The sequence below is a fragment of the Pongo abelii genome, chromosome 16 (genome assembly GCF_028885655.2).
Source record: "Pongo abelii isolate AG06213 chromosome 16, NHGRI_mPonAbe1-v2.0_pri, whole genome shotgun sequence".
NCBI lineage: Eukaryota > Metazoa > Chordata > Mammalia > Primates > Hominidae > Pongo > Pongo abelii.
In genome coordinates this window covers 90,414,679-90,956,325 of record NC_072001.2, presented here as the reverse complement: position 1 = coordinate 90,956,325, position 541,647 = coordinate 90,414,679, and the positions used below count along the sequence as shown (strand labels likewise).

General features: G+C 39.5%; 2 long non-coding RNA genes and 1 other non-coding gene across 3 annotated transcripts; all 3 read left to right on the top strand.

Moving 5' to 3' along the window:
- Positions 1–59,315: 59,315 nt before the first annotated feature.
- On the top strand, positions 59,316–512,807 carry LOC134760219 (uncharacterized). Its single transcript, XR_010137232.1, has 5 exons — positions 59,316–59,858; positions 441,156–441,280; positions 442,259–442,307; positions 444,247–444,404; positions 511,764–512,807. It is a non-coding gene; the product is annotated as an uncharacterized LOC134760219 (long non-coding RNA).
- LOC129050190 (uncharacterized) lies at positions 305,072–329,128 on the top strand. The gene is made up of 3 exons (XR_008513744.2): positions 305,072–311,329; positions 326,078–326,168; positions 328,771–329,128. It is a non-coding gene; the product is annotated as an uncharacterized LOC129050190 (long non-coding RNA).
- On the top strand, positions 392,071–392,177 carry LOC112129323 (U6 spliceosomal RNA). Its single transcript, XR_002911725.1, has one exon. It is a non-coding gene; the product is annotated as a U6 spliceosomal RNA (small nuclear RNA).
- Positions 512,808–541,647: the final 28,840 nt, after the last annotated feature.

The following is a 541,647-nucleotide window of genomic DNA, read 5'->3' as shown; positions in this document are numbered from 1 at the left end:
AACAGTGAGAAAATTGGCACTGAATGATTCGGCACACAAAGCAGAAAACTTTCATTTCCTGTAGGCAGGATGGAATTGACTGTTATATGAAGACTTCTGAAGAAGCCCTGCCCTGGAGTAATTTCAGTGCTGTCAGACGATGTTGACATCTAGATTAACCTCTGTGCAGTGAATTTTACTGCAAAGCTCATTGAGATGCATGTGATGTGTCTCCACAAATCCCATCTGGAACCCTTGGTGGCCCACCCTCAGCAACCCTCCTCTCCCTCTCTGACCCTGCTTTCTCTGTCCATAAACTTTTAGCCTCCAGGAGCAGAGGAGCCATGGCTGAGATCTCACCCTAGGAGAGGGAGTTTTGGCCTTCTCTGACCATCATGCTGAGCCAGGCTTTCTGCTCAGAGTGACAGAGATTGTCATCGTATTGGGTTTCTCCTGAGGGAACTGCAAATTAAGGCATGAAAAACACTCTGCTGATGACAGTTCCCAGCATATCTCAATACTGCACAAAGTGAAATGGTTTAAAAGGAATTAGTGTGTCCTAAGTCATTGAGCCCTGCTCTGGGCTCTGCAATCCTCTAGGGATTCAATATCCCGTTGCAACAAGGTCATGACCATCTAGGTCGGACAGATGGATTCTGATGGACAAGGGGTTTGTCTTTTGTGCAGGTCTTTCCTGTGGTCCTTACAAGAGAGGCAGCCACAGCTCCTGTTTCTCCCAACTGGGACAAAAGATGTAGTTGTTTTCTAAGCACTGGTTTGTCAGCTCTTTCTTTAAGGAGTGGTTGGCTCCAGAATGAGCCAGACTCACTCTATAATTCCACATTGTGGCACAACAGCCACATGGAACCTCAAAGCTGAAATTGCAACTTCTCTGCAAAATAGGGCCATTGATTACATCCAAAGTGTTGAGAAAAGGCCTTCAGGTTAGATTCAGTCACCTTCAGACTCCACAGAGTTGCTCAGCATGATTGCAGGCATTTTTGGAAACTTACCTCAGGGTTTTAGAATACTTTACCCTAACGTCTGGATAACAATTTTCTCTGAGATTTTACTGATTCTAATTCCCTTTGAAATTGTTTTTCCTACTTGCCTCTTGTCTTTCATTTAAATAATAAGAATCACCTTGCATATTCTTAGGTATTTCTTTAGGAGAATTGAAAGTTTCCAGCCAAGGACATTGTGTTTATGAATTCGGAAGATATCTTTCTGGGCTGAATAAGGTAAAAATCATACGGAGGCAATCCTGATGACTTTATTTAAAAGCAATTATCGGCATTGTGTTTTATTCTAGGTGCTCATGCCCATAGTGCAAACTACATTCACCTTTTTAATTATTTATGTTATGATACTTATTCATGTGTACATAAATGCACATACACACAGACAAAAGCCTCCACAATCCTACTGGTATACAAATTCCATATGCCCCACTTGTGTCACTTCCGTTGATCTCTGTGTGTATGCATTTGCAATGAAGTGTGCATCACATGTGTGATTTCTTAAACTTGTCTATAGCTCATCTGTCCTCTTATTATCGACACATACCCTTTGACTTTCTGCACTTTGGATCTCATGAAATTAGGGCTTTTTCAAGGGAGACTAAATCGTGAGTTTCTTTAAACCTTCATATTTAAAGACAGGACTGGTTTTCTTCGAGAAACAAAAACTTGATTCAGATTTTATTTAATTAATTAATTTTCTGGGGGAAATGGTACTGAATTTGTTCCTGAGTAACAAATAGCAGTAAGTGCAAATATAAATGTGAAGTAGTTTAAGCAGGTTATTGAACCTATCTTGTGGCTGAAACAAGTAGTCAGATATGAAGCTCAGACACTCAAATTGAATTAAAACATGAACCAAAATGGTTAGCATGGGGCAGGAGAAGAGCACTGGGCTAGGAGCAAGCCTGCTAGATTGTCACTTGAGTGTCCTTAGCTTAATGTGGGCAGCTGACAACTAGTTGTAGTCCTGTGCCCCTCTAATTCCAGAGATGGGGCGAGCCAATCTGTTTCTCATCCATTGCTCAAGTTGGTTGTCACTGAAGTATTATATATCATCTCAAGGTCCTGCCCTGAACAAGTTTGCAAACATCCCCACACTGAGGAGTCAGTCCCATTTTTGTTTTATGGCAGTTTATCTCTTGTGACCCTCCTTTGGAAACTGTCCAAACTCTGAACACTTGCTGTCCATTCCCTGCTCCCCACCCCACACTTTAAGGCCAGGGAAAGCCCTATTGGCTCATCTCCCTCTTTCCTAGCCTGCACATCAACCAAGCTTGAGATTTAGCCTAGGTTTTTAGAGAGGAAAACAAGTGTGTTCTCCCAGCCATCAGTATCTTTCCAGCCCCCTGGACCAAGTGATTAGTGCCTCATTAGCGCCTCATCAGTTGCTTTTGCACAAGAGACTCTGGGACAACAAGCCTATTTAATGCCTCAGTCTGTCTTTTTGAAGTCAAACCATCCTTCTGGCTTGGTTAGGAGAGGGGAGCCTTTCTCCAAACACATTTTCTTTTAATTTCCTCTGTTGTTTTCTGGCTGTTAACTATATGGATAAATGGTAAAACATAATTTTCATTTTTTCTAGGCCCCTATGAGTGTGGATATGCTGTATTTCTATGGATGAGGAGTTCCACATGTTAGCAAAGCATTTATTTATTTAGTGAAGTGACTATAATATTGACACACAGATTTGCAGCAGCATCCAAATCTTGAGGGGGAAAAATAGTCTTTTTCAATCAAATGAAACCTTTTCTGTGATGGCACCAGAAAGATTTATATCTTAAGAACAGAAATGAACCTGATAATATGCTTCCTTTCTAGAAACAAAGAGATAGAAGAAATTGCTGAAGGAGCTGGAAGACCAAACCGTCTATTCCCCAAATCATTATGTATCAATAGATACTTCAACTCTGTTCCTTAAATGGCTCTGAAAAACACAAATAACCATATTTACTATTAAAAACAAATTCATAATGTCTAACTCAATCCTTTATTTTAATATATATACATATTAAAATAATCCCATGTATATATGATTATTATTATATGGGATATATATAGTTTACATATATTTAGGGGTGTGTGTGTGTATATATATATACATATATATGTAAATGTATATTTTTTAATGCTGGGGATAGTTCCATATTGTTTCTTTTCTTGATTCCTTCTAATATATTCAATGAGATTTATAATTTTTTTCACTTTTATTTCTTTAGGAAAGAGTTGGGGTCTATTATGAATGCTTTCTAGGATAAAATGGCAGAACAGATGGAAAGTGTGGTAGAGGGAGGATAATGGGAATAGGAGGCAGAGAACTTGCACATTTCTATTTCCTGCTGAGAGATCTTGGAAAAACATTGTCTGCCCTTTACCTCAGTTTCTTAGTATACAAAATGGAAATACTATCAACCCCCTGCATGCCACAGAGGGTTATTTGAGCCCTAAATGAGATAATAACTGTTAACATACTCTGTGAACTGTACAGGGCCAGACAAATAGATAGAGCCCACTCTCTGGGCAGTTGCACGCAGTCTTGCTGGGTGCTGAGCTGAGAGACTGAGAGCCGCTTTTGAGATGTGTTTTGAGGTATATCTTCCTTAAATTTTGCTGGTGTTTGTTTTTTAGAAGTTTTGCCATTAGCATTTTTTGCTTTGAGTATCTAGTGATGGAGAATGCTCTAAAAAGTACAAGGAGACAGGGGGATGCTTTATCGATTTGGCTTAGTCACTGGAAAGGGACAATTAGATTTTGTTTTCAGGCTTGGAACTCTGAACATTTTGTAGCAAAATGGCATCTTCTGCTGCATTTAATTCCTTGCCATCATCTCTTGCTTTCACAAGGTTCTGTCAATTTCAACATAAAACTTTGTAAAAATAGGACTCTATGAAGCTTTCTCTATAAATTAGGTGGTATAACTAATTTTTCAGGGAGCATCTGAAGGGATAATGATTTTTAAGTGGTATCCTGTTCATTCCAGGACCAGCATTTGTACATGGGAATATAATCTTAAGATAAGTGAAGAGCAAATGCTAGACCACACCTTTAATAGGCCCAAGTGCCAACAACAATATTTGTGAGTGGGATTCCCACGGAGAAATGTTTCTGAATGAAAATGAAACCTTTGATGATGAATCCTGAGGCCAGAATGCCAAAGTCACAGTATTCTGTCATTTACAGCCCCTAAAAAATCCCAGGCGTTTGTGATGACAGCCACTATTGTAAGTACTCTGTAGTAGTGACTACTTGGCAAGTAAAATTTTCTCAAATGTTATTTTTCATAGATCTCCAAGCAACAATCACTTGCAATGTATCTGACAAAATGCTATACATGATTTTCTAAAAGTATTTTGATCACTCCAGAAAGAAATCAGAATAAAGCTGCATACCCCAAATCCTAGGAAATTCATAAATATTTTGCTCAAGTTCAGGCTATCTCAGCTTCTCTTTTCTCTTTTTACCTTTTGCCTCATACAGAGGCAATCTTGATGACAAAAGATTGGGCTCAATTTTTATTTTTCTTATGTAGAAAAGCAACACCTCTGTTTTGGACCACTGTTCAGTAGACAAAAAGCATCCCAGCTTTCGAAATGAGAGTCCAAATTGGGTTACCACTGAGATTTTAAATTATGATGTGAAATTGGAGAAGGTGAACTGTACAGGGCCAGACAAATAATAGAGCCCACTCTCTGGGCAGTTGCATGCAGTCTTGCTGGGTGCTGAGCTGAGAGACTGAGAGCTGCTTTTGAGACATGTTTTGAGGCATATCTTCCTTAAATTTTTGCTGGTGTCTATTTTTTAGAAGTTTTGCCATTAGCATTTTTCACTTTGAGTATCTAGCGATGGAGAACGCTCTAAAAAATACAAGGAGACAGGGGGATGCTTTATCTATTTGGCTTAGTCACTGGTTCAGGGTGAAGTTTCATAATTTATTCTGATAATCTGGAGGGGATGACCTCCTTCACAGCACTGTTAAAGCCTTCCTTGAACAAGCTCATTTCACTATATAAATTCCTAAACACAAAATTGATAATTTAAGGATTTCAGAGATATCATTTGGGGAATAACTCACCAGGTAGGGAAAGTTTGACCTGATATGTTAACAGGCACAACAAGAACTTATTTCAATGCTTTCTCACCATCTACCCCTTCTCTGAGAGTTTAGCCTTTCTTAGGATACTTCCTTTCCCAGGCTAGAAAAGATTGATTGTATTCATATCCCAAAGTAAAGGCTCCTCCAATTCTATCAGATGTGGAGTCAACAGAAAATGACTCATGTTATTTTTCTCTCACTTCACAGCATCAAGAACTCTTCTTGTTTATGTGTGGGCCATGGTGGGTTAGCTTAAGGAACTGTCAAATTAAAATGAAGGGAAAGCAAGTTGGGGCAAGAAAATTCTCACTCTGAATGTGAAAGAAAATAGCAGTGTTCTTCTCTCTGGCAAAGATTTGTGTACTATTGGGGGAAGATTCATGTTATTTCTCAGGTAGACTTTACTTTTTGAGATTCTGTGTGTGTGTGTGTGTGTGTGTGTGTGTGTGTATGTTGGCTGGTGGGGGGTTAGAGGCAGATAGAATGTAGTTGTTTATGAGTTTATACTTTCTCTTTAGCATAATAGATGCCCTGTTTATTTTCTCAGAATGTGACAATAAAATTAGGAATGGAGAGGAATTCAGAGGCCCATGTTGCAGTTCATGGCAAAGTTTTACCCAAATATTTCCTTCAGAAACATTTAGTCATAGCAAGCCAAATAAATTCTTATCTGCAACTGGTATCAGAAAAAGAAATCAGTAGGTGGGGACTGTAGACCCCAATGGAGCATCTGTTTACAATCTTTCTTTTCCAAGGTTTTAAGGTTGATGAATAACATGAGGGAATTTTGGGAGAGCTACCACATCAGTACTTTGGCATGCATGAACTGTTCCACAGGAAAACTAGGGTGGCTTCAGGGCTATTTTTGTTTGAAATGACACACATACAAAAAAAAAAGACTTTTGGAACATGTTTTGAGGTCTGTCACCTGAAATCAGCCTTTGCTGAAAGAGTATTTAGTTTGATAAGTGGGATTTCTTGCTTCTCGCATCCCAGAGTGTAAATTCTGCAGCGATGCCCGGGTATATGTTTTCAGCACCAGGGACAGCAAACAACCCCCCGAATTGAAGGGGCCCGCTATCCTGATTGACCTCCCAGACTAGGAAGGGCAGTTGTTTTGTTTTCCTTTATTTCCTATCTACCAGGGCCTCAACTTGGAAGACTTTATTCTTAAGGTGCTTACATCTTTCATTTATTACCAAGCCTAGCTTAGCTGTCTCTGTCACATTCTTGACCTCCTAACAAATGGGTTTGGAGTAACACTCCCAGGTCTCCTGGCTCAGAGAAGTAGAAAGAAACACACTAGACTTCATTTGAAGGGCAAGCTTTAGAGTAGGCTCCCCCTACACAAGTCTTTATAACATGCCACTGACTTGTAAATCCCTAAATGAAGGACTGCTTATACACAATCACTTTCCTTTTAACATTTCTGCACGTTTCTCACAATGTACAAGTCTATGTTTGACTCAGTGTGCATCTGGAGGCAATATTTCACAGCAGTTGAGCAGGAGCTATGAAGTTTGGGGACAGAAAAGGTCCCAGTGATGCTGCTGTTATTCATTTTGGAGACTCATTGGGGGCACTTCTTTGATTCTCAGCGTCCACCCTTCAACCCTGAGTGCTCTTTAACAGCTGTTTTTGCCTTAAACAATCACAATAAGAATGCAAATGACTCCTTGTGGCATTCTTCAGGCCAGACTGAAGGGTGTACTGAGAAAACAAGGGTAGCAGAAGCACATGTTATCACATTGCTTTGTGATTGGCCAGTTTTTATATAGCACAATGACACACAGATATCATCTTAGAGTCAGCATTGTCTACTCTTAACTAATTGTCAGCATCTTCTCCACTCACGTCAGGATGAATCCTGTGTTGGGAAGGCAAGTCAGTCACTGCAGGTTTCATCATAAATATTGCCTTCTATCTCACAGATGTTAGAAAACCTCCATTTTGAATGGCTCTGTACCATCCAAGGCTCTGAATTTCCCCTATATCTTATCCCTTTATTTCCATTCCCTTTCCATGTTGCTTATCATAACATCCATAACATTTAGTGGTGAATAAGGGGTTTCTTTTAGGAATAAATGAGGTGGAAAAAGTAGGACAGAGCCAGATCTTAGAGGAGCAAGTTCAGTGGAACTATGATTTCTAACTTGGGAGTGGGTCTAAGATGTAGCCATCCATTCCTTCCATTCCTTGTCCTCTTGAGTGAATCTCATTCCAGTGCTCACACTTGCCCTGCAAAAAAGGCCATGGCACAAGATTCTCTAGATTATTTGTATGAAGACTGGAGGTGAGCAGCATCCAACACCTCTGTTAGAGTTCTTTAGAATAGAGGAGTTTTGTCTTATATTTTAATCCAGGAAACTTCCTATATTTAAAAAGTTTAGAAATAATATGTACAGAAAGGACCTATGGGGTTAGGAAAGCTTAATAATACAAGTTATTTGCTCTTAGAACAGAGGGGAAGGAGCTGCAAAGTGACTGCTAATGGAGGAACGATCTGCTGGCTGGGGGAAATGTGGCCTGAGACTAGAGATGCAGAGCAGGCATCTCTAGAAGGAGAGATGATGCCAGTAGAAGCCCCAGGAGGGAACTGGCCAGCAAATACAATTTTATAAAGGTTCTCAGTACTTTTTCTGAAAAAATTCCTAAAATTTTCAAGGGCGCGTCTAGCCCTCTGCCTCTTTAGAGGTGAGCTCAGTGCTACTTCTGGGTTCTTAAGGCAAATGCCCTACAAACACCAAAGTCTTGTATTTTCCACTCTCAGCCGGCACTGGCTAAGTGGGATTTTTTTTCCCCTTCCCTAAGTGAAAGGGACTTGTTTTCAGGAGAAGTGTCCTTTAAACATCCAGCTAAAACTGGAAGTAATTTTTTGCATGAATGGCTTTTTACAGCTAGGTCTACAGCAGAACAAAACTTGTATTAAACTAAGTGCTACTTTACATATCTTATTTCAAGGGAAATGAAGGATTTATTGTCGTGTAAATGATATACACTGATTTGTTTCCTACTGGACATTACATGTCCCTTTATCTCTAGGCTGATGTTGTGCAGCAAACTTTCAATATCTGGAAAATCAGCTGGTACCTACTTCAGTGCATTATTAGGATATTACGTTCCCTGAGAGGAATTTTGCCAATGAAGTTTAGGTACTGTTGTAACTGATTTCCATCCCCCCTCCCTAAGCTTCTGTACTAAGTATATGTAAAGCTATTATATCTTGTCTGATCCTATGTGTTCGTGTGTGTTTCCTAATGTTTGCATAAATATATTGGCAATCTGAAGGGTTAGCTGGATTATGGCAACTGCTGAACAATGGTATGTGTGGCATGTGGGACACCTGATACCTGTGCACACCTGTTCTGAGGCCAAGCTAATTTTACAAATTTTGGAAAAGAAAAAACAGCAGCAACAACAACAGTGTGGCTTGAATTGAGGAAAGTTTAACAATGAATACAGTATTGCCAAGTCATCATTTATGGGTGGAGACGTTGACCACAGCAGAGTTGAGGTGCGTTCAACTGGATCTTATGCCCTTTATGTTAATCCCAATTGATAGTTCCTCATTTGTATTTTATGTCTTAGAAATACTCCTACGTGATACTCATTTGTTTTTCTCCCAGGCTTCTGGAAAGTGCTGATCATGATTGCTTCCTATCATTTGGATCCCAAAGTTGATAACTTAACATAAGTGACTGAGGTTTTAGTAGAACTGGGTTTTACTAATCGTATCTCCTCCTTGAGGTGCTGTTCCCTTCATTCTTTTCCTTTATGACAGGTGAATGCATTGGCTATGCTAATTTTATTTGCGTCCTGGCGAGTCTTGGAGAATCAATCTAGTTAAAATGATGACTGCATTTGCCTTTGGAGAAGAGGTTTATTGTCTAAGTAAAACTCTTATGTGAAGGTGTCATTTATGCCAAAAAAAAAAAATTCTAACTTGATAAGATGGCCACAGGTTAGAGGGGTGTGTTCTCAGTTGATATTAAGGGATATGTTGAAAAGGCAAGTGCCCACCCTCTATTCTTCATCTCACCCTTCCTTTCTCCCCAACCTCAAAATAAAACAGAAAATTATTTTTTTAAACTGTATTAATAATTTATGTTTAATACAAAAGGATGATTTAATGGTATCACCAAAGGTTGTTTCTCCCGTTGTGCATGTCCTTCAGTCTCAGCCCCATACCCATCACCCCATTCTTCACCCTCATGCTTCCATTCCAAGGCAAACATGTGTCTTCATCGGAATCTATGGGTGTTGAAGTTAAATGTGGGGGCAGAGATTTAACACCATGACACTAATACAAATCAACCATTCTTCACTTTCAAATGGTTAATCACTACAGGAAGGTGAACTCTTTTTTTGGTTTTTGTTGAAAAGCATTTTATACATATATATGTATATATGTGTGTGTATGTATGGACATAGGTATGTATATGCACATGTACATGTATATATGTATATATCCATCTTCAGTATAAATATATCATAACTGAGAGTTGTAAATACTCCTTGGTCATATGTCTGTCTTTCTCATAGTATCATATCTTCAGTGTTATGTTAACAACTCCATTTATTGATTGATGAAATTGTGTGTAGACCTGTATCCTCCTGACATAGTTTATGTAGGGTCTCTTCTCAAATAAAGTATAAAACAACAATGTCCTTGTTTTATTTGGATTCATTATATGGTAGGGCAGTATGTTGAATTTAAATGTAGTTTGAAAGTTTGGGAAAGTTCAAATGTGTGCAAAGATCATGAGATCCAGTATCAACTCAAGAGCTTGAACCTTGCTTTTCTGAGAGGAAAAGGAGATTGCACAATTTTTAAGGTAGCCTATAAATTAAACATTGGATGGAAATGAGTGTTGTAAGGGGAACATACATGCAATTATTATTTGAGACTGAGTCCCAAGGAAAAGATTGAATATCTCCAGCTCTGTGTCTTTGTGATATCCTGTTACTCCTGATATGTTGATATTCAACTTCCCAGTTATAATCATTTGAGTAAGCTCTCAAAGTAGGATAAAATATGTGCTTTTGAATATCCATTTACCCCAAAGATTTTATTATCCTTTAGCATAATTAATTCAAAACTCTTTCCCTCTCTTCTCTTTTCATTCCAATTTCCCTCTCTTTGTCTACATATTTTCTGCTTTATGTCATATAATGTGTTTTCCTTAATAGCATTTCACTGCTTATTTTCATTAATTTATTTAAAAAACATCGATGGGTTATAGGATAAAATGTGGAAGAGAGACAGGAAGCACAGGTTGCAATTCCACTAACAGGAGTTCAACAGAGATGTAGAAAGGTTTAAACAGAGTTTTACCATTATGGCACTGTTGACATTTTAGACTAAAATAGTTCTTTGTTGTAGGGGGCTTTTCTGTGCATTGTATGATATTCATCAGCATTTTTATTAGTGCATTAGCAGTCCTTCTCTGCCTCCTGCACCCCCACCCTACTAGTGTGTGAAGACCAAAAATGCCTCCAGACATTGCCAGGTGCTTCCTGGGGGGGAAAATTGCTGCACTTGAGAAACACTGGCTTAAGCTTTTATATCTTGCCATACACTATTAAGAGACAAATCAAATTCAGGAAATATAAGAGCCCCTGGTCATGCTCCAGCCCTTTCTAGACCAGCCGCTTGGCTGTGCCACATGGTAAACTTGATGCTTTTCTTTAAGCACACTTCTCTTCAAAGCCCATTGCTGAGAATCCAGTTACAATACTACCTTTGGGGTTTAGACAGTGATAGAAATAACTTCTTCATCTACATGGATCAAAAATTTCTTCATCCCTAGAATATTTGTTCATATCACTTAAAAATGTGTAATTTTTGTGTGGTTAAATCCTTTGGGTCTGTGTGAGAAGAAACTCAAACACTCTTTTTAAAGATGATGTCCCTGTGAAAGACGCTGGCAGACCTAAGAGAGAGAAACCTTTGGTTTTCAATTGTTCCAACATATTTTCCACCTACCCCAGAAGGTTATATAAATTATAGGGTCATAAGTAGACGTTTTGTAGGCCTGGGATATAAGTCTCCAGTATAGAAACTCCTTTTGATGAGTAAGTAGAACTTGCATTAAGTTGGTCCAGGCAAAAGTGAATGTTCTCTGTACAATGCTATGAACACAGTACACATTTAACGGACGTTTGCTGCATTGCACTGGATTTCTGATTCTCTAAGCCCCAGATTATTTGTACAACATTCAAAGTACCATCATTATGTCACCTCTTCAACTCACTCATGGAGACACTCAGGATCCAAAATTCTGAACAACCTGACAGCATGTTCATTATGAAGGAAATATCTCTTCTCCCCAGAATGTGGCTACCTTTGCATCAGTGGCTTCCTATGATAGCCAGCTAGAGCATAATTAGGCTGCTTGAAGGCAAAAATAGGTGATTCTCAAGGTAGGATTTTGGATGTCCTCTGAAATCTAGGCCTAAGGCTTGACCTTTCTATAATCTACTCCAGTGATAGCTTGAGACCAAAGCACTGTGACAGACTTCTGGTCCCATCCCACATAGCCTCAAACCCATCCTTCTTCAGGAAGTCCTTCCAATGCCACACAAAGGCCAAGGAGGCTGTGGAGGTGTGCAGCTTCACTTTAGACTGTCCTCATGCCCTTGTGACTCATTATTTGACATTTAATTTGAGATGACAATCCAAGGACTAGAATAAATTATGGCCTCCTAAGTCTGGAAGGTCCTTGATTGATAATCTCATTCAACTACCTGCCTGTGGCCAGGGTTCTCAGGTGCATAAGAACTGGGACAATCTCCCAAATAAAGGCATCTTCCAGTGCTGGAGGGCATGGCTGGTAAAATAGTCTTATAAAGATCACCTGGTCCTAAAATATCAGCATCTCAGTGGTGACACAAAAAAGCTGGGGTTTAAGGACGATACTTTAGAAATAGCAACTAGCCATTGCTGAGAGTGAACCTGGAGGCTGTTCATAATGACACTGAGAGCAGAAATGCCAAGAAGGTGCTCATTTGACACAGGGCAGAGGTGGAAATTAATCTGAAAGTTGATGTCCAAGGTAGGGGGTCACTCTTTAAAAAATAAATAAATAAATAAGTTAAATTAAAATGTACTTTTTTTTTTTTTTTTTTTTTGAGACAGAGTCTCGCTCTGTCGCCCAGGCTGGAGTGCAGTGGCGTGATCTCAGCTCACTGCAACCTTCCAGGTTGATGCCATTCTCCCGCCTCAGCCTCCCGAGTAGCTGGGACTACAGGTACCTGCCACCACGCCTGGCTAATTTTTTGTATTTTTAGTAGAGATGGGGTTTCACCATTCACAGGATGGTCTCGATCTCCTGACCTCGTGATCCACCCACCTCGTCCTCCCAAAGTGCTGGGATTACAGGCATGAGCCACCGCACCTGGCCTAAAATTTACTTTTTAAGAAACAGGGTCTCCACTGTATTGCCCAGGCTGGAGTGCAGTGGCACGGTCATAGTTCACTGCAGCCTCAAACTCCTGGGCTCAAGTGATCCTCCTGCCTGCTTCAGCCTCCTGAGCAGCTAGTACCACAGGTGCATGTCATCACACCTGGGTTAATTTTTGTTTTATTTTATTTTATTTTTACTTTTTGTAGAGATGAAGTCTCACTATGTTACCCAGGTTGGCCTCAAACTCCTGGCCTCAAGCTATCTTCCTGTCTGTGGTAAATCTTGGTATGGACTTTAGATAGATACAGGAGTGAGCTCCCCAAAATACTGCTTAATCTTCTCAGGACACATTTCCTTAGTATTTCAAGGCATGGTGGGCTTCTTGTGCTGGGCCATGACCTGTTCTTTGCTCCTATTGGGATACTCAAAATTACTTAGCTATTAACTAGGGAGATGTTCTATTTTAACCTCTCTTTTCCCCCATCACTAATGTTCTGAATTATTCAAATCTCCAATGCAGGGCTCAGCAGAGGATCTAATTACTGCCCTGCTTGCCACTTGCTGATTAGCTTCAAGAGCCAAGGAATGACTTTAAAACAGTTAAATATCAAGAGGCAGCTTCTTTAAAAATTCTGTAGGAGTCTCAGTCTTACTAAGGGAAGCTGGATGGTATAGTCTGAGAGAGTTTGCTGGATAAGGCCATCTTCTAACTACACATCATTGCCAGATACTCAAGGCTCAGGAGAAAGCCCTGCCTTGAATTAAATAAGACGATCATTGTGAGTGTCCTAGTCACAGTGCTTTCCTCATCAGAATCTTGAGAACATTCACCACCCCTCTTGCCACTCAAGCTCAAGCAGTCTTAGCTGACAAGTGCTAAGATATAATGGAAGGAGGTGGTGGAAGGAAGAAGGTGCAGAACATGATCATGAGCATCCATATTCAAATCAAACGTCACTATTTGCCAAGCTCTCTGCTAAGGGCTCAACATGAGTGAATACTCTTAATGGGGTCAGCTACTAATAATATTACTGTTGTATAAATGTGCTAATCATGCCTTAGAGGTTTATATAATTTGCCCAAGGCCACCCAGTTTCTTGAGGCAGAGCCAGGGCTTAAGCCCAGCAATTGGGTTTAGTACACATGGTCTTAATTACCACTCTATAGCTCTTTTACATGGATAGAAGCTCCTGTCTAAAACAACAGTGGAGGGTTTTAAGCTGAGGAAAATAGAGCAGAGATGCAGTTTGAAAAACATATCTTTTTTGGGATAATCATTCATTTATCCACTTACTCATTCACTCATTTATACATTAATTCATTTGTGTAATCAATCAGTTTAGGAGTGCTTTTAAGGTAGATGTGGCACAATGTGCTGGAGCCTGAAGATGTAAAAGCATTTAAGATCCCCTCTCTCCACACTGTCTTCCCTGCCTCGTACTGGGAATCCCACAGTGAACAGAAGAAGGAGTAAGGCTCTAAGAGCAAGAGTATAAGATGCAAATGGAGGGGCAGTATTTCTGTCCATGACTTGGATGTTGGCTAAGAGAAGAGTGTTGGATAAAGAGACTCCCCTGGGCTTCTCCCAGAACAGAGCCAAGTTCTCACCCACTGTGACCTTGGGCTCTGCATAGCAAGTGCTAGGGTTTTGAGATAACACCTAATCAGAGTTCAGTAGGAGTCTTTGCCTTCTGCTGAATTTCATGCTAGGTGGGAAGCCAGAACTATTCTCCAAAGCCCTATGCACACATTGACTTAGAGAGCAGGGAAATGTCTCAATCATGGTCTGACACCCTTAAGTCACTGCTCCAGAGACATACTGGCCGTGCTCATTTTCCACCTCTGTGAGATGCAACAAACCAGTGTGTCCTGATACATAGCAGAAAGCCCAACTGGCAGAGTTACGCTCAATGGGGCTGATCATAAATGTGATTTATGGAGTTAGTTCATTTACTGCCTCTGATGCTGGCCCCAGCTGCCACGAGTTTGACTGACAATTTCTGTTTATTTATTTCTTACTATACAATATCTGACCTCACATTATAAATTCTTCTGATTGGAATTTCATGGCATCTGCTCCGGTATTTATTGATGGCATGCTAATCAGGGACTCAGTCTTTTTTTGGGATAAACTGGACTCTGAGCTCTTGTTTGTGCCTGTGAGGGTGAGGCTAGGGCCCTGTCACCCCTAGAGAGGGATATTTTACTGTTGTAAAAATCCTCTTGTGCCTTTTGATAGACAGTCCTCTATACATTAGAGATATGATGGTCACCTATGATGGATAACTTGTGATTCAGAACCAGTGGAAGTAATCAGCAAAGAGCAACTCAGAGTCAAAGTGGTGTGTGACTATTTAGAAGAGGGCTGGAGGGGAGAGTATGGCACACCAGTTTTTGCCTAGATAGATGATGGCTACCATGTCCTTTTCCTTATTACTTCTGTTCTAGTCTGTAAATGAAGCAAAATGATCACTTAGTCAAAGGTTGGACAAAAGACCCCAGGAGAGTTCTGAAGGTGTTTTTTCTCACCCTATAAATGTAGGGCCTTTCATCCAGGAATGATTGATCATAAAATGTTTTGAGAAAAATGGTTATTTTTAAAAACACTGGATGTATATTGCTGACAAGAATTTTACATTTTCTCTAGAGAAATGAGGTGATAATATTGTTTGTGAGCTTTTTTTCCAGTGCCATCAACCACTGTTAAGAACCCCCTCTGTCTCATTCTGAGTCAGCTTTGTCTGCACCAACTCCTATAGTCCAGTACTGCAGGACTGATATGGCCCAGCCTCTGGCTTTACCTGCTCTGGCCCCTCATCAGTCCTAGAGGAAGAAAATGACATTCATTAAGCACCTCCCATGCACCAGATGGGCAAGTCAATAAACCTTCATCATAACCACCCCTCATGAATTACATATTTTTGTCTTTACTTTGCCAGGTGAGAAAACTGGGGTTTGGAGAACCTAAGTCTTAGAAAGATTAATTTCCTTCCCAAAGGACACAAAGCAAGTATGAGTCAGGGACAAAATTTAACCTTATGTCTCGCTGACCACAAGCAAATTTTGTTTCTACTTGGTATTCCCTGTGAGAATGTTTAAAGGAAAACTCTGACTTCTGCAGCATCACCTTATTCCCCAAACCACTAGGAGAAAATATAACTCTCATTATCCCAACATCCTCCTCATCCACTGGGGACCTTGGGCAAGTCATTTAGCTTCTGTGGGTCTCAGTTTTCTCATTTATAAAAAAAATATTGTCATACCTACAGCCTGTTGTTATAGTACCAGGTCATGTGAAGACATGCACTAAGTGTTTAGTGCAGGGTCTTGCACTTGATAGGCCCTGAGTAAATGGTAGTAATCATTTGCCATCATCATCACCATCACCATCATTATTATCATCATCAATTGTCTTCATCCTCCTCCTCCTCATCATCATGTCATCAACAACATTATAATCATCATGATTCTTCTCATCTTTCTTGAGAGTGGCCTATCCTTTTACTGAGAATTAAATGAGTTCCTGATGGGGTTTGGATACTCTCTGGGAGGCTTTTTCTGAATGAAAGAGAACTGGTGAGCCAATGACAGCACAAAGATTACATTATTGATTTGTGTCTCCCAAGGCCAAGCCCTATTAAGATTCGTTAAATCAAACAATAAAAATCCCAGCTTCCACCCTTTTCCAAGCATGGATCAAATTCAATCCATCTCTCCCCAGCTTCCCCCAGCCTGGTCATGGTTATTTGTCTCTGTCACACAAGGAGAAGGTCACCAACAGCCAGTAAATAGATCCAGGAATAATAGCAGCTCCCAGAGCTTTAAAACTAGAATGTATTTCACAAAAGTAAAAATTTGTCCTGCTGTTAATATTTGAGCAATAGAAAGAGACATAGAAGAGTGGCATCTGCCATTTTAGGGTCATCTGCTCGTTGCTTAGGTGGACTTTATTAATCCCATTTTCCAACTGAGAAAACTGAACTTCAAAGAGGTTAATTGACTCGTCTAAGGACACCAGCTCATAAATGGCAGAGGTGAAATATGAACCTAGGTTCATCTGACTCCGAATTCCATGCTATTTTGACAATGTTCTGCTGCTTTTGTAAACTCACAAGGACTTACAGATACATATACACCTACACATGATTGTATACACATTATAGTTTATCCAAAGACTTCTCAGGGCAGTCAGGTCAGGGTTAGTTAGATGAACTTGCAAAGCAAGAGACTCCAAGGCCAGGGCCACCATTCCCCTCCCATGTGGTGTCTTTATAGGCCTGAAATAGAAACTTTTCCCTAAGCCCTGAGTCATGGTCATTATGCCCTGAGACCTTGACAGCAACGATAAAGAGTCTGGAAAATATGACTTCCATCTTATTCCTATCCCTGGGCAAATGTCTTACACCATCCACTTTACTGATCTTAAGAGCATAGCAAGATGATATTCTGTACTACTAACCTGAATGGACGAATGGACAGCAGACAACTAACATTGGCTGTATTTGAACTATGGCCACTCTTTACCAATAAAACAAGACAAAATAGCAAAGCCTTTCATTTCACACCATGAAGGGCATACTCATTACCAGGGGGTCCTCTAATCCAATGCCCACAACAAATTCTCTGGCCCTGGGGCTGGAAGTTGGCTTTCTCTCACACTTTTATCTTGGCACTGTGTTTGGAGGGCATGTGTAATATGAGGCATAAAAGAAGGCAGGCAAAATACACACTTGCAATTAAAAAAAATGAGAGGATGCTGCCTTTCCCAGGAAGCATCAAGGATTCATTTAAAAAAAAAGGTGAACAGGGCAATATTAACAACAAACAAACAAAAACAGATGAAACACTAAGAGTCAGTAAAAGACAAGGTTGCCCCCCAAATAAATTTAACTTTACAATAATTTGAGGTTAGAATAGATGACGAAATTGCTTGCATTCACACAGCGGTTCAAAAAACTACCATTTTACTACTAATAATAGTTCCAGGGATAATAATAGAAGTATTATCATTATGTTATTATGACTATTATTAACATTAAAACTCTACCATCTATTGACTAAGACAGACATTATTATGCTCATTTTAAAGACAAAGTCACTAAAGCTTAAGGAGATTAAAAGAATTGCCCAAATCTACTCAGCTACTAAGGTGGAGTCTCTCAATCTTGGCATTATTGATACTTAGCATAAGATAATTCTTTGTTCTGGGGAGCTGTCCTGCAAGTATGTGGTTTGGCACCAGACTGTGCCATTGTAAAATGGCACAGCATCCTTGGCCTGTACCCCCTAGATGCCAGTAGCACCTGCCAGTCATGATGATTAAAATGTCACTGGACATTGTCAAAATTGGCCCCAGTAGAGTTGAGAACCACTGCTGTAAGAGATAGAGTTGGGTTTCACGCCCAGGTCTACAGACTTTCTAATCCAAGGTCATTATGCTGCTTAAAGGAGTCATAAACTAAGACAGAATTTATGCACAAAAATAGTGCAATTAAGCACAGGCAAGGAATCTCCCTCTAAAAAGAGAAAGAATCTGAAAACAACTTACTAGCAGGAAAAAAAAATAAGGGCTGGGGTATAACTTTATGTTATAAACTCTGAGTGGTGGTTATAAAACTATAAATTCTGGTGGAGTTGCTATGGTCTCTGTTCCTCCCCTCAGTCCTTAGAAGTGATGCTGGAGAAAGAGTGTCAATGGGAAAAAAAATGCTGAGATTTGCAGAGAAGTGGCTTGAGGGAGCTCAGGAAAGCTGTGGGCAAATCCTCTAGTGCAGAGGGCCCTGCTGACTTTGTGAGGCTCTCATCAAAGGCAGCAATGTTGGTTAGAGCTCCCCTCAGTCCCATGGCTCCAATCTGTCTGGGGACACATCCAAGCACACCTCTAGCATATCCAGTTCATGGCTGGGATATCAGCCAAACAGTCCATCAAAGGACATTTGCACCAAGCCAAGTCCTCCAGAATTCCGGCCCCCACTGGGCAGTCTCTCTTTCCTTTCCAGATTTTCTCAGACCACAGAAAAACTGATGGCACACAGTACTCAACCCTCAAACTTCTGCTGAGACAAAAATATTTCAGTTAAGGTGGGAAGAATGTCAAAGAGAATTCACCAACTATGGATCAGGATAAATAGAAAATATGGATCCAATTGCTCATGTTAAGAAAGAGCTAGTAAAAGAAATATAATAATGAATATATATATCATATATAATTTTGTTGTATATAATATAGATTATACAATAAAGAGAAATGGAGAAATGATGGATAAATAGACAGTTGGGTGAAAGGAAGGAATAGAGCATTCAAAATATATTTACAGAACAGAATCTGGAAGAGAAAACAAGAAGAAAATTCTCCTGAGTCCTTGAAGGTATAGAACAAAATAATGATAGAAATTTAATAAAATGAGCTTTATAATCAAATTATAACCAGCCCACCGAGAAAGAAAAAAATCATAAGAAATTAAGAAAGCAAATTAAAGACCAATGACAGTATCCTTTCCTGACTAACAAATAAATAAAAAACAGCAAAAAAAGTAAGAGACATGGTCAAAAATGAAATTTACTGACTCAGAGAAGGAGCTTGAAGAGCTTAGCATGCACACAAAGAAAAGGAGTTTAAATCAGCTACAGATAGGAGAATGGATATAGGTGCCACAGTAATTCAACTCAGGTTAATTGATATCCTTTAAGAAGATAATCCAACAAATGGAATGGAGGTAGTATTTGAAAATGCAATAGAAGAAAATTATCCTCAAATTTCAGAAGAACTGAATTTATTATATATGCAAAGATTAAAATATATTCCAGAGGAACACAAAGACATTTTCTGCCTAAATTATTAAATTGTGTATAATAAAGAAAGAATTTGAGGCAACCAGTCTCCCTCCCAGGGTAAAAATTAGTCTGGTTTTGTATTTTTTTCACAGCAAAATCAATGGATAGGGACAATGAGACTGTCTACAGTGATCAATGGGAAAGAAAATATGCCACAAGGATATCATAAGCAGCTTCGCTGAAATTCAAATTCATGTCACCATCAAGCTGGCTAATAGACTCTACTTAGAAACTCTTTGAAATGAGATCTGTTAATCCAAAAGTTAAACCTATAACTATCATTAAAAATGGACATGCGAGGCTGGGCGTGGTGGCTCATACCTGTAATCCCAGCACTTTGGGAGGTTGAGGCGGGTGGATCGCCTGAGGTCAGGAGTTTGAGACTAGCCCGGCCAACATGGCAAAACCCTGTCTCTACTAAAAGTATAAAAATTAGCCGGGCATGGTGACCCAATCCCAGCTTCTCAGGAGGCTGAGGCAGGAGAATCACTTGAGCCCAGGAGGTGGAGGTTGCAGTGAGCAGCCTGGTGCACTCCAGCATGGGCAAAAAGGGTGAAACTCCACCTAAAAAAAAAAAAAAAAAAAAGGACTTGCCACTTAAACCCCTGTGTTAGAAGACTGTTAAACAATTGCTACCGGATTTACAAACAAACAAACAAAAAAGGCGTGCCTTGAGAATTTTATAAGTCAGGGCAAATTGGATACAAAGTTAAAGGACAGACAGGGTCACTGTTGGTGTGACCCCTTCTCTCTCTGACTCTTCCCACTGCCCCCACCAAAACCATGAAAACAGCTCCAAGATAGGAGAACATGTGGGGATTAGTCATAAATACTTTTAAATATTGAATACAATCTAAATCATGGTTATTTAGGTTATTTTAGAAATAATGGTTTAAAATCAAAAGAATATGAAAATTGACAATATGAAATTATACTGTAATTAACAAAAATCGGTAAGAGACAACATAAACATTTCTTCATTTCTCCTAGTAGGGTGTTAGTTAATAGCATCTAAGGTAAAACAAGTAATTTGAAAGTGACTCCATATTTTCTTTATCTATTCATCCATTGATGTCTTGGCTAATGTGAAAAGTGTTGTAATTATAGTGCAGATATCTTTTCCACATACTGATTTCAATTCATTTGTAGATATATCCAGAAGTGGATTTGCTGGATCATATGATAATTATATTTGCTTTTTGAGGGACTGCCATACTTTCTCCACAATGGCTGCATGAATTTACATTCCCACCAATAATGTAGAAGGATTCCACTTCCTCCACTTCCTCACCAATGCTTATTTTCTGTTGCCTCTGTGATAATAGCCATTTTCACAGGTGTGAGATGATGTCTCATTGTGATTTCAATTTGCTTTCCCTGATAATTAGTGATGTTGAGCATTTAAAAAATAAACCTGTTGGTTTATTTCTGTGCCTAAGCTAGGCACAGAAAGAGAGATATCCCATGATCTCACTTATATTTGAAATCTAAAAATGTCAGACTTGTAGGAGTAGAGAGTAGAATGATGGTGACCAGAAGCTGAGGTAGGGGATGGGGCGGGCAATGGAGAGAAGTTGACCAAAGGGCACAGAGTTCCAGTTAGACAAAGGAATAAATTTTCAAGATCTATTGCACAGCAAGGTGACCATAGTTAACAATATTGTGTTAAATATTTCAAAATTGCTAAAAAAGAGTTTAAATGTTTTCATTACAAAAAATAAGCATTTGAGGTGATGAATATGTAAATTAGCTTGATGTAATCATCCCACAATGTATACATATAGCAAAATATCACAATAAACCCTATAAATGTATATAATTATTATTTGGCAGTTAAAATTTAATAAATTTTAAAAAGACACAGGAGACATATAAAACTGACTGACATTTTCACGTTTTACATAATCTTTCATATCAACAATGTGTTAACTTTTAGGCATTATTGTGCAATACTTTTTATGTCTCTGATTTGGAGACATAGAGAGATGCAATTGAAACATAAAATGTGGCCTTTGGAGTTTTACAGATCTGGATGCACCTTGAATCTGCCACTTAACTAGAGGTTCATTAGACAAGTTCCCAAAATCTAAGTCTAAAGTTTCCTTATCTGTAACAAGGGAATAATCGCACCTACTTAGTAGGATTGCTTTGAGTTTGTGATGTTATGTCCAGCACCGTGCCTAGCATTAGCATTGGTCAGAGTCTTTTTTTTTTTTTTTTTTTTTGAGACAGAGTCTCGCTCTGTCACCCAGGCTGGAGTGCAGTGGCACGATCTCGGCTCACTGCAAGCTCCACCTCCTGGGTTCACGCCATTCTCCTGCCTCAGCCTCCTGAGTAGAAACGCCCGCTACCACAGCCGGCTAATTTTTTTGAATTTTTTAGTAGAGACAAGATTTCACCGTGTTAGCCAGGATGGTCTCGATCTTCTGACCTCGTGATCCACTTGCCTCGGCCTCCCAAAGTGCTGGGATTACAGGCGTGAGCCACCGTGCCTGGCCGCATTGGACAGTCTCTTAACACTGGATTCCTTTTGCGTTTCTCCTAGCAATTCTTTTCCAGTCCATCCATCCATCCATCCATCTATCCATCCATCCATCCATCCATCCAAGCATCCAAGAAGCTTTTATTAAATAGGTGTTTGCTAACTGCTGGTGACCCCTCTGGGTGAAAAGATACAGCCTCTGCTTGGCAAAGAGAACTGCCAGGCAGGATGAGAAGAAAGAGGCGGCAGAACTTCAGGGTCAGAAGATGCAGGTGCTTTTGCAAAGAAGCCCGGGGCCACCTTTTGTTAACCGTTTAACAATCTCTTGGTTGCTGGCCGGCTCCTGTGCTCTTGCTTGGTCTGTCAAAGCAGTGGTGTTGCTCTGAGCTCTTAGGAGCCACCTGGAGAATGTGTCATTTTAGTTTCCCTTCCTCCCACCTCTTCTGCCTCTGTTCTGCCTACCATCATTAAATGCTCTGGCTCTTTATCATGGCTTTGAAATCGAGAAGGACACTTTGGAATTCAATTAGCCACACCGTTGCCACAGCAACGAAAATATAAACTTAAATGATTTATACGCACAGACAACACTTCAGAAAAGAGTAAATTTAATCCCACAGCTGAAAATGAAATGGATTGGACAATGAGAAAATTGTATTATTCTCTCCCCAATGAGAAGCCACCAGGTCTTCTTGTGATGTGGGTGTACATTGAGATGGAGAAAGTTAGGTGGCCTGAGAGCAGCTCTTGCACACACCAGAGGTCAGGGTTCTTGTTGGGGTTCATGGCTAACACTCAGCCTGCTCTGCAACTGCTGAGGCAATCCAGGCCAACAAAGCCAAATATAAGGGTGAACATCATTCCATGAACCATAAGCATGTCTGCCCGTAAGGGGTCATGCTCCTCTCTTTGTAATACTATATATGCATATCCATACCCATAAATCCAGAGAATGTCTTTCCATTAAAGTGAGATCTTTCACAGAGCCACACAATGGGAGGGGTTGTGCTTAAAAAACAAAACAAAAAAAACCAAACCTACAAATCAGGTATTTCACAACAGTTTCTACCTGATTCCTGCACTCTCCCCTTGTAGACTGCTGAATTAATGCAGCCGTCAGTGGTCTTGGACTCAGGATACTTTCTAGGGTGGCTTAATAACTAATCGGATGTGTCAGGAGTTATAGTACTTTATTTCTGCTATAAAATATTGTTGTCTTCATGGGACATAAGTATAAAAATAAATGAAATCATATATTATTTTGAAATATTTATCTTTTATTCTTCATTTCTTTTCCACATTTTACATATATTGACCTTTTGCAATCACTAAGAATAGGAATTTCTGGTTTTCTTATACTGCACATTCCTATCAGTGTCACAGATATATGTGTAGTACATTACTGCCAATCCATATATATTCAAAACTAATAAAGTATAATTTTTTAATTTTTGAAAGAAATATATTGAAGTTTTAATTTTTTCTCTCATACCCAAATGAATCATCTTGCATCCCACTTTGGAAACTACTGTGAGTTGGAGGTTCCCTCACTGTTTCAAGAAGAATTGGGGTGGTTAAAACGGGAGTTATAGAGAAAAATAACTTCACTTAAATTTCTAATACAAGATCTGGAGGATCAAAATGGAAGGTCATGAGAGGACTGGGCACAGTGTGTTTAATAACAATAGGTTGGAAAAGGACAGAATGGGGGTAGAGAAGATACTAATCCTGATGTCCTCCTGGAGGACTTCAGAGGGGGTGGGGAGAGGAGAGACGTGGAAAAGAGCCCTGTGGGTGGCTGGGTCTAGGGAGTGAGTTGGACACAAAGGCAGTGTCCCCTCCACTCTCCATTAATTGGGTGGTCACCGTGACACAGAGACTGAGAAGCTGCTCTTCAGTGGGTCCTGTGAAGGCTCTCCATCGACAGTGACTGCAGGTGGCCACTGAGTCCTCCAACTGATGGACACTACCCAATGCTTTGCTCAATATATCCAAATTGCTGAGCCCATCAATCACCCATGCCATGTAAAGTTACCCCTCTTCACACATGTGAAAAACAGCACAGGGGGCTTCCTGGCACTCATGAGATGGGATTAGCTGCATATAAGAATAAGATGAGCACCACTCCTTGATGGGACTGGTCAGTGATGAAACCTTCCCACGGTTTCATGGGAAACCACTCACATCACTCAAACCTCACCAATTGACCTCCACTAATTTTGCATTGCTGACTTTCCATACTGTGGTGAATCCTGAAGTCATTTTTTCCTGTGAAAATGATTTTTCTTTTTCAGCAGTGAACATTTATACCACAAATCAGCACATAGGAGCTCAAATTCCAAACAAAATCTTATCAATTTATATGTAATGTTTCATATTTAGGAACTCCTATTAAGAAATAGTCTACTCACCAGGTTTAGTTAATGTATCAGGGAAAAAGAATAAAACTGCAATAATTTATTTATATTCTGCAAGCTAGGATTTTCTTTATTTCAGACACTTCTTGTCTGGATATGCGTGAACTTGGAAGTTGGAAATGGTTTGGATTCCTGCTCTACTACATGTCAACTCTGTAGTTTCAGGCAAATCACAACTTCTGAAGTTCTCCATTTCCTAATCAGGGCATGATAATATCACCCCTGCTGAATTTTCATTAGATATTTATCATCAAATCACCTTGCATCATGCCCAGCACACAGTGACCACTCAAATTGTATTTGCTCTTATTATGGTAATTAGTGTGAATGGATGAGATTTCCCTCCCCATCACCTATACCTTCATTCATGTTTTTCTGTATTCATGTAGGAAACATGGAAACCATACATTTGCATGTGTGTGTGAAGGGCGGTTGGATTTTAAAAAGACAATTTTCACCACTGTCCATTCATTAGTGTTGGGTTATTCTAGGCCTGAAGGAGAATTTTGAGCAGAGCTAGTGATTGAGGGGTGCAGAGTTGAGGAGGGGCTATGGATGCCTGGAAGTGCTGTCCCCCTGCCCCAACAAGGCAACAGTGGATTATATTTTTTACCTTTTCATTGTGGTAAAATACACATAACATTTACCATTTTAACCACTTTAAAGTGTACAGTTTGGTGGCATTAAGTACATTCACAATGTTGTGCAAACATCACCACTGTCTAGTTCCAGAACTCTTTGAATCACCCCAAACAGAAACCACATGCCATTAGCAGTCATCCCTCACTTCTCCCTCCTCCAGGCTGTGGCTGCGACTACTCTTTCTGTCTCTGTGGATTTGCCTATTCTGGACACTTCATATAAATGGAATCGTGCAATATGTAGTCTTTTGTGTTTGGCTTCCTTCACTTAGCATAATGTTTCCAAGGTTTAATCATTTTGTAGCATGTGCCAGTTCTTCCATTTTTTTTTATGTCTAATACTATTCCACTGTATGGATATACTACATTTTCTTTATACTGTATTTGGTTTTTAATCCCATCATCACAGGTAGGAATAATGACATGGTGAAGGGGACGCTGAGTTAGGCAGGCCTCAGTTCAGCAAAAGGGTGTCAGGCACTCACCACTTCTGAGACATTATACCAGTGTCTTAACTTCTTTGGGTTGTGGATGTTTCATGTGTGAAATAAAGGTAATAGTTATTGTTAAATGACTATTATCATTAACGTCAATTAAATGAGATGCACAGAATATAAACATACCTGGCACATGAAAGATGATTTAATCCATTTTTGTTTTTCTTTAAATTCCTTAACTTCATAAATATTATGGATAAAACAACTGTCATGGAAACCAAGCGCACCCAGGGTCGGGCGGATGGACCCTTGCTCAGCATTGGCTCTGCACCTCACACTGGCCCCTGGGGCAGAACTGGGCCCCTTGTCCAGCCCCTGAAAGCTGCCCCTGTCTCCATCAGTCTAACAGGCTATGCTTGTTTTTGCTCTGCATGCTGCTTCTGGAAGCTCTCACCAAGCGGCAATACCTGGGAGACCCACTGGGGTGGGAACAGTGCATGGCCCGGACAGAGGCCTGATTCCTGCTGCTCCTATGCTCATCTCTCCCCGGGACCAAGCTCTGAGAGCCACTAGGAGGTAGTTACCCTGCCTTGGTGAGGATCCAGCACACTGTCAGCCTCCCTCACTTCCCTCCCCACAAGTCATCAGCATTCCTCGCAGCCAGGGCCACTGGAGATCCCAAGAGAAGTGACACTTCCAGGAGGAGAGTTGCATTGACTAACCTTGGCTGGTAAATGAACTGGCCCTGCTGACCCTGTGATTTCCTTTCACTCCAGGTGCCTAATTGGTGCTGCTCTGGACTTCCCTGCTCTGGCCTTTTGAACCAGCTTTGGCCAACTAGGCTCTGGGCCACTTTGTAGGCTGCCGTCCCTTCCTGGTGATGCTTCCATTAAAGGCTTCTCAGTGCTTAGTAACTCCCCAGTTTGGAGGCCTGGGCCGTGCTGGCTGCTGTATCTAGTAAGAAGGCCAGGCATGGCCAGGCCAGGTGCAATGGGATAGGTGCCTTGGGATGGGCTGAGACCTGAAAGCAGGCCAAGCCCCCAAGCAGGGCAGGCACAGATGCAGGTACTGGGGGAAGGCCAGCCCACCAGCAGAGCTCCCTCAAAGGCCCAGTGATGGGAAACAGGTGGTACAGGGCAAATGGCTGGCCAGGGGAGGGTGAGAGCAGCCCAGAAGAAGGGCAGCATGCACTGTGAGGAAACTCATTGTGATGGTTAATTTCAGGTGTCTACTTGACTGGATTAAAAGATGCCCAGATAGCTGATAAAGCAAGATTTCTAGATATGTCTGTGGGGATGTTTCTAGAAGAGACTGGCATTTGAACCGGTGGATTAAATAAGGAAGATCTGCCCACATCCAATGTGGGTGGGCACCAGCCAATTGGCTGAAGGTCCTGATAGAACAAAAAAGGCATAGGAAAGGCAAATTCACTCCCTCCTGTAACTGGGATATTCTTCTTCTCCTGCCTTTTGACATCAGAATCCCAGATTCCCCAGCCTGTGGACACTGAGATGTACGCCCCCACCTCCCCTCCAAGGTCCTCAGGCCTTCAGTATTGGACATGTCTGCTTCCATGGTTCTGAGGCTTTTGGACATGCACTGAGCATACTCCTGGCTCACCTTGTTCTCAAGCTTGCAGACAGCAGCCTGTCACTGGACTTCTCAGCCTTCATAATCATGTGAGCCAATTCCCCTAATAGATCCTGTCTGTCTATCTATCTATTATCTATCTATCTATCTATCTATCTATCTATCTATCTATCTATCTATGATCTATCATTTATCTATCTGTCTCTCCATCAATCATCTATATATCATCTATCTATCTATCAACCAATCATCTATCTATCTACCTATGTAATCTCCTATTGGTTTTATTTCTCTGAAGGGCCCTGACCCAACCAATTCAAAGCCGTTCAGGAAGCCAGCACCTCAGAAACACCGAAATCTAGGAGCTTGACTCCAGCACCCAGACTGAGTTTAATGGCAAAATTCTGGTCCTGGTGGTCAGCTGGTAAAAACAAGGTAAGTGTAGGCCTAGGAGGTGAGGCTGCCAGGCAGAAATGAAATGTTCATACCTAAACTATAAAAGATGATGTAGAAATGTGGTATTTCAGGAAAGGTCAGATTATTAGAATGGGCTTCCTTGGAGATGTTTAGACCCTTCCTATCTGAAGTCAAGTTGGAACTAAGGCTCAGGTGGCACTGAGCCTTTTAACAGAGCTCAGGCGTCACCAACTGACACGAAGTCAGAAGCTGGGCATCCTGTGGGGCTTGACCAGGGACTGAGAGGATCCAGCTACACTTTTGTTCATTCATTCATTCATTCCCCCAAGCCTTACCGATCACCTTTCCACTGTGCTGTGTTTGTGCTAATCTTTCTTGCGGCTTGATGCAGCCACAGAGGTTTATAGTATGACAGGATCACACTATTCTATTCTACAGGGTCTCAGATATGAGTCCTCCTAACTGCTGTATTTCAAGCTCCTTGAGGCCATCATTGGGGTCTTAATAATAATTATATTTCTGACAACCAGGCACACAAAAAGTTAGTGAATGTTTACTAAAATATAAACAGTTTATTTAGTTGAAGCCCTTTACTTCATAGCCCCACCTTGATCAATCTTATTCTAATTTCCAATCAAGTTTTAATGCATTATCCCATCCTGCCCCCCAGCCTTATCTAACACATACTCACATACAATACACGCCCTGAAAACTGGGTCACTAGAATAATTCTGGTACCTGCTCCTGCTGCCTGGCCTCTTTCTGCTCCTGTCACAGGCCGACCAGGTGTGCACATGCTCAGGGCAGTGCGGACCATGCCAGCTCCCTGCCACCTTGGCCCCCTCCAAAAGGAACATGGGAGGGGAAGCTGAGGGCAAGGGCTGAGGGCAGCTGGGCACTGGACTGTGGGTGCCCTTTGGTGCCAGCAGCCTGGGTGCCATGGATTGCCACAGGAGGTAGACAGGTTCCTGGGTGGAAGGGGGCAGGTCCCTGGTAAGGCCCCATCTTGAGGCCAGGGAGGGCCTGAAGGCTGGGGGCTGGACTGCCAGTCCCGTGGACTGGAGTGGGAACTTGTGGTGCCTCTTCTGGGCCCATCCATGGCCGCCTATGGACAAATCAGCATGCGCTTCCTCTCCTCTGAGGTCCATAAAAGCCCTGGGCTCAGCCAGAGGATGGAGAGGACAGAAAGTCAACTAGACAACCAGCTGCAGAAAGAAGATATCCTCTCTGTTGGGAAGATGATGGGATGACCAGCTGCAAAGAGGATCTCTCTCTACTGAATTCAGCTCTCTACTGAATGCTGAACACTTGTCAGGACAACCCACCTGCAGAGAGAAGGTACCCATCCAGGGCCTCTCTGCTGAGAGCTGTAACACTCAAAGGGACAACCTGTCTACAGAGAGGAGCTACCCACTGTGGGTCTCCTCTGAGCTGTTCTAACACTTAATAAAGCTCCTGTTTGTCTTGCTCACCCTCCACATGTCTGCATACCTCATTCTTCCTGGATGCAGGACAAGAACTTGGGCAAAGGTGCCATCAGCCACAGAGGTTTCCAGCCAGAAAAAGCAACATCCCAAAGATCCCTTAAAACATATACATAGGGAAGTGATTACTACAGTCAAGCAAATTAACATATTCATCATCTCAAATAGTTTTCTTCCTGCTCCTCTCCCTCTCCGCCTCCCTCCTCCCTCTCTCCCTCCCTCCTCCCTCTCCCCCTCCCTTCCTTCCTTCTTTCCTTCCTTCCTCCCTCAATTTCTCTCTTTCTATTTCTCTTTTCCTCCCTCCCTCCCTTCCTTCCTTTCTTCCTCCCCTCCCTCCCTCCCTCCTGCCTTGCCTTGCCTTGCCTTTCCCCTAACATCTAGGCTCATAGCAAACTTCCAGTATACAATATTATTAATAACTGTCCTCGTGCTGTACATTAGATCTCTAAACCTACTTGTCCTACATAATTGCAACTTTGTAACCTTCGACCTACGTCTTCCAATTTTCTTCACCCACCAACCCCCACCCGCCCCGGTATCCACACTTCTCTATTAGGGTTTTTTTTTTTTTTTTGATTCTGCATGTAAGTAAAATAATGCACTATTTTTCTTTCTGTGTCTGGCTTATTTCACTCAGCATAATGTCCTCTAGGTTCATCCATGTTGTTGCAAATAGCAGGGTTTACTTCTTTTTAAAGGCCGAATAATACTTTATTATATATACATGTGTGTATTCACACACATACACACACTGCAAATTCTTCATACATTTATCCATCAACTGACACTTCAGTTGTTTCCTTATCTTGGTTATTGTCACTAATGCTACTATGGACATGGAAGTATAGGTATCTTTAAGAGGTGGTGGTTTTATTTCCTTTGGGTGTTTGAATTTTCAATTTCCTTGGAATTTTCTATTCTGTGGAGAAATTGCTGGAGCATAGGGTAGTACTATCTTTAATTTCTTTAGGAATCTCCATTTGGTTTTCCCCAGGGGCTGCACCAAACTACATTCCCACCAATGATGTACAAGGGTTCGCTCTATACCCTTGTCAATGCTTGTTATCTCTTGTCTTTTTGATAGTAGCCATCCTAACAGATGTGAGGTCATATCTCATTGTAGCTTTGGTTTCCAAGTCCCTGATGATTAATAATGTTAAGCACCTTTTCATATATGTGATGGCCATTCATGTGTCTTCTTTGGATAGATGTCTATTCAGGTTCTTTGCCTATTTTTAATCATGTTATGCATTGTGTGTGTGTGTGTGTGTGTGGTGTATTTGCTATTTTTTTAAAAATTATACTTTAAGTTTTAAGGTACATGTGCACAATGTGCAGGTTAGTTACATATGTATACATGTGCCATGCTGGTGTGCTGCACCCATTAACTCGTCATTTAGCATTAGGTATATCTCCTAATGCTATCCCTCCCCCCTTCCCCCACCCTACAACAGTCCCCAGAGTGTGATGTTCCCCTTCCTGTGTCCATGTGTTCTCATTGTTCAATTCCCACCTATGAGTGAGAACACGCGGTGTTTGGTTTTTTGTTCTTGCGATAGTTTACTGAGAATGATGATTTCCAATTTCATCCATGTCCCTACAAAGGACATGGGCTCATCATTTTTTATGGCTGCATAGTATTCCATGGTGTATATGTGCCACATTTTCTTAATCCAGTCTATCGTTGTTGGACATTTGGACTGGTTCCAAGTCTTTGCTATTGTGAATAGTGCCGCAATAAACATACGTGAGCATGTGTCTTTATAGCAGCATGATTTATAGTCCTTTGGGTATATACCCAGTAATGGGATGGCTGGGTCAAATGGTATTTCTAGTTCTAGATCCCTGAGGAATCACCACACTGACTTCCACAATGGTTGAACTAGTTTACAATCCCACCAACAGTGTAAAAGTGTTCCTATTTCTCCACATCCTCTCTAGCACCTGTTGTTTCCTGACTTTTTAATGATTGCCATTCTAACTGGTGTGAGATGATATCTCATTGTGGTTTTGATTTGCGTTTCTCTGATGGCCAGTGATGGTGAGCATTTTTTCATGTGTTTTTTGGCTGCATAAATGTCTTCTTTTAAGAAGTGTCTGCTCATGTCCTTTGCCCACTTTTTGATGGGGTTACTTGTTTTTTTCTTGTAAATTTGTTTGAGTTCATTGTAGATTCTGGATATTAGCCCTTTGTCAGATGAGTAGGTTGTGAAAATTTTCTCCCATTTTGTAGGTTGCCTGTTCACTCTGATGGTAGTTTCTTTTGCTGTGCAGAGAAGCTCTTTAGTTTAATTAGATCCCATTTGTCAATTTTGGCTTTTGTTGCCATTGCTTTTGGTGTTTTAGACATGAAGTCCTTGCCCATGCCTATGTCCTGAATGGTAATGCCTAGGTTTTCTTCTAGGGTTTTGGTGATTTTAGGTCTAACGTTTAAGTCTTTAATCCATCTTGAATTAATTTTTGTATAAGGTGTAAGGAAAGGATCCAGTTTCAGCTTTCTACATATGGCTAGCCAGTTTTCCCAGCACCATTTATTGAATAGGGAATCCTTTCCCCATTGCTTGTTTTTCTCAAGTTTGTCAAAGATCAGATAGTTGTAGATATGCGGCGTTATTTCTGAGGGCTCTGTTCCGTTCCATTGATCTATGTCTCTGTTTTGGTACCAGTACCATGCTGTTTTGGTTACTGTAGCCTTGTAGTATAGTTTGAAGTCAGGTAGCGTGATGCCTCCAGCTTTGTTCTTTTGGCTTAGGATTGACTTGCTGATGCGGGCTCTTTTTTGGTTCCATATGAACTTTAAAGTAGTTTTTTCCAATTCTGTGAAGAAAGTCATTGGTAGCTGGATGGGGATGGCATTGAATGTATAAATTACCTTGGGCAGTATGGCCATTTTCACGATATTGATTCTTCCTACCCGTGAGCATAGAATGTTCTTCCATTTGTTTGTATCCTCTTTTATTTTATTGAGCAGTGGTTTGTAGTTCTCCTTGAAGAGGTCCTTCATGTCCCTTGTAAGTTGGATTCCTAGGTATTTTATTCTCTTTGAAGCAATTGTGAATGGGATTTCACTCATGAGTTGGCTCTCTGTTTGTCTGTTATTGGTGTATAAGAATGCTTGTGATTTTTGTACATTGATTTTGTATCCTGAGACTTTGCTGAAGTTGCTTATCAGCTTAAGGAGATTTTGGGCTGAGACAATGGGGTTTTCTAGATATACAATCATGTCGTCTGCAAACAGGGACAATTTGACTTCCTCTTTTCCTAATTGAGTACCCTTTATTTCCTTCTCCTGCCTAATTGCCCTGGCCAGACCTTTCAACACTATGTTGAATAGGAGTGGTGAGAGAGGGCATCCCTGTCTTGTGCCAGTTTTCAAAGGGAATGCTTCCAGTTTTTGCCCATTCAGTATGATATTGGCTGTGGGTTTGTCATAGATAGCTCTTATTATTTTGAGATACGTCCCATCAATACGTAATTTATTGAGAGTTTTTAGCATGAAGGGTTGTTGAATTTTGTCAAAGGCCTTTTCTGCCTCTATGGAGATAATCATGTGGTTTTTGTCTTTGGTTCTGTTTATATGCTGGATTACATTTATTGATTTGCGTATATTGAACCAGCCTTGCATCCCAGGGATGAAGCCCACTTGATCATGGTGGATAAGTTTTTGATGTGCTGCTGGATTCGGTTTGCCGGTATTTTATTAAGGATTTTTGCATCAATGTTCATCAAGGATACTGGTCTAAAATTCTCTTTTTGGGTAGTGTCTCTGCCTGGCTTTGGTATCAGGATGATGCTGGCCTCATAAAATGAGTTAGGGAGGATTCCCTCTTTTTCAATTGATTGGAATAGTTTCAGAAGGAATGGTACCATTTCCTTCTTGTACCTCTGGTAGAATTCGGCTGTGAATCCATCTGGTCCTGGACTCTTTTTAGTTGGTAAGCTATTGATTATTGCCACAATTTCAGAGCCTGTTATTGGTCTATTCAGAGATTCAACTTCTTCCTGGTTTAGTCTTGGGAGAGTGTATGTGTCGAGGAATTTATCCATTTCTTCTAGATTTTCTAGTTTATTTGCATAGAGATGTTTGTAGTATTCTCTGATGGTAGTTTGTATTTCTGTGGGATCGGTGGTGATATCCCCTTTGTCATTTTTTATTGCGTCTATTTGATTCTTCTCTCTTTTCTTCTTTATTAGTCTTGCTAGCCATCTATCAATTTTGTTGATCCTTTCAAAAAACCAGCTCCTGGATTCATTAATTTTTTGAACGGTTTTTTGTGTCTCTATTTCCTTCAGTTCTGCTCTGATTTTAGTTATTTCTTGCCTTCTGCTAGCTTTTGAATGTGTTTGCTCTTGCTTTTCTAGTTCTTTTAATTGTGATGTTAGGGTGTCAATTTTGGATCTTTCCTGCTTTCTCTTGTGGGCATTTAGTGCTATAAATTTCCCTCTACACACTGCTTTGAATGTGTCCCAGAGATTCTGGTATGTTGTGTCTTTGTTCTCGTTGGTTTCAAAGAACATCTTTACTTCTGCCTTCATTTCATTATGTACCCAGTAGTCATTCAGGAGCAGGTTGTTCAGTTTCCATGTAGTCAAGCAGTTTTGAGTGAGTTTCTTAATCCTAAGTTCTAGTTTGATTGCACTGTGGTCTGAGAGACAGTTTGTTATAATATCTGTTCTTTTACATTTGCTGAGGAGAGCTTTACTTCCAACTATGTGGTCAATTTTGGAATAGGTGTGGTGTGGTGCTGAAAAAAATGTATATTCTGTTGATTTGGGGTGGAGAGTTCTGTAGATGTCTATTAGGTCTGCTTGGTGCAGAGCTGAGTTCAATTCCTGGGTATCCTTGTTAACATTTTGTCTCATTGATCTGTCTAATGTTGACAGTGGGGTGTTAAAGTCTCCCATTATTATTGTGTGGGAGTCTAAGTCTCTTTGTAGGTCACTCAGGACTTGCTTTATGAATCTGGGTCCTCTCATATTGGGTGCATATATATTTAGGATAGTTAGCTCTTCTTGTTGAATTGATCCCTTTACCATTATGTAATGGCCTTCTTTGTCTCTTTTGATCTTTGTCGGTTTCAAGTCTGTTTTATCAGAGACTAGGATTGCAACCCCTGCCTTTTTTGTTTTCCATCTGCTTGGAAGATCTTCCTCCATCCTTTTATTTTGAGCCTATGTTTGTCTGTGCATGTCAGATGGGTTTCCTGAATACAGCACACTGATGGGTCTTGACTCTTTATCCAATTTGCCAGTCTGTGTCTTTTATTTGGAGCATTTAGTCCATTTACATTTAAAGTTAATATTGTTATGTGTGAATTTGATCCTGTCATTATGATGTTAGCTGGTTATTTTGCTCGTTAGTTGATGCAGTTTCTTCCTAGTCTTGATGGTCTTTATATTTTGGCATGATTTTGCAGTGGCTTGTACCAGTTGTTCCTTTCCATGTGTAGTGCTTCCTTCAAGAGCTCTTTTAGGGCAGGCCTGGTGGTGACAAAATCTCTCAGCATTTGCTTGTCTGTAAAGGATTTTATTTCTCCTTCACTGATGAAGCTTAGTTTGGCTGGATATGAAATTCTGGGTCAAAAATTCTTTTCTTTAAGAATGTTGAATATTGGCCCCCACTCTCTTCTGGCTTGTAGAGTTTCTGCCGAGAGATCCGCTGTTAGTCTGATGGGCTTCCCTTTGTGGGTAACCCGACCTTTCTCTCTGGCTGCCCTTAACATTTTTTCCTTCATTCCAACTTTGGTGAATCTGACAATTATGTGTCTTGGAGTTGCTCTTCTTGAGGAATATCTTTGTGGCGTTCTCTGTATTTCCTGAATCTGAATGTTGGCCTGCCTTGCTACATTGGGGAAGTTCTCCTGGATAATATCCTGCAGAGTGTTTTCCAACTTGGTTCCATTCTCCCCATCACTTTCGGGTACACCAATCAGATGTAGATTTGGTCTTTTCACATAGTCCCATATTTCTTGGAGGCTTTGTTCATTGCTTTTTATTCTTTTTTCTCTAAACTTCCCTTCTGACTTCATTTCATTCATTTCATCTTCCATCACTGATACCCTTTCTTCCAGTTGATCGCATTGGCTCCTGAGGCTTCCGCATTCTTCACGTAGTTCTCGAGTCTTGGCTTTCAGCTCCATCAACTCCTTTAAGCACTTCTCTGTATTGGTTATTCTAGTTATATATTCATCTAAATTTTTTTCAAAGTTTTCAACTTCTTTGCCTTTGGTTTGAATTTCCTCCTGTAGCTTGGAGTAGTTTGATCGTCTGAAGTCTTCTTCTCTCAACTCGTCTAAGTCATTCTCTGTCCAGCTTTGTTCTGTTGCTGGTGAGGAACTGCGTTCCTTTGGAGGAGGAGAGGCACTCTGCTTTTTAGAGTTTCCAGTTTTTCTGCTCTGTTTTTTCCCCATCTTTGTGGTTTTATCTACTTTTGGTCTTGGATGATGGTGATGTACAAATGGGTTTTTGGTGTGGATGTCCTTTCTGTTTGTTAGTTTTCCTTCTAACAGACAGGACCCTCAGCTGCAGGTCTGTTGGAGTTTGCTAGAGGTCCACTCCAGACCCTGTTTGCCTGGGTATCAGCAGCGGTTTCTGCAGAACAGTGGATTTTCGTGAACTGCGAATGCAGCTGTTTGATTGTTCCTCTGGAAGTTTTGTCTCAGAGGAGTACCCGGCTGGCCGTGTGAGGTGTCAGTCTGCCTCTACTGGGGTGTGCCTCCCAGTTAGGCTGCTCAGGGGTCAGGGGTCAGGGACCCACTTGAGGAGGCAGTCTTCCCATTTTCAGATCTCCAGGTGCATGCTGGGAGAACCACTGCCCTCTTCAAAGCTGTCAGACAGGGACATTTAAGTCTGCAGAGGTTACTGCTGTCTTTTTGTTTGTCTGTGCCCTGCCCCCAGAAGTGGAGCCTACAGAGGCAGGCAGGCCTCCTTGAGCTGTGGTGGGCTCCACCCAGTTCCAGCTTCCCGGTTGCTTTGTTTACCTAAGCAAGCCTGGGCAATGGCGGGCGCCCCTCCCCTAGCCTCGCTGCCGCCTTGCAGTTTGATCTCAGACTGCTGTGCTAGCAATCAGCGAGACTCCGTGGTCTTAGGACCCTCCGAGCCAGGTGTGGCATATAATCTCCTGGTGCACCGTTTTTTAAGCCCGTCAGAAAAGCACAGTATTCAGGTGGGAGTGACCCGATTTTCCAGGTGCCTTCTGTCACTCCTTTCTTTGACTAGGAAAGGGAACTCCCTGACCCCTTGCGCTTCCCGAGTGAGGCAATGCCTTGCCCTGCTTCGGCTCGCACATGCTGTGTTGCACCCACTGTCCTTCGCTCACTGTCTGGCACTCCCTAGTGAGATGAACCCGGTACCCCAGATGGAAATGCAGAAATCACCCATCTTCTGCGTCACTCACGCTGGGAGCTGTAGACCAGAGCTGTTCCTGTTCAGCCATCTTGTCTTCTCCCCCATGTGTTTGCTATTGAGTTCGGTGAGTTCCTTATATATTTTGGATATTAACCTCTTATCAGATATATGGCCCACAAATATACCCTCCCATTCTTTGGCTGCCTTTTCACTCTGTTGATTGTTTCCTTTGCTGTATAGAAGCATTTTAGTTTGATGTGGTCCCACTTGTTTAGTTTTGCTTTGTTACCTGTGCTTTTGGTTGTCTCATCCAAAGAAAATCATTGCCAAGGCCCGTGTGAAGGAGATTTTCTGTATGTTTTCTTCTAAGAGTTTCATGGTTTCAGGTCTTAGTTATGGGGACATTTTAAACAAGAGAAAACCATAGGAGAATTCTACCTGTGCATGGTGGGTCTCTTGGTTTTGAGGTTGTGCTTCTAGCTCCACAGATCTGGTCTCGAGGAAGAGAGATCTTTCGTTGCCCAAGTAGCCCCTGTGATGTCAGATGCACCCACCGAGCTCTCCAGAGCGCCGAGTGCCATGTGTGTGAATGTATACAAACAGCATGCCACAAAGAGTTGTATTACTTCCCTTCCCCTCCCTTCGGGACAGTGGCTGTGTCTTATTTCTTATTTGTCTGTGGGCTCCCTAAAGTGTCTAGACCAGGGTCTCTCTTTAGTGAGCACATAGAAGTGCTCACTAAAGGTGTGGTGAATTAAGGTGAATCCACAGACCCCACTGGCTGAAGCACCCCTCCCCCATCAGAACAAACCAGCTGGAGTCAGTCTTGTCCCCTAAGGAGGTTCAGAAAGACACAGCCCCTGGGGAAGGGCTCTTTACCCCATGAGGCCCTTCCCTCTTAGCAAATGCATGCAGGTGAGTACACCTAAAAAAGCAATTGCCGTGGGGGCCACGGAGGCTGAGGCAGCCCCAGGAGAGCTTAAGTTCCCACAGTGGGCTGGGCTAATGAGGTCCTTTGGCACAGGACCTACGACTCTGGCCAGTTCCCTGGTGGGGATCAGGAGCAGATTTTTTGAGTCTTGTGAAAGGAATCAATCTTCTGCAGGAAGGTCAAGGTGAATGAGTGCACATGGATAGGCAGCCAGTTGTCAGAACCCGGAGCTCTCCAAGCAGGAACTGTGCTGCCAGCAGGGGTGTTGGCCACACCCCAAGGCCCTCTGGCTGCTTCCTGTGTGGACATCATTTCAACTGCCCAAGCAGGCATCAACAGAGCTTCCTTGTTTTTGTTTGAAAGAAGGACACAGACAGTGAGTTTGATACTTTCCTGGCAAATAGAACAGGCCCAGAATGCCTTATCTACAATTCTGAAATCCAAAGAGCTCAGAAAATGGAAACTTTTCTTATAACTTAATTGGCAGAAAAACCTGACCTGATCTGAATTCATTTGGCTGCAAAACTTGACCTTATCTGATGTGAGGTTATCTGTTTAGTGTGAATATTCACACATTGCACTGCAGGAATATTTATGTGTTTGATTACGGGTGCTGTCCTAGACCCTACGGGGGTGCTGTGGAATGTGCAGTATATATAAGAATGCTTGCCCTTCCGAAAGCCTGGAAAGGTCTGCATCCTGAAACATCGCTGGCCCCTAGGGTATCAAAGGAGGGGCTGTATGACAGGACTGAATACTTCCTGTAATTTTCCATTTATACATCTGCATTGAGGAGTGTCATGTTCATCTTCTAGAAGTCTGCTTTAGCTGATGCCTTCTGGTGGCAAGGACAGAAGATGTTCAGGTAACTTCGGAAAAGAGACTTTGCTGTCAAAGCCCCTCTTGCTGTCAAAGTTCTCATATTAGTGAGAACTAAATGAGTTAAGGAGTTGCCATTGTTGGGAGCAGCTTTACTTTCTCTCTCTCTCTCTCTTTCAATCACTCTTGCTCTTTTCTTTTCTTTCCTCTTTCTCTCCCATAAGATTGTTGCATGGTGTCCCTTCCCTCATTGCCTTCTTTCTCTCCTTCTCTCTTCTCCTCTTCTCATAGAACCTCTTCTCCTCTCTGGGCATCTGCTTCATTCTCTGCATAACCTCCCCTGTGTACTCATCATTCCAGTTGCTCATAACTTTGGCTTACCCACAGCTTGTCTGTATCCAGCTGTATTTCCATGGCTTGCTTACTCATACTTTTTGCTATTGTTCACTCCATCTTTCTGTGTGTCTCAATTGGACAAAGAAAATGACTGGTGCAAAAGTAATTGCGGTTTTGGATCATGATTTTTAAATCATTATAACTAGGCTCAAACACATCTTTATTAACCAAAATAGAAACCACTACAATCAACACATTTTTGCCAATGAGAAATAAGTTTGTTTATTTCTGTAGCATAAAAATTCGTGCTTTGGGATTTGAAAAACTGTTGGAAAGCATTTTCTGCATCCTGCTGGTTGTGGAAGGCATTTCCCCTGCAAAAAATTGTCAAGATGCTTCAAGAAGTGGTACTAGGTTGGCGAGAGGTCAGGTGAACATGGCAGAGGAGGCAAAATGTCATAGTCCAATTCTTTCAACGTTTGAAGCATTGGTTGAATAACCTGTGGTTGGGCATTGTCATGGAGAAGAATTGGGCCCTGTCTGTTGTCCAATGCCAGCTGCAGGCATTGCAGTTTTTGGTGCACCTCATCGATTTGCTGAGCATACTTCTCAGATGTAATGGTTTCTTTGGGATTCAAAAAGCTGTGGTGGATGAGACAGGCAGCAGGGCCACCAAACAGGGAGCATGACCTTTTTTTGATGCAAGTTTGGCTTTGGGAAGTGCTTTGGAGCATCTTCTCAGTCCAACCACTGAGCTGGTCATCATTGGTTATCTATAAAATCTACTTTTTGTCACACATCACAATCTGATCAAGAAATGGTTGATTGTTGTGTAGAATAAGAGAAGATGACACTTCAAAATGACAATTTTTTTTTTTAATTTTCACTCAGCTCGTGAGATATCCACTTATCGAGCTTTTTACTTGTCCAATTTGCTTCAAATGTGGAACAACTGTAGAATGGTTGACTTGAGTTCTTCAGAAACTTCTTGTGTAGTTGTAAGAGCATCATCTTTGATGATTGCTCTCCATTGGTCATTGTCAATTTCTGATGGCTGGCCACTAGCTCCTCATCTTCAAGGCTCTCATCTCCTTTGCAAAACTTCTTGAACCACTATTGCACTGTACATTTGTTAGCAGTACCTGAGCCAAATGCATTGCTGATGTTGTGAGTTGTCTCAGCTGCTTTGATTTTGAACAACCCATTTTGAACTCTAATAAGAAAATCGCTTGAATTTGCTTTTTGTCTAACATCATTTCCATAGTCTAAAATACACATAAAATAAATGGTAGGTAGTAAGTCAGCAAAAAACCATAAAGAAAGAAATGCCCATTAAAATGGTGTATCCAATATCAAATGGCAAAGTCCAACAATGTAAAAACCGTAATTAGTTTTGCATTCAACTAATAATAGTCTCATGTTATCTTTTCATGACACATCTATGGAAGGACCACCCTGGCTAAGTGCTCACTCTGGTACTGTCAGCTGGGTTAAGGGAAAGGGACATGTGCCACAGAATATGGCTGCCTAAGCCTGACCTTTGAGTGGGTGCTGGCATTTCACTTAGAAGGGGCCATGGCTATGCAGGCTCCAAAAGTCTACTACATGGTCTAAACTATAACATTGCTGAGGGATGACTCACAGAACCAAATATTGGAAATATTTCAGCAAGCTCCAGTAGTACTGGTTGTATACTTTTTTTTGCCATCCTCCAGTATACGCACAAATACTCCATACTTTTCAGCTACTCTAAGATTACAGGGTTCTTCTCTTAAAGTCACATGCTTCTGAGAGTCACCATTGCAGATATCCCCTGTCCGGATCAATGGTTGCCAATTCCCATCCAACCCCACTGTCCTAATACCTCCCACAACAAAAGAAACTCAGACCGGAGCAAACCCAAAATAGAGTCACATTTATGGAAGTCATTTGGATGACTAGACCAAAGAAAGGCAAAGAGTCAATGGCTGCTAATGCTCCTGTGACCATATTTACCATATGTACTGTATTTCAGCAACTCTTAGAAATGTAGTTACCCAAATCAAGGAGAATGGGTTTTGCTGATGGAATGGACATCCCTGGAGTCCTTTAGTAGCATGTTGAGAAGATGGTCCTTCTGCATCTATGTTTACAGACAAAAATCCAAGAAGAAGACTAAGATTGCTAGAATCACATGCAGCCTGATCCTAGGAGGATCCTATCCCCAACAAGTGCTGGCAGGCATGAGAGACAGTGGCACTGACAGGGTTTGGGCAGAGTGAGATCAGAGAGCAGGCATCGTGGAGCTGAGCTGGGCAGGGCCCATGCTCAACTGTGCTATTAGAAGGGTATTGAAAGAGAATCCTCCATGCAAAGGGGAGACATGCTGTGTCAGCAAGAGCTGTTTAAATAGATTTCCTTGCTGGCAGGGTGCTAATGAGGTGTTAACACAGGGGAGGGAGGCAGGCGGGGCTTTCTGGAAGAAGGAGCAGATCTAAGCAAGGCTTCAAAGGAGTTGAGTTAGGAGCCTGAGACACCCACCCTGCCCACTTGCCCTAAGTCAATCTGAAGGCTCCCCTTAAGAGAGCTGAAGAGGACAGCCTGGATGTTCTGAGAACAGTTCCTCTTGTTCTCTGTCTCATGATCTTTCAAGAATCCTCCTCCTCGTTCTTTAGAAGCCAAAGTGCTCACTGTTATGTTCAGGGCCAAATTCCATCAGAGACTCTTTGTCTGCACACAGAGGTGGAAGGTGGGCTCACTCGTCACTCCCCATCTTGCCTCACATCACAGAGGTGGGCTCTGGGGCCTATTGCCTCCCAGAGGGACTCCATTTCCTGGGCTCCTGCTTCTTACTTGCCAGAGAAACTATGAAAGGCATACACTTCCATAGCTGGATTTAAAGTTTTTAAAAAATCGCTTTAAACTTTCTCTTTTATGAGGCTAGCAAGATACCTTTGTTTATGTCTTTCCATTTTAAGGACAAAAGGAGTTGGAGTCTATTAGATGAAACTATATAAAGTCCCATTTTTGTAGGTCAGAAACAATTTTATATATGTGATATCACATAGTTCCGAATAATATAACTGCCTGGAGCTGGGCATTGGATGGACTGGACCTCAGAATGCTGGGTTTTCTCAGGATGGTGTGTACAATGCACTGGCTAGAGGAGCAGGAGGGTGGAGAAGAGGAACTGGAATTGGAAGTTGAGAAAAATAATAATGATGATACTAGAGAGCTAGCTAGTCATAGTAATAGAGCTAACATTTACCGAGTTCTTACTACATTCCATAATACAAGTTTTGCATGTCATAACTCATTGAATTCTCACAATATCTACAGGAGGTAGTTACTGTCCAAAGGGAGAATTAAAAGTCCAAGAAGATTAAGTTAGATGTCCAAGATCACCTACGAGGATGCCAGAATTTGGTCCAGGTAGATGCATCCTGAAGTCTGCGCTGTCTCCTAAGCTTTAATGTAGAAGGAGGAACTTTGAATAGCAGAAAGGTATTCTTGAACATCTCGTCTTCTCCCTGGATGTTTCCCTGCTGGACTGGTGGGACAGTCCAGGTTGAGTGCTGCAGTAGAAAGAGGGAAGGAGGGGCCTTTAGATGTGAGATAGACTTGGGTTTGAATACCAGCTCTGCTTTTTATTATCCCTATGATGTGAGAAAATCAAATGGACTAATGTAAGTTTCAAGTTTCTCAGCTTTAAAATGGGGCTATTTATAAACATAAATATAAACATAAACATAAATATAAACACCTTATGGGGATGTTGGGAGACATCCATGAAATAAAACCTCCTAAACTAGAAACTCTCCAGGGAAGGTCAATCTTATTCATGTCTGTGTGACCCTTTGTTAAGGGCCTAGTACATATCTGGGCTCTGTAAGTCTTTATTGAATGACTGGATATTAAGGAGAGATTGGGAAGATATGTATGGTGTGGGGAATGTGGAAAGGTGTTGGGAGTTATTAATGAAGAGGAAAAATGGAAAAGCAAATGTGAGGAAGTGAGTGAGAGTGGAACTCAGAAAAAAGATGTGGTCAGGAGTCCATCCAATCAGGGGGAACTATATTGGAGGAGAATTTCCTTCCACACATCCACATGCCCTTTTCCTATGTGTTAGTTTCCTGGGGCTGGAGTAACATATTATCACGAACTGGGTAGCTACAAACAACAGGAATTGGGCCAGGCTCAGTGGCTCATGCTTGTAATCCCAGCACTTTGGGAGGCTGAGGCGGGCAGATCACTTGAGGTCAGGAGTTCAAGACCAGCCTGACCAACATGGTGAAACCCTGGCTCTACTAAAAATACAAAAATTAGCCAGGTGTGGTGTTGTGCACCTGTAATCCAAGCTACTCAGGAGGCTGAGGCAAGAGAATTTCTTGAACCCAGGAGGCAGAGGTTGCAGTCAGCGGAGATTGAGCCAATGCATTCCAGCCTGGATGACAGAAGAGACTCCATTTAAACAAAACAAAACAAAACAAAACATTAAAAAAAAAAACAAGAGGAATTTATTCTTTCATAGTTTTGGAGCCACAATTCCAAAATCAAGTTGTCGGCAGGGCCATGCTCCCTCTAAAAGCTCTAGTGCAGAATCCTTCCTTGCCTCTCCTAGCTTCTGGTGGCTGCCAGCAACCGTTGGCACTTCTTAGCTTGTGATGACATAACTCCAATCTCAGCCTCTGCCCTCATGTGGCTCTCCTCCCTGTCTGTGTTCAGATTTGCCTTCTCTTACAAGGGCTCCTGTCACTGGATTAGAGCTCGCCCCAATCCAGTATGATTTCATTTTAACTTAATTACATCTGTAGGACAGAGAGCATCAGAATAAATAGCTAATGCATGCTAGGCTTAATACCTAGGGGATGGGTTGATAGGTGCAGCAAACCACCATGGCACACGTTTACTTATGTAACAAACCTGCACGTCCTGCACATGTATCCCGGAACTTAAAATTAAATTAAATTTTAAAACATTACATCTGTAAAGATTCTATTTCTAAATAAAGAAACATTCATGGCTTTGGGTGGATATGAATTTTAAGGGGATGCTATTCCACTCAGTACACCCTCCTAGTCATTAATGTCAGCGTAATACTAATTTATTCATTCATTAATTTATTTAACAAAATTTTCTGAACATCTACTCTCTGCCAGGCACTGTGTTAGATGCTGGAGATACATATTGAATAATGCAAGGTCCTTCTGCATAAGGATCTCACCAACTAATTAAAGAAACAGATGTGTCGACAGGAAAGCTTAATACAGGTTTATGGAGCCAATGACCAGACCCTGTTCCTAAGGCCTAGGTGGGGAAGGAGTCAAGTCTGCCATGAAAGAACACTGGTCAGGGTAGGCTTCATAGAACAGATGGTGCTTGTGTTGAATTTTCTTGAAATCATCAAAGGGGTTTGCAGGAGGGACAAAGGGGAAGGTGCTCTAGGCGGCGGGCACAGTGTGTGCAAAGGCTGGGGAACTTGAAGGCGCCTCTTATGTTTGGGAGTTCTGCAGGTGCTTTGAGGCTGATGCTAGCTACAGCAGGGGTATAGGACCCTCTTATAGGGAGAAAGAGACACGCTATGGGAGGTGTGATTGCCCTGAAGTCCAGCAGTGGGTCACATGGTGGTGCCAATAAGCCTTAACAGGGGACAGGGCAGCAGTTGGGGCTAGCTGTCCTCAAACTGGTTGCTTTTGGCACCATTTGCCTGGCCAGTTGACTCTGAAAAAGAAAAGACAAGACAAGAAGAAAAGAGGGAGGGAAGCTGTGTGGTCATTTTGTTGTCATGACACTCTCATTTTACAGATTGGAATACTGAGGTACAGAGAGGTTAAATGGTTTTCCCTAAATGACAAGCAAATAAATGGCAGAGGGTCAAACCTCAATGACTGAATTTCCTCTATGGATCGTTCCCAGTGTTCTACACTGCCTCGCAAGGAAGACTGATATGGAAAGAAAAGAACCCACAGTTATCAAACAAGCCAATTAAAAGGCAATTATTTTTATTACACCATGTGTCTGCCTTACCTGGGGATTTGCCACCGTGTTATGTTTAACTAGCATCCTCCTAATAACAGTCTCCCCTTCAACAACGTTCCTTCTCAGGTATTTAAGTGTGCCCTGATAGATCACAACTTGCTCATTTTAGGAAAAGAGAGTAGTAGAAAACTATCAACAGAGTGTTAAAACCTACCACCAATTAAAGGCTAACTAGAATTGAAGCAGTATTAGTGCTTCAAGGGAATTATAACCAAAGTCAACAAGAAAATGTGATTTCTTTTCCTTTTTTTTTTTTTTGAGATGGAGTCTTGCTCTGTTGCTGAGGCTGGAGTGCAGTGGCAAGATCTTGGCTCACTGCAACTTCCACTTCCCAGGTTCAAGCGATTCTCCTGCCTCGATCTCCTGAGTAGCTGGGATTACAGACAGTGGCCACCATGCCCAGCTAATTTTTGTATTTTTAGTAGAGATGGGGTTTCACTATGTTGGCCACGCTGGTCTCAAACTCCTGACCTCAAGTGATCCACCCGCCTCGGCCTCGTAAAGTGCTGAGATTACAGGCATGAACCACCACACTCAGCCAGAAAATGAGGTTTCATTAAAAAACATCTATGTTAACTGTGGATGCCTCCTCCACCCTGGGTGCCACCAGGGCTACCCCTTAGTGTGAACTTGTTTAAAGGAAATTTGGATCCAAAGTATATAAAATGTGCAACAGTTGAATAGATACAATTATTCAGAAACATGCCTTTGGTGCAAAGTGAGGCAGAGCATCCCAGCCATTCACAAACAGCAATCATCCACAAGCCTCTGGCATCATACAGAGGTGCCTTGGCTCTGGTGGTTGTGTTAGCCAAAAAGGGGCCTTGGTTGGAACTGGTGGCATGTTGGGCTTGCCACCAGTATGGTCAAAACCCTAAGGACCCCAAACACATGTGAGGCCTTTGGAACAGACAACCAAATTACCTCAAGAAGGCTGTATGCACTTGGGAAGCCCCAAATAGGATTATTCTAGAGTAAGGATGGTTCTTTGCTTCTAAAGTAGAATAAAGAGTAGAAGAAACTGTTCTGATGTGAATCAGGAATAAAAAAAGCCCCAAGATCAAGCCCTTGCTCTGTGCTATCTGAATGGCACTGGGCAAATCCTTATACCTTTCTTGATCGTTCTTCTCTCACCTGTTAAATGAGCCGATAGAATTAGATGCTTCTTATTACCCCTCCCAGCTCCGATATTTTTTGATCAGTGACCAGGCAGGTGTGAGGTCAAAGGCCTTCACGCAGAACAGCCTGGTTGGGGGCTGAATCTGGATCTGTCTTGGCAAGGCTTAGATAGGACTGATATTGAGGCTGCTGGCCAGGATGGGGACACAAGCTACTGTGGCTTTTTCAACTTAAGACTGGGAGGAAATGATCAATACAAGTTAGATGGAAAAGGACATAAGCATCAGGGGAAATGTTATTGGCAAAGGGAGACACTTAAACTCGTGCAACTGGAAACTATAAGGCAAGGACAATGAGGCCTTAAAATCAAGCAATAGCATCAGCAGTCTGCACTTGGCTGGCTTCAGCGAGCTTCAACAAAAGAGGGAAACAGGCCTTTGGAGGTGCAAGGGGTGCTAAACCCCTTCCTCATTCAATTGCCAGGATGTGGTCCCACGAGGTGACCTCCCTGCACGCTAATCCATGGCTGTCTTCCCCCTACGACTCCCCCACCATACTTACTTGACCCTCAGTAGGAATTACGGAGTATATGACTCTAAGTATTGAGCAGAAGACGTTTTTATTATTGGACACTATCATTCCCTGTGATTCTCAATGATACAAGGATAGAAAGAGGCCTGCTTTTAATTAACTGCCACAAGCTAATTCCAGAGTCAAGAAGAACTGAGTAAGTTCCTCATCTAAGGACATATAGTGGGATAACTGAGAAACCTAAGGGACATGCATTCCCGCTATTAGGGACAGTGACAGCAGTCACGATGTTAACAGCCCTCATACATACAGCCATCATCTACTCTGTACCAAGCAGTGTGCTAGGTGGTTTACACTTGTTGAGGGAGGTGGCTATTTTTAGGCTGGAGGCAACATGAGTTTGCTGCTCCCAACTGTGCAAACATTCTGTTAAAGAGAAAAAAGGAGCCTTATTTTTTTTTTTTGAGGAAAGCACTTCGTTGGGGTTGATGGTCAGGAATTATGGGCTTGGGTAGGTAAGTGTGGGCTGAGATTAAGAGTGAAATTACTACTGAATAAAGCAACAGGCCTAAGAGGAATGAATGGGGGATAGTGTTTGCCTAAGAGGAAAGACGGAGAACGACTCAGTAGAAGTAGTCAGGGACACAGGAGAGAGAAGGCCTTGTGATATGTACCTGTGGTTGCCTTTATGCCATAGTCTAACACGTCTGCAATGTTACCTTGATAGTTATCAGTGGAAGGGGTGGGGGAAGGAGTTCCACAATTGTGTCCTTCATTAGGTAATGCCTGAAGACATTTTTGGTTGTCATGATTAGGGTGAGGGATGCTACTCCCATCTAACGGATGGAGACCAGAGATGTTTCCAAACATCCTACATTGCACAGGACAGCCTCACAACAAACAATTATGCAGCCCCAAATATCAGCAGTGCCAATGTTGACAACCCCTTAAGGAATAAGGAGAAAAGACTGTTTCAGACTGAGGCAGAGGTGGGCAGTGAGAGGAGAGCAGCTATAGGTTTGAGCCATCTGGCAGGATGACTGGGAATCCACCAAAAAGGAGAGCATAGAAGAAGCAGAAATATGAATATGGTGCAAGAAGTGACAGTGTGGGCCAGGCATGGTGGCTCACACCTGTGATCCCAGCACTCTGGGAGGCCAAGGTGGGTGGATCACCTGGGGTCAGGAGTTCGAGACCAGCCCGGCCAACATGGTGAAACCCCATCTCTACTGAAAATACAAAAAAAAAAGCGGGCACCTGTAATCCCAGCCATTCTGGAGGCTGAGGCAGGAGAATCACTTGAGCCCGGGGGATAGAGGTTGCAGTGAGCTGAGATCGCGCCATTGTACTCCAGCCAGCCTGGGCAACAAGAGTGAAACTCCACGTCAAAAAAGAAAAAAAAAGAAAGAAAAGAAAAGAAATGACAGTGCAACCTAAGTGCCCCTCCTTTGGCTCCAAGAACCCTGGGAACCAAGGATACGGTGCTGGACTTCATCCTCCTTCTAGGGTGGGTGAGCTCCTTCTATTTTTTCTATATGGGAAGTTTGACTCCTGAACAACTTTTAAAGGTTGAGGACACTGGCTTTAATACACATTGTCTTTTTCTTACCTTCACAAAAGCCCTGTGCATAGGTTTGTCAGCCCTATTTTAGAGTGGAGAAAGACTGAGGCTTACAGTAGTACTAGGTTGGAGCAGTAGGTTGGTGATCACACAGCCAGCCCAAGTTACAGCTGGAAGTTGATCCAGATCTATCTAACTGCAGAGCCTGAGCTGTCCATTATCCCAATATGGCCCCAGTGGCACTGGGGGATGTGTACATGTGTTTTCACATAGGGCTTCACACAGACACTGGCTTTGAGCAGCATTCTATATGTCAGTGGTAAGTTTCCAAACCACCTGCACGTTTGGCAGATAATTAGCAAAATTTTGTAGGAACATATTAGGTAGGATTAAAGTTTCATGTGTCTTATGAAACCACCAGATTGGTTTTTACTGTGAAGTTTATGTGAGGATATTATCTGCAAGTCTAGTTTCTTTCTTTTCTTCTATCTCTAAACTACATTCTCACCTTCATACAATTGGGGGGCAGGCAAATTTATTCTCAGGAAATAAAGCTCCCACCAGGAAATGGTTAGCAGGACCCTTTTTCTATGGGGAAATGATGTGACATGTGTTGACTGGGGTCCAGAGCTGAGCCCAATAATGGAGGTGTAGTGCAGCCCCACCCTCTGTCCTGCAGACTGGGCATGGAGTCTTCTTGGGAATTTGGAAGGCCAGCTGCTTGGAATGTCCAGATCTGGTTATCATGTTAAAGTCTGATTGACATCAGAATTAATCAGAAAAATTGCTTCACCAACTTATATCAACTCTGCACGCTCTCCCACAAGGCTGACATAGCTATCCAGCTATCCAGCACCGGTGGTAGTTTCCATATTGGATCCAGTGAAATCTCATGCTCTACTTTGGTTTATAGACTTTTACAAAGGGCTTTTAGGTCCATAGTCATAATGCTGTCCATTCACTAGAATAGTAATTTAATTCTTTTTTTTTTTTTTTTTTTTTTTTTTTTTGAGACGGAGTCTTGCTCCGTCACCCAGGCTGGAGTGCAGTGGTGCAATCTCCACTCACTGCAAGCTCCGCCTCCCGGATTCATGCCATTCTCCTGCCTCAGCCTCCCAAGTAGCTGGGACTACAGGCACCCGCCACCACGCCCAGCTAATTTTTTATATTTTTAGTAGGGACGGGGTTTCACTGTGTTAGCCAGGATGGTCTCGATCTCCTGACCTAGTGATCCACCCGCCTCGGCCTCCCAGAGTGCTAGGATTACAGGTGTGAGCCACCGCACCCGGCCAGTAATTTAATTCTTTAATACATTTATCATAAAAGATAAGTAATGCGAACATATTCAGTAGTGTTTTCAAATGAGTCTGTCTTTTATTGATCACATCAACCAAAAACATTTGGAAAACTGCAGCACGTGTATACACAGGTACAGGTTTGCAGATTTTTGGCAGTAACTCCTCTCTGTGACTGTCTCGCTTCATTGTTCACCTTCAGGCCTCATAGCCTGCAGGTTGAGAACTCCATAGTGGGGTTCAGCTCTGAAAACCTGCAACTCTTCCCTTCCCCAAACAGTAAGTGGGTTGTGGGACCTAAAAAGTTAAGTGACTGGTTTGTATTTTTTATGCTTTGTAACATTAATGATATATCATTGTTCTCCAGCTTTGATTCTTTGTAATACTTCTGAATCTAGATAAGAAACAGTGTTAGAAGAATAGATACAGATAACATCTCTCATGCTATAGTGAATATTTGTATTAATTCAGATACATTCCTAATTCTCTCCAACTCTCCCCTCCCTCATGGCCTATCTTTTTATACCATAGTCTAGGTTTCTCAATATTGATACTCTTAACATTTTAGGTCATATAGTTCTTTGTTGTTGGGGCAGTGGGTGCTGTCCTGTGCATTATGGGATGTTTAGTAGCATCCCTGGGCTCTCCCACTAGATGCCAGTAGCATCTTCCCAGTGGTGACAACCAAAAATATTTCAAGACCTTGCTAAATGTCCCCTGGAAAGCAAAATCCCCCTCCCAGTTAGGAACCACTGCCATAGTGGATTGGCCTTCTATCATCACTTACTTGATGTAAGCCATAAAAACTAAACCCTTTAAATAAGAGTTTTTAACTTCCAGGGTTAGCCGATCTAAAAACAAAGCATATGTTGGAAAGAGCATTGCACTTGGAGGAAGTAAAACCTGGACTTGAATCTAGATTCTGCCATATATTAGCTAGGTAAGTGACATTCTCTCAGTTTCAATCTCTACTGTAAAATGTGGGTAATAATATCCACCTTGCATGGCTGTTATGAAGATTAAATAAAATACTAGAGGTAAAGCATCTAGCACTATGCCTGGCACAGAGAAGGCACCCAGTGAAAACTGAATTCAGAACTGGATTCATCCCACTCGATGTGTTGCATGTCACCATGCTTGTCCTCAATATTGTGCTAGATAAAGCTTATTTAAAGAGTGTATATTTCTAGAAATTTGCTAATATAATTAGGAAAAACTGATTGCTGAAGACCATTATTTCAAAGTGAAACTGAAGATTGCTAATCTCATGGAGTCTTAATGATGGAGCAAAACTCCAAGAAAATTTAGTTGGTTAAGTCGTTAGGTTACAGGACTTGGGGAATTTCCTGAGCTAATGACTGACTGACTTGGGAGTCATATCCAGCCATGGTAGATGACCACGACCTTGACCTGCATATCACTGTGTGTTTAATTCATGGGACTGTGGGTAGTGTAAGAGTGGGATGCTTCACAGAGCGATTCAGTTCACTGGTATGAAACTCCTGGAACGTGCCCATTATACCCAGGAAGCTCCTGCGCCAGCTCTCACCCCAAGCCTTCAAGTTAAAAGACACATCTTGCATTTTCTAGAGATAGGAGGGCTGAGTTCTGCCCTGCAGTCCAGGGAGGCCCTGTCTCAATTTGGCTTTCAGGCTATAAGCCTGGTATATTGGGGCCTGAGGTTGCCTTCAAGACAACTGTGAATGACATGGCTGGTGGTACTATTTAAATAATGAGACCACGCGAATCCCCGGTCTTCAGTGGGGTGGACAGAAATATAGTGTGGAAGGAGAATGGTCACAGGATACATGAAGGGTGCAAAATAGAAAGAACATGGATTTTGGAGACAGGCAGATTTGATTCAAACTGGCCCCACTGCTTACCTGCTGGGTGATGTGGAGTGCTAACCCACTTTGAGCTTTGGTTTTCCAATGTGTGAAGCTGACTTCCATGGTAAGTTTTGAGGTTTGGAGGCGGTGTAGGCAAAGTGCATGATGCAGCATGTCCCACACAGTGGGACCCAATACATAGGAGTTCCTAATACCATTATTGCTACTCCAATGACTGCTTTTCAAACAAGAAAATTAGTGTGATGCTTGTTCAATAACTTTTTTTTCTGATATAGTAATTTCTCACTGTGACAGACTTTTAGCAAACACATCCAGAGGAACTCGTGTTTAGTTATGCATTTTTGTGCTGCCTTTAACCAAACAAGACAAGTGCCTGACATTGGCAGTGAACAGAAAAATCTGGGGCTTGTGGACTCCAAAGCAAGCCAACAAAAGATCATGTTAGAGAGGCTTTGAAGCCAACTTTGTGGTGACCTTAATCACGCTGGCTCTCAACTCCTCTCTCAGTACTGTGTTTCTCTCTAACTCAAGCTCCTATCTGCAGCTCTCCTGTCAGCCATCTCCAGATCCCATGCTACAGAGAATCCCATTACAAAGACTTTTATCTCCCAGAAGCAGATTGTTCAGCCTGAGAGCATTAATAGATGGATTGGAGGTAAACTCTGGCTCTCCATGTACATCTGATATATTTTTTAACGACTACAGGTTATTACTTCTGAAAACTATAATTGACTAGTTCTGTTAAAGCACATAATATCTCAGGCTCTAGCTTCTCCCTTTTTGTTGACAGAAAGGCATTTGTCAAGTTCCAAATTTGTTTGTTTCTCAGCTTTACTATTCTTATGACTTGGAAGGCATAAATGAACACTTAAGCATTAAAGGAAAGCAATGTATTCTGACTCATTTTAAAAAGGAATAGGGCCACGGAAAGGAAGAAACCCTTTTGCCTGAATTTATAACAGCTTTGGGAGACACGTGGGGCTCTACTCCCTCATTTGTAGGGAGAGTCCTGACTGGGTTGGTGCAGTGAGGGCTCCTGTAAGATTCAAGCTTAAGACATTTAAAGAGTTGGAAGCTTCTTCTTCATTTTTTCTAGTATTTTACTGTGAAAAAATTTCTAACACTTAGCAAAGCTGAAAGAATTTCAAAATTGAAAGAATACCCTTATACCCACCATTCAGCTTCTACCATTACAATCTGCATATTCACTTTATCAGATCTCTGCGTAGTTATCCATCTCTCTATCCATCTATTAATTCATCTCATTTCTGGTGCATTTCAAAGTCAAGTACAGTATCAGTATACTCTCGCATCAATATTTCAGCGTTTATATTATCAATTCCAGTTCAACATTTCTTTACGGTATATTCTTCTTTTGAAATAAAATTTACATACAATGAAATGCACGAGTCTTGAGGGTACATGAATTTTGACTAATGCATATACAAAACCAAAATTAGATACTTGCCCATGCTGGCCAGAATGGTTATAATTTAAGATGACTGAAAACAACAAACTTGGCAAGATTTTGGAACAACCGAAATTCTCATACAATGCTAGTGGAAGTAAAAATGGTACAACATCTTTGGAACAAGGTCTGTCAGCTTTTTATAAACCTGTATCTATTTTATGACGCCCAGATTTCTATAAAGGTTCTGAACTTCGCTGTCATCTCAGAAATTTCCCTTGTCAGTCCACCATTGTTACTGTCCTCCAGAGTTAATGACTGTTTTAGTTACTTTCCACCATGGATTAATTTTCTTGTTCTTGAACTTTACAACAATGGAATCTCACAGTATGGACTCTTTTGTTAGAGACTTCTGCCACTCAGAATAATGTCTTGGAGATTTATCCAGGATGTTGTGGGCATCAGTAATCCACTCCTTCTTATTGTGGGGTATTGTACCAATGTATGAATATATCCTCGTGTATTTATCCATTCTCCCATTGATGGACACCTGGGCTGCTTCCAGTTTGGGGTTATTATGAATAAAGCTGCTTTGACTATCATTGTACAAGTCTTGTTCTGTACATTATTGTAACATCTCTCATGTAAATACCTAGTAGTGGAATTACTGTGTCATAAAGTAGGTGCATGTTTATAAGAAACTGAAAGACCTTTACCAAAGTTATTGTACCATTTTATATTCTCACTAACATTGTATAAGAGTTTCCATTCTTCCACAATCTTGACAATATTTGGTGTTGTCAGTCAGTTTTAACAGTAATCATTCTGACAAGTATGTACAGGTGTCTATTATGATTTTAATTCACATTTTTCTGGTGACTAATGGTGTTAAGCACTTTTTTATCTGCCTTTTGGTCATACACACATCTTGTTTTGTGAAGTATTAAAATATTTCCTCCATTTTTAATGACTTATCTTCTTATTATTGATTATAGAGTATATTTATATTCAGGATACCTGTTCTTTGTCAGATAAATGATTTAGAAATATTTACTTCCAATCTGAAGCTTGTCAAAGTATTTCCTTAACAGGGACTTATGATAAGCAGTTGTTAATTTTGATGAAATCAATTTTTAATGGCAATTGTTTTTTGTGAATTAAGGAACTTTAGCCTATTCTCAAATCTTTTATGTTTTCCTGTAAAATATTTATGATTTTATCTTTTACATTTGTGTCTATGATAAATCTTGAATTAATTTTTGTGTTTGTTGTGAGGCAGGGGTTGAAATCCATTTTTTCCTATATGGACATCTAGTTATTCTGGTATCATTTGTTAAAAAGACATTTCTTTTACTATTTAATTTCTTTGACTCCCTTGTCAAAAATTAAATGGCTATAAAATGCGAATTTATTTCCGGACTCTCTGTTTTGTTCCATTGATTAAGATTGAGGTTCATTTTTGTTTTGCATATATGTATCCAAATGCTCTAGCACTATTTGGAAAAAAGACCATCCTTTCTCCATTGAATTCCCTTAGTGTATATGTCAAAAATCAATTGACAATATACATTTGGGTCCATTGCTGGACTTCCTATTCTGATCAATGATCTATATGTCCATCTTTCACTAATTCCACACTCTCTTCTTTACTGAAGCCTTTTTTTGTTTGTTTGTTTTTGTTTTTGTTTTTATTTTATTATTATTATACTTTAAGTTTTAGGGTACATGTGCACAATGTGCAGGTTAGTTACATATGTATACATGTGCCATGCTGGTGTGCTGCACCCATTAACTCGTCATTTAGCATTAGATATATCTCCTAATGCTATCCCTCCCCCCTCCCCCCACCACACAACAGACCCCAGAGTGTGATGTTCCCCTTCCTGTGTCCATGTGTTCTCATTGTTCAATTCCCATCTATGAGTGAGAACGTGCGGTGTTTGGTTTTTTGTCCTTGCGATAGTTTACTGAGAATGATGGTTTCCAGTTTCATCCATGTCCCTACAAAGGACATGAACTCATCATTTTTTATGGCTGCATAGTATTCCATGGTGTATATGTACCACATTTTCTTAATCCAGTCTATCGTTGTTGGACATTTGGGTTGGTTCCAAGTCTTTGCTATTGTGAATAGTGCCGCAATAAACATACGTGTGCATGTGTCTTTATAGCAGCATGATTTATAGTCCTTTGGGTATATACCCAGTAATGGGATGGCTGGGTCAAATGGTATTTCTAGTTCTAGATCCCTGAGGAATCGCCACACTGACTTCCACAGTGATTGAACTAGTTTACAGTCCCACCAACAGTGTAAAAGTGTTCCTATTTCTCCACGTCGTCTCCAGTACCTGTTGTTTCCTGACTTTTTAATGATTGCCATTCTGTCTGGTGTGAGATGGTATCTCATTGTGGTTTTGATTTGCATTTCTCTGATGGCCAGTGATGGTGAGCATTTTTTCATGTGTTTTTTGGCTGCATAAATGTCCTCTTTTGAGAAGTGTCTGTTCATGTCCTTCACCCATTTTTTGATGGGGTTGTTTGTTTTTTTCTTGTAAACTTGTTGGAGTTCATTGTAGATTCTGGATATTAGCCCTTTGTCAGATGAGTAGGTTGTGAAAATTTTCTCCCATTTTGTAGGTTGCCTGTTCACTCTGATGGTAGTTTCTTTTGCTGTGCAGAAGCTGTTTAGTTTAATTAGATCCCATTTGTCAGTTTTGGCTTTTGTTGCCATTGCTTTTGGTGTTTTAGACATGAAGTCCTTGCCCATGCCTATGTCCTGAGTGGTAATGCCTAGGTTTTCTTCTAGGGTTTTTATGGTTTTAGGTCTAACGCTTAAGTCTTTAATCCATCTTGAATTAATTTTTGTATAAGGTGTAAGGAAGGGATCCAGTTTCAGCTTTCTACATATGGTTAGCCAGTTTTCCCAGCACCATTTATTAAATGGGGAATCCTTGCCCCATTGCTTGTTTTTCTCAGGTTTGTCAAAGATCAGATAGTTGTAGATATGCGGTGTTATTTCTGAGGGCTCTATTCCGTTCCATTTATTTATATCTCTGTTTTGGTACCAGTACCATGCTGTTTTTGTTACTGTAGCCTTGTAGTATAGTTTGAAGTCAGGTAGCGTGATGCCTCCAGCTTTGTTCTTTTGGCTTAGGATTGACTTGGCGATGTGGGCTCTTTTTTGGTGCCATATGAACTTTAAAGTAGTTTTTTCCAATCTGTGAAGAAAGTCATTGGTAGCTGGATGGGGATGGCATTGAATGTATAAATTACCTTGGGCAGTATGGCCATTTTCATGATATCGATTCTTCCTACCCATGAGCATAGAATGTTCTCCCATTTCTTTGTATCCTCTTTTATTTCTTTGAGCAGTGGTTTGTAGTTCTCCTTGAAGAGGTCCTTCATGTCCTTTGTAAGTTGGATTCCTAGGTATTTCATTCTCTTTGAAGCAATTGTGAATGGGAGTTCACTCATGAGTTGGCTTTCTGTTTGTCTGTTATTGGTGTATAAGAATGCTTGTGATTTTTGTACATTGATTTTGTATCCTGAGACTTTGCTGAAGTTGCTTATCAGCTTGAGGAGATTTTGGGCTGAGACAATGGGGTTTTCTAGATATACAATCATGTCATCTGCAAACAGGGATAATTTGACTTCCTCTTTTCCTAATTGAATACCCTTTATTTCCTTCTCCTGCCTAATTGCCCTGGCCAGACCTTCCAACACTATGTTGAATAGGAGTGGTGAGAGAGGGCATCCGTGTCTTGTGCCAGTTTTCAAAGGGAATGCTTCCAGTTTTTGCCCATTCAGTATGATATTGGCTGTGGGTTTGTCATAGATAGCTCTTATTATTTTGAGATATGTCCCATCAATATGTAATTTATTGAGAGTTTTTAGCATGAAGCGTTGTTGAATTTTGTCAAAGGCCTTTTCTGCATCTGTGGAGATAATCATGTGGTTTTTGTCTTTGGTTCTGTTTATATGCTGGATTACATTTATTGATTTGCGTATATTGAACCAACCTTGCATCCCAGGGATGAAGCCCACTTGATCATGGTGGATAAGCTTTTTGATGTGCTGCTGGATTTGGTTTGCCAGTATTTTATTGAGGATTTTTGCATCAATGTTCATCAAGGATATTGGTCTAAAATTCTCTTTTTTGGTTGTGTCTCTGCCTGGCTTTGGTATCAGGATGATGCTGGCCTCATAAAATGAGTTAGGGAGGATTCCCTTTTTTTCTATTGATTGGAATAGTTTCAGAAGGAATGGTACCAGTTCCTCCTTGTACCTCTGGTAGAATTAGGCTGTGAATCCATCTGGTCCTGGACTCTTTTTAGTTGGTAAGCTATTGATTATTGCCACAATTTCAGATCCTGTTATTGGTTTATTCAGAGATTCAACTTCTTCCTGGTTTAGTCTTGGAAGGGTGTATGTGTTAAGGAATTTATCCATTTCTTCTAGATTTTCTAGTTTATTTGCGTAGAGGTGTTTGTAGTATTCTCTGATGGTAGTTTGTATTTCTGTGGGATCGGTGGTGATATCCCCTTTGTCATTTTTTATTGCGTCTATTTGATTCTTCTCTCTTTTCTTCTTTATTAGTCTTGCTAGCAGTCTATCAATTTTGTTGATCCTTTCAAAAAAACAGTTCCTGGATTCATTAATTTTTTGAACGGTTTTTTGTGTCTCTATTTCCTTCAGTTCTGCTCTGATTTTAGTTATTTCTTGCCTTCTGCTAGCTTTTGAATGTGTTTGCTCTTGCTTTTCTAGTTCTTTTAATTGTGATGTTAGGGTGTCAATTTTGGATCTTTCCTGCTTTCTCTTGTGGGCATTTAGTGCTATAAATTTCCCTCTACACACTGCTTTGAATGTGTCCCAGAGATTCTGGTATGTTGTGTCTTTGTTCTCGTTGGTTTCAAAGAACATCTTTATTTCTGTCTTCATTTCATTATGTACCCAGTAGTCATTCAGGAGCAGGTTGTTCACTTTCCATGTAGTTGAGTGGTTTTGAGTGAGTTTCTTAATCCTGAGTTCTAGTTTGATTGCACTGTGGTCTGAGAGACAGTTTGTTATAGTGCCTGATCTTTTACATTTGCTGAAGAGAGCTTTACTTCCAACTATGTGGTCAATTTTGGAATAGTTGTGATGTGGTGCTGAAAAAAATGTATATTCTGTTCATTTGGGGTGGAGAGTTCTGTAAATGTCTATTAAGTCCGCTTGGTGCAGAGCTGAGTTCAATTCCTGGGTATCCTTGTTAACTTTCTGCCTCGTTGATCTGTCTAATGTTGACAGTGGGGTGTTAAAGTCTCCCATTATTATTGTGTGGGAGTCTAAGTCTCTTTGTAGGTCACTCAGGACTTGCTTTATGAATCTGGGTGCTCCTGTATTGGGTGCATATATATTTAGGATAGTTAGCTCTTCTTGTTGAATTGATCCCTTTACCATTATGTAATGGCCTTCTTTGTGTCTTTTGATCTTTGTTGGTTTCAAGTCTGTTTTATCAGAGACTAGGATTGCAACCCCTGCCTTTTTTTGTTTTCCATCTGCTTGGTAGATCTTCCTCCATCCTTTTATTCTGAGCCTATGTGTGTCTCTGCACGTGTGATGGGTTTCCTGAATAGAGCACACTGATGGGTCTTGATTCTTTATCCAATTTGCCAGTCTGTGTCTTTTAATTAGAGCATTTAGTCCACTTACATTTAAAGTTAATATTGTTATGTGTGAATTTGATCCTGTCATTATGATATTAGATGGTTATTTTGCTCGTTAGTTGATGCAGTTTCTTCCTAGCCTCGATGGTCTTTACAATTTGGCATGATTTTGCAGTGGCTGGTACCAGTTGTTCCTTTCCATGTTTAATGCTTCCTTCAGGAGCTCTTTTAGGGCAGGCCTGGTGGTGACAAAATCTCTCAGCATTTGCTTGTCTGTAAAGGATTTTATTTCTTCTTCACTGATGAAGCTTAGTTTGGCTGGATATGGAATTCTGGGCTGAAAATTCTTTTCTTTAAGAATGTTGAATATTGGCCCCCACTCTTCTGGCTTGTAGAGTTTCTGCCGAGAGATCTGCTGTTAGTCTGATGGGCTTCCCTTTGTGGGTAACCCGACCTTTCTCTCTGGCTGCCCTTAACATTTTCTCCTTCATTTCAACTTTGGTGAATCTGACAATTATGTGTCTTGGAGTTGCTCTTCTCGAGGAGTATGTTTGTGGCATTCTCTGTATTTCCTGACTCTGAATGTTGCTAGATTGGGGAAGTTCTCCTGGTTAATATCCTGCAGAGTGTTTTCCAACTTGGTTCCATTCTCCCCGTCACTTTCAGGTACACCAATCAGACGTAGATTTGGTCTTTTCACATAGTCCCATATTTCTTGGAGGCTTTGTTCATTGCTTTTTATTCTTTTTTCTCTAAACTTCCCTTCTGACTTCATTTCATTCATTTCATCTTCCATCACTGATACCCTTTCTTCCAGTTGATCGCATCGGCTCCTGAGGCTTCTGCATTCTTCACGTAGTTCTCCAGCCTTGGCTTTCAGCTCCATCAGCTCCTTTAAGCACTTCTCTGTATTGGTTATTCTAGTTATACATTCATCTAAATTTTTTTCAAAGTTTTCAATTTCTTTGCCTTTGGTTTGAATTTCCTCCTGTAGCTCGGAGTAATTTGATCGTCTGAAGCCTTCTTCTCTCAACTCGTCTAAGTCATTCTCTGTCCAGCTTTGTTCCGTTGCTGGTGAGGAGCTGTGTTCCTTTGGAGGAGGAGAGGTGCTCTGCTGTTTAGAGTTTCCAGTTTTTCTGCTCTGTTTTTTCCCCATCTTTGTGGTTTTATCTACTTTTGGTCTTGGATGATGGTGATGTACAGATGGGTTTTTGGTGTGGATGTCCTTTCTGTTTGTTTGGTAGTTTTCTGTCTAACAGACAGGACCCTCAGCTGCAGGTCTGTTGGAGTTTGCTAGAGGTCCACTCCACACCCTGTTTGCCTGGGTATCAGCAGAGGTGGCTGCAGAACAGTGGGTTTTCATGAACCGCGAATGCTGCTGTCTGATCATTCCTCTGGAAGTTTTGTCTCAGAGGAGTACCTGGCCGTGTGAGGTGTCAGTCTGCCCCTACTGGGGTGTGCCTCCCAGTTAGGCTGCTCAGGGGTCAGGGGTCAGGGATCCACTTGAGGAGGCAGTCTGCCCGTTCTCAGATCTCCAACTGTGTGCTGGGAGAACCACTGCTGTCTTCAAAGCTGTCAGACAGGGACATTTAAGTCTGCAGAGGTTACTGCTGTCTTTTTGTTTGTCTGTGCCCTGCCCCCAGAAATGGAGCCTACAGAGGCAGGCAGGCCTCCTTGAGCTGTGGTGGGCTCCACCCAGTTCCAGCTTCCCGGTTGCTTTGTTTACCTAAGCAAGCCTGGGCAATGGCGGGCGCCCCTCCCCCAGCCTGGCTGCAGCTTCACAGTTTGATCTCAGACTGCTGTGCTAGCAATCAGCGAGACTCCGTGGGCGTAGGACCCTCTGAGCCAGGTGTGGGATATAACCTCCTGGTGCGCCATTTTTTAAGCCCCTTGGAAAAGCACAGTATTCGGGTGGGAGTGACCCGATTTTCCAGGTGCCTTCTGTCACCCCTTTCTTTGACTAGGAAAGGGAACTCCCTGACCCCTTGTGCTTCCTGAGTGAGGCAATGCCTCGCCCTGCTTTGGCTGGTGCATGGTGTGCCGCACCCACTGTCCTTCGCCCACTGTCTGGCACTCCCTAGTGAGATGAACCTGGTACCTCAGATGGAAATGCAGAAATCACCTGTCTTCTGCGTCGCTCACGCTGGGAGCTGTAGACCGGAGCTGTTCCTATTCGGCCATCTTTACTGAAGCTTTATAGTAAGTCTTGAAATCAGTAGTATAAGAATTTCAAAGTTTGTGTTTTTCAAGATTGCTTTGGATGTTCTATGTCTTTTGCATTTCCATTTAAATTTTAAAGACAGCTGGTTAATTCTTACAAAAATAGCCTGCTGGGATTTTTGATTGAGAATTATATTTATGGATTAATTTGTGAAGAACTGACATCTTAATAATATTGAGTCTTCTAATACATAAACATATTATACCTTTTCATTGATTTAAATCTTCTCTAATTTTTCTATTTTTTAGTTTTTAATGTACAATCTTGCACATCTTCTTAAAATCTATTATTAAGTGTTTTACAGAGTTTGCTGTACTTGTAATTGAAAGTTTGGATTTTGTATTCTAATTGTTTGCAGCTAGAATATAAATATACAATTGGCTTTTGTATATTACCTTTTATTTTGTGATCTTACTGAATTCATTCAGTTTAACTAGTTAGTTTATAGGTCCCTTGAGGCTTTATATGTATTGCCATATAGAAATAGAGGCACTTTTACTTATTTTTTGCTTTTATGCTTTTAGTTTATTTTTCTTACTTTAGTCCAAAGGCTAAGATATCTAGTATAGTGCTGACTAGAGGTAATCTGAATGGGCCTTTTTTCCTGATCTTAAGGTGGAAGCATTCAGTATTTCATTGTTAATATGATGTTAATTTTTGGTTGTTTTGTAATGCCCTTATCAGATGAAAAAGCTCACTTCTAGTCCAAGATTGCTGAGAGTTTTTATACTGAATGGCTGTTGAATTTTCTTTACACACAAACTTTGAGGCTCTACCTCTCTTGTTCTCTCCTTCCTGGGATTCCCCCTTTGCAAATCTATTGAATGAGAAATAGTTTCATTCTGTTGCTTTTGTTTTCATTTAGCTGGTTACTTGGGATATTTACTGAATACTTATTTTATCTCCTTTTCTGTAAAATTCTGTCCAGTATTATATTGGTTTGTTTTTTACTGACTTATTGAAATTACTATTTATTTTTATATAAATTAATATAGATATTTAATTATTCTATATGAAGAAAATATATTTTCAAGTCTGTTTTTGTCTTTTAAACTGTAGAATATTTTAATATTGATGTAGTAAAACTTTTTTTTAGTTAATTAATGAATTGTCTTTTTTTGAGACATGGCCTCGCTCTGTCGCCCAGGCTGGAGTGCAGTCACGTGATCTCAGCTCACTGCAGCCTCCACCTGCCAGGTTCAAGCGATTCTCCCACCTCACCCTCCTGAGTAGCTGGGATTACCGGGGCACACCACCATGCCTGGCTAATTTTTTGCACTTTTAGTAGAGATGGGGTTTCCCCATGTTGCCCAGGCTGATCTTGAACTCCTGAACTCAGGTGATTCACCTGCCTTGGCCTCCCAAGGTGCCGGGTTTCCGGGTGTGAGCCACTGTGCCTGGCTAGATGTAGTAAAATTTATCAGTTTTTCCTCTTATGGCTTACATGATTTGTATCATGTTTAGAAAACATTTTTGCATTTCCAAGACTAGAATAAAGCCACAACAAGAACATTAAGTAGAAAACCTGTGAGATGTGGCCAGATAAGTTCCAGAGGAAAATCTGTAGCTTAAGTGCATGTATTAGTTAGCAAGAAATCAAATCTTAGTAAACAAAGTTTCTCACTCAAGAAGCTAAGAAAAGAATACTAACGACTCTACCACCTCCATGGAGTAATAAATTAATTAAAAGAAAGTCAAGCAATACAATAAGTAAATTTGGTCAAAAAACCTAAAGTTGTTTCTTAAAAGGACCAATGAAATACACACATTTTGGCATTTACTTAATGAAAGATGAGTTATGACATAAATAAACAACTGCATTTAAAAAGGAGACAAAGCTGCAGATGAATTGAAAATTGTAAGCAAATACTAATTGTGTTGCAAATATAGATACAATGCATATGATTTTTCAAGAAAATATTCTTTACCACATTGGCTTATGAAATAAGAAATCCAAGTATAGAATAAATATAGAAGAAAGTTTAAAGGTAGTCAGAGATTTATTTCTAAAAATGACACTAGGCCTAGGCAACTTTGTAAATTAGTCCTAGAAAACATTTAAAAGAAAGGTAGTTCCTGTATTACACAAACTTTTCTAGAGAATATAAAGATATAGAAAGGCAGATAGCTCATTTAAGAGGCTCACTTCACTCCAATACCAAAACTTGATAATGATAGCATATGGGAAAGAAATAGTAATTCAGTCTTATTTGTAAAAATAGACACAAATATATTAAATGATATATTATCAAATTTATTGCACTGATGTGTTAAGGGAAAATCTACCTTTACTAAGAAAAAATTAAAAGACGAAGAAGTATTAGAAAAATTACTCATGTAAATAACTGCACTAATAGACAAAGGAAAAGTTATTTGCTTAAGCCAATGCACATAAAAAACAAATATGTGTTTTCATTCAACATCCATTTCAAACAAATAAAAAACTCACTAATTGAAAGAAGCCTCTTAGGAAACCAGAAATAGAGAGCAACTCCCCTCACAAGATTAAGGAATCTGCTGGAAACATTAGCACTGTACTTCAAGCCCTATATGATGAAGACAGGAAAGAAGAAAGGTTATAAATATCAGGGAAACAGAGACAAAAATATCCTTTTTATGAGCAGACAATATAAACCTCTGCCTAGGCTACTGGCAAATATTAGAACTAACAAGAAATTTAGTAATATGATTTAAGATCCGCAAACAAAAATAAATGGCTTAGAGAGCAAGTAAATGAAAATCATATATTGTGAGAAATGCAAAACTTTACTGAAAGATGTGAAAAAGGCCTGAAGGAGTGAACAGATATAACTCATTCTTGATGAGAAGATATGGTATTGGAAGGATGAGAACAGAACCCAAATTTATCCATAATGTCAATGCAATCCTAATAAAATCCTAAAGGTTTTTCATGGAACTTGACACATTGACAATCAAGTATATAGAAAAGGGGGAAAATGTAGACCCAAGGCAACTTTGAGAATGGACACTGAAGGGAAACATGCCCCACTAGCAGAGCTGGATTTCTCATGAAACTAACAAACTTGAACATCAGACTCTTCATTTGCCTGGCCCCTCTCTAGGACCAGGGAGGCATGTGGCTATGTGCTGACATGTTATGGTCTTATGTTTTTGTAAAAGTTGCCAAAATAAGATTCCCCAAGCACATTTATTTTTTGGCTCAGCATTCCATGCAGTCACACTTGAACTTGGTTCCATGCTGGAGTAGTGGCAGAATGGGTTCAGGATGGGTGGTGGCACCATGGTGGTTGCTGGGGGCTTTGGCTACATTGGATGGCTTAGCATTAACCAAGTCATACACAGAAGTGATGGAAACGCCATACATCTCTCCCAAACTCAACTTCCTCTTGGCCAGAACCTAAACACATTGCTAAAGCCATGCTATATGCTTACAATGATTTCCAGAACTCAACATTCATTTTAAAGAGAGAAACCAGAAAGCAAGTGGATGAAAAATTTATTTGTAAAGTTGATAAAGCTCAAATACACTCTTTTAACTGCAATTTGGAAGGAGTTTTGGAACAGTTCAATAAGACAGAAATAATAGACTCCTGATTTAGATGGATGCAAAGAGTAGCTTCTTTTGTCATTTTAAAATTTGTTATTAAAGAGTAGAGAAATAAGTCAAAGGATAAATGAAATGGGAAACCAAAATTATAAAGATGAGTTATAAAATTAACATAAATTATGCAGACATGGAGGAGAAAATAGAAAAAAAAAACACTGGTTACATCAAAAGTGGTAATTATCAATGAGAAAGAGAGATGTTTTAAATAGAAGTTATGAATAAGCACATACATTGTTTGATAAGCCAAGTAATGAAGATGAGTGGATCACAGAAACACACTGGGAAAATATTGACATTTATTGCCCATTTGACACAAGATGTCACTGTCAACAAAAATAACATACACTTATAATTTACCACTAAACAAAGAGTATTGACGTGAAAATGCTTAACGAGTGTTGTCAGTTCAGAGTGTATCAGATTAATTACAGCACGAGAAAATTTGGAAGGCTCCAAAACCTTACAGTTCAGGTATAAGTGAAATTGGCTAGAGGCTTTTCCAAATTTGGCAAAAATCTTAAAACATTAACTGGCAATACCAATAGCTATGTATGATGCCAAAAGAAACTTTTTTTAAAAATTATTATTATACATTAAGTTTTAGGGTACGTGTGCACAATGTGCAGGTTAGTCACATATGTATACATGTGCCATGCTGGTGTGCTGCACCCATTAACTCGTCATTTAGCATTAGATATATCTCCTAATGCTATCCCTCCCCCCTCCCCCCACCACACAACAGTCCTCAGAGTGTGATGTTCCCCTTCCTGTGTCCATGTGTTCTCATTGTTCAATTCCCACCTATGAGTGAGAACATGCGGTGTTTGGTTTTTTGTCCTTGTAATAGTTTACTGAGAATGATGATTTCCAGTTTCATCCATGTCCCTACAAAGGACGTGAACTCATCATTTTTTATGGCTGCATAGTATTCCATGGTGTATATGTACCACATTTTCTTAATCCAGTCTATCGTTGTTGGACATTTGGGTTGGTTCCAAGTCTTTGCTATTGTGAATATTGCCGTAATAAACATATGTGTGCATGTGTCTTTATAGCAGCATGATTTATAGTCCTTTGGGTATATACCCAGTAATGGGATGGCTGGGTCAAATGGTATTTCTAGTTCTAGATCCCTGAGGAATCGCCACACTGACTTCCACAATGGTTGAACTAGTTTACAGTCCCACCAACAGTGTAAAAGTGTTCCTATTTCTCCACGTCGTCTCCAGTACCTGTTGTTTCCTGACTTTTTAATGATTGCCATTCTATCTGGTGTGAGATGGTATCTCATTGTGGTTTTGATTTGCATTTCTCTGATGGCCAGTGATGATGAGCATTTTTTCATGTGTCTTTTGGCTGCATAAATGTCTTCTTTTGAGAAGTGTCTGTTCATATCCTTTGCCCACTTTTTGATGGGGTTGTTTGTTTTTTTCTTATAAATTTGTTTGAGTTCATTGTAGATTCTGGATATTAGCCCTTTGTCAGATGAGTAGGTTGTGAAAATTTTCTCCCATTTTGTAGGTTGCCTGTTCACTCTGATGGTAGTTTCTTTTGCTGTGCAGAAGCTGTTTAGTTTAATTAGATCCCATTTGTCAATTTTGGCTTTTGTTGCCATTGCTTTTGGTGTTTTAGACATGAAGTCCTTGCCCATGCCTATGTCCTGAGTGGTAATGCCTAGGTTTTCTTCTAGGGTTTTTATGGTTTTAGGTCTAATGTTTAAGTCTTTAATCCATCTTGAATTAATTTTTGTATAAGGTGTAAGGAAGGGTTCCAGTTTCAGCTTTCTACATATGGCTAGCCAGTTTTCCCAGCACCATTTATTAAATAGGGAATCCTTGCCCCATTGCTTGTTTTTCTCAGGTTTGTCAAAGATCAGATAGTTGTAGATATGCCGCGTTACTTCTGAGGGCTCTGTTCTGTTCCATTGATCTGTATCTCTATTTTGATACCAGTACCGTGCTGTTTTGGTTACTGTAGCCTTGTAGTATAGTTTGAAGTCAGGTAGCGTGATGCCTCCAGCTTTGTTCTTTTGGCTTAGGATTGACTTGGCGATGTGGGCTCTTTTTTGGTGCCATATGAACTTTAAAGTAGTTTTTTCCAATTCTGTGAAGAAAGTCATTGGTAGCTTGATGGGGATGGCATTGAATGTATAAATTACCTTGGGCAGTATGGCCATTTTCACGATATTGATTCTTCCTACCCATGAGCATGGAATGTTTTTCCATTTGTTTGTATCCTCTTTTATTTCCTTGAGCAGTGGTTTGTAGTTCTCCTTGAAGAGGTCCTTCATGTCCCTTGTAAGTTGGATTCCTAGGTATTTTATTCACTTTGAAGCAATTGTGAATGGGATTTCACTCATGATTTGGCTCTCTGTTTGTTATTGGTGTATAAGAATGCTTGTGATTTTTGCACATTGATTTTGTATCCTGAGACTGCTGAAGTTGCTTACCAGCTTAAGGAGATTTTGGGCTGAGACAATGGGGTTTTCTAGATATACAATCATGTCATCTGCAAACAGGGATAATTTGACTTCCTCTTTTCTTAATTGAATACCCTTTATTTCCTTCTCCTGCCTAATTGCCCTGGCCAGACCTTCCAACATTATGTTGAATAGGAGTGGTGAGAGAGGGCATCCCTGTCTTGTGCCAGTTTTCAAAGGGAATGCTTCCAGTTTTTGCCCATTCAGTATGATATTGGCTGTGGGTTTGTCATAGATAGCTCTTATTGTTTTGAGTTACGTCCCATCAATACGTAATTTATTGAGAGTTTTTAGCATGAAGGGTTGTTGAATTTTGTCAAAGGCCTTTTCTGCCTCTATGGAGATAATCATGTGGTTTTTGTCTTTGGTTCTGTTTATATGCTGGATTACATTTATTGATTTGCGTATATTGAACCAGCCTTGCATCCCAGGGATGAAGCCCACTTGATCATGGTGGGTAAGCTTTTTGATGTGCTGCTGGATTCGGTTTGCCAGTATTTTATTGAGGATTTTTGCATCAATGTTCATCAAGGATATTGGTCTAAAATTCTCTTTTTTGGTTGTGTCTCTGCCGAGCTTTGGTATCAGGTATTGCTGGCCTCATAAAATGAGTTAGGGAAGATTCCCTTTTTTTCTATTGATGGGAATAGTTTCAGAAGGAATGGTACCAGTTCCTCCTTGTACCTCTGGTAGAATTCGGCTGTGAATCCATCTGGTCCTGGAGTCTTTTTGGTTGGTAAGCTATTGATTATTGCCACAATTTCAGCTCCTGTTATTGGTCTATTCAGAGATTCAACTTCTTCCTGGTTTAGTCTTGGGAGGTGTCACTAGGGGCAGACTGACACCTCACACGGCCGGGCACTCCTCTGAGACAAAACTTCCAGAGGAACGATGAGACAGCAGCATTCGCTGTTCACGAAAATACACTGTTCTGCAGACACTGCTGCTGATACCCAGGCAAATAGGGTGTGGAGCGGACCTCTAGCAAACTCCAACAGACCTGCAGTTGAGGGTCCTGTCTGTTAGAAGGAAAACTAATAAACAGAGAGGACATCCACACCAAAAACCCATCTGTACATCACCATCATCAAAGACCGAAAGTAGATAAAACCACAAAGATGGGGAAAAAAGAGAGCAGAAAAACTGGAAACTCTAAAAAGCAGAGTGCCTCTCCTCCTCCAAAGGAACGCAGTTCCTTACCAGCAATGGAACAAAGCTGGACAGAGAATGACTTAGACGAGTTGAGAGAAGAAGGCTTCAGACGATCAAACTACTCCGAGCTACAGGAGGAAATTCAAACCAAAGGCAAAGAAGTTGAAAACTTTGAAAAAAATTTAGACGAATGTATAACTAGAATAACCAATACAGAGAAGTGCTTAAAGGAGCTGATGGAGCTGAAAGCCAAGGCTGGAGAACTACGTGAAGAATGCAGAAGCCTCAGGAGCCGATGTGATCAACTGGAAGAAAGGGTATCAGTGATGGAAGATGAAATGAATGAAATGAAGTCAGAAGGGAAATTTAGAGGAAAAAGAATAAAAAGAAATGAACAAAGCCTCCAAGAAATATGGGACTATGTAAAAAGACCAAATCTACGTCTGATTGGTGTACCTGAAAGTGACGGGGAGAATGGAACCAAGTTGGAAAACACTCTGCAGGATATTATCCAGGAGAGCTTCCCCAATGTAGCAAGGCAGGCCAACATTCAGATTCAGGAAATACAGAGAACGCCACAAACATACTCCTCGAGAAGAGCAACTCCAAGACACATAATTGTCAGGTTCACCAAAGTTGAAATGAGGGAGAAAATGTTAAAGGCAGCCAGAGAGAAAGGTCGGGTTACCCACAAAAGGAAGTCCATCAGACTAACAGTGGATCTCTCGGTAAAAGAAACTTTATAAAGCTATCTATAGTAAAACAAAAACCTACATTTTAATTAACTGTGTTAAAGGAAAGTTAGACCAACTTTTTATTCTCCCTGTAGAAGATATTATAAAATCATTATCATGTTGAGAGAAGTGACAAGTTCTGTTTAGCCTAAAAATGGAAGGACAAAAAAGTATAGCAGAAGTGTGTCCGGCAGTTAGTTAATATGGATAATATATTATTTTTTCTGAATTGTATGATATTTGTAGTATTTTAAACAAAAAATGTTTAAAAAGTTTTTTAAAACTTCAAAAAAAATTAAAAAAGTGTTTCTTAAAAACTTCCAAGAATTTGTAATTTATTGTGATCTTTTTCTCATTCTCAAGAAGCATTTACTTTTATACTTAATTTTGTAACTGTAATTTGGTATTCTTTTTTAAGACGACCTGCAAATTATATCAGCTCTAGGTCCCATGAAACTTGAGTCCTCTGTGGCCTAGTAGGTATTGAACCATTTATCAATTAGAGTATTTAAACAATGCTCTATTGGTTTTGGAATAAATCAGGGATGAGCAAACTTTTTCTGTAAGGAGAGTAAATATTTTCAACTTTGTGAGTCACATGGTTTCTGTTACAACTGCTAAGCTCAGCTGTGTAAACACTGCCAAATGCAATATGTAACAAATGAAGGTTGTGTGTTCCAGTAAAACTTTATTTATGGACACTGAAATTTTGATTTCATATATTTTTATGTTTCAGGAAATATTCTTCTTTTGATTTCTTTAAACAATTAAAAAATGTAAAATCATTCTTAGCTCATGGGCTGTACAAAAAATGGATGGTGGGCCAAATTTGACGAGTGGATTGTAATTTGCTGACCAGTTGAGCAGATAAATGTATCAGAAGAATAAAATAGTAATTCCTGTAAAAGACTATATGGATTATTTTGAATTATAGATTTAGATTTTTCAATCAATGGGAAAAGGATGAATACTGTAATAGGGTAGAGAGATTTGGCTATCCATGTTGAAACAAAAATCCTTCATAAAGGTATATTACAGATTGATTGAAAATTTAACAACACAGTTTTAAAAATATTAGAAAGAAATGTAGATGGACAGGTTCTTCCCTCTACTGTGTAATTTTCTCTTTTCTCTTTCCTTAGCCTGTGCTCAACAGCCTTAGGCAAAAACTTGTTTGAACAGTGCAAAAGGAGAGGCTGTAAATGTAGTTAAAAACAATAATGATCTTTTATGCACCAACAGTGACCAAGCTGAGAATCTAACCAAGAACTCAACCCCTTTTAAAATAGCTGCAAAAATAAATAAAATACTTAGGAATATACCTAACCAAGGAGGTAAAAGAATTCTACAAGGAAAGCTACAAAACACTGATGAAAGAACGCATAGATGACACAAACAAATGGGAACACATCCCATGCTCATGGATGGGTAGAATCAATATTGTGAAAATGACTGTACTGTCAAGAGAAATCTACAATTTCAATGCAATTCCCATCAAAATACCACTATCATTCTTCACAGAATTAGAAAAAACAATTCTAAAATTCACATGGAACCAAAAGAAGCCTGCATAGCCAAAGCAAGACTAAGCAAAAAGAACAAATCTGGAGGCATCACATTACCTGATTTCAAGCTATACTCTAAGGCCATAGTCATCAAAACAGCGTGGTTCTGGTATAAAAAATAGGCACATAGACCAATGGAATGGAATAGAGAACCCAGAAATAAACCCAAATACCTATAGCCAACTGATCTTTAACAAAGCAAACAAAAACATAAAGTGGGGAAAGGGCACCCTTTTCAACAAATGGTGCTGGGATAATTGACTAGTCACATGTAGGAGAATGAAACTGGATCCTTATCTCTTACCTTATACAAAAATCAACTCAAGATGGATTAAGGACTTAAATCTAAGACCTGAAACTCTAAAAATTCTAGAAGATAACATTGGAGAAACCCTTCCAGACATTGGCTTAGGCAAGGATTTCATGACCAAGAACCCAAATGCAAATGCAATGAAAACAAAGATTTATTTCTGGGACTTAACTAAAGAGCTTTTGCATGAAAAAAGGAACAGTCAGTAGAGTAAGCAGACAACTCACAGAGTGGAAAAAAATCTTCACAATATATGAATCTGGCAAAGGACTAATACCCAGAATCTGCAATGAACTCAAACAAATCAACAAGAAAAAAAAAAAAAAAAAAAAAAACAATTCCATCAAAAAGTGGGCCAAGGACATGAATAGACAATTCTCGAAAGAAGATATGCAAATGGCCAACAAACATATGAAAAAAGTGCTCAACATCACTTATGGTCAGGGAAATGCAAATCAAAACCACCTTACCTCTACAAGAATGGCCATAATTAAAAAATCAAAAAACAGTAGATGTTGGTGTGGATGTGGTGATGAGGGAACACTTCTACTCTGCTGGTAGGAATGTAAATTAGTACAACCACTATGGAAAACAGTGTGGAAATTCCTTAAAGAACTAAAAGTAGAACTACTTTTTGATCTAGCAATCCCACTACTGGGTATCTACCCAGAAAAAAAGAAGTCATTATATGGAAAAGGTACTTGCACACACATGTTTATAGCAGCAAAATTTGCAATTGCAAAAACATGGAACCAATCCAAATGCCCATCAATCAATGAGTGGATAGAGAAACTGTGGCATATATATATGATGGAATACTACTAAGCCATAAAAAGGAATGAAATAATGGCATTTGAAGCCATCTGGGTGAGATTGGAGACTACTATTCAAAGTGAAGAAATTCAGGAATGGAAAACCAAACATCGTATGTTCTCACCGATATGTGAGAGCTAAGCTATGTGGATGCCAAGGTGTAAGAATGACACAATGGACTTTGGGGACTCAGGGGGAAAGGGTGGGAAGGGAGTGAGGGATAAAAGACTACAAATAGGGTACAGTGTATACTGTTCGGGTGATGGGTGCACCAAAATCTCACAAATCACCACCAAAGAACTTACTCATGTAACCAAACACCACCTGTTCCCCAATAACTTAAGGAAATAAAACAAAAATTTAAAAAACAAAAACAAAACAACAACAATGATGATGACAGCAACAGAATATCATTTTAAAGGCCCAATCAAGACTAGAAATATCAAGTAAATGCTTTTAGAGTTTTTGTTGCAGAGAAAAAATTTTGAGCCAGAGTAAGATGATCAGATCTGGGCTTTTGAAAGTGCATTTGATTAAAGGGAACGAGGCCTGAAGTGGGCAGTCTACCTTAAGATGGGGACAAAGAGGGAAGAGAGATGTATGGGGCACCCATGTCTCCAGGGACCTGAGCCTGGCCTATCAGACTCACACAAGATGCAACGGTTGCACATCAAAGCCCCCATTCCTCACATACTGGCTGGCTTTGGACATTCTGGCTTTAGCCCAGGCATTGTGAGGCCTATAAACATGCACTGAGATATGACTGATTGGATGTAGAGACACCATCAAAAGAAATTCCCTGTATGTTGTGGAATGGATCTAACAGGCGAAAAGCAGAGCAAAACAACCACCAACAGAAAACCTTCCCATGCTGAGAATGGGAGCTCTGTTGTGAAGCCACAGCTTTGGGACCAGGAGACCCATGTTCTTGAGAGACTCTCCTGACATCTGGATAAGACAGGCAGGGATGACTGAGGGCAAACAGCAGATCCAGGCCTCTGTGATAAAAGCAGCCAGAGGTGATTTAGACTTCCATCATAAAACAGAGTCCATGGTATTCTTCCCCTTCCTCCTCTCATACTCTCCACAACCACAAGCTCTCAAGATTCCAGCCAGCTGGGAGCCTCACAACTGAACTCCCCAGAGGCTGCTGTAAGGGGAGCCCACTACCTCTTGACTGTTTTACCCTCTCATCCATAGAAAGGATCCCCAGACCCCTTGTCTGTCTGGCCAGGACGGAATTCATTTCTTCTTCACAGCAATACCCACCGAGGTTCTCTTGCTCCCTAACAGACAGGGCTGAAGAGCTGGGGAGAGAAAGCAGCCAACCTTTGTGGATAGGTCGGGAAGATATGATCAGCAGCCCTCTGCCAGATTCTGTCTCACCAGCCGCTTTATTACAGGCTGTTTTGTTTCAGGTGAACTTGATTTAACCCTCCATTTATTTAGAATCTATGAAATCATAAACTCTGTCTATTGTATTTGCACTCTGTAGGTGCTTAAGGGAGAGATTCTTTCAAATGTTTATATTAGGAGACTCCAGGGCTCTACTTCACTCCCGGCATATCCACACACAAGTGTGCACATAGCACTGACTGTCCGCTCGCCTCCCCACCTATCCATATCCAGCTCCTCACCCATGAACACACACACACATACACATACACACACTGCATATAACTTCATAGACATTTTTTTACCAGCCATCATCCGAACACAACTATAGACTCACACAAATTGTCACTCACTTCTACTCTACACCCATCCATCAATCATACAAACATACATCTAGATTCTTTCCAACACACACACACACACACATACACACACACACACACACACTCATATATACTCCAAAACACACATACCAGCCCTGGCATACCAGCAAATTTTAGGAACCCATCATTTCTCCCTGCTGTAGCTCTTATTTCCACAACTCCCTTAGAATTTCTTTAAAGGTTTCTGAATTTGGAAAATGTTTGTCTAGGCAGATACCTGGCTTTCCTCCACAGCAGATCCATATATGCCAAGGAAAAGGAATCATTGCTGTTGACAACTTTATTCAAGCCTCTCCCTAAGCAAGACTGAAATGGTAATGTGAAGACAATTTGTGGGTTAAGCCTGTGGGCAGCTAGCCTGGGATTCTAATTTCTTCATTGTCAAGGGCCCCTTTTATTATTTTTTCCACATAGACCCCATACCTTAAAATATTTTGTCTAATGAGCCACCTGCATGTATAACTAATAGTGTTTCTCCTTTCTTATTCATCAAAGACACACATGTCATCCAGTTCCAATTTTAGATCAACGCCTAATAACTAAAGCTACACAACGAACGGATAGGATTTGGCCAAAAACCTAAGCAACCTGACATTTTAGTTAGCCTATGCAGCCTTATCTAGAATAATATACAATTTCTGCCAGGCTTTTGGAAATATTGAAAATAGCTCAAAGACTTCCACGATTCCCTTCATGGATTCCCCACAGATCTGGAGACCCCAGGTTGGAAACTGCTGAACTAAACCTTTGACCATCTTGCTGGGGTGAGTAACAATGTAAAATCGGAATAGGAATAGGGGAAAAATAAAAGGATGTGATTAATTTTAGAACCTATGAGCCTTCTGGGAGGTAGGTAGGCTGGCTGAAAAATCTGTGCTGGATTTTTCTTATAAATTCTAATGCCTCCACAGTGAATGGGAATTTATTCACCAGGCTCTACTACAACACTGGGTTTGTGAACCTTGCTTCATTCTAATTAGAGGAGGAGAATAGATTGCCTGACCTCTTGTGAGCAAAGAAAGCTGGTCCAGGGTCCGGCTGGCCATTAGCAAAGAGAAACCCTACTATTAACGAGTAAGAGCTTGGGGGCTGAGCTCAAGACCTGAGTTCTAGTCAAGGCATGTGGGGAGAGAAAAGGCTGTGTGAAATCTGAATAGTGGCTGAGTCTCAGTTTGGAAGTCTAGCATGTGTGGACTGGAAGAGAGGAAAATCTCATCCAGTCAAAACGGTCCCTGTCACGAATGGGTAAAGTAAGACTCAGAGACTGAAGCTAATTGTTCAAGAAATCATGCCAGAGATGGCTAGAACCCAAATCTATGGATTCCTTGATTCTTGGAAAACACCCACTGAAGGGAGATGAGGGCAGGAATTTGATATCCACTGCTAAGCTTTGTATGAATTTCTGAAGAAAATTCCCTGGACAGTTATTCATTCCCTACATTGAATTACAGACATCAGTTTCTGCAGCTATGGTGCTTGATTCATGCTTCTTTTAAATATGGGAACCTAAAAGAGGTTGAAAGAGCCTGGACCTTCCCTGGAGACAAAACAGTCCAGCAGAGTTACCCGGGGCTAGAAGTGGATATCACTAGCCGTCCAAGAGAGTCGTGGCTGCTAAAGGAGGTGCAGATAGAAAACAAGATGAGGATTCCTAGGGAAGGATGGTGAGTTGAGAGTCAGATGTTGTTGGCAATGCTGTTCAGCTCCCCAAAAAAGGTGAATACTCTCCAAGAGGAAGAGGAAGACTTTCACATCTTCTTGCACACTGCTAACAATTCATAGCCTCCCCAGCATGGGAATATATTAAGAATGTAAAATTTTCCTGAGAAGGACATAGCAAGTGGGTTATTTATCATGAGTTTATCCATCTAACAAGAATTTAGAGTGCAACTGGGTCATGATTCCCATTTTAGAGACAGTAAAAATGAGACTCAGAAGTAACTGAGAAGACATTTGTATGTTTCCATGTTAGTCAGTGTTATCCAGAGGAAAACAAAGAGAGAGAAAGAGAGAGAGAGAGAGCAAGCACATGATTATGGAGGCTGAGAAGTCCCATGACATAATCTGGAGACCCAAGAAACCTGGTGTTGTAATTCAGTATGAGTCCAAAAGTCTGAAAACCAGAGGAGCTGATCATGTAAGTTCCAGTCCAAGAGCCAAAGAAGATGAGATAGAATGTCCCAGCTCAAGCAGTGAGGCAGGAAAAGAGGCCAATTCCTTCTTCCACCTCTACCTTTAGTTGTGTTCATGCTTTTAACAGATTGGATGATGCCCACCCCATTGGAGAAGGAAGTCCACCAATGTAAATGCTAAAAACAACCTCACCCACATACACACCCATACACATTGTTTAATTGAGGCACCCCCGTAGCCCACTGTAGTTGACACATAAAGTTAACCATCATGGTCCCCAAGGGCCATGGGGACTCCAGGGAGTAGAACCTCCTCTCTCTTCAACAATTATAATTTGAGCATCCATCCCTAGCAGGTCTAAAGACAGTCAGTGCATCAGAGCATTAGACTGGCATCGTGAATTGCATCTTTTGTTTCAGTTCCCTCATCTCATAGGAACCAGATACTCTTGGAATCTTGGAGTTTGTGAGGGTCTCAAGGCTTCACACATTTCTTGAAAGCTAAAAGTATAGAAGGACTCACCCTACACGGTGAACATTGGCGACATGTTGGGAGAGGGGGGAAAGACTATTAACTTTTATTTATACATTCTGAATTACTTAATTTGTTACAGTAAAAATTGTGCTTTTGTAATATAACTTTTTAAATTAAAAACAAATTTCTCCACAGGAGATTTCTGTTCTGGTCCTGACCACAGAGTAAGCAGGGTGCCCCGGTCAGTTATTTAATCTACCTGAACCTCAATTTTCTCTTTGATAAGATGGGAAAAGTAATATCCGCCTCCTTATGCTTAATGGATGTTGCAGAGATCAAGCAGAAATCCTAGACATTATAGATATGTAAACAAAATATTACTGCTATTGGGAGAACCCAAAAAGGTAGAATTGCAAGGAACATGATCGCATGGCTTCAGCTTCTTTTTGCTCATCCTTTTAATGGTCTTTGCCACTTTTCTCTAACCAGGGGGTTGTTTTCATTGACTTTACAAAGCTTTACATGCTTTATCTGGAAGGCTCCATGGAAGTTTAGAATGATGAGAGGTCACCGTCATACCCTTATGCTCCATTTATTTTGATTGGAGGGACCCAGAGAAAAGAAAACAATTTAAGATAAAATAAAAATGGCTGCAAGGAAGCTATCACACAGGCTGACTCCAACAGGAAGGTTTTCCAATTGATTTGTAGTTTTTGATCAACATTTGCTTGGCGAAGTGAAATGGTCGTTCGTGTTGTGGAAAACAAGATCAAAGGAGCATGAAGACCCAATGGCACTGAATGCAGAGATGGAGAATTAACCCCAAGGAAACTTTGAATTCCATATTTTGACTGTATATCTTCCAGCTAATGACATAAGGAACCATAAACAAATACTGAACTGTAGTTTAAAAGATCTGTTTACACAGGAGTATGGGCTAGCAATTGCAAAAACTACTGTAAATATTTCTAAGGTTGAACAAAGATGTTAAATATATTATGGATAATGAGAGCTAGAGTTCTCAATGTCAGAGAAGGGAGTTACAAATACGGAAATGGAGAAGGCTAGAATAAATCCTGTGGTGTTGGATTGGAATTGGCAGTATCAGCATGAACTCATAACTTTTTATATACAGAGATATACTTAGAAATAAGTAGATGATGTAGACACGCCAACTAACTTCATGTGTACATCTTCAGGATGAGAGGAAACCGGAGTACCCAGAGAAAACCCATGCAGACAAGGGGTGAAAATGAAAACTACACACAGACACACAGATAAACAGAGGGGGTATAACTGTGTGTGTTAATATATATGGATATTTACATCTACATATACATATAAACATGTGTGTATATATGCATATATATTCACAAAACATGCACATATATACACACATTTCCTAGCCTTGTCCAATGAGAGACCCCTGTAGCAATGAACATACCAAATGTCTAGATCTTTGTATCTAAGTATTATTCTTCAATAAAAGAAAGCAGAGCTTCTCAGGAAATGGCTCATTCCAGGACTGGGCAGGGAAGGTACAAGTGGAATCTAGAACATCTCGTGCCAAAAAGCATGGAAGTGCTCAAAGAATGATGGGGCAGGTCAAAAGAACAGAGGAGCAGGGGGCCAAATTAGAGTTGCCACTGACCACATCTCGGACAATTTGAGAGGCAAAATAAATAATGCAGCCGATTAAAATTCATCAAATAAAATAAGACTTCATGAGTCCATGCTGATTGTAGTAGACAGAATAAAGGTCCCCCAAATTGTCCATGTCCTAATCCCTAGAACTTGTGAATATGTTGACCTGGTAAAAGGGACTTTGCAGACACGATCAAGTTAAGGATTTTGAGTAAGATTTTTCTGGATTATCCAGGCAGGAACAATGTAATCACAAGAGTCCTTATAAGTGAAAGAGGGAGGGAGAAGAGTCAGAGAAGGAGACCTGATGATGAAGACAAAGGTTGGAGAGATGTGACTTCTGGAAGGGAGCCATGGGCCAAGGAATGTAGACAGCCTCTGGGAGCTGAAAAAGGCAAGAAATGGCTTCTCCCTAGAGCCTGCAGAAGGCATGCAGGCCTGCTGACGCCTTGAGTTTAGCCCAATAAGACTCACTTTGAGCTTTTGACTTCTAGAACTTTAAGATAATACATTTGTGTGGTTTTAATCACTATATTTTTGGTGATTTGTGCTGATGTGTGTGTGTGTGAATGTGTGCATGTGCATGTTTTTATGTGTATCAGTATATTTATACATTATATTAGACACACCCACATACAGATGTTAAGCCCTCATTTAACATTGTCAACAGATTCTTGGAAATTGTGACCTTAGGTAAAACGTCATGTAATGAAACCAATTTTACTATAGGCTAATTGATATAAACAAGAGTTAATTTTCTATGGCATGTTTCTAGTCACAGAAACATTGTCAAACTTCTAAATAAAGACCCCAAACACATCCAATATTCAACATTGAGGTGAATGTGAGCCATACATGCATTTAAGAAAGATTAATAAAAAAAGAAGTAAGATGATGATTTACCTAATTATTCCAGTTCAGGGTTGCGGATGACCAGAGCCTATCCCAGCAGCTCAGAGTGCAAGGAAGGAACCTTGAGCACCCTGTGATGGGGTGGCCTCCTGACTCATCACAGGGTACACTCACACCCACACCCAGACTCTCTCAGACTGGGACGGTGTGTAGATATGCCAACTAACTTCATGTGTACATCTTCAGGATGTGGGAGGAAACCAGAGTACCAAGAGAAAACCCATGCAGATGTGGGGAGAAAGTGCAAACTCCACACACACAGTGGCCCCACTGGGAAGCGATCGTTTTTTTCTCATCAATGTTACAATAAAACAATGTTGAACAAAACGATGGTATTCGAGGACCTGCTGTATACATAAATAATGAAGAACAGAAACCTATTTTCTTACAGTAGAACTCCAGATAATAAATAGAGAATGATGAAATTAGAAAATTACCATTTGACAACCGCCTAGAGTAATAAATTTTTCAGGTAAGACTCATCAATGGATGCTAAATTTAATTAGTGAAATTTTGATGAGAAATAGAATGTCTACATAGTCTCAGAGTACCTCTTTACCAAACATTTTAAAATTACAAGAAGAAAAATCATACCTTCGTAGTAGAGAAAGCTAAGAGATACTACCTTAGCCAAGTGATCAAAGTTAACATCACAATCCTGGGACAATAGTCTATTACATGCCTCCTGATATGATGTCCTGAGAACACAGCATCATTTCTGTGCTACTTCAACAAAAATGCACATCTTGAACCAAATCATAAAGAAACATTAGACAACCCTGCATTGAGGAACTATCTACCAAACAACTGGCCTGTGCTCTTAAAGACATGAAGGTCATGAAAGACAAAGACAGATTGAGGAACTCTTTCAGGTTAAAGAAGACTAAAAAGACATAACAACTAAAAGCAATGTGGGTCCCTAGTTTGGATTCTGGATCCATTTTTTTTTCTTTTGCTATAAAGGACACTAGCGGGATAACTGACTAAATTTGACTATGGTCTGTAAATTAGATAATACTGCATTAACATTAGTTTGCTGCTTTTCAGAATGGTACTATGGTTATATAAGAGAATGCCTTTGCATTGATAAAATACATACAGAAGTACTTAGACGTAAAGGAGCCTCATGTCTGCAAATTACTCCCAAAGGCTTTAGAATATGTTGTATGTAGATGATAAAGTCATGGTAGTAAAATTTTAAAATTGGGGAAATTTGAGTGAAGAGTATACATCAATTATTTGTAGTGTTTTTGTAGTGCTTCTGTCAATCTAAAATTATTTCAAAATATAAAGATCTTTTTAAAAGACATGAAGATGAGCTGAACAGCATCTGCTCAGAGCTGAGGTTAGAGGCAGTGGCAGATACATTTGGCTTGAGGATGCAGGCACAGCTAGACTAGAGGTCTGCATGAGGACAGGAGCTAGGTCTTATCACTACTATATCTTGAGGGCCATGCATATCAGGAATAAATATTCATTGAATACAGGGAAGAAGGAAGGTGGGCAGGGATTTGGGAAGGACCTTCCTTTTTAGGCTGCATGTGGGCAGAATGTGGCCACCTCCATCTCCAGGCTTGCTTTCTGAGCATCACTCGCATGGATTATATCCAGCCTCAAGATTGTCCATTCCTTTCAGCTTTGGCTCACCTGGAGCTTTATCAAGTGACTGGCCTTGCTCCTGAATATTTGCCCCACTCTGCAACACTGAAAAGGGACTGGTACTGTCTATTCAGAGAATCTTCTAATCACCTGGCAATGCAAGATATCAGCATCACTTATTAAATTTATGACCTAAAGTGTCACATAGAAAAACTTTCAGGGAAGTTTGAAGAGAGAACGTTGGAAACCTTCAGTCTGGAGGAGGTTTCACATAGTAAGGTCAAAAAATCACCGAAGAACTTGCTTACTCAGAAAACTGTCTAAAATAGAACTGCTTAATTCCAAGTCAAATATTCATTAATTCAGCTATTGATTGATTGAGGGATCACTATTCAGCAATTCAGCAATACTTCACCGAACACCCACTGGGTGTGGAAGGAAACGAACATTTATTGAGGACCTACTATGTGCCAGATCCAAGCAGGGTGATATAACTGCTTCATTTAATCTTTCTAGACACTAGTTTCTCCTTCTCCTCCCCACTCTAGCCTCCTCCTCCTTCTTCTTCAATTGTTTGAACACTCACTGTGGGCCAGGCTATTTGCTAAAATATTTACATTCTTGACATTGCTTGATTCTCACAATAACCCCATGAGTAGGTGTAAGTATAATGCCTTTTCAGGAGATGAGGAAAACACCACCAAACTTGCCTAGAGTTGCAAAACTAGTAAGAGTCACACATTTTCTCTGAGATTCATGGGAATTTCAGTTCTGTGACTTTTAAAATAATGAATGAAGATGCTATGTTCAAGAAATTAACTGACGGAAAGGCTGCACACTACAAACTCACATTTAGTAAAGGTCATCTAATTTGTTTTTTTCAGTGTGAGGGTGTACGTTCTAAGAATGCCTGAATCACACAGTTAGAACTGCACAGAGGACTTACATTTACCTTTAGTCAATGTTTTTGATCTCTCTTGTCTTTCTGGCATGTTCTGAAAGGGGTGACTGTTCAGATCCTCCATTGCAAATGAGATCACCCCCTTCCCACTGCACCCGTCTGTCAACTCTGGGTACTAGAAGAGAATGTTCAGACATCGTTTTCATCTCAAGTAAATCGAATACATTAGGAATATTAAGTACCTACTATGTGCCAAAGCCTGTGCTGAGCTCAGGAAGCACAAAAGCGAATGAAACCTTGCCTTCAAGGATTTTCCCAAGTTGGTCATAGCTCTGTATATAAATAACAGTGTGAGAAGAGTGAATAAATAGAAACATACATAATGTGATTTTTTAGAAAGCAATTATTTTAACTATGGCCTTTATAACAACATGAAGAGTAATTGAGAAAATCTCTACGCTATGGTATGAATCAGAAAAATGTATTAACAGTTAACAGTTATATACAAGAAATATGGACAGCAAACAATGTGCAATGTACAAATACACTTAAAATGTATCTCTGGGGCTGGTGCAGTGGCTCACGTCAGTAATCCCAGTGCTTTGGGAGGCTGAGGAGGGAGGATCACTTGAAGCCAGGAATTTGAGACCAACCTGGGCAACATAGCAAGACAGGAGGATCACTTCAGCCTAGAAGTTCAAGACTTCAGTGAGCTATGATCACGTCACTGCACTCCAGCCTGGGCAACAGAGCTAGACCCTGTTTCAAAACAAAACAACACAAATGTACTTCTGGTGTTCATTTAGATACCGTTCTTACTACCTCAGTGAGGAAGACTTTACCCAGGATAATGTTTTCTGATTCTCATCTGAATCCTCTTCATCCTACTATTCATCCTCCTCTTTCTTCTTTCCATTATTTCTTTCTCACTCATTGATTGATCTCTTAGACTATTCTGTGTTTAACTTCTTCTTTTAAAAATTCTTTTGATGACAGAACTGACATACTAAGAGCTGAGTACTCTCATTCTCTATGTCTACAATTGTTTAGTATTTGAAGTACAGATTCTTTCTCTCTGGTGATTCCTGTTGACCAGGAGTTTCAATTCTACTTAGATTTTTTTCTTTAAAGAGTGCATGGCACCATAGGACAGATACTGAGAAAAGCCAACAAAAAATACACATAGCGTGCTGTTCTAAAAAATTGCTTTTTGGTGAGGCATTTCGGAAAGATCTATGGAGACCACCTGGGCCTTGATGATCCCAGAGTGTTTAAATTTCATTTAATACATAACTATATGGAAACTTGATAATGCCTCAAATGAAGGAGAAATATGTCTATGGGTTATATGGATATGTGAGTAATATTTATTGATTCCCTGTAATTTTCCAAGTACTGTGTGTAAGCCCTTTATCCATGTCATAATATTATTCCTCATGACAATACTATGACATTTTATTATCTTTCAGATAGGAGACTAAAGCTTAAAGAGATTAATAAGCTCCAAGTCATACAGATGGTCACTGGTAGTTTGAATTAGAATCCAGATATGTCAGGCTAAGCCCCTAAAAAAACAGTCCACTACAATAATAATTACAAGACTTTATATTTAGGAGATCTGGGGTAGAGTTCTGAATTTGCATTTTTAATTAATGCTTTTCCCAGTTTCCCCAGAACTGAGGGGGTTCCTAAAATGCAGGACTTTCAGGATTAAAGCCAGGAAAGCACTGGGTAAACTGGGACGAGTTGATCACTCTACTTTGTTTTTTTTGTTTGTTTGTTTCGTTTCTGTTTCTGTTTTTGTTTTTGTTTTGAGATGAAGTCTTGCTCTTTCACCCAGGCTGGAGTACAGTGGTGTGATCTGGGCTCACTGCAACCTCCACATCCCAGTTTCAAGTGATTCTCCTGCCTCAGCCTCCCGAGTAGCTGGGATTACAGGCATGTGTCACCACACCTGACTAATTTTTGTATTTTTAGTAGAGGCAGGGTTTTGCCATATTGGCCAGGCTGGTCCCAAACTCCTGACCTCAAGTAATCCACCCACCTCAGCCTCCCAAAGTGTTGGTATTACAGGCACGTGCCACCAGCCCGGGTTACTTGGGAGACTTTGATTCCTTATGGTTGAAGGGACAGAGGAGGAGGAGATTCTGTGAGTGGTAGTTACCCAATCTCCGCTAATCTACAGCACTAGAGATGGGGTATACTTCTGAGATGCTTGTGCAGACTACACCACATGCTGTAGACTTGAATCCTGTGGAGGGATTCTTTTGTGGTCAGTAGAGAAGAGATTTGTGGAGGTCACCTTTGAAGCCTGCTCAAAATAGGACTGACTGACAACCTCGTATATGGGGGAGGAGTAGTGTTGACAATGGCATTGTGCAGCAGAGGAAGCAAATATAATGTCAGTAACTACCATGGAGCAAGAATTGGGCTTCTTTCTCACTTCTTAGAGATACCTGAGCTCAGGAAGAAAAAGTTCAACAACTTTATAGTTAGCTGGCTAGTCTCCCCAGCCTTGTCAAGTGTGGGTTCAGAGTTGGCTTTGCTCTGAGAGTCAGTATGACACCCTTTAATATCGGATTAAATTCCAGTTCTGCCACTTTACTAGCTATATAACCTTGGGCAAGTTACCTAATCTCTCTGCACTTTGGTGTCCTCCATAAAAAAAGACTATCTCATAGGGTTGTGGTATAAAACAGATAAATTCCTATTTGAAAAGTACTCAGAACATTGCCTGACACACTGTAAGCCCTATATAAGTGTTTGTTAAATTAATTTAGGGAAAAAATGTGCTTTCTCTTAGGAAACAAATTTATATCCATGAAATCATAGTAAAGCTATTGAATTTGTGACTAGAAGGTCATTGGTGACCTTAATGCATTGCAGAGGCAAATTGCAATGAGTTAAGAAGGAATGAATCATAAACAATAGAGGCCCCTTTTATATATTACACATTGAATGGCTGGTAGGGAAAGGAAAGAAAAAGCAGAAGATCTAAATCACTGTGAGGTCACAGAGGCTCCTATAGTGATTCTCCTGTTAGAACTAAGGATTTTTCTTCCTTTTAGATCCCTTTTCTATTTGCCTGGCTTTCCAAATGAAAAAAACCCCTTTTGGGGGTACCCCAGTTCAGGACTGGGTCAGGGTAGAATCCAGCCGCAATGTCCAGGGTCTTGTTTGTATATATTAGCTCATGTGTTTACGGACTAGAACAAGAAATTGAACATACTTCACAGGCAAGTCACAAAGATTCTGCCTTCAAGGTCAGAAACACCGTTATCTTACTGATTTATGATTTTCACTGACAACAGACACTGGAAGATGGTCCTTCATTACCTAGGGCCCACACAAAGAGGACAGGAAGGAGACATCCTGGGAGGGACTCAGCCATGGGGTGTTAACTGGAAGATCTAGAGTGTCTTGGATACAAACAGCTGCCATTTGTTGGCCATGTATTTTTATGTGTGGTATAGCACAGGTAAGTCTATTGTATACATGTTATGTAACAATTATGTGTACATAAGTATGTATACATATTGTGATTTATCCTTGCCCAAAAACCCATTTTTCCCATAGAGTAACTAAGTCTCAGGAAGGTTAAGTTACTTGTTCATGGCCACAATGAAGTACATGAGCTGCAGCTGGGATTTTTTTATTGCCAACTTCTATATTATACACTCCAGTCTCCACAGTTTCCAAACTGTGATCAATTCATTGGTGCTGGGCTGGCCACACAAGAGGCCCATAGGAAAAAAACTACATATACATTAATTCCCAGTGATTTCTTATTAGTAGACCCAGGAGGGACCCAAGAATCTGTGATTTTAAAAGTTGTCAGGCTGATTCAGTTGTGCAATCTGGTTGGAGAAGATCTGCATTTGGCTACCTGGGCTGTTCCCAAATTATTTTTGGTCTCTCCAACTTCAGCAAAAAGGAAGAAAGGGAGGGAGAGAGGAAGGAGCCACAGCAGCCAAAATTTGCCATCCTTCCCTTCATCTCAGAGGAAGTAAAAGGAGGAGAAGAGAGGAACTGAGAAAGCCACCTGGAGGAGGTAAAGGAAGTAGAGAATGGAAGTTCAAGATCTATACTTCCCTTTGCACCTGTCGTTATCAGCTTTTAAAGGCAGGCACAGATTCTGGGGCAGGGGTAGCTGAACCCACACAGGGGGTGAGCCAAGGAAGGGCAGAGGTTTGGTATGACAGACAAAAGTGAATTTAATATTTCTGCAGGAGCCTAGAAACCTAAGTTCTGGTTGCAGCTCCAGCTGCAGGATTTGAACAATCACCTATGAACCTTAGTCTCCACCAGTGTAGAGTGAAGAGGCCACATTAGATGATCTCAAAGAGCCCTTTTATCACTGACATTCATGATTTCATTATCCTTTGATCCTGAGCCTCTCAGTCAGCAAGAAGGGCTGTGACTCTTCTGCTCAGACTCCAGGAAGATAGGAAAAAAATAAAAAGGAGGAGGCGGCGGAGGAAAGGAAAACAAATAGTCTCTGTTCCCCAGAGGGAGACCCTGCCTTATCTGGGCAAATGAACGCCAGCCTGATGAGAGGGTGGGTGCTGGGCTGGGTGATGAAGGATCAACCAGCTGATATTTCTCTGGTGACAGAACTCTTCAGAGCTAAAGAAAAGTAATTGAACTTAATGTCCAAACACAAAACCAGTCCATAAATCCAGGTGCTGTCTATTGGAAATTTCATAAGGGCTCTGCTTCCCTTAATCTTATCTCTACCAGACAGTTACTGTGTTCTTGATGTAATTAGAGTGATAAAACAATGTGGCACAACTGCTGGTTTCTATCATGGCATCACCGCTGTTGACTTAAATGACAAGGTAATCATTTTATAAGATGCCCTTTATTTTTATTTCTCACTTCATTGTGGATGGGTGTTTTCCAAATGGGGGTCATATCTTTCTAGATACATTTACCAGACACCGTATGCAAGGATTGCTTCATTCATTGCCCATTAGTCGAGAAGCTACATCTCCCAGGGGACAATTGAGATTGTTTTTGGTAGTTAAAATATAGGATCAGCTAGGGATTTTCAGAACTACAGACATTTTCTATAGATCTGGGTGATTTATACCTCTTTCAAAGTAACCCTGAAGGGAGCAAGGCTGGCATTTCCACCAGAAGTAACGTAGACATGTTTGTCTTCTATAAGAAAGACTAGACTTCCCTCAGACCCTGTGCCCATGAGGGAGTTGTCCAAGTGAATATGTCAAAAGGCAAGCATTCCTGAACTTTTGAGGTCAGACCCAAAGAATGTAGAAAACAGTATTCCTAGACAGTGAGGAATGGAGATTGAAGATCCAAAACAAGTTTAGTTTAAAACCAAGAAGACATTCTGAGCTCAAGGGCAAACTCAAACTATCCTTTGAGATGCAAGAGCCCAGGGCCCATGACTGGGTCCAATCTACGCTTCTCTGAGAAAGCAGTTTGGTGCGAGGCCACATTCCCACCAAAGCAGTCAGATCCATGGTGACAAAGCCTAGAAGCTGAGACTTTAGCCCTGGAGACCCCAACACTTTCCTGTCAAGAATAAAATTTTATTCAGAAAAGCAATGTTTCTAATTATTTGACGATATGCCTGTGCAGGGCCCTTGATGAAACTGGATGGCTGCTATGTATTTTCAGGGGAGACTTTCTCTAGCTCCTCTATACCCTATTGGCTAGAGGGCTGGGATAGAGTCCTATGGCTTAGGAACATGAGCAGTCAGCAGTCTTTCTTCATTTGAATTCCCTTTATTTCAACCCTGAAAAAAATTTCAGTCTAAGTCCATATGGATGGCTCACTGCTTCTTCATTTCTCAAGAAAACTGCCAGGGAGGTCTGAGAAAATGCTCAAAAAGTGCAGAGGGCCAGAGAGAAGTGGTGATTCAGCTTGGAGGGCTCAGCAAGGCAAATTATCCACCTAAACACAAGAGGACATACATTGCTCTTCCCTGATGGCCTTTTAAAGCTTACTATCTAGGAAGATGGCTTTTCATGGAGGACGAAGCAGATGATCTCATAAAATCTATTCTCAGGAATAAAAGTAGTGAATAGTAAGCCAGCAGGGCCACTAGTTACCATCTTTCATAGAAAGTCAGGACTTAACAGATAAAGGGCCAGGTCTCTACCAAATTTATATGATTCCAGGAACTTATTCTCTTCTCCTGTAAATTTCTGAAATTATTTATTGAACTCTTAAAAAAGAAAGGATTCATAGCCATGTCTTTAAGGAAAATCAAGAAGTAGAGAACTGAAGCTACCTTGTCCCATTCTGTGGCAAGCCCCAAGGTCAGGCTGAGAAACTCCAGAAGAGTATACTGTGACCCTGGAGAAGAAAGACAAGAATGAAAGCCCCTGGGGACAATGCAAAAGCAGGGATGGGAATCCAGGAAACCGGCCCACATAGCAGAAGGATGTATGGAGCTCTGTCTGCTTCCCTGAAGCTGTTACTCATCCATTCCAGCCACTGAGAATCAGTGTTCTCCTTCCTTCTTGTGACAGACAGTCCTTTAACCATTGGCAAGATCCAGCAGGCTCCCGTGAGTCTCCTGGGGAAATGAAGCTTTCCAAGTTTTACTCAATGGGAAAAACTACAAAAACATTGCATTACTCACTGTTCTTCTTGAGCCTTATCAGAACACCTGTTTCATACATAAATTAGGACTCAGAAGGAAAATACAGGTGGCTTAAACCCTGACTTATGATAATAATCGGTGCCATTTATTCAGTGCTTACCTTGTACCTGACAACAGCTAAATACCTTGCATATGTTCACTCATTTAGTTCTCCCTACAGCCTGATAAAGTGGTTACTATACTTCATTTATGAAGAAACTAAGATCCAAAGAGGTTAATTGATTAGCCCAGGGTTGCCCAGATAGGGAGTGACAAAGTTGAGGTTTGCACTCATTTCTATCTCACTTAAGAAGCTATATCTTATTTGGCCCTACATCAAGGTGACATATCAGAGTAGTTTCTACTTTTTACACATAAGACTACTGGAATTTGGAAGTTTCAAATATTTGCCCTTTAAAACATTTTTCAAAACTTTTGTCATTTAGTTCTGAAATCACAGAATCCTGCCATATCTAGGAAAGAGCGATTCGGAACTTTCATAGGTGTGGCTGTTTGACCTAAATTGGGCCTTGGTGCTTTTTCTTGCTAGAATTTAGTTTAAACCCTTTATATACCTGCAAATCCTAGATCCTTCCTTCTCTGATCATTCCCTATTCTCTTTCCCATACTCCAAAGAAGACCTGACCTGGCTAGCTGAGGGCTGGGTCAGCTGATGTCCTTCTCTTTGCCCAGAGAGGCACCCTCTCTGCAAAGGCCAATCTCTTGACTAGTGGGTTTGGTTCCCAAGTTCTACTCTGACCTTGCTCCTTTACTTAGTTCCCTCTTTCTAGTGTTTCCTTCTGTGTCTGTTTAGACATAGATAATACAAACTGTGTCTCCTTGGCCTACAAACTTACGGACAAACTACCGTATCTTTGAGAAATTGATTTGAGTTTTCAAAAAGGTACTCTTAGAGGACAAAAGAAAATCTGACCTGAACAAATAATCATCAAAGATTATCAAGGAAGAGACAATTCTCCTATCATCCAAATATCTTTGGGTGAAAAAAGGAGAAAATGTCCCAAATAATTTTTAAAATTTTTAGAGAGCGAAAATCTGACAGCAATAGTATAAGAAAGTTATTACCCAATCTCATTCAAGAACCCAGATGCAAAACTCTTAAGGACAGTCACAAATAAATTTGAAAATATAAAAAATGAAATAAAAATCAGGTTTTTCCTAAGAGTCCAAAGTTGGCTTAGCAATAGAAACTAATAATCTACTTAACCATATTACAGATTTGAATTTGAAATATCACACAATTGTCTCAAGGGGTGCTGAAATAGAGTTTTTAAGAAATTTGAAAATCTATTGATGACTAAAATATATCATAGCACACCAAGAAAGAAAGGAATCTTCTTTAACATGATAGAGAGTGTCTGTCTAAAATATATTTACCAATGATACTTAGAAGTGAACCCATTAAACTCAGAGATAAATTCCAAGGTGTTCTTTCCTTACTATCACTATGCAATATATACTGAAGGGCATAGCCAATGCTCAAAGACAAAATAAAGAAGTGAGATATAAGGGTTAGAAAGAAAGAAAAATTGTATTATTTACAGACATCTCAAATGATTGTCTGTATGAAAATATGAGAATCTACTGAAAAATTAGAGTAGGTATAAAAGTGATGGATATAAGATCAAACAATAAAGAATTCTACACCAATTAGATAATGTATTTTATTTTAAAAATAAATTCACAACAACCGCAAGAACTATAAGATAACAAGGAGTAAACATCATAAAATATATGCAGAGAAACATATGGAGAAAATTATAAAACTTTATTAACACGGCATAAAAGCCTGAGTAAACCCAGAAATATACCATGGTCATGAATGGGAAGGCATAATATCATAAATATGTGACTTCATCGGATCACAATCTATGAATTCAATAAAATTATTTAAAACATTTATATAGTACTTTTCACAGAACATTACAAATTGATTGTAAAATTCATTTGGAAGTATATATGTTTAGGGGTAACTAAGCCAATTTTGAAGTCTAATAAGAAAGAAGGATTTGTAAAAAGGATTTTCCCTGTCTAGTATCAATACTTACAAAGCCATGGCAATATTTTTAAGTTTATAATAAGACCAGAGTTGAACAAAGTGGACAATACTATAGAATCATTGAGTAGAACTTTTTGCAATGACAAGAATTCTCAATCTCATATGTAAAGATGTCCAGTATGGAAACCACTGCCCACATGGGGCTATTAAGAACTTGAAATGTGGCTTGTGTGACTAAAAAATAAAATGTTTGATATTATTTAATATTAATTTAAGATTAAATAGCCACATGTGACTCATGGCTACCTATCATATTTGGTAGCATAGCTCTACAATAGAGGCTTTACAAGCTGACAAAAAGAAATTTAGTAGCACAGTGTTAACTGAGGTTTTCCAAATCATTAGGGGAAAAGAAATTGGCTGTATGTGGGGAAAAATATATATGTACAAATTTAAATCTCCATCTTATCCCACCCGCACAAATAAATTCCAGATAAAGACCTAAATTTAAAAATCAAAACTTTTATAAAATTTTTAGAGACAATATAGGAGAATGCCTTTCAGATTTTGATGTATGAAACAACTTCTTGAGCAGGACCAAAAAGTGCAAATCTTAAAGGCATGAATTGATAAATTCAGCAATATTAAAATTCAAATCTTCTGCACAACAGAAAATACTATAAAATAGAGTGAGAATACAAGCCACACAACAAAAGAATATAATTGCTACCTATATAACTGACAAAAGATAATTACCCAAAATATACAAACAACTACAAATCAATATGAAATAGCAAACAACTCAGTAAAAAATATGGACAAAATATATGAGAAATAATATCTAGAAGAGGAAACCCAAATGGCCAATAAAAATTTGAAAAAAGATGTTTAACCTCCATAATAATAAGAAAATGCAAACTAAACCAAGAGCAGCATATTTTTTTTTTCATGCTCATCAGAGTGTCATTGTAGTGGATATTTGTCAAACTTGTCCACGTAGCATCTAAACCCACTTGTTATGATTGGGGAATTCCCTCGCTTGGATATAAAACCAGCCTCCTTCTAAGAAGCTGAAATGCCAGATGCTAGTGGTTCCAGCTTCTCTTGAAGCTAGGGCATGGGCATATGACCTGGACTACATCAGTCAGAGGCTGCTGACTGTGAATAACTCTTCCAAGGGGTAATGATGGTGCTGGACCCACAGCAAGGTCACGAACAGGACATGCACTGTTGAGAGTGTCGGTGGTATAGCTGCAGTGGTCTGGAGTTGATGGCAGCCTAGTATTGGTGTCCTCACTGGACTAGATTTTGCATGTCATACCTGGCTGTGTAGCGCTGAATCTAGTGCCTCAGTCCCCTGTGTAATGGTTCTATAAATCTTCCAAAGTCCTTTACATATTTTTTTCCCTCCTTGAATCAACCAGAGTTTGTTTCTATTGAATGTAATGTCCACTAACACCAAATGTTGGTGAGGATGTGGGATAATGGGATCTGTCGCATACACTCTAGAGGGGCTAGGACGTTTGTTACAGACACTTTTTAAAGCAACTCATTAATGCACGTGAAGATGAAGGTACGCATATCCTAGGACCCCAACTTTTTACTCCTAGAATCATACTGAATAGAATTTCTTGCTTGTATACACAGTTGAACGTGTATAAGGATTTCCATTGTTGTGGTGTTTTCAGTAGTGACAATTGGAAACAATTTTCATCAGAAGGAAAATGGCTAAATCAAGGGTGGTATATGCAGATGCTGGATTTAACAGTAATGATAGTACATGAAATTGATCTATAAGCCTCAATATGTATGAATTTCACAAAAATACTGACCCAAAAGGAAATCTGAATATGACACCAAGGACATGTCATTTATGCACATTTACAAAACATGTAAATCAATACTCTGTGTGGATTATGGGAAAGTATAGAGGTATTTGTAGAAAGGGCAATAATAATGCAAACAAATTTCAATAGAGCGATTGCCTCTGGGATGAGAAAGAGAGGTATAAGACATCTCAATTGTTTTCATTAAAAAATACCTGAAGAAAATATAACACAACATTCATATTTTAAAATTCTGACTATTGGGTATATGGATACTGGTTATACTACTCTCCCTACTTTACTGTATATTTGAATTATTAAAGAAAACCCAAAGCTTTTAAACTTAAAAAATTTAAGATGCTTTTATTTCATTTTACTTCACCTGAAATAGCGATCACATATTTATTGGGTGTTTAGTATTTGGCAGACACAGCACTAATTATTTTATTTATATGATCTCATGTAAGCCTTCATCCAACATTATGAGGTAGGCGAGCAGCTCATTCGAACCACCTGGAGATCTTTAAAAAAGACTGATACCTGGACCCCATTCTTACAGATTATTCTGGTGAAACCTGGGCATTGGGAGTTTTTAAAGCACCTCCAGTAATTTTAATATGCAGCTAGGTGTAAGAATCCCTGAAATAGCTTATAAATATGTTTCCCAAATTCCACTTGATTAGAAGAATTACCAGAGGCTATTAAAAATGCAGCTTCCCAGGCCTCATCCCAGATCCACAAAATCAAACCCTCTAAGAGAGACTCCAGAATATTAGAATTTTTATCAAGTGCTTAAAATACCCTTATGGTCAGGTAAGTTTGAGACAAACTGAAGCTACTGTTTGCCCTTCTGAAAGGCATTGGTCAGCATGTGTCCATCCCCCTGACCCACGCCCCTCTGCTAGGGGTTCTAATTCAGGAGGTTTCGTGTGGGATCCAGAAAACTATTTTCTTAAAAAAAAAAAATAAGTCCCCTTGGATGACCAGCCATATTGATATATATGGGTACACAGAGACTCAGGAATGTGAAGCACCAGGTCTGCCTGGTTCCAAAGCTCATGTGATTTTCCCCACTCATTCCGCACTCCCCTGGGCTTGGAGTCAGTTCCCCAGGTTCTGTCTCTGCTGATCCTGGCTAACTTTCTCCTTTCTGTCAAGGTAGGCTAGGATTAGAAACAAATGTGTACCCTTTTCTTCACGGGTAGGAACACAAGCTATAGAACTCATCCCCGTGGGGTAGGACTGGCGGCATCCCCACCTGGAAATAAGGCCCCAGCTCAGCAGGCTGTGGTGCAGGACACAGCTTCAGGAACCTGGGGTGCCAGGCAGGGAAACACAAACAGCACCTCAGTGGGAATGCTGGACCTAATCTGTGCCCATGGAAGGAAAGTGGGACTCATGGAACTGCTGTCAGTATTGATACTGTCCTGATCCCTTTGGGCTTAGGAAATGTGTGTGTGTTTGTATGTTGGAGAGAGGGGAACAGCTTATGGGGCACATGCTGATCCTGCAAAGCAGGAGTCCAGGAAAACCAGGGCACAGTGTCCTTTCTTTTCCAATTCTTATTTCTAATCCAAGCCCCTTTTTAATCACCAGATGACTCAACCTAATGGCAAATTTTCCAAAGTGTGTTCTGTAAAACATAAATCCCAACAGTGAATTCTTGAAATAAAGGAGGGGGGAGCTTCTGTTGGGAAATGCTGCAAATCATATCCCACTCTTAAGGATTTACAATGCTCATTAGCACTGAAAAGGCCCTTGAGCAGTCTTGCCTTCATCTGGTATCCTGCAGTAACAATGAGACAGCCCAGTGATGTATCCCATCTTTGTTATAGAAATGTCTTAAAACTTTGTAATTTTAATGTTCTTGAGAATGGATTTTGGAAAACATTATTATAAACTATCACATCACCTCTCTGTTGTGACCATCAGTGAGCCCTGTTTTCTGCAGTAGTGGCTCCCAAATTTGTACACATGTCAAATTACCTGGAGAGCTTTATTTTAAAATATCCATGCCTGAGCTCCACCTCAGACCTACGTCATCAGATAGTTGGCGATTAGGGCCCAGCACTTATATATTCAGAAAATCTCCCAAGGTGATTTTGATAGACATCTGGCTTAGAACCATTGACATGTAAAAGGAATTCTGAACTTGGTCCTTGGCTCTGACCACATGCAAAACCCCAGTCTGTCTTTCTTCCTCTCTCTCCCTACTAAACACCACTTCACAGTATCTTCCCACCTTCCCGTTATGCTACTCCCCTATGCGAATTGCTTTCTTCTCTGTCCATTTTTTTCTGAATAATACTTTTTCTTCCTAGACAGCTTAAGTGCTGTCTCCTATGCAAGAAATTCCCTGATGGCCCCAGTGTCTGAAGATTGCCTCTTTTCTTCATCTTATATTTCCTATATGTGTAATGTGTTGTTCTGTCTTTTCCCGGAGTTTCCTCTAATTACCCAACCAGGTCTCTGAAGCGAGGCCATATTGTGTACTGGTTAGGTACCTAGGCTTTAGATTGTGACAGTCCTGGCTCTGAGTTTGATCTCAGGTTGCAGTAGGACTCTTACCTCTTCTAAATCTCAGTTTCTCTGTGTGTAAAACTAATGAAAAAAATACACCTGGAAGAACTGCTGTAAAGGGTATAATGAAATAATAACAATTCCTAATGCTCAGTAAGTGCTTGGTAGAAGTTGTAATAGTGATTGCCGGTTTTTGTTTTTTGGTTTTTCGTTTGTTTGTTTGTTTTTTAGATGGAGTTTTGCTCTTGTTGCCCAGGCTGGAGTGCAATGGCACTATCTCGGCTCACCACAACCTCTGACTCCCAGGTTCAAGCAATTCTTCTGCCTCAACCTCCCGAGTAGCTGGGGTTACAGGCATGCGCCACCATGCCCGGCTAATTTTTTATTTTTAGTAGAGATGGGGTTTCTCCATGTTGGTCAGGCTGGTCTCGAACTCCCAACCTCAGGTGATGCCCCCCCACCTCGGCCTCCCAAAGTGCTGGAATTACAGGCTTGAGCCACCGCACCTGGCTGACTGCTGTTTTTATAACCATTAGGATGTAAGTTTCTTAAGGGCAGGGATCTTTGTCCATTTTATTAATCAAAAATTCCCCTCCTTAAAAAAGTGTCTGGCAGAGTATAGCTGCTCCGTGATGAATCAGTAATAAACTCATCTCTCTGAGTGCCTTCTACGTCTGTATCCTTGGGCCTTTGAATAGTACCTAAAAGAAGAGAAGGCCTTAAAACTGTTTCTTGATCCTGTTGATGATATCCAAATTTCTTTGTTTGCCATCTTTTGGGACTACGTTGCTATCCACCTGAAGTACCTCTGTTGTTTTTACCTGCCACAAATCCATTCTGTCTTTTACTGTTTTAGTGGAGAAATCCACTCACATCCTGGTTTTTAGAGGGAGTTCAGTAGGTGGCAGGCCATCTATGTATTGGCCAATGATAACATTCAGGCTTCTCAGCTGGGCCAGATAGGGGCGTTTGGTTGATGTCAGATCATTAGAAACACAGTTCTGGAATTCCTTTGAAACTGCTGAGATAGCACATTTCCCCTTTTTTTTGGGATTACTGGTAATACTCAAGTATTAGTATTAAAGTAGATAATCCCCATCTCTACTAAATACTAGTAATACTAATATTGTCAGTTTGAAATCCCAGGGACACTAGATACAAACAGCTCTCCTGAGGATACAACAACTGAGAAGAAAACAAAGCTTGGCAATGGAGAAAGTGACTAAGTGCTGATGACATTGTTGACACCCCGGTTCCAGCTGTGCCTGAAGCCAACACTTACTCTGAAATTTTCAGTTACACTGAGCCAATGACTTGCTCACAAGTTTCTTTGCTTAAGTCAGTTTGTGGTGAGTTTCTCTCACTTGCAGGGTGTTCTGTAATACAGTGATCCTCAAAGTGTGGTCCTCAGATCAATTCACCTGAGAATTGTCTTGTCTGAGGCCTAGTCCAGGTGGCTCCCTTTTGAAACCATCTGAACCACAAGGCTATAGAGCTCTGATTTTTACTATAATGATGCCTACTGTAACCTGCCATATATTGTAATCACTTGCCTCCTGTCTTCTTTTGTCCACAGAGTATGAGCTCTAGAGTCATGGATATTGTCTAATATATCTTTGATTCCACCACTGCACCCAGAACAGGGGCTGAAAAGTTGTCTAGAATTGCTTAAGAATCCTGATTTATATTTTCAGGTGACCTCCTTTTTAAAAGTCCGTTCCAGAAGGCAGCACCTTCTTAATTAGAGCTGTTAGCACCCAAAAGTGTGTTTGCAGCACTTGTCTCCCTTGGGTGATTTAAGGTTATAACATTCAGGGCCTTGTTAACAGCTCTTGTGAAGCGGTTGTCCTAGCTTCTAACATGGGTCACTATAATAGACGGCACAAGAGAAACATAATTCGAGACCTTGCTAATTGTTCTTGCCTCGCTAAGTTAGACATTACGTCTGCATATGACTGAAGGTCGATGGAATGAAACAGTTCCTCAAGGAAGCTAATAGAAAGTCAATTACTTGGGCCCTTTAAATTGCTTTTGAAACAGACCCTTGCTGGGCCTTGCAGGAGGTAGCCTTCCATACTCATCTCTTGGGCGTGGATAAAGGGTCCTGAGGATCACTTTAGAACCTTGCCTGCCTCATGCTGGGCTAGGAAGCAACTTTTTTTTTAGCACCATAAACCGCCGCATCATCTCCCCTGGCTGGAGCGCCCTGGCTTAGCCCTCACTTTGAATCTAACTCAACAGATGACTTTCGTGTTTTGCAGGTAGGCTTCCCTTTAGCCAAGGTGGACAGGAGACTTGTCAGGGGTATTCCAGAAGAGAGCAGGGCTCATCTGCACCTGGAAAGGATGCTCAGTCAGGCACCCTGGCCAGAGGGGCTGGGCATCTGGGATCAACAGCAGGGGTGTCTCCGTTCTCCACCACTGACACCAGGAATTGGCTCTGTGTCTCCCATCCAATGCAAGGCCCCATGGCTTAGGACTTACCCTGGGTCCAGAAAAGGCATGGCCTCTGCTGCTCTGCTGTCCTTACTCATGTGTTTTAGTGCTGCTGAGCTGAGTGTGAACCGCTCCTTGTTTCAGCAAGCACTCTGGACACCCATCTTCTGTGTTTCAGAAAAATATACAAAGCAGTTTGGAAGTAAAATTGTAGCTCTTGGCAGAGAAGGTGTCATTACCCAGTCGGTGGAAAAGGAGGGGAACCATCCAGAGGTTCAAGGGCAGAGTGCTTAGCAGCAGCTTGAGGGCCAATCCAAAAGACTGCAGCTTCTTATTAAGAAGGACTGGCTGCTCTTGGGATACAAAATAATTTGCTTTCATTTCAGCCTGGTTGCAAGCACCCCACCAGCAATGTCTTTGCTTCTTTTCTCAGCCATTGATTTTTACTCACTTGGAGCCCATTAGGTATGTTCTTTTCTTTTTTCTCTTGGAAAAAATAAGAGTAAGGACTATTCAGAAGCTCTGAAATGAGGGGCCATGCAGGGAAGTTGGAAAAACATGGAGGTGACTGAAACTGGTTTTAGAGGCGTGACAAATCTCAGGGCAGAAATGTGGGGCAGGGCTCTGCTCTAGGCTTCTTGTGGTGAACTGGGGGCCTCCCCGCTCCTGGATTATGACACAGCCTCTCTCACATCCACGCCCCCGAAGAGGGAGTTGGGCTCCTGGAGACCTCAAAGGTAGTGGCTGAATGAAGTCTGCATGGCCTCTTGCTCTCTATGCCTCCTTTCTAAAAAAAAAAGAAACAGACCCACTGCAACCTCTCACCTGCTGCTCTGTGGTACGTACTCTTTTCTGAGCCTTTCAGGTCAGGGTGGGTTGAGGACCTGAAAGGGTGGTCAACTCTAAGAAAGGGAGGTGCTCATCGCCTCTTCATAATTATCCAGTGCATTGGGCTATTCTTTAGTAGCTGCCCATGCACCCTTGGCTGCTGTGTACATGTGTGTATATGTATGAGTATACATGTGTATATGTGTGTGTACGTGTGTGTGAGTGTGAGATGAGGAGTCAAAGGAGTTTCTGAATGAGGAGAGCTCAGCCTCAACCTCATGGATCTGACTCCTGCCTTTTCTATCCCCTCTTCTTATTGGAGGTAATGAACTTTGCAGAATCCTTAAGTCTTCTGCCGTCAGCTTGGGTCATCTTCACCTAGTGTAGCTTCTAGGTCCTCTCTGGGGCTCTGGGCATTTCAATCCCAGCATTTTAGTTTGACTGAACTGGGATTCTGAGGCTGACAGTGTTCCCTCTACCCCAGCCTACTGATGGCCTACTGATGGACAAGGAGGTAATTGGCAGCAAAGCAGGAAGAAGACTGGTGGTGTTTTTGTTTGTTTGTTTGTTTTTTGTTTTGTGATGGAGTCTCCCTCTGTTGCCCAGGCTGGAGTGCAGTGGTGCCATCTCGGCTCACTGCAAACTCTGCTTCCCGAATTCAAGCGATTCTCTTGCCCCAGCCTCCTAAGTAGCTGGAATTACAGGCACATGCCATGACACCCGGCTAATTTTTGTATTTTTAGTACAGACGGGGTTTCACCATGTTGGCCACGCTGGTCTCGAACTCCTGACCTCGGCCTCCAACTCCTGCCTTGGCCTCCCAAAATGCATTTTCATTGAGAGTTAAAGTGCAAGAAGATGGGGAAGAGAGATCAGGGTTGAGGGATTGTCTTTCCTATCTGCCTCTTGGGCTTGACTTGAACCCCCGTGTTGAAAGGGTGTAAGTCAAAAGTTGATGGACTCGGTCTGACGGAGCCATGCAAGGATCTGAGGCTCAGTAGATGCTTTAGAGCTGAGTGTCCTCAGAATGGCTGGGTTGGTTTGGGCTGAGGCTGCAATTTCCCTGCAGGGACTTGGAAGCCAGGGCAGTCCTGACTCCCTGAGGATTCTTAATTTGGGGAGAACGGGGACGTTGGGGTTCTCCTTGTCAGAGAGGCTGGTGCCACATGTAGTTTTTAGGCAGTGGAAATTGACAAGTGGGAGGTGAAGAAGGAGAAGAACAGGAAGGTAGGTCTGCAGTCACAATAGCTATAGATGCCTTTGTGGACACATGTGGAATCTTTTGGGGACAGAAGATACTCTGATGGGAGGCAAGTCCCTGTTTGGGCAGGAAAATGAGAACTTGGAACCACTGGAGTTTGAGCACTAATGCAAATGTATCTCCCACAGTGACGTGATAAGCTGGCCAGAGACTGAACATCCCTACCACTTGTAATGACCAAAACCAGAAAAGCTGGAGTCTCAAAGAGGACCAGTGCACGGGTCAGGGAGGAAGCAGAGGTGGGGTCTGTGGATGGCTTTGCCTGCAAGAGTGCCTGCTGCAGCTGAGGTGCTGCTGTCTACCCTGCACGGGCAACTTTCAGGGGCAGCCAGGAGGGGTCAGAGCCGAGGGGCTGGGCCTGGGACAGTTCTTCCTGAAGGAGGTCACTGTGGGGTGTGTGTGTGTGTGTGCGCGCACACACAGTCAGCATTATTCTTTTATTTTACTCTTAAGTGTTGCAAATTTTAATAATAAAATAATTTCATTCTTAAGTGTCGCAAACCTAAGACAGGAGATAAAAACAGTTTTCGCAGAAAAGCACACTGCTTTATTTTATTTTATTTTATTTTAAGATGGAGTCTTGCTCTGTCATGCAGGCTGGAGTGCAGTGGCATGATTTTGGCTCACTGCAACCTCTGCCTCCCAGGCTCAAGTAATTCATTCTCCTGACTCAGCCTCCCAGTAGCTGGGATTACAGGTGCTGGCCACCACACTTGGCTAATTTTTTTATTTTTAGTAGAGACGGGTTTCACCGTGTTGGCTAGGCTGGTCTTGAACTCCTGACCTCAGGTGATCTGCCCACCTTAGCCTCCCAAAGTGCTGGGATTACAGGCATGAGCCATCGCGCCCGGTCAGAAAAACACACTTCTTTTTTGTGCTCTGGCCTGAATTGCTTACATTTTGCCTGTTCTTCTTGACTCTGTTAAGTGGCTGCTCTTCTATCCCAGCCACAACTCCCTTTTTTGAAATGTCCCTTTCTTTCCCGTCTTATTTCTCCTTTTCCTCCCTCTCCTGCACAGCCCCTTCCTCCTTCCCCCCAGGCACACTAAAACTGTTTTGTTTGGGTTTGGTTTGTTGTTACAGTTGGTTTTCAGGGCACATTAGGAGAGTGGGTTATGGTTATGTAGGACTGCTGTTAACAAGGATGGGGCAGCTGTCCATCTCACAGTCTTTTGCTCTTCTCTTGGAAAGCCCTGGTACTTAAGGACCGGCCCCTCATGGCCATGGCCGTATTCCATGACCCTGTTCCATGCCACAGCTGATTTCTCTGATGGGGCCAATCAGATTATCCCTGCCTTGGGACCATGAAACTTGGAACAGAGAATCTGAGAGTGGAGCTGAGGCATCCCAACGACAGCACTGGAGAAGGAAGGTTCATTGTAAATTCCTGCTGTCATAGCAGCTGCTGCAGCTGTGGGCTCATGTGCTGGGCTGGCAGAGGGGAAAGCACTCTCGCTACGCTCTACTAAACAGTGGAGATGCTGTACTAGAGTGAACCGTGCTTCACTAACAAACAGACAAGACAAGAAGTTTATTTGTTGCTTACCCATTGCATGATGGTTGGGTGGCTCTGTAGAGCTGATCTCCTCTAAGCAGTGACTCAGATTTTGGTGGTTTCCATTGGGTGGACATGCCAGCTGGAACAAGTGTTCAAAATTGCTTCAGCAGGGCAAGAGGGAGGAGGAAATGCATCAGCTGTTCACCACAGTGGCTCAGAAAGGTCACACTGAAGTGTCACATGTCACTAGAGCTCCCATTTCATTTGCCACACAGGTCATGAACCGCCCTCCCCCAGGGAACCACAGAGGAATACATGACTATTCAGTGAGCATGACTTCTGTCTGCCTCATACAATATTTTGGAAGATGAGGAAAAAGGAAAAAGAAGCTGTTCTCTAAAATGCCAAAATTTTCATGTGATGAGAGTGCTTCTTGACATAAATATTTTAAGGCCAACAGAATCTTTAGAGTGAGGCTAGAGACAAGGTTAAGGATATTATATTGAATGAATTCAAATATGCTTTAGCAAAGGTGACCACTGGTATCCCTTCCTTATCCTCTGGTCACTCAAAAGACAGGTCAACTGAACCCCTGCAGTTTCCCAATCCATAGAGCTGAGATTGGGGTGCTGTGTGAAAATGGGGTGCAGGCTGTTTTTTAAGTAAAATTGCCTATCTGCTTTTGTAGATCCAGGAGGATATGTCTTGAATCACCAGGTAGCTGTCAGAACTTCAAGTGGGAGAGGAGGCAGGAACTGTAGGACAGGAGGGTGAGGTATGCAGGGAGAGTATTGGAGCAAGGAGTAGTTTGGAAAGACTGGGGATGGGTGGATGGGGGAACCTGCTGTGACCCTGCTGTGGCCAGGGAATACATGGAAACACTAGGAGAAGATTTCCTAGCTGGTGACTAGGAAAGGAAAGAAATTGTGGAGGACGTTTAGAGAATCATAGATTCTTCAGCTCCTGCAGCCTAACCCCTTTCCAGCAAGCCCCCTGAGTATCCTTAGAATTGCAAGACATCCATTATGAAACCAGTGTCATCTCTCTAAAGCCCATGGCACAGTGCCCTAGGAATTCAGAGGCAAGAGCTGTGTTTCCTTTCTTGAAGATTTCCTTTACACATGGCCTTAAAGTATTGTGGTTCTTGCTGCAGAAGATGTGAAGGCAGAAAACTATTAAGTTTGGGCAAAAGTAATTGTGGTTTTGGACCATGAATTTTAAATCATTATAACTAGGCTCAAGTACATCTTTATTAATCAAAATAGAAACCATTACAATCAACACATTTTTGCCAGTGAGAAATAAGTTTATTCCTATAGTGTAAAACCCATGCTTTGGGATTTAACGAAGTCTTGGAACGCTTTTTTTTTTTTTTTTTTTTTTTTTCCGCATCCTGCTGGTTGTGTTAGAGTTTTCCCTGAAAAAAGTTGTTGAGATGCTTGAAGAAGTGTTAGTTGGTTGGCAAGACATCAGGTGATATGGCGGATGTGGCAAAACTTTGTAGCCCAAATCATTCAACTTTTGAAGAGTTGGTTGTGAGACGCATGGTCAGACATTGTGGTGGAGAAGAATTGGGCCCTTTCTATTGATGAATGCCAGCTGCAGGCATTGCAGTTTTCAGTGCATCTCATCTATTCGCTGAACATACTTCTCAGATGTAACCCTTTTGCTGGGATTCAGAAAGCTATAGTGGATGAGACCAGCAGCAGACCGCTGGACAGTGACCATGACCATTTTTGGTGCAAGTTTGGCTTTGGGAAGAGCTTTGGAGCTTCTTCTCAGTTAAACCACTGAGCTGGGCATCACTGGTTGTCATAGAAAATCCAGTTTTCATGGCACACCACAATTCGATGGAGAAATGGTTCGTTGTTATTGCGTAGAATAAGAGAAGACACTTCAAAATGACAATTCTTAAAAAATTTTCTCTCAGCTCATGAGGCAACCACTTATTGAGCTTTTTCACCTCTTCAATTTGCCTCAAATGCTGAATGACCCTACAATGGTTGATGCTGAGTTCTTCGGCAACTTCTGGTATAGTTGTAAGAGGATCAGCTTTTGATGATGGCTCTCAATTGGCCATTGTCAATTTCTGATGGCCAGCCACTAGCTCATCGTCAAGGCTCTCGTCTCGTTTGCAAAACTTGAATCACCACTGCACAGTATGTTCCTTAGCACTTCCTGGGCCAAATGCATTGTTGATGTTGTGAGTTGTCTCTATTGTTTTACGACCCATTTTGAAATCGAATAAGAAAATTACTTGAATTTGCTTTTGGTCTAACGTAATTTCCATAGTCTAAAATAAACATAAAATAAACAGCAAGTAATGTCATTAGCAAAAAAAAACATAAAGCAAGAAGTGCCCATTAAAATGATGTATAACATAACCATATTTATTTAAGAATGTATTCCAATATCAAACAGCAAATTCCAACAATGCAAAAACTGCAATTACATTTGCACTCACCTAATAGTAAAGAACATTTCTCTTTAATTCCAGTTTAAGTGAAAAATGAGAGATAGATTTAGCTCAGCAGCTAATTTTATTTCTGAAAAATTTTAAGGATACTTTTAAAAATTCAAATGAAGAATCTCTCCCTTTTACCTAGTATTTTTTTTTTCTCTCTCTCTCTCTCTCTTAAAGAAAAGTTGAATTCTGTCTCACGGTGGCTACTCATGTCTCTGGCTGAGGAGGAGGACTGTGTTCTTCGTCTTGCACTTGGGTTTGACATGGCACTTTTAAAGGCATTGTCCTCATTCCTGTCTCCCTTCACTCCATGCTGCCTCCTCAGGCCTGCTTTTTTTTTCTTGAAAAAAAAAAAAAAAATCACAGTTTGAAGCAGACTCTTGCTTTTGGCCTTCCACTGGTGGTGAGTTTAGTGGGCAACAGGGCATAGTGGAAAGAATGTAGGCATCAGTCACATGGGCCTAAGTTTGAGCCCTGACTCTGTCCACTATAGGCCTAGGGTAAGTAACTTCATTCCTTTATGCCTTCATTTTCTCCTCTCGTCTCCTTCAGGGACTATGATGCCTATGCAAAACATTTAGCATTATCTGGGTTGCATAGTAGGAATGCAAAAAATAGAAGATAATTCCACCTTTGTGCAGAGGTGGAGATGGGCATAACAGAGCCTCTGGAAATTGTTGACTTTCTCATATTTCCAGAAGAGTGGTTTTGGATCTCATCTGGGTCACAGACTCATTCAAGAGTCTGAGGAATGCCCTGGTACCCTTCCAGAGAAAAAGGAACTATGTAGGTGACACAACATTTTGCAAATGCTTTCATCATGTTGCCTACTCTACTTCAGTACTTCTCAACTGGTTGGACTATGAATATCCTTTTTTAAAAAAATTTTACTTTAAGTTCTGGGATACAAGTACAGAAAGTGTAGGTTTGTTACATAGGTACACGTGTGTCATGGTGGTTTGCTGCACCTATCAACTCATCATCTAAGTTTTGGACCCCACATGCATTAGCTGTTCGTCCTAATACTCTCCCTCCCCTTGCCCCCTAGCCCTTGATTGGCCCTGGTGTATGTTGTTCCCCTCCCTGTGTCCATGTGTTCTCATTGTTCAACTCCCACTTATGATGGAAAACATGCAGTGTTTGGTTTTCTGTTCCTGTGTTAGTTTGCTGAGAATGACGGCTTCCAGATTCATCCAAGTCCCAGGAAAGGACACAATCTAATTCCATTTTATGGCTGCATAGAGTTCCATGGAGTATATGTATTATATTTTCTTTATCCAGTCTATCATTGATGGGCATTTGGGTTGGTTCCATGTCTTTGCTATTGTAAATACTGCTGCAATAAACATATGTGTGCATGTGTCTGTATAGTAGAATGATTTATATTCCTTTGGGTATATACCCAGTAAAGGGACTGCTGGGTTAAATGGTATTTCTGGTTCTAGATCCTTGAGGAATCTCCACACTGTCTTCCACAGTCGTTGAACTAATTTACATTCCCACCAACAGTGTAAAGGCCTTCCTGTTTCTCCACAGCCTCACTAACATCTATTGTTTTTTGACTTTTTAATAATCGCCATTCTGACTGGCATGATATGGTATCTCATTGTGGTTTTGATTTGCATTTCTCTAATGATCAATGATGTTGAGCTTTTTTTCATGTTTGTTGGCTGCATAAATGTCTTCTTTTGAGAAGTGTCTGTCCATATCCTTTGCCCACTTTTTGATGAAGTTGTTTGTTCTTTCTCTTGTAAATTTGTTTAAGTGCCTTGTAGATTCTGGATACTAGGCCTTTGTCAGATGGGTAGATTGCAAAAATTTTCTCCCATTCTGTAGGTTTCCTGTTCACTCTGATGATAGTTTCTTTTGCTGTGCACAAGCTCTTTAGTTTAATTAGATGCCATTTGTTAGTTTTGGCTTTTGTTGCAGTTGCTTTTTGTGTTTTTGTCATGAAGTCTTTGCCCGTGCCTATGAACTGAATGGTATTGCCTAGGTTTTCTTCTAGGGTTTTTGTGGCTTGGGATTTTACATTTAAGTCTTTAATCCATCTTGAGTTAATTTTTGTATACGGTGTAAGGAAGGGGTCCAGTTTCAGTTTTCTGCGTATGGCTAGCCAGTTTTCCCAGCACCATCTATTAAATAGGGAATCCTTTCCCCATTGCTTGTTTTTGTCAGGTTTGTTGAAGATCAGATGGTTGTAGATGTGTGGTGTTATTTCTGAGGTTTCTGTTGTGTTCCATTGGTCTATGTGTCTGTTTTGGTACCAGTACCATGCTGTTTTGGTTACTGTGCTCTTGTAGTATAGTTTGAAGTCAGGTAGCGTGATGCCTACAGCTTTGTATATATTTTTTTTTTTGCTTAGGATTGTCTTGGCTATGTGTTCCCTTTTTTGGTTCCACATAAAATTAAAGTGGTTTTTTTCCTGATTCTGTGAAGAACGTCAATGGTATTTTGATGAGAATAGCATTGAATCTATAAATTTCTTTGGGCAGTTTGGCAATTTTCATGATATTGATTCTTCCCGTCATGAGGATGGAATGTTTTTCCGTTTGTTTGTGTCTTCTCTTATTTCCTTGAGCAGTGGTTTGTAGTTCTCCTTGAAGAGGTCCTTCACAACCCTTGTTAGCCGTATTCCTAGGTATTTTGTTCTCTTTTTAGTGATTGTGAATGGGAGTTTATTCATGATTTGGCTCTCTGCTTGTCTATTTTTGGTAAATAGGAATGCCTATGATTCTTGCACATTGGTTTTGCATCCTGAGACTTTGCTGAAGTTGCTTATCAGCTTAAGGAGGTTTTGGGCTGAGACAATGGGGTATTCTAAATATAAAATCATGTCATCTGCAAACTGAGACAATTGGACTTCCTCTCTTTCTCTTTGAATACTCTTTATTTCTTTCTCTTGCCGGGTTGCCCTGGTCAGAACTTCCAATACTATGTTGAATAGGAGTGGTGAGAGAGGGCATCTTTGTCTCGTGCCAGTTTTCAAAGGGAATGCTTCTAGATTTTATGCATTCACTATGATATTGGCTGTGGGTTTGCCATAAATCTTTTATTATTTTGAGATATGTTTTATCAGTACCTATTTTATTGAGAGTTTTTAACATGAAAGGATGTTGAATTTTATCAAAGGCCTTTTCTGAATCTATTGAGATGATCATGTGGTTTTTGTCATTGGCTCTGTTTATGTGATGAATTACATTTATTGATTTGTGTATGTTGAATCAGCCTTGCATCCCAGGGATGAAGCTGACTTGATCATGGTGGATAAGCTTTTTGATATTCTGCTGGATCCAGTTTGCAGTATTTTATTGAGGATTTTTGCATCAGTGTTCATCAGGGATATTGCCCTGAAGTTTTGTGTTTTTGCTGTGTCTCTGCCAGATTTTGGTGTCACGATAATGCTGGCCTCATAAAATGGGTTAGGGAAGAATCCCTCCTTTTTAATTGTTTGGAATAGTTTCAAAAGGAAGGGTACCAACTCCTTTTTGTATCTCTGGTAGAATTTGGCTAGGAATCTGTCTGGTCCTGGGATGTTTTTAGTTGGTAGGCTATTAATTACTGCCTCAATTTCAGAACTTGTTATTGGTCTATTCAGGGATTTGCTTCTACCTAATTTAGTCTCGGGAGTGTGTATGTGTCCAGGAATTTATCTATCTCTTCCAGTTTTTCCTAGTTTATTTGCACCTTCTCCGATGGTAGTTTGTATTTCTGTGGGGTCAGTGGTGATATCCCCTTTATAATTTTTTATTGCATCTATTTGATTCTTCTCTCTTTTCTTGTTTATTAGTCTAGCTAGCAATCTATCTATTTTGTTAATTTTTTCAAAAAACGAGCTCTTGGATTCATTGATTGTTTTGAAGAGTTTTTCATGTCTTTATCTCCTTTAGTTCTGCTCTGATCTTAGTTATTTCTTGTCTTCTGCTAGCTTTTGGATTTGTTTGCTCTTGCTTCTCTAGCTCTTTTAATTGTGATGTTACAGTATAGATTTGAGATCTTTCTAGCTTTCTGATATGGGCACTTATTGCTATACATTTCCCTCTTAACACTGCTTTAGCTGTGTTCCAGAGACTCATTGTCTCTTTGTTCTTATTGGTTTCAAAGAACTTCTTGATATCTGCCTTAATTTCATTATTTACCCAGGAGTCATTCATGAGCAGGTTGTTCAATGTCCATGTGGTTGTGCAGTTTTGAGTGAGTTTCTTTTTTTTTTTCTTCCTTTTTTTTGGGGGGTTGAGATGGAGTCTCGCTTTGTCACCCAGGCTGGACGGAGTGCAGTGGCGCTCTCTCGGCTCACTGCAAGCTCTGCCTCCTGGGTTCACGCCATTCTCCTGCCACCATGAGTGGCTAATTTTTTGTATTTTTAATTGAGACGGGGTTTCACCATGTTAGCCAGGATGGTCTCGATCTCCTGACCTCATGATCTGCCCGCCTTGGCCTCCCAAAGTGCTGGGATTATAGACATGAGCCACCGCTCCCAGCCCTTGAGTGAGTTTCTTTATCCTGACTTCTAATTTGATTGTACCATGGTCTGAGACACTGTTTGTTGTGATTTCAGTTCTTTTGCATTTGCTCTGGAGTATTTTACTTCCAATAATGTGGTTGATTTTAGAATACTTGCCATGTGGCACTCAGAAGAATGTATATTCTGTTGATTTGTGGTGGAGAGTTCTGTAGATGTCTCTTAAATTCACTTGATCCAGAGCTGAGTTCAAGTCTTTAATATCCTTGCTAATTTTCTGTCTGGTTGGTCTGTCTAATATTGACAGTGGGGTGTTAAAGTCTCTGGCTATTATCATGTGGGAGCCTAAGTCTTTTTGTAGGTCTCTAAGAACTTGTTTTATGAATCTGGGTGCTCTTGTATTGGGTGCATATATATTTAGGATAGTTAGCTCTTCTTGTTGAATTGATCCCTTTACCGTTATGTAATGCCCTTCTTTGCCTTCTCTGATCTTTGTGGGTTTAAAGTCTGCTTTGTCAAAGAGTAGGATTGCAACCCCTACTTTTTTTTTGCTTTCCATTTGCTTGGTGAATACTCCTCCATCCCTTTATTTTGAGCCTATGTGTGTCTTTGCACATGAGATGGGTCTTCTGAACACAGCACACCAATGGGTCTTGACTCTTTATCCAATTTTCCATTCCGTGCCCTTTAATTGGAGCATTTAGCCCATTTACATTTAAGGTTAATATTGTTATGTGTAAATTTGATCCTGTCATCATGATGCTAGCTGGTTATTGTGCACACTAGTTGATGCAGTTTCTTCATAGTGTCATTGGTCTTTATATTTTGGTGTGTTTTTGCAGTGGCTGGTACCAGTTTTTCTTTTCTATATTTAGTGCTTCCTTCAGGAGCTCTTGTAAGGCAGGCCTGGTCGTGATGAAATCCCTCAGCATTTGCTTTTCTGGAAAGGATCTTATTCCTCCTTTGCTTATGAGGCTTACTTTGGCTGGATATGAAATTCTGGGTTGAAAATTCTTTTCTTTAGGAATGTTGAATACTGGCCCCCACTCTCTCCTGGCTTGTAGGGTTTCTACTGAGAGGTCTGCTGTTAGTCTGATGGGCTTCCCTTTGTAGGTGACCTGGCCTTTCTCTCTGGCCGCCATTAACATATTTTCCTTCATTTTGACCTTCAAGAATCTGAAGATTATGTGTCTTGGGGTTGATCTTCTTGTGGAGTATCTTAGTGGTGTTCTCTGTATTTCCTGAATTTGAATGTCGGCCTGTCTTGCTAGGTTGGGGAAGTTCTCCTGGATAATATCCTGAAGAGTGTGTTCCAACTAGGTTCCATTCTCCCCATCTCTTTCATGTACTCAAATCAACCATAGGTTCAGTCTTTTTACAGAGTCCGATATTTCTCAGAGGTTTCATTAATTTCTTTTCATTCTTTTTTCTCTAATCTTGTCTGCATACTTTATTTCAGCAAAAGCGTCTTCAAACTCTGATATCCTTTCTTTTGCTTGGTCAGTTTGGCTATTGATACTTGTGTATGCTTCGCAAAGTTCTTCTGCTGTGTTTTTCAGCCCCATCAGGTCATTTATGTTCCTCTCTAAACTGGTTATTCTAGTTAGCAGCTTCTATGAGCTTTTATCAAGGTTCTTAGCTTCTTTGCATTGGGTTAAAACAAGCTCCTTTAGCTCAGTGGAGTTTGTTATTACCCATCTTCTGAAACTTACTTCTGTCAATTTGTTAATCTCATCCTCCATCCAGTTCTGTGCCCGTGCTGGAGAGGTTTTGCAATCATTTGGAGGAGAAGAGGTATTCTGGCCTTTCAGGTTTTCAGCACTTTTTTTTGTTGATTCTTTCTCATCTTCATGAGTTTGTCTAGTAGTGATCTTTGAGGCTGCTGACACTAGGATGGGGTTTTCATGGGGTCTTTTTTTGGTTGTTGATGCTGTTGTTGCTTTCTGTTTGTTTGTTTTTCTTGCAAGGATCAAGCCCCCTTCTGTAAGGATGCTGCGATTTGCTGGAGGTTCACTTCAGACCCTGTTTATCTGGTTTGCTCCCACACCTGGAGATGTCAGTTGAGGAGGCTGGAGAACAGCACAGATGGGTGCCTGCTTCTTCCTCTGGGATCTCTGACCTTGAGGGTCACTGACCTGATGCCTGTAGGAATGTTCCTGTATAGGGTGTCTGACAACCCCTGTTGGAGGGTCTCACCCAGTTGGGTGGCACAAGGAGCAGGACCCGTTTTAACGAAGCACTTTGACTGTCCTTGGTGGAGGGGGTGTGCTTTGCTGGGGGGAATCCCACTCATCTGAGCTGCCTGGATTCCCCAGAACACCTCCCTTGGCTGTGTGTGTTGGGGGGGCTCCCCTTCCCCATGTGGCTCTCAGGTGGGTTGCCGCACCACACTGCTGTTCCTTTCCCTCCATGAGTCACGCCAGCCACCTAGTCAGTTCTGATGACAGAACCTGGATACCTCAGTTGCCAGTGCAGGATTGGCATGCTGTTATGGTTCTCTTCAATGGGAGCCTCCCATCACCACTGCTTTTAGTCGGCCATCTTGGCCCTGCACAATAGAATATCCTTTTTTAAAGACAATATATTTTGCCTTCCACTCCACTCCCCCAACCTTATAGAAGTGGCGCTTCTCATCCTATTGACTGAGAAAATACCTAATGATACGCAGCTATTCTGAAATTTGTAATGCTTCTGAAATATTTTGCATTTTGTTAATCACAGCATCTACAGAGATTGAAAGGAAAAGTTTAAAAAATGTATCTGTGAGCTGCATGATTGATTCCATCTGCATTCAGAGCTTGGTGTCCATGTGGATTCCTCCACTGTGGGAAATCTTTCCTATAGACAGCTTTATGGAATCAAAGACTGGAAGGAAATCAAAGGACCCTGCCATCCAGCTCCATTATTTTATATAGCACAGAGGTCAAAGGAGGGAAAGCAACTTTTCAAAAATCACACAGCCAGACGGAATTAGAGGGAAGACCAGAACCTGTGATCCCCATGGTCTTGCTGCTGCCTGAAGCTAACTCTCTCTGGTAGCTCTGGGTTAGTGGAAATTCTTTTCTGCCAGCCAGTGGCAGCGGCCTGTGGGGAGTGAATTAGGAAATGAAGCTTGGCAGGTGACTCCAGTCTTGGAGCTACAGTGACTGTATAATTTACCATCCAAAGTGGGACACATTTGACAGCGAAAGGGAGCACTATTAATAATGATGCCAGGGCAGTAGGTGAAACTAGGACTCTTCTGGGCAAGCTGGGGCATACGGCCACTCTGCTAGAAGCCCATGTAGGCCTACAAAGGGCCTATTTCAGAGCTCTTTAAAAGCCATCTCTCTATAGGGATGTCTTACTTGGAGGAAGTCAGGCCAAGTGTCTACCCTTGCTTCTTGCCAGTTTCATGCCTTGAGAGCACAGCAAAGAAACCTCAAATTTTGGAAACTCATTGGGAATGACTTGTCTCTTACTGTAAACTGCCAAGAGGTTTTTAGCCTCCAGTTTCTCACCCCTAATCTACCTTGAAGGTGCAGAAAGGCTCAGAAAGAGCTGATACTTATGATGAGAAGGAACTAAGGAAGAGGGTGGTCTGTGCTGCTGATTAGATCTTAGCAGGAGACCCCATGCAGGGGAATGCCTATAGGCCTGGAGAGGGGTCTTTCCCAGCAGGAAGACAGTGCCCTTTTCTGGTCCCAAGCTCAGAAGGATCATCAGTTTTTACAGACATCACAGGGTTATGAGCCTAGTGTCCTGCAGAGTTCTTGGGACTGGGTGCCCTTCTAGGTAGCCTTAAACAAGCACTTCTTTTCTCCTTAGTTCTAATGTATGAAATTGGAGGTTGGTCTAATTTACTGCTGCTCTGGGTTAGTCAGAGTGTGATGGTCTGTGCTGCAGTAACGAATACCATCCACATCTGAGTGATTTCACATAACAAGGATTTATTTCTCACTCATGCTACACATTTAACATAGATGGGCAGGGTGGGCACTGCTCTTACAGCTACTCAGGGTCCCAGGCTCCATTTCATGATGCATGATTCACGAAGTTATAGCAGGGAATAGGAAAGTGGGAATTGAGTGCTGGCAACTAAATACTTGCACCTAAAGAAACATGTACCATTCGCATCTCATTGGTCAAAAGCAGCCACATGGTCACACCTAAACTTCAAGAAGGTAAAGAAGGGCAGCCTTACTGTGTGTCCAAAAGTTGGACAATCAGAATAAATATTTATAAATGCTCCCATGATTAACCCACCCTTAAATTGTCTTAATTTTTAGTGTTACAGTGGAAAGATCATTTTTCTTTTTACTCCCTAAATAAAATCCAATTGAGATGCATACAATATTAAATAGGTAGAAGTGAAGTTAATTTGGTTGCAATGAGAGTTGATAAACTAGAGCTTCACCCTTTAGTGACAGCGTGATTTTGTCTTTTTTAGGAAGATAGTACGATAACATTGGAGATGATAGATTGAGGAGGGAAGTACAAGGGAGTAAGGAGACCAGCTAAGTGACTTTTTAGAGTTCCTTAGACCAAGAAGAATAAAAATGAGGGCTGGAGTAGAAGATGGGATAGGAAAGTATATCAGTTTTCTGTAGCTACATAACAGTTACCCCAAAATTAGTTGCTTTAAGCAACACATTTAGTATCTCAGTTTCTGTGGGTCAGGAATCTGGGCATGTCTTAGCTGGGTCCTCTGATTTGAGGTTTCTCCCCAGCTGTAGTTAAGGTGATGACCAGGGCTCCTGTTATCTGGAAGTTCAACTGGGTCAGGATCCTTTTGCAAAGACTCTCAGGGGTTGTTGGCAGGACTCAGTTTCTTACTGGCTGTTAGCTGGAGGTCACTCTCTGTCCTTTACCAGGTAGCTCTCTCCATCAGAACAAACAGAGCCAGAAAGAGAATGGGAGCAAGATGGAAGTCTCAGAATTTTGTAACCTGATAACAGAAGTGGCATCCCATTGTGTTTGCCGTGGTCTATTGCTTGGAAATCTCGAGGTCCAGCCCATGCTCAGGACCTTACACAAGGGGACTGCTCTAGGGTGCAGACACCAGAAGGGAGACCACTGGGAGCTATATCAGAAGCCACCTACTACAGGAGCATCTGGAAGAAGTGGAGAAATCTGAGCTGACGTGAACAAGACTGAGGATTATGGGGATAAAGAAGGAGTAGACAGTGCCTCCAGAGCTTTAGTTTGGGCAAGGATGATTGCTGATGCCGTTATTTGAAATGAGCATGGCAAAGTGAGGAGACAGGGGAAGTGAGTTAAGCCTTGAGACATTAAATGTCAAACTGAGCATGTATCATTCCGGGCCCCTGGCTACTCAGAAGCCCAGTAGAAAGGAACTCTTGACTTCCGACAGGGCACTGACAGTCATCCTGCTCTATTCTCTCTTACTCCTCTCTGTGCCTTAGAGTTTGCACTGACTAAAGGAATTCAGAGTGAGGTTGCCAGCAAGCAGAGGTGATTAAAGTGGGTTTAACATTCCAGTCATTTCCATGGAAATTACTAGGCTCTGACTCTTGTGCCAGGTCCCTGCATCTGCTGCTAGAGCTGAGGAATCAAAGAGGCCAACAAAGCCCAAACTTGCATGAGGCTTTAAAGAGACCATGAAAAAGACACAGGGCTGTACACAGTCAAGTCTGCCCGGCTCAGCTCTTTTTGAGAAACGTGGCAAGTGGCTTATCTAACATTATTTTTTCCCATGTGTGTAAACTTCCTACAAGGTTGACCTAAATGAGTTCTTAGCAAGATCTGATAGCCCAGGACAATGAAATAATCCATTTTAATAGGATTACAGGCTGCGCTAAGGAGACTGGCAGCTTTTAGGCTCTGCGTTGTAATGTGTGCTTAAAGAAAGCACGGGAGAGAGGAGACAGAAGACAGGTTTCCTGTGTTGTTTTGCACTCCCTAAATGGCTGATATCTCTAGCTCACAGTATCTTTGGCTGCTCAAACTGAGGACATCTGGGATCCTCTTCTGGCATTGTCTCCAGCTAGTTCTGAGTCTTTCCGCCTCTCTGGACTTTAGTGAAAGGATACAGTGAACTGAATGATCCCTCAAGGATAGTAGAGTAAGGGCCTGGTTTCTTCAGGTCATCCTTCCCCCAAGATCTCCTCCTATCTCCATTATTTCAGTTTCTTGATTGCATGAGTCAGTGGAGAAGAGACTACAGACTTCACCCAGGGAGTCTCCAAGAGAGATTCTGCGTGCTGGAGCCTGGGCTGTTCCTGGGTCTCATGACACCGGTCATGGATGTTCATGATGCAGAGTCTCTGTAGTGCTCACTGTGGAATGTGCTGCCATGTGGGAAAGGGGGTGTATAAAGCATTTCCCTAGTGCACAGCAGCCCTGTGAGTAGCAGGCCTTCCCTCCTTTACTTATGTTTAGAGAGGGAATGCTGGCTGACATGCAGGAGGACCTGATCTGAATTTTAAATGGAATTCCTTCTCTAACGATGACACGTTCTGTGAATGGCAAGGCCAATCAAGAAGAAAAAAATTAAATTCCATCCTCACAAAGGCAGGTGAGACCCGTGTCAGATCAGTAGCAAACTGTTAATTAAGAATATATTCTGCAAAAGGACCTATGCTCAGTGCACCAGAATGCCTTAAGTCAGCGCTTTAAAGGCAATAAAGCTAATTCGAAAATGTATTCATTGAGTCATAATGAGTGAATGAAAACAATATTTTGTCAAAGTTTCATTCAATTAAAGAAGCACAAAGAGGCTATCTTATTAATCACCAGTTTGAATGTTCTGAATATCAACTTGGTTTTAAAGAAAACTTATTTTTTAGCCTCAATCAAGCTCCTTGTGTGTCTAGCAGAAGCCAATCTGCTTATTTGAAGATATGATTTTTTTTCTGCATATGGACCATATATATATGTGTATATATGTATATATGTATATATATGTATATATGTATATATGTATATATGTATATATGTATATATGTATATATGTATATATATGTATATATGTATATATGTATATATATGTGTATATATATATGTGTGTATATATATATGTGTATATATATACTTCTTATTCATTATTACCTGGTCCACACTTTGGATTTCTCTTGCCTTGTCTTGAGAGTGGACCACACTGCTTTGCCCTCCGTGGCCCAAGATCAAAGGTGGATATTTCTTAAGATAAATGAGTGAGGTTATAAATGGAATCTGAAGCCAGGGAATAGCAGAGTAGGAGGAGCAAAGTCAGTTAATTCATCAACTCTATTAAGCACTTATTTTGTGCACAGCACCACGGGGATATAGGATATAGAAGGTGCATGAACCAGAGTGCCTGCCTCCAATTGGCTTTTTTTTTTTTTTCCCCTGAGACGAAGTCTCGCTCTGTTGCGCAGGCTGGAGTGCAGGGGCGCGATCTTGGCTTACTTCAAACTCTGCCTCCCAGGTTCAAGCAACTCTCCCTGCCTCAGCCTCCCGAGTAGCTTTTAAGAAAGATAATGTCAGTGAGCAGAAGGATAACCTCAGAGGGCAGGGATCATGCCTATCTTGTTTGTGGTTTATATGTCCAGTGGCTTGATTAATGCATGAGTTTTTTTTTTTAAAAAGGTGTTAGTTATTTGAATGACTCAATGTGGAAAATAATGAAGGCAAATGGTGTTCAGGAAAAAGAGAAGGTTTGAGATCACAGAGCATACAGAGAAAGGGCATATGCCAAGAGCACATCTGTCCCTAGGTCTGGTGTCTTGTCTTCGTCCCTGCTTTTCTCTGCCTACCAAAGCCATCCGGTACTTTAAAGCTCCTTTAGCTTTTTCTCTAAGTTATCTCCCTTGATCTTGAAGCCAAAAGAGATCTCCCACTCCTTAGGTTGCAATAGCATTTTATTTTAATTAGTAATAAAGCATTTATAAGACATCATATATTTCACTGGAGGCTAGTAGGAAGAAATGAGCTAGACTTTTCTTTTGGAAAATATTTAATTTTTAATATAATCCCAGGATAAAAGTACTATCATTATCTCTTTTTTACAGCAGTGGATACAGGCACAGGAAGGTTGAGGAACTTACCAAAGAGCCAGAGCTGCCATGAGGTGGTCCAGAATGATACTCAGGCCTGTTGGGCTCCATCTCCTCTCATGTTCACCAAGTCATGCTGTTTTCTTTTCTCCTCTCTTCTGTCCTTCCATCCCAGATCCTTCCCATACAATGCACTTGGTTGATTCACATCTTACATCACTTGAAGATTTTACCCTTGAGGAGGGTGACGGGCATAGCATGTCTTGTTTTATGTTCACTACATTGCACAAGATACTCTAGCTTGTCTTCAATAAACAGAGACAACCATATTTCCACTGCCTGTGCCTTAGCCCTGACTGAATGCCCTTCCTGCTTCTATAGTCCAAATGAGGCCCACTGTTACTTCCCCTTTTTGCCAAACTCCCTGGTCTCAGCTGGGAAGTCGATTGAATAGGGGACAGCCAGGACTCAAGACTGAGGCTTGTATATGATGAACCATACTCCATTTAATGCTTAAAGCTGATACGGTGAGCCCAGTGTTACATGCATCTTAGAATTCAAAATTCAAACCCAAAAATGTTTAGTAAACACCATAAGCAGAGATGTAGTCCTCAAAGATTAAAAGAGAGGGAGGGGACAAGGAAAATGAAAAAGAAAATACTGTTAATTCCTGGAGTGTGGGAGTGTGACAATCATGACTCAGAAATAAGGCTAGATCAGAAGGCTCTTCTAGGCCAATTCAGTACCGGGACCTATGTTCCCTGGGCTCCAGGCCATCCTGCCTGGGAACTGTTGGTGGGAAAACTGATACGGGTTTGCTGTGATTCCCACACCCAGTCTACCTGGCCTTCCTCATACCCAAGATGTGTAATTATGTACAGGCTCTCCACATTTGAGAGGTGGCCTGTCTGTGGTCACAGGTCAGATGGCATCACCTGGCACCAGTGGAGTTAAAATGCCAAGTCTTGGGCCCCTTGGGGCTGTGCTCAGATAATGCAGCTCTAACTGCAGAATGTGACCTTGGCTCCTTCAAGGACAAGAAGAAGTGACCCAATAATTCTGATCTGGGTGGAAATCACATTTGCTAATCCTGTCCTCACTCAGACTCACGGGGCCTCCAGCATGGCTGGTCAGTTCTTCTGGATGTCTACTCAGTTCATTTTCACTTTTGCTTTAATTTTCACCTTGGTTGCTTGGATTTCTGTTTGATTTCTCAAACCAATCTCTCTTTACCCTACAGTTGACTTGGTCTCCTGATTACAAGAGGCCTTCTGTGTTCTTCTGGCCCTATTTTCTTGTTGCACCTCAGTTCCTGACCCCAGACGATGGCCTCAGCCTCAGAATTTGTATTTTGGGAAGGAGTATTCTTGACCAAAGCTAGTTGTCCTGTCCTAGTCCAGCTATAACCCTTTTACTTAGAGCTTTTTTCTAATTAACCCCTCCTGGGTGCCCACATACCTTTGTGAGCTAGGCCGTACTACCTGCTAGCCCTGCCCAAAGCCAAGTTCACTCTTGAACTTTTTTGCTTGCGTCATCAAGAAATGGACCTTCTGTGTATTTCAAATCTCTAAGACAAGTTTGCGGAGATGCTTCTGAGCTCCTTTTCAGTGATGATTTATGCATGGTGAGTAGAAAAGCATGCTGTTTTATTCCTTTTAAAACTTAGTAATGACTTGGGGGAGAACAGTATATCTATATCTGTATCTTTTCCTTTCTCTGTATCTGTGTCCCTTTCTCTATCTAAATCTGTATATCTACATCTATATTTGAATATATAGAGATACAATCATGTGAATTTAGTAGTCCAGTAAAGCTTTGCCATGCCATTGTCCATTATTTATGTTTGACCTAGTAGATTTTGACACTTATTTGCAATGCAAAGATGCCAAGTTGCATCATGCCTGTCAAGAAATATATATGTAAATATAGGCCAATCTCTTCAAGGGAAATAAAAATATATGGTGTTTGTCTTTGTGCTAAGGAGATGCTCATTTTCAAATCATGGCAGAATAATACCCACCAGGAAAATGAGACTCTTACTAAATGACCTAGGGTGAGTCCCTCAAACTCTCAGAGCCTCATTTTATCAACAGAAAAAAAGGATTTAGACCAGGTGATCTCTGAAGGTAGGCCAACTCCTAGGATACAGAAGTTTTTGATATTTGACTGTCATTATTTAATAATAGCTTTTACTCAAAATCTGGTCTTACAGAATCTTTTTATAAAATTACAGTGGCATGCAGAAGAACAGAATACTCCTGAGTCTGGGTTGTATCTCAGTCAAGGTATAGTTAGGAAACCAATGCTGGGTAGCTCAGCAGGGATAGTTTAATACAAGGTACCCATTACAAAATGTTAGAAGCAAAATGAAGCCAAATGGGACAGACAAGAAACTCAGATTAGCAGTAGCGGAAAGTCAGTATCATCCTTGGGTTGTAAAGATAAAGAAGGAGATAGTTTTGTCAAAGCACAAAATCCCAAATCCAGGACTCCTAGGGGGAGATGGGACAAGGGAGGGAGGGACATACTAGTGACAGCTAGAACCATCGCTACTTCCAGGAGTGTCACTTGGAGCAGAAAGAGAGAGAGCACAGGGCAGAAATAGCTTGCCTTGTTTTTGCCCCTCTTTCTCCAAATGATCTCAGAAACTAAAAGCAGCCAGAGGGTAAGCAAGTCTGGGATCCACTGTTTGCAGCAGTCACCCCGCTGCAATACAAAGCAGGCAAGGGAAGGGATAGGGAAGGATCTGAGGGCAAGGAAGCAGCTGGCTGGCGCATGCAGGCTGGGAAATACTCTATCAAGCCTTCATGAGTCCCATCCTAGCATGGCTTTCCAATGACCTGGCTGCCTGAGAAGGGCACTCAGATGTGGAAAGATGTTTCTTAGGCCTTTTCACCCACTATCACCTAACATTTGGATTGATGTGGTAAGCAGCTTCCAGGTTCTCAGTTGTAACAAATGTGTGAGAATTCCAATTAATAACTATAGTTCCTGAACACCTGCTATGTGCCAAGCAGTTTATATGCAATAGCCCCTTCTATCCTCTGGCAACCCTACTTGGAAGATACAAATACCTGTATTTTAAAGATGAAGAAAATAAGGTAAGCAAGATGGAGCTATGTGCCCAAGGATCACAGTTGGATTTGTAGGGGGTGGATAGAACTCAACTCAGGGAGTTTTGACTTTAAACCTCTTTCTCAAATAGAGGCAAGGCTAAGTCAGTCAGAGCTCAGCATTCTATAAGGAATGGCATTTTGATTTCTGGAAGCAACCACTTCAAAATGCCAGGAAGCAGCAGCAACAGCAAACACTAGGGGAGGGAGTAACAACCAGGCCTCAAACCTTCCAAGAAGCATCCGCCTGGAAAGCAGCACCCCTCCCTGCCATCTCCTCCCATTCAGGAGGCTTCCGGCTTCTTCTTCTTCCTGGCAACTTGTTGAAATCATGCATTTCTTGGCCCCTATAACCAGATTTCCTTATTTACAGAATCACACTTGGCTGGCAAATGTGCTTGGGGAAAATAAGATAATACAAATGCTATTTGGAAGAAATTGCTGAGTAAGGCCATTAGAGCTAAGAGTAAAAATGAGGTGGGGAGATAAGTGGATTGTTTTCCCCGTCTGAAGAGAAGGAAGGCTGGTGGCAATGACAGCGAAGAGCTGGAATGCAAGTGGCAGAAGGTGAAGGCAGGGAAGGGCAGGATGGGAATGGAAAAATGCTGAGTGATGCAAAACAAGCAGACAAGCAGCTGATCGTCTGGGAAGTAAATGCAAGGAGCAAGAGGGCAGCTGTCTGGAATCCAGACAACCCGGGGTACATTGCCTGTGTACCCTTCACACTAAAACAGAACATTGTTGGGATGAGGACTTAGGAGTTATATACTAGCATGGACATGGAACAAGCATCCAGGAATACTCATGGGTACCAGGAATTTGAAGAGGATTCAACACTTAGTGCTATGGTTTGAATGTGTCCCTCAAAGTTTGTGTGTTGGAAACTTAATCCCCAATGCCACAGCATTAGAACTTGGGGCCTAAGAAGAGGTGGTTAGCTCATGAGAGCTCTGCCCTTAGGTATGGATTCATGTTGTTGTCTCAGGAATGGGTTAGTCATCAGGAGAATGGGCTTGTTATGAAAATGAGTTTGGCCACATCTCTCTCTTGCTTTCTCTCTCACTGTCTCTTGCCTTTCCATTCTCCACCATGGGTTGACACAGCATGAAGGCCCTTGCCAGATGTGGACATCTTGATATTGGACTTCCCCAGCCTCTAGAACTGTAAGAAATTCCTTCCTTCCTTCCTTTCTCTCTCTTTCTTTCTTGCTTTCTTTCTTGCTTTCTTCTTTCTTTCTTTCTTTCTTTCTTTCTTTCTTTCTTTCTTTCTTTCTTTCCTTCTTTCTTTCTTTCTTTCTTCTTTCTGTCTCTCTTTCCCTCCCTCCCTCCCTCCTTCCCTCCTTCCCTCCTTCCCTCCTTCCCTCCTTCCCTCCTCCCCTCCTCCCCTCCTTCCCTCCTTTCCTCCTTTCTTCATTTCTTCCTTTCTTCCTTTCTTTCTTTCTTCCTTTCTTCCTTCCTTCCTTCCTCCCTCCCTCCCTCCCTCCCTCCCTTCCTTCATCTTTTAAGACAGGTTCTCACTCTGTTGCCCAGGCTGGAGTACAATGGCATGATCACAGCTCACTGATGCCTCAACCTCCTAGGCTCATGTTATCCTCCTGCCTCAGCATTCCAGGTAACTGGGATTGTAGGCGAACATCACCACATCTGGCTATTTTGTATTTCTTTTAATAGAAATGAGGTTTTGCCATGTTGCCCAGGCTAGTCTTGAACTTCTGAACTCAAGTGATCCACCTACCTTGGCGTCCCAACGTGCTGGGATTACAAGTATGAACCACCATACCCAGACCATCTATTTTCTGTATAAATTACTCTGTCTGTAGTATTCTCATATAGCAACACAAAATGAATGAAGACAAGTAGGATCCCCATAAACAGGTGACCCATCTTCCTGAGCCTCAGATTCTTGTTTTAATTGATTAAAGATGTTAATAATATTTCTTACAGCATATGGCAGAGGTGAAGTTTAAGTGAGGTAACTGATATGATAGTGCTTTACTGATTGGTAAAAACCGTGCAAAGATTATTTCTGGTATGTCTATCCCATGCCCTAAAATTGCTTCTCTTAATGGTATTCAGTGTGGGAAGTGGTGACATACTGTCCCATGCTGGTCAGGGTGGATAGAACTTGGGGAGTTCTGACTTTCAAGCTCTTTCTCAAACAGAGGCAAGGCCAAGTCAGGCAGAGCTCGCTGTTCTATAAACGGCATTTTGATTCCCGGAAGCAACAGCTTTGAAACTGTTGCTTTCACCTCTTTCACAAGAGGTATGGTCAAGCAAGAGGACATGTGGAGGGCGGTCTCCGGTGCAGTAGAAGGACTAGCGGCAACTGGGGGCAAAGGGACCATGGGCATGAAGGACCTCGTGTGGTAGATGTGGGTCAGGGTGGAGAGATTGGTGGAATTAATTTGTCTGTGAAGCTACACAGGGCAAAATTAGGATCAATGTTTAGATATTTCAGAAAGGCATATTTCAGGCATGTTTCAGCATGAAAGGAAGACTTATTAATAATTTCAATTAGCCAAACATTAGATGGGCTACTTTGTGAAATAGTGAGTTCTCTGCCATCAGAGGTGTTCAAACTGAGGCTGAATATTTTGGAAGAGATACTTTATACTAGTGGGTTGTACTAGATGGTCTGGGAGACCTCTCGTAGCCCAAATTTACTGCAAATTTTTTTTTTAGCTCTACTCAAACGTGACTTACTTCTCAGTAAGGATACACCTTGATGGTAAGAAACGATCCAGGCAAGGAAGGCACAGGGATCCCAAAGAGGGACCAATTCTCTCTAAAAGCAGCCCAGAGCTTTCACAAGAGGCAAAGCTAATGATGGTGGCATCCCTGGCTGCTGGGAGAAATGCTGGTAGCTTTTCCAGCTCTGCGAGAAAACACTTCCCTGCAACAGATGACTTTTATCACAGATCATCCTGTCAAATATCCTGGAGAATAAAGGAATACTCATGGGTACTTAGGAAGCATGCAGGAATTTGAACAGGATTCAGCACTTAGTGCTATGGTTTGAATGTGTCCCTCAAAGTTTATGTGTTGGAAACTTAATCCCCAATGCCACAGCATTGGAACATAGGGCCTAAGAAGAGGTCCCATGATAGACTCCAATTTAGCAAGTGGGATAATCAGGAGTCAGAAAAATGGTCACTCACTACAAATTGCAGAGTGGGGCTGGCTAGGATCTGAAGACCTCAGTTATTACAAACCTCTCATTGTACAGATGGGAACACTGAGACCCAGGAAAACAGAATGATTTGCCTCAATTCACATTATGATTGCTGGCAGGGTCTGTGCTGAATCATTCTTTGGTCCTGTGTCACATGATATCTCCCAGTTCGTTATTCAGAGTTGGAAGAAGGGGCCGATATGCTCTCGTTGAGACAGTCAGATCAGAGAGACTGTGGACCTTCTTTTTTGACCTGTTGTCCCATTCTGAACCTTCGGGAAAAGTGTTTCAAGTAAATGGAGAATTTCTGGAGCCCAGAAGAATTTGAGGTCTGGTAGAGAAGAAGATACAGATGACCAGCTAACCACCTACTCCGCTTTTCTTCACCCTGCAAAGGGATAGAAAAGCTACAATATGGCTGGACGCGGTGGCTCACACCTGTAATCCCAGCACTTTGGGAGGCCAAGGCATGCAGATCACTTGAGGTCAGGAGTTTGAGACCAGCCTGACCAATATGGTGAAACCCTGTCTCTACTAAAAATACAAAAATTAGCCGGGTGTGGTGGTAGGCACCTTGTAGTCTTAGCTACTTGTGAGGCTGAGGCAGGAGAATCGCTTGAACCCAGGAAGCGGAGGTTGCAGTGAACCGAGATCATGCCACTGCACTCCAGCCTGGGCGACAGATGGAGACTCCATCTCAAAAAAAAAAAAAAAGAAATAAAGAAAGAAAAGAAGAAAGAAAGAAGGAAAGAAAGAAAGAAAGAAAGAAAAAGAAAAAGGGAAAAGTTACAATACATGCTCTCTGGCCATGAGTTATCACTGAAGCAGCAAATGGTAGTGGATTCAGCAGCAGCAACAGCAACATGTTTGGGTTATCTGTCATGCTACACAGCCTTATCACTGTAATTACATCAAGAACAAGTTTTCTATTTGAAAAAGGAGCTGGAGTACAAGAGGCACCTCCCACCGAAACAACAGGTGCATTGGCGGCACCTGTCACTGCTGCTGCTGCAGGCACCTGGCGTCTTGGCACAGGCTGGCTTTGCTGGACCTCAGCTGGACAGAATGGGCAAGGAGGCCTCCACCCTGCAGGCCCTGGGACTTAGGTGATGAGTCAGGCTTTCTTTAGTCATTTTCCAGAATTGTCACTTTCCTGCCTGACTGGAAGGAGAGAGAGACAAAAATAGAGACAGAGAAAGGCAGGAAAGTTTGAGGAAGGGGTAACATACATGTTCCAGAGGAACTGACAAGATGAGAAAGGCCAGAAACTCTCAGGACAACACAGTATTTAGATATTGAGACTGTGATATGAAGGAGAGAAGAAGATATTATTCTTGACATATTTTATATTTATATATATATTATCATTTTCCCCCCTGAATGAGTAAATAACAGCGGCAAGATGAATAAGATGAACTAGGTCCTGAATGAGTGGTTGATCTGGCTCATGGCATTTCCAGGAAAATACACAGTGAAGCACAGGGAGGTGGGAGCAGAATGAGAGACCCCAGCATGCTAACTCTGGATGTGCCCACGAGAGGCCATGCACAGAGGGAAGGTGGAAGGGGACAGGGTGGAGAGAATGCTGAAAGCAAATTGTCTGTTTCCTTGAAAACACTGAAGTGCAGCTAAAAAGAGCCAGCCTTGGATTATGAGTTAGGAGACCTGGGATTGAATCTGGCCTCTATCGCTAACTCACTGAGCACCTAGTCCAGAGCTAAAATTCTTTGAGTCCTGGTTTGTCATCTACATAGCAACATGATACAGCATTCATATCTATGTTATAAGGGAGTCGTGAGGATTAAATGATATATGATATGCAACGTTTTTCTCAGACTACATATGTAGCTTACTATATATTTTATAAATATTATAAACATATAAAATTGCCATTATTTAAGTTTCCTTCCACTGAGGCACCAGCAGCAGCAGCAGTGGCAGGTGCTACCAATGCACCTGTTGTTTTGGTGGGAGGTGCCCCTTGGACTCCAGTTCCTTTCTCAAATAGAAAGCTTGCTGAATGCAGTTTTATGTAGGAAGCATCAACATTTATTAAGGGCACTACATGAGCAGATCATTGTGTTTACTTAAGTGAAACATACCTGTTGAGAAAAACCAGGTCCTCCCCGTAAGATGCTTAACATTTGTTGGTGAAGGGGAGAGATATAGATACAGTCACAGCTAACTATGATCCTCGGTGGCCAGGTGACACAATAGTGACATAGACAAAGAGCAATGAGAGAGTTCAGAAAGAGCTGAATCCCAACTGGTGGGATGAGAAAAAACTGGATTGATAGCTCTGAAACTGGCTTTAAACTAGCTTTGAAAGTTGAGTGAGAAGTACTGGGCTTGTTGTTACACAGAATTGCCGGAAGTGGGTATAATCCCAGCACTTTGGGAGGCCGAGGCGGGCGAATCACCTGAGGTCAGGAGGTCAAGTGGAACCCCGTCTCTACTTAAAAACAAAACAAAACAAAACGAAACAAAAAAGCTTGGCGCAGTGGCGCGCACCTGTAATCCCAGCTACTCAAGAGGCTGAGGCAGGAGAATCGCTGGAACCTGGGAGGCGGAGGTTGTGGTGAGCTGAGATCCCGCCACTGCACTCCAGCCTGGGTGAAAGAGCAAGACTCTGTCAAAAAAAAAAAAAGAAATTTGCTGGAAGTGGGAAGTGTAGGTGTCATGACCAGGGGGCAGGCAAAGTGCATCTTTATTGAGGACTTTCAGCCTGTCATCTTCCTGGGCTGCTGGAAGAAGGGAAGCACCATTTCCGGGATCTCTGCCTCTCATATCGGTGGCGGCTCCTCCCTGTCCCTCCTATCCTAGATTCACACCTGACGGGCACTCTCAGTAGCTTGAAATGCCTAGGGCGTTGGAGACCCGACCCTGGTAAATGGGATTCCAACTGGGTCCCCAAGATCCGGGTTTTGTATCTTGTTTCTGCCTTTTGCAGATGTCTGACCCTGAACCTCAGTTGCCCTTTCTACCACAAATTGTGTCACAGCATTTGCTGTAATGATTAAATTAGATAAAACACACACATTTAAAAATGTTGCATGAATGTTACTTCCCGCTCTCGTGTTCTGTAGATTTTTAATGGAGTTATAGGAACAAAAAGAAAAAAAAAGTCTTTTTATTTTAATTGACAGGATCAAAAACAAGGGTGTAAGAAACTCTCATAGAATGACCCGAACCAGCAGTGAAGCTGGGCTCTGTTATTATCAGGAAGGTACCCAAGAGTTATCTTTATTGCTCACTTAGGAGTTTTCTTTGCTGTATGCTGGAAGTTATATCTCTTGACTTACAGAGAAGCCCTTTACAAGGTGCAATGATTGGCAAAATTAATTTTGAGCAGTTGAATTTGTTGCCAAGGACAATACAAATGGGGAGGTAGTTATATTTTTCCTCTTGTGATGTTTTGGGGGCCACTTACAAAAATGGATGAACATTTTATTAAAAAAAGGAAGCCATGACTTTTCTTTCATCTGCAAACTCTGCATAGGTAGCAAAAAGTAACTCCAGTTCGATGTGCAAACACTGCAGATACCGTGCTCTAGAGTTCTACACACATTAAGTTCATCTCATGTAATTGCTTTCCCAGCTCAGAAAGAGAGAATAAAGAAGATCCCAAACCGGCTCCTGGATCATGTCCAAGATATTTCAAATATGTGGTATGACATAATATAAGCGGGGTGTTTTATTCCCCCAGGGCTTGGAGAAGGGAAATTCCTGACCACATAATTATATTCTGACCTCCTGAAATTTACCCTACCCCTGCACTTTGCATGGATAATGCTATGCTTTTCCTTCTGACTGGGGGCCTTGTGCTATATGGAAAGAGGTGTTTCATTTTGTCCACCTACCCCTGGCTAAAGTGACTGCTTTCTGCCCTAATAATGTCCGTCTTCTGTATTGTGTGAGGATTTAGGACATCTGCTGTGTCTGATGTTAAGTGTGTTCTGAACTTAACAAATTGCATTGTAGCAAATCGACAAAACCCCGTTGATATAAAAGCAGACTTGCATGCCTGACACACAGGCTGGGAATCAGGACCCAATGAACATGTCAACAGTGCAACTTGTCCAGGTATAACAGTCTCCATTTCTAAAGTCAAATACCAACAGATCTGGAAAAAGAGAGAGGTAGAATCCAGCTAAATAAAGGGTTAACTGTGATTGCATTTGGCTGAATGCATCTTGTTCTTAAAATAATTGCACAGTTAGATTTGAATTGTTTTTTTCTGTTTGGTTTTGTTTACATTTGTATTTTTTTCAAGTAGTCCTTTCATAAAATATTTTATGTCTATAATAACATGTTTAACAAAACTGGCTAATCACCCAATTAAAACATGCATTTCAAAAACAGGTAAAGTAAAACATAGATTGTTTGTATTACTACGATAGATTGTTTCAGTGAATAATGCTGGTGACCTCCTTTAAACAAACTTGCTCTTTCCAGATCATAAAAGATTTCCCAGAATCAGAAGAAGTACAGAGAAGTCAGACTCCATCTGTGGCTCTTTGGTCCACCGATGATTCACTACTAGGGGCATTTTAATTTTTAGGAGACAGTCTCTCTGATGTTACTCTTAAGTTTGCAATATGTTCATAAATAAAAATATTTTAAGAATAAAGTTGTACTAATAGATTGAGCCTGTAATGTGCCTTATTTCTATTCCTCCTCTTTCTTCTCCAATCAGATTCCTTTCAATAAAGGTAACCATCATGATCAATTGAAAGACTATCCACCCAAACTTTTTTTTCTTTTTTTTTGTTTTCTTGAGACAGGGTCGTACTCTGTTGCCCAGGCTGCAGTGCAGTGGTGTGATCACAGCTTACTGCAGCCTTGACCTCCCAGATTCAAGTGATCCTCCCACCTCAGCCTCTCAAGTAGCTGGGACTACAGGTGCGTGCAACCATGCCTAGCTAATTTTTTATTTTTATTTTTTTTGTATTTTTTGTGGAGACAGGGTTTGGCTATGCTGCTCGGGCTAGTCTTGAACTCCTGGGTTCAATAGATCTGCCCGCCTTGGTCTCCCAAAGCACTGGGAGTACAGGCTTGAACCATTGCGCCAGACCCATCCAAACTTTTTAACAGGCTTATAAATATTAAACCTGTTGTGTGTGCATGTGTGTTTTTTTCACCTGTGCCTATTCTACAACTTACTTTTTTTACTTAATGATATAATTGTAAGAAATTGTTCAATGATAAAACATGTCCTCTTTGAGAAACACTACATTGAGTTCCATGGTATAAATGTACCATAGTGTACCAAGTCATTTTCTTATTGATGGACACTTACGACGCTTTAAACTATTTCCTAGTATAATTATACAATGAAAATCCTTGAATGTGTCATTTTGCATCTGTGACAAGTAGTTTTCTAGGGTAGGTACCTAGAAGTGAAATTTCTGGGTTGAAGGATATGCATATTTTAAATTTTAATAGAAACCGCCAAACTTATCTCTAAAAATGTACCAGTTTACACTTTCATCAGCAGTATTTAAGAACCTGTTTCCGTACACCTGAGCCAATGTTTGCTATTAATATTATTTTAATATTTTATAAACTGATGAGTGAAAGCGATATCTCATGCTTTTAATTTGCCTTTTAACTGGGTTACTAATTGAGCAACTTTGCATTTGCCATGATCTCTTTGATCATGCCTATAATATAAAATGAGGGCCGGGCACAGTGGCTCATGCCTGTAATCCCAGCACTTTGGGGGCTGAGGCAGGTGGATCACTTGAGTCCAGGAGTTCAAGACCAGCCTGGGCAACATGGTGAAACCCCATCTCTACCAAAAATACAAAAATTAGCTGGGCGTGCTGGTGTGCGCCTGTAATCCCAGCTACTCTGGAGGCTGAGATGGGAGAATTGCTTGAACCTGGAAGGCGGAGGTTGCAGTGAGCTGAGATGACACCACTGCACTCCAGCCTGGGCAATGGAGCCAGACTCCATCTCAAAAATAAATAAATAAATAAATAAATAAATAAATTGGGTACATGCCTATGGCACAGAAAGCTCAGGTGCTCAAAGAGTTATAACAAAAAGAAAGTATCAGCCTTCTGATTCTTTCCTTTTTCTGTTGTTTCTTTCTCCGAAGACAAAACCTTTCACACTGTGATTGTTTCTGCCTCCATATTTAAAAATAATGTTTATGCATTGCTTTTTGGATTCTTCATTTTTCTGTATTATTTAATGACTTCTGAGGCAAACCTGCAAGTTTTCTAGCCAAAATCCATTCTCCTATTCTTGCCTATCACAGTCTTTTATATAGTAGATGATGAAAATGTCACCAGCAAAGGAACTGTGTATCATTTTTTTAACTTTCCTTTTTATCTTTAATATTTTCTTATTGGTTTTCATGAGTTATTTATACAGTAATGTCATTAGCCTTTTTCTTATTCAATTTGTTGCAAATATTTCTCTCTAGTTGTTCACATATGTTTTTATTTGATCTATTATTATTTTTGGTGTATGCAAATTTGCATTTTTATAAAGTTACTTTTATTAGTGTTTCCACTGCAGTTTCCTCTATTGCTTTTTTTCTTAAGAAAACACTTTCCACACTCAGAGAGGTTTAAAATATTTATCTGTATTTTCTTCTAATTGGTTTTACATTTAATTCTTTAATTGGAATTTGTTTTAATGTACATGTGTACTAATGTTTTCATTTGTCTTACAAATGGTTTAACATTTTTGCAACATCTTTTGTTTACAAAGAGAACTCTTCCACATTGCCTTGTGCTGCCCCCTCTAACAATTAGAAATTTATTGCTTATTTGTGGACTATCCATTCAGTTTCACTAGACTGCCTTTTGGTTATTTGGCCAATGTTATGCTTATTAAATGATCACAGCTTTATAAGATAGCTTAGTCTCTGTAAAGGTAAGTGAATACTTCATTAATCTTTCTTCCCAAATATAGCTATATTGCTTCAATGTTTATTTCCTGAAGAACTTTAGAATATTTTGGCTAATATTCATAATATTTAAATGGAATTTTTATCTAGATTGTATTATTCTTATGCCGTACTTTTATAAAATGCTAACTTGTTGGAAAAATTTAGTCTTCCCATCTGGAAACATAATTTACTCAAATCTTTTTATCTTCAATTTTGTAGTTTACCTTACAGAGAGTCCTTGCATATAGTTTTAGGGTTTTTTTTTGTAGGTAGTTGATATTTTCTGCTTATTTCTGTGAAATTAATTTTACTTCCACTTCGTCTTTTAAAGTGGCATACAGGAAATCTGATTTTTTTTCATGTTTTCACATTTTTTTTTACATTGCATATAGCCATTTACTGATCTCTAATAAATTATAAGAGTTTTTAAATTGATTCTCTAGTGGTTGGCGGGATATAATTAGATTTCAAATCTGGCTATCCTTTAGCTTGTCATAGTTTTATTAATTACTCCTGAGCTGTATATCTGAATCTCTTTTATACTACCATACGGTAGTGGAGGGTGAGGGCTCTGATGAAGCCCTCATCTAGTAGGAAAGGCTAGAAATAAGTGTTGAAAGAAGGTTTAAATATTGCCAAGATGAACAGCCTGAGTTCATTTCAGGCAGAAGACACGCGCAGAAACACAAAAGCATGAAAAAGGCAGATACAGTAAGGGGATTGGAAGTAGTTTGGCATGGCTGGATGTAGGACGTATGACTCAAATCCCAATTGCATGGTGCATGCTTTCCTCTAGGTTGTCTGCCGTCTTCACTCTGCTCTCATCTCCCGCCATTTCATCTATGAATAGGCCACACTGTGCCTCTTGCTATTCCTTGTCTTTCCTGCTCACATTCATGCTGCAAACTCCTACTCACCCTTCAATGTCCTGCTCAATAGTTTTCCAGGCCCCCAATGCTAAAGGAAGCAATGATTAGTACTATGACGATACAGATTTCTATGACATGAACATATTTGTCTCCCGTCCTAACCAGGGTGCAAAAACGGAGTCTTTCTTATCTATCTTTCAGCATTTAGCCAATTGGCACATACAAGGCAGACTGAAATTGAATTTGAGCTTTTTCAGAAGGATATTCCAGTTGCCTATTATTATTATTACTATTATTTGAGATGGAGCCTCACTCTTGTCACCCAGGCTAGAATGCCGTGGTGTGATCTTGGCTCACTGCAACCTTCACCTCCCAGGTTCAAGTGATTCTCTTGCCTCAGCCTCCCAAGAGCTGGGATTACAGGTGCCCACCACCATGCCTGGCTAAGTTTTGTATTTTTTAGTAGAGATGGGGTTTCACCATGTTGGCCAGGCTGGTCTCAAACTCCTGACCTCAGGTGATCCACCCACCTCAGCCTCCCAAAGTGCTGAGATTACAGGCATGAGCCACCATGCCTGGCCCCCAGTTGCCTATTATATGCACGTGGTATTTCCTTCCTAGAGTTAGTTATCCTGATTGAAACCCACCATGTTTTGCTATGTTTTGTTATTCTTCTATAGCCCCCTTATCTGATTCATGTTGTTTTTAGCATTGTTTTTGCTTTTCACTTGTTGGCTTCTGAACTGTTGGTTTTAGCCCATAAGGAAGAATGAGCCAGAAAATTTTGTATTATTTTTGTAGCATGAGAGAGACAAAATTCATGCATTAGAAAGGCCAGATAGGAAAATCTAATAAAATATCTGCCCGTAGCAGGGAGGGCAACCGATTATACTCTCCTAGGAAAACTTTTGTTTGTTTGTTTTTAACTTTTGCTTTTGTGAAGGAGTTCAGCTTTGTTCAAGTTACAGAAGTGAAGGGCTACATGCGACATAGAAAAAGGTATTTTATTGAGCATTTCTTAATTAGGAAAGTTTCTAATCAGCTACTCCTGACACAGTCACTAAATACTGCATTATCACATCTTCAGGCTTTGGGGAAAATGGAAGTGAAAGGCTTAGCAATATCTACACTTTAAGATGTTCATTGGCATTAGAGGTGTCTCTAAATATGATAATGCAGGTTGGTTTAAAATAGATAAATTAAATAAAATGATTTTCATCTTCATCTAGTGCCAAGGAACAGTTGGGCTGAATATTGGATTGAGCCTGACATCTGTTATGGAGTTCAACCAGAGGAAGCTGGCTTGAACTTGTTGTTGGTTAATTACCCTTCTTGGAAGGCCAGAGAGGCTGGAGAGGTTGCTCGCTGGCTCAGTGAACTGCTGTGAGAGATGAATGGAGCAAGGCTGTAACATGAGGTGACCAAATGCAGATGAACTGCAGAGGCTGAGTACAGAATCATGCCCACAGAGGACCACTGAGGGATAAACCAGAGAATAAGATCTGCAGTCAACATCCAGGGCACAAGTCAGGAATGGAGTTGGGCTGAGGAGCATGGTACAGGTGACCCACAAGGGACCAGGGCTTCTCCTGTGACTGATCCTAGGGCCCCCAACTTCCTCTTGATGACCATACGCTTTGGATAGAAAGTCAGGCTTTGGATAGAAAGACACTGCTTGGTGCTTGGGCAGATTGATGGAAATGTTCTTAATTCTTCACCAGGCCCGTGATAAAGATATTAAATCACATTGACCCTATAGACCCACTCCATGGGGCATTATGCTATTTAAACTAGATGACAGGTACTTCAGTTCACTGCATTTTGAATGAGTATTTACTCAGCTGCTTAACATTAAATTAAATGAGAAAAATAAAAGGAGGTAAGAAGAAAGCAATGTAGGATCAGGTTTTTACCTATTTATACTGAGTTTTATCAAACATAATCACTTAGATTCCACTACCAAGGGCTGGTTATTAGCCACAAATTTGAAAAGTGAGGCTAGGTCGTCCTATGTTCATAACAAAAGTGCATGCTGTTAATTTGACAGAGAAGAAAGAAAAGCTATAAAAGGAAGACACATGTTTCTACAAAGCACCCCAGGGATATGGAGGAGAAACAAACAGTTTTAGACTTCAAAAGCTGTGACGACATCATTTTATGACTTCACATGTCATTTATTAGTAACAAGGAGACTTGTTAACATTTATCAGATGCTTATTCTATGCCAGCCACTCTTTCCAGGACTTTGGACATGTAGACTCTGTTAATCTTCACAAAATTGCTAAGAGTTAGTTACTATAATTCCATTTTATAGGTCAAGAAATTGAGGTTCAGGGAAGTTAAGAAACTTGTCCAAGGTTACACAGCTGATAAATGACAGAGCCAGAATCAGACTCAGTGTAAAAGCTTTTTGTACATTCTCTTATTCAAATATCTCATCAGAAAATTCAGAGATGTGATGCAAATTACTTGTGGTCACATGGTAAATACGAGCCAGGAGTCAAAATTGCATCTTTGTTACCCCCTAATGTGGTACATGGAAGACACCACACTGTCATTTCTCTCTTATTCTGGCCAAAAATACATAACTGAAATCTAAGTATGAGGAGACAATCAAACCAGTCCTCACTGAGTGGCGTTAAGCAAAATGACTGGACTGGACTCGACTCAACAGCATCAATGTCATGAAAGGCAAACAGAGATGGGGAATTAAAGAGACTGGAGATACACATTAGCTAGCTGCAGTGTTGATTTTGTACTGCATCTGGATTAAAATACATCATCTACAAAGGACAGTATTAGGGCAGTTGGGGAGATTTGAGTACTAATAATTTTTTAGACAAGTGTGTTTGTGTTATATTTCCTTGAGTACAATAGCGTATTGTGGTTTTATAAGGGAATGTCCTTGTTCTTTAAAGATAGCCTGCTGAAGTATTTAGGAGTTGAATGTGATGATGCCCATAACTATCTCTCCAATCGTTTAGTTAAAAAAAAAGTGTGTGTGTGTATGTGTGTGTACACATGCGTATGTATATGCATGTATATATGTATGTCTATATGTGTCTATCTATCTACATGTATATTTGTGTGGTGAGAGAGAGAGAGAAGAAATTTTAATAACTGATAAATTTAGTTGAAAGGTATATAAGTGTTTTCTGTACTATTCCTGCAACCTTTCAGTAGATTCATTTGTTTTCACAGTTTAGAAGTTGGTGGCAAATACCTTTGTCTGGATGACTCCCCAGCTCCACTTCTTCACCTCTACTCTAAGGTGCACAAAGTCCACACTGAAGATCTGAACCACGAGTAAAAGGATGGATTGCTATTCCTCTAGCTGTAATGAGCACCACTTAATACTTACTGTATATTCCATCAGCAAATATTTTATTGGGCACTTACTCTATACCAGGAACCCCCTCTGGGCCCTGAGGATAAATAATGATAAAACAAAGTTCCTGACCTTGTGGGGTTGGGGAAACTAGCGTAGAGGAAAGAAAATAAATAGTTAAATGAGGAAATGCTTACTATAACTTCAGCCACAGGTGAAATAGGACATAGCTCAGAGAATGATGAGGAAGAATGTATGGCTACTTAGATAAGAGATCAAGGAAGGCCTCTCTGGTGAGGTGATGATTAGGCTGAAATTTGAATAAGATGAGGGAGCAAGTCCATGGCAGACATAGAAGGAGTGTGTTCCATACCAGGGAAGAGCAAGTGCAGGCCCCACAGTGAGACATTCTGGAGCCACCCTAAGCACTTCATGTATCTTTTAATCTCACTAAAACCTTTCCCCACTTTAGTTTTATTTTGCTTTTGTTTATTTTTCAAAACGTGCACTATGCTTTAGCAAGGTTCCCTTAGAGCATAAAATAGCATTTTTCCTTAAGGTGCAATCTTTGCTTTTCAGAAAATGTAGGCAAGGAAATATACATACTGTTGAAAGACATTTAGGTGTAAGAAATGTCACATCTCTTTCCTTTTAAAAATTAAATCTAACAGATTCTTTCTCCATATTCCAAGTTTGAAAAGAAATATAGTTCTACTCATTTTCCTTGAGGTTACTCTCATCTGCTGGTTTCTATAGGAGTTTGAGGATTCACACAGCACAGGCCACTTGGGAAAGTGGGTCTACATTTGAGTCATCTCCTGAAATGCTCTTACTTTAGACTTGCTCCCTCCAAACTTTTTTGTGTGTATTAATTTGGAAGAGCACTTCATACTAATTTGGTCAGTTATGTATATTACCAACAAATAATCTTTTTTTTTTTTTTTTTTTTGACAAAGTCTTGATCTATCTGTTATCCAGGCTGGAGTGCAGTGGTGTAATCTTGGCTCACTGCAACCTCCGCCTCCTGGGTTCAAGCCATTCTCCTGCCTCAGCCTCTCAAGTAGCTGGGATTACAGGCACCCACCAGCATGCCTGGGTAATTTTTATTTTTTTGTAGTTTTAGTAGAGACGGGGTTTCGCCATGTTGGCCAGGCTGGTCTCAAACTCCTGACCTCAGGTGGTCCACCTGTCTCAGCCTCCCAAAGTGCTGGGATTACAGGCGTGAGCCACCATGCTCAGCCTCATTTCATTTTTGACTTTAGCTTTTGACAACCTATTTTCAATATTATATAAATAATAACCTATGCATTTTTCCTAGAATTATTATAGTTTTACTACAATTAAATCTTAAATTTATTTAAAACTAATGTTGATATAGGATGTAAATCTAATTTTATTTTACTTAAAAAAATTTGTTGACAATCAATAAGGACAAATGCAAAAAGAATTAGAATTTTAATAGTACAGTTTACTTGGTCATGAATGCCATATTCACGACAAAATCTTGTACATATAAGGAGAATTTGTGGTAAGATGATTTGTGTTTAAGGACTTTAAGGCCTCTTCAAGGAAATAATCCTGAGTGAACTATTAATAGGACACAAATACTTTTGCATTCCATGAAAACAAAGCAATAAAATCAATGCACTAAGTAAACAGATAATCAGTACAGTTTATACCATTAACAGGTAATAGAAAACAGGCAATTTTCTTTTATTCTCTTTTATTGTTCAGAAACTCTTCAAGATCTCATGTCTTAGTCCATTCAGGCTGCTAAAATGAAATTTCATAAACTGGTTGGCTTAAAAACAACAGAAATTTACTTGTAACAGAAACAGTTTGGAGGCTGGGCAGTCCAAGATCAAAGTGCTGGCAAATTCAGTTTCTGGTCGGAGCCTGATTTTTGATATATAGATTGTGACTTCTTACTGTGTCCTCACATGGTGGAAGTGGCAAGACAGCTCTCTGGAGGCTCTTTTATAAGACCATTAACCCCACTCAAAAGGGTTCCACCCTCATGACCCAATCGCCTCTCCCAAAGGCCCACCTCCTAATACTATCCCATATGCAATTAGGTTTCAACATACGAATTTTGGGGAGGCCCAGACATTCAGATCATAGCACCCCCATTCTTTGCAAATGTAATGAGGTGCTTATCTTTTTTTTAAAACCATTTTTAGATATTATGCAGAGTAAGGGACATTATTTCATGTGCTTGACCTATACACAAATTTTCAAAATATTTTTTTGCTTGAAATTTACTTTATTCTTGTAGATATTAAAATATATATTCCATGGAAATCAATAGAAACTACAAACATTGAAAAATAAGGAACTGGTTTATATTGCCGCCATTCAGAGATACCTAATGTTATTCATTTTGATTCATGCCCTTCTGTTTTTTCCCTTGTAGGCATATTCACAGTTTTACCAAAACTTGTTTGTTTTATATATTGTTTGGTAGTCCTTTATTTAACCTAACTTAACAATATATTGTGACAGCTTCCCATATTATTAGATGTGATTTTCCTATATATATTCCAGTGCATTTCAATTTGATAACTCAGAACGACTTGTGACTTTTATGTACTCAAACTGCAATTCTCATTAATGTGTAAAAAGCACATAGAATTAAAATCACATGTACTAGAATTTTGCATATAGAGAATTTGCAGGAGAGTAAGTATTATAATAATAGAAATTAGTAGATGCTAAGTAGATAAAGAAACATTGCTAAGGTCTGTGCACTTCCTGTTGAGAAAACTGCCTAATGATTTATCTGTACATAAATGGAAAGTGTGCAGGTTTGTGCAGGTGTGCATGTGTGTGTGTTTGCAAATAAACTCCTTTTTAAGAACCTGCCTTCAAGTCTGGCCTCAGTTTTCTGTAAATGAAAATAGAGAAGAAAAAAAACAGTAAAGAAAAGCGATTCAGGAAGAACAACAGAAATAATTTGATATGGAAAATAAGGCCCCTTATAAATGGAAACCAAAAAGAGTTTACTGAGTTTGAAGAAGAAAAGACTTAGGACAGATTTAGGGATTCCTGAAAGGCTTGTATTTCACCTAAACATAGATAGAATAATGCATAATTTAAATTGTAGCAACAGGAAGTTCAATTAGGCCAAAGAATGAACTTTTGAATCATTAAATTAAATGCTAGAATGTAGCATCTAGGATCTCTAACTGGAAATTTAAAAAACTTATAGAATCTGTAAATAGGAATCTTAACACTTCAGATCTTCGATTGTTTGAGTCAAGGGTAGGGTGGAAAACAATCTGTTTAAATTTCTTTCGGTTATAAAATTTACATGTTTACTTGAAATTTGGAAAAATATAGAAAATTTGAACAGAATGCATGAAATTCTACTGCAATAGACTTTTTTTCGCCAATACACAAACTTTCTTTCTACAGAATCTCATAGCACGTATTGATTTGTGTAATTCCACTTTTTTCATTTAACAGTATAGTATGCCACGAGAATTTTTGCCATCTTGAAACATTTTTGAAAAATCCATTTTGAATGGCTGTGTAGTTTTCCACAGTATGGCTCTGCCCTAGCTTATTCCAGCCCCTTAATGCAGCTCAAGCATCAAACTCAGGATTTGATGATGCTGACGCATGAGTTTGAGAGAGTTCTGGTGTTGGATTTGGGAGAGCTGTCTGCCTTTAAGGATGATCCTGCCTCTTTGACTCACCCTCAGTGCGGTTCCCAGAGGCAGTGCTCTGTGCAAGCCTCCTCAGCTGCACTCATGACATACTGAAAAGCTATTACAGATAAAAAGGCTTAATCTTCATTCAATCTGGCCTCAAAGAGACCGATAGAGCTTTCAGGAACTCTAATGGCCTTCAAGGTAAGTTTTCTATTCCAATCCAAGCCCATTCCACACAGGCATTCTTTCTTCTGCATTTTCTCAGACTCAAGTCTCTCCAAAGTCACTTGTTTGCCTCTGCTCCCTTTGGACTTTATAACATATTCATTTATGTTAAGAATTTCCATATTCATATTTGTCATTAATAATACACTTTGTGAATAAGGCATGCGCTTTCCAGGGTAAATGGGGAAGGAAAACAGCGTTGTCAGCTGAGAAATAATCAGCTAAGCCTTCCCAGGTCCACTGTGAGATTTGATGATGCCATTTCTAGAATTCTGTGGCAGAGCTGTGGGTGATGTTAGGCACAGCCCCGCACTGTCTGCAGTCAGGTAGAGAATGCAGATGTTCTTGTTTATCAAAATCCAAACATCTCTCTATAGGTCTAGAAAATGTTCCATTAATTCATTCAATGGTATTTTGATTCTTTTGATGTCCATCAGATATTTGATAGCAAACTCTGTTTATAAATGAGGATCCCATGTGATTTTGGAGGGTTAAGTGTGTTGCATACAGTGTGGTGACTCTAGGCTGCAATATAAAGGGAATAACACTGAAATCTTATGAAAGCGGCCTGGGTCACACCAGATTCCTGACAGAGATTGCAATACATAGGCAAGATGGTTGGAATTTTCTTATATCTGCTTCTGGTTGCCCAGGTTTAAAATGATAACCAGAAATGGAAAAACAGTTGAAGAACTTATTCTAACCATAGAAAAATGGTTAACCCAGGATATAAGTGACTTAGATATGATGAAATTTTTGTATGCCCAGAGCCTAGCATATATCAGGACACTTAGTCACATGATATGCATTGATTTGAATTGAATTCTAACATGTAAATCAGGATTCAAAAAGCCAGAGTTGTAGTGCTGCCCTACATCTAAATGGTCTGATTTCTTTCTGGAGTTCACTTCTTCCATGGGGGGCTGAAGTTAGATCAAGGTTTGCCTGAGTAGAAGTCATGGGTCACTGCTTGCTTTTCTGCTGTGCCCTAAATGGTCTTAGCATCTTTCACATCCCAGAACACCAGGAAGCCACTACCAATCAATAGACCTGGCACAAGTTGAAACTAGTTTCCCAGCTCTTGCCTGAATCATTGATGGCCCCTTCTATCACTTTCTTCCTGTGATCTATCATTTATAATTGTAAATCCCCATTTCTTAGAACAGATTTTTTTTTTGTCCATTTTTCTAGCCTTACTGGAGAAGAATGACTCCTGCAGTGTCTCCAAGAAGATGCCCTCTGAGTTCTGGCTTCAGATGCTTCCCTGACAGACCAGAGGGTTCTTGTCTTCTTCGCTCTCTGCTTTCCCCTGATCCTGCCCTTGACAATGATCGAGTTCTTGCCATTTATGTGAGTTATCTTAGGGTAGTAGTCTCAAACCTACTACTAGGTTTGAGACCTAGTAGTAGGGTAGGGTAGTAGTTGTCATGCTGGGAGCCAAGCTGAGGAGTTCCACAACTGCAACCAAGTGGTCATGCATGCTTTCCAATTAGGAGAGAAAAAAGGCGTTCATTGGGAAACATCATTTTTTAAATTTTAAGTACCTACATTTTATCTTAAAACTTTGATATCTACCTTTACCATTTGTTTAAACTAGTAGCTGGTATGAAAACGTTATAATTTAATTTACCACAAAAATCTCTATTTGGTTATTGCAAGTTTAATACATTAGTGTTTAAAAATGTTCCAAAAAGCACTTTCCAGGTGCTTTGCAGTTGAATATATTTAAGAATCATTTCCCGAGACTGTTTGCTTTCCGAAACCAGAGACCATGCTCGGATGAGCTTTGAACCAGAGTGAGTGTGGAAATTCCTCCAAGTGCTCTCTTCTTCTTGAGATTGGACAATCTCCAGCCTTGCCTTTTTAGACTGGGGCTAGGGCTGGGAGGACAAGGTCCCCATCATGTTTCAGAAGCAGAGGTAACTGATCACATTTAGTCACTGTGACTTTTCTGGTTACAGAAGTCGTGATAGGCCCTGAGTGAAGACAATTGCCAGCCCTAGCCAGGTCATAGGTGTGTATAAAGAGGACACTCACCTCCAAGATCAACCCTGCCCAACTCTGAGGTAGTGCAGATACTCTGTCTCATATTCCACCACTGTATTGAGGATTGTAGCAATTAGCCTATAGAGCTGTCATTCATGGTCTAGGAATTTAGACTTCTAAACCCTAGAAGTAGAGATTTAAAAGAATTTTCTAATTCCTGTCGTATTCCTGTCATTCGTGGTCTCTTAATCCAAGTATCCACGATAACTTACTTCCCAAGCCCTGGATGCTAACTGGAAACAGGTATTACAAAACTGGAGAACATGGCTTTCTCTTCTGATTGTTCAAGAAATTTGTATGCTTATGCTGAAAACCATTATTTCTTGAGATCTCGATTTTTTTTTCTTCCTTGTAAGATAACTTGTTGAGCTTGCCCATAGACTTTGGCTGGCTTCCAGGGCACAATGTTCTACCTGGGTGACTTGAGCATACAGTTTGCCCTCCCTAGGAGAGGAGAATCTGGTTCTGTTTCCCAGTCTTTTTCTTTAGCACCTATCTGGCATCAAGCCTTTTCATGCCTTCTCCAAATTGCATTACCAATAGGCAATACATGGTCACCATCTTTCTGGGAAGGCCAAGACTTGTGCATGGAACAAAGAATGTCAGTTCAGGAAGGAAAGTAAAACATATGAGTCAAATGAACTATCTGGACAAGTGTGGACAATGCTTCTCATTTTTTCTTGGCCCACGGTAACACATTTTGATTGGTGGGTGAGCCACTGCAGATATTAAGCTAGTCAGCTACTGGCACTGGCACTTAAAACCTCAGGCTGCCCTTTTCCAAATGGTACTTAATGTGGCTAGGGACTCCCTTTCAAGTATCCAAATTGTGCCTCTAGCACAGGTCATTTGAAAAGATCTTTGGATTCTGAAGGTCAGTGGTCACCTGCCTTTTCCCTCCAGAAGATCCTACTCAAAGCTTTCTCATTCTAAGTGTCTCTCAGCAAATGCTGGCATGAGTGGGTTCTGAGAGTGTTGGGGGCTCCACAGCTGAGATAACACACAGAATATCTACAGCCATTCATCCTGACATTGGCAGGGCCAGTCTTTCTCCTGAGTCCGAACTACAGAGTATAGCAGACCCTTTCTCATCAGAGCAGAGTGATCTATTTCTGCTCATTACGAAGGGCATAGATTCTCTGTAGGAAAACAACTCTATCCACTCTTATTCCACTTGCTTAAGAGGCTCAAGGGAAACCTTGGTTATTCCTTTCCAGAAGCCTTCCACCTTTACCAGACATAGTCACAACAATAGCTATTCTTTATCAAGAATTCAACATGTGCCAGGCTCTGTTAATATGCATTATTTTGTGAGACCCTCATAACAAGCTATCAGAAATTTCTATTTTATGAATGAAGGGACTGAGCTACAGAGTGATAGAGTCACTTTCTGAAGGTCACAGAGCTTAACAGTGGCAGATTTGAATCTCAGATCCTTGAGCCCATTCTTGGAACCACCATACAAACTTGCTCTATCTTTAAAAGTTGCCCTTGGAATTTGACCCAGCAATCCCAAAGGATTATAAATCATTCTACTATAATTACACATGCACACATATATTTATTGTGGCACTGTTCACAATAGCAAAGACTTGGAACCAACCCAAATGCCCATAAATTTTAGACCGGATAAAGAAAATGTGGCACATATACGCTGTGGAATACTATGCAGCCATAACAAAGGATGAGTTCTTGTCCTTTTCAGGGACATGGATGAAGCTGGAAACATCATTTTCAGCAAACTAACAAAAGAACAGAAAACCAAACACCATATGTTCTCACTCATAAGTGGGAGTTGAACAATGAGAACACATGGACACAGGGAGGGGAACATCACACACCTGGGCCTGTCGGGGGTTGGGGGGCTGGGAAGGATAGCATTAGGAGAAATACCTAATGTAGATGATGGATTGATGGGTGCAGCAAACCACCATGGCATGTGTATACCTGTGTAACAAACCTGCATGTTCTGCATATGTACCCCAGAACTTAAAGTATATTTAAAAAACAATTTGCCCTTGGTTTCATTTTCTAGTGACAGAACAAGGAAGAAAACCCAAGTTAACCACATCCCCTTTGTTTTTTTAACATGTAATATTTCAAAGCATCTTCTAAAATACCCTGTTCTCTATGAATGTTGCCATTTCACAGATGGACAGTATCACAGGGGATTGGCCAGATGGCCATGTGCAAAGGCTCGGATCTGGAGAATGGTAGGGATGGTTTCTGAACTCTGCATGTTAAATAGCATGTGCTGCCTCACTGGGAAGAAAGACAAAGAAGGCAGGATGTACTTATTAGTCTGTTCATGCAGTCTCTTCATCCTGTCATTCAACAGATTATGTATGGACACTACAAACTGCTGCCACATTTCAAAGGGCAGGATCTTTGACACTTAACCACTTCCTTGGGACGTCTGAAGCATTTGCAAGTAATAGGAGTATAATGGATTCCTAATGATACATGGGGCAGGCAGAGCTTATTCCTGTTTAGGGGTGAAGGTGAACCAACTGTATGCCCCAGGATGGGTAAACTGGGCTCAAATGAGAGAAAAAACATCCTGGAACTTGCTTTCCCTGGTGCTTTCAAAGTGCTATTGTTGTCAGGATGATGATTATTTCATTCGCATTCCTCAGATCTGATTCCCTCTTCTCCCCCTCACCCTGCATAGCTCTTGAGCTATGCAGTACTCCCCACAGATTCCACCACAGAAGGTTTCAGGCTGCATTTTCATCCAAGGGAGTTGGGGAATGAACTGGGAAAAGGGGTGATGATGATGTTCCTTCCTTTCCATCGGAGCACACTCACACCAATACCCAGATGTGTTCATGCACAGGCCTGGAGACCTGCATGGACACACACTGTCTAAACACAAGCAAAGACAAACAAATAAACCCTCAGACCCCTAGGATGACGCATACATGGACATACATGTGGATTACACCCACAGCCAATCACATACAAACACATTTTTGCAATATGTCATCTGTACCCAATTGCTCTTGTTCATTGTGTCTTCCAATATTCTTAAGGTTGGTAAGAAGGTGGCTGCTTATTTTTAATGTTTTGTGGTGGGTGATTGCTGTTCTTATTTTAGAGGAAAAAGTGCATCTCATTTAGGCGTCAGGATTCCTGTGTGAATTGTAGATATTGTTTTTCAGTTGCACAAACCCAGAAGACAAATAGACACCCAGGGCTCAGTCATCCTCCCTCTTTTCTTTATGGCAGGAGGGAACCACTTTCACCAGGACCCACAGCAGGCAGGTACTTATCTCACCTCCTAGCTCTCACCCTTCTGAAGTAAGGATGCAAACATACCAGGAATTGGCTTCCTAATTTCCTTTTTCTCTAAATATCAAGCAGCTCCACAATTTCAAAGACCCACCCCCAGTAATTTAACTTTTGCCAAGCTTCCCATCCCAAGGCTGGTCACCACCCAGGGTGAGATGGAGAAACAACGCCCTGATCCTCACCATCTGCAGGAAAGTGGTGAGGCCTCGTCTGGGGGCCGTAGCCTCCCTGTTCTGGGACAGACCTGCCCGGCCTGCCTGGAGGCCCAGCCAATGTTTTCACAGCTGTGGGCTGGGAGGGCTGCTCCCCAAGCTCCTTGCACACAGTTGGCCTGTGACCCAACAGCTGTGCACACCCAGGCATGACCCCAGTCCCCGTGAGGAGTGGGGGACCTGGCCAGTGCACCCCAACTGGAACTGGCCAGCCTTGCCTGCGCCGGCTGCATCTCACACTTCTGACCCACTTTGATAATGCAGCTATTAAATGGTTCTCACATGGCTTCCCTGGTCTTCTATTAACTCCCCAGGCAGCAGCTACAGCCTTATTAACTGAAAATGGCTTCTTGTGGCAGTGTTCCATTTCTAATATTAATAATCATCGTTTAATAAAAACAAAGAGGGAGAAAATACAGGCAGAAAAAACAGACTGCTTTGCCCCTTTGTCATTTATCACCCTGGCAGGAGGCCACAGATGATGCCAACAGCAGCAGTAACAGCAGAGTGGTTAGCTCCATGCCAGGGACACAGAGGCATGTGCACACACGTGCACATGCACGCCTACACTCACATTCACACACATACACACACACCTGTTCCTAAAGTGGCACTTCATTCATCACATGGCCAATGTCAGGCTTAGAACCTCCTCCTCCCTTCCCTCCCCACCTTCCTCTGTCTCCAATCCAGTTTCTTCAGTGACTTCGATGGTCCAGAATGATATCATTAGCTGATGTCTTTCAACAAAGAGAGGAAAGAGGGGGCTGCTGGCTATGGCATCATCTCTACTCTCTTCCTTTACCCTTCCCATCAGGCCAGTCATCTGTAAGACAAATGGCTCATTCCTGCCAAGGCCGAGGAGAGTGGAGTTAAAAATGTAGTTAATTAAATTTACTCAAAAAAATCAACTCTCCAGATTAAGAGCTGGGTTTATCGTCACTAAAAATAAACAGGGCAGGGGAAGAGAGGATGGAAGAGAGGGGAGCAGGGAGGCGGGTGGGGCCAAGAGGGACTTGGGGCTTTGGAACCTTGGATGCCGAGCTGATATTTAAAGACCTTTTACATTGTGAAAGATCTCAGAGAACAGCTGACATCTCGTGGGGGCCTGGGGAGGTTTCTATGATAACAAACAATCCCACTTTGAGGGTGAGGGGACTGGTCCCTCTTCGGGTTTGCAGAAGCCTGTAGGAAGACGAGTTCTTTGTTCATGTTGAGGAGTGTAGGTCTTCAATTTCCTCCTTCAACCTCTCATCTAGCACCCACTCCCCATTCTCTTCCTCTATCTAAGAGCTGAATAAAATCTAAACAGAAAACCTATGCATAGAGCAAAGGCTCAGGCAGTGGTCCTGCAGGGGTAATGCTTTATAGCTCCTACTTTTCCCAGTACACTCCAGACCTTGCACCACCAGGACACCCACTCTCCTCCTCTGAGGAGCTGCAATGTCCCCTGTGTAGGGTCAACTGGTAAAAGACATGTGGATGCCTTTGAAGAGTCCCTCAGTGAGGCTCATCCAGGTGAAATCTGGAGCCTACAGAAGGACTTTCCTGTCAATCAGAGTTCGTGCTCTGCTGTCTCACCCCTTCACAGCACAGGCTGCTCTCCCACTGCAGGGCTCCTATTCCTCCTTCAAAACCTTACACCCATGTCACTTCCTCCATCCCTCTTCATCCACTCCCAAGGCAAAGTGGATCTATCTGTCTTCTGCTAATTCAGTCCCCACTCTCACTGTTGGGTGCTTTGCCTTCTTGCTTACCTCCCTACTAAGCTGCATGGCTCCTCACCTTGCTCTGCTCAGCACTCGGGTCATGCTCCTGAGTGGAACTCCAATGCTGAGCCAGAGGCAGAGAAACCAGCAGATGGAGTGTCTGAGGGTAGAAGGTGGGAAGCATCTGTGTCAAATTGGGTTTGCATGTTGGTTTAGCCATGGGTGGCCTGAAACCAAAGAGCCCTGTGAATTCATCAAAGTGTCAGTGACCATTGACAAAGGACTTTCTGGCTTGAAAAATGGCTGTCACCCTCCCGTCCTGAGCTTTACCTTGGAAACATCAAGAGAAGAAAGTCGGTGCCTTTTAGATTAATTTACTCATCAAGATGTCATTCTGCAAAAGTTATTTGCTAGCTGCGAGTCTCTCCAAGTTCCCTTGCTCTGATCAGGAGGTCACCCTCTGCCAAACATAAACAAGCAGGGATTCTGGGGAGTGGAGTCTGTGTTGGGGGCTTGGAATCCTGGATGCAGAGGCAGCTCCCTGAAGCCTAGGCTTATAGGAGTGCTGCAGTTAAGGCACCCGCTTGTCACACAAATTCCCCTTAAGGGCAGGCTGGGAGAGAAAAGAGGACTGCAGAATAAACTTTGACAGGGAGAAGGAAGAAAAAAGAATCCCCCATAAGCAGAAGATACACAGCACATCAAAGTTATTTTTTTCCCCAAGAGACAGACATAAGCTCACAAAGCCATCATCTACCAGGATATTAATGTCGTTACTTTTTCATTTCTTATATTTAATATCCAAGGAAACCCGGCAGTGTAATAAAGCCACTCTACGGAAACACCAGCTCGAGGTGAGGACAGGGAGGAGCGGGGCTTCTGAGTCACACAGTCTGCTGAGCTCTGCCTCTCAGTCATAGACACATTCCAAAGGGCAGCATCTCTTCAGGCCCTGTGGGCTGCTCTGCAGAAATGAAAAAAGCAAGAACCAATCTCACCCTCTGCCCTAACTCTGGGCCATTTCCTTCAGTGTCCTGGGGAGAGTGTCAGATAATCAGAACACAGCAGAACACAGCCTGTTTGCAAAGGCAGTCATGCTTTCCAGACCTGGAGAACACATAAAATAATGTCAGGCTTTTTACCCACCCTGGAGAGTTCAGCTCTCTTCACCCCTGCATGGGATCTGGGCCTACCAGCTACGTAGAAATCAAGACCTTTTCACCTGACTTCTTGGCTTTAGATACACCATTCCCCATTTAAGAGAGATGCCTCCTGCAGGTTCCTCCTTTGCATGGGGCATTGCTTATTCTTTACATGTGTGTCTGTATATGTATGTGTGTCCAGCATGCAAAGGACATAAAGTGCTTTACAGAACCCTGAAAGAGGAAATAGCAATCAATATGCCTGTCCAAACAATTAGAAAGAGATGTTTCCAAGTCTTCTAAATCTATCTGGCATGTGTTAGATGCATGCTGTCAGGCTGGCTGTCATTAAATACCTTCTAAATAATGCAAAGACAATCAGATGTATAAATAAGCAATTCAATTTGGGTGATTGATTATTGGAATAAGGCTCATGCACCCAAGGCATGACATTTCCTACCACATCTCCATTTCATTTCTCAGGCGAGAATGATCTTCCTACCTCCTCTCATGGAAAATGATCTCATGGCTGGAGGTTTAGAGCATGGGCAAATGCTCTTGGGTCTTATGCTTGACTGTTCATCTTGCTTGAATGTTCCTTGAATACATGAAACAGGTGTGTCTATTTTGTTTCCTCTCTGTAGGATGGAAACAGCATGTTAGACTCTCCCAAACAAACTACATGCTATACCCTCCCAAACAACCATAGAACAAGTGCTTAAACATCTTTGAAGGTAGAAGTCTTGCAGACAACCTCGATATGACTTGGCTTTTCTTCTCTCTGTTCCTACTAAATTTTCCAGTGTTTGCAGCTCCTGGAAAAAAACATAGTGAAATATTTTCAGTGTTCTTGCTATTTGTAGTTGTATTTCAAAAAGACACTAATATAGTTTATGTAGTATGGGGATCACCACTGAATTATCTCTGAGAAAGTAATAAAACACACTGTGTTTCTCTTTCCTGAAGGTAGAACATCTGATCTGAGTCTTATAAACCTCCAGACCCAACTCCTGCCTTCCAGTATCCAAGTCAATAGATTAAGCTTCTGTCTCCATTAAACCTTATCTCATACCATTGCAGCCTTTTGGAAGAGGCCCTCTTGCAGATATGAGAGGAGAACATTCATAGGAGTTAGTTCATGACACAGCAGGACACGGCATGGCTCTCTAACTCACAGTCTGGCATTTGCCCTTGGCAAAGGTCAATTAGTACAGATAAGAAATCCAAACTCTCTAAGCCCTAGTTTTCCTCTCTAAGGAAGTACATTAGCCTTAAGGCAGAACTTCCTACCTGGCAAACAGACATTTATCTAGATTAGAACCTCACTGCTCCAAGTGTGGTCCTTGGGCCAACAGCCTGGGCCTCACCCAAAAGAGTGTCTCAGGCCACACTGCAGATTTACTGAATGGGAATCTACATTTTAACAAGTCATCAGGTGACTCAAATGCACATTTAACTTTGAGACATGCTGCTCTAAAACCTAAAAGAAGTGTGGTGGATAAAAGTGGGCACTGGGTGTAGCATTTTATAGGGTGATACAGGGTAGACAACCTGCTTTCACAACTTCACTATTTTGACCTGTAAAAATTAGATTGAAGATGAAACTTCCTCTACATGGTAGCTGGAAAGCTAAATGAACTCATATATGCAAAGGCTCTAACGCAGAGCCTACACCCTCTTGGGCCCTCAGCAATAGGTGGGTTTTCTCTGTCAGGTTTTTGACTTATAAAATGGTTACTATTTTTAAGAAGTTACTATTACTTACCCACTTGTAGTTTTCTATGCCTATGGAATAGGCCAATGCCAATTAAACAACTATGATAACACCTCGTCTACTAGTTGTTGTTATAGTTAAGATATAGTATAAGATAAAATAAACCAGATTAATATTGAATAGATTAATGTCAATAAAACAACTATAACAACACCTAGTAGACAAGGTGATAGGTAAATCTTAATTGTCTTCCTTCCCTTTTCTGAATGATAAGTGGCATGTGAAGGCTAAGAACAGTGCCCAAAGACAGAATAAACCCTCAAAAATGGTAGCAGGGACTATGAGTAGTAGTTTAGGAATTTCCTTCAGGCAGTCTCTTGATCAGCTCTACCCTTGATTTTATGATGGTTTTTGTAACATTTTCACCAAGCAGGTGAATGAAAGCCTCAGAAAAGTTCACGTCAAGTCATCTCTCCAAATGGTGCACTAGAGAGACACCTTGGCTTGGAAGTAGGGAGATACTTCTACTCCTGGGAATGCTAGTAGCTCAATGTAGGCCTGGTTCCATCTCCCTGGAGTTGGAGGTCACCTTCCCTAGTGGGATGTTGTCAATGTTCTTTATTTGCCCAACTCAGACTCCTAAAGACTCAGTTTAGGTACTATCTCCTCCAAGAAGCCTCCCATTACCCACGTTCCAGCTTAAATTGATGTTCATCCTCTGTTCTCCCAAAGTACCTGTGATTGTTTTTGCTGAGCTATAACCAAGGTCATCTTCTCTTGTTCCCCAACTGAACTAAGAGGACCCTGGAGTCCAAATCATATTCAATTTTGACCCCAGCAAGAAGCTTGAACGGCAGAGCTATGAAAAAGCAATGGCTGGTATGTCCTGTTTCTTCAACCCCAGCCTCAATTAAGACAACAGTTATTCACTGTTGATGGTGATGTCAGCATTCCAGACATGTTAAACCATTTATTTCCACTGCTTCTAGTTGCTGTGTTAGGAACAAGTGGTGCCCCAGTGCAGATAATATAATATCCAACCTATCCTCCTCAGGCCCCTTCCTGAGAAATCTCATGTTTTGTTTTTGGCACCTGCTACTAGCCTTGTGCAAGTTCAGAAAATAAACTCTCCAAGTCACTCATTGTTACGCTTTTCTTTTCCTCCAGTCCTGTTTATTTTATCACGTGCTCTTCACTTCCGAACAACATCCTCTCTCTCTTTTTCCTCTCCACACTTTCTTTTGCCAAAACACTTCAAGTGAAAGATAAAATAAGTCATATTACTACTATTCCCAGGGTAAGCTGGGTAAATAGAAGTAAAGTCTTAAGTCAAAACAAACAAACAAGCAAACAAACAAAAAACAGCAACAAAAACTTCTAACTGGGAAAACCTGGTTTTACTAAGCCATTTAACAGAATGTAAGATGCATACTGCCCTCTGAAGTGATTAAGTGACTTGTCACCGTGGCCCTGCTGAGTATACAGACTATATACAGTCTGTGTGTTTCTGGATGCTGCACATATGGCAGTAAACGATACCGACATTAACCTTGCCCTTGTGGAAGTTGTATTCTGGTGACAGAAACAGCACAGTAAGCCTACAAATAACAAATACATTTGATATTTACTTTGGAAAAAAAATCTAAAGGAACTAGTTGGGGTGATATGATAGACAGTAGCTTGGAGAGGACCCTTTGAGGAGGTAAGGAAGCACACCTGAGCTGAGTCTCAACTGGCAGTGACACTAAGCTTGGTATGTGGACAGGGGGTGATAAGTGTTCTGGGCAGGGGAAATAGAAGAGTCAAAGGAAAAGGTCATGGCAAGTAAAAGAAAAAAGAAAAAAAGTCAATCTGATCAAAGTGAGTAAAGGGGGCATTCCTGTGAAATGAAGGAAATGGGGGCAGTGGGAAGGGGCCAGATTATTCCAGGCATTGGAGGCCATGGTTAAGATTACTGTATTCTAAGAGTAATGGGAGCCCCTGAAGGGAGTGACATGATCTGGTCTACATTTGTAAAAGATCACTGACCACTGTATTGAAAATTGATGGCGGAGAGGCATGTGACTGCAAAGAGGAAGATAATTCTGAGCTCCTCAGCAGTTTCAGCCCTGTAGAATTAGAATAGACTTGAATACACCTGTTCATGCAGTGCCACAACAATGACTATGGCTAAATTTTGAGCACCTTGACACAGAAACAAACATCTGATCTTCAACCCACAAACTCCTGAAGACAGCAGAATTATTTCAAGAAGTCTTGGGATTTATATGTGTGCCAGTCATTATTGATAGAATAAGTAACATGGCTCATTTTAATATTATTTATAATCATTATTTTTCAGTATAAATAGAATTATAATTGATAGAATGCATGTACTTTGTAAAATTCATTATTTAATTCATAGAACTTTCTGTCATTATGTGTTTCACAGTTATATTAAATGAATTCTTTAATTGGTATGGAATCTACAAAATGAGTGAGTGAGTTAATTTCTAGATTTCATCCTGACTCAAAGAACACTATGCTTTCACTACATTGTCTCCTCTTCCTGGAGACCCTAGAAGATTATGTTTCCCCAGTCACACTGATGGTTAGAGTGGAACCACGCGATTGAGTTCTCAGCAGCGGGACTGTGAACAGATGTGATGTGCTACTTCCTACCTGAGCTGTATAAGCAGGTATGTGTGCTCATGCTCTCTCTATCCACAGTTCACAAGGCTAGCAGCAAAAATCTCCAAAATGTAGAGTTGTAGTTTGGAAGTAGCTGGGATCTGGGATACCTGAGTCAACATTTAAGGAGGAGAGCGCCAAGGAGCATGAGATGATTTGCGATAGACTAGAATGTAAGTGAGAACTAAACTTTTTGCTGTATTAAGCCACAGAGCAATTAGAACTTATTTGTTGCTGCAGTCTAGTTTCTCCTAGGCTGACTAGTGGTGTCCTTCAGATATACTTGCACCTGTGACTAGAGAGGCATATGCAAGGATCATTATTGCCATAGCATTTTGACAGCAAGAGATGGGAAATTGCCTAAATGTCCACTTGCAGTAAGCTGGTTCAATTAGTTACAGCACATTCATAAGGTGAAATATGATTCTGGGATTATGAGGGAGCTCTATAAAGTACACTGTTAGGTGTCAAATGCAAGACTCAGTACAGTATCATAGTATTTGGCCATTCATATGTGAAAAGGGTAAACTTATGTAACAGCAGCTAACATATATTGGGTTAATGTGCCATTTGGTATTTTAAAGATTTACAATTATTAACTCAATCTTCACAACAGCCCTGTAAGATATACCCAACATTATCCCTACTTCATCACCAATCGAAAGGACAGACAGAAACTTGCCAAACCCAGGCTTCAGGATTTAGGGTTTACACTTCTAGTAACTCACGATAGTCCATAAATGGGAATGCTTATTTATGTAGAGAATTTTTGTGGGAGGGAACACAAGAATCTGGAAGGAATAGGTGTCTTTGGGCAGGAGAACTGAAAAGTTGAGGACAAGGTTGGGAAGAAGATTTGAATTTCAACATATGCCCTTTAGTACTTCCTAATTTTATTTTTTAACCATGTGCAGATATCATGTATTTCAAAACATAAATAGATTGTTTTTAAAAGAGCAAATATATTAGCAGATTATCTTAATTTTAACATCATGTCTCCAGTCTTCAGGACAGGCTGACTCCCAATCCAAAAGAAAAATCAGTTTGACTAATTTCTAGGATGGCAAAAGGAGCCTGAAGGCTCTCGGCAAAATCCTTGTCCCCTCTCAAGTCACGGTTTCTTTTTCTGCTCCTCCCTCTAGCTCCGCAGGCCCTGGTGACAGAGAGAGGAACACTGCGCCACTGTCTGCAAATGCATTCTTTGTTCAAAGAGAAGTTTTCACTCAAATAGATTTTTGCCTTTTGCAATTATACCATTAAAAGTGTTCTGAACTTCAGAGTTGAAATGAACTCCAGAAAGGGTCTGCCCTTTTAGCTCTCTGGCTTTACATAATTTATGGTTTTGAATCTTATTAAAAAATGCAAAGGGATTCAGAAAAGGTTCTAGGCAGGCGCTCATCCCTCTGCCCCTCCCAGCATAGTCCTCATTGAATTTCTCTCCCCACAGTGGTGGGGGCACTGTCTTCGGGATTGAAGCGTCTTAATTTGGGTCATGGGAAGAATACAGGCATATGGAAATTGTTCCTCCATCACCCTGCACAGTTCTTTGGCTCAACCGTTATAAGCTGTAATATTCCCCTCCCACGCCCCTTTTTCGCTGGTACCTTCCCTTCCCCTCCCCTCTACTCCCCTCTCTTCTGTTCCCTACTTTTCCCTCCTTTTCATCCAACTGTCTCTCCATCTTTCCTCCTCTGACTCACCTGGTTTGGGAAGTGCCACATTCAGTGAAGGAGACATGACCAGAGGAAGGGGTGCTTGAAATCAAATTATCTGCTTTCTATTCTGTGCTCTGCCACGTTCCAAACGTGTGCCTCTGGGCAAGCCGCTTTAACCTTTGAAGCCCCTTTTTGCAGGTTTGCGAACTAAGGCTAACAGTTGCATCTATCTCAAAGGTTACAGGGCAGGTTAAATAACACACTGAAAGTAAAGAACTTAACACAGTGTTTGCATATAATAAGCATTTAATATTAGCTTCTTTATTTTGGCGAGACAGAACAGGGTTGTAGGTGAGGTCATGTCTTCTAGGGGCAGACTGCCTGAGTTTGAATCCCCCTGCTTTGCTGTTTAATGGTTGGGCCATTTACAAAGTCACTTCTACTCTCTAAGGTCAGTTTCCTCATCAGTGTAATGGGGATAACAATGCCATTTTTCTGTAGGATTGCTGTGAGAAGGAATGAGATAAAACATCTGTAAGGGACTGGCACAGGATAGACCTTCAATAAACCCAGGCTCTTGGTGTGGAAATTTTGTGCCCAGCAGAGGGAAACAAACAAATAACATTCAAACAAAAAAGTTGCTTTAATCCCTTGAAAATTATTTTATCTAATTGCTTAGAAAGAAGGGTGGCCTCACCCTAAGCCAGATCCTTGGCTGCAAGTCCAGCCGTGGGCCGTTAACTACTGACTTTTAGCTATGCTGTCTGTTGGAAAAGGCTGCATACCCCAGACCTGTGACAGTTTTCTGGATGAGGACGTTGTCTGAATTTTCACCTGGCAACCTTCAACTCTGTCCCCCCTCCATGGCAGGGATACCCCCATACATTTTTCTTTGTTCATGGCAAGCCCTCCACCATCTCCCTGTTCAAGTTCCAGATAAGGAGTGCAGCAACTGAGAACTTGTGTGTCTGTGTGGGTGGGTGCAGGTGGGAACAGGGTTTCCAGTGGAGAAGACCCAAGCCTCTGCCTCATTCTCAGCCTGGGACAAGGTCAGTGCTCAAGAGTCCAGGAATTGTGGCTTCCAACCTGGGCTCAGAACCTTGTTCTTTTGCTTCTGGCTATGAACTCTGGCCAAGTTATTTAGCATCTCTCAACTTCAGTTTTCTCAACTGTGAAAGTGGAAAGACAACAGAGCATTCCTCAGAGAGTTGCTTGTGGAGTAACTGGCTCAGCAAATGGTAGAGGGGTTATAATTGGTCTAGCCTTGCATGATGGGTCTTCAGAGTAGCCAACCGAGGGTCCACGGTGGGCAGAGGGCTGGAGAAAGAAAGTTGGACCCCTTTAAGATCTGAGGTTGCCAGTCCATCTGTTCCCCTCTACGTACGGTGTGAATGGTCCAGAAGTCAGCTCCTGCCGGAAGGGGACCCAAGACTGGGAGAGAGAGCTGGGAAGGAGCTGAATTGGATGGAAGGCTCTGCAGAGTATCTGCAGAATCCGTCAATAGGCCTTCTTTCTGTGGGTGCTGCTTAAGCAGGGAGCTGGAAGTTATTCTCTCTACTGCCCCCCTGGACTCATTCTTAGCATGCTGTGTGCCTTCTCAAGCCAACAAACAAATTTGCACCTCATGTAGTAAAATCAATAAATAAAGGAATCATGGAGATATCCAGCGTCTATGGCAGGACGGACCCAGGAGCTCTGCCTGGCGCTGCCATCAGCCGCCCTGGCTCCCGAAGGCTCAAAGTGCCTTACTTTGCACCCTCTTAGATCCATCTCATCTTTTATTTCAGAAGGTGTTAGGATTCTTTTATTTTCCAAGAGTTTCTTGGAACAGAATGAGAATCACAGACTGTCAGGGCAGGAAGGTACCTCGGCAATCATTTCTAGAGATTATGAAATTGCAGCCCATGGCAAATCTGACCCTCAGGCACATTTTGTTTGTTCATACAGATGTTTCTTTTTAAAAAAATGTGGCTGGGCGCAGTGGCTCACGCCTGTAATCCCAGCACTTTGGAAAGCCTAGGTGGGTGGATCATATGAGGTCAGGAGTTCGAGACCAGCCTGGGCAACATGGTGAAACCCCGTCTCTACTAAAAATACAAAAATTAGCTGAGTGTAGTGGTGGGCACCTGTAATCCTAGCTACTCAGGAGGCTGAGGCAGGAGAATCATTTGAACTCGGCAGGTGGAGGCTGCAGTGAACTGAGGTTTTGCCACTGCACTCCAGTCTGGGTGACAAGAACGAAACTCTATCTCAGAAATAAAATAAAATAAAATAAAATGAATGATATGCCAACGTTGAAAATCTGGGAGTTCCTTCTGGATGTGCAGTTTCCCTTGCAAAGTCGTCAATCTGGCAACCCTTGCTTGCAACAACACGTCAAAAATTGGATGGACGGGGAAGTGGCTGCCCCTTGGCACTGTGCCTGAGCCTCCACCCACCACAGTCCTCATAACTTCCTATTGTGTTATACTCAACCCCTTTCATTTATTTTCTTATGCGCATGGCCCCAGCTGACATTTGAATTTGCAACTTCTTTTTTTTTTTTTTTTTAATTGAGACCAGTCTTGCTCAGTTGACCAGGCTGGAGTGCAGTGGCGCGATGCCAGCTCACTGCAACCCATGCCACCGGGGTTCAAGCTATTCTCATGCCTCAGCCTCCTGAGTAGCTAGGACTATAGGCACGTGCCACCACATCCGGCTAATTTTTTTTTTTTTTTTTTTGTATTTTTAGTAGAGACTGGGTTTCGCCATGTTGGCCAGGCTGGTCTCAAACTCCTGACCTCAGGTGATCTGCCTGCCTTGGCCTCCTAAAGTGCTAGGATTACAGGTGTGAGCCACTGCGCCTGTGAATTTGCAACTTCTAATCTAATTAACTCCTTAATATATGTATGGGAAATCTGAGAAGTGACTCTGCCAATGACACCAAAAAGCACAAGTGCCAAGAGTGGGATTTGAACCCATTATTTCTAGGTCAGAGCTCTCCTCATGGAAGCCAAACCTGTGGATGGCAGCCCATCTATGTGGCATGCACCCTGGAACTGACACTGAACCCACCGTAGGGTCCTGCGTTCCTCCTCTCTGGCCATCACCCCTCATGAGTTGTGGGTTCAGGCTGTGATAGCTGTTGTATAGGGCTAGACTCCAGGGTTCCATCTGGGCCTCTCTCCAGATGGCCAGAGCCAGAGAAACAGGCCCAGAGACAATCCTTGCCTTCCAGTTGCATGTTTTGAGAGAGATCCCCTGTCTTTATCATCTCTTCTCTTATCCCTTTCCATTGTCTCTGTTGTACAGGCTGGTATCATAGTCTCAGTGTTTTGTGTAAATTGTGGTTAAGAGAGGTGAGCTCATGTGATACAGGGTGCCTGGCAGCCCCAGAACTCAGTCTCACTGCCTTTCATCCCCCATTTACTCATGAGGGCATCGGGCTTGAAAAGGGTAACCTGACACTAGCCCTGCAAAGCCAGGATAGTGGCTAAGCCCTGGCCTTGTTCTTCCAGCATTCATCCCTCAGGGGCACATCAAATCGTGCCAGGAAAGACCAGGGGTGCCTCTGAGCAGGCTGAGAGGAGACTGGCAGACAGCAGCAGCAGTGACCTCTTTGTCCTCTGCCTCTGGGGGTCTCAATGCTCTGCAGAGGCTGTGACAACAGGTGAGGGTTGGGGGAGGCGGACGTCTCAGTGTTTGGCAGGTCCTGTGCATTAATATGGGTGCCCAGAAGCCCTGGGGGCTGATGGGGCTGGCAGGGGCTAGCCCGTGTTTCTATTCTCTTCAGGCAGCGCAAATCCCTGTCTCTGAAAATAAAATTAAAAGGAGCAGCTGGGAGATAATACATACAGTAGATCCAAATGTAAAATGCCTCTCTGTCTTTCTGATAAGGCTGCTCCTAGGACAAGCAACAAGGATTACAGAGTAATCTTATTATATATGGTCTGCCAAGGGCAAAGAAAGGGTCAATTTTCTGTGCACAGCAGAAGAAACACCATCCCCCTACTTTCCTACACAGAGCCACCACGGCCACTGCACTGGTTCGTACTCCTCAGGAGAAAGGCACAAGCATGCTGGCTCCCTGGGCTTCTTTCAGGCTGTGGAAATTTCCATCCTCCTCACTCTGTCTCAGAGTAACTCACCTGATGCCTCCTACCTCATTAACTTTCCTCACACTTTGAATCTGCCACTGGAGTTTGGATTCCATCATCTGTCAAAAGAGAAAACTGTATGGGAAGAAGAAAGCTCATTGAGACCAAATGCTCCCAGTGTCTGTCCTATCTAGGTATTCCAGTAGCCGGGGACTTCTCTCCCTTTTCATGGGACAATCTGACAAAGCACAGGGTTGTGATAAGCTTCTATCCAAAGAGGTAGTATTGAGAGGAGGAAATGTGGGTGGAAAGTGGGAGATGAGATCTTATTCTTAACTTCTGACTCTGCTGCCTGCTTTCTGAGTAACTAAGTGTTAAGAATCCTACCTGGTCCCTACCTGCCTTCCTCTTCCCTCACAGTCGGTGAAATCTAATGCCAACTTCTTCACTCATGGAGCATAACTCTGGGATATGTGCGTGTGGTGTTGGGTGGGGAGCAGGGGAAGGAGGGAGGGATAGACTTGGCAAATTGCTGTTGTAGGTCACCTATGGATGGGAAAATGCACAGATTTTGGCCAGCGAGAAAGTAACAAGATCTGGTATTTACATTATTTTTACATGCAAAACCCAGGGCAGTTTATACAATTGCACACAAGCCTATTTTGATTGCCAATGGATGGGAAGAAAAAAGACAATTTAAGAAAATGATAAAACCACTGTTTTGAGCTTCATGTATATTTCATTTATATGTGACACTAGAATACAGATTTGTGCTTACATTATATGAAGTAATGTTTGATGTGCTCACAGTGCACGAAAACACCTCCATCTGTGGGGTGACAACCTGAGCATGGCAGGAGCGTCATCGGGACTGGTTAAGTGAGTGAATGAGCATTATTGTCTTATGATAACACATGTACCCACAGTTGTACTGATGTTCCCCTCTCTGCCGAAGTCCTTTGATGACATTAAAAATTACAGGGGTGAGGAAGGAACATAATTACCTGACAATTTAAACCAGGAGACAGCAAACTTTTTCTGTAAAGACTCAGATATTAAATATTTTCAGCTTTGTAGGCCAGAAGGTCTCTGTTGCAGCTACTCAACTCTGCCTTTGTAGCACAAAATTAGGCATATACAATACAAAACAAACAAATGAGCATAGCTGGGTTCCAGCAAAACTTAACTTACAAAAACAGGTGGCAAGCTGGGCATGACCCATGGGCCATAGTTTGCTGACCCCTGATCTAAACCTTTGGCAAGATCAAGCACTATGTTAAAAACAAGTCTGACACTTTGGCAGCATTTGGTCATGGAGAGAGGACTGGATCCAGCAAGTTTTCATGAAAAAAAGGCACAAAATTTGTTGTCAGGGAAACTGCATTGTCTTTCTGGTTCACTGACCTAGAGTGAGGCCCTAAGAAAGCCACTTTACTTATCTCAGCCTTGGTTTCCCAAGAAAAACGTTAGGATTTACACCAGAAGCTCTTTAACTCCTTTAGCATGTACAGAATTCAGTATCACATACCCTCCCCATACCCCCACCATTATTATATTATTACCTTTGATGAACTTTTGGAGGCTCAGCATGGACCTCATGGAGAAAAAAGAACAGGCAGGAGCGTCCTGCACTTAGGAATTGAAAAGAAGCCAGGGGTCTGGAGTTGAGTGAGCTGGAAGAATAGGGAGGTAAAATACCTCACCCAAGTTAAAAAAAAAAAAAAATACGATGTTTAAGCTCAGAGCAATTGGAAGCCATTGAGGAGTTTTATTTGGGAGAGTGATATGGCTGGATTTTCATTTTTCAAGGATGTCTCTGACTTCCATGTAGAGATTGAAGCAGAGAGCTTCCAGCGGGGGATAGTTTGGAGGGTATTTCAGTCCAGCTGGCAGTATTTTCGAGTAGGGCGGTGGTGGTCAAGGCGGAAAAGATTCAACACAAGTGTGAGAGGAGCAATAGACAGAACTCCATGACTGATTGGCTGAAGGTTTCCATAATTAACTCAGGGGATGGAGGTGATCTTTACTGATATCACAAGTTCTGGAGGAGGAAGGATTGCGGTAAGAGGAAGAGTTTTGTTTAAGTCATATTGAGTTGTGTTATCACCTGTTGCTCCCTGCAGACACCAAATTTTCTAACTTGGCTGCACCAATAGGAGTTCTCACCAGTGTGTTATTACTGTCCTCACTGGTCCTTCCTTGGGAAGATAAGATGGGTCTCATGCAAAAGTATTGGGTCCCACTTCTCCGATACCATTAATTCCTACACTTCTGAATTTCCTGATGTTGAGACCTATGGTCATTTATACTCAGAACAGACAGCCTCCTTGCTTTTTCCTTTTCTGTTGGACATCCTTCTGTACCACCTCAATGAATATCTGCAACCCCTGCTGAGCAATCCAGCTGCGACTCCTTCCTGGCTCTTTCTTGTTCTTTTCCCAGGCGTATAAATAGTCCTGACCTCCCAGCATCTTTTGTGTGGGATGTGCTGAGCTCATTGTGACTCTTGGCTTGTGCATTAGGTGTGGCTGGATCCTAAGCTGTAACCTGTGTGCATATAAAAACTCTCAAAGATCTAAGGTTTATTATACACTTCTATTTCTGGCTTCTTACCCTTCTTTCTCTTCGGGTCAAGGTCCTGGCCATCCCAAGGCTTACTGCATTAAAAACAGGGAAAAGTTATGAAACTTCAATCATGAGTCTATTGTCAAAATTGCATGAAGGTATGTTTTCTGGATGACCTGTGAGCACCATTTCTATATCTTCTGTTTTCGTCTTTGTGAATAATTGGTGCTACCTGTCATAATTGAACCAATGATAATGATTGCCAAGCCCTTACAAAATGTCAAATACTAGATATATAATAAACTCCATCCTGGGAAACTCTAAGCATAGGCCTGGGCTTTGTTCTCCACTGTTTACAGAAAACTTAACTTCAGAAAAATCCCATAAATGGTCCAAATGAAGACCTTCCTTCATGATCCAAATGAAGACCCCCTCCATTTCTTACCTCATTAAGGGAAACACACACATGATGTCCTTTCATTCTACCATATTTTCCACCTTTTCCTCTGTTGGGATGGGCCTTATGTTGAAGAAAATAGAGCACAGTTGCATCTGAAGGACACAGAGGAAAAATATACCCCCCAGGCAAAGGAGAGATGGAATGAGCAAGTGCATTAAAATGTTGTTGAAAATAGAGAGGAACAAAGCAAAATCCCATCAGCTCAGCAGTCCTGGATTGTTTCACTACATGACACCAAAAATGAACAAGATACTAATCAATTCATTTTTTTTCCACATGACTCTTAGTTAGAATGAGAACATCTGGAGTTTGAAATCAATTGTCCAGAACTAGCTGCTGAGCTAATTAACATTCACTCAAATGGCACTCCACCAAGGTGTCCCTTCTTGCATCTCTGTTCCTTGCAGGCAGAAGTGCTTTCCCATCACCTTTGTCCATCTTAAAAGAACTCTGGTTGGCCAGTACAGGGAGAAGGGAGAGGAGAGGAGGGTGATAAAAGAGCCTGCTGCAAGCCCTTCTGTTGAAGACAATGAAGAAGTGCTGGAAAAGAACTTAGGAGAAGGAATGTTTTTGCAGAGTGAATACAGAGATGTAATCAGCAGGCTTGCCTCTCCACTCTCTTCAGCATAGAAGAGGGTGAGTCCCAGAATGATTTCATGCTTGCATCTTATCAAGGAGGGAAGGAACCAGAATTAAGGTTCTTTTCTTTAACCATAGGCTATTCTGGCTTGGGCACCATTTCCCTTTTTGGTGACAAAGAGGGGTAGGTGCTCCAAATGTTTGGGAACTGTCACTACCAACAAGTCTGACCATCCCCCAAAGTTCGCTTTCTTTTATGGCTTGCAACCATCTATTATTTTTCTTTTCTTTTCTTTTCTTTTTTCTTTTGAGACAGAGTCTTACTCTGTTGCCCAGGCTGGAGTGCAACTGCGTGATCTCGGTTCACTGCAAAATCTGCCTCCCGGGTTCAAGAGATTATCTTGCCTCAGGCTCCCAAGTAGCTGGGATTACAGGTACCTACCACCATACCTGGTTAATTTTTGTATTTTTAGTAGAGATGGGGTTTCACTATGTTGCCCAGCCTGGTCTCGAACTCCTGACATCAGGTGAATTTTCCACCTCGGCCTCTCAAAGTACTGGGATATAGACGTGAGCCACCATGCCAGGCCTAATCATCTATTCTTTACTTCCACTTCATAGTGCATATCTTGAACAGACACTAGTATAGCTGTTAACACCCCAACAGACCACTTCATCCAATTCACTGGCTTGTTGGTGATTCACTTTGTAGACCTGAACTGACCAATATGGTAGCCCCTTGAAATGTAGTTTGTCTGAATTGAGATGTACTATCTATAAGTTTAAAATATACACTGTGTTTCAAAGCCTCAATATGTAAAAAGAATGTAAAATATTTCATTAATAATTTTTATATTGATTATACATTGAAAGATAATACTTTGGATATAGTGTATTAAATTAAATACATTATTAAAATTGGCACCTGTTTCTTTTTACCTTTATAATGTGGCTACTGGAAAATTTTAAATCACATATGTGGCTTACACTTGGGGTTACAGTATCTTTGTATTAGACAGACTTAAATTTCAATTGATGGTAATGTTCAGTTCCCTCTAATAAAATAACTGCTATTTTTTACTGGTAACTTAACATGATGCACCTACCATAGGCATGCCCCTATTTTAGCTACTTGTACATTATTGTGGCAGCCCTACAATTTAGGAATTACCAGCCTCATTTCACGAATGAAGAACCCGGACTAAGAGAGGACTTGTTACCTGATGGACTTATTTTGTTCAAGTCAACATTTACTGAGTGCCCACTGTACGCTCTAAGGTGTTACAGGCACTTGGGGTCCCAGGTCTGAAGAGTTACCAGTCATGACAGATCTGATAGAAACCTAAGTTCCCCAGTTTCCCCTCCCTCTAAATTACTCTTTCCCTGACACTATGTGACTCTTCTTGAAGTTTCTCAGTGTCAGGATTATGGGATTTTCAGTCACTTTCATTATTTCATCTTTTGCCTTTCTTTTTCATGGGGATCAATTATGAGGACAAGGAAATTGAATAGAATTGGAACTAGAGCCTCAGGTTTGGCTTATTGGAGTATTCTCAGTGGTCTGCAGGTGTAATAAGCCAAAGTGTCCAGTTCTTGACTTTATATTCATATATATAAGTACCAGGATGATTCAGGAAGGTCCAGGACTTGATGAACTCTATCGTCTTGGGGAAGTAGATTGCATCTGGAAGGTCTGGGCAGAAGAACGAGGAGGCATAAAATTTGCAGATACTGTGCAAAGGAAGCAGAGCCAATGGCAGAACCTGAACTGGACTGAGCAGTGGGGAAATGTTTATATGGGCTCTGATTACTAGGCTGGGGCTTGCAATCAGAGGCCTGGCAGCATGTGAAGGCAGTTGAGCATACAGGAACGAAAGCTGAAACTGCAAAAAGGATCAGACAGAGAATAACATCTAGAAAGAGAGATCAGAAATGATGCCTCTGATTCTGGAAAAGGCAAATATGTCCATCTGTAACGTGACCTGAATGTGGGCTTTGGCTATCAAGCAAAAGCTTCCCTGGTGATAGGACCTGTCTTGGTATAGGAGATCAAAAATAATAGTAGTTATTCTGTCCTCAGCATAGGGGTGGAACGTTATATTTTTAGTTATAAAGATATTTGTGTTCTGTTACCAATTTAATTCTCATAAAATTCTAAGAGGCAGGTATTAGGTTGGTGAAAGAGTTATTGCGGTTTTTGCCATTACTTTTCATGGCAAAAACTGCAATTATTTTGCACCAACCTAATACAACCTTTATTATTTTTTCCATATTGCAGATGAGGAAACTGAGGCACAAACTGCTTAGGTAACTTTTTAACACACAATTGGAGAGACAGAAGCTGGGATTCATATCTTAACCATGTATTAGCTATCTATTACTGCATAATAAATTACCAGAAACTCAGAAATGTAAAACAATATACATTTATTATCTCATAGCCTCATGGGTTGGGATTCACAGATCCTTTGCTCATGGTCCCACAAAGGTTGTCATCAAGGTGTTGGCTAGACCACATTCTCATCTGGAGGCTTGACTGAGGAGGAATCCAAATTCATTCAGGTTGTTGATAGAATTCATCTCCTTGTAGCTGTATGACAGAGTTCCCCACTTTCTTACTGGCTATCAGCCAGTTCCCACTCTCAGCTCCCAGAGACCACCCTCGGGTCATTTCCATGTGGCCCTCTCTATCGTCCATCTCAAAGCATGGCAGCTTCTTCAAGACCGGCAGGAGAATATCTCCCTCCCGTCTGCTACAAGGGAGTCTTATATAATGTAATGTAGTCATGGGAGTGATTATCCCATCACCTTTGCCATCTTCTCTTGTCTATAAGCAAGTCACAAATTCCACTTGTCCTCAAGAAAACAGGATAATATAAGGGTGTCACTAATTGAGGATCATCTTAGAATTCTACCTACCAGTGTGTGTTCCGTTCACAGAAATGAGAGATGAGAGCTGAGTGTGCTGCTTCACCAAACAAGGCTGAGCTTGTTCTGTTCTGCCTGCTCCATCACTTCTTCCTCCTGTAAAGAAGATCCCTGGGCCCAGAACCTGCTCTTCCCAGTCCCTGAGCCTATTAACCTGAAGCCTGACAGCATCTTCTCTCAGAAGCCCACTTCACCAGTAGGTTGAGCCTGGAATTATCTTGCCTTCCTAAGCCTGGAAACTTATGCCTCAGATGACTATGTCTTAGATTCCATATATTCATCTGTTCATTCCTCTTCATGTACCATTGCCAGGCTCTGTGCTAGGGAAATGAAGAGTCCTCTCCCTTGGTAGATCAGACTCTATCTTCTAGTTATTAGATTCAATCCTGTTTCAATTCAGAAGATACCTGGAATTTTAGGACTAGCATCCAGAGATGCCAGAACTCTGCACATGCCCATCATAATGGATTTCTTAAAGGTCAGTGCAGCCTACATTGCATTTTTGTCTATTGTCTAAAGTCTTCAGAAGATGCCCATAGCTGGGTAGGCTCATGCCCAGCTTGTCTGCCTCTCTTTATCCCCCACCTTCCTCTCCTCCATCCTGCCTCCCGGATGCCATCCATCACGAATTAGGAGAACTGTGAGAGCCCCCACTGTACTTGCAGCTAGAGGCTGCTGCAGCAAGTTGGTTTCACTTATATCTAATGAATAGCTTTAAATAAAATCATGGCTGTATTTTGTTAATGATATTTCTGATTCTGGAAAGGACAAACATGTCCATCTGTAACACGACCTGAATACTTTTACCTTTTGGGGTTAATGAGAACACAGGACTATAAATAAAGCAATAGTCCATAGCAGAAGTCTCTGACCAAAAGTTGATAGGGATTATGTGTTCCTGTCAGGTCCCTGGTGGGGGAGCAGGAAGAAAGCCTCTGCCTGAAGGCCCAGTCTCCCTGGAAGCATCTGGCTGCAGAACAGTTGTCAAAGAAGAAGGCTCCAAATAGGGCAGGAAGCATATTGCCTCTGTCCTTGGCTTGGTGGTAAAAATTTGGTCAGTGCTTCTGTTAGTCAAAAGAAATGTGTTTTGTTTACTTACTATCCAGCTAATACAGGAGTTAATAAATATTCAATATATTCATATGCAGAAATGAATGAATAGATGAACAGATGAATGGATGAGTTATATTACTTATCAATCATTTGTGTATTTATCATTTAAAAACATATTGGTCAGGTGAGTTTCTTTTCCCCACTCACCACTCCCCAGTTTTGGCAGGTGCTGAAAGCCTAGATTCGTTCTTTCCCATTGGATCTATGGTTTCCTTTGCTTTTGCATAAATGAACTGACCATCTAATCTTAATTCCATCTAAAAATGGACCATCTAATTAAGCACTTCTGCTCTTCTAGATCCTAGACCTCCCTATCTTGACCCATTCTGTCCCTTATAACCCATGCTTTGCTGTGATAATCTTTAAGAGTCCTTCTTTAAACCAGGAACCTGAGATGAGAACCATTGAAATACATAACCAACAGGTGGTTTTATATTAATATACCATGGTTTCTTGATTCTTGCATTACCTGCATTGTTGTTTTACAAATAGATATTTAAGAAAGTTGATGTGGTGGAGTAGCGGTACATTACACATTTCTGAGAGTTCTATGACTTTTCCGTGATGATTTAAAAAATTTTTTATTTTATATGTATGCCAATTATATAATCTCACAGGCATTTTCTAAAGCCTCAGTATGACCATTATTTAAGAAAATACTGCCACCATTTCAGTGACCACATTTGTAGTTTGTTTATGGTCACATCAAAGCCAACTAGTATTATTCTAATTATCTGAGCAAAGGAGGAAAGAATAGAGGTAGATTAAAGCATAAAATATGTTTTCTGTCTAAGTGATGTCACTTCATCCTGCACCAGGGATAGCTCTGTAGTAGTTTGCAAAGGAAAAAAAGTAATGAAAAAATTGAATCATCAGAGATCCCACATTAGTATTAGCATGCTAAATTCAAAATAATGTATTCCAGCCGTCAGTATCATATTCACATTGTGAGCTGAAATTTAGTTTTAGCAAAAGAACCATATCCATCACATTAAATTAATGTTGTTAATTTAAATGTTATTAGTTTTGTTTGTATTTGATTTGTGACTTTGTTTTGATTTTATAGTTGTATAAGAATTATAAGCATAAAGAATATATACTTAGTTTTATGTCTCTACATATTTTAGCATGTCAGGAATAAAAGAATAAAATGTAAATATTCACTGTCTTTTCCTACCAAATACTTCCTAATAGCACCCAAACTTCCAATTTCCCTGAAGTTGTCTCCAAGTCTTTCCATTCCTGGAGAACAATGGAGCTGTCCTTAATCAGGGGGATCCCTCCTCTGGACCACTGGATAGATCCAAATTTTGCACAAGAACTTCACTCTGTAGATGATAGGGTTTATAGATTACCTAGGGTGGAGTAAACTCTCTGAGAATTTCATTGCAGGAAGGTTTATAACTCTGTTGAGGTTGAGCTTGCTGACACGAGTCATCATGGTACTAGAGGACATCATCCCTTCAAAGAAACACTAAAACAAAAACCAGAGCTGGTATCAGAGCTGAAATTAGCTCCCACTGATATGACCTGGGCATGGATCAAAAGCTCAAAATCTGTCTACGTGACCTTCTGAAGCGGACACCAAAGGCAGGGGTTGGAAATGGTTCCCAGGAAAGAAAGCCTTACATTCTAGGTTCCTACTCTAATGAGAAAAGACAGGCTAGCCTGTACAGCTCTGCTCTCTATAGATTCTAGTCTCTAGGGCCAAGTGACTCATCACTCCTGTACACTAACCGTGGGAAGCATGGTGATGCTGAAACTTAAAGCCATCATTTCTGTCACTGGCTATAGCACATGCACAGAAGAACAGTAGTGTGCAGGCATCTGAGTTTGCCTCCTTTGTGGTTATCACACCTCAGAAGTTTCAGTGCTTTTAGTTGAGCCTTGGAAGGAAAAATGGTGAATAGGAAGGAGGGTGACCAGGTAATTAATGTCAGACCAGTGCCCAGAATGTTCCCTCTCCTCTTCATGACAGATCTATCTAGGAATGATCTCAGCCCCCAAAGTCTTGGAATTTACTGCTTTCTCTCATTTCACATGAGGGACCTGAGCCTGGTCTAGACTTTCAGAAGTCTTGAGTATTAGGACTCCCCATGACAGGGACTCCTCCACTCCTTTCTCCTACTGGGTTCTGAGACTCATATTTGGTTGCCTGTTGAGCATAGGGAATCCTTAGAATGAAAAAGGTCTGTGTGCTTTCACCATCACTCCTGGCCTCCATGCACTAGATGCCAGTAGCAACCTCCTCCTAATTCTGGCAAACAAAAATGTCTCCAGAAATTGCCAAATGTCACCTTGTGGTAGGGGAAGAGAATCTCCTCTGCTTAAGAACCATTGGTGGCAAATGAGAGATTTTTGAATGTCTACCTGCAAGAAGACTATAAAGGGTTTATTTCCATTTATCTGCTTCTCCAGAATCATCGTACTACCCCAAGCAGATCAATATTACAAATCAGTATCAATGTTACCTTGCCCTAGATCTCTACAGACAGCTATGAGGAGTAATTCACCAAATCAAACTTCTAGTAAATCAGCAAGGTAATTCAGAAAACCACATGTTTATTGGTTAGCTATTAACTGCATTCACTATATGATCAATTCTTCCAGCTCTCCTGCAGGATAGGAGTTAGCAATGCCATTTGACAGGTGAAATTTTGAGGCACAGAGAAGTTAGCTTACGAGGGGGAGCTAGGATTTCATCATAGGTGAATTTTGCTCCAAAGTGCATGTAACTATCCTGTTTTTCTGAGTGCTCCAAAATATCCCTGATGAAATGCTGCAATGCACAGCCCCGGAGCAGAGCAATGCAGTGGCCCTGTCACCACTGAAGCCACACAAATTGTGCCACACACAGATAGGCTGTCAGTGAGCTGTCAGCCAAATGCCCTGGGGGCCTGCACTACCACTCTAAGGCTGACCTTGCAATGCTTTTTGGATTCCCATGAAACCTGAGCACCTTTTTAAAGCACTTTACTGTCTCTGGATATTGGCCAAATTTCCTTCTACTTGTCTTATTTGAATTGTGACTGTGATAAAACCTCTATCTTTTAAGAAATGAGGTGGCCTGATTCAGAGCTCATGATTCCAGATGTACGTTCTGAGAAGTTGTGTCCTCAAGAATATATTTTGTCATTTCATGTCCACTGATGCATTTTTCTCTAAATCTTTGGAGGTCATATCCGTTTTGTAAACTTATAGCAACTGCCTGTAAAGTTCCAAACAAAATTCTCACTGGCCTATTTTAAAAGTTCCCGAAATAATACAGTTGGAAAAAAAATAGAATTTCCTGCGATTAATTGTTAAAATTCCTATGATAATATATATTTGCATCTCATTTTCCTAGCTACTTTAGGCTGTATTCTCTTTTCACAAAATGATGACAGAAAACTGAAATATGGCTGTGAGAAACCCTGGCAAGTGATTTCAGCAGTGGCCCCTTTAACATTTTGGTGGGATTTTTTAGCACTTTTATTCTCTGTCACCCCTCTACCCCTGCCTCCAGCTAGCTTCCCAATTTTCCATGGTTTTCTAATAATTTGTAACTCAGATTACTCTAAGTGATTTAGTATGTTAGTCAATTTCCTTAATATTCTAGGGGCCAGGTCATCAGAATCTACTGATTTGTATGCATTCATATTTCCTAGGCCTTTTCTTATCTAGGTTTTGACAATAGCAGTTTGGGTAAGGATTTCACTACTTCCTAATTGCTCCGATTTATTTTCTTTATTTCCTCTCGTTAATGACAATTTAGAAAATGAGTTCCCTATTTCAGCAGCTTTAATCCTTCCCTTCATCCTCTGTTCCTTCCTTCCTTATTACCTGAGCTGAGGTTTCTTGGAGAGCTAACTCACTCATTCGTTTCCTTTTGGAGGCAGAGAAAGCTTGGTTCTGCCTTTTAAACTTTTATTTTTGCTAAAGAGTTTAGGACAGAAAAGCGCATTTTTAAAAACTTTCCATCCTTTCATATATTTCTCCCACAAGCTGCTTGTAGATCCTTTCCCTCTCTTGCTGCATTAGTTTAATGTTCAGTGGTCAGAGCTGATAAGAGAAAGCTAAATTCCAAACACACCACAAATCTTGTAAGGCACTTTCGGACCTAGCTTCCAAAGTAACCTTGTTTTCAACCCTACAGGTTTTTTTGTTTCTCTTTTGTTTTGCTGAAAGTGAGCCTTCAAGCTCTATCCTCTTCTACTTTGCAGAGCAGAATCTCAAAAATGGAGGACGTAAAGAAATGCTTTCTTAGATTTGGGTTGATTTTTTAGTTCCAGGAACACTTAAAATCCTCTTCACTGTCTGTTCAGAGGTGGTTATTGTGTAGTAGATTAACATATTGTCTCCATCTGGTAATCAGGTATTTCTGGAAATGTTTGCCTTCACTGTGTGTGTGTGTGTGTGTGTGTGTGTGTGTGTGTGTCTAACTGGTAACTCAAACCTATGCTACCTGTTACCCACATCTGCATGAAATCAGCAATCATTTTGGCCAATCCAAGCAGAAAGTTCCCAACATCTGGAGGTTTGAAATTGGTGAACAGAACTCCTGGATCCTTGCACTGCCTTTTTTCCTTCTGGTTTTTGTCCTTGTGCTTGGCATCAGTGTAGACATCGCCTTGGTGGTTACTCTCGTAAACTGAGCCTTGTGGTTCAGACGTATTACTGAAGTTAGCCTGGAAAGAACGTCATGGGCCTCGGTGGAGAGTTGTTGGATGAACCCCAGACCATGTTATGAAACAAACCCTTGTTTCCAGGGTAGGACAGTTGCCGAATGATTTGTTTTACATGGTTGCAAATAAAAATGACAAAAGTAAAACATCCTTAATTTCTGGGAAAGTCAGTGCTACAATTTCAAGAAAGAGTTATTGAAGGAAGGGATGAGGTCTCATGATGGGAGTTCTATTGGAGACAGTCCAATAGCCTTTCCAAACTGGGGCCACTTTCTCACCTCTGGAGACTGAGCTCTGTGTCTTGGGCTGAGGAATAAGGGTCAATGGTTATGTTGGCAGCCAGTCGTGGAGGCCCTGGGTCCCATTTCCCCAGCCACACTGGTCCTTCCTTCTCTTTGCCAATTGAATCCTTGCCTGAGGCCCCTGTGTCTTCTTGGGCTTGATTTCTGCCTTTGAATCTCATTCAATACCCCTTGGAGCCTGATCTTTAAGGTTGGGCTTCTCTGTCTGCTGCATCACTTTACCCAAGATTGCAAGGTCAAATTTTTGATCCTTGGTCTATATTTGTTCTTTGGCCTAGGATCATTTCTGATGGGGCCTCTTCTCATGTGAAATCTTGAATTTGTTGTCCCTCAATTAAACCATTACTAACCTAGTGTTCAGGGTCTGTAACATTTATCCAGTCTTCCAGGTCAGCCTAGATCTCAGGGGGAGGCCTGCTGTATGATGGTTTGCATATCACCTCTTAATCCTGTCCCTACCACCCCAAAGTTCAAAATGCAAAGAAGGAATGACCCAAGTATGATGCAAATTCAGCAATAATGTCTAAAGAAAAATTATCAAGTAAGGATAATTTTGCCACACCTCCCACCTGCCCACACCCCCACAGGAGACATTTGGCTGAGTATGGACATTTTTGTGTTTTGGAACTGGGGAGAAAATTGCTGGTGGCATCTAGTAAATAAAGACCAGGGATAGATAATAATAACCATCCCATAGTGCACTGGATGGACCCCACAACAACAAATTATCTGTAACCTCAGTAGTGCTGAGGTTGAGAAACCCTGACCTAAAAGAAAATCAAGTGAAAGTAATAGATACACCTCTCAACAGAAAGGATTTTTTCCCCCTCAGGCTCAACTTACTTTATTTTCTATTTATTCCACTGAACATTATTAGACCATGGTAAGTCTACAGGTACTGATAGACTTCACTGAGATGTCCTTTAGCTCACCTTGCACTCTGTTCCCTAAGACCTTTACGTTGTACCAAGGAATTTTCCTGGCACACACACATACACACACACATACATACATACATACATACATATATACATTAACTCAGCAAACATTTTGAGAGAACCTACCTGTACTAAGAGGAAGACGAGGCTCTGGGTATATAAAAGTGATCAACACAGTCTCTGCCACCAAAGAGACTAGTGTGGGAGCCAGCAAGTAATCTAAAGATTGTTGTACAATGAGATATGGCAGAGTAGACATGCAAGAGGAGGAGCATTGTTGTCAGAGTGGGAGGTACTTCCTATGAAAGGCAAAATCGGAGCTGAGTCTTAATGTATACTTAGTGGTGGTCCAGTGTAATAGGGCAAAAGACTGAAGCAGCCGTAGGAAAGCATGGGCTATGAAAGGGCAGTATTGCAATCAGCCTTCTCCAGAGAAACAGATCCCATAGGATATATATATACACATAAAGGGGATTTACTATGGGAGTTGGCTCACACACCTATGGAGGCTGAGAAGTTCCACTATAGACCACCACTGAGCTGGAGAACCAGGAAACCCAGTGGTATCATTTAGTCTGAGTCTGAAGGCCTGAGACCCAGAGGGTTAGGAGCAGGGGTGCTTGTGGTTTGTGTAAGTCTAGAATCTGAAGGTCCAAGAACCTTAAGCTCTGATGTCCCAGGGCAAGAGAAGATGGATATCCTAGTTCCATAAGAGACAGCAAATTCTCCCTTCCTCTGCTTTTTTGTTCTATTGGTGCTGTCAATGAATTACATGAGGCCCACCCATCTTGGTAATTGGTTGGTCTTCTTTACTCAGTCTACCAATACAAGTGCTCATCTCTTCCAGAAACACCCACACAAACACACTCAGGAATAATGTTTTACCAGCTATCTGGGCACCCCTTAAGCCAGTCAAGTTGACACATAAAATTAACCACTGTGGGCAGCTATTTAGTATGACCAGCTGGCTGCCCAATGCATTCTTTGATTCTTTCAGGGTAGAATAGCCTTTCAAGGTGAGTAAGGTGAAAAAATACTACGGATGTAAAAATAAAGAAGGCAGATAATTTGTCTAAGGCCACAGCACAAATCAGTGTCAGGGTTAAAATAGTTTCTAGTTGCCAGATACAGCTGATTATGTATTTATTTATTTATTCATTCATTCATTTTCTTATTCAGTAATTATTTATTGAGATACTAGGCACCATGTAAGTTCAAATCCCAGCTCTAACACAAATGTTGGACAAGTTACCCAAGCTCTGTGAGTCTTAGTAGGCTTGCCTGTCAAATAGAAACAAGAGTAGTAACTATTTCTCTTGGGGGCTTTTGCAAATATTAAATGAGTGAATGCTTTTGAAACTTTTAGCATACAATACTTAGCGCAGGCACGCAACTTTATTGTCATCATTGTCTTCATCATCATCATCATCATCATCATTATTTTCGCTATCATTATCCCCCTCTCCCAAGTGCATGTTTTCTGTACCAGGGCTTTAGCGCTGCCACCTACGCAGTGAGGCAGCTTCCGGAGGCTCCCAGGCATTCAGGCACAGAGTACTTAGTATTCCATTTGCCTCTCGTCAGCAAGTGGGTCCTGAGCAGAGCAGACTGCTCACTCAGCCTTCAATTCACACGTCTCCTGTTTCTCTCTCTGTAAGCTGCTAAAAGGTAGGGAGGAAGCTGTTTCATTACAGCCTCATTTACACCTCTCTAGTCTCCCTGCTCCCTCCAAGGAAAGTCAAGTTGCTGTGTTCTGCACAAACAGAATCTGGCATACAATATTCTAAGCCAGGCTTTCTCAGTTAAGCCTTGTCAGATGTCGTTTCCCCTGCACTGCCCAGAGGGGGTATTATCAACCCATCCCCATCCCAACCTGGTGCTCCTATGTGCTATATGGTTATATAAATGCCCTTTGGGCAGGAACCATGGAAAGGCTGCCAGGCTAGACTCTGGTAATGGCAAGGGAGCTGGCAGGGGTCACTTTTGAAACTGACTCCTGTACGGCAATAAATTGATCCTAGACTTTTCCTCAGAGCAAGCTAATCCCTATCCCTTCCTGTGCACAGGAGGATAATGAGGGCTCTAGACACATAAACAGACTCACAGATGGCTGGATGTCACACGTTTGGCAATTCTTACTTACGGATGGCTCCATGCTGTTGTCCTCTGGCGCTTCAGCCTGTGACATATCTGAGAACTTGCTGGAGTGTTCCCATGGGGAGGAGAATCCTTTTCCTGTCACTTCTACCAACCTCCCTACCCCTTTTCCCTGCCTGAATCCACCCACACACATGCATACACACACACACAATAAAGTTGTCAAATACATTTGAGAAAATGTAACACATTGTGCCTAATCCAATGTTGCAATTCACTGATGAGGAGATGGTGTTAGGGAATCTACATGGAGAGTTGAAAGATGACAGGCCCTCTATGACCTCTTTGGAGAGTCCCCACAGAAACAAGTTAAGGCAGCGAAAGCCACCAACCTACGTCTCTGACACCAGTGCCCCTCTGAGAGGTTGCTGTCTATCTAGAACTGTCATTCTCAAACTCTAGCATGCATCAACCTGACCTGGAGGGCTTGTTAAAACTCAGATTGCAGGGCCTTCCCAGAAGGCTCAGAATTTCTGATTCAGTAGGTCTGCAGTCAGCCTTAGTATTTACATTTTTAACAAGTTCCCAGGTGATTCGGATGCTGCTGGTCCACAAACCACTGACCTAGAAGATGTACTCAGCCCTAGAATATGGTAAATGAAGGAAATTATTTATGGACTCTGATCACCCATTAAATAGGAAGATACAGACAAGGTGAACAGAGCAGGAAATTCTCAGCTGCCCGGTAGCAATAGTAAATGTGCTCTCTCAGGCTGCAGTTGGAGAAATTGCTGCCTGGACCTCTTCTGGCTGGAAGATCATGGAGCACGGGCTGGGGAGTTCTGTTTCTGGCTCTACAGAGCCTGGTTGCAGCACCCCAGTGTTTCATCCATCATCTACTCATGATGCTCTCTATGTTGGTCTTCTCTGCTACACTGGTTGCCTTCAGGAATAAGGGCCAAGTTCTAGGTAAAGTCATTCTTTCTCTCTGAATCCCCAGTGCGGATGTAGCACCTGCTCCAAAGTATATCCTCATGACCTGTCTGCTAAATACAAGAACAAGCAAGTCTTTCTAGTTTATTCTGCTACCAGGTAGCTGGCTGACCTTTCTGAGTCCAGCAGATGGTTGTGCTTAGCAGAAAGAGGAAAAGAAATCAGAGAGCAAATACCCAGCCCCATGTCTTTGTTCATGTTGTTATCCTTAGTATATACCTTATTCTTTTTTTTTTGAGACAGAGGCTCACTCTGTCGCCCAGGCTGGAGTGCAGTGGCGCGATCTCGGCTCACTGCAAGCTCTGCCTCCCGGGTTCACGCCATTCTCCTGCCTTAGCCTCCCGAGTAGCTGGGACTACAGGTGCCCGCCACTGCACCCGGCTAATTTTTTGTATTTTTAGTAGAAACGGGGTTTCATCATGTTAGCCAAGATGGTCTCGATCTCCTGACCTCATGGTCCGCCCGCCTCGGCCTCCCAAAGTGCTGGGATTACAGGCGTGAGCCACCGTGCCTGGCCTATACCTTATTCTTTTTCTTGGCTTATTGAAATGCTACCAGCTTAAACTAACAAGGAATTTGTAATGGAAACACTTAGACCAGTCTGGCTTAAGTGTAGGGTAACTATAGAGATCATGGCAGAAAGGTGTGTAGAGGCCCCACTGAGGACAGCCGTAAATGCCAGGCTGAAGAATTTGCACGTAGGTCAGCAAAGGTGAGCCGGGAAAGATGTGGACTGCAGGAGGGATGTGTAAACACAAGTCCTATCCTCAATTTTGCTCTTTTGTTTTTCTCTAAAAGTAAAATTATCATCTGATTCTGTATAGCAAATTTTTAAAAATAAAGATTTCCTCTGGATGGACATTCTCCTACTAACGGCCATTCATCAAACCCCTGACAAGCTAATTGTCTGGACCAAGTCGAAGAGATTCAAGGTGAGAGGGGAGGTCTTCAGGAGAAGACAGAGAACACTACCCTTGGTGTCAAGGGAAGCAGGGTGTCTGCATAAACAGCAGGCAATTTCATCAGAACAAAAAGAACACTTACAGAATACATACTAAGTGGAAAGTATCAGAGAAGAAGGGGGAAACGGGCAATGATTAAATATATACTTTATGCCCAGCATGGATTTTAACCAAAAAACTACACAGGGAATTAGACATTAATGTTCTCATTTTGCTGATAAGGAAGTAGGCTCAGAGAGGTAAACAACCTCTTAAAATTTCCAAAACAAGTGACTGGTGGAAGTAGGATTCAAATCCTGATCTGTTGGATTCCAAAGTCTATCCACATTCTTTTGCTGGTCACCACCATCACACCTGGCTCCATAAAGATGGGTAAAATCTAGCCCTCATCTCGGAGTAGCTTGTCAACTACTGGAGAAGGTAGCACACACGGATACTCAAATATTAAATTAAAATGGCCAAATTGGAGGAGAGCCCTAAAGAAGGTACAAAGGGCTCAGCAAACTCAGACCAGGCGGGGATAAGTAATTTTCACCCAGAGGATACAGGAAGATTTTAATGGAAGACATGGCATTTGAGCTGCTTTGGGGGTTGGCCCAATTTGGGTAGGTAAGAAGATTGAAGAGAGGAGTACTGGAGACTCCAGGCAGCATAAAGGTGGGAAATGCTGGTTTTGCGGGGGTTCAGGTAATGCATCATGAGAGAAAAATTTGCAAAGGAGAGCCAGGCAGGAGAGGATTTTGAAGATCACACTGAAGCACGCGTACTTTTCTGTAGGCAAGGGGGAGCCAATGCGCATGTCAGCACAGGGAAATGACGTGGTCCGAGCTGGGCTGAAGAGAGAGGAATGTGAAGGGGGCCAATGTTGGAGGGCTCCGTGCCTCTGCAGTGTTCAGGAACCTCTTAACTTTACATGAATGCAAACAGTGGGCAGTGAATGGGGTCTGAGCTGAGAATGAGGACCATTGAAGAGGCTGCATAAATAATTATGGATTTTAATTAGGATGAGAGCCCCTTGAGTTCTTAAGTAAGATCAGATGTGAGAGACAGCAGATTATTTGCATGTGGGACATACAATTGCTATGGGAGGAAATCAGTGAAGAAGAAAATGAGGGTCGTCCAGAGCTCAGGGTAGCCCAGTTACTTCTTTTGCAGAGTGTTCTCTGGTTCGGAGTCCTTTTCGGACGGAAATAATTTCTCAACGAACTCCGAGGTTGTAGTGTCACCAAGTGATATGGTTTGGCTGTGTCCCCGTCAAAATCTCGACTTGAATTGTATCTCCCAGAATTCCCACGTGTTGCGGGAGGGACCCAGGTGGAGGCAATTGAATCATGGGAGGGGGTGGCCAGTCTTTCCCGTGCTATTCTCGTGATAGTGAATAAGTCTCACGAGATCTGACGGGTTTATCAGGGGTTTCCGCTTTTGCTTCTTCCTCATTTTCTATTGCTGCAGTCATGTGAGGAGAGTCCTTCCCCTCACGCCAGGATTCTGAGGCCTCCCCAGCCATGTGGAACTGTAAGTCCAATTAAACATTTTTTTATTCCCAGATTCGGGCATGTCTTTATCAGCAGCGTGAAAACAGACTAACACACCAGGCCTAGGGCTGAAGATAGTGTATTCCTGGCTCCATTACTGGCTGCCCTTCAGTTTAAGGGCAGCGATTTAGCCACAGAGCAGGTGGGGCCACACTCAGTTGAGGCTGAAGATGGAGTTCTGAGCAGCTGGACTGACCTGGCAGTGGCCTTCGTTCATTTGCTGCTGGATTTATCACCCTTCTGTGATTATCTCATCACCTTGCACAGCTCACACTCAGAGCTGGCCCTGATGGGAAACATATCTTACCCAGCACCTTGGTAGATTAAGTTTCAGGGAGTGTGTGGCACATCCCTTGGCTGTGACAGGACAAATGATGGATGACGAAAAGCTCATTTTCAAAATTACAAATTTGGCTAATTTTCATGATCCTGAAGAGAAAGGGGGGGGGAGGCAGGGCAGGGAGAGAGGGAGAGGAAAAGAAAGACAGTGAGAGAGAGAGAGAGAGAGAGAGAGAGAGAGAAAGTAGTTTAAGATAGACTCCCAACTCTTGGTAAGATGGCCAAGATGGGCTGGGTAAAGAACAGACTTGGGAAAGAATGTGACTGGCCAGCCCAGATTTATCCTGCAGCACCAGTACCTTTCTATGGTTAATTTCTATGGGAAGCATCAGGATTCTTGATCTAATCCTAAGTTTTACAGTGTTCAAAATGCTATCAAGCACAACTGGATTCTTGAGAAATCCTTGATTTTTGCCATATTCAAAATGCTTTTAAATGTGACTAATGTTAATTGAGCACCTAACATAGGCCAGGAACTGTGTATCAGAATTTTTATACGCAAATCTAATGTAATCCTTAGGACAACCCTGAAGGTTGAAAGTTCTTCCCAGTTGTATGGATTCTCATCTGGGAGTTTAGGAAGGTTAAGTGACTTGCTCAGGAGTTGCTAATAAAATCTGCTATTTCCAAACACCTGTCGTTTCTCCTATAAGAAGCCACTTGCCAAGCCCTCTTCCTCGTCTGTTGAAGACCTCCAGATAATGAGAGAAAAGCAGCAGGCATCAGTATTGAGTAGGGCCACCACATCACACATCTCCAGGAGGCTTCTTCATGGATTAACAATGTGCAGTTCTTCCACCTGTTGTGAATTTTCTTTGCCCTAGAGCAGGGGTTAGCAAACTTGTTCTGTAAAGGGCTGAGTGTTAAATATGTTAGGCTTTAGGGGCCTTATAGTCTCTTTGGCAGCTGATTGACTCTCCTGTTGTAGTGGAAAAGTAGCCATAGACAATAGGGAAGTGAATATGTGGCTGTGTTCCAATAAAACTTTATTTATAAAATCAGGCTGTAGGCTGGATTTGGTCCAGGGGCCTGATCTGGCCCAAAGACTGTACTTTGCTGTCCCAGCTTCAGAGCAAAGGCCGGCTTGAGGTAGATGCCTACCAGGAAGGCACTGAGAAGCAATTTTTCCTGAAAGCGAGGTCCTTCAGGATAATGTTAGTGTGAGAATGGAGACACAGAGTGCAAACTGATTGCTGAAGAGCCAAGTATGGTTTGCAGACATAATTTGTTTGGTTTATACTATGTTTAAGATTTTTCAAATTAGCTGCTTACATTTAAAGATTGGGAGAAGGCACATGAAATGCACTTGAAATTTCTGCATCTCATGAAAAATTGGAAGATCTTGTGGGGGGATTCCCTCACATTTCCTCATGGCAGTCATTGGCTGGAGCTGAGTGGAGGCTGTCCCCATTAGACAAGCAGTGCCTGAGCACTGCCGTTTACTACAAGTTCCATATGACCTGCATTCAAGTTACCTGCTATTTCAGTTTGTGACCCATGTTTTAAGGATACTTAGTTTTCAAAAATAAATATTGTTATGTATGTGTAAGGTAGATGACATGATGCCGTGAGATACCTAGAGATAGGAAAATGGTTACTATAGTAAAGCAAATTAACATATCCATCAAGAATCTAAAAAATCAAGTGAAATATGCAGAGGTAGAGAATAAAACAGTGGTTACCAAGGGTGGAGGTGGGAGAGAAGGAAATGGGACGATGTGGTCAAAGGATAGAAAGTAGCAGATGAGGACACTTATTTTGCAGATAAGCATTAAATCCCAACTTTAGGTGGGCCCTGAGCTATCCTTATATTTTTGTCTAATTGCTTTTCTAATGCTAAAACTCCCATTCCTGGGCCAGGGAGGGGCTGATGATGCTGAAATAAGGTCCTCAAGGGGATGGCTTTCTGGAACAGAAGGGAGAGGGAAAGGCCAGGGGTATAAGTAACATCTTAGAGAGCTCCAAGGATGAAGAGCACAGAAGCTAATTTCAAGCTCAAGGGAGGACCTTGAGCTAGAGATGAGAGACAATGAAAAGGGCAACACCTGACCAGACACAGTGAGTGAGTAGTGAGCAGGGTAGGGCCTGGCAGAGTGGGTCTAGGGGGCTTGCAGCAGTGGGGCTGGGCTGGGGTGAGTCTGTGAAGGGTTTCCATTAGCTAAAGCTAGGCAGCATGTGGGTAGACCAGTCTAATTCACAGACCAGGTTCCCAGACCTTCATTCCCGCAAGACTTGGCTGCCCGTCCCTGTGCTGGGTTATGTACGTGTTTTGTGATACATTAATGAAAATGAAGCATCTTGACAGAATGCCTGGCATGATTTGATAAATCTGTTTGTTTTTTATTCATATCAGCATTTCCCCATCTGTTCATCTTTCCTCTTTACCCAGTGGATTAGTCTGTTTTTGCATTTCTATAAACACACACCTGAAGCCGGGTAATTGATAAAGAAAAGAGGTTTAATTGGCCCATGGTTCTTCAGGTGTTAGAGGAAGCATAGCAGCTCCTGGGGAGGCCTCAGGAAACTTCCAATAATGACAAAAGGTGAAGGGAAAGCAGGCACCTCTCTCCTGGCCGGAGCAGAAGGAAGGGAGGGAAGGCGGAACTGCCACACACTTCTAAACAACCAGTTCTCAGGAGAACTCACTCACTATTGTGACCAAGGGGGATGGTGCTAAACCATTAGGAACTGCCCCCATGATCCAGTTACCTCCCACCAGGCCTCACCTCCAACACTGGGGATTACAATTGAACACGAGACTTGTGTGGGGACACAGATCCAAACCATATCACCTGGCTTACCTTTCAGGAAGAAGTGTCTCTCCTTCTTGCCTAAACTTAACTTTCCTCTTAAGCTCTTGGTTTTTTTTCTCCTACCCATGTCTCCCTCTATTTCTTGCCTCCATTTTGCTTCCAAACCTGCTCATGTCTCCCCACTCAAATCTAAAAAGAAATAGAGCCAATCTCCCTCAACCAGAGAAAGTTCTTATGCTTCTGTGTGGCTGCTCCCATTTTCTTTACCCTCAAACATCTCAGAAGAGGAGTGAGTTCAGGCTCCCATGCCAGCATTACCCATGTGTTCATCAGCCCCCTCCTAACTGCTGTCTCACTGCTGCTCTAGACCAGCTTTCCTGGGTACCTCTTCATGCCGCAGTCATGATATTCACATCCAATGGCTATTCCACAGGTGACATTTTTGGTTATTAATACCTTAATAATTCAAATAATAATTTGAATTTGTTGAACCCTTTGGTCTTCACACAGTGCTTTTACATATATGGTCTCATGAACTCCTCTTAACGCAAATGGTATAAATCTCATATGTTGATGAAGAAATGGGTGCTGTGAAAGACTAAGTGATGTGGTGTTCAGGTACCACCACCGGCTCACCTCCTTTGATCTCAGGTCTCTCTCTTTCCCATTTCTTGTCGCTCTACAGTGATTGTTCTGTTCTGTTCTTCTATTTCTCCATTGGTGACTTCTCTGTCTCCATTGTCCAGGTCTCTTCTTCTTCCCAGGTTTTGTACTTAGACCATTCTCTGGATCGCCTCATCAGTTCCCATGGGTTCAGTCACTGCCACTGTGATGGACGTTTAAATCTCTGCTCTGTCACTGTGTGTCTTTGGTCCAGGTATTGACCCTCTTTTAGTATCAGATTCTTTATTTGACATATAAGCACATTGAGCAATTGATATGCTTTTTACAGCTCCAACTTTAAATGAGATGAAGAATGTTAATTTTTAAACCAAGATCACTATGAAAGTATGAGATCTCATGAATAAGTTCAGCAAGGTTGTGGAATCAAGATCAATAGAAAAAAATCAATTGTATTTCTATATACTAGCAAGAAGCAATCCAAAAATTAAGCAATTCAATGTACAATAGCACCAAAAGAGATAAAATACTTAAAAATAAATTTGACAAAAAGTGCAAGACTTCTACACTGAAGACTACAAAGCATTGTGAAAATAACGATGTAAATAAATGAGACATTCTGTACTCATGGATGAGAAGTTTAGTATTGTTATGATGGCACTATTGCCCAAATTGATCTAAAATTCAACACAATCAGTATCAAAATACCAACTAGGCTTTCTTTTGTAGAAATTGACAAGCTGATTCTGAAATTCATATGAAATTGCTTGAGACCCAGAGTAGCCAAAATCTTGAAAAAGAACAAAGTTAGAAAACTCATACTTCCTGATTTCAAAACTTATTCAATAATCAAAACAGTGTGATACTGGCATAAAGATAGCTATAGACCAATGGAATAGAATTTATAGTCCAGAAATATACCATAAATCTATGGCCATTGATTTTTTACAAGGCTGCCAAAAAGAATTTAATGGAGAAAGTAGTCTTATCAACAGATGGTATTGAGACAACTAGATATCCACATGCAAAAAGAATGAACTTGGACTCATTACCTTAAGTAATACATAAAAATTAACTCCAAATGGATAAGCAAAGTAAGAGCTAAAACTATATCTCTTAGAAGAAAACAGTAAATCTTTTGTTTTATTATTATACCCATTAACTCATCATTTACATTAGGTATTTCTCCTAATGCTATCCCTCCCCCTGCCCCCCACCCCACGACAGGCCCTGGGGTGTGATATTCCCTGCCCTGTGTCCAAGTGTTCTCATTGTTCAATTCCCACCTATGAGTGAGAACATGCAGTGCTTGGTTTTCTGTCCTTGTGATAGTTTGTTCAGAATGATGGTTTCCAGCTGCATCCATGTCCCTGCAAAGGACATGAACTCATCCTTTTTTATGGCTGCATAGTATTCCATGGTGTATATATGCCACATTTTCTTAATCCAGTCTGTCATTGATGGACATTTGGGTTGGTTCCAAGTCTTTGCTATTGTGAATAGCAAAAAACATACATTGCATGTGTCTTTATAGTAGCATGCTTTATAATCCTTTGGGTATATACCCAGTAATGGGATCGCTGGGTCAAATGGTATTTCTAGTGCTAGATCCTTGAGGAATCGCCACACTGTCTTCCACAATGGTTGAACTAGTTTATACTCCCACCAACAGTGTAAAAGTGTTCCTATTTCCCCACATCCTCTCCAGCATCTGTTTCCTGACTTTTTAATGATTGCCATTCTAACTGGTGTGAGATGGTATCTCATTGTGATTTTGATTTGCATTTCTCTAATGACCAGTGATGATGAGCATTTTTTCATGTGTCTGTTGGCTGCATAGATGTCTTCTTTTGAGAAGTGTCTGTTCATATCCTTTGCCTACTTTTTGATGGGGTTGTTTGTTTTTTTTCTTGTAAATTTAAGTTCTTTATAGATTCTGGATATTAGCCCTTTTTCAGATGGGTAAATTGTAAAAATTCTCTCCCATTCTGTAGGTTGCCTGTTCACTCACATGATAGTTTCTTTTGCTGTGCAGAAGCTCTTTCATTTAATTAGATCCCATTTGTCTATTTTGGCTTTGTCGTCATTGCTTTTGGTGTTTTAGACATGAAGTCCTTGCCCATGTCTGTGTCCTAAATGGTATTGTCTAGGTTTTCTTCTAGGGTTTTCATGGTTTTAGGTCTAACATTTAAGTCTTTAATCCATCTTGAATTAATTTTTGTATAAGGTATAAGGAAGGGATCCAGTTTCAGCTTTCTACATATGGCTAGCCAGTTTTTCCAGCACCATTTATTAAATAGGGAATCCTTTCCCCATTTCTTGTTTTTGTCAGGTTTGTCAAAGATCAGATGGTTGTAGATGTGTGATATTATTTCTGAGGCCTCTGTTCTGTTCCATTGGTCTATGTGTCTGTTTTTGTACGAGTACCATGCTGTTTTGGTTACTGTAGCCTTGTAGTATAGTTTGAAGTCAGGTAGCATGATGCCTCCAGCTTTGTTCTTTTGGCTTAGGATTGTCTTGGCAATGTGGGCTCTTTTTTAGTTCCATATGAACTTTAAAGTAGTTTTTTTCAATGCTGTGAAGAAAGTCATTGGTAGCTTGATGGGGATGGCATTGAATCTATAAATTACCTTGGGCAGTATGGCCATTTTGACAATATTGATTTTTCCTACCCATGAGCATGGAATGTTCTTCCATTTGTTTATGTCCTCTTTTATCTCATTGAGCAATGGTTTCTAATTCTTCTTGAAGAGGTCCTTCATATCCCTTGTACGTTGGATTCCTAGGTATTTTATTCTCTTTGTAGCTATTGTGAATGGGAGTTCACTCATGACTTGGCTGTTTGTCTGTTAATGGTGTATAGGAATGCTTGTGATTTTTGTACATTGATTCTGTATCCTGAGACTTTGCTGAAGTTGCTTATCAGCTTAAGGAGGTTTTGGGCTGAGATGATAGGGTTTTCTAAGTATACAATCATGTCATTTGCAAACAGGAACAATTTGACTTCCTCTTTTCCTAATCGAATACCCTTTATTTCCTTCTCCTGCCTGATTGCCCTGGCCAGAACTTCCAACACTATGTTGAATAGGAGTGGTGAGAGAGGGCATCCCTGTTTTGTGCCAGTTTTCAAAGGGAATGCTTCCAGTTTTTGTCTATTCCGTATGATATTGGCTGTGGGTTTGTCATAAGTAGCTCTTATTATTGAGCTACGTTCCATCAATACCTAGTTTATTGAGAGGAAAACAGTAAATCTTAATGACTTTGGGTTAGCAAGTGGTTTCTTAGTTATGACAGCAAAAGTACAAGCAACGAAAGAAAAAGTGGATAAATTGGACTTCATTAAATTTTAAAACTTTGGACTATTGAAAGTCCAAAGAATTGGATAAAATACTTGCAAACCACCTATCTGAAAACAGACATATCCAGAAAATACATATAATGATACAACTCAATAATAAAAAGATAATCCATTAAAAATGGGAAAATGGTTTAAACAGATATTTCTCAAAAGAAGACACACAATTGGCCAGTAAGAACATTAAAAGATGCTTAGTATCTTAAGTCACTAGTAAAATGCAAATCAAAACCACAATCAGATCCTACTTTACATTCATTAGGATGGCTATAATAAAGTAGACCACAACAAGTGTTGGTGAAGATATGGAGAAATTGAAACTCTCATACATTGCTGATGGGAATGTGGTGCAGTCTGTTTGGAAAACAGTTTGGTAGTTTTTTGAAAAGTGAAACATAGATCTACAATATGACCCAGTAATTCAACTCGAGTAATTCAAGATAGAGAAATGAAAACACAGTTCTATACGTACACATAAGTATGTATGAATGTTCCTAGCAGCATTATTCATTATGCCCTAATACCCAAATGTCCATTTACTAAAATATGAATAAACAACATGTGGTATAGCCGTACAATGAACTATTATTTGGCAATAAAAAGTAATTCAGTTCTGATACATGCTACACTGTGAATAAACTTGGAAAACATCATGCTAAGTCAAAGAAGCCAGTCACAAAAGACCACATATTGTATAATTCCATTTATAGGAAATGGTCAGAATAGGAAAATCTAGTACAGATAGATTAGTGGTTGCCTTGGGGCTGGAGTGGTTGTTTTGGAAATAAGAATGACTGCTAATGGAATTTCTTTTGGGTGCTGAACATACTCTAAGCTCAAATTGTTGTCATGGTTGCACAACTCTGATTATATTAAAAACCATTGACTTGTACACTTTAAGTAGAGCTATAATATGTGAGTTATATCTCATTGAAACTGTTTAAAAATCAATATGTAAGGATTATGATGATGATTAATATCATTATTCAAAAATTATTCTGGTATTTATGTGGTTTTCAGAGTTAGAGCTAGCTTTTCCTAAGACAGTGGTTTACTTGGGAATCATTTCTGCTCTTAACCAAGAATTCAAGATGACTGTAGTGTTCTAGAATGAAAGATACCTCTGTGTGAATCATCACTCTGCTACTATCCAAGTGTGTGACATTGGACAATTTTTTTAACCTTTCTAAATCTCAACCTCTCTACTTCCCACAGACAAGGATAACAATACTATCTGAGCAATGCTAAACAGCAAATGTACTTAGAAGCATTTAACATAGAGCCTGGAACATATACCTGCTCAATAATTGTTATTTTCATCTCTTGTTTCAGAAAAGCATCTCCAGCCTGTCTGAAGCAGGTAGACAGCATTGTGAGGGGTTGTGTGGGCAAAGTTATCTGTGGAGTGGAGGAGCCTCTGGCATAGGCCAAACTTCTTTCCATGGGATATGTTTGGAGATTTACAGATAGACATAACACAAATATATGCAATTTCTGTATATAATATATAAGTGTGAAAATGCAATTTCCACACTTATAATATCAAGGTTGATGAAAGAATCACATTAGTAAGCTATGAGCTTTATCAATGGGTTACTTATTCTATGAAGGAGTAATTAAATGGACATCATAGGGTGGTGTTCAGAGCCTGAAACTTTTCTTTTCAGAAGGCTTTGAAGGTTAGGACAACCGGATTTCCCCAGGAGGAGTGGTGAAGTGGATGGAATAATTGCCTGGGGTTTTCTTTCTGACTTTGCTCAATCAATAACATAATGTAGTCTGAAAGGAGCTATGTTAACCCTGTAGCTCAGTTTTCCTTTCTGCTAACTGGGAGTTGAACTTCTTCCCTCTGGGAGAAGACTGTTGTGAAACACTCTGACCTGTGTGGAAAGACGACCTCAGATTGGAAACAAGGTTTCATTAGCAGCATTATTGTTTTCCATCCCTAATTTCTGTAATTTGGTGGGACTGTGTAATTATAGCATAAAGACATAATTACTTAGGCCTTGCCTGGCAAGTCACATGGGCATTCCATTTAGATATAAGTAGGATATTTTTGCATAATAACCCACAGAAATCTGCATTAAATTGCTGTGGCCGACTTGCATCTTGTCATGCCCCTCTGTTCAGCCTGGGCTGTTTGGCGAGGACTATTTCTCAGCCCCTATGCTCCTACTACTTGGGTGCCTGGGTTTCATGACCACATGGCTATAGTGGGAAGTGGGACCTACTGTAGTCACAGCTGTCAGAGCGAGCATTGTAGCCATGGGCTTCCTGTAGTTGGACCCTGGGGCCAGGAGCTCTCTGCGCCTTCACGCTTTCAACAAATACGTACCAGGCATCTACTATGAGCTAGACACTGAGGTGCTGGGAATACCTCACTAAATAAAAAAAAGTCAAAAACCACTCTTCATGTGTTTGTGTTGGGGGGTGATGATATAGATAAGACACAAAATATTAAAAAAACATGATGCGTTAGATGGTAATAAATGCTATGGAGAAAAATAGGAAAGAAATTCCGGGCGCGGTAGCTCATGCCTGTAATCCCAGCACTTTGGGAGGCCAAAGTGGGTGGATCTCCTGAGGTTATACTTCGAGACCAGTCTGACCAACATGGTAAAACCCCGTCTCTACTAAAATTACAAAAATTAGCTGAGCATGGTGGTAGGTAGCTACTCAGGAGGCTGAGGCAGGAGAATCTCCTGAATCCAAGAGGTAGAGGTTACAGTGAGCTGATATTGCACCATCGCACTACAGCCTGGGTGACAACAGCAAAACTCTGTCTCCAAAGCAAACAAAACAAAAAAAATAGTAAAGAAATATGAGGAAATATTACCAAAAATGTCACATTTGACTAAAGAGCTGAAGAGATGAGGTGGTCACTCAGGCAAATCTGATGAAAGAACATTCCAGGCAGAGAGTCTGGAAATGCTGGAGACCAGTGTGGCTCTGTGGAAGAGAGCAAGGGGAATTGTGGTGGGAGTTGAGGTCAGAGAATGATGGGGGCAGGATTGAGGATTGTGGGGCTTGGTAAACTGAACCACAGGCCAACTCTAACTTGTCGCTTGTTTTTAAGAATAAAGTCTTATTGGCACACATCCATGCTCATTTGTTTATAGATCATGTATGGCTACTGTAGCTACAGTGGTGAGGTAGGTAGTTGCAACAGAGACGGTATGCTTTTTGCACAGCTTAAAATATTTGCTATCTGGCCCTTTACAGAAAGGGCTTCCTGGTCCCTGGGATAGGGTATTGGTGGCATCATTTCCTATCTTTTCCATGTCCAACCGTATATTTAGGACACAGAGGTGAAAGAGTATATGCCCTCAAGGTGCCAACAGTGGAGTGGGGTGACAGGCAATTAAAACACAGTTCCATGCTCTCATGTGTTGTTCTGGGATTGCAGAACAGGACAGCCAATTTGGAAAATTGTTTCTCAGTACTTAGTAAAGCAAAACATATTGATGTATTATGATCCAACATTTCTACTCCTGAGTTTACACCCAAAAGAAATGAGTGCTTATGTCTTCTAAAAGGCATATATAGGAAGTTTCCGAGAAACTTAATTCATAATAACCTCAAAATGGAAATAAAGTCAATCATCTATTAACATTTGAAAGAATAAATTGTGGTATGTTAGTACAATGAAATACTATATAGCAGTGAAAAATAAATGACTGCTACATGCATACATTCATGAATTTCAGTGTTAAATGAAGAATTTAGACATTAAAGAACACATATTGCATGAATTCATGGATACGAAGTTCAAAAACAGCAAAACTGATCCATTCGGATAGAAGTCAGAAGAGTGATTCTCTTTGATTAACTGGGAGAGGCACAAGGCAGACTTCCGGGATTTTCAAAAGCTATATCTTGATCTGGGGGGAGATATATCATTGTATACACAGTCAGATACACATGGATCATTACACTTAGGATTTGTGCACTCTACTATATGTAAATTAGGCCTTAAGAAATGAAAATGCATATTCACTACCATGAAAGCTTGTATAAAGTTCTATGACAATATGGGAAAATGGGACAAAATACATGGGAGAGGCTGGAACGATTCATATTGGAGCCAAATTTTGAGGTTAAAAAATTGTTTTCCAGGACAGACCAGAGTGAAAAAAAAAATCCTTCAGGGAAGAAATATGAAAAATCCAAAAAACAAGGCTTATTCGGGGAATTCTAGGAGAGTAATGCTGTTAATCAAATACAGCACGTTCTCCTTTCCGCCTGCTTCCTATTCAGCTTTCATTTTGTTTGTATTTTGTTTTCATTTCATTCAGTTATACCTTGTAACATAAAAAGTTATATTTGGTTCCTTTTTTAATTTTATGAAAATATTCATATGCCATAAATCTCTTCCTTTCATAGTGTACAATCCAGTGATTTTCAGTAAATTCATAAGATTGTACAATCACCTCCACTCTAATTCCAGAATAATTTCATCACCTCAAAAACAAACTCTCTGTCATGAGGACTCACCAGCAACCAATTCTCCCCTCCCTTAGTCCTTGGTAACCACTAATCTTTCTACTTCTATAGATTTACCTATACTAGACATTTAATATAAATTGAATTATACATTATCTGACCTTTTGCAATGGGCTTTTTTCACTTAACACAATATTTTCAAGCTTCATACATGTTACAGCATAATTGAATAACATTTTATTATATAGATGTACCACATTTCATTTAGCCATTTGTCAGCTGATGGATATTGGGCTGTTTCCACTTTTATAATAATAATGCTACTATGAATATTTTTGTACAAGTTTCTTTGTGGGACTATATTTTAAATTTTCTTTGGTATGTACCTAGGAGTAGAATTGTTGAGCAATATGGTAACTGTATGTTTCACTTTTTGAGAAACTGCCACACTGCTTCCAGAGTGGATACATCCTTTGTATTTCCACCAGCAACGTATGAGGGTTCCAACTTCCCAACATCTTCACCAAGACTTGTTGTTGTCTTTTTTATTATAGCCATCCTTGTGAATGTGAAGTAGGTTCTCATTGTGATTTTGATTTGCATTTCCTTAATAACTAATGATGGTGATAATTATAATGATGCTTATCTTTGTATATCTTCTTCTAGAGAAATATTTTTTCATGTCCTTTGCCCATTTTTAAAAAACTGGGCTATTGTCTCTTTATTGTTGAATTTTAAAGTTCTTTATATGTTCTAAATGCTAAAATCAGATATGTGATTTTAAAATATTTCTCATACTCTTTGAGTTTCTTTTTCACTTAATTTTTTATTTAATGCTCAAAAGTTTAATTTTGATGAAGTTCAGTTTCTCTGTTTTTTCTTTTGGTGCATGTTGCTTTTGATGTCAGATGCAAGAAGCCATTTTCTAACCCAACATCACAAAGATTTATGGTTTTGTTTTCTTCTAAGAGTTTTATAGTTGTAGTTCTTACTTTTAAGCCTTTTATTCATTTTTAGTTAATTTTTGTATATACAGTAAGGTTGCAGGTGGTCCAAGTTCATATTTTGCATGTGGATATCCTAATGTCTCAACACCATTTATTGAAAAGGCTATTCTGGTTAAGCATGGTGGCCCATGTACATAATCCGTCACCTTAGTAGGCCAAGGTGGGAGGATTGCTTGAAGCCAGGAGTTCAAGACCAGTCTAGGCAACATAGCAAGACCCCATCTCTACATTTTTTTTTTTTTAAATTAGCAGGGTTTGATGGTGCATGTTTGTAGTCCCAGCTACTTAGTAGGCTGAGACAAGAGGATCATTTGAACCCAGGAATTCCAGGTGGCAGTGAGCCATGATTGCACCACTGGACTTCAGCCTGGGTGATACAGCAAAACCCAGTCCCCACCCCCCCCCAAAAATATAAATATATAGATACATATATATAATATAAATATATAAATATAAATATATAAATATAAAAATACATATATATAAAAATATATATATATGGAATGTGTCATCCAACTTTGCTCTTTCCAAGATTGTTTTGGTTATTCTGAAACCCTTGAATGCCCATATTTTTAGAATCAGCTTACCAATTTCTATTAAAGCCAGTGGGAGATTTTGATAGAGATTGCATTCATCTCTAAATCTATTTGGGCTTAATTGTCATCTTAACAATATTAAGACTTCCAATCCATGAACATGAGTTGTATTCTCATTTATGCAGATCTTCATTAATTTTTTTCAACAGTGTTTTTCTAGATATCAGTGTACATGTATTGCACTTTTATTGAATTATTCCTGTTACTTGATAATATTGCAAATTTGAATTATTTGAATTATTTTCTTTAGTTTCAGATTGTTCATTGCTAGTATATAAAAATACAGTGGACTTTTGTGTTCATCTTGTGCCCAATATGAATATTTGCAACCCTTTAGTACTTCTTGTAAAGTCAGGTCTGCTAGCAAGAAATGATCAGTTTTTGTTTATCCAGAAATGTCTTATTTTATCTTTCATTTTGGTGCAGTTTTTTATTTGACAATTTTCTGAGAATAAGGCTTTGAAAGAGCCACATCCTCTTTTGCTCCCTTCACTGGATGCCAGAATAGTGGTTTTCACTATGAATCGATCTGATCAGTTATTTTTCAAGATGAATATAGAGCTGGAGGGTGGGCAGAGGAACTAGGACAAGTTAAAATGCCACAGAGCTTACTGTTCTTACTGAGATTCTGCCAGTTTTCTTGCATAAGTGATCCCCGGATTTCTGCAAACTTTTAGCTAACTTCCAGCCTTATGAAAAAGTTAATTGTTTTTCAAGTTTTTGCCAGTTTTCTCATTGCTTTTATGAAGGAGGGAATTTTCAGAGGGCCTTAATGTGCAATTTTTGATCTTCCTCAACTTTCTTGAATGTGTTTGTGGCAGGAATACTGAAATGTACCAAAAAGACCTGATGGTCTAGTTAGAGAAAATATGTGTGCAACTATTATAGAGCAATGAAGAATGCTTTAGTATCCTCCTAGCCAATTTGTTGTCCAAGGACCAGTAGCATTGATAATAGTGGGAGCTTATAAGAAATGCAGAGTCTCAGATCCCTCCCAGACCTGCTGAAAGTTAATATTTTAACAAGATCCTTAGATGATTCACATGCACGTTAAAGTCTGAGAAACACTAATGTCATGTACTACTTATGCAACGCCAGCTGCTGCTACCTACAACCCCTCTAGTCTAGTAGTGTAGCACAACACATTTATTTCTCACTCACATTGTATCCAGTGTGGGTGGGTGGAGACTCTCTTCCATCTGGTGACACAGGAATCCAGGTTCTCTTAACTTTGTGACAGTACCATATAAACACATAGCTTCCAAGTTTTCCCCCCAGAAGATAGAGATGGAGCTAGCAGGCTGTCTCTTAAATGTCTCAGCCAAGCAGTGATACAGAAAACTTCTGCTCAGCGTCCGTTTGCATGAACTAGTCACATGGCTTCAGTCTATCTGCAAGTGTTTGCAGAATGTGGAGATGGAAACCTGGACTATTGGCCACTCTCCTTCACAGAGATCCACATGATCAAACAGGGATGTTGAGAGGAAGGAAGTCCATTTTTAGGGAAATCATAGAGATGGTTAAAAAGAAAGTATAATTGGCTGGGCGCGGTGGCTTACACCTGTAATCCCAGCACTTTGGGAGGCCGAGGTGGGCGGATCACGAGGTCAGGAGATCGAGACCATCCTGGATAACAGGGTGAAACCCCGTCTCTACTAAAAATATAAGAAATTAGCCAGGCATGGTGGCCGGAGCCTGTAGTCCCAGCTATTTGGGAGGCTGAGGCAGGAGAATGGCGTGAACCCGGGAGGCGGAGGTTGCAGTGAGCAGAGATTGTGCCACTGCACTCCAGCCTGGGTGACAGAGCGAGACTCCGTCTCAAAAAAAAAAAAAAAAAAAAGTATAATTTTGGTTTGGGGCTTAGAAGATGTACTAAGTTTAAAAGTTAAACAAGCAGAAGAAGGTGGTTGTTAGTAGAAAGGAGTTAGTTTAATACACAGTATTCTAGGAAAAAGAACTGGCTATCAAACTTCATTCAGAGAGAAATACGTGGTGGAGATAGTTCAGAAAATCTCTTGTTCTCATTTATAAACTTGAGTGAAAATTTTGCAGTACAGCCTTTTTGAGAGTTTGATTTGCATAGATTTGATGACTTGGAAGTGTGAATTCTGAAACTGTTTGCCATGATCAACTTACAGACATTATAAAAGTGAACATACATCCTTACCCATCTGCACAGGGAGGGGCAATGGGACACAAAATAATGAATGTAACACTGGGCATTTGGAGGTTACAGTTCTAATCCCAATTCTGTTAGACATCCACTGTGCAATTTTGAGCCCGACCTATAATTCTGCTGAGCCTTATGAGAAGTTGACACAAACTAGTTGTTCTCAACCCTGGCTGCACATGAGAATCATCCATGACACATTCAAAAATTAGCAGACTAAGGGAAGCACTCCAGGATGGGATCAAGTCACCTGTATAAAAGCTAGATTAAGAACCCCTAGTCTATCCCAGTGGTCCTCAAACTTTAATGTGCATGTAGATCACAGAAGCCTTTTGTTAAAATGGAAATTCTGAGTCTGCGGGCCTGGGATGTGACCTGAGAGTCTGTACTTCTAATAAGCTCCTGGGTGATGCTGATGCTGCTAGACCCAGATCCCCTCAGGCCTAGATAATCTGAAATCATTCATCAATTTCAGTCAAAAGGCTGTTTCTTTGTTTTCCAACTTAATCAAATTGGCCAGTGATTTTAGCACAGTCTAAAAGCAGGCTGGGCAGGCTCAGGCAGAGAAGCCTCTGGAGGGAGAAGTAAAATGTCTGTACTCAAAAGCTAATCCATTGCCCACTCTGAGGCATCAACAAGAGGTATGAGTGGGCACTGCTCATCTTTCATGTCAACACTGCCCATACAGCGAGGGCAGGTGACGCCGCCTCTGGAGACACTAGACAGACTGATTCAAGGATCAGAAGGAGCGAGAGTTAGGTCATGAATCATACAAGCTGTGCTGTGCTACTGGCAAACAAGGCAGGGAGGAAGGGTGAGACTGGGGGACTCGCATCCAGTTGGCACTCAGGAATCCAGCCAGTGATTTTCTCATGCACTATGCCATTTATTCTTTATAAAAATCCCCAAGGCTGGTATTATTAACCTCATTTTGTAGATTAGAAAATTGTGGCTCAGAGAAGGTAAATTGCTTGTCAGCCAAGAAAGCATCTGTGTGACACCCAAGCCCACCCTCTTTCCATTACAGCAAACTAAAGAGTGTCTCCTATTTTAAGTCATGTTGATGGTTGGTAGGGGAACTGGGGTGCTATGTCTCTCATTTATGGTCAGTTCATCATGGCCTGGATGGTAGTGTTGTTGATGTAGTGTTTCTTTCTAATATTTTCCAACATTTATAGTTTATCTACAGATAAAAAGACAAGAAATGATCTATAAATGGAAGCTATGGAAAAGGAAGCAGTTCAAAAATGGTTGTGAATTATTTTCCTGGCTGTTACCATCCTCTGAAATTTACCATTATCAAGGCCAGAAAAAGCAAAGACATACAATGTGATACGATTTTGATGTATTACACAATATATGTTTTCTTTACTCCTTGGCCCTACTCCATTCCAACTAGGCTTTGCTGAGTGGGATTTCCAAGTAGAACAAGCTAATTCTGTTCTTTAGGGCATTCACATCCTTTATTCTCTCAGGTACTCCTGTGGTTCCTTCTCTTACCTTTCCATCTGAGCTCTGATGCCACCACTTCAGAAAACACTTTTCTGACCAGCCTGTCTGAAATAGCCTTCCCCATACCAGCCACTCCATAATTCTCAATCCTCCAACCTCATTTTCTTTTTTATAGAGTTCGTGACTACTTGATCTTATACATTATGTATTTTAAAAACCTGTTTACTCACTGTCTCGCCCATTTACCAGAACAATAGTTTGCAAACTTACTCTGAAAGGACAAGATAAATATTTTAGTCTTTGCTGGCCATATGGTCTCTGTTGCAACAACTCAGCCCTGCTGTTGTAGCAGTCATAACAATATGGAAATGAATGGGCGTGACTGTGTTCCTCTAAAGCTGCATTGACAAAAACAGGCAGTAGGCTAGGCTTGGTCTGCAGGTCATCATTTGCTGACCCTCTCTAGAAAATAAGTCTCATGAGAACATTGTCTGTCTTGTCTCCCATAATATTTCCAATACTAAAAGTCAGCGCTTAGCAACTAGAGTGTTTAATTGATTTATTTTTGATTGAACAAATCAACAAATGAGTGAATCCATTACTCCAGGGAATGGGGACCACAGGAGAACTTAGGTAACAATATAAAGTAAATTATGAGCTTTTAAAACTGAGATCCCATGTGCTAAAGACAGTGTGATATCTCTGCTACCATGTCCTGTCTTGACTCTTACAAGGGGAATTTTAAAAGACACATAAATAGTGGGGAAATAGAGCCAGACAGTAATACTGATGTGGATCTCTATAAAGGGACCCTGTCCCCTGCTCTTTCTGGGCTGAGCATGGCCAATAGCTGAAGGTTTGAGTTGACAGACCCTGCAGAGAGCTTTGGGGATTTAAGAATAAAGGAGATGTCCCTCTCCACCTTATTTAGGCTTGGGGAGCAGGGGAATGCTGAACAGAGCAAAAGAGAAATAGAGATGACTAATTGGATGATGTGACAAAAAAACTAGTTGTCCTTACAGTACTTGTGCCAGTGTGGCAAGGGCCAAGGCTCAGTGGGTCATCATGCATCTAAAAGCAGCTCAGCCTTGATATATGCCTGGAGTGGTCTTGAGGTTGGAATGAGGATGCTCTCTGAGACCAGCTTGGACCACTGATCTGAATTCTGGAGGGACTGTGGCCTTCTTAGCTGATGCCAGCATAAAGTAGATACCAATGTCATGATAGTATGAAAGGCATGCTTCCTGAGCTCATGATCTGTATAGTCACATAGCATTCATTCTTAGAGGTCCTAGTGGTTGGTTTAATGCTCTGCTATTGCTGTCCTGCAATTCTTAATAATTTTTGAACAAGGGGCCTGACAAATTATGCAGCTGTCCCTGGCTCTACGTAGATACCATCAACTTAGACCCAAACCCAAGGAGAGAAGGAGGTTATTCCATGACTGTATCGAGAAAACTTTGAATGGACTCAGTTTACTCTAAATTGTCAAAGTCTTTTCCAAGGAGCAGAATGGGATCTGGAAACAGATTCATTAGCTATAGAAAAATAAAACAATTTGACATTCTGCCAGTGTGCATTAATGGGCCAAGATCTATGGTCTCTACTGATGGGGAGAAAGAGGTCTACAGAGAGATGCTTAGATAATTTCTAGCAGATTATTTGAAATCCCTGTTGAGTTTTAATTCTTTGTGAAAATATTAGGAAACTGTATTCTCAGTCTCTGAGAGACTTTTCCAGAATTATCCTGTGTTGGTGTGAGGCATCTGGGTCATTTTGGAACTCTGGGGAACTGCCTAGTTGTCATTCCTTGCATAGTCTTTATGAGTGAAGCAAAATCTATATATACTGAAGAACTCTAAGCTTTAGGCCTAGGATCAAAAATTGGTTTGTATTGAATAAGCAGACTCTATGTAGCACAAGCTGCCTCCCAAAAGAGAGAGGATGAGGCCAGTCTGGAGCCTGTAGGAGAATGCTGGGATGGGGAGACATGACCAGTGGCAGCTAGCAGATCATTTGACATTGAGAGTAACTCTCATCCATGTCCATTCTGAATGAGATAGACTCACCACTCTAGATGACTGGAAAATGGGCATAGCATAATGTCAAGTCTTATAATTACGCTATTTTAAAGAGGTTATGTATTCCTAGGTCATGGGGGCTCAAATTTGCATAATAATTCAGCCATCAACTAATCTGGAGTTTCAAAACGTCCTGACAAGGCTTTGTTTTCATGAAGATTTCTCTCCAGCACTATTGAAAAACTTATTTGGAGGACTTTCCTGGAATCTTACATAGATTCTACACATTAGGGTTCTGGTTTGTGAAAACACTCTCTACATCTTAAAAGAGAGCATTTTGGAAAATTTTGATGTTTCTCCAGGCACAAGGGCAGTCTGTGGACCTGTACTACCCTACTGTATCTAAGAACCTTGGATAGGCAAGGAAGGGCAGGCAGCATATTTGTTGGGCTACTGTCCACATTGAGTTCATGCAAATTAACTCTTGGAGGACTTGCAGTGAGTCCCTTGAAACAATCTATCTAAAATACACATATGATCACGTCATGGCCCTGATGCTGAGTTTTGATGTCCCCCAGTTGTCTAAAAGGTCACATGTAAAGTCCTCAGCTTGGCCACTAAGCTCCACCATGGTCTAACCCCTGCCTGCCCTCCACTCTCCTTGCTGACTTTGCTGTTTCCTTCTTCTAAGCCTTTTCTTGTGGTTTCCTCTGCCTGAACTATCTTTTCCTTCTCTTTTGCTGGGTGATAACTTCTCCATTTTTTTCTCCTCTAAAGTCCCACTAACCCATCCAAGCACAACTGCTACCTCCCTCATTTGGGCCAACGTTGTATCTCATAAATACCTTTATTAATGGCCCATTCTCACTCTGCTGCCAGGATTGCAATCTGGGAGCTTTATCAGGGCAAGGACCAAGGAAGTTTTTCCCACCACCTGGCTTGGTGCATGATAGGCTCTTAATAAATATTTGTTGAATGAATGAATGAACTCTTGTCAGACTTTGAGCTCTCAGAGGACAGAGGACTATGCTTTTTTACTTGGGTATTACCAGCATCTTACACAGTGTCTGGATGTAGTTACTGCTTGTTTATAAAATACATATGCAATTGAAGGAGCACATCTTCTTTTTTGGTAGTAGCAAAGGCTAGACATTCAGTAGAGTGTAGCCACCTTAGGCAGAAACATGGAGGCAGCACAAGTGCCACCACCAGGCAGTCCCCTCAACCAACTTAAACCTAAGACATTTTTGACATCCTTTAATTGATCATCAGCCTTTGATTGCATAGACAGATGTTTGTTATGAGGAGGGTAATCATACACAAAGTCCAAAATATACCACCTGATGAAGTTTGTAATGAGGTAAGAGAGTTGAGAAAAATGCTCACAAATTAAAATGCATTGAAGCATCACTAGGTGAGTAAATGAGGTTGCATATGACAGTGTCCATGTGTTTGTGAGCTCTAGAAAAAGCTTCAGGGAGAATGACACGGGAGAAGAGTCCTGAAGAATGAAGAACAGACTCTGCTTCCAACAACTGAAATTTTTTTTTTTACTTTTCCCGAAAGAACCTGGAGCAATCCTGTGTTGGTTCATGCTGGCGTTTTCTCCTGCCCTGTTTTACTGCTTTTGCTTGCAGTGTCTATACCTTCCAGAGTGTTCTTCCTGCTTTTATGCATTTATCTCAATGTGATTCATCTTTCGTGACCCAGGTTGAACCCCAGAGTTCGGGGTCCCTCCCATTCATGGTGATTCCTGCATATTTCAACTCCTGTGGACCTTAAAACCTATTTTAACTAGCTTGTCACTTACCATATGGTACCTTCTAGTTTTCTTTCCATTTGTAACATCTTTCCTTAACTTCAGGAAAAAGTAAATCTTCTGGTGAGAACCCGAAAGGTTTGACTGGAGGAACAGAGACTAGAAGCCAGTAACCCTGGAATGGCTGTGGCAGAGGGAGGAATAAGGGACTGAGTTCTAGAACCGGGTGTCAGCTAAAGATGAGAAGTTGCCTGTGAGAAAACACCTTCCCCCAGACCAGAGCAGAGTGAATAGTCCCTTTCTGGCAACCTGGGGCATAGGGTCACAGATACATAGGGAGAAGCAAAAGAGCAGTGAGAAGCTCAAGAATAGACTTCTGTGGGCATTGGAGGTGAGCAGCAGCTGAGCAAATGGCCCCAAGTGGTGTTGGGACCACTTCCTGATGGTGACATGAGAAGGTACTGGCTTCTTCCAGGTCCTCCCTATGCACATTCTGCCAAGGTAGGGAGGTCTGAGAATGGTAGACTATCCACAGTGCACAGGTGGAGTCTGTGGAAGGAGCAGAGGGGGCATTTTTTAAGCTGTTGGAAGATTTTGGGAACAGGGCATGGGTGTTTCCATGAGGACAAAGGGTTCTTCAGGAACCAAGAGATAATCAACAACAGACGACATCATAGTGATCTGGGAATGAGACACCACACAGGACAGAAAGAAACATTGCAAGAATATTCTCCTTGTTTTAATCCAGAGAAAGAACTTTTTGAGAAGCTGAGGTACCAAACAATTGTCCTGAAAGAAATGAGTACCCTGATGCTAGTTCTAAGTTGGCAATAGGAACACACCTATTACATGCCTTTCTTTATTCTTTTCCTTTCTTCCTTCTTCCCTCCATCCCTCCCTCCGTCCCTGCCATTTTTCACTTCATCAGTCACCCCCAAATTGAATGTAAGTCCTTAGAAGGGATTGGTAATATGCCATAATGAATTAGATCACCACAGTATTTAGCCTGATGTCTTAACCCTAGTAAGTAGGTGCTCAATACATATTTTCTTATTTAATGATTGGCTGGAAATGTTCATGGAGAATATGAATAATGAACACTTCTTTATCAGTGTCACTCTTGAAACTTAAACATCAAATATTAGCAATGCTTTTGGCTCCTTGGTTATTTATTTTAGAAACACTATATGAAGGTCCATTTTGTGGGCACCAGCTTTTGATGGCCATAGGATTCCATGCTCAGATATTTTGTTCTTAACATTTTTAATGTTTTCCTTTTTTTTTTTTCCTGAAGCTTGGGTAATGGTGGATACTATAAGGAAAAAGCAAGGAAGCAAACAGACAGACATGAGGTAGAAGTCAGGTTCTGGAACCCAAATATCATCTTAACAGGTTAGAACACCAAGAGCAATGAAGGAGGGTGAGCACAGCACAGCTTGATTAAGCAGAGCACAGAATCCATCAGGTGACACATGGACTCTCTGGGAAGCACCAACATGGTCAGCCAAGGAAGCTAGAAGAAAAATAATGACCTCAGAGAACAGTTATTTGTGAAAAGGCATTTTCTGAATCAGTAAGGTTCTCTTATTTTCCCTTAGCTTTACTCTGTGCATAAACTGGGGGACAGTGCAGTTCCTTCTGTTTGGGTGTAGTTCATTCTTGACTACTTCCTCTTCCTGCTGCTAAGGCTTTCTCTCACTGCCACCTGTTTCCTGCTCCTCTTAGCCTTTTTGAGGTCAGACCCTTGCTTAGACTTCAGAGAGCATGAATATACCAATGGCCTACCCTTCATTTCTTTACTGACTTTGCAATGTATGGAATTCCACATGTAGAGCAATGGTTGCCAAAACACGGGTGAGTTTTTCCACCTAAGAAAGAGCTTTTGGCCGGGTGCAGTGGCTGGCTCATGCCTGTAATCCCAGCACTTTGGGAGGCCGAGACGGGTGGATCATGAGGTCAGGAGATGGAGAGCATCCTGGCTAATAAGGTGAAACCCCATCTCTACTAAAAATACAAAAAATTAGCCAGGCGTGGTGGCAGGTGCCTGTAGTCCCAGCCACTAGGGTGGCTGAGGCAAGAGAATGGCGTGAACCCAGAGGTGGAGCTTGCAGTGAGCCAAGATAGTGCCACTGTACTCCAGCCTGGGTGACAGAGTGAGACTCTGTCTCAAAGAAAACAAAAAAGAGCTTTTCAAGGGATGGGCCTTGGCTCAGAATTCCTGGTGGACCAAAATGTTGATTCTCTCAGTTCTAGGGAAGACTGGAGCCCCTGGGCTGATCTCCAGGGGCATGTTGGGAAGCATTCATCTAAAGGTTTACCTTAGAAGCAGCAGCTTCAGGAAACCATATCCACAAAACTTGAGTTTTCTTCAAGAATGAAGAAGAAAAACACCAAGCAACCCTCTATTTCAGAACCTCAGGAATCATCTGAGAAGCATTGCTTGCTCAGGAGTCAGACTGAGATTACATAAATCAACAATTATCCTTCTGTCTATTTGTGAAGTATTTATAACCCACCTAAGTGGCCATGGTTTGCCTGCCTCTGTGCTTTTGGACTGGCTACTCTGCTTCCTAGAATGCCTTTGCTTCCGGGAATGACCTAGCAAAGGCCTAACTCATCTTTCCACACCCAGCTCAAAATCACTTTCTTTGTGAAGCCTTTCATGATTTCCCCCAGCAAAGGCAGAATCTGCCTGTGGGGTTCCGTCAGATTACTTTCTCAATTACTCTTTTAGTGCTTAATTAAATAATTTTTAAAATAATTACCACATGTCAGGAACTCTGTGAAGAACTGGGGAAAACAATAATGAAATGAGACAGACCTTGTGGCCAAGATTCTTTGAATCTGTCTCTGATCACATTGTTGAGACTGTACTTATGTATTTGTTCCGTGCATACCAGAAGCATGGTCTCTAGAGTCAGGCAGCTTAAGGTCATACCTGGCTCTGCAATTAACTATCTGTGGGACTGGGAACACTCTTGAAACTCTATGTACCTCACTTTCCTTATCTGTAAAATAGGCATGTTAATAACACCTTATAGGTTGTTATGAAGAATAAATGAATTAATGTTTGCAAAGTGCTTAGAACACTGCTTAAAATTTAGCAGGCACTCTTAAATATTACTCATTTCACCAGGCTCTTCCCTCTGGGGTAGGTTCTTGATGTTATTTTTTGTGTATTTCAAGCATTTGATGTATTATGTAGCATACAGTAAATGCTTAATAAATATTTGTTGAATAAGTGAACCATTATATAACACATTAGTTTTAAAAATAAAAGATTCTAATTCTTACATCTCTTCTAAGGCAGGGAATTCACTATTTGCTCCCTTAAGACATTCAGCTTGGATAGCCATGCATGAAACCATATTGAGCCTGGAGAATTTCCACCCACTCTGGGGGCTGCTATTGATTTTACCTACTGAAATATTTTGACTCCTTCATAAAATGAAAGATTATTCACAAAACAGGGAAACAGTCTTTAAATGCTTATATCTGCAATTCGCATGTGATTTAACATTTTCCCTTTTGCATAGGAGTGAAAAATATCTCTGTGTTTTAGATGGGAGGAAAAAATGGCTCCAAATCGATTGGTTATTTGGTCTATAGTCATTTCAGAAGATTTATAGGAAACAGAAAATAATTTTGTAAACTGATTTTGCTTGGAAACAGCAGAGGATCAGATTTCTTCCCTGGCTCAGCCAGAAACCAAGATTTTTTGTAGCGGGGTTTACTGTGATGGAATTTGTCAGTTAACTGGGTCAAACATTTAGAGTAAATCATCTTTCACTCTGCCTAATGATTACAGTAGTCCTCCCTCATCCACGGTTTGTTTTGCTTTCCACAGTTTCAGTTACCTGTGGTCAATGGTGATTTGAAAATAGTTGAGTACAGTACAGTAAGATATCTTGAGAGAGAAAGAGAAAGGAAAGAGAACACATCTACATAACATATTGCAGTATATTGTTAGAATTCTATTTTATTTTAGTAGTTAATCTCTTACTGTGCCTTATTTATAAATTAAACTTTATTATAGGTACATATGTATAGGAAAAAACATCATATATGTAGAGTTTGTTACTATGGATAGCTTCAGGCATCCACTGGGATTCTTGCAATGCATCTCCCGTGAATAAGGTGAGGGCCACTGTGCTTGAGTAAACTAAGTCAATTGTACTATTTTGGAATGGGAGGAGAATTTTGGTATGATGAGGGCAGTGCTACACTTTGCAAGGACCTAGGAGCTGTCTCTTCTGTTTACTCGGTAATTTATCCCTACTGGAATGAAAGTCTTTTGATAATAGAGTATAAGCCTGACACTCTTCCAAGTCCTGAGAAGGGCCTGGCTCTTCCCCAAGACTCACATAGAATGCAACATGAGAACTAATGTAGACTTATTGCTTCCTCTTCCCATGCTACCAGTTATTTAGCACCTATCATGTGTCAGGTCCCTTATGTGCATGGTCTCACTTAGTCCCCATAACAGTGGCACATAATATTAAGAGTACTAATTATAGTCTCTGTGGCTTTTCACATTGATGCTTTATGTTCTCACATGTGTAACAGTTCAGTCACATGTTTTGTGGGTGGCCTTCCACATAGTGATTCAGAGATCCAGTCTCCTTCCATCAAGCGGCTCTGGCCTCCTTTAGGACCTCAGAATGCTCCACTGGATCCTCCTCATCCACTGGAAAACCAGAGAAGAGTGTAATGGAATGAACTGTGATATGGTTTGGTTCTGTGTCCCCACCTGAATCTCATTTAAATTGTAATCCCCAGTGTTGGAGATGAGGCTGGTGGGAGAGGTGATTGGATCATAGGGGTGGTTTCTAATGTTTAGCACCATCCTCCCAGTGCTTTCTTGTGATAGAGTTCTCATGAGATCTGGTTGTTTAAAAGTGTGTGGCACCATCCCCTTTGCTCTCTCTTTTTCCTGCTGGCCATGTGAATATGTGCCTGCTTCCCCTTTGCCTTCCACCACGATTGTAAGTTTCCTGCGGCCGCCCGAGAAGCAGAAGCCTGTGCAGCCCACAGAGCCATGAGAAGATTAAACATCTTTTTTTTTTTTTTTTTTTTTTCGATGAAGTATCACTCTGTTGCCCAGGCTGGAGTGCAATGACACAATCTTGGCTCATTGCAACCTCTGCTCCTGGGTTCAAGCAATTCTTCTGCCTCAGCATCCTGAGTAGCTGGGGCTACAGGCACGTGTCACCACACCCAGCTAATTTTTGTATTTTTTAGTAGAGATGAAGTTTTCTATGTTGGCCAGGCTGATCTTGAGCTCCTGACCTCAAGTGATGTGCCCACCTTGGCCTCCCAAAGTGCTGAGATTACATGCATGAGCCACTGCACCCGACCTAAACCTCTTTTCTTTATAAATTACCTAGTCTCAGACATGTCTTTATAGCAGTGCAGGAATGAACTAATACAAATTGTGTCCCCCCAAAAGACATATTTAGTCCTAATCCTGTGTACCTGTGAATGTTACCTCACATGAAAATAGGGTTCTTGCAAATATAACAAAGATATAGATTAAGATGAGGTCATATAAATTAGGATAGTCCCTATATTCAATGACTGACACCTTTACATGGAGAGAGATTTGGAGAGACAGAGAAGGTGTAGGAAAGAAGGCCATGTGATGGATGGAAGCAGAGATTGGAGTGATGCAGCTACAATGAAAGAACACAGGATTGCTGGAAGCCACTGAAAGCTAAGAGAGAGATTCTCCCTCATAGCCTCCAGGAAGAGCCAACTCTGTTGACACCTTGATTTCAAACGTCAAGCCTCCATAGCTGTGAGAGAGTAAGTGCCTATTTTACCACCTGGTTTGTAGTAATTGTCAGTGACAGCCCTGGGAAGCTAATACAAAAAAGGAGAGTGGGAAGAAGGCTTCATCACTAAATTCTTTCAGACCTGAAAGATGTTGCACGACTGCCTTCTGTTTGATTCCAAAGAAATCTGCTGTCATTCTTAGTTTTGTAATTTTGTACATAATGTGTATGTTCTCTGGTTGCTTTAAGATGTTCTTTTTATCACTGGTGTTAGGCTATTTGATTATAACATGCTTTAATGTGTTTTTAAATGTTTCTTGTGCTTGGAATTTATTGAGGTTCTTAGATATGTGTGTTTATCATTTTTACCAAATTTGGCCGTTTAAAGTTGTCCCACAGTTTACTGATGCTCTTACTTTTTAGTCTTTTTTTCCTCTGTTTTATTTTGAATAGTTCTGGTTGCTGTTGCTTCAATTTCACTAAATATTTTTTTCCAAGAACCCAGCTAATCTTCCATTAGTCCCATCCAGAGTATTTTTTATCTCAGACATTGTAATTTTCATCTCTAGAAGTTCAATTTTCATATTTTGTACTTTTAATGTCCTTCCTGTAGATACTTTTTTTTTTTTTTTTTTTCCTCGAGATGGAGTTTCACTCTTGTTGCCCAGGCTGGAGTGCAATGGTGCAATCTCGGCTCACTGCAACCTCCACCTCTTAGGTTTAAGTGATTCTCCTGCCTCAGCTGGGATTACAGGTGTGTCCTGTAGATTCTTAACACATGAAATATAGTCATTATGTCTGTTTTAATGTCCTTGTCTAATTCTATGATCAGTGTCATTTCCAGATCGTTTCTCTTGACTGACCTTTGAATTTTCTCTTCATTATGGATTGCATTTTCTTGCTGCTTTGCATGGCTGGTAATTTCTGATGGATGCTGCACACTGTTGGGTGTCATTAGCTTGTTGAGTGCTGGATATTTTTGTATTTCTATATGTATTTTTTATTTTTTCCCCACGGACATGGTGAAGTTACTTAAAGACACTTCTATCCTTTCAGATCTTTATTTTAAGCTGTATTGGGTGGAACCAGAGCAACATTTAGAAATGCTAGAAAAGCATAATTTTTCCCAATAAATAAGGGAGGTATTTCTTAGTATTCTGATGCCCTTTGAATTATGAAGTTTTTCACTTTAACCATTGGAAACAGGTACTGTTCCTTACCCTCAATGAGATACAGTTGCATTCCTCCTGATCCTTTCGGGTGGTTCTTTCCCTGGTCTCATGCAATTTTTTTTCACATATAAGCCCTGATCAGTTTTTAGCTGAATAGTTGATGGTTGATGGAGGCTTTCTGCAAGTATCTGGAGTTTTATCTTTCTTTAGCTCTCTTTTCCTGTGTTCTTCCCTGCAATCTCTGGCACTTTAGCTTTTGCAGATACCTGACTGTCTTGTTCTTTCTCCTCAACTAAGAGAGAAGTCTGAAAAACCTGTGTTTTCCCTCCCTGTGCTGTGGCCTGGAAACTTCTTCCAGGCAGTAAATTGGGGCAATTGTAGCACTCACCCCCTTGCTTCCTATCTCAGGGAACACTGGCCTTTGTTGACTAATGTTCACTGTCTTGAATGATGTTGGCTCATATTTTGTCTGGTTTTTAGTTTTTTTAAATGAGAGATTGATCTGGTCCTGTTTCTCCATTTTGACTGAAACATTGTGGTGGATTAATTAGGGCCAGAAATTCTTGACACTCTTCCCATTGAGAAGTATGGTCTATGTCTCCTGCCTTTATGTTCAGACAGGTTCTGAGACTGCTTTGACCAACAGAATACAACAGAATTAGCACTATGTTAGTTTCCCAGACTTTAGGAGATTGTCAGTCTCCTTTCCCTGCCTTGTAGGGTACTTTCTCTTGGAACCCTGCCATCAGGGCACAAGAAAGCCCATCACTCTATAGAGAATCTGATGTGGAGAAAAACAGAGGCCTGGCTGACAGCTCCAGCTGAATCCTAGTTGACAACCAGCACCAACGTACCAGCCATGTGAGCGAGCGATCTTCGAAGTGGATCGTCTAGCCCTAGTCAAGCTGTCCCAGCAGATGCCACATGGAAAAGAGACAAGCTGTCCCTTTAAGCCCTGCCTGAATTGCAGATTCATGAGCAGAATAAATGACTGTTACTGTTTTAAGTAGCTAAGTTTTGAGGTGGTTTGTTATACAGCAATAGGTACCTGAAACACCCACTTTAAACAGGCAAGAGCTCATCATTTGGCCCATGCATTGAAAGTGGGTTGGGGAATGTCGTATAACAGCATGCTTTCAAAGACAAAAATGTGGATTTTCTGGGCATATACTATTATCTCCTCCATTTATGGTGTAGGTTTATATCCATATTGGACATTCTGAGAAACTAAGACTCAGAGATTAAATAATATGTCCAAGCCCATGGCAAGTAGTAGCAAGTGTCAAGATTTTGACGATTTTTACCTTGGCTTTCTTTTATCTTTAAACCTGAACTCTTGGCTGGGCATGGTGGCTCACACCTGTAGTCCTTGCACTTTGGGAGACAGAGGCAGGGGAATCACTTGAGCCCAGGAGTTTGAGACCATCCTGGGCAACATAGTGAGATCCCCTTTCTACAAAAAATACAAAAATTAACTGGGTGTGGTGGTGGGCACCTGTGGTCCTAGCTATTTAAGAGGCTAAGGTGGGAGGATCTCTTGAGCCTGGGAGGCCGAGGGTGCAGTGAGCCATCATCACGCCATTGCACCCCATCCTAGGGGATAGAGTGAGAGTATATCCTCAAAAAATAAAAAGTAAAAAATTAAAAAGGAAATAAACCTGAATGGTTTCTTCCATATCCTTCCCTGTAGACTTCATCCATCTGAGTGGCTAGAGCCCTGCCCTAATTCCTAGCCTGCGTTGTACATTCATAAATTGCTTTTCTTTTTCTGTATCTGCCTGTTCTGCTAGAGCAGCTATGACAAATCAGTAGAGCTAGTCTACATGGTTGGGGCTAATAGAGACTGTGAAATAAAGTGGAGGACCCTCCAATAAGGGCACATGTGAAACTGAGAGTCATGTGGGAAAACAAGTCCCCAGATCTAGGGAGAAGAGCCTGAATATGTCACCAGAATATAAAAATCTAAAGTTGTGACCACATTTAGTGAATCTGAGTCTCCAAGTGCAGAGAGTAAGGAACACATCTGGGGTGGTCTTGGAGTGATCTCCAAGATCTAACAGCACTGTGACTGGCTGTTATAGGCAGGATGAAGTAGGACTCAGGGCTGGCCCATATGTATTTGAAATCTCAGGGCTGGGACTGGCATTTGCTGTGCTACAAGGGATTTTTCTTGGGCTGGTGGAGATTTAAAAGGAGATCTCGTGCTACAGCTTATTGCCTTTGACTCTGTGATGATTAGTTTTGTGTGTCAATTTGGCTAGGCCATAGGAACAGTTATTTCATCATCGCCTAATCTAGGTGTTGCTGTGAAGATATTTTGTTGATGTGGTAAACATCTACACTCAGTTGACTTTATGTAAAGAAGATTATCCTCAATATTGTGCACAGCCTCATCCAATCAGTTGAAAGACCTTAGGAGCAAAGTAGTTTTCCCTGATGAATGAATGAGAAATTTTGCCTCGTGACGTTGCATCAGATCCTGCCTGAAATTTTCTAGCTTGCCAGCCTGTCATACAGATTTGGGGCTTACTAGTCCCCACAATTATGTAAGTCAGTTCCTTGAAATTATCTATCCATTCATTGACCTTTTACTGGCCTCTGATTTGCTGGGGAGCCCTGACTGGTACAGACTCTGAGGGACACAGGGAGCACAGGCAAATTACCATTCCAGTGATACGCTTGAGTTCTTTGGCTGTATTCTCTGGTGTTTTAGCAATGGCATTAGGACTCAGTTACAAATATTCAGAGAAGACCAAATGCCACCACCAACTTGACCTGTCTTGGTGGCATCAATTACACTCTTGAAAGAGAAAAGTGAGTTTTCCCATGCCCTAATCTCGATTGCTCAGCAAATCAATGCATGCTCATCTTGGAAAGCTGACTTATTGCCCTGAACACCCAGAATCATCTTAGGTGGCACAGTGGCCTCTCATATTAAACATTTACCCTTAAACTGAGGTTCAAGTGGTGTGGGGACCAGAGCTGCTTTAAGGAATTTCTCCAATAGGCAGTTATCTACACTGCACACCAGGGCTAGGCAATGCTCACTGGAAGGCAGCGATTTAAACTCTATGCACACACGAGTGGCCTCCAAATTAACTGCAATGTCTGTGTTAAAAAGAGAGAAAGAGGCAAAAAGAGATCTACAGCTAGTGTCATTATGGGCAGCTCAATGAAGACATCTCCTGCATGCCTAGTGGCGGTCAGAGCTACAGATAAGACCCATGACTGTGTGAAGGGGATGGAGAATGAGATGCGGAAATATTATCATGCCATCCTATAAATCAGTGGTACATCCTCACTTTGAATACAGCAGTCAGGGCCAGCTGTCTTATCTCAACGAGGATATAAATGAAAGGGTGAAAGGCCAGTGAAGGGCAGTGGAGCTGATTAGAGACATTGGAGGTGAGGTGGGGGCAGGAGGTGACAGGGTGGATTTTGCTGGCAGAGAAAACGCCAATGATTAGAGCTATATATTACAGTCATATGGAGCGGTGAGAGACCAGATGGAGGTAAATGAAGTAATAAAGGGCTCCCCAAAGGCCAAGTGGGTGTTCCTATTTATCCTGCCTCATGAAATTAAATGGCAACAGATTTGAAATGGATGAAAGGACATCTCTCTTGATGTATAAGGTGCCTGGTTTTCAACTGCATGTCTGCGAGGCTGCCTGGCCTGTTGAGCATGCTAGGGAGTTGAGGCTGGGAAGGGAGGAAGCACTGTTTCTGGTGAGGTGGGTGTGTTTGGCCTGCTTGCTTCTCCTGTCCAAGCCTCTGGTGCGTCTATAACATGGAGGGGTGGGGCCCCATTTTTTCAGGTCCTTCCAACTCTGAAGATTTCTGATTCTCTCTTTTTCCCTGGAATCGCTTCCTTCCCTCCTCTGCTCGCCCTGCTGGGAAAGTAAAGGAAGGCAGGCTGGGAAATGGGATAGCAGAAGCACAGTGGTTTCCTGGGCTTTCATAGCACTGGGTTGCAGAAGCCTGGGATGCTGATGAAAAGGACTGTTTCAAGATGTAAATGAAAGGCTCTCTTAGATAAATGAAAGCATCTTTTTAAGTCCCAGAGTAATCCCAGCTCACACTTTCCAGTTTCTTTGACTTAAGAAAATTACCAAATTTCTTATCTTCCTTGAACCTCAGTTTCTTTCTCTTTAAAGAGAGGGTAATATGATTACCTCCTTCATAGATTATGCATTGAAGGCACTTAGTCACACAAGCAATGTTTAGTAAATGAAATCTATTATTGAATCTATTAAAAAGTTGGCATAAACCCGTAAGTGATTTGACAAATCAAACTAGTAATTTGTGGCAGATTCAAGATTCAAATGCATGCCCATCATCATGTGAAGGATGTGTTTTCCCTACTGGTTTACATTGCTTTTAGTTGAGGGAAAAAGCCGCTTGGAGTCTAAGGCAGGGTTTGATTAATGCCATATGTGTAAGGCAGATAAGCACTATGAGAGGTCAGGGAGGGGAAATGCTCATAGAGTGGGCTGGGGTGGTCCTTGAGAACTTCCTGGAGAAGGGGTCATTTGAATAGGGACTTAGTAAAATGGAAGACTAAAGTGGAGGCTAAGGGGCATTCACAGCAGAAGAATCTCTTCATGCCATTCAGAGAGGCCAACTCGAGTCCAGGAAACACACCTACCTTATGGAAGTCAAGAGTTCTAATAAGGTGATGGTGATGAGGATGGAAGATGGTAATTCCAAAGGGCTCTGAAAGGCAGGCTCAGTTTGAAATGTTTCCTAAGGAAAGTGAGGAGCCATCAAAGGGTTGTAAACTAGAGTGCAGCACAATCTTCTCAACACAACAAAGATGTGTTTGAGAGGATAAATGCAGCAGCTGTGTTCAGGATAGAGGAAAGAGAATCTGGAACTGTCAGATAGCTGGGCATGGCCACCGTCTGGGCCATAAATTTGTGTGGCAGGATAAGGGTAGTGGCAGGGGGAATCAAGGCAGGCACGGGGGAATGTGACCTAGAAGAGAGATCAGGTGGCAGCAATTACCAAGTACTTGTTGTGTGCCAGGCCCTCTTCCAGTCACTCAGTGGATTTGCACTACCACCCTGTGAGGTGGGCATGCTGATGCTCTGTCTGGCTTTGGAGCAGACAGACCTGGAATTGCATCCCTGCTTCAATTACAAGGACTTCCTACACGAGTGGCTGGGCCAGTTAGCACCCCAAATGTCAGTTTTGTCCTCTTTTAAATGGGGTAATATGATCTATCCTGCAAAGTTGTTTTGAGGGTTAAAGATAATGTGTGAAAAGCACCTAATAGTGAGAGCTTGTCTTGGAGAAAGCATGTGCAAAATGGACACTTCTGTCGGCATCTTTACTTCTAAAAGACTGCTTGAAAGAATTTTTGGCCTGAATGTGCGTGGGTGGCATGAAACTTAAAGGGTCAAAGATGACTGTAGAATTCCAAGTGTCAGAGCCTGAGAAAATGCTGTTCCCAGTGACAGAAAGAGGGAAATTGGTTTTGAAGGAAATATGATAGACTTGGTTTGATTTTGAGGTGATGGCTGGGTATTCAAGCAGAAAAGCCTGACAGCCCATTGGAAGCATAAAGCCAGACCTCTGCAAGACACCAAAATTCTAGAGGAAAATTGAGCAATTTATCAAGTGTCTAAATATCTTGCCCACACAATGACAAATATCCAGATTTTTGGAATGCTTTTGACCTGGATTTAAATGTCAACTTTTTATCTCAATACTTGGTTGTGTTTTGGTGCCGACAAAGATCTCTTGTTTTTTTCCAGATTATGAACCCATTAATTTTGCCAAGATCCACATGGCCCAAATCGCCATCTATTTCTTTGCTCTTTGGCAGGAGACTAGAAGAGGGTTAAACAAGTTTATTTCTCTTTTAGCTCTTGGCTCTGATTCTTTATTATTCACACCTCAACAAATCTTGTTTCATTACATTTTTGGAATTGCAATGTAATTTTGGTGATTATCTTTAAATTAGGGATAATACCCTGACAGGCATTAACGTAATGTCAAAATATTTTCTTACAATTATTTCTTAACCTTCGTCAAATCACTCTTCCCCTGTGGACCTTTATTAATATAATATGGACAACACACCAGAACTCAAAGATGTAGAAAGGAAAAGTGATGACGAGGAACACTTATCAGAAATGATCAAGGCTAGTAAAAGACGGTGAAGCAGAGCCCTGTATTCTCACATTTCCCTGTCTCGGAGCAGAAGTGAAGAGATGAGTGCTGGAAGTGGCTCCTGGGATGTTTGGGTTAGAATGTGGCTGGTAGGAGTTTTGTTCCCATTGTCACATCTGTTACCATTACCCAAATGGAGCATGCATTCTGGTGAAAAACGAAAACAGCTTGGAAGGCCAAAAATAGTAGCTCAGCTCCACATGGAGAGACTTAGGAACCAGACAGCGCCTGCTAGAAGCAGAAGTGGAAATAATACCATATAAAGTGAGAGAGTCTGAAGAGTTTTCAAAACATTTTCACTCATATTATCTACTTTGAGAATCCCAGCCACTTTGTGAAAGTAGACAAGGTCAACGTGGATCAGCCTCATTTTATGAAAACGTAGACATTTTCAGCGACTTGCTTCAACTAACACAGTGACTGTGAAGCAGCAGCGTGTAGTAGCTTTGCTTTGGAGTCCGGGAGAAAGGAGTTCAAATACAGCCTGGTTCCACCATTTACTAGCTCTGTGGACTGGGAAAGTAGCTTAATTTCCCAGAGCTTCGGTTTCCTCATTCATAACTTGAAGATAATAGTAAGGCCTTTCTCATACAGTGAAATTTACGTAGAAAATTCTCAATAATTGGTAGTTATAATAACTGCCCAAGGGGTTTATCTTGCCCAATGCCTAGACAGAGGCGATTCATCAAGACAGGGGAATTGCAGTAGAGAAAGAGTAATTCACGCAGAGCCGGCTGTGCAGGAGACTGGAGTTTTGTTATCATTCAAATCAGTCTTCCCGAGCATTCGGGGAACAGAGTTTTTATGGATAACTTGGTGGGTGAGGGGGACGCCAGTGAGCCAGGAGTGCTGATTGGTCAGAGATGAAATCATAGGGAGTCACAGCTGTCTTGTGCTGAGTCAGTTCCTGGGTGGGGGCCACAAGATCAGGTGAGTCAGTTTACCCATCTGGGTGGTGCCAGCTGATCCATCAAGTGCAGGGCCTGCAAAATATCTCAAGCATTGATCTTAGGAGAGTTTAGGGAGGGTCAAAATCTTGTAGCCTCCAGCTGCATGACTCCTAAACCATAATTTCTAATCTTGTGGCTAATGTTAGTTCTACAAAGGCAATCTAGTCCCCAGGCAAGAAGGATGTCTGCTTAGGGAAAGGGCTGTTACTGTCTTTGTTTAAACTATAAACTAAGTTTCTCTGAAAAGTTAGTTCACCCCATGCTCAGGAATGAACAAGGACAGCTTCGAGATTAAAAGCAAGATGGAGTCAGTTAAGTTAGATCTTTTTCACTGTCTCAGTCATAATTTAGCGAAGAAAGTTTCAATTCCTCCCTTTGAGTTTTTATAACATCTTAAGGTGTAGGCTATGAAGATGGGAAAAGGCCGTTGATTACTCTGGCTTCTTCTGCTGACAGGGGACATAGTGGGAATGGGAGTGAACCCCAAGGTGAGAAGAATGGGACCGCTTTGCAACTGTCTGAGTGTACTCATGCCGGCATGGCTGGGCTTTCAAGGCTTGCATGGTAAACACGTTAGTACTTTCAGCTATAGTTTTAGTACAGTATTTACATGAACAGCATACTGTAAGGTAAATGAGTCCTAGAATGAGGAGTACAATTCTTAATTTTAAAAGCAAAGATTTGAAAGCATTAGTTTGAGGACTTCAAACCCACAAAGAATTTAGTCTAAACCACAGGAAAAAAAACCTTATGAACAGCTAACAAGAGTATACTATGGTTTTTTTTTTTTGTTTTTTTTTTTTTTTGGTTAGCATATTTTTTTTCTCTCCAGTTCCTATTTAAAAAAAAAATGATAGAACTGATTTGATTACAAAATAAACTTTAGTCTTATTGTACTTGCCTGATTATTTGTGTAAAGTAAGCAGGAATAATTATTTTTCATATTTAATTGGCTTTGGTGGAACTCTGTTCCACAAGGAATCTCAGACAAGACTTTTTAAAAGCTGAGGCCAGCCATGGGTCTGTACCCTTAAATACCTATGAGTTGGGTAAATTTCTCTTGTCTTGAGGTCCCAAGCTAAGTTGGGGCTCCTGGAACTGTTAGAAAGTGGCATGATTACTTACCACAGGTCAGGAACTTTGTACAGGGACTCTGTGTGGACAAGGTATGAGGCCAGATTTCCTAAGAGGCGTTAATTGGCTCTATAAGTCAACTTTGATTCTTTAAATAAAGCATGCCATTCTAGTCAAAGACTTGGTAAAATAACCAATTTTTCTAATTGTGTTGTGTTACAAAAGAAAACAGATTCTTATTGCACTTATGCAATTAACTATACCACTATAAACTGAGAATACTAACAAATAGTTTCCAAATTCTGGAGAAATTAGGTAGAGAGAAACAAATATGCTCCAAAAATTTTTTTCACAGCAACATAGTTTACTCATTAAAAGTTGCAAATAGCTCTAAAGAAATAAGTTATCTTGACTCTGAAAACAAAAGGATTAGCAATGTTTAACACATAGGCTCTCCATGAGAGTCCTGGAAGTTTTGTTTCTTCTCTATTCCAATAGCACAACTTTTAAAGTTATCTGAGACTTGTACTTAGAGTCCTATATCTGATTATAAACTGCCTTTTGAAAAGGATCAAAGCAAGACAAAACGTCTGTGGATGACAGATGTCTATAGTCACTATTAAAGCTACAGTTGACAGGAATTTTGGTTACCTCTGTGGCATGCAACAATTTTACATAACAATTATAATTAACAATAATGTATACTAAATCATATTAGAATTATAGAAGTTTCCCATAATTTTTGAACACATTAATAACATATTTATACAAATAGTCCAATGAAAACCAAATGCCATTTACTTTTATATTTGAAAGTTTTTCCTCTATTCTAGTGTCACAATCTCCAGAGTTATTAATCAGAATTTTGCACTTGAGAATACCTGTTAAATTTTACAACAGTTTATGAAACTTTTTTTTTTTTTTTTTTGACATGGAGTTTCACTCTATCACCCAGACTGGAGTGCAGTGGCACAATCTCAGCTCACTGAAACCTTTGTCTCCCGGGTGCAAGTGATTCTCCTGCCTCAGCCTCCTGAGTAGCTGGGATTACTGGCACACACCACCCCACCCAGCTAATTTTTGTATTTTTGGTAGAGACGGGGTTTCACCATGTTGGTCAGGCTGGTCTCAAACTCCTGACCTCGTGATCTGCCTGCCTTGGGCTCCCAAAGTGAGACAACAGTTGCCTGTGGATAACAAAAACATTTTAGGGCAGCCGCAGTTAAAGACATGATTGACAAGGAAATTTGTTACCTCTGTGGCACACAGCCATTTAACATAATTATCATTATTACTGATGACATATGCTAAGTCATATTAGAATTTCAGGAGTTTTATATAATTTTGGAACATATGCCTATAATACATTTATATAAATACAGTCCAAAGAAAGCCAAATACCATTTCATATTTGACAATGTTTCCTGTATGATTTTTATACAAAATAAGCCAAATGTCATTTTTGGACTTAAAAGGACCTAATACTTAAAAGATTAGGCTAGAAAGAGACATAATTTATAATTTGATTTTGGAAAGTTTGTCAAATATCAAAGGTTTAAAACACTGGATATCACAAAATAGAATCCCAGGTCACCATCAGTCATTCATTTGGCCAAAATAACTTTAAAAATTTAAAAAAGAAAACCTTTACTTTGATAGAGGAAACGTAGCTTTCCAAACAAGACCCAATAAAGACAGCATGAAGCTAACTCAATTTGTCTTTTCTTTTTCCTCTCTTTATCCCCTGCCACGTACCCAAAGGAGAAAACAAGACCCTATCATTATCTTTTAAAATTACATAAAAATCATCTTCAAGAGAGAACCAAATTTCATGTTTGTGTTAGTGTATCTTTAATGTTAAAGCTAGTTTTTTAAATAAAATTTTATATCTCTATCCACCTTTAATTAGTTGGACCATAAGTTAAGATTTTCATAAACTTTTTAGAACCTTTTATAATTTTCCATTAAACAGCAGATCAATTTTCTAAGAAAACCCTGTTTTTTGAAAACCTGGGCCCAGATTTTGGCCCCGCATCAGTATGACTTTAATGTTTTAACCTATGGAAAAAAGATAAATAATTTCTTTTCCAGTCTTAGCCAACTTGTTTATGCCCACAGCTTTTTTTTTTTTTTTTATAAGATCAACCCTTTATAAACCCTTTTTACTTTGCTTAAAACTTTAGTTTTGTTCCATTACTCTTCTAGGTTAGGACAATCTTTAAAACCTTCTGAACTAGACAAAATTACATTCCCTTTAACAAAAGCCATAGTCCCATGACTTCTTATAATCTTTTACCAAAAACACATTGCCTGTGCACCTTGTATGTAAAACTGTTTCTCCAGTAATCTTAATTTCCTGTTATAATGTTAACTCTTAGCAATTTTTATTTTTAGTGAAAAACCTGGTAAATAAGCAGTTTTAATTATGTACTGGGGTGGAGCCTAGAACATTAGACAGAAATGAAGAAAAGGTCTCTTTTCAGCATAGCTAGGGGCATGGCTCTTCACATGTCCTCAGGCCTCTTCTATAATCTAATGCTCTAAAGTAGGTAAATTGAACAATTTTCAAAAGTCAAGGAAACAGTTTGACCTTAAAGTATTTAACAAATCTGATATCTGACCTTACACCAAATTGTTTACATTTTCCCAACATTTTACCAATAATTTTTAAAACTGACTGTATTTTTGAAAGATTATTAAAGTCACATGAACAAAAACGCATTAAACTTTAGATTTTTCTGACAAAATATTTAAGTGCTTATTTTTCTAAGGGAATTAATCAGAGCTCTTTTATATATAAACATACAACACATATAAATACATAGACAGAAGACTCAGCACTTATAAGATTTTTCATTTGCCAATTTCTTAATTGGATTACTGGCTTCAGTGTGGAGCCCTTGGAGGAACAGGGCCGGAAAAGCGTGTGTTTCTAGGGCCTAATCACACCTGAAGGCAAAGACAGATCCTCAAAATTAAGGGTGCCATTTTATGCTTGATCGTGGATCCCCAAAAGGAGGGAAATACTTCAGGAGAAGACAGCGCCATGCTGTTACCGAATGTGCATTTCATTGCAAGGCAACCCAAAGCTAATCAGCCCATATTGTAATTAGACCATCCCCCACGGGAGTCTTATTTTTCAGTGGGGGGTGGGGATGTTTCCATATCTTCCAGCTGGCCACAAAAGCATGCCTATCTAATCCAAGTGTTGTGGAGTCAAGTATTCCTCCATAACTACTATTAGGCATCCCCTAAAGTATATTTCCTACCTAGTTATTACCAAAGCTCTCTTATAATGAGAAGTAATTTCTGATACCCCTAAAACTCAAAACCATCAGATAACACAACACAAAACAGAACAGAGCCTTAGATTTTGAGAGGGATCAAAACTTGGCCGGTAAGAATTCCTTACCTTTTTGCTGGCATAGCAGGTGTCTGGGTTCCCCTTCTCTTCAGCTTCCAGAAGAACAAAGTGGCTTCTTGATGACGCTGCTCGCTTGTGCTATAGCTGTGGGGTTCCAGCCACTGTAAAAGAGAAAATTACCCTTTACTGTTTTATGGAATAATAGACAAGATTCTCAATTTGCGAGATGCTGCCCACCGGGTTGCATGGGGAACCGAATTAACACTTTCCATTTCAGCAAAATACACATAACAAAACAGACATTAGTTAATTCGTGCAGCACCCAGTATTAATCTGGCAAAGCTCAAACTTTTTCCTGTTGGTCCCTGTTGTCTTTTGATCCACTCCAGGTGGAAGGGACAACCTCCGAGTGGTAATTCGGAGGTCTCAGGGTAAGGGGAAGACCAGACAGTCACCCCAAGAGACAGGCCTGTTGAGCCTTCTTTAGGGCTCATCAAATGTGACCAGACAAATGAGGAGGGTTCTCTGAGTTAGGCCTGCTGGACTTCCATCAGCAAACCCTTCTGAGATCCCTTCTGCATATACAAACACACACAAAGATGAGATGGACAGAAGGCCTTCCAAATCAGATCCCTAACCAAGAACTCCAAGAGTATCTCTTCCATACTATCCTCTTATTTTCCGACTGAGAAACTTCCTTGAAATCTTCCTGATTGAGGAGAAGTTTCACAAACTAAGACTCTTCCTACTAGTTAGAAGGAGCCAACCAAGACCCCCGCAGGAGGTGAACAGACACCCTGCAATGGGGCTACAGATGCAGACACCCCATGGTGGAGCTACAGACACTCTGCAGTGGGGCTACAGACACCACACCATAGGGCTACAGAACCAGTCTGGAGAAGGAAGGAGGCATTGGCAGTATCTAGGATACTCATCAATCCAGACACCCTGCAATGGGGCTACAGACAGTCATCCTGTGATAGGGCTATAGTTAAGGGACGTCTCCCCATGACTATTTCTCCATTGCAAATTTAAATCCACGCACATTGGGTCGGCAGCACCCTGCAAGTTGAGAGGGTACCAGAGCCAGCCCAAGCTGGATGGATCCACCTGGCTTCTGGATCCATCACTGGAGGGGGGCCACTAGCCATGGGCAGGTATTCACAAGGACAATCCCACACGAGCCCCCAGATTTGTAACTGTCCATGGTGTTTACCTTGCCTGCTGCCTAGAAAGAGCCGATTCATCAAGACAGGGGAATTGCAATAGAGAAAAGGTAATTCACACAGAGCCAGCTGTGCAGGAGACTGGAGTTTTATTATTACTCAAATCAGTCTTCCTGAGCATTTGGGAAACAGTTTTTTTTTTTTTTTTTTTTGTAGATGGAGTCTCGCTCTGTTGCCCAGGCTGGAGTGCAGTGGCACCATCTCAGCTCACTGTAACCTCTGCCTCCTGGGTTCAAGCGATTCTCCTGCCTCAGCCTCCTGAGTAGCTGGGATTACAGGCACGTGCCACCACATTGGCTAATTTTTGTATTTTTAGTAGAGATGGGGTTTCACCATGTTGGTCAGGCTGGTCTTGAACTCCTGACCTCATGATCCCCCTACCTCGGCCTCCCAAAGTGCTGGGATTACAGGTGTGAGTCACCGTGCTGGCCCAGCCGGGACCTGAGGTGTTTTTTCTTTTTTCTTTCTTTCTTTTTTTTTTTTTTTTTATGAGACGGAGTTTTGCTCTTGTTGCCCAGGCTGGAGTGCAGTGACACAAACGCAATCTTGGCTCACTGCAACCTCTGCCTCCTGGGTTCAAGTGATTCTCCCGCCTCAGCCTCTCAAGTAGCTTGGATTACAGGCATGCGCCACCATGCCCAGCTAATTTTTTTGTGTTTTTAGTAGAGACGGGGTTCTCCATGTTGGGCAGGCTGATCTCGAACTCTCCACCTCAGGTGATCCGCCCACCTCAGCTCCCAAAGTGCTGGGATTACAGGCGTGAGCCATCATGCCCCACCTGGGAACAGAGTTTTTAAGGATAACTTGGTGGGTAGGGGGAAGCTAGTGAGCCGGGAGTGCTGATTGTTCAGAGATGAAATCATAGGGAGTGGCAGCTGTCGTCTTGTGCTAAGTCAGTTCTGGGTGGGGGTGACAAGATCAGATGAGCCAGTTTATTGATCTGGGTGGTGCCAGCTGATCCATCTAGTGCAGAGTCTGCAAAATATCTCAAGCATTGATCTTAGGAGCAGTTTAAGGAGGGTCAGACTCTTGTAGCCTCCAACTGCATGACTCCTAAACCATAATTTCTAATCTTGTGGCTAATGTTAGTCCTACAAAGGCAATCTAGTCCCCAGGCAAGAAGGAGATCGCTTTGGGAAACAGCCTTACCATCTTTCTTTAAACTATAAACTGTGAATTCAGTTTCTCCCAAAGTTAGTTCAGCCTAAGCCCAGGAATAAACAAGGACAGCTTGGAGGTTGAAAGCAAGATGGAGTTGATTAAGTTAGATCTCTTTCACTGTCTCGGTCATAATTTTACAAAGGCTGTTTCACTGTTAGTATTACTAGGAGAATAGTATTAGGTTAGTTCAAAAGTAATTGTGGTTTTTGCCATTAAAAGTAATGACCAAAATATAGTAGAATAGACCTGGAGCCAGAACTTGAACCTACTGAGTTCTGTTTTTCCATTGTGTCTGCACCATGGGTGGTCAGACTGCAAGGAGGAAAAAGCAAGTAGGAAAGATTTAGTCACTCACAGCTGCAGTCTGAATTGAAGTCCCTAGTTCTTCAGACTTAGAACCACCAAGTTGAGCCCTCTGCACAGCAGTCATTCTATGCATGAACTTCATCCTCCTTGCTAAGCCCCCCTGAGTTTAAATGAAACATTTTATCCCCAAGGGTTGGTTTCATCCAAGGGGAAATTGTTTAAGCTAAAATGTTAGTGCTAGAAAACTCTGTTTTCCAGGAAGAGAGTCTCTCAGAATATAGAAGAGGGGATTTTAAAAATGGACAATAAAATGTAGGCTGCATTGTGCAGGTCCCATGGCAATTGACATTTAGGTGGTTTCAGCCAATGGGAGGTCCTGGAAGAAGTTGTGTGTGGGAGGAAAGAAGAGGCAGAGAAAATGAAAATAACTCAGAGTGGTCTGAGCTTTGCGAGGTATGAAGGCCCAGAGAGACCTGAGTATGGGACTTGGGTCATGCCTACCTCCACACCCATGCCTAGGGCAATTGTTTAGAGGAATTTCTGACTAACTGCCTCACCCATTATCTTCATGTCCTGGAATTCATAATCAAAAGAACAATGTATAACCAATCAATCATCAAAAATTCACTTGTAACTACTGCTAATCAAAGCAATAGACAAAACAGAGGGCCTTTGATATCAATAGCTTATGCTATTTTAATGTAAATTCTTGGTAAACAATTTAGGAACTACCTCTTCTTTTCCTTCAAAAATTCACTTGTAACTGCTGCTTATGGAAGTATATATTCAGAGCAATTGAATCTACGCTCCTGGGTTGTAGTCCTCAAGCCTGGACCAAATAAACTCTCTATTTACATTAATATTACCTTAGTTTCTTCCTTTTAGGTCAACACATCTGTCTTCATCAGCAGAACTCAGTGACGCTACCAACCACTTGCTCTTTCTCTTTGAAAAGTACACTTGGTACAAACACAAACTCCCTGTCTTCAGAAGGCTCATTGGGTGTTTTGGGTGAGTTCTGAATTTGGACCTCACACTCTTTGGTTGAAGGCCTAGACTTTATTTGGGCTAGTTTTCTAGTTTTCAAATCTATCTTCCTTCCTTCCTTCCTTCCTTCCTTCCTTCCTTCCTTCCTCCCCCCCTCCCCTCCCCTCCCCTCCCCTCCCCTCCCCTCCCCTCCCCTCCCCTCCCCTTCTCCCTCCTTCCCTCCCTCCTTCCCTCCCTTTGTATTTGGATGGGAGATTTGGGTGAAGAGCTCTGCAAAGAACTTCCTTTTTTCTACCTCTCTCACCACAGAGGTTCAGGCCATGGTTTTTCTGCCTCAGCACCAGAGGTTAGGGGTAAGGTTTTTCTGCCTCTGTCTCACGGCAGAGGTTTGAGTTAAAGGATTAGCAGTTAGGCACTGGTGGTTTCATTTTACATAGCATGGTTTTAAGATTGTAACTGTTTTCTATTGCTTGAAAATTCAGACTTAGCCTTTCATTTTGACCAATTCATGTTAGTTTCTAACTGGAAATTGTACCCCCTTTGGCTCTTTCAGATGAGTATATGAGGGTCTAGTCCCCTATATCTTGAACAGTCTGCTGCCACCTAGCAGTTAGAGACAGTTTGAGACACATTAAACTTCAACCCTAAACACATTCCCAGCCTTGATCACTTTGGAAAAGTTTCTAAATTATGGGAAATCAAGCTTTAAAATCTGACCACTCTTTTTAGAAACACCAGCTGTATTTATGTATAACACTTATAATATATCCTCTTGTAAATATTTAGAAAAGTGGACCCACCTAACCTAGGACAGTCATAAGCAGCGTAAGTCAAAATAGTGAGTCTCTGAAATGTCTAAAGTAATTCATCTGCATGCAGAATTGGGGGAAAAAAGCTGGCTTTAGAGCCAGAAAAACTGAATGAGAGACCTAACTTGTGTTTCTCCTGGCTGAAATCTGATAAGAATTTCAATTTTTTTTTTTTTCTGACTTCTATAGTCAGAAGTCAGCCCAATTAAAAGCTGATGTTTAGGCTATAATTCTTTTAGAAAGCCTTTCTGCTTTTTTCTCCTTTGGATACTGTTTCTGGGATTGTTTTTTTCAGTCAACTGAAACCTCATTTGCTACTTATCTTGTTGGCATGATTTTGCTGAGAAAAATGTTCCATTAGACTTTTAGAAAGGTTAAAATCTCTCCAAATTTGCTCCTCTAAGACTTGTTATTTCCACTTCTCACTGCAACCTCCTTCTCCTGGGTTCAAGCAATTCTCATGCTTCAGGTTCCTGAGTAGCTGGGATTACAGGTGTGCACTACCACGCCCGGCTAATTTTTGTATTTTTAGTAGAGATGCTGTTTCACCATGTTGGCCAGGCTGGTCTTGAACTCCTAGCCTCAAGTGATCCACCTACCTCAGCTCCCAAAGTGCTGGGATTATGGGTGTGAGCCACTGTACCCACCCCCACAGATGTGTCTTCTGATCAGCAAAATACCTATGTATTTATAACTTTAGGGTTTCACAGCCTGTGTAAATGATTAACAAATAACTAGATGGTAAATTTTGTTCAATAAACTGCTAAGCATAATTGTTAAGAATAAATAAATGAATGTAAATGGGATAAAAATATAAACTTTTATCATTTCAAAAATCTTTTTCAGAAACTTAACCTTAAAGTCATGCATATTAAATAATAGATAATCACAAAATATCTGAGCCATTTGTACGGTCTAGAAAGGCTAAATATATTTAGATTTATTAATAAAAGTTGAGAAAATACCTTTCTCAAAATTATAAAATTGTTTCATCTACAAATACTGGTATAAAACAGTTCAAAATCACTTCCTGAGTTTTTTACAGAAAGGGCTACTAAAAGTTAAAATAATAGATAGATAGATATAATTAAATGCTAGGTATAAGGAAAACTATATACAGAGCATGTAAAGAAAGATGAAAACAAAAAAGTAATTTTTTTCTTTTATATGATTGATAACTTCGGTCAACATGATCAGAGGAAAAGGAAAGTAAATTTTTTTTCTTTAGTTAGAATGCCAATGTAAAAAAATGAAATACAGGCCCGGCACCGTAGCTCATGCCTGAAATTCCAGCACTTTGGGAGGCCGAGGTGGGCAGATCATGAGGTCAGGAGATCGAGACCATCCTGGCTAACGTGGTGAAACCCCATCTCTACTGAGAATACAAAAAATTAGCCAGGTGTGGTGGCATGCACCTGTAATCCCAGCTACTCAAAAGGCTGAGGCAGGAGAATCATTTGAACCCAGGAGGTGGAGATTGCAGTGAGCTGAGATGGTGCCACTGCACTCCAGCCAGGGCAACAGAGTGAGACTCTGTCTCAACAACAACAACAAAAAAGAAAGTACAGGAAAAAAATGGGAAGTTTAAGCAAGTTGTAAAAGATTTATCTCATAAAAGGAATTTTGTCTGTGATCAAATTGGTTAACATTATAAGGGAATTATTTAGTTTTTCTAAAATTTGAGCATTAATATCAAGAGCAAATTAATACAATGTCCCTGTGTTAGCATAACAGGGTTTTTTTTTGGAGCATTGATCTACTCTATAATGGAAAATTGTAAGAGGTTATAAAAGGTTTCTGGAAACCCTATCTTGTGTGGTCAAAGCTGATTGAAATTGGATGAATTTGTTTTTAAGGTTTCATTAAAATTAGCTTTAGTTTTAATAACATACTGATGAAATGGTAGAATTTGGTTTGAATAAGATTTTCACATCATATTAATAAAAGATAAAAGATTTGTTCATCTTTTGAGTAAACTTAAAAAAAAGGAAAAACAAATTCTGTTGGTCTTATGGTGTCTTTATAAGGCCTTTTGATTGTTTGGAAAGCCGAGCCTCCTATCAAAAAGGAAAGGTTTTTACTTGTTGAAATCTTGAAGTATCATTTTGGCTAAATGAATGAGTATTATTTTACAGTGGCCTGTAGTCTTATTTTCATCAAGTGTTTTAAACATTTAATATTTAACATACTTCCCAAAATCAAGTTTCAAATTTTAAAACTAAGTCTTTTCCAAGTGGAACCCCTGTAAGTCTCAGAGAGACATATTAGGCTTATTTTGTATGCTAAAAATCATACAGGAAGCTATGTCAAATAAGAAATGGAGCCTAACTTTTTTTTTTAGTTACATTTATATGGATATGTTATTAATATGTGTTCCATAATTATATGAGATTCCTAAAATTCTGATATGTCTTGATATGTCTTGTCAGACATAATTATGGTTATGACATTAACTTGTTTTATGCCACAGAAATAGCCAGATTTCCTTGTCAGCTTTGTCTTTAACTATGGCTACTCTAAGTCCTTTGTAATCCACAGAAAATTATTGTTTTACTTTAATTCTTCTCCACATGAGTTCACAATTGGCCACAGTCCAAATTTTGCTTTTTCTTCAAGAAAATTAACGGGAAAAGACCCTAAAAAGTACTCTTGAATACAGGTTTCTGATTAGAGATTGTATAATTATCATAAGACTAGATAAAAATTTTTAGAACTCTAATAAACTGATGCATTCATAAAGATTGCTAACCCAACCTCATGCAGAACAAAAATTAGATTACATAGGACTAAACTGCTAGAAGAGTGAAATGACTTTTATGACTTTTTTTGAAACATTGTTGATTATTTTTACATTTTCTCAGTCAAGAAAACTATTGAGCTATTTATAGTTTATGGCAATTGGGAAAAATATACCTTTGTGAGCAAAATTAAAACATTTGCCTTTTGCTCTACCTGATTTCCCTTAGATTTGGAGGCTATTCATGAGTATTCTTATTTTATGTCAATCTAGTTATTTGCATAAATTCAATAAGAATCTGTTTTCTTTAATGGGACACAATTGGAGACACTGGTTGTTTAACCAAGGAATTGACTAGAATGGCATATTTTCAGATATGACCAGACTGCTTTGAAAAATTGAGGTTAACTTTATAGAGCCAATAGAAAGCCCCTTAAAAAGACTTGCCTGGTACCTTGTCTACACAGTTTTCTTTCAAGGTTTCTGACCTTGAAGTAAGTAAAGAATATCACTTTTTGACAGGCCTGGGAAGCTCAAGGCATTTTGGAGACTTGAGTAAAATTCACCCTATTCGTACAGGTATTACAGGCATAGCATAGTCTAGTAGTGAATCTTTGCCTTGGCTTCCTAGCCTCAAGATTTTTTAAAGTTTCAGCACAGCCAACTTAAAAGAGCCTATATGGCCAATAACTATTCTTGTGCTTTATGCAAATGATAAGGCTAAGTATGATACTAAAACTTATTTTGCAAGTATATTTATCCTATAAAAGTTTATCTTTGGTAAAAATGGGGACTGGAAGGAGAAAAAAATTGTTTCAGAAGAAAATTATAGTACATCTGTTATTAGACCCCAGCCCAGATCTTTGTTTTTCAGATTTTATTGTTTTCATACAATTTGGAATGAATCTCTGTTGGAATAGGTTTTTACTATGCATCTCTCATTGTTTTACTTCTTCTGAGAAAACCAAAAACATGAAATTCTGAAGACTGGAGATGATTCAACAAGCAATGACGGTTATATAAATCAGAGACTTGACTGAGGACTATCCTCGCACTGAGGTAGGAAGGCCTAAGCAGAGATTGGATATCAGTGCTTCCATGGGAAGATTTTTGATCAACAGTGGGGGAAATGAGAAAAGAAAAATAGTGCAGTGCAGTCTGAGCTATGTAAAGTATGCAGGCCTAGAGAGGTATGAGCATGGGACTTCAGTCGCACCACACCTCCACACACACACACCCGTGCCTGGGGGTAATTGTTTAAAGTCATATTGTTCCTGACCAGCTGCCTCACCCATCATCTTCATGTTCCTGGAATCTGTGTTACAATGTATAGCCAATCAATAGCTTATGTTATTTTGGTAAACCACTTAGGAACTGCTGCTTCTTTTCCTTTAAAAATCCACTATAAATGCTGCTAATTGGCATGTATATTCAGGGCAGCTTGAATCTATGCTTTTGGGTTGCAATCCTTAAGCTTAGACCAAATAAACTCTTTACTTATATTAACTTTGCTTCAGCTTCTTCCTTGTAGATTGACAAAGCCAAGTTATTTCTCCTCCTCTCTGCTTCTAATGACATTTCTGGCAGTTCCTCCAGCTCCCAGTGATCAGGTCCCCCGTGCCTCCAGCTTCTACCTGTTGACCCGGTTCTTGGACTCTGTACAGCCTCCATCATCTCCTCAGCCTTCATGGTAATGGGAATGGTTTCCTGCTGTTCTCAACCTCTGGGCTGCAAAGTGTGAGTTGATGTGTAAACTCTACCACTTAGTAGCTCTGATGCCCTCAGCAAGTTACTTAAATTATTTGAGCCATCCTTAGGTTTCTCATGTGTAAAATGGGAATAATAATGTTCAAACTGTAGCATTATGAAAATTATGTTAATATTTATAAAGTGCCACCAACACAAAATTGAGATACAATAAATGGTCATTGCCCTTATTACCACCACACTCACCCCCATTACTTGCTGAATATTCAGAATGAACTCAGACCTTTCCTATCCCCCTCTTCCCAGTAGCTTAGCTACATAGACTCAGTATTTCTAAGAGCAGAGTATTCCAAACTATGTTCCATGGACCACTAGCCTTGCTGATGTTGTAGTGGGGCTTCTTCAAATATAGAGGTAATAAAATGTACAGCTTTCTTTATGCATTCTTAACTCTACATATTTTTGTTAAGCAGGATACTAGCATTCCCTGGGATACAGTTTGCAAGACACTAGAACAGTGGCCTAAGTTCTGCACTTTGGAATCAGATAGATTTGAGTTGTAATCTCTGTCCCACTACTGGTAGCTGCATATCCTGGGGCAAGTATTTTACTGTCTTTGAGCCTCATTTTCCAGTCTGAAAAATGGCATAATTGTTCAATAAATTTCATTGTTATTATCAATAAAAAGAACGAAAGCCTGTTAAGAGTTTCTTAAGGCCTCAATAAATAAGTGGAAATAAACATCATGGACACTGCATTGGAGCTAGAGGCAAGAGAGAAAGTTGTAGTGGTGGTGGGGTTTGGGAAAGGGAGACATGGCTTCACCAGTGATGGGGGAGCAGATTGGTCCCTGCTCATGGGCAGCCTGGGCTCTTGACTCTTTCCTTGCCCACCAGCCTGACTGCCTTTGGGCCATCTCTCACTTTGTGCCTACACTCCATGCCCAGTCCCTCTGTGGGACTGAAAGCCACTCTCCAACATGCCTTCCCTTGCCCATGCTCCACAGGGGGTGAGCTAGGCTGAGAGCTCTGTAACCCTTTCAGGAGCTGTGTGCTCAGAGCTTCCTCTGCAGACCCAGTTTTTCCCCAAATGGGCCCCTAGTTCTGGACTGGATCAAGAAGGGGCCCAGAAAGGGGGCCAAGGAAGGAGTTCCTGTAACGCTTCTAAGTCAAAGCAGCTCAAGGCCGAATCTGAAGTTTTTTTAAAAATTTTTTCTGGTAATAAGGTGGAAAATAGTCTTTGGTCCTTGCCTAAGTCCTAAGAAAAAAGTGTTGGGATTAATTGTCACTAGCAAACTTCCAGGAGTATTCCTTTCGAAAGCCAAGAGACTCTTGGTCTGTAGACTGCGTTTTCGTCATGGGTAGTAATTGATTACTACATCAGTGATTCCTGCAATCTCTAAAGCTTGATTCTGAGTTAGGAGTGTGGGATACATTTGCTGGATTTAATATAATGCTGGGCCTCCCCTTGCAAGAGGCCTATCTACCAGTCTCACCTATGGAGAACCACTGCATTCTAATCTTGACTGCCTTCCCAAAAGGCTCCATATCACTGTGACACTGTAAATTCTGCTCCAGTATACAATTTAACTTTGTGTATTATTCAAGTTCAGGACAGTGGCTGGGCATCAAGGGCCATGGAGATTGTCTGCAGGCCCTTTGATTTTTGAACCATGAGTGGATTTGAAAACTTTCAGTTTATATAATAAAATATTAGCCTTTGGTCAAAATTGAGCTGGCCATTTTGCATGACTGACAGTTTGGTTCCTTCTGAAGAGAAGTTCTGCTTATTTTTCATTGAGGTAAATTTACCCCAACCATAACATGCCTTTATTTTTCCCTCTATGAGAATAGGCCAGTGAGAGACCACAAGCACCAAGAGTAGAGATAAGAAGGCAAAATGTAGACTACCAAGGGATCTCCAGGCACAAGGAGAGGGCAGGCCTAGGAATGGTTTAGCTGCATCCTGATGATACTGCTCTTTCTTGCTAACTTGTGGAGTCCAATATTTTGGCTTCTGCTGGTGAAAGAAGATATTTGATTGGAAGGCAGTAGTGTGGGGCTTGGCAGCAGGGGTCAAATAAGGGAGACTGAGTGGGAGGAAAACAGAGTCAATGCAAGCCTTGGTGTTGGGTTGGGCAATTGGGCAATTAACCCAAGGACATGTGGGTTCTGGTGGAGTATGGGGATAATGCTTTTATTAATTGATAGAGCTCAGTGCTTTACCTGACAGATGGGCTTTCTAAGTTAGAGGGCAGTTTCCCAGTTGTGCTGGTGTCTTTTTTAACTCATCAAAAGGGCTGCAGTAAGAATGAGTATGCTGCAGAAGAGGTAAATTTGAAAGGTTAAAAACAATCAAAGATCCGAAGAGGTCAATGAAACAGATTAATAAAGCACATTGGCATCATACAGGTGTTTATGAAAGTGGAGGCTGTTGTTTCCAGAAATACTGAAAGACCATGCTTTCTCCATGCTTAGACTATTTCCCAGCCCATAGGTAGGAATAATGGAATCGTGCATGAATAGGATCTGGGTGGAAGTCATGGACTCTGAGCTTGCTACAACCCAGGCTTTCTCTACCAGTATTTTATTGGTCTCCCTGTTTTTGTTTGTTTGTTTGTGTTTACACAGGGCCTTACTTGGTCACCCAGGCTGGAGTGTAGTGGTGAAATCACAGCTCATTGATCCTCAATCCCCCCAGGTTCAAGCAATCCTCCCACCTCAGCCTCCTGAGCAGCTGGGACTACAGGCACACACCACCCCACTAGGCTAATTTTTGTATTGTTTTTGTAGAGACAGAGTTTCTCCATGTTGCCCAGGCTGGTCTTGAATTCCTGGGTTCAAGTGATCCACCTGCCTTGGCCTCCAAAAGTGCTGGAATTACAGGTGTGAGCCACTGTGTCTGGCCTTGGTCTCCTTAAGGTTGACAGAGGATGAGATGCAGAGCCAAAAAGAAAGGCAAGACTGCCTCTCTAGCCATGTTTCTGAAGAGGAGCTGATGTGTGCCAGTGTCATTACTATTTCCTATGTAGAAAGCCCTGATTCTGACAGGCTGGTGTCTGGGGCACGCTCTTATTGTATAGATGGTGTAGATTAGGATGGAATGACATTGGCAGAATTGTGGTTGAGAAGAAAGTGTAATATACCATCAATATAATAAAGTGGAGGGAACACTATTAGCCAATGGCCTGGAAACGCAAGAAATTTAAGGAGCATCCAGGCCCAATGAGCTGTAACTGCTCAAAGTATTTAGGCTGATAGAAGTCAGTCAGCCACCAGGGCTAGATGGCCCAGAATAGCACATAAAATGGGAGGTAGAAATGGATAAGAGTAGAAAGCACAGTTATTTTGAAACCACAAAATTAAAAGCTAAAACAACAGTCTATTGAGTAGCAACTTGTCTGTGTGTTGTAGTTGAATATTCTGAACTGATAGCCTGCCTAACATAGCAGCATATTTTGAGGTGAGAAGTGGGCCGCTGTATAAACACATTGCTGCAAACTGTATCTGAAGTAAATAACATTAAGTCTGAGGCTTCAAGACAACTAGAAATCAGACCAGAAGGTGAATAATAATAATATAGAACTATAATACGCATTAGTTATTGAGTACTTACTTACCTTGTGCTTGGCATTTATTTTATCTTCAATCAACTATGCAAGACAGTAATCTTAGCATCACATCAGAGAGGTTAATTATTTCCCAGTAGCAGTGGCAGCCCTGAGTTTTGAACCCAGATTTATTTGGCTTCAAATTCTGGGTTTGCACCATGGAGCATTTTCTCTCTCTGCAAACCAATCTGTTAGTACAGCAGAAAATGATTGCAGCTGCCTTCTGAAGAGAGTATGATTGGAGGTGTGATTGGGGCAATACAAGATAGAACTCACATTTCATAGATAAAGTGATGCCTGTCAGGTCTTGTAGGCCCCTGGGCCTCTCCTTGATATGACTTACTAAGACCTGTGACTCTCAGAGTGGCCCTCTGAGTTGCCACATCACCCTTGACTGGAGAAAGAACACCAACAGCCTCATTTCATCAGAAGTTCAGGTTTTGAATTAACTTGGATTTTTTTTTTTTTTTTTGAGATGGAGTCTCACTCTTTTGCCCAGGCTAGAGTGCAATGGCACGATCTCGCCTCACTGCAACCTCCACCTCCCAGGTTCAAGTGATTCTCCTGCCTTAGCCTCCTGAGTAGCTGGGATTACCAGCATGCGCCACTACACCCGGCTACTTTTTGTATTTTTAGTAGAGACGGGGTTTCACCATGTTGGCCAGGCTGGTCTCAAATTCCTAACCTCAGGTAATTTGCCTTCCTTGGCCTCCCAAAGTGCTGAGATTACAGGCATGAGCCACCGCACCCGGCCAACTTGGCTTTCTTAAGACCTGGATTCCCTCATTTCTGTATTGGGTCCTTGGCCTCCACATACATGTACATACTGAGCTGCACCCATCCCTGTGTACTCATCTACCTTGTGTGATAAAAACTCCATATTTTACTTTATTATAACCTGTGGGTGTAGAAAGCTGCCTGAACCTCAGTTGAATCCTGTTCAAACCTGCCACTTATCTACTGGGAGATATTCAGGAACACAATGATGTCCCCAGACCATCCTGCTTTTGTCTACCTAACTGTGGCTGCCCTCCACTCGAACTCCTGTGCCTGTTCCACTGTAGCAACTCTATGGCATAATAGAAGCTGATCAGCCTGGGCTTTGAAAGGTGGCACAGTTATTTTACTATCTGTGAAACCATGTAACTTAAGTTATCTTAGTCTCAGTTTCCTTATATGTGAAATGGGGATAAAGTAATACTTGCCACTAGAATTTATTAAGCATCTATTATGTGCCAGAAGCTGTCTTTTGCAAATTATCACATTCAACTTCACCATAACACTAAATCATAGCTCTTTTTTCTCTTCTTGGCTGAAGTAGGATTCTTCTATTCTGATGCCTTTTCTGATAAATGCAGAAGTTTATCACGTCCTTTAGTCACTGCTCTCTGGATTACCCAACTGCCATTTCAAAGAGTCCTCAGTGTATTTGAGTTATTTTCTCTAGGCTCTCTTTCCCAGTCATAGATTTCTCCCTGTTCTCACCACCCATGCTGTTGAGATACCAGAGTACCATACAACTAATTGGCATTATGGGATTTCTACCTTATGGAACAAGATTGTCACACTTACATCACCATGAACACAAAATACTGCATTATGTCCACACAAAGATAGAGAATGGAGCATGCATTGCAGTGCATATGGAAGGAAACCTGTAGTTGGTCACTTTATTTGGAATATGGAATTAGTGGAGCCAGCAGCATGATAATCACGCTTGTTTGAGCAGGTGTGCTTTGCTGTTTGATGAAGAGATCAGAGGCTTTGCCTGTAACATCAGCAAGCTCTCAGACAAATGTGCACTGCTAGTCCCCAGGCAGGGAAAGGCTGTGCCTGATGCAAGTAAACCCCACTACTCTGATTTTCATTCCATTTTATAAATGCTTCATCAACACCTACTTTGTGCAGGCAAATGTAGTAGATACTTCAGTGTAAGATAAGAAATGACCTTGTTCTCAGGAAGTTTATAATTTAGTGCATAGGTCAGGAAAGCTTCTCTAAAAGGCCATGTAGTAGATATTGTAGGACTTATAGGCTAAGAGGCAGTGTATAGTCTCTTGCAACTACTTAATTCTGCAGCCATGAAGGAAAATGGCTGTATTCATGACTGTATCAACAGGCAGTGGCCAAGTCAGTGGCCAAATTGGGCTGTAGTTTGCTGATCCCTGCTTTATTGGGAGATACAAACATGTAAACAAACAGTTATAAAATCATGTGTGTGGCTGGGCGCGGTGGCTCATGCCTGTAATCCCAGCACTTTGGGAGGCTGAGGCAGGCGGATCACGAGGTCAGGAGATTGAGACCATCCTGGCTAAAACAGTGAAACCTCGTCTCTACTAAAAATATAAAAAAATTAGCCAGGCATGGTGGCGGGCACCTGTAGTTCCAGCTACTTGGGAGGCTAAGGCAGGAGAATGGCGTGAACCTGGGAGGCGGAGCTTGCAGTAAGCTGAGATTGCGCCACTGCACTCCAGCCTCGGTGACAGAGCGAGACTCCATCTCAAAAAAACAAAAAAAGAAATCATATGTGTAATAATAGAGATATACAGGAGGTATAAAAGCAGTATAGGGAAGGCTTAGAGATATATGCCCCTTTAGTCTACAACAGGGTGTACCTCATCCTTGGTACACTGACATTGTAGGCCAGATAATTCCTTGCTATGAAAGACTGTCCTGTGCACTCAAAGATGTTGAGCTGCACCCCTAACCTTTGCTAACTAGATGCCAGTAGCAACCTCCCACCCCAGGCTGTGATGATGAAAAATATTTCCAGAGATTGCCAAATGTCCCTAGGGGAGGAAACCACTCCCAGTTGAGAACCACTGGTCTGGGGGCTATAATTGCCATGGCAAGAGGAGAAGTCAGGTGAATTCTTATCAAGAAGGTGACCCCTAATTAGGGTTTTGAAAGACGAATTGGAGTTTGTTATGCAGATATAAAATATGTGTAGGGAGAGTAGGAAAATGTAAGAAGAAGGCAAAGGTAGATAAAAGCAAATAGATGTGAAAAATTTAAGAAGAGGGCAAAGTAGACAAAAGCAAATAGATGTGAAAAAGTATAGTCTGATGAGGGATTTCAAACCATCACATATTGTTGGGTTAGAGTGTGTGTGTGTGTGTGTGCATGCACGCACGCATGGATATGTGTGTATGGAGTGGTTAGAGGACTAAGCAAGAGATGAAGACAGAAAGACACAAGGGGAAGATCGCAGAGGTTCTTGTGTTCCAGGCTGAGGAGATTAGATGTTCCTCAGTAACATGAATTGTAACTTTTGAAGAATAGTGGATCATTTGTGAAGAGTAACTTACAAGGTACACAGATGCTGTCAGGAAGTACCCTTGTAATTAGCAGAGCCGCACCCTGGCTGCCCAAGATTAAAAGCACAGGAGTGAAGACATGCTTGTGCACTACCAGTGAGTCTCCAAGTGTGAGTTAATAAGTGAGTTTAAATGAAATTATAAGTATCAACCCAAATATTCTCAAAATAACTGCTCTACAATGTGCTAGAACAGATTTTATAATTCTATGCTGCTTACAAGATATTCTGGTACTTGATAAACTAATAAAACAGTAGAGTCTATTGATGTTGCTGTACCACTAAGCATAAGACTCCTCAGAATGTATGCAGAGAATAAAAATAAGTGTTCATGCCCAAAAAGTGAAATAAAACAACCAGGGATCATATACTGGCATGGTAGACGCATTCCACTCCAATGCATTGACGTAAACCTACGTGAATGGCTTATTTCCAGGGGTTGAAGGGTCCTAGTATGTTATGCAAGCCCTGGATAGGAAGAGAAGCCAGACTTATTACTACACTTTTAAAACTACACTCTTGGGGAAAGCTCAGTAAACTTACTATCTTTGCTTTATCAGAAGGCAAATAGAAGCTTGGAAGGGTCAAGTGACTCAACCAAGTTAGTATCTTAGATAAGACTGAAAATGAATGCCCTTTTGTAAATGCATTTTGCTTTTCTTTTAAATATTTTGTTTGAAAAATTTTCAAACTCATGTGAAAGGAGGGAGATTAGTACAGTGAAGCCCCTGTACCCAGCAACAATTATTCAAATTTTGTCAATCCTTTGTTTTTCCTGGATTAATTTGTAGCAAATATCAAGTGTCATATTTCTCCACAAATACTTCAGAGATTAGTGTATTTTAAAAGATGTCCATTCTATAAAACTTCCCCTGTCCTTCAAGGAAGTGGCAAATGAAGCAACGTCCATTAAAAAAAAATGTTAGTATGGCTTATGTCATTTTAAGATGAATTTATAGTTCCTTTTAGATTAACTTAATGTATTTCAACATACATTGATTGAATTTCTACTGTGATTTGGAACTCTAGGTAACTAGGAAACAAATATTAATCATTTACTATTCTTGTCCTCAACTCCACAGTTAAAAACTAGGGAGATAGTTCTCCAATCCATATCTATCTATCTTTCTATCTTTACAGTCCAACAGAACTTGATCCAACCTGCAGCTCTTACTGGCTGTATCATGATTGTCATTTAGCTGGATGGCTCCAAGTCTCATCTCCCTCATATCTAAAATGAGGCCACGTACCAATTATCTATTGCCGTAACAATGCTTCATAGCAAACCATCCAAGACTCAATGCCTTAAAACAATAAACATTTATTTTGCTAATACGTTTGCAGTTGAGGAATTTAAGTTAGATTTGGCTGGACAATTCTTTTGCCCTTCTCTGGATTCACTTACATATCTGGGGGTTGGCTGGTTGTGGGCTTGTCTAGGATGTAATCTCAGCTCTGATTATAGTGACAAGCTTTGCTGTTGCAACCATGTTCCTCTTCAGTAGGCTAGCCTGGGCACATTCTCATGGACATCTCAGAGGGGTGAGCAGAAATACTCAAATGCTTTATAAGCCTCTTCTTGTATACCATTTGCTAACATTACATTGATCACAAGCAGTTGCAAGGATGAGCCCACAGGCCAGCAGTGAAATGATGCCCTGCCCATAGTGGGAGGCAGGGTTACATGGCAAAGGGTATAGATACTGGGAGGGATAAGAAATTGTGGCCATTAGTGTAATCAGCATATCAGAGGATCCTTACAGGACTTGCTAAGTGGGGTCATTATGAAGATTAAGTGAATTAACATTCATATAAGTAAAATGCATATAAAGTAGGTAAAGGGCTTAGCAGTGTTTGGCATACTATAAATACTCAACGGAAGTGAGCTATTAAAATTGTTACTAAAATTATTGTCATATTATTGCTGTTAACGCTTCCAGATAATAGTAGAGCTAGTAGTATTAGGAACACAGAAAAGACTCGTTCTGACCCGGGGTGGAGAAGATGGGTGTGTAACCAATGGGTCTTGTCTTTTTTTTTTTTTTTTTTTTTTTTTGAGACAGTCTTGCTCTGTTGCCCAGGCTGGAGTGCAGTGGCTTGATCTTGGCTCACTGCCACCTCTGCCTCCCAGGTTCAAGTGATTCTCCTGCTTCAGCCTCCTGATTAGCTGGGATTGTGGCCACCCACCACCATGCTCATCTAATTTTTATATTTTTAGTAGAGACAGGGTTTCACCATGTTGGTCAGGCTGGTCTTGAACTCTGGCAATCTTCCCTCCTCAGCCTCCCAAAGTGCTGGGATTAGAGGTGTGAGCCACTGCACCTGGCCTTGAATCTTGTCTTAAGCAGGACTTTGAGGGATGGGATTTTGAATCTGGAACAAAATAACAAACAAAAATACTGACATTCCTTCAAAAACCCACATATTCTCTTGGGTTTGACTTTGATAGGTGCCTGACCACTTGAAATAACTTGAAAGACCCCAGGAAGCTTTTCAACCCCTCAGTATCTCTTCCATTGCTCTAGAACCTTGTTTAAAATCTCTCCCAAGAGAATAAAAGCCCTCTGGATAAGACAATACCATCATCTCAAAGAACATGGGATGCAGTCATACTGTTTGTGTGCCTGTCATGGTTCTCGGTAGCAGTGGTGTGAAGCGTAACCCTTGAGAGAGGGAGCCAGGGCAGTGGGGGACAGGAGGACAGGCTCTGAGCAGCTCCCACAGAAGGAGTGAACTCTCCATGGCACTGGGGGTTTGGGCCTGTGTGTGGGATTCTAACAAATGGTGTGAAGTTTCTGTTAAAATGACCATCTTACACTGGCTTTCCCCAAAAGTAGGTCCTGAGATTTGAGTGCAAGTGTTTTACTTAGTATGTGCTCCCAGGAAACACTGGTAGGAGAAGTGAGCTAGGAAAGGGGAGGGACCCAGTAGAGGGGATGCTGATGAGCAAGGATACTGCAGTGAGCAACTGGGGCTCTATCCCAATAGAGTGACTGTACAGAGCATGCCCCAGGCCTGCCCCACCCCGATAGTGAGGAAGCAGGGTTCGTTATCTAACAACCCCAGCCTGTCAGAGGTTGAGAGCTGCTCCCAGGGGCATTTGCCCCCTGGCACTGTCATCTTGTCCCTCAAGCAGTCCAAGTCTATTTCAGTGGCCAGGGAAATCCTTGAGGCACAGTGACCAGTGTGTGCAGTAGGAAGCCATGGAGTGAGCTCGGGGACCCTCAGTGTAAAGGGGGTAGGAGTGAGGCCCCAACAGCAAGTCTTCCAGAGACTACAGATGGGATGATTTCAGTGTGACTGTAATCCACCCCTCTTTGTGGGCTGGTCTTTCTCTTCTGCACCATTTCTACAAGCTATGTTTTATATTCTTGAGATATAAAATATGGTGTGGAGGAATCGCATAGCTATCCCCTCTCCTCATGCTTTTAAAAGTGGATGCTAAACATTTCCTGTCATCTGGTGCAGTGAAGGATGGAGGGGATTACCAGTTGAGGCAGAGGGAGGTGTGAACATGACAGTAAACTCTAAGGGCTTATTTTTTTTTCCCCACCACTGAAGTTTTTGATTATGACTGAAATGCCTAACTAGGTGCAAAGAGTAAGTGGAAACTGTAGAAAAATAATCAGACCCCTTTACATAGATGCACATTCTTGATCTCCATTTTTATTGGTTTTAGATTTACTCTACAACATAAATCATTAGAAGTATACCAAGTGGATCAATCTATTTACAAAATATTTAGAAGTAACAGTGTGTGTGCAAGAAGGGGAGGGGAGCAGAGAGAGGGGCATGTGAACTTTTTCTAATGAGACTGTTGGCCCTAATCGAATTGATGCACTTGAAAAACAAGCAAGAAAAAAGGTCCTAGAGAGATGATTGTATGTGAAAACAAGGGAATTGTTTGCAGGGGCAAAGAAGGGATAAATCATGAATCATCATGAAACAAGAGGGATGTTAAGAAGGACAGACTAAAACTTGTATCTTTGTTGTCTATTTTTAAGTTGTGCTGTCTTTCTTATTTTGAGGATAAGGTAACCGAGACTCAGAAAGGTTATATCACTAGTTCTGCATCACACAGTGAAACAGGCAGAGCCAAAGGAAGGTAGAGAACCAGGGAGGGGCCAGCCTGTGTTAAGGGATGCAGGCAGGATTCATCATGCTGTTCCTAGGAGTCGTGGATGTATATCTACTCCCACTCCTGGGGAACTCGCAGCATGATGTCTTGAGGTGACCATTCATTCATTAATTCTATCCCCACACAATGGCTAAACAACAGGGAACAAGGCATAATCCTTTTCCTTGAGGCATCTCTGACAGCCAGCACTGTGATAGCTGCATGGCGGCCAGCCAGAGACCCCACTGAGTCCATGGGCATGGCAATCCTCTGAAGTGGTGGTGCTGCAGGGGGACATGGGGTGATATTTTTGCATCCTGTTTTATAATGTGACCTGTCACTGTGTCCTGGAGTAGAGTAAGCAGGTTCAGATAAATGGCTGGCTCTCAGGTGGGTAGAGTAGTAACAGGGAATCAGGGTGGTGGAGGCTTTGAAGTCCTGGAAGACAGGCAAAGTGATCAGCCAGTCTGTCCACTGATAGCTGTAACCCAACTACCAAGCTGGGAATTTAAAGGAGGCTTGTGAAGGCTGCGGAGGGAGAGATACATAGATAAGGAAGGGACCTATTCTTCAATGAGATCACTGCATGAAACAGGCTATTGAACTAATGGCTCTAAACTGCATTGTACTGGGAAGGGTCTTGGGGCTCTGGGCCTGGATGAAGTAACAGGGTATTTATTGATAGGAGCTAAGAGAAAAATATTCTCACAGCGGGGGAAATGCCAAGCCTGATATTAGCCATAGAACACCATAATCAGGGCCAGTTTCCCATAAGGGAAACCTGGCCACGACACTAAATAGCATTCAGAGGGGGTTGTACGTAAGGACAAGGCCAAAGTGTCTTTAACTTTCCCTGTGTCAAGCCTCACTTAGTATGGGAGTGGAGAGGAGGAATTGCTACCATGGGCCAGAATCCCTGCTCAGAGCTATGTTTATGATCCCACGTGTTCATTACAAAAGCCCTGCAAGACAGACTTTAACTCTATTTTCAATGAGAAAACAGATTATGTAATTGTTCGTAGGACACTGCGAATAAGAGCTGGAGAGAGGCTTCAAGTCTATCTGTTGCCAAATGTCCTGATATTTCTACTCTGTTGTACTGTTTGGTAATAAAGACCATGAATCCAAAGGTGAGATGACAAGTGGGCCAAATACAGCGTGACGCGGAAGAACAAGACAGGAAATCTACGGGATATGTAAGCATATGTGGAGGAGAGAGGAGATAGCTGATGTCAGGGGTTTGTGGCCTCACTAAAAAACATCATCATCTCAGCAGTTAAGCCACCTGGCCATAGATCAATGGTCAACAGTCCTACACATATAACTTGGGAGCCATTACTAGTGTCACAAAATTTAAAGAGGTTGGATGGAAAGTTTAAGCATATTGAATAAACTATACCATCCCAGTTACAACTACAGTCTATGCCAAAAGAGTGTTGATGTTTTGGCTATGTCCCCATCCAAATCTCATCTTGAATTGTAGCTGCCATAATCCCCTCGTGTTGTGGGAGGGACCTGGTGGGAGGTCATTGAATCATGGCAGTGAGTTTTTCCCATGCTGTTCTTGTGATAGTTGAATAAGTCTCACAAGATCTGATGGTTTTATAAACGGGAATTCCCCTGCGCAAGCTGTCTTGCCTGCTTCATGTAAAATGTGGCTTTGTTCCTCCTTCACCTTTCGCCATGATTGTGAGACCTCCCCAGCCATGTGGAACTGTGAGGTTTAACTCTTTCCTTTATAAATTACCCAGTCTTAGGCATGTCTTTATTAGCAGCGTGAGAACAGACTAATACAGGTGTGTTCAATTGATACAACCATCTGGTGTGCAATATTCCTATTTTATAGATGATGCTCATCACAGCAATAGTTGTCTAATAAGTGGGAAACAATGTAATTGTTCAGCATTAGAGGAGAGTGAAGTAGTTCAGATTCATTCATATAATTCAGTTGGTCATTTACTAGGGGTATTTTTAACAATTCAAGAAAACATGCATAATAACAGAAGCTGGTTTGGTTTTTTAATGGAAGACAGGCAGAATCAACTTATCAAATAGCTAAAATATGTTAGATATTTTTTGCAAATATTTCACTCAGTCCCCAGTAACGCTATGTCTTAGGTATTACCGGTATCATTCAGATAAGGAAACTGAGGCTTGTCTTTTTTTGAGCATCGTTCTCAGGTTCACACCATGAATAACTGGGCCAGTAATGACTCCAATCTTGCCTCCTGACTTGGAGGCTTCCAGATTATACTGTTTCTGTTGAGAAGAGACAGAAGGCTCCCTGAATCTGGAGAATTGAGTCCCCTTGGTAAGATGTGAAAAAAACCCAATCATAAAGAATTATAAACAGAAATGGAAGATCTTAGATTTTACCCTGATTTTTATATTTATTCTCATTGTTTTATTATTTGATTAAAACTGTTTTCTACCTTTATGCATTCTTGCATTTAAAAACAACGTTCCTCTTGGTTCTTGCTTTATTGCTAACTCAACTATAAGCCCTTCTTTTTGCTCCTTATTGGTCCCCAAGCTTCCAACCCTACATCAGTTCTGGGTTGGGTTCCCTCAAGGTTTGGTGCAACCTGTTATCTCATTCCTCTGCTGTTGTCAGAGCCTTTATTTTGCCATTCATGAGTGCATAATAGAGATAAAAACTGATTTGGTTTCTAATAGGCAATAGAAGACATGGAGAAGAATGAAAGAGAGAGACACACTGCTTGCTCGGATATTACTGCTATTGGTTATAATAGCAGTAAATAAACTAGTAATAATTATTACTAAGATGTGCAATAAAATACCAAATATTAAACTATTTTAAATACTAAATATATACTGAATAATAGTATTAAATATGTAAGAAAATATTACCAAAATGGTAAAAATAATGGCTTAATTTCTATAATGTTCTATAATTTATAAAGTAATTTTGCCTATATCATCTTAATATGCTTTGTTGGATATAGGCAGAACTATTTTACACCCCAAAGACATTTTGTAAAAAAAAATTTCCAAAAGGATCTCTTGGGCTGATTTTATAGTAAGATGATTCTGTTGTATAATAAAAAAAGTAACAGCCTTTAGCAATTAATCCATTTGATATTTTTCAATTTATATCCAGAAAATTAAGTGAAACTGACAAATATACCTTGGGGACCTGTTTGGTGGTGATGGGAGATATGAACAAGCCATTCAGAGCCAGTGCCTGCAAGGAGCCGCAGTCTTAAGGTCTTGAAAAGAAAAATAATTATAAATCGTTTGAGTGATAGTTCAAGGCTGTTCTAGATGAGATGTCTCAAGGGAACTCACCGAATTGATTGATAATTGGAGATGTTTGGGAGAGGGAGAGATGCTTGAATGCTGTTGTGCTAGTTAGGGAGACTTTACTGAGGAGTTGGGCTAGGACATGGGGACTCCAGGTTCCTAGTCTCCTGGCAGACACACTAGAGTATCCTCCCATTGCTGGGGTCTAACAGGCAAAAGTTCAGGTCTGTTTAGTCACTTAGTAATCTCCAAACTTGCTTGCTCATCTGTTAAATGATGAGGAAGCTGCAAGGTGGAAAATGAGACTGCTAACATCTGGTGCAATGCTGAGCTATGGTAGACCCTTAATATATGTTGAAGTCCTCTCCCTCATTGCTGTCTCTTCAGGCAGGGCCACTGATAAGCAGAAAGATAAGAGGAAGAGCTCCACAAATCACATAAAGACATTCAATATGGTGTCTATATTACTATTATACTTGGGCTTATTATACTATTCTATATTATTTGTCTATGCTATTATTATACTTCTGTTTTCTGTAACCTGAAAAGATCCTGAAGGGAGCAGAAGAGACAGTGAAGATAGAGGCTTGACACCCTACTTGTCTGTGCTTGACTTCATGTGGCCATATATTTGCCTACAAGGGAGGAGCCATGTTGGGGGAAGATGGTGAGCAGGCTCCTGGAGGGGATCCCGGAGGATGCCTGTCATCTGCCCCCAGCCTGGGTCCATGCTGGTATCTGAGCCCTGTTGGAATGGTTGCAGGTGGAAGCAAAGGGAATGGTATTGATGAGGTCCTAGAAATTATGGGAACATGGGTCACGTGCTTCACTTCTCAGCTACGCTTTATGCCTGATGTGGTGGACAAAATATAACAAGCCTTTTCACTTTAGTTCAGAGCCAAACTCTGTGTACCTCTCATATCTTAAAAACTCCAAGGAGAAGTGCCAGTTTCAGGTAGATGTGGAGGCTGATGTGAAAGTCAGACCTCACAGAGAACTGAGGGAGTAGTGTTCTTACTGGCTGAAACAGACACAGGAAGATGCTGTGCAGGCACGAGGAAGATGCCACGCACCCCTCGGATTACTTGAGAAGAACTTTCCAGCATGCTGAGTGCCAGTAGATTAAGATTTTTGTTATTATGGCTTCATTTGGTCCCCAAAACAGATAATGTGCAGGTAAAGTCAGATCACCAGCCTACAGTGGGATAAATAAGGCCCAAGCAGACCCCTGCCACCTCTGCCTTCTGCCCCCACCCCAGCACACACATACAGGCACAAGCATTTTGCTGGTGAATAGCTCAGAGACATGGGGGAAAGGTGGTCTCTGGGTACTAGCTTTCCAGGTGCTGTAAGGTGAACAGGCCTTCGCTGCCAGATGCCTCAAACAGCAGCGTCCTTACTTCTAGGAAAGAGAAAATGTCATTTGATTATATTTGGTTTGAAAAAATTTTGGTAACCTCTATACAGATTGAGGAAGAGCCGGTCAAATGCTGTTGTAATGGTAATGAAAAGCAGCAGTTCTTTTTCTTCTTACTTGTATGTAAACTTTTCTCTTTTATTTTTGGTGAAATAATACATGCTTATTATAAATAATTTAAAAACACAGAAATTGAAAAATTAATAAGACATCCTCAATCCTAGAAAATGACATTTTGATGCATATCCTTTCATGCATATATAACTATATGTAATATTTTACACAAATGATGTCATAATGTTGCGTAACCTGTAATCTGTTTTTTTCCACTCTCCAGTATGAAAGGATATTTTCCAGTTGTCATCAACATAAATTTATATCATTTTGAATGGAAGCTTATGATTCTGTTTTATATATACATACTATAATTTGTTTAACCAATTCTAGTCTTATGAAACATTTAGTTTAGCCTTATAAACTTTTCAGAACATTTAGTTAGACAAAGACGAGATGAACATCCTTGGGAAAGCTTCTTTGGCTGCTGTTTGATTATTTTATTAGGTTATAGTCCTGGAAAGGGGATTGCTGAGTCACAGAGTATGTGCATTTTTCAGGCCTCTGATATATGGCAGTACTTTCAATCTGTGACCCATAGAACTTCAAAGGGGGTGCCTGGAAACTGCCCCAGGGGACCTCAGCAGGAAAGTCTGAGTGGTCAAAAAAACCCGAGGCCCTACACCTCGTCTCAACCCAAGTAGCTCCAGTTGGATCAGTTTGATTGGTTGGGCTCCATGTAAGATGTTGTTTGAAGAAATAATTTACTGCTCTGAAAATATGTGGATAGTGCTTGAAAAACATAGGTAAAGTCATATTACAAATGATTGCAACTTGGTGACACAAGTTGGCTGACAAAATGCATGCTTGCTTCAATCTGTGTTTCTGAATTGGTAGGTTGTTGATTTTCCAATGATTCAGGGAAATTATGTTCTTAATTATCGTAATAATGATGATGCTTTTCATTGAGATAAGAGGCCAAAAATTAGATTATCTTTAATCAGGATCTGAGGAAATGCTTATAAAGCAAAGATTGGAGGAACTTCCAAGAAAAGGACTGGACATTTCAAGATCCCCAGACAACTAATATCTTGTTCCAAGCAGTGGAGCAAAGGGCAGTCACTCCCCCTGACTCTCTCCTTTCTTTTCATCTCTTTTCCCCATTCCTGTACAAGCAAACACACAAGTAACCACACACTCACACAGGAAGCCATGACCTATCCTCAGGACAAATTGTCAACCACGTTGAGGGTCTACTCACCTGGGAACTCCGAGGCATTTCTAGGATGAAGCCAGAGCTCCTGCCCAGCCTGGCGAGCCCTGGCTAGGGACTTGGTTGGATTGTCAGTGTCCCTGGCCCTTGAAGAAGGAAAGCCTTTCAAATCTTTAGTCAAAGTGAAGGAACAACAGTTCTGCCTAACTAGTCAATTTTCCTAATGAGCTATTAGGAGCTGTTTTTGTGCTGAACACTCTGCCCTCATTATAACTGTGCTTTCCCAGAAGGAAAGCTCTCTCTGTCCATTGTAATGAGCAGAACGCTGGAGTGAAACACAGTTTTAATGAGTTACAGCATGGAAATAAAATAGAACAACTTGCATCTGAGAGCACCTCAAAGTATAGCTAAGGCCGGTGCATACCTTTACATCAGTGGAGCAAACCACTTGGATGTGACTTCCATCATTGGCAAAACTGGAAGAAACCAAACAGGCTTCACCATAAATGGTGCCCTGGCTGATGAGAGATAAAAAGATGGAGCTGGGAAATCCCCTCAAGTTTAAATGGGAAAGAAGGAAAATTCATTGTAACTCTGAGAAGTAGAGCAAGTAGTTCTAAGTAATAGACATGGCAGTATTTATGTTACTTTATAATATACAGTATTGACATCTGCCCCAGAGTATGCTGGGAGTAAAGGTAGACAGCAAGAGAGAAGGGATTTATTATCGAGATATAGTCAATTGTGACTGGAGGTCAAATGGAGATGGAAGAGACTAATAGTGTGATGGATCTGGCTCATACCAGTTTGTGAAAGCTGATGTTAAATTTTCAGGAATTTTTCAACGTGTTTGCTAAATATAGCCATTAATACTTACATAATCATAATTAATCATTATATTGTAAACATAAGAAATACTCAAAACTCATTGCTTCCTAATTATTTAACTACATCTTACTAATAATTGTTCTCTCATGGTTATTTATGTCTATTGTATCTATAAGGTAGACAGACAGATATTCAATAATGTCACATTGGTAGCTTGAAATTGTCCATCATGGGAGTATTTACACCATGCAAATCAGCAAATGCTACAAGTCAGGACTTGATTTATTGTGTAGATTGTATATCTAAACTTAAAGTATTGGGAAAAATCTTAATAATGCAGATTGAACTCAAATGTGTGTCATACCTGTGGGTGTTACATTGTGAATGGCACACAAAAAAATTGAACTGTTTTTCTATTATGTGAAAATTATTCGATTCAGCCAAGAAGTCAGCCATGTCCTTGATGAGTGCATGATGTTCCTACACATCTGTTGTTTCGTTTCTATCTTACTCACGATATAAACAGAAAATATCTAACAAAATTTATACTGGAATTACACTCATTTATCAATGGAAACCACAGGTTAGCTACGAATTTCAGAGGTGAGCAAGCATTCTGTAAGAATCAGTTGGCTATGTAGACATGTCAATAAAGACTAGTGTGTATTTCAATAAAGAATAGTATAATTTATTTGTAAATTATGTGTTCTGTATCTTTTAATTTTTATAATTATTATTTTTGAGACAGAATGTAGCTCTGTCACCCAGGCTGGAGTGCAATGGCACGATCTCGGCTCACTGCAGCCTCTGCCTCCTGGTTTCAAGCAATTCTCCTGTCTCAGCCTCCAGAGTAGCTGGGATTACAGGAACTCACCACCACGCCTGGCTACTTTTTGTAATTTTGGTAGAGATGGGGTTTCACCATGTTGGTCAGGCTGGTCTTGAACTCCTGACCTCAGGTGATCCACCTGCCTTGGCCCCCCTTAGTGCTGAGATTACAGGCTTGAGCCACCACACTCGGCCTGCTCTATATCTTTTATATATGTAAAGTTTATAATGATTGCATTTACATACATACATACATGCATATACACATACATACTTCTACATGGTTGTTAAATATTTGTCAGCACACAACCAAAGAGACCACACCCTCTCCAAGAAGAGGTGACTACTAAGCACACCAGCATGGTGGAATGGCAGAGCAAGGGTTCTGGTGTTAGGCTCACAAGACTAGCCTAGCATATGGGTTCTGGATTTGACTTGCTGTGTAGTATTGAGCAACCACTTATGCTTTCTGAATTTTAGTTTACTCATTTATAAAATGGAGATAATACTCACATTTAAAGGTTGTGGGTAAAAGAAAATGAGATCAAGTGTTGTATTAGAATAGGCGCTGACGTTTAGCAGGCTGTTATCAATTTATTATTATTATTTGAAAGCAAACGTATTATGGATTCAGTTTAGTTCCAGATATGTGGAATGACCTAAGGATTCTCTGATTTGTAGGGAGAGGAGAAACTTGACTATAAAAGCTTTCAAAAGGGCTGCTGTCCAAAATCACCAAGGAAATATTTTGGCACTTCAACTTAACTTGAGGAGCAGGGAGCAGGTTAATGAACATCTATCACTTGCCAAGGTTGCCTACATGTAATATCTTCCACTTCATGGATATTCTATAGGGGAATATGTAAAATCTATTTTCTAGTGATGGCTGAAACAATATCTTCCTTCCCATGTGTTTTAGAGCTTTGCATTCCTTCATCAAAAGTAAAGACTAATTTCCCTCCGTTTGAATCTGGGCAGGCTTGTGGCTCTTTAGAGCCAACAGACACATCAGAGGTGACAAAGCATAACTTCCACTGTGCTGCAGCTCATATCTCAGCAGTAAGAACAATCACCTTTGGAGCTCTGAGCCTCCATATAAGATGTTTAACTACTCTGAGTCACAATGTTGTGAGGACGCTAAGCAGCCTGGAGAAGCTATGTGTTGGTGCTCTCACCAGTAGCCCTAAACTTTGAGTCCTCCTAATCTAGGCTTTAGGTATCTGAGTAAAAAGACTTCAGGCAATTCCAGACTTCATTTATCAAGTCATGTTTAAACTTTGATCTTCCCAGGTGAGGCCCCAGACACCAAAGACAGAGACCAGCTGCCTACTCTGCCTTTTCCAAATTACTGATCTACAAAATCCATGAGTATAACCAAATGGTTGTATAATGTCACTAAGCTGAAGATGGTTTGTTATACAACAGTAGTTACTGGAATCAGAATTATTATCATTCACATTTTACAGACAAGAAAATTGAGGCTTGAAGAGGATAACAGCCTTGTAGAGTCATGTAGCTATTCATCGGCAAATTTGAAATTCATACTGAGGGCTTCCTGGCTGGAAACTCTATGCTCTTTATAGTATGCTACATTTTCCTGCCCATTGGAGGGGTGAGAACTGTTGCTCTGCTAACTAGATGGATCCCAGAAGGGCAGGGAGGAGTGGGGGAAGGAGAGGATAAGAGTTAGTCACTGTGGAGAATCCTGAAGATTGCTGGGTTCTTGTTAGAAACACTGGCTGGAGTGGGATAAGAGAAGCCAACAACTTAAAAAATGGAGAGGCTAGGTTCAGGCTCTGAAAACAATTCCCTCTCCTCTTAGCAAAAAGAAAAAAACAAGCAAATAAAAATTGTCATCTCAATCCTGGTGTTTTGGTGTTTGCAGCTGTCTCTGTTGTGAACACAGCGTATTCCCAGCTGGGGGTGGAATTGATGAGTCTGTTTGACAACATCCTCTAGGGTTATAATTCCTTGAAGTCTAGATGTCAGTGCTAAGGACTTATAGCATGTCACCCTCATTTCCCTGCCATCAAGAGACAGCAGATAGCCTAGTCTCTCTTGGAGGTCTTGGGGTTCATGAGGGGAGCAGTAAGCCTCCAATCTTGGTCTGCAGCTTCTGTGTAAGGCCTACTGAAAGCTGGTCCAAGGTTGTCTCTGGATATTACCCTCTCTGAGAAGGCAAGTCGTGCCATTGATAGGCATCCCTAGCTTTTTTCCTCCAGTACCTGTGTACACCTTTGTCCCATCTTCAATGGCGTCTTTGCAATCTTAAGTCTCTACAATATTAATATCATTTTCTTTTTAAGCACCTTATATACATCGACCACTTATCACTTTATGTGCTTCGTGTGTATTCATCATCAATGTACAAAATAATCCCATGGGAATGGCACCCTTATTTTCCCCATTTTACAGACGGGGAAAAGGTGCAGAGAAGATACATAGTGATCAACAGAACTGGATTCATTTGCAATATAAAAAACAGCTCTGAATCTTTATTATATATCTTTAGAACATATTGTTAAGTGACATCAGGAAGAAGAGATGAGAATTATGGATTATAATAACTTTCATTTATTAACTGCTTATTCAGCATCAGGTATTTGGTAATCCTCAAAGTTAGCAATCCATATAATAAAACCATCTTAGAGATGATGATTCAGAGGATCAGAGAGAAGTAATTTGCCTCATGCAACAAGACCTGAGTTTATCTGATTTCAAATTCCATGCACATCTCTACTAAACTTCTCCCAAGACAGGGTCTGTCCATTGGAACTTGTCAATCCTAGGTTCTGCCACATCATAGCTGCCTGTTTGTCCAAACTCATATGGTTCGATCCACTTATGTTGTCACATTTCCTTAAATACAGAGCCTACAGGAGGGAACCAATGCCAGTTACCAAGGTAGCATAGAGGTGGCACCCAAACTGAACTGGGTCATTCCTCATTTCCTTAAATATGCTTAACTATACCCCTTTCCCTAGCCTCAAAATTTCCCTGAACTGAGCTGACTCCCACCCTTGAAGTGCTTGGTCCAGTCTAGTGTTGGTCTTTGGTTTGTGAAATCCTTGCAAGTTCCTTCTGTTCCTTTGAGGCTCATCTCTCACTTATCCTACACTCTGAAGCCTTCTTTCACTCTCCTAGACAAATATGGGTAATTCTTGTGCCTTACCCTAGAACCAAGTACATAATTCCTTTAAGACACTTAGTCTATGTCTATTTGCCTACCTGAGTCCCCGTCAGACTCAGGTTCTTGGGGACAAGGATTATATATATTTTTAATCCTCGACACCTGCATTATCTGGCATACAGGAGGAACTCAGATATTTTATTCATCTAAGTTTAATTAAATACCTAATTCTAAATGCTTTATACAGATAGACTCAGTTCTTAAAACAGCCCTATGAAGGAGGTACTCTTGTGTATCATTTACAAATGGGGAAGCTCAGCCACAGAAAGGAGAAGTTATTGTCCAGAGTTATGTAGCTAGTAAGAGGAAGATCTGGGATTTGAGCCCAAACACTTCTGGCTATTGGAACAGAGTCTGTGTTTTTAAACTTTTAACACACTGCTATCATTCCATGGCAGGGACAATTCTAAGCTTTGGAGAGAACAGTGACCAGAAGACAGACAAAGTTTCTGCTGCTTGTCTTAGCCCATTTTGTGATGGTATCATGGGAATGTCTGAGACTGAGTAATTTATAACAAACAGAAATTTATTGGCTCATAGCTCTGGAGGCTGGGAAGTCCAATATCAAGGTACTGGCACCTTGGGAGGGTTGTCTTGCTGCTTTATCAGCCACCAGAAGGCAAGGTGGTGAGAGGAAGAGGGAGTGAACTCACCATTTTATAACAGCACCAATTCCATCCATGAGGGTGGAGCCCTTATAGCCTGATCATCTCTTAAAGGTCCCACCTCTTAATACTGTTATTGGTGATTGAATTTCTACGTGAGTTTTAGAGGAGATAGACATTCAAACCACAGCCCTGCTGTCTTAGAGAGTGGGGGAAATGCCAGATTATGCAAATACGTGTGAAGGGACACATCTGCTTACTGTGTTGTGGCTTACAGGAGCCAAGTTTAGGAAAAGAAGCATTTCTAGGAGTAGAAAGAGGAATTAAAAACGTTCAAGGGGCCAGGTGTGGTGACTCATGTCTGTAATCCCAGTGCTTTGGGAGGCCGAGGCAGGTGGATCACCTGAGGTCAGGAGTTTGAGACCAGCCTGGCCAACATGGTGAACCCTGTCTCTGCTAAAAATACAAAAATTAGCTGGGTGTGGTGACACATACCTGTAATCCCAGCTACTCAGGAGGCTGAGGCAGGAGAATTGCTTGAACCTGGGAGGTGGAGGTTGCAGTGAGCCGAGATCATACCACTGCACTCCAGCCTGGGTGATGGAGCAAGACACTTTCTCTCTCAAAAAAAAAAAAAAAAAAAAAAAAAAAGGTTCAAGGGCAGAAGGGTAGTGGTAAAAGGATTCTAGAGCCCAAAGCCTGGTTCATATTGGACCATGTTCACCCAAGGCAGGAGCCAGCTTAGCTCAGAAAAGCCCCTTGTAAATGAATCAGTGTTTGGTTCACTGACTGTTTAACTGTTGACTGAGGGAGATCAGAGTTCTGCCTTGCACACTGGATAAGAGATTGCCCTCTGGATAAGAGCTGCTTTATGTATCTGAGTGGGGATGTAATAGTAAGTGATAGCCATGGTACCTTCATCTCAGCTTTTGCTAAATGGAGCAGCTTCTCTACTGGCAGAGCTATCTTCTTTTTCCAACCTTGGGTGTTCCATGGACTCTCAGCTCCACAAAGAAAGCCAGCCAAGATAAAGAAGACTGAACAGGAAGCTTTAGCATTAGAATGCTCTGGGGTGTGGCAGCACAGATGTACAATGGGAAAAAATCAAAACTAGAGCCTCAATCCTCATGCTTCCTGGGCAAGCTCCCCAGCCCTCCTCTGTTTCTTGAGGTTCTATTCATTAGAAGGGTTAGAAGACTTTTATGGTGGCTTATGCTTGCTGGTGGACTCCCAGAAGCTCTCACATACTGAGCTGTTGTTGGGGGAAGAAGAGGTTGTTGGAAGTTCTAAGGAGGATAGGGAAGAGGCTCTCATTCTTGCATGGTCAGCCATAGTCAGCCTGCTTTGAAGGCATCAGGGTAACACGTTGAGCAGAGGAACTGGAAGGCAGAGACCCATGTGAATTGTAGGTGTGGATGATCCCTAGAGATAAGAGTGTGATCACAGAAAACAACTGACTACGAGAGAGGCTGGCTTTAGACAATGTTGGAGTGCTGCCAATTTGAAATCTGTGAGTAGACCATTAGGATAGGTGCAGAGTGACCAACTCATTCTGGTTCAGCTGAAACTCCCATGTGCTGGGAACTCACTCAGTCCTGGGCAAACTGGTACAGTTAGGCACCTTAGGTACAAATCTCACTCTGAGGTACAGTTGCCAGATAAAATACTGCATGGATTCTACTTATACTCAACAAACAAAAAATTGTTTATCTGAAGTCGAAATTTATCCGAGTGCCCTGTGTTTTCAGTTGCTAAAATCTAGGCACCCTCCTCTGTGGTATTTGCAATATTGTAGCCAGTAAAGAAAGAAGGCAACTGTTATTTGGAGAAACTCCCAGATGGGATAGATTGGGTAAGTCTCTTTGTCTTCTTATGTTTGAAGGAAGCTGAACCTGGCCAATATAGTGAGGAGCATCTTCAACTCAGAACTGACAAAAGCATCAGTGGCAGGTTGGTCTAGCTGCCAAGTGCATAGACTCCCAGAGCCAGGCAGCCCAGAGTCCGATGCAGGTTCTGCTATTCACTACTTATGTGGTGTCCCTGGACAAGCTACTTAGTCTTCTGCTTCCATTTCCTTGTTTGAAAAATAGGGTATAGACAGTATCTGTGTCATAGAATTATTGTGATGAGTCAGTGATTGTATATCTAGAAAGATTTTGAAACGGCCTAGCATGTAGCATGGCTATTTATTGCCTAGCCAGCCTTCCTCCTCCTTTGGCTTATATCACTCAGGAGAAAGCTCCCTCCAGACCCTTGGGCCATGTGGGCCCCTGTGGCCATGTGACACAGCCTGGCCAAATGACATATTTAATCTGCAACTGCCCAGTGGGTTCACCTTGCCTATGGCCTAGACAGGGGAATTGCATTAGAGAAAGAGTAATTCATGCAGAGCCAGTTGTGTGGGTGGTCTTATTATTACTCAAATCAGTCTCCCTGAGCACTGGGAGATGAGAGTTTTTAAGGACAACTTGGTGGGTGGGGGGAAGCCAGTGAGCCAGGAGTGCTGATTGATTAGGTAGGAGATGAAATCATGGGAAGTTGAAGCTGTCCTCTAGTGCTGAGTCAGTTCCTGGGTGGGGACTGCAAAATCAGATGAGCTGATTTATCAGTTCTGGGTGGTGCCAGCTGATCTATCAAGTGCAGGGCCTGCAAAATATCTCAAGCACTGATCTTAGGAGCAGTTTAACCTCCAGCTACATGACTCCTAAACCATAATTTCTAATCTTTTGGCTAATGTTAGTCCTACAAAGGCAATCTCATCCCCAGGCAAGAAGGAGGTTTATTTTGGGAAATGGCTGTTGTTGTCTTCATTTTAAACTATAAGTTCCTCCCAAAGTTAGTTCAGCCTATGCCTAGGAATGAACAAAACTTAAAGCTTAGAAGCAAGATGGAGTCAGTTAGGTTAGATCTCTTTCACTGTTTCAGTCATAATTCTGCAAAGGCAGTTTCAATCCTCTAGAGTCCGTTCCAATGATTGGTCCAGGGAGAACCTGAAGCACAGGTCAGTGCAATCAGAGCCAATTCCTTGGCTCTTGTTAGGACAATTGAGGGAGAGGAGCCCTTTGCCTCTGTATGCAATCATATAGAAAGGCATTATGCTGGACCACCCAGGGTCCTGCACACGGACTGCCTGCCTGAGAGTGGGGATGATCCAACGTAAAGCAAGACCTGAGAATGGAGAAAAAATAGAAGCAGCTATTGTCATGGTTTGAATGTTTGTGTCCACTCTCAAATTTATGTTGAAACTTCATCCCTAATGTAACAGTATTAAGAGGTGGGGTCTTTAGGAAGCGATTAGGCCTTGAGGACTCCCCCTTCGTAGATGAGATTAGTGCCTTACCAAAGGGCTTGAGGGGACAAATTCAGCCCTTCACCTCTTCTGTCACGTGAAGACACAGCATTTATCTCTTTTGCCGTCTCTCCTTCCACCATGTGAAAATGCAGCAACGAGGCACCGTCATGAAAGGAGAGCCAACCTTCTACAGACCCTGAATTTGGCAGTACTTTGATCTTGGACTTCCCAGACTTCCAAGAGCTGTGAGAAATAAATTTCCATGATTTATATTGCCTAGTTTGTAGTATTTTGTTATAGCAGCACAAATGGACTAAGCTAGCCTCCCTAGTGTGAGTGCCTGCCTGGACCCTGCTTTTCCTTGCAAGTGACTGAGAGGACTGATGTGGCATGGCCTTGTGCATTGGAACCTCGAGGCTGTCACTTGTTTCCTGTGCAACCTTGGATGAGTTCCTGTACCTCTCTGTTCCTTGTTCCCTTGGCTTTACAATGGAGAAGGTAATAGCATCTCTTTCATAGAATTGTTCTGAAAATTAAGTGAGTTAATATACATAAGGTGCTTAGAATAGTGCTAGGCAGTAAATATTGGATGTTATGACCACTGGGCATTTCTGTTTTATGAGGCAATAAATCCTCTTTGGGGTTTAAATTGGCTTGAATGGGGTACCTGTCACTTGTTACCAAAAGAATGTTCATAAATAAAAATGCATTTTGAGGAGAATCTGGAGTTCTAGAATAACTTGCACATCTCCCAGGGAGAACAAAGGGGATGTTTGTTGAAGAAGAGGAATGTGAATGACTGAGAGCCTTGGTTCTCCAGCTCTAGTGTATGTCTGGAGAGTTTGTGAAAACAGACTACGAAGTCCCACCTCTAGAACTTTGGATTTAATAAGTCTGGGGTGTTGCTTCAGGGATTTGCATTTTGGAAAAGTTTCTAGGTGATGCTGGGGGCTTCTGGCCTTGACAATGTATACTTTGAGAGACACTGGATTACATAAAAGCCTGAAGCAGTGACATTTATTTAGTTTTATTTAGCAAAGTTGTATGTGTATGTCATGCCTACTGTGTGCCAGACACTGTTCTCAGTGTTTTACAAATACTGATTTAATTTTCATAACAGTTTCATGATATAGTCCCTATCACTATTTTGCAAATGAGGAAACAAGCCTAGGAAGATTAAATGACTTGTCTGAAGCTTGTTGATGGAAAGTTAGAAAATGTACCCAGCCAGCCCGGGCTGTTCCTAACCTTTATTTTAGGCTGCCTCTACACTATTCAATACAAAAAGAAAAGGATATGAAAAATACAGATGCTTAGGCCTCACCCTCAAATTGTGGTTCTCCAGGGGTGTGCAGAAGGCAGGGAGCAGCCCTAGATAGTTGTGCTGGCTTTCAAAAGCCACTCGAGGGATTCTGAGGCAACATGAGCCCTGAGGAGTGGAAGCCTCCTCTCTGATCCTAGCTCCTTGGCCTCTCACCAATTATGGATTTTCCCCAGGAAGGGCCTTTCCTCTGTAGACCGCAGGGGTGTGGAAAGGTCTGGAGGGAAGAGGGCTTTTCTCCACTGCAGGTGTTGAGGCCTGTGGGGAGCAGCAACCAGGAGTCAGAGGTTAAACACTGCCTCTAACTAGGATCCGATAAGATCTTTAGCAACAATTAGCACCTCTTCAGCTCCTCAGAGCAGAGACTCTGCTTGCTTTATTTCATGACTTTCCTTCCTTGGCTGCCTGTTTCAAATTAGTAAGGAAAACTCAGCTCAGACTTGATAAAGCTGGGCCTGGGGAGTTAAGTCTTGGGCACAGCGTGACATTTCCACAGGGTTTCCACTGGCTCCTTGGTTTATTCTCACTGCTGCTCCTGCATTCTAGGGGCTTATGTGTCCTTGTGCACAGAGCCAGGCTCCAGAGCTGGAGGAGATCTGTAGAGATACTCAGGTCTCATCTTGTCCTCCCAGTCACCATGGCATCTCCTGCAAAGCCACCCCAGCTCCCTTTACAAAGAGGGAATTATGATGCCAAGAAGAGAAGTGACTTCTGAAGCCACTGGAGAACAGAGTCAAAATCAGAACACAGAAGGGATAAATATTTTTTAATAAAAATAATACAAAGGTCAACCTTTGAACGAGTCTAGATTTGAAGCCAAGCTCTTACCTTTGCTAAGTTAGTAGAAACATATCGCCTGGACTTCCCTGTGACCTTTGCAAAGTATGGTTTTCCCCTCGGGGTTATTACAAAGTCATTTTGGTCCTTGGGACTAACATAGCAAAAAATAACTCAGCTGGGTCATCGGCCTTTGAGTTTGCTTTTGTTTTTGTTTAAAATACCGCAACTTATGCTGCCCAGGAAGCAGATCAGACGAAATGGTCATGGACTTTTCTTCTATTCATGTGTTTGTTCATTTTTGTTTTCATTCATAATTGGTTTGTTGAATGAGAAGTTCACTTTGGAGCGAGAAAGATGCTGAATCTGTAACATTACTTCTGGAGCTTACCAAATAGTAAAAGAACCACACTTAGGCCAGTGTATAGAAAGTTGTACTTTCTGTAGTAAACCAGAATTAACATTTCTTATGCATGGAAACTGTACTAGGTGTTTTAATGTTAAAGTATTTAATCTTCTCTAAATCCTTATGATGTAAGTATAACAGATAAGAAAACTGAGAGTTAGAGAGGTTAAATAAATTTCCCAAGATCATAGTGCCAGGTAGTGACAGAATCAGGTTCTAAGCCAGTCTATAGGCTGAATGTTTGTGTTATTTTTGCTCTGCCATGAGCTGCCAGGCATGTAGTTGGGTGATTTTGTATGCAGATATTAACATATATACATATGTATATGTATGATACGAAGAGGGTGGATCTAGAAAAGGAGTCATAGAAATTGTGTTTGAGTAGATCAGAGAGGTGCACTTTTCACATAAAAAACCTAAATATGCATTGGAAATAGGAAGGCACATGGCATGTTTGTAGATCCATATGTAGTTACGTTTGCCAGGAAAGGGATTGTGTGGGAAAATAATGGGACATGATGAGTAAGAGAAAATGTACAGCTAGATAAGAGGAAGAATTGGATACTAAGCTGAAGATAGCAGACTGTGGGTGCTGTGGCTGTTGAGTGCTGATAGATGGCCATCTGTCACAATTTCATGCAAGGTTACAGTTCTTTCACTCAAGACTCAATAGACTTCACTTAGACATTTTCCCATGTACCCCCAGAGAACTGCTTCAGATTGCTGACATTGTCCCAATTTCTTATGGACTGATGTTAGCAGCAGCATAAGCTGTTTGCCATCGCCTTTCAGTCATAATAAGCATTAACACATTGGGAAGAAAACCCAAACAGTCTTGAAATTGCCCCTTAATCCCACCCTTCTGGGCAACCTGAACCAGGGACAACCCCTACATAATGAGTATCACTGGGGACATTGCAATCAACTTTCCTGGTCCCAGCAAACGATCTGTCTGATGGCCAACCTCTTTTGTTAGACATCCCTCATTCCCATCCCCTCCACCTACACACCACCTTGTTACCTCTTTGCAAATTCCTCTCCAGTTGATTCCTTCCACAGTACCTCTTAGCACCAATTCTACTCCAAGCCCCTTTCACTTCTCCAGCTACCCCATAAACGGCACTCACCCTGATGTTGACTCATTAACCCTCATGCCATGTATTTCCTTACTTAGTTGAATTCATTTAATTTCTTCGGTGTTGTTATCTGCAGGGAATTGTTTTGAAAGCCAAAGGATTAAAGACAAATCACATGATGTCTTCTCCATACTGACCACAACATTCATCCCATAATATTTTATTTATGTAACATACAATTGAGAATATATGGGCAAGATTTTAATGGGAATAGGAAGAGCAGATGTCACTGAAGGTAACAACCTCATGGCTCCAAGTGGAAGGGAAAAGGGAGAGGTAATTGTGTGAGCATATATTGATTGTTACCTCACAGTTACTTGTGAGCAGCCCCAAATTGCCTTGATTTAGTGTGTATGAATACCTTAGGTCTTTATAATGTTAGGTGGTTGTTTATCATTGTCCAGATGCATCCTGTACCCTGTTGGAGATCTACTTTAAGTCTTTTTATTAAAAAATGATTCAACTGTGAACCAAGTGCTGTGCTAGGTACTGGAAGAACAGTGGTATTATACAAGACATCAGTCATGCAATTAAGAGGGCACTGTAGTTAAATAGCATAAGGAAAATTGAGATACAATATGATACATGCAATGAAGATAAAAGGACAATGAAACCTGGTATAAACCTTGGTCTAGAATGGGTTTAGGGCAGGATTTGAGAAAGACTACCTAGAAGTTCTGATATTTGAGTTAGACCTTAAAGGATGTATGGGAGTTCCTCAGAAGTAATACTGGAAGATGGAAAGGGAGAAGGGGATGGAGAATATTCAAGGCAGAAGGAATAGCACGTATGAAGTCCTAGAAGAAAGGAAGAGCAAGGCTTATAGGGAATGGTGAGAATGCCAATATGGCTGAATGTAGGTATAAGAAAGAATGGGATAAAATGAAACACTACCCTCTCTAAAACTTCCTACCAACTTGTTGACCCCTCTTCTCTGTCTCTGCAGGCTCAGTCTCCACTGCCTGGTCATTAGAGGTTAAGGTCTTCAAGATTTGGTCCTATCCTTGCTTTTGTTCCACTCTGTGTCTTCTTCCTGGGCAACTTCATCTATGCCCAGTTTCAATTACACAGTCAAATGAGTTTTTATTTCTGGTTCAGAGTCGGACCTCTAGCTCAGACCTTCAGACACATATATGCCATGTAGGGTCTCAAAGCCACCATATTTGGCTCAAAACAGTACCCATAATTTTTACTTTCTTAACTAGGTTCCTCTTTCAGTGATCAGCACTGCCGTCCATCCAGTTATACAAGTTGGACATTATCCTGAACATTGGCATTATCCCTAACATCCTTCCCCAACTCACACATCTAATTCACCACAAGTAATGTTGATTTTACTTAAGTATCTCTCAAATCTATCCACTTTGATCCACTTCTATCAAGTACACAGCAGTTAAAGCTACAATTTCTTGCCTAGACTATTGCTATTGCAATAACTCTAACTTGTCCTCACACTTCTACTCTTAATCTCACTTTTAATTTAAGCTCTTCAGTTTAGAACCAGGGAATCTCTTAGGAAGCTGAGCAATATGGTGAACTAGACATCATAAAAATTTCTCCCAGTGTAGAACAAAATACACTGGATTAAACTGCATGGCTGATCTGGCAGGGAAAAAGGAATACGATAATTTCTTAGAAATAAGACATTAAATAAAAGTGCAAATCTGCAGGATCTGGCTCCAGCCAAGATAGTTTATAATCTGGATTTTAATGGGTCATGTATACCAAGAACAAAAGCAAAAAACAATGCTTGACTCAACACGGGACAGGAGTTAGAAATAGAGACACCTGGAATAAAGTGGAGACTTCGAAAGAATGACATCCTCAAATAAAATAGGAAAAAAAAAAAATTTTCTGCTGAAGGAAACAGTGGGGATACATACAAGGTTTTTCCTTTTTTTCCCCCTAATATTTTCCCTTATCCTTTCATTATGCACCATTACATTCAAAGTTTTGAAATAACTACTCATAGAATGGGGAAAAAAGTATCCTTTAAGAATGACTGAAAACGGATGATCATTTGTAAGTCTTTATTCTAGACTTGAGACATGAAAAACAAAAAAAACTGGAAAGAAAAAATGGTGGATAGAAGACAGGACTACCATGTAGCTCCTGCTTACACAGACAACATCAGCTGGAGACTCACTTTGTAAACTTTTGCTGCTAGAACCACCACAGGAACATACTAGGAAAACTGAAATAATTCACAGACCCTTTGAGAGAAGCAGGTTCCTGCTGCAAATGCCACAAGACAGCTGAAAAACTCCTAAGACAAAAGATATAATCTCTTGGGAGTTCTATGGCCCTGTCCATCACCTGAGAAACCCGAGTACTTATCATGGCCATCATAGGGCAAGCAAGATTACCCCTTGAAAGCGCCACCTTGAAAGATTATACACCCCTCCAAAGTGCCATTGTATACTCTTTTGAAAGCGCCACCTCCTGGCTGGAGGCCAACAAACTCAAGTCATTACAGCAACTCAGAACAAACCTGCTCCAAAAAAGGAGAAAACAACAGCTACTTCCACTGCCTGCACCCTGGGCTAATGAGAGGTCCTGAGTTCCATGTGACAACTTCGCTGCTAGCATAACCAGTAATGTCTCCACTTTTATTCAAGATTTTAGTAATTTGAGTCTTCTCTTGTTTATTTTTTCTTGTTCAGTCTACTTAAAGATTTGCCACTTTGGTTGATATCTTCATAGAAACAACTTCTAGTTTTGTTTATAGTGTTTTCGAAATCTTTTATTCCCTTGTTGGTCTTCTCTCTAGTTGTTCTATCCATTATAGAGAGTGGGGTATTGATGTTTTAACCATTATTTTTGAATTATTTCTTCTTAGAATTCTTACAGTTTTGTTTCATGAATTTTGGAGCTTTTTTGTTAGGATGAATTTTATATATATATATTATAGATTCTTAATTTATTAGCCTTTTAAATATTTTGTCTTCTTTAATAACTATTACAAATTTTGTTTTCTTTCACCCTTTTAATTTAAAATCTTCATATATTTAAATCAAATTGTGTCTCTCATAAATGACATATAGTTGGATGTTTATTTTATCAATTCTGCCAGTTTCTGTTATTAATGGAATGTTTAATACATTTATATTTAATGCAATTGTTGATAAGATAGGATTTATATCTACCACTTTGCTATTCATTTTTTATATGTCTTAATTTTTTGTTCCTGTATCTCTCTGTTGGTGTATTCTTTGGAGTTAAATAGATAGTTTATAGTGAATCATTTTTCCTTCTAGGTATTTTATAGGGAACCATTTTTCCTTGTCATTTCTTATATCTTGAGCCATTTTCTTAGTAGTTGTGCTGAAGATTACCATTAGCATCCTTACAACATTTTAGTTTTGATTAAATATCAACTTAATTTCAATAGCTTACAAAAACTTTGCTTTTATCTAGCTCCATTCCCTCCATTCCTCTTTATGCTGCTAGCATCATACAAATTCCGTCTTTATACATGTGTGGCCATGAATATAGATTTATAATAATTGCATGATGTAGTTTACTTTTAAATCAGGTAGAAAAAATAAGCATAATAAAAATATGTTCTTTTATATAAACTTACATAGTTACCTCTATCTGTTGTCTGTATTTTTTTATGTTAATTCCAGTTACTATTTTATTTTAGTCTAATGGACTCCTTTTAGTATTTCTTATAGGGCAGGATTATTAGCAACAATTTCTCTCAGTTTGTGGTTATCTAGAAATGTCTTACTTTCTCCTTCCTTTTTAGAAGGTTAGTTTTGGTGGATGTAGAATTCTTGGCTGACAGTCTTTTTCTTTCATCACTTTGAGTATGTAATTCTACTGCCTTCTATTCTCTGTGGCTTCTTATGAGATGTCAGCTATTAATCTTATTGATAATTACTTGTGTGTGAGCAGTTATTTTTATCTTGCTGCTTTCAAGATTTTGTCTTTGGCCTTTAACAATTTAAATATTGTGTATCTACTTATACATTTCTTTGAGTTTATCCTACTTGGAATTTGTTGAGTTTCTTGGGTTTGCAGTATAATGCTTTTAATCAATTTTGGGAAGTTCTTGGCCATTGTTTCTTCAAATACTTTTCTCTTCTCCTTTCTCTCCTCTACTTCTGGGATTCCTATTATGCATACGTTGCTATGCTTGATAGCATCTTTCAGTCTGAGGTTCTGTTCATTTTTGTTCTTTCATTCTTTATTTCTCAGCCTATATAATCTCAATTAATCTGTTTTCAGGTTTGCTACTTGTTTCTTCCGCGTGTTCAAATATGTTGTTAAATCCCTTTCCAATTTTGTTTTATTTGGGTTTTTGTACTTTTCAACTCCAGAATTTCTATTTCCTTCTTTTTAAAATTTCTCCCTTTAAATATTCTCCATTTCATGAAACATCATTCACCTGTTTTCATTTTGTTCTCTAAACATGGTCTCTTTTAGTTGTTTGAACATATTTAAGTCACTGTTTTGCAGTCTTTGTCCAATAAGTTCAATGACAAGACCTCCTTACAGATAATTTCTATTGATTTCCTTTGTCCTGTGTATGGGTCTTACATCTTAATGTTTTTGCATATCTCATGTTTTTTATTGTTAAAACTGGACATTTTAAATAATATGTGGCAACTCTGGAAATCAGTTTCTCTCTCTTCCCCAGGTTTGTTGTTGTTGCTGATTGTTATTGTCTTATGACGTTTCTTGATTGACAGCTTCTTCAGCTTCAAACTTGGTATATGTGAGACAAAAAGAAACTCCAGGACACTAATCTTGCTGTTGTTTTTGCATTTCTTGGGTCCTAGTCAGCCTGCCTTCTTCTGTCCAACTTTCATAGTTTTTTTTCTAATCCTTGTCTTGTATACACATTGCGATGTTTTGGTGATGTTTTGCAGACAGAATATGAAAAAAATATATATCCATTCTATTTTCCTGCAAGTAGAAGTCTCCTTGTCTCTTTTTACAAACAATTATCTGAGACATAGTTTTACATTTTCAGAGTGGTTATTTGGTTTGTCTCTACCACTACATAGTAATCTCCATGAAGGCAAGTGTCTGGTCTGTTCACCATGTTTTCCCCAGTGCCTGGCACGTAATAGGGCCTCAATACATATTTTTGGATCAATGAATATACACACCTGCTCTACAAATCTAAAGAAGGTGAAGTTGCAAGTTGATTGAAATTACATGTATTTTCTCATGTGATGTTGTTGGAAGCAAAAATCTAAGGCTCAACCCAAGAATTCTCCATATATGGAGTTTCTCTGTGGGTGTGCTTAGAACATATCAGTGGAGAGTGTTTGTAGCTAGCAGTGAAGTCTGTGCTACCTGTGGACACTTCCTTAGGCCAAACTCCCCCATGAGGGCAACTACCTGAGAAGGGGATAGCACAGGAGTATCCAGGATACACAATACTGTAAGGGCTACTTTGTCACTTCAACATGACATAGCAAAATGTCAAACCTCAGGGAGTATCTGGATAATGATTGGGTAGGAAGATACTTGCAATCTTCAAAGAAGAAAATCAAACTTTTCTCATATGATTCTGAGAGGGTACCCCACAATATTTGTCAGGATTTCAAGGGTGGAGATAGTAGCAAACTACTGTTTAAAGCTCCATGAACAAACATCCCCTATAATTGTACAATAATGACTAGTTATGTTGGTCATAGTTCTCTTTTTTCTCTCCCTTTCTCCTCTCAAAATAGGACATCAGGTATAGAAATGTGAAAGTAACATACATAGGGTCTAAAGTTGAGATATGGCTAATATGTACATGTATATATATTTAATTTATGCACAGGAGAGAGTGATAGTACTCTCCTTTGGGTAATCAGGCAGTGCTTTGATTCACCAGGCATACAAAGTATGACAGGCATAGGAGTCATCTGAGGCTTAGAGACAGAGGCCTGGAAGAAGGCTCTGTGGTCTCTGTTCTCAGGAAGGTGAAGAGCTAGCATGTGCTTGGCTTAATGGGAAAATCATTATAAACTCCAACAATATGCTGCCCTTTTGATGAGAAAGGATAAACACAGTACTAAGAAAATTGGACTTTCTAGATGAACAGTTCTGATTTTGCTAATTACAAGTTGTATGACCTCTCAACTTCTCTACCTATAGTGTTTATCCCTGCATGGGAGATAATAATAGTTGTTGCTTCCTTGAGCTGGTCTGAGGATTATTGCATATAAGGTTCTCAGCTTAGTAAGTAGGTAAAGAATAAAGAAGAGGAGAGGAGAGTTGTTATTGATATGGTGGAATATTTGCTTAATAGAATTTTCAGTAACAGTAAACGATTATACTGATCATGCACACTTTCATGCTCCTGTGGCATTATGACATACGCTAGCAAGATGGCTGTGGATGTGGATGGAGGCCTAGCCACAGAATGTAGGCCACACAAACCGGACTATATGTGGTCTGAACCAGTGATCTGAGCTTTTTAATTTTTTTTTTTTTTTTTTTGAGACAGAGTCTTGCTCTGTTGCCCAGGCTGGAGTGCAGTGTCGTGATCTCAGCTCACCGCAACCTCTGCCTCCTGGGTTTAAGTGATTCTCCTGCCTCAGCCTCCCAAGTAGCTGGGATTATAGGCATGTGCTACCATGCCGGGCTAATTTTTTGTATTTTTAGTAGAGATGGGGTTTCACTATTTTGGCCAGGTTGGTCTCGGACTCCTGACCTCGTGATCTGCCCACCTCGGCCTCCCAAAATGCCGGGATTACAGGCGTAAGCCACCGCACCCTGCCCAATCTGAGCTTATTCAGTAAGAGACTCTAGCCAATTACTCTGATTGGCCTCAAAGAAGTGCACTTCATCATCTGCAATTTATATGCCGTAAAACCCTCAGTGAAAATTGTTAGATTTGGGTGTTAGAGGCTGCAGTCCCTAGAAACTAAATAACCATGTCCGCATTTAGAACATCTGGCAAAGCATCTGGCAGCTAGCTAGAACCAGGCAGGCAGAATAGAAATCCTCGACAAATGTGACATAAGGTAGATTGCAGTGACTAAGCTCTCTTTCTCAGCATGTGTGGAATGGCTGCAATGAAACAGATATCATGCATAGATAAAGTCCACAGATAAGCTTTTATATTGCAGCTATGCCTGCCCTTCCCCTTTGAACTTTTGCACCAATTGCTAAAGAAGAAACTGTGGTGATCTGTTATTTTCCATAGCCTTTTTTTTTTTTTTTTTTTTGTCTTCATTCTCTAAGGGAAGCAAAGAAAACAAAACAAAAAACACTGACCAGAAGGCCAAAAGCAACAGGACGTGGTTCCCTCTACAGAATTTGACATTGTTGATTGCCAAATTCCTTATGAAATATTTCTCTCCCTGGCCTAACAAGGACATTGTTCTGTTTTTCTTCAAACAAACACTTTAATCACTTCTTTTTGTTTCCTTAACTGCATCCTCTTTTTCATCTTGCTCAGAAAATATGCTGTTCCTTGGTCTTCTCTCTTCACACTCCTCTTTCTTAAAGGCATAAACTTTGACAGTCATCACCTATTTGTAACATATTTGAGTTCATGCACTCACACGAACATTCATTTATACAACCCCCATATGTTTTCAGTTCTTACAAGAAAGGCGCCAAACAAAGTAGTGAAAGATGCTGCTCTCAAGAAAATGACAGTCCCAGAACTGATATTCACTGCCCCTCCTTAACCCTCAGTACAACCATACTGGTTATTTATCTGTTCTAATTGGTTGGTCTGTGTGCCATAGTAGTTTTTAATTATTTTGACCATTATAGTTAGCTATGGCTAGATAGGGTATATTAAATAACAGAAAATGAAAATGCTTAAATCCAAAGTTGACATCTGTCCTGAACTTTAATATCCATTTTGCTGGCCTAAAAGTTCCTATTGCTATCCCAAGTACGAACAACTATTTTTGACGAAATCCTGGTTTTTCAAGGTTCAGGTCCCTTTCCTTTGAAAATTTACATTCCAGAAGTAGGAGCTCAACGTTAAAAAATGAGCTGGCTCCTTATTTTGCAAATCAGAAAATATTCCTCTTTGAGGGATTGTGACTTGCTTAGTCATGCAGTTGACCAGAACCCAGATCCTCCAACCCCAAATTAAGTGTGTCAGTAGTTTTAAAGATTTGGAGGAATTTTTCAATTTCCTACCAGCTGCCCTGGCTTGCATATGCAATAATAAAATTCTTTATAACCTGCACATTGTGCACATGTACCCTAAAACCTAAAGTATAATAATAAATAAATAAATAAATAAATAAATAAATAAAATTCTTTAGATAGGACATGGCTGTGCATTATCAAGAATGTGAAGACAACGTGTGTGAACAAATGTATCCTCTATAATGGCTGGGAGAATGGAATAATTCAATGTCATTCTTAGGCCAAACCTTGCGCTGCCACAAGTTTAATCTGCTTGCATTTGGTGCCATTTTGTTTGCCCTTTTCACATGGTGCTTCAGCAAGGCCCTAGCTGTTTTCAGTTTACCTGAGTGGATTTCCCAGGGACAGTATTATTTCACGCAGTGTTTCGGAAGTTTTTAGTATTCAGGCTTCCAGAGGCATGTTCCAAATTGTTTCATATACATGTGTACATACATGCTTACTCCCCCACGGTTCCCACCCCACACATTCAAGATACAAATGTCCTCTGCCAGATCTTGTCTCTCAATGTTTACTTAACAATATATGGTCACTGTACTGATTAGAAACATAGCAGAGAACAGGAGGCAGGAAGACTGACAACAGAAAGGTGACAGCTGACAGTCTAATACTAAGGGAGGAGGCAAAAAAATCATAAAAACCATGTCAGTGAAGGACCATCCTGGATAGTGACACATCACCCATCACATACCAATACTATATGACAGTAGAGGCCAATGTGGATATTAACAATGCAGAATCTCAAACACCAATGGAAAACATCAGTTTTCTATACCGTTTGTTTTAAAATGCCCAGATATATATCATACATTTTTAGGAAGATTCCCACTAAAAATGATTAAAATGCCTTAATGGTGTTTTACAGAAATACTAGTATAACAGTAATACTAATAATAGAAGAAGGAAGAGGAGAAATCTTCTTGTTTCTCTAAGATTACCGAAGTTTTTTCCCATTTGTATTGTCTAATGTAATCCTCAAATGAATCTGATGAAATAGGTGTGACTTTAACCATTTTTGTTTGAACTAACAGTTAAGGATGCAAAATAGTAAAACAATAACATGAAATAGAATTTCCTGAATCACCTTCTAGGATGGACCATAGAAATCTTTCCTTCTGGGGTGTCTCAAAACATGCAGTGTCCACATTCCTGGGTTTCTCAGATGACCATTTTGATGGACCCCACACCTCAGGTATCTAAGGCTGGTTGACTCTAAGAAAATCTGGTATAAAATGCTCCTCTATTGGCCATTTCTACTTCCTGGTCAAACAGGAAGTCCTTCTATGTCTCCTGCTCTCAAGGTCTTCTGGAAACTTCCATGACACAGTATTCTGACTTTGCATGGTTAGGGAATTCCTTCCATTTGACTGTGACATTCAGACAGTGGAGGGAAGGGGGTCAATGTGGGTGAGGACGAAAGCAAATAAGCAAATATTCCAGCACTTAATGCAAGAAACTGTCCCATTCTCCTCCCGTGGCCTCCATGTCACCACATCACCGACATTTCCACCCCATGTATCTACCCCTCATTGTGCTTCTTGAGCTGTTGAGGGGTGGCATTTGTTTTCTAATGCATGAGGGGTCTTATTCACCAGGCTGGTTGTCAGCTCTGACATGTGCAGTCATCTGTCATTTCTATCAAACTCCTTAGATCTTGGAAGTTAGACCTGTGAGTGGCCCCCACCCATCAGCCCTCTAGACAGACCTGGATGGGTTTGAACCAGAAAGGGTCAAAGTTTCAGCCTTCTATATGGGGCACCTCTTATGAGCTGAGTCATATCTTCTAGAATCCACCTTGTTACAGGTACTTGATGGTGAACATTGCAAGTAGATTTCAACCGCTCCGTGCAGGTGCTAGAAGATAGCACCTTGCCTTAAGCCAGTAATAAATGCTTCTGCCTTTCACCCCCAGGCAGACTGTTCTGAGATCCATTTCATTCATTTCCTTGGAAGCCCCAGTCCAACTAAGTATCAGTTCCCTGTGGTGATGGCCAACTGGATAATGCATTCATGCATGGGTTTTCCCTCCCTCTTTCACGCCCTTGTTCTTCCTCCTTGGGATTATGTCCCAAATAAACCACCAGGCCTTCAAACCTTTATTGAAAGCTTGGCACTGGATGGGTGGATTGGAGGAAGGAGGAGGAGTGGAGCCCCCACTAAGGCATTCCTGCTGCAGGTAAAAAATCTACTGTAGTAATAATAAAGAAAATAAGAGCCAATATTTACTGAGCACTTAACATGTACCAAACACAGTTGAGAACACTTTACATGCTCTAACAGATTTAGTGCAATGTGTGCATTTTACAAATGAGAAAAGTAAGTCTGTGTTTAAGTGACTTGTTCTGAGTACCACAGGGCAGAATTAGAGCATAAAGCTAGTTTCAGATTCAGAGCTAGAACCTAGATTGAGAGATCTGATGACTGCATGAGACTCAGGGTAAGTCTTCAGTTGTTTGGAAACCTTGGGGACGCAGAGAGGTCACTTATTTTATTTTATTTTATTTTATTATTTTTTGAGACAGAGTCTCACTCTGTCACCCAGGCTGGAGTGCAGTGGCACAATCTTGGCTCATTGAAACCTCTGCCTCCCGGGTTCAAGCAATTCTCCTGCCTCGGCCTCCCAAGTAGCTGGGATTACAGGCATGCGCCATCATGCCCAGCTAACTTTTGTATTTTTAGTAGAGACGGGGTTTCACCATGATGGCCAGGCTGGTCTCAAACTCCTGACCTCAGGTGATCCACTCACCTTGGCCTCCCAAAATGCTGGGATTACAGGTGTGAGCCACCATGCTGGCAAGAGGTCATTTATTAACTGCCAAAGACCATTCTGGTGTTAGCAATGTTTGGAACAGGTGCTTGGAGTTGAGGGTATCTGCCATCTCCTGTACACTTGTGCTGGTCAAATGCAATGAGCTCAGCCTTTCTCTGGTGTAGGGTGTACAGAGTCCCAGTTTAAAGGACCTCATTTCCGGGGTCTCCCATACGGGCATGATTCCATCCTTCACACCAGGAGAAGGCAGGGTATTTCAATGGCTTTAGTGCACACTCAGTGGCCAGAAGCTTTGAGTATCCCTTATCACACTAATATTGGCCTCAATCTCAATCTCTCTGTCTCTCAATCTCAATCTCTCTCTCAATCTCAATCTCTCTCTCTCTCTCTCACACACACACACACTCACACACACACACTCACACACACACCTCTTTAAAACTACCAGTGGGAATACATTTAACCCTGTGTGTTAAAACGGCTAACTGAACTGCAAAACTCTGTCTCTGTAAACTAAGGCAAATATAACGCAGCATGGACTTAATGGCGTTAACCTACTCTACAGCAATCAGGTCCACAACATCAGAGATGAACTAACATCTTTCACAAACCTCTGCCTAGACCTTCACGCCTCACAGAATGCAGCGCTTCGTGTTGGGTAGAACCCACCTCCCCAGAAGCTGTCTCACACCTCCACTCTGAAATAGCAGCCGGCCATGCCACTGGCCAGTTTATGATACAATAGCTTCCTTGGAGCATGCTTATAAATATTTATAGCACCAAGCGAGCAGTAATGGGCTGCTATTCAAACACACCTGCTGGGGAAGAAAGAAATAAAATAGAAAAGAAAGAAAACACATACACACTTACACATATTCATGCCCACTATATGAAGGTCATTTAGGTATTTAGTCCTAGAGAGCACATCTACAGAACGATCAGAATAATCACTGCTTTCCCAGGGTCTGTGGTCCACACATGCAGTATCCTGGAGGAAGCAGGACAAGGACCCATTTTGTTTGTAAATGTTGCTTCCTCCGATAATGAACATGTTTGTTGAACTACAGTTGAAAAATACTGAAGTGAACAAAGAATAAGAAAAATAGTACCTTACCTATCTTACCTCCCAGAGGTAATAGTGTTAATATTTTGGAATGTTTCTTTCTGTGCTCTAAGAAATGCATAGTCTTTATGCTCTTTTGAGCCTTGCTTTATTACAGTTAATGGTATAGTATCTTTAAACAGTTTGAAAATCTTTTCTAATTTGATAGTTGAAAATGATCATTTGTTGTTACGATTTGCATTGATTTTATTATTGAGGGCTGCTTGCTAACTCAGTTAATAAAGATTTACTTCAGCACTACTGAGTGTAAAGCCTCTAGCATGGGCGATGGGAGGCAAAGATGCATTGGGCAGAATCCCTGTTCTCAAAATGCTTGCACTCTGATGGAGCAGAAAAGGAAGCTTTGCCTTCAGCGTGTAGTAATTATGATTTCTTCTTTTGTGGCCTGTGTATTCAGGTCTTTTAATAGTTTTTGGATGGAGATCCTGAAAATTCAGTGCTTATGCTTTCGTTCAGTGAGGGGGTCAATGTGTTAGTGAAAAGATGTTTAATTTCAGTCCCCTATCCTATCATCAAGTCAGCTTTCAGAATAAAGAAAGGTGTGCATAATATTGCCCGTGTGCTTTCTTTCAACGAATTTGGAAAACACTTGCCCTCAGAGGCCTGAAATCAATTTTATCAGAAATCTTAAAATGGGCAAAAAGGGGCTCAGCTTAAACCAAGTCAAAGGAAGGAGAAGAGGTCAAATGACTGATCCCAATTAACAATGTATATATGTGCCATGCTCTCTACATGTTATGTTATAGTTTTGGAATTCTTGGGAATAGCCTTTGGCAGTGTAATAGGTAAATAAGCTTCAAATTTGACCTTGGTTTATTTTTTTCCGTGGATTTCCAGGCACCTGCTATTTTGTCTTCTGCAGCTAAATAGTAAAGAGTTAGGATCATTAAAAACAATACCTTATTGAGTTCACCTTGCATGTCAGATTTAGTGCCTGAGTCCAGAGAAACCCAGAGATGGCAGAGAGGTGGTGGCTGTACCCAAGGAATGTCCTCCCTCAATGACCGAAGAACTGGACCAGCACTCACCTAACTGGGTAGTTTCAATGGCGTTCACAGGGCAAGGGCCATCAACAGATGCTAAAACAGTGAGGAAATGCTGATGTGTGATAGATGATTGCGAATTACCTAAGTAACACTCCATATACAACTTAATCTTTATATAAGAAGCATGCAACTTTACAATGGAAAAACCTGACTGCCACTGAGTGAGTGAACTCACCTTCACTAAGAGCAATTTAATCAGACATTACCTGCCTCCTGTTGTGACGTGAAATGAAATTCAGTGCCACCCATGAATATGGCTTGCTTAAAATATTCTAAAATGAATTAAATCTTAAGCTCTAAATTCCAGATTGCAGGAAATACAGGGAAGAGGTAAACAAGTTAAATAACACCATAAGAAGACAATTAGACAAATTCAGAATGTGGGACATTTGTACTAAATGAAATAGCTTGGACTCTTCATCTAGGTAACATTATGAAGACGGAAGTAATGATTCTTGATTAAGGAAATTTAACAAATTTAACATTATATGAAATGTGTGCTTCTTGGTTAGAATTAGACTTTTTTTAAAAAACCCTAAACTATAAAAAAAATTTTAAGAACAAGGAGGTAAGTTTGAATATAATCTGATTGCTATATTATATTAGAAAATCACTTAATTTTTTAGGTTTTAAAATGGTTTTGTAGGCATGTGGAAAAATGTTTTTGTTTTGGGAGATGCATGATGAGCTATTTATAGATGAAATGTCACGATGGTTTATCAAAAATATAGGTAGGTAGATAGATGGATATAGATAAATGATAGAAAAATAGATAGGAAGATAGATGAAGCAAAAGTGGCAAAATTCTAAAAATGATGAATCTTCATTCATTTGCCATTACTTTTAATGGCAAAACCGCAATCACTTTTGCACCAACCTAATAAATATATGAGCAGTCATTATAATGTCTGCTTTTCTCTATATTTACAGATTTTTGTAATACAAAGTTTTTTTAAGTACTGTCTGTATCAGGTGACCTCAAAATCCCTGGGGAAAAGAGAAAGAACATTTTATTGCTTGAAATTTTTTTAATGCCAAAATGGAAGCAGAAAGAGTTAATTCGAGTCACTTATTCAGAGATTTAGAAACAAGGTATGGTTGTGGATTCTCTGGCGAGTCACAGGAGGCATACTGTTTGGGTGAAATGTTTCAGTTTTTCTGACAGTTCTCATCTATGTTTTTTCTCCAGATATTTCACTGCTCATGTTTCTTTGTTTCATAGCAGAGTGCTGAAGTTGAAAGTGCATACTATTTAGAGCCAGAAGTTGTGGGTTTGAATCCAAGCCTGTCATCTGTAGCTCCTGGATCTGAGGCAGACTAATTAACATTTTAATATTCACTTTCTTAAACTGTAAACATTGGCTATTAAAATTATTTGCTTCCCAGAATGACCATGCAGCTACGAGAATGCTCTGTAGAGTCGGCATCTATATTGTATAGGCTGAAATGTGCCCCCGTTTCACATTTCTATGTTGAAACCTAACCCCCTAGTACTTCAGCATGTAACTGTATTTGGAGATAGGGCCTTTAAAGAGGTGATTAAGTTATCCAATGTGACTGGCATTCTTATAAGAAGAGGCACGTTGGACACACTGAGAGACACAGGGATAGGGGCATACACACACAGAAGGACCTTGCGAGGACACAGTGAGCAGGCGGCTGTCTGCAAGCCAAGGAGAGAGGCCTCAGAGGAACCTTGTGACACCTTGATTTTGGACTTCTAACCTCTAGAACTGAAAAAATAAATTTCTGTGGTTGAAGCCACCCAGTGGTATTTTGTTACGGTAGACTTAGCAAGTTAATGCATATGTACCATGGGCATTGTCATTTTCTTTTATTCTCTTTAATTGCTATGCAATACTGTTACCTTCCAGGACCTGTATTTTTTTTTTCCTTTTGTTTCAGATACAGCTCTGTTGTGGACCCTATCCATCCTAGCAGCCTTGCTCAAAGGATGACCCTGGGAAATGCATAATCCTTCCAGGGTCCCTAAATCTCCTGATGGGGCAAACAATAGTAGATTTCAATTCTCACTAAAAGTATTTTTCAGTTTGTCTGTCAGTCAGTCATTTTCAAATGTTTAATGAGTGCCTACTATGTGTCAGGCTGTCCATGGGCACTTGAATAGTTAAAAGAAGAGAAATCAAAATTAATGCCAAATTACTCTGCAGCCGTTAGACAGGAAGGGTTACAGAAGGTATTTCCTTCTAAGCATTTTGGGGGAAAAAATACAGTTTCCACTAATTCTAGCAGTACTCCTCTCCCTCACTCAAATGGTTCTACCACCACCACCATTTGAAATGTGTACAGTCTTATTTGGAGTGCAAGCAGTTGGAATATCAATCAATTAATACATCATTTGATCAGCAAATATTAATGTTCCATGTGAAACAGCAACAACAAACAAGAGTATAAGGCAGGGAACTTGCCCTCAGGGAACTTCTACAAATTTCTAAGAGATGCAAGATAGAAAATTAGAAGAGATGTCACAAGGCAAGACATGTATATTTAGTGCCATGCCATCACTGGGTTGATTACCTCTTGATTACTTTTAACTTGATTTCCCCAAGCTCTTATTACTTTACTCTTTCTGCTCCCCCACTTCGTCCTCCCTTCCTTTTGTATCTGGCAGTATCATTGGCTCCTCCCCATCCTCCTGTTAATATTGAACCATAATATCTTTCTACCACCTTCCATTCCACTCATGTGGCTGTTAAAGGTACACATATATCTCAAAGCTGTGGCGACATATATGAGAAAATGAAATTGAAGGGGGGCTGATTTAAAAAGAAATGAAGGCCAGAAATGACCCAGAGTAAAAAAAAAGGTCATAGCATTAGGTCATAGCAGCCAGTAGCAGCCCATGCAGGAAAAAAAATCATTGGAGGGTGAGGGTGGTTGAAAAGAGAACTTAAAATAAGCATTTATATTTATCTTTGTTAATGGCCGGAGAGTGCAAGGGTTCTGGAGAGGGCCAGCACTATCACTGCAATGTACAGAAGCTGAGCCACCATTTCAGCCTAGGGATCATTTTTTAAAACTGATAAGAAGGGTTTGTGAGTGAATTCTGTTTCTGGATCAGAATTAGAAATTAGAAAGGGTGCATAGTTATTACTATTCACGTGGTAATAGTAATCACATATGCGTGGTAATTAGGTTGTCAATTTGGCATTAGCAGGTAAGAGAAAGGGTAAACTTGCTGGGGTGCGTTAGACTACACTTGGGGCAACAGAAGCTGAATGTAGAGAACAAATAATTCCTGTGCCTCACTAGGGATGCCCCTGCCAAAGGGGAAGGGAAGCCCGGGCCTGAGAGGTGTGGGATCCTGGGACAAGGGCCACTCAGTCAGGACCCATCACATACCAAGAAGGCTCATTCCCAATCTGTTTCTCTCGCTCACTCTCTCTGGCTCAACAGTGACCCCTCTTTTTAAATATATGTTTTCTTCCTGATCCACTCTACTCTCTATAGCCTGGTTTCCTTGGTCTCCTCTTATTTTTCTGCTCTCATTCCCAATCTCTTTGTCTCTCACTCACTGTCTCTGGCTTGATAGTGATCCCTCTTTTTAAATATATGTTAAATATATGTTTTGCTGCAGTTCCACTTTCCTTTCTATAGCCTTGTTCCCTTGGTCTTCTCTTATTTTTCTGCTCTCTTAAATCTTCAGTACACACTGGGCTTTGCTTTTCTTGGTGCTGACTGCAGCTCTAACTCTACATAACCCTTGGACTAGCATCTCTGCAACTGGGTGGGTCAATTCCCCAGTGATCCAATCACAAATCCCCAGGCAAATTTGCAGAGTCACAGCTTATGGAAAATTTAGGCTCTGAAGTCTGCTTGTGAGACAAAAAGTAGACTTGGCAAATCTCTTTAGAAGCACTTCACTGGAAACTGACACATCGCTTCTTAGTGAGTCAGATCCAGCTGTGTTATCCTCTAGTATTGGGCTAGCATGGTTTCTTGAGTATGAGATGAAATTGTTAATTTCCCTTTAGTAGGAAAACTTTATGAAACATGGGCAATGTAAACATGAGCAGGACCCTTAGCTTGGTGAGATGCCTGTATTCTCAGAGGTGTTTAGGAAACCACACAGATGTGGGGGGGAACAGTGTATTCATATCAGCTATATCTCCTTAATGAGTGGGATGGTGCTAGGAATCTCCTATGCAGCTACAATTATTTTTCTTTTTCTTTGCCTCCCTCCACCTTAATGTATACATTTGCATTCCTTAATGTGATGTGAGTCCACTGTAATGGGCTCCATTCACTGAGGAGTCTACCTTGCGGCTGAGCAAAATGAAGGTGAGTGGTCAGAGGCCTGGCAGGTGATTCAGCGGCGACTCAAAAAGGAGAGGTTCACAGAGAGGATGGGAATGGGGAGCAGCACCCCACATAAACCTCTTAGAATGATGCCAGGAGAGTTTTTATTAGGGGATAATGAAATCTGACTTTGTGGATACCAAGTGACTACTAGCAGATAGATTCTTCTTAGGGTGCTGAGTTGGGGGTGGGGGTGAGTGATTATCCTAATTGTCCTTATTCTTAAAACAGACTAAGAATGCTTATACCTGGCTTCTTTTCCACTCTCAAAAGCTAGCTTCTCAGAATTCAAACTAATAACTGTGTGTAAGTTTAGATAAGTAGAAGTCTCATGTAAGGCTATTCAGCACAGCAACTGTGAATCCAGATGCTGAGGTTGGATAGACCTGACTGCCACATGCACTGTAGTTTTAGACAAATTGTTTAACCTTTTAAAGCCTCAGATTTTCCACTATAAAGTGGGCATTGTTAAGACTTACCATCCAGTGGTCTTGCAAGGATTAAGTGAGATAATGCACAATTCCTGGCACATCGTGCATGACAGTATGCATCAGAGTTCATAAAAACTAATTTGAGCCTTGGTGTCTGTGGTGGTCTTTGGAAAATAAGGAAGAGGACAGGAGACAGGCAGATGGTTTAGGAGACTGGGCAGGACAACCTTTGTGATGTGCATCTCTGTGCAGTTTCACTGGCCCTGTGCTCAGAAGGTCTTATCAGGCAGGACATGCCATAAGCTTAAAGGGCCCCCAGGGGCCCATCTGAGGCTAAACCTTTCTTTGTGCAAAGTTAATCCCTGACAGCATAGAAAAGCAATGAGAAAAAATTGCAAAAGGAAAAAAAATGTGACTTAGTGAGTGATGGAAATAGAAAGGGGCGGGCGGAAGGTGTAAGAGAAAAGCAACAGCTCTCCAAGGACTCCAAGGAGGGAGCTGGAAAAGTGTGGTACATGAACAGACACTGGGAGGGCAAGAGAGGGCTTACCTGTTTAAATAAATCAGAGCTGGCATTTATTGTAACGATTGCTAGAGACAATAAATACAAATCACAGATCAGGGCAGGTACGGTGGCTCATGTCTGTAATCCCAGCACTTCGGGAGGCCGAGGTGGGCAGATCACGAGGTCAGGAGTTTGAGACCAGCCTGGCCAACATGGTGAAACCCCGTCTCTACTAAAAATACAAAAAGTAGCCAGGTGTGGTGGCATGCACCTGTAATCCCAGCTACTCAGGAGGCTGAGGGAGGAGAATTGCTTGAACCCGGGAGGCGGAGGTTGCAGTGAGCCGAGATCGTACCACTGCATTCTAGCCTGGGTGACAGAGCAAGACTCCGTCTCAAAAAAAATCAATCAATCAATCACAGACCAGCTATTATGGATTATATTACAAAGACTGTACTAATAGCAACTGCCTGTGGTATCTTTAGTGTCCTTGTCTTCTGCTCTTCCCTGCTATCCCTGGTGACCTGTTTGGAGGATTTGAATCAGCCTTTCAAGGGTTTTTCCTGAGTCTCCCATTTCTCTGTAGCACTCCCCACCTACCCTTTGTCTCCTAGCTTTCACTCCACCTCACCACTGTACACACCCTTGCACACAGAGACATACATGTTCACACACACATACACATGCCCATTCTCACTTTGGGCACTTCTCAGATTCACTGTATTTACATGGGGAGCTCTTTCTTCACCATGTTCATAGGAGGCCATTTGGCCTGAGATGTGTTTCCTTATACCAAATGCCATCTTCATCAAACCTGCATCTCTAATTCACCTTCAGAGAAAATCTCTCAGGCCTCATCTATAGCAATCACCATTCGCTTTTTCTACCCCCACAGCTGGGTGCTTCATAGTTACTGGAACTTAATAAATATGAAATAGGTTGAATAATTGACCCCTTATCACCATTTATCAGAAGCAACTTTTCCTACCTCTAAGTCTTCCCTTAAAAGGAAGGGCCTGCCACTCAGGCCTTCCAGTTCTCTAAGCAAGAAAAGCAGTGTCCCTGGAGATGATAAACTGTTCCAAAAGCTTCAGCCCTCACATGCCTGCTTCCCTCTTTGTGAGAGTAGAGAAGAATGAGAAGCAGCCCATTAATTCAGCAGTAATACAGTGTTTTCCTTTGCAATGTCCTTGATTTTATTTTGTAGTGATTCTTCAACATCACAGGTTAAAGAGGTACATTTGCTATGGGATGTCTCTATGCAAATCGAGAGAGCAAAACTATTTAGTCCCCTTCTCTTTGTCCTTACTGAATCTCTTCCTTTTCCTTTAACACCACTAGATCCTCAGATTTCCTGTCTAGGCTCCACTCTCTCAGTTTGCCTTAGTGTATACATCTGATGGGCTCTAGTACCTGGCATTGGCTTATGACCAGCTTTTCAAACACATCTATCATTCTCAGTGCTCTGATGAGACACATAGGGCAGGTATCATCATCATCATCAACATCATCTTATAAAATCTCAATCATTTTACAGTTATGAAAACTGAGACCAAAGTAATTGGGATAAATTAATCAAAATGCAAATTCAGACTTCTGATCTAGATTTTTTCCTTATTGATTTCCTTCATCTTTAATGCTGAAGGCAGAGATGGCAAATATATGGCATTCTTGTAGCCACTTTCTACTCTGGTACCCACTATAACTGTTCTAGTTCTCTTGTTCCTTCCTAAAGTGCCTTGGATGGCTTAGAAACACTTGTAATATTGTTCTGGATAATCACTATCAATTGAACAAAGATGGCAAGTAAATTAACACACAATTTTCACTCTTAGCCGAGGTCAGAACTTCCCAAGTGATATTGGAAGTAAGAATTCTAGAGAGCAAAGTCTTTGAAATGTCATAGGATGACTTAGTTGGAGGAGCATCAGGGGCAAATGCAAGGGAACTAATTTGTTTTTTGAGATAGAGTTTCACTTTTGTCACCCTCCGCCTCCCAGGTTCAACTGATTCTCCTGCCTCAGCCTCCAGAATAGCTGGGATTACAGGTACCCACCACCAAGTCTGGCTAATTTTTGTATTTATAGTAGAAACGAGGTTTCACCATTTTGGCCAGGCTGGTCTTGAACTCCTGACCTCAGGTGATCCACCCGTCTCAGCCTCCCAAAGTGCTGGGATTACAGGTGTGAGCCACTGTGCCTGGCTACAAGGGAACTAATTTTAATGAATGCCTATGATTTTTGTAGACTTTGTGTTAATTCTGCTTATAACCTATTGAGATAAGCAATGTTATTTCTGGTTTTCAGTTGAGGAAACTGAGGCTCAGCATTGAAGTCACTTACCCAAACATGGAGTCAAGCAAGAGATGGAGTCTGAATTAGATGCAACATCTGAGCCAGAAGCTCTGCCATAAATCTGCCCTCACCCACTCTCTTCCCAGCCCTTCAAACTGAACTTCTTTTCATCTTATTGTAATAGCATGCATCTCAACATTAAAAGAGAACAGCTATAAAAAAAAATATGGGGCAGAGAAAAGAGATAAGTACAGTCACAATGTCAGGATTTGTTGTGTGTGATCTTGTGTATAAAGGTATGAAGCCAGAATTAGCTCTTTTTTCCCCAAGAACTGTGTGTGTTTAAGTATTATCCTGCACAAGTATGTAAATTTTAAAACCCATTTCTCAATCCTTTTTCTATTTCCTTGAAGATACCCTTATAATACCACGCATGTGTGTGTGTGTGTGACAATTTTCCCTTTGCTGCTCTGCAGTTAGTGGATCAGGATCAACGATTGTGGCAGAAGGAAGAGGAATAGAAAAGAATATCAAAGGCTCTATCCGCCTCCCAGTATTGATGAAACACTTTCTGTGTATCTTCCATTGTTCTAGGCACTGGGGGCACCACAGAGAGTGTAAGACAGGGTCACTCCTTTCTGAGACATTATAATGAGCTTAATTTCAAAGACCTTAATATGTGGTAGAAAAAAATAATGTCTGAATTAGGAAAGTAATAGAATCACAAAAAGCTAGGAGTTGAAAGGGACTTTATATTACTTGCCACTGCATCCCTCACTGATGGATGAAGGTGAAATTGTATTTTTGCGGCTTCACCGACAGGGGGCTCATGCTCCCTTGTAGTGGCACAACTTTACTCCATGACTTGTGCCTGGTGACCCTAGTTCTGCTGTCAGGGCAGCTTAGTAAACGTCTCTTTCTCCTCATAAGAATGCCTGATAGATTAGAGGGTGGCTACTATCTCTTCCCTTAGCTGCTTCTTTTCTATCTACTCTTTCTTCAACCATTTCTGTGGTCATGTTTCAGAAACTTCACCATCCCTCCTCTGGATCCCCCCTAGTTAGTGTTAATAAGACTACTGAGAAAGAAGTATTGGGTTAAGAGAGACTTTATTTGTTTGTGCAGTTTGCAAACCAAAAATTTGATGCAGACTTCAGTACAAAACAAAGATGCATTCCCAGAGAACAAAGAGAGGGTTATGTTTTATAGAAAAAGTTCCCACCCAGGTTCCCACATGGGCCCACTTATGCAAATGAGGGATGTACACTTGCTTAGTCCTGACTGATTGATGCTTGTTGATTTCTGATTGGTGGATGCAGGTCACAGCCTATAGGTTGATTCAGGCAACGTAAACAGAAACAGACAACTTTGAAAGTCCCGAAGTTATGTGTGTGTGGGTTTTCCTGGGATGCTGAGTACCTGTGTGACCTTTCTTCAGCAAATGGCTGCTTGGTTGTGTTTTACATTTAGGCCCAGTTCGCCACTCAGGATCCATCTTTAATGATTCACTCTTTTAGAGTTTATGTTGGCCAGAATCCTCCTTAAATAAGGTTGAGGGAAACAAGTGCAGTCCTCCAAGGTTGGCTGACTCGGGTACAAGATGCTGCACCATTTTTCCAGCTCTGAACTCTCTTCCTCTTTTATTGCAGGCTAAGTTTGTGGTAATATTTTAGCAGCTGCAAAATACCATTGGCATCCATTAAATGCATGCTGGTAAGCTTTAAATTATTTCCTCGGGGTGGGATGTGAGGTTAAAGGCACTTTAGGGTAATTTTAAAGTATTTTAAGGAAGTGAGTCATCAAACTTGAGTGCTAATTCTGGTTTTACTACTATTTGGCTGTGAATCCTTGGGCAAGTCCCTTTTTCTGGGCTTCAAGTTAATATCCCTGTTAAATAAGGCAGTTGAACTATTAATATATGATCTTTCAAGTCTCATATACTATTAAATTTCTGAGCAAAGGCTAAATTCCATCTCCTGTAAGAACAATTGCATTTTTGAATCCACATGCAAAATTTCACATTTGCCCCATTACGTTTGTCCCATTTATTCCAGTATGTTTTGGTCCAGGTTTCCAAGCTTTTAAGAACTTTTTGAATTACAAGCCCATAACTGAATGCATTGACTCTTGTGCTTCACAATGTTTCATTGGTAACAGATCAGCCATTTAAGAAGCTCTTTTAGAATATTGTCTGACCAACTTCCTTCCTGATCTTGACTCTTTTCAACCTCGATTCCTCAACTCAGCCTATTCTTTGCTACCAATACTCCTTAGTTTATTAGCTGGCACTTTCTAGAATCTACCCTTTGCCGGTTTTTGAGAAATTATGATTAAAATTATGTCTTTAGTCTCCAGGCTTATCTCCTTTTCACCCTTCTCAGTTCCTCAGAGTTCCCTGATTAAAATTTATCACGTCTACAAATTCTTGATTCATGTGTGATAAACACTTTGTCATTTAATTTTTGGCTGTCCAGCATTCAGTTCTTGTTTTTGAAGAGTTCCCTTGTTGCACATATTAGTGGTAGATTGCAGTACCACACACCTCCCACAATAGAAGCCAAAGTGAGAGCTTTCTCTTATCAGCACCACAGCCAGTATAGAAGCGCACTCCGTACACAGTCAGATAGTTCTGTTCAGGGCTCTGATTCTGGAGAAAATGACACAAAGATGAAGGAATGTTTGAAGTGAGTTTCCAGCAGCTGTGATGGTTTTCCTTGGTGGCTGTAGCTGTCTCCAGCTTGAGGGTATCTTTACCAAATCTCCTATAACACAGGTGCTATATATCCTGCTATTGATTTTCAAGAGGTCTTGCCATTTTCTAAGCCTTCATCCTCATCTTCTCAGTTCTATGAAACTCCCCTATATTTCCAATAGATTCCTCCTATAATTAAGGTAGTCAGAGATTGTAATTACTATTTGTAACAAAGAATCCTGATAAAAACATCTCTGTAGACACTGCAGGATGTAATCATCACCAAGACACTGCCACCCAAGAACATCTCTTCTTGAAGAAGATTGTGTGTGCAAAACAGTAGCTACATATGCATACCCCCTGGGTGCATAGGCCCAAACCGCTCCCATTGTGAGCCTTGCCTCTGCTCAGGCTTGGCATTCCCAAGTTAACCCATCTCTGACTTTTTTTTCCTGTTCCCTACTTTTTGGACTACTATGCTGCTGTTTCTTTCTCTGTGTATGGTGGTCTTGAGCCAACCACAGTCTCAGCTTTGACCCATCCTTGTTCCAGGCTTCCTTGTGCTGTTTGTCAGTTACTTCACTTTCCCAAGAACAAGAATACCACAGCTGTCCTTCTGGCCTGAATTGAGTCTCTCTTCATTACTCCTTCCCTTGGCAACATCAACCAGTTGCATAGTTTTAAATATCAACCTCTTGACAGTGATTCCAAACTTTACATCCCCAGCCCTGACCTTTACCCTGAATTCCAGGCTCATATTTCCAACTGCCTGATCCACATTTCCAATTAGTTATATGATAGACCTCTCAAACTTAACATATTTTAAATTAAGCTTACGGACTCTGCTCCTAATCCTGCTGCTACCACAGCTGCCTCTGTATCAGTGGCTGGCTACTCTCTCCTTCCATTTCCTCTGGCAAAATACTTTAGGATTATCTTTACCTGTTCTTGTTCTCTTACACCTCACATTGGATCTCTCTGGAAAGTTTGTTGGATAAATCTTCAAAATATATCCGTAATCTGATTTATAAATTTAGTATAATACCTCTCCAAATACTATTAGATTTCTTTCAAAAGCTAGCTAAGTTGATTATAAATTTACTTGGCAAAACAACAAGCAATAGAAGCTCTTCTGAAAATGAACAATAAAATTATGTTAGTTCAACCAGATACTAGAACACGTTCTTAAAACCTTTACAAGGAAAACAATGGGGATTGATGCATGAATAGCACAAAAGACATTAAAACAGAATAGGAAATCTAGAAATCACATTTTATATAAATTTTTTAAATGCAATGAAACTAGCACCTAAATCAGTGGAACAGAGAGCAAACCTATTGGAGGGAACAGAGATAAAAGCAAGATGTCTTTAAATATGCCTTATTTTGTATATTTGACATCAAAACTAAATAATATCCCACATAATGACAAAACCAAAATAAAATAGAAATAAAGCAATTTCTAAAATTAAAAAGAAAAATAAAACCAATAAACCTTAAAATGTCTTGTATTTTTGACATAAGTATACAGAAAAGAATTATTTCAAAATAATTTAAAACAAATGATTTTTGTGCTACACTCAAAGCACAAAATAAACATACAAAAAACTACCTTAAATTGGTTTTCATAATTGTGTTGCTAGTACGATATTGGTAGTGTTTTAAAACACATACATTTATATATACACTTTTACATAGATGTTAAGATGATGAGCCTGGAGCAATCTGCTATACAGAAAGCCAGCAAGCTATCAAAGACTGCTAAGAGAATATCAAAAGGAGACAGGATCCAACTTGAAGATGCTCCCTTTGACCAAATATTGGGCATTTTCAGCATCAAAAAGAATAATCAGATTTCTGCTTCTAGGAATGTATAATAGATGCACTTTTCCCTGTTCCTTCTGCTAAGTGCAAGTAAAAACACTGGAATTGTATTTTAAAAATCCATAAAACTCTAAAAGATGGAGAGAAGAAGTTAAACTTACTGGTGACCTCAGGACCAAAGGAACAACACTGTCATGAGTTCCATGGGTTTTCTTTTTGCCTCATATATCCTAGATTTGGAGGCCAAGAAAACAGTAACTTGAAAGAATCAATGAGTGCAAGTAAAAAAGCTTCCCATCTCCAAAACAGAAAATACAAGGAAAGAATTAAGCCCTAGTGAACCTACAATCACATTTCAAGTAAATGGTCTAAATACACCCATTCAGAGATTGGCAGAAAAGAAAAATCATATGACTATATTAATTGAAGCAGAGTATGTAACAGAAATATGCAACAAAATTAAATGCATATTTATGATTAGAAACTCTAAAAGATATAGAGGGGAATCTTATTCAACTTGATAAAGAACAGCTGCGAAGAACTGAAGTTAATATTATATTTAACAGTGAACGATGGAATGCTTTCTAAGCTTAGGGACAAGGAAACCGTGTCTGCTTTCACCACTCTTATTAAACCTAGCATTGAAAGTTCTAGTCATTTCAACGTAGCAAGAAAAGGAAGTAAAATCATATAGACTGGATAGAAATTATATATATACACACACACACACACACACATTTTTTTTAGTTAGCATATGACATAATTGTGTAGAATATCCCAAACAATCTACAAAAAACCTCTTGGAACTAATAATGAATTTAGCAAAGTCACAGAATACATGATAAACATATGCAATTCAGGTAGGTTTTAGCAATAAGCATGTAGACACCAAAATTTAAAATACAACTCCATTTATAGTTGCTCAAAAAAAAAAAGAGAAACACTTATGTGTAAATCTAACAAAACATATACTAATATTGCGTGTTGAAAAATACAAAATGCTGGTGAAATAAACCAAAGAAGATCTAATCAAATGGAGATACATACCATTTTCATGGATTAGAAGACTCAACGTGATAGTGTTAATTTTTCCTAAATTGATATAAAAATTTAATGTAATTACCATTAAAATCTCAGGAATTTTTTTGTATCTATAGACAAGATTATTCTAAAATTTATACAGTAATACAAAGGACTAGAATAAAGAAACAATTTTGTAAAAGACAAATAAAAGTGAGAGGAATCAATCTACCCAATCTCAAGACCTGTTATATAGCTACAATTCTATGTAACATTGACAGAAGAACAGACACATGGATTAATGAAACAGAGTAGAAAAACCTAGATATACAATGCACAAAAATGCCCAATTTATTTTTGACAATGGTGAAAAAGCAATTATATGGCAGTGAGATAATTTCTTCAAAGCGTGCTGGGGTAATTTACACACCCATAACCATAAAAGAAAAAATTCAAAACACAAACAAAAATGCTTGTGAGGATGTGAAGAAACTTGATCACTCATACATTGCTGGTGAGATTACAAAATGGTACAGCCATTCTGAAAACAGTTTGGCAATTCCTTTAAAAAAATTAACATGCAACTACCATATGAACCAGCAGTTGTATTCTTGGGCATTTATCCCAGAGAAATAAGAACTATGTCACACAAAAATCTAGACAAAAATATTTATAGATGCTCTATTAATAACGTCTCCAAACTGTGAACAACCCAGATGTCCTTCAAAAGGTAGATGCTTAAATAAACTCTGACATCCACACCATGGGATATTATTCAGCAATGAAAAGGAATAAACTTGATATACACAACAACCTAAATGAATTTTCAGGGAATTAATGCTAAATGAAAAAAAAACAGTCTCCAGTGGTTATCTATTATATGATTCAATTCATATAACATTGTTGAGATAATCATAGAAAAGAAGACTAGCTTAGTGTTTGTCAAGGATTAAGGCAGGAAGGAGGGCAGGAGGTGAATGAATATGTCTATACAAGGAAAACGTGAAGGGATCCTTGTGCTGATGAAGATGTTCCATATCAGGAGTGTATCAATGTCGATGTTCTTGTTGAGCTATTTTACTGCAGTTATGCAAGATATTATCACTGAAGATAACTGGGTAAATTGCGTATGGACTATCTATATTATTTCTTATAACTGCATGTAAATTTATAATTATTTCAAAAAGTTTGATTAAAAAGAATAATTATGATAATGCAGTAAAATACATCAAATATTTTAAATCCATAAGTTCATAATGATACAAAAACAAAAATCACATTGGCCACGTTTGGGGGATGCTAGAAAAACATGATTCTGAAATCTGGTAAAAATAAGGCATATAAGCATTTATCTACTTTTTCTGTTTAAATTTTACCTCAAAGTAATCAAGTACTTGATAAGGAATATTTTCTCTTTTAGAATTTAAAACAAATAGGCAAAAAAGAAATGACACTATTGCAATATTACTAGTTTGTAACCTTGAATAAATAAAGGATGAATGCAGTGCTTCTTGATGTCTTTTATGAACATCAAGTGAAAAGTGAGGAAGAAATTCATGATAGACCAGTGTGACAATATCTGTATCCACTGTTCAACCTTAACAAAAAGAATAAATCAGACATTAAGCACCTTTCCATGAAAGTACATAAACCATCTATGAAGTATTCTTCCAAAAAAAAAAAAAGAATCGTATCAAGGATCTAAATCTAATTGCCAGTTTATGAGACATTTAGAAGTCAAAGAAATACATTAAACAACAGGACATATTCAGCAAAATGTAGAATGTGGGAAAATCTACAATAATAATAACCTGGTTTCTTCAAAAATAAATTTAAGGAAAGTTCGAAAAGCAAAAGAGAAATCTCTAGGTGATCAAATCTTAGGAGACATCAAAGAAACCCAATGCATGGAGCTTGTGTGAATACTGATTTCAAAAAAATTTGTAAAAACACAAATTATGAGACAATAAAGGAAATTTCAATGCTGATTAGATATTTGATGCTGTTGAAGAATTATTAAGTTTTTCAGATGTGAAAATGGCAATATGCTTACGTTTTTAACATAGTGTATCTCTAAAAGTTTTGAACAATATGTGTGGATTAGTATTTGCCTCTCACTAATTCAAAAGTAGGAAAAAATGAGTGTAGAAAAAGCAAGAAGCAGGATATGCCATGAGCTGAAGTTTTTTGACAGACTCTCACTCTACTTTTCTATTGTTGCCATTTTTGTATATGTTAAATGTATGTCTAGAAGGCTTTACTTCCTCTACTGCTAACCTTCTGGTACAGTCTACCTTCATTTCTAACTGGAAGCATTGTAGCATAATCCTAACTGGTCTGTCTCCTGGCTTCGACCTTTGCCCTTCTTCCATCTCCTTGCATCTGTCTGCAACACAGGAGCCATGACAATCGCTTTAATACCCAAGTCAGATCCTGTTGTTTGTTTCTCTGCTCAAAACAGTGCTTTATATCACTAGGAGTAAAAGTGAAAGTCCTTACACCAGCCTATAGGGACGCTGCTCTGCACCATTGGCCTCTGGTAACCCTCTGATTGGCTCACTGCCTTTTCATCTCCTTCCTTATCTGATGCCACAATCCTTCATTTGCAATATTTGTTTTGGCCTTTCCTGTTTGCAGATCACTCTCTCAGACTGGAGAAATGGTAAGAAGAGGTCTATACAGAGTTCTGCCAGGGTCCTCTCATAGGTTAATAATATACCATCTCCATCCAAGAAGATGCTTGTAACTCCCTTGTTCAATTGCCTTCACCAAATGAAGCTTCACAGTTTCTATTGTCTGGTTGTGGCATTTTTGACAGTATCAGTTTGCTGTGGTTCGGTCCCAACACCACATCCTCATGGGGTTGTTGTACTCCTGTTTTATGTGTCTCTTAGCTCATACATCCTTTTGCCCATGTTTTTATCTTTGGCCTTTTGCAATCCGAGCTTGTCAGAGAGCCTCTGTGAAATGACACTTGTTACTTTAACAGCATTTTTTATCTCATTAGAATTGTTCATAATTGTCTCATCACAATTTCTCTTCTTGGAAATCCCTATTTAATGCTATCCATGTGCTCCCATGGATTCTCTGACTGTGGGAGATTCGCTACCATTTGTTCGAACTCTGAAGTTTCAAACCCAAGACAAAGAATTAAATACTGTTTTGAGTACGTGCTGTGTGCCAGGCACTGTGCTGGATTTGTCACATGCACCATTTCATTTAGTTCTAAGGATAGTTGTAGTAACAAACAGAATCATTTGTATTCCCTTTAAAATCAACAACAAAAGGAAATTTGGAGTCTGCCAGTAAATGATTGAAGGTGATGTATAAACCAAGCAGTAGAATCAGAATTCGGATTCAAATCTCAGCTCCAAGATGCAAAACATTAAGTGGTACACTTGAAGAATGTATTTCCTCTCTTTCATAAAGAAGTTAAAATTTACTTTGACCCCTTATCTTGTCTCCTCTACTTCACCAGGTAGGTCTTCCATCAGTCAGCCCAGAATCATAATTCCTCTATTTTTCTCATCCCCACTATTTCATTGATCCTTCTGATAAAATAAGTGAATTATCAATGAAGTAGCACAAGGACTTACAAGATATCCCCCCCAGCCCCCCTGCCTTTTTTTTTTTTTTTTTTTTTTTTTCAGAAATGGTCTTCTAGCCGCTCTTGGACAGTGAAAATACCTCTTACTCCTTTATGTCTATTTGATAATGTATATTAAGAAGGAATAAGCTATATCTTTAGACTATGTGGGAGCATAGAATACTTGCATGGTATTGTATTTGTTCTCCCTTGTTTAAAAATAGAATCTAAGGCCAGGTGTGGTGGCTCACGCCTATAATCCTAGCACTTTGGGAGACAGAGATGGACGGATCACCTGAGGTCAGGAGTTCGAGACCAGCCGGGCCAACATCGTGAAACCCCGACTCTGCTAAAAGTACAAAAATTAGCTGGACGTGATGGTGGTCACCTGTAATCCCAGCTACCAGGAGGGCTGAGGCTGGAGAATCCCTTGAACCCAAGAGGTGGAGGTTGCAGTGACCCAAGATTGTTTTATTGTACCCCAGCCTGGGTGACAAGAGCAAACTCCATCTCAAAAAAAAAAAAAAAAAGAATCTAAGCCCTCTCCCTCTCCACTGGGCTCTGTCTTTTCTCCATGGATCTCTACTCTGTGGCATACTCTTTAGCTGCATACTCTTACTACTTCTTACATGAGAACAGACATATCACAATTTTCAGTTAGTTTTTATTCTAAAACAGATTCAGAAGTTGCTGTCTTTACAGTTATGTAGTGGAAAGAGTGCTGAACTCAGACAATCTGAGTGCAGTGATAGTAGCTAATGTTTATTGAGCGCACACTATATGCCACACACAGCTCTAAGTGCTTTTCATCAGTTATCTTATTTGAACCCCACAACAACCTATGAAGTAAGAAACTATTTTGTAGGTGAAGAACTGGATGGGCAGAGTGGCCAGGTAATGTTCCCACTGTTGCATAGTAAGGAGTAGTAAAGCTAAGATCAGTGCTCTGTGGTCCAAAGCCAAAAGCTGAGCTCTTATCCACCTCTCTATTCTATACTTCCTAGCTCAGTTATCACTAGTCTGATCCCTGGGACAAGTCACTTAACTTCTTTGATACTCTATAAATGTCGACAATAACAATTTTCTCATCAATGAACATAAAAACTTTCAGTATACTGAAAGTCCTTTATAATCATAATGTATTACCATCACATGAAATTGGCAATACCAATAATAACAATGGCAACACTTATTTGAGATATATTATGTCTCACCATTATCTGTAGTATTTTAGAGCTCATTTGATTATCACATGGACTGTTTGGAGAAGGTAGTGTTAGTCTTACAATTTTAAAGACAAGAAAAATAGATAAGAATGTGTAACATAATGTAATTTATAAAATTACATGCAGAAATACACATGCTTTCTGGATGTCCTATTTCTGACCATAAACCTTTAGAGAACTCCCAGTGAAGGCAAATAGTGTTGGCCCTTTCTTGGTGCTTGGATGATGCCATACACCCATGATTTCATTTTTTCCATATGGGTCATGTCAGCAGGTGAGAGAGTCAGTGACAGGTGCCTCTTTCCCTACCCACCCGCCAATCCACAAAGCAATATGTGACTACACACAATTGTCTCTTAAAGAGTCAGGCACATGCACTGTCATCTCTCCAGGAAGTTTTTCAGCCTTGTCAGAACTCACTTTCAGTGACAAGACATAATGGACTTGGGGTTTCATTAAGTGCCAGAGAGCTCTGTGAAAAATGTGTAGATTTTTGTTTGAGCAAGAGCGATTTCAGACAGGAGGTAAGATTTACTTGACCAATGGAACGGATTAGAATACTTCTAGCATGAGGCCTTGTCCCTAGCCGTTTTTTCTTTCTTCTGTGCCCTGCAGAAATACCCCTAAGGCCCCAGCATTAAAGAGGCAGGGAGGATGAGCAGGAAGGGATGGTCAGGGGACACAGCTCATGCAAGGAGGGTTCCAGCCCTCAATGGAAGGCTTTTTGGTCTCCCAGAGAAAGGGGATAACTTAAGATCAGCAGCTCAGTACGGTTAAGCATAAGGCACATGCTTTCCCACCTCTCTAAGTACAGATGGCCAAGAGAGATTTCCAGTTTTCTGGCAAAACCTGGTAACACTTTATCAGATCCTCCTGGAGGCAGGGAAGTAAAAGGTAGGGAAAACTTTGGCATATGTCCAGTGGAAGTCGTGTACAGGGGAAAGCACAGTTAGAAGGGTCCATGCATGTGTGTTTATAGGAAATGATCATTTTCTCGCTGTGAAGGAAACATACGAATAGTACCTCCTACCTAGGGTCTGTCTGTAAACTTTCTTCATCTTTATCTACTACTCATTCATTCAAGTCATTCAATCATTTGACAAACTATTTTCATCTCAGGTCTTCTGTATGAGCCCTGCTCTAAGTCCCTCCATGTTATTGGCTTCTCTTACATGCCTGCTGTTCCTTATATAAATCCTGATTATAGTACTCATCACCCAGTACTCTATTGATTGATAATTTACCTGCCTGCCTGATTCTTTGGGCTGTGAAATCCTGAATACTACAGGATCTTTTATTCTGTATTTCAAGCACCTGGCCATGCCTGGCGTCTAATAGGTTTGTCACTCAGTTGAGTTGAATAAATATTCATTTTGAAAGTCCCTTAGATACCACAGCTTGTGAGTCTTAGGGTAAAATCGCTTTCACAGTTTATTCCTAAATTCAGTGGTTAGATCAGCACACACCTTTAAGGGGCAGGTCCCAGCAGGATTCATCTCTTTCTTGATAGTCTCTGGAAGGGTCTCAAGTTCTCATTCTTGTGCCTGCCCGTGTGGCTTCCTCCTTGTCCACTGCCTCTCTGCTTTGTTGCTGCAGGCTAGGAGTGAAAGCCCAAGTATGGGGTAGATGCAGATGACAGCAGGAGAGGGGAGGAAGAAGCAGAGTGCTAACTATCCCTGCTTGTTCTCTTTCACTCTTCCCACCATTTTCTTCCCTTTCACTGTTGCCAGTGGGGTGGAGGCTCGGGTCTTCACTGGGCCCTGTCAGTACCAAGAAGCCAGGAGGAAGCAAAGTGGGACTAGCTCTGCCTTGCACCACCTTGTCCTGTTCTGTTGGTGCTAGATGAGGGTGAAGGCACAGCTCAACTCACTAATGCCCAGGGTAAAGAGGGCATGGAGCCCTGACTTGAATTGTCATGTTCAGTCTTATAGGTAGATGGATCCCACTGATTTTATACTGGTGTGGGAATTAGTGTGCCGTTGTCTGTTTATATGGGGTCAGGGATGGGAGTGGAATAGAAGCTCAGCTCCTCTTGGTCCTGTGGATGGACTGTAGTTATTTTATTGGAGTGTGGCTTGAGCAGGGCAGGTACTGCCATAATGGTTTTCTGTGATTGGATGACCCTTTTTCTGATCCTTTGGCTGAGGGAAACAGGATTTTCTTGAAGCTTTTTTGTCTGTGTCTGTGGATGGCTCTGACTTGGAGGGTTCTGCAGTGCCCTGTACAGGGTATAGGAGAGGCAAAGAAGACACCCAGGGAACTCAACCACCTTGTTGCTCCTCAGGTCGACAGCATTAGGCAGTCTGCCTTATTCTGTGCCCCTTAATGGTTTTCTGGTGTTAAGAGAGAGGCAATGGGGAAATAGAAATACTTCTTGGGCAGAACTAGCACTCATCCTAATGTCTAATAAATAAATGTAACAACTTGAAATTATGGCTCAACCTTGCAAACTACTATAAGCAATGTGAGCAAAGAATATCAGCCCAATTTCCTTGCAGTTCTAATTGCCATGGGTCCACTGTCCTAGCATCCTACAAGACCTGGCCTCCTTGAGGGCAGATTCTGTGTTTTGCTTATCTCTGGATTCTCCTGTCTAGCACTGTGCTGGGGAGGCCCAAGCCATTGGTTTTGAATGAATAAAAACAAAGCCTCCTTTAGCCACACTAGAAAAGGCTGTGTGTTAGCTACATTTCCTGATGTGCTTTTCCAGTCAAGAATCTAGATCGATTCTAACCTTCTTTGGTCCCCAGTGGATGTGCTACCTGGAGGCAAACAGGATATGCAGCTTCCTGCAGGTGACTTGGGACCCTGAAGCTGGCACACTCCGTAGGTGGCTCCAGGCTGCTGCATACCATTGCATCCTGCCACACAGTCCTCCAAGTCCTTCAGGGGTGTGGTGTGGTTAACTCAGCAGGCAGAACAGCCTGACCCAACCCATCTGGTTATTATCTACATGAGGACAATTGGAGCCTCTTCTAATATCAGTGGCCATAGGGGGCCTGGAAGGCAGTTTGCAGGTGGTGGGCCCCTGGCTGTGGTGTCACAGTTGTTGACAGTAGACACCACCAGGGGGTTGCCTTTCTAGGAGAGAGGAGGCAGAGAAGGAGAGAACCCAAGACAATGATGGAGAGACAGGAAGGCAGAGAATGACAGGCCATGACAGAAAGACAGAAGAACAGAGCAAGGAGGAAAGACACAGATGTTTTTCTTTCATTTTACCTTTTCTCCAGTGGGCTCTCTAGACCGCTGTGGGTACTTTTGTCCTTCTCAGCATGAAATATATTTGGCTGCCCAGGAATAAAACATCAAAACCTACCGTATAATTAGTTGTAGGAAATATTGATGGAACGCCAGAAGCATGCTAGATGCTGTTGTGAGCCAAGGGAGGAGCCACTCTCCTATCCAGAGGGGCTGCTGCTGTACTAGGCAGGGCCGGGCTGCAGGGAGCAAGGGGCAGTTACATGCAGGCTAATACTTCTGAGGCCTGAGTGACAGTATTTACTGCACCACTACTTGAGTCAGTGAGGCTATTATTAGTATTAAATAGGCAACATTAGAAGGGAAAAATGGAAACCAGAGAAGGCCTGGTTTCAGCTGGTGATGGGACACTAGTCAGATGTAATAAAAACAAATTGTCTTAGAATTAGTAAGAAATGATAAATTATTTTCGACTGTGATCCTTGGGACTCTGGGCTGTCACTCATAATACTGAATATCTTTCTCTCCAGGAAACAAGCACCTCCTCTTACTGCTTCTGCCTGCTGTGCTCTGAGCCTAGCTCTTGAAAAAGACACACATCCCCACTCCAGTACCTTCTTCTCTTTCCGCTGCTCTCTGCAAACTCACACCCAGGCAACTCCTTATTATTCTTCACACAATTCTCCGAACTTCAGGAAACAGCATGTGACTCTATGCTGTCTGAGATAATTCCCTAAATATTTTATGTACACTTAAAAGCATTCAAGGGTAGTTGCATGTTTGAAAGGTTTTGTGTGCCTCGCAGTGCCTGTGCCAGTGCTAGGCACACTGGGTGCTCCATGAATGAGGGCCAAGTCCTGGCTTCTGCTCTGTCCTCATCCTCATGTCTCATTTCCATCCTGCGGTAGCTGTATATTGTCTGCCTTTCATAGTGCTGGTTTGGCTTGCATTTCTAGAAGGACAGTGGCAGGAAATTAAAACCTGTCACCCATCACTGCAACTTGTGGCATGTCCTTGATAAACATAGTCACAGTGGCACACAGTTTTCCTAAGCAGGAGAGATGAGAGCAGCCTGCAGATGTCAGGATGCCTCTGAGAGTTTCTGGCAGAATGAAAATGTAGGAGCATCACGGCAGCTGGCTACATGCTGGCGATTCCGGACCTGGAGAGCCTCTCCTCCAGAGGGGACACCCTCTTTTTGAGGAGCAAGGTGCTTTCTGTTTATAATGAAGCTCACTTTATTATTAAGTATAACAAGCAGTGGTAGCATAACTATTCACGGTTGTTACCAGGGTAGGCAATGCTTATGGAGCACTGAATTATTTCCAAGGTACTGGGCTCCCCTTTTTACTTTCCCAGCTTTATTAAGATATAATTGATGGGTTAATTTATTTATATTCAGTCTCTTAGATTTTCCTCACTACAGATCTATGAGTTGCTAGTTCCACTGCATGGATGATGAAATAAAGGCTCAGAAGATTAGGCTATTTACACAAAGAGACACTGGAGAGAATAGTGTGGCCATGAGCAAACCTGAAATTATGCCCTTCTGGTACTCATATATTTGAGAACACTGGTGCCCCAGGTGAAGTTGGGGTGGTTTAAGGTGGTTGAGTTGATGCTGGGGGAATGTTCTCAGGGGAGGCTTATTCCAAGGATGGCAGTACCCTCTGGAGCCTCAGGAAAGCAGATCAATGCCTATGATAGTACTCAAATGAAATATAGTATAAAATAATAGGGAGTGTACTTATTTATACTGCATGCCAGCTTTTTGCTGTTGTCGTTTTTAGCATATATTATCTTGGTAAACAGAATCCACAATTTTGTGAAGAGGTATAATTTTTCTCCACATCACAATCAGAGAAAACTAGATTTGATGAAACTATACAATGCATCTGAGGCCAGGCTGCTAGAAACAGCAGAGCCACTCCTAGACTCTATATCCAGTGCTCATCTCTGGCCCTGCTGAGAAAGCCAGGCCTGAACACCTCTGTGCTGGAAGCTCTTTACAATTCTCTGACTTCCACAAGAAAAAAATTCCTAAGGATTGTTGCTCTGGCTTCAACTCAGCCTTCTTGTGTCCTTGTCTCCAGCTTCATTTCCTCTGTTTTTCCTTTAATTTCCTCCAGGAGAAGTGCTGCTAGAAGCATTGTCTGGGTCTCTTTGCTCCCTTCTCCCTGGTTTTGCAACAGAGTCACCCCCATGTGATGTGGCTCACCATCTCCGTGCTCAGGAGCCTCTAACTCCTCTCACCTGTCAGTAGGAGGAGAGGAAGTAGGGAGGACCAGGGAGAATGATGGCTCGTGTTTTCTCAGAGCAATGCTGGCAGGCCTTCTGAGGGAGTCAAGGACAGTGCATTTTAGCTGGTTGTGTTACTTCTGGAATAAACCAATGAGCCAACATTGGAATGAGATGGGTTGTGTATTATCCAAGCCTAGGACACATATTTCAGGCCACATAGTGTATCCTTATAGGCCAAAGCCATCCCAGGGCAGCCCAGACCATACTTGGCAAGTTGGGTCCTGTCTTGTGATGACTGAGTATAAGACAGAGACTCAATATCATCCAATTTGACAAGTATTTGCTGAGTGCCTGATCTGTACCTGATCCTGTGCTAGGTACTTGGTTGAGGGGCTAGAGATGAGTGGAGTCTCTGGAACCAAAGGAATTATGATTTATTTCCTGACTTCTTCTCTGAAAAAGTAGAAAATGAGAACACTATACCATATTCCAGAAGTACATAGCAGAACATTCGTAGAGAAATTCATCTTCCCAATAAGATGATTTCCACACTGACCACCAAATGAAGTCCCTATGAAAAGAGCTGGATTGAATCACTGGAAAATACTGAAACATGTGCACACATATGTACACATACATGCATACACATAAACACATGCAGACTACACATGTGTGTACTCACACTTAAAATGCATGTGTATAGACATGCATGCAAGTGCACACATACATAGAATACACATATATGACAGACATGTACACACGTGCACATATACACATACATACAAACATATAGGCACATGCAGTCATGTCCACATAGGTACATGCATTTAAGTGCATGCACATACACACACCCATACAAACACAATGCCACAGAGTGTTTCTTTTTACGCCCCCATAGAACAGGCTGCTACTTGACAAGAAACTAGCACAACTCCAGTATGTATTGGGCACGTGATAAGTATTTACTGAATACTTATAAATGAGTAAAACCTAGGAGATGACGCATTGGAAGGAATACTAATAAGTAAGTGCACTTTTGTTTGGAATACACGTGATGGGGGTTGATATAGGTCATTACTCCAGACAGATCAATTGAAGTGTTAATGATACATTTTTTTCCCAGCTTTGATGAAAAATTGGCAACTGTGAGGAATAAATCCTTAGTTGGTGTTTCAGAATGTACATGACTGATTCTCTATATACTTTTGTGTTCTAATACATATCTGAGGGAGATATTTTTCCTCTTTGTGAGCTTTGGTGGACACATACCGTTCTAATCTCTTCTTAATGTTACAATTGTGACATGGGCCTGGAGAAAGAATCAGGTGACCAGAAATGGGTTATTATGAGAAGAGGCAGCAAAAAACCACAATGAATGCAATGAATGATCATATGCCCACAAAACATAAGCATGCATGTGCACACATGTGTGCACTCACACACGCATATACACAAACTTTTCTTAGAAAGCAGCTGGTTTTGGAGAGGTCCTTCTTATTCTTGAGTACTTACTATGCGTTCTAGATGCCAAACCTTTAAACCTCATAGCATCCATGCCAATAGGCATTATTAACATTATTTTATAGGCGAGGAGACAGAGACGCAGAGGATAATACCCTTCCCCAAATCACACAGCTAATTAAGTATCAGAGCAGGAATTGCAGTCTAGGCCCCCTTCCTCTCCTCTGTGATGCTGACTCTCAGGCAGGAGATATTACTTGGCTAGTCTTTGTTTCATATGTTTCAGAGGCAGCAGTTCCACTTGGTACCTTCTGGGCACCACCCGTATCTTTTGGTAAGTATGGTTATGTGTGTACTCACTTAGCATCTCCCAGAATCCCTAACCTCTTAAACTCAGGGGCGTCATCTGAGGAATCTCTGCATTTTGCCTCCTTTTTTCTTGAGACAGAGTCTCACTCTGTCTCCCAGACTGGAGGAGCAATGGCACAATCTTGGTTAGCTGCAACCTCCACCTCCTGGGTTCAAGTGATTCTTCTGCCTCAGCCTCCCAAGTAGCTGGACTTACAGGCACCTGCCACCATGCCTGGGTAATTTTTGTATTTTTAGTAGAGACAGGGTTTCACCATATTGGCCAGGCTGGTCTCAAACTCCTGACCTCAGGTGATCCACCCACGTCGGCCTCGAAAAGTGCTTGGATTACAGGTGCTTGCCACTACGCCCGGGTAATTTTTGTATTTTTAGTAGAGACGCGGTTTCACCATATTGGCCAGGATGTCTCGAATTCTGCCTCCGTTCGTTACTCAGAACCTGGTACAGGTTTCTGTAGGGGTGTCCAGTAAGCGTTTTAAATGAATCAATCAATCAGTGGAAAGATTTAGGGTAAAATATGAGTGCAGTTCCCTTAAATTGTTTTGAGGAGGTGAATTATTTTACTGGAAACCCCATATTTGAATGAAAGTCTTAGAACAGAAGACAATGAGGTGCTTAGTTGAAGGTGGGCACCAGGAAAAGCTGGAGGTTGGCTTGAAAATGGTATTTAGAGTGAAACAGGATGGGATTTTATGTAGAAAAATGGTCTCACATAAATGTGGTAATTATAGGTTCTGCTCTCTCTCCACATTGGAGAACATTTGGGCACTTTCATAATTTTCTTGCTTCCAAAATAGTAACAGGTGCCTTTTTGCTGCTGGGAGCACTGAGGAAAAATGACGGTAAGGTCTCTTCAGTGTTCCAAGAAAGACCGAGAAAGACCCTGGAGAAGTACAAGATGTGACCATTATCATAACACCACTATGATAGGTATTAGCATTAGCAAAATTCCCCATTTGCAGTGCCTGTTTGAATTCAAAAGCTTATTGAGAGACCATGGTCTAAATGTCATTATGTACAAAGGACATGTGTCAGTCAACAAGCAACTTCAAATGAAAAGGATCACTCATGGTTTTAGAGCTCATAGCTAAGTGATCTGTGGAAGGAACACATTAATCAGGTAATATTTTAGCTAGATATAATTTACCAAATAATGATGCTAAATATAAAATTATTTACAGTCAACTTTCAAAGAACCCCAATGGCCTGTCCTAACTGTGGTAGTTGGGGAAATTTGCTGTTCTCTATATTGCTTTGAATATATTAATTATTGTTAGCAATCAAGATTTTTTTTAACAGAGAGATTTTTCTTATAACGGTTGGTTTAAACAGAATTTTTATCTGTACAACAGATTGAAAGGATACAAAATGTTAGAAGCAAAATGATGCTAACATTGGGCATCTGGTGCCCCCACTACATGGTGCAGCACTTCACGCATCATCTCTAATCCATACAATGATAGGAGCTGTCATTATCCACCTTTCACAGATCAGAAAACTGCAGCCTGGAAAAGCTAAGTGCTTTAATTAAAGTCACATAGCTTGAACGGGATGGAGCTGGAATGAAAACCCAAGAGTATCCAAATCTAAACAAAGCACTCTCCCTCTTACCCCTTGGGAATGGTGCCAAGCAGTAAAGGTCTCTTGCAGGTGATAAGTGTGAAGTCCTCCTCCTCACTTCCATTTTTAAGAAGTCAGTACCATGGCTTAGCAGGATTTGAGGATACCTTGACATCCTGTTCACAGACTGTCTCAAAGGTCTGGAGGGCCCCACAGATCAATGCAATCAGCTCTATCCTGAGGAACTCACCAATCCTAGATGGGGAGGTAGAGAAGTAGCCTAGACATACAATCCCACTTCTTTGGGAGGCCCTATAGTCAGAGTGCCTCAGGGAACTAAGGGAAATGAAGAAACAGACTGGAACCGAGATGTCAAAGGAGGCTTCTAGAGCAGGTGACACTCATACAAATCAAAAAGATGAGTAGGGTTAGGAGGGCCACCAAGTTGGGAAGGGGTCCTCAGGCATAGGAGGTATCACATGCACTGTGCTGAGGTGCCAGAGCACTTGGCACATTGCAGAATTACAACAGAGCTTGTTGGAGCTGCTACAGATGTGCATGGGAGAGCAGAAGGGCATGATAAATAAGGGAGACCTTGAGAGGCCAGAGAGACAGAGAACAGAACATGGCACCCTTGAATTCGATGAGAAGCAGCTTGATTTCCTTCTGTAGGAGAGGAGGATTCAGATTTCACATGGCTCTTTCCCCTCACACACGCACCTCTCACTATATGCAAATTAATACAGGTATTGCCAAATAGCCTTTCTTTTTAAAGCTTTCTTACTCTGGCATAATAACTATAAAGAAGGCTTGCATGCAGGAGGAGCAAATTGATTTGGGAGCCACGTGCCTGTCTGCCTGAGCCTGGAAAGCAAGGCTTCTTTCTTCTAAATGATACACCTTTTCCAAAAGCTGTCTGCTGACAGCTCTGACAGTCCCTCTGTCACCACGATGGCATTTCAGGTGTGGGGAGTGAGCAATGAGAGGGACCAGCACCCAAGACAGAAACACACACACACCCAGGGAAGGTAAATGATTGTACACAGGACATTTATCTCTGAGGTTGTTCCCCCAGCAAAACCAATTACTGGCCTTTTCTTTGGAAACGTGCACCGAGTATCAACTTGTTGGGGGCTGGAGTGAAAAGATGCTAGGATGCGTCTTTGTGATATTCATGAGTCTGCCGAGAGTTCCAAAGCAAAGAATTTAGTATTTCTGGGCTTCAGCAGGTGGGGAGGGTGCAAAGCACATTTAAAAAGAGCTCTAAGAAATGGGGTGTTGAAGTGGCACTTTTATAAAATACACACTTAGGAATTGCAGGCAGAAGTCAGAGTCATTCTGGGAGAGAAGGGAGAACTGATCACATGAATATAAGACCTGATAAAGGGCAAATTCACTGTCCTCTAGGGAAAACTGCAGGAGGTCTTTTTGCTGAGCTTACATACAGGTGAGGGAAGGCTACCCGTCACCTTCCATATTAATTGGGACACAGAGCCAGCTGTTGTCCTAAGGAGTTAAGGGACCCATGTCAAGCTCTTCCAGAAAAAAAAAAAAGTTACCCAAAAGTATATTCATTCTTAAGAACCGTCACCGAACTGAGCCAATAACAGGGAGACTAGGATGCTTATGGAGGCAGAGCTGACACTGTGGCTTCTGTTGCCTTGTCATTTTGAGTTTTTTTCCATCCCCAGGCCTGTCCAGAGTGACAGGAATCTGTTATCAGTGATATGGCCTTGCCCTCCATTCACCACCACCATCTCCCTCAGGGTTCTCCGTGCAGATACCGCCTCCCGTCCCTTCAGGGATGCTGCACTTGGTTATGCAATTTCTTTGCTGCATGGAGGTATCAGCCAAAGAGACCCCATATCCACAAGGTATTGCACTTGCCCAGAGGACCTGCTTTTTCCTGATATGCTCATAGAAGCTCTAAAGTCTGGCACCCTGCCTCTGCTTTTCCCCTTGCTTCTTCCATATTCACAGGGGTGAGCAGAATAACTGGACGGGGGCACAGAAGATCTGGAACACACTGAGATCCTTGCTCTGCTTCCTAAGGGTTTCTAAGGGAACCAACCACAACTCTTGGGGAATAAAATCAAAGACTCCTCTTATACACACAGATATCCAAGCAATTCTTTTATTGTCCCTTTGATTGAAATGGACTCGTCCCCTCTAGGAATCAAGGGGGATATACCAAACTCACATTTCTTTAAGGAGTAAACAGTAGAGCAAATCAGTAGAACCTCAAAATTGTGTGAGAACTGATAGGGTTCTCAGGGGGCTGTCTCTCCTGGAAGTTGTAGTCTAGAAGCTGGCAAGCATACTTATCCAACACTCAGAGTATTTACTTTTTATTTACTCATCTATTTATTTTTATAAGGCAGTTCTCCTAAACAAGATGTGACTTTTCCCCAGGCTTCACTTCCCCACGCTATATTAGGTGCACTTTGAACATTTGCATTACTAGCCAGATTCCTGGAAACATTTTAACGTGGGTCCCTTGTCTTTGTTCACTTCCGTGGTTTTACAGATAGAGAAACTAAAGTTTAGTGAGGGAAGGTGTTGCACCAAGTACACATAGCCCCATCATTGGAAAGGGTTAACTGTTGAACTGGTTTTTTGACTTCTTTGTTCAGCACTATTTCCTTCTCTTAGAGGTGCTTTCTGAGTCTTGAGATGACCACAGAGTTTTTATAAATGGTCTGAGAGGGTACAGTTTGATCTTGACCTTAACTATCTTCATGTTTTCACTGAACCCTAACAGGCTGCATGCCTTCTCTTTCTTGCAAAGTAGAAGGGGCAGGGAGAAGACACCTCAGCTTGTTTCTTATCACCTGAAGTTCCAGGGAAATGCACAATTGGAATGAGTCATGAGTGATACTTATATCAAGGGTGCCTCCTTTTCTCTGAATGTATCTCCTACTGGCCTCAGCCTAGTGTTCCCTGTTGTGCCTCTACCTCCCCTAATCTGTCTGGCCTAATCAGCTTCCGGCAGGATTCTTTTTGTCTCCTGATCTTGCCCTGCCATAGTCTGTTGAGCAGCCGGTGTCTCTTCCCGAATGATCCAGTTCCCAGAAGTAGCATTCTTGGGGTTCATGCACTGCTTTCAGCTTCTGCTTCCTTTTGGCAACCTGTTGTTCTTTTCCCATGGCTGTCTAGATGTAGTTTGTCTCTTTGCATTGCTTGAGTATCTACTGAGTGCCAGACACCAAACAGGGGCATTGCCTATGTTTTAGTTTTTAAATTCCAAAATAACCTCATCAGGCTAAGTGCTACATCCAAAAAAAAAAAAAAAACACCCTCCGATTTTAGGGCCTTAATATAATAAATATTTATCGCTCTCTCATGCAGTGTGCAATGCATATGTACCAGGGTGGAACTCCTGGGCACCTTTCAGATGGTGACTCAGGAATCCAGCCCTCTTCAGTCTTAGGACACCATCTCCTTTGGTGTACCACATGACCTCCAAGGCTGCCAAAGAAGAAGAGAGTATGTGGAACACATACAGATGCTCTTGTGTTTTGGCCTGGAAGTTAGCCACATCACTTCTACTTATATTCCACTTGCGAGAACCAGTCACGTGATGCCATCTAGATGCAAGGCAGGCTGGGGAATGTAGTCCCTGGCATAGAAGTTACTTCTCAGCAATAATTCTGCACCGGAAAGGGGCATAGATCCTTCAGAGTCCACTCATTGTCTCTGCCTTTAGTTGCCCATGAGAAAATGGGCCCAGGGAAGTTGCCTAAGGCCACATATCTTATAAATAACAAAGTTAGCATTGGAACATTGGGGAGAAGATTGTCAAGCATACTAACCTAATATGACAACTTCCCTGAGGCCTTTGGATTTTCTGGTTTCATAATTCCCAGGAAAATTTGATTAAGGCTAGGGACTCTCAAGCCAGACTGTCATGATTTGAAGCTTGGTGCTGCCACTTATGAGCTGCGCAATAGTGGGCAAATTACTTTCCCTTTCTTAGCCCAGTTTTCTCCTTTATAAAATAGACACAATAATAGTATCTATATCAAATGCTGCTTGTAGAATTCAATGAATATCTTGCACATAAAGAACTTAGATTGCTGCTTGGTGCATAGACAGTGGTGTGTGTTACCTGTTGCTGTTTTTGCTGTGATTTACTCTCCCAGATTGGGTTAATCTGCCTCAGCACTGAAGCCCCCATTCTGCCACCTTATACTTATTCTTGATGCACGTTAGCTTAGCTGCAACCACTACTGTGTTTCACCCAGCCCTACAACACAGCTGCTTCTTTTCTCCTTGAGCTCTAGGCCACTAGAATAAGTCTCCCTCTCATCAAGAATATTTATAGTATTTAACCAAATAAGCAATCATTTTTTTTCCTCTGAAAGTAAGTGGTATCTTGAGCTACAGTAATCTCACCTTCTTAGTGGTCTTGCTCTGGCTTCAGCCCAACAAATATTTCTTCACTATATCTGCTCTGAATTAATTATACAGTATTATTATATGATCTGCATATATTTTATTCTGAAAATGGCTGAGTTTTAAGAGTAATAAGATCAATGTACTCTTTATGAAAACTGTAAAATACTTAGAGATTCAGGCACACCTGAGGACAGATAGAATAAGCAACTCCAATTTGTACCAAGGAATTCAGGCTAATAAAAGGAAAAGACTCCTTTTGACTTTTCATTGAGAAGCTGTTTATGAGAATAATATTCAGCAGGCACTTAATTTGCTGCCGTCACCTCGCTTGGGTAGAAAAAGACCTAATGTTGAACTTTTAAATGTTAAAGGGGTCATTCATAATTAAGTCACATGCTAGGAATTTTTCATATGAATGCTACATGGTTCCAATGTCACTGACCTGCACCCCCATGTCTGCATACTCCAAGGAGCACAATGGCCCAGCCACAAAATAGATACCATGGGGCCGTGCCACAACCTTTTCTTTATGCCATGCTTTCCTTTGCCATGGGTCACAGCATGATATCCATTGTGGGCCCACAACACTAGGCCATTGTGGACTGTGCATGCAGCCCACTTCTTAAATTCAGAGGCCATTCCTGAGTGAGATTGGAGCCTCTCCCCAAATTCAAGGATGCATGAGCACCCCATGTCCAGTGCCTACTAAAAAATCTAAAATCCAGAGTTGGGGCTCTCATTCCAGTGCTCTTTCTCCTATTCCAAATTTTCTTATTGTGCAGTTCTAGTGCTAATTTCTTTTGCCTTTGTGCACATATATATGTGATTCTCTAGCTATGTGCCTAAGGGTGGAATCACTGTATCATCAGGGCCTCCATACCTTCAGCATTAGGAGATACTGACAAAATGTTTTCAAAAGTGATTTTACTAATTTCTATTTCCACCAGCAGTGTATGAGAATTCTCTTGTTCCATAACTGTATCCCACTTAATGAATAATTTTTTTTGTCATCCAATGAATGTACAAAGCTGTTTTGTTGTAGCTTTTTCATTTTCTAATCTTTATTTTTTTAATTAGCCACTGGAGTTTCTCTTTTTGTGAGAGTCCTGATCTACTGTTAGTCAGTTTTCTATTAGTTTTCTGTCTTTATGTTGATTTATTGGCTACTCTTTTTTTTTTCCGTTTTTTTCTTTTCTTTTTCTTTCTTTCTTTTTTTTTTTTTTTTTAGATGGAGTCTTGCTCTGTTGCCCAGGCTGGAGTGCAATGGCACGATCTTGGCTCACTGCAACCTCCGCCTACTGGGTTCAAGTGATTCTCCTGCCTTAGCCTCTCGAGTAGCTGGGATTACAGGCACCTGCTACCACACCCAGCTAATTTTTTGTATTTTTAGTGGAGACAGGGTTTCTCCATGTTGGTCAGGCTGGTCTCGAACTCCTGACCTCATGATTCATCCACCTTGGCCTCCCAAAGTGCTGGGATTACAGGCGTGAGCCACCATGCCCAGCCTATTGGCTATTCTTTATAGATTCTGGATGCTAGTTCTTTACTGATTATGTATGTTACAAAATAGTATTTTGTGTTTTCATTCCTTCTGTGGTGTCTTTTTTTGGTAAAAACTTTATTGAGATATAATTCACATGCCATACAATTCACCCGTTTACATTGTACAATTCCATGGTTTTTTGTATACCCGTAGACATGTGATCATCACCACAATCAATTTGAAAGATTTTATTGCCCTAAAAAGAAACTGGTACTCTTTGTGAGTCACCCCCTATTTGCCTCGAACAATCCCCATCCCTCCCCTCGCCGGCTCTAGACAACCACCAATCTGATTTCTGTCTCTACAGATTTGCTTATTTTGGACATTTTATACAAATGGAATCATACAGTATGTGGCCTTGTATAATAACTGGTTTATTTCACTTAACACAATGTTTCAAAGTTCATTCATGTTGTAGCATGCATCTGTGCTTCATTAGTTTTGATTGTCAAATAGTATTGCATTGTAACTCTGGTATCTTTTAATTAAAGAGAGGTTTAAAATTGTAACCTTTTAAATAAAATGGCTCAAAATAGATAGGAAAATGAATGCCTGAGAAAGTTCTTCTGAGTCTTAGAGTGTCCATATCTTTTGACTTCCTCTGGGGCATACTAAAGTGAGGACAGGGCAAGAACTTGAAGATGTGCCATTTAAAAATGAAAACTCCATCTTCAAGGTTTGGGCTTGGAACCCTGTGCTAATGACAAAATCCCTGCAGATTTCAGATATGCCAAGCTCATCTTGAGTATGACAAGCAGGACAGTTGCTTATGTTGTGCACTGAAGAAAAAAATGAGAAAATGAAATAAGATGGCGAGGCATTTACCTTAGCAAAAAATGTACAGGCTTCCTTTTAACTTTCTTCAGAAAAGAATATTTGAAGATGCAGATAGTGAAAAAGGAAAAAGATCCACTGCTTCAGAAATGTCAACAACTACCAGTAATCCTTAGTTAGAGATAAAAATCTCTTAAAGAGGTGTAGGAGGGGAGCCCCTCATGCCTGTTCTGTCCATGGCATAGTCTTCTCACCTGTTCATGTTTGAATCATAAACCCCCATCCCCACTATCACTTCTCAGTCTATTTGACCAAATCCAAACCTATTTCCTCCCACTTCCAAATCACTGCCTGCCATTCAAACCCGTGTAGGCGAACTCCAGTTGGCATTTGGTTTTGAATTAATACATATTAGTGGGTGGTAATACATTTCTACCAGTGCATATATTTACTTGAAATACAATTTTCCATCTAATGCATTTTATTCACATCACTGCATGGTAACTGCATCCAGAATAATATCTTTAATGATTATTCATTACTGGAATAATATATTGGTGCCAAACAGCAGCTTTTAAGTGGCTTCAGATTTTTTTCTTTAAATTGAACATGTTATTATTACACAGATAGAATAATCCCATTATCCCTACTAACTGAAGATGACAGCTTTCCAGGAGGCTATTTGACAAAGCTAAATTCAGGTGGGAACCAGGCCTTCCTCTGACTAGGGATGGGGTGGAGGTGGGAGGTGGTTAGGGAGCTGGTCTTGGGGAAGGTGCTGCTTTGAATGTGAAGACAAATGTGTGATGAACAGATGGAGCAGAAAGCTTGTGTGCATGTGAGGTATAGTTCAGAGGAAAGTGTGTGTGCTGTTTAAAACAAAAAGTGAAGGTAAGGACAGAAGTGTCTTTTGAAAGCTGTGAATGAGTGTGTGTGTGTGAGAGAGAGAGAGAGAAACATGGGAAGGATGAGAGAGAGAGAGACATAAACAGAGAGAGACACACAGAGAGATGGAGTAAAAGACACACACACACACACACACACACACACACACAGATTGAGAGAGAGGGAGGGAGACTGAGATTTTTCTGTAATAGCAAAAAATATGCAAAAATCTTCTGGGATTATAGAATGATGTAACAAAGCATCACATTTTATGGAGAAACTTCAGGATGAATTGTTATGATCTGTGGGAAGGCAGGATTATGTCTTAGAACATGAGGCAGGAGGAATCATTTATTGAATGGCATTTCTGTTGTGTAACTTTATTTCTAAATGATAGTTATTATCCCCATTTTCTCAGATTAGGAAACTGAGGCTCAGAGAAATCAGATTTAATTGCCCACAGTCATCTACCTAGTAAGTGCTAGAAAGACAATTTGATTCCAAATCCATGTAATTATAAATCCTGTGTTACTTTCACTGGATTCAGAATGAGGAGTGGTTAAGACTATTAGCTGCTAAAATCCTAGTTTTATCACTTACGTTTGCAGACTGTAGGGCTTTAGGCCAATTTCTTGATTTGATGGTTGCCATTTTTCTACAGGAATATTGTAAGGATTCAGTGAGAAAGAGCACATGGAAAGTCTCAGATCATAAAGAATTGTTCAGTTATTGCAAATATGTTCTTTATTTTCCCCCCACCCCAAGACCACTGAAACCAGAGAGGAGCATGCCCTGCACCACCCATGAAACTTTGTGAAACCATGCCTCCTCTGCCTCCTCCTGTCCCTGGATCCACGGTCCTTGCCTCAGGCAGGCTTAGAGCTGAACTAGATCTGCAGCTTTTCTTTGTGCCTAGTGTTCACCACCCATCAGCACTTTGGAGGTCATAGTCTGAGGGTTTTTACTGAACCTCAGAGAAGCAACCTAGATCATCTTCATTGTTTCATAGTCGTTTTCACGTTAGGCTTTCCTGGGAAAGGCTTAAAAAAATGAGAGCACCAAGGGCTCATTCAAAGAGGTGAAACCCTAAGGTACTGATATTTTTAAATATCACCTGTCATTCTAATATTCACTATTGGTCTTTGATTTAGGATTTAGTTTGTAGATGGGAAGATCAGCAAAGCAAACCTTGAAGGCTAATGGACAGTGAGGGTAAAAAGCTGTCTTCATTTTCTGTTACCTAACACTCTGTTACAGAGTATCTAAAACTGGGCAATATATAAAGAACAACATTTATTTCTTACCATTCTGGAGTCTGAGAAGTCCAAGGTCAAAGGTTGATCTCAGGTGAGACTTTCCTGCTGGGGACTCTGCAGAGTTCCAAGGTGTTGCAGGGCAATCACACGGTGAGAGAGCTGAGTGTGCTGACTCAAATCTCTCTTCCTCTTCTTAGAAAGTCACCAATCTCACACTCATGATGAACCATTAATTCATTAATCTATGAATCTATTAATGAGAGCAGAACCCTCATTGACACAGTTACCTCTTAAAGGCTCCATTTCTTGATGCTGACACGCTGAGGATTAAATTTCAGAATGAGTTTTAGAGGGGACACATATTCAAATTATAGGTGAAACTGGGTGGAGCCCAATAGAAAGCCTTTGTCTAGATGGTCTTAAGTCTCTGATCCAGGTGTCTCCAATGTGAGAAGCCAGAACAGAAGCTAGCTTCTCACATCCAGGTGCTGAGAACTGAGGAAGAGTTATTAATTTTCCAGTGCCGCCAAGAAAGAAGCCAAGACATTGCACATGCAGTTTTCTTTCCTCTTTTTGACTTAGCTTTTTCTTTTTCTACTATTTCCTATATAGATTAAAAAATTTAGTTTGTAAATAACCATACAGGAAAATGGGCTTTTTTAGTGTATATTCCAAAAATTTTAACACATGTATAGATTTGGGTGACCACCTCCACAGTCAGAATATAGTTCCATCACCTCAAAAAAATTTCCTTGTGCTATCCCCTTGTACTCGCACACTCCCCCAAACCCAGCCCCAGGCAACCACTGGTATGTTCTCTGTCACTGTAGTTCTGTTTGTTTGAGGATGTCATATAAATGTGATCACAATGTCTATAATCTTTTGAGACTGAATTTTTACATTCAGTCTTTGAGGGTCATCCAAGTATGAATGATTTGTTCCCTTTTATTGCTAAGTAGTATTCCATTGCAGGAATGCATAGCATTTGTTTAACCATTCATTCACTGAAGGGCATTTGGATGGTTTCCAATTTGGGGTGGTTATGAATAGAGCTTCTATAGATATCTGGCACAAGATTCTTTTGTGTGTATGAATACAAGCTTTTTCTTTTCTCTAGAGTCATATGGTAATTGTGTGTTTTACTTCATAAGAAACAGATAAACAGATTTTCAGAGTGACTATACCATTTTTCATTCACAGCGGCAAGGTATGAGAATTCTAGTTGCTCCATATCCTCCCCAGATCTTGATATTGTATTTTTATATTAACAATTCTGGTAGGTATGCAGGGGCATCTTATAATTTTAGTTGGCATTTTCCTAATGGTTAAAGATGTAGAAAATATTTTTATGTCCTTATGTCATCCTTAAGTAATCTTTGAAGCAGTCCTTGTTTGTCTTTTACCCATTAAAAATGTGCACTGAGTTTTCAGAGTTCTTCATGTATTCTAGTTACAAGCTCTTTGTCCAGTACACAATTTTCAAATATTTTTCTGCAAGTCTGTGGTTTTTCTTCTAATTATCTTAACACTGTCTTTCACAGAGCAAGATTTAAAAAGTTTTGATAATAACTATTTTTTCTTTAACAGATTGTGCTTTTTGTGTCATATCTAAGAATTCTTTGCCTAACCTCAGGTCATGAAGGTTTCCCTTGTGTTTCCTCTGAAAGTTTTATACATTTATGTTTTGTTTTTAGATGAATGATCTATTTAAGGCATGAAGTTTAGGTTGAAGTGCATTTAAAAAAGACCTTTTTGCATACAGTGTGCAACTGTTGCAGTTCATTTGTTGAAAAACAAATCAACAAAGAAGAAACTATTATCTCTCTATTGAAATCCTTTTGCACCTTTGCCAAAAATAAATTAGTTATATTTGCATGGGTATATTCCTAGATTCTCTATTCCATTCCATTGGTCTGGGTGCCTATCCCTTTGCCGATACCACACTCTCTTGATTACCGTAGCTTTACATTAAGTCTTAAAATTGGATGATGTAATTTCTCCAACTTTATTTTTTTAAAATTGTTTTAGCTATAGTAGATTTTTGCCTTCCATATAAACAAAGATATTTTGCTAGAATTTTGACAGAGATTGCATTAAACCTATAGATTAATTTGCAAAGAATTAACATATTTACTATTTTGAGTTTTCCAATCAGTGAACATGGCATAACTCTCCATTCATTTAGATTTTCTTTGATTTTTCTCAGCAGTGTTTTGACATTTTTTGTGATATGGATCTTGTGTGTGTCTTGTTTCATTTTTTTGGAATATTGTAGAAAACGTTTTATTTTCTGAAACTGTTTTTTTTTAAGTTTTGGTTTCCAATTCTATATTGCCAGTATACAGGATCATGATTGATTTTTGTTTGTTAACCCTGTAACCTGTGACCTTAATAAACTCACTTATTAGCTTTGAGAGATTTTTTTGAGATCTCTTTGAATTTTCTGCATTGGCAAATGTCAGATTAAAATAGGGACAGTTTTATTCATTCCTTTCCAATCTGTAGACATTTTATTTTATTTTATTTTTGCCATATTGCATTGGCTACAAATGTTATTACTGTGTTGAATAGGAGCAGTGAATTTAGAAATTCTTTTCTTTTCCTAAATCTTAGAAAGTATTTTGTCTTTCACCATTAAGTATGAAAAGTTATGAGTTTTGTGTAAATATATTTTACTAGGTTGAGGAAGTTTCCTTCTATTCCTAATTTGGTTAGAGATTTTTTCATGAGTGAACATTGAATTTTATCAACAATGTTATGCTTTTTCAGCATCAAATGATGTGATCATGTGGCTTATATTTTTTAAACTATTGAGATGGTGGATTACATTGATGGGTTTTAGAATATTGATTTAGCCTTGCATTCCTGAGATGAACTCTATGTCGTTGTGATGTGTTACACACACTCTGTCTGTCAGAGATAGGTAGGTAGGTAGATAGATATTGCTCTCTATATATCTATCTATAGAGAGAGCTATCTATATATATCTATATGTAGATTATATATAGATATATCTCTATCTATATGTAGATTATATATAGATATATCTCTATATATCTATATGTAGATTATATATAGATATATCTCTATAGATAGATATCTCTATAGATACATAGATATATATCTCTCTATAGATAGATATCTCTATAGAGACAGACCTATATATACACATGCATACACATATATATAAATATATATATATAGAGAGAGAGATCTACCTATCTATAATGGACTAGTCCTTTCAGTTTTTAACAAGATCTCCAAGTGAGTCTAATGCACAGAATTCCTGGACTACATGGACATGCTTTGGTTTCTCAATTTCACTTCATCATTTGGAATTTCTAAAGCTTGAACACTGATGAGAGGAGAGTGTGACATCATCACAAGTCTCAGACAGTAGCAGCCACCTCATGCAGCCAGACAGATAGACCCATAACACATATCCATCTTCATCACTCAGATGGTTCAGCCTCATTTATCATGGCAGCTACAATGGTCCAGCCTCCTGGGAGGGAGGGACTGACACCACCTTGGTGTTTTTAACAGTCTGGAAGCATTGGCTGCTGGAATCACATGATCTTATTTGAAAGGAAAGAAATATGTCTCTTGGAAAGAAAATGAAAACAAATAAATAAATACACAGACAAGTACAGATTGTAATTAGTTAGTAGCAAAATAATTAGTGACAAAACTGCCTCCAGGCAGGAGCTGGAGCAAACCTCTTCATTCCTATGGTGAGGCACTGACCCCACTAAATGCTTATTATTCATAGTTTTCCAGGAGCCTCATTGATACTGTACTGCCAAGACCTCAGGGACCTGCTATTGCGATTTCCCCACAATTTACAGGGAGAATGGAGCCCAGTTGCTTGGGAGATTAATTAACTTGTCAAACAATTAAGCAGACAGGCTGTAATCGAGGTTTCCATTTCATAATTGATTTATCGCTTTGTAGCTTCTTGAGTCCCAGGGCTCAGAATGGAGGGACTGCTGTGCAGGGAAAACCTTTCAGAGAATGCCAGGAGGCTGTGGGGAGGGCAGGAGGTAAGGCCCTCCTGGTATTGCGTGGGTGGTGTGGTCTGGCCTGGCCTCTGACCAGCCTTCAGACGTAGTGAGAATTTCACTTTCTGTCTTCCAGTGCCACTGGCCAGATAATTCCCTTTATGTCCTCAGAGCCTTGCCCCATCCAGTATTGTTTAGTAAGCAAAGACCCAAAGGAATGTCTATGAGAACACATCTACAGTTCCAGGGCCACCCTCCCCTTGATGAAATGATTAAGGAAATGTCACTCATTATTAATTTATCCTGAGACTGCGGCTCCAGTTAGCCTTCACTGTATATTTAAGGAGACATCACAGGTCTTTTCTGGAAGGCTGTGCCTCCTGATAGCATTGGCTCATGATTGTGATATGCAGCAGTGTTCAAGCTTTAGTGTGCATCAGTGTCACCGGGGAGCTTGTCAACCAAGTGAGTCTCCAGCGCCACCCTGAAGTGTCTGCCTTAGGAATTCTGGGGTAGGGCTTTGGAATCTGCCTGCTGAACAGAACACATTCCCCAGGTGATTCTCTTGCAGATAGGCTTCAGATTTAGATTAAATTCCCAACTTGCAGACATTGTTTGGTGTGTTCGCTACCCAGTGTCCCGTAGCAGGGGCTGGAAGACAATCGGCAAATATTTTATGTCTCTGGCTATTTACCATGCAGTTGCACACCAGCCTGAAGGCCCTGGAAGCTGGGTGTGGTTTGGGTTGATTTCTTTAGGGATGCTTCAGTTAGCCTGGATCAAAAGGCAGGAGAAAAGTTTCTTCTGCTTTTTTGGATTTCTTTCTTAGTGCTTTTGGACAGGTTTGTAGTCGTGTGTGTGTGTGTGTGTGTGTGTGTGCGCGCGCGCGCATGCGGGCACATATAACACACACTCACATGGATGCATTTTGATTGCGTTTACATGTGTTGCTCAATTATGCAGTTGCATTATTTCCCTAAATCTTATAAATCATTTTTCAGACAAGATATTCAATACCCCTTTTTGCCCCAATTTGCCCTCATTCACACCACTCCCCTAGCCCTCATTCCCAATTATGTCCCTAACATCCTGAAGCAAAGGTGCTCTATCATCACCTCTCTGAAATTTTACAAGGAATCACAAACCTCGACCACAAGCTTCAGTAATAAGGTTAGAAAAGTGGGCTTCATGGAGGGAACTTTTGCTACCTACAGTCTGTTTCCAATTAAGAAGCTTGAACCACGTTCAGAGTTCGAAAGAATACTTTCTATACCACATGTCAAGGATAAGTTTCATTTATTCATTTGCCTAATTTTTCAAATAAAGCATGGCAGGTGCGACAGAAGCCTTCTCTTCTCCGCTTTCGTTCTCCTCTCCCTCTCCCCAGCAGCAACCATTACCTTCAAGCCGATGTGCAGTATATTTGGGTTAGTCATGCTTTTACATCCTTACCTCCTATATGTTGTATACATCCCTGTAAGCAATGTATCATTTGTTTTCTAAAGTGTTTTTTAATTTTTTTCTAATGTACACTAATGGTGTTCCTTACCCAATCATTAAACTGTGTTAACTACTATTCCTCAACTTGCCTTTTTCTCAGAATGTTATGTTTTTAAGGCCTATCTTTGTTTGTCTCATGTAGGTCAAATCCATTCCTTTTAGCTGCTGTAGAGTATTCCTTCATTCGAGCATGGCATTGCCCTGTCCAGGTCCTCTGTGTTGTAGCCAAGACTTCACTGATTGCTACAATGCTTAGTGACTATGGCTGTTCACGTATCCCACATGTGTACCTGTGCAAGGGTTCCTCCTAGGAAATAACTAGAGGAGGAATTGCTGAGTCTTAGGCTATGCAGACTTTGAATTAGATTTGAGCAGACATTGCCAAATTTCTTTACTCGGTGCTTTTACCAATATATAAGGATGTGAGAGTTATCTTTTCTGATGTCTCCACCAGAACGTAGCATCGTAGACTATACACATTTCTACTAAGTACAGTCATAGTCTCCTATCCAACCAGATTTGTAAGGGAATCAGACAATTCCTTTTTAAAAATAATTTATAGGAAGATCTAAGCTTAAATGGATAACTCACAAAATGAAGGAGTGAGATGAATGTAAACTTGTGTAATCCAGATCCCCAAGAATGTATTATAAAAACACAATAAAACCTCAGTTATTGAGCTGTCTTTTAAAAATGTACAAATCAGGCTGGGCGCGGTGGCTCACACCTGTAATCCCAGCACTTTGGGAGGCCGAGGTGGGCGGATCACCTGAGGTCAGGAGTTCGAAACCAGCCTGGCCAACATGGTGAAACCCCATCTCTACTAAAAATACAAAAATTAGCCAGGTGCGGTGTTGGGCGCCTGTAATCCCAGCTACTCGGGAGGCTGAGTCAGGAGAATCGCTTGAACCTGGGAGGCAGAGGTTGCAGTGAGCTGAGATCGCGCCACTACACTCCAGCCTAGTTGACAGAGAGAGACTCCATCTCAAAAAAAAAAGTACAAATCAGTGAAAAAATTAATGTCTACTTTTAATTGCAGCAGTTTGAGCCAGTGGCAAATGAATATAAATTATAGGCTTTTGGGTCTCAACTATCTCAGATCCTTTGGTTTTTTTTTGGATATATAAAAAATACAAATATGAGAGTTAGAGTAAGGTCACTTGTAGATTGTGCCTTTCTTTTACTGGCCCTGCTAAAATGGTAAATACTCTGTTATGCACAGCCAGTTGCTTCACTTTCACTTTTAATTTGCTTAACCAGTCTCCTACTATTGACCCCTCTCCCTACCACTTTATTTTTCTTTTACTGAACAGGAAAAAATAAACTTGAGGCCAGTCCTCATTTGAATTATTATTCTGTCTGCACTTGAGAAACCTATATTAATGAGGACTTGTGGAAACTGAATAATTGATGCACGTGTATTTCTGAGCTTAATTATCAGCAAAACTAATTCTCTTCTCTCTTTCTTTTCACTTTGTGTTTATAGACATTGCCATAGTGGCTGTTCTGAAGGTCATACTGCCAGACTAGTCATGGGAAAGCTTAGAATGTAGGGCTCACCTGGTCATCTTGTCTCCCAAAGTTCATATCCAGATGTATATATGGACAAAATTATATTGGTCTTCTTTTATATTCAAAGCACTGGCTACAACTAGACCCTTGCAAAGCTGATGAATATGAGATCCCCTTCCAGGGATTCACAACTTAGGGTGACAGAGCACACATACATAACTCTAATATTAGCAGGGAAGATTGCTATCTATAAACCAGGAAGAGTGTTCCCATCAGAAACTGGAACTGCTAGCACCTTAATTTTCTCAGGTTCCAGAACTGTGAGTAATAAATGTTTGTTGTTGAAGCCACCCAGTGCATAGTATTCTATTACAGCAGCTGGAACTAAGACAAAATGTGTGATGATAAAGAGTAGAAAAGCAGACCCTTGCTTGGTGGTGGGGTTGGATTGCATGATCTGGACAAAAGGGAGAAGAAGAGATAAATAGATATACCTAATGTAAATGATGAGTTAATGGGTGCAGCACACCAACATGGCACATGTATACATATGTAACAAACCTGCACGTTGTGCACATGTACCCTAGAACTTAAAGTATAATAAAAAAAAAATAAGGCAGAGAGAGACAGAGAGAGAGAGAGAGACAGCAGTGGTGTTCTCAACATGCAATCATTTCACAGAAATAAAGCAAAACAAAAAACTTAGAATTGGAAGAGAAATTGAAAATTACCTCTTACAGATGTGACTATTTCTCTCAGCCTGACCTGTTGGCCAACCAAATCAGAATCTGTAGATATTAAAGATTCAGATTCCCTCGTCTCCATGTACCAAGAATCTTAATTTTTCACACTGACTGCATGACTCTTAATGCACAGTAAAGTCTCAATCGTGGCTATAGTTCATTCAATAAATAATGGACTCCACTTTTCCTTACATTACTTATTTCCCAGAAAATGCATCACCTCTTTTAAATTTCTGAGACTAGCTTCCCAGCTTCACTTTGGATACCTCCAGAGACAGGAACATTATTCTTTTTAGGGTGGGCTCATTCTGTTCTTACCTACAATGTCTTTGATTGGGTTGCTCCTCATCTCTCTCAGGGTCCATGGGTTCAGGGATTAAGGGTTGGAGTGCTGCTCTGGAGGATGGATTGTACAAGTGCCAATCTGGGCTGCACCGTCTATTGACTGATATCCCTTGGCAAATGCCTCGGGGTTTCATTTTGAATTAGAGATAATAATGGCTCTCACCTCCTATGGATGTTTTGGGTAGTTTTAGTTGGCTATTGCATGAGAACCACTTGGAATAGTATCTGAATCAGTGCCAGCCACACAGAAAGGCACTGTATTTGGTTTTGTTTAGTGCTCTGCTGTCTTTGTCTCTAAAATGCTTAATAATTTTTGAACAAGGGGCCCTGTATTTTCCTTTTTTCACTGGTTCCTGCAAACTATGTTGCCGTTCTTGGGAAGAGCCCAATATGTGTTAGCACTTATAAACTGGCACAATCGTTCTAATATTTTGAAAAGCTTAAATTATTAATGCGGTTTCAAAAAACATCTTGGCTCCAGGACACAGTCTTTGTAAAGACCATACCTTTTTCTAGGGTGCTTCCTACTTCACTTCTTTTCAGATGCAATCCCATGTGAAAACATTGATTCCAGAGCACAGGGGTGTGCCCAGTTGGGTTCTGAGGGTTCTGTCTCTAGTACCTATCAACAATAGTCACAGCTGCCAGAAACAGCCTTTTCCACCTATTTTGAGGACCTTGTCTTGAACCTAGATCACCAGCCTAGACTCTCTTTCTCAGCATGGTATTTTTGGAGTCCTTTTTCTGTTATCTGCATGGTCCACTCCGATGTGTATTCTTGCTTCAAATTCCAGGAACCAGTGTGGGATAATGGATCCTCTCCTCCAAGAAGGTGCTGAACTCTTTATGAGAATTAATTCACCTTTTTCCCAGCAACCAGTTTTGCAAACCAGTGTTGTCAATAAGAGGTAGACACGATAGCGTAAAGAAAGTTTTTTTAAATTATACTCTGATTACAAGACAATGCTGCTCTTCCTCCTTAACCAATATGACTCTCTGGTTAACCCTTTGTGGGCAAATAAGTCACTTCAAGTGAGCCCAAGTTCTCCTCTCCATAGCTCTCACCCATTCATTCTGGTCTGACTTCTGGCTGAATTCTTATTCAACTTGAATCTACTTCAAGTACTTGAAGGCAGCATGCATGTAAGAAACTCCAAGTCTGCCAAGACTACACAGTGGTAAATAGCATATGGAGCCAATACCCAGAGGGTCTCACCAGCTGTGATGTGCCTTGGAAGCAGTTCTCAGAGGAAGCAAAGTCAAACCACTGAACAGTTCTTGCTGATGTTGAGCCCTCTCCTTGTGCCGAGCCCCAACACTCCATCCCTCTCCATGGAACATTCTTTCCCCTCCCTGGGGTGACATCTTGCAACTCTCCCTGATTTTCTGCCATTTACTGAGCCAGCCATTGCAGCTTAGAAAGAGACTCCACATCTGGATGACATGTGGTCTTGCAGAAGTGTTAGCTGCCTTTTAGCTGGAGGAGTTCAGGGAGAGAGGATGCTTGATTTTTATTTATTTATTTTTATTGTAAGGAGCTTGAAATGAGCATGTCACAGAGCCTGATGTCATCCCTCTAGAATGAGCCAGGCTGGGCCCAGCCCTTGCAGAACTTTCAGGTGGCTGCTGTGAGTTTTAGCTTGTGTTGAATATCTTGGGAAAATGAGCCCAGAAGACAAAGCTGATTCCAGTGGCAGATCTGAGATCCTCTCTTTGCAAGTATGAATGAGTATCAGCCATTCATTGGAATTTACTTAGAAATAAATAAAAGCTGCACACTTTCTTTTTCTGTAAATAAGATGAAGTGAGGCTCTCTAGGGCTGACCCACCTTGCAGCAATAACTGGCTGCTGTTCTCCCCGTGAATGCTTTCCTCCTCAACTGAGACACATGCTGCCCTATTCAGGGGCCTTTCCAATTCCTCCTAATCTTCTGTGTCCAGAAATGTGCATTTACTCAGCCTGATCATAGCATGGAAATTCTCTTAGGGTCCAGAACTCCTGCCCACACTCAGTCTGCTTGCTGGACAGCAGACAATGCCTCTAATTTTTATTCAAGAGGTGCCACACCTAAAGCTGGACAGGGAGGAAAAGTGGACTGAAGGGAGGATGTTATTTTTTTCATCACACAACCGTCACTTGCTAAAGAGCAGGTTTACAATCAAGCTTACCAGTCCTGAAAGGACTCTAAGAATCAAACTGATTCCATAAATCTTTTTATTGGAGAATGAGTGAGCAAAAGAGAGACTGAGACATGATTTTTTACTTTCTGCTCTATATTATAAGCCATTGAGAAGCCAGAAAGTGAATGTGCCTTTGCTATCCGTCTAAGATCATAGTTGGCACTTTCCTTAATGTTTCTTCTTCTGATAGCATTACTTATCTTTAGTGAATTATCTCTCCAGGTATACAGTGTCCAGAACTGCCTTTAAGAAATCCTATGCAAGATTACATTATTACATCCTTCCACCATGGCCATACGTCTTGTCCGATCAGATGCAGCCTGAAGTGAAAGTCACAAGCCTCTAAACTTATCAGGCTTCTGACCACATCTGGACCACATCTGAGCTGACCCAGTGCCCAGCTTTCATGCATGAACTGTGTCTCCAATCAAGCTTTAATATTTTGACCTTGACTTTGCTCCCCAGATCCAAATAGCTTACCTGTTTTCATCAAGTGTCACGCTTTTCATAGTTGGCCAGGCATCAGATCCAGCCCTCCCTCCTAATCTCTTTTCTCAAGTAGCTCAGCTTGGGTAGCCTCCCAAGGTCTTCCCAACATCAAACATTAACCAAACCCCTTGTGCCTTCCTTACCCCAATCCCATATACTCACTAACATCGAGGGGGAGCTCTTTTCCTCTGCTTGTCTGGTGGGGAAAATATTCTCACGAGTCAAAGAAAAAAATGGTGACTTTGGGAATCACACGATTAGGTTGTGATAATGGGGTTGAGGGCTTTTAGTTAGAGGGATAAAGGCATTGTGACCAGATCCTGGCTGCTTTCTGGATCTTTTTGGTCCCTGTTCAGCACAAGGGGCAAGGTCCTTCTCACACAGCTGGCGTACTGGGGAAGGCCTCCTGGGTGAAGGTGGTACTGGTAGACAGGAAGCCCTGGGCAGGTGACTAGTTAGATGGTCACAGGTGGTAGGGGAGAACGCCTCTTTTCCTCCTCTGTCCTTGCTCACTCTCTTCTTTTACCTTTAGAGGAGTAATGTCCAGGGGACAAAGACACAATGGGCTCCTCAACTTGTCTCTAGTCTAAGTCTCAAGCTGAGAAGCAAGGGAGACTTCAGGGGTTTCCTTGACTAGCCCAGTTCACCCCAGGCAGGGAATTGTTGCAAAAGTCTGAACAACGTTCTGAGCTTGTTTTCTTAAGACATCAACAGGTTTGGTTGTAAGGAATGCTTTCAGCTCAGTGTTCAGTATGCCACGAAGGAGACACCTTGGCTACTCTACATGCACTTTGGAAACCGACCATGGCCATGTAAGATGATGGTGATCTCCCTGGGTTCTTGTGGATGGCTCACTGTGTGCCAGGCTCTGTGTTCTGTGATTTTCTTACATTAATTCATGGATGAGTTGGGGCTGTTGTTATTCCCATTTTACAGATGGTGAAAATGAGGTGCACAGCAGTTAAGTACTTGTCCAAGTTTATTCAGCCTATCTTACTGGCACAGCTAGGATACAAGTGGAGGCAAGATTTGAACCTAGCCCTGTCTGACTCCTGAGCTCTAGCTGTCAATCACAGAATTATGCTGTATAGACTCTTTCATTAGGTTTATTTAACAAGCTGGTATTACTCATCTATCAAACAGACACTGGGTTAAGTCCTAGGAGCACTGCCATAGAATAAGGCGCATGCCTGCCATCATTTCTCACAGGATAATGAGGGGACAGAAAGCTTTCTTGTGCATTCTGCCATTGCCATCTTTGTGTCATCTATGGCTGTCCTCATGCTCTGCCAGACTAAGACCTTCCAGTCTCAGCCACCTAAGCTTCCTGCCCTCATTCCGCTCTGGCTGTCAGTTTGGTGTCATCGGCAGATGGGCGACAAGAAGAGCCTGTCTATGGGTGCAGGGCAAGAACTGGAAGGAGAGAATGTGCCACAAAGTTGGAATCCGTTGGACAAATGATGTGACAGCAGACATGGTGAGGTTGAAAGCTGGAAAATAGCAGTTAATAGCCCCTGCCCAGGCTGTGCTGCAGGAGATGGCATGCTGAGTGACATCATAATGGCTTGTGGAAATACTGCTCAGAGCCCATGGAAGCTGTTGCAGAACACACAGCCTGGTGCACTTCTTTGTTGCATTCACAAAGCCCACTCTGTTGGAGACAGAATCTGTACTGGGTTTTTCCCAGCAGTGCACTTAGGATGTGCCATGCAGAGACAACCAGTTGAACCTGGTGTCCACTTAGCCATGGCTCTTCCTAATAAACACTTGGCAAAAATGACTGCCAAAGACACTGGGATTTGGGTGAGTCTCGTAGCAGCTCATGGTCTGCACTGCTATTACTTCTGAAGATAATTATAAAGATAACACCGGTTAAAATATCTAATGTTTTATTCAATATTTTGGTGAGTTGCAATTACTCCCAATTATAATTCAACAGCTTTTCTATTTAAAACAATGATTGCCCTTTGCAATGAGCTTTGAAGCAAATAAATGGTTTGCCATTATTAGTCATTGTTCTGACAGAGATTTTTCCCTCCAGTTTTCCCCAACTCTATTGCCTTTCAATTTGGGGCTAACTAGTGTTATCTTTTGGTTAACCCTTTTCCTGCTCACCCCATTAACAACCAAGCTAACTTACATAGTGAGGAATGAAAAAAAGTAGCTTCAGTGACCCCTGAGACAATTATACTCATTAAAAATCAGTGGGATCCAATTACTAGCAGCAAGACTCTGACTGAGTTTAAAATGTATTGAACATCAATCCCTAGCCAAGTGACAGCAGCAGATCACTGGAGTCTGCCAGCTGTGTCAGGAAAGAAGACACTTTCGCTGGCTTCTGTTATTGCATTCAAAGCCACCTCCCTTTTGTCATTATCGCCATCTTTTGTTTACTGTGTAATTCCTTTCTATGTTAAGTGTTACATGCAAGGGAAGTTGTGAGGAATAAGGATTACCTTTAGTGAGATGGAATTGTAATTATAAAAAGGAGTCAATGCCTACAAAAATGTATGATTGTCATTTACAAAAAGCAGAAGGTAGAAGGAACAAGTCTAAACCTGAAGATACCCAACAGGGTTTGTGCAGCAGAATTCCATAACCCATTTTTATTGAAGTTCTACAATGAACCCATTTTATTGAGTTCTTGCCCTAGGAACTCAGAAATAATTGAGATCACATTTCCCTCAACCAGGAACTTGCCATGCAAACTGTGGTCTGTGACTTGATTATAATAACCAAATTAACTATGTAGTTAACAATTGATTAAATATGGGTATTATTTGTAAAAATCTAGAGTAATAGACCTAGAGGCTGTTATCGGCATTGGTGAAATATAGCACCTTTGATAATTTGTAATACCGAAAGTACATTTGTTACAACTTAATAGTAGCACAATCTTCAACCAAATCTAATATAAAAACTTCTTCTCTAAGAACCACCTTTCTGAGTATATTTGGTATCATCATTCACACTTACCTGCCTCATCCCACCTGCCGCCCCATCCCCTGCAATGTTTCTATATGTCACTGTCTTGTCAGCAATGTTGGGTGTCGGCTTTCCATGTTGTCATCTGGCATTCGAACCACTGAGGAATATATTTTCACTCTGGGTGCGTTCCATAGTAACTCTCAGTTCAACAGAGCGAAGTGCAGATTTTAATGCTGTAAACGTCTTTGACATTAGAGTGAAAAATTTTTTTAAAGAGAATACTGTTTCATATGTTCATTTTTTTTTTTTTTTTTTGCTTAATTTCTATAGAAATGGATAGGGGAAAAAACAGTCTTTCTAGATGATTAGCAGTAGAGAGAGCCAAATGGAGGACTCATGAACATATCTTTTTTTTTTTTTTCTTTTGAGATGGAGTTTCACTCTTGTTGCCCACGCTGGAGTGCAATGGCGCGATCTTGGCTCACCGCAATCTCTGCCTCTTGGGTTCAAGTGATTCTCCTGCCTCAGCCTCCTGAGTAACTGGGATTACAGGCATGCGCCACCACGCCTGGCTAATTTTGTATTTTTAGTAGAGACAGGGTTTCTCCATGTTGGTCAGGGTGGTCTCAAGCTCCCAATCTCAGGTGATCCACCCGCCTCAGCCTTCCAAAGTGCTGGGATTACAGGCGTGAGCCACTGCACCTGGCCATGAACATATCTTTGATTTCCGAGTTAAGCAATTGCATGGGAAAGACTTGAAGAAAACTGTATCTGGGTGAAAAAATCGGGGGCTTCGGTGTGTTCATGTTAATCTTGGAGTACTTATTCAGCATCTATTCAGATGTCAGATATGCAATGGGCATATAGATCTAGGACTCCAGTCAGAGAATGTACATCTAGAAATACAAGTTTGGGAAGCTCAGCCATTAGAAGGCCCTGTCTCTAAAAAAATAAAAGATAATGAGACATGATCAACTTATTAACTCACCTTGGAAGAGACTACATATAGGGAAGAACAGATGGCTATGGACCAAGCTAGGGGGCACTGCAGTATTCAGAGGTTAAGCCAAGGACAAGAGGTAAGGAAAGCAGCTGGTGAGGAAGGAGGAAAACTAGAATAGTGTGTGCTGTTCCATAATCCCAGAGAAGTGGTATTTCAAAATAACAAAGCAGTCTACTTGCAAATGCTACAAAATCATCCAGAAAAAGGACTGAGAAGTGACTTTTAAATTTTATAATATAAAGATACTTGGTTTCAGCAAAGTGATTGTGAGAAAAGTTTTATTGGCATGGGTTTCAAAGAAGGAGGATATTGGCCAGAGAAACTCTTCTGTGAGTAGAGAGAAGAAACATGGGCTGCAGGTATAAAGGATCTGAAGTCACAATTTTGTTTATTTTCTATTGTATTGGTTTGCTTTAAGGTAGGAGAGAGTAGAGCACATTTGTCTGCTTATGCGATCCTCCAGGGAAAAAAGAAGAAATTAATGCTGCTGAAGACAGTATCTAATTGCAAATTCCTTGAGAAAGAATGTACAGTTGCCATCATAGGTGGAGAATTCAGGACACTAGCTGGTAGTGAAAATCTTTAATTCACAGGATCCTAGAATGTTTGTGCTAAGAGGGCATTAGCAGGCATCTGGTGAAATCAGTCATTTGCTGATTCATTCCTTCAAGTAATAGCTTTTGGATATCTTTTTTTAATTTAATTTTTTTATTATACTTTAAGTTTTAGGGTACATGTGCACAACATGCAGGTTAGTTACATATGTATACATGTGCCATGCTGGCGTGCTGCACCCAATAACTCGTCATTTAACATTAGGTATATCCCCAAATGCTATCCCTCGCCCCTCCCCCCACCCCACAACAGGCCCCGGTGTGTGATGTTCCCCTTCCTGTGTCCATGTGTTCTCGTTATTCAATTCCCACCTATGAGTGAGAACATGCCGTGTTTGGTTTTTTGTCCTTGTGATAGTTTGCTGAGAATGGTGGTTTCCAGCTTCATCCATGTCCCTACAAAGGACATGAACTTATCCTTTTTTATGGCTGCATAGTATTCCATGGTGTATATATGCCACATTTTCTTAAACCAGTCTATCATTGTTGGACATTTGGGTTGGTTCCAAGTCTTTGCTATTGTGAATAGTGCCGCAATAAACATACGTGTGCATGTGTCTTCATAGCAGCATGATTTATAATCCTTTGGGTATATACCCAGTAATGGGATGGCTGGGTCAAATGGTATTTCTAGTTCTAGATCCCTGAGGAATCACCACACTGACTTCCACAATGGTTGAACTAGTTTACAGTCCCACTAACAGTGTAAAAGTGTTCCTATTTCTCCACATCCTCTCCAGCACGTGTTGTTTCCTGACTTTTTAATGATTGCCATTCTCACTGGTGTGAGATGGTATCTCATTATGGTTTTGATTTACATTTCTCTGATGGCCAGTGATGATGAGCATTTTTTCATGTGTCTTTTGGCTGCATAAATGTCTTCTTTTGAGAAGTGTCTCTTCATATCCTTTGCCCACTTTTTGATGGGGCTGTTTGCTTTTTTCTTGTAAATTTGTTTGAGTTCATTGTAGATTCTGGATATTAGCCCTTGGTCAGATGAGTAGATTGCAAAAATTTTCTCCCATTCTGTAGGTTGCCTGTTCACTCTGATGGTAGTTTCTTTTGCTGTGCAGAAGCTCTTTAGTTTAATTAGATCCCATTTGTCAATTTTGGCTTTTGTTGCCGTTGCTTTTGGTGTTTTAGACATGAAGTCCTTGCCCATGCCTGTGTCCTGAATGGTATTGCCTAGGTTTTCTTCTAGGGTTTTATGGTGTTAGGTCTAACATTTAAGTCTTTAATCCATCTTGAATTAATTTTTGTATAAGGTGTAAGGAAGGGATCCAGTTTCAGCTTTCTACATATGGCTAGCCAGTTTTTGGATATCTTTTATGCAAGCATGATTGAAGTAGAACCTGTGCCCTTAATACATAAAAGTATCCTTTTTTTAGTAAACAAGAAAAATGTGCTTCAGACAGTAGAGTATCTTGCTTGAAGTCTTGAACTTTGTCCAGCCAGAGCTAGATGAAAATCCATTGCCTCTCTACTGTCTTCCCATTGTTCTTTTCAGTTTTCCATCCAACCACTGAACTCAGAGCCTCATATTCTCTCTTTGCTTTTCTTTTTTATTTTTTGAGACAGAGTTTTGCTCGTGTTGCCCAAGCTGGAGTGCAATGGTGCGATCTCAGCTCACTGTAACCTCTGCCTCCTGGGTTCAAGAGATTCTCCTGCCTCAGCCTCCCTAGTAGCTGGGATTACACACCTGGCTAATTTTTGGATTTTTAGTAGAGACGGGGTTTTCACCATGTTAGCTAGGCTGGTCTCGAACTCATGACTTCAGATGATCCACCTGCCTTGGCCTCCCAAAGTGCTGGGATTACAGGCATAAGCCACCACACCCGGCCAGAGCCTCATATTCTAATTTATTACATGGGTATCCAAGACAATGAGAACTGATTGAACAAGTTTTACATTGGGTTTACAAAAAAATGAAGAAGACACCCATGAATACACATTCTCATTGGGGAGAATACTATGCATACTTCAAAGAATTTTTGTGGAGATTGAGAAACAGTGTGTGATACTTCCTGAAAATAAGACTCTGTTGTAACCAGCCTGGGCAGCATAGTGAGACTCCATCCCTATAACAATGTTTTAAAAACGTAGCCAGGCATGGTGGTGCACGCCTGTAGACCTAGCCACTTGGGAGGCTGAGGCAGGAGCTTCACTTGAGCCCAGCAGTTTGAGGTTACAGTGAGTTATAATTGCACTGCTGCACTCCAGTCTGGGCAACAGAGTGAGGCCCTGTCTCTAAGAAAAAAGTTAAAAAACACAAAAAATCTCTGTTATATCAACATAAATAGTGTGTTACATTTATATGGACCTAGTAATTCAGGCTAAATGGTGGAGAATCAAGAGAGTCCAACTTGAGAAAACCCAAAGAGAAAAATTAAAACATTTTTGTTATAAATATGTATTTTAAAAAGGCATAAATGCAACAACTTTAAAGAAAAAGCAGCTGAATGAAAACTGCAGATAAAACCATTAAAAAAATTGTCTGGGCACAGTAGCTCACACCTGTAATCCCAGCACTTTGGGAGGCCGAGGCGGACGGAACACTCGTGGTCGGAAGTTCGAGACCAGCCTGACCAACATGGAGAAACCCCGTCTCTACTAAAAATACAAAATTAGCCAGGCGTGGTGGCACATGCCTGTAACCCCAGCTACTCGGTAGGCTGAGGAAAGAGAATCACTTGAACCCAGGAGGTGGAGGTTGCAGTGAGACGAGATTGTGCCATTGCACTCCAGCTGGGCAACAAGAGTGAAACTCGGTCTCAAAAAATATATATCAATAAAAATCATTATATATATAATATATAATTGTATATAATACAATAGTATATATCATATATATAATTGTATATATACAGCTAAGTAGCATACTAATACAGCTAAGTAGCCTACTAATACAGCTAAGTAGCCTACTAATATAATGCACAGAACAGCCCCTCAAGACACAGAGTTATTGGGCCCTGAATGTTAATAGTGCCAAGGTTGAGAAACCTTATAATTAATAATCACAACTACTTTGAAACTTATACTATAATTAAATGTAAAAATCCACTTATCAGATTTTGAATACCTCATGAACACTTCTGCCTCAGTTTCTTTGTCACAGCCTAGCTCAATCTCATTGGAAGTAAATAAGATGCTTGTTAAAATGCAGATTCCTGGGTGCTGGCAACTGTTTATTAACTCAGACTCACTAGAGGTACAGCCCAGAATCTGCACTTTTGAGAAGACTTTTGTGTTAAATATTGAAGTGTGAAGGTCCCTTGACCATGTCCTATTCTGAAAGTCCTTCCAGTTTTCTGTCTTCCTAAACCCTATAAAGCCGTATTCAAATCTCTCATCCAAATGAGACTTTTCTGGCATCTCTCTCCTCTGGCTGTAGTAAAATACTAACATATTACATGCTGCTAATTTCTTTTCTGGCATTTAGTTACATTTTTAGGTCTATTAGTCTGGTATGGTTGTAAACTCCTCAAGGTCAAATACCAAATTGCATACTACTTTCAGACTACCCAAAGGCCAAGCACAGTGCCTATTATAAAGTAGATGGAGGTTGACTACATCCAATTCTTATTTTCCTGGAACAATGCTGCAATTTTATACTAGACCTTTCCTAGAGACACTAGAATTTCATAAAATTCAAGTGGAAAGTTTCTTGCTGATGTTAATCATACAGGATCCCTCAAATGATGAATCAGCAGAGCTCAACTTCATAGACTCAGCAAGGATAAATCAGAAAAGGCAGCTGGCTCACAAACAGCTCAGATGAGCTTTCCCTAACTCACCTCTCAAACTTTGATCCATTAGCTAATCATCCTTTTCACACACAAAACATGTGAGCTGCTGGTCCATTAGAACAAGCCTCGTCCAGTAGCCTGCATTCTCACAACAGGAGAAAAATTATGAAAACAACAACAACAACATGAAAGTAGGCACCAGAATGGCTAGTTCAATTGAGTTAGGAATTGGTAAGGGTGTGAGGGAAACTGTAGAAGTCAAAGTTAGGGAGAGGTGAGCTGCAGCTATGCTGCAGAAAGTCATGCATACCAGATCAAGGAAGGAAGCTGTATAATCCATCAAAAGTTTCTAAAGTGATGATGTGGTCACAGCTGGGCTTCAGAGGGATTAATCTGCCATCCATGTGAAGGATGGGTTGGAGACAGACAAAACTGGCAGGCCAGGACACATTTAAAAAGCGACTAGAAGGGGTGACATTAGCAAAAATGGAAGAATAAGGATCTTCAATAATCCTCTCCTCCACCAAAGCAAGGAGAACGCTGGCAAAAATGGACAGAATCCGCTTTTTCCAAACTCTGAAAATTAACCAAAGGCTTACAGCAGTCTTGGAGGCTTTAGTCAAGAAAAAGTGGCTGAATGTCTATAAGAACAAGTTTTGTGAAAAAGATAAAAATAAGCAAATTCTGTGGCTTCATTTGCCCCATCCTCCTCTGCCCAGATCCTCTGGGCAGCTTCCCATATTCCTCTGCCCAGCTTCAAGGTAGCCTTGAAAACCAAGAACCTACAAAAACTACACCAGAAAGCCCAACAGTCAGGGAGAAGAAAAGACCTGCAGCTTCTTCAAAGCCCTATTCCCCTAAACTATCATTATTGGACCCATTTGATAGGTCCCTGGAAGGTCACACTCACAAGGCTGCATTTATTTGACCTGACTCAGAATTCGCTTGTTGGAAACAACTTTCCCCTAAGGCATTTATCAAAAATAGTCAGCAGCAAATATTCAACCTTATGGTTACCTGAGGTATCACAATTGGGACCAACAATAGGCTAACCAAAAAGCTGAAAAGGAAAGGCTGGGGGTGAGATATTCATAGGGGTTTTGAAAAGCTTTGGAATATTCCTGGAAATCTAGAAGGCAATACATATGTGTAAGGGATGTGTTTATGCCTGCTACTGTATAGTTGCTCAGAAGAGCCCTAAAAAGCTGTTAAGTTCTTGCCCCTTGCTAACCATGAGACTTTCAGCAACAAGGAAATGAAGTCAAGAGCAGAGTTGTAAACTGCCTGGCAGAGTACTGAAGGCATGCTGCAATACACACACACACACACACACACACACACACACACACCCTGGCAAAGTTTGAAGGCTGATTCATTTCAGATGTTTAAGAAAATATTTGCTCAATCATTAGCTTATCTCTAAGCTAAGGAGAGATGTCAGTGACCAAACATAGTAAAGGTTTCAGACCTTATAGAATTACCTCAGAAAAGTCATTAAAGAAACAACAAAAATCAAGAAAGTATCACCTGTGCACAGGGGAGGAAAAGGAATCAGCAGAAACTGTCCTTGAGGAATCCTAATCCCAGACACTAGGCTTACTAAACAAAGCTATTTTAAATATGTCCAGAGAACTAAAAGAAACTATCTAAAGTCCTGAAGGAAACTATGAATACAATGTCTTAGAAAGTACAGACTATCAATAAAAAACTGAAAGTACTTAAAAATTATAAAATAGAAATTCTGAAGTTGAGAAGCACAATAACTGAATTAAGTATTATCAGAGGAGCTCAACAGAAGATTTAACCTAGCAGAAGAAAGAATCAGCAAACTTGAAGATTGTTCATATGAGGTTATGCAGTCTGAGAGAAGAAATAAAAAAGAATAAAGAAAGTGAACAGAGGCTCAAAGACTGCAAAACATCATCAAGTATACCAACAGATATAATATAACAAATGTTCTCAAAGGAGAGGAAAAAGAAGGAAAGGGGTCGACAGTATAGTTGAAGAAATAATGAGTGAAATATTACAAATTTGATGAAAAACATAAATATATATCCAAGAAGTTTAACAGACTAGAATACATTTTAAAAGATCTACACCTAGGCACATTATAATAAAACTGTCTGAGACATAAAATCTTGAAAACATCAAGAGAGAAGCAAACAATTCATCCCATACTAAGAGATGCTTAGAAACATTAAGAGATTATTTATAGTGAGAAACTATGAAGTCCAAACAACGTAGTCTAAATGTTGGAAAAAAAGCTATCAACCAAGAATTTTAGAGCAAGCAAATCTACTCATAAAAAATAAAGTAATTCAGAAATTTTCAGGGAAAATAAAATCAAAACTGAGAGAATTTGTCATTAGCAGACCTGCACTACAAGAAATATTAATCAGTATAAAGAAATGAATAATACTGGTAAAGGTAACTACATAGGTAAATATAAGTGACAGATTTTAATATATATTTAAAATTTGACCTTTTTTTTAACCTCCTATCTGATTTTAAATACAGTAGTATAAAACAATAATTATAGATATTGGTTGCTGGTCATTCAATGTATAAAGATGAATATTCTATTACAACAGTGCACAAAGGAGAGGGAAGGAATGGCACTATTTAGGAGCAAACTTTTGCTATGTTATTGAAATTAAGTTGGTACTAATCCAAATTAGATTGGTATAAATTAAGATATTAGTTTTAATCTCCAGGGAACTACTGAGAAGATAACTCAAAAATATAGTAAAGAAAATGACAAAGGAATTAAAATGATATACTAGAAAATGTTTATTTAACATAAAAGAAGACAGCATTGGTAGAATAGAGAAATAATAAAGACAAAGGACAATTAGAAAACAAATAACATCATGGCAGACAAAATTTCTTCCTATTTAGTAATTATATTAAATGTAAATAGATTAAACAATCCAGTTAAAAGACAAAGAAATAATGGATTAAAAATTAAATACACACACACACACACACACACACACACACACACACACTCACATACATCATTATTCAATGCTGAGCTGCCTAAAGAGATTCATTTTAGATTTAAAAACACAAATAGGTTAAAAATAAGATTATGGAAAAATGAAATTATGAAATAAAATTATGGAAATATAATGCAATAATCCAAAGTGATCGTGAGTGATTATAGTAATTTGAGACAAAATAGACTTTAAGAGATAAACTGTTACCAGAGGCCAAGAAAGTTAGTTTATGATGATAAAAGGGTCAATCCATAACAATACAAAACAATTATAAACAAATACACTCCTATAAACAGACCCCAAAATAGAAGAAGGGAAAACTCACACAATTATAAGGAGAAATAGATAATTCAACTGGTATAGTTTGAGACTTTAACACTCCATTTTCAATACTGGAGGAAAAAGTAGACACAGAGCAAGAAAATAGAAGACTTGAAAAAGGCTATAAATAAACTAGATCTGACAGGCATCTGTAGAACATGCCACTTGACAACAACAGTAAACACATTCTTCTTAGTACATGCGTACAAAGGTTTCTCTAGGATACACCATATGTTAAGTCATCAAACAAGTCTCAGTAATGTAAAAGGGTTGTTACATGTGTTCTTAGACCACAGTGTAATAAAATTAGAAACAATAACAGAAAAAATTCATGAAACCCATAAATTTGTAGAAATGAAACAACACACTTCTAAATGACATGAGGGTCAAAGAGAAATCACAGGGAAATTCTAAAACACTTTGAGCTGAATAAAAACAAAAACAGTATGTGATGCAGTAAAAGCAGTGCTTACAGAAAAACTGGTATTTGCAAATAACTACACTTGAGAAGAAAAATGTCAAACCAAACTTTTAATCTTTAGAACTAAGGAAGGAAGAATAAACTAACCCCAAAATATGCAGAAAGATTGACATAATAAAGATAAAAGTGGAGATAAACAGAGAATGGAAAAACAATAGAGGGAATCAATAAAAAAAAAAGTTGGTTCAAAATGTCAACAAAATTTGGAAACTTTTATCTAAGTGACCAAGAAAAGAGGAAAGAAAGGCTCAAAATATTAAAAATAAAAGTGTGGACATTGTTACAGAATTTATTAGAATAAAAGTATTCAGAAAAGAAATTTATTAGAATAAAAGTATTCAGAAAAGAGAAATGTAGACAAATGTGTGCCAACAAGTTGGAAACCTACACGAAATGAGCAAGTTTCTTGAAGCACGTAAACTACCAAAACTGACTCAGGAAGAAATAGAAAATCTAAGTAGATCTGTATCAATTAAAAAGCCCAGGTGGCTTTACTGTTGAATACTACCAAAATTTAAAAGAGGAATTAACATGAAATCATACAGAAATGTATTAAAATCATACAGAAATGCAAGTTAGGTGTTCTATCTGGAGCAATTTTGAAAATGAAGAACAAAGCTGGAGGAATCACATTTTCCTATTTCAAAACTCACTACAGCCTAGCGGTGGCTCACGCCTGTAATTTCAACACTTTGGGAGGCCGAGGCAGGTGGATCACCTGAGGTTAGGAGTTTGAGACCAGCCTGGCCAACATGGTGAAATCTCATCTTACTAAAAATACAAAAAAATTAGCCAGGTGTGGTGGTGGATGCCTGTAATCCCAGCTACGCTGGAGGTTGAGGCATGAGAATTGCTTGAACCCGGGAGGCAGAGGTTGCAGTGAGCCGAGATTGTGTCACTGCACTCCAGCCTGGGCAACAAAAAAGAAACTTTGTCTCAAACAAACAAACAAAATCACTACTACAAAACTACAGAAGACAAGATGCTGTAATCCTGGCATAAAGATAGACACACACACACACACTCACACACACACACATATAGGACATAATTGAAAGTTGAGAAATGAAACTATACACTATTCTTGACACTCTTATTGAAAATCAATTTCAGTAGGGAGAATAGTCTTTTCGCAAATGGTATTGGGACAGCTGGATATTCAGATGCAAAACAATGAATTTGGAACCATACTTCTGTCTATAATAATTAACTCCAAATGGTCCAAAGAACAAAAACTAAAAATATAAAGCTCTTAGAAGATAAACTAGGTGTATATCTTTATAACTGGATTAGGCAGTGTTTTCTTAAATACAACACCAAAAACACAAGGAAACAAGGAAATAGATCACAATCAAAGTTAAAATATTTGTTTGTTGATGGACAGACATTATAAGGAGCATGAAAATACACCCCATCTAATGAGAAGCAATATTTGAAAATTGTATGTATTTGATAAGGGTCTAGTGTCTGAAATATACAAACATTTGTACTTCTTTTTTCTTTTTTTGAGATGGAGTCTTGGTCTGTCGCCCAGGCTGGAGTGTAGTGGCTCTGTCTCGGCTCACTGCAACCTCCACCTCCCAGGTTCAAGCTATTCTCCTGCCTCAGCCTCCTGAGTAGCTGGGATTACAGGTGCGCGTCACCACGCCCTGCTAATTTTTGTATTTTTAGTAGAGACGGGGTTTCACCCGTCTCTTGGTCAGGCTGGTCTTGAACTCCTGACCTCATGATCCGCCCACCTTGGCCTCCCAAAATGCTGGTATTACAGGTGTAAGCCACCACACCCTGCCTTATAGTTCTACAATAAAAAGATAAATAATTAAAAATGGGCAAATCATTTTAACAGAAATTTCTTCAAAGTTTTTCAAGTGGTTAATCATCACATGAAAAATTGCTCAACATCATTAGACATTAGGTAAAGTGAAATTAAAACCTCATTAGATACTACTTCACACCCATTGGGATGATTATAATAAAAAAGAGAGTAATAAGGGTTGTGGAATGTGGAGAAATGAGAACCTTTATGCATTATTAGTGGAAATACAAACTGGTATAGCTGCTTTGGAAACCAGTCTGCCAGTTTCTCGAAAGTTAAATATACTATATCATATGACCCAGCAATTCCATGCCTATGTATATGCTCAAGGGAAATGAAAACACGTGTCTACATAAGAACTTATACGAGAAGGTTCACAGAAGCATTATTCATAAAAGCCAAAAGGTGGAAAAAAAATTTCCATCATCTGATGAATGGATAAACTAAATGTGGTGTATCTGTGGAATGGTGTATTATTCAGCCATAAAGAGGAATAGAATACTGATTCCTCTTTATAGTGGTTTATAAAGCAACAGTATGAATGAAACTTGAAAACATTCTGCTAAGTGAAAGAAGCCAGACACAGAAGTCCACATCTTTTATGATGGATTAATATGAAAAGTCCAGAATATACAAATACATAGAGACAAAAAGGGAGGGACACAGGAGATTGACTGTTAATGGGCATGGAGTTTCTTTTCAGAGTGATGAAAATGTTTTGGAATTAAATATTGATGATTTTGCAACATTGCTCATATACAAGAACTACTGTATTGTACTCTTTAAAGCTGCAAATTTTATGCTATGTGAATTATATCTCAATTAAAAATAAATGATTGCGGCAAACCTGCGTTTATTTCAGCAGCAAAAGAAATGGAGACAAACAGAGCCGACAAATTCCCTTCACATGACTGAAAATAGTGGATTTTCTATATGCTTCTGTAGCGAACATGGTAGTATGTAATTTATTCAAAGTATTTTCAGCTACCTGAATGGGCAGAGTTGACAATAATTAGAACCAGAATCAACTGGGGTTTGGGACTAAAGACGGCATTAAAGAAGATGGCAGATAGGAAGAAGAGATTTCTGCAGTACAGCCTTGGGAAAGATAAAGAAACTACATTCTAGCTTGCTAGAGAGTAGAAAGCTGAAATGTAGGTAAAAAGAAGCTAATGGAACTAAATCAGTGCGTTCTGTTATACTCTGGCATAAAATTATTACAGGCTATATAATCCTGAATGTAAATTGGGAAGGGTGTTGGAAAATCCCAGTGAGGACTCATTGGGAGTTTTTCCTTAGCTAGGCCAAATCAAATAAGTCAGGGGTCTCCAGAGAAGATTCTTAAGTCAAGAGGAAGCTTTTATTTTATTTATTTTATCGTTTTATTTTTCAATTAAAAGTTCAGGTATTCTAGGGATGTTGACACTTCCAAGAGATTCCAATGAAAATAACTATTGATAGGCTCAAAATTCCATTTGGGAAAGGATATCCCAAGGTAACAGTAACTGGTGAAGCCTTTTCTACTTAGAAATGGGATAATTGCTTTCTTTTTAATTTTAGCAACATCACAGTTTATATTGAGGGGAGAAAAAAAGCTTGGAAATCATCCAAGTTCTCCACAAAAGGAAACCAGCTAAGCCACTGTCTCACAAATGCTGCCTCCTTTAAACATATTAAAATGGTAATAGGTTTCAATTTCAATATATGTAAAGCTTTAAACCTTGAAATGAATTAACAAAACAGAAAATTATATGTCAACTAATTACACTGTAAATATTTAAAAATACTATATGTATGTATATTAAGAAAACAAAGAGGATTTGGAAAGAAGGGACAAACATACATGCCAGATCCTCTGTCAGTTATTTTTGTTTAGTCCTTGGAAGACTCTGTGAAGGTGGTAATATCCCAATTTTATGGACAAAAAATTAATATAAAGAACATTTTAATGTAACTTGTTCAGGGACATTCAACGGATAAAAGGTGGAGACAAGATTCAAACAAAGGCCCTTTGATTCTTGAGTTTATTGAGCCATAACCCAGTGAAATATAATTTAATAATATTGCTATTTTTTCTTGGGTTAACAATTTACTGAAGTCTGAATGTGGTGAGATATCAATAGGAAATGTTTCTGTTTTTTTCTACCTACTGCCCTCATGTTAAATCTCTCTTTTCCATCTCTTAATGATGGCAGTTCCGTTAGGTGTTTGTCATTTGCTATCATTAAAAAGCCCAGTCTGGCCGGGAGCCGCGGCTCACGCCTATAATCCCAGCACTTTGGAAGGCCAAAGCGGGGGGATCACGAGTTCAGGAAATCAAGACCGTCCTGGCTAACGTGGTGAAACCGCATCTCTACTAAAAATACAAAAAAATTAGCCAGGCATGGTAGCACGTGCCTGTAGTCCCAGCTACTTATGAGGCTGAGGCAGGAGAATCTCTTGAACCCGGGAGGCAGAGGTTGCAGTGAACTGAGATTGAGCCACTGCACTCCAGCCTGGGCAACAGAGACTCCGTCTCAAAAAAAAAAAAAAAAAAAAAAAAAATTCCAGTCTAACCTAATTTCATCTCATTTTAAACCCTGGCTTGATGCCCTTCTTAAATATTTATTATTTCTCCTTTCTCTTATATCTACCAAACTTCAGCCCACAGAATTTGCAGCCCAAGGGAGAGTTCGTGACGGGCATGTAGGATGTTTTCTCCATTCTTCTGTCTTCTGGTTCCAGTTCCTGTGATGTAAGCTTGGGAGGAGGGAGTATGAGGGAGGAGAGAAATAATCTTCTGTAACCAGCATCTTATTGGTGGTCCTATTTGACTCTTTCAGCTTCTTTTTCAAATAATGCAGATATCCAAATGTTGGTTCTGTCATGGAGTGCATGTGTGGGTTATCCATGGGACCATAGAGACATCCCTACTGTTAAGATGTAAGGTGTTCTAATTAGGAGATCTGCCCCAGCTTCATTTTCTGAAGCTCACCCATCTTCTCCCCCTGTCTCCTCAGCTTCTTCCCCAAGAGTCCATCTAATTGGCTCCATTAGCTGTATTCTTTGCCATGTGTGCCAGCCTTCTGGTATACCAGCAAGCTAGCTGAAGTCAGGCTGCTTAATAGGCGTTCATTTGGTCTGCTCATTGGAAACTCAGGCCTGCTTGCCATGGCAAACACTATGAGCCCAGGCATCCCTGGAGCCACACTTCCTTATTCTGCTGCTTCTCTCATATTCCTTTTGTGTTTCTGTTCAAATAGGTTGAGAGAAAAATTAGCAGATCCACTACATAAGCACTTATTCCAGTAAAAACTAAGAAGTCATTCTCCCTTTTCTGCAGCACTAATCTAATCTCTATGAATTGTTCTCTTGGACATCCTCTCGCTTTTCTTGGCATGGTTGAAAGAAGCATCCGCTCTCCTTATGGCAGGGAGGGAAATGGACACACCAACTCTCCCAGGCTAATGAGTCACGTCTCTGACCTTTCCCCACTTCTTCCCGGCTACCTCCTGCCTCCCTAGTCTTAACTCATAGTCAGACTTGAGTGGTGGTGGTAGCTCAGTTATACTGACATAGTGGAACAATGCCCCCTACCCCCACTACCTCACCATCACTCACTATAAATCCTGGAGGAGATTTCTTTCCTCTAAAAATTCAGATCTCATTTTTGAGTGTAGAATACTTTACTCTTGTATGTCTTAGCTTTGTATCCTGGTCCAAGATAATAGAGCCCCCTCAGTATCCAATTACACTTGTTAGGTCACCAAAGTGCAAAGTAATGCTTAGAAAAGATGGCACGGGTCCAGTTATACAGTACATTAGCACTTTGGAGGGTTTCTTGCCATTCCCTGATGCCTAAAACATATTAAGAAAAAGAGAAAATTGTAAATCAAAGTAATATAACATTGAAAATTATATATCTGAAATCAAAGGGGGAAAACTAAGAGAAACAGAAAATTTGCTATAGTTTAAGAAGTTAAGTGAGAGTATGAATACAGAAAAATAAATACTGTCTTTGCTTTTGTACCCAAATTAGCAGGAAGTGAGAGACAGGACTAGCTGGATTTCCTAGGCCAACTGTGAATCCCTAAGCCTAGGCGGGAAGGTGACCGCATCCACCTTTAAACACGGGGCTTGCAACTTAGCTCACACCCGACCAATCAGGTAGTAAAGAGAGCTCACTAAAATGCTAATTAGGCAAAAACAGGAGGTAAAGAAATAGCCAATCATCTATCGCCTGAGAGCACAGGAGGAGGGACAGTGATTGGCTCATAAACCCAGGCATTCGAGCAGGGAGTGGCTACCCACTTTGGGTCCCCTCTTGTTGTATGGGAGCTCTGTTTTCACTCTATTAGATCTTGCAACTGCACACTCTTCTGGTCCGTGTTTGTTACGGCTCGAGCTGAGCTTTTTCTTGCTGTCCACCACTGCTGTTTGCCACCGTCGCAGACCCGCTGCTGACTTCTATCCCTCTGGATCCGGCAGGGTGTCCGCTGTGCTCCTAATCCAGCAAGGTGTCCATTGCCGCTCCCAATCGGGCTAAAGGCTTGCCATTGTTCCTGCATGGCTAAGTGCCTGGGTTCGTCCTAATTGAGCTGAACACCAGTCGCTGGGTTCCACGGTTCTCTTCTCTGACCCACAGCTTCTAATAGAGCTATAACACTCACTGCATGGCCCAAGATTCCATTCCTTGGAATCTGTGAGGCCAAGAACCCCAGGTCAGAGAACAAGAGGCTTGCCGCCATCTTGGAAGCAGCCCGCCGCCATCTTGGAAGCAGCCCGCCACCATCTTGGGAGCTCTAAGAGCAAGGACCCCTGTAACAGAAGGGTTCTGATCTCCAGGTTGCATAATATCAACAGGCTTTGGCATCAGTTGTAAAAGTTAAGCTAAAATCCTTCACTTCTAGGGATTAAGAAACTTCAAATATCTGTTCGCTAACCCTGTTTATAGCTCTGAGTGTTGTTTAGAATTACCATACTTTGGGGCAAACTCTCTTTCTAGGCAGATTTAATTCACTGAGTCCCCTTTGGAATACCCCAGCTAACTTGTCCATTCACCAGCCTTAAGCATGTTGGCAATTTCCTGCTTCTCTAGTTTTTCTCATGCTACCCCTACCCAAGAAGCTGTCCCTTCATTAGCTCACAAAATCCCACCTATTGCTGGAAAGCCAGATCAAAACCAACCTTCTGTATCCTGCTGGGGGAAATTCTTTATTCTGCATTCCTCTCTGGAAAATATATTGCCTTGACTTGTTACTGAGTGTTTTTCTAGAATGTCTGTGTATCTCACTGGGTATCTGATGATGTATTCTCTAAAGTGACCATATTTATTCTTATTGTTGTTTGTTTGGCAGAGGAGGGAGGAGTTCAAAAGTTCTCACCTCGAGGATTGTATAAAAAATTAACAAAAGCATGTGCTGGATGATCTGAATGACCAACAGATAACAGACTGAACACCCACTGTTTCATTGTCCTAGCAAGTATACATGTGAATTTGTAATCACATTGGAACCAGGAGTCCTCCAAGAATGTCAAAATAAAAATTAACTTAATGTATAAATAACGGGTTTGTTCTAAGTGAAAGACAAATGATTTAATGGATGCTTTGGAAAGGGTGGTTTTTATATAGAAAAAATAATGAGAACATGAGTGGTTTTATGGCTCAATGATATGGCAGGAATGATTCAAAAGATTTTACACAGTAGCCTTCAGCATGACATTCATATTAAAAACATAAATTGAGTTTTAATAAAGTAACACCATCCATCTCACTAAATTAGTATTGTTGATGAAATGTTATTGGTTTTGGTAGTTTTGTTTGGATTTAATTGGCAAATTTGATTTGGTTTTATAGTTTTATAAGTGCAATAAACTTCAGGTATGTGTACATAATTTTGGATTTGCACATATTTAAGTACCCTTTGTATTATGCTGGAACATAGGATTGAATATCAGTGCTGAGGAATTTGACAATTATTTTAAAAAGGGATGTGCAATGCTATTTAGTTTTGAAAAACTGTGGCTCAGCCTTGAATGTTGGTCATTTGTTCATAGAAACACATCCTTTTTTCAACATTGGTGTCAGTTCTTAGAGATCAGAGATTATATCTATGTTCCATATCTCTCAAAGCAGCTGACTGAGTGTCTTACACATACCATGGCTTAATAAAATGTGTGAATGATTCCGATTGTTCTGATGTACTCTTTCTGAAAGCTTAAACTCTCAGAACCCCTGTTTTTTATATGTAACAACATGAGACTGATCCATTAATATCTGGGTTTTAGGTTTTCTGTCTACTTCATTCTAAACAGTTTTTAGGAAAAGCAGATTACATACATGCTAAGGATAAATCTGATTTTGAGAACTATTTTATGCAAAGTTAAAGACCTATCTAGTGATTGTACCTTGTTGGAAGGAAGCATGGGTCCACATGTTCTGTGTTTTAAAGGGAGCGTTAAGTTATGAGGCTCCATGCTACTGACGATGAGATATGGCTACATAACTATAGTTTCTCTTGTGTCTTTTTCTTTGTTAAAGGGAATGAGGCATTCTTTTTTTCTTGGAGACCCGCAAAAATGGAAAGTGGTTGTATTTTCTTTTCTCCTTGTAAGTTTCCCAAAACAGCCAATTGTCAGATCAATAGAGAAAGCAAATATACTCTATAACTTGTAAGTGTAGTTAGGAAGATAAAATTAATCCCAGCCAAGAACAATATAATTATGTAAAACTTAGACACAAAACCAGAAACTTCAGCAAAAGACTTGGGAGATACAGACTCACCAACATCTCAGCGGTTACCATACTCTGACATATGGGCTGTTTTTGAAATATTTATATTCTTGACCAAATTACTCAAAATTCCTGATTTAATTATCAAAAATGCCCAACCCAGTTAATCCAGATGGTGGTTTTTCTTTCATTTGGACTTAATTCTTTTTCTTTTAATTTTTTATTTCCATAGGTTTTTGGGAAAAAGGCGGTATTTGGTTACATGAGTAAGTTCTTTCGTGGTGGTTTGTGAGACTTTGGTGCACCCATCACCCGAGCAGTGTACGCTGAACCCAATTTGTAGTCTTTTATTCCTCATCATTTGGACTTTAATATCAGAGAGCTCTGAGTTAGAATCACAGATCGGTGAACTATAAGTGTGTTACCTTGGGCAAATTCCTAAACCTTTCTTAAGATCAGTTTCTAATGGGCGTGGTGGCTCACGCCTGTAATCCCAGCACTTTGGGAGGCCAAGGTGGGTGGATCACGAGGTCAAGAGATCGAGACCACGCTGGCTAACGTGGTGAAGCCCAGTCTCTTTTGTACTAAAAATAAAAAAAATTAGCTGGGCGTGCTGGCACATGCTGGTAGTCCCAGCTGCTTGGGAGGCTGAAGCAGGAGAATCGCTTGAACCCGGGAGGTGAAGGTTGCAGTGAGCCAAGATCATGCCACTGCACTCCAGCCTCAGCAACACAGCAAGACTCCATCTCAAAAAAAAAAAAAAAAAAAAAAAAAAAAAAAAAAAAAAATCCGCCATTTCTCCATCTGTAAGACAAAGACATTGATTTTCACATATATTATATGGATTGTAAGTTCTATATGTGAAGAACCTAGCTTTAGATTAGTAACCCAAGAAATGGAAGCTTTTGAAATTGGGAGGAATAGAGACTCACTGCTCCTTGAGTTCTAAGAGTGGTTCTCAATTCTGGTGAATCATTAAAATTATCATGTGAAGTTGGAAACACAAATGACAGTAGGCCCCCTCCTCATACAGAGGATCTGAGGTAGTGCTCAGGAGTATGTATTTTGAAAAAGCCATTCATCATGTTCTAGATTCACTGTCCTTGCTGGTAGGGCCAATGTGCTGCCTATATTTGGGAACCTTAATCCCTAGAAAAGGGTCTGGGATAAAGAAAGTGCTCAGTGAAAGTGTGTTAAATAAATTTTAAACAAAACTCCTGTATTACCTAATGAGCAGTGGCGTTGATTCTGGTGTTATTCAAACTGACCATTCAGAAGATGGATTATTGCAGTAATTATGGCTGGTCCATTAGAGAAAAGCAACATTTTAAAGCAGTTTAAACTAAAATTGATTTGGCAATACTATATAGCATGACACAGAGTAAACTTCTGTTCTTATAAAAGCCACAATTTAGAGTATGTCTTTTGTTAGATACTTAAAACAGACCTATTACGAGGTGTTTCATGATTGTCATTTACATTTGTGCAGGGCAAGGATTGTTATGACCTTTTTGCTATTCCGGTGCAGAAAGCATTTCATGTAAAACCTGGGGTTGATGACATGAGGTAATGTCCTTATCTCCCCCTTCCATTTCTTCTTCCCACATTGCATGGTGTGCAAGCTTTGAATAATGAATAGTAACTTGTAGTAGCAATACTCTAAAGCATTCGTAAACTGATGTTCAAAATGGCTGGGCTTAACAATTCAAGGGTTTCCAGAGTAACTGAGAACTGCAGCATTGATGTTTAAATCCTCTATCTAGTAGCTGATTTTATCCTCTATGGAAATTTTAGATATTTCAGCCAAAATTCTGTCCTTGTTGGGGAGTGAGAAATTTAAGAATAATCAAGTGTTAAAAAGAGTAGAAAAATAAAAGAAAGTAAAAATTAATATTTATGTGCTCTCCAGAGGAGAATTTTTAGCTTTCAAGCAATGAAAGAACTCACACAGATTTGACTATAAAATATAAGCAAATAAATCTAAATTAAAAGCCAAAAAGCAAACTGGGGAAAATATTCACAGAATATATTGCAAAAAGGGTGAATATTTTAGATTTATAAAGATTATACAAATTGCTATGAGACCTTCTATAATTAAACAAGCAAATGATAGTATCAATTCATAAAAGAAGAAAATTCGACAGATTAGTATGTATTATATCAAAAAATAAAAATACAAATTAAATATGAGGTTCAATTTCCTTAAATTAACGAAACATAAAATTAAAAAAATGGTAAGACGCTCTGAAGGAGGGAAATGGACATATATAGTGCTTGTGAGAGGATTAATTTATACAAGTGTTACATAGAAAAAAGTTTGTCAATGTTTATCAAGAAATGTAAAAAGATCAGACCTACTGACCTAATAGTCCCACTTGTGAAAGTGATCATAGTGAAAGAAGAAGGAGGAGAAGGAGGGAGAAAGAAAAATAAAGACAAAAACAAGAAATCAAACTCATAGATTTAAGAGAATATATATTAATTGCAATACAACTTATTGTATGAATATTTGAAAACAAGTTAAAAGTCCAAAAATGGGGAATGTTAGGTTAATTTTGATTCATTGATCCAATGAAATATCATGTGGCTGTTAAAAATGCAGTAACTTCTAATAACATAAACCATTACACTGTTACAGGAAACACAACACAAACTTGTATACAGAATGATTATGCTTATGATTAAATTTGCCTACCCCCAAAAAATGCAAAAGAAAGGCAAAAATCTTTGTATAGAAGAGTTACACAAATATGGTATCTCATGAGTTGGTTTGCAGTTGAGTGATTTTTTTGCCAGATTTTTTCTAATATCTCCTTTGATGTATTATTTGCATTGAATCTAATTACCATGTATAATGGAAAAATAACTTTCTCGAAGGACTGCCCACTAGCCCTTGCTATCCCTGTAGTCAGAATCCATCCTTCTGCTTTCATAGGTTTGAGAGATACCAGATGGACACTTAGTCTTTTCATGGAAAGTACTATAGAAATGCAAAGATCCTTAGAAGAACTTCCAGCTCATCTTCATTGAAAAATAAAAAGGTACATTATTGGGTTGAGAACAAATGATTATAGTGACATTGGCTAGAAAATATAGGAGAATATAGAAATTAATATTTAGTTCTCTGGAATAAATTCTCTGGGTTTTCAAGCAACAGAAATTTTTAAAAGAATTGGCTTAAAATATTTGAAAACCTGTAGGTAGGCAGATATAACCAAAATTAAAAGATAACAAATAGAAAATATTACAGACTGAATGTGAGTCTCCCTACAGTTGGTTATTCCTAATATTATTTCGCTTACTTGCTTTTGTGTAGCATTCCTCTGGCAGGGATTGGGATGGAGCCTGAGTATAGTTCACCTCCTCAGTGAACCTTCAGACAATGTACCTATTGCCCTTTTATGTAAGTTCTCAATATGTCTGCCCAGGTTTTGAATGAAGTTAGCTGTTTTTTCTCAAAGCAAAGCCTCCAGATTGCTCCTGGATAGAACATTGTATAATTATGATAATATACATTACTATTATATTAATATAATATTAATGTTACATATATAAAAATGGGATTCAGTTTATGTAGGACTTGGAAAACACCTTTGAGAATGGTCTTTATGGTGGCAAGCCTGCAATATTCTTTTGCCTTAGATTTTTAGGACAGTATGATTATGGACCAACAAAAGAACTGAAAAACATAGAGGTTAAATTTATTTATTTTAAAACTTTTTTATTTCAATAGCTTTAGTGATACAAGTGGTGTTTGGTTACATGGATGAATTGTATAGTGGGGATGTCTGGGATTTTAGTACACCCGTCACCCAAATAGTGTACATTGTATCCAATAGATAGTTTTTCATCTTTCACCCCACTTCCAACCTCCTACCTTCCAAGTCTCCAGGGTCCATTATACCACTCTATGCCTTCGTGTACCCATGACTTAGCTCACACTTATAAATGAGAACATGCGGTATTTGGGTTTTTTGATTATTATTAATTATTATTTTGAGACAGAGTCTCACTCTGTTGCCCATGCTGGAGTGCAGTGGTGTGATCTCAGCTCACTGCAACCTCCGCCTCCTGGGTTTAAGCAATTCTCTTGCCTCAGCCTCCCAAGTAGCTGGGAGTACAGGTGCTCACCACCATGCCTGGCTAATTTTTGTATTTTTAGTAGAAACGGGGTTTTGCCACGTTGGCCAGGCTGGTCTCGAACTCCTGACCTCAGGGAATCTTCCCACCTCGGCTTCCCAAAGTGCTAGGATTACAGGTGTGAGCCACCACAATTCCAGGGTTACTTTGCTTAGGATAGTGGCCTCCTGTTCCATCCAAGTTGCTGCAAAGACATTATTTGATTCTTTTTTATGGCTGAGTTGTATTCCGTGATATACATGCACCACATTTCCTTTATACACTCATTATCTAATGGGCATTTATGTGGATTCCACATCTTTGCAATTGTGAAATGTGCTGTGATAAACATGTTCAGGTGTCTTTTTGATATAGTGACTTATTTTCTTTTGTGTAGATACCCAGTAGTGGGACTGCTGGATCAAACAATACTTTTAGTTACTTTTATGCTACTTTTAGTTCTTTGAGAAATCTCCATACTGTTTTCCATAAAGACTGTACTAGTTTACATTTCCACCAGCAGAGTATAAGTATTGCTTTTTCACCACATCCATGCCAACATCTATTGTTTTTTGACTTTTTAATAATGGCCATTCCGGCTGGGGTAAGGTGGTATCTCATTATAGTTTTATTTGCATTTCTCTGATGATTAGTAATGTTGAACATTTTTTCAGATGTTTTTTGGTCATTTGTGTATCTTCTTTTGAGAAATACCTATTCACATTATTTTATTTCTTGCTGATTTGAGTTCCTTGTAGACCTGGATATTAGTTTTTTGTTGAATTGAATGCACAATTTTGCAAATATTTTCTCCCATTCTGTAGGTTGTCTGTTTACTCTGATGATTAGTTCCTCTTCTGTGCAGAAGCTTTTTAGTTTAGGTACCATTTATTTATGTTAGTTTTTGTTGTATTTGCTTGTGGGGTCTTAGTCATAAATTCTTTGCCTAGGCCAATGACCAGAAGAGTTTTTCCTAGGTTTTCTTCTTGGATTTTTATGGTTTTAGGTCTCAGATTTAAGTCTTTAACCTATCTTGAGTTAATTTTTATATACGGTGAGAGGTGTAGGGATCCAGTTTCATTCTTCTATATGTGGCTATTCAATTTTCTCAGCACCGTTTATTGAATGGGGTGTCCTTTCCCCAATTTATGTTTTTGTATGCTTTGTCAAAGATCAGTTGGTTATATTTAGCTTTATTTCTGGGTTCTCTATTCTGCTTCATTTGTCTATATATTTACTTCTATACCAGTACCATGATGTTTTGGTTACTATAGCATCACGGTATAATTCGAAGTCAAGTAATGTGATGCCTCCAGATTTATTCTTTTTGCTTAGCATTTCTTTGGCTATTCAGGCTTTCTTTTGGTTTCATATAAATATTCGGATTTTTTTTTTCTAATTCTGTGAATACTTAAGTTGGCATTTTGATGGGAATTGCATTGTATCTGTAGATCGCTTTGGGCAGTATGGTCATTTTCCCAATATTGATTCTTCCAATTCATGAACATGGGATGTGTTTCCATTTGTTTGTGTCGTCTATAATTTCCTTAATAGTAGTGTTTTGTAGTTTAACTTGTAGAGATCTTTCACCTCCTTGGTTAGGTATATCCCCAGGTATTTTATTTTATTTTATTTTTTAGCTATTCTAAAAGGAATTAAGTTCTTGATTTGATTCTCAGCTTTGTCATTGTTGGTGTATGTAAGTGCTACTCATTTGTGTACATTGATTTTGTAACCTGAGACTTTACTGAATTCATTTATCAGATCTAGGAGTCTTTTGTAGGCTTAGGGTTTTCTAGGTATACAATCATATCATCAGCATACATAGATAGTTTGACTTCCTCTTTTCCAAATTGGATGCCCTTTATTTCTTTCTCTTGCCTGGTTGCTCTGGCTAGGACTTCCAAGATTATATTTAGTTTAACAATATTATTTTGCAGATTGAGAAATCGAAAAGTTAGATAAATGAATGATGCACACAAACACCGGAACAGAAAGACATAGCTACACCTAGAAGCTGAATTTCTGATCTCCCAGATGTATGCTTTTTAATTTGGTTATTTTTTATTCTTATGGAGAAAAAAATAAAATTGATTGCATTTCTTTTAACATTTCCCCTACCCAAATTAGTATCTGCTGCAGTAGATACCTGAGCCAATAGTTGCTAATGTTCCATACAAGAGCATGTTTTGGAAGAGAGATTAACAAATATTTGACAATGATCAACCTGTATCTTTTGAAATATGCACAAAAATAGTGAACAAAGATTAAGAGTTAATGATTATGCCTTTATTGTTTATTTATTGAGCCTGTATTTTTGAGTGCCATGTGCTGAATAAATGTTTCTTAGACAATACAGGATTAATGTGAACATAATGCTGGCACTAATCCTGACTTCTGCGTAAATGTTTTTGTTTTCAGTAATATATTCAAACAATATTCCTCAGAATTTGGTATATATAACCCTGGTGTTGTGTAAGATAATTTCAGGTAGCACTTTTTAATTTTTATAGTAATATATTTACTTTATTATGTATGACATTATAACTAGCATATTGAGCCTTATTTCATGGGTAGTGTTGCCTAGGATATAAAGTAATATTTTAAATCATTTACATTACAAGTAGACATGATGAAAATTGGAAAGTGATATGAGAATGACTTCAGTTTTGGAAACAATAATTTAAGAAGTTCCTGCACTGCAGGAATAATAATTTGCAGAGGGTAGAGAAATATTTTGGAAAATATCTGCTTGCAGGTTTAGAATTTAATTCTAGGCCAGCATGAAGCAACACATTCATTAAATAGTCTTTGAAGCGTTGGTCATCTTAATGGCTAAAGAAATATAAACCCTGACTCAGTCCTCAACCATTGAGGAGGTGGACAAAGCCAAAATGTCCATCATATTGTGTTGATGGGACTTGACATAGCAACAGAGCTAAATTTTTTCCTAATTTACTCATTAGAAATGACACTTTGTTTTTTGGTTTGTGTTCTGGACATTCTATGTGTGCAATTAAAATATGCAAAGGAACTACAATGTAATAGTATTCTCGTTCTTGTTACTTTACTCTCAAACATCTCTGTTTTAAAATTGTTATCTCATTAATCTTCCCAGAACTCTTCCAAAAGTAGATGTATGTATGTGGCACTGGTATTCTGCAAAGAGACCTGGAAGGACTCATGAGCTGTCTTTCAAGGGATTCATGAGTATAGATGAGAAAGGCAATCTTGTAATTGAACCCACATGTTCAGATCAATGTCTGTTGATGCTGAATTCACACAGAAGTCCGGGTAGAGGGATCAGTTAAGGCGATGTGTCAAAGAAACAGCCACATATCCTGAGATTCTGATAGTTCACATTCTCATGGATACAAGGGAAAACTTTAGAGTCCTTCAGGGGTATACTCTGGCCCTAATGACTAAAAAATCCTAATGATAATTATATGGTGACTTCTAGAATTAAGAGTGCCGTAGGTGTTGACATTACTAAGTAAACATAAAATAGATTCTTTTTTTTTTTTTTTTTTTTTTGAGATGACGTCTCACTCTGTCGCCGAGGCTGGAGTGCAGTGGCGCGTTCTCAGCGCTCTACCTCCTGGGTTCGCACCATTCTCCTGCCTCAGCCTCCTGAGTAGCTGGGACTACAGGCACCTGCCACCATGCCTGGCTAATTTTTTTGTATTTTTAGTAGAGACAAGGTTTCATCATGTTAGCCAGGATGGTCTCGATCTCCTGACCTCGTGCTCTGCCCGCCTTGGTCTCCCAAAGTGCTGGGATTACAGGCATGACCCACCATGGCCGGCCATAGATTCTTAAGCATTGAGATGGGAGGGAGTTTTGGTAGTCACTATGATTGAAAGTTTTTTTTTTTAATTTGATTTCCAAGCTGTCACAAATATGTATAGATGGTAAAGGGGGTGTATAGAACTCTAAGGTAGTTAATATTTCATAGCAATGAGGTCATCCTTTCAGGAATATTTATTGAGAACATTCTTTTGCTTTATGATCAACCATGCTGCTTTTATTGTGGCTTTTATCAAGACACTGTTCTGGAATAAATACTGAGTATGGAATACATTCTACTGGCAGTCAGTTTGGTACCTTGTTTAGGAGATTCACTTACTACTCTAGTTAAGTGTTTACCTAAAGATCATGTTGCCTCACATTCATTGGTAGAAATTTAAAGAAATTTCAGGCGAACAGCCTGAATTTAGCTCATGAACTAAAATTTTCCATTTCTTTAACTGCATTGTAATCACTACTTTTATTTGTGAATAGTTTAAATACAATTCGTAACTCCTTACTTTCTTTTAATCTTTGGCACTCACTTTCTTGGGAGATTAATTCCATACTTCATGATATAAAATAACTGTTAAATTAAAATTTAGATGTCTTGGCCAGGTGTGGTAGCTCATGCCTGTAATCCCAGCACTTTGGGAGGCCAAGGTGAGTCAGTCACTTGAAGTCAGGAGTTCGAGACTAGCCTGACCAACATTGAAACCCTATCTCTACTAAAAATACAAAAATTAGCTGAGCATGGTGGCACATGCCTGTAGTCCCAGCTACTAAGGAGGCTGAGGCAGGAAAATCACTTGAACCCGGGTGGTGGAGGTTGTAGTGAACTGAGATCATGTGACTGCACTCCAGTCTGGGCAACAGAGCAAGACTCTGTCTCAAAAAAAAAAAAAAAATCAGATGTCTTAATACTTAACAGGGAGGATTTTTATCTCAGGACCACCACAGTCAAATATATATATTTTTTTCTTCTGGAGAGCCAGAGAACTTTGAATTGTTTTTGAACTCAGAGCTATACAGTCTAAGGTCCACCATTGATTGCAGCTTCTTATATCTGACCCATTACAACCACACGTATGTTCATCCCAGTTCAGTGCAGTTCCCACATACTCACTGAGATCTGTCATAAAGAAGTTGCCTTGCTAGATTATTTTATAGGGGTACAATATGGAAAATACCATCTAAACCTGAAAGATAAAGTCCTTCCTTCAAGAAGTTTACAGTCTATCAGACCAGACATTCAATTATTCATTAAATGCATTCATTAATTTTTTAAAAATTGTGTATCAGCCATGTGTCTGTGCTAAGTTTGTTTTTGCTTTTGTCAAGCATAATTTTTCTTTCTCCCTGGACATAAGCCTCAGGAAAATAAGATATGGATACCAATTACTAAAGTACAGGGTCTGACTACATAAATGCTTTGGAACTGGCTGAATGAATTATAACATTACAGAGAAGAGAAATATGATTTCAAACTTGGGAAGGAAGAAAAAAATCCAGGAACTTGGTGGCATTTGAGTTAAGTCTTTAACCCACGAATAGAAAATAATATTAAAAACAAAGGTAGGAGTAGGAGGAAGACACGAGGCTTTGGAGAATGGGGAGAGTAAGATCAGGCTGTAGGAAATACGATCAGGTATAGAGGAAAGGAGGGCTAGTTTATTAAAGCTTTCATTGTCATCCTAGAGAACTTGACCTTTATTCTATAGGAAACTACTACATGGTAATATCAGCGTTTCTATCCCAGAGACTTTAAACAGATTTTTCCCCAACCCACTTTCTCACTTCTGATCCTCTTTTCTCCTTCACCTGCCATAAGTTCATTTACATTAAAATGCAGTTGAGAACTATGAGATGCCTGCATTTTTGTTCCATGAGGAGGACACATTGGCACAGGTGTTCTTCGGAGAGCTGCACCCAGCTAAGTGTGTTGCAGAGGTGATATGATTAAAGTATTAACTACTGTGGTATCTAACCATTCTGCCCTTTGCTGTCAAAAGCAATTAATGTGGATTACATATATTTGAAAGAAGAATTTATTTCATTTCAAACTTTGGAGTACCTCCAGAGAGGATTAGGTAGGAAAATGAATGGTCTTATTTTCATAAATTAAGGAAATATGAATAATATTTTGTTTTTGGAAAAGCTTGCTCAGACTCTTCCCAATACATCGGTGCCATATGGCTTATCAGCTAAGCATGACCAGGAAGTGAGAATTCCATATGAGACAGTAGTCATAGGAGCAAAAGACTCCATTGTCCTGTTTCATGTGCTTTGATGGAAAACAAAAAACAAAACAACTAATTTTTAGATATGGCTGTCTGGTGGATGGAAAAGAATATAATCTCTAGGGGTCCAGGGATATACATAAACCTTAGACTACCCTTGCTAGAGACATGCACTAAAGATAAAATGATAGGAACAGATTCAACTTACAAATTTAGAGATTTGGGTGGGACAAATAAAGGCTTTTCCTCAGGTCACTCTCTTCTCTTCGAAGGCTGATATGGTTTGGCTGTGTCCCCACCCAAATCTCGAATTGTAACTCCCACAATTCCCAAATGTCATGGGAGGAAGCCAGTGAGAGGTGATTGAATTATTGGGGCGGGTCTTTCCTATGCTGTTCTCATGGTAGTGAATGAGTCTCACAAGATCTGATGGTTTTTGAAATGGGAGTTTCTCTGCACAAGCTCTCTCTTTGCCTGCTGTCATCCACGTAAGATGTGACTTGCTCCTCCTTGCCTTCTGCCATGATTGTGAAGCCTCCAGCCATGTGAAACTATAAGGCAAATAAACCTCCTTTTGTAAATTGCCCAGTCTTGGGTATGTCTTTATCACAGCGTGAAAACAGACTAATACTGTAAATTGGTACCAGTAGAGTGGGGCGTTGCTGAAAATATACCCAAAAATGTGGAAGTGACTGACTTTGGAACTGGGTAACAGGCAGAGGTTGGAAGAATTTAGAGGGCTCAGAAGAAGATAGGAAGATGTGGGAAAGTTTGGAACTTCGTAGAGACTTATTGAATGGCTTTATCAAAAATGCTGATAGTGATATGAACAACAAAGTCCAGGCTGAGGTGGTCTCAGATGGAGATGAGAAACTTTTTGGGAACTGGAGCAATGGTGACTCTTTTTTTATTTTAGCAAAGAGACTGGTGGCATTTTCCCCTGCCCCAGAGATTTGTGAAACTTTTAATTTGAGAGAGATGATTTAGATATCTGGCGGAAGAAATTTCTAAGCAGCAAAACATTCAAGAGGTGACTTTGGTGCTGTTAAAGGCATTCAGTGTTAAAAGGGAAACAGCATAAAAGTTTGGAAAATTTGCAGACTGACAATGCAATAGAAAAGAAAATTCAAGCCAGCTGCAGAAATTTCCACAAGTAATGAGAAGCTGAGGAGCCAAATGTTAATCCCCAAGACATGGGGAAAGTGTCTCCAGGGCATGTCAAAGGTTTTCATGGCAGTCCCTTCCATCACAGGCCCAGAGGCCTAGGAGGAAAATGTGATTTCATGGCCGGGCCCAGGTTCCCCATGCTGTGTGCAGTCTAGGGACTTGTGCCCTCTGTCCCAGCTGTTCCAGCCATGACTAAAAGGGGCCAAGGTACAGCTCAGGCTGTGGCTTCAGAGGATGCAAGCCCCAAGCCTTGGCAGCTTCCACATGGTGTTGTGCCTGCGGGTGCACAGAAGACAAAGAATTGAGGTTTGGGAACCTCTGCCTATGTTTCAGTGGATGTATGGAAATGCCTGAACGTCCAAGCAGAAGTTTGCTGCAAGGGCAGGGCCCTCATGGAGAATCTCTGCTAGGGCAGTGTGGAAGGGAAATGTGGGGCTGGATCTCCCATACAGAGTCCCTACTGGGGCACTGCCTAGTGGAGCTGTGAGAAGAAGACCACCATCCTCCAGACCCCAGAATGATAGATTCACCAACAGCTTCCATCATGTGCCTGGAAAAGCTGCAGACAACACCAGCTCATGAAAGCAGCTGGGAGGGAGGCTGTACCCTGCAAAGCCACAGAGGCAGAGCTGCTCAAGACTATGGGAACCCACTTCTTGCATCAGTGTGACCTGGATACAAGACATGGAGTCAAAAGAGGCCATTCTGGAGCTTTAAGATGTGACTGCCCTGCTGGATTTCAGACTTGCATGGGGCCTGCAGCCCCTGTATTTTGGCCAGTTTCTCCCATTTGGAATGGCTGTATTTCCCCAGTGCCTATACCCCCATTGTAACTAGGAAGTAACTAACTTGCTTTTGATTTTACAGGCTCATAGGCAGAAGGGACTTGCCTTGTCTCAGATGAGATGTTGGACTGTGCACTTTTGAGTTAGTGCTGAGATGAGTTAAGTCTTTAGGGGACTGTTGGGAAGGCATGATTCGTTTTGAAATGTAAGGACATGAGATTTGGGAGGGGCCAGGGCAGAATGGTATGGTTTGGCTGTGTCCCCACCCAAATCTCATCTTGAGTTTTAACTCCCACAATTCCCACATGTGGGAGAAACCCTATGGGAAGTGATTGAATTATGGAAGTGGATTCTTCATGTGCTGTTCTGTGATAATGAATGAGTCTCACAAGATCTGATAGTTTTATAAGGGGGAGTTTCCCTGCTCAAGCTCTCTCTTTGCCTGCTGCCATCCACATAAGATATGACTTGCTTCTCCTTGCCTTATGCCATAATTATGAGGCCTCCCCAGCCATGTGGAACTGTAAGTCCAATAAACCTCTTTCTTTCGTAAATTTCCCAGTCTCGGATATGTCTTTATCAGCAGTATGAAAATGGACTAATACAAAGGCTTAGAAGCATCATTCAGCCAGAAGCTGGGAACAGACCAACACATTTCAAGGGAAACACTGTTTAGTCTAACATAATGGTCTTATGGAACAAAGGTGGAACAAAGGTAGAACAATGACCCATCGTAAATAAATCCACTTGCTTGACTATATTCAACTTTTCTAAAATACATGTTCACAATTGCCTTTCAAAAGGTTGACTAATAACCAATGACAATCATGAAGTCACTTCTGTGATATTGGAATTCCTATCACAATTAATAACACATTTGGACCTGAGTCAAAGTAATTCTAGATTTACTACTTGTAAGGAAGCTTCCCCAAGAATCACTAGTGACAGTCCTATTTCTCTGGTTTCTGAGCTCTACTGGAAATACAAGACAAGCCTTTCCTGAATTGATCCAAAAGTTTCACTCTCTGGCATTTTCAGGTTGCAGAACTTTAGCATGGTGAGTTGGAGATGGAGCTGGCAAGCAACAACCTTTGGACTCTCACGGGCTAACAGGAGCTGTAGTGTAGAAATAGTAGCTGCAAGAGCGGACCCCAGTCTGAAATCAGGAATGAGGATTCAGTGAGTTAAATAAGAAGATACATGGATCATTTCTAAATGATGTCTAGGCTGTCCTTAGCTTTATTCATCAACGTACTGGGTTACACTGACAGATTTGTAAACATCTCAGATAAGAAAAGATATTAATTTTTAATGGTAACAAATGGAAACAGAAAATGAAGGGGTTGAACATTCTCAGATGATCTTAATTTGGTTTGACCTACCTAAATTTGACTTAAATTTATGCTAATAACACTGATACACAACATAAGCCTTTTTTTTTTTAGTAGCTTACAATCTAGATGAGAAGACAAGATTTATCTTTGGGTAAGTAGCAGACAGATTTAAAAGGTATATATGTATGTTACTGCTATATGGGCACATGTGTGTATATAATGGATGTAATCCATGTTTTGCTAGGACAATTTTCTCACATAGACTGTATTCTTTTTGTGGATGGTGCCCATGTATTTTCATCTTTTTGTGTTTCTGCCTGAAAGGTAGTGACATCCCACACAGCTTCCTGTTTCTGTTCTGAGACCCAAATTTCTACTGCAACCCTCCCTCTCAAACCTTTCTCTCTTGCCTTTTGAAGATTTATCTTCTATGATAAACAGACTCCTTTGCATCCTCATCTCTTCCAAACACATTCACTCTACCTTGTTGTCTTCACTGAATCCTGTTTCTCTGTGGCCCACATAAGCATAGCAGCTAATTTTTCCCAAACCAGGAGATCTCTGGGGAAGAAAGTGGTTGACTTCTAGCCTTAACATGTGTGTTGCAAACCATTATGTCTCCAACCGCTGGGAAAGCCTTGGGCTTCTGAGGCCTGTTGTTTCTGGCTATTCTATGCTTATCCTCACATTGGCCCAGTCATCTAATAACTCTCTATTTTGGTCCCCAAATCACTAAATACCTTTAAAATTCACCCACAACCTTTCTCTCCACTGTGGGATGTCATCCAGGGATTTTAGTATGTGTGTCAGTGACTCAATTCACACCCTTGCCTTTCTCAGTTCCTTGACTTTATTCTACTTATGTCACCAATTTCCATGGGTCGACCCTGAACCTTTATATCACCTCTGACTGTCCTACCTCTTAAATCCACAGTGCCACCATTTAACTACTTTTTGACCATACAGACTGGTTCTGGTCATGTTTGATTCCTTTTTCCCTTCTTTCTATGCCTCATAGGGACTAACATCCTTCTTCTTGTTAGCCCTATCCCATTTCCAAGCCAATCATATTAAGGTCAGATTCAGTTGCCAATTGGTTATATGAGTTTGGTCCATATATTTAACTTCCCAAGTCTTTGTTTCTTGGTCTCAAAAATGTCAGACTGACTCCCCTCTCCTCTCTTTTCTTTCTTTTTTTTTTTTTTTTGTTTTTTTTGTTTTTGACAGAGTCTCACTCTGTCACCCAGGCTGGAGTCCAGTGGTGTGATCTTGGATCACTGCAACCACTCTGCCTCCAGGGTTCAAGTGATTTGTGTGCCTCAGCCTCCCAAGTAGCTGGGGTTACAGACCTGTGCCACCACACCAGTTAATTTTTGTAATTTTAGTAGAGACAGGGAATTGCCATGTTGGCCAGGCTGGTCTCATACTCCTGGCCTCAAGTGGTCAGCCCACCTCGGCCTTCCAAAGTGCTGGGATTACAGGAGTGACCTACCATACCCAGCCTTCAGATTGACTTTTGTAAAACCTCTGGCTCTCTGGCCATCAGCAAGCATTATAGGCGAGCAACAATATTTTGGCATTGTTTCATAAAGAGCTATAGGCCTATTATTTAACTTTGTTTTTGACTTATGTGAAGAAGTAACTAAATTCCATTAGCTTTAAACAGGGTGTTTATTTATCTGATTTCATTAGAATAAGCCTCAGTAATTTTCAGAAACACAAAAATGGAAATCTATGTGCTAAGGAGCCATGGATCATTCATGGTAGCAAAATCAGTGAGAGGATTTAAAGTCTTTGGTTAATGGTACAATGAGAAAAAATAGAGCCCAGTTCTCCAGGAAATGGTTTAAGGATAGAGCCTCAAAGTGATTTTTAAAATATTTCTTTTCCACACAGCCTTTTTATGTGACCTCATTAAAATGTCTCAGCATTGTTTATTCAACATACTATTTAATGAAAACCCTCTGCTAGATTCTTCCCAAGATTCATTTGTGACTCACATGAGCAAACATTCTGTAGGGTTATAATGAAGAGAAATGTAGGAGAATTATATAAGCTTTCTTTTCTTTTTTGAACAGTAAATATTTTATTAATCCATCTCTGTTTCTCAAAATTGGTTTATCTTTGAATCATGTTGTACTTTTCTGCAGATAAAAAGCACTGTACATGTCTGAAAATCAGAAGCATTGGAAGGAGATTCAGAATTTTATTTCTTAATATTGCTCTTAACGTCTCACATGTAAATTTCAAATCTAGGAAAAAGCAATCAAATATATCATTCCTAAATACTGGTTTTCTTGTTCATTTTGTTAAAAAAAGGTCTTCATCTTGTAGAGGGTGTTTAAATATGGTCTTCTTTATTGTAGATTGAAGAAACTGATGGAAGATGAAGTAAGTCATTTATGGAGGGTGTCTTCATTTCACAGTTGACAAAACCGAAGCCCAGAGAGGTTAAAACAATAACTACTTTAAAATTTTATGTAGTAATTTTAATGTGGGCTTCATTTTTCTTTCTGTCTCATCCCCTAGATATTGTTGTCTCAATGTTAGGAATAATATTTATAGCAGGTATTATCATAATCATACTTAGGAATACATCCCAATTATGTCAAGAACTACAAACAGAATTTACATTTATCTGGTATTTATTGTTATTGTTTGACTTAGGAGGTACTGGAAAATAAGTAAAGTGAAAAAATTCAGATGCTGATTTCTGCATAGATCTTCTGGCTAGACGTACTGAAGGAAAGAAGTATGCCAACAATATCATTCCGTGTGCTCTTCTAGACCCTTACGATTCCTCCATCAAGAGGTAGACTCTAATTCCTCCTGCATTGAACCTGAGTGCACTTTTATGACTGTTTGAAACAATGCAACATCCTGGAAGTGATGCCATATGACTTCTGAGGCTAAATTGTAAAAGGTCATGCTATTTCTGCTGTCCTCACTGAATACTTGCTCTTGAAGCCTGCAGCCATGTTAGCAGCCCGGCTGCCCTGGAGAAACCAAAACTAGCCTACATGGAGAGACCACACAAAGAGGTCCTGCAACTGCAGTCCCCACCTGCTCCACCTTCCTGCTCTACCTTCCTGCTCTTCCAAAGCCAGACCCTGTTTTACAGTAAGTGCAGGAGAGATCTCAAACCACAGACATACAGCCAAGCACTTCCTGGATCCTTGGCCCATAAAAACTGAGATATAGTTATGCAGCTAGATTTTGTGGTGATTTGTTATGTAGCAATATTAATAGACAGAATCTGTTTTCCGTAATCCTCTTCCCTTAACAGTCCCGTTAATATTTGTCACCAGAGAGATTTGGAGGTAAATGCGAGGCAGGGTATTTTTTATTCTCAGAAGGTTGATGGATGGCATTTGGCATGGGGGCAGCTCATGCATACCGTTGCTGACCTGATGACTCACCTTGCAGGAATGGAGCAGCACCTGGAGCTCCAGTGACTCCAGTTCTCACTGACTCCTCTTTCAGCTTTTCTAAGTCCTCAACCAATGTGCCTGCAATCCCAAGGCAAAGGATACCAGCTTATCCTGCATGTCATCCACAGAATCCAGGTGACAAGTGCTGAAAGATGTGTGTTCCAGTTTTCCTCAGAGGTTTCTATTTTCTTTGCAGGTTTTAGTTCATCTTTGTGAATTATAGTTTGTCTTTGCTGCTGTCCACACTCATCTTTTCTTCCCAATTGCTGGTTTGGCTGATCTATACCTACTTAGAATCAGTTCCAGATACACAGCCTCTTCCACCAGCTTCTGTATAGATTAAAGTATAATCCTCGTAATACCTTCTTACTCTATATCACTCACAGTGGTTCCGCTTCTGTGATAAATCCTGATTGATGCAGAGGCACTCATGGGGGCATTGATGTGCTTAATGTGTTGGGCTTATAATGAGCAGTCTTGATTTAATCTTGGTTACATTTTCCTAGAAAGATCATTTGTCTTAGAAATCTGTGTAGCCTCCAGCTGCTCCAGTACTGTAAATGCCTGAAATCAGAATGGGAAAGCTGGAGGTGAAATTGGAAGTTTGGAAAGCCTCATGCAGAAATATGTATGAATTCTGTAAGTACCTAAACAGCAGAATTCAACTTGAGTGAGATGGGTTCTTGGCAAGAACATGCACTCATGATTTCACGAGTAAGAAGCTGAAGACACTCAAGTCCAACTGCTTTTCTTCAGGAAATCTTAAACCATTCATGTATTTCTCATTTCCATCCTGTCACCAGTCCATCTAGCCAACCATATTTACTGCTTGTCCATCTAGCCAACCATATTTACTGCTTATTACTCTGTTTATGACAACCTCTACTCAGATTTGAAATATTGGGTAAAAATTAAAATAAGTGGTATTACCTATGAATCAATAAATTGACTTTATTAAACTTTATAGGAATTACTGATTTAACTGCCATTAATTAGAGGCATAGTAGTAACTATCTGCACTGTAAATCTGTAATTTATGCTTAATAACAAGGGGAGGTAGAGGGGTAGTAAAATTGTCCAATTAAGTGTTTTTCACAAACTATGAAATCTCTTGAACACTTTTGCTATTTTATGGTATGGGGAAAGCAATGATAGCTATGTTACTCTGCTACCTGGATTGATTTTTGAGCTATTGTTTGCAGAAGAAGCTTTCCAGAGGCACATCCAATCTCTGTAGCTGTGTATATGGCCATGGGGATGAAAGAGACCATTAAATAGGACCTCTTGTCCCTGCTTTATATTTGAAACCACTAAGAAATAAGACAAAGCATAAGATAGATGGAGGCCAATCATCACTTCATTATCAATAATGCTAACCTATGAAGTTTACATCAGCAGAAAGATGTACCACTGAGTCATGTGCAATTCTAAGCCAGGGCAGGCCCTCTATGTAAGACAGACTTATATGGAACCGGGAAACTTGATTTGCATGTGCTGTCTTGTTCCCAAGAGGTAAAGGAAGAGCTGATAAAGAAAGCATGGCTGTTCAGATAACGCACTCTAGCTCACCGAAGTGGAACAAGGAAAGATGTGGAAAGAGGCCAAGGCTATGGCACTAAATTAACTCCCTCCATAAAGAACGAAACAAATGAATGGCAGAGAAGTGCTTACCCTGAATGGTGAAAATTAACAGCAAATATTTGTTTTTTAGGCATGGGACTTGAAATATCTTTTCCACAATTCTCTTCCACTGAATTATTTTCTTTACCCCATAAATCTTGTCACATGAAATATATGGTTTGCTGTTGCCCAGGCTGGAGTGCAAGTGGTGCAATCATGGTTTACTGTAGCCTCTAACTCCTGGGCTTAAGCGATCCTCCCCCTTCAGCCTCCCTTCTGAGTAGCTGGGATTACAGGTGTGTGCCACCACATCAGGCTATTTTATTTATTTGAGACGGAGTCTCACTCTGTCATCCAGGCTGGAGTGCAGTGGCGCAATCTCGGCTCACTGCAAGCTCCGCCTCCTGGGTTCATGCCATTCTCCTGCCTCAGCCTCCCAAGTAGCTGGGACCACAGGCGCCTGCCACCACGCCCGGCTAATTTTTTGTATTTTTAGTAGAGACGGAGTTTCACATGTTAGCCAGGATGGTCTCGATCTCCTGACCTCAGGATCCACCCACCTCAGCCTCCCAAAGTGCTGGGATTACAGGCATGAGCCACCGTGCCCGGCTCCTATTTTTATTTTTATTTTTATTTTTTGTAGAGATGGGGGGTCTCACTATGTTGCTCAAGGGCTGATTTTGAGGTAGGTTCAAGCAATCTTCGTGCCTTGGCCCCCCAGAGTGCTGAATTACAGGTATAAGACATCCCAGCTGGCTGAAATTATTCTTAGTGAAATCACATTGACTCCTTAAATGCCAAATCTAATATTTTCTTCTCAGTACTCATCTCACCTGTCTGCTTTGTGGCACTGGATAGCTTCCCTTCTTCTAGGAACTCTCTTCATTGGCTTCCATGCCGCATTTCACTCCTAGTTTTTCTTCTGCTTCCTCAGGTGCTGCTTTTTCAATATCATTTCCTGAGGACTCAGAACAGGAATTCTTTCCTCATGTGTCTTTGAAGTCCTGTGTCTTGCATGGTGCCTAATACCTGATAGATGTAATTGCTTCCAAAGCCATTTCTCTGTCCTGTATCATGTTGACCAAGGTCTGTTTTGTGTTTTTTTGTTTTGTTTTGTTTTGTTTTGTTTTCAGAATTCATCTTCCCATATGCTAAGGGAAAGGGACTTTTTTTTTTTTTTTTTCCCAGTTCCAGGGTTGGGTAATGATTTAAGCCAGTCATTGCGTTTTCCTTTTCACTAATTGACTTAATAAGCATGAAGAAAGCTTCTAGGTTATTCCTGGGTTGGATTTTCCAAACTAATAAGAAGAGGAAGTGTATTAGTTTTCTAGGCCTGGTTGTAATAAAGTACCACAAACTGAGTGGCTTAAGCAACAAAAATGTATTACAGTTCTGGGGACCAGAGGTCCATAATCAATGTGTCAGTAGGGTTGGCTACTTCTGAGGGCTGTAAAGGAAGGAGCTCTTCAAAGTTTCTCTTAGCTTTTAGATGGCAATCTTAATGTTCACATGGTGTTTTCTCTATATGCCTGTTTCTGTGTCCAACAGCCTCCTTTTTTATGATGACACCAGTAATATTTTATTAGGGTCCACTCTAATGACTTCATTTTAACTTGATTACTTTTTTAACGACCCTGTGTTCGAATAAGGTCATATTTTGAGCTACTCGTGGTTAAGAATTTATAATATAAATTTTAAGGGAACACAATTCATATGCTAATAATGAGAAGACAAGTTTCTCTTTCAATATTACTGATGCCTGGAGCTATAGCAGCCACATTGTAACCATGAGGAGACGATGTCGTTACCAAGCCACTCTACAGAAAGTGGTAGAATGGCAAGAGAACCTGATTTTTGTTTACATCTTTGATCATCATATTCTTTTAGAAAAACAAACTGGTCTTCAATACATATTCCATTTGGACTAGAGCAAGCTGACACTGAGGGCAGACAGACCAGTTAGGTGAATATTCTAATAGTTCTATTCAAACAACTTGAACTCGACTACTGAAAAGAAGTGACATAGGCAAGAGGCATCAATGAAGAAACTTTCTTATAGGAAGAAAGATGATATCTAGGGCTGTGCTTGGGACATATTCTTAGTGCTGTCTGTTCCAGGACTGTCAGTGCTGGTAGCTGCTTGGATTGCGGGCAGTTTAAGAAAGCATTTGAAAAGAAAGAGCCAGCTGTTCTTATAAACATTTTAGGAATACAAAGGACTTATAAGTTGGACTTTTGCTTCTTCCCAGTGGTATGATTCTAGATATAACCAGATAGTCTAAAAATAGGCAATTCAATAGCTGCTTTAAATCAGTGTTCCCCAAACTGTGATTCACAGAATGTTAATTCTGTGAGTTGTTAATAGATATGATGAAAATCAAAGATAGGAAAGAGATGTTCTACATCCAAATGAATTCAGAAATTTGGATTGATGTCCATATTACAGGACTTCCCAGAGCCTTTAGTATTCTAGTGTAAAGTGTGAATCTTTAAGATAGGAATTTAGTAAGCAATATTTATAAAACATAAAATTTATGATGCATCAATTGAAACGTTTTTTCACAGAGCATGTCACAAGATTGGTCTGAGGAACACACTTGGGACATGCTGCTTTAAACAATGATTTTACTCTAGGTTTCATTTCTTTTTCTTCTGGGACATCATACCCTGGCTATTCAGCCTTAGTGTAAAGGGCTCATTGCAGATGAGATTGCCAATCCCCTGGTGACGTGTGAGCCTTTATGCAGTCATATTGACATTCCCATTTAAAACACTGAGGCTGGAAGAGATGAGAGATACTACTGTGTGAATAGAGCTGTTCCCAAGAGACAGGAGGGAAGAAAGGAAATCTATGAGCTTGCTTCATCTCAGGTAATGTGCCAAATATTCAGCTAGACCTATTGGGCCCTGAGAGCCATGCTTACAGCTGAATCCACCAAATAAAAGGCATTTGCTACTGGCACCTCAGAGGAAAGAATTTTCAGGTGAGAAAATGCAACCGCTTATTCCCTAGGGGGAGAGATTTTCTGGATTAATTTCCCCAGACGTGTTGTTCATTATTGCAAGTCCTCAGGCAGTGGTGAAATCTGAGTTCTGCAGTAAGATTATATTTTGCCCCTCCAAGGGGCCTCCCATTCTTGCACAACAAGTGATGTGGTTTAAAAGTTTAGAACACACACGTTTCTGGGTTCAAATCCTGGCTCTGGCACTTTGTGGACTGTGACCTTAGGCAGATATCTTCAGATCTTTGAGCCTTGATTTTCTCATCTATGAAATGAGAGTGCTAATAATATCTTCCTTAGCAAACTCTTGTGAGTCTTATGCAAACTCAGCAATAGGCATAAAAAAATGTTTAATCAACTCATAACTAATTACAAGAAATAAAATAAATGTTGAATAAATTACAAAATCCTTTTGAAACATGTTACATTTTTAGGAAAAGGTATTTCCAGGCTGAAGAGATGGCATATGCAAATCTATAGAGATGGGGAAATTGCAAAGAGTGGATATAGCTGGGCTTTTGGGTTCAAAGTCAGTTGCAGCCAGATATGGAAAGCAGTATGTGATGGCTAATTGTTTGTGTCACCTTGAGCAGGCCATGGGGTGCCTAGATTGAACATTGTTTCTGGATGTGTCTGTGATGATGTTTCTGCATGAAACTGACCTTTGAATCAGTGGATTCAATAAAGTAGATTGCCCTCTCCAGGACAAGTAGACATCCTCCACTCTGTTGAGGGCTTCAGTAGAACAAAAGGTAGAGAAAAGAGACCCTTTTTTCTGGCCTGCCTGCTTGAGTAAGGACATCTTCTCAACTTCTCTTGCCTTCAGACTGGAGTTTACACCATTAGCTCTCCTGGTTTGGACCTTTAAACCCAGATAGAATTACGTCACCAGCTTCCCTCAGTCTATAGCTTGCAGATGGCAGATGGCAGATCATGGGACTTCTCAGGCTCCATGATTGCGTGAGCCAATTCCTCATAACAAAGATGTCTTTCTCTTTCTCTGGAGGATTTATTGAAGAGGGACGTGTTTAATTCCTTGCATGTTAGAATGGCAACTTTGGCAATAGGGGCTGAGTCTAAGTACCGAAATTGGAGATATGGTCTTCATTTTCATGTAGCTTGCAGTGTAATTTAAAGATAACTTTGCTGATCCTACAGGTATTTACTACTAATGTATTATGGCTGACACAATAATAAATGATCGGTTAGCGTGTGCATGGTAATGACAATGAGTTCAAACAGTAACCATATGCTGGTGAATTCAGCCTCAGGCTTAGAAAATTGAATATCTACTAATGTGTATTTTTAAATAAAATAATAGACCTTTAATTTGTACAGCTCAGAAAACTTTTAGGATAAAGAACTCTTCCTTTTAGCCTAGTAGAAATGGCCTCTAGTTGACTTTAGAGGAACTACAAATCATACCTGAAGTTCCTTAATTCCTGATAGTCAAACAAGCATATTTTAACCTATGGGCTCCTTACATGTGAAAATCCTATTGGTGGAAAATAAACTTCTGAATACAGACACTGCACACCAGATTTTTTTATCTTGCCATTCTGTGCACTTTCATAATCTTGGCCCACTCTTCAAATAACATTTTCCTCTTATTTCCCTATAAAAACATTGCTCTTGTGGCCCTAAAGCCAATAGGTGCATTGCTGTCTCTGAAACTTGGCTCAGGATATTTCCCATCTGAGGGGCTCTTCTAACTGTTCTCAATCTGCCTGGGTTATATTTTCCTCAAGGCTTGGATTCCATTTTCTACATGACAATGGCATTGAATGCTTCAAGCTTTCATCGTCTTAGCATTCTCTATAATTCTTTTGGATGCATGGTCTGTATCATTCATTGGGAATTTAAGCTGCAACACAAAAAAATATGTCTCTCTTTATGTACAAATTCTCGTTATAGCTTCAGCAGGCTGTATCTGGAAGTGTGTTGACACCTACCTGAACTGGGACAATGGGGAAGGAGAAATTACTGGGAATGGGTAGAACTTTTGGTGGGAATAGGGTTATGGAACCTGGCCTTCTTGCATGACTGGTCTTTGAGGCAAGTGCTACCCAACCCAATATGCTCAAGAGAATAATGACAGAGAGAAAAATTGTTAAGGGTTAAGTTTGCCCCTGGGCAGATGGAAATTTCATTTATCTCTCTGAATCTTAGTTCTCTTATCTTAAAATGAGGCCAAACAATGTTAAAAATAAACACAAAACTCCACATCTCACAGGGCTATTGTGGAAATTAAATCAATGAACTTACATAAAGCACTTGACACAGTGACTGATGCATAATAAGCATCCAACAAATGATGGGTATTATTATTATAGTCCATAGATGAGAGGCTACAATAAAGTGCTCCTGAAACTTAGAAGTGAATTACCCTCTGCGAGGAAAACTAGGAAAAATCAACACAAAAAAAAACCAGATTAATCATCTGTGGAATTAAACTCTCCTAAAATGCCGGAGTCAACACTAGCTCTCAAGTAGGGCAGGCTTAAGCCGGAAGAAGGAGTTCATAACTGTAGTTGATCTCTGCTGGTGATGCTTGATTAGATTTGAATCTATTTAATTCAATGAACATCCATTCCCAGTCCATTCTGTACAGAACACTGGGTTATTTAGAAGATGAGTGGGATGATACATTTGCCTTCCAAGAACTTTCAATCTGAAAGCCCAATAAAGCTTGCACACAAAACCCTCGATAATTAAAGCCAGAAGCGATCAAGGTGCTGCATGATCATGCAGAAAGCAAAAAGTAATTCTGCTAAGAGGATTGTCCTGGAGAAATGGACACCCTGAAGGAAACGGCGTTGAGATAGGCACTTAAAAATAGTGGTGGACATTTTAACAGACAAATGATGGGGTGCAGATGATATTACAGACACCAGTAAGTGTGTGGACACTGGGGAAAGTTCTAAAGGGAATATTAGGACAAACTGGAGATCAACTAACCGGGGGTTGGAGAAAGAGGACCCAACAAGGCAACTTTGATTTTGAACATCTTGATATCTCCAATGACTGATACAGCAGGCTGCATGCAATAGGTGCTCAGTAAAACCTCATAATTGATTTTGTTGCCTTTCATGCTTGGGAGACATATCACCCATGACCTGGAAGAGTAGTGCATTTGATCACCCATGACCCGGAACAATAGTGCATTTGATCACTTGATGTTAAATGTACCAGGAATTCTCAAATAACTTGCTGATGCATGTCCTGTGCTTGATGTGACTTACAATGGGGCAATGCAGAAATGAAAATGGCAGTGAGGAAGCAGAGCAGCCCATGGGGCTACTTGAAAAAAACTCATTTGTTTTAGGTTTCTGAATGTACCACTTGCATCAGTCTTATTTCACAGTCTGTCTAATTTAAGTCCATGAGATAAATAGTCTTTTGCCTCTTTTGTTGTTATGGTATAATAAAAATACATGTTTGATTTTTGTTCTTGGTTCCTGGCTCTGCACTCCTAAAACTCTTGGAATCTCCTGAGTGATAAAATCTAATTGCTAATTAGAGGGTTGGAACTTTCAGTCCTAACCCTGACCTTTGCTGCTGGGGAGGTTGTATTCCTGGAGAGGGCATGGAAATGCTCTTCTGCACCCCATACCTTACCCTATGCATCTCTTCCATTTGACTATCCTGGAGTTATATCCTTTATAATAAACCAATAAAAATTAGTAAGGTGTTTTCTGAGTTTGGTGAGTAGCTCTAGTGAATTGTTGAAATGGAGGAGAGGGTAGAGGGAACCTCCAATTTATAGCCTGTTGGTCAGAGGTACAGGCAGGTCCTGGGATTTGCAGCTGGGGACAGTGTTGTGATTCTGAGCCCTTGCCTTGTGAGGTCTGCACTAAATTCAAATAGTTTGTGTCAGAGTTAAATTGAATTGTTGGACAACTATTTGATGTCCGAAGTGGTGTCAGGAAAAAGAAAAAGCAGCAGTTGAGAAAATGAAGACTCAGGTTAGTAATTTATCTGGGTCATGCAGCTTACATATGGGAAGTTGGGACTAGAGTCCAGGACTATAAGATTCCAGAGCCCTTAACCATGTGAGAACCCTACTAGGAAGTGGTTCACCCCTCTGTTCTGTGAGACCTGTTGGAAATCAAGATAGAATAAGAAATGGAGAGAAATTGCTCTCACTGCAAAAAATAGCAGAGAATAATGATTGAGTTTGAGCTCTAGACTTCAACTACATGGATCCTATAATCGGCTTTACTACCAAACTTGGTGAAAGTTGCTGGATGGAGCTTTGTTTCTCAGTTTCTTATGCATAAAATAGAGAAATAATAAAACCTATTTTATGGGATTTCTGTGAGACTTACGTGAGTTAATATCTGAATAGCACGAAAAATAGTGTTGACACATAATAACAACTATTATATTGGTTATAAATATTATAATAGGTTAACATATTATTAGTGTTGCTGGATAACACCTACAAATGATTGGCTTATGACAACGTGATGTAACCTGAAAAAGAAGATTTTTTTGTTGTATTTTTATTTACTAAGGGGTAATGTCAAAGTAAGAAGACCAATTGCATACATTACATATGGAAATCAGTGCTATCATGTTAAAGTCAGAATGGAGCAACTGTGTGGTTGAAAGTAAGATCTTGGAGGTTGAAATAGCTAATCATCACTAAATAAGACTGAGAAACCTATATTCCTTAGAGAAAGGGCTAGTGCATTTCCCCAGACAGGGCAGATGATCTTGGCCCCTAGAAGAACCCAACATTCCCCATGACATGTTAGAAACAGTGGTGGTTATGGGGAGTTCCTTACTGTTTGGCTTCTAATTCATGTGATGATCCATAGTATTGCACCTGAGATGGGCTTGGCAAATGGATGTATGGATACCTCAGCAGAAGAGAAAGGCAAGGAGATCAGAACCAGAGAGAACAAGAGCCCCAGGAACCCACCAGATAGAAGGGAAGTAGCTGATAGCTCACATACCAGTATGGAAAGTGACATAGAAAACTGCAGTGTCCAAGAAGACAGGAGTGTGTGTGGGAAAGTAGAGGCCAATCTAGGGGTGGTGGCAGAGAGGAGTGGCCAGGGGCTAAACTGAATGCTATCCAGCCTCGAAGTATAGGGTTTATAATAACTAGTAAGGGTTCAAGCAGGCTGCATTTCTGGATGGGACTCCACTAGATCAAGCATAAAAAGCAGGAACTAGGCCAGGCGTGGTGGCTCATAGCTGTAATCCTAGCACTTTGGGAGGCTGATCATGAAGTCAGGAGTTCGAGACCAGCCTGGCCAAGATGGTGAAACCCCGTCTCTGCTAAAAATACAAAAATTAGCCAGGCACAGTGGCGGGCGCCTGTAATCTCAGCTCCTCAGGAGGCTGAGGCAGGAGAATCGCTTGAACCCGGGAGGCAGAGGTTGCAGTGAGCTGAGATTGCACCACTGCTCTCTAGCCTGGGTGAAAGAGCAAGACTCCATCTCAAAAAAAAAAAAAAAAAAAAAAAAAAAAATCAGGAACTAGAAGAAAACAACCCGGTTATTGAGGCTGGATCACCTGCACATCAGGAAAGAGCTGTGGCAGAGGGCACTCCTGACACTTTGGATACCAGATAGATGGCAGCGTAGTAAATCCCACTTCCACCTGCTGGTGCTTCTAAGGCACTTTTTGCCCCCATCAGTGTAGACATAGAGCCTTAAGCATGAGCACCAGGCCTGAAGGACTCTAGCCGTTAATGGCTAAGGAAGGCAGAAATGAAAGGCCATACCGTTTCAAAATATTGTATCTTTGAAAACAAACTTTAATACACCTTTAATTTTTGTGGGAGAGCTCATTTCAGTCAAGTATATTTATAAGCAAGTTTTCATGTGACTCGAACAAATAGGTTTTCTTTCTGTACACAAAGAAAACCAGGGTGGGGAAGAGAAAGAATGAATTAAACTTGAGATCAGTCAAATAATTCCGTTATTTTGAAAACAGCAAGAATTTATTTGGGGATCAGGTTCCATTATATATTGTCAAAATCATCATTCTTCTTAGATCCAAGCATTTCCCCTCTGTGCAAGTCCCTGCCATCAGGTCTATGTGGAAAGCACTTCTTGACAACAAAGAGATTTTGGCATGGGCTTACAAGCAGACATTTAACAATTAAACATTTGAAGAATTTCCTGTCCTGGAGGGCTTGAAGATTAAGACAGTTTCTTTCCAGAAATGTTTTGAAATGCTACCTCTGAAAACAGGAAGATGAACTAATTTACTTCCAGAACTACAAATGGTCAATCATCATCACACACATACTGATCAGTTACAATGTGTAAGGCACCCCAGCTAGTAGGTACAGGGCTAAATGAGAGGGTAATTCCTACTTTAAACAAACTTGCAAGTCAGTTGAGCCAATAAAAGATGCCCTGAGAAAAAATGGAAATGGTACAAGGCAATAAATTGTACATTCCTCTATCAGCTGGGGACCATTCAGGAAAACAAAACCTAGTCTTTTTTTTTTTTTTTTTTTAAAGACAGAGTCTTACTCTATCACCTAGGCTGGAGTGCCTCCCTGGTTCACGCAGTTCTCCTGCCTCAGCCTTCCAAGTAGCTGGGATTACAGGCACCTGCCAGCACGCCTGGCTATTTTTTGTATTTTTAGTAGAGACAGGGTTTCACCATGTTGGTCAGGCTGGTCTCAAACTCTTGACCTCAAGTGATCTGCCCACCTCGGCTTCCCAAAATGCTGGGATTACAGGCATGAGCCACCGTGCCCGACCCTCACTAGTTCTTTTAAAATTCAGAATTTAATATAAACACTTAGGGAGACAGGTATTGAATGACTGAAAAGGCAAAAGTGGTCATCGAGATGACAGAGGTACTAACTTCAGAAAGCAAATACCACCCTCTCAGGCTGGAGAAGCACAAGGAAGAAGAAAGGGCTATTAAAGCATAGGAGCTTGGGGCAAGAGGCTTCCAGGGTTGGACACAGAACTCTGAAGAGGGAGGGTGCCCAGCTAGTATAGGTGCTCCAGAATTCAGAGTAGTACTTGCAAGGAGTTCAGACCCTGGTCTCTGAGAGGAAGACACAAAGAAGCTAATCCTGGCAGTGTGCAGATGGGTATGAGTGTTGGAGGAGAGGGGACAATGAAAATGGAATCAGTTGCTTCTGCAAGAATAAGGAACCATTACTGGAGTCAAGTTGCTAGGACAGGAAGGTAATCAGAAGAGGGTCCCTTCCACTCCTGATTTCCTAGTCTCCTCTAGGGCTCCGATGGGCAGAAAGCAGCAAAAAATACCTGGCAAATCAGAAATATGGGTTTCAAAGTTCCAGCCCTAGCATTCCAACACAGAGTGAAAGAAGGTCAGTTAAGAGACAATAGCTCAATAACCAAAAGAATACCTTAGAAGAGGCATAAGGAGACACTGCATAGGGGATTTTAGGTATGATAAAACTACTCTGAGCTCAATGGTCCGGGAAGGCTCTGTGGACAGTAAGTGATCTGATCATTTTGTTATAGCTCAGGCAGATTCCACTGTGGGTCATTCATTCATTCAATAAATATTTAAATGCCTATTAGGTGGCAAGTGGCCTGTTAAACACTGGAAATATAAGGATGAACATGACAGATGTTCATATAACTTATATTAGAGGAAAGAGGAAAATAAATAAAAAACAACAACCAAAACTTAAGATATTAATAAGTTCATGAAGGAAGGAAATAAGACTGGGTAATGTGATCAAAAGATACAGGAAGGGATTGGGGCCACTTCAGATTAGGCCATCAGGGAAGGTGGTCTTAAGGTGATATTTGAGTGGAGACTTGAATGTGAGGCAAATTAAAGATGCAAATAACTGGTGTAGGGAAGCAATCTGAGCAGCAGAAACCACAAGTGCAAGGCCATGAGGCACCAATGTGCTTTCTGTGTCCCAGGAGCAGAAAGAAGAACAGGGGTTTGTCAAAGAGTGGCCAGGCATGAGGTGGGAGAAACAGCAGGGCACAGGCCTTGTGGGGCTGATAGAACCATTGTAGACCCTGATAATGATTTAAAAAGATCATCTTTCTGCTATGTGGACATTGGACAGTAGTGAGGCACACAGGTACAGGGTAACCAACAATCTGGGCAAGAGATTTTGGTGTTCCGGTTTCAGGTGGTAGCAATAGAGATGGTGAGAAGTGACCGTCTGCAAGATACGTTTGAGGTATTGCCAAAAGAATTTGCTTTTGGATTAGATTCTGATATGGTTTGGCTGTGTCCCCACCCAAATCTCATCTTGAATTGTAGCTCCTATAATTCCCAAGTGTGGTGGGAGGGAACAGGTAGGAGGTAATTGAATCACTGGGGCGAGTCTTTCCCATGTTGTTCTCGTGATAGTGAATAAGTCTCACGAGATTTGATGGTTTTATAAAGGGGAGTTCCTCTGCACAGGCTCTTTTGCCGGCTGCCATGTGTAAAACATGTCTTGCTTCCCCTTCACCTTCCACCACTACTGTGAGGCCTCCCCAGCCATGTGAAACTGTGAGTCAATTAAACCTGTTTCCTTTGTAAATTACCCAGTCTTTATTAGCAGCGTGAGAACAGACTAATACAGATTCCAAGGGTGAAGAAAAAAGGAATGTGGGCATCTGCACCATTGGATAGGTAACAATATCACTTACATGTTTGCAAAAGTCTTAAGCAGGTTTTGGGCTGTTGGAAGAGGGGTGCGGTTTGAGATATCTTTTTGGTACTCAGTAAGAAACATAGAATAGGTTGTTAGATTTATGAGTGGCATTCATTCATGGGAGGTATAGGGCTCTGGAGACATACTCACTGGAAGACTATTGGGAAAGGATCAGCCAAGAAATAGCTAGTAAGAGATGAATGGAGTAGAATTAGCTCTTGGATTAGCTATCATCAGTCTGAATTAGAGGCAGAAGGAACTCAGCATCTGTTGAGGCCAACATGGATATGCAAGAGCATTAGTCAGTGGAGATGGGTATTTATGGCTCCCCTTATCAGATAAGAGTAGTACTGTGGTTGTAGGTGATTAATGCTTTTTGGGTCAGTGGGGCTGAAAACAATGATAAAAGAAGCAATAATGAGAGAAGAGGGCATTCCCAGTGGGAAATACAGCCTGTGCAAACCATATAGTAGGAATTTAAAAAGTGTATTCTGTGGAACAGAGAGTAAACAAGTTAGAGAAGCCAAGGAGAAATAGGGCAAGTCCCGCATAATCTCTTAGTGTTGGAAAGCTTTTTAGAATTTATTTATTCCAACCTCATATTTAGACATGGGGAAACTGAGACCATGAGGCATTAAACACCTTTGCCAAACACACACCATTACTTAGTATCCGAACCATGACTGTAACTCTTTTCTCCTTATGCTTATCCTCCTATTATATCATGAATATTGTATAGCTCATGCTGAGAAGTTACAGTTTTAACTATAGCAATGAGAAAATACACAAGGCTTTTGAACAGAAAAATTAGGAATAGTGTAAGGCGTGCTTTGTGCAAAATTACCTCTCATGGTCATGAAGAGGAGGAGACCCATGCAGGCCAGGTTGGCGGCGTTGGTAGTGGCCAGGAGGCATGAGAAAAATCCTGCAATTGCGCAGCCATTCTCCTCATCAACCTGGCCTGTAGCTAAGAGTGAAATCCAGCTACAGGGAAACAGGGATCCTATGCTAAAATGTAAAATCTAGCTCATTGCCGTCCTTGTCATGATGCTATTTCAAGTCACATTCATTTCTTCCCTTGTCACTACTATGTGAGAAAGTGTGAGCAGGTATGGTGAGCTTGGGAAGGATGTGTGAACTGACAAATTCTTAGGAAGCCACCTTTTTGGCAGGAGATGCCCGTTAAAACTTAGGGCTCTACCTATTCAATAACTTAGGAGAAGGACTCAACTGAAAAATAAAGTATAATACAGACACACGCACATATAGTTACCTGGACTCTAACCCTTAGTTGGATTATAAATTAGCTAGCTCATTTCTACTTCAAGTGGAAACTGGTTTCTACTTCAGGTTTCTACTTCAGGTGGAAACTGGGATATTTTGAGACTGTAAATGGACATTATTAATAATTTTGCCAGGCTGATGAGTACAAATGGGGACTGTCCCAGACAACCAGGAAATACGGTCATCCCATTTCTGTTTTTCCTTTTCTTCTCCAAATACCGACTTTTCTTGCCAAACAGGAAAACTAGAACACAAACTCAAAAACAAGAACTCAAAAAAAAAAAAAAATGTTAACTAAACTTTCAAAGTTCTGCCTCTTCACTCATTTTTAGGTAATTATGAGGAAGTGTTTTTTAGTGGAAGATTTTAGACTTTGGAGTCTTACAGACCTGTATGCAAATCTCAACTTTGCCAACAGCTTATGTGACTCTAGGCAAGCTGTTTAACCATCCTCAGGTGTCACTTTTGGTCTTTGTGTAATAAAAATAATAACACCTGCTTCTCAGGTTTGTAGTGAGGATAAAGGGCATGATGCACAAAGATCTTGCACTTTAAAAAATGTGAACTCCTTCTACTAAAAGAACTAAAGCAAATAAAGCTGCCAGAGTACTGGAAGACATTCATTATCTGTCCTTCCTTCTATCCATCCATCCATCAACCCATCCACCCATCAACCCATCCACCCACCCACTCACCCATCTATCCGTGCATTCCTCCATCCATCCATCCATTTATCCATCCGTCTTCACCTATGAAGCCTCATAGTAAGGGGTAAAGTCATCTAGGTGACTAAATCACATTTTAGTGTGGACCTCAGTATCACCGTTTTTTCCCAAAACATTTTTAAAAGGGTGAAATCCGACACTGTTCTAAATATCAAAGGCAATGGCAGCCTTTGGATTGGCTTTGACATTGCCCAATAGGATAATTACAATGTAGTTATATTATATTGTACTTATGCACAAATATAATGAAGGCTTTATAATTAAATCCATCATTGACTATAGTAAACGTATTCCACCTGACTTCTGCAATTCGTTTTCCTTTAGTCCCTTGCCGGGGAGCGGGGGTGGCGGTGGGAACCTACCATATGCACTCTCCAATGAACACCAATTCCTTCTAACTTCCCTTTTCTTCCTTCTTCTTGCTCCTTTGTTTTCATATTGTGTAATATGCTTATGCCATGTAGATAATTTTGTAGATTTTTAAAAAAATTTCTAATTTATTTCGTTTTACAACAAACGCATAGGCACATTTGTTTTTGTAGTATGCAGATATTGAAACAGAGATCAGAGAGGTTAAATAACTTGCTCAAGGCTTCTCAGGTGGTGAGTGACAAGTGGACACCTTAGCCCAGGAATTCACAGTCTGTTAGTTTGAGACATATTTATTCTCAGGTTGTTTTTATCCTGTATAATCTTGAAAAACATTACTTCTCTGAAGTGTCACCTCCTTTCATAAATTACCTGCCCTCTCTCTGGGTTCTCCAGCTTGAGCCTAATTCTCTTGGAAGATGACAACACACTCCACAGAACAAATAAGACCTTTAGACATCCAAAGTGTCAAAATATTGTGTGTCTGGAAATCTGCTAAGTGCAACTGAAAGTATCTAAACACAAAACTTGCGTGAATGTTAAAGTTAAAATAGACTATTTCTAAATTTTCTCTTACTATCAGGTTCTGGATAAGATCACTGAAGCTGAAGTTGTCTAATCTATCTTGCTTTTACCATTAATTTATTTGTGTGGTGCCCTCTTTGCTGGTCCTCTAAGTACACGCTTGTTGAGTTACTGGAAATGCAGCATTGACATTCTCTCTGGGCCTCATGAAATAACAGAGTTGGACTAGATCTCTTCCAGTTGCCTTCCAAGCTCTTACCTTCTTTGACTTTGCTGCGACCCTCCTCAGCCTTTGCAGGACATAGCTGTGAAGTTGGCTTTGGTATGATGCTATAGGAGGACAGGATTTAAGCTTTGCCAAGGGTTCTAGGATCTGGAATTCCCAGCACAAAGGATACAAAACCTTCTTTCTGTCCTGAAGACCTTTACAATCAACTGACTCCTAGAGGTTTAGTGTCAGGTCACCCTTTAGTCACCAGTACGGACTTTCAGATGTAGTAATCCAACATGCTCAGGGCTTCGCTTTTCATGTGCAAGAAGCTTTTGGTCATAGAAGAGTGAGTGTCTGCAGCAGAACCATTTTGGGATTTCTGGGCCTACTTACCAACACTTTCCCAAGCTTCTGTATGGCAGCTCCTGTAGCACATAATCTTTTTATTTATTTATTTACATTGAATTGTATGTTGAGGAAAAATGAGACACAGAGGCAATACATACCTAAGAGAAAACTATAAATAAATGTCACTTTAATCACAGAAGCTTGACTGTATGATCTTTAGCAGCTGGAAAATTGCCCAAGGGGTGGCCACCACTCCACATCCACCTTGTTCCTACAAGAGACTACAGACTGCCCTGCTCCCCACCTACCCAGGGTCCCTCTGCTGCTGCCTCTCATGCCTAGTTTTGAGGACAAAAGAGGACAAGATTCCAGATTTAGACGTCTTTCTTTCTCTCTTGGTTAGAGAAGGCCTCTGCAGCACAGTGCAGGTGGGTCACCCCTCTGCGGAGTGATGGTCTTTCTTCTGCTCTGTGCTATTTTGGCTCTTGCCCCTCCTATGAAGGCTTGGGTCCTGACAGGCTGGGCCTTTAAGATGGGGATTGTGAGACATTATTTTTCTTCTAACCTAGTCCCAACCCTAGGAGTATAGAGTCAATCCAGCCTACTTCACCCCTTTTAAGGATGAAGGTGCAGATAGGTATTAGATTGGGTGTGGGCATCAGCCTGCAGTCAGCTCACCTGGCCTGTCCCTGACTCAGCCTTTCTGGCTGACGTATTTGAAGTGTTCAATGAAAGGAAAAGAGCTATATCCTCATCTCAGTTGGCTAAAAAGGAGACATCTGGGTCTCTGTGTCCAAAGGGCCTAGGGGCTGTGCTATTTTGCCTCACTGTTTATTCATTCTATCCATTATTCCTCCTTTTCTGCAAACATTTGTTGAGCAATTGCTGTGTGTCAGGTAATTTTGGTGCCAAGACTGCAAAACTGTATCAGACATAAAAAGTAATTAAAATAATTCCACTAATTGCAATCCAGTATGATAAGTCCTCTAAGAGAAGTTTATACAAAATATCTGAATACTGAGTGAGGGGAAAGAGGGTAAATTTTTTTCTTTTCTGGTGAAGCATGAGCCTCCCTAAAATAAGTAACCTTTGAGCTGCATCTTTTATGGTAGTTAAGAACACAGGCTTTGGATGGATAAATTATTTTGCTGCTGCTCCTAACCTATATGCCCTTGTGCCAGTAACCTAAGCTCTCCAAGACCCACACTCCTCATGAGAAAAGCAGGAAATAGAATACTTACTTCACAGGATTGTGGTGAACATGCATGAGCTATATAAAGCACTTAGCAAGGTGCCTGACACAAGGTGACCTTAGCTGTTACTAATTTTAATGGCTGTATATTATGATTATCACCAAGGGACAGATGAGTGGGAAAGAAGAGGAAAACATTCTAGAAGACAGCACAGCCTGTGCAAAGGCCTGGGGCCACCTCTTTCTTTCGTGTTACCCTTAGACATGCAGAGCTACAACATACAAGATCTGACCCTGGCCTGGAGGAGGTGGAGGGTGAGAGGGAGGGTACTTGGATATTTACAGAGGAGATGTGTTGCACAGGCTCTTCCAAACCCTGTTTTCAGAGTCCTGACAGTGACTGCCTGGCTATGCACCCTTCTCCTCCCTTCATCAGCCTTCATCCAGTGGATCATCCCATTTTCTTCCACAGGCTAATCCCTTCTCCAGCCCCAGTAGACAACAAATGGATCATCTGATTGATATCTCAGTATTAGGAAATCATTATCAGGCCCCAGAAAATGATTTTCTGTTACAGAACTGGTATTATTTATTTATTTCGGTACCAACGAATCTATTTTTCACTCATTGGAGATTTTCCATTTTTGGCCCACAGCAATATCCGGAGAGAGAGAGAGAGAGAGGTTCCTATAGAATACAAGACAAGACTATCACAATGGTGAGTAATAAAAAGATAAAATCAAACATATCTTCCTCTGTTGAGTGTGGGGAAACATTGGCGAGGTTGATACAAGCTTAACTATAGACGCTTTGAAAGCATCCACTGATGTTTAACACGTAAAGGGAAAATATTGCTGCAAGCTCCAATTCTAAGCTGCAGTGGATGAATGAGGTAAGCGAGGTGGAGAATGGAGAAAAGAGAATGTGTTCTCCTCTCCATAATTACAAGTGAAAGGAGCTTGTGGCTAAGAAAGATGGGGCAGAATGGAGCCATCCATTTGGGTAGCCTCTCTCCCCGCATTCCCTTTTAACCAGGGCTGAGTATGTGATTGCCGCTGAGGACAAGCAGTGGATAAAAACCAAGTGGGTGAAATGCCTTGCATTGCACATTCAAGGCAGGTCCTCAGTGGCTAAAAGGCTGGCATGGAGCTGGACCAGAAAATGTAAATGCGTTCAGTTCATAGGCAGGAAAACTCAAGTTCTTAGAATATAGCAAAACTCCCGAGGCCTCTCCAGAACCTGGGGGAAGATTTGAGTTAATCTACTTCAATTTTATTTTATTCTGAGGGTTTTTTTAAATTTTGTGTTTTTAGATGAGTTTTATTTTCCCTTGGCAGAGAAACCCTTGCTGTATCAAATGCTCTCTCTGGGCTTTAGAACTTCATTAATTAGCATCTTTTAAATGGTTGGGTAATATTCTTTTCTCCCTTTTCCAAGCCATTTCCCCAAGCCTTAATTTTAATAAAGCTGGTGTTCATAAACATTTGAATTTTAAAGCCCTTGGTTATAAGAAAGACAGAAGATGCATTTTAAAAGAAAGCCAATCAAGGGTGACTCAAATGATGAACAGAACTTCTCTGCTTTTATGAGTCTACTTTTAAAGATCCAACATTATCTTAAGATACTTTTTAAATTTTTTTCCCCTGTAGATAGAGAGCAACCTAAAAAAAAATATGCAGACTTGATTAGAGGGGCAGAGACACTGGGGAGGAGTTACTCTGGCATATTTTAGTGTGGGTGGCAATTTCATTTAAAATAGAACAGTAATAAACCTGTTTTTATTTTTTTCATAGAAGCACTACATTTCAAGCAGCAAAGGTGAACCATTTAATAGCTTTTTAAAAAGAGAACGCATGACTAAAACTCTTTAAGATCCCAAATTGTTCACAGAATTTATGCAGCGATGAATACATTTGCCAGTGTAGACTGTTAAAGGCAGAATGCTTGGAAATCGACTCCACGGTTACCCACCTGCCTGGTGCAAGGTTGTGCGTTTCCCCAGCAACTGGGATAACGTAACGGCTTACAATGCTGCAGAGCCTGCAGCCCCCTGGGCGGCTTCAGGTGGTAGTGATGCTGTCAGCTGTTGTCAGGGCAACGCAAAACCTTGACCTTCTGAGACCTGCCAGGCAAGGAGTGGAGAAATACAGATTTTGAGTCCTGGCTGGAGGTCTGCTGGTGATTAAAGGAATATAATTATGTATCTATCTGCCACTAAATTACTTATTAAATTCACATACACATACAAATCAATGCATAATACCTAAATAATGCATACATGCTTGCAAGCAGTCTCCATTTAGTAGGTAGAGGGTGCTTCCATATTTGGAAGTGGTAAATGTTTTTATATCCTCCATGGAATCTGCCGGTTGACAGTTGGTGGTAAGATATTTCCCCCAGTCTTCCCAACCTCATCAGCTACTCAGGATTTTTACCTCCTGATTCCAGAACCTGAAAGAAGTATTGAAGAGGTAAATCTGCAGTTACTCTTAAAATGTTTTACATGTCGGAGAGATGAGGTCCCAGAGCAGTGAGGTGATTTGCCTTACATCATTCAGATTTAGGGAAAGAGAAATAGGATTGTGCTGCTCTTGTGTGTGTCCCTTTTCATCCTAACTTACACTGGCTGCCTATATATATACATATATAAAATGAATATCTTTCAGTTGTTTGTTCTACAAAGTATTTCCTCAGCTTCTGAAGCACCATCTTTTCTGACATCTTTCTACGCTATTATTGACCGAATCCCCATTGTCTTCTATCTGAGTGTTTTTGGAAGGGAATGCAGGAGGCATCTGTCTACATACCTATTGGCTTATGATGACCTCAAGTACCTCTACTTTAGAGCTAAAGGAAGTACAATCCAATCTTTCTTCAAAGTTTATTATTCTCCCTGTCATCGCGGAAATTACCCCTGCTTACTTCCCGAAGAGTAGTTTCAGCACCTTTGGTTCCTGAATATTGGGGAACCAATGGGGGACTGTATACTCCCTCTCTCCAAATGTAGAGTGTTTTGATGGTGTTCAATTACCATTTCTCATTCACTCAGTTTAGTTTTATGCTTACGACACCTTAATGTATTGTGAGAAGAAAAGGATTCTGAAAAGCTCACCTTTCTGGAAAAATAAACAATGGCCCTACTTATTAATTTTTATAGTGGCTCTATCTTGGTGCTGGTACAACAGGCTCGGTGATTGCCTAGGAGAGAGGAGTGTGATATAATTCTAGATGCAAATAATAAAGCCATACTTCACCTAGCAACGATATAATGGGGGAGGGTCAGACCATTAGTGGGCATCAAGACAGAATAAACTATGCTTCCAGTGTACTTACTCCATGAGGAAAGACCCTTTTCATGATTCCGTTCCTCATGAAAGAGAGAGTAAATCTGTTTTTCTTCCCTTCTGGTAATTGCATATTTGGACACAATTGCTGGTTATCTCTAGGCATCCCACAGGTGGGGATATTGGATTCCATTGAGGATTTGATGTAGTAACTCAGCTCTTGGCCTTCTTTGTGGTGCTAAATGCCATTTTGCTGAGTAATCAGCATGTTTTCCGAGTGAATGTGGTGCACCGTCTGCAATCTGTTTACTTAACTTCATGAGCTCCAGTTCTTCAAAGGTGAAGAGCAGAGCTTTTAAACAGAAATTTGAAATGGGTTCTTAACAGAACCTTGCTTGTTACTTATAGAGTCAGAGACTATTAAAATACAAAGAACTTGAAAAAAAGAAGAACTCAGTTACTTTGGATCACTGATCATCATCCTTGCATTGATGTAATTTGCTTAAATTGCTGAGTGGAACTCAGAGTTCTGGGTTTCGCATTCAGCTTGTAACTACTTTTATTTTTGTAGCACTTAGACTCTCTCTAAAGCTACTGTTTACCTTTCTAAGTTGCATTCAAGAAAGCCTGATAGATAAAAATCCAAATTTGCAAAACAGATCAATTAGTGGACCAGTATTTCAACCACAGAGAAAATTCACAGCATGGCTCCTTAAATAAAATCATGCTTCACTGGTGAGTTTGAAATAGAATTTGATTTCTCCCATTGTATAGGTGAAGAAACTGAGATTAGAACTGTCTCCCAAATATAAAAATTTGATTCACACACAACCTTTTAGGAATGTATCTATTATGTAAAAGATGATATGCTTGCATGCAGAGAATGATGTCAGTGACACAAATTCTCAGTGGGAAAACTGTCATAAGATTTGAGATTCTGTTATAAAATCCCTGAGTCCTCCAAAGTTCTTGTTATAAGTGAAACAAACCTTTCACTTATCTCTGGAGATTGTCTCCCGTTTCTCTATGTACCACCAAACTGAGAAAAGCTGAACTGCCATCTTCTGGAAACATCTCAGCATTCATCCACAAGCATATACCTAGCCAAGTCAGTAAAGCTAAGAGAGAAGAAGCAGGGGAATAATTATATTTTATATGTTAAATATTTTAAATGTTTTCTTGCTCACTTTACCCAAAGTGACCTTGTTTATAATATGACCCCACCTCTTGGCCACAGCAAACTAGCCTAGAGGTGAACCCCACTCCAGTCAACCTATTGCATTCTCCGTCCATCAAATTGGAATTAAATGACATAGACAGGAAGTCAGTCTAGTGGTTGTGGGTGCTGGAATCAAAGGGTCATGCAACCTTTGGGCTGGAGAATACCGTCAATTATATGAACAGTGATAATAAAACAGAGAAAGCTAAAAGTTACAGAAAGAAGAGATGCTCAAAAAGATGCAGCATCTGGAATCCATGTGGCTAGGAGAGTTCCTGCTTGAAAAGTTTTCAGTAGTTGTAAGATCCTGATTCTACTTCCTCACTTTTATTTTAATATGCATATATTTATATGAACTTTTTCTGGAGCTAGTTCTGAATGGGTTTGGTCTCTTTCGCAACTTCAGGAGCCCCCAGCATCCCGTTCTTTGTGAAATAGCCTTCAGTACAACTGCTTAGTTTCATCAGTGACCTATTTTGAATATGATTAATAAACTCAAAGATTGCACCATCAATTATTTTCAGCTAGGGTCTCCTAAGCCCTAGACATTTGTCCATTTCAGGATTCCCTCAAACCATGGCTTAGGGTTCACCTTATTCTTTCCCACAGTTTCTGCAAATATCTGAGGCTGGTATTCTCCCAGGCTCATTGTACTCATACTTTCTGTATCTGTAAATATTGTTTCTTTTACCCTCCATTGGTCTAGATGCAAAAGTCAGCCTTTTACACTTTCCAAAAATAATACACTCACAAAGTCCTTCAAAAGCATATTACTCAACACTGTGGGTCATAGGGAGGGTTTCTGTTATATAATGTGCAGCAAAACATAACACAACAACTCCCAAATCTCTAAAAACATTTTGGATATCACTATTCTCTGAGCTCCCTTTTCAGACACTGCCACCAGGATTGTACCTTTTAAAATATTTTTTCCCATACTACTTCCACCTTGATATTCTTCTCTGCGTTCTCTCTCCTGTTTCTCTCTCATATAACCTGTCTTTTGTCGTCTGGCCTTTTCCTCCTCAAAGAAACATAGAAATCCTTCTTCATTTTTAAGGCAGATGAGATGCTTTCCTCTCTCAGAAAAGTTGGCAATAGCCAGGGCTTAAGCCTTGGCAAACACAACTTCTCACCAGGATTTAATAGGTATTTTCTCGAAGCCTGTGTCCTCTGTAAGTAGAATTCTAGTTCCAGCTGCCAAGGTAGCCGTGAGAGTGATAATAGTAGTCATAGTCATTCTCTCTCAATACCCTGATACATCAATTCCCATCATTTGGACTTTATGCCATCAGTGATTTTCAATCAGTCCTTCATTATGGAGCTGCCTCATGGGCCTCTATCTGGCAGAGAAAGAGTGACTGAGCAGGGGAGGATCCTGGTCCCTTAAGATCCACCAAATCCAGAGCCTCACAGAGTGTCTCTGCTTCACACAATAGAGTTCTATGTAAGAATATATTTGAAGAGAAAGGTCACACTGCTAAAAATGGCTTATAACCTCCTGAAAAAAGAAATGAGATGCCACTGAAGAATTTTGAGCAGGGCAGTGACAAGATTTAACTCACTGTGGTGGGACTGAGAGGAGAGGCCCTGGGGTTAGGATATCCAGTTAGGGAATTCACACTGGGGCCTAGCAAGATGGTGAGAGCCTGAATCAAGGGGATAGCTGTTGGAACGGAGAGGAGAAGTCACTGGACTGGGTGTCCAATATGGCTTTAGGATTTAAGCAAGAGGAAGACATCCTGTATCTACAATATTTCTAACCTTGTGACAAGGTGAATCTTGGTGCCACTACTGAAAGGAGGGAGTATGGTAGGAGAGCTTGATTTTGGAGGGTAGGTGGGGATGTAGGTTTGACCCTGTATATTTTGAAATCATTGTGCTTTCTGAATCTGCATCTAAAAATGGGTAGCAGCTAGGTGTACATGTGAACCTGTTGCCCAAGAGAGAGTTTAGATTGGAGCTACTGATATGGGAATCATTCATGATAAAGGGTCACTTCAAGGCATGGAGTGAGAAAGATTAGGAATGAGAAGAGAGGACTTTTAAGCATGAGAAATGGGAAACATGCACATTGAATGCCAAGAAAGAAGCAGAGGGGCCTGAGAGGGAGGGGGAAGAGAGGCAATAAGAGAAACCAAAGGGTAAATTATAGAAGCTAAGAGAAGAGAAAGTTGGAGTGGGGAGCTTTGTCAAATATTAACATGAAATCATGCAAGTTGTAGCCTGGCAAGTGTCTTTGTATTTGGCACTTAGAATGTTGATAAGATCTAAGAAGGCAATGGCTGCAGAAACCAGGTATTGGAGTGTAACTAGGAAATGACAAACAGAGGAAGCAAAGGAGAGGGGAGGATGGCAAAATGGGAGTTTGAGGACAATTATAGGCAAAGAGGAAGAAGCCAAGGGATAAGAGATAACAAAAGTCAAAGAAAGAGAGGGCCTAATAGATAGACAAGTGACTCAAAAGAAGTTAGAATGACTGGGATTATGAACACCAGGGGAGGTGCTCACCACAGAGAAGGGACACCCCTTCAAGAAGATCAAAATAGATAAAGACACATTGGAAGGCTCTTTGAAATTTTTACAGTGTGTTTTTTTCGTTTTAAGTTTTATAAAGTGCTTCTGTGGGTTGAATGTTTGTGTCCCTCCCCTCACCCCACTTCCACAATTCATATGTTGAAACCTAATCCACAGTGTGATGGTATTAAGAGGTGGAGGCTTTGGGAGATGATTAGGTCATAAGAGTGCTGCCCTCATGAAAGGAATTAATGCTCTTATAAAAACGGGTTTCAGTGAGCTTGTTTGCTCTTTCTGCCATGTAAGGTTACAGCTAGAAGGCACCATGTTCACAGCAGAGAGTGAGTCCTCACCACATAATGAATCTGCTGGTGCCTTGTTCTTGGACTTCCCAGCTACCAGAACTGTGAGCAATAAATTTATGTTGTTTGTAAATTACCCAGTCTATGGTATTTTTGTTACAGTAGCCCAAATACGCTAAGACAAGTGCTTTGTGTAATTTTGTTTGTAAAAGCCCCTACAGCCCTGAGATTCATGCCATAATTGTGTAAAAGGAGAAACTGAGGGAGAGAACCATGATATCCAACACCTTATCATCATATTGCAAATGGATGCTTCAGAATGCATGGTGATATTTCATTCAAACAGCCAAGGCAATCTTAATGGCATCAGCCTAGTGACTGAAAGGAGCTGAATGGTTATCAGACAGCTTAGTGCCTGGCTGGCCTCATGACAGAAATAACTGAATTGACTGAAAAAATATTCATATTGTTGGAGTCATTCAGATAGTCTCAGACTGTAACTCAATTGGAACAAATGAAGACTAATAAAGTTTGCATCTTTGCATTAACACAGAAGCAGCCAGCTGAAAAGTTTAAAATAAAATAAAATGTAAAAAATTGAACTGTTTATGTGATACATACAATTCTATGAAAGTAGGTTTGATATTTGGTTTTCACTGAATTAAAAGAACAAGCCAGTAGTTTAAGTACTGTGTAGAAATAGCCAAAACCAAATGTACACCAGGGCTATTTGTCTTCACTACGCACAATGTAAAAAATCAATATCACTCAGAAATGGTTATTCTCTTTTGTTGGAGAAATGGAGTGTGAGGGTATGGGAGAAGTTTATTGGATGGAGAAGGATTCTGTGATGGTATGGTCATAATGGAGGTTAAGCTTAATTATGACAGTAGCACACTCATGATGAGAGTTTTAATTCCACATAGGTAGTTTACTGAAGACAGCCGTCACGTGACTAATGGAGGTTTGGCTATGACTTCGTAATCCACACAGCTAGGCTTTTGCCCTAGGTATATAAACTGGCTGACATTAGCAGCCTTTCTCACTTGATAATCTTTTTTTAAAACCCAAACTGATCACTTTATTAAAAGAGTTAAGCACAGCAACAGCAAAGAGCCCTAAGTGTTTAAAGAATATAAATACAGAAAGTAAGACTTTAAAGATTCAGGCAGATTCAATTGGATTTTTTTTTTTAAGTTTGCTTTAGTTTTTATAAATACTCAACTGGAATGAGTATTTTATAAATACTAGACTGAAATCCATAAGCTAATCATTCTCTTAAGGGAAATACTGATTAGAGATGATCATTCAGGGTGAACTTTAAGTCTACCAATACCTTCTTAGTTGTAGCTCAATCCCGATAAATGTCAATTAAGGGTCCACTTGCCTTGCCATGACTCCTAACCAGAGGATTTTGGAGCAGCATGTTCTGACCAGCTCTTGAAAATAAAAGTTTCTATCCTCCTAGGAAAATTTGCTCTGTCACCAAGGCAAAAATATCTATAAGAGCTGGTCTTAAATATGCTTCATTGATCAGTGACAACTAGCTCAAGTAATCCAACTTCTGAAGGCTAAGCCCATCAGTGACAACACCATGTTTCTGAAATCAAGTCAATTGGCAACATCCTCATTCTAGTGGCTGCCTTTCTGAAAGTCAGCCAGTCAGAACCAGCCTCACTTGAGTGCCTAAACTTCTGCAGCTAAAGTTCAAGCAATCCCTACACACTAATTGCTTGTTAAAGTCCTCCAGTCCAGAAACTCCATACTTTCCCCAATCCTATATGGACTCAGCTCTCTGCTTTGCTCCCCAAGACTGCACCCTATACACACAGCTTTCTCTTGAAACAATAATTTGGCTTTTTGTTACAGATAAGGGTGGATTAGGCATAGCTATCCCTGAGAGCTGCATGCTGATGCACTTGTGGGTGACAGAATTTTCAGTTGGTACTTTTCTCAATGGACTTCTATAAGACTGGCCTTTCCATCTGATCTGCCTTAGTTTCTTCATTCTTCTCACTCCCAGTGTACTACCAGTTTATCTTGGACCATAGAGCATTTTGATAAGAATAAAAAAGCATCTGAGCTGGTATTGGTGCAGGAGAGATAGAGCATCTTGCATCTTTGTAAAATTACTGGAGTAAAAAAGTGCAGTTAGACTGGGTCTACCATTATATCACCATGGGAACTAATTCTAATCTCATTTGTGACTCTGTTTCCCCATTAATAAAATGCTAATTATTGAAGCTACTTTCTTGTTCAAGGTGAAATTAATTAAGATATGCAAAGCATGTCATTTAGTGCCTGGAATATAAACTATGTTAAATAATGAAGGTTCTACTTCTTCTAGGAATCTAACAAATCCTGGTGATTTGGCTCGCTCTCTCTCTAGTATTTACACTTTCAGAGGTATTTTCAGTTTCTGAGACAGTGAGTCTTGACTGCAGCTGCATACTTGAAATACTTCATAAACTAGGAACAACAGCAGCAAAAGTTTAAAAATAACAGATACTGGTGAGGTTGTGGAAAAAAAGGGAACACTTATATACTGCTAGTGAGAAGGTAAATGAGTTCAGCCATTGTGCAAAGCAGTTTGACGATTTCTCAAAGAACTTAAAACAGAACTACCAATTGACCCAGCAACCCCATTACTGGGTATATATCCAAAGTGACAGAAATCATTCTACCATAAAGACACATGCATGTTTATGTTTATTGTAGCACTATTCACAGTAGTGAAGACATGGAATCAACCTAAATGCCCATCAGTGGTAGACTAGATAAAGAAAATGTGGTATGTATATACCATGGAATACTACACAGCCATAAAGAAGAATGAGATCACGTCTTTTGCAGTAACATGGATGGAGCTAGAGGCTATTAAGTGATCTAACACAGGGCAGAAAACCAAATACTACACGTTCTCACTTATAAGTGGATGTATTAGTCTGTTCTCATGCTGCTAATACAGACATACCCAAGACCGGGTAATTTATAAAGGAAAGAGGTTTAATTGACTCACAGTTCAGCATAACTGGGGAGGCCTCAGGAAACTTACAATCATGGTGGAAGGGAAAGCAAACACGTCTTTCTTCACGTGGTGGCAGCAAGGAGAACTGTAGAGCGAAGTAGGGGAAATGCCCCTTATAAAACCATCAGATATCATGAGAACTCACTCACTGTCATGAGAACAGCATGGAGGTAACTGCTTCCATGATTCATTTACCTTTCACTGGGTCCCCCCCCCATGACATGTGGGGATTATAGGAACCACAATTCAAGATGAGATTTAGGTGGGGACACAGCCAAACCATATCATTCCTGTGTTAGTCTGTTCTCATGCTGCTATGAAAAAATACCTGAGACTGGGTAATTTATAAAGGAAAGAGGTTTTATTGACTCACAGTTCTGCAGGGCTGGGGAGGCCTCAGGCAACTTACAATCATGGCAAGCAAGGAGAAGTGCAGAGTGAAGGGGAAGAAAACCCCTTATAAAACCATCAGATCTTAGGAGAACTCACTATCATGAGAACAACATGGAGGTAATAGTCCCCATGATTCAATTACCTCCCACCGACTCCCTCCCATGGCATGTGGGGATAATGGGAACTACAATTCAAGATGAGTATTTGGGTGGGATCACAGCTAAACACATATAAGTGGGAACTAAAGATTGAGTACACATGGACACAAAGAAGGGAACAACAGACATTGGGACCTACTTGCAGGTGGAGAGTGGGAGGAGGGTGGGGATCAAAAAGCTACCTATTGGGTATTATGCTTATTATCTACGTAACAAAATCACCAGTACACCAAACCCCTGTGACATGCAATTTACCTATATAATAAACATGCACATGTGCCCCTAAACCTAAAATAAAAAGTAAAATAGTGAGGGTTCTATTTCATCGAAGACTCTGTCAAATCCCTTGTTTTTTTTTAATTCTTTAGTACTTTAGCCTTTAGTACTTTCACTTGTAGAGGAGTTTTTAGTCTATGGGACAGTGAGTCTTGACTGCACAGCTACACACTTGAAATATTTCTTAAACTGTAAACAACAGCAGCAACAGCAGCAATAAAAACCCAGTGATTCATATGTAGTAGGTCTGGAGTGGGGTCTAAGCATCTACATTTTCAAATCCTATGTGAGTGATTCTCATATGTATCCAAGATTAAGGAAAGAGGAGTACCGTTTCAAGGCTCAGAGGTAAAAAGAAGATCATCATGTGTTTTCCCAATTGTCTGATGCTATTCACTGGGGCAGGAGCAGTGAGCTGTAGTGAGAAATACATGGCTAAGGAGGTAGGGATTGGAGCAAATGCTCTTTCCATGCTCTTTCCTGTGCCTATAGCATAATATTTGTCATATGGAAGGTTTAAATAAATAATGCTTAAAGTTCAGAAATAAAACATCAGTTTTTTTTTTTTTTTTTGTTTTGTTTTTTTTTTTTTTGATGAATCCCTTCAGATTATAAACACTGAGAACTACTGGTCTAGACCTCTCTCCTAAGATTGAGACCTGTGAGGCCCTTCCATGTAGACATATTGTAGACTCAGCCCAACTCCAGGCTCTGCAACCAGACTGCTTGGTTTAGAATCTGGTTCTATGCCTGACCAACTGTGTGTCTTCAGTTATTTTTCCCCCATCTCATAGTTGCAGTGTGAAAATCCCATGAGATTAATATTTGGAAACACATAAGTGACCAACAAAAAGATAAACCTCAATAAATGTGGTTATTATATTTGTTATCCAATTTATTAATCTTTCCCCTATACCCACTTTCCTTAGTTATACCCTATGTAGTGAATGGTAGAACCAGCCCTGATTGCTCAAGTGGAACACCTGGGGGCAGCCTTTGACATCTCCCTCTAATGTATCCTCTATGTCTAGTGCACTTTCTAACACTGTCGGAAATGACAATGTTTTTTCTTACCATCACTCAGTTCAGGCCATGTTTGACTTTGACCAGGACTCCTACAACAGATCCCTCTTGGATCTCCCGACTCTAGTCTTACAACTGCACACTCAGTGTGCAGCTTGCCTCCAGACTCAGCTTTCCAAACTGCAGAGAAAATTATGTCATTGCCTTGCTTGAAACCCTTGGTGACTTCCAGTTGTTCTTAGGATACTGTCAAAACTTCCTCATACATTGAAGAAGGTCTTGCTGCTTTGGCCCTTGTTAACCTCTTCAAGTCTCAGCTCTTTGACACCCTCCTTGCACAATATGCTGCATCAGTTTGGACCTCCCTTCTGTGCTGTAGCTGTGCCAAACTTCTCTGAACATCCCCCAGTGTCATTGTCTCCATCTGGAGCACTTTCACTGTGAATGCAGAATGAAGCATATGAGATGCGGGAGGATTGGAACCTAAAGGAGATGTTGATTATTTCAAGAGCCCCTCCTGTTCTAAATTCTCACATTCTATAATAAAAATACTTGCCTCCTGCATTGGTGATGATGATGATAATGATTGGTGGTTTCTATCCACCCTTTAATTTCGTCAGCAAGCTCCAGCTGCTAAGTCAGAATCTCTCAAAATAATTTAATGTTCTGTTCCAGTGCTCAAGGAAATTATTTTAAAATTCTCACTCAGTATCTTCTTGATCTCTTGTTTGGATTCCATTTCTAATCACCAGTTGGCCTCTGTAAAGCCTTCTTTTATTCTTGCTTCTCACTTCTGGATTTGATAGATTTTTGTTACCCTTTTGCTTAAACTTCAGCTTTTCACAGTGGACTTTGGGTTGCTAGATTGTCCTTGGCAACTGGAGTTGTATTCAGCAGGAATCCTCTATTCCTAACCCAGTCCTGTAAAACCCAACCCAGAGCCAATCTCTGGCCAGAACTCCAGGATCTGCTTTGACTGCCCTTGGAATTAAAAAAGTAAGACATTAATCATTGGACTGCTAGGCAATTCTTTCAGGATGATAATCTATAATTAGTAGGCTCAAAATTGAACTTGATTTTCTTAACAGTAAAGCAGAAAATGCCCAGGTTTTAAGATTTTAACAATGTGTGTCTGTGTGTGTGTGTAAACATCTAAATGAGAAGAACAAGAAATGCAAACCTAATTGTAGCACTAATAATGAAGGAAATCTTGCCAGACAAATTTTAACTTCATTATTGGCTTTAATTAGCAAATGAGTGGACAAATAGAATACAGTGAATGTCCCTGGTCTTGACTTGATTAACACATTGCACAGAGCACTTCACAAAATGATAGCCCATCAGGGCATTTAAATTGTCTTAGAAGTGAACATTTGCAGCAGCGGAGAACTGGCTGGCTGCATGCAAAGGGAAGGTACTAGAAATGACAGGCTTTTGGGAAGACAACGACATGGACCCTGTCTTATTCAGCATCTTTCGTAATGATGTGGAAGGGGAAGCACACAGTGTATTAATTAAATTTGACAAAGATGCTGATTTGGTTAGCAGAGTGAACCTAGAAGGTTTACAACATGGTAAGAAAATAGGAAGAAGAAAATACAGTTTGGAAAAATGCAAATAGTGCATTCTGGGAGAATTAAGCCATTAGAAAAATATTCAGGGATCCTGATACAATAACTGGGGCACATTTAAGGAAATAGAGTTGGAAAGGCCACACTTGTTTTCCTTCCCCAAGTGGGGCATGCCGCATCATTTCTTATACGTCCCCTAAGGCTAAATAAAATCTGTACCACTGATAAGGCTTCAGCAAGTTAATTTTTTTTTACTGAGATTAAGATATTGGGAGTTGATGGTTTCTATACATTTTACTTAAATGGTTCTTTATCTCAGCTATATCTCACTACCATTGTAGTTTTTAATCACTTGTCAACCTTCTGTATAATGGCTTCCTCTTATGGACAGATGACATCTCTTTGGGGTCAGATACCCTTTTCATCTCTATTCAGCCAGGGTTTTTCATTAGGGTTTGGGGCTGCCTGCAGATAGGGATTAATTTCTACTTTGTCAACTATATTAAAATAACTTGTTAAAATAATCAAAACTTTGCATTTGTTTTTCCTAATGGTATTCAGTTTCCTGGCTGCTCGCAGTGACCTTTCAAAGCCTGTTTATCCTGAAAATGTATGTCATAATTAACTTTGATTTATTCCTTTCCTTTGCACACCATTTAGAAAACATGTAATTGCTTTCTCAGTCTGTTCTTTCCTGCAACTCCATAGATTCCATAGATCTATTTTTGACCCAGGCTTTATCAGCCCTTACTTAGTCTGTTGGCTAGATCACATGTGTAACGATGTTAAAATGGTTTGGTTCTAATAGTAGGTTTTATGTTTTGTCAGTTACATGACCATGACCTTAAGGAATGAAGGATTCTCTATCCTGCTGACTGGTTTATCCTCAAGTGAGTATGAGAGAGTGACCCATAGGGTAGAGTAAGTGGTCTCTACTGAGAAAACAACCATTTCTACTGTTCATGCTTCCTGGCCATGAAGATGGTCGGTCACCCACAATAAATACATTGCTTGGTGTTATAAGGTTCTCTTCTATAGGGTCCTGTAGGCCATTTTCAGTTGCTTACTGGTAAGAGTGTTCTTCCCACCCTGTAATTCTAAATGTAGAGAGTCATTTCCCTCAGCTGCATGAAGGAGTTTGGAAACAGGTAAGAGGGAGACTTCAAGCCCCTGGAATGTGCCTTGGAGCACTACCAAATGGCAGTTTTTTGTCATTTAGCCCAGCATCTTCCCTCAGTCCTCCAGGTGGCCTCCTAAGAGGTACTTAGAGGTGTGTGTCAGGTATGGCCCCATATGCCATTTGCATTCTAGGTCTCCTTTAAATTCTGCATGTGTGGGAAAAAATAAGTATCTCAGGTCTTTTGATCTAAAAACAAATTCAACCAAACCACAAAATTAGTGGTTGATCTGGCACAGTGGCTTGAACCTGTAGTTGCAGCTACTTGGGAGGCTAAGATTGAAGGATTGCTTGAGGCCAGAAATTTGAGACTATAGTGTGCTATGATCATGCCTAGGAGTAGCTACTAAACTCTAGCCTGGACACTATAGTGAGACCCCTAACTCCAAAGAAAATTTTTTAAAACTCAGCACTTGGCTGGGCGCGGTGGCTCATGCCTGTAATCCCAGCACTTTGGGAGGCCAAGGCAGGTAGATCATTTGAGGTCAAGAGTTCGTGAGCAGCCTGGCCAACATGATGAAACCCTATTTCTATTAAAAATACAAAAATTAGCTCGGCATGGTGCCATGCACCTGTAATCCCAGGTACTTGGGAGGCTGAGGCACAAGAATTGCTTGAACCCAGAAGGCAGAGGTTGCAGTGAGCCAAGATCAAGCCACTGCACTCCAGCCTGGGTGACAGAGCAAGCGCGAGACTCCATCTCAAAAAAAAAAAACAAAGAAAAAACAAAAAAACAGCACTTGACTCATTGACTTACTACAAATATGCTAATTTTATAAGTATTGGACTTTCAGCAACTTTCCTGATTTTTTCAAGTCCTTAATTTATCGGCCTATTAAACACAATAATTCTTGCTATGTAATATTATTGTGAGGATTGAATGAAACAGTAAGTTAAAGCCCCTTGGTGCACAAAGGTCCCTGCTATCAGAATGCTATCAGTTGTCATTCACTTTCTCTGATCCTCATTTAATCTCATTTGCAAAAAAGCAAATTAGATTTGAAATAGCTTCTTGTTATTTGATGTCTGTTAGCATTTTGGTGAGAATTCAATGATCATGGAGGCAAAAGCAATTGGCAAATATAGAGCCATACTGTAGAAGTCTCAGGTGATCAGTTATTTTTGCTGGGTTCAAGGTGATTTTGTTATGTACCTGGAATTCACTTGGTCCAGATTGACTTAAAAAAAAAAGTCATAAACTAAGTAAAAAGTAAGAATGAACCAAACTGTATTTTTCCATTCCTTTAAACCTTTATTGTTTACATTTAAAGTTGAGAACCAGAATAGTTCCCCTATCACCTAGGATGGGGTTGGCAATCGTTTCCTATGAAAATACAGTTAGAAAATACCATAGGCCTGTAGGTCACATGGTCTTAGTTGCAACTTTTCCACTCTGCCATTATAGTGCAAACACTGCTATAGAAAACACACAAGCAAGAGTGTTTTCCAATACAATTTTACTTACAAAATCAGGTGGTGAGCTGGTTTGTCATGTAGGCCATAGTCTCTGGATACCAGTTGTACAATAATACTGACATGATGATGTTCTAAAAAATATTAAAACGCTTTTGAGTAAATCTAAAGAGTGATGGGTTCTCCCCACCCCCTGACCCCAGGGATGAAGAACTGTAGCAAGGACCTAGTTGGAAAGCTATGTAAATTATTTCAGTAGTATAAATGAATGGGCAAATTAAATTACTTAGACTACAAACCATCCGGTTGAATTTTTGGTTTGTCCATTTACAGTAATCGTATTAACTGGATTGTCATCTCAGACCAACTTCCCAGAGCTTTTTAGATAAAATCCTGAGTGGATAAATTATCCTTGAAGGACAAATCATCATCTTCAGCTTTTTCTTTTTTTATGGAAAAAGCCCACTTTAGAAAGTTTGAGAACATCTAGAACAAAGCAATGGGAATCAATAAAGCTCTGAAAAAAATTGTGAAGAGTACTCATAGTAATTATGGTTATTCAGCATGAAAAAGAGAAAATGAAGTCTTAAAACATGATAAGTTATTATATAGGCCTAATGTCTTCCAAGACCCCTTCTCTGAGTGTCACCTCCTAACCCTCACATTCTTCTTTTTCTTTTTTTTCCTTTCCCAAACCACTTTTAGAAGGGTTCTACTGAATTTAATGGGACAGAGGCTGTTTAAGTGACCATAAGAAAACATTTTTATTCTTTAGAAAAATCATTAGATATTAGTAATCACCCAGAAAAAAAATCATTTTATTCTACAAATGAGGAAACTGAGTCCCATACAAGTTTTACAACTTTTCAAAAGCACCCAGTTATCTGGTGACAGAACTGGATTCAGAAATTGAGAAGCCCAATTCCAAAGCCAGTGGCCCCTGTGATGTGACTCAGCAACTCCCCAAATCTTTATATTAATGAATGATTTGCAACTTACAGAGTATTCTCACTATTTGGTGTTCTTCTTGATTCTCACCTCAGTTCTGTAAGGTAGGTGGCCTTGCGTGCTGAGTTTTAATCAATGTTTTACCACTAACTAGCTTTAAAAGGCAAAATTTAACCTCTCAGAACTTCCATTTCCATTACTGAACACAGTAATACTTATCCTGTTACAAGAAACAGAAGCAACAAGGCATGCAAACATACTGTATGAAACTAGAAAGTGCTGTTCAAAGCAGGATTATTATTTCTGTTTTACAGAAAATTCTGAGACTCAGAGAAATGTAGTGAACTTGTCCAGGGTTGGGAGTATAAAAGTGATGTCATGTGAACCTGTCTCTAGCTGCTCTCCTTCTTTGTCCAGTGCTCTTTCCACTCTAATCATGTTACCTCCTCCTGCGAGCAGGTCTGAGACATAAATGTAGAGGGCAAGGTTGATGAACTGCAGGCTGCTGGGTGTGAAATACCCCTGATCTGGGCTCTGTGTTCCCTGGTTCATGTAGACTCTTGCCTCACACTGTATCTGTTCATCTATGTACTCATTTGTCTAAAGGAAGAAAAGAGAAAGAGTGAAAGGAAAGGAAAGGAAGCAAGAAAGGAGAAGGAAGGAGAGAAAGAAAGACCTATTTGAAGATTAATCTTACATATTAGGACTCAGTTCTCTCAATAAATCTGCACAGAGTTTAGTTGGAGGTACCTACCACTAAGGCCAGGTAACTCTTTGGCCAGCACCACCTAGAAATGTACAGCTCCCACAAGAGGGAATGCTGAGCAGAGCCATCAGCATCTCCATTTTCTTTCTCCATTTCCCTAAGGACATGTCAAAGATGCAGAGAGTACATTACAAACATCATTCTGGGCCTTGGATTGGACTTGTGGCTTATTGGAAAGACATCATGAGGGATTTGGAGTCATACAGGCCAGAAAAGTAATTACAGCTTTGTCATTGCCACCTGACATGAGACTTCAGGTTCTGGCTCTGTGTAATGAGCGTGAGCACTTCACTGGATTATTTGGGGGTTAAATGAGATAACATCTGTAAATTGCAAGACACTGTGCCAGACACATCGTAAACATGAAAATAACACTATTGAGGACTTGTTATGTGCTAGACATTATTTTAAGTGCTTCACATGATCAACAAATTAAACACAAATAAAACACTAGAATTAGGTTAATATCATTCCCCTTTCACGATGGAGGAAACAGACACATAAAGAAGTTGGGTAAGTTGACAGCATCACACAGTTAGGAGTGTTGGAACCAAGATTTGATCCCAGGCAGTCTGACTCCAGATCCCTGGGGTTTTCTATGATTTTTATTTTTTACTGAGACATAATTGACATTCAATAAACTGACTCTTAAAAGTGTACAGTTTGATGAGTTTTCTGTTTTTTAAAAATTTTTAATTTTTGTGGGTACATAGTAGGTATATATATTTCTGGAGTACATGAGCTGTTTTGGTACAGGCATGCAATGTGAAATAACCCTGCCTTCCGGAATGAGTTATCCATCACCTCAAGCATTTATCCTTTGTGTTACAAACAATCCAATTTTAGTTATTTTTAAATGTACAATTAAGTTACTGTGGACTAAAGTCACCTTATTGTGCTATCAAATAGTAGGTCTTATTCATTCTTTCTGTTATTTTTGTACTCATTAGCCATCCCTGCCGCCACCATCCCAGCCCCTCACTACCCTTCCCAGGCTCTGGTAACCATCCTTCTACTCTCTATGTCCATGAGTTCAGCTGTCTTGATTGATAGATCCCACAAATAGGTGAGAACATGTGATGTTTGTCTTTCTATGCCTGGCTTATTTCACTTAATGACCTCCAGTTCTATCCATGTTGTTGCAGATGATAGGATATCATTCTTTTTTATGGCTGAATAGTACTCCATTGTATATATGTACCACGTTTTCCTTATCCATTCATTTGACGTACATACATACTTGTGAGACCATCACCACAAATGAGATGAGGAATACATACCAACAACCCCCATGCTCCTTTGTCATCTCTTCTAATTGCCTATCCCAGAAAACCACTAATCTACTTTCTGACTCTATAGACTCATTGACATTTTCTAGAATTTTATATAGATGGAATCATATAGTATGTACCTTTTTATCTGATTCCTTTCATTTAGCATAATTCCTTTAGGGTACATTCACAGTATATCTGTAGTATATTCTTTTTTATTGTTTAGTAGTATTTCATCATATAGATACAACCACAATTGGTTTATCCATTTACCTGTTGATGTGCACATGGATGTTTCCAGCTTTTGGCTATTCTAATTAAGGCTGCCATAAACATGAATATACACGTATTTATACAGGCCTTTGTTTTCCATGTTTTTAATCACAAAACTACTATAATGCCTGTCTCTGTTTGAAGTGGGTTCCATAAACCCTAGGATAAGTAAAAAATGATGGCCTAGCATGACATTGTTTTCTTGAAATCGTACATTATTTAAGAGAGAACCCTGTAGGTACATGGTCTTGTTTCTTTTCTGGAGTAATGGCAGAAGAGAAAGAACCTCTTGCATACCCCATGCTCACATGTGGAAACCTTTCTAGGATAGGGGGAGAGAGTAAAAGGACAAAGGGGCTGGGTTACTGGAATTTGATTTGCTGGAAAGCAAAGCCCAATCTACCTGTCACAGTTTTTAACCTGATGTGTTTTCAGAACAGTTATTGGTGATGAATGACTGGTCCCAACCGCATTACCTGCCAAAAGTTAACGTGAAAGCTCCAACCACTTAAGCAGGAAATGAGATCCCTGGATGTTCCCAGAGTCAGTGAGACAATTAATCTGATTTACATCCATTGCATTTCAGAGAACTAAAATTTCGTCTGCTGCTTCTAAGCATTCATTCGGGGTGAACCCACATTACTCTAAGTGAAACCCCTCAGTCAAGCTGTTTATAAACTACACAGTGGCTAACAGGGATGGAAAACCAATGGAAGAGCTCAGAAATCACAGATAATGCCAAGATGGGAGAATGAATTAGACAGGACTGCACATGTGTGGAATAAAGAAATAGATCAATTGGGTTAAAACTCTGCCCAGCAGAGAACACAAGGACTTGATAACTTTCCAAGACTGAAGTGATAAACTAAAAACTCCAGACAGTAGAAAGAGACATAAGGTTGCTTCCCAACGCAGGAAATGAAATATTCTTGGAGATTAAAAGAAAAAAAACTAGGGATCTCATGGCAGTTAGTTTTTTATATTTTGTTTTTAAGTTGTCCTCTCCTGTAGGATTCACAAGCACTAATATGACACAGATAAGATGGAAGTGATGTCTAGAGGGCAGATAGAACATTAACTGTGGCTACAAAAATCATATCTCATGGAAGGAATAAGAGAGAACAGCCTGCAGAAACAGCCTGCAGAGAACTTGCCTGTGAGGAGCCTGCTGAGTTGATTCTAGGATTGAGCAGAGTTCTGTGTTAGCAATTCTCATTGCTTAGGGGGCCAGTGATTCCAGGGGATCTTGAGACATTATTTCCACTCTTCTTGGCTTAGAAACTTTTCAAAATAAATAGGCAATTATTTCTTATTTTAGACTTATCTTGCAGTCTGCTTCCTAAGGCACCGCTAACTGTTGCCTATGGTAGTAACCACAGATGTCAAGTGAATTTGAAGAAAATTTGAATAGTTCTCAACAGTGATGAACCATTCTGACTGTGTTTGATTTTTCTTAAAATCAGTGATTTTAAATGATCGGTGACATTGATAGACGAAGAAGACCAAGATTTTAGTACTTACCTACAGATATGATTAGCAAATGGGAGTTATGGTCATGCCAAATTATGTCCGTGTTCTAGCTGACCTCTGGCTGACCTCCTTTTAGATAACCCTAAGTCACTCTAATTACAAAATATTTTATTTTAACAAATCTTTATTGAGAACCAGCTACGTGTAGGCAATGCAGAGATGGAAGGCACTGACACATGAATGGTGTCCAGGAATAGGTTCAATGTGAGTAACAGCCTCAGTAGGAAGCAGAATTTGGTTCAACTGAAAGATTTCAATGAAGGGATCACATGCAGAGGAATTGACAGGGTAAGAGAGCAAATACAGATAGGGTGGCATCTAAAAACATAGCATAGCAGGTGGCCTCACAAAAGCTGTGGTCAGGGAAGGACACAGCATCTGCCACAGATGCTCAGCTACAGAAGGAGCAGGGCAGGCATAGCCGAAGCACTTTCCCCTCTGCTTATGTCTTCTTTCACCCTTCAGTCTCTTGCTGATGCATCCCATTGGCCAAACCCAACTTGAAACCATCAGCAAGGTGTATGCAGGCAACAGCTTCCTTGGCCCCAGAGTGGGTCAGAGAAAGAAGAGACTTGGGATGTGAGAGGTGGAATAAGTATAGGAGAACCTCTTCAGTCTCCCCGTTTTGCCATTCAGCATCTTTTCTTGCTTTTTATTAAGAAACAGTTTCCCCCAAAACAGAGGAGAGAAAAAGTCTCACCAGCTACCATATTTTCATAGGAAGATGTCAATTCCCTCACATATCTCCCTGAAATTTAATGGACACTTCTGGAATTTTTTATTTAAGGTAGGAAGAACAGAAAAATCAAGTAACATGAAATGTGCATGGTTTCTATAGTTATCACTTCTATGGCTAGTCCCAAGACCTATGTTAATTATCGTAGCTTTCCTCTGACACCAGCCATTCTTTACCTTCACCCTCTGCCATCAGTTCAAGATTCTTTGCTTGGGAGAATGATCCATGACTTCACAATGGAAGGATCTAAGTTCTCAGTTGCTCAGGATTGATTAGGTTGCCTTAGTTTTCTATTTATTATTAAACTTTGATGTACCAACAGAGAGCCCAGTGAATCTCCTGCGTTCCAGACCTCGTTCTCTTTGCTCCTATTAAATAATTGTCTAGCTCTCATTGGGCTTCTTTTATTGGTTTTATACACCTGGAAGCCACCTGAAAGCAAGCTTAAGAGATACAGTCTGCAAGTGTCAGCCTCTTGGATCACAGAACAGAGCACAGGAGGGAGGAAAATGCAGAATATCCAGAACAAATGACCTCGGTGCTGGGATAAGCTTGGCCTGGGTCACGATCCTGCAAAGGAGTCTGAGCTTAGATCTGGTTAGAAGTTCAAAGGTTCTATTTGAAGCAGAATCGAGTGCCAATCTAGGCAAGGATGCAAGGGTTCAATGACTTTCGCTCTGTTGTGCCCAAGCTGCTGACACCCACCCGTCAGACCTTTATATCAAGTTACCATTGTCTCACAATAAACTCATCATCATAAAAATAGCTGTATTTCTTACACACCAACTATAATGCTACAACCTTTAATAAATTGTAGTGGGCATATACTAAGTGTTCACACTTTGCAAAAGTCTTTCACATACCTTCCTGTAAATTAATGTTTCAAATGAATCTGTGATTGTTTGATCAGCTTTTTAGATAAGGAACTGAGACTTAGAGAAATTAACTTTCCTTAAAAGAGAAAGTGAGTAAAAGGCAAAAAGAAGATTCAAATCCAATCTGATGTAAAAATCTATGTTTTTATTGCCTACTTTATGCTGCCTCCTGTAACTTCACTACAATCCTGCAGGGGGATTACTATTTGCATTTTATGGGCAGGGAAACAGACGGAGAGAGGTCCAATAACTTTCCTAAGTCGCATAGCTAGTTAGGAGAAGAGGCTGGGGAGCCACCCTACTCCAAAATCCATGTTCTTTGCATTCGATATAATTTTAGCTTACACTGAAGAGCAAGTTAACAGAGACGGGGAGAGAAGTGAGTGAAGAAGCATTTGGCAGGGGCCAGTGACACAGTAATGACTACATGGCAATAGCTTCCTGGAAAGCAATAGTACACCCAGTAAGGTAGGGTGGAGCCAGTAACAGATCAGGAAGAAGGAGCAGATGAGCTTGGGATAAGGAAGAGAGGTGTGAGAAGGTTTTGCACCCAGCTGAAGGTCACATTTCATTTGCCATAAACATAGCCTTTCTCGAATTCTAAATTCAGTGGCAGATTTTTTTTTCAAAACAAAAAGAAAGAAATATAAAACAAATCTCTTTTTAATCTACGCCTTTGCCTCCACTCTCTCCACACATACAAAAAGAGAAATAGAGCAGTGCAGTTCCTGTTGGTGAGTTACCATGGAGACAGCTTCCACATGATCTCCAGCCATGACTCACCACTGCAGGAGTCTCCAAACTTAATTATTTATTAATGGGTTTTTACCAGGGCAGCCTCCAGAGGTGGAACATCTTGTTTCCAAGGCTGGGACAGCGGTGAGAAATGGAGGCAGAAAACACTACGCAATTACAAAGAATTAATTAGAACCTCTGTAAACGCACTGACAAACATGCCTTAGGAGAAACTGTGGTGGGATTTGAGGGTACTCAGGTGTTTGGGGGAGAAAAAGCGAAAGTGAGCAGTGGGTCTCCAATAGTTCTTTCTTCTGTGACACTGAAAGAGTCCCTTGTACTGTTCCTTCCATGAACTAGTTATTCAAGTTGGATTAGTGACCTACAAATTCCAGGAAAAAATAATTTACACTAAAAAATAGAAATATATGTGTATTTATAAATATACATATATAAATATGTGTGTGTGTATATGTATATATATATGTATCTTCAGTCTTTGCATACCTCCCCAAGATAACATAATCAAAGTGATGTAGGTAAACTAATTAATAAATGAGGTGCTTAGAAATGACATCAGTTGTATTAGAGCAAGGTCTTGCTGGGAAACATAAGTGATTCCTGAGATACCTATTTACATGATTGCACATGAATTTTTTCCTTTACACTTAAACCTAGTGAATGCAAATGGAATGGAAAAAGGAGGAAGGTGGTTGATTAACCAGTTAGTTAATTTATTGGTTCATTCATCCATTCAACTACAGAGCTATTTATTCATTCTTCTGTACTTACCAGGAATCACTGATTGGAATATCACATGGTGCTTGACCCATGGATGGCTCAGTCTAGTAAGAGACATGAGACATGTACATAGGTCACTAAATTCATGGTAAATGATTATTAATTATCTTAGGAGATGGATAGGTGGAAGGGAATAACAAATGAAAAGATAAACTTGTCACAATAAAGTTGTAGAATGAATAGTGACACTTTGTGTCTGAGATGAAGTTCATCACCCACCGATGTTCCTTCCAACTCGTAAGATCTCTCTGAATCTATGTCAAGTAGTCAACTCATTTTGATGTTGGGTTATTTGAATAGCATACAAAATCTTATCTCAGTTCCATTATTGAGTTTTCTTATATTTATTGCTGTGTGGCGTATCTATCTGCCGTAACGAAACTGTCGAGGATCTGACTGGGATAATTCAGTCTGTCCTTTACTGAGGTTTAAACTTCCACTCCAAGTTAGGGAATAATTGTTTGGCAATTAGTTTTCTTATATATTTGAGTATGAAAAGAGACGTTTAGAGCACTCCATAGCATTTTAGAGCTAGAGAAACATTATAGGTTATAAAACAAATAAAAGGTACTGTCTCTTGGTTATTATATGCCAGGTGCTTCTCTTATATTAGCTTTAATCCCTAAAACACTGCAGGGTAAGCATGACCAGTCAAAATTTTTCATCAATGAGGAATTTAGGCTTGGAAATATTAATTAACAGATCTAATATTCCAGAGTTAGTTAGGAAAGCTAGTTTGTGTTGAACTCTAAAGCCAGCATTTGTTTGACTGGACACTGATCCAATCTAGCTTCAATTCCCTAGTTTCATAGGGAAATTAAGACTCAGAAATTTGAGACACCCTCATAGTCATTCCTGTTAACAAGGTTTTAATTAACGAGAAACAATTTGCTAAATTGTTATTTTTGCTAAAATTAATAACCAACATCAAAATTAACAGTAAGCCTTTAATTCTCATTGAAGTCAGGAATGCTACAAGGATTCATGCAATCACAACTATTATTTAACATTGATCCAAAACTTTAGTAATGGAAATGAGAGATGGGAAAATTAGGTAGAGTTACAAGAAATAGAGAGGAGGGAAAGTTAATAATTAATTCTTTGATGAAATCAAATGGAACAATTAAAAATTCTAATAAAGCAAATATTAGAATTTAAAACACTGATTGGTTTCAAATTATATGTTCAAAAGCAACAGCTATGAAAATACAAGGGACCCAGAATAGCCAAAACAATTTTGAAAAAGAAGAACAAAGTTAGAGGAGTCAAACTTCCTGACTTAAAAATTTACATACTGTTAGTAAATGTGTACTGGCATAAGAATAGCCACACAGATCAAAATAATAAAATGAAGAGTTTAGAAGTAAACTCATATTTAGACTCAACTGTTGTCAAGGATGCTAGGGCAATTGAGTGGGGGAAATAATAGTCTTTCCAACTAAAGATACTAGGATAACTGGATATGAAATGCAAAAGAATGAAGTTGGACTACTGCCTTACAACATAGACAATAATTAACTCAAAAATAGACCTGAACAATATATTAAAAAGAGAAGACTCCATCAATAACATAAAAAAAGTTTAAAACAGGCAAAATTTATATGAGAAAAATTATAAAACACTCCTGAAGTAGAGTTGGACAAATAGACGTATCATCTTCCTGGAAGGAACATTCAACATCATTAAAATATATTATTTTAAAGTTAATATATAAATATCATAGGACCAAATTAAAAGGAAAAATTTTTATATGTTTTTTTTTTTCTGGAGCCAGACAAGTTTATTATAAAGTACATTTGCAAGAACAAAAAGGAAAAATAGCTGAAATCTCTCTGATTAAAACATTGTGAACAGAACCAATAATAGACTTATATACAAAAATAGAATTTATAATACCATAACATTTCATACTACTGGGGGAAAGATGAACTTCTTGATGAATGGTAATGGAATATATGAATAACAAAATAAAAAATGAAAATTGGTCTATTCCTTATCCCGTATACCAAAAAAGAATCCAAAATGAATCAAAGATTTAAATGTTAAAAACTAACATATAATGGAATAAAGTATGAAGTAATTATTTTATGATCTAGAAATGGGAATAATTAATGACTCAAATCCACATTCAGTAGGGGAAATCTTGAGATATATGAACATATATAAATGTATATAATTATATATGATATAATCTATATAATAAATATATATCATATATATTATAATATGTAAATATTTATAATATATGTATAATTTTAATGTATAATATTATGTATTTTTATATGTATAATTTATATGTATAATTTTTGTAAGTACCAAAATAGTTTGTAACTTACTTGCAAAACACACCAGAAGAGTCAGTAATCTTAACATAAAAAGAACTTCTAAAAACATAAGAAACAACAAGACAAATGCGTGAGATATATAAAGACATTGATTTACAGAAAGTAAAAAACAAATGGTCCTTAACTTATGAAAAGATGTTCAACCTCACTTGTAGTAAGAAAAATGAAATTTAAAAACGACACTGATATGCCATTACTTTCCTCCCAGATTGCCAAAATCCAAAAGGTTGTCAAGCACACTATTTGTGAAACTTCAAAGATATACACACTCTTGTAGATTAGCAATGGATATATTAAATTACACAAGCAATATGGTAACATCTAGCAAAATTATATATCCATGTAACAGATGCATATATATTGACCCGTTGACCCAGCAATCTTGCTTCTAATAATTTGTCACAATGATACATTCCAAAAGTACAAAAAGACATATTACCAAAGACGTTCATTACAGCACTGTTTGTCATAGTAAAAGACTGTGTCCCCAAGTGTCCATCTATAGGGGACTAGTTAAATAAGCTATGAGTGTTCACTTCTGTAGCATATATACTAAAACTGGAACAATACAGAGAAGATCAGCATGGTTCCTGCACTAGGATGGCACTCAAATTCGTGAAGTGTTCCATGCTTTTTTAAAAAAACATTTAACACTAAGCAAAGCCAGCATGCTTATGGCAACCTGTTTAGGGCTCAGTTTTGTTTTGGCACTAGCTGAACACAAAGGTTCTTGTTTAATTCTCAGCCTAAGTATAGGGGATGATAGGGGAGAGGGAGTCTGTGTTCTCAGCCTCCTGAATACTTAACATAATTTAAATATATTAAAAAAAGATCTCAGCCTCCTGAATACTTAACATAATTTAAATATATTAAAAAAAGAAAAGTAAGGTAAACCTGTGCTACAATTCCCAGATGGGTAAGTGTAGCCCCCAGAGCTCAGCCCAAGGCAGAATCTAAATCACACCATTTCAAGATTGTGTGTGTGTGTGTGTGTGTGTATATATATATATATATACACGTATATATATGTGTGTGTATATATATATACACACACACGTATATATATGTGTGTGTGTGTATATATAGATATATACACGTATATATACGTGTGTGTGTATATATATACGTATATATATATGAAATAATGGAGTGTGGCCAATTATGATTGTAATTTTTTCAAAAACTGTGGCTCACAAAGTTGTCTATATTAGTTTAAGGAGACCAGTGAATTTTTTTAATTCTTTTTATTTTTATTGATTTGGGGATACAAGTGCTGTTTTGCCACATGGATATATTGCATAGTGGTGAAGTCTGGACTTCCAGTGTAACCATCACCCAAATAGTGTTCATTGTGCCCATTAAGTAATTTCTCATCCCTAGCACCCCCTGCCCCTCCCACCTTTCCTAGTCTTCAAGGTCTATTATTCCAATCTCTGTGTCCACATGTACACATTATTTAGTTCCCACTTACAAGTGAGAACATGTGTTTAAGACACTAAATCATTGATTTCTTTAATATGCTTGAAGTCACTTTGTGATTTGTTGTTACTTTTTAACCTTTTGTGTCTGCTCTGGGAAGAGTGGGTTCTAGGTCCACCTTTTTGCTTTGTGAGGTCAAGCACAGGTGTCTGCTCACCCTGCATGGCTGACCAGAGAAGGTGTTGCAACAGGCTCTGCCTTTTCGAGAAACCTTGCAGGATGAACAGGCCAGCAGGGATGCCCTCCTATATGTTCTGATGTTTTGTTTTTGTAAGAAGAAGGAAAGACAGAGAACGTAAAACTGTACTGATAAGTTGTGAGTAGGGGGAGGGATAGATAGCATTAGGAGATATACCTAATGTAAATAACAATTTAATGGGTGCAGCACACCAACATGGCACATGTATACATATGTAACAAACCTGCACGTTGTGCACATGTACTCTAGAACTTAAAGTATAATTTTAAAAAATAAATAAAAAAGGGTCTTGATGGCCAGGTGTGGTGGCTCACACATGCAATCCCAGCATCTTGGGAGACCAAGACAGGGGTTTGAGACCAGCCTGGGTAACATAGCGAGAGGTTGTTTCTACAAACAGTTAAAAAAAAATTAGCTGGGAGTGACAACATATGAGATCAGGGTGGTGTGGTGGTAGGTGGCTGTAGCCCCAGCTACTCTAAGCTTAGTCGGGAGTATCTTGAGCCTAGGAGTTCAAGTCCAGCCTGGGCAACATAGTGACCACCCGTCTCTACAACAAATAAATAAATAAAATAAGAAAGGGTCTTGAGAAACTGGCTGGTCAAATTGGATTTACAGTAATATTTTTCATTGCTGGAGTGAGGTAGCAGCTCTCCTCTGTAGCTGAAAATTGTTTCAGTTGGGGGTGGAGGAAAAAGAATGCCTCTAAGTTTGATGTTAAAAATAATCACATAGAAGCATGAGCTATATGTTGGAAGTGCCCTGGTTTCAGTCCACGTACTTAATAGTGGTACATAATCCTAAAGAGTTTTAAATGTACATAAAAATATAGTTTGAAATTATTTGCTTTACTGTTCACATTGTAGATCACTATAATTTCAAGAAGTGGCATTATAAATAAAAGGAGGCACTTTAGGATGCTATTTTTAAATCTGTATTTGAATTCACCTGATCAAAAGTTGTGTTTTTTTTTTTTAAAGAAACACATGTCTAGTCTGTCCTTTTAAACTAATTGTTCTCTTAAGCTATGATACAAATCAAGTCATTACCAGTTAACTTTCAAAGCACATCTATTTAATAGTATCGTTTTGAAAAAATATGCTACAGGTTAAAAAAATGCTACATAAAAATGAGAAGCTGCTGAATGTTTTGAAATCTGTTGTTTTTTTAAAAGGTAAATTAGCTAAAAGATTTATTTAGCTAATCATACAAACAATTTTGTATGATTCAATAAAAGAAAACACCAAGGTATAATAAAAATAAAAACAAAACAAAACTAAATAAACTATGAATACACAATGAAGTATTATACTAGTGTGTAATTAAACATGTATTTGTATTCTGCTGCTCTTATATGATCTTTGGGGATGTATTAAGTAAAAAACAATAAAACTATTGGAAACATTTTTGTATAATATGGCACAACATTTAATTGAGAAAGAAGGGACTAATATATATTTTATATCTATATATATCCATATATTCATATGTATATTTAGTGTACATATAAATATATATTAAAGGATATATGTACATAAATCCTTTATTTTTAAAGTGGATAGATATGGAATATAAAAGGGCATATATACATATAAATCCTTTACTTAAAAATGGAAGAAAACACTTTTTTTTTTTTTAACAGAGAATAGAGACAGGATTGAAGTTAGACTTTTCTAATACATTTTGTTTTGTAGGTTTGACTTTAACACCATGTAAATGCATATACTTTTGAAACAAAATTACATAAGACTTAAAAAAGGAATTGCTAATAATTAAAAAAAATCTTTGAATTGAGTTGTTGGAAAAATGATGCAGAGAGAAACTGTTTCAAATAACTTTAAAATGCAGTAATTTTATTGCATGCCCTTAATGGATTAAATGCAGAAGATAACAATAATTAAAACAAAACATAAACACACCAAAGCTTATTGTTAGTCTTTGTGTGTGTGTGTACAGAAAATAATTTGTGAATAAACAAAGATTTTCAATGTTAAAGAAGAGATCATATCTAAAATCAAATAAGATATGCCAAGAAGTTTAATCCCACATTTCAGTGAAAATATCAGTAATGAACTTATACTGTATTTTCTTTGGCAGGAAAAAAAAATACTTGAAATCATGACTAAAGCAATAGCAATGAGCACCCCTAATGCTCAGCTCATGAACTTAATCACAACATTAATCCAGGGATCTTTGAAGATATGACTGATTCCTGATTTGAGGTAGAAAATGAGTCTAGATCATTGAAAGTATGAAAGTTACAAAAGACAGTTGGAGTTTGATTCAAAATGATTCAGATAAAATTTTAAGGGGCTTCCACTGCCCAAAAATGGAAAATTTGAGTGTTAATAAGGATATTAAAACACAGCATTATTTTAAAATTCATCAGTTTATAATATCAAAAAGCAAAACACAAAAATATCCTTATTGCTTACCTTTGGAGAAGCAGAAAATCAACTCATTATTTGAAAACTGATAAGCAAGAAAAGGTTTATATGGCAAAACATGATCATTAATAGTAAAACAATTTTGAAAAAATATTGTGATAAAATATTTACACTCTCGGATAATAAAATATTATAGAATATTTAAACCATGTGGCATTAGTACAATAATAATAGAACAATAAAATAAAATACACATCCAAGTATATCTGTTATTCATATGATACATTTAGCATTCAAATTATTGACAAAGTGCTAGATTGTTTAATAAGTAGTTCAGACATAATTGGTTAACTATTTGAAGAACTAACTTTCATTCTACCATAGCAACATCAATTCCAGATAAAATCAAGAGAATGTAGAAGTTGGAGAAGGAGGAATGGAAAGATGGTAAAGGAGAAGAAAAAGATAATGGAAAAAAAGAAAATGAAGGGTTAGATAAAGAGAAGAGTGTAAGAAATAAAAAAAAAAAAAATCCAGTGTTGGAGTGGGTCAAGATTTTCTAGGTAAATACCTCAAGAAAAAAGAAAAAAGAAAGTATTCAATAAAATGAACTCTAGAATCAGATTCTCTAATTTTAAATACCAAGCTCTAACACATAATAATTGGTATGCAACTTGGGAAAGACACTGAACCTCTCTGTGCCTCAGTTTCCCCACTGAAATAAGGATAATTGTATGCATTTTAAAGGTGGTTTAAAGATTAAATAAAATTGAATGTGTTAAAAATTTAGTACAATCTGAAATCTATAGCCCAACTACATAAATCTGGGCTATTACTGAATGCAATTTGAAATTTTACATATTAAGAACTTTATAACAATAAATACAAATGACAGACTGAGAAAATACAACATGTAAATGTCTGTAATAGATGAAAGAGTAATAAAATTATAACTACATAAAATAAATATTCAAAGGAGAAATAATAAAAGATCATTAATTTATAAGATAAGAAATATCAATGATAAGACTTGAAAAAATATTCAACTAATTAAAATCAAAGCAAAGGAAACTAAAATTAGATACTCATTGTCTCTTTGAAAAAAAACTGAAGACAAGATTCAGTATTGGTGAAATTATATTAAAACTGCTAATCTCTTAACACTGCTGGGACAAATACATCATTAACTCTCTGCCAGGGTAATTTAGAGGCGTGGGTCAAGTCTAAATTTACGCTAAGAAAATGCTTAGGAAATTAATATATTATACAAAAATATTCTTTATACTATTATTTGTAATAGTAAAAACCTAGTGTCAACCAATGTATCCAGTATATCCAAAGATATATGATTTGTCAAATGTATTTTGATATATAGAAGAATTATTAATGACATGCGTATGCTATATTACAAAGTTTTTAAAAGCAGGTCACAAATAATGCTTTCATCATGATATTTATTTTGAATAAATACATGGTGGCATTTTTTTTCTTTTTACATGTGCATTTTAAAAATTTTCTTCTGTGAAAACACATTTATTTTGTAATTTGAAAAATTTTTAAAAAGCTTCTCAAGGTTTGAAAAATAAGTTATTATAATTATACTAGCTTACCGTGAGTTGGTAGTGATGTTTTTCTTGCAAGTAAAATAAATAAATAAATAAATAATAAATAGTGCTCATAGCTATGATTCCTGGCATCTCTCAAGGACTATAATGAGGAAAAAGTCCAATCTGGCTGGCAGGTTCTTATGAGTTTTTATAGATCGTGGTGTCCCTCCTATATGACATCTTAAGGTGACCTAAAAAGGAATAAATTCTGAGAAAGGTTTACACAGAGTAAGCTTTTCTAAACATTGCAACATCTTTCCCAGTCATCATCTCAGCCTAGCAAACACCTATCACCTTCACAAGTGACATCTCATAATAAGAACAGAGAGGACTATTTTCAAGAAATTGGGGGTAATGGACTTGTTGATTTCAAAATCATCCCCAGTTCAGAGTTGTTCAAACTTCAAGGTCCTATCTAGTAATCATGTATTCTGTTTATGGGGTCTTGGCATTTAGAACATGTCTCCTACTCATTGGTAATGTATGCATCAGATTTTCCCATACTCTTCCAACATCTTGGTGTTGGGAATGTTGCTTAGACCCATATACCCTCCAATTATCCAGCATTCAAATTTCATAAGATTAATAACATTACTACATAAATCTTCTATATCAAATAGGGAATAAGTGAAGAACTTGAATCTATTTCACTGTATCCTAACATCAAAAGTAGACTGTAAAATATTCTAAGATAAATGGGGATGCATTTCTATCATATGTAGACTCTCTCTATTGATAAGAAAATATAGAATATTAGGAAGGATTACAAGCCAAGGAAAATTTGAAATATCTTACCCGTTAAGCTAATTGTCCAGCATTGCTTACTTTTAGTCACTCTGCAATATGCTCTGATATGGGCAGAAAGCTGGTTTAGTGACACCAAGCCAAGGGAATGACTAAATAAATTTGTTTTCTGATTAGACGAGTTTAACTATCATGATTCTCTACACTGATTATTTTTTCAACAAGTATTTGCTGAACAACTACCACATGCCAGTCACTGTGATTAGTCTGTGGGATACATCACAGAACTTCAGAATTAACATCTTAGTGATAATCTTTTGGCATGAGTGAAAGGAATTTCTAAATGTGTACATCAGGAATCAGCAAACCACAATTTGCAGGCCAGATTTAGCTTTACTACCTGTTCCTGTTGATAAAATTTAACAAAACACAGCTATAGTCATTCATTTATATATTGTCTATGGTTGTTTACATGCTACAGTAGTGGTTTAGTTACAACAGAGACCATATGTAATGCAAAGCCTAAAATATTTACTGTTTTGTCATTTATAGAAAAGGTTTGCTGACCTTTGGTTTAGATAACACTAAAATCTCAGGTTTCCTTATAAATTCCCGTGATTCATTCACCCCAGTCTATTCTTCAAACAACCTCCAGAGTCATCCTTTTTATATGAAAGTGGGATGATATTACTCTGCTCTTAAAAATGACAATGACTTTTTATGCTCTTACAATGAATACTACATTCTTACACAATGCCTGTCTTTTTTTTTTTGGTTGCTGTAACTGAATACCCAAGAAGTAATTTATTAAAAAAAATAAATTTTCCCAGCACCATTTATTAAATAGGGAATCCTTTCCCCATTTCTTGTTTTTCTCTGGTTTGTCAAAGATCAGATAGTTGTAGATATGTGGCATTATTTCTGACGGCTCTGTTCTGTTCCATTGATCTATATCTCTGTTTTGGTACCAGTACCATGCTGTTTTGGTTACTGTAGCCTTGTAGTATAGTTTGAAGTCAGGTAGTGTGATGCCTCCAGCTTTGTTCTTTTGGCTTAGGATTGACTTGGTGATGCGGGCTCTTTTTTGGTTCCATATGAACTTTAGAGTAGTTTTTTCCAATTCTGTGAAGAAAGTCATTGGTAACTTGATGGGGATGGCATTGAATCTGTAAATTACCTTGGGAAGGATGGCCATTTTCATGATACTGATTCTTCCTACCCATGAGCATGGAATGTTCTTCCATTTGTTTGTATCCTCTTTTATTTCCTTGAGCAGTGGTTTGTAGTTCTCCTTGAAGAGGTCCTTCACATCCCTTGTAAGTTGGATTCCTAGGTATTTTATTCTCTTTGAAGCAATTGTGAATGGGAGTTCACTCATGATTTGGCTCTCTGTTTGTCTGTTATTGATGTATAAGAATGCTTGTGATTTTTGTACATTGATTTTGCCATATGCAGAAAGCTGAAACTGGATCCCTTCCTTACACCTTATACAAAAATCAATTCAAGATGAATTAAAGACTTAAATGTTAGACCTAAAACCATAAAAACCCTAGAAGAAAACCTAGGCATTACCATTCAGGACATAGGCATGGGCAAGGACTTCATGTCTAAAACACCAAAATCAATGGCAACAAAAGCCAAAATTGACAAATGGGATCTAATTAAACTAAAGAGCTTCTGCACAGCAAAGGAAACTACCATCAGAGTGAACAGGCAACCTACAAAATGGGAGAAAATTTTTGCAACCTACTCATCTGACAAAGGGCTAATATCCAGAATCTACAATGAACTCAAACAAATTTACAAGAAAAAAACAAACAACCCCATCAAAAAGTGGGCAAAGGACATGAACAGACACTTCTCAAAAGAAGACATTTATGCAGCCAAAAAACACATGAAAAAATGCTCACCATCACTGGCCATCAGAGAAATGCAAATCAAAACCACAATGAGATACCATCTCACACCAGTTAGAATGGCAATCATTAAAAAGTCAGGAAACAACAGGTGCTGGAGAGGATGTGGAGAAATAGCAACACTTTTACACTGTTGGTGGGACTGTAAACTAGTTCAACCCTTGTGGAAGTCAGTGTGGCGATTCCTCAGGGATCTAGAACTAGAAATTCCATTCGACCCAGCCATCCCATTACTGGGTATATACCCAAAGGACTATAAATCATGCTGCTATAAAGACACATGCACACGTATGTTTATTGCAGCATTATTCACAATAGCAAAGACTTGGAACCAACCCAAATGTCCAACAATGATAGACTGGATTAAGAAAATGTGGCACATATACACCATGGAATACTATGCAGCCATAAAAAATGATGAGTTCATGTCCTTTGTAGGGACATGGATGAAATTGGAAATAATCATTCTCAGTAAACTATCGCAAGAACAAAAAACCAAACACCGCATATTCTCACTCATAGGTGGGAATTGAACAATGAGAACACATGGACACAGGAAGGGGAACATCACACTTCGAGGACTGTTGTGGGGTGGGGGGAGGGGGAGGGATAGCATTGGGAGATATACCTAATGCTAGATGACGAGTTGGTGGGTGCAGCGCACCAGCATGGCACATGTATACATATGTAACTTACCTGCACGTTGCGCACATGTACCATAGAGCCTAAAGTATAATAATAATAATAATAATAATAAACAAGAAACAAAAAATAAATAAATAAAAAAATAAAAAAATAAAAAAATAAATTTACTTCTTACAGTTCCAGAGGCTGAGAAGTCCAAGTTTAAGAGACTGTATCTGGTGAGGCCCTTCTTGCTGATGAGAACTCTCAGCAAAGTCCTGAGACAGCACTGGATATCACATGGTGAGGGGACAAGAGCAGTCCTGCTCAGGTCTCTCTTCCTCTTCTTATAAAGCTGCCAGTCCCATCATCAGGGCCATATTCTTATGACCTCACCTAATCCTAATTATGTCCCAGAGACCCCCACCACCAATTAATATAAGAATTTGGGGATTAACTTTCCAACACATGAAATTTGAAGGACACATTCACACCACAGCAACCTTCAAAGCCCAGATTGTTTCAGTTGTGGTGGCCTCCTTTCAACTCCTTGTTCACTATCTTTATAAACTTTTTCTTTAATCTTTTTCCACTTAAATCTTAGTCTCCCAACTCATTCTTCATTCTTGGATTAAATTTCACTTCTCAGAGAAGATTTCACAGCCATGTTATTTACAGTAATTATTACTACACCACTACCCTGCCCTGTTATTTTATCTTGTACTCTTCTTTTATGGCATATCTTAAAATTTGTTTGCAGATACTCATTTATGGGTTTGTATGATGCCTGTTTATACCACTGGACTCAATGAGAGTAATAATTATGTTAATTTTCTTAACTAAGTACCCTATACCTGTCTACAGATATCCTGGACAATATTACTTATGTTATTTTTTTTGAATGAAGAATGTAGGAATATATTATGATGTCAGTTGGGTGGCACTAGACTTTTTATGGAAGCAGAAAAATGGCAGATGTGTTTGAATTTCTTGAATAAAACAAATAAGAGATTGTAGTGCAGTATTCAGAAAACTTGTCTAGGTCTTCTAAACCATGATTTCTGAAATAAAAAGTAACAAATAAATTGGTTGAGAGGATAGTCAATCACTGCCGAGACCTAAATTCATAACCTGGAACACTATTTAGAAGAAACGTCTCAAATGACACAGAGATGAAAAACATGAGATAACAGATAAGAGATTTGGAGAATAAACCTCAGAGACCAAAAGTACAAATAATAGGATTTCAGGAGGATAAAAATAATAAAATAAAAGAGAAGCAGTAAGTGCCTATAGGAAGATTTCCCTGAGGGATATGTGTAGGGCAAATTAAAATGACAGAAGTTCCAGTCAGATTTGGTGAGAAAAAGATACACACACTTAAGTTCATTCTAATAAAATTATAGAGTTCCAGTGCTAAAGAGAAAATCTTATAACTTTCAGATAAAAAGCAAAAAGTACCTGTATTACTTGGCCTGGACTACCATGACAGAATGACAGACTTGTTGGCTTAAACAACATGAGTTTATTTCCTCACAGTTCTGGTGGCCAGAAGTTCAAGATCAAAGCATCAGGAGGGATGGTTTCTAGTGATGCCTCTTTCTGGCTTGCAGACAGCTCTGTCCTCACATTGTCTTTCCTCTGGGTGCGCAAGCAAAGAAAGAGAGGAAGAGACAGAGAGATCTGGCATCTTTTTCTATCAGTCCTGTTTGATTATGATCACACCCTAATGATGTCGTTTAACCTCTGTTACCTCCCAAAAGGCCCTATCTCCAAGTGTATTGCATTGGAATTGGGCTTCAACATACAAAATTTCGTGGGACACAATTTAGTACGTAACAACATTTATAATGGAAAAACGAGACCGCCATTGCTCTGACTGTCTAAAAGGCTGGAAGCTAGATGAGTTTGGGATAATATTTGAAGACTACTGAGAGGAAGGACTACAACTAAACTATCCTGTGCCTAGTCAAGTCATTATTTGTCTCTTGGGAGTAAAAGAAATATACTTACAAAGACATTAGGATTCAAAGAATAGATCACTCAGTCCATCAGAAGAAAACACTCAATGACCAACTCCAACAAACAGATCCATCATAATAGAAATCTCAAGGTAAGGAAAAGGGAGGAAGAGAGAAATGTGGTGAGCAAAGAACCCTGGTTTACACATATAAATCTAAATGGATGGTGACAGACTTTCTAGTAATGTGAAATAGAACAATAATATGGTTTATTAAAATAGAAGGCGTATCTGCAAGGAAATTATAATAACTTACATCTGAGCATACCTCATTAGTTCTGTGAAACCAGAGTTGGATGGTAGTTGGGAGGAAAAGGGAAGAAGTATTCTAAAAATGTCGTTCGTGTGAGACTTGAACAGTGGCAAGAAAGAAAGAGGAAAGATAAAAATAGTGTAAGATTTCATCTCATAGAACGGTAAGAAGATGCGGTTAATAGAATATTAGGTATAAGAAACAGTAGGAATAATATTAGTAGATAAATAGGGTCTGATTATGAGTCCTTGAAAAGGGAAAGTGATCAGTTAGAATATAAAGCATGTACTACAGTTTCTAAATTTAAAAGTCAAGAAATGAAATAAATACCAACTTTAGCAAATTGGTGAAAAAAACAAACAAACCAAAACCAGGGAAAATAAAAAAGGAAATCACTAAAGACATTAGTAAATATAAAGATGGCAGGAATACAATTAATGTATGAATTTAGGAATGAATTAAGTTCTTCCATTAGAAGCAAGAGATTGATAGGGTTAAAAATTGGATGAAAATGTGCTAGTTATTTAAAAATATATACTTAATGCATTTTTAAAATTAAAAAAAGAGATAAAGAGAGATATTAGGCAAATGAGAACAAACTAACAGCAGAAGTGGCAATTATATTTTACCTAATACAATCTAGGTGAAATGAACTATTAAAAACACCAAACAGAGGGGCATAATATAATGATAACAGAGATAGCTAATGTTGAAGATACTTCCATCATAAACTTCTACATACTAAATAACATCTATATGTATAAATCTTAGAAAATCAAGGAGAATTTGATAAGCCTTCAATTTAGGAGAATATTTCACTATACTTATTTTCAAATCAGAGAAAATTAAGGACATGAAGGAAATTAATAATATAGTAATTATATTCAATAATATAGGCCCATATATGCCTAAAAGAAATAATATTCATTTTCTGTAGGTTCATGGAACATTTACATAAATTGAGCTGAACCTGATTACAAAGAAGATTTGATAGGCCGAATATAAAATTCAAAGATTACCAGAATAATGTCATCCACTTGGAAATTGAGAAACAATTCCAATAGATATTGGAATAGATATTCCTTAAATCATTAAGAAGATCAAACCAACAATACAGACTCCAGAAAGCAGTGAAAAGAGTATTTGACAAAAATATAAAACAGCATTTTGATGAATTTGTAAATAAAAATATAATAACAAAATCTAAATTGAATCTAAATTACTCATTTCATGATTTTAGAAAAAGAACATCAACAAAACAACACAACCAAAAAAAGACTAAGAAGAAAGAATTTATTTTAAAAAGTTGAAATTAATTAAAATTAATGCTAAAAATAGCAAAAAGGTTATAGACATTAAAACAGATATTGCTTGAAAAATTGTAAAATACCTCATGAGCCTGATGAGATACCTAAAAGAAGAAATAGGAGGAATTTGAGGAGGAGGAGGAAAAGGAGCAATAAAGGGAAAAAACAAAATACAAGATTAAGATTGAAAAAAATGTATTATCACAAACACAATGGTAGAGAAAAAATTAACAGGATAACAGAATACATGACGAACATTTGAAATCTTAGGAGAATGGATTATTTTTTAGAAAAATATGTTATTAAAATTTATCCCCAAAAAAGTGACAACTTAAATTGATTAATTACTATAAAAAATGAATAAACAATTACATATCTCACACTGAAAAAGTCATCAAATGGGTTCACAGCAAAATTCTAGCTCATCTTTAGGGAAAAACTATTACAAACCACCAAAAAGATGAAAAATTTTCTCAGATAATTTTAAGAAGGCTTCTTAGCTTTAATTCCAAAATTCAAATAGATACATTTTTTTAAAAGAAAGTTGATTCAACAATAAAAAGGAATGAAATAGTAATACATGCTGAAACATGCATGACCTCAGAAACATTATGTCAAGCAAAAGAAGCAAGACATGGAGACCACGTAGTGTAAGATTTATTTACATAAAATGTTCTGTTTCTGTAGACACAGAAAACAGGTTAGTGGTGGCCTGGAACTGGAGGAACAGAAATTGGCTGCACATGGGCACATCTTTTCAAGGTGATGGAAACTGGATTGTGGTGATGGTTGTACAATTATTAATTTACTAAAAGTCACTGAATTGTATACATAAAATGGGTGAATTTTATAGTATGTAAATTGCATTTCAGTAAAGCTTTTGTTTGTTTGTTTTTTGAGACAGAGTTTCACTCTCACCCAGGCTGGAGTGCAATGGCATGAACATAGCTTACTGCAGCCTTGACCTCGTGGGCTTAGGTGATCCTCCCACCTCAGCCTCCCAGGTTGTTGGGACTATACATGCGTACCAGCACACCCAGCTAACTTTTGAATTTCTTGTGGAGATGGTGGTTCACCATGTTACCCAGGCTGGTCTTGAACTCCTGGGCTCAAGGGATCTGCCCACCTTAGCCTCCCAAAGTACTGGGATTACAGGCATGAGCCACTGCATTTGGCCTAAAGCTCCTTCTTAAAGTAAATGAATATTAGCTGAAGTAAATCAGGAATATTATTTATAAATACACATGCAAAAAGTCTAAAATACACATGAAAAAATTCTAAAGTAAATCAAGATTATTTTAAAATACACATGCAAAAATGTATACATAAACATGAAAAATGTCTAAAATATAAACTAGTAGATTTTATGAAGATATATAAAGGTATTGTCTTACTATGAAGAAATAGCGTTTCTTTCAGGAAAGGAAATGAAAAAAGTCATTAGCATTCTTTAGAAAGCAAAATGGGACTACAAATATACTAATTAAATTTGCCAACAGTCAATAGCAAATATTATTTCAATCACAAATCAGTAAAATTATTTTACTCTTAAATCAAGGACTAGATAAAGATGTCCGTTGTTAGTCAATATTTTCTTGGAGGTTCTAAAAATGAAGTAGAAAAATAAAAAAGTACAAATATAAGGGATAAGTGATAAACCTATCTCTTTTAGATAAAATTATTTGATACCTAGAAAACTCGCTATAGTTAAAAGAAAAAGTTCTCCTTTGATTAAAAAGAATTTGGTAAGGTGGTTTGTGATATGATAAAATTACAAAAAGAATATCTTTGATATATCAATAAGCATCCAGAAATTAAAGCAGAACAAAAATTACATTCATAATGGCAAAAAATATAAAATCTTGGGAATAAACATAAAGTAACAAAATTTTATGAATTAAATTTTTACAAGTTTATATTAAATGATATAAATCAAGATCTGAACAAATAGACACCCAGTGATTGATAAATTTTATAAAAATGCCAATTCTTCTGAAATCATGCATAGTTTAATACAATGCCAATTGTAATTCCAGTATATATTTTTTAATAACTGGATAAAATTATTCTAAGCACTTATATAAATGAAAACAAAGCCAGAGAATTGCCAAGAAAAGCGTGCAAAAGAAAACTAGAAATGAACAATATGACTTATATAAAAGATGATTCAAAATATCCATTCAAATCAGTTTCTCATCGTATTGGCATATAAACAGACACATAGATTAGTGTAACAGATTGGAAAATCCAGAACTATATCTAAAAATACATGAAAATGTAATACACAGTGACAATATTTGAACCAGTAAGAAAACATAGATTATTTACAAATGGTGGGGGGAGGAGCCAAGATGGCTGAATAGGAACAGCTCTGGTCTACAGCTCCCAGCGTGAGCGACACAGAAGACGGGTGATTTCTGCATTTCCATCTGAAGTACCAGGTTCATCTCACTAGGGAGTGCCAGACAGTGGGCGCAGGTCAGTGGGTGCACGCACTGTGCGCAAGCCAAAGAAGGGCGAGGCATTGCCTCACTCCGGAACCCCAAGGGGTCAGGGAGTTCCCTTTCCTAGTCAAAGAAAGGGGTGACAGACGGCACCTGGAAAATCCGGTCACTCCCACCTGAATACTGCGCTTTTCCAACGGGCTTAAAAAAGGGCACACCAGGAGATTATAGCCCGCACCTGGCTCAGAGGGTCCTACGTCCACGGAGTCTCACTGATTGCTAGCACAGCAGTCTGAGATCAAACTGCAAGGCAGCAGCGAGGCTGGGGGAGGGGCGCCTGCCATTGCCCAGGCTTGCTTAGGTAAACAAAGCAGGCCAGAAGCCTGAACTGGGTGGAGCCCAACACAGCTCAAGGAGGCCTGCCTACCTCTGTAGGCTCCACCTCTGGGGGCAGGGCACAGACAAACAAAAAGACAGCAGTAACCTCTGCAGACTTAAATGTCCCTGTCTGACAGCTTTGAAGAGAGCAGTGGTTCTCCCAGCACACAGCTGGAGATCTGAGAACTGGCAGACTGTCTCTTCAAGTGGGTCCCTGATCCCTGACCCCCGAGCAGCCTAACTGGGAGGCACCCCCCCAGCAGGGGTAGACTGACACCTCACATGGCCGGGTACTCCAACAGACCTGCAGCTGAGGGTCCTGTCTGTTAGAAGGAAACTAACAAACAGAAAGGACATCTACACCAAAAACCCATCTGTACATCACCATCATCAAAGACCAAAAGTAGATAAAACCACAAAGATGGGGAAAAAACAGAGCAGAAAAACTAGAAACTCTAAAAAGCAGAGCGCCTCTCCTCCTCCAAAGGAACGCAGTTCCTCACCAGCAATGGAACAAAGCTGGACAGAGAATGACTTTGACGAGCTGAGAGAAGAAGGCTTCAGACGATCAAATTACTCCGAGCTACGGGAGGACATTCAAACCAAAGGCAAAGAAGTTGAAAACTTGAAAAAAATTTAGAAGAATGTATAACTAGAATAATCAATACAGAGAAGTGCTTAAAGGAGCTGATGGAGCTGAAAACCAAGGCTCGAGAACTACGTGAAGAATGCAGAAGCCTCAGGAGCCGATGCGATCAACTGGAAGAAAGGGTATCAGCGATGGAAGATGAAATGAATGAAATGAAGCGAGAAGGGAAGTTTAGAGAAAAAAGAATAAAAAGCAATGAACAAAGCCTCCAAGAAATATGGGACTATGTGAAAAGACCAAATCTATGTATGATTGGTGAACCAAAAAGTGACAGGGAGAATGGAACCAAGTTGGAAAACACTCTGCAGGATATTATCCAGGAGAACTTCCGCAATCTAGGAAGGCAGGCCAATATTCACATTCAGGAAATAGAGAGAACACCACAAACACACTCCTCGAGAAGAGCAACTCCAAGACACATAATTGTCAGATTCACCAAAGTTGAAATGAAGGAAAAAATATTAAGGGCAGCCAGAGAGAAAGTTCGGGTTACCCACAAAGGGAAGCCCATCAGACTAACAGCAGATCTCTCGGCAGAAACTCTACAAGCCAGAAGAGAGTGGGGGCCAATATTCAACATTCTTAAAGAAAAGAATTTTCAACCCAGAATTTCATATCCAGCCAAACTAAGCTTCATAAGTGAAGGAGAAATAAAATACTTTACAGACAAGCAAATGCTGAGAGATTTTGTCACCACCAGGCCTGCCCTACAAGAGCTCCTGAAGGAAGCGCTAAAAATGGAAAGGAACAACCGGTACCAGCCACTGCAAAATCATGCCAAAATGTAAAGACCATCGAGACTAGGAAGAGACTGCATCAACTAACGAGCAAAATAACCAGCTAACATCATAATGACAGGATCAAATTCACACATAACAATATTAACTTTAAATGTAAATAGACTAAATGCTCCAATTAAAAGACACAGACTGGCAAATTGGATAAAGACTCAAGACCCATCAGTGTGCTGTATTCAGGAAACCCATCTCACGTGCAGAGACACACATAGGCTCAAAATAAAAGGATGGAGGAAGATCTACCAAGCAAATGGAAAACAAAAAAAGGCAGGGGTTGCAATCCTAGTCTCTGATAAAACAGACTTGAAACCAACAAAGATCAAAAGAGACAAAGAAGGCCATTACATAATGGTAAAGGGATCAATTCAACGAGAAGAGCTAACTGTCCTAAATATATATGCACCCAATACAGGAGCACCCAGATTCATAAAGCAAGTCCTGAGTGACCTACAAAGAGACTTAGACTCCCACACATTAATAATGGGAGACTTTAACACCCCACTGTCAACATTAGACAGATCAACGAGACAGAAAGTCAACAAGGATACCCAGGAATTGAACTCAGCTCTGCACCAAGCAGACCTAATAGACATCTACAGAACTCTCCACCCCAAATCAACAAAGTATACATTTTTTTCAGAACCACACCACACCTATTCCAAAATTGACCACATACTTGGAAGTAAAGCTCTCCTCAGCAAATCTAAAAGAACAGAAATTATAACAAACTATCTCTCAGATCCCAGTGCAATCAAGCTAGAACTCAGGATTAAGAATCTCACTCAAAACCGCTCAACTACATGGAAACTGAACAACCTGCTCCTGAATGACTACTGGGTACATTATGAAATGAAGGCAGAAATAAAGATGTTCTTTGAAACCAATGAGAACCAAGACACAACATACCAGAATCTCTGGGATGCATTCAAAGCAGTGTGTAGAGGGAAATTTATAGCACTAAATGCCCACGAGAGAAAGCAGGAAAGATCCAAAATTGACACCCTAACATCACAATTAAAAGATCTAGAAAAGCAAGAGCAAACACATTCAACAGCTAGCAGAAGGCAAGAAATAACTAAGATCAGAGCAGAATTGAAGGAAATAGAGACACAAAAAACCCTTCAAAAAATTAATGAATCCAGGAGCTGGTTTTTTGAAAGGATCAACAAAATCGATAGACCGCTAGCAAGACTAATAAAAAAAGAAGAATCAAATAGATGCAATAAAAAATGATAAAGGGGATATCACCACCGATCCCACAGAAATACAAACTACCATCAGAGAATACTACAAACACCTCTACGCAAATAAACTAGAAAATCTAGAAGAAATGCAAAAATTCCTTGACACATACACTCTTCCAAGACTAAACCAGGAAGAAGTTGAATCTCTGAATAGACCAATAACAGGAGCTGAAATTGTGGCAATAATCAATAGCTTACCAACCAAAAAGAGTCCAGGACCAGATGGATTCACAGCCGAATTCTACCAGAGGTACAAGGAGGAACTGGTACCATTCCTTCTGAAACTATTCCAATCAATAGAAAAAGAGGGAATCCTCCCTAACTCATTTTATGAGGCCAGCATCATCCTGATACCAAAGCCGGGCAGAGACACAACCAAAAAAGAGAATTTTAGACCAGTATCCTTGATGAACATTGATGCAAAAATCTTCAATAAAATACTGGCAAACAGAATCCAGCAGCACATCAAAAAGCTTATCCACCATGATCAAGTGGGCTTCATCCCTGGGATGCAAGGCTGGTTCAATATATGCAAATCAATAAATGTAATCCAGCATATAAACACAACCAAAGACAAAAACCATATGATTATCTCCATAGACGCAGAAAAGGCCTTTAACAAAATTCAACAACCCTTCATGCTAAAAACTCTCAATAAATTAGGTATTGATGGGACGTATCTCAAAATAATAAGAGCTATCTATGACAAACCCACAGCCAATATCATACTGAATGGGCAAAAACTGGAAGCATTCCCTTTGAAAACTGGCACAAGACAGGAATGCCCTCTCTCACCACTGCTATTCAACATAGTGTTGGAAGTTCTGGCCAGGGCAATTAGGCAGGAGAAGGAAATAAAGGGTATTCAATTAGGAAAAGAGGAAGTCAAATTGTCCCTGTTTGCAGACGACATGATTGTATATCTAGAAAACCCCATTGTCTCAGCCCAAAATCTCCTTAAGCTGATAAGCAACTTCAGCAAAGTCTCAGGATACAAAATCAATGTACAAAAATCACAAGCATTCTTATTCACCAATAACAGACCAACAGAGAGCCAAATCATGAGTGAACTCCCATTCACAATTGTTTCAAAGAGAATAAAATACCTAGGAATCCAACTTACAAGGGATGTGAAGGACCTCTTCAAGGAGAACTACAAACCACTGCTCAAGGAAATAAAAGAGGATATAAACAAATGAAAGAACATTCCAGGCTCATGCGTAGGAAAAATCAATATTGTGAAAATGGCCATCCTTCCCAAGGTAATTTACAGATTCAATGCCATCCCCATCAAGCTACCAATGACTTTCTTCACAGAATTGGAAAAAACTACTTTAAAGTTCATATGGAACCAAAAAAGAGCCCACATGGCCAAGTCAATCCTAAGCCAAAAGAACAAAGCTGGAGGCATCACACTACCTGACTTCAAACTATACTACAAGGCTACAGTAACCAAAACAGCATGGTACTGGTACCAAAACAGAGATATAGATCAATGGAACAGAACAGAGCCATCAGAAATAACGTCACATATCTACAACTATCTGATCTTTGACAAACCTGAGAAAAACAAGCAATGGGGAAAGATTCGCTATTCAATAAATGGTGCTGGGAAAACTGGCTAGCCATATGTAGAAAGCTGAAACTGGATCCCTTCCTTACACCTTATACAAAAATCAATTCAAGATGGATTAAAGACTTAAACGTTAGACCTAAAACCATAAAAACCCTAGAAAAAACCTAGGCATTACCATTCAGGACATAGGCATGGGCAAGAACTTCATGTCTAAAACACCAAAAGCAATGGCAACAAAAGCCAAAATTGACAAATGGGATCTAATTAAACTAAAGAGCTTCTGCACAGCAAAAGAGACTACCATCAGAGTGAACAGGCAACCTACAAAATGGGAGAAAATTTTCGCAACCTACTCATCTGACAAAGGGCTAATATCCAGAATCTACAATGAACTGCAACAAATTTACAAGAAAAAACAAACAACCGCATCAAAAAGTGGGCGAAGGACATGAACAGACACTTCTCAAAAGAAGACATTTATGCAGCCAAAAAACACATGAAAAAATGCTCATCATCACTGGCCATCAGAGAAATGCAAATCAAAACCACAATGAGATACCATCTCACACCAGTTAGAATGGCAATCATTAAAAAGTCAGGAAACAACATGTGCTGGAGAGGATGTGGAAAAATAGGAACACTTTTACACTGTTGGTGGGACTGTAAACTAGTTCAACCCTTGTGGAAGTCAGTGTGGCGATTCCTCAGGGATCTAGAACTAGAAATTCCATTCGACCCAGCCATCCCATTACTGGGTATATACCCAAAGGACTATAAATCATGCTGCTATAAAGACACATGCACACATATGTTTATTGTGGCATTATTCACAATAGCAAAGACTTGGAACCAACCCAAATGTCCAACAATGATAGACTGGATTAAGAAAATGTGACACATATACACCATGGAATACTATGCAACCATAAAAAATGATGAGTTCATGTCCTTTGTAGGGACATGGATGAAATTGGAAATCATCATTCTCAGTAAACTATCGCAAGAACAAAAAACCAAACACCGCATATTCTCACTCATAGGTGGGAATTGAACAAAGAGAACACATGGACACAGGAAGGGGAACATGACACTCTGGGGACTGTTGTGGGGTGGGGGGAGGGGGGAGGGATAGCATTGGGAGATATACCTAATGCTAGATGACGAGTTAGTGGGTGCACTGCACCGGCATGGCACATGTATACATATGTAGCTAACCTGCACATTGTGCACATGTACCCTAAAACCTAAACTATAATAATTAAAAAAAAATGGTACAGGCATAACTGGCTATCCCTCCAGAAGAAAACACAGTTAATCCTTGTTTTACCCAAAGCATAAAATAATGCTATAAAGATTAAAGATTGAGCTAAAAATTAATAAGACAATAAAAATTATAAATGTAATATTTAAGACAACTCCAATATTGTTTAGCATTTGCACATAGCAAAAACGACCATACGAAATTTAAGAACCTTTGTATGTAGAAAGATTCCAGAAAAAAAAAGGAGAATAGAAAACAATGATGAATCTGGGAAAATTTTTAATATAAATGATATGAGTTAATATTTATTTTATGTAAAGAACCCTTTCAAACATTCCAATAGAAAGATTAGCAAAGAAGCAATGCACAAAAAAGCAATTCCAAATGGCCAACAAACATTAAGATACTCTACCTCACCAATTGTTAGTGAATGCAAAATAAAATAATGAGATATCCCTTTATGCCCATGATACTAGCAGGCATTGAACAGAGCAATAACTCCTATTGCTGGCGGGAAAAAGGGATACTTGAATATACTGCTGGCAAAAAAAGTGCATTATTATAGCTCTTTTTGAAAACAATCTAGCAATATCTATTAAAAATATTCTTTGACCCAGAAAGTTAATTATAGGAACCTAACCCAGAGGAAAATATGCAGCAGGAGGTAAAGATACATGAACAAGAATATTTATTGCATCATTATTTCTTGTGCCAAAAGACTGGTAGCTTGGTGAGTTCCTATTGGTAGTAGAATGACGGTATATTGTGAATGTTAGAGAACATTATACAGTGTAGTACTATATTGCTTGAGTTGGAAACATTTCCATGATGTATTCAAGAAAAGCAGAATGCAAAAAAAAAAAAAGGGTGTAAACAATAGACAAGCAGAAAGCCAAATCATGAATAAACTCCCATTCACAACTACTACAAAGAGAATAAAATATCTAGTGATACAGCTAACAAGGGGTGTGAAGCACCTCTTCAAGGAGAACTACCAACCACTGTTAAATAAGAGACGACATAAACCAATGGAAAAACATTCCATCCTCATGGATAGGAAGAATCAATATTATGAAAATGGCCATACTGACCAAAGCAATTAATAGATTCAATGCTATTCCCATCAAACTACCATTGACATTCTTCACAGACTTAGGAAAAAAAACTACTTTAAATTTCATTTGGAACCAAAAAAGAGCCCGTATAGCCAAGACAATCATAAACAAAAAGAACAAAGCTCGAGGCATCATGCTACCTAAACTTCAAACTATACTACAAGGCTGTAGTAATCAAAACAGCATGACATTGGTACCAAAACAGACATACAGACCAATGGGACAGAACAGAGACCTCAGAAATAACACCACACATCTACAACTATCTGATCTTCAACAAATGTGACAAAAACAAGCATTGGGGGAAAGATTCCCTATTTAATAAATGGGTGCTGGGAAAACTGGCTGGCCATATGCAGAAAACTGAAACTAGACCTCTTCCTTACACCTTATATAAAAATTAACTTAAGATGGATTAAAGATTTAAGTGTAAAATCCAAAACCATAAAAACCCTAGAAGAAAACCTAGGCAATACCATTCAACACATAGGCATGGGCAAAGATTTCATCACAAAAATGTCAAAAGCAATTGCAGCAAAAGCCAAAATTGACAAATGGGATCTAATTAAAGAACTTCTGCAAAGCAAAAAAAACTATCATCAGAGTGAACAGGCAACCTACAGAATGGGAGAAAAATTTTGCAATTTACCCATCTGACAAAGGCCTAATATATCCAGAATCTACAAGGAACTTAAATTTACAAGAAAAAACAACCCCATCAAAAAGTGGACAAAGGATGTGAACAGACACTTCTCAAAAGAAGACATTTACACAGCCGACAAACATGAAAAAAAGCTCAACATTACTGATCATTAGAGAAATGCAAATCAAAACCACAATGAGATACCATCTCATGCCAGTCAGAAGGGCAATTATTAAAAAGTCAAGAAACAATAGATGCTGGTGAGGCTGTGGAGAAATAGGAAGGGCTTTACACTGTTGGTGGGAATGTAAATTAGTTCAACTACTGTGAAAGACAGTGTGGAGATTCCTCAAGGATCTAGAACCAGAAATACCATTTGACCCAGCAATCCCATTACTGGGTATATACCCAAAGGAATGTGAAGCATTCTTCTGTAAAGACACATGCACCTGTATGTTATTGTAGCACTGTTTACAATAGCAAAGACATGGAAACAACCCAAATGCTAATCAATAGTAGACTGGATAAAGAAAATGTGGTACATATACACCGTGGAATACTATGCAGCCATAAAAAGCAATGAGATCATGTGCTTTGCAGGGACATGGGTGAGGCTGGAAGCTATCATCCTCAGCAAATTAACACAGGAACAGAAAACCAAACACTGCATGTTCTACCTCATAAGTGGGAGTTGAACAATGAGAACACATGGACACAGGGGGGGAACAACACACACTGGGGCCTGTTTGCAGCATGGGAAGCAAGGGGAGGGAACCTGGATGATGGGTTAATAGGTGCAGCAATCCACTCTGGCACACATATACCTTTGTAACAAACCTGCATGTTCTGCATGTGTATTCCAGAAATTAAAGTAAAAAAAAATCACAAACAAGCATGTAATATCTCATTTGTTAAATGAAATACACACACACACATACATGCATATATATGTACATATATATGTTTTCATATATCTATCTGTATCTGACTGAAGAAAAATATGAGATTATACATGCTGGCATGTTAAAATGTATCTCCTGTGAATAGCAATGGAGGATGATCCAGGTAAAGGGGTATGCAAAGGGGAATGAGGGAATCACAGCAAAACATGGGGAAAATAAACTAAAATCCAGCATGCATGATTTGACCTCATCTGTGACAGACAGATTCTAACATGGCCCCACATTACTGCTTTTTTCTAGTATACATACCTTGCATAATCTCTTCCTCTTGAATATGGGTAGGCCTGTGATGTGTTTCTAACCAACAGAATGTAGCAGAGTTCATGGGATGTCACTTTCACAATTATGTTACTTCTAACTTATAGCTTCCATCTTGCTAAAAGACTCTTTATTGACTTTTTCCTTTGTTGACTTTAATGACATAAGCTGCCACGTAAAAAGGTCCACGTGGCAAGAACTGAGGGCAGCTTCCAGCAGACAGAGAGCAAGGAACTGACTCCTGCCAACAACCACAGGAGCTTGGAAGTCAATCCGTCCTCAGTTGAACCTTCAAATGAGACCCCAGCCTGGCTAACACCTTGATTGCAGGCTTACAGAGGATGTAGCTTAGCTAAGCTGTGCCTGTGTGTACTCTTGACTCACAGAAAATATAAGATAAGAAATAAATATTGTTCTAAGCTGCTAAATTTGTGGTATATGTATATGCTGTACTAGATAGCTAGTATATCATTTAGCCATTTATATAAAATCATATATGTGTTAGAAAAATTAAGCACAGCTACTATTTATTGAAAACCAACAACCCTCTAAAAACTCCATTTATATTGTATCAAAGCCTAATGAAAAACCTATGTGAAATAATATCACTTCCATCTCACAAGAGAGGAACCTGAGACTTGGAAGTTAACTCACAGGAGGTCAGGTAGGTGATATTTGGCCAAGTGGAGGTTAGAACCCCGGATGTCCAACTCAAAAGTCCCTTTGTTTTGTGTGTGTATGTAAGTGCTTTTCACTCATCCCATTGGCAGTCCAAACAGGCAAAATATCTGGATTGTCCATGGTTCGATTATCTGAAAAACTGCTACAAGCCCTCTAAGCTTCTAAGCCCTAAAGACTAAAGTTGCTTGCCGTACAGGACAGGTGGTCCCCAACCCATGCCTAAGCAGCCTTTTGGCTTATGTCTACTTAGAATATTATCTAAAACCAACAGGGCAGCTCAGGGTGTGGCACTGAGCGCTGCATTTCAGAGCATAAAGAACAGTATTTCCACATGTCTGAAAGCCAAAAGACAGAAGCAACAAAATGTGTAAGTGAGACAGAGCAAGACATGTAAACAGAATGTCAGTACTTGCAGAAAGAAGCTTTAACTTAGTGTTTTCTAAGAGGATCCTGTGAAGATGTTAAATGAGTGTTTTATAGAAAGCCAAATAAAAGAATCAGTGGTCAACTAGTTTCCAAAATGCTGAGTTGAAATTAAACAAATGTCTCTTATTGCAAGTTTTCCCAGAAAATTTAATATGCTGATATACATTGAGCATTAACATTAATTTAAATATATTTAAATTCAGAAAATTTGGTTTTGTACAACCAATTTTGTACAATATAGCCAATATTAATGTACAAAATGGTTGAACATTTTGTACATGAATACTGCATTTTCAAAAAATGAAAAGTGGAAAATGCTTTCGTATTCTTTCTGCCTGCTTCAATGCATGTTCCCCTGTCTCTCTAAAGCTGATTTGACATTGCACTTTCTCTCTCCTCCTCCTAAACTTGGGTCATTTGAAAGCAGTGAACTACTCTGGGAACAGAAATTGTGATAACCATTTTAGAATTTTCTGTAAATATTCCCTAAAAGGTCCAAAATATATATTGGAATTAGACAAATAATTTTTCAAAAACAAAATCTAGTGTATCTATATTCTTCAAAAACTGAAGACATCAATTCTAGGCATTATCTCCAAAGACTAAACACTAAAAAGATATTAGTTCTAGAGGAGACCTAGAGAAGCGTAAGGAACTAAGTCAAGGTTTTGATATTTATTAGCAACAATATTGATAATAATATTGCTTTATATATGTGCACTTTGAATATTACATTCATAACCCTAATCTCATTTAATTACCACAATGATTCACTGGGATTTATCTATTATTAGTTCCAATTTTAGAGATTTTGTTTTAAAAAAGAAGAAACCATAAGAGATTATATGCTCAAGTTTATAATTCTATCAAATGAGATCATTAAAATTGAAAATAGATTTTACTTGTGGTAAATTTTGTAAGGAAAATGTTTTACATTCTAGGTGACTTTCACAGATCAATTTAACAGTTCGTCAATTCACCCTTCAGCTATATCCAGTCTACCATTCAAATTGACCACAGAAGTTTTGTTCTATTTTTTAAACATCTCTTTTTTTTTTTAACCTTGAAATGTGATTTAATTCTTAAAATTAATGGCTTGTTTTTGCTTTGTTTTTCCCCTTCCTTTCCCTGTTTTATAAAATCAGTTTGAATGTTTTAATCATGCCTGTTTAAAAGCCGTTTCATGTTGTTCTTTCCTCTTAGTTTTGGCATGCATGTTCTCATCTCTTTCTCTGTGACTCTCCCTCATGGTAGTTGTTTAACTCATGGCTATGAAAGTTTGCAATGTAAATGCAATTCCACCTTCATGTGTTTCTGTGGCATTCTCTCATCTCTTGGGTGGGAGGTTAGGGAGAATAGAAAGGAACTTACGGATTTTCAAATCCTAGGCTAAGTTTTGTACTATTTTATCTGCTTATGGATGATATCTGCTTAGGTATGATAAGAGGATCCTGTGAAGATGTTAAATGAGTGTTTTATAGAAGCCAAATAAAAGAATCAATAGTCAACTAGTTTGCAAAATGCTGAGTTGAAATTAAACAAATGTCTCTTATTGCAAGTATAAATTTGGGAAGTATAAATTTGGATTTCAAAAACACATATGATGTAACCCTCAACTCTTTGTTGTTTGCAGGTAATTCCTTTTACACACATAGCTCCTGTAAGACGTTAAATTTCTTTACCTCTTACCTATGCCCCTGACTGAGTAGTTTTGTTTTTGGGGTTTTCTTTAAAGTCATGTTTCAGGTATGGAATAATCTTTTGTAAAGGCCAGCTTAGTGCTTGCTACCTAGTAGTTCCAGCTCCCTTTATGCAGGAATCTGTGGTTTTTATCCCCCAAATTAGCAGGAAGTTCATCAGGAGCCTCAGCTTCAGCTGTTGCTCATTGCCCCACCTCTCTGTTTCCTCTTGGTTTCTTTCACTATGTACTTGAGAATTTTCCTTTCTTGATTACTGGTTCAGCTGTTTCTGTTTATTGATTATGTCTATCTATCTATCTATCTATCTATCATCTATCTGTCCGTCCATCCATCCATCTGTCTATCTATTCATTAAGTTAGTCAATTGTTTACGGTTTAAACCAGGAAAGGAAGTTTCTTCTTAGCCATATTAAATTGGTATCTATCACCTGTGTCTTAAATCACATCACTTCTCAATATTAATCTTTCACTTTGCAATCCATAAAATAATTGATATTATGGAAACAGTAATTACAGCTTGTTCATAAAATCTCAGAAGACTGGATTTAGAAAGCAGATTATGAAATCGAAAGAAGCAGTTTAAAAATAAATGAAAGGAAATATTACTACTTTCCACAACAGATAGCAAACCTACAAAAGTGCTTCTCTAAGTGGTATTTTAGTTCAGTTAATGATGTGTTAGGCATCTTAGGAGGTAATTCATATGAAGGACTGTCTTTATTAAATCACAAATGTACTTTGAGCAATATTCTGTGTTGGGCAGTGAGGATGCTGTGGTTAACAGCTAGGTAGGGTTGATGTCATGTGAAAAATGCAGTGTAGTGAGAGTCAATAGCATGAAAATCTCAGGGGACAGGGAATACATAGCAGGCCAGAGAAGAAGTCTCAGAACAAATAATTTTTAAGCCAAAATGTGAAAGATGAAAAGGAGATGATGATTTCAGTTTTGGTCACGTCAAGCTTAGTGAAATCCTTTCAAGTGTGGATACCCAGTAGTCAGTTGAATAAACATGTCTGGAGCTTAGGTGGCAATTCTGGAATGGAGATATTGATTTGTTCCTCCAGTTGAATGGTAATTTATTCATCTATCATGTTTAATTTTATTTCCGTTTATATGCTATCCATGAATAATGTTTAAAAATCCAAAATATACTGAAGTCTGCACAATAAAAAGTGAGTCTTCCTTCAACCTCTGTCACCCAAATATCCAAGTACCCTCCCAAAGACAGCCATTGCTACAAGTTTCTAGTGCATCTTTCTAGAGAGTAGCATATCCATGTTCATATTTCACACATATCATATCATATTATTCAAACCTTTCTGCATCTTGCATTTTGACTTAGCATTATATTCTGATGATAATTTTATATCAGTCCATATGGAGCTTCCTTATCTGTTTTTATTTTTGGACAATTATGTATTATTCTATTGTGTGTATCAATTAGTCCCACAGTTGTAGATATTGTTTCTCATCTTAAATGATACTTTTAAAATGTAAATCTCAGGTATATATCTTCCTAATTAAAAGTCCTAAGTAGGCCGGGCGTGATGGCTCACGCCTGTAATCCCAGCACTTTGAGAGGCTGAGGAGGGCGGATCACGAGGTCAAGAGATCGAGACCATCGTGGCCAACATGGTGAAACCCCATCTCTACTAAAAATACAAAAAATTAGCCGGGCGTGGTGGCGGGCGCCTGTAGTCCCAGCTACTCTGGAGGCTGTGGCAGGAGAATGGTGCGAACCCAGGAGGCAGAGCTTGCAGTGAGCCGAGATCGTGCCACTGCACTCCAGCCTGGGCAACAGAGCGAGACTCTGTCTCAAAAAAAAAAAAAAAAAAAAAAAAGTCCTAAGTAGCTTCTCATATGATATTCAGAATAAAATACAAACTTTTCACCCTAGCTCACAAAGCTGTTGTTATCTGGTGTCTGCCTTCTCCCTTGACTGTATCCTATACTCCTTTTTTGCTAGCTCACAATGGTCTAACCAAGTTAGCTTCTTTCTCTTTCGTTGCTATATCAAGATCTGCTTGCTTCACAGGTTTTGCAACTCTATACTCTTCCTGGCATGCTGTTCTCCCCAACTTTTATGTGACCAGCTTCTTCAGATTTTATGACTAGTTAATGTAAAGTAGCCACACAGTCACATTCTATAAATTGTCACCCTATGTGAATTGTCTACATAGCATTGTAAAGTCAAAAATGAACATGGACTGACTATGAGCCTCGAGTGTGGCAGCCATGGGAACAAATCTCTCAGATCTCTAACTGCAGGGAGTTGGAGTGGTGGGTGGGGGATCCAGCTGGTGTGCTCTAATATCTATGGCTTCATTTATACCAAGCCCACACTTCCCTTGGGCTGCTCCAGACAATGACTGATAATGGCAGGAATAGTAAGGCAGGCCTTTTCTTGGGAAATATGGGGCTCTGTTGATAGGGAACTTTCATTTGAGGACTCTCAAATGGCCTTAAACTTTTCTTGGAATTGTACTACAATCTAGGGCACTTCTACTCAACCTTTCTTCCTTATTTTCTTCTCTTCCTCTTTTCTTTACTCAGGGATGAATTCATGGATGTGTGTCCCATGACTCTCTCCTCAATTTCATTCATAGACCATCCCATAATACATTTTTTATTTGCATGTTTAATATTGTCTTGGCTTCTGCTTCTTGGAGGATCAGGACTAAAACATCAACAAACATTAACATATCAATATTGATTGAGAAAGTGAATCTCACAAAAGAGATAGAATAGGCATGCTCAGAGCAGTAAAAAGAAATAAAATCTTGCATCATTAGAGGGAAGGAACAAAAGAATATTTCAATAGGTAAGTAGCTATGAAAAGTATACATTGCTGTTGTAAAATAAACACACTTAAGACTTCAAGCATCAGGCTTTTCTAAGCATGAGTCATCAGTGAACTTGTTGAAGGCATTATCATTGGAAATGTGAGGGTGAGGACTAAAATATAACTGTTTAAGGAGTGAGTGTAAGGCGAAGAAATGGTGGGCAAAAAGTATAGACAATTCTTTTAATACAGTTATATAAAGGAGAGGAGAAAAGTAAAATGGCAACATGAGAGGAGGAGATGGATATCAAAAGGTTTTTGGGTGTTTTTGTTTTTGTTGTAGGATAGAAGAGATTGCAGCAGGTGAGAAAAATCTAGTAATGGTTGATAAATTGAAGACAGGAGGAAGGATAACTAAAGGAATAAAATTCTGTGGGTTATTGGAGTTGACAGGATCCAGAATACAGCTGAATTTATTGACTTTAGCTCTTCTCTTTGTCAGAGAAATAAAGGAGGAAAAGTAAATATTGGTACTAGAGTTGAGAAGTTAAATTATCTCTTCCAATGGAATATTTTTTCTCTTTCTCCATGAAATAAAACCCAAAGCTATCTGTTGAGTAAGAGGGAGAAGAAAATGGGAGTCTTGAGGAAAATGGGATGTTTTAAAATCATTTTATAGGAAATGGAAGAGCAAATTGACACATTCCAGCTATTACTGGGGACTATACATTTATAAATGCCTATCTGTTTAATTATGGAATTTTATCCAGCAGTATGCAGCTACCCATGTGCAAAAGCGAACACATAAACCAGCTATGTTCATTCAGATATGGGCTTTGGCCAGACTTCTGTGATGGAAAGTCACTAACACAAAATCTTAGGGGACTGGTAAAAATGGGGAAGCGTCAGACCTTGAGCTATTAGCAAAATAAGAAGCAGAGTGAAGAAACAAAGAGGCTTACATAATAAGAAAAAATCAAATAACTGGAGACCCAATAAATTACAAACAGAAAATGTTTTAGAAATAATTGGAAGAAACTAAATGAAAGATGACTGAACAAATTTAAGTGTCTGAATTTAATTATCAAGAAATGGCAGCACTTTAAGGGATTGACAATGTCTAAGATGTGCACATGAGAACTGGTAACTGGCAGGATATGGAAAAGAAATACACGGGAGATGAAGAGGTCAAGGAATTGAGACATCAGGGAATTGAATGGGCCACCCAAATGGACATTTAAATAATCCAAGATAATTACATGAGTATAAGGTGAAATAATAAAGTAAGATGAGTCAATGTCTTACAAAAATAAAGAGGATTATACTGATGAGGAGGCATGAAGGTGACCCAGCCAAATAACGTGAACCTAGAAGCAAAAAAAAATAAAAAATAAAAATTTATCAGAAGAGGAAAAAGATGCCTTTATAGACATAAAATATATAGAAGATGCTTACAAATGTTTGGGACTCGTGACCCAGAGTCTTCAGGAAGAATATGCTCTGCTTCAGATTCTAGAGAGTACTGGATGGCCTGGGCCCTGCTCTTTGCCATATGTCTATGATGACCATGTTTTCAAAATTAAAAACTGAAACTTATAATGTGGCAATTATAGATGTACTTATAAAACATTGTGACAGGACATTGAAAGTGGGCCTGGCAAAGAAAATGAGGAGCATATGGTATCCATAATTAGGGTATGGCTTACAGTTCAATGTGACAAAAAATGGGATGTAGAAACAGGGTCTACCAAACATTTGTCTCTCTGCTTCAGTTTTCTCCTCTGAGGCATGATTCTTTGATTGCCTAGCCAAAGCTAGAATAGGCACAAAGAAAAGCAAGAAACCCAGTAAAAAATTCTTTAGATTTCTGAGTTACGATTTTTTTAATTAAACTTTCTAGCAAATGAGGAACACTTGAATATAGATGTGCTCAAGTGTTTTTTGTTGTTTTTGTTTCCTTCTGTCATCCATTCAGCAACACCTTTTTCCACCTACTATATACCAGGCATTGAATTATATCTGGGAGTCAGTGATGAATACACATGGTTCCTTTTCCCATAGAGCTCACACTAAAAGAAAGACAAATGGTAAAAAAAAAAAAAAAGAAAAGAAAAGTAAAACTATAATACAGTGCAATAATTCCTCAGTAAAGTTGTAAATATTGCCTTAAAATCAAGAAAATAGAATGGTTTATTTTGCCTTAAATTATGATTAAGCATAATAATAGCTACCATTTATTGAGCCTCCTACCCTCTGCCTGGTGCTGTCTGTACACTTCACTTTTATTTCCATGACCTCATTAATCTTAACATCAGTACAAGGTGAATATTTTCATTATTATTATAGTGTATGAATATATTAAGTAGTATAAAGGATAAATAAGTTATCCAAAGATAAGTCACAAAATTGGAATGTGAACTCCTGACTCTCTGACCCAGAAGACTCATGAGTTATTTTAATGCCTCAAATGCATGATACTTAAGTTTTAGTCTTATGCTAAATCTTTAACCAGACTTGAGATTCAAAATGACATGATTGCTGATATACTTCTGAGACCTTTAAAAACTACCTAGGTATCTGCAATTTTTTGTTGTTCCTCTAATGCTTTTCTAAATGACAGCACTAGCTCTGAAGTTTTTATCTCCTGAGGCCATGGCAGACATTGCTAATCAATCACAGCACTAGTTTCAAATGAGCAGAATGGGTCCCAGTGCTCTTTCATTTGGTACCTCAGGTAGGCATGATTAATTGATCAACATCAACAGTGAAAATAAACACAAGCAATAAACACATTTGCTTGCCATCTCTGCTCTAAAAGGTAAACTACCCTGGTTAATACAAATTTAGGAGGAAGACACAATATTAAAGCAAGGTAAGATAGAGAAGGCCCATGAAAAATAGCTAGATGAAGATTTAGTACATCGTAGGGACTTGTGAGTTAAGTAGGCTCTTGATAAATATATGCTGAATGCAACTAAAGAGAGATCTTTTTCTTTCATTTCTTTTGTCCACATTATTTAATTTGTTGAATTTTTGTGATACATCAGGAGGACTTATAAATAGCCCCTCTACTTCTTTTTTGAGAATATGAAGACTTCAACATGACTTGCTCTAGGATGACCAAAGGAAGGGGGTCTGAATGAGCCATCTCAGAGGCTCCAAGGTGCCTGCTTCAGAACACTGATGGATAGCTACATGTGGGCTGAAGGTAATGAGGTTGGTCAGCTGGAGGGCTTTCACCAGGCCCTTAATCTGTCACCCCCTTGACACCTGGTTTCCCCTGAAAAGTGACAAATGATACATTGAGCCCTGGTGGTAATGTAAACCTCAGTGTATTCTAGAATCCCATATCTACTGTTCTTATGACAAGCACGTCTTTTATGTATAATTTATTTTTCTCTGGAAAGCTCTGTCTAGACATAGTCTTAGTTTCCAGGGATATCCCATATCTTTAATGCACTCTTCCAGGCTTGATGAACAAAGTACAGGGTAGGAAATGGATTTTTCTGGAGGACTGAGTTAGGAAATGGATTTTTCTGGAGGACTGAGTTAGGATTTGTTCAGAATCTGAACTATGATTCACTCTGAATATACACCCTTTTTGCATATACCAGGACATAAGAATCTTAACAATCCCTGACTCTACGCAGTCGGTGTGAATTTGTTTCACTAAGCAAGTAATACTTAAAGATGACATTTCTATATCCTTTCCTCAACTGATATTAAATGGATGGAATTCCATCAATGTATAAAATATATTCTAAATATGTAAAATGGCACCTTCCTCCAGCCCCCTGCTTTCCTTATCACTCTTACCTGGGCTTTTTCTTTCCTTTTCCTTCATAATAATAATTTCTGACTTATTATTTATTTGATCTTTGTTTATTGTTTCTCTATTCACACTAGCATGTAATAGAACAATAATTTTGTCCTTTTTGCTATAGTAACCTTGGAACATTGTACTTCCTTATTCATATTTGTTGAAGTCTGAGTGAACTACTAGTACCAAAATAATTCCTTAAAGCAGAGAAGTTTTTGTGGTGAAGTGGTAAGAATAGTGAATCTGGAGTCTGAGCCTGTTTGAGTTATTTTTCTTCTGGGCTTACCACTTTTATGTGTGTGCATGTGTGTGTATGTGCGTGCGTGCGTGAATGTGTGTGTAAGTGACTTGGTCTAAGACTCCGGTTTCATGTCTAAAAGCAAGGACATAATTCTTGTTCTACCCTGTGTCACAGGATTTCCATGAGGATCATATGTTGTGAAAACATCTTGAGAACCCTAAAATGCTATACAAGCATCAATTATAGTCACACTATAATGTGATCATAAACTCAGGAATAAATAACTTGTGGTGTCTGGGTAGCACCATAAATGTGCAGAGCTGCCAGGAGGAAGACAATGAGGCCTTGGTGGCTGAGGGGTCCTTCTGAAGTGTTTTCTTGTCGAGTCTCCTGCTTTTAGCCTCCCTCCAACTCCTTCCCTCTATCTTTTCATTCTTCCTTTCCCTCTTCCCTTCTCACTAGTATGCATACTTTAATTTGTTCAAACAACAACATAACACTCTGCTTAAATTAAATTAATTAGCAGTTTATGCCAATTACAAATTTATACTGTTAAGGTGAGTTAGGAGTTGAATTTTTTTTTAAGTTCATTCAATGAAGATGAAAAACACTTTTCTATTTCGCTGTGCTGAACCAGTCTATTTCTTTTTCTTTTTTCTTTTTTTCTTTTTTTCTTTTTTTTTTTTTGAGATGGAGTCTCACTCTGTCGTCCAGGCTGGAGTGCAGTGGCACAATCTTGGCTCACTGCAAGCTCTGCCTCCCGGGTTCACGCCATTCTCCTGCCTCAGCCTCCCAAGCTGGGACTGCAGGCACCCGCCACCACGCCCAGCTAATTTTTTTTGCATTTTTAGTAAAGACAGGTTTTCACTGTGTTAGCCAGGATGGTCTTGATCTCCTGACCTCGTGATCCTCCTGCCTCGGCCTCCCAAAGTGCTGGGATTACAGGCATGAGCCACCGTGCCTGGCCTGAACCAGTCTATTTCTAGTCAAAACTTGAGTTTGGCGTAACTGCAAGTAATCACTATTTTAGGTAGAATCATAGTCTTTCTCATGCAACAGAAATGGTGGATGAGCATATTGACGCCTGGACTCAAAGCCTCTCCAGGCTACAACTTTGAATCTACCGGTGTCTCTCTGTTGCCAATAGGAAAAAGGATTAGGGCTGTTCTTAATCCACATAGACAAAGGTTGGACTTGGACACTCTGTGTAGCTGGGGAAAGACTCAGAGCTTTGGAGTCAGACAGAGCTGATGTTGAGTTAAGTTTGGCACTTGTTAGTTATGCATCTTTGTTTTATTTTTTTTTAATTTTTCCTATTTTTTTATTATTATACTTTAGGTTTTATGGTACATGTGCGCAATGTGCAGGTAAGTTACATATGTATACATGTGCCACGCTGGTGCGCTGCACCCACTAACTCGTCATCTAGCATTAGGTATATCTACCAATGCTATCCCTCCCCCCTCCCCCCACTCCACAACAGTCCTCGAAGTGTGATGTTCCCCTTCCTGTGTCCATGTGTTCTCATTGTTCAATTCCGACCTATGAGTGAGAATATGCAGTGTTTGGTTTTTTGTTCTTGCGATAGTTTACTGAGAATGATGATTTCCAATTTCATCCATGTCCCTACAAAGGACATGAACTCATCATTTTTTATGGCTGCATAGTACTCCATACTGTATATGTGCCACATTTTCTTAATCCAGTCTATCATTGTTGGACATTTGGGTTGGTTCCAAGTCTTTGCTATTGTGAATAATGCCGCAATAAACATACGTGTGCATGTGTCTTTATAGCAGCATGATTTATAATCCTTTGGGTATATACCCAGTAATGGGATGGCTGGGTCGAATGGAATTTCTAGTTCTAGATCCCTGAGGAATCGCCACACTGACTTCCACAAGGGTTGAACTAGTTTACAGTCCCACCAACAGTGTAAAAGTGTTCCTATTTCTCCACATCCTCTCCAGCACCTGTTGTTTCCTGACTTTTTAATGATTGCCATTCTAACTGGTGTGAGATGGTATCTCATTGTGGTTTTGATTTGCATTTCTCTGATGGCCAGTGATGGTGAGCATTTTTTCATGCGTTTTTTGGCTGCATAAATGTCTTCTTTTGAGAAGTGTCTGTTCATGTCCTTCGCCCACTTTTTGATGCGGTTGTTTGTTTTTTTCTTGTAAATTTGTTGGAGTTCATTGTAGATTCTGGATATTAGCCCTTTGTCAGATGAGTAGGTTGCGAAAATTTTCTCCCATTTTGTAGGTTGCCTGTTCACTCTGATGGTAGTTTCCTTTGCTGTGCAGAAGCTCTTTAGTTTAATTAGATCCCATTTGTCAATTTTGGCTTTTGTTGCCATTGCTTTTGGTGTTTTAGACATGAAGTCCTTGCCCATGCCTATGTCCTGAATGGTAATGCCTAGGTTTTCTTCTAGGGTTTTTATGGTTTTAGGTCTAACATTTAAGTCTTTAATCCATCTTGAATTGATTTTTGTATAAGGTGTAAGGAAGGGATCCAGTTTCAGCTTTCTACATATGGCTAGCCAGTTTTCCCAGCACCATTTATTAAATAGGGAATCCTTTCCCCATTTCTTGTTTTTCTCAGGTTTGTCAAAGATCAGATAGTTGTAGATATGTGGCATTATTTCTGAGGGCTCTGTTCTGTTCCATTGATCTATATCTCTGTTTTGGTACCAGTACCATGCTGTTTTGGTTACTGTAGCCTTGTAGTATAGTTTGAAGTCAGGTAGTGTGATGCCTCCAGCTTTGTTCTTTTGGCTTAGGATTGACTTGGTGATGCGGGCTCTTTTTTGGTTCCATATGAACTTTAAAGTAGTTTTTTCCAATTCTGTGAAGAAAGTCATTGGTAACTTGATGGGGATGGCATTGAATCTGTAAATTACCTTGGGAAGGATGGCCATTTTCATGATATTGATTCTTCCTACCCATGAGCATGGAATGTTCTTCCATTTGTTTGTATCCTCTTTTATTTCCTTGAGCAGTGGTTTGTAGTTCTCCTTGAAGAGGTTCTTCACATCCCTTGTAAGTTGGATTCCTAGGCATTTTATTCTCTTTGAAGCAACTGTGAATGGGAGTTCACTCATGATTTGGCTCTCTGTTTGTCTGTTATTGATGTATAAGAATGCTTGTGATTTTTGTACATTGATTTTGTATCCTGAGACTTTGCTGAAGTTGCTTATCAGCTTAAGGAGATTTTGGGCTGAGACAATGGGGTTTTCTAGATATACAATCATGTCATCTGCAAACAGGGACAACTGGACTTCCTCTTTTCCTAATTGAATACCCTTTATTTCCTTCTCCTGCCTAATTGCCCTGGCCAGAACTTCCAACACTATGTTGAATAGAAGTGGTGAGAGAGGGCATCCCTGTCTTGTGCCAGTTTTCAAAGGGAATGCTTCCAGTTTTTGCCCATTCAGTATGATATTGGCTGTGGGTTTGTCATAGATAGCTCTTATTATTTTGAGATACGTCCCATCAATACCTAATTTATTGAGAGTTTTTAGCATGAAGGGTTGTTGAATTTTGTCAAAGGCCTTTTCTGCATCTGTGGAGATAATCATGTGGTTTTTGTCTTTGGTTCTGTTTATATGCTGGATTACATTTATTGATTTGCGTATATTGAACCAGCCGTGCATCCCAGGGATGAAGCCCACTTGATCATGGTGGATAAGCTTTTTGATGTGCTGCTGGATTCGGTTTGCCAGTATTTTATTGAGGATTTTTGCATCAATGTTCATCAAGGATATTGGTCTAAAATTGTCTTTTTTTGTTGTGTCTCTGCCAGGCTTTGGTATCAGGATGATGCTGGCCTCATAAAATGAGTTAGGGAGGATTCCCTCTTTTTCTATTGATTGGAATAGTTTCAGAAGGAATGGTACCAGCTCCTCCTTGTACCTCTGGTAGAATTCAGCTGTGAACCCATCTGGTCCTGGACTCTTTTTGGTTGGTAAGCTATTGATTATTGCCACAATTTCAGCTCCTGTTATTGGTCTATTCAGAGATTCAACTTCTTCCTGGTTTAGTCTTGGGAGGGTGTATGTGTTGAGGAATTTATCCATTTCTTCCAGATTTTCTAGTTTATTTGCGTAGAAGTGTTTGTAGTATTCTCTGATGGTAGTTTGTATTTCTGTGGGATCGGTGGTGATATCCCCATTATCATTTTTTATTGCATCTATTTGATTCTTCTCTCTTTTTTTCTTTATTAATCTTGCTAGCAGTCTATCAGTTTTGTTGATCCTTTCAGAAAACCAGCTCCTGGATTCATTAATTTTTTGAAGGGTTTTTTGTGTCTCTATTTCCTTCAGTTCTGCTCTGATTTTAGTTATTTCTTGCCTTCTGCTAGCTTTTGAATGTGTTTGCTCTTGCTTTTCTAGTTCTTTTAATTGTGATGTTAGGGTGTCAATTTTGGATCTTTCCTGCTTTCTCTTGTGGGCATTTAGTGCTATAAATTTCCCTCTACACACTGCTTTGAATGCATCCCAGAGATTCTGGTATGTTGTGTCTTGGTTCTCATTGGTTTCAAAGAACATCTTTATTTCTGCCTTCATTTCATAATGTACCCAGTAGTCATTCAGGAGCAGGTTGTTCAGTTTCCATGTAGTTGAGCGATTTTGAGTGAGATTCTTAATCCTGAGTTCTAGCTTGATTGCACTGGGATCTGAGAGATAGTTTGTTATAATTTCTGTTCTTTTACATTTATTGAGGAGAGCTTTACTTCCAAGTATATGGTCAATTTTGGAATAGGTGTGGTGTGGTGCTGAAAAAAATGTATATTCTGTTGATTTGGGGTGGAGAGTTCTGTAGATGTCTATTAGGTCTGCTTGGTGCAGAGCTGAGTTCAATTCCTGGGTATCCTTGTTGACTTTCTGTCTCGTTGATCTGTCTAATGTTGACAGTGGGGTGTTAAAGTCTCCCATTATTAATGTGTGGGAGTCTAAGTCTCTTTGTAGGTCACTCAGGACTTGCTTTATGAATCTGGGTGCTCCTGTATTGGGTGCATATATATTTAGGATAGTTAGCTCTTCTCGTTGAATTGATCCCTTTACCATTATGTAATGGCCTTCTTTGTCTCTTTTGATCTTTGTTGGTTTCAAGTCTGTTTTATCAGAGACTAGGATTGCAACACCTGCCTTTTTTTGTTTTCCATTTGCTTGGTAGATCTTCCTCCATCCTTTTATTTTGAGCCTGTGTGTGTCTCTGCACGTGAGATGGGTTTCCTGAATACAGCACACTGATGGGTCTTGACTCTTTATCCAATTTGCCAGTCTGTGTCTTTTAATTGCAGCATTTAGTCCATTTACATTTAAAGTTAATATTGTTATGTGTGAATTTGATCCTGTCATTATGATGTTAGCTGGTTATTTTGCTCGTTAGTTGATGCAGTCTCTTCCTAGTCTCGATGGTCTTTACATTTTGGCATGATTTTGCAGTGGCTGGTACCGGTTGTGCCTTTCCATGTTTAGCGCTTCCTTCAGGAGCTCTTTTAGGGCAGGCCTGGTGGTGACAAAATCTCTCAGCATTTGCTTGTCTGTAAAGTATTTTATTTCTCCTTCACTGATGAAGCTTAGTTTGGCTGGATATGAAATTCTGGGTTGAAAATTCTTTTCTTTAAGAATGTTGAATATTGGCCCCCACTCTCTTCTGGCTTGTAGGGTTTCTGCCAAGAGATCCACTGTTAGTCTGATGGGCTTCCCTTTGATGGTAACCCGACCTTTCTCTCCGGCTGCCCTTAACATTTTTTCCTTCATTTCAACTTTGGTGAATCTGACAATTATGTGTCTTGGAGTTGCTCTTCTCGAGGAGTATCTTTGTGGTGTTCTCTGTATTTTCTGAATCTGAATGTTGGCCTGCCTTCCTAGATTGGGGAAATTCTCCTGGATAATATCCTGCAGAGTGTTTTCCAACTTGTTTCCATTCTCCCCGTCACTTTCAGGTACACCAATCAGACGTAGATTTGGTCTTTTCACATAGTCCCACATTTCTTGGAGGCTTTGCTTGTTTCTTTTTATTCTTTTGTCTCTAAACTTCCCTTCTCGCTTCATTTCATTCATTTCATCTTCCAGGGCTGACACCCTTTCTTCCATTTGATCGCATCGGCTCCTGAGGCTTCTGCATTTTTCACGAAGTTCTCGAGCCTTGGTTTTCAGCTCCATCAGCTCCTTTAAGCACTTCTCTGTATTGGTTATTCTAGTTATACATTCTTCTAAATTTTTTTCAAAGTTTTCAACTTCTTTGCCTTTGGTTTGAATATCCTCCCGTAGCTCGGAGTAATTTGATCGTCTGAAGCCTTCTTCTCTCAGCTCGTCAAAGTCATTCTCCGTCCAGCTTTGTTCCGTTGCTGGTGAGGAACTGCCTTCCTTTGGAGGAGGAGAGGTATTCTGCTTTTTAGAGCTTCCAGTTTTTCTGCTCTGTTTTTTCCCCATCTTTGTGGTTTTATCTACTTTTGGTCTTTGATGATGGTGATGTACAGATGGGTTTTTGGTGTGGATGTCCTTTCTGTTAGCTTTCCTTCTAACAGACAGAACCCTCAGCTGCAGGTCTGTTGGAGTACCTGGCCGGCCGTGTGAGGTGTCAGTCTGCCCCTGCTGGGGGGTGCCTCCCAGTTAGGCTGCTCGGGGGTCAGGGGTCAGGGACCCACTTGAAGAGGCAGTCTGCCCGTTCTGAGATCTCCAGCTGCGTGCTGGGAGAACCACTGCTCTCCTCAAAGCTGTCAGACACGGACATTTAAGTCTGCAGAGGTTACTGCTGTCTTTTTGTTTGTCTGTGTCCTGCCCCCAGAGGTGGAGCCTACAGAGGCAGGCAGGCCTCCTTGAGCTGTGTTGGGCTCCACCCAGTTCAAGCTTCCAGGCTGCTTTGTTTACCTAAGGGAGCCTGGGCAATGGCGGGCGCCCCTCCCCCAGCCTCGCTGCCGACTTGCTGTTTGATCTCAGACTGCTGTGCTAGCAATCAGCGAGACTCCGTGGGCGTAGGACCCTCTGAGCCAGGTGTGGGCTATAATCTCCTGGGGCACCGTTTCCTAAGCCCGTGGGAAAAGCATGGTATTCCGGTGGGAGTGGCCCGATTTTCCAGGTGCTGTCTGTCACCCCTGGAAAGGGAACTCCTGACCTCTTGCGCTTCCCGAGTGAGGCAATGCCTCGCCCCTGCTTAGGCTGGCGCACAGTGCACTCACCCACTGACCTGCGCCCACTGTCTGGCACTCCCTATTGAGATGAACACGGTACCTCAGATGGAAATGCAGAAATCACCCGTCTTCTGCCTTGCTCTCGCTGGGAGCTGTAGACCGGAGCTCTTCCTTATGTATCTTTGAACAAATAAATAAAGTCTCTAAAAAAACAATGATATTTAACTTAATGGAATGAGAGTTAATGGTTAAACTAAATGTAAAGTGGGCATGGATTCTATGCCAAGAGCAATGGTCAGCGTTTAGGGTACTGCGAATAACATCACAGAGGTAAGGTCCTGCCCTCATGAACTCACTGTCTCTAGATGCTCTTTTTCCCCATTTTTTTTTTGTGTGTCATTTCTGACATGTAGGCTCCAGCACATAACCTCCAGATACATACTATTTTATTCCAAAGATAATTCAGACTTAATGGGTTATTGTTACTGCCAATAATCCAGTTAATAAATATGAGCAATTTATTCTAATTCATTTTAATAAGCTTATATAAAGATGGGAGGATGGAGAATAATCTCAGAGGAACTTTCAGTTGACTAGAGCTTCCAAAAGCACAGAATGAAATAAACTGGTGATATATAAATTGACTTTAGATTGTGCACCAACAATACATTTAGTCTTCCTACATATTTTACTTTATTTACTAGAGAAAAACCATCATAAGCCCATCAAAATCATGATTGAATTTATGTATATCACTACTTAGTAGAAAAAGTGAAATGAATTTAAAATATTAAGTATTTATACAGATATTACAATTACTTAATATTACAGAGATGGTGAAAAACCTGAAGGTAAAATTTAACTAGATTAGAGGGTGGAATATTTTGGCTAAAATTTACTCTGAACATCTATAAATCATGATATCAGATGAGAACATCACAGAAACATGGCTGAGGCTTGGATGTTCTGAGAGCATTGTTATATAAAATTTACTGACAGACCTGAGGATGATTGATTCGGAGAAAAGATCATTAAAGGAATATATGAACATTTTATTTAGATATGAAAGGCTGCTCTGTGGAAGAAGAAGCAAACTTATTCTCAGCTGATCCAGAGAAAAGACTAGGATTAATGGTCTAAAATTTCAGGAAACCAGCTCTTTTAATCAATATAAGGGTGACCTTTTTAATAATTAGAATCATTTAGAATCAAGTTCTGGTCAGCTTCCTTGAGTTTCTCCTCTTCCTCCTTTCTGAATTCATAGTTTTTTTGAACATTCCAGGTTCCTTTTCAACTGTCTCCTGTGCCAAAGTCACTCATACAAGGTTTCTTTTCCTTTCTATTTCCTCTGCGTGGACATTAATGGAAATATTCTATGTAGAGCATAATCACATCTTAATTGCTTAACCGCTGTTAATACTGGATCAATACTTTAAAGGTACAAATGATTTTTATTTGAAGTTAGATTTTCTGCATCTTGAAATCGTCTACAGTCCCTTCACAAAAGCCTGCTTTTTTGTTTTTTTTGTTTGTTTTTTTTTGGTTATACTTTAAGTTCTAGGGTACATGTGCACAACATGCAGGTTTGTTACATATGTATACATGTGCCTTGTTGGTGTGCTGCACCCATTAACTCCTCATTTACATTAGGTATTTCTCCTAATGCTATCCCTCCCCACTCCCCTCACACACGACAGGCCCCAGTGTGTGATGTTCCCTGCCAATCAACATAATTTTGAACTCCTCTTGTCTGTAGCTATGTAACTAGCTCAGAAAAAAATAAGTCTGAAAATGTGGCCTTGCTTTGCTCACATGACCTTGAGCGGAACATTTCCCCTTTCTAGGTTTCAGTATCCTCATTTTCTACAGTTAATCATTTGGACTAGATGATCCCTAGAGTTTCTCCATACTCTAATTTTCCATGATTCTATTAATCAGCTTTCCCCACAGTGGTGTAGGCAAACTCTTAATTATCCAATGAAACTTTGATAGATTCTGTGTAAATAGTTGTAATTCTTTCTCTGTGTTGTATTCATTTAGGCTCTGCCTAAAATAAATAGTCAGCTATCTAATTTAAAATTGTATCCTCAGTCTGCTTAGTATTTATGTGTAGGTCTCATTGAGAGACAAAAAAGTGTGGGGGGGAATACTTTATTCACAAATGTGAACTTTGTTCACAATATTGAACTTAAAAACCAACAGAAAAATCTCTTAAATTTTATTTTAAATCTTTTGGTGAGAACTACAACTGGTTCCATGTCTAGGTGAAAATAATAAAATTTTTCTCTTTTAAGAAATTGATAATTTTATGTCTTTCCTAGAAATTCAAATATAGATCAAAGAAGAAAAGTCTTGGTGAAAAGTTGTCATGTATATTTTAATAAAATATTTACTGGGATATAATTTATATACCATACAATTCAGAGATTTAAATATATAATTCATTTTTTTTTAGTATGTTCGCAAAATTCTGAAACCATCACATTAATCAATTTTAGGACATTTTTGTCACCCCAAAAAGAAACCCCACACCCATTTGTAGTGAGTTTCCATCCTCTTCTTCCTCCTCCCCCAACTGTGCCAGTCCTAGGCAACCATTAATATACTTTGTTTCTATAGATTTGCCTATTCAAGACGTTTTGTATAAATGGAATCAAACAATGTGTCGTCTTTTTTCACACATTGGCTTCTTTGTGTTAATTTATTGGCATAATTGGCTTCTTTCACTTAGTATACATTTTTAAAGGTTCATGAATGTTGTAGTATTTATCAGGACTTTCTTCCTTTTTATGGCTGAAGAATATTTAATTTCATGGATATACCATTTTATTTTATCCATTCATGGATTTAGGGACCTGTGGGTTGTTTCCATCTTTTGGTTATTATAAATAATGCTGATAGAAACATTTATTTACAAGGTTTTGTGTAGTTGTATGTCTTAATTTCTCTTGGGTGTATACCTGGGGGTGGAATTGCTGAGTCAAGTGGAATCTTTATGTTTAACTTTTTGAGGCACTGTCAGTCTCTTCCAGAATGTCTACACAATTTTACAATTCCACCAGCAATTAATGAGGGATCTAACTTCTCCGCATACTAGCCAACACTGGTTATTATCCATCTCTTTTATTAGAGCCATCCTAGTGGGTATGAAGTGGAATCTCGTTGTGATTTTGATTTGTATTTACTTGATGACTGATGATGTTGAGCACGTTTTCATGTATTTATTCATCATTTGTATATTTTCTTTAGAGAAATGTCTATGGAGACCTTTTGCTCAATTTATTTGGGTTGTTTGTCTTTTTAATAATTAATTTACAGGAGTTCTTTACATATTCTAACACTAGTTCCTTATCAGATATATGATTTGATTTGAAAATACTATTTTCCTGTTCTGTGGGTTGTTAGTCACTTTCTTAATAGTGTCCTTTGAAGCAAAAAGTTTTTTCTTTAAGTTTGAAGAAATCCAATTTATTTATTTATTTTTTCTCTTTTTGCTTATGCTTTGGTGTCATGTCTAAGAATCCATTGCCAAATTAAAGGTCATGAGAACTTACTTCTATGCTTCCTTCTAACGTTTTATAACTTTAGCTTTTCTGTTTAGGTCTTTGATCCATTTTGAGTCCATTTTTGTATACAAAGTGCAGTAAGGATGAAAATTATTATTTTCCATATGCAATCCAGTTGGCTCAGAGCTGTTTATTAAACACGCTATTCATTTTTCATTGAATGGTCTTGGCACCATTGTTGAAAATCAATTGACCTTGGATAATATGGGTTTACTTCTGAACTCTCAATTCTGTTCCATTGATCCATATGTTTATCCTTATGCTAGAACCATACTGTGTTGATTACTGTCACTTTGTAGTGTATTTTGAAATTAGAAAGTGTGAATCCTCCATTTTTTTTCTTCGTTAAGATTGTTTTGATTAATCTGAGGTCTTGAGTTTCTATATGAATTTGGGGGTCATCTTGTAAATTTCTACATGGAAATGAACTGGAATCCAGATAGAAGTTGTGTACAATATGCAAATTAATTTGGAAATATTACTATTTCAATAATTGTCTTGTGCTTTATGAACATGAATGTCTTTCCATTTATTTAGATCTTTTTACTTTTTCTGATTAATGTTTGATTTTGTCAGAGTATAATTTTTACAGTTTAATAAATTTATTACTGTTTAGTTTTTTTTGCTATTACAAATAGAATTATTAATTTTAATTTTAGGATTGTTTATTGTGTATTAACAATTGATTTTGATTCACTGATTTTATATTCTACCATCTTGCCAAACTCTTCTATTAGTTCTAATAGATTTTAGTTGATTCATTGGGTTTTCACATACTTGTTTATGAAAAATGTATATATATAGATAAATAATGAATGTTATGTGCAAGTAGAGATAATGTTACTTTTTCCTTTCAAATTTAGATGTCTAGTATTTCATCTTCCTGTTTCATTGCCTGGCTAGAATTTTTACTGAAATGTTAGATAGAAGGGTGAGAGTACATATCTTTTTCTTCTTCCTAATCTTAGAGTGAAAACATTCATTCTTTTACCATTATGCATGATATTATTTATGGATTTTCATAGATATACTTTCTCAGGCTGAGGAAGTTCCCTTCTAGTTCATTGAGTGTTTTATTATGAAAGGCTGTTGGATTTGGTCAAATTTCTTTTCTGCATCTATAGAGATAATCATATGTTTTAAAAAATATTTTATTATATTGCTATTGTGTATTATATTAATTTCTGGGTTTTAAACCAATCTTGCATTTTTGGGACACATTGCACTTGTGCATGCTCTATAATCTTTTTTTAATTTTGCTGGATTTTATTTGTTAGTATTTTCTTGAGAATTTTTATCTCTATATTAATAATATGTATCAGTCTGTAGTTTTCTTGTAATGTCTTTGCCTGATTTTAGTATCACTGTAATACTGACCTTAGAAATAGTTGGAAACTGTTTCTCCTCTTCTAATATTTTTAAAAAAAGAGTTTGAAGAATTGATATTAATTCTTCTAAGAAATTTAGGTAGAATTCACCAGAGCAACCACCTGAACCAGGGCCTCTCTTTGTGAGTTGTCTTTCTTTCCTTTATTTCCTTTCTTTATTTCCTTTCATTCTTTCCTTTCTTTCTTTCCTTTTCTTTCTTTCCTTTCTTTTCTTTTCTTTTCTTTCTTTTTTTTTTTTTTTTACAGGGTCTTTCTCTGTTACCCAGACTAAAGTGAAGGGACATGATCATAGCTCACTGTAGTCTCAATCTCCTGGGCTAAAGGAATTCTCCTGCCTTAGCCTCCTGTGTAGCTGAGACTACAGGTGCCCACACCACCATTCATGCCTAATTTTTATTTTTATTTTTGTAATATGGGTTTTTACTATGTTGCCTAGGCAGATCTCAAACTCCTGGCTTCAAGCGATCCTCCTACCTCAGCCTTCCAAAGTGCTGGGATTACAAGTGTGAGCCACCACACCCAGCCTCAGCATAGTTTTTGATTACACATTCAATCTTTTTTACTTTTTATAGGTGTATTCATATTTTCTAATTATTCTTGAAATAATTTGAATAGCTTGTGTCTTTCTAGGATTTGGTCTATTTCATCCAGGTTATCTAATTTGTTGATGTATAGTTGTTCATAGTATTCTCTTAAATACTTTTTATTTCTATAAGGTTGGTAATAACGCTCCCTCTATTATTTCTGCTTTTAGTGATTTGAATCCTTCTCTCTCTCTCTCTGTAAATCTCCTTAAAGATTTACCAATTTAGTTGATCTTTTCAGAGAAGAAACTTAGTTTCATTAATCTTATCCACTCTTCTTTAATTCTCTATTTTATTTATATCCACTCTTATTTTTACTGTTTTCTTTCTTATTTTGGCTTTGAGATATAGTTCATTTTTCTTTTTCTAGTATCTTAAGGTAGAAGATTGGGTTATTGATTTGTGATCTTCTTTAATATAGGTGTTTATAGCTATAAATTTCCTTCTGAACACTACTTTTGCTGCATCTCATAATTTTTGGTATGTTGTTTTGTGTTTCATTCATCTAAAAATATTTCTCATTTCTTTTGTGGCTTATTCTTTTAATCAGTGGTTATGTTAGGAGTGTGTTGTTTAATTTCCACATATTTGTGAGTTTCCCAATTTATTTCTGTCATTTCATCTTAAAGAACTTTTTTAGTTTTCCTTGTAAGTTTAGTCTTTTAAGCAACAAATTCTCTCAGTTTTTGTTTGTCTGAGAATGTCTTATTTTTACTTCATTTACGAAAGATATCCTCCCAGTAGGTGTATGTTGCTGCACATAAGATTTTTCAGCATTTCTCTGAGGCTGTGTTTATTTTTCTTCATTCTTTTTTCTCTCTGTTCTTCAGGGTGTTTAATATCTACAGATTTATCTTCAAGTTCACTAATTTTTTCCTTCTGGCAATTCAAGTATGCTTTTGAGCATCTGTAGTGAATTTATCTTTTTAGTTATTGTATTTTTAATTCCAGAATTTCCATTTTTTTTAAATAATTTCTTTTTATTTATATTCTTCATGATACGTTGTCATCATACCTTCTTTAACTTCTTTAATCATGGTTTCCTTTAGTTCTTTGAACATATTTATAATGGCTACTTTGAAGTCTTTGTCTGCTTTGTCTGACATCTACTTACTCTGCTTTTGTTACCTGCTTATATTTTCCTGTCATTGGGTCAGAATTTCATGCTTCTTTGCCTGCTTATAATTTTTTGTTAGAAACTGGACATTTTATATACTTTATTTTTATTTTCTGCCCCAATATGATCTGCAAAAAACAAAAAAATTGACATTTTGGATAATATAGAAACTTCAGGTCCTTGCTCCCAATCCCCTTTGGGGCTTGTTATTGTTATTGAGTTATTTATTTGTTTAGTGACTGACTGTATTATTTTTGCGAAGTTTGTTTCCTCTGCAGTGAGTTAAATTACAGATGTTCATATAAAGTTGTATCCAGAATAGATTTTTAGTAAAATTGCAAAAGTGGCGTGCATAGAGCATGCTTCTAACTATGGAGGCAGAAACAAGAACATCTCAGCATAGACGATTTCTGAAAAAAGAGCCAAGAAACTAGTGAAGTAGCTACTTCTGGGAAGGAGAATAAAGAACTAGTGGGCTATTATGAAGAGAAACTCATCTTTCCTTATATCTTTTTTTTTTACCATATGTTTTGTTTTGCCAGGTATGTGATTCTTCATAAATATACAAGGGCAGAACAAGTGATTTTTTTTATTTTCATTAGAATAAGAATCTTAGCAATCTGTTAATAAATCATGAATATATAATTTAAATAAACATTAAATGACTTTATTTAGAAATTCTGCTTTGATTAGAGATTAATGGTGAGTGAACTTGAATTTATCAAACTTATTTGATAGTTTTCAAAATCAAACCAGTCTTTGTCTACTGTTTTATCTGGTTAAGTCATTAATGATATTATAAACATTAGCAAAGGTGTCTGACTTTAGAACTAAATTGTTAACCTAGAGGAAATGCAGATATGTTTTGATTATTTCCTTCTCTGCCCTGTTGGTAGCCTTCAGGGATGGCTATTACCTTGCCCTTGTGCTCACTTCCACTTCACTAGGGTTTCCCCTTATGTGGCCCCTTCTCCTTGCTCAGTTTCAAGATCTTTTGCAGAGTGCATTTATTTCTCAATAATTGCAGGCAACCAAGAAAACTGTGAACTCTTTCTCAAACTTTATTGTCTGAGTTCCCCTCCCCCGGAAGGACTCTGTGCCTCCTCCCTTTAGAGTTTGGCTCTTCTCTGATCAGGTTCACTACAGCAAGATTAACCTGTCATTAAAAAAGATAATTGTACTTCAGGTTTTTCCTGTTTCTTAAATGAATGTTTAACTTAGCTCCAAACCCCCTTGCCAGAAAGCGACTGAAAAGCCCTTGGCAACAGAAAGCTGATTATTTGCAAAAGTGGGACTCCTAATTGGAAAATGTGATGGAATGAAAATAGTGAGTCCCCAGTAATCTCCTTCTAAAATGATAATGTGTTCCACTTAATGAATATTAATGTGTCATATTCATGAGCCTGGAGAATTTGAACCTGTGAGATAAGAATTTTTTTTCCTTCGGAACCAACATGCTTACTCATTCACACTTCTCCCATTCACAGGGACAAGCCTGCCATTCTTGATGGGACACCTCTAGCAGACGGCAATTAGCATGTATGCAGACCTCTAATTGGTTGCGAATTTTTTTATGATTTTTTTTTCTGTTCCTTGGAGTAATTATGCATGCTTTTATACTCTTTATTCTGCTCTGTTATAAATTCCTAACAGCAAATGACCATGTATTTCACCTCTTCTTTAATTTCACTGCTCATAGGGAATGTGCAATGTATGCAACTTGACCATAATTTAGAAGGACTGATTGTGTTATTACGAAACACAAAGAAGCTATATATCCAAATTTGCGTGTATGTGCCAAGACTTTTACCTGATGCTCCACACTCATTGCAATAATGTAGTTATTACTTAAAACATACCGAGAACTTTTCTTTGAGATCAGGTCACGTTTCCTGGGATAAAGGGAAGTGAAAGCCTGTACTATGATTAGCTTGGTGGTGCCAAATGTGATTGACGTATTTAAGACACAGTTTTTGCATAGTAATCAGGACTAGACCTCACAAGGGCCCTGGCATAATTAAATCCCATCCTTGAGACAATTCCACTTTGTAAAACTTGGGGCTTTTTAAAAGAAATTTCACTAACAGCGGAAGACTTGTACACAGAATTCATTTTTCAATCAATTGAGCGTATATAAAGGAATATTTCTTAGATATAAAAATATGTGCCAATAAATAAATTTGTAGTAGAGAAAAATTAGATTTTGCCCTGCCATTTTTTAGGGAGAATGGAATTGGATAGTGTGGGAATCCTTTGTTTTGTTTTGAGCTCAAAGCCAACCTTTGTGTAATGACTTCTTTTCCTCAGAGCTGAAATGTTGGGTCTGTGAAAGTGATGAGAAGCACAGTGGAAATAAGTTTCTGAAGGATGGAAGAGGCTGGAGGCTGGCTAGTGGGAGAAGGTTCCCAGACACATGAGAGAACCAGCAACAGGTAAGAGAAAAAATTGGTAAAGAAGAGACACATTGGAGGGGTGATTTATTTAAAAGTAAAATGCTGTTAGGTATTATAAAAAAAAAAAAATCTATCCTATGTCCCTTATGAAATCCTCAGTGAAAACTCAGTTTCATTTATTATTATTATTATTATGCTTTAAGTTTTAGGGTACATGTGCACAACGTGCAGGTTTGTTACATATGTATACATGTGCCATGTTGGTGTGTGTGCTAAGGGCTTTTCTGAGGGTTGGGTGTGACGACCGCAAGGGATACTTCCCAGGAGAAAGTTATGTTGCATTTCTGTGCTGGGCCCAAGGTAGTGATCACCAGATGGGGGTTGTATACCTTCAGTTCTCCCTTCAATTTCCAGCAGTCTCCCCTGGAGCCCCTCACAGCCTGTCATCAGCCAAGTGAATTACTTCCTTCCCTATCAGTACTTACACATTAACTTTGGGGAAACCTCAGTGCAGGAATCTCTAGCCAAATCTTAAGAAACACCGTGGCTGGCAAAACTGCAACTGATAAAATAAATTTCATATCAAATATAGGATTAAGGGGAAAACAATGAAAGTGGCATTGAATGTATGAGTGTCAAAAATAAATAAAAATTGGCATTGAACGCATGAGTGTCAAAAATAAATAAAAATTGTACAAAGCCTCCATTCCCTCAAACAAAGCAAATTTCTCATCTTTCTGAATCTGCTCAGGTAAGTAAATGTGTACCTGCATCACAGTGTTTAGCTGTTCAGGTGATGTTGCTGCTGGACATTAAGAAGTTCACATATCTGAAATTAAATATCTTTTTAACTTGAATTGCCTCATTTCATTGTTTCTTTGGATTGAGCAGTGGCATGGGTTAGTGGTTAAGTGCCCGAATACCTAAGTTTTAAGACAGTTTGAAGCTCAGCTCTGCAATGTATGATTCCCATGATCCAGGGAAGGATGAAATAACCTCTCCTTACTTCATCTGTAGATGCAGATTTAAATCATCCTTACCTGACAAGAGGACCCAGTGAATCAATGTAAGTAAAAGGCTTAATCCAGTTGCTGGTGCAGGGGAAGCACAGTGTGTTTACTATCTTCTTACTTCATTTTCAGAAGATAGACAGGGTGTTAGTACCACCACTGGCCTGTCACAAGTCATCTCATTGGTCAACAGTTATTTTGGGGGCCTGATGCCCTTCCACTCACAAAGAGGATGGTGTGTAAAGAATCTCTCTTGGTGTGACTCCAGGACTGGCCCACTGGCTTTTAATAGACAAAACCCTCCTCTTTACTTAGGCAGGAATCAGCCCAAGACTGAGGATTGGCAAATTGTGAGTTTTGATACTGATATGTAACTCATTCTTAATGACTCATCCACATACGTTGTAGTGCCATCTCTGAAAACTGAGAACCCCTGAGATTGTAGTAGGAAAGATTTCTAGTGCCAGGAAGAGTAATAGCCCTAAATCAACATGGCCCAAGGACACGAGCAATTCCATAATGTAAGTGATGATAACCTGTAAAATTATAGTTTTTATTTTCTTCTACTTTTACTGTAATAACAATCTGGTAAAGAAGAGTAAAGACACATACAAGGCTGTCAATATTTTAAACATTTTTAGGAGGAGAAATCTAAAAGAAGAAAGGAAATGAGATAAGACACATATACTGCATGGAAATGATAGCAAAATTTATTTAGAAAATAATCTTCTTTTTACATTTTAGCATTTAAAAATAATTTTTTATACATATGCCCACAAGCATAGTTTTTACAAAAATATAAATCCTGAACTTAGCATACATACCATTTTTAGTACAGTCTTTTATTCTCTTTTTCACATATCTTCTTTCTGCACCTCAGCCAATAAGATTCCCTGCTTCACATACTCTCTCAGTGCTTGTTAAAAGCATTCTGGAAATATTTTTATATATTTCTCCATGATTATCATGTCATGATTTTATACATATATAGAGATTTTTGGCCTTTGTTCTTTTAAAAAATTATTTTATATTTGCTTTTTTGAATCTTTGGTTCCTCAGATAATGAAATAAAATCCTAGTCAACTGGACTAACATTAATTTATTATTATTTTTTAAAATGCTGCATGGTGTGACTGTACAGTAATCAACTATTCCTGTATACAAAAACATTCATTTTGGTTTACAGGATTTCCCATTTTTATCCTTTTCCTAGATCGTGCCCCCAAATGGTTATGTCTTAGTTTATATCTGTTGCTTTAAACGAATACCTGAGGAAGGCCCAGTAATTTGTTTTGAAAAAGGTTTATTTGGCTTATGGTCCTGCAGGTTGTGCAGGAAGCATGGCACCAGCGTCTGCTTTGGGTGAGGGCCTCCAGCTGCTTCCACTCATGGTGGAAGGCAAAGGAAAACTGGCTGTGCAGAGATCATGTGGTGAGAGAGGAAGCAGGAAAGGAGAGGTGCCAGGTGCTTTTTAACAACCAGCTCTGGTGGGAGCTAATAGAGTGAGAACTCACTCGCCGTCCGCCATCCTAGGGAGGGCATTAATCTATTCATAAGGGATTTGCCCCCCCCATGACCCAAAAACCTCCCATTAAGTCCCATCTCCAATATTGGGGATCAAATTTCAACATAAGATTTGGAGGGGTAAATAAACCAAATTATAACAGTTTATTTCTTGATTTTTTGTCTTATCCTTATAAAATAAGCTAGTAGCTTACATTTATGTTTTCCTGGCTACCAATGAGTTTTCACATATCTTCATAAGTTTATTGGCTTTTGGGGTTTTGCTCTTTGGTAAAATTTTAATGAATATTCACAAGTTGTTTTACTCATTTGTGTCAGTTAGAAAAGAGTCTTGACTTTTCCCCCAAATCTCATAGTTACCTGTTTATTTTATGATATGATTGTCACTCAAAATAATCAATTTTTACATAGTTGCTGTGGTCTGAATGTTTGTGTACCTTAAAAATACGTATTTTGAAATCTAATCCCCAGTATGTAGGTATTAAGAGATGGAAACTTTGGAAGGTGACTAGATCGTGAGGGTGGAGCCGTCGTGAACAGGACCAGTACCCTTATGAAAGAAGCCTGAGGGAGTTCAACTCACCCCTTTCTATTATGTGAGGATGCAGCAAGAAGATGTTGTCTATGAGGTAAGAGCCCTCACCAGACAATTTGATGGCAACTTGATCTTGGACTTCTCAGTCTCCAGAACTGTGAGCAATAAATTTCTGTTATTTATAAATTACCAGTCTGAGGAATTTTGGTATAGCAGCCCAAATGGACTAAGACAATAGTAAAATGTATCTATGTTTTATTTTGTAGCTTTAGATTTTCTATTCTGGATTAGAACATTTTTCTGCCCTTGGCTTATACATATTGTCTTCAGGATAGTCTCTAAATGTTTCATTGCTTCATTATTTTACATGTAAATCTTTAGTCTACTTGGGAAATAATTTCATATATTGTAGAAAATCATGTCCAATATAATTATTTTCCATATGGGTAGCCAGTGCCCCGACATCATATATTGAAAAGTGTATTCTCTTACTTTGGGAGGCCGAAGCAGGCGGATCCCTTGATGTCAGGAATTTGAGACCAGCCTGACTAACATGGTGAAACCCCATCTCTATTAAAAAAAAATACAAAAATTAGTTGGGTTCGGTGGTGGGCACCTGTAATCTCAGATACTTGGGAGGCTGAGGCAGGAGAATTGCTTGACCCTGGGAGGTGGAGGTTGCAGTGAGCGGAGATTGCACCACTGCACTCCGGCCTGGGTGACAGAGCGAGACTCCATATCAACAACAACAACAAAAAGTGTATTCTCTTGTAGCTGAACTGAAATACCAAACAAATTTTTATATGTATCAGTATATATTTGTGGATTTTCTATTCAGTTCTCTTAATCTCATTGTCTCTTCTGGCTAATGACATATTGGTTTAGTTACAATAGTTTTAGAATAGTTTGAATCCTGGCATGACCAATGTCTTGCCATTCTTTCTTTCTATTTACTAAATACTGTTTGGCTATTATCTAAAAGTTATTTCTTTTTATGAAAACTTTAAATGCCACTTTATGTAATCATAAAAAGCACTGTCTTGGGCTTTAACCAAAATGTTATTATATTTATTAATTTAGAAAGATTTTATATTTTGTGATCTTAAGTCTGCTATCCAAAAAAATGGCATGCCTTTGGCTGGGAGTGGTGGCTCATGCTGTAATCCCAGCACTTTGGCTCATACCTGTAATCCCAGCACTTTGGGAGGTCAACGTGGGTGGATCAATTGAGGTCAGGAGTTCAAGACCAGCCTGGCCAACCTGGTGAAACCTCATCTCTTCTAAAAATACAAAAATTAGCTGGGTGTGGTGGTGGGTGCCTGTAATCCCAGCTACTCGGGAGGCTGAGGCAGGAGAATCACTTGAACCCGGGAGGCAGAGGTTGCAGTGAGCCCAGATCGCACCATTGCAATGGAGGCTGGGCGACAGAGCGAGACTCCATCTCAAAAAAGAAAAAAATAAATAAATAAATAAATGGCATGCCTTTTCATTTTCTATATCTTTATCATCAACATCCTATACCACTTCTATATATTTATTTTTAAGTTCTTTATAATTTATTTTTTCTACTATGTTGAATATTTTCTTCTCATTTATATGTAAAGGTGGTTATCCCTAACTTATAAATCCTATTATAAATTCTAATTTTTTCAGTCCTGGAATTTTTGGGCAAAAAATGTTATTATTATAAAATAATTTAAGCTCTTCTTTTTCAGTATTACGTACTTGAGTCTTTGCATTTTTAGAACCTCCAAGTTAATGTTAAATTATAAGGGTTATTGAGGATATTCATCTGACTTTTTATTTTGAGTGTTAAATATTGCCCATTTAGGATAATATTTTCTGTTATCTTTGGTCATTTTATTTGTTTACCTCCTTCATTTTTTACTTAAAATGTATTTAAAAGAATAATAAATTTAATCTAACATCACTTTAGCATTTGCATGTTTTATTCTTCTTTATTTTCTTAACATAATGTATTATGTAAATAAATTTCCTGATATTAACCACCCAGCTTTTCCTGGAATAAGCCTACTTGGTCATAATGTATTCTTCTTCTTATAACTGTGCAGGATCAATTTTCTAATATTGCATTTGAACTGAGATTGTATAGTAGTTTTCTGTTGCATCTTTATTATGTTTTGGTACTAAACTGTACACATAAATGAATTAGATAAATGCCCATCTTATTATCTATGGCTAGTTTAAATAACATTGGAATTATCTATTATTTAAAGATTGGATAAACTCAGCTGGAAATCCACCTAATCCTAGTGCCTTTTGTTATCCCTTCTATGATAATTAGCCTATTCAAATTTTCCCTTCTTATTGGGTCAATTTTGGTAATTGATATGTTGCTAGGAAATCATCTATTTTGTTCAGGTTTTCACATTTATTGCCAGAGAGTTACATGCTGGATGAAATGTTAATAGAAAATATAGAAAAAGTATAATTCTATCCGTAATGTTACTTAATGTAAACAGGTAAAATTGAATATGTACATGGTCATGTATTGGATAATATAAATGAAAATATTGAATTTGAGGATATTATTTTCCCCATGGGTTTCTGCTATTATAATATGATATCAGCAATATTATTTTTAAAACAAAGCATTGTACATTAGTTGTTGATAGAGTTTGGTTCTGTGTCCCCACCCAAATCTCATGTCCAGTTGTAATCCCCAATGTTGGAGGAGGGCCCTGGTTGACGGTGATTGAATCATGGGGGCACACCACTTCCCCCTTGCTGTTCTTGTGATGGTGACTAAGTTCTCAGGAGATCTGGTTGTTTAAAAATGTGTAGCACTTTCCCTTTTGCCCTCTCTCTTTCCTGCTCCATCATGTGAAGATATGCCTGCTTCCCCTTTGCTTTCCGCCATAATTGTAAGTCTCCTGAGGCCTCCCCAGTCATGCTTCCTGTACAGCCTATGGAACTTTGAATCAATTAAACCTCTTTTCTTTACCAATTACCCAGCCTCAGTTCTTTATAGCAATGCAAGAATGGACTAATACAGTGGTTAAGAAAGGAGGTTCTGAATTTGGGCAGACATGGATTCAAAATATGGGTCTGCCATGTGTTCACTGTATGACGTGGACTGTTTACTGGAAGTCTTCTAATCTGTTTTCTTGTTTGTATAATACAATGGGAATAATAATGGTGTCGTCCTCTTAGGGTAGATGTAAGGATCAAATGATCTAATGCAAAAGCTTAGCATAATGTCTGATACATTATTAACCTTTACTTATTGTTAGTTATTGTCATCAAAAAAGCAGACTGTGGAGAACCTAGAGCTACAGTTTGACTTTCATCACAGCTGATATTATTTATAATTCCATTTAGCCTTCCCAGCCGTAAGGGATGAGATGGCCAAAATGAAGAGTCTGTGGTATAGCCACTTTGTTATTATTAAACTTACAGGCCCCGGCAAGTCAATAGTTCAGTCTAATCCAAGCTGATATGCAGATGGCAGAAAGACCTCCAGGCAGAGTTATCGGAGTGCAAAAAGCTGTATGAAAATGCAGAATAATGGGCTAACAGAGAAAAAGCTAGAGGATTTAGGAAGAGACAGCAGAGTGTCATTGATGGGATGAATTTTAGGCTTTCAGGATCAATTTTAGAAATTCTGTTTCCACCATTTACTAACTGGGTCTTTGAGACTTAGTGTCCTCATTTTTAAAATGGGGCCAATAATCACACTTGGCTCATAAGATTATCTTGAGAATTAAATCAGAAGATGCATGAAAAGTTCTTGATATGTAGTACATACTTAATAAAGGTCTATATTAAGAAGTGTCAAAGTAATGCAGTCAGAGAAGGACCCCAGATAATGTACAGAGCAGTAGAATGTAAGTTTCAAGATGGACTCGTGAATAATCCCCGAAGTCAGCAGGAGAAACGATGGAATAGGAATTCCTAAGTGGCCTAATTCTGAAATGAGCATGAGAATGGAGAAAATAGTATAACACCATTTGTACTACCCGCTTTCTTAAACTCATGACTGGATTTGGGAGAAGTTCATGTTGGTCAGGAACATTGTATTTAAACTCCAATTGGATTTTCTGGATGTAAATAGTTATAGTAATGTAAATAACAAGAAGTGACTATCAGTGTGCAGATATGCATTTAGAAGTGGCCTGTTGGGGATAAGGTAGAGTCTTGTCTGGAGGGTTGGTACCTTTAACATGACACTGTAGAGGAAAGCAGCATTGATAATAATAGATACTGGGGAAAGACTAGGTTGGAGAAAAAATAAGTGAGACCAGATGATTGACATACAACATGAAGATTTTAAAGCCGGAGTTGAAACTTTCATTATAATTAAAAAATATATAGTATTATTTGTTCTGGAAGCTGTTATTGTTGTTTTGTTGTTGTCTGTTAAGCAGGGTTTTTGAAGGGACCTGATTCTTATAGGAGGAGAAAGGAGTTTACTACATTTGAGAGTCTAAGAGAAAAATCTAGGGTGGCTATAGAATAAAGTTTCTTCCTTTGGATGCAAAAAGAACAATTTTGGCTGATCACTGAAGGATATACTTAAGCCAGTTAGAAAATAACTTGCTTCCCCAAAGATGAAGGATATATAGAAAAAGAAGCCTTGAGCTGGTCAGTTAAGCAGGCAAGAGAAAGAGAAGAGAGAGGTGAGAATGCAGGAAGGAGAAATAAACGTGGCCATGAATGCTGAAACCCTTTGTATACTTCTAATTTGCCCTATTTGCTTGATACTTGTACCTTCATATTCTTCTTGCAGCTATAAAATCGCCTGAGCACTTTAAAGGCACAGCTGAGTGCACTGTGCTGGAGATCAGGCAGGCAAGGAATGAAAATCATCAGTGAAAGGCCAGGGAAGAACCCCGGGTGCATTGTCGTTAGATAAGAACCTCTGCTTTCTGAAATGCAAGACAGACAGATATTGAAAGAATAGCAAAGCCAACTGGTTCATCCTAAGGGCTACGTTTTTAACATAGATGAATTACTAGTCAAGGAGAGGGTTACATCAGGAGGATTGGAAAGGAATGGAGAAAAGATTCAGAAGAATGAGCCTGGAAATGAAAATTAAAACAGAGATGTCATTTATCAACTACCAAATTGGTGAAGACTTGAAAAGAATTGCAGTATCCAGCATTTTCTAGGATAAATGGAGAATGGGACTCTAATTTATACGTTACTAGTGGGAATATTCATCAGCACAGACTTTCTGGACTCAAATTTGGCAATGTGTGCAGAAAGCCTTAAATAATGTGTACTTTCAAAGCCATTGTTTTAGTTAGGATTGGTTCAGCTGCGTGTGATAGAAAACCAACTTCTGAACTTACCGAAACAAGATAAAAGTATGTTTCTCTTTCTCTCTGGAGGTGGGCAGTCCAGGGCTGGGTTGGCACGCCATAGAAGGTGTCATGGACCCAGAGACCTGTATCTTATTTTTCGATCGCCCCAGCAAAGACTTCTCATATCCTCAGTGTCTGCAAAGACTTCTCATATCCTCGGTGTCTGCTTTGGCTCCAACCATCCTGTTAGAACTCTACCTGAGGAAGACCAAAAGAAGACTTTACCTTTAAATAACACTTTCAAAAGTTGTGCTTTACTACACTTTTACTTCTAGCTCAATGCCTAGAGCTTCTGGTTGAAAAGGTGGCTGGAAAAAAATGTAGCCTTTATGTAGGCATCCATGTGCTCAGCAAAATTTTGGTGATCAAATAATAAAAGAAAAGCAAGGAACAATGACTGAGACAGTGTAGCAGCAGCCTCTGACCTATTCCACTTTTATTTATTTAAGGAAGTACTCAGAAAACAATTCAAAAATGGGTATACACACATTTATTGCAGCACTATCATAATACAAAAAAATAGAAATCACTTAAGACCCCAAAAAAGAAGTAGTTCAATAACTTATAATACAAATTATAATACACGCATATATAGGATACTCTATAGCCATTAACATGGTATATAAAAGGACCAGGAGCTGTGGCTTACACCTATAATCTCAGGGCTATGGGAGGCGAAAGCAGGATCACTTGCTAACAGGAGTTCAGGACCAGCCTGGGCAACATAGTGAGACCCAGACTCTACCAAAAGTTTAAAAAAAAAAAAAAAAGCCAAGTGTATAGTCCTAACTACTGGGGAGGTTGAGGCAAGAGGATCATTTGAGCCCAGGAGATGAAGGCTGCAGTGAGCCATGATTGTGCTACTGCACTCCAGCCTGGGTGACAGAGCTAGACCTTGTCTCTAAAACAAACCCAAACCAAACAAACATGGTATATAACTGAATTTCTTGAAATGAAAAAGTAATTGCGATGTGTTACCATTTGAAAAGCAGTTTACAAAGTGGCATGGCTACTATCATTCATGTTGTAAGAAAAAGTCTAAATAAATAAAAGTCAGAATAGATATACATTAAAATGATAATCTCTATTGATTGGTGGAATTATTGGCAATTTTAATTTTCTTCTTTGTACTTTGTAATTTCTGAATTTGTCACCAATGACTATAAATATATATTTTTAAAAAAATCACACACCAGGATTCTACACCTACTTTGCACTGCCACAGATACACCTTTCTTTAAAATCTTGCTATTTCTCAAACTATCACAGTATTTGCTCCTTCTTCCACTTTTGACTGTTTCCACACTAATCATTTCTAAATAAAATTAACACATCAATTTCCCTATAAGAACAACTCTTACCATACTATTTCTGTTAAACCATAAATACTCTGCAATTGCTTCTTGAATTAAAATAAATAAAATTTTCTTTCCTTGAACTTCAAAGTTTTTCACTTGATACTCAAAACCTACTTTGTTCATTTCATCATGCCAATGACATCTTCCCTGACAAATGTGTTATTAGCTGGTCTCGAATACTTCCAGTCTTTTTTCTGCTTCCAGGTCTCTATGTCAGAAATGCTCTTCTTTCTCTATCTTTCAATGTTAAAATCCATCTTCCATAATCTTTAAGATCCTTCTCAAATAGTGTCTCCCCTCTAAAGCGATTCCAGTAGATGTAATCTCTACAAACTTTTTACGGTTGCAGTGGTTATCTTCAGTATTATGTAAAAGCTATTTTGGGGCTTGTCTTCTTCCTTTTGTTAGAATCTTGCAAATTCTCTGAAGCCCAGCCTTTAAGTTATTCATCTTTGCGTCCTCCATTATACCTATCACAGAACTTAAGTACAATAGGACCTCAGCCAGTGTTCCAGGAAATAAATTAAATTGAATGAAATTTACATACAGTGATAAGAAGGAGATTACTGCTGTCCATGGGGAAAAAGGAGAACAGAAATGGGAAAGCTGTATTGAGAGGATGTTTGAGGACTGTGAAAGACAGAAAGCAAAGTGAGTTGAAATAAAAAAGTTTTCAAAAAATGAAATGTCACTGAACTTTAATAAAAAGATACGATTCAGAGAAATAAGAAATAATCCAGGACCAAACTCTTGTAATTATTCATGATTCTCTTCCTAAAATTGACACATGGTCTTGTCTTGAACATCTCCAGTGACAAGAAACTTATTACTTCACATGGTAGCTTATTTCTTTGGAGGACAGTTCTAATTGTTGGAAATTTCTTTGTTTGTTTTGAGACAAAATAAGCCCGATTTTTATCCATTCCTCCTATTTCACCTTAAATCTTCCTTCTCTAGGAGATCCATTTACATATTTGATCAAGTTTATTTTGTTCTTTCCAAATCTTTCTACTCTTAAGCTAAGCTCCTTGGTTTTATTAAATCATCCCTCAGAAATCATAACCAGGAGACTCAAAAAGAGCCTGTCTTTTCAACAGATTAATATTCTATCACTGGTATTATTTGATACACATTGCAGGCATGCATTGCCCATCTTCAACACACTATGTATAACTTTTGATCACCCAGTACCACCTTGCTACTTTGCTCACTCTCCCCTAAGAAGATCTATGGGGTTTAACAATGTTATAAAATGGGAATTAAAGTATCCTTAATAAACAGCTGTTTTTATTGACCTGTTTATGTTGATGACATTCTCATCATAAATCTCTGACTCATCACTTCTAGCCAGATTGCCATGCCTAAACCACTTTCTTTGAAGTTTATGGAAGCACCACTGCATTTATACCAGAAGGTGAAAGTCCAGAACAGGTGGGTGAATCTCCAGGTGGGTGATATCTTTCTCAGCAGCACAGATACATGAAAGCAAGCAAGGGGCAGAAAGCACAGAGCTCACCAAAATGGGCCAAGCCTTAGTGGGGCAATGTCAAACCCTACCATATTTTTAATCTGTTAATTGCATCTCAACCAGAAGGTCAGGAAGCTGTATCATGAGAAATTTGGAAATCAGAAATGGGATGTAGCTGAGCATACAACTAACTGGGGGAGAAGGACATCTTGGATTTTGTGAGGTAAATGAAGGAATGCATGACTGTATACAGCACTCAGTTTATGAGACCATGTGAATAATGTTTTCAGAGACAAGAAAAGTTATCTTCATCACAAAGTGATGATGGATATCACCTAGAGACAACACAGATCAATAGAGAAAGTTTCTACAAGATTAAAAACCTAATGAATGTTGTCTCCTTTCCTATCAGTTCAATAAAAATGTCCAACAAACATTTTCAGAGCTGAAGGGTACCAAGTATCTTTTTTTTTTTTTTTTTTTGAGATGGAGTCTTGCTCTGTCGCCCTGGCTGGAGTGCAGTGGCGTGATCCAGGCTCACTGCAACCTCCTCCTCCCAGGTTCAAGTGATTCTCCTGCTTCAGCCATCTGAATAGCTGGGATTACAGGCTTGCGCCACCACACCTGGCTAATTTTTGTATTTTTAGTAGAGAGGAGTTTTCACCATGTTGGCCAGGCTGGTCTTGAACACCTGACCTCAAATAATCCACCCACCTCAGCCTCTCAAAGTGCTGGGATTACAGGTGTAAGCCACCACGCCTGGCCAAGTATCCCTTTTTATGGATTAGAAAAGAATCTCAGAAGTCAAGTATGTTGTATAAGGTCATGCCCCCAGTTAGTTGAAGACTTGGGATGAAAACCCAGGTGTCCTGCCTTCCAATTTACTATTCTTTCTACCAAAAAAAGTAAGGGTTTTTTTTTCTGTTTCTTTTTCTTTCCTTTTATCTCTCTCTCTCTTTCTTTCATTTTCTTTTTTTCTTTTTTTCATAACTTCAAGCAAAACATGATCACTAAGAAAAATCCTAACAAGGCAGAAATGGGGAACAGGAGGAAATCAACGTTATACCTCTGCTTTTGCTGAGGCAAAAACAGAGGCAAGAAATGATGACTTTGACATTCCAGCCCCCAATATGCTGCCTGCAGGGTAGGGACACCAACAAATTCAGCAATGGCATGAGAAACACAACAAAACAAAAAGATTTTTTTGGACATTTATTATATATATGCAGGAGAAAGAAGAGTTACAAATATATCTATTAATTTCATCTCAATAGTGTCTCCCTAATTTGAATGGTGTTAATTTCATTGATTTAACACTGTTGAGTAATTAAGATAAATGGAGGGATAATCCGGAGTCCTCAAAGGAAACACTGCAGCTAACAGGATCACGCCAGGCTCATTAACTGCTGTTTGTAACCCTTAAAAAAGTGTCCATTTGGCCCAACTGTGTGGATTAGTTGATATCCTTCTCTTTCCTTAAAAATATTAATGCGAGGTACTATGAGCCTGTCTCAGGGGCAGGCACTGTATCACCAAAGACAAAGTCCCTTGCCTACTTTCCAGTGGCTTTATTTCCTAAATTTAGATTGCAACCTTTTTCAGGATGGGGCCAGGAGCCTCCTTTCCTCTTCAATACACCACAGTCCTGTAAAGTCACTGCCAGAACCAGGGCCGGGGCTTGGGGGAAGATGTTATCTGTTGATTAATGTGGTCTGCACTGATGTTTTGTATTGTCTTTGCTTTCTCTTTGAGACTTTGCTATGCTGATTTAAAAAAAAAAAAAAAAAGGAATCATTTCTCTGTAACGTCTTTGCAAATTGGAACTAATTAGCCCATTTGGGAAAGTGACATGTAGTTCAGGGAAACAGACATCCTGAATTTTCTAGGACAGTGCCAGTTTCAAATATATGTTCTTAACATTTCTGTAAATCTATGACATGTGCTGAAAATTTAATGTTCAGGGGACCCAACTACATCTTCCATGTTGCCTTTTTTTTTTTTTTTTTTTACAAAACAAGGGGGTTTTTTTAGGTGCTTTTTGGTTTGAGAATGAGTGTTCTACATACTGGCCTGTAAGGCAGTGCTACTCAAAGTGTGGTCCACAGGCTGGCAGCAACATCATAGGGGAATATGTTAACAATGCTGATTCTCCAGCCCCAGCTCTGGACTCTATTTTAACGGTCTCTCCGGGTAATTCTTTTTCATGATGTAGAATGAGAAGTACTTGTCTAGGGTGTAGATTCCATAATTACCAATTTTTGAGGCAGTAGACAAGCATACAAAACCATTGGACATAGCATGGGAGTCCCAGCAGCCAATATGACTCCAAAAATGCAATTCAGAATTTATGAGGTCATTTAGATGGTAATTACAGGCTTTCTCAACAGTGCTGCTTCTTCAGCAAAGTGGTATTTATGAAGTCCCAAGATGGCCTTTGCAGCCCATAAATCACTGTGACTCTATACACTTCTGTGAATGCCTGGACCCTGGCAGGAGGTGCCCACTGGGTAAAGATTAGTTACCAGTCTTCCCAGAGGGGTTAATGACTCTTGCAGTTCTTACTGCCTGTGACATATGCCCAAGACAATGGAGATCTAGAAGGGATAGATCCCTGGCCAGCCACCTTATTTTTTTTTTCTCCCCAAAGGCATGAATTCTACTCAAGTGGCCTGCCCCTCAGCAGAAGGTGGACAGTTGTTTATGTTGCAATTAATAAAAAGGATACATGATGGGTCCTGCACTAAATGTCTGCCTTGGATCATGAAGTCTTTTTACCATGTTACTGGAACACAGAAGGGATTGCAATATATTAGATATGTCAGGTAGAATATCTCAAGACTAATAAGATGCTATCCTGTATGCCAAGTGGATTATTGATGATTTTTTAATTTTTACAACAAACCAATGAGGTAGGTATTTTTATTTCCATTTTGCAGATGAACAAACTGAAGCTAAAGAGAAGTATTATGTGTGCAATGGCATCCAACCATCTGAAATGGAAAAATAGATTGTGTTCCCATGGTCTTCCATAATACCATGTGACTTCTCTGACATATGGAGGGTTTTGAGCCTGGGAATGAGGCATTGTCTGTAAGTTACTAGCACCAACAGTGTATTTTGGGAACAAGCACAGGCTGAGAAAAAAGAACAAGCCAGATATGAGAAGGGATTCTCAAATATCGGCTACTCAGAAGTGCCTTCTCTGGCCACTCTCTCTAAAATAAAAATGACCCTATCTTTCACAATTACCTAACCTGATTTGTCTTTCATAGTTCCTCACAGAACTTGACATGATATTATATATTAGTTTGTCTATTTTTTGGAAATATTTTCCCCGTTGGAACATAGGCTTCATGAAGGCAAAGACTTGTTGGTTTCATCTGTACATCCAGTACCTATAACAATGTCTGGCACATAGTAGATACTCAATGAGAGATTCAGTGTACACACAGACAATGGCCTCACCAGATATAAAAACAGAACTTTGACCCACAACCTGCAGCAACCTGTCCAGGAAATCAACCCCTTATCTACAATAAGCAAACCAGGAAGCCAGCCTGCTGTAAGTCAGACTTTTCTGGAAGTTAGATTGCTATTTCCAGTGACATTCTAGGAAGCTGAACAACTGCTGTAACAATTTGCCTAAAATGAACAGGACTTGATTAATACCTGAAAGCTTCCCTCATTTTTGTCCCCAACTTAGGATCCACTAGAGAAAGCCAAATATATTCCCCTAACCAATCACATAGCATTCTGTGTCCAGTTAGCTAGCCTACAGCTTCCCTGTGCCAACAGCCTCCAATCGGGGCATAGCTGAAGCCTTTCCTTTTTTTCCACCATAAAGCTTCCTATTTTTCTGTCTGCCTTTGAGTCTCTGCCAAAACACAAGTGACAGTGGCTGACTTCCTTGCCCTGGTAAGCTCAGAATAAATAGACTTTGCTTTTCCCATTCGGTTGGTCTTCATTTATTTCTGCATCAATAATAGATGTTGAACAAATGAAGGAGTAGATGTTCCTTGAGTTGGAAAGGCCAATCAGAGAAGCTTATGAAATCTGTAGGAAGAGGATGTTTTAATGCAATATACTGTTTGCATAACAGTCATATTTGTGTGTGTGTGTGTGCGCACACACGCCTCCAAAGAGAAAACAAGAAGGAAAGGCAAAGAGATGTCATTTAGATGAGACCAACCAAGTAGCCCTGGGGGACATTTTGAAACATAGTCACAATCATTGTGGTCATGTCAAAATCTTAATGTTGGATCCTTGAAGACAGAGTTATTACTATGATTTTTCTCCAAGAGAATTCTCATTAGTATGCCCTGAATGAGAGTACAAGAGTCAGCAAGTGCTAAGGAACTACCTTTCTAGGTGTAGCATTAAAGGTCAAAAGTCCCAGTGTTCCGTTGGCTAAAGATAAAGACAAGCCCAAAACACAGCAGGACTACTAAGCCCTATATAGATGGAAGCAACTTTTATAATTAGGCCAATGTCTGGTAATCAGGGTGGTGAAAATATGTGTCTTCACCCAATTAGATTGGCCAGGAATAGGTCCAGGAGCCTCAGGAGATTTCCCGAAAGCACCCCACTCTAGTTCAGATCTAGAGTTTAATTTAACTGAAAAGGAGGTTATCAAAATGGGTATACTGCTATCGATGCCTTCTTTCATACCTTGTAGTGTAAATTGACCTTAGAGGCTCCTGTCCCATCAAGCTATATTTTTCTGACTGGTCTAGTTCACAGAGGCTTGTGTGTGGGCAATTTTGTATGCATGTGTGCCAGTGTCTGGGACATATCTCAGTGTTGGATCAGGAAGCACACAAGGGTATTCTTGACCTTTTTATGCATAATATGTGTGCCCTGGTCTTGAGAGAATGTGATTAAGATGGAGAAATTAAAGGGCAAAAGTGAAATTCAGTTATTTTCAAGCAACTGTAATAGAACAGATCAATAACTTGTGGCTTGTTTTCACACCAATCTTTATTGTTTTTGACAGATCCCCTACTGCATTAAGCGCAATGTATTTCGATGTTATCTAGGTACCCTCCAACAGGTCAGCTGGTTTCACAGGGATTATTTTATAGTGGGTTGAAATATAATGGTTCAATCTGGGCACCCTGAAAGGCAGGGTTTGTAGCAATGTGTGAGTCCTGTGATTCACTGGTGAGATTGTGATGAGGAATTGCTTGCCTGAGAGGCAGAAACAAAATGCTATGAGATAAACCAAGGCCATTATCCAAGCATTCTTTGGTGTGTTTCATTTTCAGCTATAGATGCTGCTTTTCTGTCAAAGATGGGATGGAAAGAAATCTCTTGTTGGTAAAATGCTGGAGGGACATAGATGGAACATGTTTTTATTATAGAATTATGAGGCAGGAAAAAAAAAAAAAACCTCATGACATAATCTGGTCACCTCCAGGCCCTTGGCAGAACTTCATTTAAATTACCAGGAGAAAATGCTTTGAATATGTATGGCACCACACAGTGTAATATTCTTATTAATAATAGATTTATCCATCTTTTGCTAATTGTCCTTAAAAGGTAATACTCTGGAGTTGGCTATTAGTAGATCATTTCCATATCTTAAAATTATTAGAGTCAGTTAATTTTTTTAAATATCTCATCTTAATTATTCCTTCCGTGTCTTAACTCTTCTTGAATGACTGCTGGAAAGCAATATTCATTCTAGCTTTTACACTCTAACTTCAGAGTGTCCAAAGATTCCAATAATTTTGTATTAATCAAGGTAAGCTAATCCTCTTTGCTGCCACAGACAAATCCCAAAATCTCAGTGGTTTAATACAGAAAGATTAATTTCTTGCCATAAGCAAAGTTTAATGTGTATCAGGTGACCTTCCTCCACCTTGGAGTGATTCTGTTCTGAATCTGTGGTCTCCAAAATCATCATGGCAGGGAAGTGTGGGCTACAGGTATGAGTTCAGCAGTCATTTGGGAGGTGCTTGGAGCAATCATCTCTTTTCTAGGCAAGTACTCTGAGATGCATTTGTTTGTTTGTTTGTAGTTCTTTATCACCTGTGGTTTATCCCTCAATTTGTAACATTTCAATTCTCTCAGTTAACTCAATTGTCTAGGACCGAAGAGAAGGATTTTCATCCACACAAAAGAGGGGTTTGTATTATCTGTGATCTCTAGAGCCGTATCAAGGCACAAATTAATATTTGATCTCAATTATGTAAGTTGACTGCTGACATTGCATTACTCTCAAATTTAAACTTCATTTGAAACCATATAGGCTTTGCCTATCTAAAATTTTTTCTTAATCTCATGAAATCACTCAAAATGCTTGTGTACACAATCCACACTTGTGTCTCGTTCTTTTCATCTGGGGTAGATGTCCCAAGGAGACCTTATGCACTCATGCCTGATGCTAGGCAAAGAGGTTTTTCTCAGTGAGCCAGTTATTGCCAAGTAGCCTAAAAGAGGACTAGCTTAGCTTTTCATTTAGCCATTTTATTTTATTATTTTTCGTATTGAATAAAGTATGTGCCCTCTGGGATTAATTCCCATTAGGAGGCAAGAATCAAGTTAAACACATCCATTAAAATGCATATGAAATGAAACAGCAGAAGATTACAAGAGTTTGCATTTCAAAATACCAAATACATGACCACTTTGTGAAGAAAAGCAAACAGTTAATAAAGCTAGAGCAGCCTTGTAACAGTAAGGAAATAGCCTTCTTCCCTCCCCCATAACTTTGGAGAGCCCTGCTGTACAAGCACACATTATTCTTCCCCTACTCTTCACTTAGGAAATTGAAGGCTATATTCAAAATTATGTTAAAATTAGGTGAAGCTCTTATGATTAGAACTGGATGTTCCCAGCTATTTATCTGAAAAGTGGATAAGTACGTCATCCTGAAAGAAGCCCATCATAACCTGCAAACTACTTCCTCCTGGATCTGAGAGACCCAGCAAAGCTTGGCCCTTTGGCTCTACCTCACTCAGTCTGACCAGCATAGCTTGGAACTTTGGCTCTACTTAACCATTCAGTCTGTTGACTAGAACATTTTACTATGCTTGGAGGTTGGAACTTTTTCATGAACAGGGTCTTCTGTAGTCAAGGGTTGCAGAATATGCCATCCTAAAATATGCCACTTTGGGATTATTTTGAGCCAAAAGCAATTGAAAAGAAGCTGATATGAGAAAACCTCTCTGCCCTCTCCTCCGTCTACCTAAAAGCAGGACATACATTTTCAAAGGTGTCCCTCCTTTCCTCTCCACCAGGAAGGATGAAGATGGCTTTAGACTTTTATCCTGGAGACAGCACCAGAGGAATCTACATAACAAACTTTCCTAACCAGCTTTTATCTACCGTTAGTTTCCCACACACCTGATTACCCACAATTTGCCTCCCCTGGAAACTCAAGCTCCTTTTCCTTTATCTTGTCATTTCTCTAAAAATGCATTATTCTTTGTTCATGATACCGTCTAAGTCAGAGTTCTACACCAGCCCTCAGAGAGTTACTCTTTCCCTGAGTTTTCTCCCATGTATGCATGAAATATACATGTTAATAAACTTCTGTTGACTTTTCTCTTGTTAATCTGTCTTTTTTTGATTAACAGGGGTCCCTGCTGAGAACTCAGGAAAGTGGAGAGGAAATTGTTTTTCCTCCTGTACAATAGTCGTAGAGTGGCACAGAGAGCTGGAGAAAGCATGCTTTAAAGTTGCATAGATAAGGGTCATGTCCAACACTGACATTTTAATAGTGTGTCCCTGTGGGAGAAGGGTTTACTCTCCTTATCAGAAAAATGGGCGTCAATTAACCTACATTGCAGAATGTTTGTGGGTATTTACTAGAAATATATGGGGAACAGCCAAGTACACAGAGCTCAGTAATTGATGACTTTTATTCACTTTTATTTTTTGCATAGCCTTGAGAGATTCTTCCGGCAGATTACTTGTTTGGGTTTTCTGGGTCCAACTACCTCTCATTTCGCAAAATGTGGCCCATTTATTTTAGCTTTCATTTCAAAATAAAGTAAAAAACAGAAAGCCACTCTGGTTTAGTGCCTTGCCCAAGGGCATAAAGTTATTGAATCACCCAGAGCGAGGCATTACTCGTGTCTTAGTGAGAAGTATGCAAAATCTAAAGGCATGTCCTTTTTCCATTTGACTTGGAAGGAGCTTTGGATGTCACCAAGTCCCCACAGGCAGCCTAAAGGGACTTTGTGAGAGGGATGGATGGATATTTGGGAATATTATTCTTTTTGCACTACAAAGGATCTTTGTCTATTGCTTATTTCCATTAGTATTGCAGGGTGAAGGGCATTTCATATCACAGAGATAGAAAATCATTCTGAGATAGCAGCTGTTAGAATTCCTAGCCCAAGTGTATCAGGAGGTACTGTTTTTGGCAAAACCAGAGAAATACTATGAGCTGAGTAAAAATAAGAGATTTCAGTGAGAAGCTGCTATTGTTATTATGATGCCTTTTATTTTAGAAACTATAATTTATGCATATTGGGAATAAGGATCCTGGATCAACTGTAAAATCATGTTTTATCCACTCTTCATTTGAAGCATGCATTGAATACCTCTTCTGAACTTAGCATTGCTACTGTGGCTAGGGAAATAGGAGAAGAATAGGCTCTGATCCCCGCCCTCAAGTTTCATAAGTTGTTTCAGAGATAAAATTTACAAACTTAAATTACTTGTAGAACCTACATAACAGAAATTAATTAATTGCCAAAATTCATGTTCTAGAGAGTAAGTGTTATAGGAGATAAGGCCAAAAGAGATCCCACACCCTGTCAAACAGATGAGGAGTTAGTTTTAGGGGAAGATAGGGAGGTTTTATCCTTGTTATATGAGGTAGTCACAGATATCAGGTGGTAAATCTCAGCAGGACCAAGGACAGAAGAGGTCAGGCTTACACATGGAAATACATTTGTCCCCTGCATAGAGTTGATGGAAATTAGAGAATAGTCTTCAAACAGTGTATAAACCCCAGATACAGGAGCTCTACAAAAAATATTTATTTTTAAAAATATACAATTTAATATGTTAACTATTTTCAAAAAATATTAAAAATCAAGTTTAAAATAAAAAACCGATTAAATAGGTTTTGTATTAAATTTCAACAAATTAGAGCACACCTATGCTTTTAATATGTTGCCAATGCATTCATTTTGTGCAGATATTAAATATAAACTTATCTCTGGATATATATTTGGTCTTTTTGTATAGGAGTCATGTGCTCATCGTTTTCTCTTCTAAATGTAGGTATTTGAGTGTCCAATCATGGAAACTAGTACAAGCAAATACAATCACATGTCCCATAGTGGCAGTATTATGTTGTAAACACTTCTAATGCATCTTGGTGTCTTTGAGAGACATTGAAAAGGATTCAGCTGTAAATCAAAATGTCTAAGTACACTTAATACTCAGCAAAAACAGTTTAAAAATACAAAAACCCAAATTGTTATTGTTTGCAACAATTTATGCATGAGAATTAGCATTATTTACAGACTGTGCAACTGCAATATCCAGAGATAAATTTAATGCTATGCTGGATGCCCCCCCAACAAACAAAAAAACAAATTCATCTAGTAAACATTATAGTTTCTTAAAATTAGTCTTATTATCATTATTTTATTACTTAAGCAGTAGTTGCTGTAATGAGGAGTTTAAAATACATCGATAGTGAAGTCTTTTCAAATATATATTCAGAATCCAAACATTAGATTTGTTTGGATAAAAAGGTATATTATAAAATCGTATTTGAAAACTATTGATTTAGAGGCACAAAAGCTGAGGGCTTAGGTCTAAACCTTGGGATCTCCAAGCCTTAAGGAGATGTAAGGGAGAAGCAGAGGGGCAGAGGATGCCTATTAGCAAAGAACATAAGTTATTGGTCTTAAATTTCAGCAGCTTTGATATTCCATGATTGCCCTTTTGATGTAGTATTAAGAGGGCTAGAGCATCCCAAAATTGGATAAGTAATCCCTTAATAATTGCTAGATGACTTGCGTAAAACAAAAGCCTTTCTTACAATTAGCATGAGTTTCTGGTAGCCTCATTCTGGCTGTGGTCAGGGGTACTGGTGCACAGCGAAATGCAGATGCTATAGTTGTCTGCTGCTGCTGCCTGGGAATAATCAGCATCTTAGAGACATGGAAGTGCCTGAACCATGAGTCCATGAAAGGGGATAGAGGTGACCCAGAAGAGGCTTCTGAGCGATGCTGGGGTTAAGAAGACTGAAAAATGGAAGACTTAGACCTAACTGTAATGAGAACAAGGAATTCTAAGAAAACAGTTTTTCATGTCTGGCTAGAGGAGAGAAATCAAATTTAAAGGCTGTTCATTGGTGAGGTCAAGCAGACACCACAGAGTAGTATGTTCAGACAGATAGAATTTATTTCAACCTAGAATGGCTCCTCGGTGACCAAGGAAACTTGCTGAAGTTACTTTTCTGTGTGCAGAGGTGGAAGAAAGGGTTAGGTAGTAAAGGATAGTTTCCCTGCCCCAGCTTACCAAGAATCAGCTCTGGAAGTAGAGCCAGACAACTGGAGGGAAGCAAAACTCCATTAACCACTTCCTTTGGTAAGCACCTGCCAAGACTTACCTGTACCAGTCTTGGTACTAAGACCTGGGGCTACATCGATGAAAGCACTGTCCTTGCTCTCCAGGAGCTTACAGACAGTATAAGCTAGGGGACCAGAATCAGTAAGCAATGGCAATACACTGAGATGGGAGGTCAGATGAAGAACAGCACAGGATGGGAGAGGAGCCAGAGGAAGAATAGCTAGTCTAGGTTAGGTTACATTTGATCAGGATAAATTAGATGTAAATTAGCTAAAGAGGAGTGGAATAGAAGGGCAGTTTCAGATATCAGAAATAGTGCTTGCAAAGACGGGGGGAGAAAGGGAGGAGGACATGTTGAAGAGCAAAGGGGAGCCTTGGACACAGAATTGGGAAATGAAGCTTAAGAAAAAGTACAGGCAGTGTTATCACCAAGCCAGGTTCCCTGCCATCAAGCAGCCTGCATTCTCATGGGGGAAATAATAAAAATATGTAATGCAGTATTGAACCACAGGGGCATTTCTTTCCCTGGATACCATAAACAACTTCAAGAGGAAAAACCGAGAACTTAAGGGGTAATTTCATCCTTATGCCTGCCTGAGATCAGATTTGAATGACCAACATTACAGAACTCCTTGATAAATCACATGCATTGGAAATAAGCTAGGCTTTCTTTGATGGTGAGGAAAAGCTGGAGTGCTGTAAGTACAATAATAAATACCAAGAAATGGGTGTGATAGGAGAAAAGGAAATTAACTTTGGAAGAGAAAGGAGGGAAAAAGAAATCTTCCCAGAAAATGTGAGATTTCATTGTGTCTTTAAAGATGAAGAGATGTTTATTAAGAAGTCAAGGAGGGTTAAGGGCAGTCTAGCATCCGAGTGCGGCCTGTGCAAAGTCGTAGACATGAGAAGCAGCACTGGGGAGCTGGAGAATGCAGCTGAAATTGGGAAATTTCGATTAGGAAGCCTGAAAAATGTGTGTGTTTTTAGAAAGGGTGAATGATAAAGGGGAAAGATTTTATTTTGTCAGTGATGGGGAGCCCCTGAAGGATTTTAAGCCAGGAAAGGATAAGAAATAGAGAGTTCCAAGAAGAGCTTAATCGGTTCTTTAAGCTAAGGGAAGTTAATTAGGAAATGTAAGAAAATTGCCTCTGTAATTTTCTTAGTGTGTACATAGTTGATGTTCAAAATTCTGTTGAAACGCAATTTTATATATTCTCTCTCTTTGAAAAGATAAATGAAGTTTCCAAAGCCCACTGCATCTGGTTGGGTGAGTTGCAGGACAGCCCTAACCCAAGAAATTTATCACAGTGGTTGCCTGCAAAGAAAGGAATTAAGTGTAGAGAAGACAGAGATGGAAGGAAAACTTAGATCATAAACCTATTCCCCTTTATTCCTTGATATTGCAGCACATACATAGGTATATTATCTACCACCATACTTTTTACTTACTTTTTTAACCAAAAAATATTCTTTATGATTCTCTGTATAATTTTATGCCACCCAGGTTTAATTTCCTGGTAAGCACAGATTTTTAAAAGAACAAATTTTGTGTGAAGGACAAACAACTAAGGAAAAAGAAATATGAGCGAGAAACATAGAACCCTAGTTCTTATATGTGACAAAGAGGAAAGCTTAGAATTAGTTGAAACATACGAAGATATTAAATGCAACACAAATGGCCTTTAAAGTCTTGTCTGTAGTAACAGGCTTTAGGCTCATTCCCTGGCTGGTGATGTGATTTTAAAAGGTGGTAGGCGGAAGAGAGATGTATTTCTAACTTATTTTGCTGTGGAATTCTTTAGCAACTAAACTAGGTTTTAAACTGGTAAGAACAGAAGACAAACTGTGAAAGTACAATGACTACTCAAGACAGATGGGGAAGTAAGAAGTGAGTGCTTGTCTAAGGAAGTTTAAATTTGTAACTCAGAGGATTCCATCCCAGGATACTAAAGGAACTTGCAAATATAATCTCAGACTCACTATCTATAATCTTTGAGGATTCATGGTAATCAGAAGATTAAAATAGGCAAAATTGTAATCCTAAGCTTTTAAATCAGATAGGAAAGTTGAATCGTAAACATTGTAGATATTGACTTATGGACATTGCTCTTGGGTGAAAATCGACGGCAGTCTGGGACCAGATGAGCAATTCTGTCTGTGAAAAAAGACCACAGACTCAGAATGGAAAGCAAAGCTCAGTTTGTGAGCACTGCACTGGCAGGCAGGGAGAGACTTCTCAGCAGCCTGAGCTGAGTGGTGCCCCACACCACACCAGTTTCATTACACATCAGAACCACATACTTTCTTTTGTACTTAAAAACAGCCTAAATACCCTCTCCGAGAACTGCCCTGTGGTCAGCAGGGCCAGAGGATTCTCGTAATATTTTGGTAGGGAAGACACTTATCATAAGGCTTGGCATAGAAAAGAAAGAAAGACGTGGTGCCATGCATTAGGAAACTTCAGAAAGGCTATTTGAAAGCAATAGTGATTGCAAGAAATAGTGATTTGCAATATGTCATAGTATTTGTCTAGGAAAACATTTGAAATGTCTATAATATGGCTGTATGGTTGTCTAAGAAAGTAGAACATTAACATTTCCTTCATTTCTTTGTTGAACAAAATTTAATCTTTGAGAAGACATGATTTGATGTTCTACTGGTTACGGTGGGCTGATTTAATTATGACAACATCCAGAAAGGGAGATAGTGTGGCTCTTTATACAATGAAAAGCCATCCTCTTTCCTTTCTTTCCCTTCACTCTCCTTCTCTCCTTCACTTCCTTTATTCAGTGTTTATATGCTATTTCTTTCCTGCTAGGCACCGTGCTAGATGCAAACACAAGCTTTCTTGCCTCAAGGTACTCACATTCTGGTGGGAAAGCCTGAGAGATAAGCTAAATAATCATCATGATCTAGTATCATAATGGCTAGATGGAAGACAGTTCTAGAGAAGTGCAGAGAGAGCACCAAGGAAGCTCAGAGAAGACTCATTATCCTTGTGACATTTCACAGATGTGAAAAATGTCAAGAGATCACCCTTATTTATACCCAGGGGGTGAGCACTCCAGGCAGAGGTGCCTGCAAGTGCCTTGAGGAAGGAGAAAGTGTGGTCAACTCTAGAAATGACTAGGCAGAACTCTGATACTAACCTTCCAATTACTCCTCTTTAAGAATTGACTTCAGGCTGGGTGTGATGGTTCGTGCCAGTAACCCCAGCACTTTGGGAGATCAAGGCAGGAGAATGGCTTGAGCTCAGAAGTTTGAGACCAGACCAAGCAACATAGCAAGACCCCCATCTCTCCAAAAAAATAAAATAAAAAAATAGTTGGGCATAGTGGCTTACATCTCTGGCCCAAGGTACTTGGGAGGCCAAGGCGGGAGGATTGCTTGAGCCCAGGAGGTCAGGGCTGCAGTGAACCATGTTTGTGCCACTGCCCTCCAGCTTGGGTGACAGAACATGATCTGGACTGGAATTTCTTTAGCTTGGATGCTGATAGCTGTGTGCAGTGGTCGTAGAACACTGATAGCCCATGTACAATACTCCTAAATCGACCTTTCTAACGGTCCCAGTTGAGACTCCTTCATCTGTTCCATTTTTCCAAAGGTTTTGGTTGCCATCTGGTATTTTTCATCCAACCAATGACTTCTCCTTTGTCTTACATAGTTTTAAAGCTGTTTGCACTCTCTGGCTTGCTCTCTCTTTCCCTGCCATGCTCTCCCTTCTGCCCCATCTCTTTGTCTGTCATCTTTCCCTTGTGAAATTCAGCTGTGCTGAGGAAGAATCAAGTGTGACATATTTACTCCATTCTGGATTTAGGCAAGGAGAACAACTGCTGGGTCCCATCTGAGTTGGAAAGAGCTCCCCCATGGAGAAGGAGTCTTAGACCCAATGGTGTTTCCTGATTATTGCTGTTTCATATTCTCATTCATGCAGCTGTTCTCTTACTTGCTGGAGAATCAATTCACTACCAGTGTTATCAATGTGGTGACTGAAACTCAATGAGACTTGGTTTCATTTCTCACAAATAGGTTGAGTTTCATCCTTCAGTTTAGTCTCATTTGACCTTGGAAAGCATTATCCAAATTTGTTGAGCCCTTCAGAGTGAGCACTGACCTCAACCACCCTCCCAAGGAGAAGCTGGTGCTTCATGACACTTCATGACCTTTTATCCGAAGGTGGTCACTTGGGTGTCTATTTAAGTCTAGACGAACACAGCAGGCCATTGTTTGAAAACAGGTACTTTTAATCTAAAAAAGCTTTTTTTCCATTTGCTTTAGGGGAATTAAAATGATCAGTTCTGTATAGCTGAGTGATAGTGCAAGCCAAAATATTTTTGAATGAAAAGGTATGCATGGTGAACATAACTTTGATCTTTGTCTACCCTGGCTTATGGGCCAAAAGTTGTTTATCCAGGACAAGGTTTAGTAAAAAATTATATCTCAGTACAAAAGGTATGGTTTGTTAAAATGTTAGTCATTCATTCTATATATTCTTTGTAGACTTTACAAGTCAGAAAATCAAAGACTATGGTGAATTCTCATCTCTGCCCATAAAGAGGCTTCCAGGAGGGCAGAATGCCTGGACTGGATAATATTCATTTTTGTACTTTTAATGATAAGAGTCTATGGCTGGAAAATTCTTTGTAGTTGTTGTATAGGCTCTCTTTACTGATTCCAAAAAGCTTATTTTAGTTATTTCTATTCACATATCTGTTTCTCAAAGAAAATGGTTAACTTTCCCCTGAGATAGGAGGAAGAACTGCATTTTGTTGTAGATTCGTATCCCTCTCTGGAATGCTCTCTCTGTTATTTTGCATTAAGATCAAGCCATGCTTCCAGCAAGAGAGCTTCCAGGACCACTCCAGCACACAGGGATCACTCTGTCCTCTCACATCAACTCTGTGTCTGTCCCTCATATTTGACAATCTGCACACGTAGCCATAGGACATTGTTGATGGTGTGCTAAATGAATTATTTTTATCACCTTTATTTTTCATGCTGGATCACTACTCATAAATGTCTTATGCCCTTAATTAGTTTGTAAGGTACTTACGAACAATAATTGGAGTTTATAATTTTTGTGTTGGTCATGATGCCAACCCAGTACTGAGCACAAAGTAGGTCTCAGTAGGTTTTTCAATTTGATGATTTCATGACAACTAATGTGAATATCTCTTTGTTCTGGTATTCAGAGTAACAAGAGAGAAGTCAAACTTATATATAATGAGCTAAAATATTTGCGCTCCAACTCCATCCATTTGGCTGGTAGGTATGTTTTCAGTGTTTAAAGATGAGGGATGCAGCCGGGCACAATGGCTAACATCTGTAATCCCAACAATTTTTGAGGCCAAGGTGGGCAGATCACCTGAGGTCAGGAGTTTGAGACCAGTCTGGCCAACATGGTGAAACCCCATTTCTAATAAAAATACAAACATTAGTCGTGGGTGGTGGCACACACCTGTAGTCCCAGCTACAGGGAGACTGAGGCAGGAGAATCTCTTGTACCTGGGGGGCAGAGGTTGCAGTGAGCTGAAATCACGCCACTGCACTCCAGCCTGGGCAACAGAGAGAGACTCCGTCTCAAAAAAAAAAGGAGGAGGGATGCTAATATTACAATTCTTTTAAATTACTGATTTTTCTCCTCCAAGCTTTCTTCAGCCCAGTGTTTTTCCATCTTAGTAAATAGCACCGTGAACATCTGACTGATGAGGCTTAAAACCTAGAAGTCACCCTGTTTCTTTCTATTTTAAGAACAGATTTATTGAGGTATAATTGATAAACAAGATATTGCACATATTTAATATGTTCAATTTGATGGCTTTGGACATATACAAACACGGATGATACCCACAATCAAGGTAATATCATATAAATCTTTCACCTTTTACTCCTAGTTCTTTTTTTCCCCTTCTCCCTACACATCCAATCCACTGCAAGTGCTCCATTGACAAGTCTAGCTCAACTGCGAAAGATGACTGCTGTTCCCATCCACACCTCAGTCTAATGCACCATCATTTCCCCAGGTCAACAGCAGCTGCTTCAATGGTCTCCAGCTTCCCTTGTCACCTCCCTACTCTGCACAACAATCACTGTGATCTTTTCAACAAATGCTGATAAAGCTCTTGTAACCTCCCTGCTTTAGATGCTCCAGTGGCTTTTCACTGCACTTTAAAAAAAAAAAAATCCATCCTAATGGGTGTGCAGCAGTATATCATTTGGGGTTTAATTTGCATTTTCCCAATAAATAATATGTCAAGAATCTTTTCATGTACTTATTTGCCATCTCATCCATATATCATTTTTAGTGATGGTTTTCTTCAAATCTTCAGCTCACTTTTTAAAATAAGGTGGTTGTGCTTTCTTATGATTGGGTTTTGGAAGTTCTTTATATATTCTGGATACAAGTCTGTTATCAAATATGTGTTTTGCAAATGAGAATTTTCTCTCAGGCTGGTTGGTGTCTTTTCATTTTCTTAACTGTCTTTTGAAGAACAGATGTGTATAGTTTTTATGAAGTCCAGCTTATTAATGTTTTCTATTATGGCTCATTCTTTGGGCGCCATATCTAAGAAATCTTTCTAAAATCCATGGTTACAAAGAATTCCCCCAATGTGTTCTAATAGAAACATTAATTATAGTTTCAGTTTGGGTTTTTTTTTTTCCCTCCCTCCCTCCTTCCTTCCCTCCCTCCCTGCCTCCCTTCCTTCCTCCCTTCCTCCCTCCCTTCCTCCCTTCCCTTCCTTCCTTTTCCCCTTCCCCTTCCTTTTCCTTCCTCCTTTCCTTCCTTCCTTTTGCCCATACATGCCTGTTCCAGCACCATTTCTTGAAAATGCTATTCTTTCTCCCTTGATTTGCCTTAGTATCTTTGCCAAAAATCAGTTGGCTATATTTGCTTGGGTTTATTTTCTGGACTCCCTCTCCTGTTTCACTGATCTATATGTCTATTCTTTAACCCACACTACACTGTCTTGATTATTGAAGCTATCCGGTATATCTTAAAATCAAGTGTGTGAGCACTCCAATTTTATTTTTATCTTTATAATTCTTTTTGGCTATTATGTTTACTTTTTATTTTAATGTAAATTGTTAAATTAACTTACACATTTCAACAAAATATCACGTTAAAGTTTTCAGTGGAATTATTTGAATCTATAGATCAGTTTTGAAATAATTGAACTTTTCACAATATTGAGTCTTCCAACTCATGAACACATTATATCTTTTTATTTACTTAGACTTTCTTTGATTCCTTTTCTCTCAGTTTTATGGTTTTCAACATAATGATTATATAGACATTTTGTTTGATTTATGCTCAAGTATTTCATGCTTTAATGCTATTATAAAAAGGTACTTTAAAAATTAATTTCTGATTGCTCATTGCTAGTATATAGAAATAAAATTGATTTTTATTGTTGACCTTTTATCCTGTGACCTTGCTCAATTCACTTATTAGTCTTTGCATTTTTATTTGTCATCTATACAGGAATTTCTACATAGAAAATTATTGCTCTGTAATTATAGATAGCTTTATTTTTTTCCTTTTTAATCTGTATATATTCCCCCGTTGAACTCCACCTTTAATGCAGTAGATAAGACATCCAGTATAAGACATACAATATAACAACAAAAGTATTTTGACAACAAAAGTATTTACCATTTTCTTAGTCTAGAGGGAAAACAGTCAGACTTTCATTATTAAGTGTGCCATTTGCTGTAGGGTTTTCGTAGATGAAGATTGTCACCCTGAGGAAGTCCCCTTTCACTTGAGTTGCTGAGAGTATTTATCATGAATGAATGTCAAATTTTGTTAAAGGCTTTTTCTGCATTTAATGAGATGATTGTAATGGTTTTCTTCTTTAGCCTATTAATATAGTAAATTACACTGATTGATTTTCTGTGTTGAACTAAACTTCTATTCCGGGGATAAACTCGCTTGGTTATGATGTGCTATCTTTTTATATCTTGCTAGATTCATATCCTAATTTTTTGAGCATTTTTGTTCCTATGATTATGGTCTGTAGATTTCTTATAATATCTTTATTTTCATTTCAGGGTAATTCTTGCATTATAAAACATGTTGGGAAATTTTTCTTCATTTCCTATTTTCTAGAAAAGTTCATACAGAAATGGTGGTGTTTCTTCCTTAAATGTTTAGTAGAATTCCCCAGGGAAAGCATCTGGCTCTGAATATTTTTTCATGGGAAGAATTTTAGCTAAAATTTCGATGTATTTCTTAGATGTATGACTATTCAGGTTATCACTTTCTTTTGGAAAGAGCTTTGGCAGTTTGTGTCATTCAATACAATTATTTATTTCACCTAATTTGTCAAATTATTTCACCTAATTTGACATAAAGGTTTTTTAAAACTTTATATTTTATTATCATGTAATGTTTATAGAATCTGTAGTGAAATCCCTGATTTCAAAATTCCTGATATAAAAAATATGTTTATTTTCTCTTTTTTTTCTTTATCATTTGAATGAGAGCAGGATAGAATTTGGCAATACTTTTTGTATTATGGGCTATATGGTAAATATTTTTTGTGTATGCAGGTCATTGGTCTCTGTTTCAACTACTCAACTCTCTTGTTGTAGTGGAAAACAACCATAGAAAATATGTAAATAAATGGGTGTAGCTATGTCCCAATAAAACTTTATTTACAAAACAGACAGTGAGGTAGAGTTTGCCTGTGGAATGCAGTTGGTTGACCACCTGGCTATATGATTACCAACTTTATTGATCTTTTCAAAACACTACCTTTTGTTTTAATTGGCCTTTTTAAATTCTTTTCTCTTTTTGAATTTTATTTATTTATGATGTTATTTTTTTCTCCCTGCTTGCTATAGGTATAATTTTTTTCTTTTTGCTAATTTCATAAAGTGAAAGTTTAGATCGAGGATTTCAGTCCTCCTTTCTAACATAATCCTTAATCCTGTAATTCTTTTTCTTTAGCACTGCTTTAGCTGCATCCTTAAAATTTTAATACATTTTATTTTCATTTTAATTTGATTCAAAATATTTTCTAATATCCTATGCAACTTCTAATTGTAGGTTATTTAGAAGTTTGTGTATAATATCCAAACTTTTCTGTTATTGAAAACTGTATACTTTAATACTTTATAGTCAGATGGCATAGTTTATGATTTAAATTATTTTGAATTTTTTGAAGCTTGATCTATGGCACAAAATATATCCTTGTGCATATTTTAGGTGCACTTAAAAACAATATGTATACTTGATACATTCTGGAAAACAATGTTTGATGGAATGTTCTAGAAGTGTTAACTCATTCATGTTGAGTGATACTGTTATGTAGGTTCTTCTACACATAGTAATATTTTTTTACTTGCTCTATGTATTCCTAAGGCAGGATTCTTGAATTCACAAACTATTAGGTTTTGCTTCACTTATTTTGAAGCCCTGGTGTAGGTCCATATGAGTCTATGATTGTTTTGTCTTCTTTGGTGAATGAACTTCTTGAAGAGTATATAATGTGACGTTTTGCCCTTGGTAATATTTGTTGTTCTGAAATCTACTTTAATATTGTATAGTCACTCCAGCTTCCTTTGGATTAGCGTTTTCATTACATATATTTTCCCGTCCTCTTACCTAACCCTGTGTATATTTTTAAGAAACAATAATATAATTGGGCGTGGATTTTTAATGCAAAATGACCTGCTATCTGTTTTTAATTGATATCTGTCTTTTGATTGAGATGTTTAGAATTCTTATATTTAGTGAAATAATTGATATAGTTGGTTTAAAATCTATGACCTGGCTATTTTAAAAAAGTTTCCATCTTTTTTTTTTTTTTCATCCTCTTGCCCACTTTTCAGCCTCCTTTGGGACAGGTTAGATTGTAAGTGTTCCCTGTTTGGCACGGTAGAGTGGTACTATAAAAATAACTATGGAAGCTGAAACCATACAAAGTGATCTTCAAAATCAATAGGATCATCTACAGTGGTTTCATGACCTTTAATTTTTTTGCCCAAAACATTTAAATCGTTCTTACTGTTATAATGTGTAGAAAAATTAAAACTAAAAATACTAATTTTTGAATATACTGTAATTAAAAACATTTAGTCTACTGTAATTCAAAACATTGAGAATTATGGGGCTTACTTTGTTAGTTTTTGTAAAATAGTAGTTTGGAAAGTGTTGCATTCTTCTCATAGTATAATTTACAATATGGAGTAAGCCTCTTTTCTATGTTTTGGAAAATTGTTATACTCTTTTATAAGTTTGGATTTGTTTTTGACATTTGGTTTTTTGTGTTTTCAATGTCATGAAATATTTTTGAGAGTTTCTTTAATTTGAAGTTTTTTCAAAACCTTTACTTTCTCTTTTTTTCTCACAAGCCCCTTTACTCATTATTGTCAGTATATTTGTTTTCACTCAGGTCTTCTGGCTGCATGTCTAGAGTCTCTTGGATAATGGCAGTGTACAGGTCATGGTCAGCTACTTTTTTCCATAGGATCACTTATGTTCAAGTTGAATTTCACTTACAGCATCATCACTTTTTGTTTCTTGCCTGCATTTTCATCTTTGTCTCCAATTCTCTCTTTCAATTACCTTGTTTGTAACAGGTAAGGTTATCACTGAGTGACCAAAAAGCAACAAAACTATATGCTATACTGTCTGTGCAAGAACTGAAGAACAGAGTGCAGGGACCAATCCTTGATAGATTTTGAAAGAGTGATATGATGGGTCACTGATCATGATGCATATGTTTTTTTTTTACATAGTTATTTGTGAACCGAAGAGCTTGCAGTAAAGTCTATATGCAGTTATTTGAAGTTATTATACAATACTGAAATACAATATGTTTTGCAGAAGTCAACAAAATCATTGACACTGAAATTTAGGGTTTAAACCATGATAAGTAAAATTTGTGCATATCAGAAAAATGAAAAATAAGAACCATTTGAATTTTTATGATTCCATTTTATCTCTATCATTGTTCTATTATCCATATCTCTTTCCTAATTTTATTTAAATATTTTTAATAGAATTTGCAATATATATTATTCAATTATCACAAATGATTATTCAGTTATCTTCAAATAGTATTGTATCTCCTTAAGTAAGGTGGAAGAACCTTGCAATAATATATCTCCAGTTCTTCCCTTACTGCTTTTTCTGGTATTTCTATCATACATTATATTTTTACGTATGTTGTAGACCCAAACATAAATAGTTATTGCTTTTCCTTTACATAGTCAATTATCTTTTTTTAAATTTTATTATTATTATACTTTAAGTTTTAGGGTACATGTGCACAAGGTGCAGGTTTGTTACATATGTATACATGTGCCATGTTGGTGTGCTGCACCCATTAACTCGTCATTTAGCATTAGGTATATCTTCTAATGCTATCCCTCCCCCCTCCCCCCACCCCACAACAGTCCCCGGTGTGTGATGTTCCCCTTCCTGTGTCCATGTGTTCTCATTGTTCAATTCCCACCTATGAGTGAAAACATGCAGTGTTTGGTTTTTTGTCCTTGGGATAGTTTGCTGAGAATGATGGTTTCCAGCTTCATCCATGTCCCTACAAAGGACATGAACTCATCATTTTTTATGGCTGCGTAGTATTGCATGGTGTATATGTGCCACATTTTCTTAATCCAGTCTATCATTGTTGGACCATAGTCAATTATCTTTTAGAACCATTACAAATAAGAAAATTCTGTTTTTATATTCACCTTTATTTTGAGCATTCCCAGACTTCATTTTATTTTAGTGCAGATTCAAGTTTCTGTCTGGAATTATGTGTTTTCTGAGTAAAAAGTTTCTTTAATATTTTCTGTAGCACAGATCTGCTAGCAATGTAGTCTTTTCATGTTTTTGTCTGTTTTCTGAAAAAGTGCTTATTTCATCTTAAGTTTTTAAATGTATTTTTGCTAGCTATAAAAATGTAGGTTGGCAGTTTCTTCTTTTCTTTTCTAGACATTTAAAGATGTCACTACATTTTTCTTCTAACTCGCATTGTTTCTACTGAGAAATTTGCTATAATCTTATGTTTGTTCTTCTGTAGGTAGTGTGTTTTGTTCCCCCACTGGCTTCCTTTTAGTTTTTCTCTTTATTTTGGATGTGCGGCAGTTGGCATTATATGCAAAATAAACACCATGTCTTGGTTTTCATTTGTTTGATATTAATTTTTCCTGCTTGGAGATTTTCTGCATTTCTTGGATCTGTGGTTTTATATTTTTTATTATTTTGGGGAAATTATTGGTCTTTACATATATTTATTAATCCCCATTTTTTTTTCAATTTCTGGGAATACAATTGCATATATTTTAGGTGAATTGGTATTTTCATACAGCTCTTAGATGCTCTCTTATATATTTTCCTCTTTGTATTTTTGATTGCATAATTTCTGTTGACTTATCCTCAAGTTTATTGACTCTTTTCTTGGTTGACTTTAGTCTACTGATGAACTCACTCAAGTAATTTATCTCCAACATGATAGTTGTTTTTTTAAGTATTATTATTTTTAGCATTTCCACTTGACTTTTTATAGTTTCCATCTCTCTGCTGAAATTTTCCATCTGTTTGTGCATATTGTGCATGTTTTACACTAGATCCTTTAACATACTAATTATAGCTATTTTAAGACCCTGCCTGATAGTTCCAACACCTGTATAATTTGTAAGTCTGATTGTATTGATTGTTTTGTCTCTTTGAAGTAGTTCCCCTTTGCCCCACCCCCACCCCATAACTATTCGGGTATTCCATACTATTTCATTGAGTGACAGACATCTCATATAGAATAGCAGAGACTGAAGTGAGCAGTATTTTCACCTGTAAGTGGGCATGCCCCTTCACAGGCAGATGAAGTGGGGTGCATAGTCAACTTGGTCAGGAGTTGAGCAAGGTTTGGTTTTTCTTTGTTAGAATTACTGTCAGCACACCACAGGCTTCAAATTCTTCTCCTGATGCTTTTTTCTCATAGTGGAAGCTGAAGTGCCAGAAGATTTTTCTCTGTGCCTGTCCTCTGCTCTCAGCTTTTAGCCACAACTGTAGGCCTGTACCACAGAGCAGGGAGATCCCCTTTACCCTTCTCTAACTATATACTGTTTTTGCTTATCGCCTTGGCTTGCTAGGCTAACATAATCAATCGAAGGGCATTTATTTGGATGTAGTCTTTCCTTATCCAGATAAGCTCTATGTGCCTGAACTTTAGAGGTACAATTTCTTAGCATTTACCCTATTTTTTCTATGCCAGGCAGGAAACTCTGTCTTGTATGTTTAATAAGTCTTATCTGGGAGAGAGTTTCCTCTCCCTACCCTAGTGGTAGGAAACCTCTGTATTGGTATAAGTTTCTGGGCTGGGAACAGTTCAATATTCTTCCTGCAGAGGCATGTGCTTTTTCTCTTCATCTTTTCCCCAGTAACATTGGCTCTGTACCTGTACTCTGATGGTGACAGAGCTGTTGCTCATCTCCCTTTGGCTCATGTGTTTTGGTCCATATGATGGAAAAATCTGAGCAGGGCTATGAATGAGACTTTATGTTTATCCAGCAGCAGCAGCCTATCCCCTCCCCTTCTCCTCTAGGTCAGTACAATTTTGGGATGTTTCCTTCAGTTTCCTTTCTTGCCTCCAGTCTTTCTTAATGTACCTGGCGAAGATGACACAAAAGGGGCTTGTTCACCAGGTACATTAAGAAAGAGCTTGAGAGTAGATGCCAACTTCACCTGTGTCTGCAGCTCCCAGGAGTGCTATGCTCACATGCTAGCCCACACTTGGCCTTTCAGAACTCATTTACATTTTAACTCAAGTCGTCTTCCTGCTTGTAGGGCAGCCCCATCTCCTTTCTGTGCTTGTGCATCTCATCCTCCTTGGGTGGGGGAGTGGATTGACATTCTTCCATGGATTTCAGTTTATTTGATTGCTCTCTGACCTTGGCCATCTGAAATGTTCTGACAAAGTTGTAATTTTGTAGCTTATCTGATATTTTCTTGATGTTAGGTGGGAGTGACACATTTTGCCACTATCTACATCTTAGACTCTTCTGCTGCATCTCATTTTTCATAATTTAATGTATGTCCTTAACAAAAATAATTACATGCATAATAAGAGACAAGCGAAAAATATCCCCTCTGATATGTCTTTTATACGTATAACTCAGTGTGCCTCATGGGGAACAAGAGTGAACACAGGGAGACTATTTTGCAGTAGTCTAGCAGTTAGATATTGCTGACAGAAACTAGGGTGGGAGGGATGGTGGTGATGAGAAATGGTTGAATTTGGATTATATTTAAAGGGGGTGCTCATTATACTTATTCATGGACAAGAGTTTGAGTGTGAGAAAAATTAAAGAATCAGGGCTCTCTAAAGACTGGGACCTTAGCAATTGAGCAACTAAGCTGATAACTAGAATTATTCTACAAGAGTATAAATAAAGATTCATTTTACATAAAAAATTAATTTTCTGTACACACACACATATACATGCATGCATAAAATCCTGTCTAGGTTGGTTGAAATAATATAAAATCCAGAAAAAAAAACCTAAAGTCAGAATAGATGACATGTGTAATACATAGGGGAGTCATTGTCAACACTTTACTAAGTCATTACCCTAGCTTAACTAAGAAGCTCTTGTGAAGAAAAGGAATGCCAAATAAAATCAAAAGTGATTTATGGGGAGCATTTGTCTAAACTTTGCTTTTTATTAAATACCAGCTGATTTAGAACTTTACATATTATAAATTGTTTTCATTTACTCTTGTGTGTTCCTTAACATTTGCATAAAAGACTCTTTTCTGTTGCATCTCATTTTTAATAATGTCTAACCTTAAAATAGAATCATGTGCATATAGCAGGAAGGAAAAAGAATAAAAAATTAGAGAAGGAATATAAATGACTTTAACAAATGCAGCGTTAATACTTAACATAATTGTAGCTTATACTTGAAGAACTCACAGCTCTCACATCCTTTTGAAACATTACTCTTAATTTTCCCAATAATGCTATGAATACATAGACAGGGAGAGTATGGACAGATTTGGTAAGGTTGGTGGTTCATAGCTTGAAATTAGCACATTGAGGCTGGAGGCAGGAAGTTGGTTAAAGCACCTGCTCCTCCCAGTCTTACTCTTGCTGGTGCTATTTCTTTCATGCCTTCCCTCCTGACAGAGTATTTATTGCGGGGGGAGAGACTAGAAGAGGGAGATACTATTAGGCTTGATGAAAGAGGAGTTCAGTTTTTAAATGGATGGGATGTAGAGAGGGGAACTTATCAAGGACTCTGTCTTAGACTATAGGGCAAGCAGCCTTTACCCAAGGACTGACTGATTCAGAGGTGACCAAGAGTGGCCCTACATGTGTCATCCTCCTTGGGTTAATCATATTAATAACAATTGCATATGCAGACCCTGCGAACATTTATATAGTATGCTCTGACTTAGGTATCCAAGGAAGTTAATGGCATCACTGTACATAAATGAATCCCAATTTACTTACTAAATTAATATTTACTATTGAGGATGCAGTAGAGACACAACATTTTAAGAGGTATGAAAAATCAGTTGAGTAATAAATGCTGTAATCATTTTTTTAGGATCAGATTGAATCTGGCTTTAAGCTTCTTTCTTTGGCTTATGAAGGAATTCCAAAGCTGCTCCCTCTCCTTACCCCAAGCCTTGTCTTAAGTTCCTCCTTAAACATGGCAGAACTTTCTAGAATGGCTTTCTGGTCTTCAGGTCACATTGGTCAGTGCTGATGTGCTTGTGGTCCAGGACAGGTGAGCAGACTCTGAGTTCCTGAGAATGCTTGCAGAAGCTAGCAGTACCCAGGTAGCCTAAAGGTAAATAGCGCAGCCTCTGTGCTTATGCCTCCTTCCTGAGAAGGCAGGCAGGCATCTTGTTATTTGTTCACCCTCAAGTACTCCAGCGCAGTCACTGGAAAACTGTTTTCCCCTCTGCCATCTGTGTTTGGTCCTCACCCTCCTCTAATTTTCTCTCCTCATTCATTTCCTTCTAGGATTATTCTCTCTATAATTTTTCTTTGGTTGTCCTAACAAAAGTCTAGAGGTAATGTTTTTTCTGCCACCTTAGCTTTCAGTCTTGAGTCTCACCAGTTCTAGGTCAGGAAGGACTAGTTTGAGTTGTTCTAGTAAGTATGGACCTGAGGACACATTTCATGAAGGAGGAACAACGTATATCAACTTTCAGAAACATGAGAGAGCATTTTGCATTAAGAGGACAAGCAATAGAATTACATTTAGCAGACAGTACATTTGGCACTGGACTTTGGCTGAGACTATGAGAAAAAGAGGACCCATGATCCCAAAGTTCAAGTTATTTGTGGTTTGGAGTTTTTTTGTTTGTTTGTTTTATTTTAATTAGAAAATGTGCTTCCTGATAGGACAAACTAATAATGAAAAATAGTGTAAATCTGAAGAATTCCTCTTGTGTTATGCATGGTTTGTCTGACACCTACAAATCCTATATTGAAATGTGATCCTCAGCGTTGGAGGTGGGGCTCAGTGGAAGGTGTTTGGGTTATGGGAGTTAATCCCTTAAGAATAGATTAATCCCCTGGGAGGTGAGTAGGTTCTTCCTCTAGTTGATATAAAGAGTCTGTCATCTCCAGCTCTCTCTCTTGCTTCTTTTCCCATTATGTGATCTCTGCACATGTCTGCTCCCTTCACCTTCCACCATGAGTGGAAGCTGCCTGAGGACCTCACCAGAAGCAGACTGGTGCCATGCTCTTGTACAGCAGCAGAACCATAAGCCAAATGAACTTCTTTACTTTATAAGTTATCCAGCCTCAGGTAATCTTTTTTTTTTTTTTTTTTTTTTTAAAGATAGAATCTCACACTGTTGCCTGAGCTGGAGTGCAGTGACATGATCTCAGCTCTCTGCAACTTCCACCTCCCAGGTTCAAGCAATTCTCCTGCCTCAGCCTCCCAAGTAGCTGGTATTACAGGTACCTGCCACCATGCCCGGCTACTTTTGTGTATTTTTAGTAGAGATGGGGTTTCACTATGTTGGCCAGGCTGGTCTCGAACTCCTGACCTCATGATCCACCTGCCGTGGCTTCCCAAAGTGCTGGGATTATAGGTGTGAGCCACTGCACCCAGCCTCAGGTATTCTTTCATAGCAACACAGATGGTCTAAGACACCTTGAAAACTTGAAAAATTTGAATTGTGATAATGATAGAACACCTCCCATTTACTTCCATTTCCTTAGTTAAATCTATCTCTTTCTAAACAGCAAGAAGTTCGAGTACCCTTCATTGTTCTTCAAAGTCTCTCTTTCGTTTTATGTTATTACAATATGTGTGAAGTCACCTAACCAACAATGTCTTGTGACCTTGTGAATAGGAATTTCTGTGCTCTCTTCAAAAAGGAATAAACTGTGGCTCAGAAAGGCCCAGAAACATGCCCAACTAGTGTGTAAAGACCACGTGACCTTTCTATCCTTTTGGTTCCTCACCTGGTGAATAGGTGAGACGGGTTTTCTGGTGACAGGTACAATTATTAACACCCTTGAGTCAGAGCTATGGAGGTTTTTGGGGGGACATCAGTCATTCATCCTAGGCATGCAGTGTGAGAACTGCAGGACTGTGATATAATGCAAAACTAGGATCTAGTCTTTATTCCTCTGGTGAATAGTGGCATTGCATGACTGTCACATTTCATACCGAGTCTCTACTGCTGAAATGAGATTAATTTTAGGTAACCCCATACAGGGGCTGTGTGAGAAAGAACACCAGTAATGATCTGTGCTTGAAAGATGACTTTGAACCTAACATATTAATAGAATTCACAATAAGATATGGCTGTACCATGAGCTCAGCAGGATCAAGGCACTATATAAATAGGTGGCAGCATTATTTTTACAATAATTGAATGCTGCTCATATTCCGGCTCTCATAACACTTAACCCTATCCTGTTTTCCAAATTGTGTGGGTGGTGATTTGCCTGGGTGATGTGTGTCATATCATTTGTGTATATAGACAGTCTTCTTTGGCTGCTAGGGTTGTAAATTGCTGTGCAGAGGGATGGGAAGGTTTTAGTGCACTGTTTCTACTTACATTTGCAAGGTTTGGCTCCATCCCATCCTCTCTGGTCATTTCTCAAGGATCCAGGAAGAGCATATAAAATAATAAGCCCTTTGCAATTACATGTCCTATTGATTTGTATATTTTTTCTTAGATTAGATTGCAGATATTATTTAGATACAGATACACAGACATTTATGGCAAATTATGTTAGAAGAAAACATGCTGCAATTTGAATTTGATTTTCCATGGATACAGTAAGAACCTGGAATAATATTCCTGACCAATGGGCAGAATGCCCAAATCTGCTTATTTTACAAGAAAAATGAGGACCAGCACTTTATTTAATAACTTGAGAATTATTTCTAATTTCTGTGAAGTTGAATAAAATGCTTCAAATTATACTAAAAATGTCCTTGTTATCTTTGTATTTTACTCTGATGACAAACAAGAAAGTGAAGGGACACTTCCCCCAGGCTCAGAAGGTTTTCTCCAGGTAGAGCTTACCTGCCAGGGGATTTTGGAGGAGATTTTAGCCTCATTTGAGGGCTTTTTGGGGTAGAAGGATTGGGGGATACAAAAGACCCAAGGAGGTTTCTTATGGTATACCTGCTTTAGCTCCTTCCACATGCTCCTGCAGTAAGCCAGTTGTAAACGTGAAGTGTTTTGCACTTTTATCTTCTTTGAATTGTCTTTTCTGGTCTTCTGGGAGACCCCCTTTCTCAGCTCTTCCTTTTCCTATGGATTGTTTGCAACAAACATCATCCCCACTTTCACAGACTGCAATGGATTTGTCCTGCTCCTAGTCCCTCAGCCTTCCATTCCTCAATCTGTGGTTAGGTGGCCATGTCAAATGCATCAACACTTTTACTTCATTGGTGGCCAAATTTCAAAGAAGTCACACAAAACCTTTCTTGCACAATCACAATATCAAAATTCTCTTTAATCTCAGCCACAGTAGGCTCCTTGACCTATGATTGTGACCAAAAATATCAGCTGTTTAACTTCTTTCTTTTCTTTCATCAGGCACATAGGATGACTGAAGACATTGACTAGAAATTGGGAAGATTTATGATGATTACAGTTGTTTTGAGCAAACCCTTCAGCATTTTTGCACAAAAATGATTTCAGGTTTGTCTTTTTTATGGGCTGTACTCTTATCCCAACAACATTCAATATTTTCACGAGTATCTTAAAGTCTTCCTTTTCATGTTGTTTCTAAATTAGTTTGCTAACCCCAGGAAAAAATGACTTGATTTTCAAGTGAAGATGTTCTCACTCAGATTCTTCTTTACCTTTTCTCTCCATCCTTTTCTCCTTGCTTCACTCAGCTTGTCCTCCCTAACAGTAAAGCAAAGAACCATGTTCTGTGTCTAGTGCTGCAAGAGAGAGAGGTTTCAGAACCATCAGTTTTCATTATGAGAAGTCAGAGCAAAAGCCCGCATCTATGAACTAGGAATCTTTGATCTTTTCTATGACTTGGCTTCAGACTCTTTTTGCCAGTGGTGGAGATAAATTCAAACTGATTTATCTTCATGCTGTTTCAGTGAGGCAATTTGTACTGTCAGGTCATTAAGAGTGGACACTGGAGAGAGAAAATTCTGACCATTAGCAATATCACCTTGAGGGATGTTTTGTAACATTTTGGTGGCTCAGTTTTCTTATCTGTAGAATGAGGCTAAAAATGGGACCTAGTTTATAATGGTCTTAGGCTGGTTATATAAACTCAGTGCTCACATTTTGAAAGTGTCCCATAAATGGCAATTTTTGTTATGGTTAAGCCATGTTTGAGATATTGCCACACATTTTCAGGAATGGTCATCGGTGTTAGGGGAGTAGGCTCAGCATTAATGATTTGTTTAACACTGGCACCTGGTAGAGTGTCAAGTATCTAATAATTGCTCAGAAAATGATAGTTTAATATAATGAAAAATATCTCAGGGATCAAACAAACAAGCTTGGGATCTGAATTATTTAAGATATCAATTTAGTTACAGTAATAGAGAGAGATGCAAACTATCAGTAACATAAACAAGATATTATTTCTCTGCCACATAAAGATCTAAAGAGACTATCTGGGCTAGTGAAGTGTTCTACAGTCATCAAGGACCCAGGCTGCCTCTGTCTTGCTTTTGTCCTGCAGCTTCCACTCATGGTCCTTGAGGGCTGCTTTAGTTATTGCCATCACACCTGCATTTCAGCCAGCAGGATGAGGGGAAGAAGAGAAGAACATTCCATCTCCCTTTAAGGGTACAGGCTTGAAGTTACACAATTTACCTTTCCTTTCAACCCACTCATATTGCCACTGTCATCTACAAAGTAGGTTGGAAAATATACATTTTAGCTGGGCAGCTTCCATTCTATAAGAAAATCAGAATCTATTTTATATATGCATGGCTGGGAAAGTATCATGTCATTTTTCCTGAGAGGCCTAAGTCCCCACACTGAGCTGCACTGAGCTGTTATGTTCAGGGGCAGCTCTGGTATATGAGAAACAAGAACTCATCAGTGCTCAGTCCTTGCTCTCAAGGAAGAGATCCTAATTTATCTATTTCAGTTAATGGCATGATTTATCTTCCAGTCGCCCAGATTGGCTTCCTTGGGCTCTTCCATCTCCCTCAACAACAACAAAAAAATCCAATAAGTTGCTTTGTCTCCTCTAGTGTCTCTTCCATACATCTTCTCTTTCCTACTCATACTACCACCCTAATTTAGGCCTAATTACATACCACTCAGACAATTGCAATTACATCCAAATTGGTCTCCCTTTCCCCTGTTTCTCCACTTTCTAATTCACTCTGCAATACGACTGCCAAGTTAATCTTCCCTGAATACAGCTCTGATCATCTCTGCCCTGCTTAGAACCCCTGAATATCTCCCAAATGCCTATTTCACAAAAGCCGATGGCCTCTCTCAAGGCTCTCCACATTCTGGCTAGTGCTTACCTTTCTAGCTTGATTTATTCTTCTTCCACAGATCTCATGTTTCACAAATTGCTCCATATTTTCTTATGTCCACTCTTCTGCAAAGAACATTTTGCTCCATTTCTTTGGATTAAAACCATTTCCATTCTTTACAGCTTAGTACCAGTGTTACCACTGGAGACCATTTACTGTAGGGAAGGGATAGTCCCCTCCCATGAACTCACTTTGGAGTTTAACTCTCGATTGTGGAATGCCTCATATGCACTTTTAATAAAACAAGTCATATGCGTACAGCTCAATAGGTTTTCAAAAGGTGAATACGCCCAGGTAACCAGCCCACAAATGGAGTAAGAGAGTTCTAGCAGGACCTAGGATGCCCCTTTTGCCTCCGTCTGTTTGCAACTTCTTTAGGCCCACATTTAAATGAACCACCATCTTGACTTCCAAAGCTACCAATCAGTTTTTACCCTGCATAAATTGAATCACACAGTCATTATCCTTTTCCTCTTATTGTCTTTCTGATTCAAGCTTATGTTCATATGATTCACCTACATTGTTACATAGAGTTGTTAATAATTTAGTCTTTGCTAGATAATATTCCATTGGGTGAAAATTCCATAATTTATTTCATTCCACTGTTGACGGGTATTTGGATAGTTTCCAATTTGGAGCTATTACAAATAGTGCTGCTATCAGCATTCTACTTTGTGTGTTTTGGTGAACATACGAATGTATTTCCTAGGATAGAAAGTACAAGTCATGGGTATGTTCTAATTTAGTTGGTAATAGAAAACAGTTTTCTAAGGTGGTTTTACCAATCAACACTCCTATCAGCAGTAAAAAGAGTTTCAGTTGTGCCACACTCTTAACCACACTTAGTATTTTCTGAATTCTTAATTTTAGCCATTCTAAAGTGGGCATTTAGTGGTATCACATTGTAGTTTTAATTTGCAATTCTCTGATGGCTGATAAGTTGAATATCCTCTTTCCTAAAGAGTCTATTCACATATTTTGCCCATTTTTCTATTGAGATTTCTGTTTTTTAAAAAAAAGACTCTGTTATAGGAATCATTTATATGTTCTCAGTATGACTCCTTTGTTGCTTATATGCTTTGTCAAGTCTTACGTACATTCCACAGTTATTTAAGCTCAAGAAGCGCAGAAATAAATAAATAAGTGTGTATACATGTGTTTGTGTGTGTGTGTGTGTGTGTGTCCCATTCTATTTGAAGTGTCTGGCATAGTGCTCAACATGTAGTAGGTCCTCAATAAACAATTGGAAAATAAATGAATAATTCAATGACTACCTTATAATGCCAAGATATTATTAAAGCTAGGATCCTCTTTCATTCATTTTATTCTCCTCATCCAGAGTTGTGTTCACAGTATTTCTTTAATTAATCTCTGTCAAATAAAAGACTGAATAGCTTCCAGTAACCAGAAACACGCCATTGTGTGCGAAGTTCTCCAAGGGAGAGCTCTCATGGTAGTGACCAATGAAGACCCAGTAAGCTGCTTCGTTCCTGCTGCTGGTGTGAAGGCTTCTGAAATACCTTGATTACACTTGAAAAAAAAAAATGCTGGGGTTTTTCAGCTCATGGATAACTCCAAAAGTAGGATTTTAAAAATGCAAAGTGCCCATATGCTCAGCTCGTACTGAGAAATGGTCTCAAGAGTAATTAAAAACAGTTACAAAAGCAATGGAGTTGTAACAATTGAAATATCACACACATATGTGTGCACTGAATCAGAAAACCCCATAATAGTCACTGAATATTTCTGCGACTCTGAGGTTTGTGATACAGAGTGAACATCCTTATTCAATGCTTACATTTGAGAGCTCAATCACACCTCAGAGATTTCAACGGTTTTTCTAGTCCTGGCTTCTGTTTTTAAGCTGTGTGCTTTGCTTCAGCTGAAAGGCTTCAGGCTAGTGATTGTGGCTTTATGTGTTTTAGCACTGCTAGTGCTCAACAACCCAATAATAATAATGACATCAGTCTATTTGTGTCGCAGCATGTCTCTTTTCTTATGCAGGTGTGTGATTAAAGGTTTTCTTTTTTTTTTTTTAATTTTTCCACTACTGCATTTAAAATAGAAATGTATAATGTATATGCTGATTTCTGAATCCGATGAATTTAATTTTTGCACTCCATTCTGCCAGGGACTAACCAAATAGGACTTGGAAGGTAGAGGCCACAGAACATGGGTAAAGATCTGAATGCAATAATGACAAGAAAAAAATTAGAATGGTCTTACAGAGCTAGGAGCTAGGTGTTATAGTGAAAAATCACAAACCTATGTGCTAGAACAGAGGTTGACAGATTTCTTTTTTCTGGAAGGTATCAAAGAGATAATATTTTTTACTTTGCAGGTCATACAGTTTTTGTTGCACCTACTCAACTCTACTGGTGTGTGTATCAAAGCAACCAAAGACAATACATAAACTAACAAGTCTGTCTGTGTTCCAATAAAATTTTATTTACAAAAATAGGTGCTCAGTCAGATTTGGCCTTTGGGCTGTAGTTTGTGGATTCCCCCTGATCTAGAAGATTTAGGTTCCAGCTTTACTATATAGTTTGGATATTTGTCTCCTCCAGATCTCATGTCAAAATTTGATGCCCAGTGTTGGAGGTGGAGCCTATTGGGAGGGGCTTGAGTCCTGGGGGTGGCTCCCTCATGAACGGCTTGATGCCAGTTTTGAAGTAATGAATGAGTTCTTGCTATATTAATTCCTTAGAGAACTGATTGCTAAAAAGAGCTTGGCACCTCCCTCCCACCTCTCTCTCTTCTTTCCACTCTTGCTATCTGATGCTGGCTGTCCTTCACCTTCTGCCATGAGTGGAAGCTTCCTGAGGCCTTCTCAAGAAGGAGATGCTGGTGCCATGTTTCTTGTACAGCCTGCAGAACCGTGGGCCAAATACACTTCTTTTCTATATAAATTACCTGGCTTCAAGTACTCCCATATGGAAACACAAATGGATTAAGATGCTATCAATTGGTTTATGGTCTTCACTTCTCTATACTTTTATCTGTAAAATGGGTCTAATGATACCTGTGCTACCTGCTCACAAATAGTAAGAATGGCCTGAGATACTGTGAAAGGCTTTTATAAACTCATACACTCTATGGTGCTGTGCAAATGGTAGGTATTAAAAGCAGACAATTTTAGTTTGAGAAGGAGACATATTATTAATGTTTCCCAAGCCTTTTGTTTTTGTTTTTGAAATAGTAAAGCCAAGATTCAAAGAGCTTAAGATATATGCCAAAGGTCTCACAGTTCATTGACAGCAGATTCAGCATTAAAATATCATTGTAATGCATAGGAACAATAATTATAAGAGACAGTGGCTCATATAGTTGCCCTTCTAAATAATATGTCCTCCCATCCCTTCATTTGGAGCATGATAGTAAATACCACTTGTTTCCTCTCCTACTCAAAAGATACTCTGAGAAGCACTGAGCCTAGTTTTCTCTCCAGGGAAGAGTACCTCCCCAGAGGTATCTGAATTTAAAGATGTGATATGGATCTGAGAGTGCCTTTGTCTGCAGTGTCTCCACTTTGCTCTCAGACCAGACAGAGGTATGAGAGGATTACTCAAGCAGATGATTGGCCCTTTGCTCCTGGATCTTCTTGGCCATCTATAATTCAACATTTAACAATTTAAAGGTAGGAGCAATAATATCTATGGGAAATAGTGCTCAGGATTCATATACTCTCCAAATTCAGAATTTATCAAAACTGTTGGGCGAAAGTTGTTTGGCCTTTGAGGTATTCTAGGTGACACCTGCTCTAGTCATTGTAGAGCAAGCTTCAGTCTTGCATAACTACTACTGCAATAGACTAGGTTATATACCCACTCCCCCGAACCTCTTCTCCAGACTTCAGGATAAGGGACGGGCTGCCCCTTTTCTATAACCGTATGCCCACCTGTGAACAAACTGGGGAAATTTAGTTCATTTCTAAGATGATACCATACTAAAGGGAGCACTGAGATATAGGCAACATGTTCTAGGTTGAGGGTAGGATTTCCAATAGGTGGGAATAACAAACCACAGTCTAGTCTTGGCTCTGCTATCAAACAAATGTTGGACCTTATGCCTGTCCTTTTCTATATGTGGGCCTCAGTTTACCCAATTATACAACAAAGTGATTAGGCTAGATGATTTGTAATGTCTTCCCCCAACAAGTTTTGCTCTTCTTCAACTCTATAAGTTGGTTCTGTTGGTGATACTACTCCTGATTTATTTATAAACTGTTTTTATTGAGCACTGACTATATCCATAGAAACTTTTCCAAAAAGCCTAAGTCACTGATATTATTGAAATGTCTAAAATCTATTTGGGTAGACAAAGCAGGATATGATGAATCTGCAATGGATGGCAAAAAAAAAATGATAAGCCAAAAATCATCATATAGTCAGGGAATGTTTCTCGCTAAATGTTAAGTTTTATCCAATATATAAATTGATAGCATTAAGTGACAACCATGCAGCAGATCTTTTAAAGATTGGTAGAATTTGGATATGCTGAGAAAAAAGCATGATTCAAAGGTAAACACTATCAGATTGTTTTATTTAGGAATGGTCTCATTAGAAGAGAGTACTTACGGAGGAAAATTAGAAGGTAATTTTGGGGAAATAATTTGGTATGTAAAAAAGGATATCCTTGAGTACCCAAATAAGCAACTTAAGCTTATTTTCTAGAGGCAGTGACAGTGTAAATATTTCTGGGCAGTTGAATTAATGATATTGGCCATCTTTTAAGATTATTTGACAGCAGCATATGAATAGATTGGAAAGAAGAAAATTATGTAAAGCAGGATTATTTGGGCAGCGACGGCAACAATGCAGGTATGAGGTAATGAGATGCTGATAGTGGTAAGAATAAACAGATGTAAGAAATATTACTGATGGGCCGGGCACGGTGGCTCACGCCTGTAATCCCAGCACTTTGGGAGGCCAAGGTGGGTGGATCATGAGGTCAGGAGATCAAGATCATCCTGGCTAACATGGTGAAACCCTGTCTCTATTAAAAGTACAAAAAATTAGCCGGGTGTGGTGGCGGGCGCCTGTAGTCCCAGCTACTCAGGAGGCTGAGGCAGGAGAATGGCGTGAACTCGGGAGGCAGAGCTGACAGTGAGCCAAGATTGCGCCACGACATTGTAGCCTGGGCGACAGAGCGAGACTCCGTCTCAAAAAAAAAAAAAAATTACTGATGAAGAAGACACAGGACTTGGCTGTCTTTTGGGTCTGGAACTTATGTCAAAGATTTATTTCAGGGTTTTGGGATGACAATAACTCGATTGCCTTGAATCTGTAATTATTATTTTTTATGGATAAACTGTGAACATTGCGTTACATTGTATGAATGTATGGATAAATTGTGAACGTAGGTGTGAACATTATGTGACAATGCATTTATTTTATTCATAGACATTGCCACATAATACCACCCAGAAGAGAAGGACTTAGGCAGGATTTATTTCTCTATAAAGATTTAAGGACTATATTGATTTATAATTTGAAATGAGCTAAACCACACATTTTTCAGGTTATTAATTTTGAGGTTATCTTTTCCTTCATCTTTACCAATATCCCACTAGTATATTGTGACTCTCATTCATGACGAGGTAACTTGGTCTGTATCATTGGTTCTGTTATTTTTTTAAGACACAATCTTCAATTTATTTATTCTTTTGACAATTCAATGTGTTTTAAAAATATTTACAGAGTTGTGTAAACATCACCATAATTAATTTTAGAAATTTTTATCACTTCCAAAAGAAACCTCATACCGATTAGCAGTCACTTGCTCCTGATGCCTATAGCCCTAGGCAACCACTAATCCAATATCTCTATCTCTTTAGATTTGCCTAGTCTGGATATTTCATACAAATAGAATCATACAATATGAGGTCTTTTGAGACTCACCTCTTTCACTTAGGATGTTTTCGAAGTTCACCTGTGTTGTAGCATGTTTCAGTACTTCATTTTTTTCTGGCCAAATAATATGCATTGCATTGCTATGTAACATTTACTTATTCACTCATCAATTGACTGATAGATTGTTTTCCCTTTTTGACTATTGTGATTAATATTGCTATAAAAATTTACGTGCAAATTTTGGTGTGTGCATGTGTTTTCATTTTTTTTGAGCATATACTTAGAAGTGGAATTTTGGGTTCATATGATGACTGTTAGCCTTTGAGGAACTGGCAGGCCATTTCCAAAGTGGATGCACCATTTTGCGTTCCCATCAGCACTGCATGAAGGCTTCACTTTCTCCACACCCTCACCAACACGTTATTATATATGTTTTTTATTATAGTCATTATAATGGGTGTGAAGTTGTATTTCACTGTGGTTATTGCATTTTCCTGATGGCTAATGTTGTTAAGTATGTTTTCATGTGCTTATTGGCCATTTGTATATCTTCCTTGGAAAAGTATCTATTTACGACCTTTGTCCATTTTTAAATTGAATAATTTATCTTTGTATTATAAATTACATGTTAAAATTATATTCTAGATATCAGTATATGATTTGCACATATTTTCTTTCATTTTCTGGGTTGTATGTTTATTTTTTGTAGTGTCTTTTTAAGAACAAAAGTTTTTAGATCTGATGAAGTCAAATTTATTCATTTCTTTTTCTTTCGTTGCTTGTCCATTTGGCATCATATCTAAGAAGGCTTTGCCCAACTCTAGGTCCAAAAATGTACTCATATGTGTTTATTTTCAATTTTAATTTTTAAGTTCGGAGGGTTCATGTGCATGTTTGTTACATGGATCAATGGGGTTGGGTGTACAAATGATTTCTTCACTCAGGTAGTGAGCATAATGCTTGATGGGTAGAGTTTTGACCCTCACCCTCCTCCTGTGCTACACTCTGAAGTAGTTCCCAGCATCTATTGTTGCCTTCTTTCTGTGCATCTGTACTCAATATTTAGCTCTCATTTACAAGTGCAAATGTGGTACTTGATTTTCTGTTCCCGCATTAATTCGCTTAGGATAGTGGTCTTCAGCTGCATCCATATTGGTGCAAAGGGTATAATTTTATTCTTTTTTATGGCTGCATAGCATATCATGGTGTATATGTACCAAATTTCTTTTATCTAGTCCACCATTGATGGGCATCTGGGTCAATTCCATTTCTTTGCTACTGTGAATGGTGGTGTGATGAACATACGAGTGCATGTGTCTTTTTGGTACAGTGAATTACATTCCTTTGCATATATGCCCCATAATGGGATTGCTGGGTAAAATTGTAGTTCTGTTTTAAGTACTTTGAGAAATCTACAGACTGCTTTCCACAGTGGCTGAACTAATTTACTTTTGCACCAGCAGTTTATAAGTGTTCCATTTTCTCTGCAACCTCACCAACGTTTTTTATTTTCTGACATTTTAAAAATAGCCATTCTGAGGAGTATAACACAGTATCTCATTGTGGTTTTGATTTACATTTCTCTGATGATCAGTGATGTTGAAGATTTTTTTCACATGGTTGTGGGCTATGTGTATATTTTCTTTAGAGAAGTGTTTGTTCATGTCCTTTGCTCATTTTTCAATGGGTTTGTTTGTTTTTTGCTTAAGTTCGTTATTAACTTAAGCTCAGATTCCGGATATTAGATCTTTGCCAAATGCATAGTTTGCAAATATTTTCTCCATTCTACAGGTTGCCTGTTTACTCTGTTGATAGTTTCTTTTGCTGTGCAGAAGCTGTTTAATTTAATTAGGTCCCACTTCTCTATTTTTGTTTTTGCTGCAATTGCTTTTGGAGACTTCATCATAAAATCTTTGCCCAGGCCCATGTACAGAATGTATCTTCTAGATTTTCTTCTAGGGTTTTTAGTTTCAGGTCTTACATTTAAATCTTTACTCCACCTTGAGTTGATTTTTATATATGGTTAAAGTAAGGGGTCCAGTTTCAGTGTTCTACGTATGGCCAGCCAGTTATCCCAGCACCATTTATTAAATAGGGAGTCCTTTCCCCATTGCTTGTTATTATAGATTTTTTCAAAGATCAGTTGGTTGTAGATGTAAAGCTTTATTTCTGGGTTCTCTAACCTGTTCCATTGGTCTGTGTGTCTGTTTTTGTACCAGAATCCTGCTGTTTTGGTTACTGTAGCCTTGTAGTATAGTTTGAAGTTGGATAGTGTAATGCCTCCAGCTTTGTTCTTTTTGCTTAGGACTGTTTCGGCTATTTGGGCTGTTTTTTAGTTTCAAATTAATTTTAGAACACTTTTCTAATTCTGTGAAACGTGACATTGGTAGCTTGATAAGAACAGCATTGAATCTGTAAATTGCTTTGGCCACTGTGGCCATTTTAACAATATTGATTCTTCCTATACATAAGCATAGCATGCTTTTCCATTTGTTTGTGTCATCTCTGATTTCTCTCAGCAGCGTTTTGTACTTCTCATTGTAGAGACCTTTTACCTCCTTGGTTAGCCATACTCCTAGGTATTTTACTCTATTTGTAGTTATTATGAATGGAATTGCATTCTTGATTTGGCTCTCAACTTGGATGTTATTGGTATATAGAAATGGTACTCATTCATGTACATTGATTTTGTATACTAAAACTTTATTGAAGTTGTTTATCTGTTCAAGGAGCTCCCAAAGGCAGACTATGGGGTTTTCTAGGTATAGAATCATATCATCTGCAAAGAGAGTTTGACTTCCTCTCTTCCTATTTGATTGCCTTCTTTTTGCCTGATGGCTCTGGCTAGGACTTCCAGTACTATGTTGAATAGGAATGGTGAGACTGGGCATCCTAGTCTTGTTCTGGTTCTCAAGGGGATTGCTTCCAGCTTTTTCGCGTTCAGTATAATGTTGGCTGTGGGTTTTTCATAGATAGTTCTTATGATTTTAAGGTAGTTTGTCAAAAGTTTTTAATATGAAGGGATGTTGAATTTTATCAAAAGCCTTTTGTATGCCTATTGGGATGACCATGTGGTTTTCATTTTTGGTTCTATTTACATGATGAATCACTTCATTGATTTGCATATGTTGAACCAGCTTTGCATCCCAGGAATAAAGCCTACTTGATCGTGGTGGATTAGCTTTTTGATGTGCTGCTGGATTTAATTTGCTACTATTTTATTGAGGATTTTTACATCTATGTTTATCTATGTTTATCAGGGATATTGGCCTGAAGTTTCCTTTTTTTGGTTATGTATCTGTCAGGTTTTGGTATGGAAATAATGGTGTCTTCATAGAATGATTTAGGGAATAGCCCCTCCTTTTTGGGGGGTGGGGAGGGATGGGGATAGTTTTAGTAGAATCAGTACTAGCTCTTCTTTACACGTCTAGTAGAATGTGGCTGTGATTTCATCTACACCAGAGCTTTTTCTGGTTGGTAGTTTTTTATTACTGATTCAATTTTGGAACTCATTATTGGTCTGTTCAAAATTTCAATTTCTTCCTGTTTCAATCTTGGGAGGTTGTATATTTCCAGGAATTTATCCAATTCTTCTTGGTTTTCTAGTTTATGTGCATAGAGATGTTCATAATCATCTCTAAGGTTTTTTGTTTTTCTGTTGGTTGATGGTCATGTCAGCTTTGTCATTTCTGATTGTGTTTATTTGAATCTTCTTTTTTCTTTAATAATTAGCCAGCAGTCTATCAATCTTATTTATTCTTTCAAAGATCCAATGTTTTTGTTTTACTGATCTTTTGCATAAATTTCTGCATCTTAGTTTGGTTCAGTTCAGCTCTGATTTTTGGTTATTTCATTTCTTCTGCTAGTTCTGGGGTTGGTTTACTCCTATTTTTTCTAGTTCCTCTAGGTATGACATTAGGTTGTTAATTTGAGATCTTTTTAACTTCTTAAAATGAGTGTTTAGTGCTATAAATTTTCCTCTTGAATGTTATATAGTGTTAAATGCCTACATCAAAGATAATTCGAGGATACTGTGAACACCTTTATGCACACAAACTAGAAAATCTAGAGGAAATGAATACATTTCTGAAAACGTACAACCATCCTAGATTAAATCAGGAAGAAATAGAAACCCTGAACAGACCAATAGCAAGCAGTGAGACAAAATCACTGATAAAAAAAATTGCCAACAAAAAAATCCAGGACCAGATGAATTCACAGGTGAATTCTACCTGACATTCAAAAAATTGGTACCAATCCTGCTGAAAGTATTCCTAAAGATTGAGAAAGAGGAATTTCTCCCTAAATCATCCTATGAAGCCTGTATCACCATAATACCAAAATCAAGAAAGGACATAAAAAAAGAAAATAGTAGACCCGTATCACTGATGAACATAGATGCAAAAATCTTCAAGAAAATACTAGATAACCAAATCTGATAGTGCATCAAAAAGATAGTACAACATGATCAAGTGGGTTTTATCCCAGGGATGCAAGGATGGTTTAACATACATAAGTCAATAATTTTGATACATCACATAAACAGATTTAGAAACAAAAACCCTATGATCATCTCAATAGATGCAGAAAAAGCATTTGATAAAATATAGCATTCCTTTATGTTAACAGCCCTCAACAAAGTAGGCATAGAAGGAACTTACCTCAAAGTAATAAAAGCCATGTATGACAAACCCACAGCCAACATAATACTGAATGGGAAAAAGTTGAAATCATTCTCCCCGAAAACTGGAAGAAGGTAAGGATGCCCACTTTTACCACTTCTATTTGACATAGTACTAGAACTTCTAGGCAGAGCAATCAGGAAAAACAAATAAATAAAGGGCATCCAAATTGGAAAAAAAGAAGTCAAACTGGTGCTATTCACTGATGATACAATCGTGCACCTAGAAAACCCTAAAGACTCATCCAAAAGGCTACTAGATCTGATCAATGAATTCAGTAAAGTTTTAGGTTACAAAATCAATGTAGAAAAATCAGTAGCACTGCTATGTACACCAACAACAACCAATATGGAAATCAAATCAAGAACTCAATCCCTTTTACAATGGCTGCAAAAATAAAAAAATAAAATACCTAAGAATATACTTAACCAAGGAGGTAAAAGATCTCTACAATAAAAACTACAAATGGAAACACATCCCATGCTCATGGATAGGAAGAATCAATATTGTGAAAATGACTGTACTGCCCAAAGCAATCTACAAATTCAATGTAATTCCCAGCAAAATACTATCATTTTTCACAGAGCTAGAAAAAAACCCTAAAATTTGTATGGAACCAAAACAGAGCCCACATAGACAAAGCAATAGTAAGCAAAAAGAACTAATCTGGAGACATCACGTTACTGGACCTCAAATTATATTACAAGGCTATAGTTACCAAAACATCATGGTACTGGTATAAAAATAGGCACTTAGACCAAATGTAACAAAATGGAGAACTCATAAGTAAAGCCAAATACTTACAGCTATCTGATCTTTGACAAAGCATGCAAAAATGTAAATTGGGGAATGGACTCCCTATTCAATAAATTGGCTGGGAAAGCTGGCAAGCCACATGTATCAGAATGAAACTGGATCCTCATCTCTCACCTTATATAAAAATCAACTCAAGATGGATGAAAGACTTAAAACTAAGTCCTGAAATCATAAAAATTATAGAAGACAACATTGGAAAAACTCTTCTAGACATTGGCTTAGGTAAAGAACTTATGAATAAGACCCCAAAAGCAAATGACACAAAAACAGAAATAAATAAATGGGACCTAATTAAACTAAAAAGCTTCTGCACAACAAAAGAAATAATCAGCAAACAGACAACCCACAGTCTGTGGGAGAAAAATATTTACAAACTATGCATCTGACAAAGGACTAGTATCCAGGATCTACAAGGAACTCAAATCAGCAAGAAAAAACAAAACAAAACAATAATCCCATCAAAAAGTGAGCAAAGGACATGAATAGACGTTTCTCAAAAGAAGATATACAAACAGCCAACAAACGTGAATAAATGCTCAACATCACGAATCATCAGGGAAATGCAAATTAAAACCACAATGAGATGTCACCTTACTCCTGCAAGAATAGCAATAATAAAAGAGTCAAAAAACAATAGATATTGGCATGGATGTGGTGAAAAGAGAACACTTTTACAATGCTGGTGGGAATGTAAATTAGTATAATCAGTATGGAAAGCAGTATGGAGATTACTTAAAGAACTAAAAGTAGATCTACCATTCACTCCACTACTGGGTATCTACCCAAAGGAAAAGAAGTCATTATATGAAAAATACATATGTACATGCATGCTTATAGCAGCACAATTCACAATTGCAAGAATATGGAACCAATCTAAGTGCCCACTGACCAACAAGAGGTTAAAGAAAATGCGTTATTATACACCATGGACTACTATTCAGCCATAAAAAGAAACAAAATAATGTTTATTGCAGCAACTTGGATGGAACCAGAGGCCATTATTCTAAGTGAAGTAACTCACTAATGGAAAACAAAATAACATATATTCTCATTTATAAGTGGGAGCTAAGCTGTGAGGATGCAAAAACATGCAGGGTGATATAATGGACTATGGGGACTTGGAGAAGGAAGGTTGGGAGGAGGGTGAGGGATAGAAGAAAATACATTGCATACAGTATACACTGCTCAGCTGATGGATGCACTAAAAATCTGAGAATTCACTACTAAAAAACTAATCCATGTAACCAAAATCCACCTGTACCCCCAGAACTATTGAAGTTTTTATAAAAATTATACAAAAAATCCTTTCCTCTTAATACTGCTTTAGCTGTGTCTCAGGGATTCTGGAAAGTTGTATCTTTGTTTTAATTAGTTTCAAATTTTTTAAATTTCTGCCTTAATTTCATTTTTTAACCCAAAAGTCATTCAGAAGCAGGTTGTTTAATTCCCATGCAATTATATGGTTTTGAGATGTATATCTGGTATTGCTATATGTTTTTATTGTTCTGTGGTCTGAGAATGTGGTTGGTATGATTTCATTTCTTTTAAATTAGTTAAGAATTGCTTTTCCGCCAAGCATGTGGTTGATCTTAGACTATGTGCCATGTGCAGATAAGAATAATATGTATTCTGTTGTTGCTGGGTGGAGTATTCTGTAGATATCTCTTAGGTTCATTTGGTCAAGTGTCAAGTTTTGGTCCTGAATATCTTTGTTAGTTTTCTGCCTCATGATCTAACATTGTTTGTGGGATGTGAGGTCACTCACTATTATTGTATGGTTATCTAAGTCTCTTCATAGGTCTCTAAAGGCTTGTTTTATGAATCTTTATACTCCAGTCTTAGGTGCATACATATTTAGGATAGGTAAGTCTTCTCTCTGAATTGAAACCTTTCTCATTATGTAATGCCCTTCCTTGTCCTTCCTGATGATTCTTGGTTTAAAGTCTATTTTGTCTGAAACAAGAATAGCAACTCCTATTCTCTTTTGTTTTCCATGTGCTTGATAGATCTTTCTCCATTCCTTTACTCTGAGCTGGTGGGTGTCATTGCATGTGAGATATGTCTCTTGAAGACAGCATACAGTTTGGTCTTGCTTCTTTATCCAACTTCCCACTCTGTGTCTTTTAAGTGGGGCATTTAGCCTGTTTACATTCAAAGTTAATATTGATTTGTAAGGGTTTGATCCTATCGTTGTGTTGTTAACTGATTTTTATGTAGACTTGATTGTATAGTTGCTTTATAAAGTCACAGAGCTATATACTTAACTGTGTTTTTGTGGTGGCAGGTAATCATCTTTCATTTCCGTGTTTAGCACTCCATTAAGGACCCCTTGTAAGGCAAGTCTGGTGGTAGTGAATTCCCTTAGCATTTGTTTGTCTGAAAAGGTTTTTATTTCTCCTTCACTTATGAAGCTTAGTTTAGCTGAATGTGGAATTCTTGGTTGGAATTTCTTTTCTTTAAGGATGCTTAATGTAGGCCCTCAATCTCTTCCAACTTGTAAGATTTCTGCTGAAAGGTCTATTGTTAGCCTGATGGGGTTCCTTTTGTATTGACCTGCCTCTTCTCTTTAGCTGCATTTAAGATTTTTTTCTTTGAAATTGACTTTGGAGAATCTGATGACTATGTGTCTTATGGATGGTAATCTTTTAGCCTCACAGGGGCTCTCGGAATTTTTGTGGACAGTATCCTCAAATATGTTATCCAAGTTGCTTACTCGCTCTCCTACACTTTCAGGAATACCAGTGAGTCATAGGTTTGGTCTCTTTATATAATCTCACATTTCTCAGAGGTTTTGTCCATTTTTTAAAATTCTTTTTTATTTTTGTCTGCCTGCATTGAAGTAGTGACCTTTGACTTCTGAGATTCTTTCCTCAGCTTAGTCTATTCTGTTATTAATGCCTCTAGTTGCATTCTGAAATTCCTATAGTGAATTTTTCATTTCCAGAAGTTCAGCTTTGTTTTTCCATAAAATGAATGTTGCTTTTCAGCTCTGTGACCATTTCACTGTTTTTCTTTGATTGTGTTTCAACCTTCTCCTGTATTTCAGTGAGCTTCCTTGCCATCCACATTCAGAATTCTGTATCTTTTATTTCAACCATTTCAGTATGGCTAACAACCATTGATGGAAAGCTAATATATTCTTTTGGAGGTAAGAAGATACTCTGGCTTTTAGAGTTGCCAGGGTTCTTGTACTGGTTATTTCTCATCTCATCTTTGTGGACTGATGCTTCTTTAATCTTTGAAGTTGCTGTCTTTTGGATGGGGCTTTTCACTTTTATATTATTTGATGTCCTTGAAGGTTTAGTCAATTGGCTTCATTTCTGGATACTTGCAGGAGGCCAAGACTCAGCTTAGCACTCCTGGACTGTGTGTTCTAACCCTGAGGGGATGAAACTAGGCCTGCAGCTTTGTTCTCTGTCTCCTCAAGATTAAGCACCAGCTGTGCTCGAGGGCTCCAGGTGTTTCCAGTCCACTGGCAACAACACTGCGACTGGGGCTGCCAGAAAAAGCACTCTGGTGTGTTGTTGGTTGGACCAAGTGTGCATACATGCTGCCTGGATGGTGGGGGTCCTTGTGCACATTCTGGTGGGGTGGAGGCAAGTCCACACATGTGTGCATGCCAGTGGGTAGTGGCAGGGTCCCAAGTATGTGCACCATGGCAGGGTAGCAAGGGGAGGCTGTGGACAAATACACTCCAGCAGAGAAGGCTGTGGCCAGGCTGCACACTGGTAGGGTTCTTCCTAAATTACTCTGACAGATAGGCAGGGTCTGCAAGTGAAAGGACTATGGTAGTGGTTACTACCAAGCTGAGGCTGTACTGTAAGCAGATATTGCCAGAACCCAGCAGACAGGGGAGTTCTCAGACAAGATTAGCCCCATCCCACAGGCAAGACAGCCCTGCTCAGCCCAGGCCCCACAGTTAACCAAGGCTGAAGCCTCCTAGAGAAGTATGGCAAGCCTTGGGGGATGGGCACCCATGGCTGAACTCCACTGCAGCCATTCTTGTGCCAAACATTCTGGCCACCATGCAAGCTGGAGTTCTGTATATGCCAACTTTCCAGGCAGTTCCCCTTGCCAACTCAGATGTCCATGGAGATTGTGAGGTCTCTCACAGCTAGAATCCTAGAGATCCATGGCAACAGTGGGCTACTTTCTGTCTATTTTACTCATCTCTTCCCTAGGAGCCCCTTGAGGCCAGGAATGAGTCCTGGTGCTCAGCAACCCTGTGCATGATTCCTAGTTTCCTTCCCTTTCAAACTGGGGTTGGTATCCTCCCTCTGTCCGCTCACAATGCATTCTTTCTGTAGATCTGCTTAGAGTGTGACAGTCTACTTGATGGTCTGGTCTTTCTCAGTGGGAGAAGCTCTTCCTGGCTGCATCTAGTCAGCCATCTTGTCAGGGTCTGCTCATATATTTTCTTCCAACAGCTTTATAGTTTTAGCTCTTATGCTTATGTCTATGATCCATTTTGAACTAACTTTTGTCTGTGGTGTTGTTCTAGTTACCATTTGTTGGAAAGATAACTCTGTCTCTCATTGAATCTTCTTGCTACCCTTGTCAAAAATTACTTGACCATAAATGCAATGTGTTCCGTTTCTACTTTTTAACATAGAAAGTTTTGAGAGTCTAGGAAACTACTGGTGACAAAACTCTGTTACATAGGACTGCAGTCAAACCAAGTCTCTCTAGAGCTGCCTGTGTCCCAGAGCCATATGTTACACAGCCAGCCTCTAGTTAGCTCACTTAGTTATATCTTTCAAGTATCTAATGAATTGGAGAGTTAGGGTAGAAGAGAAGTAATGATAATAATGATAATAAGAATAGTAAATTTTGAGAACCTACTGTGCATCATGGACTATTTAAAGCATGCATTGTCTCATATAATTCTCACAACCATCTTACCCAGGTTGGTACTATTGAAGAAAGAGAGCAATGAAAAAAAGTGATGCATGGAAATTAAGAAACTTATTCAAGGTGACTAATCCAGGAAATGGTAAAATAAGGCAGTAAAGCCAGATGATGTACCTCTAGAGTTTGCCCAATCAGTTACTACTCTAGACTCCATTAAATAATCAAGAATTCACCAGTTTTCCAAAGTAATTGATTTGTTTTTATTTTGTTACCACTTTGTGACTCTCAAATGCAGAGGAGCCTAGGTCTTGAAGTGAGCCACTTCATAGAAACCATTGAATTTGATAAAACAGCTAATATTCTGAATTTTACTCCAGAATTTTAAAGAGGAAACCATAATTCCTTTGCATAGGATTCATTAAATCAGTGAATAGAAGTGCCCACAACAGTGCCCTGAATGTGAAGGTTGGTTATGGATATGTGGTTGGGAAAGATCATGGCTTTTGGAGCCAAATAACCATGAATCTAATGAGTGACATGGGCTAGGATCTTACCTCTATCAGCTGTCATATATGAAGTGGGAACAGTGAAAATATTCAGGATTGCTATGAGAATTTACTGATAATATAACTGCCTGGCACAATGCCTACCACATAGAACAAGTTCAATAAGTGCTATTTTTGCTTTATTATGATGATGGTTATTTTCTCCAAATAGGAAATAGGTTCCAAAACATGGCTGAAAACATGTTTAACTCACAGTTGGAATGGCAAACAGAAGTATTATTGTATACTTTTCAGTAGAGTTAGGGAAAATATACTATACTACTTTCTGGAAGCTCAACCCTACTTTCTATCTGCCTTATCTCCTAACTTGAATGCTTGGGTGCCCACAGCCCTTTTGCATTAAATTTTACATTGATTTTTATGACCCTGTTATTCCATGTAATATCTGAGTACTCCGACTTCTCAGTATCTCTCTCCCCCTCCCTGGTGTGGTATGAAATAAAGTTCATAGCAGCATTATAATAGATCAGCCAGAATCCAAAAGTGGAGGTTACCAAGTAATTATCTGAAGGAGACTCCAAAAATGTCTATTTTTATGTTCATATATAAAAATGGTTTTAAAGTTAGGGCAAGCCAAAACATGTCCCAGTTTATGTTCTCAGAGATTGTGACTTCAAATGCTATTCTCTGTCATTTTTTTCTTCACTCAAAAAAGAAATAATAAACAGAGCCAAAGTAACCAAGGTCTTGGTTGGGGCTCAATCCTTAAGAAGGGTGGAGCTCTTTTCTTTCTTTGGGGGTGGGGGTGGGAGTTGGGTTGGCAGACAGGTGCTGTTCTCTGGAATGGGTACCCCATCTTTATAGACTGCCTCCAGGACCCACATCTGTCTCCTATTATGATATAATCTTTGGCCCATCTGTTCTATTTATAAACCCTCTGGGGCATTTTAATGTTGACCCTTAATATGAGCTCAACTTAATGTTAGGAAAGGATATTTAACTAACCTTTGCTCTTAGAAATTGCTAAAACTGTCCATTAATCTATCCTTCATACTCAGGTACCTATCTTCTATCCACATTACCATCTCTGCCAAGCAGGTAAAATGCAGAGGCTTTTGAAAAAATTGGATCCATTGGGATGTAGAGGACTAGTTGTCCTGAAATTAGCAAAAATCCTGGGGACCAGCTAGGTCAGTATTTTCTTACCAGGGATGCTTCTATACCCAGAGAATCCCAGAATCAGCTTACTTATTGAAATCCCTAACAATGACCTTTTCCATAATTCTCATGCCTGCTGGCAAACACAATGAGCTGCCTTCTGCCAATTGTGTCTGCCCAAGGCTAGCAGAGTGATGATCTCAGATATAGAACTTCCCCCAGTCCCTTTTGTACCACGGGAATGCTTGATGATTGCTATTCTACTGCTGCCAGTTCCTTCTTCCTAGTGGGTTCTTATGGCTCTTTCTTTATCTTTAAGCATAATTAACTGGTTCAAAGTGTTAATGCTGCAATGCAGGCATATAAGTACTGCATCTCGGACCCAGGGAATTGGGAGCTCATCTCTCCTCACAGATGGCTGCATGGAAGTGTGAGGTGAAAGTAAGGCCTGCAATTCGACTTGTGAAGTGTCTTGGGACCCACACGATGGGTGTCTGGGGAGGCTGTAAGGCTATGATGATTAAACAAATGGGTGGTATTAGATTGTATCACATGCTGCTATCTTTTATTGTGCTATAAAATGGCTCATTTAGGGATAAATGGGAATTTAAACTTTTCTGCTGTGATCTGTTGTCCCATAGGTTTTTAACATAATTCAGTCACTCTCTCACCCCCTTATTCCTATACCCTCAACCCTCACATTGCTCACTTTTCTTTTCTTTTTCTTTTTCTCTTTCTTTCGCTTTCTCTTTTTCTCTTTCTTTCTTTCTCTTCGCTCTCTCTCTCTCTTTTCCCTTCCCTTCCCTCTTTCCTTTTCTTTCTTTATTTTTTTTCTTTCTTGAATCCAAACCTCTTAGTTCTGTCATCATTAATTATGGGAATTTTTTTACTAGGTTATTAAATTCTCTGAGGCTGTTCTTTTTGTCTCTAAAACTGAGATAATACCCATTTCATAAGGTTGTTGAGAGTTTAAATGAACTATAGTATTTATAGATAAAATCTTGCACTGCTCCTAAGCTTAATAGGTGCTCAGTTAATGTGAGTTGTTTTCTCTTTCTTCCTAAAAATTATATTGCAGAAAATGGATGGGGAGATCTGTGGCCTAATGCTTCAACCTTTGTGGGAACAGAAATTAGGGTGGCTGAATGATAGTTCAAATGTTCCCACTGCCTTACTAAAGTCTTCCCTGGATGGAAGAAGGGATACTAAAGTGGAGGTGACAGGACAAAATTTGTTTCAGGACAATAAAATCTACCAGTGTTACAGGCCAAACTGTGTCTCTACTCCGTATTTCTATGCTGAAGTCCTAACCTCCAGTGCCTCGTCAAGTGGTTATATTTGGAGATAGAGTCTTTAAAAAGATAACCGAGTTAAACTGAGGTCATTAGTTTAACTCATGAGGTGGGCTCCAATCCTGGTGTCTTTATAAGAGGAGGAGGTTAGGAAGGAAGACCCTGTTAAGACATCCAAAGAAGACAGCCATCTACCAGCCAAGGAAAAGGGCCTTAGGGGAGAACCAAACCAAAACAAAAGACCAGGAGTTGTGAGAGGCCTCCAAAATGGTAAGAAAATAAATTTATGTTGTTTTAAGCCACCCAGTCTGTAGTGCTTTTCAAAAGTAGCCCTAGGAAGCTAATTCTACGAGGAACTTATGGTCCATATTTCTGTAATTATAAAACTAATGTCGGCTACAGGAGGATAAAGCAGAAATATTTAGGTTATGAAGGGACCATAGTTTAGAAATATGAAGGGGGAACTGGGGGCTAAATATGTCATAAACTGACCAAGGAATGGTCTGACTATCTGGGTTACAAAATGTAAAAAGCTAAGCAATTGAAGACAAGGCATGCTTTGCCTCAGAGGCGACAGGCTGGTGTCAGCCATGCCTCTGCAGAATGCCTTTCCAGCAGCCGCTGAGAATTATCTCTGCCTTTTAATCCTCTCATTTCAGAGTTGTTTCAGGCAGATTATTCCTAAAAACCTCATGTAATTAATATCAATTATTTAGATTTGCTGCTTTAGTCAGTGTCAGATTTTTCAGCACAGGACAAGATGTTATTACTATTATTACTGCTAATTATGGAGTTGAAGAGCCTATATGACAGTTGGACTCAAAAATGGGAAAATCAAGGTTTAGTTATTGCTAAACTTTAGGAGCAGGAAAACTTGAAGTTGGAATCATTACTCTTTATCAAGGAGTTACCTTCCGGTAGTTCCTTGGGCTATGGGATGAGGGTTTGGCGATACACTGCCTGTGTTCCACCCCTGACTTTGCCCCATGTTAGCTATGTAACTTTGGCCGTGCATTGCTGTCTCTGTGCCTGTGTTTCCCCATTTGTAAAAGTGGGGTGATGTTAGGGTCTACTTCACCATGAAATTGCTGTGAAGTTTAAATGAGGTAATACATGTAAAGCCTTCAGAACAAGCCTTAGCACATGTAATTTCCAAACACACGAGAGATCGCATTATTAATATTGTTAAGATTCTATTCCAGAATGTACGCCAAGGGACCAGTGTGTAATATGGTAGATGAGGAGCTGGGTCAACTGAGATGTGAATTCCAGCTCTGTCACTCACAGGTCAAGTGAGCAAATTACCTGAGTTCTCTGAGGTTCGGTTCTCTCACTTGAAGAAAGGGGATAATAGTATTTACCTCACTGGAGTACCAGGTGTGTGATGAATATTAATTGCTCAGATTTGTTGAGTATTTGTGACTTCCCAGGTACTGTTCTGATAGCTTTATCCCATTCACTAAATTAACACTTTCTTCAAATCTATGTGATAGATACTATTACATTCATGTTCCAGACAAAGAAAGTAAGAATTGGAGAGGGTGAATGATTGGTTTGAGAAGTCACTCTGCTTCTCACTGGCAGTGCCAAACAATCTGACTCATCAGGCTTGCCACTAACTACCCTTATTTCCACTAAGGATTCTCCTACCTTTTCCTATTCCCATCCAGCCTCTCATCTGATTTCTAACTCTGATGTCCTACTCCTAGGGAACTGAAACTTACACTTTTGCTAAAACCTTCAGCAACCATTAGATTGAATACATGATATATTGGCCACTTACTGACATGCACGTTGTTCCCAATTTTTTTAAAGGAGTTTTAATAATAAAATCAATTAGAAAACTCTAATGGCAGCCCATTTTCTCAGAATGCCCTGTGCTACATAGATCTCCTGAGTGAACGTTCTGTTCACTTTGGAATTACATTGCTCTCTGCTAGTGTAATCACCCATTTATTCATAAAAGAAATATTTATTCAGCTGACAGTAGATACTAGAGGCTGTTCTGGGTTCTGGAAATAAAGCGTTGACAAAAACATTAAAGGATTCCTGCCCTAATAGAATATTCTAGAGGAAGAGAGATATAAATATAAACATAACATCTAAGTTTATTTTATAAAAATAAATTTTATATAGTTTTATATTCATATATATTAATATGTATATGTATGTTATATATAATGACTTTATATTTTATAAAAATATATTTTATAGTTTTATATTTATATATTTTTGTTATATATTATATAAAATGTAATTTATATAATATGTACATTTATAAAAATATTTTATATAATATATATATTATATATATATATATATATATATCCATTCATTTGTTCATTGTCTCTCTCCCTCCTGTAGAATGTTAGCTCCATTAGGGCAGGAATGTTTTAATGTTTTTGTCACTGCTGTACTTCTAGAACTCAGAACAGCATCTAGTACCTAGTTGTCAGCTTAGTAAATATTTCTTCCATGAATGAATGGGTAACTACATCAGCAGAGAGTCATCTAATTGTATATGTAATGGTTATATAATGTATAATAGTTATATATATACACATATATATATATGTATATTATTATTTATTTTTTGAGATGGAGTCTCGCTCTTGTTGCCCAGGCTGGAGTGCAATGGTGCAATCTCAGCTCACTGCAAGCTCCGCCTCCCAGGTTCAAGTGATTCTCCTGCCTTAGCCTCTCAAGTAGCTGTGATTATAGGCACCTGCCACCACGCCCGGCTAATTTTTGTATTTTTAATAGAGACAGGATTTCACCATGTTGGCCAGTCTGGTCTCAAACTCCTGACCTCAGGTGATCCACCCACCTTGACCTCCCAAAGTGCTGGGATTACAGGCATGAGCCACTGTGCCCGGCCTATATCTATATTATATACAGAATATATAAATATAATGCCAGAGATCAGAAGTACTTTGGAAAGACAGGCTGGTATAGCAGCTAGGTGTAGACTCTGGAGCCAGACTCTTTGATTTAATGTCAGCTCTGTCTCCTGCCAACTGCGTGACCTTGGGCAGATTTTAACCTCTCTGTGCCTTTATTGTCTTCTCTGTAGAGTAGGGGTGACAATAATCTCATAGCATTGTTATGAAACTTAAATGAGTTAACATTGTAATCGCACTTATATGAATGTATTCTTTATACATGCTTGATAAATAAATGGAGAGAAAAGTAAAGCGGAGAAGGATATAGTGAGTGTTAGAAGGGATGCCATTCAGTTTATAAGAGGGAGATCACTAAGAAGGTGACGTTTTGCAGTAGAGGAGCACTTCTATGCTTTCTAAGCAGAGTGAACCAGAAGAGTCATTACTCTGATGTGGAAATTTGCAGGACATGTTTGAATAATAGCTTGGATATGGGATATGAGAGAAAGGAAATAATCAAAGAGGGCTGCAAGGACTTCGGCCTAAAGAGGGCTAACTGAGATGAGGAGATTGGGGTGCAGCAGGAGATTAGGGTGAGAGAAGATGGGGAGCACATGTTAGGTTTGAGGTGTGTCTTGGAAATCTTAACAGAGACATAGAAAGGTGGCCACAGGAGTCTGGAGTCTAAGACAGAGGCTCACGCTGGAAATAAGTTTCAGAGTCCTTGACATCTGCATGATGTTTAAAGTCAAGGGACTGTATGGAGCACCAAGGGAGTGAGGGTAGATAAGAAAGAGGAGCAAGAATGGAGCCCTGGAACATCATCCTGAAATTAAGAGACTGGAGAAAAGGGGAGATATTAGCCAAGTCTGCTGAGAAATGGCCAGTGTAATGGGAAGAAAATCAAGAAAGCATAGTGTCTTGGAAGCAAAGTGAAAGGGGAAAAAAAGTGTTTGAATTAGAAGGGAAGGATCAACTGCCTAAATACTGATGACAAGTCAAGTAAAATTCGCTGAGCATTGACCATTGGTTTGGATAATGTAGAGGTAATTGACAACCTTGACAAATATGGTTTTGGTGGACTGGCAAGAGCATATACATCGCTGAATTTAAGACACTTAACAAGTAATTGGAGGAGAGGAATTAGACACTGAGTACAGGCAAATCCTTCAAATAATTTTGCTATTTATTATTTAATTTTAAATGTAAATTATTTAAACTTATATAAATTTGCTGTAAGAGCTGGGGAGGTCAAGTACAAATGTTAAAGAGTGAACAAATACAATGGTGAGTGAAGAAGTTCTCTTATGATTGTTTAATTATAAGCTGAAAGGAAGAGTTAGGGAAAAGACGTTAGAGGTTGGAAGAAAAGGGAAAAAGTATGAAAGTGTTCTCCTGCAGAGTGAGTGATGGGATCAAGGATTTGCCATGAGATTGCTGGATATTAGTAAGAGCCCACTGGAAGCTCCTGACTACATAAAATGATGGAGGACAGTACATTTGTAAGTCATTCTACAGCCGTGTTCTACAGCCGGGATGCAAGCAGGAATTAGGCTGAGAGCTGGGTTTAATTAGGATTCTGGTTTTGCCAGTTGCATGCTATGAAGATCAAGATAAGCAAGGGAAATTAGGGTATATTTAAGGAGTGATTATAATGAGGGACAATGGAATTTAAACTAGGAAGAAGGGAAGAGACCACTGGGAAGAGAAAGTGCAACGGTGTTGTCAAGATTTTATTGGATGGCTGGGCGCAGTGTGCTCATGCCTGAAATCTCAGCAATTTGGGAGGCTGAGGTGGGCAGATCGCCTGAGGTCAGGAATTCGAGACCAGCCTTGCCAACATGGTGAAACCCTGTCTTTATTAAAAATACAACAATTAGTCAGGTGTGGTGGTGGGTGCCTGTAGTCCCAGCTGCTTGGGAGGCTGAGGCAGAAGAATCGATTGAACCTGAGAGGTGGAGATTGCAGTGAGTTGAGATCACACCACTGCACTCCAGCCTGGGAGATAGAGTGAGATTCTGTCTTTAAAAAAAAGATTTCATTGGAGTTAAGCCATCTGAAATAACTATCGGGAAAGAAAGGAAGTGGTGGTCAGAGAGTGGGGTGCATAGAACTATGACTGTGGATGGGCTGTGGCTCTTGGTAGTGATGGGGTCAATATTATGAGCCTAAAAGTAGAGGCTGAGGTAGAGTGAAGAACAAAACCAGGAGGAAAAAAGCTCAAGGAATTGAATTCTGAGTGTGGAGAATGTCTTTACATGTGTAGGAAAAATTAAAAAAAAAATCAGTGAGTAAGAGTTGTGTGGAGGGCAGGACACAAGCTGGAGGGAAAATATTAAGGGAGCACACAGGAGTCAAGAATAACTGAAACAAGGAGCAGATGTTCTTTATATAATCTGATGTCAAGCGATTCAAAGTTGGAGGTTTTAGGGCTAGAAGGGAAACGCAGAGGGAGAAAAGTCTGAAGAGGAAGTGAGGAGCAAGGAAGATTCCCTCTTCACTGCTAGCTACCACTTGAGAGAGCTGCAGGGAAAGCAGCTCTCAGGGAGACTCTGGTTTCAGTGACAGTGAGAAGTCAAAAGGGAAATTCAGACAAAAGTTTGGGAATATAGGAGGTGAGCTGGTGCGCTGGCTCACGCCTGTAATCCCAGCAATTTGGGAGGCCGAGGCGGGAGGATCACTTGAGCCCAGGAGTTCAGAAATATAGGAGATTATGTTGCCAATGGGCTGGGAATTCCAGGGGGTGAAGTGAAAGGTTTCAGAAGCCAGGGAGTCGTGGATGCGGGGAATAGAGGATGTGACATGCAAAGCCTTTCGGGGATTGAACTAAGAGGGCTGAAGATGACCTGTAATTTGGGAGCTTCTTGTAATATAAACTAGAATAAGGGGCAACATGAGATTAATTCCTAGTGGACTTAAAGTATGTGATAGTGAATATTGGGGGCAGGCAAGTTTACATTCTGGGATACCTTCTAGATCTCCATGGATGGAGGCCAGGGGTGGAGAAAGTGTGGAATTAGTCTGTAAGCATGCACATCTGCCTTAATGACTGGTGGGGAAGGGTGGAGTTATTCAGTGTGCAGGGCTCTTCTCTGACAATCGTGGGTGGAACTGAGTAGGTTTGGGGACCTTCGGCAATACTCCCTGCACCTAGACCCCTCTTAATACTCATCAATGGACACTGAATAAATTCATGCAAAGTTGCATTGACTAATGAAGTTAGGCACCCATTGACCTACCTGCTGGTAGTTTCAAGGCTGAAAGTTTTCACACTGTGGTTAAATAGACTACACAGCTGGCTGTGTTGTACTGAGGACTCTTTAGAGGGGGAAATGCTACTGGCAATCCATCAAAAGCAGATGTCTGCAGTACCAGGCAGTGCTTTAAAAATCCCTTAGGCAGTGGCCACAGGAAAATTAAAACTTCTTGCAATGAAATGCTAGTTTTCATATATGTCCCAGGGTAAGAATTCCTCGGATCTCCCTACACCCTAGTTTTGAGAGACATGGCAATACCATTCACTGCTTGATGGGCCTCCTTGTGACTCCTTCTGAGGGTAGCAAATGGCTGATTCCAAGGAAGTCACTTGGACTTCCTTGTGGTTACTGTTGATGCTAATTTGGCTCTGTTGTCAAAGTGCCTGCAATTCCCAGTGCTCTGCAGGATAGAAATACATAGGTTGATGGGCAGATAGATGACAAGTGGAAACATCAGGCAGGCTAAACTGTTGAGTTGTAAGTGAGAGGAGAGTAGATAGAGAACACTGACAGACAGCAAAGAAAAAAAGTGACAAAGAATAGATTCCCTAGAGGACAATTAGCACACCATGAAAACATACCCTAGTGAAACAACAGCTCTGAGTTCTAAAGACAAATCTCAATTAAGGCTTCAGATGGTTCCCTGCTAAGAGTTGATAAATTCGTTTATTCTTCATAGCTAACTGCATAGTTCTTTCAAGCACCCATGTCCCCATCTGTTTCATTAACAGATTAACTTAAATCCATAAAATTAGCAAAGAAACAGAGCAACTGGCCTAAGATAAGTGACCAGAATTCATTCCTGGAGTAGCCTTCAGAAGAGCCTCTACAGGGGTAAAAACCGAAGAATCAAAGATATTTTTCAAGGATAAAATTTGCTTTGAGTTTTTCATTTGTTTTTCAGTATATGAAATATGAGTAAAAGACCAGGGATACAGAAATAAGTTGATTGCATTGTTTTTCCCTGTGATACTCAAAAGGTAACCACTAGAATTCCAACATAGCGCTGGCCCAAGTCACCTTTGAACTGGGAGATTCCCATGGAAATTCTAACAGAATAAACTCTGGTCAGTTTCTCCTTATCTTTTTAAAAATATAAGTGAGTGCAGATGAGAACTGAGCTACATTTGCTGTGTTACTGTCTGGACCTTGAAAGCAGGTAGAGTTGGATAAAAGGCAAAACAATGGACATTGTTAGGAAGTCCTTTGTCTTCTGCCTTCCAGTGGAGGGGGATTTTGTCCCTCTCACCAGCGGGGAAGAATGATTGGTTTTATTGGGTCCTGCTAAGAGCGGGAATAAAATTTAAAAAGGATAAATAATTGTAAGATTTGCCAAAACAGAGATCTTTGGTGAGCTTGGCCAGGAAAGGTTTTATGGAGTGGTAGGGACAGAAGTCAGATGAGAGTGGATTGAAGAGCATGGGAAAGGAGGAATTGGAGACAGCATGCATAAACAACACCAGAGAAGTCTGGCTATTAAAAATGAGGGATATAAGGCTACAGTTTGGATGGGGAAATGGAAGGTTAGTTACACTGAGATAGTGGAGCTTGTTTGCTAATGAGAGTAAGCCAGAAGGCAGACTGGAAGAAAGTGATGAAGCAGGAGACAGTGGGGGAAATTGAGGGAGGAAATTTCTGAGGAGGCCAGAGGAGAGAGAAATCCCTTCGACAAGAGGAGAAACAAAAAAGGAAAAAAAAGAAAATGAGAAAGGGTGAGACTTAGCCACTACAGTTGCCTGCCTGCTAGGACCGTGCAATGTTACTGATATACTGTGGTGGATGTTTACACAGAGAGATATATTCATTGTTGATTTGGACTTGATGGGTGCTTAATTTGGGCTTTCTCTCATATTGGTAAACTTTCTATTTGTAACCCAAATTTTGATTTTTTGAAGTGATAGAGGATTGCAAAAAAAATTATGTCTTTTGTAATAACCTGTTTTTTATGAACTCATCATTGCTTAGGGAAAAAAATATGTTGCATTTTCTAAGACAGCATCAACAGAATAGGGCAGGGAGAATATTATCTCTAAAAGCTTGTGCATCATCCTCTTAAAATGTTAATGTCCCATTTCCAGCTGAACAGATAAGCCTCTACTACTTGGATGCAACTAGTCCTAATGAATGCGAATGCCAGGCTCAAAAATAAAGAACCCGCTTTTGATTGCAGAAAGCATCTTTCACAAGGAAAAAAAAAAATAAGTCATTATTTAAAAATTGTTCCATTAGTGTACTATGAACAAAGGAGAGTGAGCTTGAAAAAATGAAACAGCTTTTATTTTTGAGCACTTTATTTTCAATGGCATTATAAACAAGATTCTTATGAAACTCTTCAAACAGAACATGAGGATGAAATATTGAGTTGCTTTGGTCCACTTATTGTCTGCCAGAATTGGTTTTGTTTTGCTTCCTTAATTCAGTTGCAAGTTGTTTTCTTGTTATTGTTGAGTAGGGGAAATGAAGGGGCATCTGGATGCTCTTCTGCTCTACAGGTTGCAATACGAAGTGGAGTTAAAGCAACTAGAAGGAGGTGTCAGTAACCAAGCTAAGAGAGGCTGGAAGAAAAACAATTCGTGCAGCAGAAAAGAAAGCCTTTTGAGCATTGTGATGTCAGAAGGTGACTTGGAAGATGATCTAAATGTTAAACTGGCAGTGAAGGTGAGTTTGCTTCTTTTTCCTGGGACACACTATTCCCTAATTTTAATTGAAGTAGATGTAGCAAATGTAAGGTTATTGCCACAGCCATTTTATACTTTTTGAGAATATATGTAATCATACCCACAAACACCCACACACATAAACATGCATATAAATGTCATTGATATGGATTTGTTCCTAAAAAGACGTGTAGCCTAATTTTGAGAACTGTGGTTTGGAGAAGGTTGAGAAGAATTTTCCCATTATTAATATGGACCCAGGCCAGCTTGAAGACAGACACTTAATCGTAATTTGTAGGTGCTCAAGTGGCTAAAATGAACATACAACATTGTTTAGCTCAACCCCAGAGCTAAGGAAACACATACCCTTTCCCCTTGGGGTAAAAAACTAGTTCTTAGGTTGAAATGATATCCTTGTCCCAGATTGCCCTCGTAGATCCACAAAAGAACACACACAGATCTGAATATGAATCAGCCCCCTCTATACACATTGCTTTTCTCTTATCTGTGCTATATTACTCACTACAATATATTATTCATAAATTATTATTTTGGTTCATGGTCTTTCTTTAGTAAACTCTAGCTACAAGTATAAAGGAGATGGAGGTCCTCTGCCAATATTTCCTTAGGGTTAGGAAATGTGATCACAGGATATATGAACACAGATGTATAATTCACCCAAAGCTGTGAAAGTCATAAGGCTGGCAAAGATACATCATACCTGAGAAATGAGACAGCCAGTGGTGCTCCTGCTGCCAGCTCTTTATACACTAACCAAGGATGATGAGCTTTCTAGTTATGGCCACGGAGTCATAACACACCAAATCAACAGTCAAATGTAATCCAACTAATGGTCAGCTCAATTACAAAATAAAACTAAGTAAGGGAAATTAATATTAGTTGTCCTTGTATGTCCTCTAAAGACTAACTGAAAAAAAAAACCAGTTAAAAATAAATTCATTTGTGGTAGTTCTAACCATTTTCTCTTCCTTTTATTATCTTTCTGCCCTAAAGTGTTTACTTTTTTCAAATTTCCTGTTGGAATCAATGAGGTAAGATGGAATTCACTACAGTCATAGTAAGGCAAGCTTACCTCAAGTGTTTGACTTATAAAGATCAAGGTTAAGTAAGAGACAGAAGCTGTAAGCAGAAGAACCCCCAGCAGCAGGTTAATCAGTGATATTAAGGTGTTGTTTGTTTGTTTGTTTGAGATGGAGTCTCACTCTGTCGTCCAGGCGGTAGTGCAGTGGCAAGATCTCGGCTCACTGCAACCTCCGCCTCCCAGGCTCAAGTGATTCTCCTGACTCAGCCACCCAAGCAACTGGGATTACAAGCATGCACCCCTACGCATGGCAAATTTTTGCATTTTTAGTAGAGATGGGGTTTCACCATGTTGGCCAGGCTGGTCTCAAACCCCTGGCCTCAAGTGATCTGCCCACCTTGGCCTCCCAAAATGCTAGAATTACAGGCATAAGCCGCTGTGCCTAGCCAGTGACATTAATGTTTAAAGAAAGAATCTTCCAACTAAGGCAGACCAAATGCAAACACACACACACACACACACACACAGATCCATAGAGACCCATGGTGGTTTATATCCCACTCACCTCCCAGCAGGATCCTAGGAGATGGTATCACAGTCCCAGTACAAGGGACATTCCTTGGGAGAGGCCCCCTTCCCTCTAGCCATTTATCTCCCTTGGCCCCACAACTCCTTCTCCTCCTTATCAAAGCAAAATACCTGGCTTGAGTCATCTTTGTCTAAAACAACAGTTAAGCTGAGCTTGCCTATTTGTCTTTCTAGTTCTTTTGTTGAAAGATTTAATTAAGAGGACATTGGGGCTGGGTGCGGTGGCTCATGGCTGTAATCCAAGCATTCTGGGAGGCCGAGGCGGGTGGATCATTTGAAGACAGGAGTTTGAGAGCAGCCTGGCCAACATGTTGAAACCCTGTCTCTACTAAAAATACAAAAAATTAGCCAGGTGGTAGTGGCATGTGCTTTTAATCACAGCTACTTGGGAGGCTGAGGCAGGAGAATCACTTGAGCCTGGGAGGTGGAGGTTGAGGTGAGCTGAGATTGCACCACTTCACTCCAGTCTGGGCGACCAAGTGAGGCTCTGTCTCAAAACAAAACAGAACAAAAACAAACAAAAAAACAGAAAAGAGGACATTGGGCCTAGAGGCTCCAATGCCTTGGGTAAGCAAACAAGCCTATTGTAAACAGAAACAGTTAAATGAAACTTACACGTAGCCAATCAGAAACCACTAACTTACTTCTAAGTAAGGGACTTTCCACTCTAACCAGTCAAAGCCTAGCCTTGCCCTTGCTTCTGTAAATATCTTATAAATGGTTTCTTCTCTGCCTCGCCACCCCATATCCCCCCATGGAGTGCTGAACTGCCTACAATGGAGTCCTGCCTGATTGGTGAATTTACAAATGCTCAAATAAACTCATTAAAATTTTAATATGCCTAAGTTTTTCTTGGAACAGTTCTAGAGAGTCATCTATTTCAATTGATACTTTCTTCAGAATCTGTTTTGTCCTTGGCCTGCCCTGAGATCCATTCCTACATTTTTCCTGGCCTGCCTTCCACACACCTGCATTATTTTGGCCTTTTAGGCTGAGATAGCCATGGGGAGGGACTTCTGAGAGCCTGGAGTAGGGAAGAAGGAAGCCAGGGGATTGTGGCCCCTGCTCTCTGGGGAAAGCAACTCTAGCAGTGGCCACCTCTTCTCAAACTCCTCAGGGGCTTCACTTTCCTCCTGACAAACCCTAGGCTCAGTGATCCCAGCTGCTGGACTCTGGAATACGTCTTCTCCCTTTCCCTTCAGCCAGGGGTGGCACTTGCTACCTGCCTGTCACTAGATTTTAGATTGCTTCAAGTCCTATGTTAGCTTCAAAACATTTCCATCACCCATGTAACAAATTTCCTTCAATGTGGTTCCCTTAGATTTAAATTCAAATTTTTATTTTTATTTTGAGGTTAGAGTCTGTCCTACCATGTTGTCATCAAGTCCCATTCATTTTGACTGATGTACTGTCACATCCTTATTGCAGGTCCCATAGCCTTCCTAAGCAGGTAGCCTTCCCAGCAACAACAGGGCCAATGCCTGCCCCACTGGCCCTGCAGTGGCCCTTGATATAGCATTTTCCCAATCCCTACATTCATCATCTGTTCCAGAGCCTAAAGTTGTCAACACATAGCTGGCATTCATTGAACACTTTCTTTAAAATGCCATTCACTCTGTTCGCACACTAAGGGCATTACAAACGTGATCTCATCTAATCCTTACAGCAATCCTAACAGCAAGTTGCTTTTGCTACTGTCTTTTCCAGATGCGCAGAGGATGTAGTTCTGCTCTCCTCCCTGTCAGGTTTGTGCTTTTTGCTATTCTCTACCAAGTCGTGAATGTGTTCACCTCTGCTCCTTTGCATAGCATTCTCCATTTCTAAAGCTCTCTCCTTGGCACTAACCTCATTTAAATCAAACACATTTCTCTCTAAGTCCCTTTCTCTATGAAGCTTTCTACCTCAGAGAACCTTAACTCCGAACTTTAAGAGCAATGGTTCATACATTTGTTTTGCCAGAAAATATTAGATTCAACTGAAAACTTCCCTGAAAGAGACAAGTGGATAAAAGCACTCCTCTGCTTTAAAAAGCTGTTACCCCCTCTCTCCAGTGAGGGACTACATAGAATGGAATTTGAAAATAACTTTTAGGACCACAAATTCTCGAGGTCAAAACTCTATAGCCATGGACTTATGAGATATGTTACAAGTAATTTACTGCTAATTAAACTTTCAATATCAAAGTTTGAAAATTATTTACTCTGCCACGCTTTTTAAAAACCTTCTTATAAATTGGGATAGATGGGGAGGTATATGCCTTGTACGTGTTTTTCCTTTATTTTGCAAAGTCAGAGACAGTGTTCTGAACTTGTCTCCTCATTGCTCCTTAAACAGAGTTCTGTGTAACAGATGCTTACTAAGTACTAAATGCTTTTTTTGGAAAAGAACAGCCTGGGGGTCATGGTGGACACTTGCTGCTTATGGCTGTCTAGCCTTCACTGCTTTTGCTTGGTGTCAGCCCACTCTCATCTCTTTGGGGGAACTTGCTTTCTCTCTTGTGTGTTGTGTTGGTGGGACGTCAAATCGGGGTTCTCTGCCCAACTCCAGTCAAGGAAGACTCATGTGATCTAAGCCAGGCTAACTGGGTGCTCTCACTGAGTAGAGTAACCACTGGTTAGAAAGAATGGAGTTCTTTTAATACTTATCAAATAGCTCCTTCTATCTTGACCCTGGGCCTGCCTTGATTCCTGCCTCCTTTTATTTTCTGGTTAAGTAGGCTTTCAGTTCTGAGAATTACCTGTTCCCATTCCAGTAAGTTTCTTTTGTCATAAGTTATAACCAGAGACTGTCCCTGTTGCTTACAACCAAATAACCTTAACAAGTAACATAACTATCTTATAGATTCCAGCTTTAAGTGCCCCAGCAAAGACAAATCTGCTCACAACATGAGAAGGGCAGTGAAATCCTAGAATCCAGCTTGCTTTAATCCAGATGACTTGATATTTTAATCCAAAGATATTTGCTGGGGAACTGAAGCAGAGCACAACCATTTTTTTGCCATGTAAATCCGCACAACCATATGTAGCAGCCTGGAAAGTCCCCTCCATTATTGAAGGCAGCTTGGATTTAATCCAATTCAATGATGTAGATACTGGAGTACATATCCCCAGAAAAGGTGTGAAAGAGAGTAGGTCCAAAATATATGGCCCAGTTGGAAGTGGAAAATTTGGCTGAGTTTTGGAGCATACTCCTCTGAGTAGGAAACTTCCAAAGTTAGATTATGGTGGTCCTGTTGTAATAGCACAAGAGAGGGAAATTGAGCCTTGGGAACCTGTATCAGCAATGTGGCAGTTTTGGTGGATTTCCCTTCTGAAGCTCTATTCCCTTCTCCACCTACAAGATTACCATACACAGATGGTCTTGATTACTTGCCACACTGGGGAATGCATTGGGAGAGTAAATTGATGGAAAAGCAAGTTCCTCCAAAAGATTATTGTGTTGGCCTGCATGGCACGCACTCAATGATGGTTATTAGTTAACCCTGAGCACCAGCAATCTGTTCTGCTTAACTCCACTAATGGGGTCATGGTCCAGAGGGGCAGATGAGCCCATCCTGGAGGAAGACTTGTCCCAGAATTGATATTTCCCATTAAGGAAGGAGAGGGAATGGGTTTTCTGTATGGCTGAGGGAAGCTTCTGGCTTGTGGACCTTTTACCGGAATGATGTGCAACTAGAAACCACGAGGTTTAGTTCATAGCCTCAGACCAGGTCATCTAGAAGATTTTACTGAACTTTCTGAGATTACCAAGGACATTTGTCTGTGTGTGGCATCTAGGGCAGTCATGAACTTGCCTGTTCTCTCCAATGTTGGCTTTTTGTTTTTCATGCCATTAAGTCTCCAAATGATGTCTCTGAGTCCATTTCCACTTAGATAGGATTATCCATTCATATGGTCAGTGTGTCTTGTTTTAGGCTGAGCTTCTCATGCTTGAAATGTGTTGTCTTCCTTTTAAGGTGTTTACTGCCTCAATGACCTTTACATTTGACAAAAGGTTTTTTAATCCACCAGACTGTTGCTTTCCTAAGTGGTTTCTCCTCTGACTGGCATCACTGTGTGGACTTTCCCTGTTTACAGGAACTATTAAGACATGTTGTCTTTTGTGTCAAATCAAAACTGTGCTTTTATTCACCTTTTTTTTTTTTAAGTTTGCTTTAAGTGACAATGCATGCACTTACCTAAGATAATCAATCACATCAGTATATGTCAAGCATGACCACAATATGTTAACATTAGATGCAGAATTCCATTCATTTCTCCTGTTCTCTCAGAGCCTGGATGAGAACGGTTCAGAGTTAAAAGGTAATAATAGATTAAAATTCCTCCTATGGCTGTGAAGACCAGGACTGGATGATATATAAATAGACTTATAGATTATTCCAGTTTTAGTGGGTGGGTATTGGTATTAAGGTCTTTGCTCCAAACCCTCATCTGACATAAAGAGGTTTGGTTTCACATCTCCCAACAGAACAGAGAAAACACCAGTGACTACTAAAGTGGATTGTGCTTTTTGCCTATGGCCCATTACCATGGGCAACCAACACTCTGTAGAGGACTTGTGTGTTGCAGAGAGTGCTAACATCTCTTTAAAAAATAGTTTAGTGCAAACAGTTAGGATCTGTGGCCTGGCTTTACCATTCACTCCTTGTGTGATTTTTAACAAGTCACTTCATTTCTCCAGGATGATATATATATCATCAACTACCAGGAAGTTTGAGTAATGTAATATATAAAAGAATTCTATGCATTTTAAAGCTCTGAGTATGGGCTATTTTTGATACTATCATTTAGATCCTACCTAAGTTAAGAGAAAATAAACCTATTATCTCACAAATGAGCTTCTCTTCACTAACATCTGTTGACAACCTCCTGAAGGCCAGGCACTCTGCTAGGCATTTGACACTTGTTTATTTTTTACCGACAACACCTGATATAGTGTTATCTCCATGTTTAAATTGGGGAATCTTATGATCTGAGAGGAAGTGTGAGTCACCCACGGTTACACAGTGATGGAGCTTAGATTGAACACAGGTTTCTCTGACCCTGTAGTCTGAGCGTTTGTTTGTTTATTTGCTTGCTTTTAACATGAAAAGCATGTAATCCAGACATGGAAACTGTTGTCTCCTCCATTCTATTGTAAGCATCTTGTGATCTTTCTGAATTTGATCAGCAGCACTTCAGAAAGCATCAGCTTGTTATTTCATTAGCTCAGAAGAGTAAAAAACACCACCCTGTGACAATATTAAGGATAACGCTGCCATGATAATGCAGGCAAACACGATCAAAAACAACTACATTATCAAAAAAAATCACTTTTAACAACAAATTGTGACTAATTAGACTTTGAATATAAAATCAAACGAAAATGCATGAAGGCTCAATTTTCCAGACAGCTGACAGTCTGACCTTTTTAGGAGTGTGAATGAAAATTATTTTTTGATTCACATGCCTAATCATTTTCCATCATTTTGAGGTAATTGGCTTTGTCTATGAGGGGCTGTTGTGGGGTGCTACTCTCTGCTCCATGGCTAGTTACAGCTGGCACGTTTAACCACAGGGAGCTTTGGAGGCATGCTCTATGCTAGCTTGGGGATTCCGCCATCTCAGAATCATCAGAGGGAGAAGTTCACAGTCCCATTTGTTTGTGTATGTTTATTTCTTTTTCTGATAAACAGAACTGTTTGTTTCTGGTTTCATTAGTGAGTCTTTCGAGAGCTGCCCCTCTCACCAAGCAACTTTGTCCCTCCATGTATAGGCAAGACAGAAAGCAGCATCTGTTCCTTCTCCTGTCTCCACTAGGGACAATACTCTTTTCCTGGCTGTGTGTGAGGATGGTCTATCTCCTGTTTAGTCTGTTCCTCAGTTCTTCAGGAACCAAGAAGGGGCCAGTGCATAGGTTACCCTTGCTCATAATGCCAACGAGAATTGGAAGCATCATTCTATGCTCTATGCCCAGGAGTATAATTGCAAGGGATTGTGAAACTATGGTTTGTGGGCTCTCTTTAATCCAAACACTCTTTCTCAATACCATTCTTAAAATATCTTTTATAGGGAGACCAAGCTGGAGCCATCTGCTTGGCCCCCTTTTTCCTGATCTCTCAGGTCCTGGGGTAATTCTGAAGAGTGATGTGACTGCAAAACATGTATAGTTCTTTTCTGCTGGTATCAATTGATTTTTCTAGAGTAACTTTGATGTATTCTTTGAGGTCAAGATCACCCTGCCTCCACTGCCACCAGGGCAATAGAAAGGAATGAATGGATAAACAGTTCCAAAAGCACAATTCTGTCACAGTTGGGTTCCCAACCTGGTATTAGGAACACCTTTGGCCTGGGGCAAGGTATTGGGGACTCCTAGCTGTCCTCCTTCCTTGTCTTTTACCCTTGGTTCTCAGATGATTCATTGCAGTAACTGTTTTGGGCAGTGTGGTCATTTTCATGATATTGAGGCTTCTGTTCAAGAGCATGAGTTGTCTTTACACCTATTTGTGTCCTCTTCAATTTCTTTCATCAATGTTTTCTGGTTTTCCTTGTAAAGATCTTTCCCCTCCTCAGTGAAATTTATTCCTAGGTATTTTTGTGGCCATTAGAAATGGGAATACCTCCTTGATTTCTTTTTCAAGTGTTTTATTATTAATGTATAGAAATGCTACTGATTTCATGTGTTGATTTTGTATCCTGCATCTTTACTTAATTTATCAGCTCAAAGAGTTTTTTGGTGGAGTCTTTTAATCTTTCTGAATATAAGAGCATGTCATCTGCAAAGAGGCACAATTTGACTTCCTCTTTTCTCATGTGGATGCCTTTTATTTCTTTATCTTGCCTGATTGCTCTGGCAAGGACTTCCAGTACTACACTTAATGAGAGAAAGGCACAGTGAGTTTTCATATGCCCCTGACTTCCCACGTGCATGGCTTCCCCCATAATCAACATCCCTCCCCAGAATAATACATTATTACAATTAATTAATCTACACTGACACATCATTATCATCTAAAGTACATAGTTTACATTAGGGTTCACTCTTGGTGTTTTACATTCTGCAGGATAGGACAAATACGTAATGTTATGTATCTAGCATTATACTGTCATATAGAGCTTAATTTTTTTTGAATTTGACAGTATATCTTTTTAACAATATATATTCCCACACCAGTGCACATTAATATAACTCAATTTTAAGCTATAGGAGTGTACTAAACCATAATTTTTATTTACTTATTTCCTCTATTTGGACATTTTGATTGATTTTGAATTTTCTGTGATTACAGACAAGGCTGCGGTCAGCGTCCTTGTATAAATATTGCGGCGTGTGTGTGTACATCTTTGTGAAAATAGTTCCTGGACATATACCAAAGAGTAAAGTTGATAAATTAAGATTATTTAAATTTTAAAGGATATTGCCAAATTGCCCACCAAAACAGCTGTGTAAATTGATACTCCTATGAGCAGTGTACAAGATTATCCACATTCTCATACTCTTATCAAAACTTGATGTTATCAAACATCTATAATTTTTGACAACCTTGTGAGGAATAGTGTCTCACTAATGCTTTAGTTTTACTTTCCTGGTGATTAGTAATGTTGACTGTATTTTTATAGCTTCTTGGCCATGGGATTTTTTTTTTAATTTTCTTTGCTTATATCCTTTGTTTGTACTTCTATCCAGTCTTTCTGATTCTTGACACTTGCCTCAAGTGAACAATCATCTGATTGACCGTAATCTCTAATTAACAGCATGGCACAGGATATGGGATTTGAAGTCAGCCATATCTAGTTTCAAATCTGAGTCATGCCCCTCCTGAGGTCTGTAACTGCAGCAAATTATACTTATGCCTGTCTGCTTTCCTGTTGATCAAATGGGGAAAATAATGCCTACATTATAACGTGGGTTTGTTTGTGTGCACATATGTGTTAAGATGAGTATATATGTGAAATGGGCAATTGGTCATTTTGACCTACCCAATAGAGTTATCGAGTCTGCCCAGTTTTATATCACAATCTTGCCAGATTCCCAACTTTGTCTCTTTAGCTCTTGATTTAGTGTTTACCCTATACCCACAGCAATGGGGGCAGCTGACTCACATTTATTAAATAAGTTTCAGGGCTGAAGCTTGATACAGTTGAATCCTGTATAATTACTTTTTCTCTGCTTGGATTCCGAACCTCAGGTCTGGTTGGTCCTCTGAAGTCACCACATCTGCATGCCTCTTCCTTCTGTATGTACCCACCTCCATTGGGCTCTACTGTGTGAATATAATGCTGTGCAGTGGAGCTATCATCTTAGCCTGATGCCCCAGTCTCCCCCACTTCCATTGCTCTTTCTTGGGTCAAGACTCGACCTGGCATTTTCGGATTCACAAGCCCATGTTTTTAACTACTGCTAAGAGCTCTACAAATATCATTCCTAGGTCTCTGACTCTGAAAAAGTTACTTAATCTCTCTGAATTTCAGCTTCCTTATTGTTTCATGGAAATAATAATGCCAAATTTGCACTACTATTGCAGAGATTTGGAAGTGATAATATACTTAGCACCATTCCTTATTTCCCCCATGCTCCTGTTTCACTTGCAAACAATCACAAAAAAATAGCTTTTCCTGGTGTTTGTTTTATTATAGTTCTTTGTAGACCGTCAATACACAATGGATCTTACTAAGATTCAATGGGCATTTGGCTGGCTTCCTTCTAAGAAATACAACCGGAGGTAAAATGTTAAAATGAGGATGAATAATTCATATGAAAACTGAAGTAACGTTTGTCAATCACAGTCTTAGATTGTGACTTTGGCTAAATGTGAAATGACCAATTCAAAATTCAAAATTAGTTGTTAGAATTTGGGAATGAGATTTTATAGAGATTACTGATTTTCCAGAGAGATATATTGCTGGGCTAGATGAGAGATTTCCCGTTGGATTTTTGTATGCTCTTGCATCTTTGCCTTTAAAAAGGGCAGTGCCGTGGGCTACAGGAAGGGAGAGTTGATATTAAAAAATTTAAGAAAACGATGCAGGCTCCAAGGAGGTGAGTGGAATGTGACAAATGAAAATTGTATATGATTTCCAGAAGCCAAGGGAGATTGGCACCATTGTTTCATAAAGGAATCGATGGCATCATATTTAATAGGAGGAAACGTGACTACCATGGCAGAACAGCTTTCCAGGAAAGATGTGAGAGATGGGGTGGGAGACTGGGCACGTCACTACAGAAAGGCAACCAGTACTCCTTTTACCTTTTACTCTGTGCCTTTTCAGACAGGTGTGCCAGAGTAAGAAAACTGATGCAGCTTAACACGCTCTTAACCAAATGGTCTGTTTGTTTATTTAGAAATCAGCATTGCCTTTTTTTGCACTGAATTCACCAGTTACCTGGATGGCTCCTTAACCAGGAATAAAATAGTAAAAGTGAGGTCCAGAAAAAGAATTAATTTTGAGGCATCTTATTTTAGAGAGTAAAGGCCTTCTTTTTTCACTCTGGCAAGATTCTTTTTCCTGCATTAATTTGACCATGGACTCACAGGCTAGCTACATGTTTGTTGATGATGTGAGTTTACAAATGTTTAAGCAAGGCAAGAGCCCCATCGGATCACTGCGCTTCAGTATTCATGTGTTTTCCCTTGTCTTCCTGTCTCGCGCTGAAGCTGTCCTAAAGAGAGATCTTGTTTTGTGTGTGTGCATGTGGTGTGTGTGTTTTCTTAATTTCAGTTTCTTTCCAGCTGGAATCCAGCTTTTCCTTTCACTTGGTGAAAAGCATCCACAAATATGTTGTAGAGGATGTGCTAATTAATGGATGTCCAAACATCTGGGGAGAAACAAGCAAAGTTACAGTCAACACACCATAAACAAATACAGAAAGGGCGGACAGTTTGAGCACATGAAAGACTGCTTGGAGGAATGCATTGTGTATACTCTCTCTGCACCTGTTTATTAGCACAGTTTTGTTTGGAAGGGAAGATGATTTTGTCTTACTCTCTGAATGTTCTAACTTAATGCCTGATTCTATAAATGAAGAACTGCTCATCTGTGCATGGAAGGTCTCTTAGGGAAGGGAGAAATGATGATTCTGCTGGCAATCTACAAGCAACCCAGGAGCTTTAGTGGTGGAATGATTCTCTGTTTCTCACGTGCATGTTTATGCACACATATGGATTAAAATGTGGTTTCAACCTTCCTCTTTCAGGCAGCCTAAAATTGTTCTTTCCCATTCCTCATTCTCTCTGATTTAATTAGCTCTCCATACCATGCACCAGCAGGTCTACAGAAGTAACAACTATAAAATATAAGAAGAGCTAGCATGTTCTGTGCACCTGCTCAGTGCCAGACCATCTTCTAGGTACTTTATGTGCATGATTCCATTTACACCTCACAGAAGCCTTATAAGTAAGGTGTAGTCATTCTTCCCATTTTACAGAGGAGAAAACTAATGGATAGAGAGGTGAAGCAACTTGGTCAACATTCGATACCTATTTATGGCATGGCTTCTATTCATAGTTTTTGTCCCAAGTTTTACTTCCTAATTGACAACTTGTTCTCCCTTTTATACAATGCATTTCCTGACTTTGGATTTTTTCACTTGTTTTGATCTGTTTTTGCTACTATTAGCTTTTTTATCCTGTGATCTATGTAGTTTTTTGACTCTCAGGTTTCTCTCAAGCACTGTAGCTCATAGTTACCATACTGTTTCTCCCCATTGTGGGATGCCTCTGCCATTTATCTGTGCTTGTGGACTTCACAATGAAGACGAACTCCAACCCTTGAGCCTATATCCCTCCAAATCTCTGTTTTCTAGAAGGAAGGAGGACTCTTGTCTATTATGTTTTTGTGTAACCGTTTTAGTAATTGTAAAGCTGAGTTTACCAAGGGTGTACATATTCAAGCACCATTGACTCCCAAAACATTATTTCAGAGATAACCTAAGGGAATATAAGATACTTTCAGGAGCTTACATTTTTAATGATCTTTTACTGCCTCCAATATAGCATTCAAATACCTCAACATGCCTATAAGACTGTGCTGATCTGGTTCTGGTTCATAGTTCCAGCATCATTGCACACCTTCTCCATCAACCCTAGTATCTCATTTCTAGCTTTCTTTGTTGCTGGCAGTTTCCCAGATTTTCCTGTCTGTCTCCTCCTCCTCCCCCTCTGTAGATCCTCTACATGGTGACTGTACTCCTGGGCATATTCTGTGCTCTCAATCCATCTGGTCCTATGACTTAATTTTTTTTTTTTAGCAACTCCTAAGTATATTTATCTAGTCCTGATCTTGCCCTTGAAACCAACCTGGTATGTCCAACTGCTTACTTCATTCCCCCAGCCCCACACTGGGTAGTCTAAAACTATTGAGTTTGGCACAGAATTATTCAATAGAGATTGTTAGAAAGGCTTCCATCCAGTGCAGGTTATGTTGGAGAATCTATGTGTCTAGCATGGGACTGCACCTTGAAAAGAAGAGGTTCCATTTATCTCACCAAAAGGCACCCATTTTCTAATGAGTTGTGTACTCATGGACCTGATACTCCACTAAGGGACACCATATTTTAATATGAATAAACTCAAATTAGCTTGGAGTCTCTCTTGCATTTTAAAGAATGCTCCCTGAGAACAGAGTCCTTGTTGGGAATGGTATTGTAAATGGCATTTTTTTTTTAATGTTCAAATTCTGATTGTTCATTTCTGATATAAAGAAAAGCAATTGACATTTGTATATTAACCATGGGTCCTGCAACACTGCAACACTCTCTCATTAGTTCCAGGAATTGTTTTGTTGATTATTTGGGATTCTCTACATAGATAATCATATAATCTATAAATAGAGAGTTTTATTATTTTTCTTTTCAAATTGCTTCCTTTCATTTTTTTATCATATTGTACCAGCTAGAACTTCCAATACGATACTGAATAGGCTGGTGAGAGAGGACATCCTTATTCCTGATACTGAGGAGAAAGTGTCCAGCATCTCAGAACAGTGTCTACCACACAGGAGGTGCTGAGTAAAATCTGGAGAATAAATAATAGAACAAATAGCTCTTGTTTCAAAATCTATTGCTCTGCTTTCGTTAAATCCAGCAAGCAATGGTACTAGTTAGATGTTAAAAATTGGGAGGAAAAATATAACCCAGAATTTATTCATTTAAGAAACTCGGTGCACATAATCATAATTGCTAAATTTATTGAACTCTTACTATGTGGTAGACACATTTAATTCTCATATAAACTTCATAAGGAAGACACTAGTGTTCTCTATTTTATGGATGGAAACAAACATGTAGTCTATGTAATGAGCAAGATCACTTGGCTAACACAGAGCTAAGCAGAGCAGGAATGCTTCCTTGCATATCTGAAGAAAGAAGTGGGAGACTAGGAAGACTCAGAACTACAGTGGCTAACAGAGAGTCCCATGGGTTGGGTTGAAATAAGGCTCAGGGCAGATATTGATTCATGTAGTTCCAGGACAGCATTCATCACCCTTTAAGAGAACAACTGCGGCCAGGTGTGGTGGCTCATGCCTGTAATCCCAGCCCTTTGGGAGGCCAAGGCTGGCGGATCACGCGGTCAAGTGTTTGAGACCAGCCTGACCAACATGGTGAAACCCCATCTCTACTAAAAATACAAAAATTAGGTGAGCATGATGTCAGATGTCAGCACCTGTAATCCCAGCTACTCAGGAGGCTGAAGCAGGAGAATCACTTGAACCCGGGAGACGGAGGTTGCAGTGAGCCGAGATCCCACCAGTGCACACCAGCCTGGGCAACAGAGCGAGACTCCATCTCAAAAACAAACAAACAAAAAACTGTATAATGTATTATGCAATTGGTATATATTTTATAACATAAAGGGTCAATAGACATAGGTTGGGGCTAACGGAACAATTTGAGGTATATAGGCACCCCACCTCTTTCCTCCTTACCTGTATGGTATGGGCTTTGGCCATATCACACATCACATCTTGTTCTACCTTTACGCATGCATCTTCCACTTTTCATATGGACTTTGTCCATATGAAAGTGGTGGACCTTGTCCACCCGATGTCTTGGCAAACACACAGTAAACGTATATTGAATTGGATTGATAATCTAACAATTCTAACATTGACTTGTCTCATTCAGGAAGCATGATGGTATAATATTATGATGTCACGGGGTACTTGGTCTACATTTTTGAACAATTTTACAGTAATGTACATAAATTTTAAAGTAATGCAAATAATGTATAGACAAAAATGAACAACAACAACAAAAAAAAAAAACAGGAAAAAGCTCCACAACAAAAAGTTGGGTAACCTGAGTTAAGGTTCTTGTCTTCATAGTTTTGTTTCATTGGGAGGAAGACTGTCTGCATATCCTCGTCCTTGTTTTCAAAATAAACATCACATCTTTGGGGATCTGAAAGGTCTCCTTCTGTTACTCACTTTCTAAAATATACCTGTCCAGCCTACCCTGTAAGAACCTTAAAATGTTGCCCACAGCCATTTTCTTCTCTGCAAACCAAGACCATGTGATAAGATGTGTTTGACAGAGTATTAACATGAAATACTACCTGTCTATCCAGAGACCACAGGAAGCAGATGAGGAACAGTGTTGAGAGGTGTTTCTTTTCCATAAATCTGTTATAATTACATAACAACAATGATAAGAAAGACATGTAATCCATTTGAAATGACTGTATTTTATTTTTTAAATATAAACTTATTTTAGAACAGTTCAGATATTTACAGAATTATTGTAAAGATAGTACCAAGAGTTCTTGTATACTCCGAAACTCAATTTCCTCTTTATTAATATTTTACATTGTCACAGTGAATAAAGTAATAACAATAAATTCTTACTAACTGAAGTTCACACTTCATTCAGATTTCCTCAGATTTTTTCTCTGATGTCCTTTCTCTGTTCCATGATCTGATCCAGAACACCACATTACATCTAATAGCCATTTTGGTTTCAGCTCTTCTTGAGTGTGATGGTTTCTCAGATGTTGCTTGTTTTTGGTGACCTTGAAAGCTTTAAAGATTATTGGTCTGATATTCTGTAGAATGTCTTTGAATTGAAAATTGTCTCTGATATATGCTTTTACTTACTTGTTTGTTTATTATGTTTTATAATTAGACCACTCCAGTAATGTGGTTTTGGGAGGAAGACCATAGAGGCAAGTGTCATTTTCATCACATCATATCTAGGATATATATTATTTATACAACTTACCACTTTTATTGTTAACCTTGATCCCCAGGCTTGACTTAGTGTTTGTCAGTTTTCTCTACTGTCTTTATTCTTATTTTCTATACTGTACCTTTTGGATGAAAGTCACTGTACCTTACATATATGTATGTAACTCCCCATTCCTTAAATGTTGGAAGGGTATAATGACTTTGGAATTCTTTTGCAGATGAGATTTTTTTAATTCTCACAATGTATTAAGTTGTTTATTTACAACAGTATGAGCTCATGAATATTTATTTTATACTTTGGGTTATAATAATTGAATTTTATTTTGCTACTCAAATTGTCGCTGTTGTGGTCATTTGAAGCTTTTTCAGTTGACTCTTGTATTCTTTTGACATCTGATCATTGTGGAGTTCTTCTGTTTGGTTTGTTTTTAGAACTTTATTATTACCTGGCACTACAATAGATAATAATTCTGTTGTATAATCAGAATTATACAGTATTAGCTGTTTCAGACTAGCTTATTTTATTTAGCAATGTGGAATAAGATTCATTTGTGTCTCCTCATGGCTTAGTAGTTCACTTATTTTTATCACTGAATACTAGTTCATTTTGTGTATGTACCATTTATTTAGATTTTCTCTTATTTTTTATCTGTATTTTATACTTGCCAGCATATAGGTTCTGTACATATTTAGATAGATATTTAGATGTAGGTACTGGGAATGCTATTGTAAATGACATTTTTTTTTTTTAATTTTCAAATTCTGCTTGTTCATTGCTGATATAAAGAAAAGCAATTGACATTTGTATATTAACCATGGGTCCTGCAACACTGCAACACTCTCTCATTAGTTCCAGGAATTGTTTTGTTGATTATTTGGGATTCTCTACATAATCATATAATCTGTAAATAGAGAGTTTTAATTATTTTTCTTTTCAAATTGCATTCCTTTTTTTTTTTTTTTTAATCATATTGTACCAGCTAGAACTTCCAGTACAATACTGAATAGGCTGGTGAGCGAGGACATCCTTATTCCTGATACTGAGGAGAAAGTGTCTAGTATCTCACCATTAAGTATAACGTTAGTTCTAGGGGTTTTGTTGTAGATGTTTTTTATCAAATTGGGGAAGGTCTCCTCTATTCCGGGTTTGCTCATGGTTTTTACCATGCGTAAGTAGTAGAGTTTGTCAAATTCTCTTTCTGCATCAATTGACATGATCGGTGTTTTTCTTTCTCAGTCTGTTGATGAGGATTACATTAATTGATTTTCTGCTGCGGAACCAGCCTTGCATGACTGACCCAGAATAAATCTCACATCATTGTGGCATATGATTTTTCTCATAGATTGTTGAATTTCTTAATGTTTTGCTCAAAATTTTTGCATCCATATTAATGAAGAATATTGGGCTTTGATTTCCTTTTTGTGAGTCTTTACCTAGTTTTGGTATTAGAGTAATGTTGGTCTTACAGAACAAGTTAGGAAGTTTTCCCTCATCTGTTTTCTGTGAGAGATTGTGAAGAACTGGTATAATTTCTTTCTCTTATAGTAGATGTAATTTAGCAGTGAAATCACGTGGACCTGGTGATTTCTGTTTTGGAAGGTGGTTAATTGATTCTATTTGTTTAGACACATGAGTGGTCAGGTAACTTACTTCTCTTTGTGTAAATTTGTATAGTTGGTGTCCTTCAAAAAGTTAATCTATTTCATGTAAGTTATCAAATTTGTTTTTATGTGTGTTTATATGTTCATAGCATTTCTTTATGTTCTTTTAATGCCCATGGGGCCAATATTCATGATCTCTCTTTCATTTATAATATTGGTAATTATTCTTTTTTATTGGCTAGCCTGGTGAGAAATTTATCAATTTTATTGCTCTCCTCAAATAACCCCATTTTGGTTTATTGATTTTCTTCATTGATGTCCTGCCTTCAATTTATCTGATTATTGTTATTAATTATATTATTCTTTTTCTTCTGTTTTCTTTAGTTAAAAATGTTCGATTTCTTTAATTTTCTAAGCTTAAAACTTAGGTTATCAATGTTAGATCATTTTTCTTTTCTCATATACATATTTCATGATACATATCTTCTTGTAGACATTGTTTTTGCTGCATTCAACAACTTGTATAAGTTCTATTTTCATTTCTATTAGTTGAAAATATCTGCATATTTCTCTTAAGACTTCTTTTTGATTATATATTATTAAGAAATCTGTTGTTTAATTTTTCAACTATCTATTGATTTCTGGTTTAATTTTATTTGGAGTTTGAGGACATGTTTTGTTAAATTTCTAATTTTTTAAATTTGTTGTGGTTTGTTTTATGACACAGAATGTGATATATCTTGGTGAGAGATCCATATCAGCTTAGAAGATAGAAAATATGTATTTTGCTATCTCTGGATGGAGTAATCTATAAGTGTAAATTAGATCAAGTTGGTTGATACTATTATTCAGTATTTTTCTGATTCTCTGCCTGCTTGAGATATCAGTTATTCAAAGAGCAGTTCTGCAGCCTCCAACTGTAATGGTAGATATATTTATTTCAAGTTGCAGTTATATCCTTTTTTTGCCTTATGTATTTTGACGCTATTGTTAGGTACACATACTTTTAGCATTGTTATTTTTGCTCAGACAGTTTACTTCTTTATCATTATTTAATGTCTTTTATTTCTAATCATTGTTCTTTCTTTGCAAAATCCCTTTTGTCTGAAATTAATATAGCAATTTCAATTTTCTTTTGGTTAGTGTTACCATGGTATATATTTCTCCATCTCTTTAATTTTAATCTATCAGAATCTTTATATTTAAAGTTAGTTATTTGTATGCAAAATATATTTGGCTCTTATTTTTCTATTTACTCTTACAATCTCCATCTTCGAATTGGTGCATTTAGACCATCGATTTTTTAAGTAATTACTGATATACTTGGAGTAATATAAGCTGTGATTTAAACCCTTTTTTGTTCTTATTGCCAGTGAATTTTTTTTTTACTTTCTGGCTTTAATTGAGCATTTTATATGATTCAATTTTATCTCCTCTCTTACTGTATTCATTATGCTTCTTTAAAAAAATTGTTTAAACACTGAACTATAGTTTACAATATACATTCTAACTAATTTAAGCCCACATTTAAATTAAGTTCAGGTAACTAAAACAGAATATTCCTAATTCCTTCTTCTAATTTTTTATATCATTACTGTCATTTTTTGACTTATTTATATGTTATTAATACTGTTACTATTATTACTTTAAATAAACAGTAATCTTATATATTTCATTTATTTATTTATTTCTGAGATGGAGTTTTGCTCTTGTTGCCCAGGCTGGATTGCAATGGTGTGATCTCAGCTCACCACAACCTCTGCCTCCTGGGTTCAAATGATTCTCCTGCCTCAGCCTCCCAAGTAGCTGGGATTACAGGCATGCGCCACCACAACTGGCTAATTTTGCATTTTTAGTAGAGCCATAGTTTCTCCATGTTGGTCAGGCTGGTCTTGAACTCTCAACCTCAGGTGATCCGCCTGCCTCAGCCTCCCAAAGTGCTAGGATTACAAGCATGAGCCACCGCACCCAGCCTCTTATTTATTACTTTTCTGATACTATTTCTTTTTAAAATGTGGATCCAAGTTTCTTACTATTTGCTACCTGCCTAAAGAAAATGTTTAATACATCTTGCAGGGCAGGGCTGCTGGCAATGAATTCCCTCAGTGTTTTTCTTTGTTTGATAATGTCTTATTTCTCCTTTGCACTTGAAAGATAATTTCACTGGATATTGAAATCTAGTTTGATAGCTGTTTTTTCCTTTCAATACCTTACATTTTTTTACTCCAGTCTCTTCTTGCTTGCCTGGTTTCTCTTGAGAAGGTCTGCTGTAATCCTTATCTATGCTCCGTAAAGGTAATGTGTCTCCCCTCAACTCACCCACCGACCATCCTTTTCCCCCTCAACTCACCCACCGACCATCCTTTTCACCTGGCTGCTTTAAAGATATTCTCTTTTCTTTTGTTTTTCTCAAGTTTAAATAAGATATGTATAAATGTATTTCCTTTGGTATTCATTCTATTTGGTGTTCTCTCATCTTCTTGGGTCTGTGATTTAGTGGCTGTCATTAATTTTGGAAAATTCTCCACCAGTGTTACTGTATACATTGTTTCTACTCTATTCTCTCTTTCTTCTGGTATTGCACTTATGTGTATGTCACATGTTTTGAAATTATTGTACAGTCATTGAATGATCTGTCCTTTTTTAAAACTATTTTTTCTCTTTCTATTTCAGTTTGTGAAGCTCCTACTGACCTATCATCAAACTCACTGATTCTTCACTAAACTGTGACCAGTTTACCAATGAGCTCATTATAAACATTATTTATTTCTGTTACAGTATTTTTCATGTCTACTTCTTTCTTTCTTTTTATTCTCAGTTTCCATCTCTCTTCATAGTTTTTCTCAAGCAGTCTACTTTTGCCATGAGAACCATTAACATATCAATTATAATTATCTTACATTTTCTGTAATTCCAGCATCTTTGTCATATCGACTGGTTCTGATGTACCAACCTCTTCAAACTGTGTTTTCTTGTTTGTTTTTGCCTTTCAGCATCCCCTGTAATATTTTATTGGAAGCTTGATATGATATTGGTCATAAGAACTGAGATATATAAGCCCTTAGTAGAAGGTTTTATGTCAATTTGACTAGGAGTTTGGGTTTTGTTTGATGTTTATTGTCATTATAGGTACCAGAGGCTTTAAATTCTCCAGTGTCCTTGATTTGTCTTCTGTTTTGACGTTGGCTTCCTCAGAGAGGGTCTGCATCTTGCAGTTTTTTCAGCTATAATCTATAAACCTATTCTCCATTTTGATGTGGTGTTAAGGCATAAAACAAGAGGAGTGTTCTACAAAATTCTAATTAAATCTAATTCTTTTACTGACCTTGCTTCTCTGAACTGTGATCTTCAGAAGTATTTCTTCTTTTAGGGCCAACCTCTCCAACCTCCCACTTTTGGTGTGAAATACAGGCTAGAGGGGACTGGAGTTGGAGGAATGTTCTTTCCTCATTCCTTGGGACAAGGTTCTGGTAAATTCTTATTACTTAGGTATTTATTATAGGGAAGGCTCTGGGCATATTTCACAAGGATTACCCTTTAACTCTTCCTGCTAGTGCCAGGAAAGTATCTTTCTCTGGTCTTCAGCATGTGAAGGTTCCTGGATGTTGCTGGAGGTAAATCCTACAGAAGTGTGGGAGCCTCCCTAGGACTATAGCCCCAGAATGAAGTATGAGCTTCATTCAAACTAGTACACACTCCCTCTCCAGCAATTCATCAAAATTATTATTTAAGTGTTTCTATCATTTTATATCCTTAGTGGTTTCTGCTCTACGTAAACAGATTTCACCTGTAACTCTCTGAATTTATATGATTCTTCAGATTTCAGGCTGGAGGTTAGGCTTGAAAACTCATTCCTCTGATGGGTCTAAGAAAAGTCATTAGTGTTTAACTTACCTAGATTTTTTTTGTTGTAAAATGGGATATGTCAGAGCTAAAATTAGAAGTCCCTGTTTGTTTGTTTGTGTTTTTGAGAGCCAAGGACCCTACATCCTGCCCTCTCTTATAGAGTGGTTAAGAGCAATGAGTGATGACTACAATTTTAAAGAAAACAATCAGGGACAATATATTTCTCACCTGAGCTGTGCTTGCCTTCTATACCCGTGGCTGGAGGGTCGTACCAATAACTTTCCTTAACTTGGTTTTGCCCTGGCGATATTTCTTTTTAATAAGATGCTCAAGCACACAAGAGAATGGGAGTCTTCATGGATTGGCTCTATTTAATGATATATAAAATAAATAAATTTTTCTGTGCATTCACACAGAACCCTTCTGATGCCAAATGTCTGGTGGTTTTTCCTACACCAACCAATTCTCCAATGTTTGGTGGACAATTTAACTCAATTCTGACATTAAATGCACATAATTTGTATAGACTTCACAGGCTAAGAGCTCAGTGCCACAAGACTTACCCCAACTTCAGATGCCAGTTGAAAGTCTGGACCTCTCATACTTCTGACCCACCAGCTATAAGTCAGGAATGTCCATGACTCCTTGGGTTCAGTAATTTGATAGAATGGCTCACATAATTCAGGGAAATATTTACTTATATTTACCTGTTTATCATAAAAAGATACATCTTTCCCAAATGGAAAAGACGCACAGTGCAAGGTACAGGGGCAATGTGGAGCTTCCACATGCTCTCTCCAAGCATGTTGCCCTTCAAGCACCTCCATGTGTTTGGCCACCCAGAAGCTCTCTGAATCCTTTCCATTACAGTTTTGTTGGAGGCTTCATTACATAAGAATTATTGATTAAATAATTGGCTATTGGTGATTAAAGCTAATCTCCAGCCTGTCTTCCCATTCCCAGAGGTCAAGGGGTAGGGCTGAAAGTTCCAACCCTCTTGTCACATGGTTGTTTCCTCAAGCAACCAGTCCCATCCCCTAAGAGTCACCTCATTAGCATAAACTCAGGTGTGGTTGAGTGGGGCTTATGATGCATAGCAAAAAATGCCCCTCTCACCCCTATAGCGAAATTCCAAGGGTTTTATGAATTTTCTGCCACGAAACAAGGACAGAAACAGAATATGTATTTCTTCTATCACAATGTCATTGTCATAGGATGTCACTATTATATTTGTATATTTTAATTGTTTATTCAAAAGATGTTGTGAGCTGAATTACAGCAGAAAAATCTCTGCTCCACATTCTCATGTGACTGTCTCTATCTTTAGTGTGTTCAGATGCAGAATTTTAACCAACTTCATTTCCACTCTCCAAGGGAACCCATGGATACCTGTCACGATGGCATGTTTCCTTAAGAATACCAAGTTCTTATTTCTTTATTTTCTTTTTTCCTTTAGAATGCCACATCATTGTTATTCCCCAAGATCCTGGATTCCAGACAGCCCAGTGGAGCACCATAGAAAGAACTTTCAGGAAGCAGAGAATGGTTCAGGGGTTCTGATTTTCCTGAACTTCCTCCTCCCTATCCACCTCCAATTAGGAAAAAAGAAGAAAAAAGAAAAAAAAGATTAAACACGTCCAGAATGTTAAAAATCCCATAGGGATTTTAAATGTTCACTATTACAGCACATACACTTATACACAAGGAGGTCTGAAGGCTTTCTGATTTCAATTAAGATTATTATCTTCTTTGAGTGATGGTTTCTCCTTTTTTCCCCCAGAATTCCCTTTGGCTGATCTATTTTAAAAGAGTATTAGCTAGGGATAACTAGGCTTATTTGTATTGAGTCTACTTTCCCCTCCAGGTCTCTTTGTCTTAAATTCTGAAGTCCCTTTTCCTATCCTGCTAAAGGTTAGCAGCTTGAAATCAAGGACACGAGTCATTGTTACTTTTCATGTGGAAGATAAGCTCTGTGGCTTTTATAGCAAAAAGTATATACAATTCTAAAAATAAAGTGCAAGTCAGAAAGGCCATTTGGGGCTGTGAAAAGTTCTTATCTAAATCAGAAGACCAAGGTCAAGTTTCTATCATGCCTATTAGTACATGGGTTTCGTTGGTTAAATTACCAAACCTCTGAGCCTCAGTTTCCTTATCGGTCAAATGAGTGCAATAATTCCTTCCCTATCATCTGACAAATTATTGAGAAATTCTAATTACATGCCTATAATTTTCAGGTCTTTGTTAAGCATCATGCACATAAATGTTTGTATTACACTTTCTTTAGCAGTATTTGAACATGGTACCTTATTCAATATTCTGAAACAAATCATACTTCCTGGTGTGGTGATAATATCTTCATAAACTTGTGACACCCGATGGAATGTGAGTCAGTTTTGTAATATCCTTTAAAACCTTCCCTCAATACATAATAAAGAATGGTAAAAATTTCTGGTTGAGGAAACTAATGATACATCCAAAATAACACATTCAGTTTTCCAGTGAAGAATATTCTCAAAGTAAAATGCTGTTTAGACTTAAAGGTTCTTAAAACAAGTTATACAAAGGGATAGTATTGAAATCCATCTTTTAATAGATATATATTAGTAATTATTTATGATGAAGACCCAGGAAAATACTATTAATAGGTGTGAAATTCAAATCACACTAATTAGTACTTTAAAATATTATTCCTTCACATTATTTTAAGGAAGCTTTTCCTACATGTGTGACCTATTCTGTCAAACACAGCCATGAATATCTAGTATACTAAATTGGTCCTATTCTGATTCCAATTTTCAAACGCTTTTAACATAAGACTTTAAAAATAAATAGAGTTCACATTTAGAAAGTGTGTGCATGCATATGTGTATCACTAATATGTAGTATATGCATACTAAATATGCACATGGGTATTTCAGACTCTGTTGGCTTGACTCTAAATGTTCAGCTATCGATGTTATTCATGGTATTTAGAGGTTTTATTTATTTATTTATTTTTCTTGACTTTCCCACTGGGAGGTGTCTTCTGATATTTCAGCCTCTAGCATCTCAGTCCCATGCATTCAGCCCTCACTGGGAAGTTTAATCCCAGGTTACTAATTTCAGGGCATCCCAAAGATGCTGTTTAGCCAAGTAGTGCCTTAATATATCTTAGAATTAAAAGAAAATACTTTCTGTCTCTCAGGGCATTTGAAAGCTCAAACTCTCCTCTTTGAACTTCCCTCTTTCATTATATTGCCATCACAAGTCTTTGTCCATCACTAGGTGGTACAACTCCCCCTCCCCTCACCTGCCTCACACACACATGACCTACAGTGGAAAACTGAGCTCCAGATGGTTCATGGACTTGCCCAAAGTCACCTGTACCATTGCTGACTTGGAACTTGAATGTCCAAACCTTCTAAATCCTCATCTGCATTTTTCACATTAGAGAATTTTGATCTCTGAGGTCTAACAGTTATTTCAGGAGAGGAAAATGCATGGCTTCACTATCCAATGGACTCAAAAATTGAGTAAGGGATAGAACATATTTTACACTCCAACTTGAAAACCTGGTGTAATGATGCTCTTCCAGCCTGAAGAAATTAAAATTGGCCTTCCTCTTCATTCTCCTGGATTGTTAACTGCAACTGAGTGGAGATATTTTAGGACGGTTCTTACTGTGGCATTTGAAGACCTTTTCAGAATAAGGTATTTTTTTCAAAAATACAATACAAAATACAATACAAAAATACAATACAAAAATTTTCAAAAATACAATATTAGTTTGAAGCTTGTTAAGTTTTGACCATTGCCTATACCTATGTAACTGCTACCTAAAACAAGAGATAGAAATGTTCTAACTTCCCAGAGAGATTCTTCATGCCCCTTTCATTCAATGTCATCCCAGACTCCACAAAGGCAATTCCTTCTGATGGTATGTATGTATTCTTTAGTGTCTGATATTTTTTAGATTTATTTATATTGTCATATGTATCAGTAGGCCATTCATTTTTGTTGTTGATGAATATTTCATTGTGTGAATATGCTGCAATTTGTTGATTCAGATACCTCCTGATAGTTGTTTTCAGTTTGGGGCTATTAAGAATAAGGCTTTCATAAACTTTCTTGCATAAGTCTTGCATGCATTGATGTTTTTATTTCTCTTGCGTACATAGCTGGGATTCAAATTGTTGGGTTATAGGTTGTATCTATGCTTAGTTTATTTTTAAAATTGCCAGAGTTTTTGAAAGCTGCCTCTACAAGCAGAGTGTGAGAAGTTTAGCTACTTCATTACCTCCAAAACATTTGGTATTGTCAGCCTTTTTATTTATCTCAACTGGAAAATATTAAATGGCTTTATATTATGGCTTAAACTTGCCTTTACCTAATTGAGTGCCTTATCTTGAGCTTATTGTCTGTTCATGCATTTTTTTGGTGATTATGTGTTTAAGTCTTTTGCGCATTTAAAATTGGATTGTTTGGTTTTTTTTGTTATTGCTTTATAGGAATACATCATGTATTCTGTATATAATGTATTTATCCAATATTATATATTGAAAAACTTTTCTTCTTGTCTGTAATTTGCCAGTTTTTTTTTGTTAATGGTGCTTTTTAATAAGTGTATCTTTTTAATTTTGGTGAACTCTTATCCTATTTGTCTTTTATGATTAGTGATTTTTATTTGTCTATTTTTGTCTGACCCAAGATTAAAAAGGTACTTCCTGTATTTTCTTCTAGAAGTTTCATGGTTCCAGCTTTCCCGTTTCAGACTTTGTAACATCTCAAGTTAACTTTTGTGCCTGGAATGAGTTACAGGTCAATAATTATATTGTTTATTTGAGAATCTAACACCATTGTTTGAAAATAATATCCTTACCTCATTCATTTGACTTGGCACCTGAATAAGTCATCTTTAGTATTGGGAAATGGTATTGCTGGTCTTTCATGCATTTTCTGAGACATGTAGATGACTTCATGGATACTTCAAATATTATGGGTCTATCACTGTGCCTTTGCACATGAACTTTTTTCTGCCCAAGATGCCATTTTTCTTATTGTTTTGTGTTTACTACCCAAAACACAGCTTAGTAGTCTCAGACACCTTCGTTAATTTTTCCCGCATGGTGCAACTAAATGCCTCTATTGGGCACAGTGAATTGCTCTATCAAAATATTTGTCTTATGACTTGCTAATTTTCTCTTTACTTGATTTTATCCCCAAGCAGACAGTGATTTACTTGAAAACAGGTCTGCTTTTTTATCTCTGTATCTTTATTACTCAGCACTGTGACAGGAAAAAAAAGATAGCCACTCAATTTATGATTTTAATCAAATTTGATGGTCCTGATATTCCACAGGAGCAATGTAAGATAGTAAAAGAAATCCATATACTTTGGAATGATATAATTTTGATTTCAAATATTGGTTCTGCTACTCACTAGCTGTTTGAATTGAGGCAAGTTATTTAATTTCAAAATCTTAGTGTATTAATCTATAATATGAAGATGTGTAGAACTTCATTTAGAATATTTACAATAAATAAAAGAAATAGTGTCCAGTACATACAGTGTACAGTAGCTGCTAAACAAATGGGAGTGAGTGTATTATTATTTTAGCATTAAAAGGGCAAATGAAAGGCTTGTGTTGAGCTCACTAATTACCTGCTATGGTATCCAGGGACTCTTGACTTAATGACTAAGTATAAAATGCCATGTTATCTTCTTTCCATAAACACACAGAGTAACAATTTGGGTGCAGTGTTCAAGGTATTGCTTCACATAGAATCTGTTCTTTATCTATCAAATCACAACAAAAGCACTGAACCCTAGCAGACATCAATTCTTGGAATCATAATATTACATCACTGTGGAAATTAGCCAAGTAAGAATGTACTCCAAATTTCAAAGTCGTAACTCTATAGATGTCTTGGAGACATGATATATGAAAGAATAAAACATGTCATAGGAACCCTGGAGATATGGTTACAGCCCTAATTCACATAACTTCCAAAGAAGGCACTTTAGCTATTAGGCAGTTCCACCAAAAGTCATATTCCTAGGACTACTCCAGAGAATTTCTCCCGTTTACCACCCTTTCCTTGGGTTATACATTTTGGTCCCATCCATCCCACTTATAGGCACTTGAGAAGCTTAGAGAAATACAGTATTTTCTCCTGGAAATGCTTTTAAGTAGCATTTTAAATACATGATTTTCCAACATCCCTCCCACTCGTTGCACCCATACAGTACAGCGTGTACACGTCATTGCCCTGTGGATTGGCTTTCATGTGTTCCAAATGCTTTTCTAAATTGACCTGATACCTATTAAACCTGAAGTGGACTTTTAAAATCTGAAGAACATTTAATCAATGGGGCATTAAAGTAAATATATCATAGCTGAGAGGAGTTCCTTCAAATGATATAATCTTTAATGAGCATTGCACTTGATTTAATAATCTATTTATTAAATATATAAAAATGATTGGTAAATTGAACACTTGTCTCAGAGCAAGCAATTAGGGCTATTTTTATTCAATTTGTATTTCCCTGAGTTGAGACAATATTTGTTAAGTCTTAAGCCTATTGAATACATCTTCGAATTGTTTATTTTTTTCAATAAAACTCTAAATATTTATTAAATATTAGTGTTGGTTACACCTGCCTCCTTATTAAATTACAGAAAGTGCAAATAAGAATCAGGGAAGATTTACTAAGATCACAGTAACTCGTATTGAACCTCCAGTGAATTTATAAAATCTACATAATATTGAATAAATCTGGGTTAAGATTGGTTAAATCTGTTTCACCTCCATTAAAGCCAATGAGGGATGTGTTAAAGAGGCCCTATTGTATTGAAGCAAACTTTAAAAGTAGATCACATTTTTTTTTCCCCAAATCTCATTAAACTGATATAGGCTGTTTTTGAATTTCCTTTATTCTTCTTAAACTATTGATGATTGTGACTTATGTATTTATGTGGAAAGAGTAGCTTTCTTGTTCTTAACTACCATCTCCCTCTGGACGGATTCAGTTTCTGAGGCCTTGTGTGGGGCCTGGGAAATTGCAGTGCATTCTCACAGTTGGTTCTTAGTCAAACTTGAATGTTCCCTATTTGAGCTTCTGCCCTTTGTTTCCAAATCCTTGCTGAAAATGAGCAATTCTTCCCATTCTGATGCATAAATCTTATTCCAGTATATCAAGATAAAGGTCATAGACTACATTAAAAATGATTCCTTACTTGTGTTACTAAAAACATCTTACATTATTAACCCTGGAACTATTTTAAAAATCTAATTTACTCTTCTCTATGGATGCCAGACCAGATACTCATCTATATCACTAAATGGAATCATTCATCTCTATTTCTAGGAGAAGTTAGCCTGAGATGAGAGTTTATTTTCTGTATTTCATTTTGCCTGATAATGAAACCTGGCTAACAAATTTTAATCAATCAATGAATATTTATTAAGCTCCTACTATGTGTTCAGAAGTCTTTGTATGCCTAAGAGCCTATTTTCAAATCACTAAAATCTGATTGGGAAAATCACTTCAACAAATAGTTTTTGAGTGACTATTGAGCCTCTAATGCCAGATAAGTGATATAAAGATAAGAAAGATAGAAATCCTTTCCTTCCAGGACACTATTATCTACTTATGAAGGGTAGGGAGGTGGAAAAGAGAACAATGACGTGAATTTTATTTCTATGAAAATATAGAAAGTGTGGTGTTGAGTAATAAGACACCTAAGAAAATACGTGGAGTCAGATTTTGCATGACATTAAATGCCATGCTAGAGGGACATCCAAGTCTGCAGAAAGGCAAAGGGATGCTAAGAGGGTGGAAGAAAAAAGGGAGGGAGAAAAGAACAAAAGATGACTTTAACTTGATTTGAGTCAGACTGATTCTAAAGATGATGGTGTCATTAACGAACATGCACAGCATTGAGGGAAGAGATAGCATGGGAGGGAAGAGAAGCTCAATTTTTTAACAAAGTTTGAGATACTAGCAAAAAAAAAAAAATCTACGAACAAAGGCCGGCCGCAGTTGGAATTTACTAATAGAGCTCTGGGAGATAAGGTAGCCAGCGGGGGCCAGGCACAGTGGCTCATGCCTGTAATCACAGCATTTCAGGAGGCCAAGGCAGGTGGGTCACTTGAGGTCAGGAATTCAAGACCAGCCTAGGCAACATGGTAAAACCCCGTCTCAGCTAAAAATACAAAAATTAGCTGGGTGTAGTTGGGCGTGCCTGTAATCCCAGCTACTCAGGAGGCTAAGGCAGGGGAATTGCTTGAACATGGTAGGCGGAGGTTACAGTGAGCTGAGATCACGCTGTTGCACACCAGCCTGGGTAACAGAACGAGACCCCATCTCAAAAAAAAAAAAAAAAAAAAAAGAGCGAGAGAGCCAGAGGAGACATATTTGGAAGTCATCTGCTTAGAGAACATAGCTAAATCCACAGAGCTGTCAACGGAGAAAGCAACAAAAGACGGCGTGGACAAGATA